The 547,772-nt window shown below is 51.9% G+C and overlaps 24 protein-coding genes and 3 pseudogenes across 36 annotated transcripts; 18 read left to right on the top strand and 9 right to left on the bottom strand.

Annotated features, from left to right (window-relative positions):
* Positions 1-5,135: 5,135 nt before the first annotated feature.
* Positions 5,136-17,356, bottom strand: LOC104037082 (semaphorin-3D). The gene is made up of 17 exons (XM_075713512.1): positions 17,233-17,356; positions 11,998-12,158; positions 11,181-11,243; positions 10,815-10,934; positions 10,380-10,482; positions 9,772-9,900; positions 9,296-9,441; positions 8,942-9,056; positions 8,710-8,779; positions 8,184-8,328; positions 7,880-8,102; positions 7,233-7,321; positions 6,728-6,769; positions 6,295-6,452; positions 5,994-6,058; positions 5,638-5,768; positions 5,136-5,552 (listed from the first exon to the last, which is right to left on the bottom strand). The coding sequence occupies exons 1-17, from the start codon at positions 17,354-17,356 to the stop codon at positions 5,136-5,138; spliced, it is 2,301 nt and encodes a 766-aa protein (XP_075569627.1).
* A 20,856-nt stretch (positions 17,357-38,212) lies between these two features.
* Positions 38,213-98,025, bottom strand: RBM6 (RNA binding motif protein 6). Of its 2 annotated transcripts, none has more exons than XM_075714699.1 (23): positions 97,992-98,025; positions 92,882-92,991; positions 89,491-90,829; positions 88,628-88,717; positions 87,561-87,630; positions 74,698-74,771; positions 54,634-54,708; positions 52,899-52,959; positions 51,736-51,804; positions 50,393-50,644; positions 49,714-49,874; positions 48,931-49,028; positions 48,408-48,450; positions 47,755-47,815; positions 46,700-46,791; positions 45,836-45,988; positions 44,657-44,746; positions 43,818-43,907; positions 42,913-43,182; positions 42,256-42,330; positions 41,552-41,649; positions 40,184-40,295; positions 38,213-38,398 (listed from the first exon to the last, which is right to left on the bottom strand). In XM_075714699.1, exons 2-23 carry the CDS (start codon positions 92,923-92,925, stop codon positions 38,273-38,275), a joined length of 3,543 nt encoding a protein of 1,180 aa, XP_075570814.1. In that variant the 5' UTR covers positions 92,926-92,991; positions 97,992-98,025; the 3' UTR covers positions 38,213-38,272. The 2 variants fall into 2 exon arrangements, with proteins under 2 accessions (XP_075570814.1, XP_075570815.1); XM_075714700.1 differs by having other exon boundaries at positions 50,393-50,641.
* Positions 98,026-99,639: 1,614 nt separating this feature from the next.
* MON1A (MON1 vesicular trafficking associated A) lies at positions 99,640-103,595 on the top strand. Of its 3 annotated transcripts, none has more exons than XM_009490860.2 (5): positions 99,640-99,786; positions 100,061-100,528; positions 100,734-101,499; positions 101,611-101,758; positions 102,225-103,595. In XM_009490860.2, the coding sequence occupies exons 1-5, from the start codon at positions 99,660-99,662 to the stop codon at positions 102,363-102,365; spliced, it is 1,650 nt and encodes a 549-aa protein (XP_009489135.2). In that variant the 5' UTR covers positions 99,640-99,659; the 3' UTR covers positions 102,366-103,595. The 3 variants fall into 3 exon arrangements, with proteins under 3 accessions (XP_009489135.2, XP_075570005.1, XP_009489136.2); XM_075713890.1 differs by having other exon boundaries at positions 100,731-101,499; XM_009490861.2 differs by lacking the exon at positions 100,061-100,528.
* A 2,058-nt stretch (positions 103,596-105,653) lies between these two features.
* Positions 105,654-112,994, top strand: MST1R (macrophage stimulating 1 receptor). Its single transcript, XM_075714106.1, is given in 27 exon segments — positions 105,654-106,674; positions 106,677-106,873; positions 108,053-108,089; positions 108,092-108,219; positions 108,221-108,241; positions 108,324-108,449; positions 108,526-108,696; positions 108,906-108,996; positions 108,999-109,074; positions 109,168-109,303; positions 109,305-109,347; positions 109,442-109,583; positions 109,697-109,811; positions 109,813-109,859; positions 110,178-110,271; positions 110,375-110,521; positions 110,523-110,597; positions 110,667-110,831; positions 110,905-111,064; positions 111,147-111,239; positions 111,318-111,539; positions 111,620-111,700; positions 111,780-111,961; positions 112,032-112,141; positions 112,253-112,418; positions 112,508-112,644; positions 112,727-112,994. Coding segments are annotated over 27 exon segments (4,251 nt in total).
* Positions 112,995-124,141: 11,147 nt separating this feature from the next.
* Positions 124,142-127,709, top strand: CAMKV (CaM kinase like vesicle associated). Its single transcript, XM_075714167.1, has 10 exons — positions 124,142-124,236; positions 125,439-125,570; positions 125,646-125,720; positions 125,800-125,938; positions 126,016-126,136; positions 126,623-126,698; positions 126,787-126,923; positions 127,006-127,084; positions 127,157-127,244; positions 127,458-127,709. The coding sequence occupies exons 1-10, from the start codon at positions 124,142-124,144 to the stop codon at positions 127,707-127,709; spliced, it is 1,194 nt and encodes a 397-aa protein (XP_075570282.1).
* A 1,157-nt stretch (positions 127,710-128,866) lies between these two features.
* Positions 128,867-149,053, top strand: TRAIP (TRAF interacting protein). The gene is made up of 15 exons (XM_075714404.1): positions 128,867-128,964; positions 130,332-130,389; positions 131,650-131,733; positions 135,809-135,848; positions 138,440-138,567; positions 141,323-141,417; positions 142,034-142,147; positions 143,091-143,178; positions 144,706-144,795; positions 145,026-145,114; positions 145,858-146,013; positions 146,214-146,262; positions 146,796-146,921; positions 147,465-147,515; positions 148,922-149,053. The coding sequence occupies exons 1-15, from the start codon at positions 128,867-128,869 to the stop codon at positions 149,051-149,053; spliced, it is 1,398 nt and encodes a 465-aa protein (XP_075570519.1).
* Positions 149,054-153,612: 4,559 nt separating this feature from the next.
* BSN (bassoon presynaptic cytomatrix protein) lies at positions 153,613-249,388 on the top strand. Its single transcript, XM_075714188.1, has 10 exons — positions 153,613-153,770; positions 178,464-178,863; positions 204,940-205,722; positions 235,906-236,340; positions 237,850-244,494; positions 245,252-247,367; positions 247,681-248,423; positions 248,786-248,879; positions 249,006-249,146; positions 249,348-249,388. Exons 1-10 carry the CDS (start codon positions 153,613-153,615, stop codon positions 249,386-249,388), a joined length of 11,556 nt encoding a protein of 3,851 aa, XP_075570303.1.
* A 3,545-nt stretch (positions 249,389-252,933) lies between these two features.
* Positions 252,934-257,684, top strand: LOC142593905 (acylamino-acid-releasing enzyme-like). The gene is made up of 22 exons (XM_075713856.1): positions 252,934-252,945; positions 253,833-253,962; positions 254,064-254,190; positions 254,273-254,366; positions 254,435-254,510; positions 254,587-254,750; positions 254,825-254,962; positions 255,051-255,142; positions 255,217-255,257; positions 255,334-255,455; positions 255,609-255,669; positions 255,738-255,835; positions 255,925-255,976; positions 256,061-256,149; positions 256,223-256,361; positions 256,437-256,520; positions 256,598-256,678; positions 256,779-256,867; positions 256,973-257,163; positions 257,233-257,335; positions 257,403-257,509; positions 257,579-257,684. Exons 1-22 carry the CDS (start codon positions 252,934-252,936, stop codon positions 257,682-257,684), a joined length of 2,196 nt encoding a protein of 731 aa, XP_075569971.1.
* A 61-nt stretch (positions 257,685-257,745) lies between these two features.
* On the top strand, positions 257,746-264,017 carry APEH (acylaminoacyl-peptide hydrolase). The gene is given in 23 exon segments (XM_075714593.1): positions 257,746-257,751; positions 257,891-257,947; positions 257,949-258,059; positions 258,173-258,281; positions 258,364-258,490; positions 258,620-258,701; positions 258,819-258,894; positions 259,025-259,167; positions 259,396-259,533; positions 259,623-259,698; positions 259,829-260,064; positions 260,249-260,309; positions 260,415-260,509; positions 260,598-260,649; positions 260,721-260,809; positions 262,482-262,623; positions 262,755-262,832; positions 262,905-262,985; positions 263,065-263,153; positions 263,257-263,447; positions 263,530-263,632; positions 263,706-263,812; positions 263,891-264,017. Coding segments are annotated over 23 exon segments (2,376 nt in total).
* Positions 264,018-264,255: 238 nt separating this feature from the next.
* Positions 264,256-269,162, bottom strand: MST1 (macrophage stimulating 1). 2 transcript variants are annotated; one of them, XM_075714096.1, is made up of 18 exons: positions 269,111-269,162; positions 268,365-268,506; positions 268,087-268,199; positions 267,837-267,951; positions 267,493-267,629; positions 267,300-267,420; positions 267,080-267,198; positions 266,822-266,987; positions 266,591-266,721; positions 266,418-266,520; positions 266,162-266,298; positions 266,004-266,039; positions 265,810-265,921; positions 265,658-265,735; positions 265,446-265,592; positions 265,253-265,359; positions 264,498-264,637; positions 264,256-264,417 (listed from the first exon to the last, which is right to left on the bottom strand). In XM_075714096.1, the coding sequence occupies exons 1-18, from the start codon at positions 269,160-269,162 to the stop codon at positions 264,256-264,258; spliced, it is 2,118 nt and encodes a 705-aa protein (XP_075570211.1). The 2 variants fall into 2 exon arrangements, with proteins under 2 accessions (XP_075570211.1, XP_075570212.1); XM_075714097.1 differs by having other exon boundaries at positions 266,822-266,984.
* Positions 269,163-269,632: 470 nt separating this feature from the next.
* DAG1 (dystroglycan 1) lies at positions 269,633-322,617 on the top strand. The gene is made up of 3 exons (XM_075714056.1): positions 269,633-269,657; positions 306,696-307,105; positions 320,205-322,617. The coding sequence occupies exons 2-3, from the start codon at positions 306,809-306,811 to the stop codon at positions 322,611-322,613; spliced, it is 2,706 nt and encodes a 901-aa protein (XP_075570171.1). The 5' UTR covers positions 269,633-269,657; positions 306,696-306,808; the 3' UTR covers positions 322,614-322,617.
* A 2,047-nt stretch (positions 322,618-324,664) lies between these two features.
* Positions 324,665-328,238, top strand: NICN1 (nicolin 1, tubulin polyglutamylase complex subunit). The gene is made up of 6 exons (XM_075714409.1): positions 324,665-324,841; positions 325,260-325,433; positions 325,834-325,947; positions 326,418-326,489; positions 327,862-327,966; positions 328,118-328,238. Exons 1-6 carry the CDS (start codon positions 324,665-324,667, stop codon positions 328,157-328,159), a joined length of 684 nt encoding a protein of 227 aa, XP_075570524.1. The 3' UTR covers positions 328,160-328,238.
* Positions 328,239-328,806: 568 nt separating this feature from the next.
* AMT (aminomethyltransferase) lies at positions 328,807-330,922 on the top strand. 2 transcript variants are annotated; one of them, XM_075714482.1, is made up of 9 exons: positions 328,822-328,872; positions 328,918-329,094; positions 329,172-329,252; positions 329,380-329,511; positions 329,677-329,755; positions 329,926-330,071; positions 330,163-330,343; positions 330,475-330,630; positions 330,744-330,922. In XM_075714482.1, exons 1-9 carry the CDS (start codon positions 328,822-328,824, stop codon positions 330,920-330,922), a joined length of 1,182 nt encoding a protein of 393 aa, XP_075570597.1. The 2 variants fall into 2 exon arrangements, with proteins under 2 accessions (XP_075570596.1, XP_075570597.1); XM_075714481.1 differs by having other exon boundaries at positions 328,807-329,094.
* Positions 330,923-332,519: 1,597 nt separating this feature from the next.
* On the top strand, positions 332,520-340,801 carry UBA7 (ubiquitin like modifier activating enzyme 7). Its single transcript, XM_075713462.1, has 24 exons — positions 332,520-332,560; positions 332,721-332,886; positions 333,440-333,574; positions 333,642-333,748; positions 333,936-334,026; positions 334,134-334,275; positions 334,374-334,471; positions 334,585-334,731; positions 334,813-334,971; positions 335,168-335,275; positions 335,357-335,437; positions 335,527-335,682; positions 335,799-335,964; positions 336,041-336,237; positions 336,486-336,550; positions 336,702-336,885; positions 337,001-337,075; positions 337,399-337,585; positions 337,785-337,894; positions 338,008-338,094; positions 338,172-338,363; positions 340,109-340,210; positions 340,288-340,388; positions 340,675-340,801. Exons 1-24 carry the CDS (start codon positions 332,520-332,522, stop codon positions 340,799-340,801), a joined length of 3,024 nt encoding a protein of 1,007 aa, XP_075569577.1.
* Positions 340,802-341,016: 215 nt separating this feature from the next.
* INKA1 (inka box actin regulator 1) lies at positions 341,017-343,247 on the bottom strand. The gene is made up of 2 exons (XM_075714553.1): positions 343,209-343,247; positions 341,017-341,898 (listed from the first exon to the last, which is right to left on the bottom strand). The coding sequence occupies exons 1-2, from the start codon at positions 343,245-343,247 to the stop codon at positions 341,017-341,019; spliced, it is 921 nt and encodes a 306-aa protein (XP_075570668.1).
* A 900-nt stretch (positions 343,248-344,147) lies between these two features.
* CDHR4 (cadherin related family member 4) lies at positions 344,148-350,159 on the top strand. The gene is made up of 20 exons (XM_075714592.1): positions 344,148-344,208; positions 344,577-344,584; positions 344,680-344,928; positions 345,000-345,162; positions 345,243-345,328; positions 345,456-345,551; positions 346,065-346,168; positions 346,240-346,376; positions 346,456-346,621; positions 346,720-346,870; positions 347,083-347,185; positions 347,443-347,658; positions 347,740-347,879; positions 347,961-348,105; positions 348,179-348,381; positions 348,470-348,609; positions 348,694-348,729; positions 349,767-349,833; positions 349,933-349,963; positions 350,104-350,159. The coding sequence occupies exons 1-20, from the start codon at positions 344,148-344,150 to the stop codon at positions 350,157-350,159; spliced, it is 2,358 nt and encodes a 785-aa protein (XP_075570707.1).
* A 1,769-nt stretch (positions 350,160-351,928) lies between these two features.
* IP6K1 (inositol hexakisphosphate kinase 1) lies at positions 351,929-391,197 on the top strand. 7 transcript variants are annotated; one of them, XR_012831221.1, is made up of 9 exons: positions 351,929-351,950; positions 352,531-352,586; positions 357,098-357,197; positions 381,795-382,140; positions 384,470-384,680; positions 385,301-385,485; positions 387,820-387,995; positions 388,874-389,653; positions 390,809-391,197. XR_012831221.1 is itself a non-coding variant. In XM_075714706.1 (8 exons), the coding sequence occupies exons 4-8, from the start codon at positions 381,918-381,920 to the stop codon at positions 389,381-389,383; spliced, it is 1,302 nt and encodes a 433-aa protein (XP_075570821.1). In that variant the 5' UTR covers positions 351,929-351,950; positions 352,531-352,586; positions 357,098-357,197; positions 381,795-381,917; the 3' UTR covers positions 389,384-390,317. The 7 variants fall into 7 exon arrangements, 6 of the variants coding, with proteins under 6 accessions (XP_075570821.1, XP_075570816.1, XP_075570819.1 ...); XM_075714706.1 differs by lacking the exon at positions 390,809-391,197 and having other exon boundaries at positions 385,304-385,485; positions 388,874-390,317; XM_075714701.1 differs by lacking the exon at positions 390,809-391,197 and having other exon boundaries at positions 388,874-390,317.
* A 773-nt stretch (positions 391,198-391,970) lies between these two features.
* Positions 391,971-394,194, top strand: GMPPB (GDP-mannose pyrophosphorylase B). The gene is made up of 8 exons (XM_075713621.1): positions 391,971-392,099; positions 392,168-392,248; positions 392,326-392,374; positions 392,851-393,152; positions 393,230-393,308; positions 393,405-393,532; positions 393,718-393,900; positions 394,063-394,194. The coding sequence occupies exons 1-8, from the start codon at positions 391,971-391,973 to the stop codon at positions 394,192-394,194; spliced, it is 1,083 nt and encodes a 360-aa protein (XP_075569736.1).
* Positions 394,195-394,740: 546 nt separating this feature from the next.
* On the bottom strand, positions 394,741-443,352 carry RNF123 (ring finger protein 123). 2 transcript variants are annotated; one of them, XM_075713618.1, is made up of 40 exons: positions 443,271-443,352; positions 442,132-442,216; positions 439,470-439,549; positions 438,538-438,635; positions 437,297-437,351; positions 436,876-436,961; positions 436,035-436,121; positions 435,442-435,509; positions 434,420-434,545; positions 433,576-433,690; positions 432,641-432,745; positions 432,384-432,509; positions 431,070-431,162; positions 430,802-430,875; positions 430,208-430,325; positions 429,644-429,743; positions 429,112-429,173; positions 428,951-429,022; positions 428,143-428,263; positions 427,233-427,334; positions 425,953-426,059; positions 425,212-425,404; positions 424,464-424,609; positions 424,189-424,272; positions 423,437-423,544; positions 420,482-420,659; positions 419,361-419,435; positions 418,858-418,945; positions 418,511-418,598; positions 418,297-418,381; positions 410,954-411,093; positions 410,567-410,755; positions 408,818-408,893; positions 407,842-407,906; positions 400,564-400,585; positions 398,275-398,279; positions 395,641-395,776; positions 395,152-395,246; positions 394,951-395,036; positions 394,741-394,840 (listed from the first exon to the last, which is right to left on the bottom strand). In XM_075713618.1, exons 1-40 carry the CDS (start codon positions 443,350-443,352, stop codon positions 394,741-394,743), a joined length of 3,921 nt encoding a protein of 1,306 aa, XP_075569733.1. The 2 variants fall into 2 exon arrangements, with proteins under 2 accessions (XP_075569733.1, XP_075569732.1); XM_075713617.1 differs by lacking the exons at positions 398,275-398,279; positions 400,564-400,585 and having other exon boundaries at positions 395,641-395,783; positions 407,822-407,906; positions 425,212-425,410.
* On the top strand, positions 397,692-399,219 carry AMIGO3 (adhesion molecule with Ig like domain 3). Its single transcript, XM_075713620.1, is given in 2 exon segments — positions 397,692-397,727; positions 397,729-399,219. Coding segments are annotated over 2 exon segments (1,527 nt in total).
* A 3-nt stretch (positions 443,353-443,355) lies between the features above and the next one.
* Positions 443,356-448,353, bottom strand: LOC142594002 (E3 ubiquitin-protein ligase PHF7-like; annotated as a pseudogene).
* A 734-nt stretch (positions 448,354-449,087) lies between these two features.
* LOC142594001 (E3 ubiquitin-protein ligase PHF7-like) lies at positions 449,088-452,433 on the top strand. The gene is made up of 8 exons (XM_075714591.1): positions 449,088-449,141; positions 449,598-449,687; positions 449,972-450,096; positions 450,328-450,597; positions 450,819-450,929; positions 451,082-451,200; positions 451,389-451,501; positions 452,413-452,433. The coding sequence occupies exons 1-8, from the start codon at positions 449,088-449,090 to the stop codon at positions 452,431-452,433; spliced, it is 903 nt and encodes a 300-aa protein (XP_075570706.1).
* A 5,977-nt stretch (positions 452,434-458,410) lies between these two features.
* Positions 458,411-461,363, bottom strand: LOC142594000 (E3 ubiquitin-protein ligase PHF7-like; annotated as a pseudogene).
* Positions 461,364-462,437: 1,074 nt separating this feature from the next.
* Positions 462,438-469,621, bottom strand: LOC142593999 (E3 ubiquitin-protein ligase PHF7-like; annotated as a pseudogene).
* A 4,765-nt stretch (positions 469,622-474,386) lies between these two features.
* On the top strand, positions 474,387-495,589 carry SHISA5 (shisa family member 5). Its single transcript, XM_075714028.1, has 4 exons — positions 474,387-474,452; positions 490,145-490,260; positions 491,340-491,558; positions 493,511-495,589. Exons 1-4 carry the CDS (start codon positions 474,406-474,408, stop codon positions 493,588-493,590), a joined length of 462 nt encoding a protein of 153 aa, XP_075570143.1. The 5' UTR covers positions 474,387-474,405; the 3' UTR covers positions 493,591-495,589.
* A 7,803-nt stretch (positions 495,590-503,392) lies between these two features.
* On the bottom strand, positions 503,393-516,642 carry ATRIP (ATR interacting protein). The gene is given in 14 exon segments (XM_075714276.1): positions 503,393-503,457; positions 504,811-505,060; positions 505,345-505,428; positions 506,337-506,428; positions 507,043-507,185; positions 507,837-508,568; positions 509,771-509,910; positions 509,912-509,943; positions 510,682-510,777; positions 512,184-512,344; positions 512,641-512,762; positions 513,421-513,591; positions 515,118-515,229; positions 516,338-516,642. Coding segments are annotated over 14 exon segments (2,505 nt in total).
* Positions 516,643-525,145: 8,503 nt separating this feature from the next.
* LOC142593900 (protein BTG1-like) lies at positions 525,146-526,578 on the top strand. The gene is made up of 2 exons (XM_075713768.1): positions 525,146-525,263; positions 525,423-526,578. The coding sequence occupies exons 1-2, from the start codon at positions 525,146-525,148 to the stop codon at positions 525,773-525,775; spliced, it is 471 nt and encodes a 156-aa protein (XP_075569883.1). The 3' UTR covers positions 525,776-526,578.
* Positions 526,579-547,772: the final 21,194 nt, after the last annotated feature.

Here is a 547,772-nt window from a genome sequence, read left to right as displayed (position 1 = left end):
ACACGAACTGCCTTATCTGTGAACTTCTCTCACCCCGGGAGGTGTGGGCCGGGGGGCAACTCTAGCAGAGGTTGGGGACAAAGCGTTTTTACCTGGGAGGGAGTGGGGGTCTTCTACATCATGTATGTTGGGGCGGGGAGGGGGAATTGATGTAAAAAAAAAAAAAAAGAAAAAGAAAAAAAGGAAAAAAAAAACCCAAAAAACAAAACACCCCACAAACAATTTGTCATCCTCTTCAAATTCACATGAAACTAGTGTGAGGGCTCCAGGCAGGCTCCCGCTGCAGCGAGGAGGGCAGGGCTCTGGTGGGGGGCTCCCCAGGGCCCTTCTGGAGGGTCCTGTCCTCCCCTGGGCCCTTCTGGAGGGTCCTATCTGAGGTAGGTTGGTCCTGTGGTTCTGATGCCAGCTCTGTGTGCCAGATGAGTGGAGCAATCCCAGATGTCTTGGTGGCTGTTGGAGGGGAAGCCTGGCGACTTCCCCAGCTCTGTGGCCCTGCCAGACTGTGTGAAGGCCACACCTCGCCCCGCCGTGGCCTGCCAGATCTGCGGGTAGGTGGGCTTGCTGCTGCTTCTCCACTGCACCAGGCAGTGGAGAAGGTTGGGAGGGGACACTGGAGCCAGTGCCGGTTGCTGTTGAATCTGTGATTGGAGCGACTTCCCCCTGCACAGAATCTCTACATTAATTTATTTCATGAAGGCGTAATATTTATTGTCTGGGGGACTCTTTCTTTCTACTTTTAAATTAATTTCCATATTAAAAAAAAATAAAATGCTGGCCTCCATCATGCAGTGGTTGCTTGTTGGGTTGTCTGTGTGGGGAGAAGCAGCCGGTTGACCAAAGCATAGCCTAGAAGCAGGGCCAGCTGCGGAGATTGCCTGTAGCTGACCTGTGTCGCGTTGGTTGGCTGGATGTGCCCCATCAGGGGATCATGCCAGAACAGGGAGGAGCTGCTCTGGGTGTTCTGCTGCAGCCGGAGGGAGATGGAGTCCTCTTGTCATGTTGGGGCAGGTGGAGGAGCGTGTGTGGAAGCCTCCTGTGCTCATTCCCAGTGAGGAGGGCAGCTGTGGGGCGTGCAAAGTTGGGAAGGCAGCGCTCCTGCTGGGGAAGCGCCTTTCCCCACGCAGGGAGTGGCACCCAGCCCAGCCCTGCTCTGCCACACGCATACAGAGGCTGGCCCTCGCGCCAACAGCGAACACGCTGGCTGCTCGCCTTAGTGCCAGGGCTCCTAAGGAGAGGCTGGGCTACCCAAGTGCAGCTGGACTAGGTGTGTGTGACTGTGTGTGTGAACGCGTTAGGATAGAGACTTGAAATCTGGGAACCTCCGTGTCACATCTGGATGGCACCAGGCAGATGATGTGCTCGCCTGTGTGGGACGTTCCTGGAGCGTGGCCAGGACCTTGGACCAGTGGTAGCTTGTAGGGGACCTCTCGGGCCATGGAAGCTGCAGTTGCTGGTGTTTGCTGGGACCAACGGGGTGTAGGAAAGGGCAGGATGTCCTGACATCCTCCGTCAAAGGGATGCTGGAAGATGGGGACCTCCCTTCCTGAGAGAGAGAGAGAGGGGTGTGTGCACACGTGTGTTACAAAAACATAATAAAAAATGTTATGGGGCTTTCCTAGTGTCTTTCTCTGTTTAATGGACATTGTCTGTCAAACATAACCACACCATTCATAGAAGCCTTAGATCAACAGTTTAGCTATGCAAATTATTTTAATTATTTTTTTAAAAAAACAAACATTAAAATAGTGCTTTCTTCTTTAACATATCCTAGGAGTTGAAAACCGAGGGGTTCTGAGCAAACTGCTGGACAACTTGTCTTTGGATGCACCATGGAAATAAAAATCAAACCCCCCACAAAAGTAACAAAGCAAATTAACTGATGGTGTTCATGCAAGTTTCTCCAAAGACTTGACAGTGCTGCGTCTGTGAGTCATGCCCTCCTGTGCTCTGTGTGTCCACCTCATGCACAACCCTGTGACACTGATTGTATGACGAGCTTGCCCAGATGTCCGTTGCATCCCTGTGAGGCTGTCAATTTTCCGGTGGATTTGGGGAATGCACCTAGGCAAGGGCTTTCCTTGTCGAGAGTAGCAAGTGTTGAGACCTGTGGGTGCATGGGGGAGGCTGGAGTGTGAGCAGACCCTGACCAGAGCCCTGCTGCAGCCCCAGTCCTCGCTGGTGGTGGTCAGGGTAGTGGGGTTCATCTGAGGGACCCTCCAGAGCCCTCTCTGAATGGGGCTTTTCTGTGGCTGTGCTGGGAGAAGGCATGAAGATTTGGCTGGGGGCAGTCGGCACCGTGGCTCTGGATGCAGTACCTGTGACTGCATGATGTTTTCTCTGCTCCTTGCCTCTCCAGGAGAGCACCTGGGGCTTCCTGAGCAGGCGCTGGTGCATCCCCATGCTGCCATCTGATGTCTTCCCAGGGTTACCCAGCATAGCCCAAGCCCTGTGGCCATAGGAGCTGGAGGCAGGCGGCGCTCACTTGCTGCAGGCCGCAGGCTTTGTGCCACGGGCTGGCCGTTAACCTCCTGGCACCAGGGCAAGGTGCGAGGGCTCTCCTGGCTCCTGTGTGGCTGTGGTGGCTTGGAGACCCCTCGCTGCCCTCCCGTGGTGCAGCTGCCCCTGGATGCCGCCCGCTGCGAGGGGCTTCCTCTCACTGGCAAACATCCGTGCATCCGGGCAGCTGCAGCACGGTGTCCCAGCTCAGCAAGTGCCCAAGTGGAGCCCCAGCCACCCTCCCTGAGCATGGTGGGGCGGTGCGGCCCCTCTCTGCCCCACGTACCAGCCCTGAGCACCCCCTTAAGGAGGGGCTGGGTCCCCTGGGCCCCGCCTGAGCCTTGGCTGAGGGGTGGTCACAGACGTAACGCTGATGCCCTGACTATGGGGCTCTCCTGGGGACTGGCGGTGACTGGGCCTGCTCTGAGGCAGCCAGAGGCACCCGCTGTCCTGCGGCGCTGTGGGAAGCATTTCCTCTGCCGCACAGAAGCCGTGAGGGCGTGCAGGTTATCCATGGGCTTTCTGAGCGGGACTCCCTTTCCCCCTCGCCTGCCCTCCCCAGACTTTTCTCCTCTTCAGCACGTGGTTCTGCTGCAGGGGGTCCTGTCTCGGTTTTCCTGAGCCTGGAACAGGGGCTTTCCCAGCACGGGTTAAATTTTTCTTTTGCTGCTGAATTTCTGTCTCCAAATGACCGGAGGGAAGCAGCTGCCAGTTGGCGGCAGGGCTACGGGTGACACGGAGGACAGCAGTGCAGGACTCTCCACTGAGGTTTTTGGACGCTAAGGTGGATTTCTGAGCACAGCCCAGAGGCCAGGGCAGAGGCACAGTGGCCTCAGGTGGGCCAGCTGCCCTCCACATCGGCACCCAGCCCTCGGCCCTTCCCTTAGGTGGGAGATTTCCACTCCTGGGGACAGTCAGGAGAAGGCTGGGCACCGCTGTGGGACATGATGCCACAGGCGTGGGGAGGGCTGTGGTTGCTGCGTGCCCTGGTTTTGGTGGCCTCGCCCACCCACCAGTGTGGCTCTCGGGGCATCGTGGGGGGCTGCGGGGTGGGGCAACACAGCCCAGCCTGGACCACTGCACGTTTGCCCCCTGGAACGCCTGGGAGGTTGGTGGGGTGGACACAGGTACTCACAGAAAGCAAATATTCTGGCAAGCAAAGGATGGGATTGCCACGGGGCTTCATGAGAAATTATGTATATTTTGGCTTAATAATGTCAGCAAATGGTGGAATGCAAGAGAATTGCTGTTGGTTTGTGGATGGCTTCCAGGCCAAAAGGGACAAGTACAGCAAATACCTTCACAACTGGTGTTTCTCACCACTCTGGGATGAATTTTGTTAATCCAGTCTTGGAAGGACCCGGGGGGAGGGCTGGGGCGGGGGGCAGAGGTTAAAAGGGGAACGTAGTCCAGCTAGATTACAGTGGGCATGATGGCTCCTTGCAACTCAAGTAGAGCAAGCGCTCCCTTCAAAGGGCCGACGGTGCAAGTGAGGGAGAGCAACCTCTGCCGCCTCCCGGACCACCACCACCGCCCGTGGCCGCGCTGCTGCTTTGTGGCTCCCACCTTGGTGGCACCTGGCGTGGAGCTGGAGTCTCTGGCAGATCCACGGGAGCCTGAAGGAATCCATCGCTGAGTCTCATTTTGGGTTTTCTGTTGTTCTGGGTTGTTTGGGTTGGTTGTTTTTTTTTTTTTTATTTCCCTTTTCTTTTTTACTACCGCCTTAGTTTGTGGCCTGTCTTTTTGTGGTTGGAAAGAAGAGTATCGCTAGCAGGGTGGGTCAGTCAGTTGGCCCCACGCATGATCATGTGCTTCCCTCTTCTCTCTGTCGAACGGGATGTGCTCGCCTGATCTCCCAGAACAGAGACTTTGAACAATTTGTTGTTTATATGATGTATTTATTTTTACTTGTGTTTCATGTCATTTTTAAAAAAAAATAATAAATTGTAAGTTGGTATAACTGCCTGTCGTCTCTCTCTCTTTTTTGGTAAAATAAATGTCAAAATTGTAAAAAGCAGTGTGGTTTGGAGTGGATCGGAGCTGGGCTGTGCGTGGGCATCTCTGCAAACCCCAGGTGCCCTGTTACCGGAGGCTGGGCTCAGCAAGCAGCTGTGCCCCGCTGCCTCCAGTGGCATTGGGGCTCCTCTGGCACCTCCGCAGCCACCCAGGTGAGCACCCCACCAGGGCACTGCACTGTGGGGGCTGCGGCAAGGAGCCTGCTGCCTCCGGAGGGGAGAGAGGCGGGGTGCACGGGTGTCCATGGCATGGCTGGATGCTGCCGCGCGTTAGGGAACCGTTTGTGAGAGCTGGCCGTTTCCCTTCTCTGTCCTCTGTGCTTATTATTGCTGCTGATAACAATGGTCATTAAGGGCCAAGGGAAAACAAGGAGAATAAATATTCTGCAGGGTGTAAATAGCTTTGAGTCTTGGAGAGCTGGTGCAGGCTGCGTGCCCTTGCCCCTGTGCACCCCGTGGGAGGCATGGAGAGGCAGCGGGGACTGGCAGGGTTTGAGGTAGTAACAGCAAGGCATTTTCTGCACGGGAAGCTGAGAGGTGTCTCAGAGCTGATGCCCGCGTGCGAGAAGGACCCTGGAGAGACCGGGAATGGAGCTGCAGGCGGCCTTGGCGCTCTCTGCCCCCTCACAGGGGCTGGGGGTGCCTCCGCACCCGGCTGTTCTTGCTGTCTGGGGATGGGTGCTGCCACTTCTGGTGCCAGGCTTTCTGCCGCTGCCTTTCCTGGTGCCGCAGGGCATTGCAGTAGACATCCAGGCTGGTGCCCGGTGCACCCAGGGCCCGTGGGAAGCCCTTGTAGCCTGGGTTCAGGTCAATCCGGGGCCGGGGGCTCTGGTGGGTCCCCCCCAGCTCGGCCCCCTTGCTCCATTTGTAAGGTGGCACCTCCATGGCCTCGTGTCTGATGATGCGGAGACTGTATCGGGTGAGGGGCCGGGAGAAGGAGCGCTCCACAGCCTGGCACTCGTAGGTGCCCGCGTCCTCCCTCGCCAGCTGGCGGATCAGCAGCCCTTGCTCCAGCACTGAGAAGTGGCCGTTGTTCCTGACCTGGGGCAAAGGCAGAGCACCGTGGGTCAGTCCTGGGGGACTGAGACACCCCTGCGCCTCGTCCCTGCCACCCTGTCCGCCATACCTCACTCGGGCCCGTCTCCTCACTGTGCCGCACCAGCCACCGGACAGTTGTCTGTGGGGAGCGTGCCAGGCACTCAAGGAAGGTTGAGTTCTTCTCCACCCCAAAAACTAGCTTCTCCACAGCAGCGGTCCCTGCGTGGGGGATGGGACAGGGTAAGGGGTGGGTACCCTGCGTGGGAGCTGCGTAATGGGTGGGGAGGGGGGGCAGCATGGGGTCTGCAGCGGATGGTGCTGGTGCAGCTGGTGGGCACTGGCTTCCCAGCACCATGCTGCCCACCCTCCTGGGCACTGCTGGTCCCTGGGCAGAGCTGGCTGCCTGCACTGGGGCTCCTCGGAGGGGCTGGGGCTGGCGCTTACCCTCTGCGGTGTCCTGGCACTGGCTGAGTGGGTCAGACTTCAGCACGTCCTGGCAGCGGGCACGCCTGTGGGAGAGCAGAGAGGGCTGTGGGGTGGCACCCGCCCCGGGGTGTGGGACCCCTCCGTGGCAAAGCAGCCAGGAAGAAGAGGGACAAGGCAGGGCTGGGGGACCGGTCAGCAGGGTGGCAGTGGGGGGCTGGGCTGACAGGTAAAGCCTCCAGGGCTGGTGGCTTGTCCTTCCCTGCTCCAAATGCCATCCCTTTGCAGGGGGACAGCAGGGCTGGCCTGGGCAGATGCTCACCTCTTCTCAGTGAGCAGGTGTGGGGCGCAGGTCTTGCTGTCCCAGGTGCAGTAGGGGTCCCTGGCCAGGCAGCAGTCAGTGCAGGTTTTGCCGTAGAGCTCGCAGCGGTAGAGGGAGAGCTGGAGCAGCCCGTGGGTGCTGCTCACAAACAGCTCCTGCTGCTCAGACAAGCAGAGCGGCGACAGTCAGTACCCACAGCTGGAGACTGGGACTAGCTGGGGTACGCAGCTCCCTGCCCTGTGCTGGGGTGGGGGCACTGGGACACAGGGAGAGTAGAGGGCAGAGCCTGCCACCCCCTAGGCTGCCTTGGCAGGAGCCCCTTCCCTAAAGCCCTGAGGCCAAGGGACCCAGGCAGAGGGGCTGGGGCTGGGGCCAGCTACCCCCGTGCCCTGTCCCTTGGCTGCTTTAGGAAGAAGCAAGAGGGAGGACTCACCCGCTTCGGTGATAACTTCATGTCCAAGATGGGAGAAGGCACCTGGAAGGGAAGGAGAGGGTGCTGCAACCGTGTTGGTCCTTCCTGGGTGCCCCAGACTGCCAGTGGGGCTGGGACCCTGGGGTGGCGGGGTGCTGGGGCCCTGGCACAGCTCCCCCCACTCCATGCAAGCTGCCTGGGCTAGCCCTGCTTGGTGGGGGCAGCTCTGCCTGGCAGCTGTGCTTTCAAACATGGGCTCAGCCCTCCCATTTTAGTTCGGGCTCCAGTGTGCCTCCCCCATCCCCCTAGGGACTGGATGGGGTGCTGGGAGATGGCTTGGCTGCCATCCCCCTGGCTCCCCTCCTTGCTAACAGCATCACCTGCCAGTCAGGGCAGGTGGGAGCCACCAGCAGTGAGGCGAGGGACACCCCGACAGAGGCCAGTGACTTGCGGCAGGAACCTGCAGGGAGGGAGCCATGGGGCGATGGGAGGCTGTGTGGTGCAGCCCTGGCCTGGGCTGCCATACCTTAGTGACGCTGATCTCCTCCAGGCTGATCACCTCAGTGCCGTGGCTCACCCCGCTGGCCAGCCCCACCTTCAGGACTTTACCTTCATCTGTGAACGCAGCAGGAGAAGGAGCTGTCAGGGCTGGGAGCCACCCAAGCCAGCAGGACTGGTGTGCCATGCAAGTGGCCATGTGCTGACAGCATCCCCAGAGCTGGGGTGAGTTCATAGAATCATAGAATCGTTTAGGTTGGAAAAGACCTTTAAGATCATCCAGTCCAACCATTAACCTACACTACCAAGTCCACACTAAACCAATCAAGGGTAGACTAGACTAAACCATGTCCCAAAGTGCCACATCTACCCATTTTTTGAACACTCCCAGGGATGGTGACTCCACCACCTCTCTGGGCAGCCTGTTCCAATTCTTAACCACCCTTTCTGTAAAGAAATTTTTCCTAATTTCCAACCTAAACCTCCCCTGGTGCAGCTTAAGCCCATTTCCTCTCATCCTATCGCTAACTACATGGGAGAAGAGACCAACACCCACCTCACTACAACCTCCTTTCAGGCAGTTGTAGAGAGCGATAAGGTCTCCCCTCAGCCTCCTCTTCTCTAAGCTAAACAGTCCCAGTTCCCTCAGCTGCTCCTCATAAGGCCTGTTCCCACCTGTGCCGAGGAAGAGCACGTCGTAGTGCCGGCTCTCCATCTCCAGCCGGTGCACCAGCAGCCGCCGCAGCCGGTAAGGTACGTTGACCCTCACCAGGACAGGCTGGCGACCCTGCGGGTACACGGGCTCCCACATCAGCTGGTGGGTGCGCATGAAGCTGATCACCTCGTCGGGGAAGTCCTTGGTGGACTGCAGCAGGGGGTCATACGTCTCGCTGGGGCACTGTGTGACAACACGGCGGGGCCACGTCAGGGCCAGGCCAGCCCATCCCACTCCCCCCAACCCTGCTCCCCAGCCCCTTACCGTGCCAGGACGGGGATAGGGGACGCGGCCTTTGTATTCTGTCCAGCGGTAGTCGAATCCCTCCTTGTGAGCAAAGGGGCCACTGAAGGCAGCTCTCACAGCAGCCATGGAGTAGACGCAGACAGCAGAGCCGCTGAAGACACCGCTGTGGAGGGACCGCAGGGCTGTCAGTGTCCCTGCTGCTCCGTGGGGGACAGGCACGTGCACACCCGTGCCCCTGACTCCACACTGTCCCCTGCCAGCCCTAGAGTCGTGCATGGCACCCGGGGGGTGACAGGAAGCCCTTTGGCACAGCCAGTCCAACCTGGGGGCCGCTGGCTGTGCTGATGCCAAACCTGGTGGCTTGGCAGTCGGGCTGGTGAACCAGCAGCAGGGAAAGCAGTGAAATGGCTGGTGGCCCTTCCTCTCCCTGCTGGGTGCTGGCCCTGCCCTTCTTCCCCCCGAGGGCTCCCCAGGGGGGGCAGCACTGGTGAGGGGCTGGGGGGCTGGACTGCCCCACGCAGGGGCTAGCCAGAGCCCTGCTCACCTGGAGACTGTGAAGAGGCCGAAGACGAGGGGGTTCTGGGGGTCCCGGGTGCGCAAGAGGAAAACATCCTCTGCAAAGAGAGGGGTGGAGATGAGGCACCCGGGAGCTGGAGCATTGGTCCAGGGGATGCAGGCAGGCATCCCCAGTGCCTTGCCCACCTCCCTGGGGTGTACTGGAAGGAGCAGCCATGGCGGAGCAGCGTTGCCAGCTGCCAAGCAGGCTGTGCACTCACCGAGCTGGTCGAAGTGGGTCTCAGTGCCCTGGGGCCCAGGGATGGAGCACACCAGGCGGGCCTTGAGGAACGTGCTCCAGCGGTTGATAAGGCTGCGCTTCCCTCCAACGTCGTTCTGCCGGGCACCAAGAGCTGGGCTCAGCCCAGCCTCTCCGAGCCTCCCCCACCACCATGCACTCCTCGGTCCCCGCAGCGGGACACCCCCAGCCCTGAGCCCTCTGCTCCGCAGTAGGGGTGCAGTGACACCTTCATGTCCTGCTGTTGGCCCTGCTTGGGATGCCCCTTGGCCCAGAGAAGGTAAAAGCCCACCTGGTGGGACACCCGGCCACAGTATGCTGGCCTTTGGTGACTGACCTTGCAGACCCGGGCCACCCTGGCATGGATGTGCCGCCTCTCCCACTGCCCAGCCTCCATGGCCGTCTCACGGAAGAAGATGTAGACCTTGTCGTCGTGGGGGTTGTAGGTATCGGGGATGGCGTAGGCACCGACAAACGCAGGCTCTGTGGAGGGAAGGAGCAGCACAACATGGCCCTGTGCCCTGATCCGACACTGTTGTACTGCCCTTGGAAGCCCCTGGGAGCAGTGTGAGATGCTGGGTGTATGCAGGGCACCCCATGGAGACCCTGTTACCCAGAAGGTAGAGCCTCATTCCTGGTGTTCAGGCTGCAGAGCGTGTGCTGGAGCATGGGTCCCACCAGAGGCTTCATCAGTGCTTCCCCCCGGAGAGGAGAAGGGGGCCAGACCATTGAGTTCTGGACCCAGTGCTGGCCCCAGCCTCTCCCCAGCCAGCAGGAGAGCCCCCCACACCCCAGGGGTCCCCCCACTCGTACCGTGTAGCCAGTGGTCCTGGTTCTGCTCTGTCCGGATGTAGCTCTGCTCAGCCCCATGGACCCAGGTCCGGAAGAAGGCAGCGCTGCTGCCCATGAAGTCACTGGAGGTGCCTGAATACAGCTCCCCATCTGCAGGGTCAGAGGTGGGGGGGGCATGGATGGACTGGGGTGCCAGTGCTGGAGGTAGGCTGGCAGGATGCCCCTGTGTCCTCGGAGGCTCGGGGTGGGTGGAGGTGGCACAGTCTGGCTGGGACTGTCCTCCAGACTCGTGACCCAGCATGACTTCTAGTTCCACACCCAACTAGGCCTTCCACAGTGCCCATATGAGGTGGGCAGGCTGGTGACACCACACACCCCCATGTGCATGCCATTCGATCTACACCCCACATTCACAATTCTGTGCAGGATCTGCGAGGTCAGGTGAGCTGGGGCAGCACCAGGCTCTGCGGGATGGCTCCTCTCATGTGCACACACTCAGGTACCAGCCCAGGACCACAGCCACGTGCAGCAGAGCAGGGGTGCAGGTACTGCTGCCATCACCTCCCAGCACAGACCATTCCCAGCGTTCCCACCTTCCAGCATCACCTCTGCTTCCTGCTCCCTCTTACCAATGAGGAGTCCCGTGAAGGGTTCATGGGGGCTGTATGGGCAACGTCCTCGCCCCGATTCCAAGGAGTGGGTCACCAACCGCATGGGGGGAGCCCCGGGACCCTGCCAGAGCCAAAGGAGAGATGTCAGCCCAGCTGGAAACAAGCTGGGCATGGGGAGATGAGTGGGAAGGAGGCTAGCGTGCTCGGCTCTGCAACGAGCAGGTCCCTCAAAGGAGCTGCCAGGACCTGGTCCCGTCCCCATGGGGCACCCTGGCACTGGCAAGCCGGGGCTGCTTCTTGCCACACTCAGCAGGGCCATGTAAATGTCAGGGACTGTGCCAGGCTGGCTGGCCACCCTCCCCGGACTCCAGGGCTGCCTCTGCCCCCCACTCACTGGGAGCGGCTCTTGCCACCTTCTGCAATGGGGACGTGGCTGGCCAGGGTGTCCCTCACCTTCCCCCTGGCTCCCAGCTGGATGAAAGCACAGACAGGCTGGTAGGAGCCAGTCCCGCAGGCGAACACGTGGCTCCTGTTGAAGGGCTGGAGGAGGCGGATGAAGTTGGCACACTCCGTCTGCTCGAGGGGAGATGTTTGTTAGTGAGCTGAGCCTAGGTCTGGGCACTTGTGCCCAGCCCTGTGGCGTGTCTGCTTGGGATGCTGGAGCCCTAGCCAGATCCTCCCCTGGCTGAGCTTAACTCCATCTGGCTCAACACCCTTGTCTCAGGCAGACCCCACGCTCCCTTTCAAAGTGATGTGGGTATTTAATATCCATGGCAAACCACAAAAGGCCATGAGCCGGGGGCTGCCAGCCCTGCTTACCTCTATGTTCTTCCCCGCCAGCTGGCAATGCTCAACCTGCTCCCTGGAGGCTGGCCAGAAAATCTGCAACACAGAGACCCCCACCGATACAGCCCCTGCTTTCCTTGACCTTCCTGGGTCAGCTGGCTCCCGCAGGCACCAGTGGGAACGGGCTGAGCCAAAAGCTGCTGCTGGGCTCAGGCACACGGTGAGGACGTGGGCCTGCTCCGCAACGGGTCTGACACCCCCTTGGGTCCCCAGGGCCCAGCCAAGCTCAGCGGGCAGCTTGCCAAATAGGCTCAGAGTGAACCTGGCGTGGGGACAGAGCCTGGGTGGGCCACGGCACACCCAGTCAGTGGGCAGTCTCTCCTGGATCCTGGCCCGTGGGAACGCCAGGCAGCAGCGCCTTAACAGGCTTTCCTTTTGTTGGGCTTGAGCTGCGCACCCCGCCAGCAGGATGTCTTGGGATGACATTAGCAGACTCGCTGCTGGAGTTGTTTTAGCTTTTGCAGCCCCAGCAGGGACTAGGTGTGATAGCAGGGCTCCGGGCACTGCCCTTCCACCTCGCCCGGGATCCACCCAGGTCTCCTCTCCTGGCCAAGCTGCCCTGTCCCTACCCAGCATCAACCTGTCCCCACGGGGCTTGACACCGCCAGGGATGATGGGTTGACCCCCTGATTGAGACATCCTGGTGTAAATGTGTCCCTGGTGACGTTGCACCAGCCCAGCTGGGAGTACATTCACCTCCACGCCTCGGCACAGGAACGAGGAGCAGCTGCTGGGGAAGAAGGGCACAGCCTGGCCAGGGTCACACTCACACCCTCCTCCCAGCACTGACCTTCTCAGGCTCTCTGCTGGGATGATCCAGGTGGAGCAGGAAGATGTGGTTTTTTGCTCCCACCATCAGCCAGGCCCTGTCTTCATCCACCAAGAGGGCTTGGAAATCCAGCCCATCCCCTGAGGCCAGCAACAGGCGAGAGCTGTTGGATTTCAGCAGATCTGAGGAGCACAAGGTGGGAGAAAGAGAAACCCATCCATGAGCAACACAGCAAGCAGCCAGAGACTCTGTGCTCCCCTCTCCGGGACAGCTCTGGATACCCACCCCTGCCCCAAGGGAATGCAACTTTCCTGCTACTGTCTTAGTAGAAAAACACCACCCTTGGTGCCCCAAAGCTCATCGTGTGGCCTCCTCCCATGAGCCTACCTGGAGGAAACAGTGAGTCACCCCTACAAAGAGGAAAACTACCCTGACCTTGCCCTGGGCTGGGCTGGTTTGCAGGCTGTGGGGCAGGACAGCGGTCCAGCCCGAGGAGCCCAGGTTGCTCAGCTTCCACCCTGCCTTTCAGAGGAGCTCTTTGGAGCCCCAAAGCTTCTGTACCCCAAAACCATGGGGAGAGGGCTGAGAACACGGAATATTCACTTGCTGTAACTCCAGCATGTTTGGGCCCACACTGGGCTTCAGGTCAAGAGAGTTTATATAAAAAAGATTTTGGCTATTTGCTGGGGCAAAGCATCCCTCCAAGGAAAGGCTGTATGGAAACACAGCCACCACAGCTCAGCCTGGACACTTCTCTGCTCCGCCTGCCCCTGAGCCTTTTCGATTGCAAAGTGTCTGCTGGCTGCTGGGCTTTACCCCAGACACCGGGATGGGCAGGCAGGTGGGTGCACCAGCATGGGCAGGCAGATGGGTGCGCCAGGACAGACGGATGGCTGCTGCCTGGCCCATGGAGCTTCTAAGGGAAGTCCCCAGCTGTGTCCTGGGTGCTGCTCTGACCCTGCTTCTGCCACCCCACATTTTGCCCATCCTGCATCCTGAGACACAGCCTAAACCCAGCATTAGGCTCAGGAAAAGGGCTTTTAAGAGCACTCCTTTGGCACTGCTGGAGGGAAGAGCCACCTTGCCAAGGAGGAAAGTGTGCCATGGACCCCCATGGACATGGCAGGGCAGTGGGAAAGCTGCTGCTGTTCAGGTTGTAGCTCATCCCGTGCAGAAGCCTGGGGGCGGCTAGCATGGCCCCTCTGGCACAGTTGCAGGCGTGTGGGTGTGTGAGAGGGACAATAAGCTCTTGTATCTTGGTTAACTACTCCTGAAACAACATCCCCGGGGCCTGCATCAGTTCGTGATGTGCAGCGCCAGGTTTTGGGGCTGGCTGCTGGCGTGAGCATCCCCCAGCATGGCAGGGGAGGCTGCTGCGCCGGACACGGGATCACAGCAGCTGCCGCCCCAGCAAGCGCCTGCTCCCAGGGATCAAGGCAGGGGAGACCGGCACCAAGGCAGGCCTTAGAGCTTCCAGAAGTCATAACACATTGCTTTCCTCTTCAAAAGTGGTGGGATCCAGCTAGGGATAGGGTGAAGGCTGGCTACGCTGGTGAGGCTGCTCTTGGCTTTGGTGCTGTGCAGGGGAAGGTGCGAAAATAGGGCCGTGGGAAGGGGAGATGGAGATGGGCTGCTGCTGGATGGGGGCTGGAGGGAGTTGGAATGCGGCTGGAAACCTGGGGTGGTCTGTAAGACCCAGTCTGAGAAATTACCCAAAATCATGTGGATTGAAGCAGTGTGCTAGGAACAGAGGGAGGGAAGCTGTCAAGGGGAGCCGGTGCTGGCCGGTGTGGATGGGAGCGTGGGCAGACGTGGGGCCCCAGACGCAGGTGAGGCGTACATGGGCACTGGCACAGCTCCATTCTAAAAGGACCGGCTGCCCCAGGAGGTTGCGTCTCTCTTCCTTCCACCCCATTTCCAGTGCAGGGGGGAAGCAGGGCCAGTGCCTGCGAGCTGGAAACACCACTGACGTCTGCTCGTCCCTGCAGGGGAAGGACCTGCTGAGCCACAGGCAGCAGGCAGGGGTCCCTGCCCGGATCCACGCCGGCGCAGCCAGGCTCACTCCCAGCTGTCCTCTCCTTCTCCCCTTCCTCCAGGGTCAGAGCTCCAGTTACTGCGGGACACAAATCCCCCTCTGCCAGGAGACGCTCTCAGCTGTGTCAGGGAGCTACTGGCCCTCCTTCTGCTCCCACAAAAATTATGCACAGCCCCACTTTACTCCCCGCTATCCCTTGAGTTCTCAAGGGGTGTTCTCTGGGTGCTGTGGATATGGGGGGCAGATTTCCAAGCCATTTCCCACTGGCTGAATGGGATTAACAGCTGAATTCCTGTCCCTGCCTGCGAGCCATTGTCACTGCTGTGAAGGCTGCTGTGCATTGCCCACCCTCCTGTGTCTGCCAACGCTCCCAGGACCTGCCAGATCCAGGGGGAAATGTTGGTGCTGGGAAGTCAGGTTGGAGTGGGAGGGAAGGTCAAAGGTTCATCCAATGCATGGGTATCATTAAGCAGAGTGGGGCAAGGCTGGTCCCAGGGAACGTCACCCGCTGGCCACTCTCTGACCTGCCCCAGCCCTGTCTGAGGACAAGGTCAGGCAGGATGGTGGAGGAGCCCTCCCTGCTGCTGTGATAGCATGTGGGAGGGCTCAGGAAGGACTCACTGCCCTGCACTTGCACCGTGAGACCTCTGGCAGCGTCAATGACCATGAGGGTCTGAGCCTGACTCTGTGGCACGGTTCTGCTCCCTCACCAAGGGGACGGTGAGTGCTGTGGATCCAGACCCCGTACGTAGGAAGCTGCTGTGCACAAACCAGCCTCTTCTTGCCCCCAGTCCAGCTATACGCACAGGGCTTTTGATCCAAGCCCAACCCTCAAGGCAGGGAACCAGGCGGTCTCTGCAGCAGCTGCGCAGTGGCTAAACCAACGGCTGAGCCCGGAGAAACATCCTCTCCTTTGTGCTCATTATCTCCCAAGGCCACGGTGTTTTTCTTTGTTGTCCGGACCACTGTAACCGCCTTGTCCCATCCATCATCTCCGCCTGCCCCTTAGCCACAGCAGCCTCAGTGCAGGGCGACCCTGGGCTTCCTGGGGTCACAGCCCGGCTGTGCCGGGGGCTTGTCCTTTCCCCTTCCCCCAGCCATCAGACAGAGAAGACCATGGAATAGATCCCTGAAGCCCAGGGAAACTTGGCGCTAAATCGGGCTCCAGCCCCTCGCTGCTGTCGGCTGATAAGAGACGTGCCAGTGCAGCTTTTGGTACCGATAACCAGAGACCCACCAGCCTCCCGCGCTCCTGAGCACTTGCTGCCTGGTGATGGCTTCTGGGTCGTGCCCGGCTGGGCTGGCTGCAGATCAAAGGCTGGCAGAAAACACATTTGCCAACTCCTAGCCATGCCTGCCCTGGGTTATTACAGCAAGAGGAGCCGGGAGGCGTGCTGTGGTTTCACGGCATAGCTGCACAGCTGTATGCCCTCAGAAAACAGAGAGGCTCAGCTCTGGGCAGCATCAGGGCTGACCCAGCCTGACCCAGCTTACCCGGAGACTGCCTCTCACGCGGCCGTGATTGCCGGCGTGCTATTATAAACCGCCTCCTCGGTAGGGTGGGAGCGACTGCTGTTGTTCCTGGCCTCGTGCCCCGTGCCCCATCCTTCCTTTGCTCTCCCAGCCTTCGGTGCTGTCATTTCCTTCTCGCAAGCCTGCTTGCGTCTTCTCCCCCCGCCCCCCAAGGGTTCTGCCTGCCTCCCCCACGCTGGGATCTGAGGGCAAGGCTGATCCTGTAGACGGATGCTCAAAGGCCTCCTTTTATTTTTTTTTTCTAGGGGTTTTTAAACCTAAACTTCTCAAGGCATTGTGTCCTTGAACCTGCCCCGTGCTGTCCATGAGTCACATCCCCTGCCATTGTTCACGTTGTCCTTGAGCCCTCCTGATGCTGGGAGCTTCCTCTCCTGCCTCTGCCCAAGACTTGAGGGCTTTTGGCATGTCTGGCCCCAGCACGGTGTGGGGCTTTGAAGTCAGCAGTCCCTCTGCGCTCCTGCTGCCCCAGCAGCCCTGCTCTGCCTCCTCCAGCTCCAAGAAAAGGCAGACCCTGCACCATGTTTCCGAGCTGGGCTATCAGCAGGGACCATCTCCCTGCAGGGATATCCTGTACCCCTGGGAGATCCAGCCCTCTCCAGCCACAAGCCGGGGGCATCTCCCACATTGCCAGTGGCCAGTGCCCAGAGAGCAGCTTCTCAGGGTGATGGAGCAGGCCAAGAGCATGGCCCCAGACCTTTGAGCACGATTCCCATGGGAAAGCCACACTGCCACCTCACAGGTATGGAGAAGGGCTGGTTGAGCTCTGCCTACTACCATATCCAGGGCAGCACCAGGGATGTGCTGAACTCTCTGTCCGTCAAAGCAACTTGCTCTTTTTCATATAGGAGAAGCTGAAAACAGGTAAATTGGCCAAGCCCATGCTGCAGGTCCATGGCAGGGTGACCAGCTGCCAGGCTAGCAGGGCTCTGCTCTAACCACTCCGGTCATTCCCCTGCAGAGACCCTTTCCCTAGACACTCTCCCCTTTTGCACTTCCCTGCTAGGGTGTGTACTGTGCTACCTGTCAGTCTGCTCCTGTTGCATCTTCAGATGACCAAGAAGAGGCCTCCCTTTGCATCAGGCACAAGAAGAGCAAACTGTGCCTCCCCTGAAGAGCTCATAATCTAAACAGACAAGACAGACTCAGGGGGGAAGGGTAAAGTGCAGCAGGGAAATGATCTGTGCAACGGATCAGCCTCTCCTTGGCAGGAAGGGAGGGGGTAAGGGCAGAAGGGCTGAACTGGGGCAGGACTGTGCTGGTGGGAGGCAGAGAAAGGGGCTAGCAGCACTGCCTGGGGCTCAGTGTCCCCATTGCACTGCAAGCGTGAAGATCTGGGGCTGCCCGGGTCAGCTCCAGCCCACTGTAAGATGCCCAGAGTGAGTGTGAGCAGGAGACATCCCTGCCAGTCCTGGCATTATGCTGAACCAGGGCAGGGTGTTCCCTGCTCAGCCCCCTTCTCCAATGCCAGCACCACCAGTGCAGCATCTTCAGGGGCTGTGCTTGGGGCTGCAGCCACGAAACATCCCGAGGGCCCAATGTGTGGAGATGCTGCAGCTGCAATGGTGGGGCTACAGCCTGCCTCCTCCAAGCCCTGGCCACCCCCTTCGCTCCCCATCTGCAGGACACTCTCCCAGCCCTCCCAAGCAAGGTGCAGACCCCAAGGAAATCCACCTGGGTGGCCCCCTTACCTTTGTAGGCGAGGCGAAGGCGCGGGGCATGCTGCTTCCATGCCTTGCTGCTGCCCGGCTGCTGCAGGAGGAGGCAGAGGAGGAGCGTGGCAAGGGGCAGCCTGTGGCCGGGGGCAGCATGCATCCTGGCGCTCTGCAGCTGGGGAAGGGGCAGCTCACCCTCACAGCACCATGGTCCAGCGCCGAGATGCCACCGCTGCCAGCTGCAAGCAGAGAAGGGGGAAGGCTGCACCACAGTGGGCTGTGTGCGGGTCAGGACCTGCGTCCCACTGGCCCCTGGCTGGGGAGGGTGCTCGAGGGACCGCGAGTGACAGCTCAGCAGCTCAGCTTGTCCCCAAGAAGACGTCAAGCCAGCTGTCTGGTGGAGAGGAGCCACCAAGAGCAAGTGTCCAGCCACCCGCACGCCCACAGTGCTGCAAAATGAGCTGGGGCTGCTGTGCAGCCTGCCACAGGGGGAGGTCACAGCCACAGCGAGCTCGGCACGCCAGGCCGGGGCGGTGAGGCACAGGCTGGGGACCCTGCAGTGCCCGCTGCAAGCGCCTCGTCAGTGTTTATCTGAGCAGAGCACCTGCAGGCTGCCAGGGGGCCGGGGCCCACCCCTCCCTGGGGAGCGTGGGCTTGCAGGGGAGACAAGGCTTGTCCTGAAGAGCTCGTACAGCCCAAACCAGCCAGGCTGGGAGGGAAAGTGAGGCGAGCGTCTTGCTGGCTGGGCTGTCCTCACAGCCTCAGCAGTCATCGATGGTTCTGGTTGGGTGAGGAGGATTTCTGAACATCTCCATTGCCATGAGCCATGCCTGTCCAAGTTGGGACACCCTGCACCCTCCACCTCTGGGACCTGGCAGAGCAGCTGGTGCTCACAGGGCCAGTTTGGGTACTGGGAAATGCGGCTGTGGCTGGGAGACCTGCTCACTGGCTGCGCCTTCTGCCACCTGGGAGCTCCAACACATTTCATGTCCAGCGACTTCAGAAGACCAGCTATTACAGCCTGCCTGTGGGAGGCATGTGGTACAGTGCCAGCATGCCCACGAGGTTAAATCTTGTCCCTCTTACTGAAAGGGGAATTAATGTTTTGGAGTGCTGTCCATAAACACCACTTTTGTGACCCCTTCAGCATCAGCTGCGGCTACCTGTGTACATGACACACCACTCTGGCCGGTAGCGCTGCAAATTGCCTGGTCACCGCAGACCTCTCCAAGGCCACCAGCATCCGTTGGCTCCGGGATGCTGCAGGCTGGAAGGACTCTCTTACATTTACACCCCCCCAGAGGCGTACAGGGTTTCACAGCCTTGTCCGCCAGCTCCCACACCTCCCACGGGGAGCGGGGCTGGCCTGGCAGCTCTCAGCAGTTAATTCAGGCAATTTAGATGCTTCTTCCTGCTTATAAATGTCCTGGTCCCTAAATGGCAGCTCTGACTAACTCCCCCTCTTGCCGCATATTAAGTTCTTTCAGTCCCATGGCTGAAAGATTCAAAATGAGCTTTTTGGCTCATTCCTGGCCAGAGGCTCTTGGCACAAGGAGCAGGGGATTTCTGCCTTCCCGGTGAAGAGCTGTGTAGGAGGGATGGTGCAGCCAAGCCTTTCCACTTTCCAACTGCCTTGGTCTCTGCCTTCCACAAGAAGGAGCAGTCAGCTCTGCTCCCGGAGGAGGTTTCAGGCCTGCGGAGGTTGGAGTTTCTCTCCCTCCCTGCAGACAGGGAGCAGGCAGCAGCCCGTGGCCAGCCTGGGGTGCAGCCCCTCAGCACAGCTCCTCTCCTGCCCATTCCCTGCCCTTGCTGCTGCCTTGTTCTTGCTAGCGCAACTGTGCTGTGCTCCGGAGCCTTCCTCTGTCCCCAAAGACCCGGCACCACCCTGGGACCTGGATGTGTCCTCAGGGTGGAGGCTGTGCCATTTTTCTGTCTCTCTTTGGTTTGTGGCTGCTTTCTCAACCCATCTACCCCTTTCCTGGGCAGACTTTTTGACAGGCCAACCACTGCCTAGGGAAAAAAAATCTCCACAAACATGATGGGTTTAGCTAGGTTTAAATTGCTCACTGCTTGACACATTGATAGGGGTGGGGGGGGGTCCCAGGTAGGAACCCCACCAGCCACACTGAGGACCTGCTAACAGGCAGCGCTGCCCTCTCATCTCCCACAAACACCTTCCCAGCAGGCAGAGATGACGAGCAACTTTCCTGTGCTGGGGATGCTCCAGCAATTTTAGCTCTTCCCCATCCTCAGCTGTCTGCAGCAGAGCCTCCCAGACCCGTCCTGCTGACTCGTGGCCATGCCCTGAGTGAGCACTGCTATGCCAGGGGTCATGGCAGGGACGTGCCTGGGATCTGACAGGGAATATTTTTTTTTGCCAATGTGCATTCGGTTGCTGGAGGATGCAGGAAAATGCTAGCCTCTAATTGCAGCTTTCCATAAATGGAGCAGGGCCTGTGCTAGGCTTAGGTTTGGGCTAAGCCAGCCCTGGGAGGAACCTTTCATGACCCGGAGCTCCAGGGGATGCCAGGGTGGGTTGGGATTCTGCAGATGGCAGGCAGGGCAATGCTCCTGCCTCCAGGACACGCTCACGCATGGCCACAGAGTGAGCTTTAGGGAGCAGCAGGGATGCTTTGCATGCCTGCAGTAAGGGCTGGGGCAGTGGGGCAGGCGTGCACACTCCCATGTACGGCTTGGTTGTACCAGCGTTTCATCGCCTCACCCTTGGGATGCCAAAGGCAGGTTTGATGGTGGCAGGAGCCACAGCCACACACAGGAGGAACCCAGAGCCCTGGCAGAGCTGAGTGCAGGGTCAGAAAAAGTGGGAATCTTGCTGGAGGGGCTCGAAGTGGGCAAGGAAAGAAAAAAATCGTCAGAGAGAAAGGCTTCCCCCAATGTATCATGCTTTCACCAAGCCTTCAGGGCTCCCCGCCATCATGCCCAGGCGGCAGTGAGGGACTCGGCAAGTCCGTCCCCTCCTGCACAACTAAAATCCGAGCAGCAGCTCCTGACCTGGCTGTCCCTGCAGTCCCTGGCACAGGGGCATCCCTCACTGTGCCAATCAGAGCAGGGACACTGGGGGAAACATGCAGCAGGGTCACGTCCCCTGCCTATAAACCTCTGCCCAAATCTGCCTGGAGGTGAAGAGCTCTGCAGAGGCAGAGTTTACACTGAGAGGGGGAGCACGGGTGTCTAGTGGATGGAAACAAGCTGCAGATGATGAATCCAGGGTTAAATTAAACACTCCCGACAGCTTTAAATAATCAACTGTCTGGAGCTGCAACTACTTCTATCTCAGTTTGGAGAGGGAAGTGCTGATGAGGGCAGGCTGCTGGGCAAGGGGATGTCTGGGGGTTAAGATTTCATACCACGGGCACCACGGGGCCTGAGGGGGAGGACGTGGGTGATTGCAGCCCTGTTTCAGGGGGCTGGCAGTCACCAGGAGTGCCTTGGTATAGGTGGCATGGGTAGTGACACTGCGACGCTGGGCTGACTTTGTGCCATCAGTCCACCAGATGCCCTGGTCCCAGCAGTCACCCTGTGCCCTCCCCTCCCTCCCCTTCCACTGGTGACCTGCAGAAGTCCAACAGGTTTAAGGCTTTGGGCTGTCAGCTAGAGTCACCGTTTCATGACATGGTGCTGACTTTTTCCCTTTGGAGACAAAGTCCCCGGAAGGTCTTGAAGGAGACTGAGCAGCACAGGGAAAAGACAAATCCCTCCTGTTTGAGACACGCGGGTATGGGAGGGAATTGTTTATCCGTGAAAGCACCAATTTCCTCCTGACAACGCCTATTCGTTGCAATGCCACGAATAGTGTAAAACAGCCCAAATTTCAGAGGGGGAAGGGCCCTGGCAGTGGGTTTATCAGGTTACAGATTATCTCCCGAGAGGGAAAAGCACGATGAACTCGAGCTCTTCAGCGATCCTGCAGCACTAACAGCAGCCCCCGTGCTGCCTCCCTGCCCAGTGCAGCCCGCCATGTGCTCCACCGCTTTCACAGGCTCCGATTGTGTCCCAGCTAATCCCCACACGCCATTTGCAGCCTAGTGCCTTCTTTAGTTACACTGCGGGGCTGGCCAGGACATGGGCAGGAGGTGAAATGCTGGCCCCCAGCAGCTGGGGGACCTCAAGGGAGAGGAGCTGGGAGAGGAGAGGAGCTGCACCCCATGTTAGCATTCAGCCGCAGTCACCCTGCCCGCAGGGGGACAGAAACGTTGCGCTGAAGCTCGCTGTGAGAGGGGAGAGCCTCAGGGAGTTGAGAACCCCCCTTGCCATGGGCTGGCATTGCCTGAGGCCCCTGAGCAGCCAAGCCCTGGCTCCCAGACCGGAGCCTCAGGCTCTTGAGACTGTCCTGCCTCCCCCTGCAGAAGCCCTGGGTGCAGGTGGTCTCCTCTCTGCCTGGGAGGGCAGGTACTGCTCTGCCACTTTTGGGAGCCAGGAGAAAGGAGTCTTGCCCCAGCAAAGAAACTGATGAGCAAAGCCAGGTGACCAGCAAGGACTTCAGGCAGAGAGGACAGCCGTGCCCTGCCATCAAGGAGTCTCACTCTCCCCCACACCTTCCCATAGCTCAGCCCATGTGCCCGTCCCTGCATGCGTATCCACGTCGGTTGTGTGCACAGCTGGAGCTGTTGGTCGTGTGCCTTGGCGTGCACCTCTGCCCATGGCTGTCCCTCTTCCTACAGTGCTGCCTGCCCCCCTTCCTGCCCACGCAGGCACAGAAATCCTCTCTGCTCAGCCCAGGGCTTTGGTTGTTCCCCTCTATCCCGTGCAGGATGATGGATGCCCCAGCAGCTGCAGGGAGAGGCAGCTGTCGTCCTTCTCCAACCGGGAGGACAAAGCCACTGGGGTGGGCCCTCAGGTCCCTCCCTGCCTTCCCCCAGAGCTGCCTGGTCAGGGCAGGACTGATGCTGGGAAAGCCTGCGGTGCTGAACTGCTTGGGACAGGGACGGAGGCACGGGATGCTCCTGCAGCATGACACAAGTTGGGACCACAAAAGCCAGTGCCAGAGCTCGAGTGGCACCAGGGTGTCATGGTGTGCCCTGCGAAATGGCAGGGTTTCATAGAATCATAGAATCATTTAGGTTGGAAAAGACCTTTAAGATCATCCAGTCCAACCATTAACCTACACCTACCAAGTCTACTCTAAGCCAATCAAGGGTAGACTAGACTAAAAGGAACCCCTCAGTAACACAGGTCACACATGCCCACACAGAGCCCCAGAGATTGAGGAGCAAATTTTGGAGGGTTTGAAAGGAGGAATTGTTCAATAGCAGAGCAAGGCTGAGGTTGCTCAAGCTTCGGCCACATTTCTCTGCCACTGCACAGCAAGGCCAGCCAGTGGGCTTCCTTCCAGCCAGGACATCTCCTGACAGCCTCCTACACTCTCACCTCCTGAGATTAAATCCCACAATCACAATTAGACCCAGCTCACCCTTCCTTGCCAACCACCGCTGCCAAAGCATGCCAGGCACCGCGAGCAGGGAGGAATGAGTTCCAGCTGCTGCTGGCACGCTGCGGCCCTTCAGCATGTCACCCCTGCCAGGCAGGAGGGCTCCCCACCGATGGGTACCTGGTGATAGCAGCGATAAGGCGGGGACAGCTCCGTGGTGTGAGCGGTATCAGGGAGACTTCACTGCCTCTGGTGACACTTGAGAGCGTGAGCGCTTTGTTCCCTTTTTTTACTTTTTATGTGTGATGTGAAAACATTTGTAGTCCCTGAGACCTGGCACGTCACATTAAGCGCGCACCAGCTGCACCGCCGCACAAACATGGACCTTAGTGTCTGCAGCTGGTTCTCCTCCTGGCCTGTTGCACAGACAAAGCGGTGTCCATCCCGGGCTGTGAACCCACCCAGCAGCGCTGCCCTGGACCCGGCAGAGCCCAGCTGTCTCTGCCTTTCTGTGCAGACAGGAGTTTTCTCTCTGCTTGGGGCCTTGGTAGGTGGGAGCCATGCTCAGCTCCTTACCTTTAGCAGAGGGTAAACCTTTATGTTTGGAAGAGTAAATACAGTATCTCTCTAATGGTGTCTGTCTCCCTGAAGTTTCAGCAGCTTAAGGCACGCTCCAGTTGGGACCACATCCTTTGAAAGCACATGGGGAATTACCAAGCCCAAGGCTGGCCAGGATATTAATAACTGTTTATGAAGGGATAAGGAGCTGGCTTCACCTCCCTGCTAATCCCTTTCTCAGGAGGCCACTGGCTCAGCCCCTACCTTTCCCTTAATACTGAAAGAGGTGAAGCCTTCTCTGGCTTGGCTTTCAGGCACTGGGCTGGGAAGGTGGCCCAGCAGCCATGCTTGTCTCACTGCATGGTGATGGGCACGGTGATGATCTCTCAAGGTCCCTTCCAACCCAAAGCATTCTATGATTCTATGATTCTATGGGCTGGATTGGCCCATGTTTTCAGGCAGCAGGTCCTTAGGCCCTTTTGGTGTTCCTGAACGTGCTGCTTGAGCCAGGTAGCGCCAGTCAAGTAACCTCCACCGTTCCTGCCTCTAATTCACCCCAAGAGCCTCCAGGACCAGGGAGGTAGCAAGTCCAATGTGCAGAGAAAGCCAGATGGAGACGCAGCGCAATTGCACCTTGCAAGTCTCCTCTCACCTAAAATGCTGCCAGAGAACAGGCAGCTTCCAGTGCCACCGGCCTGCTGAGTCTGGGCAAATACACCTCGGGGAAAACCTAGGCAGGAACTTCTTGGGACTCTGTGCACCCTTCAGCTCTCTCCTTGCCGTACCAGCACCACATTTCCCTACTGCTGTTCACGGCTTTTGTGCCTGCGTCCCCAGCATAGAGCAGTGCTAAGCCAAGCCCCAGCTCAGGCAAGAGGCTGTGGGATGCTGCCCAGGCCAGGGGTCCCAGAGGGGGCAAACCATGCCAGGATGCCAGCTGGAAGCAGCGCAGAGGCAAATTCGGAGGAAGAAGGCTGGGCTCCTCCCCAGACAAAGCAGAGGGTCAGGGAGGTGGGACAAGCATGGAGCAATCATGTCTCACGCTGGGCAGCAGATATACAGCTCATCTCAGCCCAGCCAGGATTGACTTGGTGTATTAAACTCCAGATTAACTTGGTGTATTAAACTCTGGATTGACTTGGCATATTAAACTCCCAACCTGCCTCCTAATGCAATTGAGAAGCTTAAAATTCTTTCACCTTTGGGAAGGGGCTTGCCACCCTCTGATGTTGAGTTAGAGAAAAAGTACCCAAATAAGGTAGTGAAGAGGCTCTGCACTGCCCGCTCCGCTGCCAGGCCAGCTCCCCAAAGCCTCAGGAGTCCCCAGAGGCAGCGATGCATTCCTCAGAGCCATTTATACCACAATGCTGCCCGCCGTCTGAAACCTACCCTTGTCACCTGTCTGCCACATGGCCTGACATTCAATACAGCCCTCCAGAGGCTTGGGCTGCTCTGCCCTGCTCAGGAGATGTTTTCTGGCCTTCAGACTTTCCAGGCTGGGTCTGGGTGAACCATGCCTGTGCTAAAACCTGGCAGGGGCTCCAAGGGCAGGAGTCAGCATGGACTCTAGGCAGGGACAGGTTTGCTAATGCTTCTTGCCCCAGGCTGGCTGAAAAGACTCTGCTGGGGAGAGGGGCTTGGTGACACCCCAGGGTTTCCATACAGAGCTCACCAGCTCTGGGTTACCAGCTTGAACTTGGGCAGCCTCAGCCATCACCTAGTGTCATAGGCTGCTGGTCATTTGGTGGCCCCTGGAAAAGCAGTGGTGGGCTTGGTCAGGGTCCTGGTGGGCAGGTACCAACATCCTAGGGGACCTCTCTGAAGTACCCCAGCAGAGAGCCAAGGGCCAGAGACAGCTCCATCCCCAGGGGCGTCTCATGAGAGAACCAGCCCTGGGGAGCGCAGAAGCATCCCTCCTCCCTGGACAGGCAGGCTGCAGTCTTTTCCAGCACTCCCAAGCCAGAGCCTATTGCAACCTTAAGCTGCCAAGGCATTTTGCAGCAAACCTGCACAATTTGTAACACACATTTTCTTCATTCGCTGTGGGATTATTGCTTCCCACCTCCAGACCATTGGGCAGGGATGCTCAGCACCTCTCAGAGAGCTGTTGGCTTTGCCACATTTCCCCAGCTATAATCCCAGGGACAGTCCAGGCGGGAGCTGGCTGTGAAGCACCTGCTCCACTGCTCAGTGACCCGGCTCATCCACTTCACCATTGCCAGCCAGCGACACGGCTGCCAGTCACACTCCCAGGACCTCTCGCTGTCCCAGGCGGGGTCGCCTGCCTCCCCCAACACTTGAAAGCTCTGCAGTGTTTTCTTTTCATCAGCAGGAACCCTGCTCTCTGCTCTCCTCGGCCGCTGCGCTAATTGGAACAGGCTGGGCAGGCGTGGGGGGCTTTGCCAGAGAAAGTATTTTAATGAGGATGGAGGGTGCCTGTACTGTTATCTGCTTCTTCTCAGAGCCTCTTGGCTGGGCTCCTCGGTAATTACAGCCTGGATTGCTGGATAAGCTCTCTGGCTTGCAAGCCCTGGACCCCTGCAGAGCACCACGCTCCAGCAGCCTCCTCAATGGGCTGCCCTTTGCTCCGGCATGCTGGTCAGGGAGCCAGGGGACATATCTTTGCCTGGTGGTGAGCTCCTGAGCGGCTGAGCAACCTCGTGGTCCCCACCCCAGAAGCTCTGCTGTGGCAAAGGGAGTTGTCTGGAGCAAGGCTGCAGCCTCTGTGCAGCATGTTTCCTAGGATCAGCGGCCAGCAGAGACACGGCGGATGGACGCCAGGCTGTTCACCCCAGCTGGCTGCTCATTCATTCTTCCCCAGGAGACACCAGGTCAGCTCCAGGCTGAGCTGAAGATGAAGGCACATCTGTCAGGGGTTGGGGCAGGTCAGTCATTGATCAGCTGCCATAGCTTTTGTGTGAGGGGAGCCAGGGTGGCTGCTGGCAGCAGCACGTTCTAAGGCAGACAGCTCCCCTTGTTGCAATCATTTAACTCGTTAGCTAAAACAGAGATAACCCAGGCCAGCAGATGGTCACAAGTGGAGGTACCTCCTCACAGCACGGCTCCCTGTGCCAGCGTCTCCAGCTGGCCAGTGCAGCCCAGAAGCAACCACCTCTGCATACAAGGTGCTGCTCCCAGGACAAATCCTTCCCATCCAACCCCTAGTTCATGTGAAGGCCTCTCAGTCCTCCATGTACTCATCCACACAGCATCTCACTGTGGAAGGCCATTGTGGCTGTTGGTCCAGTGCGGAGCTGAGGCGCAGATGGACTAAGTGACCCGCCCATGGCCAAACAGGAACCCTAGCAGCAGGGATTGACCCCAAGTACCCCACCTTCCTCCAAACAGCAGATCATCCTCCTACAGCACAGACCAGAGCTTTGAGAGAGCTCTGCGCTGAGCCTGATTCTACCACTGCCTGTGCACAAGTAAGGATGTAGTAGCACGCTGTGACAGAGCTATCACCACCTGCCTGTTGTGAGCACACACCGTGGGCAGCCCAGCTCCCCTCTCAGTGGACAATGGACAGATTGAAACCGAAAGCTTTTTTTTTTTTTTTTTTTCTTCACGCTACAAAGTGGTCAGGCCAAATTAGCTGACATCAGTGATCTCCTCCTGGAACATGGGGAAATAAACCTGAACTTGATGGTGGGGGAAGCAGAGGAGTTCCTGCACACAATAAATGGCAGCTTGCCAGCGCGCGAGAGGAACAATAACCCCACATGGCTTGTGAACAGCATTGTTTTAGGGAAACCATATCCTGGGCAGGCTCCCAAGTCAACTGGGGGTGACGTCTGCAACAACTGCACTCCGTGCCATGCCATCCCGCTGGCGGAGTTGGGTTGTGCCAGCCCAGAGCACAAACGTGGAGTGCCTGCAGGTACAGTGGAGCTGGGGGTGGATAGGGGATACGTGGGGTCGCTGAGCGTGGAGACGGCAGAGCCCAAATGTCCTACAGTGCCCACACTGGGGAATCATAAAGGCTTATCTCTGCCGGGAACATGGAGTGCTCCCTCCTGGGTACCAAGAAATCACTGTCATTCCTTGGCTTCTAGCTACAAGTAGATGCTGGATTTTTATAGCTCTGATTTGGAATAATCTAGTCTATAGGGAGGCAGAATGACTCGGTCCCCTGAGCTGTAAGCCCAGCTCTGCAGCCTCACACTGGTCATTTTGCCACTCTGTGCTTCAGTTTCCCCAGGCAAAAAGAGTGGGAGAGTTGGAGAAGGTACAGCCAGCTCCTGTGAGCAGGGCAGAAGTGAGAAGTAGGTGGGGAGGCAATGGGTGGCTTGCAGGAACCAGAGAGGACCAAAGCTGGAGACCCAGTCCAGAACAGGTAATGCTGCTTTTGCCCTCTTTCCCGCTGCGGCCTGTCCTCTGCAGGAGCTCCTTGCCACCCCAAGCAGGGTGCAGTGGGTCCCCCCGAGCAGACCTCCTCCCAGATGGGGACTCCTCAAAGACGGCAGGTGAGGCCCAGTATGTCCCCCCATTCCCTGGCCAAAAGCCATTCCCAGCTGGCCCCAGGGCCAGGGGTTACTCAGCTGACTGATCTCTGTGTCTTTGCTTTCAACACCAGGTTTGAAGCTGCATGAGCAAGTACCTGTAAAGACCTAATTACCCTGTGCTCTCGAAGCCGCCTCTCGCAGTAATCCCAGCTGGAGTGGGGATAGACCAAACTTGGACGAAGAGGCAGCTCCAAGAGTCTGGGAGCCAAGGTTTACAATAAATCTTCATCCTTGCTGTAAACAGCCCCTGAGAGGGTGTCACAGGAGCACAGCGGAGAGTGAGGCAGCCAGAAACCCTCGCCGATGAGAACATCTGCCAGCCCTGCTGGCTCAAGGGCTTGGTTTGGCAAAGAGCATCGTTAGCAGCGAGTCCTGCCAAGGACCCCGGGCTTGGCTCCCGCTCCCTCTGCTTGAGTTCGGCTGCTTGGCAGCCCCGTAGCCTGGCATCGCCTCTTATCTAGCAAGCTGAGATGACCATGGCATCCCCTCTCCAGCCTCCACACCCAAGCGCATTGGTATTTGGGAGAACAACTTACATCCTTGGGGGTTTCCTGTTTAAATCTCAACCTAAGGAACCGGAGCAAATGATCCCTGTCTTGCATCCTTGTGGAATTTGGTGAGATTAGATTAGGGATGAATTCTTCCCATATTTCTTATAGAGCTGATATCTCTGCCCTGGCTTTCCAATTGACTTCCTCATCCCCGGCTCATAAATCACAAGGGTGTTCGTGTCTCTGTTGTTTTCAATACCATTAACTCAGCAGGAGAAATCTATACGTTACAGCAACCCGTCGTGTCAAACTAGTGACCCATCTGAGCTGCCAAACCCTCCTCCCTTTGAAGGCTGTGTGAGGACCAGCCGGCGGAAAGATGGGACACGCTCCACTTGGCAAAGAGAAAGCTCCCCGCGGCTTGCGTGCGGGTCGTGTGGCCGGCATGTGTGCGGGATAGCTGCAATTCTGTGACTAGCTCTCCTGGAGCACTTTTCTCTTTTCCCTTGGGCACAAGGCTGCATCGGAAAACGCTGGTTTCCAGCTTCACAGAAATTTCATGCCCGTGCTCAGCAGCCAGATTGATGCAGTGGTTCCTCATGGGCAATAAACTGCTTAACCGAACACAGCCACGGCAGCGAGCTGAGGCTTGGGGCTTATCGAAGCCCAGCTACACCCTGCCTGTTAGGTGCCTCCTGATGATTTCCAGTGGCCAGGGCAACCCTCAGCCAGGCTGTCCAGCTGCCGTGTAGGACTGCCCCACACTTTCAGGAGCTGTAATTCACACCAGAGGCGGTCTGATTTAAAGGATAGGAAGAAATAGCCCTCTTTGTCTTAATTTAAGTTTATCAAGTGGTTTGTTATTTGTTTCTAGACATAAACAAACATTTAGCCTTCTCCCTCCCACCCTCACCCTGAGTATCACAACCCCATTGCACTGAAACATCCACTCATTGCTTTCAAGACGCTCGAGGCATGTAAGGCTCCCGACTCCCAGCCATCTGTCCCCAGGCTCTGCAATGCTTCCAAGCAGAAGGATCATTAGTTAAAGGACTCCTTTGGAGAGCACCTGGCATTTCTCAGGCTCTGTTTCTTTTCTGCCTGGTGTATTGTATGTCCCGAGGTTTCTGAGAGCTGAGGCATTACAGAGAGGGAGGTTGAAGCAGCACAGTTTCCCTGTCCCGAAAGATTTCATGAAGCCCGAGCAGGGGACAATTCCCCCTTGGACCGGGGAGGCTATTCTTTCTCCTTGGACCAAGGCTGTCACAACTGCTTGGAGGCAAATTATTTTTGTTTGGGGGTGGGGGAAATCCAATAAAGCTGTCTTTGAGCAGTGGAAAAGTCCCCAGCACAGACTAAGCATTTAGTGACAATCTGTCCAATATGGTATTTTGGGCTGTTAAACCTTAGCAGCAAAGCAGAGCATTCGAGTCAAGGAGCCCCAGAAAAACCAGCTCTGAAGACAGAGAGCTTTACCACAGCAATAAAACCCCCTGGAATCCAAGTTAAGGCATTAATAGATATAACAATAAAAGATTATTACCCTAAACTTTTCGCTGCGTACTATGGCAAACTGAGCAGCAGGATAAGCTCTGCTCTCCCTGTAGGAGCTGGGAAAAGGCAAGTCACTCCTAAGTTACTCTGCACATAGATACAAAAATGCAACAAAGCAGACTGTAAAAGCAGACAGGTTTACAGCGGGTCGGACCTGGTTCAGTCACCCGGGGCCGAGCGGCTCCCACTGGGAACGCTCCCCCAGTCGGGTCTCCCGGGGCGAGAAACGAGGCAGCCTAGTCCAGCCTGGGCTGCCAAGCTTATTAACAATTAAAACCATCTCTCAGCTACTCACCAGCCAAGGAGCCTGCGGGATCTCAGCGGTGATGAGCCCACCCTGCTGCCAGCCCAGCAGCCCCCAGCGCATTGCCCCTGCAAACCCGAAGCACCTGGAGGCTGCAGGCAGCAGGGAGGAGCCGGGGGGGGGGTGGGGGGGTGGCAGCTGGGGGGCAGCCCTTCATTCATAAAACCAGCCCAGGCTGCTGGCGAGCCCTCTGTCCCGCTGCCCCCGCCGTGCTCAGCCCGCAGCCGGGCTGCCCGGCCCGGGATCCGCGAGCAGCACTTGCCATCTAGCGGTAAACGGAGCTTTTCGGCCGGGAGCTGCGAGGCTTGCATGAAATCATAGGAAAGCATTCGGCTTTTCCCCGGAATATTTCATTCCAGCGGCTCAAGGCACACCTAATGGGGGTGGGAGAGTAAAGCAGCCCACCGGATGCATCCCTCCTTTTCTTTTTCTTGTGAACTGGGAAACCGAAATGCGGCAGGGTGGAAGGGGACCAGAGGCACGCAGGCGCTGTCCCGCTGCTGCCTGGCAGGGGGGATTTCGAAAGGAAAGCTGTGGTCCACAAGCCACTCAAGACATAAAATGTTACGGAAAGGGGAATCTGGGAGGATTTGGGCTCCGGGGGCTGTGCACTAGCGTGGTGCAGTGGGTGTGGGCACATACAGCCGAGGACTCGATGTATGTACTAAACATTTACAAGGGTCTTTTCACTCCAGACAAGCTCTGGTCTGGTCTGAACGCCCATCGGTGGCTGGGGAGCGTGAGGTGCGTTCCTGGAGCACGTCTGATTTGGTTTCATCTGAAAGGAATCCAGCTGACGCTCTCCCAAGCCTGAGCTTTCTAGAACTGCTCCAGGACACAATCCAAAGAACAGCAAAGTGGGAAAAAGCAGGAGATTGGTTTCAGAAGTGCACCCCTGAGCCAAATTAATATGCTGGAACAGGCACACCCCAACAGGGCTCTGGAGAAAAGGGACTTTACTGTCTAACCACCCTACACCTGGGGAGCTGCTTGGCCCCTTCCTAAGCCCCCGCAATAGGAAAGGCCCGAGGGAGCTGTGCAAGATCCCAGTGGGGCCGGGGAGGGTGTCAGGGCCCTGGGGCCACCAACTGTCCTCTCCTGGGGCCTCACTCACCCACCCGCTGCCCGTTGGGCTGGGGGGTCCATTTAGGCCCAGGCCTCAGCCATGAACCCCCTCCCACATTGTACTGCAGGTAGGTCTGTGCTGGGTCCAGACTGCTCTCCTGGATGGACTTCAGCCTGATGTAGGCAGCCCTGTCTCCCGGATGGACCTCAGACCAATGTTACAGGCAGCTTTGTCAGCAGTTTGTTGGTGGGACTTGTCACTACCACCATGCTGGCCCTGCCTGGGTCCCGTGGGACTGCGGCTCAGTGGGTAAGGGCACTGCCTGCGCTGGGGTCACTCTGCTCTTGCTGCTCCTGCTTGATTGGAATCCAAACCACCCCAACACAGGCACTCCAGCTCCTCAGACTGATCCTCTCCTTCCCTTCAGACCAAGCCCAGCACGATGCAATGCGAAGTCATGCGGTATGTAGGCAGACAGGCATCATGCAGCACGGGAGCTGCTCACCAGGCCTGTCTGCAACAGCGGTGTTTGTAAGGTGACCACTGGAGGTTACTCCAGAGGGTGAGCTTCAAACTGTTGTCCAGCTCTGCCATTTCTGGACCAGCCCATCCCTCCATTGTGTGGGATGGGGGACTCTCTTCCCTGGGGGTGTAATGCTCTCGTTCCCCAGCTTCCTTGCAGCACACCCAATTGCTCTGCAGGGAAGCAAGGCGCACTTCAACAGCTGGACAGCACTGGCCTCCTCCAGGCTACAAATGGGCTGAGCAACACATGCATGGAGCAGAACCATGGTCCTGGGGGTGACGGGAAGTCCTTGTGGCAGCGCTGCATACAGCTGCGTTGGTCTTCGTGTTGCTGATCCACTTCAGCTTCCTGAGGACGGGACCAGCCTTGTGTGCCCAAGCACAAGAAGCAGATGCTGGATACGTGTCAGCACGATCACAGCAAGCTTCAGATCCCCCCCTCCACGACTGGAAATGCTATAGAATCACAGAATGGTTTGGGTTGGAATGGACATTTAAAGGCCATCTAGTCCAACCCCCCTGCCATAAGCAGGGACATCTTCAAATAGATGAGGTTGCTCAGAGCCCCGTCCAACCAGACCTTAAATGTTTCCAGGGATGGGACACCTACAGTCTCTCTGGGCAACCTGTTCCAGTCTTTCACCACCCTCACTGTAAAAAAATTCTTTCTTATATTGCGTCTGAATCTACGTTCTTTTCGTTTAAAACCATTACCCCTTGTCCTATCAACTGCTTCTGCCTTTTTCCTCTGCTGGCAGCAACCAGCACAACTTACTCTCCTTCCAGCAGCATGTGCACCTTCCCAAGGGAGGAGGGAAGCGGGTGCCAAGCAGGGAGCCACCTGCATCAGACTTCGCCAGGGGTGCAGCGCAAGTTGGTGGACAACATCATGCCCACGGCGGTCTGGAGCATGCGGCAAGGGATGAGCTGCAGCAGCATGACCCTGAGCACACATGGCAGAGTTCAAGCACTGGAAGGTGCATGTCCTCTCGGCTGCCCATTGCTGTAGGGAAGCTTTTTTTGTGTGTATTAGTTCCTGGGTCAGCACTGTTTTACCGATGGTGAGGGGTGCTGCCGTGGGTCAGCCTGGTGCCATCTTGTCCCGTTCAACCCCTTCCCCACAGATGCCCTAGCAACTTGGCCAAACCACATTCCCTTCAAAATGTGCTGGCAGAAAAAAATCAATTTAGAATTTGAACAAGGGCTTGTGTCTGTGCTTATCTGAGCTACTCCAGCCATTATGTGACTTATTATAATGTCATTCATCTTCCTTTGAGTCTTTGTGCTACTGGATTGAAGTCTATGAAAGTGCAGTTTCACAAAGATTATACTTGTTGACATTTGAAAGCATAATGTCCCCAGTGGAAGGAACAAAGAATAGAATGGTCTTTCTTGTATGTATATGGATAAATACAGAAATATATAACCTACATTAAAATGGGGGCATGATTTGAGCAACAACCTCCTCTGAACATTAAACTCCTGTACCTCTTGTTTTAAAACATTAAATGGGTAAAATTGTTCATCGGGTATCTTCCCATATTTAACTAGAGGCACATACAGATTTATATTACTCTTTCATTTCGGATAAAGAGAAGGCCTATGGATTTGTTTGAAAGATATATAAAAAATGGCTAATTACAATGTATTCACTCCTAAAGATTTTACCAGTAGAAGAACTGTAGCCCACTCATCTTCTGCTTGCTGGTGTCCCTGTGCTTTTGGGGGTGTCCTGGCAGAGCTTTGCCTGTTGAGAACTTGCTTGAGTGCCAAGTCCAGCCACACCTGTACAAGTGTGCAATGCCCCTGATGTCCAGCAGTAGCTGCACTTGTTACATTAGGCAAGAAATCCCCAGGCCTGTGTTTTTTTAATTCACTCGCTGCTGAGTGGTACAAACCCAATTTGTGGAGCATTACTTTCTGTCCCTTTTTGAGAAAAACAGGGAGTTTAATGCCACCACTGATGGAGCGGGTCTGCTTGGGCTGTAGAGACGAGGTATTTTTCTATGCCAAACTGTGTAAAGCATTTCAGAGAGGGTTCCCAAATGGACCTGCCAGGTCAGGGAGATGTGGCCAGCTCTGGTCTCAGTCTTTGCACTATCCCAGTAACATGCATTTTGTTCTCCCAGGCCCATGCTGCAGGAGGACAGGTCCCTCATCCTGTGCCCACCCCCTGACTGGCTTTTTGGGCCATCTTTGCACGCTCCAGCCAGACCTATAGAGTGAGAGTGCTTGTTTTGCAGAAGGAGCAGTCACGAGCTCCTGCATTCGTGGACCCCCTTGGTGCCATGCTGCAGAGCATTTGTTGCTGCCGACTTGCTCTGCTCCCTGCAGCCCGTGCCCCCCTTGCTGTGGAGGTCCCCAGGGGGAGCTGAGCGGGAATCACATGTTAGCAAAAGGCTGTGTCACTCCTGCTCCTCGGAATGGACTCTGGAGAGAGCCACAACTGAGATAAAGCAGCACTTGTTTTATTCAATCCGCAGCAGAAAAGTCCTGCTCCCACCTTGCAGAAGGACAATCTGCCTCTGTCACTCTGCTCCAGGTTTTCCCAGCTGTGCTGGAGCTGAGAGGGGCAGCCCCAGCCCCATCCACCTTCCAGCTGCACGTCTCCTCCCCTTGAAGCAGGTTACTGTTGCGGAGGGAAGCACGTTCACTGGTTTATTTCTCTCATTCCCCCTTACAAATGCTTCCCTCATCCCACCTTGCCGTTTTCTCCCTTTTAGAAAGCACAACTCCAGCTCTTTACATCACTATGTTCCACTTACAAGGTCCTGAATCACTGTTGTATCAATATTAATATGAATAAATATTGGAAATCAAAAATTATCTACTTGCTTTTCATTGGGAAAGGAGGGAAAAGGCAGCTCTTGCTCCAGAGACTCTCAGATGTCCAAATCAGCCTCCTGCATACCCACATTTGTGGCTGACGGAGCTCAAAGATGGATCCCACCTTGGGCAGGGGTCCAAGTAGAAGTGCCCTGCCTATGCCTCCCACCCTCTAAATGGTGGACTTAACCTCCCCTTTGGTCCCCCCAAACCTGCCAACATGAAGTTCATGGCTCCTGTTGCCTGTTCCTAAAAATGCCCCCGTGCCAAGCACAGCCTGGCACCAGTGCTGCCAGTAGCCGTGTCCCAGGAACAGTATCCTTCCTTAACCACACAGGCCATCCTATTAAACCCCTTGTTCTGCCTTTTCTTCCTGTGCTTCCTTGCATACACACTTCTACTCAACCCACCTTACTACTGGTTACAGATTGCCACAGTCCTCTTCCTGTGAATAACGTCTCCATGCCAATCAACTGCTCCAACACAGGACTTCATCTTGTGATCTGGGCCCTCCAAAAAAATAAAAATAAATTGTAATCTTCAGTCGTACCCGTCACCACAGGATGGCACGCAAGGCAACAAGCTGTACATGGCAACAGCACTAGCATAGCTGTGAATAATCTTTGAAATACAAAGTACTTGTAAGATATAAAGGCAGTTGCAATACAGCTGTGGCTTTAGGTGACCATCCTTTAAAAAATATTGAAGGCATCAAAACTACCATACCAATGATAACTAGTCAGGGTTTCTACATCACCACCTATGCTGCTGTTTTCCTAAGAGAACATGACGTTTTCTGGTGCTTCTTTAAATGCTTTTAGGTCTTACTGTATTTATCTGTTCCAGTTTGCTAATAACCTCGTTCCAGTCACCTCATCCCAACCCCAGTGGAGGGCTGCTCCACGTTCCCTAATCCTGGATATTCCCCAGCTGATGCACAGCATGGGCAGACATCATGCCTATGTATGTACATACCTTATATACACACGCACACCTTCAAGGGAATATACAGAAGCACTCGCTGGGTTACCTTGGGGAAGAGGAATTAAGCCAACATCAAATGCAGGGATTACCTTGATTTTCCATGGGTTGATACTGGGCTACTCCTTTCAGTCCAGGCAAGTGGCATTTTCAAGCCACACACAGCACACCCCCTTGAAATCCCACACTTCCGTGAGTAACACGGTACTGTTCCAACATCTGAAGCCATAAGCAATGTTCCTGATTTCCCATAATCATTTACTATGATCCTCAAAATAATGGAAGCCAACAAATCTAGTATTTCTATGATTAATACAACTAATGGGAGGTAGATCTACCTCCACAGAGAGGAAAAGGATTTCTCTTGATTGGAGACAGATGCACCCTGCAATTATTTTTTTTTAAAATTAATTTTTTTTCTCTCTTCACTGCAGTCTGTTCCTGCTCCTCTCTTGTTCCTGACTTGAGCCCTGGCAATTGGCCTACAAGGAGAGTGCTGTGTTGCCTCTCGTTTCACATATGCACATCGCGCTGACTAAAAGCGAGCAAGTGAGCGAAGGCAAAGCTAAGCCAAGGAACATACATTATTTAGTGAGGTCCATCTGTCCAAAGGAAGCTGCTCTTACATTTATCTGTTTTATTATCTCCCAATTAACTACGTATCATCAGTTGTTAACAGGTTTTCAATAAGATGGATGTACCCACTTCACAAATTAATAAAATTAGATAAATGGTTCCTGCAGTTGGTGGTTGTAAAGGCTCCCTCCTATTTTGTTTGGGAATGATGCTCTGTGGGTGCTCATTTTTGGCACATGCAGGTGCCTGGTACCCCTGGGTACAGGACACTGTGCAGCGGCTACTGATCAGCTCCCAAATTCCCCACTTCCTTCCAGTGCTGCTGAAAATGATATCCCATCACAGTGACCCTTCTTTCCCCCTTGTGCGTGAGTAATTTCCAGACTCAAGAGCGCCAGCTTGCTCCTCCAGACCTCATGCCACCATGACTGCTCCCTTTTAGGGAGCTCATCCCCAGGAGCCCATCACCTTCCCCGTCCTTCCCCCACGTGCCTGGGACTCCCATGAGGACCAAAGCCCCGGCTTGCTGCCCAGGCTGCAGACCTCCGTCACAGTCAGGGCCTCCTGCACATTTTGTCAAATTCTTTGCCCTCGTTTGGAGATCACTAGAAGGCGGGTGAAGGGTTGCTACACTTTGAGATTTTGCATTACTCAGGCTCTAGTTTGTGATAATTCCTCATTATTTCCACCCTAACAGAGGTATCGGGGTCCTGTGGTTCAGGGACATCACCCATATGCCCATTAAAAGCACCATTATCACCATTACCCAGACCCTCCCAATCTATAGACCCAGACAAGCTGTTCCTGGCTGCTGGCTGTGCCATGTGCTCCCTGAATGTCTTTTAACGCACAAGCATTAGAATGACCCTTCCTCCATCATAACTTCCACACGGTTCTCTAAAGCAAGTTTCTTAGTTCCTCACTCCCAGTTTGCAGAGCCCCTAGACCTGGCACGGAGGGGCTCTCCGGCAGGAGGGGGCTGTTACAAACCCTTTCTAAAGAATACAACTTGCCCTGGGTGCACACATTCTCTCCCTACACCCATGTGCTCACCAGCACCACAATGGTCATCTCCACCTCCATCATCACTGGGTGCAGCACCAAGGACCGGGGTGCCAGCGAGCAAGTCCTCCACACCTCTCTGTGATTGCCTGTGTCAGAGACAAGGAAATGCAGCCTGGACAGGCTTTTTGCTCCCTGTAGCTGTCAGCTGTTGCAGGTGGCTGTTCACCTCCACATCTTACTGTCTTCAGTTTCCTCATGTCTCCGGTTTTCCCTCCTTTGGGATATTTGAAAGCAATTTTGGGGCCTGATCTCTGCCAGGCGAGCCGGAAAGCAGTGGTGGGTGCCAGCCACTGCAGATCGGACACCACCCTCCTGCCCATCCGGCATGTCATCTGCTCCCGCTGGCCACCACCATCAGCATCGTCCTTAATCCATACAGGCCATGCTCAGCCTTGTCACCCACAGTCCCTGTCATGCTCACACATGCATACGCTTTCACTGTGCTTCGGCCAAACTGCTCCCGTTATGTGTCCCTGCCCAGGAGCTGCCTCTGCACCTCCTGGGGCTGCGTGAGCAGCACTTACTCAAAATAGCTTTTTCTCTGACAAACACGGTCCCTTGCAGGCCACTACACAGCCCCTGTCACCCTGGACCAGCACAGCTATGTCCCCACGAGGGTCCCCAACACCACTGCCACCAGATCCAGCCCTCCTCATGCTCTGTGGGGAGGAAGGGGAGGGCTCTGCCCTGGTTGGGAAGCCCCGATGACACCCGGCCTTAGACCACCTCTAGCTATTAAGCTGTTGCTAGTAACTGAACCCAGCTGTCTTTGCTAACAGCCAGGATGAATCCTACACAGGTCGCTCCTGCTTCTGAATTCCTCCCAGGCCTTGGGGCTCTCCCCTGCTGCCAGGTCACATCCTGACCCACGAGTACACGGCACTAGGAGCATGTGTCCCTGAGCTGGCACGGAACGCACTGCAGGACAGTGACCAAACCTGTCCCAGACCCACTGACATGGCCACATGCCCCAGGAACCTCATCAGCAGAGAGCAAAACATGGTGGGAATCTTCCAAAGCATCACATGCTTCTAAAACATGCCATTTCAGGCAAGAGACAAGCACTGACAAATTTTCAGTTTTATTAAAAAAAATTCTAGCAGCAAAACCTGTAACAATTCAAAAAAAAAAAAAAAAAAAAAAAAAAAAAAAAAAAGACCAGACCCCCAAGAGAACATGACACAGAGCGAAAGAGACGGAGACAGAGAGAGACAGGCTTGGGGCTTTCTCCACCATTCACTCAAGTTCCTTATAGCGGGCAAACATGACTCTCCTGACAGCGTCGCGGTAGGTCTCATTGGACTGCCTCTTGCTGGGCTTCCCTTGGGCTCCCAGGCCAGGGCCCTTCTTCCGATTTTCTGCCTGAAAACAGACACAGCTTGGGTTAGTGATTTCTCCTCTTCACTGGCTGCCCATAAAGAAAAAGCTTCCCCCAGGCTGCTTCAGGACAGCTGACTGCTCCCATGTGGATCTGGGAGAGGAGGAACAGCAAGTGCACTGTGTTCCTCCAAAAGCTGAGAGAAACTATCGGCCCTTTGTGGGCAACAAAAACACAGCCAGCAAGTGCCTGGCGAGAATCAAACCACAGGGATCGGCTGCGGAGACTAACACCAGCATACGGTGAGGTGGGAGCAGGCAGCCAAAACAGGCAGCGCCGGCAGACAAGAGGCAGCCGTGTGTGAGCGGGGATCGAAACAGAGCAAAGGAAAGTGCCAGCAAGAGAGCTGGGCTCCTGGGGAGCTGTTTGCAGTTAGCCTGCATTTGCACAGGCTCAGCTGTTCTCTCCTCTAATAGGAGAGAATAGGGTTCCCATGGGCTCCAGTAGCTCACTTTGAATTTCAACCAGTTTTTAATAACTGGCTTTTGCAGCCAGCATCTGAATTATTCAGTAATACCTGCCTAGCCTTAACCCCAGAAAGCAGGCCCAAGGCTGAAAGTTTCTCTTCGCTTTTACATCCAACTTATCTGAATATCAGCGATGTCATTAATTAGGCCAAGAGATCAAAGTCCTGTGGGGCTGAAGTGGGCACATGGCTTTGCCCAGCATGAGTTGGAAGTGGGAAGAAAGCACATCTGTAGGGCTCTTTTGGGAGGCCTTTATAGGAATTGTACGAGGGTTGTGCTTTGCAATCAGCTCCCCCATCCGGTCCAGGGAGCCCTGATCCGAGGTCAGACCTCCCAGAGCGCATCGCTGGAGCTGGCTCTTTGGCAAAGCCCATTTTATGGCCACAGAAAACTCCATGAGGGCTGAGCAACAGCTGGGGCTTGTTCCTGCTGTCTGCACTGGAGGAAGTCTTGCTTCATGTGTGTGGGCTCAAGCAAACACACGTCATGAAACCTCAAATATTTGCCTTTAACAATATACTCAACTGCAAGCTGAATGTCACAATGTGAGCTGTGCTGCAAGTTGCCTGCCCCTTGGTGAAGCACTGACACCACGGCAGGGAGGCAGCCGGGCGACAAACCCGCCATGATGAGCAACTGCAGCTGCAAGGGCACAGTGCTGCTCACGTGCCCCTGAGCAAGGAAGAGTAGTCCCTGCCCCAGATAAACACTCTCCAGCAAATTAAGGTCCACTGAGAGACCAGCCTGTCCCAGAAGGCAGGATCTACCCAGTCCTGCCTATCCCTGAAGCCCTCTGCTGATGGGGACTCTGCTCCTTGTCAGACGACGTAGCCTGGCATTCCCTTCTGAAGTCCAGAGTCCAGAACGGCAGCGAGAGCCTCACAAGCAGAGTAGGCAAATAGTATCACATGCCCTGTGGCTTTGGCTATGCTCACACCTCCCCGGAGGAGGTTCACCTTTTCCTCCAGCTCACGTGGCTGCAGAGCACTGAGCTGGTGACCTGCTCAAACCCCAGCCTGGCTTTGGGCAGGTATTAATCAGATGCTCACGCCCTCCCTGCTCACTGTTACTCTATTCTCAACTCCTCCAGATGCATATAAATCCTAACCTTTTTCCACCAACAACATACTTGCAGCCCCTCCCAGCCTGCAAAGTTAATTAGCGCACACATACTATTCCATCAAGCAGGCACTGAGACTTGCAGCCTGACTCTTGTTCCGGCTGGGAACTCCCTCCAGTTGTCTTGGGTGACATTACTGGCTCCAGGACAGCGATGTGTTTTGAAGGGAAGGGAAGACTCACCTCCACTGGTGATGTTGTGCCCTGCTGGTTGTGGCCGAAGCCTTTCTTCCACCCCGTGGACTGCAACATTCGGTTCCCTTTGTTGTTAGTATCAATCCTTGGGTCATAGTCACTGCAAAAGAGGCAGAATCAATTGCGTTTTGCAATGCTTCAAACACATGCCAGGGATTTTTAGCTCTGCTAACAGCACCTTCATTGACATTCCAACTTCTCCTGAGGGATACCCAAGTTGCTGGCAAGAAACACACCACCCAAGGAAACCAACACAGTGGATTCTGTGTGCAGGGCTCAGACACCTTTGCTTATCTCCTTGTCCCACCTCAGGGGAAAATACTCCAGGGCACAGGAAATGAGCTCAGGCTCCAAAATATTTATGGTACAAGCAAGCCAGGAGTGTTCTGTGCTTGTATTTCTCAATCTGAATTTCAGCAATAGCTAGAAAGTGAAGTCTAATCCCTGCTGCTCTGTTAGATCTTTCTTTTCTCCCAGTGCTGTGGTCATTGAGCTCAATAGATGCACTGTTGATTCGGACACCCTTTCTCCCACCTGGTCATTACTCATCCAACATCATTAACCAAACCCCATAGTTTTGAAAACCACTCAGCACAAAAATAGCTCCTTCAGGCAAGTTCTACTTTCTGGCTGCTGATGACATTGCACACAAACTGCTTTAGTTTACCCACAGCTATTCCAAGAAAACGGAGGGAAGAGAAGATGCGGATTTTTAAACTGCAAGACACAGAGGAAAGGTCTCCTTCTGAGGTGCTCTACCAGAAGGGAACAGGCACATAACTAGTTTTGTCTTCAACACATGCCTAGCAGTTCCTCAGCCCACTGGAACACGCGAGCTTGCAGCAGGCAGGCCTTTCGAGAGCTCCGCACAGCACACACTTTCTTCCTCCACCTACTCTGAATGAGATGGAAACAGCTCCTACTGTTCCTCTGAGTCAGTGGAACAGATGAAAAACAGCTTTGCTCTTTCTTTCAATGGCTAGATTCCAGGACAGGAGGACAGCAAGTGCCTTAAGGATGAGGTGGATGTAAACAGGCTGCATTCTGCTCCCTGTGCCTGGCCAGGCACACTGAAACCCCCCATCTCAACCATCCAGCTTGCCTCTGCTTTCCCCTAAACCCTCATTTCCACCCCTGCACTACACACCCCTGGCCCTCTCCTGCCCTCTCTGAGAAGTCCTGCAGCACAACAGGCTCACATTTTGGGGAACTCTACCCACAAGAATCACAGCCCATCTGGCTGTTACTCTTGCAGATCTACCCCAATGGCCAATTCCTGGCCTTGGCGTGCCAGCAGCACACATACCTTCCCAGCATCAGCAGCCCCAAAGAGATCTAACCAAGAGCAGCCATTACCTCTCTGAGTCCCGGTCGTATCTGAGTCGTTTCCTCTCTGGTGAATCCATCTGCTGGAATTTCTCTCTCCGGTCATTTCCTTTGTCTTTGTATCTCCCCTTCATAACAGAAATAACAAAGTAAGTATGGGAGCTACGAAGTATTTAACAGTCCACAGGAGACTGTTTTGCAGCCAGGTCTCATCTCATCCTCAGCTGGCTGGAAATCTGTCCTGGGGACCCACAAAGCCTGGATGTTTCTAGGACCCACAATCCACTTATTCTGTCTGTCCTGATGGCACCTGTTAGGATGACCCAGACCTGTGGTTGCAGCCTTCCAGCTATGGCACCGGGAGCAGCTCTGCTACCTTCCAAACAACAGATAGTTACAGCTCTCCCATTCCTGGCCAGGCAGCAGCAGCCCATACACTGCATCAACTTTCAATGGAAATCTGGGTCCCACTTAGCCCCAAACCCAATATTGGCTTGCAGGGCCACAGAAACACACTCAGAACCTTCCGGGAGGAGGGAGACTTGCTCTTAGAAGTCACAGCACTATCTACAGGTCCAAATACAGAGTGTGCCCACAGTTCAGTCTGACTCTTTGGGAAGCGTTTGATGTCCAGTTTGCAGATACAGGTGCATATAAGTGGAGGGTCTGCCTGGGACCAACATCCCCCTAGTGCAGGACCACAAACAGAAGTCTGCCCACCACTGCAGACCCACCTCACGCTCTCTCTTCTCCAAATATGCCAGTTCTTGCTCAGATCGTTTGATCTTCATATGTATCTCCAGGTTTTGCTGGAAGGAGGAAAACAGAAGCCAGTGTCAGCAGAGGATACAAGTTGTCAGGGTCATTTGCTCTACCTGTAGGGAGTACAGGTAAAGCAGCATGCTCTTGCATCTGCACTGTACCAGATGCAACAGCTTCTCTTGCAGCCCAGACGACCTGCTTGCCCACAGAGGCCAGAAGCCCTTCCTCTCCACAGTAAGGAAGGCAACCAGTCCTATTTTAACCTGTGTGCAGTTTGGCCCTCTTAGAAGCAAGAGCTCAAAGGCAGCGCAGAACATGGGGAGGCATGTGCTAAGTTCTTACTGCTATCACACTCATGTGTGCCAGCACCCCACTCTCCCCAAGCCTGAGCTATCTCACTATAGCTTAAAAAGTCACACCTTGATGTTATAGCACTCCCGTGGCAGGAACAAGCAGCTCACACAATGCTTTGAACAGAGCTTTGACGGGAACTTTGCCTGCTACTGTGTCAAACTCAGCAGAGCTCTTCCCACCCAACTGTCGCATTTTTCCCGGCAGACCACAAAGCTGTTGAGCCAAAGGCAGCTTGCAGCACACACGCAGCCCTCCAGCCACCAGCTCCCCTGTACCTTGTGCAGGTTGGAAAGCTGCTGGTGCTTGATGAGCACTTCCTTGTTGGGAAACTGCCTCCTGCACAACAAGCAGGCCAGCTTGTTCCAGTCGGTCAGCTTGTCGTCGCTGAGCTTGGCCTTCCTTGGCTGCTCCTCGCGTTGTGCTGGTGGGTGGGGAGCTGGCAGCCACTGTGCCTGTGACTGCTCCTCCTCTTCCTCCTCCTCTTCATTGTCACTGTCTCCTCCATACTCTCCCAGAAGTCCTATCAGAGGGTTCACCACCTTGGGCTGAGGGAAGAGGCAGGAAAGCGTGACAATTTCTAGCATCAAGCCTGCCCTGCCACGCGGGGCTCTGCTTCCCCAGCCAATCTCTCCACGACTTCTGTCTCCGTTCCAGCCCAAGAGCAAGAGAGCAGCATCCCAGCAGCACAGGCAGGGAATGGAAAGAAGCTGGCTGGCCAGCATTTAAACACCACAGGGTAGAAGCCCTTCTGTTCTCTAGACAGGCTGTGCTTTGGTGCCAGGCTTTCCCAATCTGCCACACACCTAAGCACAAGAAGCTGACCGAAGAAGTAGCTATTTGGCAGGGAATTGTTGTCAGTCACTTCCTCTAGCAATGGAGGTCAGTGAGGTTTGGCCTTCCTCAGTCTGGAGGCAGCTGAAAGAGTTTTCTGCCTGAGGACTGCTTGAGTGAGGAGACCCTGCTTAAATGCAAGTATTAAATTTCCCCATGCTAGAAGCCCACAAACAAGCTCAGAGTTATAAAACAAACTGCCTTCGCCATTCCATCTCCAACGTTCCCTCATCTGGCATGAGAAGCTGGCACCTCTGCCATCCAAGGTCACAACCAGGCTCTGGTGAGCCTCCCTAGTCCTCTACCTAGGCTCAAACAAGGCAAAAACCAATCCTATGGAGACACTTACCGGGGCTGCACTCTCGTCCTTTTTCACAGAAGGAGGTAATGGTTTTTTAAAGACATCTTCTGCAGAGAACTTCTCCTCCCCAGTCTCATTCTGAAATAGTCAAGGCCAGGTGTTAAGACTACCATAGCATGGACTCAGTGCACGCAATGGCTAAGCACCCATTTAAACAGGCCTCCAAGGAAAGCAGGCAGTTGGCAGAAATGAGGTGGTGTTTTTGGTGGAAGACATTCCCATTCTGGTTCCCATTCCCCTTGGTTTCAGGGACAGCTGCAGCAGCTCCCCATGCTGTCCCAGCCTGCTCCACTCTCACTCTCTGCTGGACTGTGACACTGACGGTGGCCCCAGCCATGTCTCAGACCAGTGATGGAGCTGGGACAGGGCCAGGTCACATTCAGATACCTCTGTGTGTGCACAGAGGACATTGAGACCAGGTGCGAAGCCACCCCCATAGCCAGCCAGCATGGGAGCAGAGAAACCCACCGCTCCATGAAGAGTTACAGTCCTGCTTGCCTTTGAGAGATGAGACAAAGCACAAGTACTATTCATGGGGAGGGGAAAGGACAACAACATGGCCAGGCTCAACCAGCTTGGTGGTGTTTCCAGGATCTTCCTTATACTGGACAGAGAACACCAGAGACTGCAGTCACCCAGCACTACAACAGGATGAGACTGTGATGCTCACTTGTATGCTCAGCAGCACAAAGAGTAGGCTGGGGTGAAGCTTCACGTCTACATGTTTTACAGAAAACTGGTATGAAGCCCTAGACGTGCTCTAGTTTAGTGGTTCATTAGCTACACATGCTTGACTGGTGAAAGACAAGTGCTATGCAACATCTTACCAGGCCTGCACTCTCATCCTTTTTCACAGAGGGAGGCAATGGCTTTTTGAAGACGTCTTCTGCAAAGAACCTCTCCTCTCCAGGCTCATTCTGAAAAACCCAAGATTGGGCATTAGGCCATCAGCAGCACAGGGGTCCAAGAGTGCACACAGCAGCCAGGAAGCCACTTCTGAGCATCCATGGAAACCAGGCAGCCAGGAAAAATGACAGCAGTATTTCTACTGGAGATGCTTTCACCCTCCATTCAGACAACACTATGTTTCTCCTAGGTCAGTGCCCTTGAAAGCAAGAATCCTCCATACCAGATGAGACTCCTTGGCTGGCTTGATATCAACATCAGGGACAATTACACCCCTCGGGTCCCAGCTGCCCAGAACTGGTCATGCCACAGAGCATATCCAGACCAACAGGCAAGGAGGAAAACAAAGTTTCTGCATTCGTGGCTCAATAACTTCTGCCAACTCTCTTGGCATTCCTTGGGCCCAGTCAGTATCACAGCACTGTTGTGGAAGATCCTGCTCCAAGCACCCATGCTCAAACATAACTTTGGGCAACTGCTCCCAAACAGCAGCTCCCCACGTTTGGGGAGACAGCATTTACTCACTGGGAGCAGCACTGAAGGGTACTGCCCCAGGACTGGAGGTGGACTCTGGGAGGGACTGTACAGGATGTCCGTCACAGACTCCTATCTGCATTCGATCTCAGTCCACCTTCACAGTCCATCTGCACTGTTTGCCTCATCTTCCTGCCCGTCTTTGATGTTTGGAGAGGGCAGGAATTGCGGTTAGGGGAGAGCTGAATCTCTGTTATTATCTGACTTGGTATGTTTAAACATCTCTGCTATTTTTCTGTTGGCTCTGTTACAATAGCTGAGTGCTTTCAGCAGTGTGAATGAAATGTGTGTCTCAGTTACCTAGATGTTTCTGAATCCTTTACCATAAAGAAGGGATGAGAAGCCCTGACTTAATGTCACAAGAGAAAAACTTCAGGAACTTACCCCCACCTGGCCAGACAGAAACCACATTCCTGGACTGTTGGTGACCCCATGTATTTCATCATTTTCTCTCACTGTCCCTCCCTTTTTGAATCCTCTATAAATTACTCTCTATTTTCTAACCTCTCTTACCTCAGCCTCCTGGCCTCAGATCTCTGATCGTTCTGACACCTGGAGGGATTTACCTTAGCAGAAGTATTTTTCCCTTTCTCCTTTTTGTCCCTATTGTCCCTGCTGTGCGGTTCCTTCCTTTCATTTGTCCGTTCTTGGCTTCCATGCCGCCGCCTTCTGCTCTCTGTAGGTGATGAGCAGGCTTCTCGGTCTATCGTGACTTCTCTCTGAAAGAGGCATTTGGAACAGACTTAGCCAAACCCCTGCAATCTTCTTATTGGGCTTATTGTCCTTATTGGGCTGGGGAGACCAGCACAGTAAAAAGGGACTGCAGAGCCTCAGACAGCTGAGGGCAAAGGCTTCAGAACTTTGCTGGGGCAGAAGACAGTCTACCACAGCCAGGTCATCAGAGCACTCCCATGCTCACCCACAACACAGGCATCTCCAGTATCATGAAAACAAGATAGTCCTAGAGGACCTCTGCTGATGGCTCTTTTTTGTCATTCTTGTAACTATTGCTGGCTGGGGTCAAGGAGCAAAGAGACCACAGATGAAAACAGAGCTCTGCTGTCCATCTTTTAATACAGAGAGTCACATACCACATGTCTTCAGTAAAATCTAGCAAGAATGCCCTGCTCATATGTCCACTCAATGAAGAGAAGACCAAAAACCCTCCAAAGACAGGGCTTCAGAGGCCAAAGAGGCAGCTACAGTAACTGGTTCAACACACAGCTAGTGGGTTCCTAGCCTCTCATTAAGCTGATGTTTTGGAACATGCATCCCTTTTATACATGTCAGAGGACTGAGTAAGAGAAACAAAGCCGCCTCTGTGCTGTCCCATGCTAGGATGTCTTCAGGATCTAGCTGCAAAATCTCTCCAGAGAAGGGCAGTTTGTAAGAATGTACTATGTGTAAAAGCTTCCTTCCCACGCACTCACCTGAGTCCTGGGGTCATAGTATGTCCCAGCTATGGGATCGTAGTAATTCCCAGTTTCAGGATCATAAATGTATGTGGACACATCTGATGGAGCTGAACAGAAAGACAAGAGTTAACACCACAACCTTCCAAAGGCAGAACTTGCCTTTTACAAAGACAAAAGCATGAGCAAATATTACACTGGTGAAAGGATCAAGAGTGGGAAAGAAGAATTTTTCTCTCCTGGCAAGAGAGGTATGAGTATCCTCACATCACTTGACCTACATCTTCTTTTCTTTATGGAGTAAGGAGGGAGATAGGTTTTCACAATTCTTCTAGTTTAGGACTCTGGCAAAACTCCCACATCAAAACACACTTACAGGAGCTGTGCTGAGATCATCAAACCACAACACTTGACCGGACAAAGATATGAAATTCAGTAATTTCCCTAAGAATGGGGTAATGAGTACCAGGCTCTGTGTCCACCCACCCCTGTGAACAAGGAAGATCTGTGCTCTTTCAAACAGTCTCCTGTTTAAAGTGATGACGCTCCCCACATCCCTTCTGCCTCGTGGGTGCATGAAAGCTCCCAACAAGAAAGGGGAGCAAACTGTTTCTACAGGAAAAGCCGAAGGCCTTAAGGATAGGCCCATAATGTGAGGAACGTTTCTCATTTCTAAAGTGTTATTAGACAGAGCTCAGTGATACTACATGTAAGTTAGTAAAACAATCGGGATTGTTCTTCCAGCTACTGGCACTGCTGCATAAAGTGTATCTTCTTCCATCTCATCTAGTAATTGCCAGGTTGATTTTAACCCATCAGTTTACGACAACAAGGAAAAGCACGCAGTAAGTTTCCTTTATCTGCATGTAGTTTTGCACAGTAAGAGTAGAGAGAAACACATCATCAGATAGGAAAATGTGACTAAACAAACTTGGCAAAGGAACTCAGAAGTGGGTGTAGCAAACAAACCTACTCTTAGCCTTTAAAAGTATTTTTGGGCTGATTTCTACATGTCAGTGCCCTTTTAAGGAAGAAAAGTGTCCACAGTAGGAGTGAGGCAGAGCTTAACTTACACTGTGCTCTGGTGCGTCTCTGTGATTCGCCACCCCTCCTGTCTCTCATGCCCCTTCTGCCCTGGAGTAAGTGAACAACACAAACATTTCAGAGACTCCTTGACAAACATCATATTGCTTCTCCTCCCTCTCACAGGCCCAAAGTTCAGAAAAACAGCTCATTTAGCTACCCTAAATAGAGCACAAACAGACACAGCTCTTCATCTACAGAGTAATGGACAGTGTCGCAAAGCACAAGACCTCTGTAGCTTCCATGAATCTTTAAACGAGGTGCTCATGGCAATCTGTGTTGAAGACCCCAGCCCATTCAGTATGGGAAGATCCCTGTAGTCTAGTAACAAGCACTAGAGAAGAGACATTCACTCCAGGAACTGAGATCAGTCATCAGTTAAGTCACTCTGTAAAAGCGTGGTATAGAGTAATCTAGCCCAGAACTCCCTCAAGCAGCACCTGCACTCTGACTTGCACTTCTATGCACATTATAAACAGTGTTAGGGGCACAGCAGCAGTGAAAAGATCACTTGAGCATTATCATCCCGTCTTCAAACATGTTGAACTTTCAGCAGCCCAAAGGGAAAAAGTCAAAGTCAGGCCTATCACCCCTGATGCTCCCTCCCTTTCCAGCTACCTGCAGGGAAGCTGTGCAGACCTACCGGCCCATAGTAGGAATTGTCACCGTGCTCCCCATAGTCATTCCTGTTGAGATAAAGATTACAAGTTAATGTCAATCTGGCTTCACATTAACCTCAGTATACTCAAAATGATCATCAGGACCAATAAAGGCAGAAAGACCATCTTCGCTGGCCACATGTTGGACTGTGTCCATCCCAGGAGACAGAGAGACTTTGCAGATCACTGCCTCCATAAGAGTTATGACCACACTCTCTGCTGTGTCCACAAAGATGAATCTCTCCAACTGCTTTTTAAAAAGCTGAACCCATTAATTCCCTCACAATGGGATTTGATGGCTGGACAACAACAAGAGGCCATGCAATATGACGATTAATCCCATACTGCTCAATCACTGAAGCTTCTTCTAGCTCCAACATATTTTTAGGTTGTAGAAACATCTGTGCTAATTCATGTGCCAACCTTTAAGCACCTGATCTGACAACACAGGTCTAGCTTCGCAGCACATCACACAAAGGACAACGCTACTGCCTCATCTGTCTATACCTCCTCCTCCCTGTAGCAAGATTCACTTCCACCGTACGTCCATCAATGCAGATAGGGGGATCCAGATTCTGTAGTATCTTTAGCAACCTCAGTGCCTCCTGTAAAAGCAAAGGAGAATTTCACATCCATGAGAAGGAAACACAAGCCCATTTCCCAGATCCAGCCTGCCTGGAAGGAAGGCTTTAAATATTAGTGAAAGGTATTTAGGATGTGACAAAAAGGATAAATGCACTGTTAGATTCTCTTTTTGTCCTATGACTTTCCAGCAGCCAGCTAGGGACTATATTCTCCTAGCGCTGCTAGACAATGGCTGCTGCTGGCCCAAAGAGTTCTGGTGAACACCCTCTGAACCAATGTCAAAGCACAGCTATGGAGCCTGGGAGTCACCCAGAACCAGAAAATGTGAACCCTCCAATGTGGGACTGTCTGTTAATTAAGATTCCTGCCTTCTGCAGACAGAAACCATTGAATTCAAGTTCCCTGCAAACGGAGTATCTGTGCAAGAGGTGTTCAAGTTTAGGAGGGTCTACAAAGTAATGTATTGAGTCAAGAAACTCATTCAGCATCACAGCTTGTGACAACAGACAATCTTTGGCTCCTAAAGCCGGAGAGCAACAGCTGTATCAGATATTTCCTGTACCTAGCCAGACAAGCAGAAGAGAGGACTAACTCCAGGACAGCTGCCTCACAAGTACAGCTATTTCTTATATTCCTGTGGTTTCTCTACTTCTACAGACTACAGATGCCAACAGGGGGAGCATGTGAAAGCAGAAAACTACTTACAGCATGTGAATCCAGTTCAATGAAGCCATAGGTCTGCCCCATCCGGCCAGCCTTGTTCTTCATGATGCGCACGCTGGATGTGGATAGTCGCACATATGGGGCCAGGAGCCCCACAATCACTTCTGGTGGTGTGAATCGAGTAATACGCTTCAGCATAATTGCTGTGAAGCACAATGAGGGATGTGTCCAGGAAAGAAAAAGTTGTAAAAAAAGACAATTCAGATCTAAGTTTATTGTGACAGCAAGGTAAAACTAAACCCACTCAAAGCAACACCATGGCTTCTTGCAGTTGAGTCTGGAAACCATTGCTTTTTTTCTCTCCACTTTGCAACATGCTTAGAGTACTGCCTCTAACTGCTAACCTTTCTTTCCGAGAAAACAGAGCAGAAAATAGGCCCCTCCTCAGAGGAGCTCAGCCCAGGGTAACTTCTGGCCAAGGACACTTTTGCTGCTGTGCTAAGTTAACTGTAACATCCTGAAGCCAGCTTGCCCTGAGTTAATTTTCCTAAAGGCAATTCACCAGCACCTTTGGAGCTTGACAGCCCACCATTACTTGATGCCATGATTTGCACAACATGGAAACAGCCTCCAGAGGCTTTAGCAAAATGCTGCCCTTTCAGCAGATGACCTCACAGAGTACAAACAAGAAGAATCCAAAATTGAGCCCTGTGCCACTCACTTCTGCTTCCTCCACCATCCTGTGGTGTGGCTTCCTCTGCTTCTCTCTGAGAAGGCAGCTCCTGGTGCCGGTCCATGTCCCTTCTCTTCTCCTGTGAGGGCCGCCGCTCCCTCCCTTCATCTCTCTTCCTTGGCTCCTGTTCCTGAGGCTGGCACTCCTGCTGCGGAGCAGGAACTGAAGGCTGGAGAGGCTGCTTTGGAGATCCTGGTTGTCCTGATAACTCTTGCTCAGGTTTTTCAAGCTTTGTCTCTGCTATTAGGGAGGAGAAATTGACTGGTTCCACATACAGTGTTTCAGCATGTATTTTTCTTCTGTTTTCTGGCCACTGCAGCAGCACCCCTTATAAAAGGCTAACCTGTTCTGCCTTTTGCATATTCCATGTCTTAACACTCTGCAGACACAAGTTGCGTAAAGAACAAGCTAAATACTGCCCATCCTGTCATTGCATTGTTTCATGTTGGATTCCTTTGCCTGACCTCCTGTCAGAGACGAGCCTTTCTGGCCTCCTTTTAGGATTGGCTCTTGCCTAGGCAAATGTTAATCAGGGATGGTTTGGGATATGTTCCAGCCACATCCAGGACAATCTACATGGCAGTGATATCCTTACTATGCCTGATGTATTCTTGAACACCCATAGCTGAGCAATATCAACTAGTAACTGTCACCTTATCTCTACGCTAGAGGAAAACTGGGTGCAGACCCCTATGATCACTACGTGAAATGCATCATAGTACAATCACTCAGATGAGGCAGATATTATGTGGAAACACCCTGCCCCCCAGCCTACCTATGCAATACAGAGAAGATAAATCCCATCAAGTTTCTGTGCTTGAAGACCTCTGAGGCATCTGGCTTCACTTCAAAAGAGATCCCCACCTGAGCTTCTAAAGCTGTTGGAAATGGAAGCTAAAGCTGTGGGGCTGCAAAGTCAGACATCACCAGCCCTGTAACTGCTGCTGAAGCCTCTTCCCACAAAGAGAAAGAAATCAGAGTGCAAGACTTGGCACAGTGAAGCTTCACTCTTTAACGTTACCCAGAGCACCTCCCCACTCTTGTTCTGTTTGGGCAGTGGGCAGCATGGCAGAACACACGACCGTTTTGCATGTAAATGTTGGGAAAGCTGCACACTGACTTGCTTGGCTGTCAGCACAGCTCATGTTGGACAGGTTCGTACTAATTTGTCTGCAGTTTGCAGCGTGCAGAGTTTTGGCTACACTTCATGAGCAGAACCTCATGTAAAATTTGCATATGAAACCAGTCTGCACGTGGAGATGTGAAAACTGCCCATGCAAATCACACAGACATGAGCATGACCCCAGAGATGGGGAGAGCAATTATCTTACTGAATTCTTGCTCAGCTGATGCATCCTCTCCCTCGGAACCACCTCTGGACTCTGGACCTGCTCTGCTCCCTGTAAGAGAGGCATATTAAAATCCGTTTCAAGACCATCAGTCACAAAGCATGCAAGAACTCATGCAAAGCTGCAGTAACACCTGTGTATACCTAGAGAGTTGTTTTGTTTCACCTGGCAATTAAAGGACAGTCACAGAGAGGTTATCTTATTACACATGTTCTCACAATCAACAAAACCAGGTCAGGAAGAAGCATGCACCACAATCTGTCTTCACAGCATCTTAAAGGCTCCATTTAATTTGCTCCTCAGCAGTTTTATTACATCCCACAGTTGTGCTGGGCCAGCTATGCGAATTTTGCCTTCATAATGCTGATGGAGGAGCCACAGTGCAAGGAAAGCACAACCATGGGAACAGTGCTTCAGTAAATAAAGTTCTGCATCAGCAATTATTTTAATGCCTTTCTGCCTGGGATATGTGGGTAAAAAACGCAAAACATCAGAAGTCTGCTCAAAGATACAGAGTCAAAGCTTACAGAGTGCTTGGAATACCTGCTCGCCCCAAAGAAATCAGCTCCTCAAGGCAGCATGTTTTGGCGCTTACACTCTCCCACCCAAAAAACCAAACGTGTTGGTGGGGTGAGGAGAAGCTCCTGGAGAACTCCTCTCCATGCACTTCTTACAGTCAGCAAGGCGAGTTCAGCAGTTCAAGTCCTGGATTCACCTCTAATCTGAGAGCCTCAAAAGAGTAACACTAAAAACATGCAGCTGAATCTCCCAAGGAAGGTGGATTGAAGGGAAGCCATCTCACCTACGGCCAGCAGTACTAGCTCACAGTCCTAGAGGACACACAACCTGTAATTCTGTGGATGAAGGACAATGCCAAAGCAATAGGAAGGGAAGGCCTTGTGCAGTAAGACACCTCTCCACCAAGACTCACAGCAACAGAGAACCTGGTAGCAACACATCTGCATGCAACATCTTTAGTGTGGACAGGGAAAAGGGTCTAAATGAAGCACAATTAATAATTCTCCTACACAGTACTCAGCTAGTCCACCAAGAGGGATGCCACAGGGAAGCCAGAAGAGAAACTTACTTGTCAGGGCAGACGAAACTTTTAACCGACCAAACACAGAGGCACCAGATATACTTACCATCTCTTGGGAGCTTGCAATAGGAGCAGGAAGATCTGTAGCCCACAGTACACACCTTACACTGCAATGGAAGATGGACAGCATGAGGAAGTCATGTTTTGAAGGTAGTGGGTACAACCTACTCCAGAAGGCCAAATTCTGCTGTGCTTTCAGAAAGTAAGTAACAGCCATGGAAAAGTTACAGTGACAGCTTGAGAGACAGAATGGGTAATGGCAGCAGAAGCCTTCGCTGGAATAGAAGGGAAATGCTCACATGGCTCACAAATGGGATTGCCGTGGGAACAGGATTTTCATACGACTTCCAAGCACAGATTTGTTCACACCATGGAGGTACTTCACTAGTCCTTGAGATAGGACCCCTCCCCCTCTCAAGCGATGCTGGACCAAAAAGTTTCATGCTAGGCACCACACTCCTAGCCACCCTGTTGTTTCAAAGGATCCAAAGTTACTTTTCTATTCTCTAATCTTAACTCACTCCTAAAGCAGTGACAAAGTCCTTATCTGAGCTACACTGTAGATACTGATGTAATCTGCTGCACAAGGAGAGTCAGAGAAGAGGTGTCTGCTAACAAAGAGGTAGAGCTATACAGGCTCAGATGGTTATCCCACCCAGAGCCACCGTGGAAAGAGCCAAGTGCCCTGTCTTCACAGCTCTCTCCAAACACAGCATTTCTAACTTCCTCTTCAAGCTCTTTGTAAATGCATTGCTTCTTTTTCACACATTTTTTTTTTCTCTCTAACTAAAGCCCTGAAAATGCTCTAGCACACGAGAAAGCTCTTTCAGGCCATGCTTGAGCACAGCAAAAGTGGGGGCATACGCTCCAGCTAATTCTCATTGCACTGAAAACTGTTGTGAAACCACTGTCTGAAACTGCTGTCTCTACTTTATCTCTGGAGCGTTGCAAGCATAGATGAGGCACCGAACAATGGCTCTGTGGGAACTGGCATGCATTCAATTAGCCTGGATGAGGGTCTTTGTAGCCCACTGTGATCCAGAGGTCAAGGTGAGAGTCTAACCAGAACCGATCCCTTCCCACCCTGCTGCAACCTCTTGGTCTCCAGTCAGTGGGAATGCAGGCAACAACCCTGCCCTTTGTTCTAGCACTCCTCCACAGCCTACTGCGGATGAAAGCACCTGTTCTGGCAGAACTGTGGAAAGGCCATGGGAACAAAACTGACCCTCAGGCAACTGTGCCTCCCCAGAAATGGGCCAGTTCCAGTCTGTTACTAACTGCTGCCTGGACTTGGACTCATTTCTATGCTTCCTTCCCTGCTGCAGTTACTGCACTCAAATCTAGATCACAGGTTCCTGTGTGAGACAGAGGGGTGGTTTGCATTGTTACGCTGGTGAAAGCTCTGGCTACCTGGGCAGTGAAGACACTTGCAGCTACACACATGAACCAGGGTGAAAGCCTGTTCCAGTCCGGTTGGCAGAATCACTGTCTCATTTTGGTTTTTAAGGAGAAAGGATCCACACACTATTTTCCCCACGTTAAAAGGGAACCACTGCATAGGGACAAAACTGCTCTGTGCATAAACCACTGGCTACCTGTACCAAAGCAACATGCACTCATAGGTGGTACCAAGAACAAGGTAGGGAAAACTGCAGTTTAGAAGAGGCAAGAGCTTCAGGACCTCTTAAGGATCCTCAGCCACTGAGCAAGTATCTCTCTGCTGCCACTGCCATGAGAACCAGCAGGGGAAGCACAACACAGCTCTCTGATCGCATACTTACACGTTTGCAGCGCCAAAACTCTGGGCACGGAGTGTACTCAAGGGTCACTTCTTTGCCACCAATCGAAAGAGTTCCCTGTTGAGACAAGGGGGTAAATGACGAATGTGCCCAGCACACACAGATTACTCAGAGGCAAAGAAAGGAGTTAAAGCTCTGGTTCCTAAAGGTTTCGCAAGTGAAACAGGGTGAAAGGGGGAGAAAGTCTCCCAGTTCAGTTAGCTGGAGCTTTGCCATGGAAGTGGAAGGGAAACTGCCTGTGCTCTACTCTAGCACAGGGCTGCAAAGCTGCATGTTAGCTCCAGAGCAACTAGGCAGAGAGGCTTTGCCACCTCCTAGGAAGAGTAGAGACAGAGTAATGAGAGCACGAGAGGGAAACTGCTTTAACTTGCTTTGTCCACATGCTGGAAAGGGGCAGCTGGACAGCCTCCTTCACACCAGCCATGACCAGGCTGGCCAGAAGACAGCTATTTGAGGAGGAATACAAGGAAAAATGCCACTGAGGTGAGAGAATTTTCATACTTGGGTCAGCCTTCATGTCACTCATGAAACCCTGACTTTCCTTCAGGGAAGTATGCCAGCATGTAGCAAGGCCACTGGCTCTGCAGCCCATCCTTGGTGGGGCTGTCCTCAAGCACCTGTGCAGCAGCAACAACACTGCCTACAAAGACACACTGCTTTCAGCTCCACATATCACACTTTGGAGAGATGTCAGGAGCCCAACAAATCCACAAGCTTTGCTGAAATGCACATGATTTAAGGGTGAAATGAAGTCATAGGTGCAAGTCTCCCAGGTCCTGCCTGGAGCAGCCCATAAAAGCAGTGAGCAGCAAGGATTCCTGGTGGCTCTCATCTGCCATGGACAACAGATCATGCCTGGGCATGCAGAATGCAGGCTGAGCCGCAAATGCACGGAGCCATGAGATGTCTCATGTCACTGGAGGCACTGGCAGTCCAGGCAGTCTGTATTTCCCAATACCACAATATAAGACTCGGTGACAGTAACGAGACTCAGACTCAGGTCTCCCAAGTCCCAGGAGAGCAGTCACTCTTCTGGCCCGTTGCTGGATGGTACAGACAGATGTCAGGGAGCTGTAAATGGCCCCAGGCTATTTTGGGGACCTCTGCTGAGTCAGAAGTTTCCCAGGTACTCTGACCCAGTAGCCTAGTCATGCAAGAGCCCCCAGAGCAAACCATGGACATGAGAAAACAAGTTCCCAGAGTTATTATTCAGAAGTCACGATACACCCATGCATAAGTTGCTGTGCAGAATGTGAAGGAGATGCTAGGGAATATGTAAAGCAGCAGGGAAGAGTTCATGGGAGGGAATCACTCAGCAACAGTACAACAACAATCCTTTAACCCCTACGAAAAAACACAGCAGAGAAAGTTGGAGACCAAAGACACTGCCCTGTAAGGTCAGGTTCCACCACCTCCCCTCTTGGCAGCCTGCCTTTCATGGACCAAGGCTCTCCTTTCCTACCAGGCCTATATGTGTTGAACACTTCAGGGGTTTCCTTTCTGCCACCCAGCTGTTCAAGCACTACTTTCCAGCATGGACTTCCCATTGCTTTACAGAAAGCCGAGCCGTTCCTAGACCTTGCTGAGGGCTGGCGTGTGTACCCAGAGCACAGCGCTGCAACTTCAGATGCAGAGAATCTCCCCCAGGTCTCTTCACAGCACAGAGTATTGCCTACTTTACATGTCTAGGAGAAGGTCTGCACCTTCTTTAAGGCATGTGAGGAAACACAAGTGAGAAGTGGAAATCAAGGCTGGCCCACTAGGACTGTCGGTCCCTCTGAGACGGACGTGCTCCCTCTTCCAAGCAGGGCACCCATCACATCACACCACACGCTCAAGAGACGGGCAGTGCCAGGAGAGCGGGCTAGAAACACCTGCATCTGCCTCAGGACCCACTGAGCACAGGCAGGGAGGGAAGGCAGGGTGCACATCCTCACAAGCAGAGCTGTGGCCACTCCACAAGCCCAGGAAAGTCCTCGGAAACAGCAGCTCCTCAGCAGGCAGTGGCAGCCCTGCCTATGAGCTCAGGAAACAAGGACAACTAGATTTGAGGATACTTCCTCTGGTAGGGCAATCCATTATACAGCTTCATCCTTCTACCAGCCACTGAGGATAAAACTTGCCAGAAAGCCTTAAGATTATTTTTGGTTTCATGGAAAATGGTTTTGAAGTGCATATGGTGCTGGTCTCTACCGCAAATTCAGTTCTCAGAGACTGCAGAAAGTGTCACTTGCATAATTACTCCTTAATTTCCTTAACACCCTGCTGATTGCCTGCTTACTTTTTCAACAAGCTCTCTCTTACTGATTTCTTCTTGATAAAGTAATTTTCAAGGTTGCAATCACCATTTAACACACCAAAATGAGTCCTTCATTTAGGACACACATTGTCAGGATTCACTGACTTTAAATTCCTCATTCCCCCATTTTGTTACTAGATTCCATCCCAAATATGTTCAGAACCTTTATTTCTTCTAGTCCCTGTCACTGCTTATTCTTTTTCATCTATATCTTCTTCCTTCTCTCTGCAAAATGTTTTGGATAATACTCCAATTTTCAGTTCACCACTTTCGATAGAGCAGATCTTTGTGAAATCACAAAGATTTTCTGAGAATTTCAGGGAACAGTGCTGGGGGGAAAAAAAAAAAAAAAGTAAGTCCAAGGTATGCCACGTATACTGTTTGGTACCCAGACTGTAACAATCTCTTCCATATCCATGCATTTCATCCTGGACCTCTCTGACCAACTCACCTGCACTATGCCCGTTAATTCTCTCTGTGGATTTTCAATATCCTGTACTTTTGAGCAGCTTGGCCTTTTCTTTCTAAATCAGTATGCTATAGAAATGTCTCTCTGGTCCTCCCAGTCAGGAACCTCCCCCTCAAAACTAGCAGTAAACACTTAGTTGACTCACCAGTGAAGGGTTTAAAAGGCAGCACAGCTCTGCAGTACTAGAACACTGAGCTCTCAGCCACGGAAATACTTAGATTTCCAAGGGCACAAGCAGATTCTACTGTTTATTCTGAGTTGCCAGGTTCATCAAAACAGAGCATCAGGACTTTACTGCTGGGAACAATGTTTTATGCTACTGTTCGGTATCTTTCAAACACAGTTATACATGTTTTTTCACTTAGAGGTCTGTTGGAGACGCAATACTGAATTCTAGTCTAAGTGGTACAATTCAGTACAAGCCATTTCAGCTAAAGCAACTAAAAATCTGCATCATCTGGAATAATAGCCGATGGCCTAGTATGTAAATGCTACTGTCAGTAGGCTGATCAACTGAGCAATCCCATCATGAGGTGGTTCTAGAGAGAGATGCCACAAAACCGTAAAGCCTGTTTGCAGAAAGCACGCACAGCAAGTAGCAATGTCTTGAAGCCCTTCACTGAGTGCGGACAAAATCCACAAGTTATTTTAAAAGAGGGAAAGAAAAAGGGAAAATCCCCTAGCCATGATATCCACAGGTGATGAAATCCTTCCAAAAGCACTTTGGAGACTGCGCATCAGCTGGGCACAAGGCTTCGGCAATGAAACTCTGGTTTTACTGGAGTAACTTCCAAGCTCTTTGTCACCAAAGGCAGTTAAACCAGAAGCATTAAAAGAATATCACTGAGATCCAAGCAGTAAAAGTAACCCTAACTGTAAGAAAAAAACCAGACCACACTCCTAGCACACGTAATGCCCGCTCATGAGGTTGGTTTTAACTCATCTCTATTTTAACCTCTTTGCAATCGTACTACTTCAGCAAGGAAAGAACTCACCTCCTGCTCCGAACAGAGCACAGCTAACTCACACGGGCAGGAGAAGCTATGTGTGCTACCGAGTAACACAGGTATGTGAGCACAGATCGCTTTGATCACGCTTCCTAGGGAAGCAATGCAGCTACTGACAGAGCCAGGAGACAGACTGCCGCAGGTCAGGCATGGCACGAGTTACCCACTTCAGCTACTTATCCCTCAATTAACATTTACAGTTGGCATGCTGGTATTTCTCATGCTTGTTGACAGCCTCCTAATGATGATGACTAGGGGTTGAGGAGGGGGAGAACTTGCCAAAAAAGTATCTCTGTGCAATCCAAGACCGAGATGACGGAAGAACACAAATCATCAATGTCAAAGTTTTTGCTGTTTCCCTGAAAAAATTTAGAGCATCCAAGAGTGACCTAGAAAATTTGAAACATGGAGAGCTTTTGGAGCATGGCACACTCCCTCAAATCAAACCAGGCTTCTGCTTTAACTGAATTTGGCCAAACATTAAAACCTTCAGTAAAATCTCACTTCGGAGCCTCTTAACAATGAGCTGACAGCTCTCCAAGTATTCCACCCCACAGGTCATGCTTCAGCAGCTACCACAAGGGCTGCCAAACCACATGGAGACATGGATGTAGCAACCAGCGCCGCTGTGGATTGCTGTGGAGGAAGTGTGCTCTGGCTCTTCCAGTGGGATGGTAACCACATGCCACCATTCCTTGTCACAAGAAAGGCCATGGGTACCTGACTCAGTGGAATAGCAATTGTCAGTCTCAGCTTTACAGATCACATGCCTGGAGCGATACAGATAATTTCTGGAACAGAATCAAGGCTCAGCTCTGGAGCCCTCAAATCCACAAGGATCAGTAAGTCAAAGTTTTCTCCTTGGCTACAACCACAGAGCAGCAACCAAGGGCGTGCAGGAAGTGCTGTCCCCACACTCCTCACAGGAGGTGCCTGCACCACAAGCGAACCATATTCAGATCTCCTCCAGCAGCTGGCTTGTGCACAAAACCAAACACCACTTCAACTAATTATTTCCTTATATTGTTCATAGTTTGATTAAATGGAAAATATCCGTGCCATGAACTGAAAGGTTCTGGTATCCTTCTTGCTGACTAATAACCAAGTCAGAAGACTGACATGGTTCCACATGTTAAAAATTAAAATATCATTTGCAAACAGATATAAAATTGCATACAAAGATTACGACAAAAGAATGTTTATGGGCAGCACAGCAAAGCAGTCACATTAAAATACCAGAATTAACCTCATTTACGTGATGTTAATTCAGCCCTCTTATGCATATTTACTATAATTAGGGTGGTTATTCAAAAATCATTATACATCCATCATTTAAAAATTATTTAAACCTATTAATGACTAGTGTTAATTGCTTTGGGGAGCCTCAGATAGTACCCCAGGAGGCAGCCTAGGAATGCAGAGGGAGCCCACGGTCCCAGCAGCACTTCCTAGAACAGCGAACTCTCATCATCCTCAGAGTATCTTCCAGTCCTAGCCTCCAAAGGCACTGGACGGCACTGCACTGGGAGACAAGCGGCTGACAGCAGAAGTCAGGTTATCTAATTGCAACCGCAAATCAGACTGCTTTCAGGTTTTTCTCCTATCTGAGTATGGATTATAAATGCAAATTTAACAACTCCAACCGCAACACAATGTAAATTATGTAATCACATCCTACTTCACTGGCATGGTTCTCATCTCTGTACAGAGGCTAGAGGGAAGCTGGCAGGGAGAGCACAAGGCTCTCTCCCTTAAGGTATTCATCTTCAGATAAAGTAGGCAGACGGGGTCAAACACCAAAGGTCCCTCTAACCCACACATCCCCAGCTGCTCATGGAATTCAGGAGGCAGCAGCTTCCCAGGACAGAGCAGAGGGCCAACACCAAGACACCTGGGAAGACAAGAGACCAGCTGGATATATTTCAAAACAAGATCATCTCAGCCACAGAAACTGGCTTCTCATCCCTTTTTTTCCATATGCTGAAGTTTTTATCTCCAAGCTCCTTGGCAGCTGCTGTATAAGGGACTCAATTCTACAGCAACAGGCAGTACATCTGCTTACCTTTGACAAAAAGCAGATGAGAAAAGCTGTGAACCCACAAACCACAATCCATCTGTAATTAAACATTTAGAAAACGGAGCGTGACATGGAGAGATGAAGAAATGAGAGCAATCCAGCCTGCTGCAGGGTATTGCAGCAAACTGGCGTTTTCTACAGGAACAGTAACTACAAGCAAATTCCTAGTGTAGTGGGACTTTCTCCCAGGCTCTCAGCCCCCTTCTCCAGCTCCCTAACCATTAGCAGCTCAGGGACTTCTTTTTAATGGGCTGATCTATCAGTGTCCAGCACTCTGCTGCTGAGTAGTGGACAGCCAAGGCAGAAGATTCAAGATATACAGGGGAAAAGGATGGTCTGACAAGTGGTGGATCCCAGGGGAATGGTTACATCACCAAGTGGATCCAAACAACCTTGCTGTGTATTATTATTACAGGTCTCTATCAAGACAAACACTGAGATGAATCTTGCACAATAGTTGTGTTAGTGGTCACCTGGAAAGGAGGATGTTTGACTCCTGAGCATCAGCAATGGCTGGAGCTCAAGAGCACGTGGCATCACTTTGAACCATTTAGCAGTAGGGCATTCATTTCAATAGTGATCTGATGCCAACCAGCATGGCATGCTCAGGGCTCATGGTCTTCAAGGTCAGAGGAGGCCTGAGACTGAGCGCCCAAAGATGCCATCATCAATTCTTAGTTAACAGAACATAATTTCAGGCACATCACTGACAGGCATGTTAAACAAAATTGGCACTAAGACAGAACTGAGGCATTAGGAGGATAACTTAGAGAGTCCTAAAGATGTAGTAGCTAAATATAACAGAGTAAGATGCCATACAAGGATTATTTTAGCCCAGATAGCTTTCAGGGCCTCCTTTTCAAACTCCTTTCATACAAAACCCATTACCTACTTGCACTGGGACCATCCACTGTGACACACAAGTTTCCATTTCTACTTGCTCCCAGACAGCCCTCCTCAGGCCTCCCTTTCTGCCTGGTTATCCAGGTCATTTGTCCTTGAGCAGAAGGTGCCAGTCTGCATCCTTTAAGTACCTTATTTCCACAGACACCCAATCTAGCCTGCTAAGACACCTCCAGCTTTCTTCCTACAATTTCTAAATTCCCTGGATACAAGCCATACTCTTTTTTAAGCAAGTCCCAGTATCTTTCTACAACTCACCTCCCCCCCAGTGACATCCTTTTTGCAAATATACACAGAAATTGTGTTTCAGACTATGCCAGCTCTCTACATTTTATTGCCTGAATTCTGAGCTCCAATTCACTTCCAAGTTAGGACTCTCGAAGTGCTTATCTTTTAAACACAGCATTTGCTTCACTTGTCAGCACACTCAGTCCTGCTCTGAGAACACCACCAAAACAGTCAGTACAGGCAAGCTCCCAATTACAGCTCCAGAAAGGATAACAGTGATGTGTTGCAGCTTGAGAAACCACACAATGTGCCTAGGACTTCAGACACTGTAGGGCCAGCTTTGGGTGGTAGGTGGTATGAATGGCTTCTGCATTTCACCCTTTAAGGAGATTTCAACACATCTAAAAGTTTTCTTTGATCCAGTGAAGTGCAGTGGACCTTTTACCTGCCACTGAAAGACCTAACGTCTCCCTGTCCAGCTAATTCTAACCTCCAGCTTCCCTCACCCCTCTGAAGAGGGCACTTTTGCAGACCAGCATTATAGGGTCACTGGAAAAATGTGGATATTTTTAAATGAAAGCCTTTCCTATACAGCACAAAGGGGTCAGAAGAGGATTTCTAGAATTCAGACAGTGAGGGTATGGGCACATCAGGAGATAACAGCTCGAAGGGGAACAAGTTCTGTACTCTGGTGTTACTGGCTACACTCCCATACCACAGCTAAAGAGAAGCATGGATGGTTAAGGACTTATTACAGGGTAAGGTAAGAAGGTCATGCATATGACCTTCTTTAATGGTTGGTCTTAATGATCTTAAAGGTCTTTTCCAACCTAAATGATTCTATGATTCTATATCAAGCACTTGTTCCCAAGCCCAAAAAAGTATGAATCACGTTAAATCCTCTATTTGAAAAGTATACTTAAACTATCAAAACTTATGAGTATTTAAATATTTAGCATATCGAGTATCATTATTCATAGATGGCTCTCGGGAAGGGTCCTCATGGCTCTGCCTCATCTATATTCCTTTTCTGATTCATCACAGTCTACTGCCTGGACACTGTATTTGAACAACAGCTGCTTCAAAGACTCCCTTTGCTCCCAACACAGGGATTTCCCTTCCCTCTCCAAAATGCTGCTCTAGTGCCTGGACATATTTCTCAATACTTTGTTATTATGACCACCTTCTTCCTCAAAGGTCATCTCATCCCATAAGGCTGTTAAACAATATAAAGATTAAGCATGTTAGCACAATGCACTAATCCACCCCAGGACCTTCCTGTGCATTTTCCCCAGGGGTACCTTACAATTAGCAATGGCCATAAGGAAGCTGGGAGAACAATGAGGAAAGGCCCAGCTCCTTACTCACAGATTTGAAGCGCAATATCAGAACACTAAAGAGCAATCCCAATGCAAAATCGTGCTGGGAAAAAGTCAGGCTGGAAAGCTCTGCCTTACAGGGGTAAATTGCTTTTTCTGAAGCACGTAACCATGGGATTACACAGCAATTCCAACACAGCTTGACCTGCATGGCGACCAGAGCGCAGGATGCTCTGCACAGCAGCAAACATTCGCTAAGAACACGCCAACTGTAAATGGGGAAGAGAGCAGTTCAAAGGCTCCCCTAGACATGCCTCCAAACTCACTTCTATACCCACTGGATTAAGCACTCAGAGCCTTCATTGGCAATACTTTCTCTGCAGCCAATGTGCAGGCAAGCTCCCTGCAGGACAGCCTCTTTGCCACAAGGAAAAGACCCAAAAACCCTGGGAAGAGGGAGCAGCTCTGGATGAAAAGAGGGTTTTGTCCTTGCAGACTTCATTTCTCAACATCCCCAAATTCTCAGTTAATGGCAAAAGTGGGTGCCTGATTCTGACTCCGAAAGGGTAAGAGAAAGAACCAACCCAGCCAGCTGCCAGAGGAAATGCATCAGCAGTGCAACACTTACCTGTGCCGTCTCAACGATGATTCCCAGCACATCACCATGACCTCGAGGTAGCCTGTCCAAAAGCTACTTCTAGATCCTTAATGGTCACACCTGGACAGAATCACAAGGCAGCTGGCACATCGTCAGGCTGGCATCTGTACCGATTTCTACAGCTGAGCAGGTGCTGCCTCTTAAGAGAGCTTTTCTTAGGAATTGGTTTGGGAAACAGCTGCTTTAACCTTTTTGGTCAGTATTTGCCCAGGAAACCTGGCACAGTGAGAACAGAGCTATCCGAGCCCTTTGGAAAGAAATGAGTTTCTCCTGCCAGCCTGGCTTGGGTACAACATTACACTAGTGCATGTCACAGCTCACCCAGAGGACCCAACAGCTCCTCCTTCACAGGGGCACTGAGGTTTAAGAGGTTCATCCGGGCAACCGCACTGCACAACATCCAGAGATACATCCAGGTCCCTCCTTCCTGGCCAGTTCCCAGAACTGCTGAAGAAAGGAGCTTAGTGCCTTGTCAGGGTGCAAGAGGCAGAAGAAGCAACTCTCCTATGTGAATATCCAGGCTCCGAGGCTGCAGTAGCTGACCCTAGCTGTTCAAGAGTCTAGCCAGAGAGGTGAGTGTGCAGGAGAGCAGTTCCTACGATAACCCTGACACTAAGGAAGGAAAAGAACAGTTTCCTATTGTGTCAGAAGTGCCCCAGCTTGCCTTAATTCCTAAGGGATTGGGAAGGGGAAAGAGCATGCACGGACATCTCCTCAAACTGTCAGATAAGCAGCACAGTAGCAGGTGGCCCAGGTATTGCTACTTGAACCTCCTGTGGGACTCTAGTACCTGGGGGATGTATCAAGCCAGGCAGCGACACGCGGCTCAGTACAGAGACTGGCCCGTGCAGTCCAAGGGCAGACAGACACAGAGGTACTGCCTGCAGCTCCTTGTGTGCGGCTGCTCATCTCTGAGCAGCAACCAGTGGAGCACCAGAGAGGTGATGCTTTCAGCTGCTCCTCTTCGAATCTGATGGATCAGTCATCTGCCTGTCACTAGGAGGTATCTAGTAAACATTTTGCAATTCACTTCTTACATTTAATGACAGGCCCAGTACACATCAGAAGGAAGAAAAACAGACAAGCTAAGTTAGTGCAATGGGCAGAGAAGCAGGCAGTGGTAGAGGACAAACACCGATCACACATGGACCAGGCACAGAATAATGCCTTGTCGGGGGAAAAAAAAACAAAACCAAAAAACCAAAAACCACCTGAGCTCTCTTCTCCAGTGATAGCAGAAGTTGGGGAGAATCAATCAGGCTTTCAAAAACCTAGGACTATAAACAGTAAAATACCTTAGAAATCATATCATTAATATGATCAAAATATCTTTGCACCACGAGACAGCTTCTTAATGAGACTTCTTAACCTGATTTCATGTGTATGAAAATACATCTTGGGATTCTGAGGACCTATAATTACTTTCTCTGTTAACTCTGCTCCTGAGATCATTGATGGAAAAGTACATTAAATGTTTGCTTGGGCTTTTACTGCCATCCTGGCTCAAATCCGGTACATGAAGCCCATCTGAATATTGCTAATTTCCTGCTAAGACATGGACTGTACATCACAAAAACTAAGATTTCCCCTGCTGTCTATGAAAACAGGAGAGAATTACTTTCATCCTCTTGTTCTAAAGACGACAGATTTAAATACTTAAATCTCATGTTTACAGCTTTATAGCTTTGACCCTCATTAAAAATGTAGTTCATTACATGATGCACTTGATTTTAGACACCTGTCCTTTGGGGAATCTACTTCTGGAAGCTGTTTGTTCATCCTGTGGAAGATATAACTAACTGAAGTTATAGGTGGTCTGAAGTGATGGAGGTGCAGGAGGACACTTGGACGCAACACCTGATAGTTGTCAATGCATACACACAGTGCAACAGCACAGCAAAAAAAAACATAAGGCAGAATGCTACTTTACATCAGACACTTCACTGCAACAAGTCAACTGCACATTGTACAGCTTCTGTTGCTGCAGAAGCCAGGAAGAACTTTCCACTTCCCTCCTGTGTCTCCTTGTACAAAATGGCTTCAGGATTTTCCCCCAGTGCCCTCTCTTGGGAGCAATCGTAGCCAAAGATTCAGTAAGCTGGTCACACAGTGGTACTGAGGACCTCTCAGTTGCTGTCCCATTCACACATGTGGGGTTAAACAGGTTGCCAGATATGATGCAAGGAAAAATTCTCCCCCTCTGAAATGAGAGAGGATCAGGGGAAGTTTGTGCCTTTCCTTGGAAGTGCAGAGGGCTGTTGTCTGCCAGCACCCTCGGTGCTCTTCCACGTAATGTGTTTTCTTGTCCTGCATAGATGTAGAATGACAGCAATGCTCCTGATCTCTGATCCTGTAGCATACAGTGTTTCTTGTGATCTCTGTGGGTATTAAAGCTTTAATAAGAGTCTTGAAGGTGCCCTGTGGCTCGCAGGGGAATGGGGCGGATAATAACTGTGTGTCCTGTGTTAAATACCTGCTTCCTTGTTGCCTGTGATTGATGGATAATGATGCAATAGTCCACTCAGGCATGCCACCCCCTGCCACCCCACCCCCCGCACCCCCCCGCCCCCGTTTTCCACTGTAATCATGTTTCATTTCTAGTCAAGAACATTAACAGCCCAGTTACAGTCAAATGGAAACAGAAATTCACAAATAGAAGTTGCTGACTGCCATAGCTTTGATCTTGCATCTTCAAACTTAAAACATCTGAATTTTATCTTTTGCTTGTGTGAGTCTCATAACCCGAGCAGAAAAATGTAAAATTCAAGGTACTCTTTTTGAATGTACCCCAATTCAAGGTAGCCAGACTTCCATGATTTACGCTGAAAAGCTCCAACACAAACTCAACTGGGAAGAAAACAAGAGTAAAATCCACATCTGAAGGGAATTCCAGCTCTCTCTCACTGTCATAACCATAGTTATGCAAAAAAAATACACAGTTTCTGCAGAAAAGCAGGCAGACCACCACTCTTCTAAGAGAAGGAAACGGTGCTTCTGCCTTCCTTAACTCCAGGGAGTGTGCAGTTTGACATTTTTCTTCAGCCTATAGACTCAACCTTTTACCTTCCTGTTCCAGCAATCCAACATCAATAGCGCACCAAGGAATGGAAATAGCAATCGCCACCAAGATAGCATAAAAGCATGATCAAACAGCTCTGATGCTGAAGCTAACAAAAACAACTCAAGTGAAAATTGCAACAACATTTTGGCGTGCTCCCACTTATCAAAACAGTCCAGATGGAGTCTCAGTGCCATAATCTGGCTCATACGCTTATAAAATATATCTGGTGTTCCCCTCGACGTTGCTGGGATTGGGCTGAGAAGGACTGCCATCTCTTTCACGATGACAGGTCTTTTGCAAACCATTATGGCAAAACCATGACAGAAAATGGTCTTGCTCTGGAAATGAAAGTTATGGTGTACTCACCAAGACGCCTTTATTCATGTAAACTGAACCCATACGGACATTTCCCTCCCTTCCCTCTGTGACTCCTTCAGTCATATCCATCGGCACCATCCACCACCAAGAGTACAGAGGGAATTTCTGATAGTGCATCTGCAGTTCTGTTAGTCACTAGCTTACTTAAAGGATGACTTCAAGAGCATCAAAGCAAATTAGTGGCATGAGTCCTACTAACTTTCATATAGGAGCTTGATCAAAGGATTTTACATCTTGATCCAAAATCACCTTCTGACCATGTACACAATCTATCAATTTTGGCAACACACTATCTGTCCTACAGCTGATTTACCATACTCTTTTGAAGCACTTTGACGCTACAATGATAAATACCTTCCAAATGGTTACACAAGAATATGTTTAGAGTTTCTACAGGTCTTCATAGAAAATCAACCAATCATGAATGTGAACACAATGAAAAACATACAATCTGTGAGTAAGAGCAGGCAGCAGTAAAACATCGCTCTTCATTTTAAGGTGAAACCGCACCTATATGTAGCGTCTGTGACTAAGATTTCCTCATTGTCACACAACTGTTCCATCAACAGTTAGGAGAAGAGGTCCTGATAGCTACATGGACAGGGTAGCATCTGTAACCTGCATATGCATCCAAGGACTACTTCAAATGCTTTCTAGCTCAAGGCAAAATCTCACCTACAAACAAATTCAAAGCATGAGTGTGCCAGATGCCATGTCACTCAGGAAAACACTTCGCATGTTGAAAATGACTGAAACAAAGCTATTTCTTAGGTGTTGTTCTGCCAGTGAGTGCTCTACAATACAACTTTAGCCCTATGGAAGGGGCAGAGAGCAGACTTATCTGTGGTACACGTTGCACTTCACATTCACAAGCAAAAGTTTTCAAGTACCCCCATTTTTACAGCAGCCATGCTGGGCATGACCAAAGGTCCAGCTGCCCAACAGTGGTTCCTCACTTTGAGCCACCAGTGTAGGGAGTATCCACCCCCACGCACCTTTGGATGCTGCACAGCGGCATGCGGTACCCAACAGGAGTGAGTGATGCACTGCAAGTACTGGTGTATCACATCATACAATCAGCCAGAGAGGACTGGACACTTATCTTGGCAATCACTCATGGATCAAGTTATTCAGCAAATCACAATTATTTCTTAACGTTTGCCAGCTCAAGCTCCTGGCATTGTAAATAGAACATCTACCCCAACAGAGACAAACTTGATTAAAAAGGCATTTGAGATCTACAGGGAAAGAATGGATATTTCAGATATACATCATCACATAGATCTGTTAATGTCAACCAGCAAAAAATCCCAACAAACCCATAACCAGAACAGAAATGCCCAGGGGCCAGAGGGAGAGCAGTTTCATTTTAGAGAAGGGTAGGGAGGGATGCTTTATGTGGAACAACCTATTTATACAGCAGCCCAAGTGAACTTCAGCACAAGGAACAGATAATTCTGCAATATACAGCAATATTTGAGACTTGAGATAACTCAGCTGGGCCATATGCCCCCAGCAGCAACCAGAGATACTAAGGAAGTCCTGCTTAAGCATCTGCTGTGTGCTCCAAGCTGCTCATCCAGAAGCTGTCCTCTGGGACAATCCCATTAGAGAGCAGCAGTTCAGCAGCAAAAAACACGTACTATCCTCATCACACAGGTAAGGCGAGGCTGAAGGAAAAAAGGAGGACAGGATTTTGGAATAAGAGCAGGGAGGTAGAGGAACATGGCAAGCTGGGATCACACAAGTAGAGCAAGAAGATGCAAGCTTCACAACTCTTCCAGTTAAAAGTGTACTTATTTTAAGATACATTGGTTAGCATGGTTTGCTTCATGAGGCAAGGCAGGACAGAGCTGCCAAGAAGGTGGTTGTAGGTTTTTTATCTAGAAAAAACACATTGATGGGCAGCTACCACCGGCTGAAGGAAGAGCGTGTGAAGTCTTTGGCAGAAGATCTCTTACGACCTCCTGTGCCAAAGGAAGAGAGACTAAGAGGATTCACATGGCTTGAACAGTTGAGATTACAGAAGATGCTAAGATGACAGAAGAGAAGGTCCAGAGAAGTATTTTCAGTACCAGAATTTTTTGGCAGTTACATTTTACAACAAAAGACACCCTTCTCTGCACAAGGAAGGTCTCTTAGCACTCAGAGATTAAGTCAGTCCATCTGAACAGAAAAGCAGACATCACATTTATTACAACATGACTGCAGGATATACACACGTACACCCACGCACCCAGCCCTGTCAGAGGTCATTGCAGGCAGATCCAGCTGCTTATTCACAGGGAAGCCTCTGCCCAGCATTAGGAGCCTCCCACTGCAGACTTCCGAACTGATCTCAGAGGCTTACAACTCCAATTAAATGACGGTACAATGCAGTGATTAGTGAGACACAAGTGGGAATGAACAAATGATTGACTCAACATGTCAAGCCTCAGTGATGTAAGACCAGCGTGAACTCACAACAAGGCCACACACTGAATCAGACACACACAAAAAAAACCAAAAACAACCCCAAAACCAAATCAGCTCTGCTGCCTGGAAATCCACTCATCTGATTACAAGGTAGCCTATGGAGGGAACTTTCCGTAGGTCACTTGGATCATAAAAATTACTCCATAATGTGCATGTTTCCCAGATCATTAGGACGTTTATAGAAGAAACACTGCCTAGGTATACAAGCCTTTCCCTTCCTTATACAGACACTCAAAGTGGAAGACTCCAAAAGGTAATTCTAGAAATCCACACAGTCAAAAGCAGGACAGGTTTAACAGGGGAAAAAAAGGATGTGTGCTAATGATACAACCTGAGCAAAATCCACACACCTAATATACAAGAAAAGCAGAAGATAATGTCATCTGATAATCCAAGGAGGACACACCAAAAGCAAGCCCATCTCCAGCACTCTTACCCTAACATGCAAATGGATTTCCGCGTATTTGTGGACACACTCAATTGTCACCACCACCCTCAACTGCAGGTTAAAGCTAAAGAGATAGAGTGACGTTGTCAAGCAAGTAAATGATGGATACCAGACAGCCCATGAAAATACACTTGAGGTGGGTGTCATCTTCCATTACAGGGGGCGTTTTGCAGATTCTAGAAAAAAATGCCAGACTCCATAACTCGCCATATTCTACCAAAAGGAAAACAATTATTTTTAATGTTTGGACACACATTTTCTCTTATAAATTGCAACACACTCCTTGTACCACAGGCTTCAATACATACTCCAAGGCTACAGGTCACCAGAGCAGGCACATTCTCAGGATAACCACAAGCTCCTTCTGTATTTAACTGGCAAGCCACACAGAGTTGTGACTGGTTACTGCAAATGTTTTCAGGACAGAAAGTCCTAGGCTTTGACTGCTTGTCACAGCATCTTGTGGATTTTAACACTAACAGCTACAGTGGAAAGCCTGTGAAGTCTGATCTGTACCAGAAGCTAGGTTCACACTAAATGCAGAAAAGCACTACAGTGAATGGATAAAAGAGGACAGGCTTAGAGCAGGAGAAACGCACAGCTGATGCTTCCAGTTGCACGGTGGTGGGATGTGCTCAAGTAAAGTGAGCACCCACAAAATCCAGCAAGAATCCATCTTACCCTCTCCAGCAAGAAACAAGCAGGGAATGCAGATATTGCTGTGCTCAGCAAGCTGAACCAGGACTGCAGAGCACTGCAGGGGAAACTGCTCTCTGAAACATGCCGATCTCAGTGCAGGAAGGCACAAGAGCAAGCCTTCGAATGACCACACACACGCCTGGAGACCTCCACAATAATTTACAATGTATTTTTAAAAGTTCATGCTATAGCTCTCCCATTTTTGCCCTCTTACTTAAGAAACAGGAGGAAAGGATTACAAAAATGTTAGTTACTAGCAACAAAAGCTAGGAAGTATTCATGCTGCCAGTGTTGCTAAGTTTGAGGCCTGAGAGGATTTGGAGACAGTCAGTCAAGACTAATAATTTGCTCCTAAACTTAAAAAAAGCTTATTCTGCTTCCATATGTATAACAACCAGCTCCACACCTCAGCTAAAACAGTAAAATATCCAGGCAGCAGAGACAGGATCTCTCCGTTTCTCCTCCTTCACCTCCCTTTATGATACATGACAGTACACGAAGAGTACTTCATTTCCCACCTGATTTTCTTGCACCCAATAATAAACTAATTATGGGTGTTTCTTCTACAGATGAAAGAGTGCAAGAGAGAATCCAGGTACTCAGTGGGATCCCAAAGCATATGGAGAACAAGAGACACAGGATGTATTCCAAAAGTTGTCTCCCAAGAAGCCAAAATGGTAACCCAAGACAGGAACACTACTACAGCATGGGCTACACCAACCCTTAATGCAAAGAAAATGCAGTAAGATAAATGCCACACCACACTACAAGTTTTCAAAATGACTAAAGGAGGGAAAGATTATTTAGGAGAAACCATGTGACTTAGCAGACAGAAACCCCATTTTCCTTTCAAAATACCTGTGCCTCCCCAAAGGAAAAGCAGCTCATCACAGCCAGAAAAGAGGTCTCCTCTCATAAAAGTCAAATGACAGCCAACTTGTAACAAAAGACCAACAGGAGCATCACAACCATCAGGCTGCAACAAGGGCTGCACTCCGGTTCTGCAAAACAACTCAACAGCCCATCTGCCCTACCGGGCAAAGAGCCTCCCAAAGACAGCAGGAGGCTGGCAGTTCACTCAGCCAAACCTGCCACCCAACACATCTGCACTAGCAACAACAGCAATCCATCATGTTTCACATACGTTAGATGGGACCCTTTAGCTGTAATAAATTGCCAACGCAACAATCAACAAGGCAAAGCAATTAATAAGGGGGGTATTTTCATTACGTTAGCTGCAGCAATTAATACAAGTGGAATGAAAATCCCCTACAAAATTAGGGCAACATAGAAGATGGATGTTTCCTTATCATGATGTACTTAATAGAAAGCCCCCTCAAATCTCAGCGGTCACACACACATGCTAGACTTACTGAATGGAGGGAGTTGGACCTGGTAAATCTGTAGTTAGCAAATTTGGGAATGTTCTTAATTGAGTGCTGGTCTGTGCTGAGTAAAATAAAAGGATGTAGCAAATTGTTCTTTAGGCAGGAGCAGTTAAACAGGCAGTAAACAGCATCAAAAATGCTGTCTCTGCAAAAGCTATTTATTTCTAGCCTACAGATGACTGAGAAAGAGGCAGGTTGACTAGTGAGGGGCTAAGATGTCACTGTGGGCTGACACTGTTTTGCTATTTATGCTCTCACAAGTGACTGAATTTGACAGGGATAGCTGATAACCTTCCGAAAATAACTGAGGTACCAAAGAATGTAAGTCCTAGCTAACACAAGTTTTGATTTTTGCAGCTTATAAAAATGCAGATTAATTCTCAGTCTAACAAGATGATCTTACAGCTCTACCCTGGAAAATATTAAAATGGGACATCTATTGTATAAGGACAACTGAATTGCATAACTGCCTTTCTGAATATCTCTATTTGGCTTTTACTGAGAATTCAAAAGTCAGCTCCCTCGCTTGCAGCAGGTCAGATACAAATCTTACTACTTCTCTCTTTTTTTTTTTAAAAAGAAAAAAAAATTTAAGGTCTTTTTTTTAATAGTCAATCAAGAGCAACATAGAGAAGTTAACCTATGCAGGGCAATCCAGAGGTTACAACTCTCCTGACCAAATTCATATAGCTTGGGTCACGCCAAGCCAAAAAGCACATTTCTTGCTTCACTAATTACAAACTACTGTAGCTCTAGTAAAACACAGTAAAGATTGGAACATGCAGGCTTTGGAGATGATCCACTTCCAGGTTTTCTCTCCACACACACAGAGCCACGTATAGGAGGAAGGAAAACTGGAAGACTTCATACCCTATCTGTTTTTAATGCGTCCCAGGTAGAGTGCACAGCTGGGACCATTACCCCCACCGCTAGCGGGGTTGTGGCAGCACCCTTCCTGAATGTTGGAAGGGAAACATGGTAAAAAATTATCCAGCCTGAAGGCCTGCTATAACTGCTGCAGGAGAGGGTCAATGTAAGCAGCAGCTGAACTCCAGCCAGAACCTCCTCATGTGCGTACAGTGATTTACTGGGCACCTCTAAGCACTCGGTTCAACTTAAGGACTGGTGCTTATAGGCTCTTTGCTGTAGCAATGGACTGAATCTGATCAAGTCAAACACCGGTCCAAGTACGTAGGGATGTTCCAAATGGGAGAAGGGGAAGTGACAGCATCAACAACAGGAAAAAGAGGAATTCCCAAATTCCCAGGTATTTGGGAATTGCTCTCACATAGGGAGACATTATTTTATGTGAGCAGAATTTGGGAGAGAATATGGAGAGGCCTTTGGTTAAAAGGAGTGTCATACATAATTACAGATTCCCCAGTGACAACAAAATGAATTGGGAATTGTAGCAACACTGAAGGGGAAATAAAAGTTGTCACTGATGGTAAAAGTAATAATTAATTCTGGAGCCTTCTCTCTCTGTGCTCCCCACCACCACCCCAGCAGGAATGCACCAGGCTCTTTCCCAGCACCAGAATTATTTCTGTAAAACATTTTTATAAGTTGCAATACCTCTGTAACCAAAAATAGAGGCAAATGCAAGTGCTTAGTGGGACCTTCGAAACCCCAGCTGTGAAGACTCATTAACTGTAAGTACATTTTAGCAGATGCACAGCTCTGAATCTGACTCATGACTCTCCTCCCATGACAGCAAGACTTGAGGTAAAAAGGCTTTAGATAATTGATATGGATTCTTACTCAGGCAAATTAGGAGAAAGAAGTCAGCAGAGAGGAGACTTAAGGGATGTAGTGAAGGAAGGGGGATCAATTGTTTAGTGTTTTTTCTTGAGTGATCCATCACCTGCCATGCCAAGGCACAGGGAGGGTGGTGCGACACACGAATCTATGTTTTACCTAACAAATTTTATGCATCTCGCTCTTGTATGGTGGACAACAGCTCTAGCCTCAAATACCAGATCAGAGTAAAGGTTCTCCTTGGGTACCTATCCACCAGGGATTTAAGTCATTTGGCACTTTTAAGGGCTGGAAATGTTCAGATTTACCAGGAGCAACTGCACATAGGGTAGTCCTCATGTTTGCAGCTCCAGCTTGCCAAAGGACAGGATAGATATGGGGGAGACACACAATTAAGAATCTCTCCCACACACAAGGCATATGGAAAAGTGAAGCACGCAAGTCATAGTTGACTCAGAACTGCATACCAGAGGCCTCACCTACAGTCACATGTGTATGTGTGTGTGCACGCACAGCCGGGGGAGGCATTTAATGCTAGCAGAGATCTTTCTGACTGGATTTCAGCATAAGTACAAAAGCATCAGGGCCAAAACCTGCATTAGGAGTCTGTCAGCCACCAGCCTCTGACTCTAGCCGGGGTGCCGACATACACTAGGGAGGAGGGCAGACCATTTGGTGTCCAGCAGCTCTTTCACACTGGCATTTCTAAGCCTTTTACAAGTTTCTGGAAACAACATTTAAACCGCAGTGTTGTGTATTATACAAGAACAGATCTTCCTTTGAACGGTTCAAAAAAAAAATCTCATTGGCTTTCCACCACCCCACCAAAAAAAAAATTTTAAAAATCTTCTAGCAGCATTGACCGAAGTTTAAAGCAACCTGGTTGGCTTCCATGCATCCGATGGCCTCTTCCAAGAGTGAAAACTCCACGCAGACATAGCCATAGTCGTAACCTGGGGACAGCATTTAAATACAGACGGGAGTCATGTTAGTGCCTTGTCATAAAGAAAGCCACATTAAATATTCAATTTCCCTTTCCCTCCAATGACAAACCCTCTAACCACCACCCCTCTACTCCAGAATGAAAAGGAGAGAAATCAGGGACTAGCTGGATGATGATTAACTGGGCAGTTTATCATGAATGTTAATAGTACAGTGTTCCCACTTCCCCTTACACAACCCAGCGACAGGCACACCCTTCCTTAGGGCAAGAAATAATTGCCTTGTTTTTTTTTTTTTAAAGCCACAGTGATTTTCCATTGCCAGTTTCACATTTTGTGCTACCTTGGAGGCAGTGCTCTCCAAAGCAAGTGTTGATAAGTCATTTCAAAGTACCTTGCTGCAAATGTATTTTACATGAATAGCCAGCATTTTAATTGGGCAATATTTCAGAAAGAACTAACGTGATTCCTTTGCCTTTGCTATTTTTCCTTCAACACCTGCTTACATTTGAAGTCTAATCCCTTGTATTACGAAAAAGTGCAGTAGAGCAGGAATGAGAACTCCAACTTTTTCATTTTGGTATAGATGTTATTGCACACGTAACAAGAGGGTGCGGGAGCTTAAGTTTAAACATAAGAAGCTAGAGAGCTTTTACTCTTCTCACTCCTTGGAAAGCTGTCATCTCAGTCAGTGGCAGAAGGGACCTACTGATTCAACTGTGTACTCCAGTTACCTGTGCCAAAATGTTATGTCCCACAGTAAAGTGCAGAGTGAACACTACAGAAGTTAAGACCATCCTAAGAGCCATGCTTCATGTTGAAACTATCTCCAAGAACTGAAGCACTGAGGAACAACCTAAAGTCACAACCTCACCCTTCACATGCCAAGGCCACCTCACGCCAAAACAATGCTTTCCAGATGATCATGGGCTGAGATGCTTTTACATGGACAAACAGCGAGAGGAAAGGCTTGGTTCCCTCTTCCTGCTGCTCTTTTGGCTGGTTAGGAGCAAGAGGAAAGCCAGTCTGCATGTGGATTGTACCATTTTAGGCACTTAGCTGTCCTGGTGAAGAGCTTCTCTCCTCTCCTAAAGATGCACACCTTAACACCGGTACCTTCAAACCAGGTACGAATCTGGTTCCTATTGCTTCAGCCCCTCACCTTCCATGGGAAGGTAACTCCACACACACTTCTTTCAGGCAAGGCTTTCCAGTCTGCTGGAAAACAAGCCCCATCTTCCCCAAGGCTACACCAAAGAACATTTGCTCCACTCTCCAATTTTTCCTTCTCTGTTTCTTTACCATCTTTGTACTTAACCACATCAGAGACAAGGCCATACAAAACTGTTTCATCATCAAATACTGGTTTTTTTGTTGTTGTTTTTTTTTTTTTTAAATTCTGGGAGCTCTTTGCACACTGGTCTAATGACACAATCCTGACTTTGTACGTTTGCTTTATAATGAGACTCCAATTTGAATCTAGCTCCTCCTCTACCTCACACAGGAATGTATTCCCCCTCCCCATATTATTTTAGTCAATATAATTACACTAGAGGGAAAATTATCAATCTGGGTGCTTTTCAGCTCAGTGAAAGACACAGGCCAGCAGCACGCCATCTGTACTGAAACGCCGCTAAAGCCACTTGATATTCTTACATGAAGTGGACACCTGGAACTAGAGGTACAGTTTCAGCTGGCAGAATCAACAGAACCAAATTCACCCAGCTGTTCCCATAGTTCCATCCATTCTGCTCTGCAGTTCCAGCCACACTAAATCACATTTTGAAAATGAAGCAGTCCTCCTCTCTGCAGAAGAGAGCTGCTCTCCAGGAGCAGTGCTGCCCCTTGCTGGGAGACTGTTTTGCATTCTGGGCAGACACCTCTGCCGTTTCACGGCGCAGCATGCAGGCTCACATGGTATGTTTTAAAGTCTTATTCAAATCCAGAACTCCAGAGTCACTACTCTCCCTCCTGATCAGAAAAGGGCTGCATGAATGATATTTGTCAGCCTGTGAGGCTCTGATTCCACTTCATGGAGAGGATTTTTGAGAGCTGCTGTAATGAGCAAGCTAGGATCAGAGTGCTCTCTTATTTCCATGTGCATATGAAGTAGGGGGTCTCCTGACAGACAGAAAGCAAGATTGTAGAAGTTTCCACTCTGTTTGCTCTACAATGAGAGGCAGTTTACATCCCAGTCCTCGTGAAGTGAATGAGTGGTTTAGATGTGGATTTAATCCAGCATGACACAACTGAGAGTGCAGCGCTGAATGTTATACGTAGATATAAAAGCTGAGATGCTTGGAGGAACGTACACTACAGGATCGTTCCAAGCATTACATGGAGACAGTTAAAGGGAACATTTTTCCTTGTGCATTTTCTTACCTCTGCCCTCCCCCACCAAACTCAACGCCCCTAATAAGCACAGCTGCAGTAACATGTACAGTGAGAACCAAAACCAGAAACTGTGGCCCCATATCCTGCCAAAAAGCAGCTTCAGGCCAGATGTTCAGCTCTTGTGGTCAGGTTGCAGAGGGACGCAGCGTTCTGCGATTCACTATGAGCTATCCTTGCACAGACAGCACCAAAGCAGTGATGCAACAAGAGAGCGGCCTGGAGCCACTGCTCCACTCCGAACCGCTGATGAGGATCTGCAGGGGCTTGACACTTTCCAGATCCAGCACTTTGCATAGATCTGACCAGCATGCTCAGTATGTGAGAATTGTGGAGTAACACCAGCCTTGGACGGTATGGCACCCCTGCTCTGTCCCCCTGCCACCACCTCCACAAAAGCATCCTTCCATTTTAGACCATGATGGAAAGGCCACTGAAATGGAGGCGTGTGGAATAATGGTGCTGCTACAGAGCACCTTCAAAACTCAATGTTCGCTGATTTTTCCACGATCTGCAATAATCACGTTACCCAGAGCACAACACTTGAAACAAAACTACGTGACTTAAGGCTAGTTCCTAAGGGGGAGCAGCTATAGAGGCTCCTGCCACTAACTGTTGTGCCTTTTCCCTGCCTCCTCTGTAGGGCTAGTTCAGCTCTTTGGGTCAGCTGCTGAGCTTGCATATTTTTATTTCCAAAGCCTTCACACAGTTTCCCTGTCAGAATGCAGCAATTCAGCTGCTGTTACCAGAAGCAGGGCAGGGGATTTTGACAGAGGCATGGGGCCAGGCACCTAATCAGCAGGAATTGGTTCAATAGGCATCCCAAGGTAAGCTGACGTCCGCTATGAACGAGAGCTCTCTGATGCTCACTGATATTCTTCAGGTCATAATAATAAAACCAAAGTGACCAAACCAGCAAAGCAAAATCACTGCTGAAGACTACAGTGTGGTTTTTTTGCCTCAAGGTGGCCTAAATTCATATGCAAGGTTTCACATGAAGATATAAATCCTGGTATCTTCTTAATTTGATCCTTCACTAACCGATTAGCACAATACTACAGTTTCAGGATCCACTAAAAGCAGAACAGAGTAAGAAGTGCTTTATGTTTTGGCAGAAGTATATGTGCTCAACACAGACTCTGTCAAAAAGGGAAGGAATCAGTATTTCCCCCCATGAAACCTCTGAGCATGCTGCAGCCCAGTTACACTGACCAAATGAACTTTCCAACAGGAACAGTCCTCCAACACTTGAACTCATGCAGATTTTGGCCCCAGCATAGCCATAATACATGCATGTCCTCATCTTCCCCCCACGTTTTAGGTCTGTGTAAAAGGACTGTTGTACCTTATTTAACTACTTCCTCTCAGCTGCATCACAGGCTGTATACGATGGGTGAAATGAGAACACAAGGAGAGCATGTACATAAAATCCCGAGGACTTCTGTTTTCCCTTAAGTGCTTCTATGTATACACAGTCCTTTACAGATGCTCCCAAAGCACGCTCGGTTGTTTTCTGCACTGAAAATGGGCACAATCGCTTAATACTTAGGGAGTAAGGACACATTTAGAGCTCCAGGAAACTGCTCTGCAAACATTTGAATAAGGAATATTTTGCCTCTGAAACAGATGTGTTTCACTGAAGTGAATTTTGACAACAAGTAGCAGGTTCCTGTTAGCATGCCATGGTTTGGCTAAAAATCCAGAAAGCCTGACTTAAAATTACTGGTATTTTGGCTTCAGAAAAAAAGATCGAAGACTTGGGATTTAAAATAAGACTTGCTTCTATACACACACAGTTTCTACTGAACAACTGACACATAATAATGTGTTACTTCATGGTAGTTTGTTATGTCAAAGATCTAAATAAAGGAAAACCGTAATGTTATTCTGACAGGGACTGTAAGCAGTGTGAAGACACAAAAAAAAAAAAAAATCTCTGGAGTTTTAGGAGGCCAAATGAAAAGATCACATAACGACAGCAGCTCTATCTATGCCAAACCAAAGATACTTTTGGAAAGAAGGCATGATGGCAACATGACAAAGGCTTCCAATTCAAGAGGTGATCCAGCTCCTTGATTCTAGGAATAAGCACGCAGTAAGTCACATCACTCTTTGCCCCTACAAGCTGAAGGCATTAGGTAACCTTATCATAGAATCATTTAGGTTGGAAAAGACCTTTAAGATCAAGCCCAACCGTAAGCCTAACACTGCCAAGTCCACCACTAAACCATGTCCCTAAGTGCCACATCTACATGTCTTTAAGCCCATGGTGAACAGTCACCTGCCTTCTCAAAAACAACTGCTACAGAACCCCTGTCTGCTGTGGTGCAATACAAACATATTCTCTCTCTCCTCTGGCCTGGAAGGTAAGAAGATGGCCTCCTGTTAAAGTAACTGTATAACAGGTTGCCAAAAGACAGTATGCTAAACTGAACAGCTGGGCCAGCTGCAAACATGGTGGAGGTCCCTGCATCTGCCAGATGGGGCCAAGCAGCCTGAGGGCAGAAGGTGATAATGATGGAGTCTCCATAGGCAGAGAGCTTCTCAACTATCCCAACACCACAACACTTGTGTTTTTTCCTGTAGGATTAGAGAGAACTACCACAGAAGAAAAGCATTTGCAGTTCTGGGCACTTCTAGGACTCTGAGAGATAGCACATTGAAGCAGAACCGTAGCCAGCCTGCTGAAGCAAGGATATGCTTGCTGCTTGCTCTCTCCTGAGACAGCATGGCAGAGCAGAGTGCAGCTGGGAAAATCCTCTGCAGGGTTTCACCCACGTTAGAGAAGAAAGTTCTACTGCTTCAAAGGCAACTGCAGCATAAAGTATGGAGTGAATATGAAGGACTTCCACATCCCTTGAAGGAATCTGCCGTCTCACATGCTGATCTTTGCACAGCTTGGGTAGTGGAGACAGGATTTTGCACACCATTCTCAGAGAATCTCCTATTCCTTGGTCAATAGGAAGAGCTACCTCATCTGTGGGAGATTTTGGCAACACACCCATAACCTCATCCCCAAGTTTTTCTGTTTCCTGCAAGGAAAGATGCAGATGTAGGTCAGCCACACTAAAGAGTGAACACCTCATCACAAGAAAATACTGGAAAACACAGGGCTTTCTCTGTATCTCTACGCTATTACAGCGTACTATTATTAGCAGGCATAATACACTTGATGCTTCCAAGAAGCCAGGAGCTCCTGAACACGCACAGTCGTGGCTGTATCTTTGCTTACGCAGCGAGTCTTGCCATTGCAGTGAGGATGGGCAACAGTGTAGTGCCTTCCATGGTGAGCAGAGAAAATAAAGCTGCCCGCACAGTCTGAAAATTTGGAGGACACCCCCGCAGCACGGCTGGGAACAGCAGCAATCTATCTATGCTAACACAAGCTTAGAAGCCAAAACTAAGATCTCTCTCAATACTAGCTGGTGGATTCTGAGCATCCATAAATTTGTCAAATCTCTTTACTGCACAGATAAATTGGCGTTCAGAGCTACTAAAGCTGAAGAGCTGTACCAGAAAAGCTTGCTGTTGAATACTAAACAGGATGATCTGCAACCAGCCATATCCCCAATTCCTTTCAAAGGCTGAGCATTTACAAGCCACACCTGGCTGCTGGAAAAAGGCCTGCCACTTCATACTGTCCCTCTGTATAAAAAAAGTACATTCTTATGCACTCATTCATGACAGCACTGCACAAGAGAACGGCACTGAAACCACAGGATATCAAACACAGCTATATTCTGAAATAGAGCGCTACAGTCCATCCTCCTCCCTCCCTCCAGGAGGACAAGACTCAGAAAGGACCTGCCTGAGATGCCCTCAAAAGTAGATACAGGCAGCCCCATGAACTGCAGGAACTACAAGTGTCAGAGCCCTAAATGGCTGTCAACCCATCTTGGCCCAGGAGGGTAGTTTGTATACCAGCACACTGGGAAGGAGGGAAAAACCCACAATACTAAGATCATACACATTGTAGCTTTATTAAAGACAAAGTATTATATTTGTACAGAAACCTGGAATCCAAGGAAGGCTAGGGCCATCACAAAACTCCATGAGAGGACTGGAAGCTGCATACATGGGAAGGTGTTGCAGACTGGAACTTGGTTTTGAAGTGCTGCTAATGTGAACGTGGTCTCCAGGATATATGATCTGTCATTCAGCACAAATGACTCAGAAAAGCAATCAATGCAGTAATGTCAGCACACTGTGAAAAGCCTTGAAGTTTTGTGCTGGAGATGCAAAAAGGGTGAGCACATTTGTAAAAACGGTTACAGAAGGAAGGATTCTGCTTGTCAAAAATGCTGTGAGCATGTTTTATGGATGAATGTGTGTGTTGCCTCTTCTGTTGAAAAGGCCTTATATCCCTGAACCAAGGTTGATCACTATCAAAAACACTGACTTAAAACAGATTTGTACTTCCTATTTCCTAAGCCATCACATCACAGATGAGGAAAGATGGGCAAGAATGCCTTTTGCTTCCAAGAGACAATGTACTACTGCCCTGAAATCAAGCAAGACTAGTCAAAAGCCTACTGCCCACACAGCTGGGAAAACTGGCAAGGACTGGTATTGATGACCATGGACTAATTCCAACTAAGTGCTTTTTAGTCCTCACCAGGCTATTCTGTCTACAAACAAGAAACAATTGCTTCACACAGATCTGCACTGAAGATATTTCCCCAGCTTCTGAAAGATGAGTCCCTCCAGACTGAAGAACTCGGCTGATGAACAGGTGATCTGGTCAGGCCTCAAGAGGAAACTCCATGTGTGCTACAGCATCTTGTGAGCTCATGGATGATCACTTCAGCTCTCAGCAAATGCCCGAGATCTGCGTGCCCTTATTCATGGCTGACGCAGTAGAGTGGGCCACACAATCTTCACTGTGCAAAGCACTAAATACAGCAACAGGAGATTATTCTTCCTGTGGTGCATTAGCACCAGCCTTGATGGTGAGCCAAGTTGCCTTCCGTATAATTAGCACAACAGGCAAGATGCACCTCTGCACCACAGCGTGTATTAGAGACATCTCACATCAATCCACAGCACGTTCTTTGTACCAAACCAAGAATATAAGTCCTTGTGGGATCTACTCCTAATCAAACTCCATAGGGTTGGTGCCAAGCCCTCTTCGTGAGAAAGCCACTAGCTGGCCACAAATCCACCCTTCAGAGGTGTTTCCCCAAGGGCACTGCATCATTCCTGAAAGGAAACAAAAGGTCTCAGTTTAGCACAGTTCTGCTGCATACCTCCAGAAACATCCCCTCCCCACGCAGAGCAGCAGCTCAGCTCTCCCACCCTACCTAAGGCTGGAAGCTGCAGCACAACGGCACCTGTGGCACGCAGGAGCTGGGGGCAAGCACAATATTTCACTAGCACTTCTGACCTCTAAGAGCATTACTAGCCCAAACCCCACCCACACGTACACCTACAGTGAGGGAGCTAAGACTCAGTTAAATGCGGGCCAGACAAATGCATAGCCATGGCTGCTACCACAACAGGAGTTCTGCTTTAAGAGAGAGGAGATCTCACTGCCTTGGGACGCATTCCAGCCATGGAAAAAAATAGAGAATTTATGCCTAGTATGGAGAGGTGCACCTCTGTACCAATTTTTCCATCATTAAGTGTAAACTTCTGGACCTTAGATTATGAGTTTTAGCAAAATACAACACTAAAGAATACAATTCTAAATTTCAGAGGCTTCATGAAATATTCCTGAAACCAAAGATTCACTGTTCTGATATACAGGATAGACAGTACTTGGAGGGGGAAAAAAAAAGCACCTTTTAAAGGTGTATCTAAGGGCCTTATTAATATTTAACAGGGCACCAGTGTGGCAGAGCTTAGTGAGAACAAGCAAGATAATCCAGTTTCTTCTAGGACTTGGCCAAGGCAGTTTAAGTTTAATAAAGGGAGGGATAAGGGGTGCAGTTCCAAGCATTTCTCCAGGTCTGAAGAAATGAAACAAGAAATAAATGCTAGTGCAAGAAGGTAACTAAGCAAGCAGTAAAGTACATTGGGTGCCAGTAGTACTTGCTAAAACAAAAGCTTTTCAAAAATGAGCAGGCAGCTGCCATTAAGTAGCTGCTAAGTTAGTCACATTTTTTAGGTTACACTACATTTCCTGCATGTACCTCCACCGCAGGAGGATGCCTGTCCTTTAGCATCAGCCACCTGTATCCACATGGACATCCCTCTGGCCTCAAGCATTACTGCTGTTCAGAGAACTCCTCCCTGCTCCCATCATCCTCCTTCCATGAGTGCTTGGCTCCCCAGGAGTGCAGCACTGCATTCCCACATCCCCACCCAGGGTTCAAAAGTGAGTATTCAGGAGAGTCAGAAGAGGGTTAGCAAACCCAAATCTCCCAATTTCTGAAGTGCTGCACTAATTTAGAGGGTTCATAAAGGGGCTGGGGTGGACCTCACTGTTCCTTCTGATTGCAATCCAGCTCACCTGGTCCCTCCAGATCCGCTTCACAGAGCTCCCCTCTGCACGTGCTGCTCTCCATTTCGGTCAGTGTGTCCATTCTCCACCAGGCTCTCCCAGCTCAGCAAAAACTCGTCGCAGTTCCCCAAATGGGCTTGTAGAGTAAGCTAGAAAAGCCTCAGGGGCTGCCAGTGATTTCTCAGGCTTGCTTTCCCTGAACAGCTTTTCCCAGCTGCTAGTACTAACCCTAACGTGAATCCTGGTTGGAAAACACACGTTCCAAGCTTATCCCACCGTAGACTGCATCCAGGAGAACAATTTGAACAGAAGGCTCAGAGTACACTTCGTGTTTTCACTTATTACTTGGACATCATTGCAGCATCTTTTAAGGGTGAATGACTCATCATAAGCAGCCCTTTAAGATAAAGATAGCTCCATGTGCTCTCTTCTCCAGGGCATACGTGTGTGTTCAGCCAAAGAGTTCTGCGCACATCAGACACGCAAGATGATATCTCAGGCTTTGCTTATGTTTGACATTATTCAGGAAAGTAGAAATAAAGCTTGATGAGAATCAAGGAGATAAGTTTAAAATATGATCAAAATCAAAACCAGGACAAGGTGTGTTCATGTTAGATTCCTCGAAGGTCAAAAGCTATCAGCTTCAAGTTCCTGGCAGTCAGCACCAATGCAAACACACAGACAGTAACAGGAGAATGACAGACACCAGGCTTCAAGTAGCCTGGTGCTGTTGCATGCTGCACTAACAGCTCCACAGAGGGAGACCCACGCTGTAAAGTCACGCAAAAGCCTTGACACCAAGTGAGCAGAGACAAGTACCTTCAGATGGGACAGGGGGAGCTCACAAGCCATTACCAACAATCCCCTATCAGAGAGCTGCTGACAAGTCATCACCACTAGTATCTACTGAAGCAGCAGTAGATCCACGGCTCTGCCTCCGCATGAGGCAGCAAGAGGCACCGGGAGATACTGCAGACTAAAGCAGTTAATGGTCTTTGAGAAGATTCCACTATCACCTCAGGGTTTATTCTTTGTAATGATTAATTGAACAGACATGACGAAACACACTTGAAAAGGCAAGCTGAAAGATAAGCCAACAATCTAATACAGTTATTTCTGCCAAGGCTTACACATTACATTGGAAGAAGCCCTCTTCCCCGCACAAATGGATTTGATACTTTCAGTCTGAACATACAGGCATCAATTCAAAAATCTAACTGATGGAAATTACACGTTCATGTTGCATAGGGTAATACTATAAAGTCTGACTTTGATATTTTATCATTGTCTGTAAATATCTGCCTTTTTGATTTAAATAGAACTACTATGCCACTTCTCAAAGTCTCTCCTTTCACTACCTTGTTGAAAATCCAGACACTGTTTCAGCCTGTGGGCTTCAGAGACAAAATGATCTAAAGAATAAACAGCTTGAATGCGTACCAAAATAACACCAGCTATAGTAAGAACAGTTTCATGCTCAGCACAACCTTCAGTGAAAATTTGCTTCCCTTAGCACATACACAGCATGTAAAAAAGAAAGGGCTTTATAAAAAGAAGTTGAGCTGCTTTTTCCAAGAAAAAACACCATATATTTTCCCCAAAAACAGAAGGAGTCTTGTGAAAGATCATACAGTGGAATCATCACGTTGAAGCTGCTGAGATAAGCTTTATGATAGGCGTTATCTTTTTGTGAAACTGATCCGAACCTCACTTATTTTGAGTTCATTGTGTGTTGTTATGGCTGTTATTGTTCTCCAACAGCTGCAGGCATTCTTCTCTCAAACACACTCAACATGCATACTCATGATTAATGTTATTTTTAACATTTCTGGACAGCACTCAAAAATATACAACCCACTCAGACAGGCTTAGCACACACTCTTCTGAGCCAGGCTGCCGTCATCCCATTGAGCTGATACAGCAATGCAGCCAGTGGGCCCAGGTGTATCCAAGACACACTAATAATCCAGCAAGTTTGCCTTTAGTTCTTATGAATATTTACATATGCACTCCATCCTAAAAGCATTGTTTAGCCCATGACTGGCCTCTAGTTTCATACAGGCTTAGCTTTTCAGAAGTTAATATGTATTCAGTTTCACACACTCCTCTATAGGATTACCTAATGTGAAAAGCTGGATTAAATTTACTACAGCTTCTAGTTACCCAATTTCAAGAAGTAGTTTTCACAATTCAGGAAGCTTTTTTTGTCCTAGACGTACTCATCTTGCGTAAGAAGGATCAGAAAGCTGTTTAAATTAGCAGCTGCATTTGCAGCCTCAGGACACAATGCAAAACAAAGTCTTTGGAGTATCCATGTAACCTAGAATAACGCTACACTGCTTAAATTACTGATGTTGCCCGGACAGGGTTAAACAACAGCTTTAAATAGCTCACAAAATACGAACTAATTTTAACTTCATTCTTTCCCTCTCCACAATTGCCAGAAAAACGTAAAAAAATCCCAAACTTTGCAGCTGAGGAGACAGAGTGAAACAGAATGCAGCTTTTAGACAGCAGAAAACTGCAACCCTCATATTACCCTCATATGTGATCACCAGCAGATACTAGGGCTTCTGCACATAACTTCAGACACTGTGTCTCATCCTGAGTAGCCTTTGAAATGGGGGATGGGAAGGAGATGACAATGGTTCTCTAATGAGGGCAGTAAGTCCTAATAATGTAAACAAGAAGAGACTTATGAAGAGATTCCCAGGTCAAGTCAATTTATTACTGAAAGGTGATGTATTTCAGTAAAAAAAAAAACAACAACCACTGACAAATCACATCAGCATAGGCAAAAAATGAATATGTTGCAATTGTTGGGTTGCAGTCAGTGCTGGGCAGGTGACAACAGCCATGCTGTACTGTGCTTAGAAAAGAGGAAAGGAAGCAAGAGAGATTGACTGTACCCCTTAAGCCCTGCTTGTTGGGCCAGACCAGATTATGTGACACAAGGGTGTTCTCTAGTTCAAAAGTTCACAAGAAGGTTGTGAAATCTCCTTTGACAGCTTCCAGAAACAAAAATATACTTGAGAAATACCCAACTGCCCCAGTTTCTCTCCCCAGCTACTAAACACATAGGAACCCTTCATATAATGTATTGACACCAAGAATTCCAGCTGCTTCATGTGCAACCCATACTGGTAATACAAAACAGCACTGATGAGGGCAGAAGCCTCTGCTTTCCTATGTTTAAAAAAAAAACCAAACCAAAAACCCACACCAAAACAAACCAGTTTCCAGATATTTCCTACCAGTATTATCCAAACCAATCCCCAGGACTCACCCTGCATTTCCTACCATCGCACATCTTTGTTCCAGTATAACTTTCTCACAAAGCAGCCTTGTAAAATATTTCTTTCTTCAGAATCCTATACATACTGATCAGAAGTACAGCAAAACTTTATTCTTTGAATGAGGAAGAGCATCCAGACCCCATATTTGGATATTTGCTTATAAAACTTACTTTTTCTTTTTTTAACCTGTCTTCATATCTAAGAAGGTAAGTTTCATGTTACTGAAGGAAAAATATTAGGATGTACCAGGTTTCCTGAGGACACTATTTGTGCAGGATATGTTCCACAGTAAGACCATCTCAGAAACAAGACACAGAAAAATCTAAAAGTATTTAAGAATAATTTTTTTTAAAAAATCTATTGAGGAATTAGCCTGCTGTCCCATGTCAGTATTGGCTTTACTCTTGATGGCTATTAGAACGGCCTTATTGTTTTTCTGCTGGTCCTACATCTCTCTAGAGGCACCAGGACACATGCTTTACCTCTGAAGTAGCAGCGAGCACAGCCATCAGTTTTGAAGAGGACAAACTACAAAACTCAGTGCACATTTTCATTCAAAAATACCTGCAATTATGGCACCAAAGACTTTAACCAAACTGCCTAAGTGAGTATTGGTGTGAAAAATACCCATTTGTAAACTTGAAACTAGAAGCACTGGAAAAGCATTCTCACCTGAACTGTAATCTTTCAGTCGCAAGTCCTTCACAGGTGTACCATCAGGCCCTCGGAAAGCATTGAGAATCTACAGGAAAACCAAGATCCACTTCAGTCTCCAAAATCAAACCTCGGAAAAATGAAGTACTGGCTAACATACATTTCTGTCTCCCCAAGACTTCTTTTCTTTCTAGGTTAACTCTGTTACAAACTGACACATTCTCCTGATTAAGTTCCAGCAGTACCTGAGAACTGTTTATTAAGTTTTGGGAAGTATTTTTTGGTTTTTGTTTAAATAAGCAAGCACAATTTACACCACAACTCAACTGTGCAAAAGTTTATCACACTGGTTTCAGCCAGAGAGTTCACCTCTGATCATTATTTAAGGTCAGAGATGTCTTACTGCCTTTAAGAAAATCAAGGGACATGGGGTGACTGTTCTGAGTCTTATCATCCTCTGATGGACAAAGTTTCTGTCATGAGTTCTCCGGTATCAAGCTTCAGAAGCTTTAATCATCACAGCTAACCCTAGCAAAAACTGTTGCATGTAGGGGTTCTTATGTCTGGAACTGCCACCAAAAAAATATCCTAATTCAAAGTGGATGCTTTTGGAAAGAGAGCTTCTTTAACCCTGTAGCCTAGATTATTTTGGGGTTTTTTCAACTAAAATCAGCAGTAGCAGCAGACATCTTTTCCATCGTATAAGATCTCATTTAAGCAATTTCAAGTAACTAAGAATTAACAAGTTCACTTAGACACTACACATCTTCTGAGCCCAAAATACAATAACAAAGCAATAACATTTGGTATATATAAAGCAATGCTGGAAGCAAGGCATCTTAAAAAGAGTCTGGAGTCAAGGCTTTTAGCCACCAATACCCCACGTGTGACTGCGGAAAAACTCATCATTTCCAGACCCGCCAAAAAACAGAATAATCAGATAAAAAATAACACTGCAATCACTTCTAAATCTGGATTTTCCCTGAGGAAAATGACAGACCATCTGAACTACATAAACCAGGCTTAAAAATGGTACATTCAGAGACCCTTGACAGAAGTTTTTTGATGAAAAACATCCCACTTACATCATCCTTTGTGGCAGTTTCAGGCACTCCTCCTAGCCGAATGAGCTTGCTTGGCTTCACATATTTGGGACAGGTCCGGTAATCTTGGTCCTTGAGTTCACACAATTAAGATGGTTTTTACAAATGAGAGATGCTAGCTCTCAAGATATACAAACAGTAACAAAATAAAGCAGGGTATAATTCAAAGGCAAAGGCCCATAAGCAGACTGGCTCAAATCTTTAACCACAGCACTGTTTAAGATTCAGAGAGCTCTGGAGGACTTGTATTACTAGCTTCATATGCTCATTGAGCTGTACAATGAGATCTAGGTCCAGGAAAATAAAATAAGCAAATTACCTCTCTGTGCTTTCCAGCAATGGGAGATTCAAATTCAATAGTAGTTATTAACTCAGTAGTTACCATTACCTTCAGATTTCAAAGTTAACTCTGAAGGAAAACAAAGCATGCATGAGAACAGCTGTACTGTTCTACACAGGTCCACACAAGCCAGTATCTTCTCTCTGGTAGTGCTCATAAGCAATGTCCAGGAGAAAACAACAAAATAAGTTCTATATACTACTTCTCCCCAACACCCTCCCTCCCTCTGGTCATTTTCAGCTTGGGGACTTTCTGAACCAAATCTGGTTCTCCATATTTAGCAATTCTCAAATGCTAAATTGCATTTCTCTTGAGAAGAAAGTATTTCTGAGACAGAAAGGGTGCCCATTAAAACAACCTGGAGTGTGAGGATGATCTCATAGAAGGACGGTGAATTAGGACAGAACTGAAGTGATGGGATATGAATGAAAGGCTCCTTCCCAGCTCCTTCCATTCTTTGGCCAACACACATTTAACAGAAACATCAACTGATAAAACCACCTACCTGAAGGCTCTTATAGGGCCTAGAGTCTTTGCTGGGTTTTCCTTCTGAAAAGGACTTGCCATGTTCATAATCAAACATCTGATGTCCTGGCAGCCGGTGATCCACATCGCGATACTCAATGTTTCGGTAGTCAGTATCTTGCCTTCCAAGGAAATCCAGGCCACCTTCACCCTTTAACCCAAGATCAGAATCGGATCTTTGCTGCTCCCCCCCAGAAAGCTGCTGCTGTTGCTGCTTGTTAGCAAAGGTCTGAGGTTGCTCCTCTTGGTCCTGAAGAGTAGGAAGAGGTCCACGGCTATTTTGGAAATTGTGTGAAGCGTCATCTTCAAGACCCAGTCCAAGGGATTCCTCTTCTCTGGCTGGTGCTTCTGAATGTTGAAATTCTCCTTTTTGGCTACCAAAGGGAGTTCTATCTAGACCAAGTGCAGACTCCTCTCTCTTGCTGGTGCTTAAACCAGAGCCCTCTCTTTCTGCTAAAGGTACAGTAGATTGGTTGCGCCTAAAATCTACAAGGCTTTGATCCACAGGAGGCATTTCCCTATCTGAAAAGTCCATAGGAGGAGCCACATCTCTGCTCCTAAAATCCTGATCAGACCGGGACCTGTGCCTATTTCTGAAGTCTGACGATGGTACATTTCTGTTTCTGAAGTCCAAATCAGAGGTGCCCACACCCCTGAAGTCCAAATCAGGTACATCCCTATTTCTGAAGTCTGAATAGGAATGCTCTCTGCCCCTGTAGTCTAACTCAGACACATCTCTTGCCCTAAAGTCTGAATGAGATCCATCTCGACCTCTGAAGTCTAGATCAAAAGACCCCCTTCCCCTGAAGTCTGATGGAGGTTCATCTCTGCCCCTGTAGTCCATATTATGTGCTTCCCTATCCCTGTAGTTCATACGGAATGTCTCCCTGTTCCTGTAGTCCACCGAAGGAACATCCCCACCCCTGAAGTCCATAGGTGGCCCCTCTCTCTCCCGGAAGTCTCCAGAGTACATATCCCTGCCCCTATACTCAGAAGAGGGTGCCTCCCTACCTCTGAAATCCATCTGAGACTCATCTCTGCCCTGGAAGTCAGATGATGGGAAATCTCTGCCCCTGAAATCATGGTGCCCCTCCCCACCTCTGAAGTCACTACGTGGTCCATCTCTAGCTCCAAAGCTGAAAGAAGGTTCCTCTCTGTTGGCAAACTGAGGATTGAGGAGGCCTGTGAGTGCCTGGATATCAAAAGGAAGTGATTCTCTGCCAGAGAAGTTGCCAGAGTGTCTTTCTTGAGCAAGACTATCAAGGGAAGGAGGATATTCCCTGTTCCACCCGGGAGCAAACCTTTCTTCTTGGCTCCCACTGTAGAAATAAAGACAGTATTATTCATAACGTGCTTAGAGTCTGAAACCTACACAGCAGCACATTCTTCTCTAAACTTTTATAGAGTTGTGTAACAGTCTAAGATCCGCAGCAGATATTGATGTTTGGCAGTTTAAGATGAGGCAGCATACGACAGTTGTGAGAAAGTAAACTTGGGTGCTCCCATTTCAGCACAATTTCCAGAAGCACTCAACAGGGAATACCTGCAATATTAATGGGTTAATGATGGTAGCAATCCACATAGACCTGCACTGCACACAGCTCTGCAGCTGTTCAAGGTTCCACCAGCTGGTGTGTTTGTTCATTAGCATCACCAGCACACGCCTGCGAGGAACCACTTGAGCTTAAGCTCTCCGGGCAGTATGACAAATGGCTAACTTCACACATCATCCTGAGGCACATAAAAGCAGAGGTTACCAAACATGCTCTTTTAACATACTACAGAGACTCATTTACACTTCCTTGTGCTGGAGTCTGAACTGGCAAAATTTTGAAAGGTATCAGTTCAGACTTTGAGGATGCCTCACAGGAGTATGCCAACAATCAACATTCAAGATGATCTTGTGCTCGTGCCTCCAGACTGGCTGTCTTACACTGAGTTTACAACACTGTAGCCATTAGCTCTCCTGATATCTGCATAAAACCACTCAGGAAGCGGTTTCCCCTTAAGACAATTTTTCAAAACCCAATGAGGTTTTTTTTTGAGATGGAGCTACTTGATTTTTCATCTAAGCGAGGCTCCAATACATTTTCAAAAAAACCAGAATATAAAATATCAACACATTTGAAAATAACACCAAATGCTACCCAAATCAGTGGACATTTCCTTAGCAACTACAGCAAGTCATGTTCTTAAAGTTTCACTACAGAATCACTCACCAACAGAATGCAAGGTGACATCTGCACAGTTAATCAAACAATATACAGATTTCCTAAGCTACACGCCCCTGTTTCACCACCATATAGAACAGTAATTAAAACTTGGTTCAAGGTTAGAATTCCCCACCCAATACAGTAAAGAATGATGCCAATAAAATCCACTTAAAAATCAGCAGAACAGCACTACTGATATTATCACAAAACAGAGTCATGCTCCTATCAATACCATTAAGACACGTTCTGGAGGATACTGGGTTTCGTAGCTCAAATATCATCGGCTTTCTCAACACATTACAGTTGGACAATTATTTGAAGTATTCTTATTGCAGAAACCTAAGGTATGCCATGAGGAAGTGCCTTTATCATGCTGATATTCAAGTAACCAAAGTGGACATGTGAGCAAAGGATGAAAGAATTATACACAACAGAGGAAAACCCTAGGTCTTGGTGTCTCCATTTTTACTTTTTTTTTTTTTTTTTTTAATACCCAGAGCCCTCTTGCAAACACAGGGCCTAGTAACAACCAGAGGAACATAAACTAAGAAAAGTATCATGCTGTGCAGGTACAATTGCATACGAATCTTTAGAACAGTTCCAGGGACATTCAAAAATGTCTTATGAAGGAGCACGGCCAGGAACACAGGGATATATGGTCTACTTAACCTCATGAAGAGAACTAAACTCTCAAAGTTTGCATAAAAACCCTTGTGCAATGAAAGTGCCAGTATTTCTGAAGTTAAGACAACTACCATGGTTGAAAAGAATCAACATCACACTATTAGGCACTTCTCTTCTAGGTCTTAACAGCACATAGCACCAAAATCCATACGGCATATCATCACCTTAGCTTACAACAGCTAAACTAAGTATCACTAGAAAAGGTGGTGCAAAGAAGGAACAGAAATACTAAAGGCAGCTGTTGTTAAAAAAAAAAAAAGAAATTAAGAAACTTCACAGAAATGCAGAAAGTTACACTGCTACTTAACTTGCCTATTCTTTGGCAATCACACCTAGCTCCACACAGACCTCAGAACTTTTACCAAAATAGTCTGCTTACAGGAGGATGTGCAGAAATACTGACAAACAGAAAGTTCCTATGGCTTATTATATTTAAGAATGTTGCTGAAACAAACTGCACATTCAAACGCTTACCGAAAAGACCCCATTCTGTTGCCTTGTCGATGGTCTCCCCACATTTTGATCTTGTCTGGTAGGTTTCCAGAAATGGTTAATTCACTCTAAGAACACCAAGACAGCACAACCTGTTGAATAAATAACATGACAATAAGCCGCAAGTCAAAAAATACACATCACGTAAGAAAAACACTGCTGGTTAGGAGAAGAGGCGTATGGAACATCTGATCAGGATCCACAAATATACAAGACCACACTGAGGCATGAATTAATTTAATTGTTGCACTTCTCCGTGTTCAGATTTGCAAGCATCAAACGACTTCTGAAATCAAACTGTCAATATGGGTGGCCAAACTATTTGTTATCTGCTTTGATTAACATAAAGCTTTCCAACATACTGTGCTGTCTGACACTATCCAAAGTGCAGCTAGAAATGTGAGAACCACAATCTATAAACAACAAGGACCGTTGCTGAACAACAGTTTGCAATTAATGTTTAATCCAAACTCTTTCTGGCAAAAGCTCTTTCCTGTTCAAAGAAACGATCACTACTATTGGTCTACTATGCTTACTCTGCCCTCAAAAGTATGTAGATAACAGAGTAGGCTTTGCCAATAAATCATTGCAGACACTGTTCTCCAACGCTGCCCTCATCAAGCTGAGTGCCGCAAATAACACTTGCCTCAACAGAGATCTAAAATTTCATCCACTTCGTCCCATCGGCGGCAAAGGTGAGGATTTCCTGGCCATTGCCAAAGCCAGGACTTGAAATGGGAAGTACTTCTGCCTTCCCCCCCCCCCCCCCCCCCCCCCCCCCCAAAAAAAAAGGTTGCAGCAGAGCATAGAGCAGAATGAGGTAGCTAGCAACCTGATGGTCTCAAACCTGCTCTGGCTAATCCAGTTGCAGTGGTTCAGGAGGGCTGCTGTGCCACCAGACCAAGGTTAGGAAACCTGTGGCTCGCACGCTGCTACAAAGCAGCTCAAAAGCAGGATTAAACTAACTGCAGCAGGCAGTTAGGTGGAACAGAAGACAGTGCAGACAGTCACCGCCAGGCCTGGCTAGAGCAGCTAATGCCGAAGAAAAGCACACAAGATCCTGTTTCTTCTCACTTCCAAAGGTCAGCGCTGCCATACAGGCGGCAGGTTGACAGAGCAGGTTATGACAGACCTTGCACCAGGGAGTGATTCCAGATGCCGCTGCCAGCAGCTGCCTGTGACAAGGAGCTAAAGGGAGCTGCCCTGCCAAGAGGGAGTACCCGCTCCTGCCGGGGTCCATCACCAGCCAGTGAATGCTCACATGGGAGCTGGGCATGGCAGGGCCTGGCGGGCCTCCGTATGCAAGGGTGTCGAAGCTGATGAAGGCAACCTGTACAACCACCACTGATCCATCTACCGTAACATCATTTCTAAAGAAATAGGTTCATTCAGTTGGCCACTCAAGCCTGAGAGCACTGGTCTGCTCATGTTTTACATGGCTCTCAATGCAACAAGCACTGCCCTGGTCCCAAGGATTTCCTCCACAAGCTCTATCATTTTTTCTTTCTCAGAGGTGAATCTAAGAGAACTGACACTGCAGCCTCCACAGAGAGGACAGGCAAACAGAGATGGTTATGGCAGTCATCATAACAGTTGGCTGTCATCAGCCAGTCCTTTTATCTATGATTTTTTGCAGCCTGCAGACATCTGCAGACCTGGTGTTTCTTGATCTTCCCTTTTGGATTTCCTCCCCAACTCCAGTTCTCTAAGTCAACAAGCTTACCGATGCTTTAAAAAAAAAAAAAAAAATCCCTTGCCAGCTGGGAACTGTTTGGACATAATATGCAAATTATCAGACAGGGAAAAAAATACCATCGGACTGATATCAGGCCTGGCATAGATCAGCTGAGCCATGCAGCAACATCCATGAGTATGAGGTCATGGTTCAGTAACACAGGCAGCAACACTGGCTCAGTCCACTGTTCAGCCTGATACGATTTGCTCCCTCTGCTCTGCCTCTGGCAATGCACAGTGCGTTAGTTGTGCCAACTTCTGCTTTTCTAGGTCTGCACCATGGATGACCCTCCGAAAAGAGTTATATTTAACCCAGGTCATTTCAGCAATACGGTTTACTACGCAGCCCCACAAAACAAGGTGACAGCAAACTGCAGGACAGGGACAGAAACTTCTTAGACTGGCTTCCACCAATGCCAAGATCTCCTGAGGGTACACCGTGCTACAACTGCTCCAAGAGATGCACACTGCAATGAAATGCCATCAGGATTTACCCTTCAGGTAACAGCCAGCTCAGCTCCCACCTCCCAGCTCACAGGCAGATGCTGGGAGACGGGTCAGTGTGAGTAAGGCTGGTTGCCAAAGACACACCAACAGAGCCCAGGGCTGGGGCCAGGGCAGCAGCAAAGCACCGCAAAAATCCACCCTCAAGTGGTAGGAATTATGCATCAATTAGTTTTGCCATACCTCAGTCACAACTACGCATCTGAAAGAGATGGCAACAAAGGATGTTTCAGAGTGACAGCAACGCAGTTGCAGAACGCACAACATGGTCCACTTACTCACAGGACCCAGATTTAGAGTTCTTTTAAGACAATAATCAGCTGTTACAATTATACTGAATATTCAGGATGGCCGATATGCATCCTGGAAGTATGCATTTTATTTCCCTCCTCCTCTCCTAGCTGGCTCTGTTTCCTGGTGGCAAAGCCTCGGCTCCAGCGAAGATACAGAAGGTGAGTCTCAAAGGAGGGGAAGCTCTTTTGTGGTCTTAGTTCCTCCAACAACCAGTGGTCCCACAGCCCTCCCAGCAGACAGGAGAGCTCCAGCTGATGGAGCTCCGGATGCTCCCTGGCAGTTACACCCAAGGACTTCCTCAGGACCGTGCCCCTGCCCTCCCCAGCACACCCTCAGACAGCGAAGCGCCTGGCACTGCCGCTCAGGGACATTCCTGATTCTGCTTTCCAAACGCAGGTGCGGAGCCTGATGGCAGACTCTTTTGGATCTCTTATTTTAATTTACATTGTACTATGGTAAAATAATGGCGTTGTACATCAGAAGCATGCAACTGAGCCAGACTAAGAAGCCGGCCTTCTTAAGGAATAATTAAAGATTTCTGGCAAGGGGCAGAGTGAGGAATGCCAGTACAGACCTCAAGCATCTCCTCACTAACTTACACTCAACTTTGCACCCTGTTTTCCAAATCTAGAGGGAGAGAGGAGAAATTGGTAACGGATTAGGCAAGGTGAAGTTTCAAAGAGATGCCATTTTCAGAAAAATACTCCAACGTTCACAACTTCTCTCCAAACAGATTTTGCCAAGGCTGCCAGACTTGGTATTTATAGACCACGAGGAAATCAAACACATAACTACGCACAAGACCACGCTCAAAACACAGAGGAAGTAATTTGCTGCAGAACAACTTTCTGTGCCCAGTAAAGTTTTTGTAAGGCTCAAGAAAGGAAAAAGCCTCTGTGAAATTCAAGTAGTACACAAGGTACAAAAGAAAACGTCTCCCCAAGCTACAGAAACTGCAAGTAGCCAAGAAAGCTTGTTACTTCCAACATTAAAGTTGAAGATGTCTAATCCAGAAGTGAGGAAGTACCAAAACCACGTCACTGAAGCTTGAAAGCAAAGGCAGAGAGAACCCTTTCAGCTCTTCCGGGTGTCAGGCTAGAGGTTTCAGTTGTATGATGCTTTTAAAAACATGTATTAGAAACAACCGAGTGAATTTCTAAACCCCCTCCCCATTACTATCCTGACCTTCCTTGTCCCAAAGCACTTCATGAGTGCATTCCCAACTACGGAGAGCAGGGAGACCTTCACACCACCAGCGCCCATAGGAAAGTGGATTCCAAATTCAGCAGAATTTCCAAAATTAATACCACACACCAGCAACAACATCAGACTCTTGTGGTGCCAATTGTTTTAAAAAACAAAACATGAGAACCATTGTTATTACTCCCAGTAGTTCACTACCACTGCATTACCCAGCCTTCACTAGCCTCCAGCATGAGCCAGGCCACATTCTGCCTGCACCTTAGCCTCTATTTACAGTCCAAAATCCCATTCAGCCCATCACTGAGCCTTACTATCAGCTAACACACCCCAGCTGTGCACTTCAGCCCTGATCACCTTCCTCTACGTCCCAGCATGAACCCAGCCCACCTTTTGTCATCTCTTTTAAAAACGCAAGTGTTCTGATACAGTTTTCATGGAAACGCACGTGACATGGTGTGAAAGAAGCCCTAATTTTGATCAGGGCCTCAGAATAACACAGAGATACACAGAAACACCACAACCACCAGCACCACCACAGACAGCAGGCCCCAATGCTTGGCACAGCCATGCGGGACACCCTGTGGTACCCCCGCACGGGGGACCGAGCTGCCCAAGCCCACGGCCCCGGTCCCACTGGGGCGTGGGGCTCCGAGGAGACTGAGCCTGCAGCCAGCCACAGGGCCACGCCGGGGCATGGAGCCGGGACCAGCTTCCTCACAGCTCGCAGCCGAGGCAGCCCCCAGCCTCGAACTATCCCCCCATCATGGGTGACCCCAAGAAGAGGCATTCCCCTCCCCCCCAATCCTGACAGACTCCACAGGAGGAACCCCCTGCTCCTCTAACCCAGGTGGCCCCTAAGAAGGACCCCCCCGCACACTCCTCTATCCCGGACACCCCCACGGGAAGACACCTCCGCATCCCGGGAGACCCTCAGGAGACCCCCGCCCCGCTCCCCTCTCACGACATTAAGGGAGAGCCCTCCTTTATCCCAGGGGACACGCCAGAAACACTCCCTCCCCGCTCCCCTATCCCGAGCAGCCGTACGGAAGACTCTGCCCCGCCCCTGTACCCCGGGAGACGTCCCCGCTCCGCTCCCGTACCGCGGGAGACCCCCGAGAGCCGCCCCCAGCTCCGCCACCCCGGCGGCCCCACGCCAGACCCCGCACCCGCGGGCCCCTCCCCAGGCAAAGCCCGCGAGCCCCGCGCGGCCCCGCCAAGCCAGGCCAGGCCAGGCCAGGCCAAGCCAGGCCAGGCCAGGCCAGGCCAGGCCGCACCCCCGCAGCGGGCAGCCCCCCGCCACCGCTCCTCCGGCGGGGCCGCGGCCGGCCCGGGCCGGCGGGGTGGGGCCAACCCTCACCTCCGCCGCCGCTCCCGCCGCGCCAGGCCCAGCGCAACCACGGCGGGAAACCGGAACTTCCGCTCCCCTCCGCCCCCCGCCCGGCACTCTGGGAAGCGGAGTCCTGCCCCGCCGGCTGCCGCACTACCGCTCCCGCCGTGCCCCGCGCCGGCAGGGCAGTGGGCGGACTCCATTTCCCAGCGTGCTCCGCGCGGCGGGCGGGGCCTGCCGGGAGTGGTAGTCGCGGAGAGGCGGAGCGGCGGCGGGGGGGGCGCGGGTGCTGCCTACAGCTCCCATGATCCCGCGGGGCCGGCGCCCGACCTTGGGGCGGCGAGGCCGGGCCCGGCCAGGCCGCGGGGGGCGGTTCCCGCCGGGCCGCCGGGGCGGGGTGCCGCGATGCCGGGGCCGCCGCGGCGGCCAGGGCCAGGGGCAGGGCCGGGGGCAGGGGCAGGGCGGGAGGTGGCCGCCCGCCGCCGGCACCGTCCTCCCCGCCCCGCCTAGGCCGTGCCGGGGGCTGCCGGGCGGCCCCCGCCGCAGCTGCGCCCGCCGCGCTGCTCGCCCGGGCCTCCGGCGCCGACGGGAGGAGCCGCGAAGGTCCGTCCCTGCGCGTTGTCCTTCGGTGCTGCGGGGGGTCCCGGGCCCGGCGCTTCCCCGCGGCACGTCGGTGCTCTGGGAGCGGTGACCCCCCGGGCGGGCGAGGGACCGGGACGGGCCCGGCACTGGGCCGCGGGGGTCCTGGGGAGACCCTCACCCGCGGGGGGCTCTGGGGAAGGCCAGCAGGCTGGTAGCGGTGCAGCCAGGAGGGGAAGGGCCAGGCGAGGGGGGGCCCTAATCTGCAGCCTGGCGCCGTCCAGGGCTGTTGGGGTGTCACAGGCTTTTGGGGTCGGGGTCCAGCTCCCCCAGATGCGGCGTTACCTGCTGGTGTTGGGTCCGGGTGCCTGCAGTTAGGAGGTGTCACAAAGCACCCTGCAAAGCCGGGGCTCCACAGGCCTCCCCACCAGCTGGTTTCGGAGGCGCAGGGTCACGGGCTAGGCTGCCTTCCTCCTGTTGCTTTCGCTTGTGTGCGTGTGTTCACTTTTGTGCCGGTTTCCCCACGGGGCAAGGAGGAAAGTGCAGGCTGGAAGTCCAGCCAGGCTCTACCCAGGAGGGCTGACGCACCAGGCAGGGGCTCGAGAGGACACCCTGCTCACAGGGGGTTACGCCATCTGAGTGTCCCTGGCCTCAGGAGGAGCGTCACCAGCCTGGTCTTGTCTGAGCAACCTAATCCAGGCCAAGGAGGGCCATAAAACCCGCCCTTTGCAAACACGAGGCCTCTGGGATCGTCAGCGTGCAGGACCGGCCCCAGCGCCATCCGGGGCTGGCTCCCTTTCCCCGCACTGCCGGGACACAGCAGAGAGAGGCTGAGCGGCCTTCCCAGCGCTCAGGGGAAATCGGGGCCAAGCCTGGATGAAAGGCGCTGGGGCCGGGGAGCTGGAAGGAGCTGCGCCCACAGCAGGGAGGAAATCCTGCTGGATTAGAGTGGCTTTCCTGACGTCTCAGCAGGGCTTGGTGCTGCCTGCTGAGCCAGCAGGATTGGGCCGAGGATGCTGGCGCGGCCCCACTCAAGAGCACAGCGTTTCGGGACCCGTTTTGCAGGTGAGAGAACAGAGGGGTGATGCTGTGGGTCGCATGCAGGTCCTGCCCTGAGGAATGGCTGCGGATGTCCACAAGAAGAAAGGCTGGGAAGTGCCCAACGGGACCCTGGCGCCAGGAGATGGGCAGCACACGGAGCGGTCCGAGAGCCCCACGCCAGGGCTGGCGCAGGGGACGGAGCCAGGTACGGGGCAGATCTCGCTGCAGGGGTAAGCGAGGGAAGAAATAAGGCAGCTGCTTGTTATGTGGGCTGGGCCCTCCACAGCCCCACGGGCAGGGGGGAAATGGGCCCACTGGCACCTCCTCACCAGCAGGACCCGCACCCCTGGGTGCTGTGGAATGGGGAGAGGAGGGCAGGTCCCTCCCATCAACCCCCTGTCCTTTTTCCACCCTCCGTCTGCCCACTGCCTTAGTACGGGGGACAAGCGGACGGACTCTACACAGCCCATTGTTCCCAGGGGCGGGCCAGGAGGGAGCCATGTTCGTGCACACCCGCTCCTACGAGGACTTGACGAGTCCTGAGGACGGGGTGGCCACGGCACAGAGCCCGGAGGAGAGGCGGGGGGAGCCGGCCGAGCCGACCAGCATGGAGCAGATCAGCAAGGACTTCAGTGAGCTGAGCACGCAGCTTACGGGTATGGCCCTTGACCTGGAGGAGGAAATGAGGCAGAGCAAGGAGGGGAAGCTGGAGCCATCCCCACAGACCACCCGCCGTGACTCAGTGCTGTCTGGCAAGGAGGAGGAGGACGTGACCATGGATGCCTGGCGCATGCACCGGAAGCATGTCTTCGTGCTGAGCGAGGCAGGCAAGCCCGTGTACTCCCGCTACGGCTCTGAAGAGGCCCTCTCCAGCACCATGGGTGTCATGATGGCTCTGGTGTCCTTTCTGGAGGCCGAGAAAAACGCCATCCGGTCCATCCATGCAGGTACTGCACTGGGGGGGGGGAGAGGGACAGGGGGGTGTCACGGCCTGCCCAGCCATGCTGCCACTGTGGGCTGCATTAGCTGTCCCCAGGGGCAGCAGATTGGTTGCTGGGGGGAGAGGTTGCAGCCTGGCTCCCCCTTGCAGTCCTGGGGAGCCAGGCTTACAGGTCTGTCCCCGGCCCCCCCGGGGAACTCCTTCCCAAGCAGATGGCTACAAGGTGGTTTTTGTGCGGAGGAGCCCACTGGTGCTGGTGGCAGTGGCGCGGACCCGGCAGTCGGAGCAGGAGATCGCCCATGAGCTGCTCTACATCTACTACCAGATCCTGAGCCTGCTCACCTGGACCCAGCTCAACCACATCTTCCAGCAGAAGCAGAACTATGACCTGCGCAGGCTTCTGGCCGGCTCCGAGCGCATCACCGACAACCTGCTGGACCTCATGGCCCACGACCCCAGCTTCCTCATGGGTGCCGTGCGCTGCCTGCCTCTGGCCGCCAGCGTCCGGGATGCTGTCAGCACCAGCCTCCAGCAGGCCAAGGCCAAGAGCCTGGTCTTCTCCATCCTCCTGTCAGGGAACCAGCTGGTGTCTCTCGTGAGGAAGAAGGATCAGTTCCTCCACCCTATTGACCTCCATCTGCTCTTCAATCTCATCAGCTCTTCTTCTTCCTTCCGGGAGGGTGAAGCCTGGACTCCCATTTGCCTCCCCAAGTTCAACTCCAGTGGCTTCTTCCATGCCCACATCTCCTACCTGGAGCAGGAGATGGACCTGTGCCTCCTGCTGGTCTCCACTGACCGCGAGGACTTCTTCACTGTCTCCGACTGTAAGCGGCGCTTCCAAGAGCGCCTGCGGCGGCGGGGGGTGCACCACGCTCTGCAGGAGGCCCTGCGCACTCCCTTCTACAGTGTTGCGCAGGTGGGCATCCCTGACCTCCGGCACTTCATCTACAAGTCGAAAAGCTCTGGGCTCTTTACCAGGTGAGGCCCCTGGGGAATCATCGGGCCAAGGCTTGTGGTGTGGGGCATGGGGCAAGCCTTTTCCACGAATCCCCTTCTCCAGGGGGCTAACAGGGTGCTGTGTTCCTGCAGCCCCAAGATTGAGGCACCCTACGTGCGGGAAGAGGAGAAGGAGAGGCTCTTGGGGCTCTACCAGTACCTCCACAGCCGGGCTCACAACTCTTCACGCCCCCTGAAGAACATCTATTTCACAGGCCCCCGTGAGAACCTCCTGGCTTGGGTAAGGGCCATCTGTAGGGTTTGGGTGAGCCTGTCTTCTCTGGGCCTGTGTGGCAGAGCAGGGCAGGGGGGTGGCACAACACAACACAGCACCAGCTCCATGGTCCCCAGGGTGGCCCCCAGCCTGTGCACAGTCCTTTTGGGGGTCAGCCTGCCCCCGTGCGCCTCTGTGCCAGGGCAGGGATAGCAGCAGGGGCTGGCAAGTGCCAGCACCAAGGGCTGTGCCATGTGTTGACATCAACCCCCCAGTGCTGTGGAGAAAACCCACTCTGGGGGCAAACGCTGGGGTTTGGTCCCTCCACTTCTGAGCAAACCACGTGCCACGCGTTTGGGGTACCCTGCTGCCACCCCATGTCCCTGCACTGGAGCCCCTGTGCCTGTTCCCAGTGCCATGGGGGGAAGATGCAGTGCCAGCCCCAAGTCGGGGGCAGGCATGTGCCCAGTGTGTACCCTGTTTTTTCACCTAGGTAACCAGCGCCTTCGAGCTTTACATATGCTACAGTCCCCTGGGGACCAAGGCCGGCGCCATCAGTGCTGTCAACAAGCTCATGAAGTGGATCCGCAAGGAGGAAGACCGACTCTTCATCCTCACTCCCCAGACATACTGATGGGCATCGCCCAGGGCATGGTGCCAGCTGGGGGAGCCCCCGCTGTGCCGGGGAGCCTGTCCCCCGGGGAAGCCCAGGCCATGAGTCCAGGGGAGAGGGCATGGTGGGACCCCAGAGCGTGGGGGAACCCACCCATGGGACTGTCCAACCTGGGTGTTAGAGATGGGGTGCACAGCTAGCTGGGGAAGGGGTGAGCAGGACTTTCTCTGATCTGCAGGCAGTGCCCCCAGCTGAGGGGGCTGCCCTTCTTCTGCGGCCCCCGGCTCCATGCCTTGTTGTGGGGGTTCTGGAGCAGGGCTACTGGTACCCTGGGTTGCTGGAGGGAAGCTGAGCCCCTGGGTCCTGCTGCCTGTGCCTGGCACCCTCCTCTCTCTGCCATCCTGCGGCTGTGCCAAGGGTGGGGGTCCCCAGGAGAGACGTGGCAGTACTCTGGGGGCTCCTGTACTGCTGTGCCTGCAGAGGGAGGGTGACACCATCCAGGCTGGGGACAGGGCTGGCCTGGGGCATGCACTGCTCCTCTCCCTGTCCTGGGGAAGCCAGGCCCACCAAGTGCCAGGCAGCCCCTGGCAGTCCCGGAGCCCTGCCCCAGCAGGTTTGCCCCCTTGGCATCTGTGCGTGCCTGGACCCTTCCCACCGTGGCTGTGAGAAGGATGTCCCTGGCGATGCTGGCAGGCAGGGTGACGGGTCAGCCTGCCCCAGCTGGGACAGCCGGGTCCTGCCTACCTCCCCATGGGGACACAGCGCAGCCCTAGGGAGACCTGGGGTGCGTGTCAGGGTGCTTGTGGGCTCATGGTGCTGGCTCCTGGGCAGGAGACCCTAAAGGAGTGGCTGAAGCACAGCCCGCTGGAGATCCCACTGGCACGGGCCCCTGGTGCCCCCCCAGCCCAAGGATGGTCTTCCCCTTGGTGCGGGGCACCTGCCCCCCAAACCCAGCCCCTTGAGCCAGCTACGCTGAGCTTGCTGCACAAGGGCCACCTCCTCCCCAGCCGTCCCCAGGTACTGATGTGGGGCTGAGTGCCTGTGAACACTGCGGCACACTGGGCACGGCCCGACCCCCCGTTTTGGGGCTGTGCAAACACCTTGGGACAGGTGTTCAAGGAGGGGCAGAGCCACCGGGGTGGCACTGGGACACCGAGGGAGCTGGGAAGGACCTGGCAGGGCTAGCACAGGGACTCTGCTCCCTTATTTGTGCTCCTGCCAGAGTGTAATCGCTTGTCTTTGCTCATAAACATTATCTGGACCCTAAGTCAAGTCTCATCGTATTTGTGGGTGTCCGCTTTGGGGGGTGGGGCAAATGGCCAAGGTAGGGGGGAAGTTTGGTCCAAGTTTGGGTATGGTGCAATCCAGCCCCGGGGACCTGCTGGCGGCCGGGAAAGCTGCCGGGGAGCGATGCGAAGCAGCTGGGGCTGTGCTGGCTGGAGGCAGCGCCAGCCGGAGGGTGGGAGCGGCAAAATCCCCGGGATGAGCTGGCCAGGGCCAGCTAATGTCGAAACCGAGCGGGAGACGCACAGCCGGAGGAAGGAGCTGTTGGGTAAGGCGCCAGGCCAGCGTAACTGCCGGGCCTTGCACAACACGGGGCGGGAGCCTGGGAGGGCCGAGGCTGGCCAGGTGACAAGGGCAGGGGAGCCCCAAAGTCCACCCGGCAGCGCGAGGCAGTGCCCTGCTCGGCTGGAGGAAAAGTCCGTGTGCTCAGCTGGGACCCGCAACCCCACCATCCACAGGCAACAGGGCACTTGGAGGGCAAATCCGTGCGATACGCCGGCGTGAACAGCATCTTCCTTCATCTGTGGGAACAGCAGCAAGTCCCGGCAGCGCTGGCACCTCCTGCAGCCACAGGCAGCCCTTGGTAGGGGTGGGATAAAGGGACGTGAGGCAAAGAATGGGCACAACCGAAATAACCCCCGTGGCTGCCCCAGCCCCGTGCTTGCCCTGCAGCTGGAAACCCCCATGCTGAGCCTGCTGCACCCCCCCGCCCCGGAAGGCCGCCCCGCCGGCCTGGAAGTGAGTCGCCAGCACGGGCAGCTTCGGGGAAACGGCGATTTCGTGTGTCAGGGTGTCGACAGCCTCTGCTGCCGGTGGCAGCGGGGCCGGGGGCTGCGGCTGAGGGGCCAACGGGTGCCGACGTGCCCGGCTGGCAGCCGCCTCCCAGCTACGGGGACCCTCTGACGGCCACCCCGTCAGCGCTGGGCTGCAGCGGGCACCGGGGGCATCGTGCCAGCCTTGCACCCCACGTCCTGCTCGGGGGCCCTGGCTCTTACCCGCGTCCCTCCGGGGCACTGTGCCCACCCAAGCTTGTCCCCCTGGGGTGCCCGGCGTCCCCCCGAGCACCCCGGGACCGTGTGCCCCCCGGCTCCCCCTGTCCTTCCCCCGGACTCCCTGTCCCCCCCAGCACGGCCGTGGCTCCGGGCTGCGTGGGCTGCTGCCGCCCCTCGGGGAGCCCCGAGCGGCCCGGGGGCAGGGCCTGCCCGCCCCGTCCCGCCCCGTCCCGCCTCGCCTGCTCGGGCACGGCCCGGCCCCGCTCCGGCACGGCCCGGCACGGCCCGGCAGCGCCCAGGTGAGCGCCCCGCCGCCCGGCACGCCTCGGAACGGCACCGGGCGGGACGGGACGGACCGGGACGGGACGGGACGGGGCGGCCCCAGGAAGGGGCGGGCGGGGGCAGCCGGACCCGACGGGGACCGCGGCTGGGGACCGGGACCGGCCCCGGTGAGCGGGGGGGGGCGGCCCCGGGGGTACGTGGGGGTCCCTGTCCCTGGGCGCTTGCAGGGGACTTGTCCCAATCCCGCGGGGATCCCCTGTCCCTGTTGCTGCCCCGGGGGGCTGGCAGGGGTCTCCAGTCCCGGCCCGGCCCCAGGGGGCCCTCGGGTTCCTTGTCCCCGGGGGGGCTGGCAGGGTCCCCAATCCCGTCCCCCCCGAGGGGGCTCGGCAGGTCGTGCGTGGCAGGGATGCCTGCGGGAGACAGGCAAGGGTGTGCGGGAGGTGGCAGCAGGCAGGATTTGTCCCCCCGCTGCAGGCAGCTTGGCTTCACCTCCTGCTTGCGGTGTGTTTGGGAAGAGGTTTGGTGTGGCGGATCCTTCCCCGGCAGCACCCGCCGGTCATCTTGCCCTGGAGAACCCCGGCATGCCCTGCCCCACGCGTGCAGCGTGCCCCAGGGTCCTCGCTTAACGGCAGCAGGTAAAACCCTTTCTCCTTTATTTTGGCAGATGCGATGGTGACCCATCCTCCGTGTGTCTGGACCCCACTCGATGCTGACCACCGTCGATAACCCCGTGCCGGTGGCACCACGCAGCATGGGGCTGTCGTGCCGTGCATACTTCTTGCTGGTGCTCGCCCTGGCTCCGCTGGGCACCGGCGCCTGGCAGTGCCCCCGCATCCCTTACAGCTCCACCAGGAACTTCTCCGTCCCCTATGCACTGCCCAGCCTCGATGCCGGCAGCCCCGTGCAGAATGTCGCCGTCTTCACCGACTCCACTGGCCCTGCTGCCGTCTTCGTGGCCATCCGCAACCGCATCCTGCTGGCCAACCCCGAGCTGCGCCTCCTCTCAGTCCTTGTCACCGGCCCGGTGGGCAGCGCCGAGTGCGAGATCTGCCGCCTGTGCCCGGCTGCCACAGGTGGCCCCAAGGACACGGACAACATTTTGCTGCTGGTGGACCCACTGGAGCCATGGCTGTACAGCTGTGGCACAGCGCAGCATGGACTGTGCTACCAGCACCAGCTGGAGGTGCGTGACGGTGAGGTGGCCATCACGACCACGCGCTGCCTGTACTCGGCCACAGGCAACAGACCCACGTCCTGCCCCGACTGCGTGGCCAGCCCCCTGGGGACCAGTGCCACCGTGGTAGCCACCTCCTATGCCTCTTTCTTCTACCTCGGCTCCACCATCAACAGCAGCGTGGCGGCACGGTACAGCCCACAGTCAGTGTCCATCCGCAGGCTGAAGGGCACCTTGGATGGCTTTTCAGACGACTTCCAGTGGCTGACGGTGCTGCCACAATACCGGGACAACTACACTATCCACTATGTGCACTCATTCGCCGATGAGGACCACGTCTACTTCCTGATGGTGCAGCCAGAGCGGCCGGGCTCAGCAGCGTATCACACACGCCTGGCGCGGCTCAGCACCCATGAGCATGACCTCCGCCGCTACCGTGAGCTCGTCCTCGATTGCCGCTTCGAGTCCAAGCGCCGCCGGCGCCGGCACAGCGGTGAGGAGAACGCTGAGCGGGACATCGCCTACAACATGCTGCAGGCTGCCCACGCCACCCGCCCTGGCACCCGCCTGGCCCGCGACCTCGGCATCAATGACACGGAATTGTGCTCTTTGGCGCCTTTGCTGAGAGCAAGCCTGAGAGCCGGGTGCTGCGGGAGGACTCAGCCGTCTGTGCATTCCCCCTCCGCCTCCTCAACCAGGCCATAGAGGAGGGCATGGAGAAGTGCTGCAGCACCAGGCACCAGTCGCTGTTGCGGGGGCTCAGCTTCTTCCAGCCGGTGGAGTACTGCCCGCACAACGTGAGTCCTCCACCCTGCGCCACATCCGTCCTGGTCCCGGGGGATCTGGGGGTTGGTTTGGACATGGGCAGGTGGATCTGGGATGCTGGGAAGCGCTGGTAAAGCATGGTGGACCAGGGAGCAGGTTGGGCAGGGGAGGGCAGCATCGCCCGGGTTTGAGACAGCCCCGGCCATGCCCAGGAGGTAGGGTGCTGGCAGGGATCTGGCTGCACTCCCCACCCCAGGCACCCTGTGCTTGCCTGAGCTGTGTGCTGCAGATCGTGTCCCGGCACCTGGGCGCACTGCCGCTGGCCATGCACCATGACAGAAGTCCCTCTCCTTGAGTGGCTGTCCCAGGAGCACCAGCTCTGGCCCCCGCGGTGACTGTCCCCAGTGCCAGGCCACCCTCTCCAGCTTGTTTATGTGTGCAGGGGACAGGGAAGCCACAGGGTCTCAGTGCTCCCCAAGCCAGGGTGCACAGGGTGCCCTAGCTGCTCCCACCTGGCCTCTCCGTCCCCAGGGCCACCGCCCTCTCAGCAAATAAACCGCAGGCGGAAGCGCAATTAGTCACCGGGGTTTCTCGCCTGCCACAGCCGTGGGGCAGGAACACCGTGTCCCAGGGACAAGTTCTGGCATGGCCAGGATGGGGCCTGGCAGGGCCCCCTCTGCAGGCAGGGTCCCAGCAAGCACCCATGACACGAGTTTTGGTGTTCTCAGCCAGATGCAGGACGAGGCGCAGCCAAATCCCCTCCTCTTCCCACGCATGGAACAGACAGCTCACTGCCGCTGACTCACACTGCTGGCAGGGCGAGCCGGGAGGCGACCCGTGGCCCCAAACATTGGTAGGGGCCAGTGGGGACCTTCTAGCTCCTGGTGGCCCCCTTCATCTGCAGCCCCATGCCAAGCCCTGAGGGTTGGGGAGGGCTGGCTTTGGGGTGCCCACCCCACGGTGCCGGCACCGATAACCACATCCAGATGGGGCGGGAGGGGAGGGCAGGATCTGACGCTGCATGGGGGCCATGGGAGGGGCTGTGGATGTGTTTTTTCCCCAAAATTAATTTTCACAGCCTGGTGCGGAGTGTGGGGCAATCAGGAGGTCCCCAAAATATCTCATGGCTGGAGCTGGTGCCCACCTGTGAGGGCATGGGGGGTGGGGTGCCAGGGCTGGCTTCAAGGTGTCCATCCCGCACTTGGCTGCAGGTGAACCTCTCGGCGCCGGTGGCCAACACCAGCTGCTGGACCAGCCCACCCTTGTCCCTGCCGCCTCCCATAAGGTGGACCTGTTCAATGGGCACCTGGCCGGCGTCCTCCTCACCTCCATCTTCGTCACTGCCCTGGGGGACGTCACTGTGGCCCACCTGGGCACCAGCGGAGGGACGCCTCTTCCAGGTGGGATGGGGGACCAGCAGGGGTGGGAGGTGCCTGGTGGGGTGTGGGGTCATGCTCAGCCCCCTGCTCTGCCCCGCTGCAGATGGTGCTCCAGCGCTCCAGCTCCTACCTCCTCACCTTGGCCAACTTCTCCCTGGGGGAGCCGGGGCCAGTGCGGGGTGCCATGGGGCTGCAGAGCCACTTGCTGTTCTTCACCACTGGGACCAAGGTGAGTGGAGGGTCCAGGGGGCACAGGGTGGATGCTGAGCCCCACGCACCCACTCACCTCCACTTTCCGTCCCCAGGTGTGGCGCCTGAATGTCACTGGCCCCGGCTGCCGCCACTTCTCCACATGCCAGCGCTGCCTGCAGGCTGAGCGCTTCATGGGCTGCGGCTGGTGCAGGGACGGGTGCACGCGCCGCCATGAGTGCGATGGCCTCTGGGTCCAGGACAGCTGCCCACCCGTCCTCACTGACGTAGGTCTGCGCCGCCGCCCCCCCCGCACCCCGCATCTCCTGGGCACTCGGGTGGGGAGGGAGGTGACACGTGGGGGTGGGACCTTTGCTCCATCTGGAGACCCACTCCCCGGGACAGGTGTCACACACCCCCAGGGAAGGAGCTTTCCCGACCCACGACCGTCCCCGGGCTTTCAGGGCTCGGGGCGACGTGAGTGCCTCTCCCACAGTTCCATCCCCGGAGTGCCCCACAGCGGGGCCGGACACGGGAGACGCTCTGCGGCATGACCTTCCGCTCCCGCCTGGACCCTGACCCCCAGCGCAGCCCCCTGGTGCCTACCGGGTGGCAGTGGGACGGCGAGGCTGCGCCGTGCTGCCGGAGGAGAGCAGGAACCACAGGTACGCGGCAGTGCCGGGGGGCGTGACGGCAACCCAGAGGGGTCTGGGGCTGCCCCCCTGGCCCGGGGCTGACCCCCCCTCACCACCCCGCAGACCCCTGCCCACCTCCCGCCGCAAGGACTTTGTGGACGTGCTGGTGTGTGAGCTGGAACCGGGGGGCCCGATGGCAGTGGAGGGCCTGGCCAACGTGGTGCTCACCGTGGAGGAACCCGCCAGACCCTCTGGCTTCCCGCGTCCACGGCTCGGCCACCCTCGGCGGCTTGTGACTTTGTGGTACGGCCCCACACTGGCAGTCACCCCTGGCAGGGTTTGGCAGGGGCGATTTGGCTCACCCACCCATCCCACTTACCCCGTCTCTGCCCAGGAGCCCCACATCAGCACCCTGAACCCCCCGTTGGCCCCCGGGAGGGTGGCACCCACCTGTCCCTGCACGGCACCCACCTCTCGGCAGGGAGCAGCTGGCGGGTGACAGTCAATGGCTCCGAATGCCCCTTGGCTGGGCAGCCCAGGTACACCCCTGCCCTGCCCCTGCCAGGCACAGTGGGGTCCCTGGCATGGGGATGGGCACAGGGACCCCCCATGGTCCCACTATCCCCTCCAGCCACAGCCATGGTGTCCCCAGGCAGGGCGTCGGGGTGATTCGGTGCACGGCTCCTGCTGCCAGCGGCCTGGGTGCAGCCTGGGTGGCCCTATGGATAGACGGGGAGGAGTTCCGGGCCCCCCTGCCCTTCCAGTACCCGCCCTGACCCCTTCGTTTCGGCCATCGTCCCCAGCTGCAGCTATGAGTGAGTGCATGGGCTCCCTTCCCCTGGGGGGGACAGCCCCGGCCTCCCCACTGCCCCGGCCGGCCTGGATGAGGTGCTGGGAACCGTGTGCACCCCAGGGACCACGTGCACCTGGGGACCATGTGCATTCTGGGGACCACGTGCACCCCAGGGAACATGTTAATCCTCGGGCCGCATGCACCCTGGGGACTGCAGGTACCCCAGGGACCACATGCACCCCAGGGGCTATGCTAACCCTGGGTGCCGCATGCGCCTTGGGGACTGCATGCACCCTGGGGACCACGTGTACCCCGGGGCCCTGACCCCTGCCCGCTGCAGGGGCTCAATGCTCACCGTCATCGGCACCCACCTGGACTCGGTGTATCGTGCCAAGATCCGCTTCGAAGCCAGCGGCGTGAGGACTGAAGCCACGGTAAGTGCCGGGGCAGGCGGCTGTCACCCCCTAGCCCTGCTCTGCCCGCCCCAATCCCCTGGGCACCTCGCCATGACAGTGCCCAGCATCCTGCTGCCCACAGGAGTGCGAGGCCCCGCAGACACCGGAGCAGCTGCTGTGCCGCAGCCCAGCCTTCCCCTTCGAGAGCAAGGTGGAGACGGTGCAGGGGAACCTGAGTGTGCTGCTGGATGGTGCTCCTGGCCGCTGGCTCTCCCGCCTCCGCTACTACCCCCCAGCCCAAGGTCTTCCCCTTGGAGCAGGAGGGTGGGCGCCTCCGCCTCAAGCCTGACGATGACGAGATCGAGGTGCACGTATGTGGGGCGGCGGGGTGAGCCAAGGGTGGGGGGTCCCGTCACCAGGACAGCCGGGCTCAGGGTGCTGTGTCTGGGCAGCAATTGGGGCTGGACGCCGTGGCTGCCTGCATGAACATCACCATGACAGTGGGGGGCCGGGACTGCCACCCCAACGTGCTGAAGAATGAGGTGACGTGCCGCCTGCCCCGTGAGCTGCGCCTGCCTGCAGCCGGGGCTCCCGTGGAGGTAGGCACCCCTGAGGTGGGCAACCCCCCCCAGCGTCCCCCACCCTGCCCCTACTGAGCCCCCGCTCCCCCAGATCTGCGTGAACAGCGCCTGCGAGGCGCTGGGTTGGGTGCTGCCCCCCGCCGCCTCGCTGGACCTGGCTGCCAGCCTGGCCCTCGGCACCGGCATCACCTTCCTGGTTTGCTGTGTCCTGGCCGTCGTGCTGCTCCGCTGGCGCTGGAGGAAGCGGGGAGGTGAGAGCCGCGCTCACTGGGCACCCCGCTGCCCCCCAGCCCCCCATCGCACCGCCCCCCGCCAACCCCCTGCTGCCTGCAGGGACGGAGAACCTGGAGCTGCTGGTGCAGCCCAGCCGCAGTGACCCCCCCGCCACCACCCAGCGCCCCGGTGTTGACTACAGGGAAGTGCTGGGTAAGTGGGTGTCACTGGTGGGTGGTGGGGTTCTGGGTGCCTGCCCAGCCCTCACCCTGCCTCTGCCTGTCCCGGCAGTGCTGCCCGCGGCAGGCAGTCCCAGCCTGGTGGGGCCCCGGGCACGCTTTGCCGGTGCCGGTGCCAGTGCTGGCGTGGTGGGTGGCGGCTCCCCCATGCCCCTGCTCAGGGCCACATCCTGCTGCCTGGAGGATCTGCGTCCGGAGCTGCTGGAGGAGGTGAAGGACATCCTCATCCCCGAGGAGCGGCTCATCACCCACCGCCACCAGGTCATCGGCAAAGGTGACACCATGCCCCGATTTGGCTGTGGCATCACCGACTTGCCGTGTGCAGTATGAGCTTCATGTCGCCTCTCCCCACAGGGCACTTCGGCAGTGTCTACCACGGCACCTACATGGACCCACTGCTGGGGCACCTCCACTGTGCTGTCAAGTCCCTGCACCGTGAGTAGCACTCACTCCCACGGTGCGGTCCCACAGCACGGCGTGGCAGTGGGGAACCCCACGGCTTGGCTCTCGGCAGGCATCACGGACGTGGAGGAGGTGGAAGAGTTCCTGCGCGAAGGCATCCTCATGAAGAGCTTCCACCACCCCCAGGTGCTCTCGCTGCTGGGGGTGTGCCTGCCCCGCTACGGGCTGCCCCTCGTTGTCCTGCCCTACATGCGCCATGGGGATCTGCGCCACTTCATCCGCGCCCAGGAGCGGGTACGGGGGCACCCTGGGAGGGGGACAGCGGGGGGCTGAGCTCACCCCACTCACCACTGCCACCCTGCAGAGCCCCACAGTGAAGGACCTCATCGGCTTCGGGCTGCAGGTGGCCCTGGGCATGGAGTACCTGGCCCAGAAGAAGTTTGTGCATCGGGACCTGGCAGCCAGGAACTGCATGTGAGTGTGGCCGTGCCTGCCAGACCCCCACCATGGGGTCACCTCGTGGGCCCAAAGGTGGGCATGGGGGGTGCTGCCCAGTGGCCCTCCCCCCAGACTGGTGTCCCGCAGGCTGGACGAGACACTGACGGTGAAGGTGGCCGACTTCGGGCTGGCGCGGGACGTGTTCGGCAAGGAGTACTACAGCGTCCGGCGGCACCGCCATGCCAAGCTGCCCGTCAAGTGGATGGCACTGGAGAGCCTCCAGACCCAAAAATTCACCACCAAGTCGGATGTGGTAGGCATGACCCTCACCCCCGTCTCCGTCCCCCGACTGCTGTCTCCATCCCGCCCAACCCCCCATGGTGGTGGCTCTCTGCTCGGCAGTGGTCTTTCGGGGTGCTCATGTGGGAGCTGCTGACGCGGGGGGCATCACCATACCCCGAGGTGGACCCCTACGACATGGCCCGCTACCTGCTACGGGGGAGACGCCTGCCACAGCCCTGCCACTGCCCTGACACCCTGTGAGTGGGGCTGGGGGGTGGGCAGGGTGGCGGTGGTGGGGTCCCGGGGGGTTGCCAAGCGCTGATGGGGGTGTCGGGGCAGGTACGGTGTGATGCTGAGCTGCTGGGCGCCAGCGCCTGAAGAGAGGCCGTCCTTCACGGGGCTGGTGGATGAGCTAGAGCATGTCCTGGCCACGCTGGAGGGTGAGCACTATGTCAACCTGGCCATAACCTACGTCAACCTGGAGCGTGGCCCCCCTTTTCCCCCTGTCCCCCTGGGGCAGCTGCCCAATGGTGAGGATGAAGATGATGACGACGAGGAGGAAGAGGAAGAGGAGGAAGAAGAGGAAGAGGACATGGCTCTGTGCTGATGGGGTGCCCTGCACCATGGGGGCTCCCAGACCGCTGTACACCACAGGTGTGCTCCCTCTAGGAGGGATGCAGGGTGCAGCCAGGTGCTATGGGGCACCAGCCCTATGGGATGGGTGCTGGGAGGCGGCTGGGTGCTGTGGGGTGCTCTCCCACGGCTCACACCCAGACCCTTCTGGGTGCTCCCCAGGCTTGGTCCCACACCGACGGGGTGCTGTGGTGCTCAGTCCTGCACTGGCTGGGTGCTGGGGTCTCAGCCCCACAGCAGTGAGGCTGTGCTGTGGGGCCCTGGCTCAGCCCCAGTGGGTGCCATGAGGTGGCCTGACCCACCCAGGGGTCTCGTGGGGTTTCAAACCCCTTGTCTGCTGGAATCAGTCATTAAAACCTAATTATATTTTTTCCCGGGCTGGGGCTGTGTCTTTGGGGAGGGAGGGCCGTGCCCTGCATTGGCAGCACCCCTGTCCCCCTGCACGGAGGGGGTCCCCTCCCCGGGTCCCCACCCCCCGGGGGCACCCACCGTTCCCGTGCCAGCCACGGGAGGGCACCTGCACACCGGTGCTGGCGTGGCCACCCCGGTGCCTGCCGTGCCGGGGCCACCCTATGCACCCTGGGTCCCACCACAGCCCCCTGTGCTCAGGGGGGACCCAGGCATCTGAGAGGCACTGCCGGCATCAAGAAAAAGGATTTCCCTAAAAATCCCCCTCCCACCCTCTTCAGCTGCGGCTAAATATAGCCCCGGCAGCTCCGCTGGCAGCTCTGCCAGTTGGGTGGGCTTGAGGCATCCAGGCATCCGCCTGGCTGCGTGGCTACAGTGGGCCGTGGGGCGCGAGACAGCGTGGGGAGCACCATGCTCTTGGGTGGGGGGTGATGGTGCCCCTGGGATCCAGCTGCCCGGAATGTGGGTCACAGTGCCCCTGGGATCACAGGATGGTGGGTGCCCGGGGCATGGGATCACGGTACCCCTGGGATCACGATGCTCCTGGGATGATGGGTGCCTGGGCATTGGATCAGGGTGCCGCTGGTGTCATGGACCCCAGGGCATGGGATTACAGTGTCCTGGACATTGAGGTGCCCTGGGGATCACAGTGCCCTGGGCATGGGACCATGGCACTCCAGGGATCACCAGTGCCCCTGGTATCACAGTGTGCAGGCCATGGGATCACGGTGGTGGACTCAGTGGTGCCCGGCCTGCAGTACCCCCCAGCACTGCCTGCTTTTGGACACCACTGCCCACCCGCATGGGACCCTGGTGGGGGACATCAGACCGGGCTTGGGGCTGATATGTGGTGACCAAGCATCGTTAGCAGCCTCATTTAATTACACCCTAATTGCTTCAGCTGCTGGCTGTGCAGGGGAAGGTGCAGCTCATGACCCGGGGCATTGGGGCTGCCCAGGAGCCCCCCACCAATGCTTGCCACTGCACAAGCCAGCTTTCTCCACTCCTTTTGCTGACAGTGGCTGCAGTTGCACATCTGCGAGGAGCTCGTCCCAACGAGGAGGTCCCCTCTGCCCCAATTTTGGGGCAAAAAATCCCCTAGAACAAGACCCTGGGAAAGAGGAGGGGGACAGTGGTGGGCACCACCCCCCTGGGTGCACGTTGCGCTCGGGGCAGGGGGCAAGGGCAGGGCTTGGGGATGGGTGAACGGCCATGCTCGGGGTGAGTCCAGGACGGGCAGGGGATGCTGAAACATGCCCTGGCCCTGCAGCCACAGGCAGCTCCAGTCCCCGGTCCATGGCCAGCCATGCAGGTTCTGCAGCCAGCGGCCGGCTTTAAATAAAACCTCCTCGGCTGCTCATTAAGCGGCGCCAGAGCCCGGGGCCGCGTCAGCTTCCATCAGCCAAGCTGTCCGTCTCCGCTGGCGCCTCGCACCTGCATGGCTCCATGGCCACTCGCAGGAGGGTATTTTTAGCATGACTGGGGCCTGGCATCCCAGTCAGGGGGTCTGCTGCAACCGTGCCTCAGTTTCACCATGGCGGGGCCATGCTGCGCCCCTGGCCTGGGTTTCAGGGTGGCCGTGCCCCCCGTGTGCGTGCCGGCCCTGCCCATGCAAGGCCAAGCAGCGCCATTTCGGCTAGGCTGTCGAGTTGCTGTGGCAACAGGAAGGGCCCAGCGCCACGCAGTTATTAAGAGCTGGATCAGAAACGGGAGGTGCTGGGGGATGCTGGGCGCTTGTGCTGGGAGATGCTGGGTGCCGGGGTGGTGGCAGGGGTGCAGCTGGGGTGGCCAGCTGGGGCACCGCCGGGAGCCAGAATGCAGGGTAGGATGCAGGGAGGGAGGGAGGGAGGGATGGATGGATGGACAGGCACCCTGGGTATTGTCCTCCTCAGCACAGGGCAGGGTGGGTGCCCAGGGCTGCGGCCGGGTGGAGGATGGGTGCCAGGCCCACTGCCCTGCAACACGGGGGGCAGACCTGGGGGCACCCTGCATGAGGTGGGGCTGTCGGTGCCCCGCAGTGGGGCGGTGCAGGGAACCGCTCATTAGCTGACGAGGCTCGCGTGGTTATGGTGACATGAGTGAGGAGGGCCCCTGCCTTAGGCTGCCCCCCCCGGGCAAATATGTTTGTGGAGATGACAGATTTCGTGCTAATACACATTTATCCTGCCCTAATTATGCTGCAGGAGCGAGCGCCTGGCCTTTAATGCCACAGGCTGGCAAATGCCCACCCCTGCCTGCCCCTGCCTGCTGCTGCCAGCCAGGATCAGTGCTGGTGCTGTGCACACTGCCACGGCACAAGGACAGGCAGGGGGACCTCACAGGGCGGCATCTCGTACGGCACCCCTGCCCCAGCTGGTGCTGCCCGGGCACCCAAGGTTGGGCACTGGGTAAGTGGTACCCTAAGGTGCTGCATGGCTGGGCACTGTTGGTGGAGCACCTGGTTGAGCTGTGGGCATGTGCAGGCATGCCATGCTGTGCCATGCTGTGCTATGCTGCGCCACGCCGTGCCATGCCATGTCGTGCCATGCCCACCCGCCACGGCTGCAGCAGAGCACCCGGCGTCCCGCCCCGACAGCGCGCCTTGCACACACAGCACTTTGAATGTTTTATTTGGGGAAAGTGCTGTCGTTAGCAGGGATTAATTATTAAAATCAGAGCCATCTATAAAACATGAATGGCCGCGCACGGGGCTGTGGACACACAGGCAGAGCTGGGCACGGTCCGGCTGCTGGCAGCGCCCGGGGATGTGCTGCGATGGTGTTTGCTGGTGCTGCCGCAATGGCACCGCGCGCCAGGGGCGGTTTTGGGCTCTTCATGGCAAAGCAGGTGCAAAGGCCGGGTGGCAAAGTGGGTGCCACCCAGGTGGGCAGCCTGCCCCACTTTTACCTCTGCTGCAGCCCGCTGGGCAGACGGCGGGGGAGGCTGGATTGGAGACAGGCAAAATTGTGCTGAATCAGCGTTTGATTGATCAGCAGGTGGTCTCCAGTGTCAGCCTGCCCTGTAAGGGGTGGCAGGAGGCAGCAGGCAATGCCGAGCTGTTTTTAGCGGCTGCCGGAGTGCTGGGGAGCGGGCGTGAAGAGCAGCCGCCGCACTGTCGTGGCACCATTTTTAGAAACCGGCAAGTTTTGTTAATGACGCCTGTGAGCGGCCGGGGGGGACTGACTGCACCCCAGCCCCCTGGCCCCCGCTTCCTGCACCCTGGGCAGGCTGCGTGCCTGGCCCCGGGAGCCAGCCTGGGCACCCCCATCCTCCCCACCTGGTGCTGGCACCCATTCCTGAGGGCACCCACACTGCCTGGGGCACCCCTGCACCCATCGGGGGCTCTGCTGGCCCTTGGGGAGCTTTGGTGGTCCCTGTGAACATCTGATGACCCCCAGGGAGCTTTGGTGGCCCTGGGGATTTCTGCTGGCTCCCAAGCAGCTCTGCTGGTCCCTGGGGAGCTTTGGTGGCCCTTGGGGAACTCTGCTGGCCCCCAAGCAGCTTTGCTGGCCCGCAGGGAGTTTTTCTTTAGCTTGAAGCCTTACAGCTTGTAAGGAGCATCTTTTTCTCCTTTTTCTGCCCCTGTGAGGGCATCTGCCCTCAGCTAGGGAAGCCCAAGACAGCGGAAAGGTACAAGGCTTTGTGCGCTGTCGTCATCGACACGGGGACAGGCCACACCAGGAGCGGGCTGGCTGGGGATGAGGAGCTGCAGCCCATGGTGCCCAGCCAGGCAGGGGGTGGCCCCATCCTCACCCACGGCATGGTCGCTGACTGGGATCGGCTGGAGGAGCTGTTTCACCGTGTCCTCTACCGGGAGCTGGGCATTTGCCCTGAGGAGGTGGCGGTGCTGGCCACAGATGCCCTGCTCTCCCCTGCTGCCAGCTGGGAGAAGGTGGCCAAGCTGCTCTTCGAGAGCTTCGGCACGCCAGCCATGCCGCTGCTGCCCTGCTCCCTGTTTGCTGCCTGCTCCTAGAGCCACACTGCCAGCAGGGTGGTGGGCTGCAGCACCAGAACCTCCTATGCAGCGGTGGTGCGGGAGGGCTACGTGCTGCCCTACGCTACCTTCCGTCTGGACATGGCTCGGGACGCCCTCACCCTCTACCTGGGCTGGATACTGGGGTCCTGTGGGGTCCACCTGAGCACCGACCCCCTGTGCCGCTTGGAGAGCTGCTGCTGCATCCTGCCAGGGGCCGAGGGGACCCTGCCCCTCACCCCTCACGGTGCCTTGGGGCTGCTCCTAGGGGATGAGCGGTTCTGCTGCCCCAAGGTGCTACTGGCCCCCACTGCCCTGGGGCGGCCGGGGCCAGGGCTGCTGGAGCAGGTGGCCAGCACCCTACTCCGCTGCATGGGCCCCCTCTGGCCACCCCCGCCCCCCCCCCCCCCCCGCTGCTGGCGGGGGGCACCACGCTGTTGCAGGGCTTCACCTGGCCGCCAAGCTGGGTGGCCCCCCTAGGGCCTCTCCCCGCCGCCGTGCGGCCACCTGACTGGGCGGCTCGCTGGCCACCTCCCTCGACGCCTTCCAGAGAGCATGGGTGCTGCAGGATGCCTATGGGGAGGGCGGCCCCGCTGCCGTGCACCCCGCTGCTGCTGACCCCAATAAAGGGCTGGGAGCAGCGATTGGAGGCTGCACCCCCTTTCCCCCCCCCCCCCGCCAGCCCCCCGAAAGGAGGGATGGGGTTTATTTGGCCCTGTTGCCGGGCCAACGTGCGCAATTATCGCTGATTGCCTGGCGGTTGCCATGGCGATGGCGAGCACGCAGGGATGTGGTGCCGCGTGGCGCTTGAGTCACGGACACGCTACACCCCCCTCCCCGCTGCACCCCCCCCGCTGCACCCCACTGCACCCCACAGCATGCCCCCTGGCACTGGGCTGACAGGCCAGGCTGGCCCTGCACCCCCTCCACCCCACCTGGGGCAGAGGGGTACAGCCAGGTATCCCTCTGCCCCGTGCTCCCCTCATCTGAGGCAGAGGGGTACAGCCGGGTGCCCCCAGCGCTGGCACCCCCACCTCATGCAGCCCGGGCTCCCTCACTGCAGGGGTCCTGAGGGAAATGTCACCCCAAACTGGCCATGTCACCCTGCACCCGGCTCTGGGCTCATCGCAGGGCAGTGGGAAGGGTGGTTGGGTGCACAGGGTGGTGGGCAGAGGATGCACAGGGTGAGGGGTACACAGGGTGGTGGGTGCACAGGGTGGTAGTTGCACAGGATGGTGGATGCACAGGGCAGTGAGTGCACGGAGCAGTGGGTGCATGGAGCAGTGGGTGCATGGAGCAGTGGGTGCACGGGGCAGTGGGTGCACGGAGTGGTGGGTGCACAGGGCAGTGGGTGCATGGAGCAGTGGGTGCATGGAGCAGTGGGTGCACGGGGCAGTGGGTGCACGGAGTGGTGGGTGCACAGGGCAGTGGGTGCATGGAGCAGTGGGTGCATGGAGCAGTGGGTGCACGGAGTGGTGGGTGCACAGGGCGGTGGGTGCACAGGGCAGGGGGTGCACGGGGCAGTGGGCACATGGGGCAGCGGGTACATGGGGCAGCGGGTACATGGGGTGGTGGGTGCACAGGGCAGAGGGGCAGGGAACAGCAGGAACAAACACCATTCTGCTCAGCAGAGCTGATCACCCCAAAATGGGGCACCAGGTGGCCCAAGAGCCCAGGCAGAGCCAGGGCCAGGAGGGGATCGGGTGGGCAGTGACCAGAGCCTGGGGCTGTTCCGCCACGGGCAGGAGGCCAGTGCGGGGAGGCGACAGGCACCAGCCGGGCCGAGGGACGCTGGAGGAGTGCTGGCCAGTCCCACATGCTGCAAGCCACCGCCGGGCAGCCCTGAGCCACACCAGGCACCTGCCGGCTAATCGTGAGTTGCGCTCCAGGTTCCCGTGAGGTGCAAAGATTAATAACTGCGCGGTGCTGCTGCCAGCCGGTATGATTAAACTCTTGATTAGAAGCTCAAACTACAGTGCCCTGCTAATTCCCCCACTCTCACATGCCGCTAATTAGCCGGCGCAGGTGGCGGCGGGCCTGGGGCTCGCAGGGCTCAGTGCCGTGCAGGGGACAGGCGCAGGGGGTGCCCCACACTGCCTCCACCTTGGGGTGCTGGCCGGTCTCCCTGTGCGCAGAGGGGAGATGCTGGCTTTGGGAATGGGACCTTGATGTCCCCCATCCGTGGGCCTGCTTGACCCGGCCTCAGGGGGCTGTGGGTCCAGGGAGAGGCCATATCCCCACGGCGGCTCAGGATGGCGCAGGCCAGGTGGTTTTGGGGAACTGGGGTTGGGGGGGTGCAAGGGTGGGAGGGGACAGGAGGGGGGCTGCAGCTCAGAAAGAGCACCATATGGGCCGCAAATGCCAGTGTGCAGCACGCAGCCATTTGGGAGGCTCCGCACACACGGCTGCATTGCGTGAGGAGCGAGGTGCTCCGGGGGCTGGGGGAAGGGGCTGGGGGCCCCATTGCACCCCCAGGGCCATGCTGCCCACCCTGGGCTGGGCACCAGGCCCGGGCCGTGGGCGGAGTTAGGGGTATCGGGGTGGCCCCAGGCCACTGAGCGGACATCGCCCCTATCTTGCCCCTTGGCCCAAGCCATGGGGTGCAAACAATCCCTGTCCGTGGGGGAGCAAGCGGGGCCTTTGGCCCCACAGCTGGGGAAGGAGGATGAGGGAAGTTGCCTCGTTCCCACAGGATCATGGCGCAGAGGCAGGACCGTGTGCCTGCCTGCCTGCCTTTTCATGGCGCCTCAGCGCCCTCAGGGGACAGGTACCTGTGATACTGAGCCCACACTCAGCACCACTAATGACCTGCTCCTGCCCCATCCTGTCCCACCCCATCCCATCCATCCCGTCCCATGCTACGCCATCCCATCCACCCCACCCCATCCCCTCCTGTCCCGTCCCATCCAGGGCCGGTGGCCATGGCACAGGCCAGGTGACCCCACTGCTCTGTGCCTCCCGTCGGTCCCCACCATCTCCGTGAGGCCTGCTGTCACACCAGGGCTGCCCGGCCCTCGGCAGGGCGCAGCCGACGGGGCACGGCCTCCCTTCGGGCGGCCACCTCCCGGCGTGAGGAGCTCCTGCGGGGACGGCGGGGACCGGCGGAGTTTCGGGGGACATCCGCAGGCAGCTCCGGCTCACCCGGCCGGAACGGAGCGAGCGGCGGGGGCTCGCGGGTATTTACACGCGTGGGCGATGGCGCGGGGTCCGGTGGGGTCCCCCGGTCCCCGAGGCGTGGCAGTGCCCCAGCCCGGTTTCGGTGACTTCGCCGCCGCCCCGTCCCGCCGCCGTGCCGGGGGCGCGTCCAGGCGCCACGCGCGGCCCGTCCCCGCGGGTGCCTCTCCCGCGCCCGACGGGCGGGGCGCGAAGTTTGGGGGTGACGTCAGGGGCGGGGCGGGGCGCCCCGGGGGGCGGGGCCCCGCGGTCCCGCCCCCCCAACTTGCCGCGCCGGGCGCGCGGGGCCGCGCCGCGACGGACCGACGGCTCGGCTCGGCTCGGCTCGGCTCGGCACCGGCCCCGCGCGGGAGGGAGGGCGGGAGGGGCGCGCAGCCCCCCCGAGCGGCGGCCCCGGGCCCCGGCCCCCCTTTGCGGTCGGAGAGGCGTGCAGGTGAGCGCGGCGCCGCGTCGGGACAGCCCCGAGCCCAGCCGAGCCGAGCCGGTCCGTGCCGTGGGCGAGGGGGGCCGGGCCCGGGGTGGGGGGCGTTGCTGGGATTTGGCACTTGTTGGCCCGGGGCTGCCCCCCGCTCTGCCCCCCGCCCCGGTGGCCCGGGACGCCTCGGCGGGGCCGTGCCGGGCCGTGCCCGGTGCGTGCGCGCCTCGACGGCTGCCCGCTGCCGCCCCGCCGCCGCCGGCACCCCGCGTCCCGCAGACCCCGAGCCCCGACGGGCGCCGCGGGCAGGGCGAGATGCCGGAGCCCGGCTCCCCCCGCGCCCCTGCTCGCCCCCCCGGGCCGCTCCCGCCCCGGTGCCGCCCCCGCGGCCAGCGCGGAGCCCGGAGAGCCGGGCCGGCCCCGTGGCGGAGGTGCTGCCGGGGGACCCTCGCCCCGCGCCCCCGCCGCCGAGCATCCCCTCCCGGGCCGGCCCCCGCCCCTCCCTCCCGCAGCCCGCTCCCTTCCCGCTGCCGCATCGCTCCGAGCCGGCCGCGGCCGAGACCTCCCCTGCGGTGCGCGGCCCGGGCTGCACCTCCGCACCCCCCCGGGGCTGGGGGGCGGTGGGGCTCCCCCAGCCCTGCCTCTGCCCCAGCCCGGGCCGCCCCTGCGGACAGCGCGGGGCTGGCGCAGCCCCTCCGCCTCCCCGCTGCCTGCTGCCTGCACTAGCAATATTTCGGTCCCTCTCGGCCCGGCTGCGTTTATGCCTCTCCCCGGCACATCCTTCCCGCGGGCTGGGGGTGGGGGGGGGGGGGCGGGATGGCAGCGGGGACCCCCCCACGGACACGTCCAGGGCGGCTGCAGGTGGAAGCGGGGCCGGAGATGGAGTGCCGGCTGGTGGCACCCCGCGCCGTGGGGCAGAGCCGGGGCCCGGGGGGCTGGGGGGGCCCGCTGGTGAGGGCTGCGCGGCTGCGTCATCCCTCCGTGCCGTCCGCACCCGGCCACCCACTTCCCCGCTATTGTCTTACACCCGCTGTTGCTTCTGCTCCCAAATTAGACGCTCCGGCGGGGGGGGGGGCTGGCTGCGTGCGGGTGCCAGCGCAGCACCCAGCCTCCCCCCCCCAGCACCCCAGGGAGGGAGCGCTCGCCCCTTCGCCCACCCCTTGCCTGGGTGCCCCTGCCACGGCGGGGGTGCTCTCACCTGTGGGGTGCAGGTGCTGGCCCCGATGTGGGGCTGGGTGCCAGCCTCCCTTGCGGGGTAGCCCTGGTGCACTGAGAGCCCCCCCCGAGCCAGCCTGGGGCAGGAGAGGGTGCCGGTGCTCAGCCCTGGCAGGATGGGTCCCCGCTAAACCAACAGGAACTAATTTTATGAGCGCAGATTAGCTGAGCGCTCGCAGAGACAGCAGTAAAATCCCAATATATCATCCTGCCCGGGTCCCCTTCCCGGCTAATCCTGGCATCACACTGCCGGCGCTGGCAGCCTTCCCACCCACCCGCAGGCCAGCCCTGCCTCTGCCGGCCCGCAGCACCGAGCCCGCTGCCACACCAGCGGCTGCCAGAACAGCCCTCGTCCCCCTCGACCGGGCACAGTGGCACAGCAGAGCTGGTGACACATGGCACAGGGACACAGAGGTGCCAGGCCGGGCACATTTGCCGGGGAGGCTGTTGGGATAAGCCGAGCGTGGTCTGGAAAGCCTCACCTGATCTGTGGCACAGGGAAGGGTGTCCCATGGGTGCTCTGCTTCTCTTTTGGGAGTGGGTGCACCCTGAGCAGGACAGGGATGGGTGCTCTTGCCTGGCATGGGCTTTCCCGGCAGGAGGGTGCCTGGGTGTTGTGTGAGGTAGGAGCACCCATCCTGCAGGCATCACTCAGGTAGGCACAGAGGCAGGTCAGCCCTGAGGGATGGCAGCAGGAAGGAGCATCCCCCCGTTCACTGCACCCACGTCCCACCCAGATTTGGGGTCAATCACCCCAGGGAGCACTTAGGTGCATGCCCTGGGTGCTGTGGGCAGGACCACTTTCCTCCCAGGGCCCGTGCAGCGGGGACGGGGCTGTGCACCTGCAGGTGGGTCGGGTGCTGCCGGGTGCTGCCCATCCCTGCCCCCTCCAAAGGATGTGCCGCTTTCTGCATCTCCAGCTCCCATTGCCATAGCAACAGGCTCGGCGCTTGGGTACCCGCGATGCCGGCTCCCGCATCCCGCACTGCCATCCTGCCCGCAGCCCTCACCGCCGGGCCCTGGGCACTGCTGGCACGGCACAGCGAGGCTGGCATGTCACAGCATGGTGTTTTGGGAGCTTTAGCACCGGGTGATGGGTGCCTCCAGTGTCGTGCCAGCATCCCATCATGGGGTCCCGCTTGGGCCCGTCCAAGAGGGCTGGGGGGGCCTGGGAGCCCTTTCTCCTTCTGAACTGTCAGAAAATAATGTCGGTTGAAACTTCCTCGTGGTAATGGGGTGGGAAAAGGAAAAAATCACTTTATGGGACCCATTTTTTTGCTGGGAAGCTTCTGAGCAGGGTCTGGCTTCGAAGGGTTACTGGCAGGAAAGCAAGGGGCAAAATGTCGTTCCTAAAGGGCTGGAGGAGCTGGCACGTGCCGGGGCCAGTGTCCTGCCCGCTGCCAGTGGCAGGAGGGCTGGCACCACCAAACTGCAGTGCCCACCTGCCCAGTGCTGCAATGGGGGCATTGGGGCTGGCAAGAGTCGGGGAGCTGAGGGCTGGTGTAACTCGCTGCACATGTGATGGTGTGCAACGATGTTCCGCCTGGGGAAAGCCCCAGCTACAGAAATGTTACCATGGGGCAAAACCGGGCTGAGAAACAGGAAAGGGTCCGTTCGCCCCTGCTTGCCTCCCCAGTGGGTGCTCCGGGCTCTGCGCTAGCCCTGGCTACTTAATAAATCATTAATGATCCACAAACAAGAGCCAGAGGAGCCAGCCTGCAGCTGTGCCGGCAGCCTAAGCCCAGGCAGAGCGGCCGGACACCGTGGGGATGGACGCACATCGGTGGGGCTGGGCATGTGGCAGCTTGCGGCAGCCAGGGAGCATGAGCAGCTGCTGCGCTTTGTCGGGTTTTACATTAATTAGCGCGCCTTGGGGGGGCCTGGTGCGGCTCCAGGGGAGCCGGCAGTGCCAGGGCGCTCACTGCCTCTCCCTGCCCTGCCAGCACCGGGCCCTGCGATGCCGTTTGGCTGCGTGACGCTGGGAGACAAGAAAGATTATAACCAACCGTCCGAGGTGACCGACAGATATGACCTGGGCCAGGTCATCAAAACGTGAGTTGGTCCTTCCCTGGCCCCGGGGGTGCCCCACGGACCCCAACCGCCTGCGTGCCCTGGGCTGAGGAGCAGCATGATGCTGCCCGCAGGGGCTTTCAGGGTGCCAGTCCCCAGTTGGGACAGGCAGGGCACATTTTGGGGTGGCTGCCCCTTAATTAATCCCTCTGGCTGGTGGACGCATGGGGCTATTCACCACCAGCTCTGAGGAGGGCAATGAGGTTTCCCTGCTGTGCCAGCTGCAGCCAGGCGGCTCCCCGCCTCCCTCTCTCCTCCCCCCAGGATCTGTGGGGATTGCAGCAATTCCACACGATCCCGGCTCCCCCAAGCACTCTGGGAAGCTGAAGGGCTCTGCTCCGGCAAAGGAAAGGGCAGATGTCATTTGGGGGGGGAGCGGAGCGCTACTGAACTTTAATTGCTGTGCTGGGGGACCCATTAGGAAGCGCTCCACAAAATGAAGCCCTCAGACCCATTGAGAGTGGTTTGACCACAAAACATGTGCCAGAAATCTTTTTGTCAGCGTCCGAAATGCCGGGACTGCTTGGTCGTGGGTCATGCCTGGCAGGGTGATGCTGGGTCGCAGCAGAGACCTTTTTGGGTGCTCTCTGGCTCATCCTCTGGGTAGCCTGTCCTGAAGCCCATGGGTCTCAGTTCCCCTGCACCCAGGGCAGAGGCCAGGAGGATTTTGATGCAGCAGGGGCAGGGTTGGAAAGCCAAAGGCTTTGCTGGAGCAGTGCCGAGTGCCCCCCATGGGCTCCCCCCCCGGGCTCCTGCCTGGCCGATGGGCTCAAGCACCATTAATAATGGAACAGAAATATTGCAGCACCCCCAGGCAACCGGCGTGTCTCCCCTTCTTTCTTCCTGACCACGGCACTCGCATTGATGTCGGGGCGTGCTGCTGTTCCGCCTTGGCACGGGTGGCTTCACAGCAAGTCCTACCATGGCTGCCACAGGGAGGGGGCTTTTTAATCAGCAAATTTTCCCCCTTCCCTATCAATTTGCTTATTCCATGTCGATTCCTTCTCACTGCCCTTTTTTTTTCCCCTCTGCTCCGGAGAGGTTTTTAGCCGCAGCTTCCTTCCACCCCGCGGCATCTCCCCTCGCCACTGAGATGGGGGGGATGCTGGTGGGCCTAGGGACCACCCGAGCTCCCCAAGCTCAGTGGTCTCTGGGGAGGGTGACAGCTGTGGGCTCCCTTCCAGGGAGGAATTCTGTGAAATCTTCCGGGCCAAGGAGAAGACCACAGGGAAGCTGTACACCTGCAAGAAGTTTCTGAAGCGGGACGGGCGGAAAGTGCGGAAGGCAGCCAAAAACGAGATCATCATCCTCAAAATGTGAGTGCTGGGGGGGCTCCCGTGCTGCCAGGCAAAGCGGGGACCCCCCCGTTCACCCCCTCCATCTCTCTGCAGGGTGAAGCACCCCAACATCCTGCAGTTGGTGGACGTCTACATCACCCGCAAGGAGTATTTCATCTTCCTGGAGCTGTAAGCTTGGGGAGCATGGGGTGGGTCTGGCTGGGGCTGCTCCTGCCAGGGGGGGTCTCGGCAAAGCTGCTCTTGGCAGGGCCACTGGCCGGGAGGTCTTTGACTGGATCCTGGACCAGGGTTACTACTCGGAGAGGGACACCAGCAACGTCATCCGGCAGGTGCTGGAGGCTGTCGCTTACCTGCACTCGCTCAAGATCGTCCACAGGAACCTCAAGGTGGGTGGCGGGGGTGGGAGCTCCTGTGGGTGCTGGCGTGCCCCCCGCCCTGGCGCTCATGGCCCCTGCTCTGGCAGCTGGAGAACCTGGTGTACTATAACCGCCTGAAGAACTCCAAGATTGTCATCAGCGACTTCCACCTGGCCAAGCTGGAGAACGGGCTCATCAAGGAGCCCTGCGGCACCCCTGAGTACCTGGGTGGGTGAGGACCAGCCAGGCAGGCGCACAGGGGTGGGTGGTGCTGCTGGGGTCCCAGAAGGTCCCTGGTGCTCCCCGCCACCCCAGGGACCGGTCCTGGGGGCCCTCCCATTGGGTACCTTCTGATGGTCACAGGTGCATCCCTCCCACTCCCCATCACCCCAGGGCCTGATCCTGGGTGCTCTTGGCAGGTCCCTCCCACTCCCCATCACCCTGGGGCTGATCCTGGGTGCTCTCAGTGGGTCCCTCCTGCTCCCCATTACCCACCCCGGGGCTGATCCTGGGTGCTCTTGGCGGGTCCTTCCCACTCCCCATCACCCTGGGGCCTGATCCTGGGTGCTTCCGGTGGGTCCCTCCTGCTCCCCATCACCCCTGGGCTCATCCTGAGTGCTCTCGGCAGGTCCCTCCTGCTCCCCATCACCCTGGGGGTGGGGGGGCTGGGGGGTTGGGGACCCCGAGGCAGGGCTGCTCTCCTGTCCCTCGCAGCTCCGGAGGTGGTGGGGCGGCAGCGGTACGGGCGGCCAGTGGATTGCTGGGCCATCGGCGTCATCATGTACATCCTGTGAGTGTGGGATGAGGGCCAGGGCAGCCATGGGGGGCCAGGGACTGGGGGCCAGGGGCTGGGCTGAAACCCTTGCCCTGTCCCCCAGCCTCTCGGGGAACCCCCCCTTCTATGAGGAGGCAGATGAGGAAGACTATGAGAACCACGACAAGAACCTCTTCCGCAAAATCCTGGCTGGGGACTATGAGTTTGACCCGCCATACTGGGACGACATCTCGCAGGCAGGTGAGCCCCACACCAGCCCGGGGGACATGGGGTCCCACGTTGTCCCTCCCCCGGCGCTGACTTCCCCCTCCCGTGCCCCCAGCCAAGGAGCTGGTGACGCGCCTGATGGAGGTGGAGCAGGACCAGCGGATCACGGCGGAGGAGGCCATTTCCCACGAGTGGTGAGGGGCGGTGGGGCCAGCGGGGGTCCAGGGGGGCTGGCGGAGGCCGCTCACCTCTGTCCGCCTCCCCAGGATCTCTGGCAATGCCGCCTCTGACAAGAACATCAAGGACGGCGTCTGTGCCCAGATCGAGAAGAACTTTGCCCGGGCCAAGTGGAAGGTGGGTGGGGGCGCCCCGTGCCTCAGTTTCCCCTCTCAGCCGAGCCCATTGTCCCATGACGGGGCTGGCAGCCTGGGGGGGGGGGGGCTGCCAGCCCCTGCGACCCCGCCAGCCCCCATCAGGCGTCCCCGGTGGGGGACCCGACGCCCCGGTGAGGGACCTGGGGGCAGGGGAGCACCCACGCCCCACGGCCCCCCATCTCTCCCCCTGCAGAAAGCCGTGCGAGTGACCACGCTCATGAAACGCCTGCGGGCGCCCGAGCAGACGGAGACGGCCCCGGCCCCGGCCCCGGCGCCGGCCGCGGCCTCTGCTGCCACCGCCGCCACGGACCCTGCGGCCCCCACGGCCACCAGCACGCCGCCCGCCGCCGCGCAGCCCCCGGCCCCCGGCACGCCGCCCGCCGCCACGTGTAACGGGGACGGGGCTGCCGCCGCCGCCGAGTCCCCCAGCGAGCAGACCGGCTGAGCGGCGGCGGCCCCGCGCCCCCTCTCTGTACATAGCCCCCGGCATGGTCCCCCCCGCGCCCCCGCCTGCGCCCCCTTTTCTACGTGCCCCGACGGAGAGCCGGCCGCGGGGCAGAGCCCTGCATGGAGCCCGTCCTCCCTGGCCCCCTCCGGCCCCTCCTGGCCCCCTCGGTGGCTTTGCCGGTCGGTTTGTCCCCCCCCCGCCCCCCGCTCTCTCAGTCTGTCCCCCGCCGCCGTCCCCCCCGGGGATGCCCAGAGATACAGGGCAGCCCCTCCCCAGCCGCACACCCCGCAGGGCTGGGGGGGCATCGCGCGGGGCCCCCCGGGACACGCGTGCATGTGCGGGACTGCAGGTGGGGCCATGCAGGACCGGGGAGGGGGGGCCCAGCGGGCGGAGCACCTGGCACCCCCTCTCCGTCCCGGGGCCCCGGGGGGGACGCGTTGTAGGGGGCGAGGGAGCACGGGGCCCCCGCCCGGGGGCAGGCACACGGCCCCCCATGCGTCGTGTCTGGAGGATCCCAAATGGCCCCCCCCGTGCACCATCCGCCCCCCCCAGTCCCCGCTTCCCTCCCTCGCAGCTGCATGCCTGCAGGGCCGGCTCTGCCTGCGGCTGCCGCCGGCGCCCCGCGCCCCCCGCGCTGTATCTCTGGCAAATAAAGACCCCGCTGAGGACAAACTGAGACAGCACCAGCGCCGCCTGCCCTGTCTCTCTGTGGGGCCCGGGGTGCCGGGCCTGCCTCGCGTGCCGGCAGCGAGTGGCGCGGCTCCCGCCGCGGCCGAGTGAGGCGGGGTGGCCCGGGCAGGCTGGACGCGACTGGACGCCCGGGCAGCGAGGGCGGCGGGGCCCTGTGGTGCCTTGTCCCGGCCACCCCCCGGGAAGGAGCTTCGCGGCCCAGCTGCCATCGTTAGGCTTCAGGGTACACGGGCGCGACGGGCGGGAAGCCGCGGGGGGCGAGGCCCCGCCCCCGGCCGCAGGACACGCCCCCTCGGGCTCCGCCCCCGGCCCTGGCCGCGGGGCGCGGGGCCTGCGCTCGCCACGTGAGGTCACTTCCTGGACGGGCCGGAAGTGGCGGGCGCGCGGCCGGATTTGAATCGCACGGCGCCGCGCGGCTGCTCCGGTAGCGGGGACGCGTCCCGCCCGGCCGCCGAGCCCCCGCCATGCCCATCCGGGCCCACTGCACCATCTGCTCCGACTTCTTCGACAACGAGCGGGACGTGGCGGCCGTGCCCTGCGGGCACACCTTCCACCGCGCCTGGTGAGCGCCCCGTCCCGCCGGCTGCGGCGCCGGGGCCGGGGCCGGCCGCCTGCGGGGGAGCGGAGCGGAGCGGGCAGGTGCTCTGGGCGGGTTCGGCAGCCGCTTGCCGGCGCGGGGTGTCAGCCACGTAGGGCTGCGGGTTTCCCCAGCCGGGGCGAGCCCGTGGCCTGCGCCCGCAGCCGTCCCGCCCGGCAGCCCCTTCCCCCGGAGCCCCTGCTCGGACTGATCCCCGCAAGCTGCTCCCCTCTCAGGGGGCTTTGGGTGTTCGCTGTGTGTCTGGTATTTGCTGTGACCCCCTTCTACCCCGCTCGGGCTCGGTTGCTGAGGGTGCTGCCTTGTCCCTCTGATCAGCGGAAGCTTTGGGAGCCGTAGCGGCAGCGATTTTGCTTTGCAGAGATTCAGAGCTCACGAAGCTGCCGCAGGAGCCTCGGCTTGTGTTGTCACTCCTCTGCCTGTGGCCTCCCTTCTCCAGGAGGGCCGGTGCCAGCAGATTGCTCCTACACAGGGTGTTTATCTGGAAGGAGTGGTGTTAGATTATGAGCGAAGCCTCCCATGCTTTTGCTGGAACTGTTTTGCAAGTGTTTGTGTTGGAAGGAAATGGTTCTTCTGAGGAAATAAATTCGGTGTGTGGGGAAGGAGCAGGCATTTGCCTTTCCGGCTGACTAACTTGGAGAGGGACTGTCACTTGCAGGTGTGATGGTCAGTTCTTAACCGGTGGCACAGCTCGGGCTTGCTCTCCTCTAACAACCAGTGGAGGAGGGAGAGCTTCCAAAGGTAACTTGCCAGCTCCAGATTGTTACCGTGCTCCAAAAATACACCGTTCCGAGTGTGATGTGATGTGATGGCTTGGTTGCAAAATGCATTAGTAGCTCTCCTGGGGAGCCTGACAGGTTTGCATTCATCATCTCAGAGCAGAGACCAGCCCGGTCTCCCTTGCTTCACAGATGCGTGTTTGGTGTCAATGGCACCCTTTGGAGCTGACCAAACTAGGGATCTGTCGGCTGTCGTATCCTGATATAGCAACTCTTGTGCTACTCAGTGTGTGGATCTGTTCAATCCTGTGAAGCTACAGTTGTTCAAAGACTCTCTCCGAGGGAGATCTGAGCTCTGTAAAAACTCTGCCCTGGTAAAGATAAGCTGGCATGCTAAATTCAGCTGGGAATTGTCTCAGAGGTGAAGGTAGAGTGCACATGCTGGAACGCGGCGTTCCTGTTAGCTGCACCTCTGGACTAAAAGTTTGTGTTTCTGTTTTTAGTTTGTAAAAAGGAGTCACATCCTGCTGTCTCCTGGTGAGTTGGGGGATGGCCCCTGGGAACTGCACTCCTGGATCTTAAGGATTCACCATATGTTTTCTTTTCCTTTATCAGTCTCATCCAGTGGTTTGACGCAGCACCAAGCCGGACGTGCCCGCAGTGCAGAATCCAGGTAAAACCATCACCTATGTACGCCTCTGTGTTTCTATGGCACAATGCTCTGCAAATGGACCAATGAGCTGTGGCCTAGGCCTGTGGTGATGCGAGGAAAAGGCTTGTGGTATGAAGCAGAGAGAGTTTTCTGTCACTTGAGGCTCTCCCCAAAGGCTTAAAGGGTGAACTCCTTTCAGCAACCCTTCAGAACGGGTGGTCCAAGGGTGCCCTGCTGCTGTCCATATTGTAGCTTCTCTAGAAAGGGTCTCTGGGTTTTCATGGCTTTTATTTAGGCTAAGTATTGGCATAATGATAGAAAGGGCTGGAAGGGGTTAATCAGGACATCTGACTTGTGTTTCTAGAGTACCCTGCTGCTTGCTGTCAGGTAAGCAGCCTACTCTGCTACACGTGGTCCTTATAATTGAGTCCTTGCTTTGCAGCACTCGGCCATTCGTTGAGAAAAGCAAAGGCTGGGGAGGGAAGGATGTGCTCTCCTTCTGAGATAGGAAGCCAAGGCTTGGGGATCTAGTGGCTTAATTGGGACCTGAACTTCTTTGAAGTCCCTTTTGTAACCAGCCTTGATGCCACCAGTAGGTCTCGGCATGTAGTGGCTGTAGGAGATGTTGCCTCACACTCAGATGTAGGCTTTTAGCCAGCTGCAGCTTGGGCTTGTTCTGTGTTCGTGCTTCTTTCTTCCTCTCAAGGTCTTGGCCTTTGTTCCTTCCCTGACTTGTTGATTCCCTCTGTTCTTCACTGCCTCTTACATCTCTGGGTTACCATGGAGTTATCGCGAAATAACATCTTATGTAGCAGTAACTATGCAATTAGCTGGTGTCATGACTGTATATAATACTTAAAACACAAAGCTGTAACTGCATGGGGGAGGTGTGGAGAGCTATCAAATTCAATTACAGCACCTTCTGCCTGCAGAAAGCAGCACGTACTTCTGTCTTAGGATTTGGCATCGTGTTAGTTCAGCGTCAGCTGCTTGGGCCTTAGCTGCCAGAGAACAGACTGCGCTTGATTCAGAAATGCCTGAATCTTTCTGCTGCAGCTCAGGAGCTTGGCTGGAGTCGCGCTCCTAAAACTGAGTGGGGGGGCCTGCTGCTGTGCTGACGAGCCGAAGCAGAGAATCATTGCTAATGGTGTCAAGCAAGTGATCTGACTTGCTTTTCATGGCCTTGTGACAAGATGGTACCTTCTCCCCTTCCACTTGTCTTCCATATCTGTTGTGTTTCCATACCTGTGCCCACCAGCCTCTTCTGTCTCCTGTGTTTAGGTCAGCAAAAGACACATAATCAATAAGCTGTTTTTTGATGTTGCCTTGGAGGAGCAGACAGCACCAGATGCAGAGACATTGCAGGTAATTTGACTGGGCCGTTCTTCTGTTGTGTGATGCTTCAGCATCTTCTAAGTGCAGCCTGGGCTGCTGGTCCTCTGCCAACAGCTGCTGCCTGAGCTGGTGTTTGCTGTGCTCGTGTTTCAGACCTGAAGTGTATCAGTGTCTCCTGCCTGCCTCTGTTCTCCCTCTTGGTCCTCACTTATTCTCAGCTCTGTTGTAAGGAAGTCTCCATGTGGTGGTTTAGAGTTCCCCCTGACCAAATCTCATGTGGTGACTCAAGAAGCCTCCTCTACTTCACTGCTCTTCCTTCTGGTTCTCACCTTACCTGGAAACCTCCTAAAGGAGCATCAAATAAACATCCAACTGCTGCTTCTCCTTTGGGTCTCAAAGCCTTGGGGATGAGGCTACAGAGCTTTTCCAAAAGACAGGAGAAGGAAAATCCCGAGTGCAATGAACTGCTGCCGGTGTCTGTGGCTTTGTTGTGTGCAAGCCCTGGTAACCCCTCTGGAAAGAAGGGGCTGTTAGAGGAAGTGCCACCTTCTCTCTGCAGGCATGTTTGTTTGCATGGACTGTAAGGAAGTGGGGCAGGGTGGTGATAAAAGTCTTGGTTCCCCAAGATAGATTAGGAAACAGACTGCGTGAAGGTGCACGAGCAGTGGTGGACAGTGCTGAGGCTGGGTCCTTGTTGGGGGAACCTGGCTGGAGCTGGGTTGCTGTGTGATGATCTCCAAGTGCCACCCTTAGGTGCAGAGAACTGGGGGTAAGAAGGGATGAATGCAGAGCAGCTGTTTTGTGGTGTTCTCCTTTGTTTAGTGTGGATGAAGCAGAGCTTCTTATATCTTGGAGCTGTCTCTTCCAAAAAAAAAAAGTAATCAGTTGACCTTGGTATAATGGGATGCTTGTACCCTCTTGTGTTTAGAATCAGCATGTGCAGCAATTACCATAATTAGCAGTTGCCATGACAATGCTATATGTATATCGTATGTTTTTAAAATAAAGCCAGCCAGACTATAATGTCATTCTTGAAGACTGCTAATAAAGAAACTGAAGGCCAAAGTATGCATGCCCAGGAAATGAAAAAGCATCTCTGGGCACTTGAAGCTGTGTGCCCTAGAAGTGGAGCAATGGCTCGGAGCAGATAAACATTGCCTTTAGTACCTACTCAGATCTGTTCTCGCAAGTGTAAATAGATGAGTGACTCAGAAATGGGTTGACTGGAGAAAATTGCCCTAGAAAAACTTTATTCCCTCTCACCCCCACCCCAGGTTCTAAGATGGGTTCCCCCAGACTTCCTCTCCAGGCAGGCTGTGCTGAAGAACTGCTCCCTTACTCAAGCGCAGGACTGTGGAGCCGCTCCTGCACAACAAGCTTGATGGTAGCTCATCATGCTCCTACGTTTGTTTTCTGGCTGTCAGAGCAACAGCTAGCCCTGAGTGTGCAGCTTTCCTAATGAGATTGCTGAGGTCACTGTCTAATGGGAAAGAAACAAACATTTTCTGTGTAGATTAGCGTAGTTAGTTTGTATGGGTATTTACTGCACTGTGCACTGATTCAGGTTGCTGCTGGGCTGATGCTGGTTTGTCACCAGTTCCATTTTGTGTGTTGCCTTGTTTCTGGAGTTCATGGAACACCTTAAGAACGTGGGTGACCATCGTGGGTGGGATTTAATGTCCATTTTGACTGGAGTTCTGTCTGCAAAAAGAATTGGTGACTTCTTCAGCCAGAAGTGATTTCACCTGAAAAAGCCCCCAGATCCAGGGTTTGTTGTCAACCACTGCCTGTCCTTCCAAGAGCCTGGGTGTAGAGTGGTACTTGGCTCCGTAATCAACTGGAGCTGTATCTCTGCAGCCCGCAGATGTCCTGTAATGAGCATTTGGCCTCCTGCCATGAAAAGGCTGGCCTGGGGCAAGGGAGTGTGCTTCAATATGCTAGAAAGCAGAGTGAGTAGCTGTGGTCCACTTGTCATCTTGGGGAGACAAGCTTAGATGCTCTTCTGAGAACCAATGTTATGTACCCAGGTATAAGTGGTTGGAAGAGCTCCCTCATAATCTGGAACTTCTTCCTGTTGTTGCAGAATTATCCAAATTATCTTTTGGATAATAATTGTCTTTGGTGCTATTCCTCACTCTTGCTTCTGCCCTGAAATGTTTATGGTCAAAGGAGTGCCAGGGCTGCTTTGCTTCCCACCACTGGGCATCAGTGTCAACTGAAACACCAGAGGGAACTTGGTTCCCTGGAATAGCTGCAGACCACAGGCTGAACACTGCAACATGTTCAAGTGTTTCTGGGTGCTAAGCCTGGGTTTATCCCATCTTGCTCTTAAAGAAGGTCCTCACTGATCAGAACAGTCTCCATGTGGCTGTTCACAGAGCACGAAAAGTGTGAGTTTTGGGGTGTAACACCTCTGTGAGGCTGTCTAGAACCTGACACTTCCAGTTGCTTTTGATCTGGGGAGTGGAGAGCCCTTCTTCCAAAGGAGACTCAGAGACTTCTGCTTGTTCAGCTTGGTGAAACGGAGGCAGGAGGAGGAGGATTCCTGCCTGTAAACCTGCTGAAGAGGGTAGAAACCTGGGAGGACAGCTGTCTGTTTGTGGTCAGGATATACTCATTTGATCTTGGGAAAATGTGGTCTTGTAACTCAGGCTGGCAGAGAGAGGAGAAACGAGTGAAAACTGGGAGCAGCTTTTAGGAGCAGTGGTGGAGGATGAAGGATTTCAGATTAAGTTGATGAATGAGGTAATGTTACATAGCTGCCTGCAGTAGCCCGGGATTTCTTTGCTCTCATGCTAATTAGCACATCTTGTGAGCTCACTAATCGTTCCTGAATAGGACTCTGAGGAAGCTACTCCAGAATAGTTCCTGCAGCAGAGTTAATTCCATGTCAGCCCTCCAGCTGTTGTCCCTCTGGGGGCAAATCCAAGTTAGCTCTGCTAGGCTTTGCATTTAGTTCCTTCTGCTTACTGAGCTTTACATCCCATATTCTCTTTCCTGCCTTTATTGACACTAGCAGAGCTTTGCTCTGGTCCCATCAGATCCGTGGTCACCGGTGCTGCTATTCTCAGCTCAGATTTGCATGTAGCATTCCGGGTTGCACAGATTTGTGTGCTCTGCTTCAGTACTGTGTTGGCATTTTATTGTGGTTTTATTCCACTGCAGTTCCTGCCTGACTTGTTATGTGCTTTCCTCTGCAGTTCTCTAACACAGCTTTTTAAGTCATCTTCTGTTGACTCTTTCCTGTCTATATTTTTCTCTCTATTTTTTTATATATATACACATATATATATTTAGATATTGCCCTTCTTTGTAACCTCTCTGTACTTCCTTTGGCTATTTGTCAGTGTTCATAAGTCATATTGCTTCATTATCTGTAATTTAAACTATGGGGCATTTGCTGCCACTTTCTGATCCTTAATGAAGGTGCTAGAAACATTTGACCTTCCCCAGACCATTGTGGCATCCAGGAGATGTTATGTGCCCTCAGTTTGGTACAGATTGGTTTATTGGTGATCTGTCTATGGCCATTTGACTGAGCTGTTGGCTCATTATCAGTATCCTGAACTGCAGTGAGTTCAGTGTCTGTCAGAATGCTAACTTGGTGCCTTTTGATTGTATGCTTGGTTACCTTTTCAGACATTTGGACATGCCCTTCTGTCTCCCACCTGCAACTGATTAAAGCTCACTTCAGTTCAAAGCAACTCTCAATCCAGTTAGTCTGGCAATATCCCTGCCTTATTGCCTTGTTTAGGTAAAACGTTATAAAAATTGTTCCTGTCTGATTTCCTGTGTTTCCCTGAGAGCCTTCCAAAATTATTCAGCTAAAACAAGATGACTGACAGTGTGAGAAACACAAGGTTGACAAGGCTAAGATGAAACTGGGATCTTCTCTTCTCCCCCTGAAGCACACCAGTTGGAGGTGCTGTTTGCATTCCCTGTGATAATACTTGCTTGTAACTTGGTGCTTGTTGTTACTACGTTCTCTTCTTAGCACCTGGCCGTTGTAAATGTCCTGCCGAGAAACCTCTCAGGTCCTTTTAAGATCTGCCAAAAGCTCCTCTGCAGGATGTTTCCTAATTGGGTTTTCTGTGTTGTGTTTCAGAATGAACTGGACAAGGTGAAGGCTCAGCTCTCTGTGAAAGGTGAGTTCCATCTGCTGGTGGGGCATCGGCAGCCCACGATCGGCAAGTCCTGGGCTCTGCCTGTGCTAGATGGCTTGCCCAGGCCTGAGGAACCCCTATGCAGAGCCCACCCCTCTCTGAAGCTGAGGGCATGGTGCAGGCTGCAAACTGTTTTGCTGGAGCAATTTCTTCAGAGCTTTCTCTGAGGCAAGACCATCTAAAGCTGTACAAAGGTTGTATGACAGAGCCAGAGCCCACAGCCTGGCCCAGCTCTGCTGTAACTGGGGAGCCCTCTGCAAGTTTAGATACATATATGCAATTTTTTTGCCCCTCTTCCTAATCACAAGCTCCAAAAGTGCAGCACAGCAATATCTGGAGCAGGCTTGCTGAAAGCAAACCCCTTGGTTTGCTCACTGGGAAACTCACAGCTGCATATGGCAAAGGTTTGTTCCTTCTAACAGATGAGGGGGTAAAAGTGGTGTCCAAGCAGCAGTGGGAAGCCTTCGGATTTGTTTGGCTGTTGCAGTGCCACGTGTCGTGCGAAGAGCAGACGGAGTTCAGTGTGTGTGCGCGCTTCCATTCTCCTATCTTTAATTTTAGAGGATGTTTGAGGGAAGCAGGAAAAGCAAAAGCCCTGGAGACTTGTCGATGGGTTTTAAGCGTCGTCTGTAGGCAGCCTGTCATCAGAACATGAGTCATGAGCAGCAAAAGGAAAAATGTCAGTCTGAGTGACAGAAATCCAAAGACACACTAGCAGAAGGGAAAAAAAAAATCTTTAAAGAATGCTGGGGGCTCACCCACGCCCAGAGAGTTGTCTTTCCTCTGCCTTCCCTGTGTGCACGAGACAGACATGAATAGCCAGTAGATTGAGGATTCAGTTCTTAGCCTGAGAGCAGAATTGGATGGTCTGCATGTCTCTATTCTGAGGCCTGTTCTCTTGCCAGCTTGGTTGAGTTTAGTGACTTGGTAGAGAGCCAGATCTTCTGGGGAAGGTGGCTGGGATTCTTGCTAGGATGTTATCCAAGAAAAACTGCTCGAAGGCCTGCTCATCTTCTCGACTTCTGGTGAGTAGAGGTTGGATTTGACATTCCCCGTCCCATTCTTTTTTCATATTGGAAATGAGAAGCTTCTTCCCACCTCCTGCCTTCTTTGCTGTGGGCACTCTGCTCTCTGGTGGTTCTTGTGTATAAATTCTTCACTTAAAGATGTGCTGTGTGCTGTAGAGGAGCTGTGTAATTGCCAGCCTCTGATCAGCTTGCAAATGGCTCTGGAGGTGCGGAACTCCGAGCAGACCTGGCAGGCACTGTGGGAGGCACTCTGAATGAGCTGAAAACTTGTTCCTCCAGCACAGGGAGGTTTGACTCCTGCCATCTGCCTCTGGGCAGCTGGGAACAGAGTTGGGGGAAGCCCTAATTCTTCTGGTGGATGTGGAGCCCCTGCAAATGCAGGTGAGGAAGGGTTATTCAGATCAGTGGAGAAAAAAATGCTTTGCTAAGAAAAAAATCTGTGTTTCCCTAGCCACCTGCATGCTTCTGCTGGGATATGTTCATCTTTTCTTCCCCAGTCCCACGTGGCTCTTTTACTATTTGATCAAACAGTGAAGCTGCACTGTAGGTCATGCTTCCATGGGACGTGGGGGCAGAGTTTGAAACTGGATTGCTTGCAAGGAGAAACAGCTTTCTGGAAAGGCACTGATTTGCTCTCCACTATTGTCAGGCTGGAGCTACGGATGATTTTAGCAAGGACAGAAGATGCTGAGCTGAAGACTTTACCCTGCTCTCAGCAGGGTTAGATGGAGGGGTTGCTGCTTTTCCTCATTGTCCAACTGCTTCGAGCTTCCCAGTGATGCTGGCTGTTTCCTGCTTAGGTCTGTCAGCTCCTGATGACAGTTCTTGCTTTGTGAGCTGTTCTTCCCTTGTCTCGACAAAACAAATTGAAATTTGGTGTTGTTTTCCACCACCTTCTCTTTGGTGGTCAGAGGCATGTGCTTTGTTCCTGGATTGCCTGCATGGGGAGGGACAGCAGGACTCAAAGATTTTGTGACCTGCAAAAAGTGGGTGTTCTGGGGAATCTACTTAAGCTGTTGCATGTCCTGTAAAGTCCCCAGTGCCCAGTAGAGCTCTGCTTTACTGCCTCTTGCACTTCAACATAGGTGCAGTGGTGAGGGTAGTTGCAGCAGCGTGGTGACGCATCAGCATGGTGGATTGCTGTACACAGCTGCCGAACGGCTGAGGGCTCGGCTCTCCAGCTCTGTGACAGCTCTGTGTAACTCAAGAACAGTGTTCCCTGTGCAAGCTTGGCTGTGAGAGAATGCAAGAGTTAAGATGCATCAGCTTAATGCTGGCAGGGCTGGCACTGGAAAGCTATTAAAGGGAACTTGTTATCTTTAGTAAAGAAAATCTTGAAGCCTGCTGGCACTGGGAGAAGCAATTGCTCAGTACAGATCCTGGTGCAGAGAGCACTTAGGAAAATGGCGCTCTGCAGGAATGGCCAACTTCTAGCAGCCTGGAGCCTGAGACTGCAAGCAGCATCTGTTTGTTGTGCTCCTGCTGCTGTGGGGCAGCTGAAGTCTGGGTTACTGGGCCCTGACCTTTTTGTTTTTTCTTTTCCAGAGAAAGAAAAGCGGGAATGCCAGGCCATTGTGGATGGGCTGAGGGACACTCTGGATGTGCGCAATGCCACAATAGAGTCGCTCCAGAAGGTTCTGGCAGAGACAGAGATGCTGTGCTCCTCTCTCAAGGTACCTTTCCCATCCCCAGCAGAGGATTTCAGCACTAACCATTGCACAGTCAGTGTTAGTTTTGAAAATCTCCACAGGCCCTGCTAATAAAGAGATTGTGCTGGTGGGATTTTGGATCTGGTGCCTTGAAACTCCCATCTCCTTGATCTCTGACAGAAGGGCAGTATAGCTGGGTTTTCACATTGGGTTTATTAATCCAAAGTGAGTGGTGTCGCTGCTCTTGAGGTCCTCAGTGCGCTCCATCGGGGGTGATTCAGAGGTGTAAAAGCCAGGCCTGTGGCTTGTGTACAAGTGGCTGCATGCTCAAGGCAGAGGTGGCCGGAGTCAGGGAGAGATGCCAGCCCAGCCTGGGGGATGTTGGCTGAGCCTTGCTAATGAAGTGGCAGTGCTGATCATAAAGGTAGCAGCATGAACTGAGAGTGGGAACTGGCCCCAGCGCCCCATTGCCAAAACACTGGCTCCCTGTGGTAGAATGTTCTTCTGAAATGGGTTTAGGCCAGGCGGGATTCAAGGAAAATTAGTTTCTTAGTTTGATTGGAGGAGAAATCAAACTGAAATATATGGAGGGGGAGTTGCAAGCTTCAGCTGAGTGGGATTTGATCCAGCTAACTCTCCTGTCTCTGTTCTGTTGCCAGGGCTTTCCTTTGGTTAGGTTAGTAATGTCTGAAGTCCAGGGATCAAATATTCCTGTTGTGTTTCAGCATGCAGTGACTCAGTGTGTAGTCATGTACTGTGCGTAAACAGCAAGTCGAAGAGGGTAGGAGCAGGAGCTGCTTTGTTGGGAAGTCTTGTAGTGAGCAGAGTGACTTTGCCTTGGCAGTGGGCTAGGAGGGGCAGTCTCCACTGTGTGACAATGATGTGCCCGTCACAAGAAGATGAGGTTCAGGCAGGTGGGGTTGTGAGCTGCAGGCCGAAAGGCAGGGTAGGGTCAACTGGACTTCGCAAGATCTCTGCCCCTTGGACTGCGGGTCTGACCCAATAGCCTAAACTGCATCGTGTTTCTTGACCTGCAAGGCCAAGTGGCCCAGGGAGAGCTTGTTAGATGGGTTGCAGGGTCATCTTGCTGTATGTCACCTGCAGCTGGGCTCTTCCTGGAAGGAACTAGCCTGGGAGGTCTGCCTGACACTAGCAATGTGGTGCTGTCACAGAGTGGAAGGAGAGAGAGACTAAGGAATTAATGCCAGACAGGCCTTGCTGTGAGCCAGCACAACTTTTTTTGCCTGACCATGGGTTTATATCCAATCTGCTTGGGTGTAAAGGCAGCCTGGGTCTGTGCCATGCCAGAGATGCTCTTGGGATCCCAGCTGTACCAGTGGCAGGATACTTCTGATGCTTCCTACTGCTGCAGAAACAATTGTGACAGTCAAAGCTGGTGCTTGCTGCTCAACTCGGCATCTCTGTGCTTGGCTTTCCTGCCTCCTTTCCACAGGAGGAGGCTCTCTGGTTATCTTTCCTGTTGCAAAACCCTCTGTGTATGCTTAAGTCCTTTTAATGAAAGCTGGGCAGGGCAGAAGGATTAGGGACCTGGAGGTATCTTTTCCGTGATGTGTGGGGTTTCCCAGCTGAATGCCAAGCACTGTCTTATACTGCATCATTAAAGATTAAAGCACTAAACTTCTGCAGTGAAAATACAGGCTTAACTACCTGTGACGCAGGTCAAGCCCACAGGCTGCAAGCCATTCCTGTCTTCTGCTAGCACTGTCAGCTGCTGCTGAACCTTTGTGTAAGAGTTTGCTGCTGTTTCAGGCTGTCTGAGGCTAGGGACTCTGCTCCAACCTGGCACAAAACACTGCTTTGGGGATCTGAAGTGTAGAGAGCTCTGGTTAGGAAGAGCCAAAGATGGGCTCTGCTTAAGCAAGAGTAACACAGAGCCTGCAACACTATCCCTCTGCAAAGTCCCAGCAGTTTCACAGCTGTTTGGTTTCTGTGGCAGGAAGTGGGTAAAATCCTTTAACTTCTGCGTGGAAGGGAACTTTACGAGGCGATGGTCTTTGGCCAGGCCTCTCCCTGGAGTCAGCCTGTGCTGAAACCAGGCCCGGAGCCTTTTGAAGCCACTGTGCAAGGTGCCCAGCCACACAAACTTAGACAACACAGACATATTGGAACAGTGCTAATTCAGGCCAGTTTTCCCTTGTCCTTTGCCACACTGCAGATCTGTGCTTTTTCAGCTCAGCTGAGGTTCTCTGTTACTGCTGCCTACTACTGGAGAGCCTGGAAAGGTGATGGCTGCAATAGGCTTGCAGCCTCTCCATGCAGGTGAGAGAAGTGCCCGGGTGGGTGTCTGGTTTGGCTGAGGTCTCCCAGAAGAGACCCGCTCAGCATTCCTATTTATTTTTTAAGCAGTGAACGGCAAGGAGAATTGGGAGGCTAAAGCAAAGGGATCAGCTGTGCATGGAGGAAAAAGCAATAGCAAGGTTTGCTTGCTGTGGACTCCCTTGCTTTTGAAAAACAAATTGTCACTGTGGACAGGGTACTGCACAACCCCACAAACGCTCCCAGCAGAAAGGAGGCTAAGACACAGTTTCAGCGCCAGAGTCATCTTGCGATTAGCACTGAGACCCTGCTATGTTTGCAAGGAGCAGAGCTAGGGGTGCAGCAGGGAGGGAGCTAAACTCTCCGTAATCCTGGGCTGCTGAGGTGGTGATAGTATTAAGAGCCAATGTATGCTCCCAGCTGCAGTGCGCATAAGCCAGGATGTTTCTCTAACAATCCCTGGAGCCTTCCTAACGGTCTGTGTGCGCTTGCTTCTCTGCAGAAGCAGATGAAATTCCTGGAGCAGCAGCAGGAGGATAACAGGAGTTCAAAGGAGGAGGCCCGCCGTCTGCGAAACAAGCTGAGAACCATGGAGCGGTGAGATCCCAGGCTCTCCCTGGGCCTTGCAGGCTGGGCTGCATGCCTCTCTCCTTCTTGGAGAGGGAGGGAAGGGTCCTGCTGTGCCTGCTGCAACATTCATCTCAACATGCTGGGTCATCTTACCCCATAAGGTTGGAAATTGCTGCCTTAGCAGGCCTGCCCTTACCTGTCCATGCTCTTGCCCCTGCTATGCTTCCAGATGGCTACTCTCCCTAAACAGCAGCAAAGCATAGTACTGTGTACAGACTGGCCTCATCTCTAGTGCTTTGAGTGTGGCTACATGCCATTCGTGTTATCAGACGATGCTGGGGCCGAATCCCAGCCCAGGAACAGTCAGCCCACAGGGCTATAAGGCCAAAGAGCTGGGCTGTTGGCCCCGTGTGCAGTATGTGTGTACAGCTGCCCCTTCTCTAGTCTGTTCATGTAGTGCTACTTTTCCCTAGAAAAACTCTGCTTGTGGTGGGGCAGTTGTCTCTCTCTTCCCTGCCATGACACCTGGAGTGCCTGCAGCAGGAGCTTAGGCTACACCAGCTCTTTGGGGAGGAAGCAGGGCTCCAGCCTCTTTCCCAGCTCTGTTTGTGACTCATGAGCAGAGGGTACTTTTTTTGTGCAGGATTGAGCTGTTGCTTCAGAGCCAGCGCCCCGAAGTGGAGGAGATGATCAGAGAGATGGGAGTTGGGCAGGCAGCAGTGGAACAGCTTGCAATCTACTGCATCTCGCTGAAAAAGTAGGTGCTGCGGGCTTGGCACAGCCGGCTCGTGCTGTCCTGGGTGTGCCCAGGGAGAACCCTCTGCCAGGTACCGGCAGGCATATAGACTCTACAGGGCTCTTGCTGCCTGTTTGGGCTTCCACTGGGTTTTGACTGACAGATCCTGGGGACCTAGATTGGAGCCTGTCACACTGAACTGTTCCTCTTATCACTGTACTGACATGTGTGTCACCATGGGAACTGTCTCCAGAGTTGTCAGTGCACCTATGAGGTGATGATGATTATTCCCTCTGTTCTCCTCTCATGCCTGGGGGGAAGTGTGTGGATGAGGGGCTCGGGGTTGCACCCTCTGCTGCATTGCACTGTGCAGCTGTGGCCTCAAGTGCTCTCTAGCAAGGCAAAACTGCAGTGCTGCCCTCCCCTACCTGGAAATCCATCTGGTCCTGCTGGGCAAAACCACAGCTTCTTTGGGTCCATTCTGATGACAGCTGAATAATTGCAGCTTTGATACGAAGCTGTAATGAGGCGAGTGTCCCTGTGGAGTAATTGGGAATGAATGTGCATGGCCAATAGTGTGAAGTTTCTGAAAAGTCACTTAAAGCAAAGTCCCCTATTTGCTGCCAGCATGGAGGCTGCTCTGTTGTCTGTCTGTCTTTTTCACTGGCAACTGAAATGTCTCTGGATCTGGTTTCCATTTTGCTGGTGAATTCTGTTCATGCCCTGTTCTTAGGCATGGTATGCTGTGCTGCTTTTTTTCTCCAGCATGGTGTAGCAGTATGTTTGACATAATGTTGGTCAGTGTTAGTACACTCAGCTCTGTTCCCTTAAAGGGCTTTGTCTGTTGGGTTTTCTCTGGTGGCTCTGCAGTTGCAGAGCTTCAAATTAAGGGTCTTGGGCTGCCTCTGAGAAGTTCTAGCTCAGTCCTATTGTAAACTGCATGACTCTTCTGGTCTCTTTGCAGGGAATATGAAAACTTGAAGGAGGCTCGGAAGATCTCTAGTGAGATGACAGAGAAGCTGAAGAAGGAGCTGTTTTCTGTCAACAGCAAGGTAAAGGGATAGTGTGAGTTGCCAGGGTGACATCTGGTCTGTAGATCCCTGTCAATAACTGTGGCCCAAGCCTTCTGCAGTGACCCCTCCCACACTGAGCATTACTCAAGCGGTACAGGTGGTGTGGAAGTGTCTGGCTGGGGGTTCTGGGTCAGGGTGTGATGCTGTGGTGAGTGAGCAGCTCATGGGCTGGTGTCAGGAGTGCAGTCTCTGGGGACACTGGTGGGGCAGCCTGTGCAGAGCTAGCCAGAATTTGGCAGGGAGCCTGGACTGGAAGGCAGCAGCACACAGGTGCTCTGCTGCTTCCACTGGGCTCTGGAGCAGCACCGCCCTCATCCTGCCACACTGCTGAGTATGAGCTAGCTCAGCTGCCGGTCACTCCTGCCCCTAGGAAAGGTGGGAAGATGTTTGGAGTCAGCATCAGTTGAGCAGGGCTTAGCCCTGGCCTGGCACAACCACAGTCACACCCAGCCTTCTGCCTTCAGCCAACTGAACTGTGCCAGGGCTCCCATGTGATGCTGTGCCCAGGCAGGGGACGTCTCTGAGGTGTGGTGAGGACATGCAGGTGGCTCTGCACAGAGCCTGCCTGGGCTGGTCCTGACCTGGTGCAGAGCTTGGAGCTGCTGACGTGCCTCTATTGCAGTGCTCCCCCTGCTCCAGGCCTGGCTGCGATCTGTTAGCTGAGGTCAGGAATTGCTTTCAGAAAAGTGTGTACATGTAGCCTTGCTCTCCAAGGCACAGGTGTTTCCTGGGGCATGCCTGCATCCAAGCTCTCAAAATGGGAGACTGTGGGTGGATTTGGCCTATTTTTGTTACCTGGCCATAGCTGTTGTGGTCCCCTCAAATGGAGAAGGAAGTTCTCAGATTGCTGTGGTGGTCCCCAACACGAGGTGCTGCTGCTGGAATCAGCCTGCTTCTGGCTGAGTCAGTGCCAAGCTGCAATCACTGGCTTGGGTCAAGAGGATGCGAGTCAGTGCACTCTGGGCTTGGCTGATGGAGAGCTGACTGTACCGGCACTTTGTGGGCTGGCCCAGACTCCTGAACCCACAGAAGTCTCTGATGTGGTAGCAGTTCACTTCTCAGCCCCTGCTCCTGGCATGCTTCCCTGTTGAATCAGGCTTCTCCGTGTGCCAGTACTGCTGATGCACAACCATCCTCCAGCCTGTGGTTTGTAATTCCTGTGCTCTGGTGTGTCCAGAGTCCTGCAGGAATTCAGAATGCAGCCACCAAGTGTTAAAGCAGGGAAAAGCTGTCACCCTCAAGCATAAATGCTCAGGAAATGCTATAGGAAGGTTTGTGTTGGGCAAACAGCCCTGGAGATCCCTCTGCAGGCAGCTTGAGGAAATGGGCCGGCATTGAATTGCTCTGATACAGGAGAGGTTGGTCAGACTGCCACAGGAAAACCGAGCTGTGAAATGGGAAAGTAGCATGTGCCACAGAGCTTACTGCTCTCATGGGGGATCTGCAGTCTCCCTTACCTATGTGTTGTAACCAGTATTCTGCTGTTTGGGGGTGTTTGTTCTGCAGTTTCAGAAAACAGTTTCAGAGTTGGAGAAGACAAAGGAGGAGTTAAAAAGCACCCAGAAGGATCTGAAGAATGCAGACAAGGAGATCTTGGTGAGAATATCATTCCTTGGTCTGCAGTAACTGGCAGCTGGCCATGGCCTGCAGCTGCAAAGCCAGGAGTTATGCTGGCTCTTGCTCAGTGACTAGGTTACCCAGCCCATCTTACCTCTCTTATCTGCCCCACCTTGAGCTCCACCTGATGCTGATTTATGGAAAAGGGGCAAAGTATCTGCTACTAAATCTTTCCTTATCTTGCTGTCTGCTTTCCCTTTTCCCTCCAGAGTTTGAAGAAGAAGATAGACATCCTGCAGGATACTCTGAAAGTCCCATCTGTAACCAGAGAGACACTCAGCCGACTAGTCTTTGAAAGGTTAGTGAAGTACATCCTCAGATACAGGCCAAGGATGGAGATGGCAGGTCCAAAGTAAGAGATGATGGTTTAACTAGCTGGGGAGACAGATGTGCTGGTTTGGTAGGCATCGCAGTAGCACAGTCATCTTGCTCCTTGTATCCTATTTTGGTTTTTTTCTTCTTGCTGACAAATGGTGTTTGGTTTACCTGGAAAAAGTGTGTGTTTTGGATGATTTGGGTCAGGAAGGGATGGAAGAATGGGCTACGTTTTGACAAGCTGCCACTGTGTCCTGCCAGGGAGATACCACTAAAGCTGCTCTTCTGGTTGCCTCAGAGTTGGCCTTCCAATGAGTGTGCCCTAGTGTATGGGGACTGGAGATCTTTGTCAGGCAGAGGAACCTAGCCTGAAAAACAGCATCTTTTATGTTTTTATCAAGCCCTTTCTTTCAAGGAGCCTGTGCCTTACCCCGGTACAGCAAGCTGGGTTGTGTACACAGAGCAGCAGTGTGCCAGTGTGTTTTCCTGGGCTCAGGGTGCTGCTGTTATGGCACAGGCTGTTCAAGGGTGAACTGTAGTTTGGGACATTGACTATAAACTCTGGGATTCGGATTGTCCTTTCTGTGACTTGTAAGCAGAATGGGGCTCTGATCCCGGTCCCACTGCTGTCTTGCAACTCAGTTGCATAGCAGCTCCGTCTTCCTCTCATCTGCTGGGTGGTAGGCAGTGGCCTCCTGATGGCTGACACTTTGCATGGTCTTGCAGCCCTCCTCCTGTGGAACTGCGGCACCCGAAGCTCCACCGCCCGGCCAACAGTGATGAGATCAATCTAGATGCTACTTTTGATGTGGACACCCCTGAACATCAGCCCTGTAGATCTCCCTTCAGCCCTGCAAAAAGGCAGAAGCTGGATAAAAAGCCGTGAGTTTTCCCTCCTCTTTCTGCTTCTAAAGGAGATCAAAGTCTTGCTTCTTTGGAAGTTGCTGTATGCAATCAGATAGCTCTCCAGCTGCCTGATGTCGTGCTGCAAGTTTCGTCATCATTTGCTTGGCCTTGTCTGTCCTTGCCAGTTCCACTTGAACAATAAATCTGTGCTGATTTGCTCCTTGGGCTTCTTACAGGCCCCCTGTGGTAAATCTGGCGAAGAAAGTTCTGAAGGAAACAGTGGAGGTAAAAGGACTAATCTTGATTCTTTCTGTATCACCTCTTTGATTCTGCTCTTAATAAGCTTGGGATAAAGGATGCATTTTCTCCATGTAGGAGATGCTGTGACTGTAGACTGGCCCATCTATAGAACCACAGTACAGGCTTCAAAGTGCTTTGCTTGACAGTCTCCTGGAAACACTGTATTGCTGTCTCAGGCCTCCTGGAATTGGGCTGGAGAGGGAGGATGGGGACCCATGTGCTTCTTCCTGATTATCCTGCCTCAGATGTGCTTGGCAAACACAACATGGGGCTGACCATAAGGGCTGTGGGGTCAGCTAAGGGGGCTGTTCTCCCAGCCTTGCTGGGTGCAATGTCCTGCCTCCCAGCTCCACATGAGCCCCAGTGGGAGGTTAGAAGCTGCTGTTCTTTGGCCTAACGTGGTACAGCAGTAACTATTACCCTAAATAGCTGTCTGCATTATTAGTGTTCCCTGTGTGTGGACTAAATTCAGCAGATCATGCTGGTTAAAGGGCTTTTCTCATTATTTTGTGGGACAGAACTGGGCAGATGATCTGGAGGATGATGCTCTTAAAGGACTCTTGCCAGCATTCATCAGGAACTCTGTTCTCTCCAAGAAGCCATCTTCGAGTGGCTTGCTGGGTACCCACAAGAACATGGGCACTGTAAGTATGACTGTCCAGTTGGTGAGCTTGTCAAGGGCTGGCACTGCACACCTCTGTCCTGAAGTGACCCTATAGGAGGAAGCAAATCAGGCTTTTACCTTGCCACATACAGTGCGTAGAAAACAAATCTTGGAGTATGTCCTGGCTACTTACCAGTCCTGCAGAGCTCCAGGGATGACAGATGCTCATTCCCTTCCCGGCAGCAGACTAAATGGCCCTCCATGTCCCATTCCTCCACTTCCTTGGAGCTTGGGGTGTTTTCCTTGTATGCTCAGTCCCAGTGACAAAATCCTAAGTCTTGCTGCTGCTTGGAAGGCTCAGCTTGCTTCAGAAAGTGCCCAAGATACCGAAACTTTACTAATACATTTCAGTTTGTCTTTCCAAAGGTGACAGCTTAGCACAAGTACTGAGTATTTCCAGGTGCTTGTAACCCCTCCCCAGAACCTGTGGCCTGCAGGGCTCCCCCTTCCCCATAATCGACACAAGGAGAGGTAGCCAAGGCTCTGTGCTGCTGCTTCAGGCTCATTTCTTTCTCTCTTCTAGGTGAGGATGGGGTACGATGGCTTGGGAGGCAGAACAAAGTTCATACAGCCTGTATCCTTTCCTGCGGCTTGCATGGCAGTAGTGATGCTGTGGGGACCTCATCTCTGTTCATCCTCTTCAGTCTCAGCCGTCTTGGGGACTTGTGTCCCCCAGTCAATCAAAAATGGGCTCGGATCCTCAAGGAACCATCAGATTTCTCTCTATATGACTGAGCTCAGCAAAGGCATCAAGGACCTGAACTTGCTGAGAGCTTTATCAGTGGTGGCTCATTCAGAGAGGCATATCAACTAGAAATCAGTACAGTTTGCAGGGACTGCCTATGCCCTTGGGATCTCTGAGCAGCAGTGTAGTGCACCCTCTTCCTGGCTTGTGCAGCTGAAGCCTTTGTTCCTGTGGGATGCTGCTGCTTGGCCTGCCTGTCCTGGTGGGCAGCAGTGCAGCAGGTGAGGAGTGGCTGGGTGGAGCTCACCCAGCGGGTAGGGAGCTGCTCTGACTCCCACTCCTCAAGCAGGAGCAGTGTCCTCTCCCCTCTGGAGGCTGCCCGTCACCTACCTTCCCAAGGTAGTACTGTCAGATGGGTGTGTGGTGCACCTATGGCTCTGACACTGCTCTAGCTCCTGGTGCCAGTTTTGGGGGGTTTTGCTCTTTGTAGAAAGCCAGGAGGCTGAAGCAGAGAAGCAGCGATGAGCTGGAAGTTGTGACCTGCTGGGAAGCCTTGGGCCTCACTGTGGAGGGGTGGAGGTCCCCAGTGGCAGGGAGATGCTTGAGCCAGATCTCCGGGGCCAGATGTGCCCATGCTGCCAGCCAGAGGTGAATGGAGAAGGTGGGCAGCCATCCCATTGCTGCTCCTCGCACATGGCTGATGGAGGAGCAGCTCATTTCTCTAAGCCTGAGTGCTGCAGGTGTGCTGGTTTGCGTAACCCTGCAGTTCTGCTAGCATGGCCTGCACCTGCCTTTCAGTGCTGCAATGAGTGGCTGGTCAAGACTGTTTACAGTTCAGTGATGTTTAGTTTCTGCCATTTCTGTGTCTCTGAAGATTTGTGTGATGCCATGTGAGTTAAAGAGGACTTGCTGCTCCAAGGGCTCTTCCTTTGGGTTGCTCTGCCTTGGGAGGCTGCAGGCTCTGGCTGCCGTACATTTCCCTGCACAGTGTCCTGGCTCTGACGCGCAGGGTAGGTCTTGAAGCTCTGATAGATATACTTAAATGCTGGTTTGTGTGCAAGGGGGTAGCATAGAAGTGGGAAGCGTTCCTTGACTTGTGGGACGAGTATGCCTGAGCTCTGCTGCTGTGAGTAGGGGGGGCAAAGCCCAGCCTGCCCTGCAGGGAGTTTTTCTTTGGGTGCAGATGTATGGCTAGGTCCCAGGTCTGTGGTTCAGGCTCTAGTCTGCAGCAGGTATTGGATCATTTGTGTCCCCAGGGCGTTGCTCTGTACTTTCCTTGACAGTTTTACCTCCAGACAAACCTGGCAGAAATCCGTCCGTTAGCAGTGAGAAGCAAGAAAAAGAATGTCTCCAGGCCAGTGTCTGCAGCTCCCTCTGTACCTTCCTCCAGCAGCAGCCAAGCCAGGCTGGACAGTTTCCTGCAGTGAGAGCCGCTGCCTTCCTGGGGAGCAGCTGGGCAGGGCGGCTGCAGGGCAGAGCGCACTTGCCCAGAGCCTGGCACGATGCAATGTGCAACCACCGCTGTGCGGGGGGCTACTGTTAGCAAAGCACCAGTGCTGCTTTGTGGGTGAGGTGAGCTGCCCTGGGGAGAATCCTGGCCTTGCAGAAAGCTGACAGGAGACCTAAGCCTCTGGCTAATGCTTGGACTGATTTATCCCATTTTACCCCTCCTTCCTCCTATTTTCATGCAGAATAAACAGGGTTTTCTCATCTTCTGGCCTGCTCAGAGCTCTACAGTTGCTGCTGCTGTTGGGTGCTGTGACATCAGGTGGATCTGCATTTCTTGGATGCAGCCGCAAGCTAGAGATGTGGGAAGGGTGGCATGAGAGCAGGGAGAAGGGACCTGGACCAGCTCAATGCCTGGTGTAAATAGTTCAAAGTTTCCTGGAGGGAGAAATGTACACAGGGCAGAGCAGCCCTGGCCCACATTGTTGCAGGGTGTCTTCATGTTCATCATCAAATTGATCAGCTTCCCTCTGTTGCAGGGCCTGTGTGAGTTGGGGAGACCCACAGGCAAGCCTGGGGGATCCTCTGCCTTGCCCTGGTTTGGGCCAGGAAGCCCACTATGAGTTTGTAGGCTTGGCACTGAAATCGCTGACTTGGGGAGGAAGGTGTTGAGGGTGACCTGCTGTCCTGCTTGGAAACAGGGAGATTGGTGTGCTGATGTGACCTCTGTTCTTGGCACATGTTGCTGTGAAACTCGTTTATTAATATCTGGGTTTTTTAATGAGTTTGTAGGGTTTTTTGTTCTTTTGTAACTGGTCTGCCTAGTGATTTGAAGGTTTGGAATGGCCTGAAGTGCTGAAGAATGGCTCCCTTCAGGGGAGGGGGAGACTGATGGGGCTGAACCTGTCTGGGGTTCTTCAGCTTGGAGACATGGGACAGGAGATCCCCCATTGCCCCATGGCTGTTCCTTGCAGCTTGAACAGCCCTGCTTCAGACTTGGTGAGGTACCTCACTACAGCAGCCTGTACTGTACGCATCTGATGTTTCCTATTTCCAGCTGCTTCAGGCTGGAAGCCTCAGTACCTGGACTGGCTAAAAACATGATTTTAGGGAATAAAATATACTGCCATGCACACTTGTTAACACAACTGGCTTCTGAATGGTTTCCTCCCTAGTGCAGCTCAGGGTGGAGGGCTGAGCTCAGGTGCTGGGCATGGGGGTGATGGATGTGCCTGACCCTTCTGAAACCTTTGGTGCTAGCTCTGGGGAGATGGGCCCCTGCTGCAGGGAAGGGCTGTGGTGGGGTGAAGCAGTGATGAAGTGGTGCTGATCCCCAGGGCAGTGAACAAGGCAAATGGCTGCAGAGCATGAGCTGTGTCTTGCCTGCATCACTTGGGGCTGACTGCTGCATGACCTGGAGTGGGTGGAGAGTCTGGAGGAGCAGGAGAAGAGGGTTCAGAGGGCTGGGAAATGAGCTTGGGGGGAAGGGAGGGGGAACTTAAGCAGAGTTAATTCTGGAGAAGAGAAGCTTGAGAGAGGGTCTGCAGTGAGCATTTTACTGACCCTCTTGTGTGGTGCCCTTGTCCCTTCAAGGTAGGTACCCTGTGTATGTTTAAAAAAAAAAAGTGACAGACTTGCTCTAGATCTCTCTGGCTTGGAGCAAGTTCAGGGAGACCCTCTTAAGAAGGTGGTAGTGAAGGTCTGGGTGCATGGCTGGTGAGGGACGTGGGCTTCCATGTTGGGGTGCTGGAGAGCTGGTGACGTGTCTACCCATAAAGGGTAGAGCTGGTCCCAGCCTGTGGTGGAGGGATTGAGAAGGGCTTTTGGGGCTGTCCTGCTCTAGCCCTGGTTTGGGGATCCGTCAGAGCCAGGGGGAAAGTATTTGCATCTGATCAAGCCAGTCCTGTCCCCTGCTCAGCTATGGCCCTGGGTCCATGTCCAACCTGCCTGCAAAGCTCAGCCCCACGGGCTGCATAGCCCAGTGTCCCCTCCAGCATGGATGGCAGTGCCTGCATGAGCTGGCATCTTTGTGTTTGACTTCTGATGGGTCTGTTGCCCCCCCATTACTTTAATCTGATTGCTATTTGAAAATAAACTCATCCTGGGCCAAAATGTTCTGCTCAGACTGCGGTTTTGATGTTGCTTGGTGTTGGCTCTGCCTGCTGCGTGCCTGGGTGGTGTTTTCCTCCATCTCCCACGATCTTGCAAGCTGACATCGCCTGAACTGCTTTCCTAGGTTTTGGCACCAAGGCAAGTTTCAGCCAGGGCTTGCGTGCCTTGGCTGGGCAGCCAGCTGCTGGTAGCTGCTCAAACCTCTGCTGAGAGTCTAAGGTGGATGTTTTGAGTCTTCTGGTTTTAGGAGAAAAAACAACCAAACAACAAAAACAACTAACACAAAACTGTTGGGTGTGGGTTGGTGGTTTTTTTTTTTTTTTTTTCCTGTTCTGGCCATCTTGTCAGTCCTGATCGCCTTTCATCCATTCCTGCACTCTCCAGCTTCCTCTGTACTTGCTGCCTTTGGAAGTTGCTTCTGATGTGTTTTTGTTCAGTTTTATTGCACTTAACATGTTGCCCCTGCCCAGAACTTGAGTCTTTTTGCTCTTGCTCGGTGATGATTTCAGCTCCTCAAAAGCCCCATTCTTCCTTATATTACATGCTTCACACCTTATGCCTGGCCCCGAGCGGGCCTGCAGTGAGCCCCAGCCGCGGGCATGGCTGCTCCCTAGGGCGTGAAAGCTGGTGGAGAAGGGGCAGAGGTGCCATCTCCCAGGGGCACGTTGGAGCTAGTTTCTATTTCTGTGGAATCAGAGGTGAGACCGGACCCAGTTTCACGTTTATTTTAGGATTTAGCGTAGCGTGCGTTGACTCACAGCCCATAAAAAGCATCTGCTGCCGCGGCTTGAGCTGGTGTTAAACGCTGGGAGCAGCATCCCGGCTCCTGCGGGGCTGGGGGTGCGGTGTGGGGTGGCAGCGCGCTGTCCCTGCCGCGGCGGGGAGCCGGGGGTCCCCCGGGGGGTGGGTGTCCGTCCTCTGCTCCCCCTGCCCGGCCTGGCCCTGCAGCGGGGCGGGGGCTGCCGCAGGAGAGGGGGCGAGAGGCTGCGGGGTGGCAGCAGGGGCCGGGCAGCCGGGGCCAGCCCATGGCATGTCGGGCAGGGGGGCTGAGCCCCTCGGGGTGGCCTCTGGGCTGCAGCCCCTTCCCCACCCACCCCACGACACCGGGGGGTGGCGGGAGGAGTTTCCCTGTCCCCCCGCCTGCCTCCCGCAGGAGCCGTGCCCTGCTGGTAATGGGAGCTTTAATTACTGCCTCCTCTCATTAACTACGGGCGGGATCTGGGTGAGGTGTAATTGTGCTGTCCTGGCGGGAGCCCCTGGCTGGGCTGGGCGCTCTCCCAAAGGCACCCGTGCTCTGTGACCTCATAAGGCAGCCTGTGACTGCATGCAGAGAGGGCACGGCTGTTGGGTGAGCACTGTGTGACCTAATGGGGAAAGGGGATACTGGTTGGCTGGGCTTCCCATGACCTCCCTGGGGAAGCTGGGTGCTCGCTGGCTGACCCCAGACATTAGGGAGAGCGGGTGATCTCACAGGTTGGTCCCTGTGACATCATAGAACAGCAATAATGATCACCAGCTGAGCCCTCTGTGACCTTGTGGGGGGACTGGGTGTTGTCAGCTAAGGGCTCTACCACCTCATCAGAGAGCACATGACCTCACATCGGAGCCAGTGTTCTTACCCACTGGGCACTGTGTGACCTTATTGGGGAGCCTGTGACCTCAGAGGGAGCCACATGCTCATTGCTTGGCTGTGAGTGACTTCCTAGGACAACCCATGACCTCATGAGGTAGCAGGGTGCTCAGTGGCTAGTACTGTGTGACATCACAGGGCTGCCTGTGACCTTACAGGGAGCAGAACAATCATTGGCTGGCAGGGTGTGACATCCCAAGGCAGTCCATGACCTCACAAGGACATTGGACACTCCTTGGCTGGTAGGGTGTGACATCCTGGGGCAGCGCATGACTTCATAGGGAAGGGGGATGCTCATTGGTTGGTAGTGTGTGACATCCTGCAGCAGTCTGTGACCTCATGGGCGACTGGGTGGTCATTGGCTGTCAGGGTGTAACCTCATGTGGGAGTGAGCGCTCATTGGCCACCGGGGTGTGACCTCACGGGAGCCCGGATGCTCATTGGCTGTCCGGGTGTGAGCTCGCGGGGCGCCGCCTGGCGGGCGCGGGCGCTGCAGAGCACTGATTGGCCGGTGGGCTTGGCGGGGCGGGGCGCTCCCGCGCGCCCGCCGCCGCCTCGCGCCGCCATTGGCTGCCCCGCCGCACGCCCGCGGGGTGGGGGGCACGTGCCGGCGGGGGGCGGGGGAGGATGGGGGGCGGGGCGGCGGGCGGCGATTGGCCGGGCGGCGCGCGTGCCCGCGGCGCGGGCGGGCGCGGGGCGGCGCATGCGCGGGGCGGCGGGGCAGGCGGCGATGGCGGCGCGGGGCTGATGGCGGCGGAGGCGGCGCTGCGCTGAGGGAGCGGTCCCGCCCGGCCCGCCATGGGCAACGAGGCCAGCCTGGAGGGCGGCGGCGACGAGGGGCAGCTGCCGCCCGCCGCCGCCGCCGCCGCCGGCGCCCCGCCGCCGCCCGCCGCCGCCAAGCCGCCTTCAGCACCGGGCGGCGGCGGACAGCTCCCGGGCAGCGCGCCCGGGCCCAGGTCAGAGCGCGGGGGGCGCGGGGGGCAGATGTGCCGGGGCGGGCGGCGTGGGGCGTATGGGCAGGAGCAGGCAGGGTGCGGGGGGCGTGGGGCGCCGGAGCGGACGGGGGGCAGGCGGGCGGCGTGCAAGTGCGGGGGGCGTGGGCGCAGGAGCAGGCGGGGCGGGGGCGCGTGGGGTGCGGGAGCAGATGGGCTGTAGGGTCGTGGGTGGGTGCAGGGTTGGGGCGTGGGGTGCGGGCAGGGTGCGGGTGCATGGGGTGCAGGCGCCTGGGGCGCGAGCAGATGCGGGTGTGCGGGGCAGAGCTGGGTGCCAGTGCAGTGGGTGTCGGGGTTTGGGGCGCGAGTGTTTTGGGCGTGGCGGGTGCAGGCGCACTGGTTGCAGGTGTGCGGGTCGCAGGGAGCAGGTTGGAGCGCAGGGGGTGGCTGGGGGGCACGCAGGCAGGAGCTGCCGCTTGGGTGCAGGTCTGTGGGGAGCGTGCAGGCAAGTGCAGGCTGGCGGGATAAGAGAGGGGTGTGCAAGGGGTGCAAACCGATGGGAGACTAGGGTGCAGCTGTGTGGGGTGCAGGTAGGCAGGGAGAAGGCAGGGGGTGCGGGCACGCAAGGGAGGTGGATGGGGCTTATGGAGAAGACAGAGGCACCCAAGGCACGTCACTGCAGGTGGGTGCAGCCCCAGGGGAGCTGGCATCTTGCGGACACCCATGGGTGCTGGGTGAAGGCAAGGGTGCAGCTCGGGGCTGGGTGCGGGAGAGGGATGGCATGCCCTCAGTGAGGAGTGCAGTGTTTTGGGAGGCAGGAGAAAGGTGGGTGCTGCCCGGCGGGCAGGGGTCCAGCAGCAAGGGACAGGGTGGCCACAGGGGGAGCAGGGTTTGGAGTAGAGAGGGATGTGGTTTGGGGTTGGGGACCCCCGGCTGGGGGGTCTGGTCAGGGCGGGGGGACGGTGCCTGGCAGCACGCAGCTGACAGCACCGGGGCATGCGAGTGCCCCAAACATGGCCACCCTGAACATGGCCACCTCGAATACGGGCACCCCGAACATGGGCACCCCAACCGAAGCCGGCACCAAACGGGAAAGGTCATTACGTAACAGAAGGGACATGCAGCCCTGCCAGGAGTCATCGGTGCAAAACCGCGCGGGGAACCATGCCGAGCCGCTCTCCCTCTGCCAGGCAGCGCTGGCCAGGAAGGAGATGCCTCAGAAGTGGGCATGGGATGGGAGATATTCCATTAAAAAAAAGCTGATCCTAAAATATCATCCTATCTGGAAAAATAAACGTAAGGAGCAGAAAGTTGCGCGGAGGGTTGCGGGGGCCTCGGCGGGCAGTTTGCCGGCGGCGCGTGGCCGAGGCAGCGGTGTTTCGGGCTCCCTGCCTCGCCTGTGCAGCGATGAGCTCTGTTTGTGTTGCCAGTCGCATTAACTTCGAACAGGGAAAATGCAAGCGGGAGCCCAAACGGGAGGCTGTGGTCTCGCCTGGTGGTGCTTTCCTCTCGCTCCCAGCCAGCGGGCTGTAATCACTGCTTGCAGGCTGCACCTTAACATCCAGACAGGATTCAGGGATCCTACAGGGTGGCTGAGATGCGGGCAGGCTTTCCTTTGTAAAATCTCTGTTAGCTTTTACACAGGGAGCATGAAAAAATACCCCTGAGCGAAATCGTGCCTGCTTCCCTTTATGTTTTTCCAGTTCCCCTTCCTAAAGAGTCACCGATCCCTCTGCTTCAGACTCTGCTGGCAAGAACTTGTTCATACGCTGCTCGTAACAATTTAAAATTAAATACCCACATGGCTATTTAGGCTGGCGTAACAAGATCAGCCAAGGGAGCTGTGCAGATCTGCCGTCTGTCTGGTTTTGGTGCTGCCACAGGGCTCCCCCATTGCTGCCCAGGGTCTGCGTTTGCTGTTGGGTACCGGGGCTGGGGGTCCCAGGAGCTTTGGGGGTCCCGGAGCACATGGGGCTGGCAGGGTGGAGGAGCACAGTCCTGCAGCGCTGGCCATCCTTGCTCCTCTCCTGCCAGAAACACCAGGTTGGTTTTGCCAGCCGTGCCGGAGCCCTCGCACGCTGAGCTGATGCTCCTGCCCCTCCTGGGGAGCTGCTGCTGGGGAGCTGCCCTCCCTTGCAATTAATTAACGCAATTAAAGAGGCGGGCTGTGCGGGGCTCTGCGGGCTGGTGGCAAAGGCTGCTGTGGAGCGGCAGTGGGATGGGGAAGAAGCTGATCTGTACCAGTGTTTAAAAACTGAGTGTGGGAGGGGTGTGGGGAGCTGAGATAACGCTGAGGGATTTTAATTCAAGGTAAGAAAGTGGAAATGAAGGAAAAAACAGGCCTCAAGAATAAAGTCATCTTTGTGAGATGCAGGAGCGGGCACCTAAGACAGACCAGATGTAAAAGGTTTAGCAAAGCATGGCTTGTGCTGACCAAGCAGTGGGTGTGCGGTGCAAAAAGTGCCACTCCAGAAATCCCAAGTGACAAGGGAAAGGAAAGTGAATTTGTCTCAATATCTGGGCAATTATTTTTTTCTCTGAATTAAGTAACCCAAATCTGTATGCAAGCCAATGAAAACTGTAGTAATATTACTTTTCTGTGTAATTTTTGACAACTTGCTTTGCATTATACAAGGAAATAGTCTGAACACCTTATATGTGATATGCTGGATTTTGGGGTCTTGTGTTTAAAATCATAATAATTGTTTTCAAGAAACTGTGCGTACACTGTGGAGACTTAAGAGAATAGAAAACATCCTATAGAAGTAACGTCTTCTCGCCGAGTTGCAACATCTACCGATATTTATAAACTTTGATTTTCTGCTTGTGTGCTTTGGGTGAGGCGTGGCGGAGCCGGGGAGCGGAGGTGCTGGAGGATGAAGGGAAGATGCATGCGGTGCTCGGTCAGGCTCTGCCAGCGGGGTGCAGCTCTGAAAAAGGCAAACGCGGTGCAGGATTGCATCAGGCGAGGTATTTTCAGCACAGATGGCAAGACCTTACCCTTGTGCAAGGCGCTGCTAAAATCTTACCGAGGGGGTTGTGCCCAGCTCTGGTACTCGGGGAAGGTGATGCAGAATCAGAGGAGGGAGGGAGGGGTTGCTGTTAGTCTGCCCGTACAAACAGAGCCTCTGTTGCCTGAGAGGAGATGAAAAGATGGATCATTATTAACCTGTAGGATCAAAGGAATGCAGGTTGGTTGCGGATGCATTCGGACTGAAAACTTCCCAGCTGCCTGGCAGTGGAATCCTGGTCTGCTCCTCCAAAGAGACCCCCTAAGCACAAGGGACAAGCTCATTTTACGGTGCAGCTTGATGGATTGATGAAAAGGGGTTGGATGGCAGAGCAGGGACGATCCCAAGTTTAGAAACATAGCTTGGGGCATGGCGCTTTAAGTGGCTGGTTTTCCTGGTATCCTGAAGAGAGACTTTATTGCTGCTTCTGATCATATTTGTCTGTGCCTGATTTATGCCCAATTCATTCAGGTTTTCGGTCTGTCTGCTGCTCAGCCATGGAGCTCGTAAAAGACTTTTTTTGATGCCTGGGTGCATGAGCTAAGGCTGAAAGACAGGGGAGGGGAAGAGGGTCGGTCTCCTGGGAAGCGTTGAGGACTGGCCACAAATACCCGGGCTGTCGGTGAAAGCAGCGGTGCTTTTAGCATCACTGTTCCTCTGGAGCCTGGGAGATGTGTGTTGCAAACAGCTGGGCTGGCTGCTGGGCTTCAAGGTCGGGAGGAAGCTTTCTCCCACAGCAGAAACCACTGGGACCTTTGCTTTCCATGATAAAGAAGCCGCTTTACTGAACACCCCAGAATTTCTCAAGTCTCCAGGTAGGCTTACTGCAAGTTGAAGGTCTTGAAGTGACCAAGAAGGGAAATTTCCAGTACTGAGTGGTAGCAACTCTGGTGTGTGCTGTGAGCACTCACCTGAACCCTTCACTTGGCTTGAAATGGCAAGTCAAGTGTTGATTCTGTTTACCCTGCTACACATTTAGCATCAACTCATTTGGCAGGCAGTGGAGCTTGAAGTAAAAAAATCAGGTACAGTAGGTGTAGTAGAAAGAGGATTGAAAGAAGCACTCCTCCAAATTAGGGAAAAATAGCTCAAGTTTGGAAAAAACATTAGTGCAGTTCAGATGCTCCATTCTGTCCTTTTGGTAGCTCACTTGCATTTGCTGGGTATTGGCTTGTTTTCTTGCTATAAGTACCATAGCAATAATAGGTAATAAGTATATACATAAAAGTAATTTAAAAAAAAAAATCAAGTTTGCCCATTTCTTTTTAAATGGGCACTTTTCACAAGCTTGCAGAAATGAGCAGTTAATGTCCATTTTCATATGACTGTGCTAGAAAGAAAATAAGACTGTGTGATGGAAAACCAGGCTGTGGACAGGGCTCGCACTTGTCTGGAGAGCCAGCTCCTTATTTGTTTCCATTCACTGCTGTCCCCAAAGAGACCGAGCCCTAAGCAGGACTGTGCAGAGACATTGCTGTCAGAAGCATTGCTGGAAAACCTCCTCCTCAAATATTAAACTACCTTTTCCCTGGCCTTTTGCTGAACTGCGGACTGGCACTCTGGAAAAGCCTGCCATGCACCTGCGCTTAAGTTTATTTGGTATAAGAGATTTGGAGGGTCAGGAGGGAACTGACGCTGTGTTTAAGCAAGGAGGGGAAGAACAGATATGCAATGTTTCAAGCTTATAAACCTTGTGTGAGCAAAATAAAAGGTAAAAGGAGGGAGTACAAAATGGCTTGCTTGATGGATCAAGTCAAAATATTTGCTGTGTTAAATATCCCATGGGCTTCAATTCGTCTTTCTCTCCCGTGATGGGCAGGCGGTGTCAGTTGCAAAGTGCCTTCCCTTTAGCAAGCGGTATTTTACATACTTTTGATAGCTCTGACAGCAGCCGTTAGGCCACTGAATTTAGATGGCACAATTCTGGGTGCTTAAGTAACTCCAGAATCTCTTCTGTGAACGTGCTCATCAATATTCAGAATGTTTGGCATCAAATACTAATGCCTTTATTTCCAAAACAAATACACAGATTTGCAATCTGCTTCACAGGTTGGGGTTTCTCACTGCTGAAACCAACCTGGATGTTGTGCTGGAGGCATGCCTCCTTACCCTTCGCTTTTGCTGCGTGAGGGGTTCCTGGATGTACCTTCGCTGTCTGCTTCTGCTCAGGAAGAAGGATGCGGAAGAATTTGGAAGGGTTGATTTCCCTCTCTCTGTTGGCTCATGCTGGTTGAAAAGTTGGAGGACTCTTTGGCTCCTTCTTGCGCAGCTGCAGCTGTGGCAGGGCCACTTTCTGTGCCCCGAAATCCCTAGTACCGGTGGTCAGCCTCTTCTGCTGATGTTTGGGAGCTGTGCCGCAGCTCAGGTGACCACATCCACTGCTCCACGCTGTGGGTCCCTCCACACTGTGGGTCATGCCGGGCGGCATGATGGGCTGGCTTCTGCCTCTCCAGTGCGACTGAATAAAGCTGTTTCTTTGCTCTGTGAATTGAGCACGCATTTGATGCTTCCCATCATGTTTCCAATTCAGTGCAATCAGGTATTCAGTGCCATGGCATATTTTCTGCAGTTTATACCAGTTTGGGGAATATCCGATGTGCACCTGGACACCTACCTGCCAGAAAAATACAGCCTGCCTGCCGCAAACCTTGCCTCTCTGTGCAGCCCTCTTCACTGATTCCCTGGCTGCGGCTGGCACTATGGCACACCATCGGTCAAGGATGTTTTTCTAGTAATCCTGTTGCAATATCAGACTCATTTCCTAGCATATGAGATCCACCTTCGGAAGGATGTGACAGGCAGTCAGGGTGCAAACAGCATTTCCAAAAACCAGGTAGCTTGGTAGGTGAAACGGGCTCCACAGCAATGACGTTGTGCTTTTTCACTAAATGTGGAAATAAGATTGTCACATTGCCTTTGGTGATGAGCGCCGCTGCTCCTGGATGCTGCTCAGATTTTTTTCGGCTGGTGAGTGACAGCAAGTGCTGATGGTCATCCTGGTCCCACACATCGTAAACTGTTATGAGTGTTGCATATATTTTCTTGAGATTGAGATCGTCACTGTTGAGCCATCACTGTGTTTTCAAATGTCTGTTTGAATGACAGATTTGTTATTTTTGCATCAATCCATGGGCACGACTGTTCTTATGAACCGGTTTTTTTGGTCTTTTTTAGTGCCTGGAGGTGCTGAGCTTTGGCGTGACCCCGAAGCACTGCTGTGCAGCCTGTCAGTCATCACCGGGCACACCAGACTGCTTTTCATGTCACTGACACTGAAAAGTTTTTATAAATACAGTGAGCTGGTCCCTTGCCGAGAACATCCAGCACCTCAGATGAGTTATTTAGGAGCCTACAAGAGGGAGCAGTTCACTGCATCCTATTAATGCTGGCCTGTGCTTTACAGTGAGGCTGGAAGGCATGTTCCCTGGGGGGCTCCTGACCCGTACGCTGCTCATATTTAATGTCAAAGGTGACTTAAGTATACTGGTGATGGTATCTCACTGACCCTTGGCCTTTTTATATCTTACTAATGTGTGTTTGATATCGAAGATAGACCCTGGCCTCGTTAACAGATGGGGGAGAGCGGGTTGATGGGGCAGGAGACAGCAGCTCCCTGCCCATGCTGAGCTCCACAGAGGCAGAGGAACATCATCCACCAAGTCAAGAAAAGCTGTGCCTGAATGCAATTTTTATTTTGTTTTGTTTTCTCTTTTTTTTTTTTTTTTTTTTTTAAGTGTCATGGTTTGGCTTGAGATGAGAAGTGATGGTATGACATCCAACCTGACTTCTGGCACTGGGTGGTAAAGATCGTCACCATGGCTGACAAAGGCAACCCAAAATCTGGAGTTTAGAGGTCCAACCTAGCCAAATAGCAACGAAATGTGTATAAACAGCATAAGTAAGTGTAGCAGCAGTTTACCAGAGGGTGTGATGGGATATATATGATCTCACAAAGCTTAAATAAAAGCTTCACGTCCTAAAATATACAGTCTCCCTCGGCCCAAAACTATAGTTTCTGTGATGTACAGCAGATTAGCTGTTCATATTGGCTTTATTCCCCATGAAGATGTGATTAAATAGTTTGGTGCATTCCCTTTTGTCAAAAATGATTTAGTTGTGTTTCTAGGTCATTGTCTATGGAAGAAAAATGTGTGTGTATTTAATGCGGTAAAGTGTATTAGGCATCTTCTGAGAAAGGCTACAACAAAAAAAACCCCACCTCTCCTGCCCAGTCTGTCCCCAGACCTTTCTCCTATTCCTGTCCTTAGTGTCTCCTGTGGCAGCAGTACTTGAAAACCCATTGCTTACAGGTCACCTCAGCAGCCTGCTGTTGTCCTCCTCTCGCTTCCTGATGTTATGAAGATCCTTTATGCCTTTACCCCAGAGCAACCGAGATGAATGTCTCCACTTGGAGACCATTAGTGCTTGGTGATGATGGACTCAGTTGTCCAAGAGCCAAGTGACTGTAACGGAGTGTGTAAGGTACCAGTGGGCAAAGGTCGGAGCACAGGACTGGAGGAGACCTCTGGGTCATTACCCACTGCTAGACACCATTAGACACCCCATTGTATAGTCCCACTAACCAGGTAACGACTAAGGTCTTAAATGAGATACTCTGCTTTGCAAAGCCAAAGTGCAGCATTGATTTGCCTGCAGTAGTCCATGTGTTTGAGACATGCAGCTGTGGCTTAGCTTCCATATGTTTTCCTGAGGGATAACAACACCTTCAAGCCCAGGTGTGTTCAAAGGCTTGGACTTGGGCCATCCTGGCCAGCTGGTTTTGCAGTGGGGAGCGATGGTGACTGGGATTCACTGGTTCTGCAGCCAGGTGATGGGGCATGTTGCATGGCCAGGACGCAGCGGGGGCAGCCCTTGGCATGTGGGTCAGGACTCGAAGCTGAGCCTTTGGAGATGATGTGATGGTCCTACCCTTGTCCACCATGCCCCTGTCCTCTGTGTTCACAGCCAGGCAGCAGGTGGTACAGGAGGTAAGCAAGGGTGTGGACACCAAGCCTTCTCACTGCATCGTGGTTACGCAGTGAGTTCCCGAGTTGCAGCAAGCTCTGTGCACGCTCCTCTGACCCATGAGAAGCTCTTCCTCTCCTCCCTGAAGACTGTTGAGGCCATCCCTGTGTTTCTCAGTGTTTTCTCATTCTCTGTCAACAGGCTTCTGTGCTGTGCTGTGCTGTGACTTCTGCCAGGGAAGTCCTGCAGCTCCTGAACACCCATGTGAGGTGCAGGCTGCCATCTCCTGCCTGTGACTTGTGGCCTGGCCCACCTGCAGTCGTCTGAACCTCTGCTGCCTGACTATGCTTAGCTGCTCTCCACGAGAAGAGCATCTCCTGCCCTCTTCTTGGAGGGTTTCCCCCTTTTTGGCAGTTATAACGCAACCTAGAGCAAGCAGATACTGTATGGCTCAAAGGGAAAATGCATCCATGCTGCTTGAGAAGTGTTGCTGAATTTTGGGGTTTTTTGAGCAGGTATGACTAACTGTTCTTCACTTGGCTCCGGGACCTGCCAGGGACCACGGTTTCTCAGATGTGACAAAGCAGTTTCCCATGCTGAATAGCTTTCAGATGAGGATTTGACAGTTCCTCTGAAGGCTGCAGAAAAAAAAAAAAAATTACCTTGGACCAAAATGTTGCCTGGTGCAGATGTGGCAAAATTCAGTGTTTCAGCTGGTCTGTTTGAGGTTGGCATGCCCTCCTCCATCTGGCCCCGGGTGCCGGAGGCACAGACATCTATGTAGGTATTACAGGGTAGGGAAACTTTCAGAGGCCAGATGTCAATAACTGAGAGCAGCCTTTGAACGTTTTTTCCTTTTTTTCTTCCTTTCTAGTAGAATATTGCCTTTTAGCCTGTTTTGAGTCTTTCCTGGCAGTGGGAGCTCCAGGCTTCTCTGGTGGCCAAGAGGGACGTGAGGCTGATGCCAAGCTCAGAGCCTGGCCCCAGTGGACATCCCTTTGTAGGACCAGTGCCCTCCTGAGGATTGTAGCATTGTGAATGCAGGGATTTATTTTGGAATTTGGCTTTATTTATGGATTTTTGAGCTCTGTTAGGAGGCACTTAGAGTACACGACCTCTTCTGACATGGTCTCAGGGTGCTCTGTCCTTGGAAGTTGTACATGGGCGTGAAGTCAATGTTAGACGTGTCTTCTTCAGCTATTAAATGGATTCAGAGGGGTCCTGCCCCTCTTGCCAGACTGCCTGAGACCGAACTTGGTCTGCAGTGGGCTCCCCAGTATGAGAAAGAGTCTGTTAGTAGCTTGCGTCCTTCCTTCATCAGTCTAGTTGTGAGGAGTACAAAGAGATTTTGCCATATTTAATGTCTGTGAAAGGATGAAATTGTGAGTGGGAATTACTTTCAAAGATTGACATGTTGTAGCTGTTAACCACTTTTTTTTTTTTTTTTTTAACCAGAAAAAACAGATTGCAGCCTGGGAAAAACAGCGTGGGGTTTTTTTTTTTCCTTTCATCTCCTAAAGAAAACATTTCAGTTACAGATATGTGAAGTTATGAGTTATAAAATAGGAATAGTTGAAATTTGGAAATGTATAATAAGTTCTTAAGGGACTTGGTAATTTGCCTTCCTCTTGTGAAAAAAACAAATCAGCTGATAATACAAAGCTTATGAAAGGCTTGGGGAAAATGCAGTGCTGATCTAGATCTTTTCCTACGTTGACTCCAAACTGTACTTTTTCCTTTGATGAAACATGAAATTACTTTTAATTTATTTTGCTCCAATCCTAGTTACATAAACTATTATTTGATTGTACAGCTGGACTGAAAAACTGTAGGAGGTCTCACATTTAGGATTTTGCTGCCTCTTTCTCATTTAGCCTACAGACTGATTTCTTTAAATGCACCTATTAATCTTCTTAGGGAGACAAATTGTTGTTTGGTTGGGTTTTTTCTTTCTTTTTCTTTTTTTTTTTTTTTTAAACACTAAACTCCCAGTTAACTGCCACAGTAAACACTGGTGGTTTGAAGCCTTTCCAGGTATGTCTGCGCTGCAGTTGGGCAATGCGATGCTAGCACGTGTTGCCCTGGCCAGGCTGGGTTTGATCTAGTTAGTTTAAGCACCCGAGGTGGTTACAGCCTGAACTGTTCTCATCGTGCTTGGCAATAACCTCCAAGTCTACAGGATGGAGTAATGCTTTTTTTTCCATTTTAATTTTGCACTATGCTTTTTCAGTACCTTGTCTGTGGTAACTTCTGTTGTGTTATTGACTCCAAGTTTGGGACTCGTTGTGGGGCTCCAAGTTTGGGATCCATTAATGTGGTCCTTGTAGGACCAGCGATAGGATGCAGCGAACCATGTGTTGTCCTTGAAGTGCGCAGATCTTTCCCATATTTCCTCTGAAGTGCATCAGCTTTGTTGTCTTCTGCCCACTGATGGTAAGCCACTGTATTTTGGATTTCTTTTTACCTGTTCATAGCAAGATTTCTTGACAGACCGGGCAGGTGTCAGTAGTGATCCTTGGGACCACAGCCCTTGCGGACCTTTTCCACTCTCCTCTAATCCTCTGCTGGAAATGGCTCTTAGAAGGGCGGGGAAAACCGCTGTCAGGCTGCTCCCAAAACACATCCATGGGCTGTGTCTCCTCTGATACGAACCTGCGAGATGTCTGCAGCAGATAGTGCCAGAGCACATTGTGTCGGGGCCAGGCAGCATCCGTAGCTTTCTGTAAATACTCCCGACGCCGGTGTACGTGAGGAGGCGATGCTGACTTCTGCTTACATCACTGTAAATCAGTCCGTGCTGCTCAGCATCTGCCCCAACTATCCCTTTGTATTTAGAGCAGCTCTATAGTCCTGAAGAGTGGAAATTTCCAAGCCTTCTTGTTTTCCCCTCCGTCTGCAAGTTCTTGTGGATATTTTTCTTGGGAATCCTGTAGCTGGGGAGCACACCAGGAAAGATGGGTTGTTTCCATTTATGTAGAGTGGAGATCTTTGTGTCTGCTAGTCCTGCAAGCGCACCCCCAGCCTGCCTTCCTCCCTCTGGGTGAGATCCTACCACCTAGGGCTCAGCTGCAGAGGAGGCATGTCGTCCTTTGCTGTCCTTTGAACCTTTCATGGTGGTGATTTTCAGAGCAGGTAGAGCCTGTTTACCATCTTGTTATAATCTGTTTGGACTGGTTACACTAAAATTATGACAGAACATCAGTTCTTGTTTGAGTGGAAAAGATGGTCCATGTTACTACGTTATATGCCATTGATTACCTTAACCTGGCAAAAATAAGGTATTCAGAAATAATCACTCTGGGAGAAAACTCTGAAGAACTACCTCCTTAGGTGTCCCTTTTGTACTTTATTTTATCTGTCTTTCTCATCTTGAAGTATCTCCTAGCAGCACTGGTTAATGGATCAGGATATGATTCCTGATGGCTATACAACTTAATGTCATCCAAGCCATGTTGATAATTACCAACTTAATTTTGATTTATTATTAACTAAAAATACAGTCCCAAACACTCTGAATTAACAAATTATCACATCTTTCTTTTTCTTTGAAATGTGCAAACAAAATCAACTAGCTGCTTTGGGTAGTAATAAAATGCCTTCTACTTATCAACATATCTAAAATTCAGTTCACTTATCAAGTAAACTTCTCAGCCTTAAATTTTACCTGCTTCCTTTTCTGCCAAGTTAAGCCTTTTGATGGGACCACGAGGACAGATACATCAAATATGCAGATGCGTCAGTCTCTTTGGGGACAAATGTTCTGGTCTGAGGTATGTGTGGCAGGGAAATGCATGCAGGGACAAGGCGCCTCAAAGAATTGCAGACGCTGGAGAAGTGTTTTCCTTTGATCCTATAAAGAATTTGGCAGGGGAATTTCAGACTCTCCTATTTCAAAAGTACATTTAAACTGAACAGCTTGAAATATTGAAGTTGATGGTGTCTCTGGCAGTATTGGTAATGTATTATTCTTTGGGTTTGCTTTTTCTTTGCTGTTGTGAATAGCAAGTTTTACACACAAAAATGTAATTAATTCCAAGTATGGTTGCCATTTGCATTTGAGCTTCCAATTCAAATCTCTGAAAACCAGAAAGTGCAAATCTAAGACACATAAATAACTATGTTGACCCCATCCTGCGCAAGGCACTTGGCTGGCAGCCCCAGGGCAGCGTCCCCAGCAGGCATTTGCAACTATGGTCTTGTCTCCAATAATAGACATTATTGGGCCACATGTACTGGTGTGGAGAACGTCAGGGATGGAGAAAATTCTGCAGCTGAGAAGTGTTTCTGACAGCCACAACCTGATACAAAGTTTTCATCAAATGGTATCTGGTCATGTTGGACACGAAGCTCTCCTTGCAAGAAAGTGTGGGCTTGTCAGTTTTACCATGTACCTCTCTACGTGCGCAGTACGTGGACCTCTTCAGGGAAGATACCGGTTGATCACTGTTTCCTCAGTCCCTGCCCAAACAATCTTCTCTTTATTGCTCTTCCGCACCTTAGATGTCAGCTCTCCTGGTAACCTGAGGCAACAAAAAAAAAATATTAAGGACCTAAATGGCCGGGGGAAGAGTAAGAGGGACAATTATGAGATGGCAAAAATGCTATGAGGTGCAAAGACACAATTGCAGGATGGATAAAAACCATAGAATCATAGAATCATTTAGGTTGGAAAAGACCTTTAAGATCATCCAGTCCAACCATTAACCTAACATTACCAAGTCCATCGCTAAACCAATTAAGGGTATAGTAGCAATTTCATGTTTCCTGGCTTGGTGGCTGGAATATTTATAATGAAAGTGAAAACTAGGAATCATTAAGATTGGAAAGGACCTCTAAGATCATCAGTCCAATCATCAACCCAACACCACCATGCCCACTAAACCATGTCCCAGAGTGCCACATCTACCCGTTTTTTGAACACTTCCAGGGATGGTGACTCCACCACGTCTCTGGGCAGCCTGTTCCAATGCTTGACTACCCTTTCTGTGAAGAAATTTTTCCTAATATCCAATTTAAACCTCCCCTGGCGCAGCTTGAGCCCATTTCCTCTCGTCCTATCGCTAGCTGCTTGGGAGAAGAGACCAACACCCACCTCACTACAACCTCCCTTCAGGTAGTTGTAGAGCGCGATATGGTCACCCCTCAGCCTCCTCTTCTCCAGACTAAACAACCCCAGTTCCCTCAGCCGCTCCTCATAAGACCTGTGCTCCAGACCCTTCACCAGCTTCTTTGCCCTTCTCTGAACACGCTCCAGCACCTCAATGTCTTTCTTGTATTGAGGGGCCCAAAAGTGGACACAGTATTCCAGGTGCGGCCTCACCAGTGCTGAGTACAGGGGCACAATCATTTCCCTGCTCCTGCTGGCCACACTATTCCTGACACAGGCCAGGATGCTGTTGGCCTTCTTGGCCACCTGGGCACACTGCTGGCTCATGTTCAGCCGGCTGTCAACCAGCACCCCCAGGTCCTTTTTGGCCAGGCAGCTTTCCAGCCACTCTTCCCCAAGTCTGTTGTTGTGACCAAAGTGCAGGACCCGGCACTTGGCCTTGTTAAACCTCATACAGTTGGCCTCGGCCCATCGGTCCAGCCTGTCCAGGCCCCTCTGCAGGGCCATCCTACCCTCCAGCAGATCGACGCTCCCACCCAGTTTGGTGTCATCTGCAAACTTACTGAGGGCGCGCTCAATCCCCTCATCCAGATCATTGATAAAGATGTTAAACAATTTTTCACAGACACAAAAATACATATATTGGGTCTTGTGTTTCATTTGTCCAGGCTCAAACAAATAGGCATGCAAAGTCAGGATTTTTCTGCTGCCGCTCGCTGCAGTCACCAGGAGCTGTTTGTCTCTCCGCAGTATGGTAGTCTGACTTCCTCTCCTGGAAATTGCTGTTTTAACTGGGCTTTTCTTTCATCTTTCTAAAAATACAAGCCAGTTTCTTTTTGGTATGTCATTACTGCCTCTTTTTTAACAGCATTTCTCTTTCTGATGGATCTTCCTATTTTTTATGCCTGAAATGAGCGTTGTTCCTCGTTCCGGGCTGAGTTTGGTTGACTCGAGCTGTCACGGAGATGGATAATGATACATTTTTTTGCATCAGCTTTTAATTTTGGAGCATGGGTGGAACTCATCCAAAAAAAGGGCCTTGCAGTCTTCCCAGCTTCTTAATGGTTGAATACCAACTTCTTGTTGCTGGAGGTTTTGTAGAAGCATGGGGATCCATGGGTGGTATGGACAGGACCGTGAATGCTGTCCTGATGGAGCCAGACCTCTGGGATTGACCCCTTTTTACGCACCAGCAGCAAACCCCTCCTGGCATCGTAGCACTTACCACAGCGGGCCAACAGCTGCAGAAATCCCTCCAGCTCCTGGACTGAATAAAGCCTGAAACTCAAAAGGGAGCCTTGCAAAAACAGACCTTCGTGCCACTCTCTGGGGAGGGGAAAAAAGCGAGAAGCAAGTCAAGGGAATGGGCTGCCTCTGCTCTTCTCTTTGAATTGCTTTCCAGAATGCATTTTTCCCAAAATAACTTAATTGTCTGTTTTTTTGTAGATCATTCTATATTTGTTGATGAGCATTAAATTGACATTTTCTGAGAACTGTCCAAAATGGGTTGAAGAACTCTTTGCAGAGCGGCAGTATCTCATTTAGAGCCCATCAGTACGCATAGCTATGGTTGTCTTACCTTCTGTGCATTACGCTGCATTTCTTGACCTTGGATTTCAACTACCACGGCGTTTCAAGACATCCATTTCAGGAGAGCCTTCTAAAGCTCTTTGCATTCAGTTTTAGCTTTGAATACTCTGCCAATTTGTATGGCTCAGCAAACTTGTCCCTTTGTTATTCCCTCCTTCCCAGGACATTTATGAATATGTCCCATTTATCCCGTGGCAGGGTCCTGCAACTCTACTTGTGAAAACCTGACCATCTACCTCTATCCTTGGCATCCTAAATCATGATCAGTTATTAGCCCACAAGAAGGCTTTCCCTTAGTTTCACCATGTTTTACTTCTTTTTTTCCTTCTTTCTTTCTAGATTTTTATGCTAACATTTCTCCTACTGAGCCAATTTTTCAGACTAATCCTGTATATGAAACGGTGCTGGTGTGGGAACCTTCATAAATTTCTCCTTAGCAAACAGCATGGCAAAGACTGGATTTCTTTTCTTTTAGTCTTGCATTCCTTAAATATTTCTGTTGTGTTTCAATCTTCTTTCAGTTTTCCAGATTCTTTGGCAGATTTCCTCCTTCTAAAGTTTTAGAAATTTTTTTTTTTTTTGGCCCAATTTACGAGTTGTTCCTTCAGGGATTTTTTTTTTTTTTAATGCTTTGTTAGGGCTTTAATTTTAATTTGCCAGGGTTTTTTTGTTTTTTTTTTTCCTCAGCTAGATACCATTTTTACTTTTTGAAGGATTTCCTTTTACTCCTGTAGCCTTATTTGCTCCACTCTTTAATTACGTTGCCTTGTTACGGCTATGTCTTAAATCGTTTCTTGATAGTGTACTTTTTGCCTGAGGGCCTAATATGCTAACAGGTGCCATGGAAACTTCCCTTTCTTAACCTTCTACCTGCTGCTTTTAATTTCTTTTTAACAAACTTTCTCACTTTTTCCCTAGGTTTTTTTTTTTTTTTACCCATTTCAATCTAAATATTATAGTAGTCGTGTATTTGTGTGTTTTTTCCAGTCCTGCAAATAGATTGAAACTGAGTGTATGATGGGCACTGCTACTGAAAGTTTCTGTCGTCAATTTTGGCATCTCAAAGCAGGCGCCGTACATGTTGCAGGACTAAGTCAAGAGCAGGTAGTTTTATTCTGCATTGCTTTAGGGAAAAGTTAACAACCTAAACAAAAAATTGTGTTGCTGCCAATTAAAATCAGAGAGGGTCTCAGGGTGGGCATGGGGTTATAGCGATACATTTATAAGATAAGCTTTCATGAAGCATGTGCCATAAAAATTCCTTAGCTTCATGCTGTGGTTTATCTTTTGGCTTTGCTGGCACCTCATAGATACAGCACAGTAATTCATGCTGGTAGCTTTACTGGGACTAAGGTCTTTAGTTAAACGTGACTGTGGCAATCAGCTCTTTTACCGTTTAATTGCTAGAGCTCTGTTATAAGATGTAAGTGGATGGAGGCAGAGGGGAGCGGTTGCTCCTTGGCTGGGAGCTCCTTGGCTCTACCCATCACACTTGTCCTTTCCGGTGTCTGCGGTATTTTCAAGATTGTCATGACCCTTTATAAATTACAAGATTTTTAAGATGCATAAATGACTTGCTCACAGCAGTCAGTTGGACCCGGGCAGGAGACGGAGGCCACACATCGAATAGCTAGGTGGAAATCAGATTGAAGGGACGGCTGTTAGCCTGCTCCTCGCTGTGACTTCAGGGGACATTTATCCCCATTTCAGCCACCCTTTCTCTACATGCTCCCTGGTGTTGGTTGCAGGGCTGTATCTCTGTGGCAGGGCCCTTTATCATTTCTTGCAGACCTTCCAAGTCCTGCAATAAAGAGGAGACGAGCTCTGCAGGCAAAAGCCTGCTTTACCATCCAGCCTGCAGCATTCCCCGAGCATCACCTGAATTAATGTGGAGTTTGCTATTCTCAGCGGGGGGGGGGGGGGGGGGGGGGGCACTGAATGAGTCCTGCAGTCAGGCAGCTGTGCTGAGCATCCTCCCCTTCAGCAGTATCCTTGGGGCCAGCGACCGGGGTGCCCGCTGCCTCCTCTCCTTTCAGCTCTCCTCAAGGGCTCCAAGGCTGCTGTTCACCTGCACCGATGGTCCAAAGCTGACTGAACCCATACACTGGAAGAGCTACCGTTCCTCCTTGCTTTATATCTTCCAGATACTTTCTAAGTGCCCAGAGAGACACAGACGCTGGATCAGAAATCCAGTGGACCTTTCTAATAGCTCCACGTTCACCCCAGGGACGGCGTTTCTCCAGGCATGGTGAAGCCAGGGCTTCTGCTTTGCATCTGCACCCTCCTGGCTCTCAGCGGCTAGCTGTACCGCTCCTCTCATGCCGTGCAGCTAATTGCATCACAATCAAGAAGTGGCTTTTACTCTGTCTCTGGAAGATTTACATGTAGTTTTCTGCTATCACAGAGGACACAGATTTTCCCTGACGCTGAGGCAGAATGGATATTGGACACCCCACTTATCCCCAAGAGATTTTAATACTTTGAAGTTCAAGATCATAAATGTTCTCAGCAACAGTTATATCACTTGAAAAGGGCACCCATTCAAACCTTTCAACCTCCAGTGTGCCCGCTCCTGTAAAGCTATCTCAGAAGAAATCTCTCTGATATGTATTGGACTGAGATCATTACCTGCAGGTTCTTCTGTCATGCCAGTTGCCGGTGGCTCTGAGGGGTCTGGCCAAGATCCTGACAGCGGGGACTGCACATTTCAGGCATCAGCAGCTGAAAAGAGCAGCACGTGGGGGTCTGCAGGTCACTCGGTGATGCAGAAGTCTCCCCTGACTCCAGCTCAGGTCTTGGGGTTCACAGAGGCTGCTCTGGACTCTATGGGGATCAGTTGCCTTGCATTCAGTTGCAGTTGTTCATCATGGTCTACATAGGATGACTACTAGACGTCAGACCATGGGATTCTCTGGAGAGAAGTTTGGGGACGATGGGCTGGTGGGTGTGAGCAGCCATTGCTCTGGTTTTATGTTGCAAAGTGCCTTAAAGGGAAATTGCTCTTACCTCAGCCAGGGCCAAGTTAGGTGCAGATTAAGTATTTATTTGCCATATAGCAAAATTAGAACAGAACAGAACAGAACAGAATAGAATAGAATAGAATAGAATAGAATAGTTCAGTTGGAAGGGACCTGCAATGATCTAGTCCAACTGCAATTGATAATGATTCAAAAACACAAAAAGGCAGTGTGCAGGAATGAAAATAAGCAAGTAAATGTTTATTTAGAGCTTAAATCAGTCATAAACCCCTCTTTCAGTATGTGGGATTCAGCTAATAAGATGGCAGATGCTTCTCAACAGTTGTGCTTCGTACAGCAGTGTGAGTGACAGTGATATGTTAGCCTGTTGCTGATTCTTGGTTGAACTAGACATGATGCTAATAAGATGGAGAATAACGGGTTTGTGGTGGACTGAGGCTTTTCCTAATCTTGACTTTGCAGTATACTGAGTCATGTACCTGTAATGTGGATGTAAACTGGAAAACTTCCGGTTCTTGTTACCTTTTCAGGGATTGTAGACCTCTGCATTTTAAACTAAAGGAAAAGCTGGCAACAGCAGTAAGTGTGTGATCTTCTGCAAAACCAGGGGCCAGAGGAGGAAGGTGGCACGCTGTGCATTGCAGTGCTGTTTGCCACATGGCAGCATTGTGCTGGGACGTGGTTCCTCTGGGGAAGGTTGTTGTCTGCTGCATTAAGTGCAAGTAGCTTATGCCACCGCCTGCCTGGCAGCCCCTCCTTGAACCCCAGCCCCAGTGGGGTTTGACAGGGAGACAGAGGACTCAAGGATATTGTGTTCCTTGATATGTATGAGAACAGGCATGTGGGTGGAGTTCAGGGACCCAAATGATTGCCCAGATGGGGTGAAAGCCTTGAGCAGGAGCTCAAGTATACTATCCAACATCAGGAGGCACGCATTAAGGGATGCCTTGGTCACAGGGAAAATGCCTGACAGAAGCTGCATCTTATTTGATGGGGATAAATCAACCCTGGAGCACAAGGCTGCAGGAGAACAGGGTTTTTCCACTACTCACAAAAGCAAGTCATTAAACACCTTGGCCTTTCACAAGAGTGCTTGTGTTGCCATCTGATAAAATACTCCCTGACAGTTTCTAGTCATCATTTTGTATTTTCTATTTTGTTTTCAGCTGTATGGCATTCGCTGTTTTTAAACCATCTGGTACACACACTTCAGCATGAATTTCTTCCTGCATGGATGTAAATGTAATTACGTTGGGGGCACTTGGATTTAAGCAGGTGCTGATCTTTAATTCTGTGACTGCTGCTTTTTTTTGTCAAAGCAGAGTCTGATACAGGATTCCCTGTGCTGGATGTAGCACTTTCAGAGCTACGAAGCTGCCACCAATGAAACTCCTAAGCTTGGTGGATGTTTTAGCATCGCTAGTGTGAGATTTTCAGTGCATGTAGCTGAAACCAGAGGGCCTCCACATCAGACACTTCTTTTTCTGTTTATTTATTAAAAGGCTACATGTCCTATTTTCTAGCCTGACTTGCTAATAGGCAGCATATACCAGCTAATATTTGATATTATCCCACGCAGCTTCTATGCTGACCCATAAGCATTAGGAATTACATTTTTCTGAGTCAAACCCAGTGCCATTTTGACCTAGAGTGCAACTCCCCTTTACTTAGCTACCTCTTTTTTTCTAAATATATTATATTCAGTGATTCCTAAAATCAGTCATGTGGATGTTCACTTCAGGTTTCAGTTGAACCAACTAGGTCAAATCTCTGCTCCTAGCTGAGCAGCTCTAATTCTTGTTGGTTAACCCAGCCTCCCTCTTTTGGGTGTGAGCATCTACACATCTTCTCTCTTTTCATGCTTTATCTTGATTTGTTTGTTTCTTATACCCTTGGTTTTACTGCAGGTAAGCAGTCATTTGTTTTCCCTCTTTTTCTACTAATAGAAAAGACTTGCTAGGCCCCATTTTGCTTATTTTTGATACGGATGTGAAGCTAGGAGCTCCCTTCCATGGACAAACCCAGCTCTTCTTTGGAAAGCCTGAGCAGAATGTGCTCTTTGTAAAATTATGGCAATGGTGCCATTTGTTTTCATGTTCTTTTTCTATTCTATAATGTAGTAATTAGATCAGTTGCCCAGCAAGCAGGGACCCATTTCAGTTGGCACCAGCAGAGAAAGCGATGCAATCTGTGTTTCCCAGTTGCATAAAAGGGCTGCAGCTCCTGAAGGGTTTACTCGGACCAAAAATGCCAGACCCTCATGGATGTGAGCACTGCTGGGGTTTGGTGGCAGCTGAGCAGGTGGATGTGGCCAGTGTGTTCAAGGGGGGGAACATGAAATTAAGAGAAAACCAATAAATTAGGAGAAAACCAAAGCACATGCTCTCTCTTGAACTTTTCCACGCACCACGCCTGAACAAGACTTGAGTTGCCAGCCATGTGTGTAGATTTTGTGTAATATTGTTATTACTTGATTTTATAGCAAAGATGTTAATGGCGTTGGCATTTACCTTGCAATGGTTATTGCTCCCAAGTTAGCATCTGGTATGAAAAAGGACGCCTTGACACCTCTTGGGATGCTGGCTGCAAGCTTGAGTCTTGTCTGTAAAATTTAGTGGCACCAGTGAACCTACCTGAGTTAAATTAGAGCAATTCCCTTCTGCAGGCCCTGGTTTTACCCAGGAATTCCCAAATAAGAAAGCAATACCAGTTTACTGGAATGGGATTGTAAACCAATACTATGTCACTGTATTGCTTTCATCTTTCCCAAAGCTGCTGACATCTTTTCACTTGGCACTGCCATGCCGTCAAAAATCAGGTTTAGCACAAATAATTTTTTTCTGAAAGTAAACATTAACCAGCAAACAGTCTAACATTTGTTTCGGCTGTAAATAGGATTTTGTTTTTAAAGCCTTCCCAATTCTTGTTATTTCAATGAAAACCTGTCATTTTTATGGAAGGGAAAAAATCAGGCATAAAAAATCCAAGGTGCTTGTAACATCTTACACCACTGAGCTGAATTTTTTGGAGAATGGCTTTGACCCTTGGTTTTCATTATGTTGTTCATGTTTCTGATCATCTCAGTCAGCTCTTCCCTCCTAGTCCTTTCTCCATCTCCTCCCAGCCTGCCAGGACACTTGCACCAGTCCTAAATGGACAGGCTTGTTTCATATCTGTGCTTGTTCCCGACTGGAACAAGGAAAGTTCTGCACCTTTTTAATCAGGAGAAGTATCTGACAGAGAAGCAGACCTGGGTACAGATTAACCTCTGAGGGTGATTTTTAGCTCTGGGCTACGTGGCAAGCAACCTTGCGGTTTAGCCTCCCCTCTTGCACAGAGCTGTGGTTTAATTTTTGTGGGTGTATTTGCAGTGCTTCACGTGGGGAGATGGGCAGATGCTTCTTTCACTGTGTAGGGGAGGTAAGAGAGGTGGCAGGGATACACCGCAGAGTTGGGAGTGAAACCCAGGCTTCTGATGTTGCAGACCCAGGACTACCCTGCATGCTTCTGGAGGGTGCAATGCTGTATTCCTCTCTGCAGAAAGCAGAGGCTGGTGTTGCATGCTGCTTTGGCTGGTTTGATGCTCCATGTTCAAAGGACGGTCAGAGTGTCAGAGTTCAGCTCCAACAAACTTGGAGAAGGTTGGGCAAGAGGAGGAGGAGCAGAGGACTGGTGGTGGGCATTGCTTAGTCTGGCTGGGCTGCACCAGGGCAGGAGGCTGGTTGTGGCTTGGTTCGATGCTGTGTTGGCTTTATGCTGGAAAATGGAGGGAGTTTTAGAAAGCAAGAAGAAAGCCACAGTTTTTCAGTTTAAAAATTTAAAAAAAGGAAGAAAATGGCATCTTCTCAGCTGCCCAACCTGCCAGTGATTGTGGGCAGATTAATAGAGCTGCCTGCCTGACCTTCTCTTGATAAAGCATTAATAGACAGAGTATAATACATGGAAACCTCGGTGGTATAATAGTTAATAAGCTTAGTCAAATGCATTTGATATTCTTTACTTGGACAAAATTATAAGTCTGTTGGTAACTGTGAGAGTGCTGCTGAATTTGGACTCTTTGGAGATGACTGAGCATTGCCCAATACTTCTAATTCAACAATTAGGGCAGTGCAAAATCAATACAGCCCCCATCAAACGGGTGAAATCCTGCCTTATCAAGAAATCTCAATCTAATTGTTAACGAGCGATCTAGTGGCATTGGGGGGAATTTCTTTGGAACTGGTTAGCAGGCCAATGCTAGTTAATGTTTTTATCAGTAATAAAGAGGGTTGTATGGAAAGAAGTGGATGAGCCACAGTTTGGATTTGTGTAACAGCAACAGAAGGGTTCATAGATGGGTACGAGACCTACACAGCACATTCAGCTGGTGCAAGTGAGAGACAGCCTAGCTCATGTCACAGGATGGCTGGGACATCTTGGATAATTATAAAATAAATAAATGCAGTTATGCTGTAGATGCACAGAGTGGAACCGCTGCTGGGAGCAGGATGGAGATGGCGCCTGGCATTTATTTGCACCTGAAAGGGCGAAAGGAGCTGGGAGGGAGCTCTGTCCCAGGCTGGGAGAGCGTCTCCGGAGCAGCACTGTCCCGCTGGGCAGCGAGTGCCCAACTGCCCTCCTTCCTTTTTTGTACCAGGAATGATGCTCAAGGCAAAATAACAGCACGTCGTATATTTTTTCTCATGGGTCTTTGCTTTTTCAAAAGAGTCACAGACTCGTGTTTTGGGTAGGGAGCGTAGTAAACTTGTCTATGCCTTGAGTGACAGCTCCTCTTGATGGAGCGCAGCTTCAGAGGTACGGTGCTCCTCATGTTGATTTGCTGCAAAAAATCCACTAAGCAAAAAAGTCACTCTTTATTTAAAGAAAGGTACTTGAACTAAATAAGCCAGACTGCTAGTACTACTAATACCAGCTGCCAAAATAGGTGATAACTACTAATATACTGCCAAACACTTCCGCTGTGGGTAGCTGCTGTAAGTTTTTTCCATTTCTCACTGAGCTGGGAAGTGAAACCGTAGCTGAGTGGTATCTCTGTGGTCAGAGCCCGTTTGGAGTCAGAATTCCCACTTGGTGGCAAACAATTTTTTCATCTCAAATGGGAAAAAAACGTTGACTTTTGAAATTTGCAGTGGAATAACCTTTCTCTTGTTTCAAACAACAGTTGTTTGTCCATATATACATTAATCTTTTCAAATAATTTTATTTCAATGTTGTTTAATACACTATTAGGATAGTATGTATTCTAATACATAAATGATGTTTTTATAAGAATTAAATTCAAGGAGAGAAAATGCGTTTTGCTTTCTGACAGTACTTTCTCTTGGTGTCTGGGACTGAGCTCTCCCATCTCTACCAGCTACAGATGCCACATGTTTTATGGGGCAGCAGCTTTGGAGCCCTTAGCATCAGGAGGCAAATCCCAGTTCTGAACTCAAGGGCGTCGATATTCATGATGAAGGAGCAAGGCGTGCAAATGGCGCTTATTGCAGGTGTCTTGCTGCAGTGCCAGGTGCAGTTTGCTCTTTAGTCTGGAGCAGATCAGTTACTCCCTTATTGCTTTGCTTTATTATTATTGTGCGATTCCTCCTTCAGAGAAGTGGGTTTCAATCTGTAGCTGAAAAGTATTCCCAAAGTGCTATTTTAATATTTATTTTCATCTGACTTCCTATTACTGTGGCAACATGCACTTTGAATTTCATTAGTTTTATGCATTTAAGTTCCCTTTTTAAACCTTTATAAGGTCAGACCCTGCTTGGGTAAATCAACAATTTATTAAATTTGAGATTCTGAGTAATATTTTTCCTTAAACAGCTGTAGATCACAGGTAGTAAGGGCATTAGGGCTTCTGCCTTTTTGAGAAATATTTGATGAGCACGTGCACCAGATGATTCTGTTACCTAAAACCCCTGTAACTACATAAACATCTTCCATCAGATCCGTGCTTGTGGTCCATCAACAGCACATTGCAGGGTACCTGCACTAAAATAACATGGGGGGGAGGGTTGTGCATGGGAACCTCGTGCTGCACTCTGCAGCATGAGGACTCAAAGCTCTTGTGGCTGAAGCTGTTCCAGAGCTCCCTGGGGCCGCTGGACCCTTTCCCTGAGCTCTGGAGCAGCAGGGAACACACACTGCGGATGCTGAGCATCTTACACAGGCTAGGGGGACTGCTGCCTGACAAGCAGCAGGTGCAATGCCAAGCTCAGCATTGCTCCTTCTGCATAGCTGAGGTTTCACAGGGAGGTTTTGTAGCCCTGTCCTGGCACCCTGATGCATCCCAGCTGGTTTTCTGACCAGCTGACTCACATCACCCAGAAGAGGGTGAGGGGTAGCCAGCCCATGCAAGCCCCTGTTCCCCATGCTTCTTGTTTTAGTAATGATTACTAAAGCGGAGCTGATGCCCTCTCTCTTAATTTCCCAGTGCTGTGGCCCCTGGGAGACAAGCCAGCTGCTTTCATCTGTGACTTGCACGGGTGGGGCAGCTTGACAGTGGAGAAAGTACAAGTAGTTTTGCCTAGTTTGGGCTTCTGGAGGGGTTTTCCTTCAATAGAGAGGGCTCTTTGCAGTCTTTTTGTTTCACAGCAACTCATAAAAGTAGGTTGTGAGAAGATGGTTTAGCACGCGTTGGCCGTCTCCCCGCAGAAAGGGCCCCGCAACCTGCAAATCGGAGCTGCTGCTGCCTCTTCGAGCACCAGCTTGTGCTGGAGAAGCACTAGCGGGGAGCCCCTGGCTGGCAGGAGGCTGAGCTGCCCCAGGCTTGTCATTCACATTTTCTGGGCAACTTTCTAACTAAAGTTCAACTTGAATACACCAAATAATTCAATTAAAGCTCTGCTGCTGGGTTATATAAGAGAAAGCTGAAAACGCGCCTTGTTTTGTAAGGTAAAGCGTATCCTTCTGCTGATCTGAACAATTTCTCTGGTTTGCAGCGTGGGTTTGCTGAGCCTCCTTGGCTGAGCTGGGGCTTTGGGGGCGGAGAGGGTGCTTTAGATGTTTTCTGCACTGACTAGCATCATTTGAATGTACCAAACATGGCTTATTCTGTGTATTTTTAATGGTGTTTCAGCACGCCACGGAGACCGGAGCAGCTAGATCAGGCTGCAGGCCAGCGGTCAGCATCTCCCTCCCTCGCACAGACTGCACCCAGCTCCCAGAGCCCCAGGGAGATGAGGGGCCAGGGCCAGCCCAGACCACCGGCAGAGGGACCACGGAAGATGCTGCAGGTGGACGCCAGGAGCCAGGGCTCAGGGAGGTCTCCCTCAGCATCACCAGACCGGGGCAGCACCCCTACCTCTCCCTACTCGCTCCCGCAGATTGCCCCCCTCCCCAGCAGCACGCTCTGCCCCATATGCAAGACAACGGAGCTCACCTCCTCCCCTGGCCAGCCGAACTTCAACGCCTGCACCCAGTGTCACAGCAAAGTCTGCAACCAGTGCGGCTTCAACCCCAACCCTCACCTCACCCAGGTAACACCCTCTCTTCCTCGAGAGCAGTCTTCCTGGCTGGTTCGGGTGGGAGGTGGGGTGGCCGCCACCAAGGTTTGCAGGGAGAGGTTCTTGTTTTCTCCAAGCACGGAAGTTGCACTTTTGCTTTTGGCAGCTGCAAAGCATTGCCCAGGAGCAAGGGTTCTGCTGGTTAATCAGGGGATAATTGTGATAATGCAAGCTATAATGAGACAGGGGAGGTAAATTAGTTAAAGGGAAATGGTAGACCACCAGAGAGGTTCAATCTCTGTTGCTGTGATCCCAAAATGCTTGGCTGAGGTGAGGTCCATGTACATAAAACTGCCCTGAAGTTGAAGGACTCAACAGTGGGAGGAGAGCAGAGGGGTTGTTGGCAACCCCAAGGTGTCGATCGTCTGACACCCTGACTCATCCCAGGTGATGATGTTTTGGTGGCGGGTGAGTTTCAGACAGCATCAGGCTCGGTGGCAGGAGAGAAGTGCGAAGTCGTGCGCGAGATGATGCCTTGCTGGGGGAGCGTTTTGTGCTGTGTGGGATGTGTGAAATGGATGCGCCAGGTTCCCGGGGGCGGATCCAGCAGCAGCAGCAGCAAGTAGGGGGTGCTGGGGCTGGCTGGGGCAAGGGGCTCCCCTTGCCGATCCGTCAGGCCAGAGACCTCCACGCAGGGTGGGAAGGGATGTGGATGCTTTTTCCAGCTGTTAAGAGGCAAACCATGGGGATTCCTACTCTCAGGCTTAATAACAGAAACTTTAAGCCACGCTTTGGAAGGCCACTGTGCCACTCCAGTGTGTGAGAAAACAGGATTCGGGCGCTGAAGTCTCCTGGGTACCCACGTTTTATTGCCAGTCGCTGTTTCCGATAAGCATGCAATGCTTGCTCCCGACACCAGACATAGCGGTTTCTAAACACTGTTGTTTGGGAGAGACTCCTGCCTTCCAGTCCCTTTTCCTGGTGGAAGGAGATTTGGAGTAGTTGATATCCCCAGTATAGCAAGACGTAATTAGCTGGGTGCTGTTTTGTACCCCTGTAAAGAGGTACTTACCCCTGCAAAGATCAGTGTAAGTTCTCAGACCTTAACAAAGGGCCCTGAGGTGGAAATTGAGGCTCCTGCAAGGAAATGCCATGGGTCGCACTTCTGTTTCACTTCTGAATTGATTTGCTAAGCGTTTCTTTTGTTGTCCAAGCATTGCATTGAAAGTTGACCAGCTACTCTGAATAGTAGCAGTTAAACAGCAAATAAACAAAAATGCACCAATTGCTCGGTTTCTGGTCAGCCTGGACCTGTCTCCTCTGCCTTGCCCTTAGAGCTTTCCTGCAGCGGCCCCTACCCCGAGTCTGTCTTGCAGATACCCATGTTAAAATGTGTGTGTGTGGAGTTTCTGCTTAGCATCTCTTAGCATCTCTAGGTCTCTGTGCCCTCTGAAATGTGATTGACTGTGGAGCATTTTGAAACATCGAATCAAAAAAATTGGACCTGGGATGAAAAAAGATGTGGGTTTTTTGTTTTTTTTCTGAGTTTAATATGCATTTCAACAGCAAGCAACCTTATGACTTGTAAGTAGGTCGTTGAGGTGGCTGGGGGATGAAAACAGTTGTCCAAGATTGCTGTTTGCAGCTTGTGTTGGCAGCCTGTCTAATGGGCTGGCTGGGGGAGCGACGGTGGTTACTGGCTTGTTGAAGTGTGACTCGCTTTCCTCAGCGTAATCACTTGAGCTGCTATTCTAGAGTCACATAGGAAGGCATCTGAAGCAGTCTGGTGGCATTAAAAAGGGTTAACAGGAGGCAGCTCGGAGGCTGCTCTCTTCCTTGATGGTAGGAGCCGGGTTGGAAAGGACCTCCAGAGGTCACCTAGTCCAAGCTCCGCTCAAAGCAGAGATCAGGTGAGGGAGCTCCGGGCTTTCCCCAGTTGGATCTCGGAAACTCCCAAGGACGGACCTGCTGGTCCCACCTACTCCACTGCCTGAGTGTCCTCACAGGGCAAAACCTCCGTCCAGACTGGTCCCTCAAACCCAGCAGGTGCTGCAGGGTGGCTGCACAGTACTGCTAATGAGGGGATTTGTGGGGTTGCATTTGCCATTTGCATTTCCTTATGAATATATTTTCATGTGAATAGTTGATGTTTCTGCTTTGTGCTGCAGTAGATATGGATTTGTAACTTCTCTTTCTGCTTTAAAGGCTTTCTAGCAGGATTAAATCATCAAAAATATCACATTTTCTGAGAAAACCAAACCCAAGAAAACCAAAATTGTGTTTACTTGGTAAATCCTCTCCTGCACAATCTGTGGGACTGCCAGAAACTGCAGGTGTGGCAAAGTGGGAACTCTGGTACTTGTCTGGCATAACGCAGCCATGTGTGTTGACTTCTGAAACCCTTTTGAGAACATGGTGTTTATATAAGCTTGATGTGTCTTTTTTTTATATATATATATTTAAAAATATATATTATAAAACAGCTTTTTTATATATCTTTTATATATATATATATATATAAAGAAAATAACAACAGACTTAGTGTCTGAGCTGTAGTCCATCACACTCCATCTTGCCACTTACAAGTACCAAAAGCAGATTTTTCAGAGGAAGGTTAACCGTACCCCCTAGCCAAACACCTTAGCTCAATAATTAGGTGATACCTTCTGCTTAGAAGTGTATACGTTCCTTTAAAAAATTATTATTCTTTGTCTTTTTTTTAATTCCTTTTCATGTGGCTTGATGGTCATTTTATCTTCAAGGCAAGTAATGAATTTCTATCATGACGAAGCAGTTGGCATCTGTGGCATCTTGAGTTGATGGCTTGCTGAGCAAAAAAAAATAATAAATCTTTTTTGGTTTTTTTTAATTTGCTGTCTTTTTATTCCTTTGAGCACCAGCTCGTTCTTGTCTCACAAGACTGGGCAAACAGAAGTTCCTGTCTGCTGTCGGTGTCACTCAATATTTTACATGTAGATAATCATATTCTTCCCTCTGTTCATCTCCGCGCTTTGAAATAACTGCTGTCATCGTTTTCAATTTGGTTGCATGCTGGTGTGCCAGTTTTCTCATTCATTCACTTATTCCTGAAGGTCAGTGCTCTTCCCATAGACTGTTATTTTAAGCAAGGGGAAATGTGAAGCAGGGAGCTACGATGGTACCATTAAAGACAAGAAGTTATGAAATAGCATGGTAAAATTTACATTTGCTTACACGCCTATGTAGGAAATAAGCTTTTGAATGGAGATGTGTTATTTTAAATGCAATATTGCAGCCCTAACATTCTAGTAGGATTTTTAATTTCTCATTAAAACTTTTTTTCTAGTGTTCCTCTGTGTTGTCTTTGAGGGTTTTTTTTTGGACAGCTTGTTCTGCGGGACCGTACCGGCAAGGTTGTCATCTCCTCCAGGGGGGAATAGCTCAGTTTCAAGCCAGTACAATAGGTTTAGAAAATCCTCTTTTTATACATCTTTCACTTTGTAATTCTGCTCCTGTGGCTTTCGCCTGACTGATCCTGCAGCATGTTCATCTGATTGGATTTGCTCTGTTTGGTATCACAAGGAGTAACCTGCAGGCATCCTTACTGTTTCTCTGGGGTTTTGAAGTGCCACTGCACATTGCTAATTTGAGAAATTAATTTCTTCCCTTAAAATTTTTAGGGTTTCTTTTAATTCATTTCCTCCCCATCCTAAGTGCTAAACCAAAAAAATTTAGAACTTGGTTTTGATTTTAATCAAGAGCAGTGGCACAGCATTAAAATATGTGCTTTAGTTAGTGCTGAAATGAAACTCAAAATGTCTGGCTGCCTAATCAGTTTGCTTGGAACTGCTTTGGGATTATAGAAAACCTTTGTATTCTTCCTTGCATTTCCATTGTGCTTTTTTTCAATTTGAAATCGTGTTCATCAGGTGCAGTTTCATAAGTATTCAGATGCACGCAATAGATATTTTTTCCCCATCCTGGATAAAAGGACCATATTTATACATGTATGTTCTTCACCAGATTGCTTTCTTTTTGAAGTCCCTGCTTTTGTCCCCAAGCCATTCTGAATGTATTCACTCTATTTGTGACTGTATGAAGTGGTAATACTTGTTAAACTTCAGTTCTGGTCCACATTTTAGCTATACTTAGGGAGATTGAAGAGATTCTTTGTACTTGTTACATTATGAATATAATGTAATATGAAAATATGAAATATTTGAAAATAAGTCTTTTCCCTGCGTGCTCCATGCCATGTAATACCATCACCAACATTTGATCACGGACCTTTGGCAAGTGAAATGTAAAAAGTCTCAGGGAGGATTAAAAACTTGCTGGCTGGTTTCCCAGCAGTGGTCAAGGCTGTTTTTTTCAGGAGAGGAACACCTCTCAGCAGCTCTTGAGTTATCTGTAGCGGGAGGAGATATCCACAAAAATAATTTAAAGTTTTTAGGTAGATGTTTAAATTGTATTAATGGAAAGCACACCATCAGCCGAGGAGGTGAGAATTAAATAATGTAAGTATGAATGTACAGTAAAGGGCTGTATTTATCCTATTGTAATGTACCAGTAGATGGTTTTCTGCTCAGTACTGTAAGAAAATTCAGGTAAAGTGGAGCAAAGAAGGAGGAGTTAAGGGAAGCAGAGGGATGACAAAGTGCTCAGCAGAGCATCTCTGGCAGGGGAGCAATGCAGGGGGAGAGGGGCTTGTCAGCGCTGGAGGGATGGCCTCGGTCCAAAGCCTTCTCCAGCCCAGCTCCACCAGCAAGAGTGGTGCTGGCCTGCAGCATCACCTTCATTTAGCAAATGACTTTAAAAACAAAACAAAACAAAAAAACACAAAACAAACCACCCCTCCACCCCCCCCAAAAACCCAGCAAAAAAACCTCAAACAAATAACAACCAACCAACCAAAAAAAGAGCGAATGTCACAGAAATTGTGAAGGTGCTCATATGCTGCTTTTCCTAAAAGCCCATTTCTCATTTGGTTCATTGTTTCGATTTTATACTGTGCAGCATGTTAGTGTCCAATTTTCAGTAAAACCTGCCATTTTTGTGAAGGGCCCACTCTGAAGTATTTATGCTTCAGGAGGCTTTGGCTTGACCAGTGACCACTGGTTCAGCGGCCCCACGAGCAAAGGGCTGTGCTTTAGGGGTGCCAGGGGGGTTATTAGTTCTACATTAAAATGATGGCCATTACCGATAGCAGTAAATCCCCAATCTCTTCCTTCTCTCATCTCCTGCCTGTCATTCACTGAACATCCAGACATTTACAGGTCTCTGATGCCCGCTGTGTAAGCTGGGCAGAATCCCCCTTGGGTTCAGTGGTTTTACCCTGGGGTCTGATACAGATGCTGAAACGATTTGTGAGGAGCAGCTGGGCGCAGGTCCCTCGTGGTCTGGGTAGCCCTGTAGGCATTGGAGCACGGCTGTAATTTATGTGGCTTGCTTGAGGCCACGTTTTACAGGATGTTGTTCTCTGACACGCTGCCCTGTCCTTCCTGGGTGTTAATGTGGCAGTTTCTGGGACTCTGGCTGTGTCCCCTGACCAGTGAGCTTGGGGGGCACCAAGGGATGGGCACTGGAGGATTGGATGAAAAAGGGTGAATGTATTGCTTGCCAACAGATAATTAAACATTATTTTTATGAGACCTTTGATCTCCCCTGTCTCTCCCTGCCTTTTTAAACAACCAAAGTGGTCCTTCTCTTTCCTGGCTCTTCATTGAGAAGCTGTAGGTCGATGCCAGCGTGGCATCTCCTAAATTTCCAAGTTTTCTCTGGGTATGTCAGCTCCGAGATTGATTTAGCTCTTTGCAACGGGGCTGACAGCAGAGGAGGAGCCACGAGATTACATTTACGCGGCCTCTTCTCTTGCTGAAGAGCAAAGCCGACAAGGTTTTCTCCTGCCCTTGGGACCTTGCCGGCTATTCATTTTCCCGGCTGTGAAGCAGCCTCAGCTGTTGGCGTCCGTGCAGCACCGCATCTCAAAGATGTGTTATTGTGCTCATGCAGAAACACGAGGCTGTGTTTAGAGATTATAGTTTCCCTGTTCCTTTAAAGAATGGGTGCTGGGTCTGAAAAATGGTAGATTTCAAAAAGCAGATTCTAGAGTGGGATAATATTTAACAGTAAGTGTTTCTCCAGTCTGGCATCCCCCAGGGGATTTTGCCCCCAGGTGTCGTGCTCCTGGTGGCAGTGGTAGAGGAGCTGGTAGCTGGGGAGGTAAGGCTGTAGGGCTGGCTGTGTAAGCAGCGGTCCTCCCTTCTGTGCACCTTTCAGCAAGTTCAGGAGTATGTTTTTTCGTCTTGTGATCAGATCAAAACCCAGGATGCCCTTGGGCAGGCAGGATTTGTGTGCTGCTGTTGTGTTAGACAGCTATTTGCCTGTGTACGTGGTAAGGTTGCACCCTATATCCAGCCAGACCCCTGTGTTGCTGAGTCAAGTTGCCCATTTCAGAATGATTTCTCTTTTGAGATCATCCTTCTTCATGATATAGCTGTAAAAATAAATCTGTCGTTAGCATTACGTTGCAGATCCAGGATAAATTTTCCATTGGATCAGGCTGTGCAATAGGAGAGAAGTGCGAGTATTATTCCAATTTGTTTGTTTTTAGCAGAGCTTCAGCCAGCAGTGACCTGTATGGGCTGCGTGTGATGCTCTTTGCAGGAGCTGGGCCTTTTCATGGCTGCTGCCTTCTTATAAGGATGCAGTGATTTGGGCTGCATATGCCCTGAAAAGCACCCACCTGGGCATGGATGCTTGGCCCAGTCTGCTGCTGCAGGGCAGCTCCCGTCCCCGGTGCTTGGGGTTAGCATCTGCAGCGTGGGCTGGCCAGGACCAGCGCTCGCTGGGGATGTGCCCACCTGAAGAAGCCCTCCAGCTCTCTTCAAGAGCACCTTGTGCTGTGACCACAATGGAAAAGCTAGGCACTAAAAATATGCTCTTTGTGATTACGGTGAATATTCTGTATTATTTTATGGTGAGAAGGTATTGATAGAAACCTTGAATTTATCGCCCTGCACCAACAGGGGTTTTGTGTGTGTGTGTGTGTGTGTGTTTTTCCCGTATTTTAGCCCTTCCTTACCATTGCCCTTCACCTCTTAGTCCTCTTATCCCTACACCAAGTATCCCAGCCCTCATTTCATCCTGTATCTGCAGTGAAGGATGCTTTTGTTATCTCTTGCTTGGACTTTTTTTATTATTATTATTATTTCTGCTCTATCTTTTTTTAATGGGGTGATTAGCACTGAATAAAGCAACTAATACAAAGCTGGAGAGTAGCATACTTGTACTTGCTGAGGCTTTCTACGTGTAAATGAATCATTTGCCTTTTTGGCCCCTGCTGCAGCCCAAGCAGGGGTTTCTCCCAGCCGTCTGCAGCAACACGCGACTTGTCTGTTCGACAGATCACAATTTAAGTTAGAGCCAAGGGAAAAAAAAAAAGCTCATGAGTAATTCTGGCTGTTCCTCTCAGTATGCTGCCTTTTGCTGTGCTTTGCGTAGATGATTCAAATAATGCAAAATACACTTGCGGAAAATGTCAAAAAATATCTTGGCTAGCTGGTTCCTTGTGACTAATGGGGCTGGTGTTGTTCACGGTGGCTCCCCTCTGCTGACGGCTGGCTCCAATGAGCCATGGCAGCAGGGACCTGAGTGCAGGGACACATAAGGGTCTGCAGTGATGTGTTAAATTGTTCAGAGGGGACGGGAGAGTGTGGCTTCCCGCACACTGGAGCAATGCTGTGGTGGAGAGTGGTAATAAAAACAACTGCAAGTAAAGATGAATACTTCTGAGAGGTGGGAAGTGGCCTGCTTTCTTCTTGGCATCTTCTGTTGCTTGATAAATACCAAGCCCAGCAAGCCGCACGCACTGAGCTACCACCGCCCTGCATCGTCCTTCCCTTGGTACATTAAGTTACAGCAAGCTGTTTGCTTGGATGAGACATGGTTTTTCTCTAACTTTCAACTCTCATATCACTTTATCATTAAAAAGAAAAGCAAGCTGAAGATCGGAATTGGCTGTCAAGCTCTCCAAAGCAGAGCGGGGTACAGAGTCAGAGGCTCCCTGTGTTTGTGAAAGCTTCACTGCATCTACTACTTGCTTTCAGTGCCCTCCCCTGGATGTCCCTGGGCAGAGGAATAAGATCCCTTAGAGCCTGTGGTGGTGGATGGAGCTATTTTGCTCACGCAGATGCTGCTTGAGGTTTTCCTACCAGTCGAGCACATGAAATCTCACATGTGGTTGAGTGTCCCTCTGGATCCTGCTCACCATGCACAAAATATCCCAAAGAGTAGCTGTTGCACAGGGCTTTATAGCCCTTGCTTGTACAGTCTTGTTTGCGATTTGTGCTTAGTAGTGAAACGCTGCGCTGCCTTTGGGGAGCGCTTAGGAGGAAACTTCAAGTGCTTTCAGTGCCTCAGCGGGGATTGAGTTAATCCCAGCTGATTTAATTCCTGTTTACCATCTTTCTACAAGCAGCAGAGAGCAGGGTGGTTATAATGGGGGGCGTCAGACGCTACCCACTCTGCATCCCCTATGGTGCCGTCTCGGACGCAGCGGAGGGATGCCTGGCAGGAGAGCCCCGGCGCAGGAGGAGGTGCCGTGATGTGGCTCTTCCCACCCTGGCTGGTAGCAACGTACAAGGTACATTTGGTCCTTAAAGATAGTGGTGCTTGGCAGAGGTGGTGACATCTCAGCAGCATATCTCTTGACCTGAATTTTAGCTTATCACTGATGCTATTTATAGACCTGTGTGGGCTTCCATCACCAGAAACCCAAATTGTTTCTTCCTAACCCTGTCTCTTGTCTGTCTCTCGGCCATGGTGATGTTTAGGTGCTGAGAGGGGATCTACATAGTTGCGGTGGACTGAAAAGTATCAGAGATTTCTGAAAACAGGTCTGTGAATGCAGTAAGGTGTTTGTGGGACAGCAGTTCGTGCCTGCTGAGGTGTTCCTCACCACTTTAATTCAAGCTCATACAGCTTTGCTCCCGGACCTCACTCTCCTGTCATACCCAGCTCCTCATCTCAGAGAGGTAATATGCAGCCATGCCCCTGTGCAGCCCTTATCTGAAGGGGTATGGTGCTAGATGGACTATGAAAACTGTTCATTTTAACTCTGATTGAAATGCCATTTTGTCTAGGCTGTAAACCTTTTGACCAGGGACAGCCAAACGGTGGGGTGTTTCGTAGAATTATAGAATAATTTAGGTTGGAAAAGACCTTTAAGATCATCCAGTCCAACCATTAGCCTAACACTACCAAGTCCACCACTAAACTAGTTAAGGGTAGAGTAATAATGAAGTTCGTGTTTCCTGGCTTGGTGGCTGGATTATTTTTTAATGAAAGTAAAACTATGAATCATTAAGGTTGGAAAGGACATCTAAGATCATCAGTCCAACCATCAACCCAACACCACCATGCCTACTAAACCATGTCCCAAAGTGACACGTCTACATGTTTTTTGATCACCTCCAGGGATGGTGACTCCACCACCTCGCTGGGCAGCCTGCTTCAATGCTTGACCACTTTTTCAGTAAAGAAATTTCTCATAATATCCAATCTAAACCTCCCCTGACATGTTCAGTTCTGGATTTGGTTCATGTTGTAAATAGGCTGTGCCGCTGGCTTGGCTTTCTGCTCCAGGTGAAATCAAAGCCAAGTTGTTGGAATGGCTCAATAGGGAAAGATGCAGTCTTAATGGCATGGGAGTAGACGATGCAGCAGGTCTGTGGGATTAAAGGTTTGTCAAAATGAGTTAAGGCATGGACATAGCATGACACTAAACCAGCTGGAAGTCAGTTTTGAAGATTGAAGGGCCAGTGTGTCCCTCCCCTTCCTCCCTTGCCCCCTGCCCTGCCCACTTTCATGCCCATCTCCTGCATCTTAATTCAGCCCCAATAGCTTGTGCAGCAGCCCTGCTGCTTGGTTGCAGCTCACAGAAATTCCCCAAGATGTGAAGAAGACTTAACATTGACTTTTTGCTCTCTCCCCACCTGCTCTGTCACCCCCTTGCTGTGTCCAAGCCATGTGGTTAGACTGGCCAGACCCTTGAGTTGGAGACCTCCATGGAAGAGACCCGAGTGGTGGGCAGGACAGATGTGCCCATCAGTCTTATGGAGAGGAAGTTTCAGTGCCCACCTGCCTCCAGCCACCTTCTCCCCCTTCTAAAGAGCATGACACAGTATTCCTGTTAGACAGAAACAGAAGCACAAACACTCGGGCTCGTATGTTCAGCAAAGCTTAGATTATTCTGAATCATCCAATATCCTTATCAGACCGCTACAGACAGTGCTTGCATCAGTCACAGCACAGGCTAGTGGAGTCGGTGGTAGCGCTCTGCCTGTTTTAATTGCCACAAGCGAGCAGCTATTTGAAGCCCTGTCCCCAAAGAGCAAACGAGCTTGTCACTGCACGTAACTCGGCTTTGCAAGAAACGTGGGCTCAGCAAGCACTTCCTATTAAAAGCCTGCTAAGGATGCAAATGTATAGGGGTGCACGTATAGTGCAGCAACCAGCTGGGTGTGGGGGGGGGGGAGGGGGGAGTGTGTGTGCACTGCTAGGCTTGGCTCTAGGAATGGGAATTCCCCTTGGGATTTTAGTTTTGGGGTTTTTTCCCCTCTCTCTTAATTGCAGAGTACCCCAATGCCTAAAGATGTAGGCAGAGGGGGGAAGCTGGAAAGGCCATGTCCCTGCAACTCCTCGGGTGTGGAGTTCCTCCAAAACCAGCTTCATTGTGGCTCTGGACCACACAATGGTTCTGCTCAGCCCTTCCTGTGCTCTCAGATGTACCACATTTTCTTTCTTCCCTGGGAGACATCCCATGTTTCTCCTGGTCTCCTGGAAGGCACTGCTTGCTGTTCCTTCCCCCTGTGAGCAGAGTATGATGCCCAGTAGATAAAATAACAGGTCTAGGGGAAAGGTCTGACTAAAAACTAGTGATCTGTGCTAAAATTACCCTGGGGACACGAGGAAGAGTTGAATTACCTGAATTTCTGGATTCCTCAGAAATAATGAGCATACTTATTGTGGGGAGAGGCTTGTCCTTGAGCATACCTGCCTCCGTTTTGTCTGCAATGGGCAGTGTGTACTCTATATATTGCAAAACCTTTTGAGCTTTGAGAAAAGCAAATACCCTCGGTGTTTGATAGAGCACAGTGTGCTAATGCAAGACGAACAGTGCTGGGGCAGAGGAGGGGTCCCCCCCAAAAGGTGAAGCCCAGTTAAACTGAGCCCTTGTACCCAGACACGCTGCTTTCATCTAGTCCTGAGCAACCTGCCCAAGGGGCCTTTGGCAGACTGGGGCATGAATCCTGATTTTTTTCGGGGTCCCAAGTCAGTACTGAGATGCTGGACCAGGCTAGCTAATGCCCTGAAATTCGTTTTTACAAACTCTACCTTATGTTCTGACCTGCCATATTAATTTTCCAGATGATATGATTGTGGCTTTCAAATTGGAGAGTGCTTTGAGAAATATCACCAAACAGGCATGCTGCTGCTGCCATCTGTCTTTGAGCTGCTTCTGGGATCCCATTACTTGCTCTCAGCAGATGATTGTTATTGCTTTATTGAATTAGGAAGAAAAAAATCCATCGACTTCTGAAATATTGTTTTCCATAACTAATTCCAGGTGCTAAATTCTCCTTGAGACCCGGGGGATGTGTTGAAATAATGCTTTATGCAGATCCTGGGCATAAAGTTTTTATGAGTCTGCCCAGAAAAGTCCCATGATCTGATAGTTTTGAAGGACATGTCATTTGGAGGGCTCTGAACAGCTCCAGCAGCACCGCATTAAGTGATCTCCAAGCCATGCCACCCCAACCAAGAGCCAACATTGCGTGCTACATTACTTTTTGTAAAAAGCGAAGGCTTTGTTGCCCCTCCTGATGGTTTTGGCCAGCTCAAGCTGTTGCCCCAAGTCCTCCTTCTTCTCCAACCAACCCCTTTTTCCATGTCTTCCAGCTGCAGGCAGTTACCCCATGCCACCCAGCCTGCATCCCACTGGGAAGCAAAGGTCTCAGCAGAGTGAGACCCTCTTCCTGGGTGAGTGGGTCGCTGTGCGCCAAGAAGCAGCATCCCCTGAGGTGATGTTGGCCACGCGTGGTGTGCCATTTTGCATCCCAATGCCTGCTGCACGTTGCGGTTCCGACCTGCTTCTCCTCCTTTCCTTTCTGTGCAGAGTGCCAGGAGCCAGCCCAGCCAGGCAGGGGGGTTAACACCAACAGACAAGGCTGTGGGCAGGTAAAAGCTTATGGGAAGGTGGTGTTTATTTGGATGTAAAATGATTTCCTCCCGGTGCACAGGTCCTGCTGCTTCCCTCTTGCCAGCCAATCCATCCCTTATTGTCCAGTTTAAGGTAGTTTGGGTCTGGTAGTTTGCAGTCGGCACAGCTCCCATCATTCAGCTGGAGGTTTTGATGCACAACACTCAAAAATCAGGAGTGAGACCTCTCTAGCTGAACACCCAAACATGGAGGGAGCAGCGATCGGTCCTGCTATCTCACATGCGAGAAATGCACCATAGATCAGAGAGGGTCCCAGTGGCTGGTAATTACATTCAAGTCACCTGGGTTTGAGGCCAGGGTGTGATGACAAGATTTATTGTTTCTCTCCAAAAGCGGTTTCTAACTGGCATTGGAGCAAATCAAAGCGAGGGTGAAATCAGCTTGAACTATGCGGTTTGCTCCTCTGTAGTTTCCTTTCTGTCTGGATGGACGTGGAGTGGTGCCATTCCCGGAGCACTGCAGCTTGCATTGCCTATCGCCTAGTCCAAAGTGCGCCTTGGTTGCGTCGGCAGCATCGGTGGGGGGGACCCAGCATGGAGGTGCTGGGCGCATTCGGCATCTAAAGATGACGTATTGAGCTATAGGGCTTGACTAAGAAATGCTTTTATAGAGGCTGTGTACCTTTTCAAAAACGTTTTGCCAGAGGCATAGGATGCCTGCCTGGAGATAGCTGTCTGTCACAGCTGTGATGCTTTAATCAAAAATACACTATTTACAAGTAAGAGAAGCCTTTTTCTTTCTTTGCCTGACAAGTTAATTTGAGATTTCATTAAACGCTGGTCCGTTCCTGCAGACTGAGCTGTTGGCTGTGATGGCATGGACGGATGCCCTCATCGAGGAGCTCTTAAATACTTCGTTCAAATGAGCAACCTGATTTATTTCTCTGGTATTTATTGCTTGGGGTTGCATGCACCACTGTGTCCAATACATCTCCATCTCTCTTTCCATCTTCTCTTTGCAGCCATCAGTGCTAGAAATGTTCCTGTAGTTCAGCAGTGGGAGCACTGTCTCGGCAAGGGGGATACTCCCTGTGCACCGCAGGGTGCGATAGCCGGCTGTGCAGGCAATAAAGGGGTAAAGGCAGAATTAAAATAGTGGTTGACAGTAGCATGTTTGCACAAAAAGGGTGTTTGTGAGAGAATTCTTGCATGGTGGGTTTGGGGTTTTTTTTGTGGTTTGTTTGGGGTTTTTTTTGTGTTGACCCAAAGCTGCTGCTGCTGTTTGGAGATCTTTCAAACAAAAGCTAAGAAGCCCAAAAAGGTGGAGGAAAGATTTGCATCTGCAATATTTTTTTTAAACTGAGCAATTTCTATCTGAAATTTTTTCTCTTCTGGAACAGTTTCTAGTTTTGTAATCAAGGACTTGGTCCCTTGTTTGAGCAGAACAAAACTAGCTTTCATTGTAAGCTTGCCCAGGGTTTGAAATTGGGCTGAGGGGTCCCAGACAGGTTGCTCTATGGTGTTCCTTTGAGCCCTCCATCAGGAGGGCAACAGAGAGCTCCCCTAATTGGGTAACTTCATATTTTGGTTGGGTGATGATAGAGGAGGCAGCCTTGCGGATAGCAGGATTCTTTCTCATTAAGAGTTTATGCACCTTCCCGGGGTGTTTCAGTTTAGATCTCCATGGCAATAATGACATTAGATCAGCAAGCAAAAAATCATGATTTGAATGACCAATTTTAATCTTGCTTTGCAATTAGCATTTTTTTTTTAAGACAGGATGATTGCTATTGTAGACTGGCTCGCAATTAAGTATCCCCTTCTTAGAGGGTATATAATGGCTATAAAAACCCAATTAACAGTGATGTGGCTTTACAGGTATCTGTTCAAATTCTAATTGTTCGCAGATTTTTGTGTTAGAATTGGTATATTTTACTTAGTAGATGATGACTTATGATCTGGGTCCAGGTGCTTTTGGATGGGGATAGGAATTCAAACACAGAAAGCCTATTCTAATTTATTGAAATAGGTAGCTCATGACTGGACAAACTGTTCCTGGTGTTTATGGCCATACTTGTAAGCCCATTTTGAGCACCAGGGACACCCAAGTGGGTCTCTCCAGAAGGCAGTGAAACAGGAGATGCATCTGGGGACACGTGGTCTGTAGGCTGCTTTGATGGGACCATGCAAGGCTGAGCTCCTTTTGTAGCATGCGGTACTCCAGTGCTGCCTGAGCAGCCCCTACAAATGCACAGAAACTGTACCTGGAAACGCAGAAAACCATTAGTTGGGTCTGAAAGCCATGGAGGTGCCATGGAGCCCCGCGCAGGTCAAGACCAAGAGTTCTGCAGCGTGAAGGTGGTGGTCAGTCACCTCTAGGAGACATTTTGCACGTTGTGGTCTTGCTGCCAGGACGTGCTCCCTGGACAGATGCCTTCAGTAGGGAAGCTGGTCACAGGCTGTTTTTACTGAATAAAATATCTGCCGTCCAGCGTTTGCGGTCTGTAGGACGGCAAGTAATGGACTTAGACTGCAAGGAAGATTTAGGTTAATATTTTGGGAACATTTTCTAGCAGTGAGGATGGTTAAGCCAAAGCCCTTTTATTCCCCCTTTCCCTGCCCACCCAGTAAATCCACAACTGGTGGGAAGTTTTAAAGACCAAATTAGACAAACGTCTGTTGGCAGCGATGCAGGCGTGTTTCATCCTGCCCAGGGGCAGAGGACAGAGCCAGAACCTTCCAGAGGCCCTTACAGCCCTCTCTTCTTGCTGCTGCAGGACATCAGGGTGAAATCCCAAAGCCTTTAGTATGGGTTTGTTGCAACGAAGCAGCAGTGTAAATAAAATTCAGGTGCAGGAGCATCTATTGGAAAGAGCGGGGCAGGGAAAGGCAGTGCTGGGTGCCCAGGCTGGAGGAAACCCACCCAGCGCCTCTCATCTGCTTCTCGGAGAATAATAAAGATGCTCAAGGTTTACGATAGGGCCCTGCACCCCATGGGAAACCCTTCTGCGTTCATTTGGGGTTGCTGGAGCCCCGTAGGTGGTACCTGCCCCTCCTACCCCTTGATGTGTGGTTGGTACAACAGTCTTCCCAGGGCAGTGCTCAGTGCTGTGGTTTGTTACTCCTCTGCATGGGAAGGGGGCTGCCTGGGGTGGCTTCGTCCTCGGTTTAGGACTAACCCTCCTCCTGGACACCTTCCAGGTCCCTCTCTTGGGTCTCTCCTATCCAAGCATGGTAAGTCCTGGCTGGACGGGACCTTTCATTCCCCCAGCAGTCATCCTTTCCCCTGCTGCCTCTGCGGGGTCCTGAGTGCCGTCCCTCATGATAGCCCCCGCGGGCCTGCATCCCCCAGTGTGGGCTAATGTGTCCCAGCACAGCCCAGACCATGAACAGAAGAGGGGATGTACTGTGCCTGTCTCCTCCCAGGTGCACATCTGAACTTTGTGTCTATTTAATTTGTTCAATATTTGCATCCTCTGAGCAACACGATAACCCAAATGAAGATAACAGGCTGAGTGATTTCAAGCGAGATCAGACCTGCCTTGGGCAGCTTATGCTATTGCTCCTTTGGCCAACGTTTGGTAACAAGCCGGGGTGCCTCAGGATCATGGCATCTGCTCACTTTTCCTTTGCTGCAGCCATAGACTTGTGTTTCATAGATTGTGTGGCTAGCTGGATTATAAATTATTCATGGCAGGGAACTTATCATGTTTATCTGGAATAATTGAGCAATTAAATCTCTTTAGGTATGTAAAAAGATTGTGCAATGGCTTGTCTGTCTTCGGGCCTTAAATTATACAAGAACATTTATTACATATTTAATCCAGAATAACAAAAAAAAGAAAGACAGAAAATACATTCTGCTTTGATGCATTCATCCACTTCAGTATGTTCATTTGCAGAAGTTGTTCATTCCAGCAGCTTTGCTCATAAATACATATTGGCCCAGGATAAATGAGACCTGACTTGGCTCCTTCAGTATGGAGAAAACACCTCGTCTGTGACTGTCTCTGAAAATACTTTGGGTTATTTACGTTAGCACCAGGATTGTCATTATTGTTTAAAAACTTCTGTCCCGGACACTTTCTACTGGGTCACAGGATCACAATCCTCTCCACCTTGACTGCTGCTGTGCCTTGTTCAGATGTTGGTGCTGCCAAGGTAATGCAAAGTCTGGGGCGTAAAAGGACCTTCAAATATTCAAGCGTGCTTAGTTCAGAGCTACAACCATTACCTCCTATTACTGTAATTGTCCAGGAGGGTTCCCAAAGGAGCCAGAAACTCATGGGCAAGGCTGCAACAGGGCCCACTCATAACTGAATAAATGTGGAGCCGTGCAGTAAATTAATAAATGTGGAGCCATGCAGTAAACAAATTATGGTTTTATCCTGTGTTACCAATAGGAAACTGGGCTGCTTTTAAATTAATCTGTTACAAGCCTATTTATTGAGAGCAGCCTATGCTCTTTATAGCATTATAGCTATGAATTGCATCGCTGCTGTACATGGTGGCCACTTTGCACCCAGAGAAATCCCATGGCCTTATGTGTGTCTCTGCTTTGGGCAGGAGGTACCAGTGAGTGGAAAGTTTTGAGCTCCGCTGCTCCCTCCCAGGCTGCTATTTTAGTTCTGCAGAAGAGAGTAAGTGAGCAGGACTGGAGGCTCCTGTTACTCTGGATGTCCATCCTTCAGCTGGCAGCAGGGTACAGGAGCAGCAGCAGAAAAAGGCAAAGCAAGCCATTAGGCTTTCCTTGACCGAGAAGGCTTGTGTGGAAGTCCTGCATTACAGAGCAGGAGGGGACCTGGGGCTGCACTTAGAGAACATTGGCATGCAAAGCTCAAGAGGTTAAAACCTGGGGTGAGCTCTTTGCGATCCTGCCTGACCAAGTCCAGGGGACAGCATCCTCTGAGCACGTACAGACATCCAAACCTTTCCTGTGCTCCTGCAGACAGGGAACAAAGGCTGTCTAAACGGGAGCTAGTGAGGCAGCAAATTGCACAAGAAACCTTCCCCAATGAACTGGAAGGACTTGTCCCTATGCCTCCGGCAGTGGCACCGCCAGCGTGCTTAGCTAGGCAGCGCTTTGCTTTGGTGGTGGTGGTGGGGCGACCCGTGCTCCAGCCGGAGCAGAGGAGCAGTGCTGGGTGTGGCCCTGGAAAGGTTTCCTCCTGCCCATCCATTTCTCTCTGCCAGCAAGGGCAAGTGGTGAAGAAGGGGATGCTTGTGCTTCTCAAGGAGCTAGCAGCTTGATCGGCATGTTAGCCATGGGGGATGCTGCTTTGGGGAGCACCGTCCTGCGTGTGACAGCAGATCAAGGTTAGTTGGAAAGCTCTGCAGCATGCAATTATTTTCTTTGAACGTTTGCTTCATCTCTGCGTCGGTGGCTGCGTGGTGTGGGTAAAGATCGTCTGAACAGCGAGGCGCAGGAGCTGGAGGTTGCCTTTAAAACCCAGAGGATCTGCAGAGCCTCATGTAGGTTAATGCCTCCTGATGCCCTTTGGGGACAGAAGACTTGCTCTAGCAGCCTTCAGTTAGTTCAGGGAGTGCTAACTTGAGAAAAAGAAACAGGTTAAGAAGTGACCAATAGGATGAAATGGCACTGTCTTATTCCACAGCTTGATCCTCTGAACAAACGTGGTTTCCCATCTGTTGCTTGCAGTGAAGGAGATGAGTTTGGGGGTTGGTTCCTCTTGCTCGCCAAGCGAGCAAGTTGATTATTTTCTGGCAAGCATTAGCAGGATGATTACTGATGGCTTCGGTGGCTTCCCCTTCTGGGCAGGAGTGCCAAGGACTAGGTTTTATTTGTGTTGAGATGTTTGAAGATGAAGATGAGCATAAGGTGGCCTTTTTCAGAAGTGCCTCGGCAACCAATTCCCCTGTCAATTAAGTGCCAAAACACTCCTAATTGCACAGTCCCTCTGGAGCCCTGCGTTCTCCTCGAACTGTGCTTTAGACTTGGACCAGGAATCTTCAGCCCACACTGCCTGTGTGTTTGCATCCGCCTCCTCCGCACCTGGATGCATGCATGAATTTTGGTGATGTCTTGATATGCAGCCTGGCCAGGGACACACGACAGCTCCTGCACCCTGGGCTGCTCCTGGTCCTCCAGAGGTGCCCTAGGAGACTTCATCTCCTGATGTTATGTGTTCCCCCCCAGATCAGACCCTGGCTGGTACACCACACTGCAGCCTCCCACGGGATGCTTTGCAGGCTTCTCATTTCATTTGCACGCAGGCTGTGCACTGATCCAAACAACAGGGGCTGCTTTTCCTACCCTCAGCTGTGTGAGCTTTGTGGCAAGCTGTCCCTGTATTGCTACAGGAGAAATCAGCAATAGTCCTGCTTTAAAAAACAACCCCAAAACTTCAGAATAAGGCATACGTTTGTATTTGTCGTATGTTCGACCAGCCAGTCTGAAATGGTGTGGGAAGCCTTCTCCACGCAGTACCTTTAGCTTTTTTCATGCATCAGCAGCTCTTCCAGGATGTGCTGAGCTTTCCCTGCTCTCCTACAGCCATTCCCACCTCCTGCCTTCCCAGCAGTGTCCCAGCTCCCTGCCACAGCTTGCTGTTCTCTATTCTCTAGCAGAGGGCTGCCTTCTAGCGCTGCCTCTTCTCTTGGATCAGGATGTCGCTTTAATTGCAGGGTACGTGGCTTTGGCAGATTTCAGCGTGACAATGTAAAACGCAAGACATGCCCCCTGGAGAGCTCCTCTAGAGCAGATCCGGGAGGCATGGAGGGGAAGGGATGTTTCGCTGACTGGCTGATTTCACGAGACGACGGTTCTTCATCTGCAGGCAGAGCTGATGAATTGAAGGCATGTAAGGACACTCTCAGGCAGGTCACTGGCAGCTCTTGCAGCTCTAGGGAGAGGCCAGGCTGTTGCAGTGTAAGGATAAGCCAGTAGCACCCATTAATGAAGCCCTTCTTCATCCAGTCAGCAATCCTTGGCGCTGAGCCTCCCTATTAGCCTGATTAATACGGTACCTTTGTTACCCAGTTCCAGCTGTGGTTATTTTTAATCTCATCTAGTTCTGGCTGTACTGGTGCCTGCAAAAGGCAGAGGAGGGAGCTGTGACCCTGGCCCTGGGGTGTATCTGCTGGGGCTTGGCTTCATGAGTGGTGGCTCTGAGGCAGGTGCCTGCTCAGGGCACTTGGAATGAAAGAGCTCCTGCCAAAGGCTTGTCTTGCTCTTCCCAAATATGTTGGTTTGGGGTTTTTTTTCCCCAGGATTTCCAGTTTTGTAGGATATTAAATAGACATGTTTTGGGCAACTTGGAGAAAACCCATGCTCCTTTTCTCCTCTGATTTCCCATGAACTTGGCTTCTTGTTTTTCAGCTCGTCGTGCATCCGGTTGTCTCACACCAGAGGAGGAGGATGGGTTGTATCTTCTACTGAACAAAGCTCCTTTGCTCTGTCCTATTCAAAGTGGTCAACCTTGGGTGGGATTGACCACACTTGACTTGAGATGACTTGGGAGCTGTTCCCAGCCTAAAATAATAATTTAAAACAAGTCAGGTGGACTGTGCTCCTGAAATGCCCAGTGGCCTCCCCGATACAGGGTTGTATAGCTAGCAAGGTCAGATGGATTTGGCTGCAGTGAGGTGTTGTAAATGGGTAGAGCTGGTGAGGAACCATTCAGTCTCAAGTCTCCAAAGTCTTAAATATGGTCATCTAACACTCTCCTATTCTTTTTGATTTTATTATTTTTATGTAGTAGGATAGCATCCTGGGTGACCTCCAAATGGTCCAAAATAATCAACCCTCATCAAAGACAGAATTATTCTTCATTGTAATCCTAAATTTTGGCTTGAAGAGATCTTGGACATTCAATTAAGAAGTCTTTCTGCTTACAGCTCATTTTAAAGCTTCTCCTGTTTACTGCAAAGGCTGAACTCTATACTTAGGATACTTTTAGAGCTGTATTGTCTTACCTCAGGAGAACAAAACAACCTACACGTTACCAGCACTCCCTTACATCTCCTGGTAACAAATCCAGGGGACGGGCTGTTTCCACATAGTTTCCTAAAATAGGTGGTGTTAGAATAACTTTAGAAGCCTTATAAACTCAAGCTGTCTCTGTCATTTCAGATCATTTTTAACTGTGTGCTTTTCTTGGTGTTTTTCTAGAGTGATCGGTAAGCTGCAGTGCACAGGGATGCTTTCTGGTCGCCCGTATGTACCTGTGCAAAATGCTACTCTCCTGTACTGCACCCCTCTACAGAGGGTCAGGATTCAGCCCACCATGCATGTGCTCATCTATAATTTTTAGCAGTGTTTAAATCTGCCCTGAGCACAGCCAGCATGTGATGTGTATGCTCCTGCCTACAATTTTTAGGGAAACGCTGATTTGAAAATTTTCATTCCTAATGGGATTTGGAAATGGTTGGTGCTCACAGCTGCAGGATGGCATCGAGACAGGGAGGCATTTCTGGCAGCGGTGACCCCACAAGTGCTGCAGGTTGCAGAGCCATCTGCACATTAGGGAATAGCGGGATTTGGGAGGGGGGTTAGAGTAATAGTCTGGGACATTGCAGGGGTCTGCAGTGGGAAGGGTAAGGCTGGTGGTCATGGGTGTATTGGGCACTGTGTGGGTGGCTGGGGCAGGTCAGGTGTTGGATGCAGACATACCAAATGTCAGTAAAGATGGGATGGTTCAAATTTGCAAAGCTTTTGAGATCAGTATGGGTATAAAATACCCTACAGATGAAAGGCCTGCAAGCTTTACCTCCCTGAGTCTTCTGCTGAGCCCAACAGCATGTGTATAATTTGCTTTAATGGTTAGAAACATCTGCTGTTAAAAGTGATGCTTAATATATTTGGCTTCCATTTCTAGTCATTAGTTCTTTTTATGCCTTTTTCTGCCTAATTAAGAACCTTTTAGTACCTGATATTGTTTCCCCTGAATGTGCTTCTATATCGTAATCAAGTCACTTCTTAATCTTCTCTTTGATAAACGAAAAAGATCAACCTCTTTAATTCTCCCCTTTCAGACATTTTCTGCATCCCTGGAATCACTCTTACAGATCCGGTCTATATCTCCCACAGTGTTTTACTAATCTCCCTAAAATGTCGGTGTGGAACTGTTGAGGGCTCTGGAAGGAGTCCCTTGGTACTGGAAGAGGAGGCTGAGCCACCTCCTCACTCCTACCTCCAGCTCTGGGCTTCCCGCACGGAATGAGCATAGGTTTGCCAGGCAGCAGAGACTTGTCTTCATCAATATTTATCGTTTTACTAAAATCTGCCATGTGTGAGTGGTGTTAGCTGTGTACTTAAGCAGTGGTGAATACTTGTTGTCTCCCATATCAGCCAGGTAACTAGTTTGAAATCCATTTAGCATGTTCACTATTCATATTTTATAGTGCTTTTTTTGTCAGCATGTCAAGCGTTACGAAGTCAGAACACCTTTTGGACATCAAGGATATTGCTTCTGTGCACTACCAATATCAAATGTGCAGAGAACAAAATCAGGTTTGCTTGCTGTGGCCTATTTTTCCTAAAACCACGTTGACTGGCATATATGCTTGCCCTTCAGTTCTCTGTGGTGTGAATCCAGCGCTGTCTTTCCGTCTTGGACAGATATCTGACTAGCTGTCCCCTTCAAGCCATACCTTTGCCTTCTTGGATATTCAAGCAGAAGACTCTTCCAGTCTTCTAAAATTTCCTCTTAAAAATGAACATCAGCATGCAGCAGCTCTCTTGGATCTCTTGGATGGAAAATTATTCAGATCTGCCAAATTTAAGTATTTTCTGGTGCTGGTAGATGTTGTTGAATGGTCTTCTCGATTGCTAATAAGTTGGAAATGCTTCATCCTCACAATGAGTGTTATCCTGCTTCTTCCCAAATGTCTGACGACAGTAATTACAGCACTTCTGCCATATCAGTCTCATTAACAGCTTTACCATCTCCACCCAGTGATGGACCTCAGTCCTTTCTAGGATGGCCTTTGTCCCTAATGCCCTCGATCAAACTTTTCTACTGCTTCTCAAGAGACTTATTCCCAAAGCTCCTTTGTTTTCATATGGTTTAAGCAGTTCACAGCTTCTCAGTTGACATTGGTGTGCTGGGCTCTGATAGCTACTGATTTTATATTTCTAATAGTGCCCTTCGTTCTGCACAGCAGCTGCCTTCACTTTTAGCTGGCCTCATTCACTCTTCATTGAGGCATCAGTTTGGTTTCGGAGCTGTTATCTACATCCCCATTTTCTTTGTATTTTTAAGTATTTCCCCCAGTCAGATTTCCTGGGGTGAAGGAGATTAGCATGCTCTAAGCAGCTGGTCTCAGGGGTATTCAAGAGAGCAAGCTTTACGTCCCCTTATTTTATGGTATAACGGTGACTTCAGCATTCCCACAAGGTGAGCTGGAACTGGAGTTTTCAATAATTTTGGTGTTTTCCTCTTCTCACTGATAGACATTTTGTTTTGCTCATTACCCAGACTGTTAGCAGTGATGAAGAAGCAATAGGATAAATTATTCTTTTCTTGCCCCTATTTCTGTACTGTTTTCTGAGCATCTTCCCTCTGCATGATGAGTCTGCAGGCAAGACGAGGAGCGTTTAGAGGACAGCGATGCAAGCCAATGGAGTAGTCCGCCGTTTCATGTATTTCTGTGTCTTATTTTCCCAGTTCTCCACCAAATCAAAAACTTTCAGGGGCTGGATTAGTAAAGATTTACACACAGGCTTTTCCATCCTCCTTTCTCTTTCCTGGGGGAAGGATCTTTGGCAAGATGACTTGGCCCTTCCTCTTTACTGTCTTCCCTCCAGGATCCTTTAAGTCATCTTTGATCTGTGTAATCCACACTTTGTGTCATCGGTTGCATCCGTAGAGGCAGGTCAGGCAATTTGTGATAATCCCAACTAAATTTACCTTTCAAATGCTTGCTCTGGCAGCATGCTGCCCCACTGTATTCCCTGCAGCTTTCTCCTGCTCCTCAGGACAGATGTTCCTCAGCAGTTGTTCACCAAGTCACCGAGAGCAATTTGATGGTTTCTATCCCATCTGAAAGCCCCCTGGCTTTTTTCTGTCTCGGTTGCATAAGCCAGGTTTATTGTGGAAAGTGAGAAAGCTTCAATGATTACGTTGCTCCCCAGCCCCTGAGCTCAGGAAGATCCTGGTGGGCTTGTCCATGAGCCATAAGCCGCTTGCATGGCTGTGGGACCTGGGGATGGTACCTCCCAGTGCCCAGGGAGCAGTTTTCTTGCACAACCCTTGGCCAGGGGCAAAGCAGGCACTGTGCGTGGCGTGGGGAGGGGGTGAACCAGCAAAGCCGGAGCTGTGAGCTGTTCAGTATTCACCAGCAGCGCTTGCTTCTTGTTAAAGCTGGCAGACAGTCGAGGGCAATCAATTTAATTCCCTCAATATTTTGTTTGATTGTTTGGAAGTTAATGCAGGAGAGTGGCAAAGTATTTTTCCTATTCCAGAAAATAAGCTTAATCTTGTGCCAGGCTACAATAAATACAGACTATACAAAACCAGGAATGTGGGGCGTGTCCTTTGCCACGTACCTTGCAGTCATGGTCCCTTAAAATCTAGATGCAAACAGCCCCGATGGCGGGTCTGGGAAGATCTCTTCCCCCAATTTCCACCTTGCTGGAGGGTGTTAAAGTGCAAGTAAGGAGACTACGTGGAGAGGGAAGATTTGCATTTCTTGGATACTGGGAACTTTGCAGCAAGAGAGGACCTGAACAGAAAGGATTGGTTCTCCTTTAATTGGAGCTGATGGGGACAGCGGGCAAAGCTGATGGGATTCTGGGAGATGCTCTCCTGAAATAGAATAGTGGGAAGAAATTCCAGGGGATGTGAAAGCAAAAAATAACACGGGGAATTCTGTATGTCAGAAGAGAGACAGCAAGACCATAAGAAATTATAAAAACTAAAGCAATATTTTCAGGAACTAAATATAATGTGGCTCATTTGGAACGGCTTGGAGAAATGACGATGTAATGCAAAATTGCTGGGGAAAAATTGAGGCTGCTTTTCACTTGGCTCCGAGTGAAATACTCGAGCAGAGGCTGGTGGGGATAGTGGCGTGGGAGCTCAGCAAGCACAGTGAAGGCTGAGAAGAGCACAGAGCTGACGTGCAACCAGGCTTGTAAGGTGACGGAAAGAGCTTTGCTGGAGATTAAGAGGCAATTGCAGAGCTCTCTGCAACCCAGCGAGCCAACCAGGTGCTGGGCAGAGAGTGGAAGGGGCATAATGAGCAGGTGGAGGTGCACCCCCCTTTAATTTTAATCCATCTTTCCTCATTGATCTGAATTTCCTCTATTTTAAAAAGTTTATTATTAGAAGGCTGGGCTTTATGAGAGCCCTCCTGGGGAGGGAACCTATAAGGAGTTGTTCAGGGCACATCTGCCTCCCCTCTTAGGGACTTGCTGTCCTGTCCCATCGCAGGACCTGCCGAAACACCCAACTGCATCTTCTGCAGGAGCTCCTGTGAGCAGGAAAAGGTTAAAATGTGCCTGTGGTTGGAGTGTAGGGGGAAAAACCCTGTGGCCAGGTTATGAATCAGTTGTGCAGCACCTGTGCCTCCAACCGCAGGACCAAAAGGCCAGGCAGACCTGGAGACACGGGCTGGGGGAGGCGATGGGGCAGTTAATGTCTCTGCAGCAGGGATTAAGCCAGCCGTAGAGGCGATCCATAACACTGGAATGAGGAGACGGCTCCTGCAATGAAAGGAAGGAAAATCTGCATCTTATGTGATGCATGCTGGCCCATGGGACACGCAGCCCCGGGAGAGCGCAGGGGCTGGGAGCTGTTGGGTGCTGCGTGTGCAGCAGCCCATGCCGGGCTCTGGGTTCACTTATCCTGGATGCTGCTCCACTTTTTGGAAATGCTCTGGTCCTTTTTGCCACCTTAGTTCCTTGTCTCAGAGAAAACTTTTGCAGGCAGGCCAGGTTGTGCTGCTGACTGTGCTATATATTAATATTTGCAGAGCCGCTGAGCATCCTGGGGATTCCTCATATGGGAAGGCTCACAGCTTTCATACAGCCTCTTTAATTAACTTAATTCAGACATTAGCGTGTCACAGGGAACGTCTCTCAAGGGGGGAAGTCTTTCATTTATCACCACTTAGCCAGGGAGCATTGTATTTTTCATTTGCATCCAAAAGTTCATTGTAGTGAGAGTGAAAATTAACTGTTTACTCCCCAGTTGGCATTTTGCCTGCCCAGCAGCACAGGTGCCTCACACAATGAGAGCCCAGTCCCTGCTGTCCCTTATGGGCTGCAGCACCAAATTTTTGGGTGGGATATCACAACCCCCACACTGATTCCAGAAAAGCCATCTCTGCTGGCCCTGGGGAAGCACTGTGAATGTCACGGCAGCTTTTCCCCCAGGAGGTACCCAGCAGCAGCGGGCAGCGTGCCGGCACTGGGGAGCATTGCAATTGTACATGTGCATTATAGTAGCATCCCTTTGTAGAGCTGCGCTGGACCTCCTGCCAGCCCTCTGCTCCTGTCTGAGGAGCCCTGGCTGTTTTCCATGCTAGCTCTGGTTGCCAAGTGGGAGGGAAAAAAACGGGCTTTAGGGAGGTGGTGGGGCTGGGAGCCCTCGGAAGGGCCCCTCTCCCCGGGAGAGGCACAAAATGCGCTGCCTGCAGGCAGAGCCTTGTGGCTAGCAGGAGCTTTACAGCAGAGGCCTTGGAAGCAAACCAACACTAATTAAAGCTTGCTTTTGCACCGGTGTGTTGTGCCATGGGTACCTGTGACAGATGGGGTCTGTTCGCCGTGACTGTGAGATACTTTTGTGAAGAACATGGTACCCAAAATGTTTTTCAGGGGTTGATGCCTTGTTCCTATAGCTACACAGGGTTTGTTTAGGGGAACCTAAGAGTGCGCTGGGGCTGCCTGCGGGTGGCTGTAGCCTGCCTGCCGCTCACTGCCCGTGTTGTCTCCTTGTCTTGCAGGTGAAGGAATGGTTGTGCTTGAACTGCCAGATGCAGCGGGCGCTGGGGATGGACATGACCACTGCTCCTCGCTCCAAAAGCCAGCAGCAGCTGCACTCTCCTCTGCCATCCCCCTCCCACTCCCCAGCCAAACACCCGCCACCCCCAGGCGCGGATAAGTCCCCACTGGCTGCCCGTGCCCTGCCGTCAGAGCCGCCCAAACCTCACCCCACGACACCGCAGAGGGAAGCACATGGCCAAGGCCAGCCAAAACCTCAAGAGGCAGCCAGGTCCTCCCCGCAGCATCAGCAAGCCAAGCCTTCAGCCTCTGAGCAGAGAAAGACAATGGGAGACGCGGGGGCAAAGCCTGCTGCCCTGGCTCCTGGGGCTGGAGCACAAGAGCAGCCCCAGGAGGGGCTCACAGGGAAGCTCTTTGGCTTCGGGGCGTCCCTCCTGACCCAGGCGAGCACGCTCATGTCTGTCCAGCCAGAGGCGCCCCCTCCAAGCCAGCCGTCTCCTGGCAAAGTGCCTCCAAAAATTGTCTTCAGCGATGCCAGCAAAGAAGCTGGTCCCAAAGCCCTGGGGGCGCAGGGCCGGGCTGGTGCCACACCGGCCGCGAAGCCAGGCAAGCTGGAGCAGGGTGTCAAGCCAAAGGAAGTGCTGAAAGCAAGGGTGTCGTGCCCCCTCTGCAAAGCAGAGATCAACGTGGGCTCCGGCGAGCCCCCCAACTACAACACCTGCACAACCTGCCAGCAGCAGGTCTGCAACATGTGTGGCTTCAACCCCACACCTCACCTGGTGGAGGTAAGGGGGCTGGCGGGGGCGGGCGCCTTCCAACCTGAGGTTAGGTGCTCTCTCCTCGCTTAAAATGGAGAAAAGAAGGTGTGTTTTCCTTCAAAGGTTTAAAAAAGCCTTTAAGAAGCTGCCAAAGCCAGGTCACTCCCGGAAGCCCCAGGGTTGGAGGCCATGGTCCTCCACCTCTTGACAAAGACATGGATTTCATATGTGTACACTGATTTCATGCTGGTTTCACGTGAGGAGCAGAGCAAGGGGTGGCCATTTATCAGGGCACCCCCAGCAGTGCCCATGGCTCCCCAAAGGTGTCCAGGGAGTCAGTGGACAGGGTGAGGAAATAGAAACAGGTCATGCAGGTGCCAGAGTCACCAACAAGCATCTTCCTCCTTGTGCTGTGGATGGATGCCTTGGACAGGCTTGGGAGGAGGCTGGTGAAGGATGTCCTGCAGCTCCTGCATCCTCAGATGGTGAGGGTGCAAGGAAAATGGTACAGGGCGGGAAGGTGGCAGGACCTCAGCGGGAGAATTTCGAATCAGCTGAGGGCATGCGAAGTCCCATCGGAGTTTGCTGCCCTCTCCAGATGGCAAGGGCCCTGCGCAGTTGTGCCTGAGGACAGGGCAGGGGAGTGGGCTGAGCGGAGGATGGATGCGGAGACGTCCATGGTGCCGTTTGGATATGAATCGGTTGGGGATCATGCAGCCTGCTGAGATGTAGTGCAAGGGGAGAAGGAGGTGGAGGTGGTCCGAGGTCCACCCAGTCTTGCCCACTATAGTCTAGGAGGTCTCTGAATTGTTGTGATGACCACCCAGATCATCTTGCCAAGCACCAAAAAGGCACCTTAGCCAACTCTAGCCACCAACACCTGGAGAGGTGAGTGGTGCAATTGGGGCTCAGCTGGAGCATCCTCCTACTCCCTCCTCCCCCCTTGCTAGCTGGGGAAGGAGATTTTCCAGACCCTTGGAGAAGACCTCAGTTAAAGTCTAGACCCTCACTTCCTCCTCTACAGGCAATTTGAGACCATTATGAGAGGGCACCCAGGGCTTTCTTTTGGAAGTGCTGCATCTCACAGCCAGTAAGACGCAAAACCGGTATCATCAGCACATGGAAAAGTTAATGGGAACTTTAAATGACCAGAAGTAGGATTGCTAATCTTGGCTCCGTTTCATGGTGGATAATTACATTTTATGTCCCTAGCTCCTCCCTGCAGTTTCAATTACACCCAGTAATTTTCTCCTCTTCCTGAAGCTGCTGCTGTTCACGGTCACGTTTGCAGTGGAGGAGAGCCGTTCTCCCAGTGCGGTGCTCAGCATGCGTGTGGAGGCGTAAACCCGTCAGATGGCCGCCTCCTTGTACATAATGCTGGTTTTGACTGAAATGCTCTGCCTGTTGCTTCTGCCACTGCTTGCTTTCTACCCTGAGGGCTTGGGCGAGAAGAGAAGATGTCCAAGCATTGTGTAGTCCCTTGGGTAGGGCTGAAGCCCTGTGTTGGCATGCCCTTGGGCAGTGATGTGTTTCCAGGCTTCAGAAAGCTCACAGGTTGACGAAATGGCTTTAAGGTGCTCCCCTTGGCACTTGCCTATTAATTAATTAATTAGAGAATTAATTTTGGGTTGGGTTGTACCCAATAACATGGTGCTCTCTGCAGGTACCATGGAAAGGTGACCTCTCCCCAGTGCTTGTCTCCAGGGTCACTAGCTGACACCTGGGATTAAAGATCAGATTTTGAAGGCTGGACTCTGTCTTGGCTCCCTCAGCTCTTGAGTAAAAGCCTTCAGACACCCTCAGCAAACTCACCATTGCACGTATGTCTATCTTGGGGTTTCTTGCTGCTGCTCATCACTGCAATATCCACGTGCCTTCACATAGAGTGAAGACCCACAGCAAGGTCCCACCTGCACTTTGTGGTGTCTTGGGTTTTGCTTCCCTTTACACAGACCTGTTATCCAGCTCGGAATAGATGGGTTGGTTTATGGGATTTTTTTTTTTTTTTTTTAAGAGTTGTGGAATAAATGCAACACTTGAGCTGTGAATGTTCTTAACACTTTCTGTGAAAACGAAAACATTGCAAGATCTGTTAATGCAGTCAGGCTTTAGGTTTGCTTGATCTTCTGAGAAAATTGCTCTGTGGTCTGATCCTTTTTTTGCCCGCAGCCCACATGAGCTTGTCCGGAGCACCAAGATTCAGACAAATACCAGAACTCGCTCTTTGAAGTAGCAAGGCTTGATCCATTAATTGCTTTATGAATTAGGACCTTGACTGTTAGCTGCCCTTGGAAGCTGCATGCGAACTAATGAGGAGAGTAGAGCTGAGGTTGGGTATGTGCAGAGGAGCACGAGCTGTGGGTGAGACAGGAAGCACCCTCTGTATATACTGCTGGAGCCTGGGCAAGGTCTTCATCCCCAGCTTCAAATGGCATGAGTCATAGGGAGGGAGAGAGGGCATGGGCCACAGTGGCCTGGTTTTTGGAGGAAGGGTGGAGTTCTGCAGCAAAACAGTGCTAAAAGAATCCATTTTCTGCAAGTAAAGTTGTATCATCACTGCAAGCAGTCAGGGCTTTGTCACAGTGTTGGAGGTGGGCTGCATGTGATTTTAGTTTCATAGCAAAACTGTGTAACCATCTTGGGAGGGGAAAAAAACATAAATAATGTTTGCATCCTCATACAGGACAAGTATTTTCACTAACTAGGTCATCTCCACTGACAGAGAGGCACTAACGGACTTGTGCTGAGGGAGGCTGCTCTCCCCATATCTGTGTGGGCTGTTGCAGCTCAGTGGGAAACATTGCCTGAACTGCGACTGGCACTTGTTGAGGGGCTGGATGACCCCAGTAGTACGATGGGAGCCAGAGGGCATGCTGGCAGCACCACTTCCCTGGGGGGACCCCACCTCCTTGATAGCATCACGCATAATGCTGAGGGTGAAGGGCATCCAAACATGCACTAACCCTAGTGCTTCAGCATGCTCTCACCTCCAAATTCATCATGGCTGTTGAGGAGTAGTCCCTGCAAGTGGCTGAGGTGGATCTTGCAGGGAGCGTGTGGCCAGAGCAGGTCTTTGGGAAGGGGAACTGCATGCGTAGAGAGACCTCATGAGATGTGCGAGGCTGCTGATGGAGGTGAGACTGTTAGGATGTTGCATGCTGCTGGAAGCAGACCTCCGGCTGCACATCTGTGTGTGTTTCTGCTGGAGGACACAACAGGTCCCAACTAGTTGGACACACGGTCAAAATCAGGAGGGGCAACCGGTCAAACCTCTGGGCAGCTCTCAGCAGCAGGGGGTTGTGGGAGGTGTTGCTGTCTGACAATCGCCGTTATGAAATGGGGAGAAGAAAATTGAGAGCAAAATGCAGAAAGCAGGGAAGGCTTTTGTCCCTATCTGCAGCTCCCTAAAACTTCTGATTTCCCTGGAAAGGTGCGCTATTATTTACCCATGGTATTTTCATCCCCATCCCACTCCTGATCTAAAGATGGAGTCAGAGGCTCCATGTCCCTGTCGTCCCCTCCCACCCTCTGCAGCCGCCTAGGGAGGTATCCAAGGAGCTGCCTCCTCCCCAGCGCTTCATTCAGCTGAGCACACTCAAACCTAGCAAAAGAAGAAAATACTAAAATTGCTTTTTTTTCTGTGGACTCGCCATCTGAGTTGCGTAGGTGCTGAGCCACCAACGGAAAAGGGTGACTTGCACTTCCCTCGCTGTCTTTGCACTGCTGTGGGCTGAGTGCTCATGCAGTCTGGTCCGCTGAAGGTTGCTCCAAGAGCATCCCACCTGTGAGCAGCTGGGTGGTGCCTCCAAGCCCAGAGCTCCCATGAGATCCACCAGCAGGGCTGGCTTTCCTTTGGCCCTGGGTCTCAGAGTTTCTGGGCATGGTCAGGAGATGATGGTGAGGACTGGGGGCCTAGGACAGTTGAAAAGTTCAGGTACAAGCATGGCATTTTGGCAGCATATCCCAGGGGAGGCGTGTGGGCTGTGGTGGCCCATGGCTCTGGAGGCTGTGGATGACCAGCAGAGAGAGGAAGCCCAAAAGTGTGCCTGACTTCCACTTCTCTTGCTTGCTTGCCATGATACATGTTACCCAGCTTTAAATAAGTTGTTTATGTGAATTACCAGAAGTACAGGTGCCTGGAGCTTCCTCCCACTTCATCACACCTCCTCCAGGAGCCAGCTCCTGGGAACAGCACCATCAGCTGTTCCCACCAAGTCAGAGCTGGCACTCTGGGGCTCTCCCAGATTCCCTACAGCCTCAGCCTGGTGACATGAAGGCAGGAAAGTTGCAGGAAGACCAAGTGCTGGGTTGTTTCACTGGGGATTTAAGAAATGATGCCTCTTTACAGCAGAGTCTAAGGGAGCAAGTGATCCAGCAAGAGCTGGCCTGGAGTGTGATTGCCCTCTGCTGCACTATGCTCTCCTGGTAACCCTGACTGACCCCAATTGACTCCAGGGATTTTGTATTAAGGAACAAATGAACTATGCATGTTGTGTTACTAAATAAGCATGGCAGGATGCCCCTTTGCCTAATTAACCAGCCTGAAACAGGAGCTGTGACAAGTTTTGTTGAAGAATGCTGCTGATCCCTGGGTGCCAGGCGGTGCCTCCCAATGGGTGCCTTACTCTCAGGAGGGTCCTCTTACTGATTTATGGTACCTGCCACTCAGCACCCGCATCCTGAAATTGCATTTGTTTTCTTGCTTTCCCCACGTGTTACAAAAAGCATCCTTTTTATAACGCTTGTGTTATATTGGGTGTGCTGTTGCATCTCCCTATCTGGTCTCACCAGTGAATGCTGTTACATTCCTTATTATATGCATTATATATGCATTATCCTGGATGTGATATCACAAGTCAACAAGATGCAGGAGCAGCAGTTGCGTGGGTCCTCTGTGGGACACGTTCCCTTCTGCTGCTCCCCTTGTACCTGCAGCGAGGTACAAACAAGCCCGTTCAGATGCCTTTCTTGCAAAGAGCTTGTGAATCACCGTATCGAATACTTTCTGGAAAGTCCTGGGCCTCTCTTTCCATCATGCTCCAAGACTTCCCGCTGGGCAAAATTGGGCCCCAAGCAGAACAGCTTCCCAGGGTATGATGCTGTGCACCTCAGGTTCGAGATGCTGACGCTGAGGATGGGGCTGAGCCTGCCCTACTTGCAGGAGCAACCGTGGCGGCTCCTGTCCTTGGCTGCAGGGAGGAATGCCTGTGAAAAAGGAAGTTCAATTAGATGGAAAAACCTCTGCGAGATCAGCCTTTGTGCAGAACAGGGTATCGCTGCTGGCAGCAGGAGGATGGGTTAGAGAAGGGGGGCTGAGGAGAGGTTTTGGGCTGAAATTACTTCAGTGTTGGCACATAAATTTCATAGAAGGGGGAAAAAAAACAAGAGGGGAGGAGTGTTGGGCTCCTGCCTCGCCTGCCCTCGCTGCAGGTGGGAGCCAGCAGCCACGAGCCCATGTTCGACCCCTGGTGTGCCAGGCCTCCCTGCCCCCTTCTCAAGGATCCATGCTCTCACTGGGAATGTAATTAGCTGGTAGCTCGCAGCCAAAGAGGATTAGCCAGGTTAAGAGAGTGCCTCCAGCTCAGTGCTGTCCCGGCACAGAAATCCCAGGCCCGGTCTGGCGTCTGGGGCCATGCATGGCTTCCAGGCAGCCCCGCCACCTCCTTCCAGGGGAAAAACAGGATACAGGTGCCTTAAGAAAAACCTGCCTCCTGAAGCGCAGGCAGTGCCCATGTTGGGAATCCAGCAGCTTGCCGCCCCGGAGAGCCCCATGCCCTTCCTCTGCGTGATGCTCTATGTACAAAACCCTTCCTAAAGAGCCGCCTGCCTGCGCGTGCGCAGCGATGGGGCAGATGGGTGACAAGCAGGGACAGGCGCTTAAAGTTTGCAGGCTTTGTTTTACCATAGGAACCCAGGTCCTGTTATTCCTACCGGGCTCAGAGAGCCAAAGGGTACTGACGGACACACTCTGCGGTCCCTGATGTAGCAGGGAGCAGCTGTTGTCAGTCACCCCTTTGAGGCTGTTTTCCCTGAAATCGGACGTCCTGCGATGACAGCTTGGCAGGGTCCCCAGGGCTCAGCTGGATGCTGAGATGGCTGGGTCCCCTTTCCGGGGACAGGAGAAGCGAGGTGCCATGCTGAAGGCTGGGCAGCAGGTCAGACCCCGGAGTTTCCTGCGGGAGGAAAAGGTAGCCAGAGATGCGGGTCACAGAGTGCAGCAATTGCTGGGTTTCTCCTGAATTTTTGTGTAGAAATCATGATTTTTAAAAAATACTCCAGCCCCAGGGGTATAAATATTCAGGTCAGTCACATAAACTTAAGTCAAACTGAGAGCGCTGCATATGACAGCGCAAGATGAAGTCAGCTTCGCTGGAGTGAGCCCTCAAATCCCTTTACGGATTGGTAATTAACAGCTGTGACTCAGGAGTTTTCTGTGCTGCTTAACCCGCTGTAATTAAGCAGCTCTTGCTGCTGGGCTGGGCAATGCCAGGCTCCCCACTAGCTCCTCCTGCAAGCACGAGGGGCTGAAGTGGGGCTGGGGGTCAGTGGTGATGTGTAACCCGGCAGACTAGTCTGAGTTAAGAGTGGTGTCCCATCAGATGGGTGATGCACAGCGTCCATGGGTGTCCTACCCATGCAATACACGTTTCTGTGGCTGTTGCAGGCCCTCTGGACCCCACTGCTGTTTTTTCTGCAGAACCCCATTAGATGTTACCTCCCTGTCTGCTGCAGACTCTTGTCTTCTGCTGGTTGTGTCTTTGGAGGTTCTAGGGCTACTGCAAATGCTGGGCTTCACCTTGCTGAGCGTGCTCTCAGCTTCTGGCCACTTAGAAAATTATCTTAAGAACCGCTGTTCCTTTCTTCAATCAGAAAAAAAACCCAGACCTCCAGATTCCTTTCCTCCTTTAGATGCAATTATATTATTAACGGACAAACATCAGCCATATGTGAACCCTGCTGATTAATGCTTCGGAGGAAGCCGCCGCCTGCGCCTGCAGATTACTTCCAATGGTTCATAAAACCAAACTATGTATTCAGAGGGGTGACAGTGCCTCATCAAGGTAAGGGATTTCTGTCTTCCTCACTTCTAAATGAAGATGTGTTTGAAGTGAATGATGCTTCCCCGCTGCCAGGTTGGTTTTCCAGAGCATATTTGCCGTGCCCTAGGACTTGGAGCTGCTGCCTGTTGTATTGCTGTGCTCCTGGGCTAGCAAGCTGCCTGGGCCAGCAGTGCCACGGTGTCCTCCTGATCTGTCTTGCTGTGGAGGCCAGCGGGTGTGTCAAGAATAAAGCCTGAGTGCTCACCATGGAGCAGGCAGTGCAAAGATTCAGACTTAAAACAGGGAGCCCTTTGGCTTTTGGGGTTTCAGTATTGCTGCTGTGGCCCAGCCCGCAGTGCTGGAGGTCAGGTGTGTACCAGGGCAGACATGATACCTGAACCTTCATCATAGATGTCCTTCTCGACAGCCTGTAAGAGTGCAGGCAGCTGCCATGATAGCTCTTGGAGCCACCACCTCAGTGTAGGATGGGTGGCTGCCTACAGTGCTGCCTCGGTCCCACAGCCCCCGTGTGCCAGCTGCTGCCCGGGCATGGCAGCCTGCTCCCAACAACCAGCCGGCGTGAACGAGACCCATGGGCCAGTATTCTCCAAGTGGGTGCTGTGGGCAAACCTGAAAGACCTGACATCTTGCAGTGAATTGCAGCAGCATCGCTTGCTGCCATTAGTGGCAAACCACCACCCGTTGCTCCTGCAGAAGGTAGCAATGTGTGTGGGTGGGCATGAGGTGCTGCCTGCAAGCCCTGGGGGAGCAGGGGGGGCTTCTCTGGCTCCGCTGAGCCAGGCCAGCAATGGGAGCCTACGGAAGAGAGGCTCTGCTGGTTCCTGCTGCAGTTCAGGCTGGGAATGCGAAGGGCAACTGGTATTGCCCCATTAGGCAGCAGCGTGGATTTAGTTCTGCTGTAATTGATGGTGAAACTTCATCTGTGTGGTATTGATCATAGTGTTTCCTAGAAAGTGCCGAGGAATGGTTTAGGGAAATGCTTTTTGCTCATATAATGTGGTTAGGTCTTCATGCCACCTCCTGTCCCCTGCTAAGCTTTGACTGCTTTACCCAGCAGACACTTATTTTGGTAGCTGTTGCAAATCTGCTTCTAAGGAGGAGTGATGTCCCTGAAACTTTCATGGAACAGACTCATCCTTCAGAAACCTGCCTGAGCTGTCCTCAAGAAGATGGAGGGGACTGTGACCTTGCAGCAGGGACGTGCAGACAGACATACAGGGCTATCGCTGTGAGAGGATTTGATATTCTCATGAGTCAAGTGCCATGAATATTAAAATTCACTAAACTGGGAAGGGCCTGAGTAACTTTCCGTCTCCTGACTGAGGTTTCACAGTTTGGAGCCGCTTTGGGAAAGACTGAGAGAAGATCAATAACTGGCCTAATGAGCCTTTCTTGACCTTGAGAAGCTTTGAAAAGAGTTACTGCTGTACGCATGAAAGGTTGAAGGCAGCAAAAATAGGCAAGGTAAAAGCACAGAGAGTAAGCAGGACAAGCTAGAGCTGCCATAGTGCTTTATGGATATCAGAAAGGTTTTTATAAGTAAATGCTGGAGAGCAGAAAAAATCCAGTTCATTCACAAAATTCAGGTGTATCTAGTCCTAGCACAGGATTTTCTGCCTTTGCTCTTCAAGTCAGACCTGGCAGCTGTGCTGCTGGGGCAACCCTGGAGCCCCATGCCTCGAGGAGCCCCGTGCCTCTCCGCTAACTTGGGCAGTGTCACTGAAGTCCGCTGCAGGACCAGCCTGAGAGATGTCCTCTTAACTCATCAGATGAGCCCCACTTGCAGGGAGTTTATGCAGACCTCAGTGGACACCTTGTTCAGGCACACAGCTGGCATGGGGGCAAAGCAAGAGGTTCCCATGGCATCCTCCTAAAGGCATGCCAGATGTAGCAAAGAGCCTGAGATGCTGGATGAAAGCAGGGGAGGAAGAGTGTGACATTACAGGGGAGGTGTGGGGGCTCTCAGCGGGACGGGGAAGAGCCTGGACCCTTGTTCCTGCTCCTGCTGTGTCTTGTATTGAGCAATCGGTGGCTAAAGAAGCTCAGGAGCAGTGTGAAAAAGGAAGTTCAATTAGATGGAAAAACCTCTGCGAGATCAGCCTTTGTGCAGAACAGCGCAGGGACTGGCACCCAGCATCAGTAAGTTATTGGCATCTGGCAATAGGAGAGAGAGGGAGTGGTGGGATCACCCCGGGAGAGGCGGTGGTGGGATCAGAGGGGTCTGGGCTGGGGCTGCTTGGTGGCCTCGGAACACGCTATGTAGGATTACAGACCACTTCTGCTTTAGGGGCAGTGTTGCTTGGATCACGTCTGTGATGCTCAGCTTGGCAGGATGACTCGTTGGGGGCCAGTAGGACACGGTAGCACTGGCCCTTGAGTCCAGGCTGCTCAGCAGGGTGCGTGGGCTACTGTGTCATGAGACCTCTCCCCAGCCCACAGCAGGAGCTGCTGGTGAAGGCGGAGAACATCTGCCTGTGGCAGACACTGCTCTTACAAAGACAAGAAGACTGTGAATGGGGTTGGGTTGGAAGGGATCTTTGGAGCAGCATGCTCTGAGCAGCACCATGGGGACTGACAGTGGAGGTGCGCAGTCCCCGGGCAGGTACCAGCAGCAGACGGTGAGGCTGGTGGGACCACATAAATCAAAGTCTCAGTCTGAAGGTTGGTGGGCAGAGCAAGAAACAGCTTTTTGTTTGAGATGCTGAGGGCATTTGGCTGTTCAGCTCCTGTTTCCACCTCCTGGGAGCAGGCACAGATTATCCTGATGTGCTCGCAGGCCATTATACAACCTGGAGCTTTCGTCTTTTTTTTTGTTTGTTTATAACATGCCATGTTAGTACTTTACTTGGGAACATGTTGGGACACTTAATCGAGCATTTAATTGGCTTTGTAACACTGGATTTCTGAGTGGGTTGAGGGGGAGGCGGCTTTAGGGCCAGGCTGCAGTGGAGATGCTCGGTTTTCCAGCTGTGATGGGAGCATCTCGGACTGACTTTGTCAGTGTTGATCCACCTTCCAAAGCACCATCGTTTCTCCTAGTGAACCCAGTGGCATTTTGCAGTTGTAGCCCACGGTCTTTAGCATCTGTAAAGGTCCATGGAACAAAATTAGAGTGCGGAGAGGGGCTGCCAACAGTGAAGTGTGTGGGCATGCTGGGGAAGAAGCCAACGGTGATGCTAATGATGGCATTACCAGCTGGATGTGCACGCGTTGGAGGTGGGCATTGCTAGCTCAGGCCAGGCTCTTGTGTTGTCTCCCTCCTTCCCACATCAAAACCGTTGTTGGTAAAGCCCAAGGGCAGGGCAAGCTCCTGTGGGCAGCACAGCCTCGTGGCACTGGAGGCACGTTGATACCATACTGCTGAAGTAAGCCCAAGCCTTCATCAGCCACGTGCATGTTAGTGAAGGTTCCGTCCTTCTCCAGGGGCCAACAGGACCTGAAAGACAGTTTTACGGTATCTACAACTCAAGCACTGCAAGGTTTCGCCCTGGTTTAATAATGTAGTAACCATGTAGTTCAGCATTCAGTCCTTGCTGTGTGCTGGGATGCCCTATTTTTCCTGACTATGTGTGTGTTAGGGCAAGCCATGCGAGGTGAGGACTGTATAATCCCATCTCCTGAGAAGTACATTGAGTGTTGGAGAAAACACCACTGGGCAAAGGAAGAAAACCTATGCAAAGAAATGGCATTATCTATGCATTTACAAGTGAATGCTCGGGAGTCAGCCAGCTGGGTGTTCATTTTCTTTCTCAGTTAAATGGCCGTGGAGCTTTGCTGAAGGGATGCAGCCTGATCCCCAACAGAGTTGTGGTACTGCCAGGAGGTGCAGGATGAAGAGCTGAGCCCTCACCATCATCCCTCTCCTTGAGTCTCCCTGCAATGCAGTGCAAACTCTGGTTTCCAGTGAAACACAACCTTTCTCCCTGGTTGAAAAGGAAGCCTTGTATAATTGATATTGTTGGGGGAACTGGGGTTCTGCACTGTCATGGTGCCCAGGACTTAGCAGAGCTCCAGTGCAATGTGCCCAGCAGATGGTGATCCTCTCGCCAGGCAACACGGGTGCAGCAAGGAGCAAGCAGGGTGAGCTAGCGCACTCCATTTTATTTAAAAAAATAAAAGATGACAGCATGTTAAAAGCTAAAAAGCTGAATGGACTTGGGGGTTGCACCAAGTTGCTGGCTGCTTCCTCCTCCTCCCGGCCTGGTTGCTGGGCTGATGAGCTGGGGAAGGTAGATGGTACCAGCCTGCAGCAAAAATAAATGCAAAAGCAAAATAGAAAATGAAAGCAAGCTCTTTCTTTGAAGCACATCAAGGCTCTGAGCCCGTGCAGGTCTCTGAATGGAGATTTTGAGCGACACTTCATTCTTATCCAGGCTGATTTTCAGTCTCGGTGGTGGACCTATTAGTGTGGCGCATGGCCACCTCACAGCCACCTTTTGAATGGTTTTTCAGACATAGGGAGTCAGGAACTGACTGGAAATACGTGATTAAATGTCTTTTTGGTTGACATTTGTCACTTAACTTGAGAGGGAAATGTTTCACAGGGACAGTTTGATTTCTGGAGGTGTGAGATCCTCGCAGAAGCTGGGTGCCCACATGACACCCCAGGGCAGGGGCTGGCTGGCAAAACCCCAGACCCTAGAGGCTGGTTTATTTTTATTATTTATTTATACTTATTTTCTGCTGTCCCAAAGGAAAGTCTTGGGATGGCTCCTGGGGACCCACATCCTGGTGTGTGGAGGAGTTGGGTACCAAACCTTTACGGGCACTTTGACCCCCCCGCAGGGTGTCTGTCTCTTCATCTGCTTAAAAGCCTTTGCACGCCTGCCATCGTGGTGTCTGGGCTCCTCAATCTTGTGGACCCTGGCTTCCTCCACGTGTGTTTTATTCACAAAGCAGAAGGAGGAAAGATACAACCTTGCATTTTCCACTCCCCGTTCGTTTCCCAGCTTTCAGTGTTCAGTGCAGAACATCATCTCTGCCCCTGCCATTTAAACTGAAACAGCTTCATTTTCCTATGTGTCTCTTTTTTTTTTGCTGTAAAATGTGCCTAGCAGCAGCTACTCTGTTGGGCAGACTGAAAGCTATGCTGCAGCTTCCTTGGTGCTGATACAGGATTTCTTATAAAACCCATAGTCTCATTTTGCATGTAAGGCTGTAAACCAGCTCCTTTCTAATAATCAGAAATGTAGGAAGGATTAGCAAGGAGGTACAGTTATTAACATAAGTGATTGTAATTAGAAACTGAGGCATTAACATAGATGCTCATGCTTGATCCTGCAACGATTGCACTCTTTTCCATCTTTGATTTTTATCCTGTTTCTGCTCCCATGAGCGGGTGGAAAGGCTTGTCCAGCACTTGGGCTGCTGCATGTTGAAGTGCTCAGAGACTTGCAAGCCAGCGCCCGTGTTTGGGGCTGGGGAAGTCCCCATTTCTCCTCTTGCCTCTGCCTTTGCTACCCATTATTTCTGGCACTGCAAGGTCTGACCCCCAAAATGTTGAGGACAACTCTACTGTGGTGTTCAGGCAAGAGGGTTTCACGTGCAGCACGTCGGGTGCTCCCCGGCTGCACTGTCCATCCTGCACGCACGTGGCCGTGCCTGGGCTTGGGGGGCCCTGCTGGGAGCTGGGCTGAGTGCGGAGCAGCGCTGCTGGTGCCCTGCGGTGGCTTCCTAGGCACGTCCCACCTCCCCCAGGGCCAAAATGTAGCTCTGCGGGGATGGGGACAGGTGGCCGCTTTTCCTTCCCGTGTGCTCACCCTGCCCCTGCTCTGGCCTTAACAAATGCCCTTAACCTGGGGTGTGTTGGAGTAGGATCTGATTGCGTAGGCAATATTTAGAAGCCCTGGGGGATAAAGTGCTCCGTCAAATGTCTGATCATTCCCTGAGAAAATGGGGAATTTTTAGGAAACGTCCCTTGAGAAGCTCACAAAGCGGAGGAAGGTGCCAGGGGCCAGGCTGGGGAGGGCTTCTGTGCCTCCGGAGGCTTGCCTGCTTTCTAAGGATATTGATTGCTCTAATATAAAATGTATTTCTCTCTAAAAAATTTTCCCATTGTGCAAACACCAGCACCAAAGAGCAGAAAATAACTACCCCAGAGACAGCTTCTGCCATCCTGTTTGGCTCCTGAAAAGACCGTATGTGAGGCTTGCTAGCTATATCATGTGCTAATATAGGTACCTTTGGGTAACGTCCTCCTTTGGTGTTTGGTGCATCGGGAACTGTTTGTTGGTGACACAGCAGATTCAAGGTTTTGTCACATCCAAATTATCTGTAAAGTTACTTGGTAATTTGCTAGAATAACTTTTCTGGAGTTCCTTGATTTTACCCCATTATCCATTTCTCCCTAATTCAGCTAGGAAACGTCTCCATCCCCCAGCATGGGCACGGAAGGAATGCCAGCACCTTTCCCTGCCCGGGTAGATGTGGCACTTCGGGATATGGTTTAGTCTGGTCTACCCTTGATTAGTCTAGAGTGGGTTTGGTAGTGTAGGTTAATGGTTGGACTGGATGATCTTAAAGGTCTTTTCCAACCTAGATGATTCTATGATTCTATGATTCTATGCTCCCCTGCGCATCTGCTTCAGGCTGATCACCTCCAGCACCAGGGGGCAATGATGGAGGGTGCTGCCTGCAAGTGGCATCAGCATAGATGCTCTGCCACCCAATGAATTTTAATTTAAAATCCTCCATGTTTTAAAGGCAATCCCGGCCAGGCATAAGAAACTGGATGAGAAACGGGACACAAAATGAAAGTTTAAAGAGGGAGCGTAGCCACAGCTTTGCCCTACCCTCAGGAGACTGCTTCGCTCCTGTGAGCGGGAGCTGATGTGCCTGCCCTCTTGGAAAAGGACATCCAAAAGTATTTATTATTTTGTATTTTGCCAAGAGTTTCTAAATATGTTGCTTGAAATGGCACCTAGAGAAGTAAGATCTTCTAGGAAGTATGCAAAATGAGCAATTATAAGTAAGCAACCCATTAAAGGGTATGCTATCACCTTCTCTCTGCACCAAAAAGTCCTCATTTTGGGTAGGTAAGAGGTTGTTTTGTATCCCTGGTGTGATCTGAAGTTGCCTGCTCTTTCTGGTGCAGTCACAGCCAAACGTGGGCACTATTCCCCTGCAAGTGCCTGCCTGCAGCGAGGAGCTGGAATTCCTGGTGAGGGTGATGCCAGGGAGCCAAGAGCTAAATGTCTCCCTGCCTGCACTTCAAGCACCAAGGGAAGTAGCAGCTTCCAAAACTCAGCCTAGAGAGCCTCCTGAACCAGCGGAAGGGAATATGAAATGTCTTGTTAAAAATGGCCAAACTTCTTTGTGTGGCAGAAATTGGCTGGGGGGGCCAGAGGTGTAGTGTAGCCTGGTGCTTGACTTGCCACCCAGAAAAAATGCTTTTCCCTTCTGAAGCTGTTCCTAGAGCTGATATTAAAAGCTGTTTAGGACCTCCTGGAAGCGATTGCCCAACAAAGCAAATCATTTCAGCTAATTAAGAACCTGATGCGAAAGCCCCAGGTAGTTCTTTGCAACTTAAACAACTTTCCGGGACATTTGGAAGAGAAACAATTTTAAAGGTGCGGCTGCTGGAGTTACATCTTCTGTGTCGGAGGGCAAGACGGAGGCAGAGATCTGGGAGGATGCGGCTGTAGTTATTGCAGGCTGCCCTTCCCTGCCCCGTGGTGCTTTATCCTGCTGGTCATGGTGAATGTGAAATCGGGCAAAGGGGACAGCAAGGAGGCTTGGGCTTCACAGCTCTTGTCAGGTCCCATGTGGATAGCATCTGCTTTGCAAAGCCTTTGGCACCATCTCCCTGAGCATCCTGGTAGCCAGGCTGGTGGGGTACGGTGTCTGGGGTGCAAGGAGGTTGTGCTGCTGTCTGGCACTGGGCACAGGGCTGTGCAGGGCAGATTAGGGATAAACCATCTTCTCAATGTGGCCTGGAGGCCGAGCTCAGGACTGCCACTGCCAGACCGGTCCCTGCATCCTGCTGTCATGGTCCCCAGCTCTGCAGGGGCTCAGAGGGGAGGAAAAAACAGGGTGCTCTCCTTCCAGAGCATTCCCTGCATTTGAGGCAGGGAAGATCCTGGGCGGCAGCCCTCGGAGGTGTTCAGGTTCAGCCATGCAAGAAATCCACGGTGGCATCAAGGAAGGGAACGGTCCCAGCTCTCCCCAGCCCCGTGGGCAGGAGGCGGTGGAGCTGAGGCACCTTCTCATGAGGGCTGAAAGCCTCTGCAAGGGCTCTGCCTCCCTTTGCTGAGGATTATTTCAGTTCTGTTTGTGCCTCACCAAGGTCGTGCTGAGCCAACGCCAGCTGTCCCTGCCAAGCGGTATTTGGGAACCAGGGCAGGCTTCTCCCCGTCTCTGCTCTCTGTGGCTGTAGGTCCCCCACCAGTGAACCCTTGAGCTGCCTCAAAGCTCATCCTGACTACAACTGTCAAAATGCACCAAACCCCCTTGGCAGAGCATGGGGCTTTATTTCAAAAGCCTGCTCTCCGATTCTGCCTTGCCTTCTTATCTTCCCACTGCCATCTGCTCTGCCTGCTAAAATAAGGCAGCGTGCTGTGGACGAGGTGTGCTGTGCTTGGGGAGCCACACGCTGCCCTGCCCGAGCTGCCCCAGCGCCGGCTCGATGTGACGGCTCAGCGCGTGGGGACGCTCCGCTGGGCATCTTCTGCCGTGGCCTAGGGGAAGCTGGACCTGTTGGAGCAGGTCCAGAGGAGGGCCACAAAAATGACCAGAAAATGAGCAGAGGGCTGGAACACCTCTCCTATAAAGAAAGGCTGAGAGAGTTGGGCTTGTTCAGCCTGGAGAAGCAAAGTCTCCAGGGAGACATTATTGCAGCCTTTCAGTACTTAAAGGGGGCTTATAAGAAAGATGGGGACAAACTTTTTAGCAGGGCCTGTAGCAATAGGACAAGGGGTGATGGTTTCAAACTAAAAGAGGGTAGATTCAGACTAGATGTAAGGAAGACATTTTTTACAATGAGGGTGGTGGAACACGGGAACAGGTTGCCCAGAGAGGTGGTAGATGCCCCATCCCTGGAAACTTTCAAGGTCAGGTTGGACAGGGCTCTGAGCAACCTGATCTAGTTGAAGATCTCCCTGCTCATTGCGGGGGGGGGCGGGTTGGACTAGATGATCTTTAGAGGTCCCTTCCAACCCAAACCACTCTATGATTCTGTGATTCTAAGCTGCTGCTGCCACTGAGGGTAGGGTTTGTCTCCTCTGGTTTTAGGTGTCTGCAGGTCGGGTACCCAGGCTGAGCTGGCAGTGGAGGCACCTCTCCGCACTGATGGAGAGAATGGTACCCACCAAGGGTGACTCCTTGCAAAGGTCTTGGCTCCCCACCCTGGAGATGCTCATCTCACATCTGGGGCACATGATGATTTGGTGAGATCAGGTGCCCAAATTTTAGACAGTTAAATGAAATGAACCTTAAGAGACCTTAAGTGGAGAACAGCCTAAGTTCTTCATGCCTTTCTTGTCCCTCAATGCCCTGTCCCATGCTCTACTTGCAGAGGAGTGACCATAGGCGAGCGGACACAGGACCACCTTCACCACCGTCTTTCTTGGCATGATGAAACATCTCAAAGGTAGATTTTTCCGAGAGCCCCTTTGCACCCGATGAAGCGAATGCCCAGGACAGGGTGGGATGGGAGTCACTTGGTGCCCCGCAACAGAAGTGGCATGGCAGAGCAAGGTCCTGCATTGGCTTTTACGTTTCTCACAACACAAAACCAAGAAGAAAGGCGAGGCTGGGAAGTGGGGAGAAGATGTTTTGCAGAGTTAGCCTGGAGACCTCATTGCCCCGAGTTACTGGAAACAAAGAGTACAACAAAATGCTGGAACCTGGAGGGAGGATTTGGGAAAATGGAGACACCTTTGGGAGTGATAAGAGGGCTTTTTAAACTTAGAGATCTGCTTTGGGATCTTCAGATTGCAGCTCTGAATGCTTCACATTTTCCTGTGCCACAGCTAGAACATTTTGGCACTTATTTGTGCTGTGACTGGGAAATAACTAGCAGGCAGTCTCTGATCTCTGACGCAAGTTTGGGCTGAGGTTTTTTGGTTAGGATATTTTTAATTGTTTGGACCAAAAAGAGCACCTGGTTCCCAAGCCTGTTGAAGAAGAAAAGCATTGATTTCAGTGGGGTTTGGTTGACTCAGAGAACAAATATTCTCAAAAAACCCTCTAGTTTGGCAAATAAATGAGGTATTAGGTTGGGAATAACCCCTGAAAGCGTGAATGTGGCTGTAAGGATACGACCTGCACTGTGGTTTTGCCTGTGGCTCTGTCCTAGCTGGGGCTGCATCCAGGCTCTGGAGCTGGGCTGCCTGGGATGAGCACGGCTGAGTGCCAGCCCGGCGCTCCCTGGCTTTCACAGGCTCGGGCGAGGGCTGTGGCAGCAGATCCCACTAGCTGCCGGGAACGAACACCCGCGCTGCACTGAAAGGACTCGCCATCTGCAAAGGAGCTGTGAAATTCCCATCTTTACATAATTTCCTGATTTACTCGGAGCTGTTAAGTATGACCAAGTCATTTGTTTGCCAAGAGCAAATAGGACATCAGGAAAAGAAGAGCAAACTAAAGCTAGGCAGCAATATTTTTTAAAAATCTGTTTTTTTCTTCAGGCTGGAAGTCAGATGAGTGTTGCCAGCCTTCAGAGGAGCAGGTTTCTGGAGTGGCCCTGAACTGCTCTTGAAGTGGAGCTTCTTAAGTTACTTAAAGGGTTTGCATGAGGTGGTTTCTCCTGTGGCTTCAGGGAGCCAAGAGGTCCGAGAGGCACCTGTCTGCCTTTGCAGAAAGGGCAACTGGGGAAGGAAATGCCTTAACAGATAAATAGTAAACTGAACAAAGATTCATGTGATTTGTTTTAGATTTTTTTCTAAAGCAGACATTTTATATGGACTTGACCATTTCATTTTGGTTTGGCTTCTTAGTTTCATTCTTGCTGCATTTACTCTTGAGATGGTGTGATGGTTTAACCCCAGCCAGCAACTGAGCACCGTGCAGCCGCTCACTCACACCCCGCCCCGGGTGGGATGGGGGAGAGAATCAGAAGAGTAAAAGTGAGAAGTGGGGGAGAGAATCAGAAGAGTAAAAGTGAGAAGACTCATGGGTTGAGATAAAGACAGTTTAATAAGTAAAGCAACAGCTGTGCATGCAAGCAAAGCAAAACAAGGAATTCATTCACTCCTTTCCATTGGCAGGCAGGTGTTCAGCCATCTCCAGGAAAGCTGGGCTCCATCACGTGTAACGGTTACTTGGGAAGACAAAATGCCATCACTCCGAGCATCCCCCCTCTTCCTTCTTCTTCCCCCAGCTTTATATGCTGAGCATGACATAGAATCATAGAATCATAGAATCGTTTAGGTTGGAAAAGACCTTTAAGATCATCCAGTCCAACCATTAACCTACACTACCAAGTCCACACTAAACCAATCAAGGGTAGACTAGACTAAACCATGTCCCGAAGTGCCACATCTACCTGTTTTTTGAACACTTCCAGGGATGGTGACTCCACCACCTCTCTGGGCAGCCTGTTCCAATTCTTGACCACCCTTTCCATACAGAAATTTTTCCTAATTTCCAACCTAAACCTCCCCTGGCGCAGCTTAAACCCATTTCCTCTCGTCCTAGGAATGGTGTGGAATATCCCTTTGGTCAGTTGGGGTCAGCTGTCCCAGCTGTGTCCCCTCCCAACTTCTTGTGCACCCCCAGCCCACTTGCTGGTGGGGTAGTGTGAGGAGCATAAAAGGTTTTGACTCTGTGTAAGCACTGCTCAGCAATAACAAAAGCATCCTGTGTTATCAACACTGTTTTGAGCACAAATCCAAAACATAGCCCCATACTAGCTACTATGAATAAAATTAACTCTACCCCAGCCAAAACCAGCACAGATGGAAAATCTCAGCTTGTGCACCCCGGCGCCTGTAGCCAGTTCCTGCCTCCTGGCTGCAGAGAGACCTGGCACCGCTGGTGGGAACATCCATCCAGGTTGGGGTCACCATCAAATCACCACATGGCAGCTGGGGAGCTATCAGCTGTTTTAAAAATAAGTTTAAGTTAAAGTAACATTTTTTTGAAAATAAGCTTAAATTTTAAAATAAATCTTGAAGATGATGAAAATTATATCAGACCCCCAAGATACGTACCCCCTCTGTAGGCAACTTGTGGGTTCCCCAAGCATGCCCTTACGGCCCAGATTTTAGGCATTTTGGTGGAGTCAGGAATCGCATGGGGTGAGCACAGCCGGTGAGGACAGGGAGGGAGATGCTCTCCCAACAAGGAGGGCTGGGAGCCGGACCTAGGAGGGTGGGAGCCACTGGCCATGCTCCAGCTTTGCTGTGGGCATCAGGTGAGGGGTTGGAAGAGAGGGCGTGCGAGGCACAAGCATGGAAAGATGCTGATGTGTATAATTTGGGGAGTAAAATGGCTCATCCGTCTCTGTTGTAACAACCCGTGTTTCTAGGACGTTTCCCAGCCTTTTACTGTAATAGTTTATTGACCTGCACAGAAGCATGAAAGATTATGAGAGTTAATTTTTCAAGCTTATCACTTGATTTATTTCATAAAGGTAGTTCATTTAATTAAAATATTTCTGCTGCTGAAATCGGGACTCACAATCTAGAAGCCTGGAAGAGGGCATATGAGCTTTTTTTGAAGCAGCAGTCATTGAATGGGGTCAAACAGCATTGCCCACAGAAACCAAAGCTTGCAGTTCTGTAGGAGCACACGTATTTCAGGGTAAAAATCCTGGTGGGGACTGTAGAAATAGAAACAGAACAGGACGGAGAAAGAGAGGAAGGCAGAGGGTTGAAATCAGTGGGGTCATGGTTACCCCGAGATGCCTTCCTGTATCTGCACAGCATTGGCTGCTCCCAACCCAAAGGTGAAGCCCTTGGCCTTTGGTGACCTCTTTTCCAAGTGCTAAACAGCCAGGAAAGCCCGGAGGTGAGCTCCCGCTCTCTGGCAGGGCCTGGGAGAGGTGAGGACAACTGTTAGCAGATGTCTCCTCTGGTGGTACATCTACCCAACATGCAAGGACCACGGGAAGGTGGACTTGGTGGGTCTCAGTGGTGGAGCCCTGAGTACCCCTGCCCACCTCCATGTGGGGTTTTTGGTATCTGCTGATATAGGATTGTCTCCTGGGAAAATACTAGAATTATTTTTAAAGTTTTGAAAGCATTATATGACTGCAGGTACCACAGGACATCAGTTTGTGATGTCCTCAGCTTCCAAGCCATACAACTGATGGCTCCCCAACACACTTTGAAAACGATCCATCATGATCATGAAATAGGTTCAAACCCCATTTGCTGCTGCTAGACTGATTTGGGGATGAGGGGACTGGGGACTGAAGAGCTCATAATGGGAAGGAAGCTGAAGCTCTTGAAGACGCAGATTTTATTCTGGTTTGGAAGTGAGTAGCTGCTGCCTGATAGACACTTGGGGCTCTTTGCAATTTAAAAGAGAGCAATCAGACAGCTTGAATCTACTTTTATCAGATGCAGAAAATTGCTAGTTGGATGGCTGGATATTTTAGTCAACACTAGTGACTATGAAAAACCAAGGTTTTGATTAAATAAGACTTCTCTGATAAACTTAGCTTTCCTTGGATTTTCTTCCATTCTTTTTGAAAAACGAATAGAATATTATATTTGTTTTCTGCAGATTTTGGCCAGGTTTCTCTTTGCAAGCATTATTTTGCTGCAAACTTGAAATCTTCCGCATACGGATTCAAATGGTTCCTGAATAGACACGGTTATTTCATCAAACATATGTGTGAAATAGCAGTGTGGCCACGAGAAACACCTCGCACCTACACCATGCCAATGCACTGAAGGGAATTAGGATCCATGGTGACCAGGGGATGGGCTCTGCTGGACCCGACATATGTCTCCTGGGCGTTATTGCAGGATTATTATCATGCAGCCCACGTTCAGAGATCCTCCTTCTGCTGTTAACCTTGGCTGAGAAATACATCCCGATAATGGGGACTGTTAAAGATAAGACTGGCTGGCAGGCTGATAAATCTCGTTAAGGAGTACTACATCACGGAGTAAATTACAATGCACGGCTGGATCGATTCAAACAAAAATGAACAATGTATTACTTTATCTGTAGGGAAAAAATAGACTCCTGCCTCTGTGCTGGTGGGTTTTAGTGCTGGATGCAGAGCTGAGTCGTGATGTTAGCGGCAGGGCTTGCTGAGAAGATGTGGTTTCTCAGCGGGTGCATCCCTGACAGCGCTGGAGCGGGCACCCAGCGGGGTCCTGGGGGAGCAAATGGTCTCTGTGTGGGCAAGAGGGAACGGGAAGCTGGGACATGATAGCGGACAAGAGTCACGTCCCTCTCTTCCCCGTGGTTAAATGGTGGTCATCACGGTCTGGTCTGTAACAACTGTAAATGATCCAGACAGCTTTATAAACGTCACATTGGAGCAAAATGGGAAAATCGGAGCTTGTCTTCCTTGGGACAGCCATAGCTAATCTTTGAAAACCAGACCAAACCCTCTGCTGCTTTAAATACCGTTGGCTGGATTTTATTGTGAACAGAAAATCTTCTTAATTCTTCATCCATTTGGATCCAGTCTTTTGGAACTGAGCTGGTAGTTAATTTAGCTCTTTCTCCGAGATAAAACAAAGAGAAATAGTAAGGTTCAGTGAAAAGGAAAGCAAAAAGCGCTTTCAGCATCTGAGAGTTGCTCTCTTGTTCCTTCTATTTTTCTAACTCTTTGTGTTTTCCCTTTTTCTTAAATATGCAGCGCCATGCTCATGCGTTTTCTCCTGCGATGGCACCCTCAGGCCCCCAGCCTGGATGTGTTGTCTCTCCCACTTCTTTGAAAAGATGCTCTGTCTTGAGTCTGTCCCATGCCAGAGGCAGCTTTATCTCCACCTGCTCACTGCAGAAGAGGACATTGGGTAGTGGTCAAGGTAGCAGAAGATGCATGGTGGTAGCCAATGTCCAGGAAAAAAAGGGAGCACATCCAGATTGGAAATAAGGGGGATAAATGAGTATCAAAGCTGCTCCCCAGCGGTGGCAACCATGTGAAATCAAGGCTGTATTTTATCTGAACCAAAGTGCTGAGGGATGGCCTGGTGCAGAAGGTGGTGGGTGAACTTGTTGGGTCTGAGTGAGGATGGGCATTTCTGGTGGTCACGTCTAGCCCCAAAACTAGTCTTCTCTTCTTCAAATAGTAAAGCAGAGGATGGCCTATTTCCCACCTAGAGGTGGTTGGCCTCCATGTCCCACCTCCTCCCCATCTCAAGGCAAACCAGCTTGCACTCATCTCCACCGCCATTGCCATGCTGGGAGATACTTCCTGTTCCTGATGGCAGCTGGTTTATTGCTGGACGTCAGTGTTATTGCAGAAGCGTGGCGGTGACACCGATGCTCAGTAGGCTGTTCCCAGGGCAATGGATGCTCACCTGCAGCCCTGGGAATCGGTCCCGTGGCTTTTAGACAAGCCAAAAGCATCAAAGTGCTCTCAATATCCTACTGATTTTTAAATCTTTTTTTTATCTAATGAACTGGAAGGAAATATGTTGAGTGGGGAGGGATGTCTATATATATTCTGCAAAAGCACCGGTTTCCAAATTTTGGACAGCTGTGTACCCTTTTTTAGCAGCCCCTTCACACAGCCCACACAGCACCCAGGCTCTCGCAATCGGGCTCGTTTGGAAATACACTTCCTTGATTGCAAAATAGTTTCAATCCTTTGACTTAAAAACATTCTTGCCATTCGAAAAGATTTTTTTTTAAGCTCCGAAAATACAGAAGGTGCTTCCTGCTGCAGCAGCTGCCCTAATTTTGGAGGTGGTGGAAGATGGGCAGAGGGCAGAGATGAGCTGGGGGAGCCTCAGGGCTACAGCCACACAAGGGTGCGGGTGCTGAGATGCTCCAGAGCTGGGCTGTGCCAAGAGCCGCTTGGCTGTGGGTGCTTCAGCTGGATGCGGGAGTTGGAGGGGGGCTTTATTCTGGGGTCCTAGCCAGACGATCCAAACTGGTTACCCAACTGGCCCTTTGGCATTTGAGTCAGGCATTTTGAGGCGAGCTTGTTTCCCAGCTCCATGGAATTAAATAATTTGGGCCCAACAGTGAAATAATTATATGGAAAAGTAGTCTAAGCTTGACTCTAACACCACAATTCCTAATAACGCAGAAGAGTTGGTGGCCTTTTCCTCTAGCCTCTATCAAGCCAAATTTGGGGAGGACCCTCGCTGAGAGCCATGGGACAGCTCAGGAGACAGAGCAGAGCAGCGTATGCCCCTGTCCACAGGTCAACGCCCCAAAAAGCCCATCAGTTTTATGCAGATCTCCACGTCTGCTGCAGGAGGGGCTGCCCAGGGTGGCGATGCCCTGACCCCAGAGCATGGCTGCTGGGGTTTGCAGCTGGGCGAGGAGTCACAGGTTCTCCAGGCTGGCCGTGCTGGTGGAAACCACGCTTGCAGCTCTCCTACGGCCGCAGAGGCTCGCACCTCTTTCTCCCTACCGTGGTGGCGTTCACCAGCCTGGCCATCGGCTGCTGCAGTGGAATAAGCTGGACTTGGCAAGAGCACAGCTATTCCTCGAAGGCGAGCAGAGGGGAACGTTGCTATTACTCATCAGTCGAAGACTTTCAGCTGGAATAATCCTCTGCTGGCTATGCGGTGCATCGAACGGCAGGGTGGGAGGCTGTGAACACCCTGGGTGCTAATACTCTGACCCCGGGGCTGTGCTGTGGAGGGCTGGTGCATCCCTGCTGTGGCCAGGAGCAAGGAAGGAAAAAAAATCCCCAGCATGAGGCATATGCAGGGGGAAGGAGAAGGGAGAGCTGAGAGAGGAGGATGCTCCTGGGCGCTGCAGGAGCAGGACTGCGATGGCCACTTCAGCACTTGGCTGTTGTCCAGCTCCCTGTCTCTGCTCTGCCTTCTCCTCTCTGTGGCACTGGTAGAGGAGATGGGTGGTAGGGCAGACACTGCTGCTTCTGCTCCAGGTCCCCCTGGGTAGTTTTGGCCAGCAGCTGGGTGCAAGGGGAGGGCATCTCCCCTGCGGCTGCCGTGGAGCTGGGGCTGGAAGCTGCTGCTGATCCGTGTCCTTCCCTTCCCTCCTGGCACGGCTGACGGCGGCCCCAGCGCTCAGCCATCACATGCAGCTTCTCCCATCTTCTCTGTGTCTTTTTTCCAACTGGGAGAGGTCCCAGCACAGAGAAGGAAGAGGGATGGAGCAGAGCAGATGGAGGCAGAAAAACGAGCGCTGTGATGCAGAGCTCATCCCAGCAAGCTCATTACCCCGCACTGCTTTTAATCACATTATTGTGGTGTGAAGGCCACTGATACATCACACACATCTAAAACAGAGCTGGGGAGGGACTGTTGGCTCCATCAGCCTGAGAGAGGCCATGAGAACAGATAAGAGCAGGCTGATGCTGGAAAACACATCACTGGGTTTCTTAGTCAAATGCTATATTTAGCAAGGGATTGAAATAACTGTGGTGGTTTTCAGCTGGGCTAATCTGTGAACCGTGGTTGCACTAATACTTGCCCAGTTGATGATAAATAAGTCAATTAGCTTGGAGTAGTTCGCAGCCGAGGAAACCCGGCTGCGGGAGGTGTGTGCAGTCCCCTCACTGCCTTTCCCTGCAGACCGTCCTGGGAGCCCGTGGCTTTACGCTGGGGGAACACTGGCTCTTTGCTGCGCTGCCTGCAACAGCCTCCCACTGGGCAGTGGGAAGGATGTGCAGTGACTCCCCGGGGAGCCTGCCAGCTCCCCTTGCTCCCCCAAGCCAGGCAGGCATCGGCACGTGGCCAGCTGGGCTCCAGAAACACGACCCAATCTGCTGAATGGTGTTTGAGTTGCATTTAGCGCTTCTTTTTTATTTACACTTTTTTTTTAATACATATAGAGATATACATAGATATAGATATAGATATAGATATAGATATAGATATAGATATAGATATAGATATAGATATATGCATGTGTAAACTTCAGAAGCAGCACCCATATGCCAGCAGAAATGCAGTTAGCAAGCACAAGCAGCTCTGCAGCTAGCTTGAGCAGGATTTCGAGGGTGGTTTTATTGGAAAAAGGCAATTTTTTGGCAATCGCTCCATTGGAGCAATAGCACACCCCACTCTTTCTGCCCTGCCCCATCCTGGACGCGGCTGTCCCCCGGCAGTGTGTGAACACGTGTGCACGCACTGCCGGCTGTGCACAGCCAGCACTGCCCGTCCCCCCGGCTCCCCAGGGCTGCCCCTGCCTGCTTGCTGCCTCCACATCCCCCTTGGTCTTGGTCCCCTGCTGGCACTGGGGCCAGCTGAATCCTCTTCAGTCTCTTCCCACCGCAGGCACAGCTCCGACGAGCATCTCCTGCATTTGCTCCATCTCGTCTCCTGATCTTTGGTGCTTCCACCATCGCGGCGCGTTTCCTCACCCTCCTCTCAAATCACATCACTGCCTTAGCTTCTTAGGAGAGATAAGGGCTGGGGCGGAGGTAAAACCAGGCCCATGGTTATTTGCTGATGGCACACGAGGTTGAAAATGTATTTTGTGAACGTGCTGTGGTTGGGACCGTGATGTGCGTCCTCTCTTCCATAGGTGAGCGTCCCGGAGAAGCGCCGGCTAGCACGGGTCGGCACGCTCCCCGTCCTAAAACTGCAGTGGCTCGGTTGAAGGGGTTTGGCAGGGGTGTGCAGTGCTTCCAGCTGCAGGGAGGTGATTTGGAGGGGCTCAGGAGAGTTCAGCTGTGGGAATGGGCTGAAACAGAGAGGGAGAGAGCATCAGACAGCACTCAGGCAGCAGCATCCGGGGAGCAAAATGAATGAGCACCGGGGTTCACTCAGGGAGGCTGCTGGCAGAGAGAGCATCTTTGCCAAAGGGAGGGAAGGGCACAGGAGCACTGAGAGGATGGAGAACCTGCCAGCCAGATCCCAGGCACTGCCTGAGATGGATCTGAAACAGCCCTGGCATCCAGTGATCAAGCATGACTCAGTCCCTTTCCTTTAAAACTGTGCTAAAACCCATCCACGGTATGGACAGAGCTGGAGTGTTCTTAGCACCAGGGTGCTGAGCGCTTGGGAGATGGGATCATACAGTGACATGTCCCAACTTCTGCTGTTGGGAGGGGGCGTAGAAGGTGTCTGGATGTCAGGAGCCCTCCAAAATGTGAGTTTCCTGCAAGCAGGACTGAGAGGAGTGCTTGAAAAGTGATTTTATGAGGTTCTTGTTGTTAATTTGGATCTTGATTCAGATACCAGAAGTGTTTTCCATATTTTCCAGGCACCCATCTGTCACAGTGATGAGCCCTGCACAGTACTTGTCAGCAAATAAATGAAATATTCTGGTGAGATTCACCGCATTTAGTGCTGGGAGATGAGATCTGGCTTGTGAGATACTTATACCTCATGCTGCTTATCTTATTTTGCACAGATTTTTGTCCTGGTATTTTAATAGATATCATTTTGATTGTGTAAGATAGTATCGTAGAACATAAATAACTGGGCAGAGTCCTAGGGATGATATTGCAGGGAGCGGTTTGCACTGTGACGAAGACCATGTGGCGGTGCATCTCCCAGAAGCCGGAGAGGTTGCAGTGAGGGTCTCGGGGGTGATAGGGACGGTGGGACTGGCACCCAGGAGCTAACCGGGGAAGCTGGGAAGCCTCTGGAGAAGCCTGGAAAGCCTCTGGCACTGCTGGCTCCTGCAGAGGCTCTCAGACCTCTGAGTCACTGAACAGGGGCTTCATATGCAACCATGATGCTGAAGCTCGCTGGCTCCGTTGTTAAAAAAAAACCCCAGTGGCACTGGGGGATTCAGCATTTAATTAACTTGCCAAGTGGTAACATTGACCAAAATTACATGGGAAGACTTCTATTTTAGTTAATTACAGTTTTGTTCTCACCCATTAGTAAATTAAAACAATTGCAGGGTAAAACCCAGCGGAGGTTGGCGAGCACGGCTGTGGCCACTGGCCAGCGGATGCCGGAGCTCAGGGGGAGCCACGCGTACCCCCCATGCACATGGACCCCCGATGCTCACCTACCCCATGCCCCGTCCCCGCATTTTGCCCTGGGGTATTGCAGCAGCAGCCCCGGGGGCTCCCCTGTGAGCAGGGCTGCTGCAAATCCTCCCTCGCCCCCGGGAGGGAGCGTGGGCAGCTGTCCTGGTTTCGGCTGGGATAGAGTTAATTTTCTTCCTAGTAGCTGTCATAGTGCTATGCTCTGGATTTAGGATGAGAATAATGCTGATAACACACTGATGTTTTAGTTGTTGCTAAGTAGTCCTTACACTAGTCAAGGACTTTTCAGCTTCCCATGCTCTGCCAGGTGCATAAGAAGCTGGGAGGGGGCACAGCCAGGACAGCTGACCCAAACTGGCCAAAGGGCTATTCCATACCATACGACGTCATGCTCAGTGTATAAACTGGGGAGGGGGCGGTTGGCCGGGGGGCAGCGATTGCTGCTTGGGGACTGTGTGGGTATGGGTCAGTGGGTGGTGAGCAACTGCATTGTGCATCACTTGCTTTGTATATTCTTTTATTATTATTATTATTACTTTCTCTTTCTCTGCTGTCCTATTAAACTGCCTTTATCTCAACGCACAGGTTTTACTTTTTTTTTTCTGATTCTCTCCCCCATCCCACCGCAGGGGGAGGGTGAGCGAGCGGCTGCATGGTGCTTAGTTGCCAAGTGGGGTTAAACCACAACAGCAGCCCTTCAGTGGAGCCTGCGGGAATTGTGGCCGCATGCTGCATTTCCCAATGCCGCTCGCACGGTATGCAATTAAAACCAGGGATAGTCATTACTGCTTGGATGTGATGCCTTGAATGAAGCTGCTCACTCTTGGGTGCTGGCCAGGGCTGCCCTGCACCCCAGGCTCTGTCCTGCCCCTAATGACCAGAGCAGCACTGTTTCTCTCTCCAGAAACCTACTTTTTCCATAACTCCTCTGCAAACCCCAATGGTTTTGGGGTGAGGAAGGCTGGGAGCCTGAGGGGTCAGGGCAGTGACCCTCCCAGGTGTGTAAGCTGATAACCTGGCTGGGCTGGGCAGCCCCCCGGCGCCTTCGCCCCCCTGCCTGCCCGGCTGGCCAGTTTCCAGCATGCCCTGCCATGCCAGTGCCTCTTCATTTAAGACGGCATCTCAGGCACACTTTGGTTTCATCCCTGTCTTTAATTATTGATGCATTCCTTTGCCAGGAGCCTGCTCCGCATCCCAGCGGTGTTGCCCATGCGCTGCTGGTCTTCCCCACGTGCGCCGGTCTTCACTGGCCCTGGCTCCCCATCACCTGCGCTCCACATGGTTAAAAACCCTGTGCCTGCTGCTGTGGTGCACCCTCAGGCAGCAAACTTCAGCGTTGAGCAAGCCCCCATCCCCGTCCTGACTGGGGCCATGGTTTCCAGCATCTTTAAGCACAGAGACTCAGACAGGTGCTGCCATGTCTTTGCCATAAGCTCCTTACCCACTTACCGCCCTGGTGAGGGGCACCCTGACTTCCTGAGCACCCAATGGCTTGGACATGTAAAGCACTTAAATACAGCCTAATTATTATTATCTTCATGGGATCTGGTTAATCTCGATGGGGATTTACTAGCTATTAGCAAATCAGCTGATCGTCGAACGTTTACATTTTTCTCAGGGGCAGCTTAATCCTGTTGGCCACGTTAGCTGGGAAATGCCCACAGCCAAGTTAGACGTATGGGGGAGCTGCTCCAGAGCCGATCCCTCTGAGGGGGAGCAGAGGTGCTGCAGGATGACCAAACACCCAGCCAACAAGGCTGCAGGACCACAGGAGAGGGACAGGACATTTGTCACTGGCAGAGTGTGGGGTGCTAGTGCGGGGCTGCGAGATGCCTCACATGCAGCATCTTCACCAAGCCCCTGTTTTTTTAGCATCCAGCAGCATGACGGGTGTCAGTGCTGGGTGTTGGTGGGGCTGCAGAGGTCTCTTAAAGTCAGGGACTGAGAGCTCGGAGAGGTTTGCCAGAGGTGTTCCCACTGGGTGCGTGAGGCTTTGCTTGCCTCCCGTCTCCCCACCGCTGCCATGGGCAGGATTTCTTGCTCCCCCTCCCCGTGCACATGCAGGAACTGGGCAGCTTGCAGCTCCTGCTGCTGGAGGCACTCACTGCAGCAAGCACCGGGATGCGATGGCAAATGCTGCACTGGCTGCTGCAACACAGCCTGCGCTCACAGTGTATGCATGGCTCCGCGCAGCACTCCTGCTAGCGGGGCTGGGGGCTCTCCCACGGCTCAGGAAGTTTCACTTATCCCTTCACTGGTTTTCTACCATCTGAGGCTGTAACAGCACAGTGATTTGTTGTGGGGCTTCAGACTAAAGTGCAGGGTGCTGGACTATTGGCAGGGTCTCCCTGGCACAGGAGACCCCCCAGGGTGCCAAAAGAAAAGCCAGGAAAAGAAAATGCAGAGCCCCTGCTGTAGCCCCGCAGGCTCTCTGCCACTCACAGCCCTGCTTGCAAGCTGCTTTTTCCAGGCCATAAAACAACAGCTCTTGCTGAGAATTTCACTAGACGAGATTGTCTTGTTCTTTTCCTGCACAGCGTGTACTTTGGGTAATATCTTCGTGAAATTTTTGCATACTTGTGTACCCAGTATTTTCTGATAACCTAGAAAAAAAGATCCTTAAGTATTATGATTATGCTCTTAAACCTTTATTGTATCGAGGAAAACAAATCAGAGTGAGAAAGAAACTGTATAGAGCCCGAGAAGTGTTAAGCTAAGGCAGTAATCTGCCTTCATTGTTCAACTTAATCTAAAACCGAAATACTGGCAAGACTGGAGATGAAAAGAGCTGGTGATGCTGAGGTGTCGTGGGGGAGAGTGTGAAATCCCTGTGTCATAGCCACGGTCCCTCTGGCTGAACATCACTGAGGTCTGGACGAGGGTAGGGGTAGGTTTAAGCTGGATGGTCGGTCTCTTCTTCTAGATGGTTTGTAAGGTATGTCTCCAGTGCCGTTCGTGCACCTCCAGAGCCCACACCGGTGTTTTGGCACTTGCCTGCTCACCACCTGGCCTCTCTGAAGCCAGTTATTTGGTTTGGGCTGGCTGAGTCCTTTGCACCATTGCCATGTGTCCCATCAGCTGAACTCAGTGAGGTCCCTGCTGGGATGAAGCTCCCAGAGTTTCAACAGAACTTCTCCTTTCTGTGTTTTGCAGAAGAACGAATGGCTGTGCTTGAACTGCCAAACTCAACGGCTGCTCGAAGGCAGCCTCGGCGACCCTGCCCCGATGCCACTGCCTGCCCCAAAGCAACCACCCACCGGCTCCCCACGGCACCAGCCACCAGCCGCCGGCCAGCAGCAGAGAGCACCTGCGCCGGCACCCACCGAGCCAGCGGCACCCCCTGAGCGGCAGCCCTCGCCTGCGAGGAGCCTCCGGGCTGCCGAGCAGAGTAGGACCCCGAGCCCTGCCCCGGTGGAGAAGAAGCCCCCGGTGCCAGCAGAGGAAAAGACGCTGCCCAAAGCTGCCCTGGAGCCTTCCAGAGCTCCTGAGAGCGCCATGCCGAAGGGAAAGAGCGTGACCCCCAAACCGGAGGTGGAGAGCAAGGAGAGCCGGGCACCCCCCGAGGCACCGCGGGCAAAGGAGCAGGAGGTGAGCTCTCAGGGCGTGTCCAGCTCCGAGCATCCCTGGGGACCACATCCCGCCCAGGGCTGGCGCGGTGCTGAGCCGTGCCTCTGCCAGCGGCCATGCTCAGAAACAGGGAGGTTTATTCCAAGTCAGAGCAGAAACCACGTCGCCAGGCCCGTTTGCCTCGGGAAACAGCCTTTTGGGAAACGGTGAGCTCAAACACTGCTGTCTCAGCATTTCCAAACTGCTTAGGAACTTCACACGCTCTATAGCAGCATGCTGGTATTCTCTTTATTAGGATTACATCAGTTGGGGCATAATGCAATAGTTCAGGTCATCTTTGACCTTTGGATTTGTTTTAAAATAATATAAGAGCAGCTGAATGTGTTGTCAAATGGAAACTCGTTTCACAACATTTCATGTTGCAGCATTGGGCATTTTTCAAGCTCCTCATCCCACCTATTTTAAAATTCAGTACAATTTGGGGAAACATTTGGCTGCATTGGGATAGTTTTCCCCCTCAAGCAACCATCCCAGCAGCAGCCGGCACAGCCCCCCATGGGGAGGGGGCACGGCGGGAGGTCCCCACCAGCCAGGAGGGGACAGCTGCGCCCCATGCTGCTGTGCAGCGCCCCGGGGAAGAGGCTTCTGGCACTTCTGAAAGCAAACAAGGTCCATGGTGCCTCCGTGCTGGCAGGGTGACGGGCCCTGCCAGTAGCACCAGGGCCAGGCACAACAATGCTTTCCCCGCAGCTTGGAGGCTTGCCCCTGCGCTGCCTAATTGTAACGTCAATTAAAACAGCCTGTTTATTTCTGCTGGAATCTAACAAGGATCCTGGGGGCCACCCTGCTTCTGAAGGCTGCTTTGCAGGGCTATCAGTCAGGGAAATTAAAGTTCATTAAAAGGTGGCTGCCGCTAGCAAAGCTCCTGTCCTCTCGGTGCTGCCAAGCCACCCTGGCTGGGCACTGGGGCGTGAGGGCTTCCCCCTTCCCAGACCCCCCCATTATGAGTGCTCCCGCTCCTCCCTGTGCGGGCAGCTGCCTGCCTGCCTGCCTGGGGAGAGCAGCAGGCAGCTCTGCCCTTGCACTCCTTCCCCAGGCCCAGGGAAGGGCGTGCAGCCACCGCTACCCCAAGGTTTATGGCTGGGCTGGGCCACTGCTGGGTCTCTAAGTAGTGGGTAGTAAAAAAATTGATATTGACAGCCTTCTCGTGTTAGCTGTCGGGGAGACAATGCTGATGGGGCCTGGTTTTTCAAACATGTTTATGAGTCGCACAATGCCTGTGCCCCCGAGAATGTTTGCTGTGCCATCCCCTGCTTGCAGCACGCTCCGTCACCTGCCTTCATTAGCACGCAGACAAATTGCTGTCGAGCCATTGGGGGAGACACGGGCTGGCCCCCAGCCTTCGTGCTGGGCTGACTCCCAACGCTGCCCAGACTTTCTGCATGCTCCCCAGGGGAGGATTTGGAGGGAAGCGGGGGGAGCCGCTCTGGAGCTGCCCGGGTCTGACGCTGTGCTCTCCCTCGCCTGCAGGACGGGAGCAAGCCTTACCCCCCGGACCTGTCCCGCAGCCCCCAGAGCCTGAGCGACACCGGCTACTCCTCCGATGGCATCTCCAGCTCGCAGAGTGAGATCACCGGCCTGGTGCAGCAGGAGGAGGAGAAGCTGAGTGGCACCGGGCTGGCTGGGCAGAGCCCCCCCAGCCCCTCTGAGCTCACCAAGCTGGAGAGCAGCATGCGGCCCCTCCTGGAAGGCCGGGGCGCCCCACCGGAGCCTGCCGAGCGTGGCAAGGGTTGCCCGGAGCCGCGGGAGGAGCAGCGGCAGCGGCAGCGGCCACGGTACCTCTCCATCACCCCCGAAGCCTTTGACTCGGATGAGGAGCTGGAGGACATCCTGGAGGAGGACGAGGACTCGCTAGACTGGGAGAACCAGCGGGAGCGGCGGGAGAGTGCGGAGTCCTCGGATGAGTTCGGCAGCAAGCTGCGGCATGACTACGTAGAGGACAGCAGCGAGGGGGGCTTCTCCCCAGTGCCCCCGCGGCCCAAGGGCCAGGAGGCAGAGGCAAGTGACGAGGAGTTCATGCGGAGGCAGATCCTGGAGATGAGCGCGGAGGAGGACAACCTCGAGGAGGAGGAGGAGGAGGAGGGCTACAGGCGCACCAAGTACAGCGTCCCCAAAGCCGGGCAGAAGGCTGAGGCAGAGAAAGGCAAAGAGCCGGCGTCAGCCAAGCGGCACCTGCCACATGGCCCCAGCAGCCTGTACAAGGAGGAGAGGAAGGAGCTGGAGGCAGCAGAGGGCGACGACTTGAGCACGGCCCAGGGTGGGCTGCGGCGCTTCAAGACCATTGAGCTGAACAGCACAACCAGCTATGGCCAGGAGATGGAGATGGGCCAGGAGGCGGACACCAGCCTGGACCGGGAGCCTGAGCTGGAGATGGAGAGCCTGACGGGGTCCCCCGAGGAGCGCTCCCGGGGCGAGTACTCCTCCACCCTGCCGGCCACAACGCCCAGCTACACCTCGGGCACCTCACCCACCTCCATCTCCTCCCTGGAGGAGGACAGCGACAGCAGCCCCAGTCGCCGGCAGCGGCTGGAGGAGGTGAAGCAGCAGAGGAAGGCTCGCCACCGCTCGCATGGCCCCTTGCTGCCCACCATCGAGGACTCGTCAGAGGAGGAGGAGCTGCGGGAGGAAGAGGAGCTGCTGCGGGAGCAGGAGAAGATGCGAGAGGTGGAGCAGCAGCGCATCCGGAGCACGGCACGCAAGACCAAGCGCGACAAGGAGGAGCTGAGGGCCCAGCGGAGGAGGGAGCGCTCCAAAACGCCCCCCAGCAACCTCTCCCCCATCGAGGATGCTTCCCCCACTGAGGAGCTGCGGCAGGCAGCAGAGATGGAGGAGCTGCACCGCTCCTCCTGCTCCGAGTACTCACCCTCCATCGACTCGGAGGCTGAGAGCTTTGACGCTGTGGCCTCCAAGCTGTACAAGTCGGGCAGCGAGTACAACCTGCCCACCTTCATGTCGCTGTACTCCCCAACAGAGAAGGGGGAGAGTGGCCCCAGCCAGCCCGCCAGCAAGCCCCTCAAGAGCGCTGAGGAAGCCTACGAGGAGATGATGAGGAAGGCAGAGATGATGCAGAAGCAGCAGGTCCAGCAGGCCCAGCCAGCTGTTTCCTACAGCGGTGCCTACCAGCAGGTCAGCTACCGTGGCACCGAGGGCCAGAATGGCTTCGAGTACCAGTATGCCGAGGAGTACCGGTATGACAGCGGCCCCACGTGCCCCTCCCAGCCTGGCTATCCAGGTGCCCTGCCAAAGGCAGGAGCGGTGTACGAGGAGATCCTGCAGACCTCGCAGAGCATCTCCAGGATGCACCAGTCCTCCTCCTTTGACCTGGCCCTTGAGCAGGAAGAGAAGGCAAAGGGGCAGGAGGAGGCTTACCAGGAGAAGCACTTCCTCAATGCCGAGAGCGCCTATGCTGACCTGATGAAGCAGAATGGGGGTCCGCTCACCCCCGGCACCAGCCCCACACAGCTCTCTGCTCCCGTCTCCTTTGCCACCTCCGACAGCAGCGCAGGCAAGGCCATTCCCGATGTCCGGGTCACCCAGCATTTTGCAAAAGAGGGGCAAGACCTGGCCAAGCTCCAGAGTGCCCCAGCAGCACCCGGCCCAGTGTCCAAGGCTGCCGCCGCTCCATATGCTTACAGCAAAGGCACCAGCACGGTGACAACGGCGGCAGCAGGTGGCCCTGGGAGCACACCGCGGAGCTACAGCTCCTCAGCTCCAGAGGCCCCATCAGTAGCTGGCAGAAGCTACGGTCCGGTGAAGAGCACTGTCAGCTATGGTTCTCAGACGGAGGAGGCCAGCAGAAGCAAGGTGGCAGTGGAGATCAGTGTGCAGACAGCCAGGGAGAAGCTCCCAGCCGCAAGCGATGGCAAGCCCCCACCGCCCAAAACATACCCCTTCTTCAAGAGCTCCAGCCCTCCGCTCTCGCCCACCTCCCCCACACAGAGTCCCACCCACACTGCAAAGGCCACAGCAGAGTTTTCCACGCAGACACAGAGCCCTCTCCTCCCCTACGAGGGTCCCACCACTGCCGGCCCCGCCACCTCTTCCCCCATGGTGGCTCAGGGGACGCAGACACCGCACCGGGTGGGCTCACCACGCCTGACCCGGCAGCCCTCTTCACAGGACGCCCCCTTCATGCTGATCACGCTGGCAGCAGACGCGGCCAGCCAAACCAAGCCGGCCAGCTCCGGCTCCTCGACATCCCCCGCCTCGTCTCCCACCAGGCTGAGCCGGCAGCTGTCAGCACACGGCTACAGCCAGGCACTGGAGCCAGAGCAGCCACCGGGTGCCTACGTCAGGGCACAACCGGTGAAGGAGCATGCCCAGAAGGCACCCGCTGTGACTGCAGCCACTGATGGCATCGCAGGGCTGTATGGCTGGGGAGCGCTCCCCGCCGAAAACATCTCTCTCTGCCGCATCTCCTCCATCCCTGGCACGTCCCGGGTCGAGCCAGGGCCCAAGGCGCCGAGCACTAACGCCGTGGACTTACGGACCGCGCTGAAGTCTGCTCCCATCATCATAACGGACCAAGGCATGGATCTCACCTCCTTGGCCACTGAGGCCAGGAAGTACTGCCTGACCTTGGACCACATCCCGAGCCGGCAGTCCACAGCCATCCAGCCCTTGATCATCAACCTCAATGCCCAGGAGCAGCCTCACGCCATCATTGCAGCAGCCAGCACTGCCGGCCTGGCCATCGCCTCCCCCATGCTCCTCTCACAGTCCAAGCAGCCCGTGGTCTATGGAGACCCTTTCCAGAGCCGGGTTGACTTTGGGCAGGGGACCGGGAGCCCAGTGTGCTTGGCGCAGATGAAGCAGGTGGAGCAGGGTGTCCAGACGGCTGCTGTCAGAGCCAGCGGGGCAGCTGGCAGCAAGCCTGAGCCCACCACTGCCCCCCAGACCAAGTTTGTGAGGTACGGCGTGCCGGGCCAGATGGTGAAGAAGGACATGCTCATCACGCAGACCGGCGGGGCGCAGAACGTCGTCAGCCTCCCACAGCCCTTCCCACCAGAGCCGGGCTCAGAGCTGTACCGAGCAGTGCCGGTGGAGCTGAAGAGCCAGAGCCCTTTCCTCGCCCTGGGTGGCAAGAAGTCCCAGGTGATGATGGTGCAGATGGAAGAGGCAGCAGCCGGCCCAGTGACCAAAGTGCTGAAGGAGGAGCCGCCAGCCAATGTGCTAGACCTCACGGGCGTGAAGCCGGAGAGCCAGGTGGCCTGCTGCGATGTGGTCTACAAGTTCCCCTTTGGCAGCAGCTGCACAGGCACTTTCAATCCCACCTCCAAGATGCCAGAGAAGAAAGCGGGGGAGGTGGCAGCACCTGGCCGGAAGGCCAGCGGGCCCCTCTACAGCAGCAGAGAACCAGAGCTGCCAGAGACCTTTCCTTACCGGGAGCAGCCGGCCCCGGCACCCGCGCTCTACGAGGAGCAGAAGTTTTACCCCACCGGCGCCTTCGGCCGCCTCTATTCCTCCATGTCAGACACGAACCTCTCCGAAATCGGAATGAACTACTATCCCACAAAGGGGGATCAGCCCTTCCCCTCCCCAGCGGGTGATGCTGCCGTGGACCTCAGCACCATGAAGCATTCCTACAGCGTGGGCTTCGCCGAGGGGGGTTACCTGGGCCAGGGGCTGCAGTACGGCTCCTTCTCCGACCTCCGCCAGCCGGCAGAGCTGCTGGGCCACCCGCTCCCCATGCGGAGGTACAGCTCGGCCTCCAACATCTACTCCGACTACCGCTTCTCGCCCCGGGGGGACCTGGCCAGCTTCCAGGAGTCCAGCCTGGCCCACTACAGTGCCACCACGGCGCGCGAGATCAGCCGCATGTGCGCCGCCCTCAACTCCATGGACCAGTATGGGGGCCGGCACACCAATGGCCCCGACCTGCTGCCCTACGGCCCCAGCGCCGGGCTGGGGGGCACAGGAGGGCTGGCGGCTCAGCAGCAGGGCCCCATGCCCCCCAAACCTGGCGGGATGTACAACCCCACTTTCCCTGAGGCGCGGCAGGGCCTGGCACAGTACAACGTCCCCGGCGTCCGCCTGGGTGCCATCCGGCAGATGTTCCCTTCCACCGCCACCGTGCGGGCCGCTGACGGCATGATCTACTCCACCATCAACACGCCCATCGCCTCCACGCTGCCCATCACCACCCAGCCAGCCTCAGTGCTGCGGCCCATGCTGCGTGGGCTGTACAGACCCTACGGCCCGGGCGGCATGGCGGCGGTCCCGCTGGCTAGCCTGGCCAGGCTGCCGGTCGTCACCCCCCGTGTCCCGCTGGCGGCACAGGGCCTCTACCGCTACCCGGCCCCCAGCCGGCCAGCCCCAGCGGCCTCGCTGATGGAGACGCCCGTCTACCTGGGCAAGCCCATCAGCACAGCACCGGCAGCGGTGGGTGCTGGTCCGGCTCCCAAAGCCCCCACCGCCCCCACCGGTGGTTTGCAGAGAGCAGAGCCAGCAGGGGCTGCTCCCCGTGCTGAGGGGTCGGCGGCACCAGCAGCCAGCAAGGAGGGCGGGCAGGCGGCCGCGGTGCCCAAGCCGCTGCTGGACGGGGCTCAGCGGGAGGAGCGGGAGCGGGAGGAGGAACGGCAGCGCAAGCAGCAGGAGCACGTGCTGCAGCTGGAGCGGGAGCGCGTGGAGCTGGAGAAGCTGCGGCAGCTGCGGCTGCAGGAAGAGCTGGAAAGGGAGCGCGCAGAGCTGCAGCGGCACCGGGAGAAGGAGCAGCTGCTGGTGCAGCGGGAGCTGCAGGAGCTGCAGTGCATCAAGCAGCAGGTGCTGCAGCAGCAGCAGGAGGAGCGGCATGCACAGCTGGCACTGCAGCGGGAGCAGCTCGCCCAGCAGCGCCTCCAGCTCGAGCACATCCACCAGCTCCAGCACCAGCTGCAGCAGCAGCTGGAGGAGCAGAAGCGGCAGAAGAGTGTCTTCCCTGCACCCGCCGAGCCCACCACCCGCCCTCCTGAGGGGCCCGCCGAGGCGCTGCGGGGCCCACCACACAACGGTCAGGTGTGGCCCCCACCAGGCGAGGTGCCGCCGGAGGGGCCCGCTGGCCCCCGCTACCCCGCACTGCAGCGGCCACTCAGCAGCTCGGCCTCAGACATGTCACTGCAAGCCGAGGAGCCCTGGGAGCCCAGCCGGGGCATCAAGAAGAGGAACTCGATGCCGCGGCTGCGGGATGCATATGAGAAGGAGGCGGCGCGGGAGGCCTTCACAGCGAGGAAGACGGCAGACAGCAGCGTGCAGACGGATGAGGAGGACGGCGAGGAGCGGTACCTGCTGTCGCGGCGGCGGCGGGCGCGGCGCAGCGCCGACTGCAGCGTGCAGACAGATGAGGAGGACAGTGGGGAGTGGGAGCAGCCTGTGCGCCGCCGGCGCTCCCGGCCCTCACGGCACACCGAGGCCGGCGCCGAGGGCAAGCCGGAGGGGGCGGCCCGCGGCACGGCCAGCGTGGGCATCCAGACCATCAGCGACTGCTCAGTGCAGACAGAGCCCGACCAGCTCCTCCGCGTCTCCCCCTCCATCCACATCACCACCCATGACCCCCGGGTGGAGATAGTCAAGTACATCTCAGCCCCGGAGAAGACACAGCGGGGCGAGAGCCTGGCCTGCCAGACGGAGCCAGAGCCAGCCCCCCAGCCCGGCGTTGTGGTCCCCCAGCTGACGGTGCCCACCACCATCCCGCCCTACTCCACCAACATCCAGATGGTGAGCACGGGCCCCCTGGATCCCCACGCCGTGCGGCAGCAGACCCTCGGCAAGTTTGAGAAGAAGAAGCCGGATCCCCTGGAAATCGGCTACCAGTCCCATCTGCCAGCCGAGTCTCTCTCCCAGCTGGTGACCCGCCAGCCGCCCCGCTCTCCACAGGTCCTCTACTCACCCGTCTCCCCCCTCTCTCCCCACCGCCTCCTAGAGTCCTCCTTCGCCACCAGCGAGCGGCTGAACAAGGCTCACGTCCCCCCGCAGAAGCACTTCACCACTGACTCGGCTCAGCGCCAGCAGACGCTGCCGCGCCCCATCAAGACCATGCAGCGCTCCCTCTCCGACCCCAAGCCCATCAGCCCCACCGCCGAGGAGGCCAGCAAGGACAGGTTCTCCCTCTACCAGCACCCACTGCTCCCCGGCACCCAGGTACGTCGGTGCGGGGAACAACCTTTCCCTCGGGGAAGAGCCCCAGGAGGCACCTTGGGACATTTCAGTTTCATTAGCACTGCGGCAATTAATATTTTAAAAGTCTGGCTTCCCACAGCAGCTGATGGCAGCCAGCGGGCACAGATGCGTGCACCAAAGCCAGGAGCTGGCAGCTGGCGGGAGGCCCTGGAGCTCCCCCGGCTGCATAAGCCCGTCAGTGGGCAGGAGCTGGCTGGGTGGCAGGATCAGGGCTGTCCCCTGCCCCCTGCCCCAGCCGGGTCCCCCTCCTCTCCTGAGGAGCAGCCGCCACGCATGGCTCCATTTTGGGTTGTGGTGACTCTCGCTCCCACCTTTGCCCCCACACACTGCAGTTGCCTTGGGCTGCCAAGGCAAAGGGCAAAGAGCCCCAGGGCAGTGCCCAGGGCAGCAGCAGTCCCCGGCTGCTCCCCCGAGCCCCGCTGCAAAGCACCCGAGGACGGAAAGCAGTTTTTGTGGCAGGCAGCGGCACACACACGGCTGGCCCGGCGCTTGGCTGGCTGCCACCCCCGGTAATTACTCACGGAAAGCGCCCTGCCTGTTACTTCCATCCTATTTATTGCACTTTTACATAAACGCCGCTTCCTCGGTGCATGGGGGGACATGTGCACAGCAGGCCACCTCACCGCAACCCTGGGGCACGGGAGAAGCTCCGTGATGCTCGGGGAAAACGGGGAGACGCCCGTCCGCATGCCTGACCTGGTGTCCCTTGGCTTTGCAGGTGGGGGGGCTGCAGTCGAGCCCGCTGGCGCGCAAGGTGAAGCGGACGCTGCCCAGCCCACCACCTGAGGAGCCCCACATCCCCCTGGCCAGCCCAGCCACCCCCCAGCTCTACCTGAGCAGCCTGGCCCCCAAGGCCACTGCGCCAGTCACCAAGGCCAGCCTGCTGAAGGAGCTGGACCGCGACCTGAAGCTGGTGGAGCATGAGGCCACCAAGCTGCGGAAGAAGCAGGCGGAACTGGATGAGGAGGAGAAGGAGATCGACGCCAAGCTGAAGTACTTGGAGCTGGGCATCACCCAGCGCAAGGAGTCACTGCTGAAGGAGCGGGGGGGAGGGCGGGACCACCCCTACCTGCGCTGCCCTGGGGACCGCCGTGACTACCTGTCTGACAGTGAGCTGCATAGCCTGCGCCTCGCTGCCTACGACAGCGCTGGCCTGCGCCCCGCGCCCACCGGGCAGTACCCCGACTTCGCCGCCACTGCCTCCTACAGCGCCTACCCATACCCCGCCCCACAGGGCCCCGCTGCTTTCCCGCCGGCACGCCTGCAGCCCCCCCAGTACCCCGCGGCCAGCACCTCACAGGATGGCTTGCCGGCAGCTCCGCTGCCCGCCTTTGCCTCACCTGGCGCTTTCCCAGCCCCCAGCACTGCATACCCGGAGCTGGGCACCCCAGGCCAGCCAGGCTTCCGGCCCCAAAACCCCTACCAAGCCCCTAGCGCCTTCGCCGGGGTGGCTGCTGTGCCAGCGGCGCAGCCCACCGTCTTCCAGAGCCCAGCAGAGATGGCCAGTGGGCACCAGAAGCCACGGCAGACCTCGCTGGCTGACCTGGAGCAGAAGATCCCCACCAACTATGAGGTCATCAGCACGGCCACCAGCTCCTCTGCCGTCCCTGATGTCACCTTCAGCGCCACGACGGTGAGCAGCAGCTACGAGCAGTACAAGGCACCCGAGGCCCGGCCAGCTGAGAGAGCCAGCATGGCACAGGGCCCCTCGGCCAGCTTCTCCTCCGAGTCCCTCTACACCAGCCTGGAGCAGAACATCCCCCGTAACTACGTGATGATCGAGGACATCAGTGAACTCACCAAGGAGACCCCGGCGGTGGAGGGGCAGAAAGCAGAGCCGGTGGGCATGGGTGCCGATGGCCGCCATGGCAGAGAGAAGAGTGAGCTGGGGGACACCGAGGGCTCTGGCCGGCCCTGCTGCTACACCAGAGCCGAAGAGGAGTCTGAGGAGGACGTCTACGACCACCATGGCCCCGACCATCGAGGGAAGAACAGCTACCACCGGGGTGCGGAGAGCAATGGTAGGGTGTCAGGGAGCTCCGCCGGCTCTTCCTACTACTACGGGGACAGTGAATACCGACACTCCTCACGGGCGGACAAGCACAGCTCTGGTGCAGCACTGCCGAAGCATTCATCCAAGAACCTGGCACCCGCCGTTGTCTCCTCAAAGCGCAGCAAGCACAGGAAGCAGGGCATGGAGCAGAAGATCTCCAAGTTCTCCCCCATCGAAGAAGCCAAAGACGTGGAGTCAGACCTAGCCTCCTACGCAGCAACAACCTCAGTTGGCAGCAGCAACGTGGCCTCCAGGGCCAAGAAGCTGCAGGAGGAGATCACCTACGGCCTGAAGAAGAACGTCTACGAGCAGCAGAAGTACTACGGTGTCTCCAGCCGGGATCTGGTGGACGAGGAGGAGCGGGTCTACTCTGCTGGCAGCAGAACCCGCTCCTCCGGCTACGGAGTGGAAAAGTCCTCCAGCCGGGAGGCAGGCGGCCGGAGCAAGTCCTATGAGCGGGAGGGTGCGGAGCGCCCCCAGAAAGGCAGCTCCAAGCCCTCATCCCTTGGCATGAGCCAGAGCCGCGGGCGGGTGCCCATCCGCACACAGCCCTCAGAGGAGGAGAGCCCCGTCAGCCCCCTGGGGAAGGCGGTGGGGGGTTCACGTGCTGTGGGGGGGCCCGGCCCCCAGTCAGCGGGGGACCCCTGTTCCCAGTTCTGCTCCAGTCACTCATTGCCTGATGTGCAAGAGCACATCAAAGACGTGCCAAGGAGTCACTCGTACAAGCACGAGGAGGGCTACGGCATGGACGATGCCCATTGCGTTGTCTCGGACAGTGAAGGTAACGGCTCCCCGTGGTGACCACCCCAGAGCATGGCGCTTCCCCGGGGCATGCCCGTCCGCTTGTACGCAGAGACACTCTCACCACCTCAGTTTGCTTGACACGTGCCTTCCTCCCCCCACCCCGGGTGTTCGGTGTTAGCCGGTCCCATGCGGTGCCCCGCCGTGCCGTGCCGCGCCGCGTCCCGTCCCCACCAGCACGGGCTGTCCCCTGCACGTGTGCCCGCTGCTTGCCTCTCCCACCTCATTGCATGGCTTCCACCCGGGTGGCCTCGAGCAAGAGATTGACTGTGGTTTGTTTTTGGTTTCCGAAGCCTATCATTTGGGTCAGGAGGAGACAGACTGGTTTGATAAGCCCAGGGAGGCGCGGGCGGAGAGGGTCAGGCACTACGGTGGCCACTCTTCCTCACAGAAGAGACCCCCGGTTAAGCACACCTACCACGACTACGATGAGCCCCCCGACGAGGACCCGTGGCAGCACGATGACTACCCCCAGCACCGCGAGCACCGGCACCACGGGGAGTACGGGCGCCATGCCGGTACCTCCCGGCATGCTGGTGATGAGCCCCCACGCCGCTCGGCCAAGCAGCACCCGCGGGAGCCTGGCCGCCACGAGCCCCGCAGCCATGGGCCAATGGCCGCCCCGAAGAAAGCACAGCAGCCCGAGCCCCGCACGCCTGCACCCTACGGCCCTGGTTCCTCTGAGTACACCCCGCCGTCTCGCCCCGCTGCTCACCACCACGGCACCGAGACTCCCAAGGCACAGAAGCCCCCCCAGCCACACGGGCTGGCCACCCCAACGCCGAAGACGGAGCCCCTCGCACACCCGCAGCAGTCAGCGGCCAGGCAGCAGCAGGCAGGGCAGCAAGCGGCGCGGCAGCAGCCGGCAGCGCGGCAGGCTGCCCAGCCGGCAGGCTCGGCACAGCCCGAGGCCAGGGGCAGGACGCAGGGACCCCCATCGTCCCGGCCTCCACAGCAGCAGCCAGGGCCAGCCCAGGCAGCAGGGAAGACGCCAGCCACGCTCCACGCGCAGCCGGGTGGGCAACCAGCACCGCCGGTAAGTAGGGGCTCGGCTGCCTTGGCTGCCTCCCCACCCTGCGGCTCTGCCCAGGACTGGCTGGGCTAGCTGAGGCCAAGGGCTGGCAGGGGAAGGGTTGGGGATGGGAGCCGTGGGGCAAGGCATATCCCATCTGTGTGCCCACCATGGCTGCCCCTGTGTGCTGCAGGAGCAGCCATCCCCTTGAGGGGACCTGGGAGGGGACAACCCTGTGCCCTGGATCCCTCCCTGCCATTTTGGGGCTGCAGGGCCATTTTCCCCACAGTGTTAAGGGGTTTCAGTGTCACCTCCCAGCCTGGGGCCACCTGCAGAGGATGCTCTGCTGGGAGGGTGAGCCCTGAGAACTGTTTTCCCTGTTCTAGCCGAAAGTGGAGCAGACGGACACATCCAAACCCACAGTGAAAGTGCCACAGCAGCCAGGGAGAGCACCCGCAGCACAGCCCCTGGGAGCAGCAGGTCAGTGGGCCCAGCGGCATGGTGCTGTCCCCACCGCACCGGCTGCTTGGCACCCCGGGGGCTTGGCCGAGCCCCCCGGGCCAGGCCTGTCCCCTGCTAACAGTGGTTTCATTTGTCCCCCAACAGACAGCAAGGCTGGTCCGAGGGCAGCTGGGCCGCGTGGTCCCACCGGCACAGCCACAGGGCAGCCCGGAGCGGAAGGAGAGAGTGTTTTCTCCAAAATCCTGCCAGGGGGGGCAGCGGAACAAGCAGGCAAACTGACTGAAGGTGAGCTGCTCCAGGAGATGGGGACAGGGCAGCGATGCTCTTCTGCACTGAGATGGTGTTGGGTGCCATGGGTATGGCCAGGAGCAGCTGGTGGGATGTAGGGCTCCCATGGTTTGGGGCAAAAGCAGTGGTTTGGGGGCTGGGGAGGTGGGCGGCCGGGGCAGCTGTGCCGTGCTGACACCTCTCCTGGCTTCCGTGCAGCGGTGTCGGCTTTTGGCAAGAAGTTCACTTCGTTCTGGTGAGAGAACGGCACAAGGTGAGTGCAGCCAGCGTCACACGCTGCGCCGTGAGCTCTTCCTGCCCCAGCTGTGCCTGACACCCCCCAGCTCCTCCCGTTCCCTCCCACCACAGGAGTTTGGGAAGCGAGCGGAGATCGAGTCGTTGCAGTGGAAAAACCTATGAAGAAGCCAGTGAATTCAGCATGCGGCGCCAGACTCTGAGTATAACGGTGAGTGTCCGGGACACAGCCATACACCAGTCCCCTCCATCGCACCACTTCCCTCCATCACATCAGTCCCCTCCATCACACCAGTCCTCCCCACCATGCCATCCCCGGGGCTCCCACGGCACCGCTGTCCCCCTTGGCACCCACTGAGCCCTGCCCTGCTTTGCTCCCTGCCCCCAGGGTGAGCAGGACATGGTGCAGTTCCATCCCCTTCACACTGAGCCACTGGTCCCCATCCTCATGCCCGAGCGCCAGCCCCGAGCCGAGGTGTGGGGACTTGGCCTTTTTCCCTGGTCTTGGCAGCACCGTGTGGGCAGATGCCATGAGGATGCTGGTGCAGACCCCGGGTTTGCAGGGAAGGTTTGGGCAGCCCAAGCTTTGCACTGGGAGCCCGTCCAGTGCGGGGGCGGCGGCAGCTGCTCTGCCGGTAGTGCCGCTTGGCTCGCTGCCGCCCGTTCGCTCGGGCCGGCACCGCCGCTCGGCGGGGTTCCCTCTGCAGGGATGTCACCACTCGGGCTAACGCCTCTCTCTCTGTCTCTTGCAAGCTTTTGAAAGCAGGGCAATCCCTGGATGCTGGACCAAACGGCGGCCGAGCGGGAGACTGACAGACGCCCTGGGGCGAGCGCCCCCCACGCCTGGCGAGCAGCTCCGGCGCGGCACGTGGCGAGCCCCGGCGGCCACCCCGAGGAGGCGGGCCTGATCCGGGCCATCGGGTCAGGCCCCGTAGGTGGGCCGCAGCCCTTTCTCAAGATTATACGCAGAGTTGCTCCCTCCGAACCCCAGCTCTGGCCTCTTCATAGGTTTTTCCCCCCCTGCAAACCGAGGGCTGGGCGCTGTGGGCACCGCTCCTCCTTCCCGACCCTGTCCGCCCCGCCGGGGCCGTCCCCACGCCCCCTGCACTGCGGCCCGCTCCCGGCCCCACTGGGGAGCCCCCGGAGCGTGTCAGCTAGGACCTAACACTGTTTCACTACAGAAATATGAGGCCATAGGACTCTGACAGGCGGCGCAGCCGGCCTTTGCCGACACAGCCGCCAGCCGGGCGCGTGTCCCGGCACGCGGCGCCACCCCGAAGCCATTGGAAGCATTGAAAGGGCCGCGCTCGCCCTCGCCACGCAGCCAGCGCGCCCACCGCCGGGCACCCCTTTTCTTTCAAGAACAGCCTTAATCATCCCACTTTGATTTCTGTGTATACCTCATCCGCACCGGGGGGGGCATGGGGCGTCGTCGGGGGGGGGTGTCTTTTTTTCTCAGTTTCTCTGGGTTAATTTTATTTTGGTTTTGGGGTTTTTTTTTTTAAACTTTGTACCAAATCCTCTTCCCTCTTTGCTTTGTGCGATGAGTTAGCACACGGGCTGTCGTCTGTAGAAGCAATAGAGTGCAGGAGGCTACAAAAGAGCACAAATCCCGTGGAACAAGATCAGGAGAGCTTTGCCTCCGGCAGTATCCTTCCTCTTACTGTGCAATCCAAGTCCTTCTCAAGCCATTTTGCGGGGACGGCCGGCACAGCGGCCGGCGGCCAAAGCCCGCTTGCCCCGCCAAGAGGGGGTTCCCCGGGGGGGGAGGCAGCCCGAGGAGGGGGCTTGCCAGCGTACAGCCACGCACCGCCCGTGCCCTGCCGCCTCCCCGCGCCCGCGGCACCCCCCCCGGTGCCCCCCACGGCGGGTAGCAGCCGCCCGCTTGCCCGCCTGATCTATGCAACGAAATAACACGACTCCAGAACAAGACCTGTGAATAGCTAATCAGTTCAATGTCGCGCCTAAGGGTTTCATCGCAAAGCGTGCCGCCGAGCGACCCGATAACTACTCTTTATCGATCACCCGTGCGTATGAATTCGTGGCATGTTCGACCCACGGAGGGCCACTTTGCCAAAGGGCAGCCCTAGCGCCCATGACCGTCTGTCCCGTCGTAGAGCATGGCTTGCTACTTCTCTGCACGGTTCCACCTGCCTTTCAGTGCTTGCTGTCCTTTGCCTGGACTTTTCTTTTCTTCTTTTCCATCAGTCCATCACTGTACTGAAAGCTCTTAGCAGATTTATGCACTTGTTATCAAGGACCCGGTTGCCGTGGGAAGCCCACACTCTTGTGGCAGGTCCCTCGCAGGGGGCTCTGCTTGTGCCCAAGGCTGGGGGAGAGGCCGGTGGCTGTGGGATGGGGGGAGCACGGCACTCCCGTGGGGCAGCCCCACGCAGGACAGCCCCAGCCCTGCGCACACCCACCGCCTCTCCCCGCCGATGACAAGTGCATAGCCTGAGGGTGCCTCCTCTGGGCCCCCGGCCCCCCGCCACTCCTCGCGCTGTAAATACTTGTACAGTGTGTAAATCGCACGCGGGACCGAGACCCCCGCCGGGGCCCGTCTCGCCGCCTGAGCACATCCACCACCTCGCCTCTGCGCCTGCCGGGACCGGGGGCATGTAGCCCACCCCACCGGGCCAGGCCCCCAGCCCGAATTGTGGCAGTCTGCTGGCCAGGGCGGGGGGACAGAGGGTGCAAAGGTGCGAAGGGCCAGGCGTGGGCGGGTGCTGTTTCCAGCGGTAAGTGCGATGCCGGGTGTGCTCCCTCTGAACATTGTGACGGTGTGCGTGTCTGCTGTGCTCTGTGCCACCCGTAGTGACCCCGTACCGTGCCGTACCGTGCCGTACCGTGCCGTACCGCCCCTGCCGCTGTGTCGTGACTCCCTCCCAGAAGCTGCCCCCTCACCAGGTGTTTCTGTGGGAACAGAATAAAAAGGACTTGACACAAACCACGGACTGGCCCCGCTTCCTGCCTGCGGCGAGGGGCTGGGGGGGCGCCGACCCGGGCACGGTGGGGGCAGCCAGGCTGGGAGCCCCGTGGGCCTGGCTGGCACCAAGTGCTGGCGTTCTCTGCGGCCCACCCCCGGGGCTGCTGGGCAAGGGGTGCCTGTGAGCCCCCAAGGGCCTGATCACCCCCCCCCTCGGCCGGACTAATGGCTGGGGGTTCCCTGTGGGCCCGCAGGGCCGATCCCCCCCGGTCTGTGCACGGAGCCCCTGTGCTGCAGCCACCTGCCGGGGAAACCTCTCCGGGGCGGCCCAGAGGCTGCGGGGCCGTACCCTGGCCCCCGGGCACGGCTTCAAGCGGGGGCCCGCGGACGAAGCGCTGCCTCTGGGCTAGAGCGGCCGCCGGCGGAGGCCGCGGCCCGGCCGGCAGAAGCGCGAACGCGAACCTCGACGCTTCCGGCAGCGGCGCTGCCCGCGCCCACCGGGGGGCGCCGCAGGGCGGGCGGCTGCTCGAGGGCCGCAGCCAATGGGAGGTGACGTACGCCGCTGGCCCCGCCCCCGTCCCGGAAGTGCTGACGCTGGTCCCGCCCCCGCCTCGCCGCCGCGAGATGGAGCCGCCGGTGAGGGGCTGCGGGGGGGGGGGGGGATGCGGTGACGTCACTGCCCCGGGAGCCCGCCCCGCCCCGGGAGCCCGCTCCCCCCCGCCCCGCCATTGCAACCCCCGGGAGCCCCCCTCCCGGGCACTGCCCCCTCCTCGCCCCGCCCGGGGAGCCCGGCACCCGCCCGCCCCCCGCGCTCCGGTTACCCCCATGGCCCAGTAACTGCCCCAGTACCCTCCTAATCCCCCTGTGTACCCCAGTAACTCCCCCCCCTCGTACCCACTGGTACCCCAGTAACTGCCCCGGCTCTGCACCCCCGGTACTGCCCCCAGTCCCCCAGTAACTGCCCCGGTACCCCTGTACCCCCCGGTGCCCCAAAACTGTCCCGGCTCTGCACCCTCAAGCAGTGCCCCCGGTACCCCAGTAACTGCCCCGGCTCTATGTTCCCAGTACCCCAGTGCCCCCTGGCACCTTCCTGATCGCCCCATGTATCCCAATAGCTGCCCAAGCTCTGCAGCCCAGGCACTGCCCCTGGTACCCCCGTAACTGCCCCAGTACCCTCCTAATCCCTCCTAGGTACCCCAGTAACTGCCTCCTGGTACCCCCATACCCAGTGGTGCCCCAGTAACTGCCCCAGCTCTGCACCCCAGTACTGCCCTGGCACTGCAGTAACTGCCCCGGTACCCCTGTACCCCACCTATACCCCAATAACCGCCCTGGCTGTGCACTCCCAGGCAGTGCCCCCAGTACCCCAGTAAAACTGCCCCAGCTCTGCACCCCTGGTACTCCTAATCCCCCCCCCATGTACCCTGGTGCCTCAGTAACTGCCCCCTGTGCCCCACCACTCCCCCGTTATTTGGCATCCTGGCACAGCCCCGTGCCCCCAGCCAGCCCGGTAGGTCCCGCAGGTGCTGTCGAGCACGGAGGAGATGGTGGAGCTGTACCGGGAGCTGAGCCGGCACCCGGGGCTCAGTGCTGCCTGGCTCGGTCCCGACGTCACCACCCAGTACGGGGGCAAGTACTGCAGCCTCTACACCGGTACGGGGACAAGGTGGCCCCCCAGGGAGCACGGGGGTGTCCAGGCGGTCTTTGCCTGCCCGGTGGGGTTGTGGCACATGTCCTTACCCCACTCCTCACAGAGTGGTCACAGCGGGACCTGGCGCGGGCCGAGAACGTCAAGTTCTGCCGCCAGTACCTAATCTTCCACGACGGGGCCTCCATCGTCTACTCGGGGCCTGCCGGCACCTGCTCCGAGATCAAGGACGAGTGAGTCCCATCCCGTCCCCTGCATCTGTGTCCCCTTGGGGTGCCAGTGGTGGGGGGCTGACAGTTGCCCACCCGTCCACAGGCTGCTGAGCCGGGAGTCCCCCAGCGGGGCGCTGAAGGCCGTCCTGCGCAAGGTCCCCGGCAAGGAGAAGGAGAAAGAGAAGCAGTTCCTGGAGGTGAGGAGGGGGCCAGGGGGGCAGATCCATGCTGGGGCTCGGGACCGCCCCAGTGTCTCTGCCCCCAGGTCTGGGATCAGAACCGCAAGGTGAAGAGCATCGACCTGACGGCGCTGGACAAGCATGGCAGTGTCTACGACAATGGTGAGGGGCCAGAAGATGCCGGGGGACGTGGGATCCTGGGGGGACGGGGTGGCCGGTGCCTGACTCACCCCTGCAGACCAGTTTGGCTGCCTGGCCTGGTCACACTCGGAGACCCACCTGCTCTACGTGGCGGAGAAGAAGCGTCCCAAGGCTGAGTCCTTCTTCCAGAGCAAAGCCCCTGAGCTGGGCACCTCCGACGAGGATGCAAGGCGCCCTGAGAAGGGTGACATGCCCCTCAAGGTGGGGTCATGCCCCCCCCCCAGCCAGTGGGGACTGGCGGGAGCGGCTGTGGGGCTGATGGGGCTGTGCCACAGGGTGAGCAGTTCGTGTACCACGAGGACTGGGGGGAGGCACTGAGCACCTGCAGCGTGCCCGTCCTCTGCGCCCTGGACATCGAGGGCAGCAGCATCTCGGTGCTGGAGGGTGTCCCAGAGCACCTGTCTCCCGGCCAGGTCAGGACGGGGTGCCCTGGGGAACCTGAGCAGGGAGGTTTTGGGGGGCAGTGGTGGGCTGAACTGCTCGCCCCGCCTCTCCCCACAGGCTTTCTGGTCCCCTGGCGACACTGGCGTGGTGTTCGTGGGCTGGTGGCATGAGCCCTTCCGCCTGGGGCTGCGGCACTGCACCAACCGCCGGTGAGTCCCCATGGGGCACCCCACCACACAGCCAGGCCCCCCAGCCCCATGGTGACACCCATCTCTGCCGGCAGGTCAGCACTCTTCTACGTGGACCTGACGGGTGGGAGATGCGGTGAGCAGCACGTGCCCCAACCTCGCTGGCGCCCCGGCTCCCCGCAGCCTCTCACCGTCCCCTTGTGCCCATGCAGAGCTGCTCTCCGAGGACACCAGGGCCGTGTGGTCCCCGCGGCTCAGCCCTGACGGCTGCCGCATCGTCTACCTGGAGAACGACGCCCTGGGCCCCCACCAGCAGTGCAGCCGCCTCCGCATGGTGAGTGGCACCAGGGGGACACTGAGGAGGTGGCGGGGCACCCATGCTGGGGTGGGGGCTGGCAGGAGGGCTGTGGTGCCCCGTCCCCAGGCTGCATCGGGGGTGGGTGGGCTGAGACCCTGCAAAACTCACGCCGTGCCATGTCTCCTGCAGTACGACTGGTACACCAAGCACACCAGCACAGTGCTGGAGGCGGTGCCGCGGCAGGCATGGGGTGAGTACTGGCCTGGGGGTGGCGGGAGGGGCACAGCAGGGCGCTGAGCACTGCCACTCTCCTTACAGGTGCCTTCCCAGGCATCTACTGTGGCACTCTGCCGGGGCTGTGCTGGGCGGCCGACAGCCGCAGGCTCGTGCTGGATACGGCCCAGCGCAGCCAGCAGGTGAGGGCTACTGTGCCGGCATGGCAGGTGGGCGCTTGGGGGGGTGGGCTGGGTCAGGGCTCTGCTGGACTCTGCCCTCATGTCCCTAGGACGTGTTCATGGTGGACACGGTGACAGGCACCACGACCTCGCTGACGGCCGGTGAGTGCCAGGCTGGTGGGGCCATGCTGGTGCCAGGGCTGGGGAGGGGTTCACACCTGCAGCTCTGACCCCCCTCCTCCCCAGATGCTCCACAGGGAAGCTGGTCTGTCCTCACCATCGACCGGGACATCTTGGTGGCCAGGTTCTCCACCCCTAGCTGCCCCCCCATGCTGGTAAGGTGATGCCCCCCACCCCAGCGCCCACCATCCCCTCTCAGTGCTGGCACCCACACTTCTTCCCGTGCAGAAAGTGGCTGTCTTGCCCAGTGCCGGCCAGGAGGCACAGGCGCGGTGGGTCTGCCTGCAGGACGCACCCCCTGTGCCCGGCATCAGCTGGGGCATCCGCACCCTGCAGCCTCCGCCGGAGCAGGAGCACCCCCAGTACGGTGAGTGCCCGGGGGAGCCAGGCTGGGCTCCGCCGCCCCCGCTGAGCCCTGACGCCCCCCACCCTGCCTCCACAGGGGGCCTGGATTTCGATGCCATCCTGCTGCGCCCAAGCGAGGGCCCTGCTGCCCAGAAGCCCCCCCTGGTTGTGATGCCCCATGGTAAGAGCTTGCCCCCCACTGCCATGCGCTCACCCCGTCTGGGCAGTGACACCCCACTTTGCCTTTGCCTTTCACAGGGGGTCCCCACTCTGTGTTCACGGCCGGGTGGATGCTGTACCCCGCTGCGCTGTGCCGCATGGGCTTTGCTGTGCTGCTGGGTGAGTGATGCCAGGGGGCCGGGGCTGCTGGGTGGCACGGCTCCCGTGGTGGGGCCGGGGCAGGGGGAGGAAGGGCTCTGACGCTGCCCCCCACACACAGTGAATTACCGTGGCTCTCTGGGCTTCGGCCAGGACAGCGTGGCCTCCCTGCCGGGCAACGTGGGCACGCAGGACGTGCGTGATGTGCAGGTATGGCCCTGGCATGTGGCCCTGGGGCACCCTGTACTCCTGTGGGTACCCCCAGGGAGGGAAGGTGGGGCTGCCTGCCTCAGCGGATGTCCCCTATGGTGGCAGCTCTGTGTGGAGCGGGTGCTGCAGGAGGAGTCACTGGACGCTGGCCGGGTGGCACTGGTGGGCGGCTCGCACGGGGGCTTTCTGGCATGCCACCTCCTCGGCCAGTTCCCTAACACATACCACGCCTGCGTGGTCCGCAACCCTGTGGTGAACATCGCCTCCATGGTGGCTGCCACCGACATTCCTGACTGGTGAGTACTGCCACCCCCAGCCCACCGCTGCCCCAGCCCTGCATGTGCCCCCATCCCTCTTGCCCACAGGTGCTTGACAGAGACGGGGCTGCCCTACGCGCCTGACACCCTGCTGGACCCAGCCCAGTGGACGGAGATGCTGCACAAGTCGCCTATGCGCTACGTTGACCAGGTACATCCCCGTCCCCGTCCCCGTCCCCACTGGCAGTGCCAGCACTGAGGCTGTGCCACTCCCACAGGTCCGTGCGCCCGTGTTGCTGATGCTGGGGGAGGACGACCGGCGCGTGCCCCCCAAGCAGGGGCTGGAGTATTACCGTGCCCTCAAGGCCCGGGGGGTCCTCACACGGTGAGTGGGGTGCTGGGTGCCCAGGTTGGGGGGTGTGGGCACGGCATTAACCCCGCCTCTCCCTTCCAGGTTGCTCTGGTACCCAGGGAACAACCACGCGCTGGCCGGCGTTGAGGCTGAAGCCGACGGCTTCATGAACATGGCACTGTGGCTGCTCAAGCACCTGCGGTGCTAACGGCCTCCCGCCACTGCTGCTCCCCAATAAACGGTGTAGCTCAGCACCCCTGGTGTCTCCAATGGTGGTACCAATGCCAGTGTCGCCTCCGCTCCCAATGCCTCGGGCCCACAACCACCGGACCCCTCTCCCACGCGGGTCAGCGTGTGCACTGCCGAGGACACAGTGTGCTGCAGCAGAGGGTGAACCCTGCCCAGCTGCCCCAGGCACGGCGGGCAGCATGGGGCAGCTGGAGAGCTGGCGCCGGCCAGGCCCCTCGTGCCGGGCTGCTCGCGCATGCCTTGGCAGCCTGCCTCGCTGCCTCGCAGCAGGCGCCAGCGGCCCAGCGTGGTGGAGCAAGGTCCCATGGCCTCAGGAACCAAGCGGGGCGTGGAGGTCAGCAGGGGAAGCTGGGAGGACTGCATGGGCAGGCACAGCCCCGATTTGGGGGGGTGGGCACGGGCAGAGGGGTGAGGTCTCCCCCGCCAGCACGCCTCTCCCCCACCCAGGCGGCTGGCGGCCCTGCCGTCTGCTACCGGGAGCTGAGCCGGTTCCCTACCGTCACCCGTGCCGCCCTTGGCGCCGCCACGGGGGGACAGACCTTCCTGCTCTACACCGGTGAGTTGCGGGCTCAGCTGCCCCAGTGCTCTCGGCCCGCGAGTCCAGCGTGGGCCATGGGTGACAGCCCCCCCCCGCCCAGAGTGCAGCCGCCCAGACCTGCCCCGCCGCCAGCTCCTGCACTTCAGCCGCCACTACAGCCTGCGGCGCACAGGCGGCAGCAGCCTCGCGGTCAGCCGGGCGGCACTCAGCGCCAAGATCCACAACCAGTACGGCACGGACAGGCTGCAGGATGGGGTGGCATAGCCGGTGCCCATAGCATGGCTGGTGCCCATGGCATGGCCGGTGCCTGCAGTGTGCCACCCACTGCAGCCTCCCTCCCCCTCTCCCACCCACAGGCTCCTCAGCCAGGACTCGCCCACGGGGCAGCACCGCGCTGTGCTCAGCCGCTGCCCGCGGCAGGGCCACGAGCTGCTGGAGGTAACGAGGGCTGCGCCAGTAACCGCAGCCTTGGGGCTCACCCGGGTGGCTGGAGTGCCAGCGCAGCGCGGTGGGCATCGCAGCCGTGGTGTGCTGGTGCTGACCCCCATCCCCCAGGTGTGGGGCAGTGATGGGCGCAGCCACAGTGTGGACCTCACGGCGCTGGGGAAGCACGGGGAGGTCTACACGGAGGGTAGGGCCCCTTCCCTATACCCCCTGCCTGCAACACAGGCGAGGGCAGCACAGGTGGCAGCCCCAGTGCCTGTCTGGCGTGCGGCTGTGCCTGCACCAGGCTGGGCTTTGGCACTCTCTTACCATGCCAGGGCCTTTCGCCTGCCTGGCCTGGTCCCACTCAGAGACGCGGCTGCTCTACGTGGCCGAGAAGAGCCGGCCCAAACCACGGCCCCCCTGCCCCTGGGATGTGCCGGGAGCAGCCAGGCCAGCGGTGGAGGACGAAGATGAGGAGGTGGGTGCCATGTGCCCCGTGAGTGTGCTGTGTGCCCCATGAGCATGCTGTGCACCTTGTGAGTGTGCCATGCATGCTGTGAGCATGCCACATGCCCTATGAGCATGCCGTGCACCCCATGAGAATGCCGTGCACCCCGAAAGTGTGCCATGCACCCCATCAGCGTGCCACGCATGAAGCCCCACGTCTGGGGCCACCGGCCAGGGGGCTGACGGGGCTGTGCCACAGGGCGAGCAGTTCGTGTACCATGAGGACTGGGGGGAGGCACTGAACACCCGCAGCGTGCCCATCCTCTGCACCCTGGACCTGGAGGGCAGCAGCATCTCAGTGCTGGAGGGTGTCCCGGAGCACATCTCCCCTGGCCAGGTCAGGATGGGGTGCAGGGAGAGCGCCGGGGGGACCAGCCTGGAGCTGTGGAATGAGTCCAGCTGTCGCGCAGGCCCTGTGGTCCCCAGATGACTGCAGCGTGGTGTTCGTGGGTTGGTGGCACAAGCCCTTCCGCCTGGGGCTGACCGCGTGCTCCAACAGGAGGTGGGTCGCCTGGGGCACCCAGCGGCATGCCAGGGTGCCTGTGCCCATGCCAGGGTGTCCACCCCATGCTGGCACGGCCGGGGTTTGGCATGGCCACAGGGCTCCAGCCTGACCTGCACCTCTTCCCCAGGTCGGGGATTTTCCACTTGGACCTGGCCAGTGGGCGCTGTGGTGAGCACCAGGGACACAGGGGGTGTCCTGGGTGCCAGGTGTCCCCGGGGCGCTGAACCTCTGCCGCCCGCAGAGCTGCTGTCCGCTGAGCATGGTGCCGCCTGCTCCCCTCGGCTGAGCCCCGACGGCCAGCACCTGCTCTACCTGGAGGGGGACGTGGGGGGGCCCCACCGGCAGTGCCTGCGCCTGCGCATGGTGAGCGGGGCCTGGCGGGCACCGGGCACAGCTGTGCCACCCTGTGCTGCTGGCGCAGGACCTGGCCCAGGATGTCACCACCTCTCGTCGTGCCCGGTTGGGGTGGGGGGGAGGGCTTGTCCCTCCATCTCCCTGCTTCAGTTTCCCTGGTGGGGGCCTGTCCCCGACCACCGTCTCTCCCCAGCTCACCTGGCAGACGAAGCAGTCGGTGACGGTGCTCGACGTGGTGCAGGAGCCCACAGAGGGTGAGCGTGGTGCAGCGGGCAGGGCTGGGCACTGCCACAGGGCCAGGAACCCCTCGTGCTGGGTGCCCACGGCCCCGTCTCACCAGCGCTCTGCCCCACTCACAGCCTTTGCCGGGCTCTACGCCGAGACGCTGCCGCCGCGGTGCTGGGCAGCTGACAGCCGGCGAGCTGTGCTGGGCACCCCGCAGCGGAGCCGCACAGTGAGCCCTGGGGATGGGGGTGGGGGGACGGGGACGTGGCCCCCGCGCCCCGTGGTGACGCAGCTGCCTGTGCTCTGCCCTCTCACAGGACCTGCTGCTCGTGGACACGGAGGCAGCCACCGTCACCAACCTGACGGCAGGTATGTGGTGCCAGGCCACCCATGGTGCCCTGGTGAGCACCCGTGAGCGCCGGCACAATCTCTGCTCCCAGGGTTGCCCGAAGGATGCTGGGAGCTGCTCACCCTCCAGTGGGACCTGCTGGTGGCCACCTGCTCGGCCCCGCACCGCCCCCCCAGCCTGGTGAGCAGAGCCCTGGCACCGCGCAGCACAGCGTGATGTGGCGCAGCAATGTGCAGCCAGGCATAACGTGGCATGACCAGGCACAGCATGGCGTGGTGCAGCATGGCACGGTGGGGTGCAGCATGGCACGGTGGGGTGGGTTGACCTGGGCTGGATGCCAGGGTCCCACCAAGCCGCTCTATCGCTGCCCTCCTCAGCTGGACAGGGGAGAGAAAATATAAAGAAAAGTTCATGGGCCAGGGAGAGATCACTCACCAATTACTATCATGGGCAAAACAGACTCAACTTGGGGAAAAATTAATTTAATTTATTACCAATCAAATCAGAGTAGGATAATGAGAAATAAAAACTAAATCTTAAAACACCTCCCCCCCCCCCCCCCCCCCCTTCTTCCTGGGCTCAACTTCACTCCTGATTTCTCTACCTCGTCCCCCCGGGCAGCGCAGGGGGACAGGGAACAGGGGTTGCGGCCAGTTCATCCCGCGTTGTCTCTGCTGCTCCTTCCTTCTCAGGGGAGGACTCCTCACACTCTTCCCTTCCTCCAGCATGGGGTCCCTCCCACGGGAGACAGTCCTCCATGAACTTCTCCAACGTGGGTCCTTCCCACAGGCTGCGGTTCTTCATGAACTGCTCCAGCGTGGGTCCCTCCCATGGGGTGCGGGCCTTCAGGAGCAGGCTGCTCCAGCGTGGGTCCCCCCCGGGGTCACAAGTCCTGCCAGCAAACCTGCTCCAGCGTGGGCTCCTCTCTTTCCACGGGGCCACAGGTCCTGCCAGGAGCCTGCTCCAGCATGGGCTTCCCACAGGGTCACAGCCTCCTTTGGGCACACCCACCTGCTCCGGCGGGGGGTCCTCCCCGGGCTGCAGGTGGATATCTGCTCCAACGTGGGCCTCCATGGGCTGCAGGGGCACAGCCTGCCTCCCCATGGGCTGCACCAGGGGCTGCAGGGGAATCTCTGCTCCGGAGCCTGGAGCACCTCCTCCCGCTCCTTCTTCACTGACCTTGGTGTCTGCAAAGTCGTTCCTCTCACATATTCTCACTCCTCTCTCCAGCTACAGTTGCACAGTTTTTCCCCCCTTTAAATATGTTATCACAGAGGCGCTGCCACTGCCGCTGATGGGCTCGGCCTTGGCCAGCAATGGGTCCTCCGTCTTGGAGCCAGTTGGCATTGGCTCTGTCAGACATAAAGGAAGCTTCTAGCAGCTTCTTGCAGAAGCCACCCCTGTAGTCACCCCTGCTACCAAAACCTTGCCACGCAAACCCGATACGCATGGCAAAGCGTGGTGTGGCACAGCATGATGTGACACAGCCAGGCACAGCTCAGGACAGTGTGGCACAGCACAGCCCAGCACGGCATTGCATGGCACAGTGTGACAAGGCACAGCAGAGCCTGGCATGGCCAGGCACAGTGCAGCATGGCATGGCACAGCATGCCAGGGCCAGGCACAGCATGGCATGGCCAAGGGCACAGAACAGTATGACCGGGCACAGCATGGTACATCCATACAAGGGCAAGGATGGCACAGCACAGTATGGCATGGCGCGGCACGGCACAGCACAGGACAGCAGCACGGAGCACTGGGACCACAGGCACATTGGGGCCGGTTACACCCTGGCAGGAGCCTGCTGCCCTGGGGCGGGGGTGCCCCGGTGCCACCTGCTGCCCATCCCCAGGTGGTGGCGGTGCTGCCACCAGCGGGCCAGGAGCTGCCCCTCCGCTGGGTGCCGGTGGAGGACACCCCAACAGTGCCCGGTGTCACCTGGAAGACCCTGACAATCCAGCCTCCGTGCAGCAGGCAGAGCCCCGGCACTCACGGTGAGCGCCCGGGGGCCCCTGCCGCACCTGGGTGCTGCCTGGGTGCCAGGGGCCCTCGGGTGTGGGGGGTGGGCAGGGTGCTGGGTGCCCGGGGTGGTGGGTGCTGAGTGGGACCCCCTTCCCTGACACAGATGCCCAGGCCTTCGAGTCCCTGCTGCTGAGCCCGCCAGACAGCACAGCGCCGCACCCCCTCGTTGTGTGCCCCCACGGTGAGTGAGGGGACAGCGGGGATGCCCCAGTGGCACTGGTGGCACCCTGGGTGACGTCCTCGCCGGCCCCAGGTGGCCCCCACGCCATCTTCGACGCCCGTTGGCGCCCGAGCATGGCTGCGCTGTGCCAGCTGGGCTTCGCCGTGCTCCTGGGTGAGTGCTGGGGAGCCCGGGGATGTGTGGCCCCTGTGCCCCACCAGGGACATGGCACCCATGGCCCCCATCTCCCTAGTTAACTACCGCGGCTCCTTGGGCTTTGGCCAGGCTGGCATCAGCTCCCTGCTCTCCCATGTGGGTGAGCAGGACGTGGCAGACACCCAGGTGAGGGGCGCTGGGCTGGGGGGTGCCAGGGGGTGCTGCCAGGGAGTGCTGCCGGAGGGGTGCTGATGGTTGGGTGCTGATGGTGGGTGCCCCACGGGTGCAGCTGGCAGTGGAGCAGGCACTGCGCAGCGAGCCCCTGGACCCGCACCGCCTGGCCCTGCTGGCTGGCTCCCATGGAGCCTTCATTGCCCTCCACCTCCTTGCCCGCGAGCCTGAGCGCTATCAAGCCTGTGCCCTGCGCAGCCCTGTCTCCAACCTGCCCGCGCTGCTGGGCACCTCCGACATCCCTGACTGGTGAGTGCCACCCCCCCCCACCCCATGCCATGCTGTGCCATGCCGCATCCCCGCGCCACCCACCAGCACCTCCATGACGCAGGCGCTACGCCTCCCTGGGGCTGCCCTACTCCTTTGAGCGGGTGCCCCGCACCGAGGAGGTGGTCACCATGCTGCTGCGCTCACCCATTGCCCAGGCAGCCCAGGTAAGGCGGGGGCAGGATGGGTGAGGGTTCCTGGGCATGGGGTGCCAGGCACCCACCGCTGGCTGTGCCACAGGTGCGGACGCCGGTGCTGCTCTGTGTGGGTGCCCGGGACCGGCGCGTCAGCCCCACACAGGCGCTGGAGCTGTACCGGGTGCTGCGGGCCAGGGGGGTGCCAGTGCGGTGAGTGGGGTGCAGGGGTGCGGGAGCGGGGATGGAGCCCTGGGGCACTGGCTGAGCATCCCACATCCCGCCCCACAGGCTGCTGTGGTATCCGGAGGGCGGCCACGCATTGGCCAGCGTGGAGATGGAGGCTGATGTCTTCGGGAACTGTGCCCGCTGGCTCCTCCAGCACCTGGGGCAGCCCCTGCAGGAGGGGCTGGGCTGACACAGCCGCTAGCGCCCGTGGTGCCCCTGCAGCTGTGCCAGCCCTGGGGTGACTGCCGGCTCTGGGGACCACACCAGGACCAGAGTGGGATGGAGCAGGCATAGCCAGGGGCAGGATGGGATGTGTTGGGGTTCGGCACCAAATAAATGTGCAAGACCCTGTGCAGTGCCCATCCCCACAGCCACGGCTGGGCCTTTATTGCGCGTTGGCAGCTGTGCTAGGCTGGGGCTGAGCCGGCTCAGCCCATCTTCATCACCTTGTGGATCCAGTCAACGTAGAGGGAGACACGGATGAAGAGGGCGGGCTGGTCGGTGCGGGCGCAGACACGGGAGGGGGTGATCACCCCCTCCAGCACCCAGCAGTCCGCGGTGAGGCAGGCCAGTGGTCCCCCATAATCTCCCTATGACACCCAGAGCGTGGCGTCACCGCGGTGCCCTGGCCCATGGGCTCCCAGGGGCAGTAGTCCCTGGCCCAGCTCACCTCACAGGCTCCCACGCTGGCACGCAGCGGGGCAGTGCACAGCTCGCTCTCCTTCAGGCGCCCGCGCAGCGCTGTGTTGCACTCGTCGTGGGCCAGCACGGGCAGCCATGCCACGTTCAGCACGCTGCCGTCTGCCGTGCCTGTGGGCAGCGAGCACGCAGGACAGCGGGCAAGGGATGCACAGGTGGGGGATGCCACGGCAGGGGGATAGCGTGGGCAGGCAGATGCCATGGCAGGGGGTGCCATAGGTGGGTGGATGCCGTGCACGGGGGCACGCAGCATGCAAGGTGATGCCTTTGCAGGGGGAGTGCCCTCACAGGGGGTACTGGGGCAGGGGATATCATGGGCAGAGGATGTTGTGGGCTGGGTAATGCTGTTGCTGGGGAATGGCATGGGCAGGAGGATGTGATGGGCAGGGGAATGGCCTGGGCTGGAAAATGCCATGGAAGGGAGATACTGTGAGCAGGGAGATGCCAGGGACCTGAGGATGCTGCAGGCAGGGAAATACCATGGACATGGGGATACTTCAAGCAGGGGGATGCTGTGGGCAGGGGGATGCCATGGATATGGGGATGCTGTGGGCAGGGGAATGCTCGGGACATGGGGATGCTGTGGGCAGGGACATGCCATTGCAGAAGAATGGCATGGGCAGGGGGATGCTCGGGACATGGGGATGCTGTGGGCAGGGACATGCCATTGCAGAAGAATGGCATGGGCAGGGGGATGCCGTTGCAGGGGCTGCCCGCAGCAGGTACCTCTGGTTTCCCCCCAGCCGGCGATCTCGCAAACAGTGCCCGCAGGCACGACGTAGCGCTCAGGCGGCAGGCAGATCAGGGCCACACGCCTGTTCAGAGCAGCCGGCCTGCGGCGAGAGGGTTGGGGCTGCAGGATGTGGTGCCAGCCTGGACAGCAGTAGGGCACGGCGGGGGCTGGGGCACAGCCGCTCACCTTGCCAGCTTCAGCATCACCAGCTGGGACTCAGAGGGGCCACAGACAATCCGCGTGATGGGGATGGTCTGCTGGTTGGGGTCCCCAGGGCCGGGGTCTTTGAAGAGCGTCCCCAGCTGCACCTCGTAGCCCGCCAGGTCAGCGTCGCTGTGGGACGGGAATGTGAGGGTGCGGGGGGCTCCCGGCACTCCGTGCCCCAGCCCCGGCCTTACCAGGAGGAGAAGCACTGGCGTGTGCTGATCACCCATTGCTCCTTCACCAGGGACCCCCCGCAGAAGTGCACACCGGCCCTGCGGAGATGGGAGGGTGAGCTCCGGGGGGGGGACGCTGACTGCGCAGCGCTGCAGGTGAGGTGCCCGCTCACCGGCTGCGGATGCTGACGGTCCAGGGCGAGTTGCCGGGCTGGCCACCAACGATGCGTCCTTTCCGCTGCAGCCTCTCATCCCGCCGACCACACTGCTCGAATGCCACTGTGTCTGTGGGCAGGGCGGGCATCAGCTGGGGCTGTGCCCCCGGCACCCACCCCATGGCACACACCTGGCACCCGTGGGCCCCCACCTGCGTTCTCCAGCATGGAGGGCACTGTGCTGCCGGCTGCGGAGAGAAAGCAGAGGGTGGTATTGGGGTGGGACCCAGACACCTTGCAGGGAGCAAAACCACTCCAGGGGGTGGCTGGGGACCTCCCTAGCTCTACAGGGGTGCAGGTAGGGGCTCACAGCAGGGCTTGATGGCGCAGTAGTCGAAGGGGGTGCGGGGGTCCATGGTGTAGCACCATGGGCCGTGGCTGTCGTTATCAGGGTTGCGGCAGTAGTTCTCCTCCAGGTGTGCCTCAGGGTGGGTGACGGGTGAGATCCTGCCGGGAGGAAGTGACCATCACCATCTCCTCCATCTCCACTCCCAACCCCTTCCCCATCCCCCTCCCCATCCCCGTCTCCGCACGCCGCCCCCCAGCATGCTCCCTCGCACACTCACTGGGGCACGTGGGGCGCCTGGGCAGCCCACGGCTGGCAGGTGATGCCCTTGCGTGTCTTGCTGATGGGGCCATGGTAGCGCTCGCCGCGGCCGTGGTAGCACTCTGGGGACAGGCAGGGAGGTCTGGCACCTCTGGCAGGCACCCTGGGGGCGGGTGCCCGGGGGTGGCTCACCTTGGGTGCCCAGCTCATCGGAGCAGCGGCGGATATGGAAGCAGAAGGCGACGCGGACAGTGGGGCGGGCGGTGAAGCACCACGGTGCCTCCGAGCCGTCGGGGTTGCGGCAGTAGTTCTCCTGCAGGTCCCTGGTGGAGGGGCCGCACGGGTGACCGCCCCCCCCCAGCCCGCACCCATGGGTGCTGCCCACCACCGCCCTCCCTGGGCACACCTCCCCCACCCCCTTACTTGCACGGGTACTTCTCGGGCGTGAAGTGGTGCCGGTGGGGCGTCTGGGCGTCCCAGCGCTGGCAGGGGATCCCTGACACGGTGGTGTTCACTCGACCCCGGTAGCCTTCGCCCTTGCCCCTGAAGCAGCTGGTGGTGATGTTGAGGGGCCGCGGGCGTTTCTCTGCTTGCATGGCCGGAGAGGGGCAGAGCAGCAGGGTTAGGGTGGCACCTGGGATCCCCGGTTCCAGCCATGTGGCAACACCAGCGGGGACTTACTGCAGAGGCGGATGCGGCAGTACTCGCGCTCCCGCTTGGGGTCGATGGTGTAGCACCAGGGCCGCTCAGAGCTGTCGGGGTTGCGGCAGTAGTTGTCATCCAGCCCCTTGTCAGGGTACCTGGGCCGGAGATGGGGAGCAGCAGTTGAGGGTGGCACCACTGCCCCGGCACCTGGCGCGGCCGGGGTGGCCGCACGCTGCCCAGGGCTGGGGGCTGATACTTGTCAGGGTGGTAGGGGTGCTTGTGCGGGTGCTGCAGGTCCCAGCGCTGGCACTCCGTCCCCGACTCAGTGTGGTCCACGGCACCGCGGTACTCCTCCCCATTGCAGGTCATGCAGACAGCTGCCGACAGCCGGGGAGCTCAGTGGGGGGGTGGTGACACGGCACAGGGCACCCCCAGGCTGCAGCACTCACCATCCTCGCACTTCTTGATGCCGCAGCTCTGGTGCCGGATGTTGGGGTCAACCGTGTAACACCACGGGCCCCGCTTGTCCCGGTCGGGGTTTCGGCAGTAATTCCCCTCCAGCCCGTTGCGGGGAGACGGCAGGAACCTGCTGGCAGCAGGGTGGGTAGGAGGGCTGCTGGGAGCCCCTCACCCTGGGGCCAGCACAGACACAATGCTGCACCACCCCTGATCGGTGCCATTGCCCCCACACTGTCCCCATTGCCTCCACACTGTCCCCAGCCCGTTCCCCATTGCCCCACACTGCCCAGGGCCACCGGTGGGTGCCACAGGGCAGCCAGGGACATAGGGGCACCTGTGGTCATGGGGTGTTGTGGCTTGCCAGTGCTGGCAGCGCAGACCCTTCTCCGTCGTGGCCCGTGTGCCACGGTAGCTGGTGCCGTTGGCCACAATGCAGTCCCGCAGGTAGTCTGGGCAGAGCCGGGGACCGCATCAGAACCCTGGGGCCGAGCCAGGCCGGGGCGCGTGGGCAGTGGAGAGCCCTGTGCCAGGTGGCCTGTGCCTGGTCTGTGGTGTCCCCATGCCCACCCATGGCATCAGCCCACCTTTCTTCTGGTACAGGTCATAGTGGATGTTTTTCTGCAGCTGGACACGGGGTGAGTGCTGGGTCCAGGGCAGCAGCTGGCACAGCTGGCTCTGCCGGTTGTGGTGGAAAGCCCTGGGAGGCACAGCGGGAACCTGGCACGGCACCCTGCAGGGCCAGGGCCAGCAGGACCCTGGGGGCACACGCATGGGCACCCAGTGTCCCTGCGCACAGGGTGACCCCGGTGTCATGGCCCGCTGCACTCCCACCTGCCCCGTGGCGCTGCCACGTCCCCCTCACCGGCAAGTCAGGCTGGTGGCACAGCGCTGGGCACACTGCTCTGCAGACCCCCGCTCCAGCAGCGGCGCTGGTGGGTCCGCGGGCACTGCCAGCAGCTCGGTGGCTCGCAGGCGCTGGAAGTCATTGAGAGGCGAGCGGTGGCCTGGGGAGTGCGACAGGAGCTCAGCATGCCCATAGGGGCACGGCGGGGACACCTGGGCCCCACGGAGTGTGGGATCCCTGCCCCGCAGAGCAGGGGGGTGCTGCCCTACGGAGCATGGGATCTCTTTCCTATGGAGCATGGGGTCCTTGCGCCACAGAGGCTGGGATCCCTGTCCTATGGAGCATGGGATCCTTGCCCCACGGAGCCTGGGATCCCTGTCCCATGGAGCATGGGATCCTTGCCCCACGGAGCTCGGGATCCCTGTCCCATGGAGCAGGGGATCCTTGCGCCACGGAGCCTGGGATCCCTGTCCCATGGAGCAGGGGATCCTTGCCCCACGGAGCTCGGGATCCCTGTCCCATGGAGCAGGGGGTCCTTGCCCCACGGAGCTCGGGATCCCTGTCCCATGGAGCAGGGGGTCCTGGCCCTACAGGGTGCTCAGCACCCACTGCAGCCCCCTAGTTCCTGCTACCCTCCCTGTGCCGCGGGACGGGGCAGTGGCCGGCAGGCTCCCGGCCTGGCCCCTAGGCCTGTCTAGGCCCCGCGGTGCCCCACGTCCTCCAGCCCCACGGCAGCCCCACGGTGGCCCAGCCCGGGGCCCTACCTGAGCTGAGGGCCGCGGCCAGGGCGAGCAGGACCCCCAGCGCGGGCTGCATGGCGGCGGCCCCGCGTCCCCGGCCTGCTGGAGCTCGGGGCCGGCCCCAAGCAAATATTTGCCCGCGGGCCGGGGGCCAGGCGGGCCCGGGGTCACCCCGCGGCGGGGCCGCACGTGGGGCGCGGGGCGGGGCCTGCGGGGCGCGGGGCGGGGCGTAGGGCACGGGGGCGGGGCCGGGCTTGGAGCGGGGCCAAAGGGAGCGGATGGGGCGGGGCGACGGGGAGGGCGGGGCCGCGTGGGACGGCCGCGGGGCGCGGGGGGAGGCGGGGCCGCGCGCGGCCAGGTGGGGCGGGGCGGAGGGGGCGGGGCGGGCGCGGGCGCCGGGCGCCGATTGGCCGCGGCGCGCTCGTGCCGCCGGTTGCTAGGCGCCGCGCGCCCCTCCCCCAGGTACGTGCCCGCGCGGGGTCGCGCTCGCGCCGCGCCGCCCGCTCGGTGCGTCGGGGCCGCTGGCGGCGAGAGCCGGCGGGGAGCGGCCTCCGGGCCCGGCCGTCGCACGGTGAGGGGCTGCGGGGACGGGGACCGGGGGGGGGAGGGGGGGTCTGGCCTCCGCCCGGCGGCGGCGCGGGGCTGCGGTGGCACCTGCCGAGCCGCCCTGCCCTTGGCCTACCGGCCGGGCCGGGGCCGGCAGCGGGGCCGGCAGCGGCGGCGCGGCCTGGGCAGAGGCGCGGCGGGCGCGGGCCTCCCGGTGCGCGGGCAGTGGGGGGGCCCGGCCCGGCGGGGGCGGCCCGCCGCCTCCTCAGCCTCGGCGCGCCCTCCGCGGCCTGCCGGGGCCGGGCGCCGGCGGCGGCCCGGGCTGGCTGCGGGGTCCGGCCCCGGCGCCGCTGCCCCCGGCTTGCCCCGCTTCCCTCCTTCTCGTTGTTTTCCCGCCGCCCTGAGCCCAGCCCCCGCCGGAGCCGCCGGTCGGGGCCGTCCGGGGCCTGGGTGGTGGGCGCCGCGCCCAGGGGTGTCCGGCGGGGTCGGCCAGGCCCGCGGGCGGGAGGCGGAGCGGGCCCGGCCCGGGGCACCGAGCGGCTGGGCCGGGTTGGGCTGTACCGGGCGAGGCGTGGGGCTTCGGGGCAGCCGCCGGCGGGGGCGGTGGGAGCGGCCCAGGTGCCGGTGGTGGCGGCGGCCGGTCCCGGGATGTGCTGTGGTTCCTGGCGGTGCCCGCTGGAGCCCGTGCGGGCTTCCCGGGCTCGGCTCAACGGGGTGCGCGTGAACCCGGCGGCTCTCCCCGCTCACTGGGACTGCCTTGGCTCCTGGAAGCGCAGGTGGGTTTCCAGGTATCTGCGGAGTTCGGTGTCTCTGTGGGTACACTGCCCTCGCAGCCCCAGGCAGGGGTGGCAGGGCAGCCCCTTGGCTCTCTGCCCCGCTTTGGGGCAGGCCGACCTCACGGGGGGCTCGGGCGCGCCCCGAGGGTTGACCTTGGGTCTCGGCGCTGTGAGCGTGACTAGCAGCAGAGGCTGTTCCGGGTATAACAGACCTACAGTCAAACTTTTATCTCTAGTCAGCAGCGCAGGTGACTAAATGCAATAAATAGGTCTGCTGCACAAAGAGGCATAAGTGCAGAATATTCTTCGTGGGCTCCTTGGCTCCTCAGAAGCAACAGGCCGTGGAGCAGCTCGCCCAAGTCTCCAGTGCCTGTCAAGTCAGCAGGTATGAATTTAGCAAGTTTTGCCACGGGTTTGCAGGTTGCAAACTCCCCGTGTGTGCTCTTGGAGCTTAACCTGGTCTCTGCTGCTCACAGGTGGGGAGGTGCGGGCAGGGGTCGTGGGAGCTGGGCGCCTGGGTTCTCAGTCGCTCCCTGAAGTGCTGTGTCTCCCTTGGGCCTGGGAACTTTGGGCCCACAGGCTTGGGAAAATGGTACTGACATTGCTCACCTGTCCAAAATGAGACTGAAATACTCTTTTTGTATAAAAAGACCAAGCGTTCATGTATCTTCTCTCAGCCCCTCCAGGTGCAGGCTTCTTTCCACTGCCCGCTGCTGTTACAGGATGGACTGCTAGTGTCTCTTGCCTTGGGAATACTGTCCTTAACAAAACTCGTTATTTAACTTCATGTATGGAATGCTGTCTCTTCCCATCTTTAACTTTACAGACTCCTTTCCTTGCTTTAAGAGTTTCTAATTCAGCATAGGTTTCTTCACACAGTCTCTGCTGCTATTCCGAGCATCCTAAACCACTTATTCATTCTTCCCAATGCTTGTCATTGCGCTCTTCTATCCTAAATATAGGGTAGTATGCCAACGGGAGAAGCTTGAGAGCAAGCTGAAGTGCTGGGAACACCACTGTTTACTCAGAGGAGTAATCAGCAAAGCCTGGCTGATTCCAGGTCGCGCCGTCTTCTTGCTGCAGGAGTTTGCGCTCACTTCTTTGGGAGCTGGCACGAATTCTTGAATAACTAGAAGATGTTGTTGACAGCACGTGCTAGCTTAGAAATACGCATTTCTTTCAGCATTGTGTAAACTGAGTAGTAAATTCTGCTCAATCGCTGATATTAGGCCTGGAGAACTGGCAAAAGCTGTAGGGCTGATACCAGTAAAGGTGTTCTGTGCCTCGCTGTGTACCAGTAGGTTTTTTTATGGGATTTGTTAACCCCAAGCACTTCTCTGCTTTTAGAAATGGCTGGTACTCATTGCTAGCTTGAGCACTGCTTATCCGCTTCTTTCTCCTCTTGTCTCTCACTGCCCGGTGTGCTGGGCTTAGCTGGTACAAGGAATGAAGGAGGATGCATGACAGGTAGAGTGGGACCTCTTGCCGTCTTCAACAGTAAAGCGTGTGGTTAGAATTGGCTCAAAGCTCTGACCGTAACTTACCTTCCACGGACAGCTGGTCTGGAGGAATTCTCGCGTGTCTCTTGTCAGCAGAGCTGTATTCCAGCAGCAAGGGGGTAATGTTGGAGGGAGCGCTGCTGCGTCCTGGCTTCTGCAAGCACACCAGCTGACAAGCCTGAGAGATGCTTTGCACTTAAAGACCAGTGGTCCCACTAGGGTCTGATGGAGAAGAGGATTGTGCGGTTGCAGCAGCTGGGTCCTGTGGAAGTTTTCATGCTTTAGTGTCTGCAGCACAGGTGTGAGGCACGGCATGTTGTCAGCCTAGCGGAGAAGGTGTGATGGTTTTGCCCTGGCAGGAGTGGTGTTGCTCAACAGCAGGAATGGTGTCTCCTTGCCTTTTCCATGTCCCTTGGAGAGATAACAAGAGAGAGATTGTCCTGGAGAGATACCAGGGTGCTGTGCCAGCCTGGGGAGGAACTCCAGCTGACAGCAGTAAAATCGTCTGTCTCATTTTGGCAATGACAGGTATCTTAAAAATTTTGTTGTGGGGATGATTTTGGGTGGTTTTTGCCTTTCCTTCTGTTAACTGAGGAATAGTATGGAGGATTTAATTCTAATAATGATTAATTTGAATGAGGAAAATGCAAAGTCTGAATTCTCCTTGGGCAAACAGGGGTCATGTAAATAAATGTCTCTGGCATTCTTTGTGGTGCTTGTAGACTGTCTACCAATTACTTCTGGTCTCTTGCTGAATCAGTGGGAGGCTGTTGCTCCTTGAGCTCTGAGTACTTCAGCAGTGATTTGGGCGAAACACAAATAAACACAGTTGGATTGACCTAGTGTATTTGAGCTCTTGGTATGCTGAAAATGTTTGTTCTCAGGATGTTTGTGCAGTCTGGAGAGCTCTGTACCTTAAACCCGATTCGTGGAGGACTGACCATGTTTAAGCTGTGAAAAATAAAAGATCAACCCAAAGAACCTGTGCTTTTAGGGCTTGTTCTATGAGATCAAATAAGTTTGAACAAGCTACCAAAGTGCTGCTGGATGGAAAGTTAATATATTAACCTGTGTGATTATGCTAGGTAGGTGCACTTCCTAGTCTAGTGCCGCCTTCTATCTGTGTATCTCCCTGCACTTATCTGTTGCCTTAAACTGTCTCTGGTTCAGCTTTTCTGGGATAAAACTTTAGCTTGCCAGTGGGAAAGATGGTTGTATATATTTGATATTACCACTTTCTTTGTCATTGCATTTTTCATGAGCACCCAAGATGATCTGCTGGTGCAACACTGTCCAAAGGAGATGGTCCAAGTCCCCTGGCCAGGCAGGCCTGCTCCCTTCCTCTGACGGGTGCCTGCTGGGCCTGTGATCTGATCGCCTGGGGACCAGCAGGAAGTTCCCTGGCTCTTGCATGTGGTTTGTGAGCTGTTCTGGGTGTTTGATGAGGAGACAGGGCAAGGTGAGTGGCATGGCTTTGTTTGGAGTGCGGGGAGGCAATGGGGGCCTCCCTCTTCTGTCGGCGTCGACCTGCTCAGATGGGCAGATGTCTTGAAACCGTGGCCTGAATTAAAGCTGGAGCTTCTTGCCTGATGGTAGCTTCTGCCTGAGTAATTAGCTGGGGTGCAAGCGATGTAAGGCACCCTAGGAATGCACCCTGTTTTCCCAGATGCCATGTCCTACTCAAGGTCACCTCGGCCTGGCAGCACTGGTTTCTGGGAGCCGGGCTTGATGCACACTAGGAAATTCCCTGGAATCTCTGCTGATGGCAGCAGTGCAGCCTTGTGGCTTTTTGGCATCTGAGGTCCTGTCCCTGGGCAGTGTGCTGGGACCCGAGAGCCGGAGGAGGCTGCTGGTGGAAAGCTCATAACAGTCCCCTAAACGTTAACACAATGGTGTTCTACTGGGTGGCCCCCTGAGCTGTGTTGCTGCTGGGCCATGTTAGTCTCGATGCCACCGCAGTCGTCCAGGCTAAAGTGCAGCAAGCAGCAGAGGGTGAAGTTGTGCGGGGTGGCTGAGTTGGTGTAAGGCTCACTGCTTTTGGAGAGGAGAGGTCTGATCTCCAGGCATGTGGTTGTGGTGGTTGCAGTTGTCTTGCTGAGCTGATCTTAAAAGGACCCTTCTCTTTCCCTGCTTTCAGCTGTGCCCTCTTGCCTCCTCCCATGTGCCAGCTGTGGTGCTGAGCTGATGCAGTGATGAACCGATCCTGCTAACTTGGCATAAAATTGTTCTTTTTTTCAGCTTGACCCTTTCTCCACTGGCTTAGCAAAGTGGTCAGGAGCAGAGTCAGACCATCCTCAGCAGGGAGCCATTGTATCAGCAGAGCTCTCCCTTGGGATGGTGCTCTTACCTGTAACAGGTATTTTCTTCTTCAGGGTTGAGTTGTCCTCCCAGTTTCACTGTCCTGCAGGTCTAGGCCTGGAGAGTAATTCTTGGTGGAATTCAAAGTACATTACCTCTGCCAGACTTTCACATGCAGAGGGTAGGACTTGGAAACAGCAGAAGAACTTGTCCCAGCCCCACAGGTGGACAGTGTTCAGCTTTGGTTTGGGTTTTTCTTTAGAAGAACAGGCTCCTAGTCTCATCTGACCTGTTAACATATATTTGAATGAAGGTTTCTGCTGGTGAGTTCTCCTTTCTTCCCCTTGTGTTGTGGTCTCACCACAGTGCTCAGCTATGGCATTTGCCATCGTTGCAACCCTGAATAAAAGTATGGCGTGTATTTTCTACTGTGCTTTCTGAGAAGGGCTCAATTCATAGACGGTTACATGGGCTGCTTCAGAAATATTTTGGATCCTGGCTCCTTGGAGCTTGCCAACAAATTGGCTTAGAAGCCTCTTTCTGCAGTACTTGATGTGGCAAATACTCCTTGGTAAGGACCTGATGAGCGGCATTCCTCCCCTCCCTCCTCAGGAGCTGAAACAGTGATTACGGGAGAGGTTTCAGTTTACTGTAGCATAGTTACAGGTCATGCCAGTGCTGAATGCATATAGGCAATGAATTCACACTGGGTCTTTTCTTTTTTTGAACTAGATTGTACATTTAGACTTCAGAAAGCTTAATCTTCTGTGAAGTGTGTTCCTTAAGGGTGGGGATTAGCATTCAGTAATTTTGATGAGTTTCCAGTAGCAGATACTGATCGTTTTCTAGCAGTCCCAAGGGCTAGGGATTGATTTTTGGATGAGCTTGAGTAAGAAGAGGCTGGGTGATAGTTTGAACCAGCAGTTTTCCACTTGAGTGTTGAATTACAACAGGTGATGTGAAAGCCTTGTGCCACTGTCACAACTTCAGATCGCGATGTGGGGACTATGCTGTTTGTCGCTTGCTGGGGTGGCACTGCTTGCTTCTTGTCACATAGGCTGCTTCCCTCTTTCTTGTGCAAGGTCAGCCCCCACCCAAATGGACTTTTCCAGGCTCTTTGGTAAATGCATCTCTTCCCAGAGCTCCCATGAGGCCCCAAAAGGATTTCCTTGTGTGGCTTCTTTGGGACTCTTGGATTACAGGGTAGAAGGGACCAAGATTGGTAGATAAAAATGATCTCTGTCTCTAGTGCTTGGTTATTCAGTGGTCCAGGATGCTGTTAAGATACTGCTTTAATCAGAATGGAAATAGTTGCTGAGTTTTTCCAGTATGACTTCTGTGCCTCTCCCATAAACTTATTCTCTAAAGCAGCTCTTCAGTACTGGTCTCTAGCTGAGAGTTTCCTCTACAGCAAGGAAAAGTTTCATCAGGCCTTCTCTAAATATTGCTGAAATAATGTGTAGAAATGTAAGGTGAGATCTTTTGTTATCTTTGTGTTGTAGCTCTTGGGATAACTACAGGAAGGCCTTACACAGGTGTGGACTTCCAGGTGGGTAGTGAGAGGCATTTTGAGCCAGAAGGCAGAAAAAGATGTGTGTGTGTGCTGATACTGAATGCTTTGGGGCTCTCTCTTCCTCTAAGGACCTTCCCTCTAGATCTGCTTTATCTTTTCCTAAAGTAAGGGGTTCTTCTAATAGAATGGTCTTGCAGTCATCTGCAAATACAGAGTTTGATGCCAGTGGAAAACCTGGCATGATGATTTTGACATTGGGATTGCAATGATATGAATATTTGGGGCTGCAATGATTCCCTGTTTGTGTCCCTTAGACTTTCTGGTTAGGTCTTGACATCTGTGGAGTGTGAGCTCTCCGTGCTGTTGGAGCTGATTCCTGCATGACAGACCATGCATGGTGTTTTCCCACCCCAAAGGAAATATTTCTATTGGAATTTTTATGATAGTGCCTGGGGCCTGCATTAGAGAATAAAAGGTGGTTATTTTAAAACCTTCTCGGAATTAAACTTTGCAGGATCCTATCGGGATGATACACAGAATCAGCATAGCTGTGTCTCTCTAAAAATTAGACTTCTGCCTCTACAGACGCAGGGTAGAGACTGGCTGGAGATGAGGGTGGGACTGTGCTGGTTCAAAGCGAGAAACTTCCTCTAGTATTTTTCCCAAAATTAAAAAAACCCTTGCCTATCTGCTCCCTGAAATCGTCAGCATCTTTCCCTTCTGCTGCACACTGTACAGTAGCACATGCTTTAAGACCTGTTGGAAAGTGTAATTTCAGTAGCACTGGCAACAACTGAACTTAATAGGCGAAAACAACTTGTATCATTGATTTCATTAGTTCTGACATTGAGTTCATTTAAAGCTTCTGCCATGTGGGTTTGTGCACAGAATAGCTGTTGTATGGGGTGCATAAGTGGTCCTGCAAGTTTTGGAGTATGGTCACAATGCAGATCTGTCTGTCCTGTGTGGAATAAAGGATCAAGAATAGGGCAGTAAACTTTAATTAGTGTCCAGGTCAGAGCAGGTGTTTTTCAGGCTGGCCACTAATGTTTTTGTTGGTGGCAGTAATACAGAAGTGATTTGGATCTCATGTAATCTAGCATAAAGGTCTGTGCCATGGTGCTGTACGTGTTTGCACGGTATCAATTCAGTTCCCACAGAGTGAGCTGTTTGGCCAAAATGCGAAACTTTGTGTCCTCTGTGTATGTGGAATTTTGTGCTTCCAGTGGTGTTTGTGATGCCGGTGCTTTATGTTTATCCGTATGCTAGCAGCCTTGTGCTGGTTGCTCTTTCAGGAAACACTTTATCACATCTTAGAATAAAATTTTGTTTGAATATCAGGGGGTCAAACCTTTAGGGAGGTAAGAAGATCTTCTGAGAATAACAATTGGTGAGAATAAACACAAATCTCCTGCAGAAATGTACAGAGGAAGCTAAAGCAACATGTTGTAACCGTACTGCATGCAAAACCCTACGAACCCTTGATAGTAAACTGTTTGTAAGAAAAGTATAAGAATAGGGCTTTATAGCCTCGTGAAAACTTTGTATTCAAAGCTAATGTGAAAAAGGGCTTCATTTGCTACTGGCAAAGATGTAAAATTGTATATTGTGGACTTAAAGAATTGAGAAGGCAGCGATGTTCCCCTGTGTGGTAATGGTGATAAGCCAGGATAAAAGTTGTGTGCGACTCTGCTGAATGTGGCAGAGTGAAATACTGCGTGATTACCATGGCTAGTTTAGGCATGAGAAGGTTTGCTTAAAAGCCTTGATCAGAGGTGGATGAGCTCCTGGAGTCTAGAAGCAGTACTGCAGACCTGTGATGTGGTTCAGTCACCACCCTCCCCTCAAACCAGTGTCCCAGCACTGGTACCATAGTACTCATGCCCCTTATTCCTGGAGACTGGAATCCTGACCCTCCTCTTCCTTCTTCCTGCCACGCTAGTTCTGTGCTGCTATGCCAAAGCCTGCCATGCTCCTGAAATGTCCTAGTCATTGGGTCAAGTGGAAATGGTGCAACTGTGGCTCGCCTCTGCCTCCTGCTCTCCCCCTGCCCCAGCAGTGGCTGTGACGGGTTGGAGCCAGGACCTGCTGGGACAGGTAGGGCTGTGCATCGCTCGCTGGTGCCTCAGTGACTTGATCTGCAAACTGGATGTGGCTCTGTGAGCTCAGCCCGGTCTGGCAGTCGGCCGTGCCTGGCCCATGGATATCCCAGGGGAGAGGGGTCGTGGTACTGTCCTGCCGTCACAGGAAGAAGCTGTTTCCTGCAGACCTCCGCGCTGTATCCTGGTGCTGTGTGCTTTGCTCTGGCGTGACCCAGCTCAGCAGCCTCCAGCCCTTTTCTCTTCCCTGAATTGCAGGCTCTTAAAGCTTCCCCTGGAGGTGCATAACTTTGTACAGGGAACTTAATCCTGCTGACTTCAGGTAAGCCTTTTCGCACCTTTTATGGGTTTCTTATAGTCTGTTCACATGCTGGTTGAAAAACATTGCCTTGATATGGTGCTTCAGGAGACCATCTGAGGCAGCTTCTCCCTTGCTCTATAAAGAAAAGCAGAGAACAGAGGAGGCAGATTTAGGATTCGATTTTTCCTGATCAAGATCCTGCAAACAGGGGTGGTTCTGCCCTCTGTGCCTTGGCTGCACATACCTGTATTTTGTGATGGGTTGGTCAGCTCAGATCCTGCTGGAAAAGCAGTCCACCACCATCATGAGGGAGATCACAGAGAGCAAGGCTGGGTGCAGAGCTCTTCCCTGTGACTGTCTTTTGGACTGGTGTAGTATGTGGCTTGGTCACTCCAGCTGAGAGCCCAGGAAAGAGTGCCTCACATGCTGAAGTCCTATTTTCTGGTCATATATGGGAATTCAGGCTGGCTAAGCTGCCTCCCTATGCAAGTATTTAGGGGTGGGATTCTTCTTTAAGCAGTGACTTAAGATGATGATTCTTAGTGAATTCTGTGCAGCTGACTCTAAGCCCTGTTTGGGACCAGCAGTCTTGGGCTGTGCCAACTGGAAAAGGTCAGCTGAAGCTAGGAGCTGTCTGGGCACATGGCTAGGTGTCTGGTTTGCAGCAAGGAAGAGCCACCCCCAGTATCAGTAGAAGCAGATGGCTCGGCTCTGCAGCCTGAACTGATCCAGGAGCAGACACCTTTCATTTCCTAGTGTGTCAGTGTCTGCTCCAGCTCAAAGCAGACCTAGGCATGTACAGAAGCTTGTAAGCACACAGGTCCACATTTCAACAGAGGAGAAAAGCTATATACTTCCCACTGGAGTGGAGGAGGAGTCTTGGTGGGAAACTTGGTGATGTAAATCTAATCTAAGGAGATGTGCTTGAGGATCAGCTGGAGTAATTGAAGTAGCCAGTGTCCTCCTGCTTGGGCTTTGTGATAGCAGCCAGCTGAGTTGACTTGCAAAGCACTTTTAAAGGCAAACAGTTGTCCTGTTTACCTCGCCTCTCCTCAATGGAGAGGAATTATCTGTGTCAGCAGAGCTGTGAAGTTATTTTTGTTTAGGCTTGGTCTGGAGGAGTATACGTGTCCTGGGTATAACTAGTTAAAGATCCTTCTGGAGCAGGAACAAGGCAAAACATTGCTGCTCCCTGGCTGGGTGGTGATCCTGAATGGAAGTGCAGCACTTTGGGGAAAATGGTGCTAGATCAGTAGCTGATGCTGCTGAGCGGACTGCATATTGCTCAAGGTTTTTGTCTTAGGCTGGACTTAAACAAGTTGATGCGGAGGCTGTTCATGCAGGAAAGAGGTCTTGCTGCAGTGTCTTGTTCCATTTGCTGTTGGCAGGCTTTAGAGCAGTCCCTTGCATAGAAAAGTCACATGAGAAAAGCATTTAATGCATTTTTAGATGTCTTTTAAAGTGGCTTAGTAGCTGAAAAGAAACCTGCATCAGGTCACTCGCCTGCTTGCTGCAGTTTGCCTAGAAGTGCTTGAGCAGACTATTAATGTGGAATAGATTCAGTTGGAGACTTCTGCTGTGAGGGAATTGTGTTGGATGCTACCAGGATGCAGCTGGCTGTGGGAGGTGGCCCTTGCTGTCAGTGTGCTGCTTAGATGCTGGTTAGGACAATAGTGGGAAATGAATGGGAGATGTCCAGCTGAAACCAGTTTAATTTCTTTTTCCCTTTATCTTTTGGAATTGTTTGGGTTTTCCCTGGCGACTTTGTGCAGTGCTCTTGCACAGCACAGTTTTTTACAGGGTCCAAGCTTGGCGTGCTTGGCTTCTCGATGGTTTGAGCTGGTGCTGCTAGCAGACAAGGTCCTGCCTTTCAGTTCTGCTGGTGCAAGGGAGAAGAGAAGTGGTCTTGCAGACCCCGCATCCAGCCAGGAAGCTGAGCCAGATGGAAACTGGCCTCTTCTTTGTCTCTTGCTGGGTTTCTTTAATATGTGTCAGTTCCCCCATCCATTTCTCTGTGTGGCTGTAACACTTGTACCAGCACAAAGGGGAGAGAGGAATGGGATTGGGGGGAGGGTGTGGAAATGCTTCCTCTGGAAGTAACACCAGCTTAAAATGACCATGAAGCTGGCTGTGATGCTGCTGTGGGGCTTCAAGCAGGCCAGGACACATCTGCCCTGGGAGGATGAGTCAGGTAAAAGGTTCACCCATTCCGTTCTCTACAAAATGTTGAGTTTCCAAGTCTTTGCTACTGTGGGAGAATGTGTGCTGCTCATGGGTCTTTTGTTGGGTGATCTCTTGAGATCTTTGTGGGCCATTGAATAGGAGGGAAAGCGCACTGGAGTAGGAAGGAAGCATGATGTACTGCATCGCCTTGCGTCAGGGACGGGAGTATTGCTGTAATGCATGCATTGCGGGGTGGAAGTATGAGCTGAAATCCAGGGTTGCACATACAGTGTGAGATTATTGGTGTGTCACAGTTTTTTGGTGCTTGTTTGGTGGCTGGGCTGTTATACCAGTGCCTACCAGATAATAAGAAAATTTATTTCCAGGAGTCCTGCCCTTTCAGAATAAGCTAAAAGAATGGGAAGCGATGGCAGGTGAGGAGAGCAAGGCACTTGAGAGAAGCCTCCTTTTTATGTATTTATGTAACAGCTAACACAAAATATTAATGTAAATAAGACAAGCTGTGATTTTTACCTTGAAGCATCTGGTGAGGTGACTCTTCAATGATACTGTGTAGGCAGGTGGACAAGAGAGCTGGAAAGTGCCAGATCGCTCTCCTTGTTCTCTGAAATAGTTTTGACCATAAAGGATGAAAGTCTGTGTATAACAAGAGGAGGAGGAAGCCAGACAAATTAAAACCTGGAAAAAGGTGAACTTTTTTCTCACTTATTTGCTAGGGTGCTTAATAATTGGAAGAAATAGCTGGGGGATACTATGGCTTTCCCATCTCTTGAAGCCTTCAGCTCAAGATTTGCTTTAATCAAGTAGGGGAAACTTTAGGGACCCATGTAACAGATCTCACTAAATGCTGGCCATGAATGTTTAAGAACATAATCTAAAATACAAATGTTGAGCTTTTCAATATGACCAGCTAAACTAAATGTGTATTTAGCAAGCAAATTTGTTTTTCTTGTCCCTGTCACTTAAAATGAGTGTGGCTGTGCTAAGAGATCTTCCGAGATGTCACTGCGTCTTGCCCAAAGCCCCAAATAGCTGCTTAATTTATGCCACCTCAGTTTGAGCCCAGGTTTCTGGAGAGGAATTGCAATGGCGAAAGCAGAGCCGGTGCTGGGGCGTGGTGTTTGTAGGTGGGTATGCTGGCAGAAGTGTTCTCTGGGGGTGCCACAAAACCAGTGCCTACCACGTGTTGTCTGGGCAGGTTAAAGCCCAGTTAAAGCCTGGTGTGTGCTCTTGGGCTGCGGCGAGGCGGCAGAGCACGGCAGCAGATGGACAGCTGCATGTGCTGCTGTCAGGACTGCCTTGTAGGGAGATGTGCTGGCAGCCAGGGACCTTCCCGTCCCTCCTGGACCGGGTGCTGGCCATTTCTGGGAAGGCTCCTGGGGCTGGTGGCTCCTGCGAGCTTTGCCCGTGGGGCTGGGGATGCGTACGCCTGGCGCTTTGCCTGGAGTGCCTTTTAGTGCATGTATAAATACCAGCAGGTTTCAGATGCATTGCAGATTCTCCTCTGGTCCTTTTTAAAGCCCGAATCATAAATAGGTTGGTGCTCGCTTGTGGGTCCAGCTGATCTGTCATTAGAAATAATGTAGTGATTAAACTCAGTGTTGTGATGGCCTTCCTGTGGTGCTGCTCTCCTAGGTCTTGTTTGTTCTGTTCTGTTCAGGCCTGCGCATCGCAGGTGCCAGGTGAGATACATTTAGGCCCTGTAAAAAAGTTAATTTAGCGAACTTGCTATGAAGCGATGTTTCTTATGGTGAGCCAGACCGGCCGCAGTCTCTCTTCTCGTTTTGATGCAGACACTGATTGTGCTCGCTCTGCTTCCTGGGGAGCCCATCCCGGCTGCAGCATAGCTTTGCACTAGATTTTATAGTTAACACTCTTTGGAATAAGTGTAATTTAAAAAGTATCCAGCCAAGAAGGAGCACAAGATGTAATTCCAGTGAAGGTTATTTGTTCCCTCCGCGCCCCCGCCCCCGAGGATGGTAGTTTCTATTAAAGGGAATTGGCAGTGTGGAATGGGCTTTAGCCCTGGGCAGGAGATGAGCTTTGAGGGTGTGTCCCTTCGCTGCGGGGGGCTGAGGTGGCTTTCTGAACTCCTCCAAACAGTGCAAAGCTCAATTCAAGATGTTCCTTGTATGTCTGGTATTTTTATAGTTAACCTGTGAAGCTTTTGTGTACGAAGCGGAGGTCCTGGGAAGGGATGAGAAACAAGCTATTTTTACTCCATCACAAATAGGGCTTGGCATGTTTATTTTAGACTCCGGAGCCACTCAGGCCAGTGTGGGGTTTTTTAATAGTCTTCTACTGTTACTATCAGATTAAAAAATAAACTTGAACTCTGGAAAACACAGGAAAATAGGGTGCTCCAGTGACTCTCTGAGGAAGCTGCAGGGAGGTGTTGGTGGTGTTGGTTGTGTTGTGCAGTGTGTTGGTCTTGGTCTCCTGCATGTCACAGGAGGCTTTGCTGAGCTGCCAGCTGATGATGGACTGTGTGCCCTTCTACTGCATACACTGCCCTGCAGAGAAGCTGTTGCCTTGCTAGGTGTCCTAGGTGGATTTAAAGTCCCCGGCTGAATAACATGAGGAACTCTGGGGAGCAAGAGCAGAGCTTGGCCATTAGGTGAGTGATGCTGCAGCAGGTCATTTGCTGCCTCCTGCTCCAAAGGAGATTTGAGTTGCCAGGTCACCAGCATAGGTTTGAATAATTTTTTCTGCTGTGGAGAAGTTCACCAGGCAGTGGGAGGTGAAATTAATGAGACCTGCTCATTTTCCTGCTGCCACTGAAGTCTGAAAGAGGGAGGATTTAGGTCAGTCCTGCTGGAAGAGTGGGAGGACCCGAGGTGGGCCGTGTCCCCAGCCCTGCATGGCTGGCTCTCTGGTCCTGCTGACGTGGTGTGGTCGAGGAGTGTCCCTTTAATTGCAGGTGTGCTTTATGCAGGCAGTTCAAACTTTTAAGCTCTTTATCCTGGTTTATTATTAGAAGCTATTAAAAGTGTGGCCAATGGTGTGTTCACACCGTGGTGGTGGTGTGCATGATTGTCAGTGGTGGGTCACAGATTCTTCGTGTCAGTCATTGTACAAACATGTCACACAAGCAGCCCAGATTGCATCTGCCCACGCAGGCTTAACCAAGCGCTTTTGCTTAACTGACATACCTAGACAGCAGCTAGCCCAGACCTCTGGGCTTGGAGATTCTGGCTGAGCCCCTGGTCTGATCCAGCCCCTGTGGGGTGCAGGCTGGAGACATAGCTGATCTGAGAGACTACGATGTTTATTATGAAGCAAATCTCTACTGAGAAACTAGTCGAGTTATTGACTATTTAATTGATTCACTAATAATCACCGCTGATAGTAATTTACAGTTAGAGCATTTTGCACACTTATAACTCTAAAGCTGGTAATTATTGCTGCTAAATCTGACAAATAGCAGTACTGCTGAATTGCAAATCTTGTCACCCTTCCCTCCCATGCCACTTTGTGTTAGGGTGTGAATTTGTCCCACTTTGCCCTCCCATGGCAAGTCTTCTGGATGCAGACTGGGTGGAGAGTGCAGCAGGTTGTCCAGGGGGGTTCCCTAGCATCCCAGGGGGGTTGAGCTTGTGCATTGGGGTCATTGCTGCTCCTATGTGCCCCTGCTCCTACCACAGGAAGATTTACCCTCCTTTGTTCTTTGTATTACACCTTATTCTCCATTTTTTTTCCCCTCCATTTCTGGACCCACCTCTTCATTGCCCCTGTCCCTCCCTTTCTCTGCCCAGACTCCCAAATAACAGCCCCTTATTACTTCTTGTTCATTGTTTTCAACCCTGCTACATCCATACCCAAATCTGGTGTTCCTGTTACTTAGGGCAGTCTCAACCTTGTATGGTTGTATTGCTGCTATCGTCATCTCAGTTCAGGTGGCCTTCCAAGTCCCCACACCCCAAAGCTCCCCTACAGTTATGTGACTGATGCCGGTTGCACATTGGGTACCCTACACCAAAGATAAATGTCCTTAAGACAAATCACTCCACTTTAGCCTCGATTCCTCTACCTGTGTCCAGTTAAGCAGTTTCATAGGTGCAGTCTGCATGCCAGTACAGCACATTAACATTTTTCACAGTTTTTGGGTTTACCCAGCATCCTTACCCTGGAGCTGTTGGAACTGCTGCCGTGGCTCCCTGCGGAGGTGCCACTAGCTGTGACCAGTGGTGCTCCAGCAGGACCTCCTGCTTGCAGCTGCCCCTGAAGAATTTACAGCCTGAGCTGTAAGGATGGGAGGGGAGATAGAGGGGTCATCTAGCCCCGTTCCTGCTGAATGGTCATGGAGCATGGCTCTTCTAACCTGATTTAGCTGATAAGATGTGAGGCGTGCTGGCAGGCACCTACCTGCCCCACGTACCTGACCCAGCAGGCATGCCTTCTCCCGGCAGGGCTGGTAGAGATGACTGTAGTACCTTGAGGGTGTTTTCCCCCTCTTTCAGTAGCAACCAAGAGCTTGAAGAGCCAGGGGGTTTTGTGGTGAGGGTTGGTGTTTCAGCTTGGTGGTTATCTGTTCAGTTGACTAAAATCTGGCTTTCACAAATAGGTAAGGCAACCAGGCTCTGAGTGTCTGGTCTGTTCTCCAAAGAAAACACATGCTTGGCCACAGCTGTGTGTTTTTTGGATTAACCAGGCCTGGATTTATTTGTGAATATTAATATTTATGTACTGTAAAGCGCCCGTTGGAATCTATGCTCTGAAGGTTAAGCTGTGTTTTGTCAGTATCTCTGGTGCTCAAGAACCATTATCCCTGATGGGGTGGGAGCTTGGAGGGGCAGAGCGACCAGCAGAGCTGGGGTGCAGGATCTGCTCTTTATGCCATACCCTGCTGTTTGCTAGTGCTTTGGATCTCCCAAGACTGCTGAGTCTGGGTTAGATGTCACTCTGAATGCTACGTGTTGTGTTGAAGAGGCATATGGGTCTAGACCTGCCTTTGCCTGGCCCTGTTGAAGGATTCTGACACAAACTTTTACAGGCAAGCAGTTTCCTCTCTTAGCTCCCTATTTGCAGGCAGGCTACCCAGCTTAGGACATAGGATGATCTATTTTCCCTCTGCATGCCGCTTTGCCCTGTCTTTAGAGGTGAAGGGCCTTTGGGGAGCTTTGGCACGTCTGTGGTGTAGTTGGCTTGTTACGTGCAGTACTTGTGTCCTGGCAGCCTCGCACACTGCTCAAACGGAGCTCCCAGAAATTGCTGCCAGTTGTATGTGCTGTGGCTTTGTCAATGACAAAAATACCTAGTTCTAAAGCGAGTTACTTTGCATGCAGAATTACTGGTGTATTTTCTTTTGCTTGTTGGCCTGTAAAAAAGGAAAAAAAACCCTAGATTTGAAAATAGAACCAGTGTTGTTGGTTTGTGAACAAAGATGTGTTAATCCACAGAATCAGGCTTGATGTATTAGTAGAGACCTAATGTTATAATACAGAATAAATGTGTTTGTAGAATAGCACCTGAAAAAACCCAGAGATGATCCTATGCTATAACCTGAGTAACAGGGCACAGTTAAAAATGGGCAGCAAATTTGGCTGCAGCCTACAGGTCTGAAATTTGAAGTATTGCACTGGACTTGACTAATACAGTAAGTTTTTAAAAAAAGTGACTTAAAATACTTATTTATAGAAAATATACTCAGGGACTGGAATGCAACTGTAGTAATGCTTAAAATATCTGTGAAAAGAGTTGTATGGCTGGTCAGTGTTTGTTTCCCAAACTCTATTTTCGACTCTTCCAAACATTTCCGTATGTCTTTCGGACAGCTTTTCTCTGGCTGTACTCCTGGGCTACTGCTGGCAGGCTGGGCGAGCCAGTGTGCCGGGAGGGCTCTGCGCTGAGCCCTCCGGCATGGGAAACCCACTGCTCTTGCCTGGCGATCCCAAAGCAGGGTGCTGGGGGGGCCACCCAGCACTGCGAGCCCCTTCCCTGGCTGGCATGGGTACCTTACTCCGGGACAGGTGCAGCTGCAGACTTGCCCTCCTTGTGCTGCTGGAGGAATTCAGCCCTTCGGCCAAATGACTTGCTCCTTCTCTCCTGGGATGAGCCAGCCTGTCCCCTGGTGAAATGGCCCTTCCCGAGGTCCTTGCTGCCTGGGGCTCTCCTCCTGCAGCTCAGGGTGGATGTGGGGAATGAATATCCCACCACGCACACCAGTCCTCCTTGTGCACCCTAAGCAATTTGCTTTATTTCTTTTATTTCCCATGTTTGCTGCACTGGCTTCACCCTGGCTTTTCCCCGTCGTTCTGGTTTCCTCAAAACTGGGAACCTGTTGGGTGGGTTTTTATCAACAATATCCCTAATCTCTTACCTCTTAAATAATCCTCTTGAGAAAGAGGAAGCCAGAAGGGTTGGGGACAGTGTCTATAACCACCTTATCGCTTGCAGCTTCTAAACCTGGAAGGAGTTGAAATCAATGTGTTTGTCGCTCCCACAGAATAAACAGCCTTGCGAGGACTTTGGCAAGCGGAGCCATGGCTGTCTTTCTGAGGCCGTTGTATAGTTTGCTTTCTGGGACAAAGGCCACTTAGACATCTGGATTGCATTGGGGATTTTAGGGGAAACATAAATTATTAGTTTGCTGTGAATGGAGAATGACTTTGATTGCTTCGTGAGCGTGCTTTCACCAGCTTACTACTGCACGGGCTAAATCCACGTTCTCCTGCTTCGGAAGGCAAAACTGCAACTGCAGAGGCTGTTTGCCATGTCCTGGGAACTGGGGGCTGAGCAGACCTTTCCCGACCTTCTGGAGCGTTGAGAAAACATGCTCATTTTATGGGCAGTTAATTTATAGAAAGTTCCTGTTTAAATTTCCTCCAAGAGCCATAAAACCGGAGGACAGCTGCACCCATTAGCCAGCTAATCAAATGCTGCTCACACCTGGCTTGCCCTCCCCTTCCCCTCACTGCTGCTAACTTTTGGCTCATTTGTAAGAATGAGCGTGGCAGCTTTGGGAAATACCCGCAAAAACTGGTTGAGAAGCTGCTCTGTGCAGGGGGGTGGCTGACCAGTGCTCACAGTGTTTGGGGTGTCCTGCTTGCCGAGCAGACTCTCGGGTCTGGGCTCTGTTCCCCAGGAGCATCCGGGATAAGTCAGATTTTGTATTGCATTCACCTTGGTTTATAAAGGCACTGCTATGCTATCTGCCTTAAGGAGTTGTACTGCCTGATGATGGAAATAAACCACCCTCATCTGAAATAAAAAGCTGGTTTGCATTTTTCTCCTCTTCTAGGTGTGGGGAAAGGTGCATTTATTTCCTGCTGCCTTCTCCCTTCTTTCCCAAAGATGGCAGATAAGCAAAAACTTGTAAACATGTTTGCAGTTGTGTTTGTGCCTCCTTCACTGAAAAAAAAAAAATCACTTTTAGACAGGTGCTGGGTCACCCAAACTCCAGAAACCCCACTTCGCCTTGGCTCCCTGTGGCAACCAGCCTGATAGGATTTCAGTATGGGTATGCACTCCAATAAACTTGATGCTATAGCTAATTTTGATCAAGTTTGACAGAGATGTCAGGATCTTAAAGACACCGAGCTCTTAAGAGAGCTTCTCGGAGCTGCTTTTTCCTCTTCTGACAACAAGCAGGCTCAATGTTCCATCCTCCTGCTTCAAGGCTCCACTATAGTTGTGTGAGTTTATTTTCCTTCACCTCCTTGCTGTGTTAAAACTATTTTGAAGAAGAGGAAGGAGCTAGCCCATGTCCAGGGCTGAAAACCAGAAGTAAACTCCTGCTCCTTCACTCCCAGAAATATCTGTCCTGCCTGGTCTCCCAGCTGTCCGTGCTAATCAGCCCTCTGCTGTGGGGAAGACAGCAGGCAAAGCCTTCACCCCTTTGGAGACACTGGTGTATTTTCACCCATATCTCCCTTTTTTTCTAGGGGGTAGTTGACCAGTGCAGAAAATTACTTTGGCATGAGCAGCTGGAGGGTATGGAGACTTTTCTGGAGCCCCATGCTTTATCTGTCAGGAATTTAATAGAGGTATGGTGGCAGGAATGAGCAAAGGGGAGCACTTAATGGCCATTGTAAGTTTCTGAACGTGTGAGGGCTCCTGGAATAAACCCCTTAAGCAGGTTCCCCGATCTGATGCAAGAAAACTGTCTTTGGCATGCTCGGGGCCTGAAATCTCTTCATTTTGTTTAAGCTGGGGCCTGTTTCCCTTCCTTTAAACCTACTCTGCAGCAGTTGATAAGCAGCTGGTCCCTTCGTGGGGAAAAAATGCTGCAGAAAGAAATGCCAGGAATGTGAACAGCAGGTGGGGACTGGCAGATGTACTTATCAATCATGGCAGGAGTGGTTTATTCCTCTAAAGAGCTACTGTTTGCCTCTGGCTTGGTTTGTGCGTGTCCTCTCCAACCACCTCCAGCCTTTACTGGGGTTAAAGATAAAAGCGGGGTAGTTTTCCCATTTTTTCTGGTGCATGCCATGCTCTGTGCAGGACTCCAGGAGGCCAGAAGAAGTGGGGTGGTGGAGTCAGACCCTCTAGATCACACTGGAAGGGTCACAGTGGTGTGCCTAGGAAATAACATGTTACATCTTGGGGATGGGCTTTGGGAAATCTTGCTTCCCCGTTGCCCAAGTAGAAGGCAGATTCAATTAGTTAATTGAATTTGCTGCACTGTTGCTTTTCAAAACATGACTTCATATCTCTCAGGAGTCTGGAGTTATTTCTGTGGACGAAATGGTGTTTTAAGGTGGTGATACTTTGAGGAGATCACCTGCATTGACAAGTGAGAAGACTGTGCGGCTCCAGACTGCAGAACTGCACTTATAGAAAGGGGAACAGGACCCTCTGGTCATTGGGGGAGGTCTGAAGGGATTCACCACGGTGTGAGTGCTTGATTTTTGCTGCTGCTGCTCCCGATCTTTTTTGAGCACCTTGTACTTCATATGGGGATGCCTTTTGGTAGCAGGACAACCTGATTTACTCAAAATAACAGGCTGAATGGTGAAAAGCCTTTATCTGTTGATCTTTAAGCAGCTTTCCCTTGTTTGTTGGCAGTGTACGTTACAAGCAGAGCCAACCTGCTGTCACAAATGACATTATGGATGTTTTTCCCAGCCTCTAAGCTTTCATTCTGTGTCAGAATAAGTGTTACATGAGTGCTTCAGATCCACTCCAGTTCTGTGCGCAGGTCCTTGCAACACCCAGAAGAAGCCATAGACTTGTAGGTGATATGATTAGACCTCTTCTTAAATGACTTGCCGGGTGTTTTGCTAGGCTACTTCAGCCTGTCTGGATAATGCTGTTGTCTGCAGTGCTTCAGGGCACCCATCTCCAGTCTTAGTGATTTTCCTTCATAGGGACACTACCGATGTAGATAGTTCGTATCTTTAAAAAAAAAAAATGAACGTGCATCTGCCCCGAGTCCTCTTAGCAGTTTTTCTTCAGATTGTTTCCTGTTTTTGTGAAAGAGCAGCATAAGAAAGAGCTAGCTTTCCCAAGGAAGAAAAGCAGTGAGAATGAGGGAGCAGGCAGTACTATGGCACAGAATAAAGACCTCTGGAACATTTTGCAGCAGCAAACTGTTATTTTCAAACTGTGCTCAGACAGCACCACTGTGCCTAAACAGGGCTTGTATTTGGGAGGTGCTTCCTTCAGGTTTTAAGTAGCTTAGATTCTGGAGCAAAGGCAGCAATTTAAGCAGCGATGCTAATCACGGTGTCACTTGCATTGCTACCTAACTGCATTCTGCATAGCACCTTGCCCACGGACTCCGTTGGAGGCCCGCATCCTGACTGCGCCCTGCCACTCGGCTCCCTCTGCCCTGTGTGCAGCTCCGCAGTCCTGCCCGGCTCACGACTGGACGTGGGTCAGCCGGTGAGTAATGTTCCCATGGAGCTGCCTTCAAGGGGAATTACCAAGCCGAGACTGGGACAGAGCAGGGCGTAGCAGCAGTAACCAGGGAGCACGCACATCCAGATGCTGTAAGCCCCTTAGCACATACATTCCTGAGAAGTTGCCTCCCAATCGCAGTGATTTGGCCAGAGCTCCCTATTGCAGGACTTTCCCGAATGAATTCCCATTTGGAGTGGATTCAGTCTAAAACTCTGGGCGTGGGGTAGCCTGCTTTAGCTGCTCTGGCAGTTTTTCTTCCACTGGCCTGTGTGACTCTCTGTGACACTGGTCATGCCACCTGCTGCAGAGGCTGTCTGATGGTGGAATTGCATTTAACTCTTGAACTTAATTGCTTGCACAGGAATTTCCCATGCTGCGTCCCTGCCTCAGGCTTTGTTTCAGGTTTTCAGCAAAAGCAGCTCAGCCATTTCCAAGAGTTAAAGGATAAAAAAAGCTGTAAGTTGACAGTGTTTAAAAAAGCCAAACAGAACCTAACTGCTTGTATTGAGAGGTACTTGGTCTGGCACAATGGCTGGAAGGTTGGCAGCCCCTGGTCTGGTTGCAAAGGATGTGCCATCTCCTCCCAGCAAAAATGCCCTGTATCTTACGTATCTTATCAGGTTACAGGCATCTGAAAGGCTCCCAGTTTATCAGTGCTTTGTAGACTTGATCTGCCAAGTTAAGGTTTTCAAAGATCCTGTCTGTACTGAGCCTCTTCCAGCCCAGGGCTGGAGGGGCTGAATCGTTGCTGGAGGTGGGAGGGAGGTGCTGCAACCGGCCATCCCCGGCACTGGGAGCAGGACCCTGTCTCTCCTGGATGGGTGAAGGGCTTCCCTGTCTCAAAGGCAGAGAGAACAAAAAGCTGGAATAAGGGTGGAGAATAGGAGTGAATTGTGGTTCTTGCTGTGACCAGCTCATGGACAACGTTACTTCTCAGGTATTCTGTTTTTTAAACTCATTATTCGTAACCTTGAGGTTTAAGTATTGTTTGTGTTACCTAGAGCAACATCATGGCGGGGGTGGGGGGGGAGAATAGGCTTAGCCTACAGGAATAAGCAAAGTTCCTGTCTGGCATAAGGTCTTGAGGAATAAATGAGAGGCAGTCTGCTGCTGCCCTATGGTGGGAGGCACCTCTGTTATCTTTGAAAGCTTTTTTTTCTCCTGTTTTTTATGGAAGGTGCTTCAGTTCTGTAACCTGGTTTTGTTTGCTCTGGACTTAGCTGCAATAGGGTAGTGGAGGCCTTTGGAGAACAATACTGACCTTATGATTATATATGAGAAATCCCAAAACTACATCATTCTTGATCATTATATCATGCTTCTCACTACAGCTGCTGACCAGCTGTTGTAGCTGTTGTCATACATGACTCTGGGAAGTGCCAGGTACAAAATTCTGCCTGAGGCGTTCAGCCTGTCCAGCAAAGGCTGAAGATGCAGCAAAGCAGTAGTAGAGACCTTGTCTGAGCTGGAAGAAAATGGTTCCTTTTGGGAGACTGGCAAATGACTCCTGACTACCTACTGTTTTAAAAACTGCTAACTGCTTTATGTGATACTCCTTTGTGATGCAGGGGAGGGCATCCTCTCCTGTCCAGTGCACAGCCGGTGATGATGGTGATGCTGTGGTGCAGACAGAGTGTTGCGGTCCCTGATCAGAGACCTGCTAAGTGAGTGCTTGGTGACTGTAACTAGTAAGCTAGGTTATTTTTGGCATAGCGCCTCTCCTTTATAGAAGGATGGACTGAGCTCCTAAAACCACATTTTTCCCCTACAACCCGTTATTAAGCCCAGAAGAGGCTTAAGCGCCAATTCAGAGTTGCTCTTCAGAGGTGGGCTGTTGTGGAGCTGGAGGCTGATCCTGGCTGCAGTGTAACTGGTTTGTTTATCTTTAAGCCTAGCCTCTCCAGGTGAGGAAATGGTGGTTGTGACCAGGCTTTGTAACTGGCTCTGCTGAATAACTTGCAAGTCACCTGCCTGCATCTGGACCATTCTGCATCCTCTAAATGCCATACAATGTGCAACTAGGTCCTGTGGGACCGACCTGATCTCAGCCGAGACCTACAGGTTGTCCCTGAACCTACAATCTTGTAATAACAGCAAGCCAAGGAAATACTATATAACCATTGAAGTAAAATAACATAAGCAAAGTAAAGCTTTGGTGCACGTAATTGGGTACCTAATTGCTGCGCTTGCCACCTGGGGATTGGAATTGCTCTCCCGCTCTAGAGGCTGAATAGGCCATACTGTGATAAGCAGTTTAATTGTTTCCCCGCATCTGCGGCAGTGCTGTAAAGGGAAGGCAGGCTGAACACACCTTCAGAGCTTAATGGCCCCTCTGCAACTCCAAGACTGTGTTTTTCCTGTGGCACTTGAGCATCTCTCTTCATACAACCCTTATGCTCTCACTAAACTGTTTATGTTCTCCTATGCTGTTTGATAGCAATGAGCCATCAGGTTTTTCTGGGAAGTGTTTCAGGTTTGCTGAGATGTAAGAACAGCCATAGGAATGTGACTCTGTGAGCACGGAGGAGAGTCCAGTGGGTACTAGTAATGGGATGCCCTCTTAAACTAATTACTGGGATATGGGCATTGCGTTAGTAATAAAGATCAGGTGAGTGCTGAGTGGAAATCAAAGCAACAGTGACTTCTGGGGGGTGGATTCAGAAGAAAAGGCTTGGAGTGAATAAGGACAAATGTTATTTGTTTGCTGTTACATGCTCTTGGGAACACTTAGGACTGTTGTGGGTGATTGTTGGGCTGGGAAGTGGGGTTGTCCTTGTTTTGCTCCTGGGGCCAGCACAGACTGTGCCTAGGGTTGGGCTTTGCTTTGTTCTGGGTGCCCCAAGGCAGAGAAGATGGCTTAATGTGACTAGAGCTTGAAGTAATGAAAATATGGGCCTAGAGGTGCTGTTCTATCTAAAGGATTACAGAGTCTGAGTATGCCTAACTTGACTAAGAAATGCAGGCATGAAGGGGAGAGTGGTTTTTGGGTGTCCAACGTGTATGTGGGAAGCCAAAAGAGATGGTGCTTGGCTCAGAGATGCTCAAACTGGTACAAAACCCAGCCGAGTGCTGATTTCATTTTCCTTGTTGCCTCAGAATGGCATCTGACTCTTTTCCTGGGGCAAACAATGGAGCTTTGACTTTCTTTGCCCCTGTTCCTGGGATTCTTGCAGAGGGAGCAGGTAAGTCATCACATGCTCCACCATGTTACTTTACAGGATCTGTCCCATCTTCTTATTCCAGCTTTTTTCTCTTTACAACTTAAATTCATGTTTTAATTTGCCCACTTGAGTCAGGAGGAGGACACAGCTGTTGCCATCTTCCATGTCATTGTGCAGCTGTAAGTCCATGCTGCTGTCCCTTCACAGCTGTCTGGACTGTCACCTAGGAAGCTGTGGGAGACAGTGTGCTGGGAAGGCAGGCTGCAGTCTTTTGTCTTCTGCGTAAAAACTGCAATGGCAAGTCAAAAAAGAGGGATGCAGCCTGTGCTCACACTATTTGAACTACACTGTAACTTTTTTTTTTTCCCTTCAAAAACATGGAGGTCTTGTTTCCAACGTCTCTGACCTGTACAAGATAGATTTCCTGTGAGGAAGGGAAAAATTACTGAATTTTTCTGCAGTGGCAAAACCTCTGGACCATTTTTTTTGAGGACTGATACCAGATGCCCTGCTAGCTAGTTAACTGTTGCAAACGTGTTACACTGTGTGGACTCTCTGGCTGCTTATGGAAGAAAACCATCAGTTTACCTTGTCTTGTCTTTGCTGTCTATTTGCCTCCCCTTTTTCCTGCACATACTCTGCCTTTACCCAGGTCCCAGTTTTAAATAATGTGTCTGGTGGCTGAGCCAGGTCAGTTTGATCCTGTTTTTTTCAGTTATCCACTGGCCTCTCCCTGTCAGCAGGAGAAGTCAGTAGTCTACAGAAACTTGTGTTAAGTGTCTTTGCTGCCATATGAAGACTTTCATTTAATTTAAGCTGAAACTTGTCAGAAATGGATTTAAAACAATGCTTTCTGGACAGCAATTTTTTTTAGTCCCTGGACTTTCTTGTTTGTGGAATTTAGGCACTGGCAATGGCAGGATATGCTTGTGTTGGAATTGCTGGGGGAGGGGGGTGGGGTAGGGGTGTTTGGAGCAACCCTTGAAACTTTTGACATGCAGGTGCAGTGCTACACTGCTTGCAGAGGCAGCCATGTTACCCTGCAGCGTATTTAGTAGATCGTGTCACAGTTGATTCTCTAAAGGTAAGCCCTTTTTGGCCACATCCTGAATGAAGTAGTCTGAATGGTCTTGCATTGAAATAATGCTACTTCTCTCTTGATTTCTCAATACCAGAGCAGGGTGGGGAGAAAAGCTGGAGCTATCTCTGTGTTGGTGGACCTGTGATGAGCAGCTCCAAGCCTTCCCCACTCCTGGCTGAAGCAATGAAGGCCATGGTCAAAACCAGATGAGGGTTGGTTTTTAATTATGTAGTGCAAGTAAACAAGATAATTTAGCTGAAAGATAATGCAGGGAAATTAATGCTGCAGGAATGTGATGCAGACTCTGTTAGTGTCTTGCCTTTTAAGGTGCTCATCTTTGCTTTTTCATTTAAATCAATCTTCTTGCACCAGAGCAGCTCGGAAGGAGAAGGACCTGCGAAGCTATACACTGTCCTTCTGCCTTGGTAAGCTTGTGCTGTTAGTGATCTGTTGCTTTTGGACTTACCATGTGAACAAAAGGCTGGCCAGCTTGGGCCAGAGCTTATTGTGAAGAGCAGACAGTTTTACTCATGCAGTCCAGCCCTTTGCTCCCTGGTCTCTAGCAAGAGGAGAAGGCACCTATAACAATGTGCACCTGCAGGAAGAGGTTATCAGTTTGGTTTTTGGTGACTCCTGAATTTCTGTGGGTTTTAGGGAATGTGCTGCCCAGCTGGAAGCTGCTGATCCTTCAGGGAGTTAATTCCTCCAGAAGCTTTCTCTGCTGCTGTGGCATGGGAGCAATGCTGCTTCATTTTGCAGCTTTCCCATTTTATGCTTGATGGTTAAAGCTGGAACACTTATATCTCATTCTGCCACGAAGCGTTTAGAATAGTTTTCATGAGAAACATCGAAAGTTGCAGGTCCATGGCTGATGCCCTGGCTGCTCTGCATAAATCATTGGGTGGTAAATATATTTAAATGAAGAGCTATGGCTGTCTTGCCAGCTGAGTAATAAATCGGGGCTGAGCAGCTCCATGAAGTTGAATCTTAATGTCTTGGCTTGGAGCTGTAGGGTGGAGTGGTAAAGCTGATGGAACAGCGGAATGTTTCTAAACAGAACGTGCCTGCCCTTAGTTACGCTGCCACAAAGAATATAAATGATGCTGCATACGTAAGTGAAGTGCTGAAAATGGCTTTTTGTTGGTGTTGCTTGCCTTGTTTCATGTGTCTGCTTAATATCAGCTGTTTGTGCTCTACATCTCTTTGGTGGCAGCAGCAGATCTTGGGCCTGGCAGTCAGGTCCGTGGCAGATAGGGACGAGATCCTAAGCCTTGCCTTCCAGTCCTGTGCTTAGTGCTGAAGCCCTGGTGCTGTTACATCAGCCTATAGGAAATTATGGTGCTTAAACACTTTCAAGGACCTTCTTGAAATATTTCATTATCTGAGGAATTTTGTGGAATACCCAGAAGGTGATTATAAACCCTTGGAATGTGGCTGCCTCTCCATAAAGCAGTCCAGCCAAACAGCATTTTGAGGTGACTCTTGAATATGAACCCTCATCAAGATTTTCTTTTTTTCAGATTTGAATTTGGTTCTTGCAACCCTTGGGCTGTTTGTTCCTCACACTAGAGAACACCTGTCCAAGCTGCCCACTCCCCAGTGCTCTAGCACTTTGCTGCCTGCTTCAGGACCATTAGCAAAGCTAATGCTTGCCTGGTGGCTGCGGTGCTGACATATCCTAGGGAAGCCCGAATGCTGTTCCTGGTGCACACGGCTGTTCTGGTGATGAAAAAAGTACTCTGCTCTGCCATTGCATGGCCAAAACATAGGTGACAGTCCTGCTGCAAGCCCTCTGGCCAGGCTCAGGTGTACCACCAGAGCTGGAGCCTCAAAAGGGTTTCCTTCAGAACAGGATTTGGAAGTATGATCAGCTTTCCTAAGAAGGGGCTTTGTAGGACTGCCCTGCCCATCAGTCTGTCTTTCACCCCTCTAATAGCTTCTGCTTACTAATTTGACAGAAGGAGCTTTATACCTTTTCATTTTTAAAAAACAGGCAGCCAAGTAGGTGGGAGAGTTTTGGCTGAAAGGATGCACCAAAGTTCACCTCTCTCCTCTGTGTGATGCGCAATGTGTGACATGTTCCGAAAGCCAAACTGTGGCAGGAACTTCAGTGAGATTTCCTGCCTTGCTAGACATGGGGGTTTATCCCTCAGGGTCTTTTTGTGTGGACTCTTTAGTACTTAATAAGACAAAATGTCCAGTGGAAGCTTCCTCTCTTAGGGTATTTGTTGTTTCTCTTCCATGTGGATTCTCTGAAACCTCACAGGGGGTTTTGTTCTGCCTTCAATTAAGAAATCAAGCAAGAGATGCAAATCTTATTAGCCTCATTGGTTTTAGTGCTCATGACTACATCTGAAGAGAACATCTCCTGTGTAGTAAAATAGGGCAGCTTAGGGAAGAAGTATTTTTCCAGGCTTCAGCTGAGATTTCAGGTGCTGCTGGAGGCTTGTGGATGATTTTGTCCCTTTGGAGCATGGAGTGGAGGAAAGACTGTGGTCACCTCTTGGTGATGGTGCCTTGGTTTAAACCCATTTCTGAAGCAGCACCTTGATAGAAACCAGCCTTCCAGCCAGGTGACTTCTATCAAAGGTCATTAGTTGGTGTGAATTAAGACTTGAAACAGCTGGTGGATGGTGAGTGATACCAGGGGACAGGACACACAGTGGTGACTCGTGCCGGCTGCTCTTGCACATGTCCTCTGGTGCTAGCTGGGGAACAGCCTGCCTGCAGAGGAATACAAGATCTGGTTCTCATGCCTCACAGGCCTTGCATTTAAAAAGTGACATATTGTGTCTTGTTTCCTGATGGCTTGTGCTTTCTCTTCTTGTGGTCGGGTGCCTCAGCTGTACTTTCTGGCTAGAGCTGCTGAGGGGTCCTCTAGATATCTTGTTAGACTGCCTTTGTTAGACAAAGTTTATTTTGCTTTTTTAGAAATCATCATTTGTGGCTTTCACAGATGGGAGTGGCTGAGACACAGTCCTGGACTCTTAGTATACTTGGGGAAGGCAGAAGCAGTCTGGGCTGATCTTAGTATACTTGAAGACTTGTATTTTGGTACAGAAATCCACATTAGTTTTAACACTATATAAAATTCAGCTTTGTCCCTGCAAATTCACATGTAAACCAGTTGGACCCCCATGTAATTTGTTTCTAGAGAGTCCAGAATCAGACTTCAGTGAACACAAGCTGCTATGGCACAGTGAGCCCGTGGAGGGCCAGGGAATTTGTCTCAAGAGTCCTACATCTTCTACTTCCAATGTGTTGAGCAATTAGTGCCCCTCAAATCCGAGTGCGGTGTCATAGGGACTGGTCTGCTGCCTTGTGTGTGCTAACCAGTGAGATAACTCTTGGTCCAAATTAGAATTGCTCTAATTTTTCAGAGTGGTGCTTTGGTCTTGTCTCTGTTGGCTGCCTACCCCGGCACTTCTGCCACCCTGGGTTTCCTCTGTCCTGAGCTCTCCTGCAGGATGGCTTCTGCTAAAATGCTTTTCTGTAACGCCACTGTCTTCACTTCAGTATTAATTCAAGCAAATTCAGCAAGATGCGAAGCTTTCCTGACAAAAGAGAAATCTAGAGTCAAAAATACCTATTTTATCTTTGTGCCTTGACTTCTGGATTTTACTAAATCTTGGAAACTGCTAAAGTGTTCATATGCATGTATATATATACATGCCTGTCGTGTTTGTCTTCAAAATACGCATTTTTATAGCATTTGTATGGAAGGAGCTCTTAGCGCCATCTTTTTTGTATAGTTGTTTTTTTTGTTTTAACCTTTTTAGTTTAATTTCCTGTGGATTTTAGTACTAGCTTTAACTTACATTCCCTTAAACATAGAATTAAATATCAGGATTTTTACATTCTCTTGCTCCACTTCCAGACAAAACCAGGAGTTACAAGTAGAGTTTTGAGGAGCTTGCTCTGGCTGCCTACGCACTGGAAACCCAAGTGAAGCCAAAGCCAGGTTAAACTGCATGCCCTTAGGCAGACAGACCCTTGCTCTGCCCTGCTACAGCTGTATATTTAGCCTATATGCCCTTTCCAGTAACAGCCGGGAGAAGATGCCTGGAGAGGAATGAGAGTTATCGTTTCCCTGAATGCTGTCCCGGGATCCTGCTATCTGTCACGAAGTGCTGCTTGAGCCAGAAATGCTGCCTTGATAACTCCGCCTTCTATAAAATTGTCCCATCCCACCCTTTTTTTTTTTTTAACCTTCATGAAGTTTTAACATTCATGTTAACAACCTCATTGGGTCCTGGGGGAAACTCTCATTTTGTTTGGATTTGAGCCTTGGTTCAGGTTAGTTTGGCTTCTGGTCCTTTTATTAGAAGAGAGTGTGTGCTCTTGTTCCCCATCACCATCATGCCCCAGAGCATCCCACTTTGTTCTCCTCCAGCTTCCTTCAGGCAGGATCCATTTTCTACCCGTTGCCTTTCTCTGCCAGCCCTCCCTTGAGATGGGGCTCAGTCGGAGGGTGCAAGCAGTGTTTAATATGTGGGGCAGCACTGGTGAAGCTGGCCTCAGTGATTATTTGGAGTCCTCTGCTTCTTGGTGGGTGTTTATATCCTAATTTGCATGCTGCTAGCAGCCAGGAAAATGGCAGTTCTACCTGACTGCGATGTTTGTAATTACAGGGAAAAAATGATCTCTGAGGCCTTCTAAATACTTGGGAAGATAATATCTGAGTTTCCTTTCAACTGAATGCACTTGAAGATATGATCTGAGTTGGCTGTCTGGGTATAACAAAGTGGGAGGAAGGGATTGATTGTGTTTGCAGAAAGTTTCATCAAGGAGTCAGAAGTCTCGCCTAGCCAAAATCTGTGGCTGCCAGTCACTGCTGCGTGTCAGGCATAGTGGCTGTTTGAGGTATGGCTCAAGCATAGGACAAGTAGCACACACGGGCTGCAAGGGGCCACTCGAGCAGGATCGACAAGCGGGGGGACATCCATATGGTCTTACAGCAAATGTGTCAGGTCAGCGTGCAAGTGCGTAGTTGAGAGGTGCTTGTGGACGCCATACTCATCCCCTCCTTCCTCCCCAGGGCTGCAGGGGGCTGGGGAAGTTGCTTGCCTCCAGAAGAAGTCTTACTGCTGCACCTTGCAGGGGAAATGTGCTCTGCAGGGAAAGAAAAACATGCTCTGTGTCCAGCTGGCAGAAGGGCTTTGGTGTCCTTTGTGCTTCTGCTGCTGCTCTGCAGTGCCCCTCGCACATACCTCTGCAGCCGTGCCCCTGGCTGGGGGTTCCGGGGGGCTGCCAGGGCTGCTTCCTCCCCTCCACACCTCTTGCTGGAGGCAGGGCTACTGGGAGCGTATCCTCGGTGCTTATCTTTTCCAGGCCAAGAAGTCTGCCTGGGAGCAGAGTCCCCAGCTGGGAAGGGCAGTATAGTGGCCCAGCTTCTGGACAAGCAGATGCTATACAGGGGTAAAAAAAGGGAACTTCTGCTTTTTGCATCTTTTATCTCTTATCTCGGAGCTGCCTCTGTGTTCCCTCTGCAGGAAGTGCTGGAGATCACATGTTCTGATGAACACAAAACATGTGAAGTGTCTTGAGTGGTCCAGCTCAGTCCAGCTTCCCCTAGCTGCTTGCTGAGCACTCCTCCGCTGTCTGTCAGTCGGAGCAGAGGTGTCAGTTGGTGTCTCTGGTCCCAGGCTGGGGGAGAACCACAGGCAGGTTTTGTTGGCCAAGGGAGGACACGAGATGCAAATGAGAGGGCTGTGGGAAGGCTTCATCCCTTCTTGGTGGCACAAAACTGTGGTTTTCAAACAAAAGGTAATGGAAGACAGTAGAAAGCTTCCTCTTAGCTACAGGAAGGTTAAATATCTTAGTGCTTACTGTAGCAGAATAAAAACCACTGCGAGGTGTCTATTGCTGTGACCACTTCCCATACAAGCTTCACAAAGCTGCTTGTGGCATGTGTGACTTGAAGCAACAAGTCAGTGACAGTTCACAGCTGCATTCCCCGTCAGCAGGAGGGTCCTGCTTGTTTCCCTGCCCAGTGAACATTTTTAGCACTGCTGTTTTGGGTTTGTTTGGTTATGTTTTTTTTCCCCTAGTTTTTCAGTGTCAGGGTTTCCTGTTACTGACACCAGATGTGCTGGAGACGAGCAATGCAGAAATACAAGAAGGGACGAAACTGAAAAAAGCATCTTTTTTGTGCGTATGTACTTAGAGCTAGATGTGAGTTTGGTTGGGCATTTAACTTGGTGACAATACAGGGTGGGCATAGCTGTGGAAGAGCATGTTGAAATGCAACTTTAGGGTGAAGAATCAAGTACAGCTTGGTTTGTACCTCCTGGGTTGATGGTGTCTGGGGTGACCAGCTAATGATGGCAAGCTTGTCAACTGGCTGCAGGGGGCAGAGTGTGGAAGGGGCTCCTGGGGCCTCAGGAGCGCTGACTGGGGGCTCTCTGCTAAAGCAGCTTTCTCTTGCAGTCCGATTTCTGATGCCGAGCTGCCTGCTACTTCGGTTTTGATGCACACGTGGCTATAGGCAGGCAGCTGTGATTGCAGCATTAAGCCAAAAACTTGTGAATGAACTTGTCTTTTAGAGAGACATCCAGTCTTAGTATAAAGCTACTATCCCTGCAGATGCTTGGTTAGCACTGTGCGGGACAGGATGTCGTTGCTCTGAGCACAGTTGAGCAGGCAGATATGGCTAGCGGTGAATCTTTCTTCCTCCGCCTTGCCTGTTCTCTTGCAGCAGCTATGTGCTGGTTAGTCTGTGCATGACAAATGTGTCTCTGTGCAGTTGCCCTCCTGTACATCCCTTTCCGTAACTCATCCCCAGCGCAGCAGCGTGGGTTGTCACCTGCGAACGTAGGTGGCTGAAGCCACTGAGGTTGGAAATAACCCCCAGAGTCGTTTGCGGTGTGTTCCCATAGCTTATAACGTAGGCTGTTGGAGGGACTGCTGCCTTTGTTTCAGGGTACATCCGGAGCTGGGCAAGTGTAGAAACCCTTAAACTGTTTCCTAAATTTCATGCTCCGGAGTGTTCTTTGTGCATATAACGTGTCAAGCTTGCAGACTGGCATGCTCTTAGTCTTGAGGAGACCGTATCTATTAGTTCATAAACTTGGTGATGGGCTGCTCTGCCCAGATACGCTGTCTCCGAGCTGTTTCTCCCTCCTGCCCCCTCCCCAGACTGCTTTAGCACAGCACAGATGCGCACGGAACACCAGCCGCCTTGCCTGGACCGTGCCTCTGGGCTGGCACCGTTGGTGCCTGCTGTTGTGTTTTGGACTGGGGAGCATGTACGGCAGAGTGCCATCTTTGTGTGCCTGGTCGGTGACGCTGGATTTCATCATTCCTCCTGCTTGCTGCCTTGACACGCAGACACGCAGTAGCTGACGGGACTTGCCCAGAGATCCTCCTGTGGAAACACGCAGAAGAGATCTTTGCAGAGACAATAGCTCTGTTCTGGAAAGTTGCACTGGCCCTTTTTAGCCGAGTCTGAGTTTGCTTCCTTAGAGAAAGGCCACTCGTTTAACGCTTCCTTTAATGAGGATATTGGTAAATAAGCAATCAGGTAAGTGGGATTCCTCCTAACTCTCCTGAATACCTTCTGATCTGGAGTAGAGAATTGCACAGCAGTTACCTGAGCTTTCTGCATGCTAGGCTCAGTGGTATTAATATGCTGGCAGTGATTAATTACCGCAGCCCAGTGATGTGATTGTGTGCTTGAGCAATTGGATTAGATGCAGCTGGACGGAGACTTCACTTTCACTGGTTCTTGCTGGAGTGGTGGTGTAATCGGCCACAGAGGAACAGTGATTTCTAGGGCAGCCATGCTCCTGCTGCTGAGACTCTTCCCTTGGCCCCATGCTTCTGATTCTGCGGTGGGCAGAAAGAAAGGTCTCTGGGATGATGCATGGCTGAGAGTAGTTACTTTGTTCTACTCTCAGGCCTTCCTTTCAGTCCTTCTTCCCATCTTTTGTCTGTGCTATTCTGTATTCCTGAATAATGAAGGTAGAGCATGTCCTTAACATGTCAGTGGGCCTTCTAGCTGCATGGAGAAGGAGCAAGCTCCAGCACTGTCTTGACAAGTCAGCATCATATCAAGCGCAGCATCGTATCAACATAACTTCACCAAGCAGGCCCAGTTCTGTGTCTGAGATGGGGGTTTGGCACTGGAGATCAGACACCAACACTGGCACGTGCACCGAGCGCTAGGACTGAAGCAGATGTTGATACTGACTTTGATGTTTCATCCCATGCTCTGGAGGCTCAAAGTGGAGACCAAAAGAGCTTTCACAGAAGCAGGAGGATAAAGAGAAAGTCAGTTCTTTCGGAAGATCAGACAGAGCGAAACATCCTGAAATTCAGGACTAACCTGAACCTGTGTGTTTGTTCTGCGAAACTGGGCAGTACAGATCCTGCTGAAGGAGTGCTGTGCCATGTAGAGAAGCTAGGGTGGTCTAGCCTTCCCTCGTAACTTGAAAGTGCTGTCTAAATCAGTCAGCCCTGCGGCCTGATGCTTCCCAGAGATCAGCAAAAGACCACCTGCAGAATGCCATCTGCGTTTGGGTTTTGGCCCTGTTTTGAGCTTGTGGGAGACTGTGTGAAGTGTTGAGGTTTTTTTGCTCCCAGAGAGCCCCAGCTCCCTGCCACTCGCTGGTCATGGACAATGATCCAGAACACTGACTTTTTCTGCATACAGCTGGGATGATGGCTCAAACAGGCAAGTCTGGGTTTTCCCCATGGTAGTACCATGTGAAATGGAGTGGGCTCTTGAACTTGACAGAGGCACCACACAGGTCCCCAGTGCTTGTTCCAGCCTCACTGCAGGTAATGTTAGCTCTGTTCTGCAGCTGCATTGAGACCTGCAGTGCTGGTGGCCAGTGGACTTCCTGAGCAGGACTACTGGCTATTAGGCAGAGGACCTCCTATCCCAAAAAGCATTCTGCCTTGAAATGATAGTCCATGTGGACCTCAGCACTGTGGGGCAATGCCTTGTTCCAGCTATCTGTAGAGCTGTACTTTTCCTCCTTTCTTCCTTAGCACACAGTGTGAGAGGCTGGCAGTGTTTCAGCTTCTGTCAATTGTTTGGTGAGGTGGAGCTGTGTTAAGAGGTTTGGGGTTTTTTTTTTTTTTGGTGGTGCAAGTTTGTTCTCAGCTCTTGTGTTTTGTGTTTTTTGGGTTTGGTTTTTTTATCAGCTACTGAATTCCTTCTATACCTCCCATGGGCTCTGCTTCCATATTCTGACTGTTCTTCTGCAGTTCCCCTAAAATTAAATTCTGAATTTGTGTGACCTGCAAGTGTCACACGAGATCTTAATGGCCAGTGTGTTGAGTTGCTTGGCTGAGGGGCACGTACCAGATGGGCACTGTTTGTTGCCCGCTCTGATAATTGTTTCTGAAATGGGTGATGACTTCATCTTCCTCTCCTCGCCATAGATATCAAGAACCAGCTCCTTTCTGCCCAAATACTCCTCTTCATCCAACAAAAACGCCCCAGGCCAGATCACGTCATTTGGCTGAGCAACACAGAGCTGCACCACACTCGAGCTCTACTGCAGCCATGACAGGCCAGGGGCGGGGGCTGGCCTGAAGATGTGGTGCCGAACCTCTCCAGATGTCTTTACAGCTCCGTGCAGTTGTATACTGTGTGTCTGGTTGTCTGGGGTGTTTCTTCTCTGCTCAGGTGTGGAGGCTCAGCGCAGCTGTGAGAGGCAGCCATGTTTCCATGCTGATAGCATCTCGGCCCCGCAGCACCACAGGGCTGCTGGGTTCTGCTGCTGCTGCCGCTGCATTCCTCCCCCAGCTTCTGGAGAGTGTCTGATCCTGCCTGTACTTGCTGTGCGGGTTGCTTTCTAGTCCCCCACACAGCAGGACTTTCCAGTGAGCAGGCTTCAGGAGAAGTAGCTCTTGGACAAGGTGTCATCACTGCAGTGTCTGTACCCCGGACTCCATGGAGGCTGAAGGTGGTGGTTCCTTTTTCTGCTTATTTAAGGCACTGTGCAGGGACGAGGGTCCCTCAGTTTCCTGCCATGACAATCATTGGCCTCCTCAGGACCTCTTGCAGAAAGCTGCTCCATCTCTGTAGCTCATTCATAGCCTGTTGGATATTCTCCACCAGACATCTGCTGTGGTAGACATCTACTCACTGAGGTGACTCTGGGTTCATCCACAATCAGTTGGGGTGTGCGAGACTCATCCTGTGACCACACAGGCAGTTAGTAGGAGAGGTGCGCCCTGTAGGAAGTGTGACTTGTCCTTACCCACCTAGCCATTTCATCTTTCATGATGATAACCTCTGGAGAAGCCGCTCAGGCATCTCACTCCAGGTGAAGACCACCATGTGCTCAGTTGCCTTTGGGAAGAGCCCGGCCTTGGCTTCCCTGTTGTTTTGTCTGGTGCATTCCTGTCCCAGTTGCTTCAGGCAGTCAGAATGACAATAGCAGTGGGGGAATGGCTTTCTTCTGGTGCTGGCATCTCACACCAACCGTCATCCCATCTGTCTTGTGGTTTCCAGCAATGCTATTCTGCCCCTGCTGGGTTTTTTGCCTTTCACTTGAGACAGGCTTTCTGTGACTGACGGTGGTCAGATCAGGTATCTGCCTCATGGATGCTGTAGCCAGAGCTCATGATTTCTGCTGCCCGCAGCCCTCTTTGCTAGCTGCAACTGCTCGCTGGACCAGTAACCTTGGGATGGGAGATGTCAGCCTCTCTGCATGAGTATTTTTTTGTGAAAAGGGGTGAGGATGTGGTAGTCCGTGCATGCTGCCTCTCAGCTTCTCTAGAGTGCACGTTTTAGGGTGAGCAACCAAATCTTAACCTCTCCTATTATTCCTAGAGCCTGCTGTGGTAACCTTGGGCTTGGTTGTCTGCGTGGACTGGACCTCTGCCTGCTTTTGCAAGCCCGTGGCAGGCAATACGCGCTTGCCTGGCCACAGTGCAGCAGGTCAGCTGGTCCTGCTGTCATGCTGCCCCGGGAGCTCTGCAAGGGCAAGACGCAGGGGGATTTCCTTTCCCAACCGGTCTGGCTCCAGGGTCCCTTGGGATGGCCTGACATGCATTGCAATGCAGCTGGAACAGGCTAAAATAAATTGGAGCTGTGCTTAGAGGACTGGGAGCCAGTGATTATGGGTTGGGCTGGGTTTGCTCTGGGAATTTGGAGCTGCTTCTCAGCCTGGAAAAAAGAAGTTGGTTCAAGACATGCAAGTGCCTGGCCTGAGGAATCCTGTATGCTCCTGGGGGGCTGAGCAACACCCGCTTGGTCTGTGTGTCTGTCTTCCAGTCCTGCATAACCCACTGTCCTGCTCGTTACTGCAAATTAGTTAGAGGACTCTGCTAGCTGCAAACTGAGATGCTAGAGTAGGCAGTATGGCTTCCCCCAGGGCCTCAAATGGCTCTGTCCTCTTTCATGAACCCACTTGTTCTCCTGCAAACAGGCTGTGAAGAGGAATATGGTGGGGGTGCATACAGATCTGTGACTCCTGTGTGCTGTGGCTGAATGCAGTCTGGAAGGAGAAGCAGCTGGGGAAGCAAAGGAAATAATGCACCAAAAGAACAGAGGAGAGAAAGGAGAGCTGTGATTCATGGGACCAGAGGGAGGGCGGGGATGGGGAGGAAGCAAGTGAAAGAAGAAAACAACAAAGTGAGGGAGCTCTGGAGATGTTTCTTGGCAGACTGCAGGGACAGGTGAGTTGTGCAAACAGGAGGGAGCTGGATGGTGGGTAGCAGTGTGGGACACAGTGTGTGCATACCTTACTCCAGTCTGATTTAGGGGTGTGTATTGCTGGCCCCCAAATCAAGTCTAAGCACACCAATACGAAAAGCTAGAACTGGGAGGAGACCTGGCTTGAAAGCCAGGCTCATGGGTCAGAGGAGCAGAAGCATCTGTTGTGCATCAAGCTGTGAAGATGGCAGCTTTGGAGTATCCAAAGTTTCTTGGGACCTTCATACTGTGTAACTGGCATTTAAATCCACTGATGCCCCAGCCTGACTTCAGCTTGCCTTGAAAGGTCACCTATTACTGCTGTGCTCTCTCGGCTTCGGTTGTATCTGCGCCGTCTCCCTACCTGTGGCTGTCCAGGATGCTGTGGCTCCACAGTAGCAGAAACATGGTTGTGTGCATGGAAAAGCAGGAGGATCTTGTTTCTCTAGAGATGCTATATATGAGAAGAGGAGCTGAGAAGCTCTCGCTCTCTTTAATGGTAGCGGTAACTCTGGTGGTTAAATCAAAAAGCTAAAACAAAGAGGGTAGCATGGCAAGTAGCCCTCTAGTCCATTGCAAGGAGGTCTGTGTGTGCTATCTGGCTGGCTTGGATATCGTAATTAATGTGCTGATTGAGTTTCCTTTGTTTAACCAGGTTCCCAGGACTCCTAGAATGAGGCTGCTGTGAAGGACTGGCGGATCCCCTGCCTACGCTGCGGTGCCTGCAGATTGCCTGCGGTCCCCTTTCTGGCTGGAGCACTGTCGCTGATGCTGCCGGGAAGAATGACTGTTGGATGCCTACTGCAGCCCCCTTTCCTGGGGAGGACTTGGCTCCCTGTGCTGCTGCTGGCAGCCTCTGCTCACTGCCACTGGCCCAGTGAGCCGGCAGAAGTGATTCGGGACTGGGAAAACCAGCTGGAGGCCTCCATGCACTCCGTGCTCTCAGACCTCCGTGAGACTGTGCCGGCTGTGGTGGGCATACCGGACAGCTCTGCTGTGGTGGGACGCTTCTTCAGAGTCTCCATCCCCACAGATTTAATTGCTTCCAATGGAGAAATTGTCCAGGTGAGAAATGCCATTCCCTGAGGCTCATTTTGAGTTATATTCTTGCAGGAGTTGAGCTAGTCACCCCACTAAGAGGCTGGGTCACGAGGGTGCTGTGAAGCAGCCTTAAGGTTTTGTAGGAGTATGAGAGAAGGGTTTAAAAAAAAAAAAAAATTCAAGTCCTTACCTCATTGCAAAGTTCCTTTCTTCTATAATGGAGGAGACTATTCTTCTCAGGGATGACTGATCGGGTTTGTTGGCTGTATTTAAACTGTGAGATACTCGGTCCCTGGAACGATGGGTACATTCATAAGGAGATGTTGCCTTGGGATCTGGGGAGCCACAGATTCCCTGGGGCTGCTGCTCTGATGCTCAGGGAGTTTGCCTCACTGTAGTAACAAAACATTGCTAGACAAATAGACCTTGTTCTGCTGGCAGGGCTCTGGGCTGCCTTTGACAACCTCTCCTGACCTCATCCTTAAGTCCTCTTGGGAAAGATGGGAGCCTTTCTCTCTTTCCGACTTACCCTCATGCCGACGGCACTGCGGACACCTGAAATCTGAGTTTTGGAATTGGTCCTGAGGACAAGAAAGTGTCAGAATAGCCCAGAGGAGGGTAGGCACACTGCTGAACACACTTGCTCATCTTTAGTCCTTTCCTGGGAGGGTGCTTGGGAGAAGTTGTCTTCTCAGCATCTGCTTGTTTGGATCATGTGGAGTTTAGAAAATTCTGTTCTTAAACAGAATTACCTTCCAATCTTGGGAATTTTTTTAAAAGAACAAAATTGAAAAATAGTTCTAAAAATCCATTTTTAGAAAACATTATAAAAAGACAACATTCTGGTGTGTCTCAGAAGATCAGAGGGAGATGGAGAGCAAGTTGGGAGAAAGTCTGACATCTCAGCTTCTCCTTGAAGGCAGGTTTGTTTTAGCTCTGCGTACTGTCACACAATTATCTCAATCCAAATACGTGATCTTGCTGGCTCCAGCAAGGGTGGCGGGACCACGATGTGCCAGTGGTAGGCAGAAAATCTGAAGAATGCATCTGTTATTGACAGATGGTCAGATGGGGAGGAGGAAGGTGGTGGGTGAGCCCCTGGCTAGAGGAGTTGGAGAAGGGGATGAGGTGGTTTCAAAGCAAAGGCTGTGACATTTAATTGCCTCTGTGACCAAGGCGGCTGGCTCGGATGGAAGGTGGTGGTGCCTGCCCTGCTTTAACCACTGCCTGTTTTCTGAGTGTGGGGCACCTATATAGCACTGGGCTGCAAGAGTCCAGACAGGTGTGGTGAGCCCAATATCTTGTGTTATGGAAATGATAACTTTGATTTGGGGTTTTGCATTGGGATGGCTTGTTCTGGTGTTGTCTAATGGCTACTGTGATGGCAAGAATAATTTTCAGTGTTTATATAACACCGCAGCTTCTTCAGTTTCCTTTTCCTGGCGCAAAAGTAATCTGTGATAGCTCCAGTAGGTGCAGGAAAATCCCCAATAGATTATTTCCACCCCACCTGATAGCTTTGAACAATACCTCTGCCACTTTGGTGTTGAGGTGTGTTTGCTAACCCCAACAGATGCCTGAAGAGACATAAGTGGACTGGGCTGGAGCAGGATCCAACAGTTGCTAGCTGTGTGTAGTTCAGCAAACTCTGGGAGTGATTTTCACGCTTGTCCGTGGGCTTGCCCAAGTGCATGTTGCATCTGTTCACCTTGAAATTGATTTTAAAAGTGCACCAGGCTCTAGCACTGTTAGCTGCCTGCTTAGCTGGTGTATCTGGAAGGTCTCTTCCTTGCAGAGAATGCATATTGGCTGCTGAGCACAGCTGACCCTTGCTAATGGGGATTTGATTCCTGGCTAGCGAGAACTGTGTGGGCAATTTTGGGTGCTGGGGTGCATTTTTGTTTTACTGGAAAGTTTCAGGGTAAGTTGCTCTGGTCTTTTTCTCAGGCTGCCTTGCATTTCTCAGCCAGAGAAGTAAAAGTGCAATACTTCTGGGTCTTGCTAACTGGTGTACTTAAACCCTAATAAGAAAGAATAAGGGCTGTGCTGTTTGACATGAAGCAGTGGGTCAGAGTTTACAATGAGATGTGGTTGCCTATACTCAGTCCCCTTCAATTTCTAAGAAATTGGCTATAATTTTATTTTTTTTAAAAAAGCTGACAGTTGATGTCCCCAAGCTCCCAGGAGCTTCCCATCTGGAGCCTGAAGAAGGTGTAATTGCTTCATTTCTAGATAATTCCTGCTGATTATTTCTAGGCTCGGTTTGTATTGTGGTGGGGGATCGCCTTGAAGCTGCTTCTCAGATCGTTTCCCTACTTGTTAGCAGATTCCAGCTGGCTGTAGACAAAATACCGTTCTCTGCAAACTTGGTTGTGGGATGGAAACAACGCCAGGCATCTGCAGCGTGGTGGAGGAGTGCCTCACAGGCATGCACTCCTGCACAGATATGTAGGCTCTGTGTGTAATCAGGTATGTGCTCCTGGGAGTAGTTGCCAGTGTTTCCCTGCCATCCCCAAGCTGCTCGACAACAGGTGAGATTTTATAGTTAAGTGCAAAAGCAAGTTTATTCTAACGTACTCAAGATGCAAAGGTGGACATGCAGAAAAGTCATAAAAAAACCTACTTTGTGTCTTAATTTCAGAGCCTTTTCTGTGTTGCTCAGAGCCAGCTGCCAGCAAGGCTTTGTGGCCATTGTAACTCAGGGCTGGCAATTAGAAACCCCTTTTGCCTGTGCCTTGTCTTGCTGAGCAGGTGCCTTGGTCAGGCATTAATGTGTCCTCTGAAGGGCAGCTGCAGCTTGCAGGTATTTCAGCTGTTGAATTTGGTGGCAGCTCTGTCCAGATGCTGTCCTGTAGCTTCCTTACTACAGCAAGGCTTCTTGCTGCAAGATTGCTCCTTTGGTGTCTGAAGGTGTCTTGGAAATGAAAACTCTTTGCTGCGCCTTCTCAAAAGGGTGAACAGCAGCTTGGCACCTTGCAGCCCTTCCTGCCACATTTGACACCAAAACCTTGGCATTTTTACACGAGTTTGGTTAAAACATTTGATCTCCGCATATCATACAAACCCCTTGCCATGCAGACAGGTAGTGTGAAGGTTCCCACTAGCTCCTGGCAGATGGAGGCTGGGAGCAGGATAACTGGGGGCATTGGTGCTGGTACCCTCACCATGATCAGTCATCGTTGGCTGATGATCTCCTTACCCTGTTTCCACCAAAGACTGTGTGGAGTCTGACCCATTACCTCTCAGCTGTGTCCTGTTGTTGAAGAACAGATCACACTCAGACCAAAGACCAGGTGGATTTCCTGTTCCTGCCACTTCCATTTGAAGCTGCTCCAGAATCTGGCTGCTCTGATTAGAAATGCAGCTTCTAGACTAAATTTAGAGATGGCTAGAAATATTTATATGTGCTGCCCTTTAGCTTAAATCAATTCTACCTCCATAATATTTACTTCCTTTATGTATTTATAAGTGACAGGCATATTCCCCTGTCTTGATTTTATTTGGTTAAGCAAGCCAGCCTCTTTAGTCCTTTTTCATAAAATAAGCTTTCTTTTCCTCTCCTCATCTTTGCAGCTGTCTTCTGCACCTCTTCCAGCTTGAGTTTATTTTTCTTATGTTTGCATGACCACAGCTACACAAAATACTCTAGATGAAATTTTACCAGAGCCTTGCATAAAGGCATCAAAATGTCCTTTTCTTCTATAAATAACCTTGTTTGATATATCCTACAATTGCTTGCTTTTCTATGTCTGCCTTACGTCTTGCCATCAGCTGAAATATCCAAGTCTGTAGTTTTTTCTGCTTATGGTTGTTGAGGTCCTAAAAGAGGACGTTAGGTGAGGTGCATGACTGTTGATTTTTGCAGTGCTGATCATCTCTGTGAGGTTTGCTAGTCCCATCTCTAAGGTTGTCCCATTTTTCTTGTATGAAAACCTAAGCTTCCCATTGCTGCCTGGGTGAGTGATGACACAAATAATTAAGGTGAGGACAGTGGCACTAACGCTGATAGCACCTCTGTCAGCATTTGGGATGGTGGCTGTTGCAGTAAGCATGGGTCTCTGCTCATCCCACTGGCAGTGATACCCTGCCACAAACTGGGAAAGCTGACGCTGGCCTTGGTCCATGAAAGAAAAAACACACAAAGGCATTTATGTAGTGATTACCCCCATCCTGCATGCAGGACCTTGATCTGACTTGGTAGGGAAACTGCTGTAGAAAGCATCTGGCGTTTCTAAGTCTGCCAGAAGGGCTTTCTGACTAGAAGCTGCGATGGTGTTTCTCTAGGCTGGGTGCAGTGAACAGGAGACATTTGGGCTGCAGACACCTCTCCAGAAACACCAGGCACTGCACTTAGAGCAGACTATTAAATACAGTCAGTAACTGGCACTGCTGTGGCAATACCTGCTCCTTTCCCTTGGGATGCAGGGATAAATCCAGTTCCTGCCAATACCAGTGTACTCACAAGGTATTTGAGCCCTTGCACAGTTCAATATCCTAAATGCACATGCCCACAGTATATAAAGGCATGCAATTTAATGGCTTCTGTTCAAAAGTGGGTCTATAAAGTATGCTGGAAGGAGAGAAACTCCTGGTGTGCACTGCTGCCCAAGGCATATCCTTGCACAAGCAGGGTCTTGAAGATACGTAAAGCTGCCGACCTGCCTTTGTCCTGGGAGTGTTAGGTGTGGGATGGATCCCATGGAGCAGATGTGCTCAGGTTCATTAGCTGATGCTGAGGAGAAGTTCTCAGGTGAGCACAGCTAAGTCTTGCTGTTGACTGTGTCTTGGCTCCTGATTTTTTTTTTCCATTTTGAAGTGCACAGTCTTACCAGGACTTGTCAGGGAGACAGAAAAAACATGTAGCAGGAGCCCCAAGAAGCTGTCGCTGTATGCAAACATAGCTGGTGGCAAAGTGATTAAAACAACTGAATTAACTCATGTAGTTGATCTACGCAGTGCAGCTATGCAGCAGGTTTGTGGGGTTATCGAAGCGTTGGATATTAATCGGGGCAAAAAGGACTCTTGCTTTCCAAGCAGGAGCCTGACTTTCCAATGGTTGTTCTATTTGCTGTCTGTTGAAGTGGCTTTTATTGAACAGCTTTACTGTCCTCAGACTTCAGGGACCTTGTTTTATAAACAGGATCTGTGGAGACTGGGTTGCAGGAGTCCTGACATCAAGTACCTGCTGCCCCGGGCTGTGCTGCACGCCTCAGCCCTGCTCTGACCCCAAAGCAAAGGGCTGGATGTCAGCAGCCAGCCTGCTGTGCCAGGACACGCTCAGTTTCAGGGAAGAAAAATATGAAATACTGGTGGTTTGGTTTGTAGTGGGTTTTTTTTTTTTTCTCTCTTGCAATGATCCTTATTTCGAAGAGTTTTAACTGAATGTGAATGTTATTAAAGTGGCATTTCTCAAAGGAGGAAGACAAGCAAAGAGTGCTCCTGAGGGGCTGTATCATCAAGTTGGGTATCTTAAAAGGCGCTCTCTGTTGAAGCATGTGAGCTTCATCTCCTTCCTGGGGTCCCCAGTTTTCCTGGACTTTGACTAACCAGAAGGTGTAGCAACAGCCGCTATTTACAGGGGAGTGCACTGGGATAAACGGCAGTGCCTGGAACAGGTCCAGGCAAAGGACTTCTTGGGCAGGGCTTTGCTTTAGCTGCCATGCTGCAATCTTAGCGATGAGTTGATAAGATAACCCCCCCTGGGGCTGGGGGGGCCGAGGGGGCTGCTTATCTTTTTCCTGCAGAGAGGTCGAGTTGGGGAATTTGGCATTTTCGGTGCGCACTTAGTAACAAGCTCTGAATTTGGAGGAGTGGAAAATGTGACTCAATCTAATTATAAACTAGCTTTTCAGGCGGGTTGGGAAGTTCCTTGTTTTGTCCTGCTCTTACGGGTTGTTGCCCTAAGCATCCGGGGAGACTGAGGAATGCAACGGTAATGAGAATCCTGTGAAGGAGCCGACCTGAGATTGCGGGATCTGGCTCGCCTTTCCTTGCCGTGCTCTTGAATGCCAGCTTTCCAGCAATCTGCTGATGGCAGGAATAAATTGCTAGGGCTGGTTAGCTGCGTGGCGGCAGCACTAAACCCCCAGCACTTGGCATCCCTGCTGTGTGGTATTTTTGCTTCCCTTTGGCCTTTCGCTTATAAAAAGTCGTGCTGAAAGAAGAGCCTAACTGAACTTTTTTTTTTTAAGCCGTTTGAGGCTTTTCCTGCCCTGTGCTCAGCCCCCAAACAAGGGAGAAAGCAGGGTGTGGGCAGCCCGTGCTGACCCCAGCCCTGGCGCGGGCGGGCTGTGCCTTCCCGCTCCAACAATAAGGCTAAACAAATCCTTCCAAGCTGCTTGCATGGACTGATGAAAGGAGGATTTCTTGGGACACTCAATGTTTTGTAGTGACCTCCCAGTGAAACAGCTGTTGTGTTCCCTTGCCCAGGCAGAGTGGGACGCTGAATAGTGCCCTTATAGCAAACACAGAGGCGCATCTGGAAAAGAAGCAGTCATGGTAGGAGTATGTGAGGATGGCATGAGCTGGGCGTAGCCGCTCAGCCTGTGCCGTTGCGAAGCCATTTTACTGATCGCAAAGAAGTTGGCAGACAAAGCACTGCTCTTCGGGCAGGCTGCGTCCGCGCAGTGCAGCTCTACGCTTGCATCTGCAAAGGAGGGGGGTTGCTTTCTCTGCACGAGGCTTCACTTGCCTGCGTGATGGCTGGAAAATGCAGATTAGCAGCAGACATGTAAACTTCTCATTCGGGTTTTCATGAGCATAAAAGTAGAGCAGCTACTTCAAGTAGCTTTGCTGCCTAGTCCTTCAGGGACTGAAGTTTGAACTTGAAGTTGAGGGCCAGGACCTGTGATGCAGCCTCTGCAGCTCTGTTCTCCCTTAGGTCAGCTTTCTGAGCTGAAAGGTTTGATTCTTCTAAGGCAACAGCTTCAGTGCACGGAGACATGCAGGAAGAGCTTTGCAGGGCTTTCGCTCGGACCAGCTGAAATGCAGGATTAGTGTAACCACCCTGACCTACCCTGTGCACAAAGGAAGCAGCAATTGCTGGCTGTTCCCATATAGCTTTTGGTCTCTGAACAGAAGTGGTGAGCTCCTGCTGGTAATGAAGACTCGGGTCACCGAGGCTGATGTACTTCTGAGAACCACTGAAGTCTCTGGGCTGTTTTTAGACTTTCAGGGGCAGATGCATCTGCATGAAATGTCGTGGAGCAGCTTCTTTCTGTCCATGAGCTCCTGTGCCTTTCATCCAAGGCATGCGGCAGCTCGGAAGAGCACTGTCTGCTGAGGATACCTGCCAGAGCTTTTGGGTATCTCAGTCCCCTCTGCAGGGAAGCACATGTGCTCGCTGTGCCAAGTAAATGCAACTTCCCTTTCTTCAGTCTGAGCTTTCCCATAGCGCAGCACTGTGTGGTGACACCATTGTGCCCAGTGAGCAGAAGGCTCCAAGAGGTGCCCGTCCTCCTTTCACCACTGTTTTCTGGGCCTTATGTTTCTAGGCAAGACCTGTCCGATGTCCTAGTTTGCAGTTCTGATGTATTTGAGGAAAGGAGTGGGGGTGTAAGACTGGAGGCTCCTTCTTGTGCTGTCACCTAGTTGTATACAGGCAAGCCTCCCTGTCAGGGCTGTTCCTTGGGGCCAAAGGCTTGCAGCCGTTGTGGTCTGAGGATTGTCCAGCTCCTGCCTTGAACCATCGTGTTCCCTGACCTGATGCAGCAGCCTCTGCTGCTGCAGGACCTGCCCAGGGCAGCGGTGCCCGGATGGCTTGGCCACATTACACACCCCACGCCTTGCAGTCACTGGCTCCATCTTTGTGTTGGTGAAGAAGAGGAATGCACACACTGGACCCATGGGCAGAGCCTGCCTCCCAAAACAGGATTCCATCCTATGACTTGGAGCCTACAGGCCCCATGTTCTCATTGTTTCTCTTGGCTCCAGGTTGTCTGTGCCAGCACCATGAATCATTGCAATGCCCATGGTTCCAGCAGCGCTGGGACTCATGTGAACCCGATGTCTCTACCACCACTTGTCTGGCCCGTACAGGACGAGGCAGCCTGAAATCTGCCTGCCCATGTAATCTGTTTTGGGGCTGAGACTGCCTGTTGCTTCTAGGGCGAAAAACTGCCCAGTGCTGCTGCATTAGCAGGGTGTTCAGATGTAGCTTGGGCTTAGGCAAACAGCTTAAGTTTGACTCTTTCTCTGCAGCTGTATTTGCATTTGAATTGTCCCTCTTGCCATTTTCCTGCCCGCTGGTTAATTGCTTGCAGAAGCCTGAGTGCTGCAGACTTGGTTTAACACCAGTTAGGTCAAACGGCTTGAGCACAGTTCAGCTTGCCTTCTGCTCAGATGTAGAGAGGGCTCAGCCAGGTTATTTTTCATTATTAGCCCTGTGTGTTAGGGTAGTGCTGAAGGAGCAACCCAGAGGGGCAGTCTGTTGTACAGTAAATTGTCATCAGTAATTATAATCCAAATGAAATCCCTGGCATGGGGTCTGTCTCTTGAGGAACAGCTGCACACAGGGAGGAGAAAGGGGGTGGTAGGAGATCTGGCAGAGCTGCGGGAGTATCCATGCTCACCCCTGCCCAAAAGCAGTCAGGAAATTTTTAGGACTGATTTGAAAGGGTGCAGGAAGGAGCAGAGTCCCTGGCTGCTGCTGCTTACAGGAAGGTCTGGCAGCATAGGCTGGAGAGATCCTATCGGGTGTCTCTAGGGCCATGAGGATTTCATAGTGGTGTGCCAAAGGGAGACCTGTGGCAGGATCCTACAGTACCTGTCTCCTTTTTGGAGGATTCATCCAGAGGAGGAGGACTAAATACTTGGAGGATTAGAGGGTACTCTTGTAGGCAAGAATGTGGGTTTTGCCTGAATTCCCTCAGAGGCAGCAGTTTTGCTCACTACTCCTTTGCTTATCTTTGTCTTGTTGGCTACAGGGCTTTAAGATCTAAGTTTAAAAAAACAAATCAAACCGAGCTATCTTCTCTCATGAGCTGACTGCTCTTGGCTGGCCTAAAAATAACAGGCCATGTATATCTGAAAGGACTTTGTGAACAAGGTCTTCAAAGCCAGCTAGACCACTGTGTGTATTTAAAATTGCAAACATGGCTAATTTTTTAATGGTCTTCCGTACGCTGCCAGGCTTGTGTAATCTCTACCCGATAAGCATTCATTTACAATTATTTCAAATAATGGGAAAACAAAGGCAGCCTTTTTTTTCTTGAGCAACGGAAGAGTTATTTTGAAACGAGACCCCTTGAGGGAAATGGCAGGGCTTAAGGCTGGTATTTATTGCCTATGTGGAAAACTGGAAAACTTTTTACATGAAAATTAGAGATCCCAAATCATTAACTATGCATAGCCTTAACAAATACCCTTTGAAGCAATATTTGAAGGAAGGATTGTAGGAACAGAGTCCAGGGCTCCCTGCTCCCAGTTTCACACCACCACAAACACAGCAGCAACTGTGACCAGGACAGACGCATTCTGAGGGCTCCACTGGTTAGCATTCATTTAGGAGCAAGTATTTTTATTCAGTCTGATAACTGCTTTGATTATCTCCTCTAATCTTGTGGGGCTCTTCCTTTGTCACAAGAACATGGATGAATTTTGCTGCTAGGGCAATAGCCATGTTTAAAGCAGAGCCATGGCATCGAAGACTTGTTGCCTTCCTAAAGATTTCCCAGGGGAGGCACAGCAATCTTCATGGGTTTCATAAGCGTAATACACATAAATTTGATTTTTCTGAATCACCTCTCACAGAACCCTTAGAAACAGTCCACATCTCGCAGGTTGAATACAGCTGAACTAGCTCAGCTCTGTTTAAATCAAGTTTAAGTGGGTTTATAAATGTTTTGCAGCCATTGCATCCCTGCTAGAACAAGTTGTCCCAGTAGGTGATTGCCTGGCGTGTGTTTGTTTTTCAGGAGAGCCTAGTATTCAGTGTGAATCTGTCTAGCTGCAGTTTCATTTGCTAGTGTGAGCCCTTAAGAACGTGAGCTCACATGTAAGCTGTAGGTTAAAAATGGTTTTCCAAGCAGGATTCAGACTGGCCTGTGCCTCCCTCACTGTCCTGTTTGCATGTGGGGATGGCCACCTTTCCTAAGTGAGTTTGGCTGTCAAACATAGGAGCACACATGATTGGAGAGAGAATCACCTTGTGACATGAGATTAAAGGAAATGCTTGTTGTACGTCTCCTCCTCAAGTCATGCGCTGTGCCCGGGGAGGAGAGAGCAGCAGAAAACCCGGCTCGCAGGAGAGCTCTGTATGGAGTGTGTGATCCTGTAATTAAGGGCTTTTGCAGAGTGCACGGAAGGGGAAGGTTGGTTCCAAATGTAGCCTGAAATTACACATTCAGCGTGCAGTTAACCACTCACTATTAAAGTTTTTATTCTTCTTGATTGTGTAAGCCTCAATAACACTGTGGCTTTGTCCTGGCTCCTTATGTTGCTGTTCATAACGCGTGCCCAGCCCTGTTCTTCCTCCTCCCCAGTGGGCAGGTTAGTGGCTAATTTTGGCCAGGGGGATAAAGAGTGGCACCATCCAGCTCCTACTAATGTAAATGCTGGATTGCACTGGGCGCTGTCCTGGCATCTCAGTTTTTAGAGGGTGTGATGAAATTACACTTTTTTAAAAAAGGAAAGCAAGTGCAGGTCAGCCCCATTTCTGGCTGGGCAGGATCAGACCCTGCCTTTGTCCTCTCTTAGCAGAAGAGATGCCAAGGAAGGACAGTTTGGTCCTTTGGTCCTGTGTGCCTCTCTCAGGTGAAGGGCTGGTTTTCCTTCAGGGTAGCTGGGGTAAAAGCAGCTCCTGTTCTTGCTGCAGTGGGGGAGTGGGTGCACGCAGCAGTAGCGCTGCCAAAACCCACTGTTTTCTGCCAGACACATGGGTAGAGAGCAAGGCTGAGCAGAAGGGCGTTCATGTCTCAGCGCCTTGGTTTGGGTGGGATACATCAGGGTGTACGGCCCATGGGGCAGCTTTCTCTGGTGTAAGCAGGAATCTTAATTTCCTGCTCTCAGACGTTGCTGCTGAGGAGCTAACTAAAAGCTGTGCTAACGGCTTTAAACTCTGCTCTATAAATTGTACCCAGCATATGTCTCATGATGTGCTCTGCACCTTGTCCAGGCTGGCCAAAAGTGGGGCTGATCCTTTGCAGAGGAGAGGAATGAGGGTGTTGTCCCTACAGTCGTCGCTGAAACCCTCTGTGGCTCTTGCAGGAAAGCTTTCTCACGCTGCTCTCGCCATAAGACTTTTGGGTTCTACTTTACCCTTGCAGAGCTGCGTGTCCAGACCCTTCAGTGTGCTGAAATCTGCGGGGGGGGGAGTCTGTGAGCCCTGCTGCCCTGCCTTTCAGTGGGCTGCCTAATCCTGCCTGCAGCTGGGGCGGTGGGAGAGGTACCCAGCACTTGCAGTCTGCCCAGCTCTGCAGCGCTGGGCATTGCTCTCTATCTGTCCGTCCCAGGGGCTTTCCCCAGCAGGACCTGTGGTTAGGCAGGTCTGGCAAGTCCAGCCCTATCTCTGTGCCCGCTGCTGGACATGGGGGCACTCCTGCCAGGCAGGTTTCCTTGTGAAGCTCCTCACCCAGCTTTGCCTTTGGATAAATTATGAAATACGTATGAGCTTTACAGAATTGCAGAGTAACCAAAGCACCCTTTCAGGAGGAGAGCTGGAGCATGGCTATCCATTGGACTGCAGCAAGTCCAGAGCCTCGACCAGGCTACTAAATCTGTCTCTGTGGGCCCCAAAATGTCCTGTTTCCTCTAGGTGTGGGGGGAGATACCTTGTGCTGAGCTCTGGAAAGCCCAGCTGGGGCACTTTCCAAATGCCTCTGAGCGTGGGGGGGGGGGGGGGGGGGCTCAGGTTACTTGCCCTGGGGTACCTACAGTCCCAGGAAACATCATGGCCTGCTGTGTGCTTCACTAATCTGTGACACAAGTTGTGGGAAAAAAAAAAAGTGTTGCTGTTGACCTAAAAGAGGTAGTAAACGGTGCGTTGGAGTCCTGAGGTGCCTGCAGTCTGGGCCAAAGCCGCCCATTGTTTCTAGTCTGCAGAAGCAAATTATTATATGAAAGTGAAGTCCTTCATTTTAAGCTAACTCTGAGTATAAAACCAGGCTGGTGCAGCATCCTGTGTAATGTCCAGCAGTGCCCCAGCCCGTACGCTGTATCCCTGCCTGCCCATGATGGCCATCGCAGTGCTGTGCTGACCAGATGTTGGGTTTGCTCCCCTTCTTCATCCCCTGCTTGCTGTTTTTCTGGCAGTGCAGGCGGACGCCGTGTTTTAAGTGGCTGCATAGCTCTCGGGATTTGCTGCTGCTTGTTGAGAGCTGGTGTGCTCCAACCAGGCAGGGGACTCCAAGCCATGGTTTGCCAGCTTCTGGTCCCTCTGGCTCAGCCTGGCTGCTGGGGGCAGCAGGACAAAGCTGAAAGTTGGATGGAGAATATTTATGTTCTGCTGAGCTGCTGGAGCAATGGGCTTGCAAAGTGTGATTGGGTGAGGAAAGCAGCAAGATGGCGGGGATGGGAGAGGAAGAAGAAGGAGCAGGAGGAGGACGGCCGTTGGATCAGCTCTGTGGTATTGTGTAACTTTACCTTCAGCTTCACAGCTGTCCCCATGACTTAAACTCCTCTTCTGCCTTTGGAGGAAATGAACTTCTTGTGCTTAATAGTTGCACAGCAAGTGCTAGAGAGCTAGTGTCTGCAGGCGAGGGACCTTTGCAGGACTTGATGACCTCCCATGGCTCCTTAAACCCTTTGGGACCAGTGCACCCTGCAGAGTTTGTCCTTGCCACCATGCAGAGAAGGAGACACAGGCTGTCCTGCTCTGGCCAGGATGTTCTTTCCCCAGTTGTTAGGGTTTGGATTTTTTTTCTTTAATCCTTTAAATCAAGTGTTATTGCTGCTAGAACCTGTCCTAATCATAGAATTGTTTAGGTTGGAAAAGAGCCTTAAGATTATTGAGTCCAACTGTTAACTTAACACTGCCAAGTCTGCCACTAAACCATGTCCCTAAGCACCACATCTGCATGTCTTTTAAATGCCTCCAGGGATGGTGACTCCACCACTTCCCTGGGCAGCCTGTTCCAGTGCTTGATAACCCTTCTAAAAGCACCTTCTTCTCTCTCTTATTTGGTAGATCTCTGAAGCTGGGAAGGACTCCTTGCCTTCTTGGTTACACTGGAACGCAGAGAGCAGCTCCCTGGAAGGGCTGCCCCTTGACACAGATAAGGGCGTCCACTACATCTCGGTGACCACGCTGCAGCCCTTTCCAAACGGGAGCTATGTGCCACAGACTGCAAATGTCTTCTCCATCGAGGTCCACCAAGAAGACCACAATGAGCCTCAGTCGGTGCGAGTGGCCATCCAAGACACGGGTGACACAGCACCATTTGTGTGCGGCTCGGAAGAGCCAGTCACTATCCTGACTGTCATTTTGGATGCTGACTTAACAAAAATGACACCAAAGCAGAGGATTGAACTCTTAAACAGAATGAGAAGCTTCTCGGAGGTGGAACTTCATAACATGAAGTTGGTTCCTGTTGTAAATAACAGACTCTTTGATATGTCAGCCTTCATGGCTGGACCAGGAAATGCAAAGAAGGTGGTGGAAAATGGGGCCTTACTCTCATGGAAGCTGGGATGTTCTCTGAGCCAAAACAGTGTCCCCAACATCAGCAAGGTGGAGGCTCCAGCTAAGGAAGGAACCATGTCTGCCCGCCTTGGCTACCCTGTTGTTGGCTGGCACATTGCTAACAAGAAACCTCACCTCCCAAAGAGGATGCGGCGGCAGATCAACGCCACCCCTACACCTTTGACTGCCATCGGGCCGCCCACCACTGCCGCGCAAGAACCACCGACCAGGATCGTCCCCACCCCAACATCGCCTGCCATCGCACCTCCCACGGAGACAACAGCACCCCCTGTCCGGGAGCCCATACCACTGCCGAGGAAGCCTACGGTCACCATCAGAACAAGGGGCCCCATTGTCCAGACGCCCACTCTGGGACCGATCCAGCCAACTAGGGTAGCAGAAGGCACCGGCACAGCCTCCGTGCCAATTCGCCCCACGATGCCTGGGTATGTAGAGCCCACAGCAGTGATCACACCACCTACAACTACCACCAAGAAACCCAGAGTCTCCACTCTGAAGCCAGCCACACCATCCACAACGGATTCCTCCACGGCGACGACACGAAGGCCTACTCGGAGACCCAAAACACCCCGTCCAACGAAGCCTCCCAGCACGACCAGATCCCCCATCTCCAAGCTGACAACGGCCTCCCCGCCGACCCGTGTACGCACCACAGCTAGTGGGATCCCCCGGCCCTGGGAGCCAAACGAGCCACCCAAGCTGACGAACCACATCGACAGGGTCGATGCATGGGAGGGCACCTACTTCGAGGTTAAAATACCGTCAGATACGTTCTATGACAAGGAAGATACTACCACTGACAAACTGCAGCTGACCTTGAAACTGAAGGAGCAGCAGATGATAGAGGAGAATTCATGGGTCCAGTTCAACAGCACTAGCCAGCTCATGTATGGCATGCCAGACCACAACCACATCGGGAAGCACGAGTACTTCATGTACGCGACCGACAAAGGTGGGCTTTTCGCTGTGGATGCTTTTGAAATCCACGTCCACAAACGTCCGCACGGGGACAAGTCTCCGGTGAAGTTCAAGGCCAGGCTGGAAGGGGACCACAATGCGGTGGTGAACGACATCAATAAGAAGATCATGCTGGTGAAGAAGCTGGCTCTGGCATTTGGCGACAGGAACAGCAGCAGCATCACGGTGCAGGACATCGCCAAAGGCTCCATCGTAGTAGAGTGGACAAACAACACGCTGCCCCTGGAGCCCTGCCCCCGGGAGCAGATCCGGACTTTGAGCAAAAAAATTGCGGATGACTCCGGCGGGCCGAGCCTGGCTTTCTCCAATGTCTTGCAGCCCGAGTTCAAGCCTCTGAACGTGTCAGTGGTCGGCTCCGGCAGCTGCAGGCACATCCAGTTCATCCCTGTGACGAAGGACGGAAGGGTGATCTCGGAGGCGACGCCGACGGTGGCAGCAGGCAAAGACCCCGAGAAGAGCAGCGAGGACGACGTGTACCTGCACACCGTCATTCCTGCCGTGGTGGTGGCCGCCATCCTCCTCGTGGCCGGCATCATCGCCATGATCTGCTACCGCAAGAAGAGGAAAGGGAAGCTGACCATCGAAGACCAGGCCACCTTCATAAAGAAAGGCGTGCCCATCATCTTTGCCGACGAGCTGGACGACTCCAAGCCTCCGCCATCCTCCAGCATGCCCCTCATCCTCCAGGAGGAGAAAGCTCCGCTGCCCCCCCCAGAGTACCCCAACCAGAGCATGCCAGAGACCACGCCGCTCAACCAGGACACCATCGGGGAGTACACGCCGCTGCGGGACGAGGACCCCAACGCGCCACCCTACCAGCCTCCCCCCCCCTTCACCGCACCCATGGAGGGGAAAGGCTCCCGCCCGAAGAACATGACCCCATACAGGTCACCGCCGCCCTACGTCCCCCCTTAACGAACGGGAGGCTCTCGGGGGAGAAGGGGCCTCCAGCTCCACACAGTGCTGTCTGTGGGCCGGCAGCCCCCTCGCCAGCCGGGAACCCGAAACCCCAGCCCGCTCCCCAGCAGGCCCTCCCCGGCTGCGCCCGCTGCACCAGAGCGCTCGCAGGACTCGGGGGGACACTTGTTTTATTTTTGCCTAACAAGCTTTGGTTTTATTTTATTCATAGAAAAAATTCTCGGCTCAAACACGCCTTCCCGGTGGCTGGGCTTCTGGCCGGGGCCGGGGCGGCGGGCAGGGAGGGGGGACGGGACGGGTCGGGTCGGGAGGAGCAGGCAGCACTGGGGTAGCACTCTGGGTCTCCGCTGTTTGCCTTTAACACTAACTGTACTGTTTTTTCTATTCACGTGTGTCTAGCTACAGGACGTAACATGAAAGGTAGCCTAAAAATAATTAAATTCAAGGGACTTTCTGAAGTCAATGTTTTAAGTTTTTACATTTAATCTGCTGTTTACCTAAACTGGGATATGTAGTTTTGGGGAGGGGGAGGGCAGTGCTGTGCTGCAGGCGAGTGCCAGGGGCGATTTGGGACTGGTTAGCAGGGGCCTTTGAGGACAGCCAGTCGCCGCCGCCTCCTCCTCCTCCTCCTTTTCAGGAGGATTGGCTTCTTGGTTCGGGGTTTGATTCTTTTATTACTGTTTTTTTTTCTTTTTTAATCAAAGAAATCCTATTTTTCTCACGCATCATAAAATAGTCATCAGTTGAGTCAGACTGGCTTGGGGTACCTTTGGCTAAGCGTGGGGGCAGCTGCCCGCACCTCGGGGTGCAGCGCTGTGCCGGGGAGGCTCGTGGGAGGGCGAGCCAGGCCCTGCACCGCGACGGCTTCTCTGCTGCCCAGCGAGCGCTGGGGTCAGGGTGGTCTTTTTTAAGCAAAATCCCCTCCCCGCGAAGTGTTTTGGCAACAGTGGGGTGTTTTCTCCGTAGCGTGGTGCCATCTTTTTGCCTCAGTTGCTCCTTGAGAACGGTGCCGGAATGGCCTCGCTGGGCCCAGGCTTCGGCCCGCACGCCTCCTCCCGGCTGCTCTGTGCCCGGACACTGTTGGAAAAGATAAAAAGTTCAAGGGGGGGGGGGAAAGAAAAAAAAAAGCAAAAAAAAAAAGCAAAAAAAAAAAAGCAAAAAAAAAGCTCCAGGAATAGTTAATAGTCAAAAAAAAATCAGTGAACTCTCAAATCTAATTTTTTACTAAATTTTTGATACAGCCTCAAATTGTTTTATTAAAAAAAGACTTAAAAACCAGTGTACCGCTGCCAGCAGTTTGTACGAGCTTAGCTTGCTAGTACCAGCTCCCTGGGACCCACTGCCCTGCTCAGGCCGAGCTTGTCTGAGCCCCGGGGCTGCCCCGGCTGCCTCCTGCCCCTCGGCTGCCTCTTCCTTCACTTTATACAGATTATTTTTCTCTCCTTTGCGCTGAATCATTTTAAGCATGGATTTTACTTTGTGTTTTCCCTGAGCGTTCTTTGGGGTACGTTTGGGGGGAGAAGTAACCCCGGTGCAGCGGGGGGGGGTGGGGGGTGGGGGGGGTGGGGTGGGGGGGGTCCCAGGGCACACGTAGCCATACTCGCCCCCTCCCTCGGGGGATGGCGCGGCCGGGCGAGCGGCTGGGTGGGTGCCAGCCGGGCCTCCGCTCGCGGGGGGGGGCGGGGGGGGGGGGGCTCTCCGCGGGCCCCTCCGTGCTGGCCGTGAGGGAGTCGAGGGGCCGGGGGTGCCCGCCCCCCACCCCCACCTCCTCGCGCTCTGATTTCAGCGTCGCGGGGGGCGGTTTCCGCGTTGTGTAAAGAAACGTATCGAGTCAATAAACCGTGTGCTTTACTACAGCCCTGCCTCTGCCACCGCCGCGACCGGACCAGGGCGGGCTCCGGGCGACCCCCGGGGCGGGCGCGGGGCGGCGGGAGCGCGGCGCCCCCTGGCGGCGGAAGCGGGTTCCGGGCGGCGCGGCGCGGCGCGGCGCGTGACGCCAGGGCGCACGGCCCAGCCCCGCCCAGGAGGGGCGCTCGCGCCGCGCCGCCATGTCGGGAGCGCCGGGGCCGGGGCCGGGGCCGGGGCCGCCCGCGGGGCCGGGCCGCTCCCCGCTGCCCTGCGCCCCCCGCCCCGCCGCTGCGCTCCAGCTGGGCGGGGGGGCCGAGCCGGCGCGGCCCGGCGTCGCCGTCATCGACCTCCGGTTCCCCCGCGGCGCCGCCGCCGACGTGAGTGCGGCCCGGTCCCGCTCGGGGTGGGGGGTGCCGGGGCGGTGCCGGTATGGGGCGGGGGGTGCCGGTGCGGGAGGGGGGATGCCGGGGGCGGCAACGGCCCCGGTATGGGGCGGGGATGCTGGGGGTGCTACCGGTATCGGGGGGACGCCGGTGCCGGGATACTGCCTGGGGCAGCACCCGTACCGGTGTTGGGCGGGATGCTGGGGGCCGTCCCGGGCCCAGTATGGGCGGCAGGGATGCCGGTACCCGTCCCAGTAGCGGGAGTGGGGGATGCCAGTGCTGGTACCAGTATGGGGAGGGTGCCGGTGCGGGTGGCGGTATGGGGGTGAGAGGGATGCCGGTGCCGGCCCCGGTATGGGGCGGGGATGCTAGTGCAGGTGTGATGCGAGGGCTGAGGCTGCCGGTCCCACAGGTGCAGGAGATCGTCTTCAGGAACTTCTACACAGCCTTCCTGAGCGTGCGGGTGCAGCACCCCGGTCCCGCCGGCTCCCGCCGCTGGGTGACCTGCCTGAGGGACTACTGCCTGATGCCCTGCCCGCACACCGAGGAGGGCTCCCAGGACTACTTCTCCCTCCACCGCCACCAGGTCGGCGTGGCCGGACGGCGGCCCTGGCGTCACCCACGCCTCTGGGGCTCACCCCTCTTTGCCCACTCGCCAGGATGTCTCCCGGTCCCTGGGGCCCTGTACTGATGCCCCACTGTGCCCCCACAGCAGCGGCAGGCCACCCCCCGCGGTGCCTCTCCTGCCCCTGCCAGCCCTTCTCAGCAGTGAGGGTCCCTGTGCTGGTCCTGCCTGTGCCCCTGCCCGTGCCCCACTCAGCACAGTTGGCCACCACGGGGTGACATTTCCCTTGGGCTCCTTCCATCTGGGGTGGGTTGGGGTGTTTTTGGAGCAAATCCCAAAAGCTGCCCCGGAGCAGTGCCAGCCTGGCCATTCCCTGCTGTACCCCCAGCAGTGACAGCTCCTCCCATCCTTGCACCTGCAGATGCTGTGCGACATGGACCAGGTGACGGCAGTGCGGTTCATCCTGCGGCAGCCCTCCCCGGTCTGGCTCCACTTCACCATCGAGGAGTTGCAGATTTTCCCCCCCGGACAGAAGGTGAGCAGGTGCCAGTGCTGCCCTCCCTGCCAGGTGCAGGCAGGGGGTCCAGGATAGGCCACTGTCCCCAGCCCCACTCCTGGCATTGCTCCCTGCAGCTCCGGGAGCTTCAGGCTCCCTCCAGAGGACACAGAGGTGTGGGTCCAAGTACTTGTCCTTTGCTGGAGCACTCGGGGTCCCCTTGTGCCCTGGAGGCCGGGGGAGGTACTGCTCCAGCCAGCCCCAGCCCTGCCCATTTTGGAGGTGCATGTTCATATGAGCAGCAGGACGTAGCTGGAGGTTGCTGCAACAAATTACAGGTTGCAGACACCCACCCTAAACACAAAATTCTATTTAATAATGGTAAAGCAATACTTACACCCATACCAATATAAATACAGGTGGGCTCCAAACTGCAGCACACTGCATGGTGTGAGGGAAGGAGGTGGGACTGGGGACACCCCTTGTATGACACTCTGGATCTATTTCAGAGCCCCCAGAAGGATTTCCCCTCCTGGCTCTCGCAGCTGAGCCCTCCGGAGCAGCCAATCAGCCTGCATGGGGTGAGTAGTCCCTGCTGAGGTATTACAGGGAAGGAGGGACCTGGGTGGGGTGCCGGCCACGGGCATGAACATCACTTTTGAGGCTGCCAGCCCCATCCCTGCCCCATCAGCTCCAGGCTCCCACCAGGAATAGCTGTGGAGTCCTGAAATGCCCAGCCTTGTGCTGGAAGTAGTTTGCAGTGTTCAGAAGAAAAATATCTCCACAAGGACGTGCGATTTGAGGTGACCCCTAAGTCTACCTGCCCTCTAGTCTGGGGACAGAAACGTCCCTGTGGGAGCAGTGGGTGCGCAGCATGGCTCAGCTGGCCAGCAGGACGCGTGGGGACAGGGTGGCCTGGCTGGTCCCCGGTGCTTTGCAGAGGGTGCACACTGGGGAACACTTTGCCCAGCCAGGGCAGCACGCGGGCAGAGGGAGGTCACAGCCACAGCGCATGTTTACAGCTTGTGAGCCACATCTGCGCAGCCGGCGGCCTTTGGTGAGCAAAGTCCAGGCAGAGCACGGCAGAGGTGGGCAGCTGGCTCGCCCACGGAAACCTGCTGAATCAGCCACTGGCGTTGCCTGTAGGAGCCTGCTGGGCCCAGAACAGTGCCACACGCCCCGGCACCTCCAGGGCAGGTCGGCTGCCAGGCTTCGGTGCTACAGAGCTCACACTGCTGTGGCGGCATGTGAGGCTTCTGCCAGCCCTGGCAGGTGTGGGATCTCTGGTGCATGCCCGGCTGTCCGGCAGGCAGGGGAGGACACCCCAGTCCCTTGCTGATCACTTGGATCACGTCCCCCTTGGCAAGGGGTGGACTGGGGGAGATGCTGGGGGTTGCTCTGGGCTTGGCTGTTCCCAGCATCACCGCGAGGCACCCACCAGCAGCCCGGTGCCATGGGCAGGGCCGGGCAGGGTAGAAGTGGCACAGAGCTTTGCCCTGGCCTGGAGAGCAGCTGCTGAGCCTGCGAGTCCCACCTGGCTAAAGGTCCCTGGGTGAACCGGCACCTGCAGCGGGGTTTCTGTCACCAGGCCCGGGGAGCACCGTGGAGGGAGGCTGTTGGGAAACTCTGGACTGTGCGATTAGGTTTTTAATCATTAGCCAGCAATATGCTTTCTGTCCTTGCCCTGGACAGCTGCCAGCAGAGACAGGCTGTTGGTGCCAGGGCTCAGGGTCACCCATTTGCCCAGCTGACTGTTTTCCTAGAGTGGGGCCCTGCTCACCCTGCATTGGGAAACCTCCGGCAGGTTGGGAGCGTCGGCACCATCACTATAGTGCCCACACTAGTGCTCTCCAGGGACACAGCCATCCAGCCACACCACTGCCTGAGCCCGGGGCGATCCAGCCCATCTGGGCCATCCCTGCTCTGCAGCATTGTGCCCGCCTCTTTTTCCAGGAGCTCCCCGACCCAGAGAAGGTGTCGACGGAGGTCCAGCAAATGTGGGTGCTGACAGAAGTGATCCGGGCACGCCAGGCAGCTGCCCGCATCGGGCGCTTCGACGTGAGTCCCGCCATCTCGCTTGCGGGGGCTCCGGCCTCGCCATGTGGCTGGGGGAGCCTGCCCGGAGGGGCTGCTCCCGGTGGGATGGGGTGGGGTGTCCCGGCAGAGCGATGGTGCTGTGCAAGGGACCGACGGTTGCTCTCTTTAACAGGTGGATGGCTGCTACGATATCAACCTGCTTTCCTACACGTGAGCCCCGTGGCTGCTGGCCAGAGGGAGCTGGCCCCTCTGCGCTCCTGGGGCCCAAGCAGACTCCTGCACTCCCGGATCGGCCTTTGTCCCTGCGGCCCCGGGGGGTTTCCAGGCCCTCTCCGTGCCCCTTCCCCGACTCCTCCTGCGCTGGCTGGCGGTGCTGGGCCGCGCTGCCGCCCCAGAGCCCCCCGTGAGCCTCGCCATCCCGGTGCCCTCCAGCAGCCGTGGCTCCGCTCTTGGCACGTCCCGCGCTGCTGCTCCCTGCTGCGGGCAGAGCCCGGCTCCCCCACCCTACCTCTACCCTGGGGAGCGGCCCCTGGCCCTGCCTGCGCTGCCTGCGCTGCCTGCGCAGGACGAGGCTCCCGCAGGCAAAGGGGGTGCTGGGGCCAGCGCCCACCGCGCTCGGGGGGGCCGGAGGAGCTGCTGGGGGGCGGCGGGGAGAGCCTCGGTCATGACTAAAAGCTGCTACCTTGGTCCTGCCTGTGCCTGCCGGTCTCTTTTTGGGGGGGGGGGGCTGTGCCCGGGCAGGACCCGCACCCAGCATCCCCCCCGGGCCGGCGGCGGGGGAGGCGGTGCCGGGGGGCGGGGCGGGGGCCGGCCGGACTCCATGTCCCAGTCGCCCCGGGGCCCGGCCGGGCCGTGCCGGGGAGGGAGGGAGGGAGGATGCTGCGGGCAGGCTGCCGGGCCGCGCTGCCCCGCCGCCCCCCGGGCTCCGCGCTGCTGAGCGGGGCCGGGGGGCCGCGCCCCGGGGGGGCCGAGGCCGGGGAGGGGGGGCTGAAGCGGACGCCGCTGGACGCCCTGCACCGGTCCCGCGGCGGGCGGATGGTGCCGTTCGCCGGCTGGAGCCTGCCGCTGCACTACGGGCAGGGCCACCTCCAGTCCCACCTGCACACCCGCCGCTGCTGCTCCCTCTTCGACGTCTCCCACATGCCGCAGGTAGCCGGGGCGGGAGGGGTGGCTGGGGGCGGGGGGGGCACCCACACCGCTTCACATTCCCCCTCGGCCCCTTCCAGACCCGGGTGTACGGCCGGGACCGCGTCAGGTTCATGGAGAGCCTGGTGGTGGGGGACATCGCCGAACTGAAGCCGGGACAGGTACGGAGCACCGGGGGGGCACCGGGCGTCCCGTGGGGTCAGAGGTCCCCAGGGACACCCCAGGCAGGCAGGGGGGACGGGAGGGGATGGGCAGCCTGCCCACGCTCCCAAGGGACACGTCCCACAGGGCACCCTGACACTGTTCACCAACGAGAGGGGTGGCATCGTGGACGACCTCATTGTCACCAACACGTCCGAAGATCACCTCTACGTGGTGTCCAACGCTGGCTGCGCCGACAAGGACTTGGCCATCATGAGGGTACGGCGCTGCCCGAGCCTCACGGGAGGTGGGGACGCACGGTGGGAATGAGTCCTCCCACCTTTTGGTGACATCTGTGGCTGTGCGGGACGAGGTAGCCGCAGCCACGTGTGGGGCTGGCACCAGCCCGGCCCCTGTGCTAGCAGCCCACTGTCACCCTGGCAGGGCAGAGCGGCGGAGCTGCAGGCCGCCGGCGGTGACGTCCACCTGGAGGTGTCGGACAACGCACTGCTGGCTCTGCAAGGTAGCAGGGACCCCACGTGGGCTGGCACTGAGCATCACCGCGTGGGCGTCCCACCCTCAGTGGGTGCCCGACTGTGCCCTCCTCCAGGTCCTTGCCCGATGTCAGTGCCCTTCCCGCATCCCCCCCCTTCCCTGGGCACTGCTGTCCCCCAGAGCCACCTGCCTCCCCAGGTCCCTCCATGGCACGGGTGCTGCAGGCAGGGCTGTCGGATGACCTGGCCAAGCTCTCCTTCATGAACAGCATCACCACGACGGTCTTCGGCGTGCCGGGCTGCCGGGTCACTCGCTGCGGCTATACCGGCGAGGACGGCGTGGAGGTACCCTGGGAGCCGCACCAGCACCCCGCTGCCATGGTACTGAGGGAGGGGGAGGCCACGCCCCACTGACCCAGCCCTTGTTCCCCTGCAGATCTCGGTGCCCGTAGGGCGGGCGGTGGAGCTGGCCGAGCGGCTGCTGGGTGTCCCCGAGGTGTGGCCGGCAGGGCTGGCAGCCAGGGACAGCCTGCGCCTGGAGGCCGGGCTCTGCCTCTACGGCAACGACATCGATGAGACCACCACGCCTGCCGAGGCCGGGCTGCTGTGGACCTTGGGTAGGTCAGGGCCACGTCCGCCACCACCTCCTCCTCAGGGCGGGCAGAGGGGCAAGATGTCTCCACGTCCCCAACGGGGCGTAAGGGCACCAGGTGGGCATTGCCGACCCTTGCACGTCTCTGCCCCGCAGGGAAGCGCCGGCGCGCGGCCATGGACTTCCCCGGCGCGGCCATCATCATGGCACAAGTGAAAGAGAAGCCGAAGCGCAAGCGCGTGGGGCTGACATCGGTGGGACCCCCCATCCGGCCCCAAACAGCCATCCTGGGCTCTGAGGGCACACCTGTGGGTAGGTGGCAGCAATGGGGCTGGTGCGGGCACGGCCCCGAGCTGCGCCCACGGCAGGGGAGGGGGCTGGGGCTGCTAGCCCTCTCTCACCTCCCTGTGTCCTCACGTCCCCAGGCACAGTGACCAGCGGCTGCCCCTCACCCTCCCTGGGCAAGAACATCGCCATGGGCTACGTGGAGGCGGCGCACAGCCGGGCTGGCACAGCACTCACCGTTGAGGTGCGGAAGAAGCAGCACCCGGCCCTCGTCACCAAGATGCCCTTTGTGCCCACCCAGTACTACATGGCCAAGTGAGGCCAGTGCCCACTGTGGGCATGGTGCCCCAGCCCCAATAAATGCCCCTGCCCCCCTCTCCTGGTCTCTCCTCAGGTGACGATGGTGGGTGCCAAAGCAAGGGGCAGTGGGTGGGGCACAGCGCTTTAATGGTGCGGGCAGTGCCCGGCGGGTCCTGGCGCTCCTCACTCCCGGTGTGTCTTTGCCGGCTCCGCGGCCGGGGTCTCTCTGCAAAAGAGGGGCAGCGTCAGCAGGGCTGGGACAGCGCCCCAGCATGGCACCCTGGCACCGGGGGAGGGCACTCACCTGCCTGCGTGAGGTGGGCAGGGCTGGGGCTGCACGTATTGGGGCATACTGGTCTGGGGGCACAGCTAGGAGGGTGCTCACTGGGCTGCGCTGGTCTGGGGGCATGGATGGGAGGGCGCTTGCTGGGGCATACTGGTCCAGGGGTGCAGCCAGGAGAGCACTCACTGGGGTGCACTGGTCTGGGGGCAGATGGGTGAGCACCCGCGGGGGTGTGCCGGTCCAGGGGTGGTGCATTTGGGGGGCGCTCACTGGGGCGCAGTGGCCCGGCGGCACACCCAGGACACCCTCCGGGACGTACCGGGCTGGGGGGGGCGCTCCCAGGGGCGCACCGGGCCGGGGGTGCAGCCGGGAGGGCGCTAGCCGGGCCGCGCCGCGGCGGGGGCCGCCGCGGGGCAGGCCGGAGCCGGGAGGGCCGCGGGGAGGCCGCGGCGGGCGGGGGCAGCGGTTGCGGGCCCGGTAGCGGTCGGGACTCACCGGGGCGGGCAGTGCCGCTCGGCGGCGCCGTTGCGTCCCGCCGGGCCGGCGGGGGAAAGGGAGTGGGCGCGGGGCCGGGCGGGCGCGGGGCCGGGCCCGGGGCCGGAGGCGGTGCCGGGGCTCAGACCGGGGCCGGTGCCGGGAGACCGGCGGGCGGCAGGCCCCGTCCGGTAGCAGAGCGCGGCCACCGCCCCACCGTAGGCGCGCCAGGCCAGGCGGACGCCCAGCAGGCTGAGGCCCAGCCAGAGCAGCAGCAGCTGGCACAGCGCGGCCCGCACGTCCTGCGCCGCCCACTCGGCCGCCAGCTCCCGGCCCAGCGCGCCCAGCGCCCGCCACGGCGCCTGCCAGCCCACCGCCGCCGACATGGCTGCGCCGGCCGCGGCGGGGCCTCCCGGGTGGGCGGCGCCCTCGGGGGTGGGCCCTTCCCGGGGGCGGGGCCTTCGCGGGGGCTTCCGGGTGGGCGGGGCCACCGCAGGGCTCTTCCGGGTGGGCGGGGCCACCGGGATGGGCCCTTCCCGGGGGGCGGGGTCTCCGCAGGGGGCCTTCCGGGTGGGCGGGGCCGTCGGAGTGGGCCCTTCCGGGGGCGGAGCCATAGGGGCGGGGCCTTCCCGGGTACGGGGCCTCGGTACGGGGGCCCTTCTGGGTGGGCGGGGCCTTGGAGTCGGCCCTTCCCGGGGGCGGGGCCTCGGTACGCGGGCCCTTCTGGGTGGGCGAGGCCTTGGAGTGGGGCCTTCCCGGGGGCGGGGCCTCCGCGGCGGAGGGGCTTCCGGTGGGCGGGGCCTCCGGGGTTGGGCCCTTCCCGGGGCGGGGCTGGGACTTCCGGGTGGGCGGGGGCGTCATGGCGGGCAGCGGCGAGGAGGGGCTGTACTCGCGGCAGCTGTGCGTGCGGGGCCGGGGCCGGGGCCGGGGCCGGGGCGGCGGCGGCAGCGGCGGCGGCGGCGGCGGCGGCGGCGGCGGCGGCGGCGGCGGCGGGCCCCCGCGCCCCCGCGCCCCCGCGCCCCCGCGCCCCCGCATCCCGCTGACGTCCCCTGCCCCGCAGGTACGTGCTGGGCGGTGGCGCACGGCGGCTGGCCGCGGCCACGGTGCTGGTGTCGGGGCTGCGCGGGACGGGAGCGCAGGTGGCGGCGGCGCTGGTGCTGGCGGGGACTGGGCGCGTCGTCCTGCACGATCGCGGCGCCGCCTGCACCGCCGACCGGGCCCAGCAGGTACCGGCGGGGCTGGGCGGGGGGCCTGGCTACGGGCACGGGTGTGGGCATGGGTGGGGATCCCCGCAATGGGTACGGGTGGGGATGAGGGTCTCGTTAATGGGTGCAGGTGTGGGCAGGGGTCCCGGTAGTGGGCATGGGTACGGGTGGGGGTCCCCATAATGGGCATGGGTACAGGTGGGGGTCCTAGTGCTGGGTACAGGTACAGGTGGGGGTCCCAGTGCTGGGTACAGGTGTGAGTGGAGGTCACGGTAATAGGGTGGGTGCAGCTGGGGATTCCTGTTGCAGGTATGGATATGGGGTGGGGGGCTCCCAGTAACAGGTATAGGTTGGGGGTCCTGGTAAGGAGTGTGGAATGGGAGGCCCCTGTCATGGGTATGGCCCAGGGTGCCCCTCATCGTCATGGGTGGGGCCCATGGGGTGTCCTGTGTCACGGGTATAATCCTCAGCAGAGGGCCCCCCACCAGTGCAGCAGGCAGGGCACTGTGGAGCACCCCACTGTGACAGGCAGCACCCCACGAGGTGCCCCACCATGTATGTGCCCACCCCGCAGTTCCTCCTCGGGGAGAGTGATGTAGGCCGGAACCGTGCTGAGGCATCCCAGCAGGTCCTGGCTGAGCTGAACCCCCACGTGGCAGTGATCGCCCATGACAGGGAGTTGTCGGAGGCCTTCCTTGCCTCCTTCCAGGTGAGCCTGTGCCCCTGCGCCCCGGGACCCCCCGGGACGGTGGCACCTGCTGACGACCCCAGCACAGGTGGTGGTGCTGACTGAGTCACCGCTGGAGGAGCAGCTCCGCATCGGGGACTTCTGCCACGCGCGGGGCATCTGCTTCATCGTGGCTGATGCCAAGGGGCTGGCAGGGTAAGGGGTCTCTGCCGTAGGGTCCCCCCGTGGCTCTGATTTGCCTTGTCCCCAGAGCCCCCAGCCCTGCTCTGCAGCCCGTGTCCCCATCCCACTGGCAGGGCTGGTTAGCCTGGGCAGGACCTGGCAGCACTCGGGCAGCTTGGTGAGGCTGCTCCTCCGAGAAAACCCTGTCGGTCCTCTCCAGGCAGTTGTTCTGTGACTTCGGGAAACAATTCATTGTTGACGACCCGGCAGAAGGAGACCCAGTGAGCGCCATCGTGCAGCACATCTCCCAGGTAGGAGGGCAGCCTCAGCAGGCTCCCCCAAAATGCCGCTCCCTCCTCCACTGGGTTTATGCCACCTGTGTCCGGTCCCACACCCTCGTGTCCCTTCCCTTTCTCAGGGCAACCCAGGCGTGGTGACGTACGTGGGGGCAGAGGCCAGCCGCGGCCACCTCTTCTGCGATGGTGATCTGGTGACATTTTCTGGTGTGGAGGGGATGACGGAGATGAACAGCCGGGAGCCGGTCCCTGTGCGCGTGCTGGGTGAGTTGCCCAGTGGGTCCCAGCTGCCCCGGCCAGGGTTGGGGAACTCGCCGGGTCCTTGGCGGTGGCTGTGATGTCCGTCCCCCTCTTGTCCCCAGATGCCTTCAGGCTGGAGATTGGTGACACCAGCTCCTTCTCGCCCTACCACCGTGGGGGCCTGGTCTCGCAGGTTCGGCTGCCCCAGGTGCACTCCTATGTAAGTCCCCCTTCAGCCCTGCGGTGCTGCCACCCAGGCTGGGGCACTGCCGTGCCATGCCGTGCCCTGGCCCCGGGGCAGCGCTTGCCTGAGCCCTGGCACTGTGCCAGCAGAAGCCCCTGCGCCAGGCACTGGAGGAGCCCCAGATCCGGGTGGCAAGTCCCGAGGAGCTGCCACGCAGTCGCAGCCTGCACGCTGCCTTCCAGGCCCTGCACGCCTTCCGTGGGGAGCAGGGCCGCCTGCCCCGGCCTAGGGCACCAGTAAGTCCCCGTCCTGCCCCTGCCCAGCCTACGCGGCCCCCGCCACCCTGTCTGGGGCTGCCCTCACCCCTCTGCCCACAGGCAGATGCCGAGCGGGTGCTGGAGCTGGCACGGAGCCTAGGGGCACAGCAGGGTCCTCTGGATGAGGATGTTGTGCGAGCCTTTGCCAGCGTGAGCGCGGGGGACCTGTGCCCCGTGGCCGCCGTCGTCGGGGCCCTGGCAGCCCAGGAGGCGCTGAAGGTGAGTGGGGCAGGGGTCCTGAGCCGTGGGGCCCCGCCAGTCGTGCTTCACGCAGCTGTCTGGCAGCATTTGGTGACCACGAGAGGGCACTTGCTGCCCGCCTGGGGACACCGGGCTGGGCAGCAGGGCTGGGGTGGCGTAAGGGGGAGACCCGCCCCGGCTGGCCACTTTGCTGACAGGGCCCTGTTTGTCCCAGGCTATCACCAGGAAGTTCCTGCCCTTGGACCAGTGGTTGTACTTCGACGCCCTGGAGTGCCTGGCACTGGAGGGGGCCGCACGGCTGATGGAGGAGGACTGTGCCCCGGTGAGAGCGCGTACCGACCCCCTCTTGCGCGCTGGTGGTGCTGTGGCCACCTGCACTCATGCAGCTCCTCCGTCCCGGCAGAGGGGCTCGCGCTACGATGGCCAGATCGCTGTCTTCGGGGCCGCCTTCCAGGAGCGGCTGGGCCGCCAGAAGTACTTGGTGGTGAGCCGGGATGGGTGCCACGGTGCCAGGAGAGGCTGCAGAGTGGGCCGGCCAACGTGTGGGGAGCTGCAGCGACTCTGCCCCACCAGGTGGGAGCTGGCGCCATTGGCTGTGAGCTGCTGAAAAACTTTGCCATGATGGGGCTGGCAGCAGGGCCAGGTGGGAACCTCACTGTCACCGACATGGACACTGTTGCCCTCTCCAACCTCCATCGGCAGCTCCTCTACCGCTCAGCAGATATATCGGTGAGGCGCCGTGAGATGGGGGCCAAGCTCCCCCCAAACAGCACCTTGGCTGTCCCAGGGGCTCCCCAGGGCTGTGGGGTGGGGGAGAGCTGCCCACCTCCTCTCTGCCCTGACAGAAGCCGAAGTCGGTGGTGGCCGCAGCAGCTGTGCAGCGCATGAACCCCAGCATCAGGGTGACAGCTCACCAGAATGAGGTGGGACCTGCCACTGAGCTGCTCTATGGGGACGACTTCTTCCAGCACCTGGACGGCGTCGCCAGCGCCCTGGACACACTGGAGGCCCGTGAGTGCTGGCAGCGGGAAAGGGGCTGATTCCCAGACATGTCCCCCAGCTCCCCAGCATACCTGGCTCCCTGCAGGTGCCTACTTGGAGAGCCGCTGCATCCGCTGCCTCACGCCGCTGCTGGACTCAGGCACGGAGGGGTTGCGGGGGAACGTGCTGGCCATGGTGCCCCCCCTGACCAAGCCGCTGGGGCCGGCTGGCACCCCTGGGGATGGCACCTTCCCCCTCTGCACACTGCGGTACTTCCCTCGCACCATCCAGCACACGCTGCAGGTAGGCTGTGCCGTGCTGGCCCTGGCACCCAGCGAGGAAGCCCTGGCACCTTTGTCTTCCTTCCCCGTTTCCCCCTCTGGCCATGGCCCGGCAGTGGGCTGCGCGCAGGATATGGCCCCAGCTGCTTCCTGCCGGCAGCCTGAGCTCTGCCGCCGGCCCCGGCACAGCCTCTCCTTCTCCCTGGGCTTGGGCTGGGGGTCCCAGGGGGCACAAAGTGGGGGTCCCAGTGCTCAACTCCTCCTCTGCAGTGGGCCCGCGATGAGTTTGAGGGGCTCTTCCAGCTGCCCGCGGAGCACGTCAACCGGTTCATAGAGTGAGTGGGCTTGGGAGAGTGGCTGCCAGCCCTGCTGGGGTGCTGCCTGCCACTGCTGTGGTTGGGGAGAGGGGTACAGACCACCACATCCCTCTCAGGGTGTCCCATGGGGTTGCTCCCGGGCCAGCAGCAGTGGCACTTGGTTTTACAGAGACCCAGCTTTCCTGGAGCAGCTGCCAGCGGGGAAGGCCCTGGAGGTCCTGGAGCAAGTGCGGGGCAGCCTGTGGGAGCGGCCGCAGGACTGGCGGGACTGCGTGTGCTGGGCCTGCCGGCACTGGCAGAGCCGCTACCATGATGCCATCGTCCAGCTGCTGCACACCTTCCCCCCGGAGCATGTGAGCCCAGGACCCATGGGGCTGGCATCCCCCCTACTGTTTACCCTCTGCCGGCTGCCCCACCGCAGCCAGGGGGACTGTGTCCCCAGGCCTGACTCTGCTCTCCCTGTGCCAGGAAACCAGCCCGGGTGTGCCTTTCTGGGCAGGGGACAGGAGCTGTCCCCATCCGCTGACATTTGACCCTGACAACGTGAGTGCAGGGGAGAGCCATGGGGCCTGCTGCCGGGGACAGTACGGGCAGGGGGAGAGCTGAGCCTGTGCCGGCAGTGTGGTGGATGCCGGACTGTAGTTGTGCTCCATCTGCCACAGCCTGTCTGGGGCTGCCAGGTGCTGGGCTGGGTCTGTCCCCATCCCCCGGTCGGCCAGGGCACTGCTGCGGACAGCCCACGTGTGCTGTGCTGCAGGAGGAGGAGGCGGAGAGGCATCTCTGTCTCCACCTCAGGGCAAAGTGTGCAGCCTTTGGCCGTGTGGGCTTATGGACCACCCTGGCTGCCCGGGTGCTCTGCCCCACAGGATACTCACCTGGAGTACATCCTGGCTGCTGCCCACCTCTTTGCCCAAATGCACAAGGTGCCACCATGCAGCAACCGGGCGGCCACCCAGACCATCCTCCGCAGCGTGGTCCTGCCGCCCTTCGTGCCCCAAGAGGGGCTCCAGATCCCCCTTGCGGAGGAGCGGGAGGAGGTGCAGGCGCCTGCGGGTGAGGTTCCCCACACCCCTGGGTTCCCTGGGGCATGTCCCCGGGTCCCTGGGTCCAGCCTGGTGGCGGTGGAGCTGCGGTGCTGCTCGTCCCTGCCCCGGCATCCAGGAAGACCCGGACCAAGATGGGGGGCACTGTGCTGTGCCCCCCACAGTGCCACGGCGCAGGGGTACCACCCCAGGGGTCCTTGTGTCCCCAGACCATGGCCGTCTGGTGGAGCTCACCCAGGACCTGGTGCAGCAGAGACAGGAGCTGGTAGGAGGTGAGGAGGCGCAAGTGCCCGTGATGGAGCCCATCCATTTTGAGAAGGTACCCGGGGCCAGGCAGGCGGCCCTGCTCGGCTTGAGGGTTGGTGGCTGCTAGTCTCCGCAGGACGCCGCTGTCCCCACAGGAGGCTGATGTCCCTATGCTCTTCCCTGCAGGACAACGACATCCACGTGGACTTCATCATGGCAGCATCCAACCTGCGCGCGGAGAACTACGGCATCCCTCCTGCTGACTGGCTGACGGTGAGGGGGGCAGCCTATGGGGGTCAGGGATCCCCGTCCCGTGTGGGGCAGCTAGTGAGGCCCCCTCTTGTCCTCAGAGTAAGCGGATCGCCGGGCGGATCGTGCCCGCCATCATCACCACCACGGCGGCTGTGGCCGGGCTGGCATGCCTAGAAGTCTACAAGCTGGTGTGGGGGGGCCAGGACCCCAGCTGTTACCGCAACAGCAACCTCTGCCTGTCCGACTGCCTGCTGCTCCGTGTGCAGCCCCTGCCGCCCCCCACCTACCGGGTAGGACCCTCTCCCCTGGGGCAGGGCAGGTAGGGGACACCCAGGGGTCTCGGGGTGCCCCAGCTCCCAATGGCAGCTGCTGTGGGGCAATGCCAAAGGGACCCAGGAGCAAGGAGGAGGCCATGCAGGAGGGGCGGCCCTGGCCACGGGGCTCTGGAAATGGATGGGGGTGCTGCGGTGGGCCAGGCACGCCGCCAGGCAGCAAGGAACCAGCTCCTTCCTGCAGCCACCCCCCTGGCACCGAGCCGCCACCGCCATCCCGCTCGCCCCGGCATTGGGCCCAACCGGGATGCTCTGGGGCACCCGTGGGGCTGAGGCAGCCCTGACGCCCCACGGTGGGCCCCACGGCGAGCCCCACAGCCAGAGGGTGGGGGGCTGCGGCAGCCACGTACATCTGGCTTATGGAAACCAGCTGCAGCAGCCGAAGAGCAGCTGGCACCGGGCCGGGAAGGGCTGCCTGGGGGGAGCAGGGCCGGGGGTCCTGGCAGCGGGGGGGCCGGGCCGCAGACACTGCCGGGGAGGGAGAGCGGGGGCGGGGGCAGGCCCAGATTGGGACCGTCTGGGCGATAGAGGCCCCTTTGTCTGGGGGTTTATGGCGTGCGAGGCAGCCCTTCCGGCGCGGCAGGAAGCGCCGATTGGAACCAGATTGGCCTGGGGGGCCCAGGGCCGGGGGCAGGAAGAGGGGGAGGGAGGCGCCTCCACCGCCTCGCTGGCTCCGGCACCGCTTCAGGCTTCCCGGCCGCCCCGCAGCCCCGTGCTGTCCTGGCCGCAGTGCCCCCGGGTTGGCACCGTTCCTGGGTGGAGGATGCTGCTGGGGCTGGCAGTGCCCTCGGCCCCCACAGCAGCACCCAGCAGCACCTCTGCGTCCCCTGGCAAGGACGTGCCCGTCCGCTTGGCCGTGGTGGGAGCACGTGTCCCACAGGCCTGCTTGGCGTGACGCGTGGTCCCGCAGGGGCCCCGGGAGCCCACCTTGGCGGGCAGCCTCAGCCAGGGGGACAGGCTTTCCGAGGCGCTGGGAGAGGCAGTGGCATTCCCTCTGCGCTGGGCAATCGCCTGGGTCTGTGCTGCCCTGGTGAGGATGGGGTTAAGCCCTTTCCACCCCAGTGGGATAAGCGCAGGCAGCAGAAGGCAGGAGGTGAGAAGGCAGCAGAAGGCAGGAGGGGAGAGCGGCCAGGTGCGAACGCCCCTTCCCGAGCGGGGCCGTGGCCAGTGCTGGGCAGGGGCTGGCGCTGCCTGCGGCGAGGGCAGATGGCAGGGCGGCTGTGCCAGACGGCGCGGGGCCGCATCCGGCGCTCGGCCCCAAGGTTGGCGCCTCACTGGCCCCCTCGGGCCAGAGCCGGGGTCGGGGGCCACAGGCATGAGAAGAGGCAATTGTGTGGGGCTGGGCAGCGCTTCAATGGCCCTTTGTACACCCTTCCTGGCCCTGGGCTGGGGGCAGTGCCGGCCCCACGCCAACCCTGGCCCCTGCAGTGCTGGGGGGACAGAGGTGCCCCCCACTGCTCCTGGACCCTGGTAGTGCTGGGGGGATGGTGGTGCTCCTATTGCCCCCTAGACCCAGCAGTGCTAGGGGCACAGCTGTGCCCCTCAGTGCTCCTGGACCACCATGGTGCCCCCATCCCCTGCCCTCAGACTGGTCCCTTGGCCTGCCCTGCTGTGCCCCAGCCCTTGCGCCCCACCAGTCCCTGCCCCACAGGGCTGGGTGTGGGGTGCCCGTGCTGGCTGCTACCCCACGCTCCCCCTTGCAGTACGGCGGGCAGGAGTGGAGCTGCTGGGACCGGCTGGAAATGCAGGCAATCGGAGCAGATGGGCAGGAGATGACAGTGCAGGAGGTGCTGGACTGGCTGCAGGTGAGCTTGGTGCGGGCAGCATCCAGCGGGTCACCCTGGGGGGTGCAGGGCTGGATCCTGACACCCACCTCTTGCAGAGGACACATGGCTGGACCGTGACCATGCTCCTGCGCGGCCACACTGTGCTCTATGACAGGGAGGAGGACGAAGAGACAAGGACCCGGCAGCGGGCACAGAGGTAGGTCCCTGGCTCTGGGGCCCAATCCTGCCCCAGGGAGGCTGCCAGACCCCACTCACTCCATCCTGAGCCACTCCAGCTGCAGCACAGCTCCCAGCCAGCTGCTGGATAAACATCCTGCCGGCAGCGCTTCCCGTGGCGGGACCCCTGCCCGGCCCCTTGCTGCTGGCCCCAACATCCCCCCAGCCTGGCTGGGTGCCCTGAGGGGGCCTAAGGCCCCCCTAGCATGCCCAGGCAGGCTGGGAGGACAAGCCTGTGTCCCCAAAACCCCCATTCCCTGCTACAGGTTATCAGAGAACCTGGAGGATGCTGGGGAGCCACGGCGGCGGGAGCTGGAGCTGTACTACGTGTGTGAGGGAGAGGATGCTGAGGCTGAAGATGCCCGTCCCCCCCTCCTCTGCTCCCTACCCTGACTGGGGGCCTGGCACCCCCTGCCCTGTGCAATAAAAGCTGCAGGACAAGCTCTGATGCATTGGCCCTTGTCGCAAAAACCCCCTGCCTGCCCCTGCTCAGAGTGGGGGTGCAGGCAGCACACACACCTCTCCCCCCATAAACGCTGCTGCACCCGTACCGTACAAAACCGGGGTTTATTTACAGCGGAGGAGGGTGCAGGCAGAGGCGGGCAGGGCTAAATGTAGCCGATAACGTCGTTGCAGATGATGGGCTGGCGGCTGCGGCTGTTCATGAGAGCGGTGAAGCGGTGGAAGTCCGTGGCCAGCTGGGCGATGTTGCTGTGGGACTGGTGGAAACAGGCACCCTTGGGCTGCCCCCCCAGCCCCAGCGGGCAGGAGAAACGCTTGGTGGCATCGCGGCCCCCTGGCCGGGCACTCTCAGCTGCCCGGGGCCGGGCCATGTTGGCCAGCTTGCGGCGTACGTTGCCCGAGAGGCTGAGCAGGAAGGCGGGGGGCTTGGCCAGCCGGCGGGAAGGCTCTGGAGGGGTTCGGCGCCGGGGTTCGGCGCCCACCTCAGGCAGGTCCATCCAGTTCTCCACCAGGTCAGCAAAGCAGTTGTCACCCAGCACCAGGGGCTGCCGGTTCCGGCTCTGTGACAGCAGTGCCACAGTCCAGTCCTGCGTCTCAGCTGGCTCCAGCACCCGCCACTGCTCCAGGCAGGCGTCCGAGGTGGATTTGGGGCGGGCGCGGCGGGCAGGGGCAGGTGGTGGGGCAGCCTGGCCGGCGGAGAGCCGGTGTGCCCGCTGGCAGGGCGGTGGGTGCCGGCGCCGCACGGGTGCTTCCTCCTCCTGCCACGTGCCCCCCGACGCCTCCGAGTACCCCGAGTCGAACTCCAGGCTGCGCTCGCTGGCTGGGGGGGAGCGGGCAGCTGGGCCCCCCCCCTCCTCCTCCTCCTCACCCCCCGGCTCCAGGCTGCAGGCCGAGTCCGCCGCCGAGCTGGGGCGCAGGGGGCACGGGGGGCGGGGGGCCGGCCCCAGCGCCCCTCCGGGGTGATGCGGTGCCTGCCGCGTGCCGTGCATGTGTGCCCACGGTGCTGCCCCCGCCTCCCGCCGGCACTGCTGAGGGGAAAGGGCAGGTCAGCGCAGTCATCCATGGTCCCCCTGGCCAGCACCTTGAACCCCCCATCCCACCCCCCAGCCCTGGCTCGGGTGGGGGGGCTTCGCTCACAGAGCTGGGCGTGCAGCGGGGTGCAGGGAGTGGGGTGCAGGTCCCGGCTTGCCTGCAGCCCCGGGCCCCGCTTTCCTGCGGCTCCTGTGTGGAGCCAGCCGGCGTGCAGCGGCATGTCGGGTGAGCAAGCAGGCACCCAGCCCCGGCCGTGCCTGCGGGAAATGACACAGGGCCACGGCACGTAGCAGCCAGGTGCCCCGCTGCCCCCCCCGCCCCTCAATTCTCCCTGCCCCGGTGGGGTGGCAGCTGGGACACCCCACCAGCAGGACCCCACTCGGTGGCGCAGGGCCAGCTGCAGCCCCAGGGCTCCCACGGGTGCTGGGGTGGGGCGCTTCCCCCCCTGCGTTGGCAGGGCCACCCCACCCACCCTGTGCCCTCCAGCCGGGGACACCCCAGGTGACGTCAGGGTGCAGCCAGGCCTGCGCCCAGGGCCAGGACCCCCCCCAAAGTGCTGGGGAGTGCAGAGGGCCAGGACAAACGGGGCTGAACGGAGCGTAGCTGGGCGGGCGCTGGAAGGGGCGGCTGGCTCCCGCAGCCGGGCCGCTCCTTGCTCTTGAATTCCCATTGTCTGAACCCAAAAGCAGGGTGTTACGTCCGCTTTCCCTTCCGTGCTGGAGCTGCGGGAAGCCAAGCGAGCAGGAGGGATCGCTCCCCTGTCCTGGTAAACCAGCCCTCTCCGGCCGGCCCCAAGGGAGCTGCTGGCCTGGCTGTCCCGGTCCCGGTCCCGGTCTCCATCCCGGTCCCCGTCCCCCTCCCTGCTGGCTGGGACCCTCTCAGCCAGCCCTCCTGGCGACGTGCCACCGCTCCGAGCTGCCCCGTCCCAACGCTGGCCGGGGACGCCGGCACACCCGGCCGCGGGGAGCCGGGTAGGCGTGCGGCAGGCCCAGGGGAGCCGGCTGGGCCACCCTGTCACCGCCGGTCCCCTCGGGGCAGCCCAGGCGGGCGGCGGGGGTGGCAGCTCCGGGGTGGCGGTGCCGCTGGCACCCTGACGGCTGGACACTGTGGCCCCCGGCCGCCCGCGTCCCATGGCCACCCGGGTCCCCCCGGACGCCCGCGTCCCCCGCGCCGCCTTGGCCTTGCGCGTGATGTCACGGCGCTGATGTCACTGGCAGCACCCTGACATCACGGCAGTGCCCGGGCGGTGCGGCGGGGCGCAGGCAGGGTGGCCCCGTCCCCTCCCGGGGCCCGCGGCGGCACTCACCCGGTCGGCGCCGAGCTGGTCCGGGCGGGCGCTGTGCATGCCCGGCCCGGCCCCGCTCCCGGTCCCGCCGGTGCCGGTGGCGGCGGCGGTGGCGGCGGAGCAGCAGCAGAGCGCGGCGCAGCGCCCGGCCGTGCCCGCCGCCTCCCGGCGCTGCCTGGGCGGCACCGCCCCGCCCCGCCGCAGCCAATGGGGCCGCCGTAACGTGAGCCCGGCCCGCACCGGCACCGGCACCGCCGCCCCGGGGCCCCGCCCCGCCCCGCCCCGCCGCCCCGGGGCCCCGCGCCGGGCACCACCCGGGCAGCGCTGGGCACGGCGGGACCGGGCACCGCCGGGCGAGGCAGGGCCCGGGGCGCCGGCCGGGAAGGGCGGGACTCGGTGCTCCGGTCGGCAGCAGCCCAGTCCCGCGGGCACCGGGGGTCCCGGGCCGGGAAGCCTTGGCGGGAAGGAGGGCGGCCCCGTTACAGGGCCCCGGCGGAGGCACCCGCGGCCGCCGGGCTGCCAAAATAGGTTTGGGTATTGGAGGAGGGACAGGTGACCCCGGCCACAGGGGCCGCGCTCTGCCAGCGACTATTAATTGGGAACTAATAGCGCTTAATAGGAATGCTGGGAGAAGCGGCTCTGGTTTGCAAATGAAGGAGAACAGGGCCAAAAATTAGCTCCTAGCTAATTTTCCTGGTTCCCGAGCGTGCCGCATGGTGTGGCAGTGAAACCCCGTGGAGCATCGCTGCCCGCCTGCCCCGTGCTGGCCGGGGCTGGCACCCGGGGGATGGCGAGAGGCTGGGAGCAGAGGTGGGTGGGAGCTGGGGGCACCGGGGCCGTGCCCTGTCCCTGCCCTGGGGCCAGGCTGGCAGCTGCAGATGGCCGGCGTGACGCTGGGCCGGGGTGGTGCCCAGCACCCGTGGCAACGGGCTCCAGCTTGTCCCAAACAGCCAGCAAGCCATGGGCATGCACGGACGCCTCACCCTCCTCCTCCTCCTCCTCCTCAGCCTCTCTGCCCAAGGTAGGCACTTCAGGCTCACAGCGTCGGGGCCACCCTTTGCCAGACCCTGGGTAGGGGACCAACAGGAGGGTGACAGGGGACAAGCTTCCCCTAGTTGCTCCCCTGTGTCTGGGGCTGCCCCCAGGATGGGCAGAGGGGCTGGCAGCTGCCTGGCTGGGTTCAGGCAGGGAGGGGGCATCACTGGGGCATCTTCAGGGCATTGCCAGGGCATTACTGGGGTATCTTGGGGGCATCTCTGGGGCATATCCAGGCACCACCGGGGCATCTCTGGAGCATCATGGGGCATCTCTGGGGCCTCCCCAGGGCATTGCCGGGACACACTGGGCAGGCTGGGGTGAAACTCTCCTCTTTGCAGGGACTTTCTTCAGGGCATCAGGTAAGAGCAGGGTGCCCTAGGCCCTGCTGCACCTGGCAGGAAGACCTATGCTCGCGTGGGTGCCCAGGTGCAGGAGCAGGGCTCCCTAAGCACAGCTGGGCGAGCCGTTGGTGGCATCGGCCAGGTGCGAGGCCAGTCCCTGGGGTCTTCTGCCAGACCTGCCGCGCGTGGTGGCCTTGAGCGAGGACGCAGCGCCAGGCACCCGCGTGGCCGAGGTGACTGTATCCTGCAGCAATGCGAGCAGCAGCCCCAACATTACCCTGCATGGCGTCGAGCCCAGCCACCCCTTCAACCCCATCGCCATCAGCGCCGACCCCACGGCTACCGCCACATTTCAGGCAGAGGTGTGCCTGGGGGACGGGGAGTGGGGCAGGAGCCTGTGGGTGCCCTGCTGAGCGCTGTATCCCCATGGCAGGTGACACTGCGTGCCGGTGCAGAGCTCGATGCCCGCCGGGTGAACCAGTACACCCTGACCCTGCAGGCCGCTTGTCCCGGCGAGGACAAGGTGGAAGAGCGGCTCTTTGTCCAGGTGACAGCAGGGCAGGTGCTGCGCTGTGATGCCCCCTTCGCCAGCGCGGGTAGGAGCTGGGGCGCGTGGGGTGGTGGGGGCTGTGGGTGCCAGCTGGCACTGGGCTCCCACAGCCATGCTGTGCCGCAGGAGGAGACGTGGTGCAGGTGCTGGCAGACGTGGCACCCTGGACGCCCCTGTATGCAGTGCTGCTGCAGCCGCTTGGTGGGCTGACAGTGAGTGGCAGCTGCCCTGGGGTCCTACAGCCCCCACAAGTGGAAGCAGCCTTGGGGACTGTGAGACCCTGGGCGTGGAGGAGGGGGACAGGGGTTCCCACCATCCTCCCACTGCCTGTCTCTGCAGTTCAGGCTCCGAAACCACAACACACCGCTCACGCTCACCCGCCGGGGCCTGGTGCTGGCGCCTGCTGGTGGCTTCGACCCCAGCAAGGACACCCAGGTGGGCAGCAGGGTCTTCAGGCTGTCACAGCACCTCTCGGCCCACCTGGGCTTAGCCCCTTGCTGGCACTGCCTGCAGCTCTCCGCGTCCTGCTCCTCCTATCAGGCATCCACCTCCCCCTAGCCCTGGGAGTGCTTCAGCCCTGTCCCCAGCCCTGTCCCCATCCAAGCTCCATCCCCTTCTGCATCTCAGGTCCTGTCCCAATCTTCATCCCTGTCCCTGTTTCTGTCCCCATTCTGGTCTCCAGCTCATCCTTATCCCCACCTCCATCCCTGTTCCCACCCCTGTTCCTGCCCCGAGCCCCATTCTTGTCCCTGTCTCCATCCCCATTCCTGTCTCTGTCCCTGTTCCTGTCCCCATCCTGTCCCTATTCCTGTCCCTGTCCCTATTACTATCCTCATCCCCATCCCTACTGCTGATTCCTACCCCTGTCTCCATCCCCATCCCTGTCCCCATTCCTGTCCCTGCTGCCACTCGGGGCTGTCCCACAGCTGCCCCGGCACTGCCCTGCAGATATTCAGGCTGGAGATTGAGGTGATGGACCGCCACAGGCACAACTGCAGCGGGGCTGTCAGGGTGGAGGTGCTGCCATCGCGCCGTCCCCGTGTCACCTTCCTGTGAGTGGGGCCGGGCCAGGCGGAGGGTGCTGGTGGCACCAGCCGTGCAACATGGCCCGCCTTGCCTGCAGCGAGCCACAGCGGGCCGTGACGGTGCCGGAGGGCACCGGCCCCTTGGAGGTGATCACGCAGATCCACGCCAGTGGTGACAATGTCCGCTATGCCATCCTGGCTCCCACAGCACCCGCGCTCTTCACCATTGATGAGGGTGAGCAGGGCAGTGAGGTCCCCAGGGCCACCCTGTCTCTGTCCCTGTGCTTGTCATGAGGCCGTGCCGTCTCCCGCAGTGACAGGCAAGATCCGCAGCACCTGCCAGCTGGAGGTGGCCCATGTGCGCCTCCTTGTCCAGGCTTACAACGCGCTGCACCCCACCGACCACGCCACCACCGTGCTCAACATCACCGTGCAGGGGACGGACCGGCGGGCGCCGAGCTGCATCCCAGCCCTCTTTGTGTACAGTTCGGGGTGGGGGGAGAGTGGGGCATGGGGGATGCTCTGCCACGCCCAGGACACAGGGGATGGGAGCTGAGCCACTGGCTACCCTGCTGCAGGTCCCAGGTGCCCGAGACGGTGTCCCCTGGCAGCACCCTGGTGACACTGAGGTGCACCAACCCCGCCGGCACTAAGGAGCACCTGCACTATGCCCTTGAGGGGCCCCCCGCCTCCCGCTCCCGCTTCCGCATGGAGGGGCCGCAGCTGCAGGTGAGTGGGGCCATGGGCAGCTCCCAGGACCTGGGGGAGCCCAGCAGGACAGTGGGGACCACCTGACATGTGCTGTCACAGCAGGTCCTGGGCTGGGGCTCCCAGGGCCACCCCCCCCCGCCTGTTCACCCCTTGCTCTCTCTGGCTTCCCTGGCATCACAGTTTTGCAGGGCACCCTGGCTCTGCCTGACTCCCCCACCCTGGCTCAGCAGGTCAACACCACCCTGGACTACGACTCAGAGGCTGTGGCTGCTGTGGGCTTCCAGTTCACGGCCACCATTGTGGTGACGGTGGGAGGGCAGCCCCTGCGGAGCAGTGAGTGCCTGTGTCCCCGGGGGTGCCCACGGGGGTGCAATGGGGGCGGTCACAGGGGAGGTGGGAAAAGGCCCTTCACGGCCCCAAAACCAGCAGATCACAGAGGAAACATTCCTCCCCTGCTGCCCCAGAGAACCCGCCCCAGGGGTGGTGCCACCATTCCTGTGTCACCCAGCTTGTTCTGGGGGAGAGCACACCCAGCCCAGTGTGGGTTGCGTGGTGGTGCCAGCGCGGCTGAACCGCTGTGTGCCGCGCAGCCCACGTGCCTGTGCTCGTGACGGTGACGCCTGTCAACGAATTCACACCGGCATGCCCCGATGGTGCTGCCTTCACCGTGCCGGAGACGGCGGCTTTCAGCAGTGCTGTGGGGCGTGTGGCTGGCACTGACCGCGACTACCCACCGGACAGCCTCGAGTATAGCCTGGAGGGGGGCCCCGGCCCCACGCAGCCCTTCTCCATCGACAAGCAGACCGGTGAGCACCCAGCCCCTTCCCCAGCGCCCACCTCACCCTGTGGCATCCACAGGTGCCCAGCAGCTCCCACCCACCCGACAGGTGAGATCCGCGTGGTGGGACCGCTGGACTCCCAGTCACAGAAGAGCTACAGGCTGACTGTGCGGCTGACGGACATCCACAATGACCTGGACCCGGCAAAGCGATGGAGCCGTCTGTGTGACGTGGTTGTGCACCTGCAGGTGCGAGTGCAAGCCCATCGGGTGAACCGCAGTGGGTGCAAGCACCACGGCTGCTATACCACCTCCCCCTGCTCCCAGCAGGCTGTGCCGGACCAGGCGCCGGTGTGCACCCCTGAGGTGCAGGAGCTGTGGATCACAGCCAGGTTGGGCAGCCGCCAGCTTGTCACCCGCCTGGCGTGCCAGGGCAGCCCTGCTGCCACCGCGCTGGCATACACCATCGCTGGAGGTGAGGAGCAGCCAACCACAGCACAACCCAGCCCCTCACTGTGGTGTGGCACTGAGCAGTCCCTCTCATCCAGGCAATGAGGATGGGTGCTTTCGGCTGGAGGGGAACACCCTCTTCTACCTCACCAGTGACCTGGCCCAGCCCCGCACCTTTGTGCTGCTGGTGGAGGTGCGGGGTGTCCCCGGTGCCCCCCGCTGCAGCACCGTGGTGGCACTGGTGGTGCATGTCACCCCCCAGAGCACCCCGGTGCCACCCAGTACCACCACTCGGCACACGGTGAGCAGAGCCCACTGGGCAGGCAGTGCTCCCGGGTCCGTCAGGCCCCCTGGCCCTCGCGTGCTCCCTCACCCCACCGCCTCTGCAGACGCTGCGGAAGGAGCCGCTGGTTGTCATGCGGACGGAGGCGACATGGCACCCGCCAGCCTGGTTTGTGGCCGTGCTGACTGTCTCTGGCGCCCTGCTGCTGGCCGCCCTGGGCTGCGTGGCCTGGAGCCTGCTGTGCAGGTGAGCCCCGGCCCCACGGCACGGCACAGCACGGTGCAGCGAGCAAGGCCAGGGACTCATGGCTGCCTTCTGCTCCTCCTGCAGCAACCAAGCCCCTGGCAAGCTGCTCCTGGGCAAGAGGTGGGTGCCGCATGGCTGGTGCAGTTGGATTGGCAGCGAGGGGCAGCCATGCACGTTGACACAGGTTCCCGTAGCATTCTTGCAGGCAGCTGGGAGATGCAGTGCATGGGGGGGTGTTCAATGTGCCCTGTGTTTGGCTGCGGTCCATGGGTCACTGTGCCGGCGCGCTGTCTCTGCCCCAGGCTGAGGCTGCAGCGCTGATGAGAACCATGGATGCAGAGACGGCGGTTTGGCCGGGGGACAGCCATGTTGGTAGCCAGGCTAGGGCAGAAACTCTGCAGTTGGCAGGGTGGGATGGCACAGAGCTGGCCCTGCTGCCTACCGCAGGGCTGGGTCCTGGTGCCAGGGCTGGGGCCACTGCCGCTCACCAAGCTGGCTGCACACCCCCCGGGAGGATGGACCAGGGGTGAGAGGCAGCTGAGGGGAGAGCCTGAGGAAGCACTGGAGCCGGCCCAGCCTGTGCCAGGCATCTGCACGGTGAGGAGGAAGCATGCAAGCCTGTGGGCAAAATAACAGCCACCTCCAGCAGTGTCACTGCCCCAGGGTGATGCATGGCTGGATCCACGTTCATTGGTGAGGTTGGGGACATGGTGCTTGGTGGCACTGGGGCTGTAGCAACCATGAAAGGGAGAAGATTCGGGCTCAGCCCCCACAGGCAGCGCTGGCAGCAGGGGGCTCTGGGGCTGCAGCTCCACCAGCACAGCATCCTCCGAGCACAACGGTGTGCACTGGCACGTGGGGACATAAGCAGGCATGCTGGCAGACCGGCTTGCTGCTCTCAGGCATCGCTGAAAGGTGGTGGTGCTTGGTGAGCACAGCCCCTGCTGCAATCCCCTTCGGCACCCAGGGCCAGGCCAGGGACACACAGGCTGGGTAAGGGGGCGATCAGGTAGGTGGAAATCAGTCAGGGTGATGGACTCAATAGGGCGCAGCTGGCAGTGCAAAGCCTGGCTGGCGACTCGCTCCTGGCAGCATCCCTCAGGGTCAAGGCTGCATGCCTGTCACTGATGGTGTGCCCGCCCCTCACCCCTCCGCAGCTCCTGGGATGTGGCGGAGCAGAGGGGTGGTGAGGCGGAGCGGAGCCGCCCCCACGCCTGCAGCCCAGTAAGCGTATGCCATGGTGGCATGGGCGGGAGCCCTGCTGGGGGCATGGGTGGGCACCCTGGGGCCCTCAGCACCCTCTCCCATCTCTCCTCTGCACAGGGGCAGTTCAATGGCTGTGCCTGGGACCCGCATGTGTGCCCTGTCCCATGGGCCCTGCAGCCTCAGACTGTGTCCCTTGGGGCAGTCTGGAGGATGGGAGAGATGGGCATTGAGCAGCAACGCCCTGGCAGCACCCACGGGGTGAGGGCTGAGTGCTGCCTCCCATCCCAGGCACCGGCAGGGACTATCTCTTCAACAGTGTGACTGAGGCACAGCACTGGATCTGAGCAGCTTGACCCAGCGAGGGACTCCCCACCACCCACAGCTCCCCGCAGACTGTGCTGGGCAGAGCACCCGGAGCCAGCAGACACCCGTCGTGGCCCTCGGGCCTGGGAGGAGGAGGGAATCTGACTGCCCACAGGGTGCAGTCAGCCCCTGAACCGTCCCGGCCAGCGTAGACCCAATAAATGGTGGCAGAGATTGCATCTGCTGCCGTGATTGCCATGGGGAGTGCTGTGGCTGAGCAGTCCCACTGGTGGCTGTCCGGCTGTGGCGGTCATTAGCGCTGTCTCCAGTCAGGGATGTGGGTGGCACAACCCAGGACCAGGATGGCAGTTACGGCAGTGCCGGCCCCAGGCTGGGGTTGGCACTGTGAAAAATGTGCCAAGGGCTTTGGCAGGGTCTGCTCTGGTCATGGCAGCGTCTCCGTAGCCTCTGGATGTGACGCAGTCGGGGCAGTCCTCTGCAGAGATGTGATCTGGGGCAAGAAAACTCAATCATGGGTAATTTTGAGAAACTTTTGCCCCGTGTCCCATGTCCCCCTCAAGCTCTCCCTTGCTTGAGCACTTCCCAGGTGCAAGCGGGTGGGATGAGCAGCTGGCCTGCGCAGGGGCCGGGTTTCTTAATTGGGAGGAAAAGTGAATTAGCGCGCGCGCAGGTAAGCGCAACATGCTGTGGGAGAGTTAGCAGGGCTGGCGAACGGGCGGGAGCGCTTTGAAGGAGTCGGCCAGCGCAGGGAGGTGGGAAACCGGTTATCTGAATTTCAAAGGAGCGCGCCACAGGACGTCTCCCCAGCAGCTCCCAGGGAAAGAAGCTCTGGCGGGATAAGAGGAAAGAGACTAATTTGGGGAGTAGGTGGCTACTCCCAGTAGGTGGGTAGGGAGGAGGGGGGAGGGCAGGAGCCAGCCATGAAATTTCACAGCGAAGAGGGGTCACCTCTGTGACTCTGCCTCGGGGTCCCCTTGCCCGGAGCCCACAGGAACTGCGACCGTTCGGGAATTAGACCTTTATTGTACCGGATCGGTGCGTGAACACGTTCCACTCGCTGCTCCAAGGGGCCAGCCGAGGGCGAGGAGCTGTCTGGGGCCAGGCCGCAGCGGGGGGGAGCTGCGTTTAGCTCGGTTGACCCCGCAGGACGCACCGCACCAAGCGGGATGTGCCGCCCCGCCGGGGCCGCCGCACTTGCCCAGGGCCCCGGGGGGGAGGCGGATGCGGCGGGCTGAGGCGTGAGACCTGCCCCCGAGCCCGGCCTCCGGCGGGGGGAAAGCGGAGCCACATCCCCGGCAGGCCGCGCCTCACGCGGCCGCCCGCGCGCTCCCGCCCGCGCGCTCCCGCCGCACACCGCCCCGGCCGGGTAGGGCAGGGCCCGCGGCCCGCGCCCGGCGTGCCCATTGGCCGGGCCCCCCCACCCCCCCTCGCGGATAGCCAATGAGACGGCGCAGCCCGCGGGGAGGCGGGGTAGTGGTGGGCGTCACGTGTGCCTAACGTGAGCGGCCATCCGGAGGCAGTCCGCGCACGGAAAGGGGCGGGGCGGCTCTGAGTTTGAGTGACGATGGCTTCGACCTATCAGCGTTCCCGCGACGCCCCCGGCGGGCGGGGCTTGGCTTTGGATTGCCGCAAGAGGCGGCGGGGCGGGTTTTGGACGGCGCGGTTGCTATGACGGCCAGCATCGGGGCTCCGCCCCCTCGGCCGTCGCCATCTTGTTGTTGATTCGAACGGCAGGGAGCGGGTGGCGGGGAGCGGCGGCGCTGGGGGCTCGGTGTCGCCAGCCCCCGGCTGGGCAGGCAGGGCCGGCCCCGGTGAGCCACAGCGGGAGGGGTCCCGGGGCAGGTTGAGGGGCGGGTGGGTGGAGGGCTGAGCCGGGCACGCTGCCCTGAAGGGAGGGAGCGAGACCTGGGCGTGCTGCCGTGAGGGGAGGAAGGGGAGAACCGGGCACGGCCCCGTGAGGGGCCGATGGGAGAGGGGAGAGCCCGGCGCGGTCCGATCCGATTGAGGAAGGGGAGACACAGGCGCGGCCCCGTGAAGAGTCGGGGTGAGGTGGGGGACCGAGCGCCGTGCCGGAGAGGGTGTCGGGTCAGGGAGGGACCCATGGTGGGGAAATCCAGGCGCGGTCCCGTGAGGAGGGGAAGGGGGGAGCCAGGCGCGTCCTCGTGTTTGTGGGGTGAGGCCCAGGTAGTTCCCAGTGCGAGACCCATTTGGGGCACAGCTGGGGCGGGAGGGTCGTCCCCCGGCGTGGGAAGAGCTCTGGGAGCTGGGCTGAGCAAGGGCAGCCCTGCGGGCAGCACGGTGCCTGCGCAGGGCCCTCTGCTGCTCCTGCCGGGGGCCCTGCCCGGCAAGCAGATCTAGCGTCCCCTCCCTTTGTGCCCTTTCCTTTTACAGGAGCAGCGTGCAGGAAGGAACTCGGCAAACCACGGTGGTAACATGAAACCAACATGGTGAGGAAGCTGGTGGGATTGGGGGCCCTTCCTGCATCCCGACATACTGCCACCCCTGCAGAGGGGGGGGTGTGGGCAGGCTCTGGTAATGCTGGCTGCCCCAGTGGTTACCGGAAGATGCCTGGCAGTCCCTGGAGGATGATGTGCTCATGGGTCTGCAGACCTGGACTGTAACCAACAACTTTCCCCCGGGGTTTCCAAGTAGGACTTGGATTATGAGAGGTGGTACTGACTCCTGTTCAGTTTTCAGCTACTCTGAATTTAAACTGGTGCCAGGCTCAGTGTCCCTCCATCTTAAAGCTCTGAATCAGCAAGGCCTCCGTTTTTCTTTCCAGCAATATGCTTTGGTATGTGCTGCCTTTCTCATTCCAGCCTGTCTTGCTGTGTTTCTGCTCCATCTGCTTTTCTTCCCTTCAGGTTCACCTGTCTTAACTTGGTATTCAGAGCTTCCAAAGCTGAATTCCAAGATTGGCCTTTGCTAGTGAAGCACTGAATGGGGCCAGAACAGTGCGGGCTAGGGTCTCTCTTCATTCCTAATGTAATATTTCTGTAGTTGGTAGGCCTATTTGTGTAAACTTAATTGGTAGCTTGTCTCACAAAATAATATACTATAATGTCTTGTGCAAGTCTCTCATACTGAACTGTCTCCTGCAGCTGATATACTGACCTGTGTGCGTATGGTTAGATTTTCAGTGGAGAAAAATACTGTATTCTTGTTATATATCACTGAACTAAGACTTTGATTTCCTTTTTACAGAAATTCTGTCAGGAGCTTGGAAGTGTTTTAGAATTAAATATATCAATTGTTAGGTGTTGTCACTATAACCCTAAATAGGCCTGTGTACACATCCTAATCCTGTGTAACAGTTCCTTGTTATTGAGATTGAGAAGTATTTTTCTGTGGCTGGGTTAGTTTAGCACTGACCTAAGGTAAGTGCTTTGTTTTGGAGCTGGAAGGAAAGTGGTACGTGTTGAAAAGATTGTGAACTCTGTATATAGCAAGATAACATTGGGTTGCTGTTTCAACTGTGTAAAACTCTTGTTTTGTCAATGTTTCAAATTGTCCTAATGCTAATTTTTCTTCTGATAGCATCAGAGAGTGTTTCTTGCCCTCCCCAGCTTTTTCAGCACAACCATTTCCAGCTGCATGGATGAACAGCCTATGCTATCCTGGTTAGAGCCTGTTAGGCAGATCTGAAGTGTCCTTTTCATGGTGTTGCCTTTGTTTCCTGTCTGATAAGGACTTTTGAGAGAGCAGGGGAAGTTGATGTATACGAGGTCATTACCATGGGAATCTCTGATGACCACAGGGGTGGAAAGGGTAGGATATGCCGGTAGAGCCCTCTTCTGAACAGTGCGTGTGTCTTTCCTAGGTTAGTTTCTACTGTGGTTATCCAGTAGGCACCTTGTGGCAGTTTTGCATGTTTCTTATATAGAAGAAGAGCAAGTGAGCACGATTCACTCTTGAGAAGAGAAAGGGGACAGTTTCTAGGATCAGCTTCCAGTCACCAGGAGTTTTGGTTGTGCCACCTCCCGTGTGTAGCTTCACAGTCACTTTAAGCTCACGTAAGTAGAGACTGCAACCAACAGGAGGTTCTTGCCCTGTCACTGGTGCCAGCTGCGGTGCTTGTGCAGGTGGGAATCAGAGTTCCCTGACTTAGGAACTGATCAAGCTGAAGAAAAACTTTTTTTTTTTTCTCCCCACTTTTGTGGGTGCTTAAATAATTTTGCTGGTGCAAGGGCAATGGTGGGAACATGGGACTGGTGATGGAATGGAGTCTTATTCTTGTTCAGGGTAGCCTGCACTGTGACTGTGAAACAGTGCAAGAATGTGTTTTTATGTATTTAGTTATATAAAAATATAATTTTTACAGACTTATTACATATATTTAAAAACTAAATGGAACAGTAGCATCCATGCTTCTTTCCTGCTACTTTTGTGAATAGTATCATTGTGTGTTTCATCATCAAGATGACAGTACTTGGCATGTCCTTCTTATTCTAGAAAGCAAAATCAGATGTGCTTTGGGATCCCCTCTCATGGCAGATTGTATAAGTCAACTGACTTGCAGGTTATTCTGTATTGTGTTGCATGTAGTGAAGTCAAGGTTAGAGTAGCAAGCACTAGAGGTTGAAAAATGCCCAGCCTGAAGTAGTACCTGTGCCCTTAATCAGTTAATTAGCCTTCTGAACAAGCATTATGATTTCTTCTTAATCATGCATTGCATGCTATTCTCATCCCATCTGAGCTCCCTGGTTTGTTTCTTCTCTCCTTCCCTCCCCCATGTATGGAGGCTTATTAATTTCAGGTAGAATAATCAAGCTCTGAAATTGTGACCTTGTTGAGCTTGACTAGTGTGAGGTGACAAGCCCTGTACAAGCTTGGAGCTGTTTGTTGACCAGCTGCTTACAGGACACAGTCTCTTTGGTTTAAAGGATCACCAAATGTTTATAAAATGGTTCAATCACTTGTCTTTTTAGATATCAGCTTCTGGTTGATTTTCCCTATATCTAAAGGTTGTCATGGATCCTGGTGAGTTCTGACTGGCACACTGGGGTATGGGATAGCACTGTCTTGTGGTTTCCATTGCAATAAGAAATGTAGGTGGTAAGTTTGAAGCTGAATATTCACAGCCTGTGTTCTAGAGGGGGTATGTTTCTTCCATCTATGTTTGAAATGCAGATACTGAAGCCACAGAAAATCTGACAGAGGCCTTGTTTGGGCCATTACTTGGGCATTGCATTGTAACCCCCGCGCTTCTCTTGCTGCCATTGGGTTCCCCCAGTCTGCTCATTGGGAATTAGCTTGTAACGTGTTTGAGACACATGCATCACGGTTGAGTGTTGATGCTGGGATTTATAGTCTCAGAAGTTAGTATTGACAGAAAACTGCATCCCAATTTGTTTACTCTTGCATTTGACAGTGTCACACCATCCGTCTTGGTGCTGGCCAGGGTTTAGATTTGAACTTAACTTGCTGAGTTTGTGTGTGGCAGCTCAGTAGAGCCGTGGCTCTGTGCTTGCTTTTTTATATAATGTGACTTGCCTAGGAACAGCTGCTTTTATTTCTGACTTCTCAGCCTTTGAGTAGGAATGTATCAAAACGAAGCCTAGTAAATAGAAGGGGTTCCTAGTGAGCTTTGAAATGGGTGAACTAGAGAAAAGGAGTGAAAGAAAAGAAGAAAATGCAACAGAAACCTCTGCAAGAATCATGTCAGGTATTTGTATTACTTGCTGTAAACTGAAGGAACCCTTCAGGTGTATGGAGGAGCAGCTAGCAGTCTCCATCTTTTACGTTCCTGATGTGACGGCAATGCAGAGCAGGATGTTGGCGAGTGTTTAATCTCGGGTTTGTTGCTGCTGTTGTAGGGGTGGTGGGGGAGCAAGAGGAAGTGTTTGTGCATGGCTGCTTAGTTTCTGTTTTGCAGGCATTGCCTGTATGCAGTGCTTGTGCTGTTCTGATGTGGCAGCAGCTGTTATTTTTGGCTTTCCCAGTGTGCTGTTCGGGTAGGTGTACTTTCTAATAGATGCCGTTCTCTTAATTGGCATGTTGGAGTGCCAGTGCTTCCTATATAGACCCCATCGGTGTGAACTACTCTGCAGATAGTACTGAGGTGCAAGTCATTTGCCTTCATTTATTTCTGTAGGCTTGTCTATATGCATTTGAGTGGCATTAACTGTGTATAAAAGACAAGCTTCTTTAAGGTTTCTTCTGTTTTGCATAACCCCTGTCAGTATGTGGTCTGTTTCATTCACAGCAAATGGTTTTATCCCCTTCTCTGGGAGTAAAGGAATAAGCTTTGCTGTTATAGGGTGCCTCTCTATATAATGCTATCCAGGTAGTTAACATTGGTGCAGTCGTTTCTGTTCAAAAATAACATGGGCGTGGCTGCCATAATTATATTGGTAGAAGTCCTGTGTCAACCAAATCTGATAAAAGCAGTGAAAAAGGTTATGAGACGTAATGTGCCTATCCTGTTAGGATGTTACTACGCATGGTTGACAGCTCTGATAGATAAACTGTCTCTGATTTAGCTTTTATAGTTAGAAATGTTATCTCCTCCACCAGCTGTCCTGCTTCTTTGCCAAATGCTACCTCCCTTGTATTAGGGCCTACAGCAGTGCCTGTTCAGGTGACACAGTTTAATATACTATGCTTCAACCTATCTTCATCAATACCAATTAGTGTCTTGTGAACCAGGTCAGATGAAGAACAGGCATGCATCCTGTTTTGCTCTGCCCGCTGGTTGGTAATCTTCTGCTGAAGGATGGAGGAGGCAGGTGGGGGCAGTGGTCCCCTCAGCCCCAGTGGTACGTTTGGTAAAGAGCATCTGTCAGAGCCCAGAGGAATGAGTGACAGCATTTGCATCCTGAAAGGAGCTCACTGTGCATCCTGGTCCCAGACTGGAGGGAAAGCGTGCTCTCAAACGTTCTGGATTGACGAACAAGTAAAGATCTAAATAAAAGCTAATTTAGCACTTGCTAACTTGTTTCCATACAACATCTTGCAGGCTGACTTGCTTCTGGTGTCCTGCTCCCTCTTGACTGTGAGAGATTGGCTCCATATTCCAGTGACTGCTCAACAGAGAGAGCTTGGGTGACATCTCTAAGGTAACTTTTTTCTGGTTTGCCCAGAATACATATGCAGCCACCTTAAATATCATGCAAAGAGAAATAAGCTGCTTGCTTTTTACCTCTCACTTTGTAATTTTATCCTTCAAGTAAGTACATGTGGATATGGTTTGTGGGTGGTATGCTCTTATCTTTGGAGGATACAGGAATGCCCAGGTAAATGTGCTAGAACAAAGTGAAAAGCTCAGTCCTGTTTTATATTTGTTAACTTTTAATCAAATCTGTGTCAGTTCTTTGTAATGAGAACTAAGCTTCCAAGATTTGGAGGCTAACTCTTATGCTCTGGCAGTTCTGGCCATTTGGGTGGCTGAATTGCAGCTGAATTATCTTACAATGATTTCAGAACTCTATCATTGTCTGTTTTTTATTTTTTCCTTTCTATTCTGAGGTTAGTTTGCTGAAAGATGATAGGCTGCCTTGATAGTCTTCCAGGCTGAAAGGGGTTACTTTTTGCTGTTCTAAATTTGAAAGGAAGTCTAGTGTATCCATTCTCCCCCAGTCCTTTATCAAAGGATATGCTTATACCTTTATGTGGTATAAGCATTTGTTTGCTGGCAGACTCAAATGACCTCGTTTTCTTGAGAGACTGTGTTTAAATAGTGGCTGTGTCGCACAGTTCACTTTTTTGGTTGGGAGGCCCCTGACCTGTGTGGCTAATGGTCTTTGTTAGTTTGAAGTACAACAGGTAATGACCAAAGATGCGGAGCTCCACAGCTACCTTTCTGGGGTAGGGAGAGGAGAGTTGCTGTGCCTTCCCTGCAGGGGATGCTCCTCTGTCTTTGTCACAGCTGACTGAAGTGCTGATCTAAAGGTGAACTATTCTGTAGCTTGTATTTCTTATGTGACGTTTCTTTTCCCCCCCCCCCCGTAGGTCTGTGCTGAGCTGCATTTTTCCCATTTTTAAACTGCCAGAGTGGGTTTATGCAAAATATAATGTAATCTTTAATTCCGATTAGCGTTGTCCACTGTTGGTATCAAAGTATTGTCAAGCGCTTCAAAAAGTGAGTTTAGAAATCTTAGAAAGGCACAAGAAGATAGGGCTGGCTGTTTGTTCTGTGTCCTTTCACAGTACTGTCTAAGCAGCTTAAGCACGTGTGGGGAGGCAGTCATGATCTCATTACAGCTAACTATAGGCGATAAGCAGCTTCGAGCACCAAAATCAGTGCACCAGTGAATGCAGATGTCAGGGAGTTATTTAAAGCAGGAAGGATTTGGGAGAGAAGCCTAGGGGGCTACATAGTCCTATATCTTAGTGGCTGAATCAAACCAAAGAATAACTTAAGTGAAAATGTTGGAGCTATTGCAGAAGATGAGGTATTGTGCTCTTGTGTTGGTTTGAGTACTGTTGTGGATTGTAAGTAAAACTCGTAAAGTCCTGGAGCTTTGGAAGGCCCTTGCAACACTTGCTGCCTAGTGGAAGATATATTTCACTTTTCCAAAATGTGGTCTGTGTGTAAAGCTACATGGCAGATTTGAGGAAGGTGTGCCTGTCAGATTCATGGGTGTTGACTCTCTCCTCCCACAAATGTAGGAGGAAAAAAAGATCTTTTAACTTCCGTCTTTTGAGTCTGTCTGAAAAGAATTGTTAAAGTAGCCTGAAGCTTAGTTTGTGTTGAAACACTACATACGCAGTTTTTTAAGATAGTTTCTTAAACACCCTCACACATCATACACATAACATCAGGTTAATCTTGAATATGCAGATTTTGCTTAGATTAAATGTGACCATATACAAAATGATTATGGATACCTTTACTTTTGCAAATAATGGAATGGTTACAATATTTCCCATTTGGACCAAATATTGTAAGTGTTTTTACTTAGGCTGTGCAAGTGGTATTTTCTTTGGTTGGGTACAAATCTTATGTAATTGAGGTCCTAATGTTTCGCACTTCTTACCACAAGTGTTGACCTGAATACACTTACTGAAATTTGAAGGTAAGCTAAATCTGAACGAGTAAGCGTTATCAGGCATGGTTTACACATCTTTTATTTTTACAGAACTGAGAGAAAATCTCTAACTCCATTAGTCAGACTGAATAAGTACCACTGTTGTGCGCTGTGCAGAATCTGAATAATTTTCACTTTCTTCTTCAGGTGCTATGCATGCTGGTATTTTTTTCCCCTGTAATAGCAGCACTCGGGGTTTCTGTTTTTCTCCTTACTTAACTAAAGCTAAGAACAATTAAGATCACAGGTATTTCTGTTCCTGTGGTCTGTTCATTAGTCATGTAGCATCCTTAGGACTGACGCTTTCATATGTATTTCAGCAGTTGAGAATACAGTGAACCTATTGGCAACTTGGTTCACCTAATAACAAAAACCAGTCATCTTAAAAATTAATTCTGACTTGTAAATGCAGCTTGACTCAGATATTCCTAGTTAAAATAGTTAAGGGTATTGTATCATTCACCTGCCAAAAGTAAACCAAGCTCTTTATTCACTGCAGTTAAAATATCTTCCTAAAACCTGGCAATTAAACGTTACAAGTTAGATTGTGAAGTGTTTCCAGACTTTTTGTGTTTTTTGTACTTCATTCTATTGTGACATGACAACCAGAAGAAAATTCAAAACCTTTTAAAAATTCTGGTAAGGTCAGTGTCTTGTGGTAGTGAGCTTGGCAGACTGACTCTTCTGTGAGTGCGAAGCAATTCCTATTGTTTCAGGTTTGCTAACATTTGCAGTTTACTTACGATCCTCAAAGAAGAGAACTGCATGTTGTTTTCTACCCATAGTGCTTGTTAGTCTGTCTGAATTTCAGTCTGAGAGGGTACACTTCTGGCACCTGTTCTCATACCGTATTGAACTGGAGAAGAAAACTAAAGAGTAAATTTGCTTTCCATAGCTATATATGGTCAATGATGTAACCCAGATAGCTGTGAGAATACATCTGATTTGGCAGACTGATGTTTTGTTAGAAGCTGCAACACGGTGTTCCAGTGTCTTTAGAGGAGTTTAAGGTGTGAAAAATCAAGGTAGCTTTTACACACTTGAGACAGACCTGCTATTAATAGCAAACTTGCCACAGTCTATGTGTTTTCCAAATGAATGTGTGCTGTGCTTTTTTAGCATATGGGGCAGAAGCAATTTATTTATATATGTATATGCAGGTGTTGCACTTTAATAAATAGATGGAAGCCAATTTGACAATAGATCAGGTTTAACAAATGATTTTCTTTTTGCTTTGGCTTTACAGCTCTGTTACTTAGCCAGTGGCCTCAGTGGTTATAAGTGGTGCTCTAGAAAGCCTGTTGGAAAGAGCTTTGAGCTCTACTTCAGCAGCTTAACGTTTAGATAAGATACTGGAAATCTGTGACCTGTAGAGTGTTTACAAGAACTTGTTTGCAGCTGCTGCAGTGAAGAGGAAGTTAAATATATGCTTCGTTTGATTCTTCACTTAATTTGATTGAAAAGGAGTCGTCTTCTGTTTCAGACCTTCAGAACAGGACTGGCTGGTGTGGTATTCAGAGAGGCCTGCTGTCCAGTGTCAGTGTGTAAGGCGAGTAATAGTGATGATTTGGATTATTAAAGGTCCCTTCCTTTGGAAGGAGCTTAAGAAATACAGTAGGGTGAATTGTGTTTAGGGACTGTTGCTTTGGCGTCTGGGGGCTCCCATTCTCCTTGGATATTTCTTTTTGCAAAGCCAAAGTTACGTTGGATCCCTCGGAAGCATGATGTTTGCTAGAAGGCGGCACCAAAGGATGGCAGTGCTGGCTCCTGGTCTGGTAAAATGATCTTGCAGACATTTTTAAATGCCGAGTTTTGTTTTTTTCTCTTCAAAATGCATAGCATCTTGCCAAGCTTGAAGCTGTGACTAGCCATCCAATTCGTGTATCTTCTGAGAAGATAGCCTCAGGTTCAGATTGCCTTTCATTTTCACTCAAGTATCTGGGTGCATCTGTGTTAATTCTTTGCCCTTTACCTTCCAGAGCATACTGCAAGCCACAGAACAACCCCTGAGGTATTTTAACAGCTTTAAGATTTTCAGTGTGAGTGATTGAGAGCCTTGCAGATTATGCTGATTCCCAGAAGAGTAACAGGATAACAAAAGGCTCAGAATAAAATCCCTTCCATGACCCTGAGTTGTGTGTCATGTATGTTTTGCCATATTGGATTTTTTAATGTCGCAAGGGATGTGAGAGTATCCTTGTATGAAATTCTCTTTATTGTAGCTAGTTCCAAACAAAATCTGCTATCTTAGCTTTAAGGGCCATCAGATACTATAACATACATTTTACTTAAGTTATGTACTAGCTTCAGTGCACTGTCTTAGTCTATAACGTTTGTTATGACAGAAACTTTAAGGTATTTCCTATTCAAAACCTCAAAACCAAAATGTTGCACTTTATCCCTATATTTTCCATAGCATTGTTTACTTTCTTGCAGCACCTGCATTGAGTGTTTCTTCGCTCCCCCCCCGCCCCTCCCCCCCCGAACTGGAGCTCAGATTTTTTTCTTTCCTTCTCCTCTCTGTGTTTTTGTTTTGGTTTTATGGGGGGTTTTTTTGGTGTTGTTTTTTTTTTTTTAGTGGGTTAACCATACAAGAGAATGTACTGTATATGAGAATGTACTTTCTCATGAAAAAAATCACAATGAAGTGTCAAGTTGGGAAGTTATAGCTCATGTTTTCTTGTCTATGACACTTAAGGGTCATCTGCTTAGGAAAATTAAACTGCTATCAAGTAGGGGGCATGGATTTGCAACGTGATTATGTGGCTTTAACTCCCTGTGGATGTGCTTATAAGGTCATTTCTGCTACAAATGCTTGGGACAGCTGCATTAATCAGCATGTTCATCCTTGCCTAGTGCAGCTCTGCCAGTGGAATCCCTTAATGTAGATACAGTTACAGTGATAAAACTGCACTTTTAAAATAAAGCTTGTTTTGCTGGGGATATTGAGAAGGTAGACAGTGATGCAAGTGCTTTGTTTGTCATTGTGACTAGCGCTTTTTCCAAGGAAAGAAAGATTAGGTAGAAAAAGTAGGGCTCCAAAATATGTCTTTTCCAGCTGAATTAATTTTTTCATCAGCAGCATAAAAATAGAAGGGGTTGCAGCAGGAGAGAAGGGCATCCTCTATCAGTTGGTCTAATAAAAGATTTTACCTATCCCTACAAACCTTGCTATATCTATTTCAGAATGGGTGTCCACTTGGCATCGCACGGCAACCTGCGGTTCCCTTTTCTCATACAGTAAATAAAGCTGTGTCCTGAGCATTGGTATAATCTGGAGTACTATACATCTAACTACCTTGGATTTCTCTGCCTCTCTGACCTTTTTCAGACGATTAAGAAAGCCCCAAATTTTGTTTAATACCAGTGTCTCAGAACTATGTTAGCAGAAGAAACCACTGGATAACAGCTGCTCCTTGTGCTTTTGGCACAAGAATTTGTTTACCAGGGTGAAGTGAATTTGTTTGGATAATCTTGCTTTTATGCTCTTAAGTCTTTCCGTGGAACTGATGTGCTCCTAGATTGTCCTTTTCCGTTTCTGCCATTTGAGCAGGAAAGTTGCTAAAGGGTTTGGTTTTTCAGCCAAACAGCACCACATTCACTTGAAAGAGGTGCCCTAATTTGAGTCTGTATTAACAAACTCAATTCAATTATTGATGGACTAGGACACAAATTCTTAAAATCTTGAGAATTTAATTATCAGGTACGACTAAGTTGAACTGGAGTGCAAGGGGATCGTGGAAAACAAAATGATCACCAAACTGCAGTTTTTTCAAAACAATATACATATAGTTTACTTGACTATCCTGCTGTTCCTTTTGGCTGAAGTACACTGGGACTGAATGGTTTAACCAAGATCGTTGAAACATTCAGTGGAAGCACCAAAAGCAGTAGCCTATTCCTAGTTCTTTCCTTTCCATTTGGATGGCCTCAGATAGATTATGATTATCTAGAGAATATCTCAACCAAATCAACTGAGTGCTTTGCTGACCTGTTAAACTTCAGGAGAGAGATGTAAGAATTGCTGTATTTCTCCTGGCTTAACAGGAGAAATGTTTTAACAGTGTTCAGACAAAAGCTGGGCTGTCTGGTAAAACTGTGTGATGCCATTTGGGGCCTGCCAAATGTAAGTGGTGTCAGCTTCCCCCCCATAGAAAAAGACAAGTGTAGCTTGAAGCAAAATGTTTGTTCAGCTTTATCTTCGCAGTAAGACAGAGAAAATTCTAATGCACGTGCCCCTCCATTCACTCTCAAACTTGGTTCTGACTGCTGAAATGCACTGGTATGTCTCTGCCTGCATATGTAAGATTAAAGTCCTCTTGGGTAGTGAAATTCCTGATCACATGAGGCTGTGAAGCTTACTGTTACTGCCTTGCTGTAGGTGGAGCTTATGCAGACAATGTATTAAAGTCAGAGTATTAATCTTTTTGTTCAAAGCTGCTGTATGTTTATCACCTGCAGTTTTGTCAGAACTTCCTCAGGTCAGGCTGCTACTCTGATGTGGTCTAGTGGTGACAAGAGGCAGAGGTAGAACCCACACCATGGCTAAGCATATGTTTGTTTCTGGCCACAAGTGAGAACATGGGTGTAGTACTGATGTTTGCTTGTTTGGATCTTAAGCTCATTCTCTTTCGAACAGCATGAGTTGTACTGAATGGGCATTGCTACAGATTTCTTGAAGGCAGAGTCCTGTAGTCCTCAGTTCCTTTAAGAGAGCCAATTGCTTGGAATTCCTTTATCTAGCACTGTTCACTTCCATATAATTAACTCTCAGACAGCTCCGAAAAAGGGCAATGTATAGATCTGAGGAGGAGATGGATCAGAGTGGTGTCACAGCCCACAGCATATTGTAGGAATTGTAAAGCTGCTTTACAGTGAGCTTTAAGCAAACCAAATTAAATGCTGGTTTTGAATGGCTTTAAGGGTGAGATTAGCTTGCTTGTGATGGTTCTTTGTGGCGAGTTTGTGTTTGGCTTTGATGCATAACTCTCAGGCTTGATAGGTTTAAATCTAGATGTTGTCCTAATTCCTGGGAAACAAAACATTTGTGCTGCTTCCTGAGTACTGGAGCCAGCTTCTGCTCCTTACCAGCTGACTCTGTGAAGGGAGGGGAGAGCACTGAACGTGTCTTTGCTCACGATGTGCTCTTTGGATAGAGTTCCTGGATCTCTACTGCACGGTCAGTCTCTTCAAAATGAGAAGCATTTCTCTTCACAGATCCTAAATGGCTGCTTAACAGTAGCCGTGCTCCATTGCTTGGAAATTCCGTTCTCCTTGTCACAGTTGGGAGTGGGATGTAGGGTCTTTGCTTAGCCTTCCTCCTCAGTAGCCCGCATGTGAAGCAGAGGCAAATGAAAAGTGTTTGAATATCTGCTTAACTTTTCTGAGTAGCAGAGTATTGCAGGACTGCACTCTGGAGGTGAAGAGGAAAGTGCAACTCTTTTTTTTTTTTTTTTCTTTCTTTTTTTTTTTTTCCTCCTCCTCTTACACTGTGAAATGCAAAAATGCATGGACAAACAGGAGCACAATGTTTTCCTTGTTAGCAGTGGTAGGAAGAGGCAAGTGGGAGAATTTTTCTCCTGGCCCTAATGAGGTCTGTTTGTCTTTTGCCTTTAAGATCTCAACATAAATACGTGGGGTGGCAAGTCACTGCAAAGGGATTTTTGCTTAAGTCAGGTCTCAGTCAGCAGCTTAATAGAATGTGGTTTCCGTAACTTGTGGAGAAGGTTTATGAGCAGTTAGTGCATATCATGCAAGTTTTGCTGTAGTTGCTATCTTTTTTTTTTTTTGTTTTTAATTTTGCTTTATTTTGGGGAAGAAAGTAGTGGAGATAGTGGGGTAAAGGACAGGGAGACTGCATTGTGCATCTGCATCGTGACCTGAGAAATCAATTGGCTTAGTCATAACAGTTGAGCTGTAGTGAATTGTCACTTTCTGGCAGGCATGAGTTTCTGTCAGCAGCTTCAGTGTATGGGTAAAGAAAATCCAGTTTGATTCTGTCTCTGCTGCTGAAGGAGATGTACTTAATAATGTCCATGTCTTTGCTGAAGGGACTCCTGCTTGAGGCAAAAGCTCTTTCTGGTTTTCTTTTGGTTGTTTGCCCAAGAAAACAATTTTATCATTGGAGATAGATACTGAAGTTTTCAAATCCACCTTGTTCCCAGAAGGGGGCAGGGGAGACTTGCGAGTTCTGGAGTTTGATAAAATGTACTTTTGTTTGCTTGTGTTAAACACTTCCGTGCTAGCTTTCAGACACAGCAGGCACTGCCATCGCTTTGGCAGTGTGAGCATGGCACAATGAGATGCCTGCTCAATGCCAGAAGCCTGCAGCAATGACCTAGGCTGCAAGTGTTTTGTGTCCTTTGGATCTCCTTTCTCTTGGGGAGCATTAGAACAGCTTTGAGTTTTCTCCTGCTGTTCCCCTCATCTGATACGCTGAGATTATATGCATATAAAAACCATGAGAATATGGAGTCATCATAAAGCATCTCCTTTTCTACACCTAGGCATTCTGACTAGTTGGCATCTGACTGGGTAAAAATCTTAGTTCCTTATTCCATCATCTAGATTTTTCTTCTTAATTAAAGCTGAAAAGAAGCTTCTCCATGAAACTTTCCTAGGGATTTTCAGGAGGGCCTAGGTTTGCTCTTTACAGAGCCGACTTCCCTTTGCTAAATTCACTCAGCCTGGCCGACAGTGAGAGGGAGGCTTTTTTGCCAAACGCTTTAGAAATGGGGTCATGCAACTCTCCAGCAAGTTGGTTTTACATCCTGCAAAGAGACCTGTGGTTTCTTTGACGACCTGGAATACAGACAGAACAAACTCAGCTATGTTGGTCTGTGTTTCTGTCTTTGAATTGTGGAAACGGCGACATTCTCTCAGGACACTGCTTGTTGCAACATCCCTGATAATTATGATGTAGCTTCTACCTCTACATCAGCAGTAAAAGGCTAAACAAAGACTCTGCTGGATGAGGTGGTAGAATGAGTGATGGCTGGCACAGACTTGTTTGAGGTATTCAGTGCTTTTTAGGCCTAAGTCTTCAGCAGTAAGGTCTCCTGGGCTCCTGTGTTTGGAGGCAGCATTCAAAGAGGAAACAGCAATCGAAGACAAATGAAAACACAGTGAGGTTTTACTTGAGAGAATTTGAGCCATGTGAGTCCATGCTGATGGGTTGCACCCAAAGGTGCTAAGATTGCTGCGTCATAGGGATGCCAGTCTTGGCCATCTTTGAAAAGTCACAGAGGTGCTGGGACATCTCTGATCACTTGACAAAGGCAAATGTTGCACTTGTCTTCAAAATAGGCTCAAATGATAATCCAGGGCTGGTCAGCCTCATTTCGGTCCTGGGAATAGTCGTGGGTCAGGTCCTTTTGGTACACCTTTGTGGGCATGTGAAGGAATGTGACCGGGAACAGTCAGTATGGATTTACCAAAGGTAAGTTGTGTCTGACCCACCTCATTGTCTTCTGTGATAAAATAATGGGATTTGTGGATGAGAAAGAGCACTAGAGGCCATTTAGCTAAAGTTTACTGAGTGTTTTGATGCTGTCTGCCACAGTATTCTTGTGTGCAAGTTGGGACATTACAGTCTGGATGGGTGGAGCATGAATTCAAGCACATTAGGGAATTCTGAAGAGTAAATGGAGTCAGAGTCAGAGGAGGATGAACTGGTGATTCATAGAGAGAGCTCCTTCCAGGCAGCAGGGCAATAGCTTCTGAAAGTAGGCTCTTAATCAGTCTTTCTTTTCCTCCTGGATGTCATTCTTTGCCACGATGTAATAAGAATGGATGGAAGACAGTATTTAAGAGGCTGTCTGGTTGAAATTCGTCAGTCTTGCTTATTATCAGTGTAGAAGATTAATCTGCCTTTTCTTGGGGGGGTGTGCGACATGAACGTTCTTCAAGATTACCTTGTTTTGTTTTTGTATGTGTGATAGCCACTGAACTACAGTTAAGTACAATACACGGCAGTTTTAGAGATTTTAGTCATACCTGACTTAAACTGCCATGGAGGATGTGTGTGGAATGCTGAGAGGTTAGTTTGTAAAGAAGAAAAACAGTTGCTCAAAATGTGAAGTAATTTCCTTTTCAGCAGCTTACAGCCTCTTTGGGTTTGACCCACTTCCTAGTATGAAAGGTGAGCTGGAGGTTTTCCGGCAGTCCAGATCTACTGTGTACTTTGATTTCTCTTCAGTGTTCTTAAGATACTAGGGAGCATCTGATAATCTTTTTGTGATTACCAATCTGGAAAGAATCATTAGAGCTGGACAGGCTCAGTATATCTACCTGTGCCCAAGGAACTGTAATTGCAAAATTCAGTATATGATGCTTCCTTTGGCATTTTTTTCCTTTGGCATTTTTTTCCTTTGGCATTTTTTTCCTTTGGCATTTTTTTCCTTTGGCATTTTTTTCCTTTGGCATTTTTTTCCTTTGGCATTTTTTTCCTTTGGCATTTTTTTTCCTTTCCGTTATTGCTATTACTGCCTTGCTGCAGCCAGTGGTATGCTTTGGCATTAAGAATTCAGTTTAAGCTATCTAAGTGTGGTAGTGTGCTAAATTAAGGTGCCAGTTATGAGCAAAGAGGTTAATGGTCTTACATAATGTTTGTCTTGAGGTTTTTTGTCACTGCAGAATTAAAAATAGCAATTAGAAGTTCTGCTTTGTCCTAGTTGTGGATTTTTCTGTGGAAATCAATTATCTGCAGCAACTGAGATTTTTTTAATCAAAGCTGTTTTTTCTGTTTTAAAAGCATCATAATTTAAAAGTTGAGAACAGATACTAAAAATCCAAGTTCACCTCAAGCTGCTTATGTTTGTCTTTCAGTTAGTGGTCTCTTGGAAAGCTGTAGATCATTCTTATTTTATCAAAACTACTTAAGGAATGTAATTTGAGCTCCTCTGCATTTACAGCTTTTGTAATAATTCTTCATGGGTCTAGCTCCTTGTGGCTTTTGTGCTTCTGTGGTTAACCCTGTAGCTTCTCTGTACAGTTATTGGTTAAAACTCTTGACTCTTGGCTTTGCTTAGCTATTGCACTGTGTAGTCTGAAACAGCCAAAAAATGTTGAGTGTTCTTACAGATGCGTTTGAGAAGATCTGGTGTGTTAGCCACGTACTTTTTTTTTCCTTCTGAGAACATTTTACCATTTGTCCCAAATCAGAACTGACTGTATCCATTGGGATTAGCTCATATATATGTCTAACCTAATCCTAAATCTCCATTCACAGAGATTCTGCATCCTTGCTGGCAATGTGTTCCTACCTGTTAAGGTTTCTCTTCATGTCTAGTCTTCACTGTTTTCGTAACTATGGAATTCATAATGCATTTTAACTTTGATTACTTTATGAAGGAAAAACTGCATATGTTCACCTGCATGGCAGCATAGATTGCTTTGCATCTGTGTGCTGTTAAGTGGCAAAGGAAATGATATCCTGGTTACTGTTGTCTAGGCATCATTCAGGACTTGCTTCATAGACTCCATTCAGAAGTGTCCAAGTGGTGTCTTGTTGGAAGGTGCAAAAACCTAGAAGAATGGGGGAAGAATTGTCCTCAAATTCTTGGTTTCTGGAGTCTGAGAGAGCAAAGATGTAACTGAATTTGCTGCAGTATACTCTTTGGCTTTCCATTTGAGATGCCAGTGTGTTCTTGCAGTGCATTGCTGCTCCTCACTTCTTGAAAATACACCTGGGCCTGCTGCTTGCTGAGAGCACTTTGGTTTGGTACAGTCTGTGCATGGGCTGTAGAGCTGTGAACTGCATTCGCTAGACTTGCCCTAATTTTTTAGCATATGATGATCTCTGTTTTTCAGTTGTTCCTTGATTAATTGGCTGTTTCCAAGGGTAGTCAGTAGCCTACATGTGCAAATAAGCTGAACTGGCATTTGATCAGGGAAACAGTAAGTGGACCTGCGGCTGGGCATGTGGCAGCCACAAAGCAGAGTCCCCACCAAACACCACTGGCTGTGACTTTCCCTGCTTGCGTTAGAGGTTCCATTTAAAGTCCTGATCTTTGAGCAGTAACCTTATAAATTCTTCTATCTCTGTGCTGTTAAGAGTGAAGAGATGAGATGTAGTATTAATGTGTAGTATCAGTGGGCCAGTAGCTGAGCAGAGGTCTCCCAAGGGTAGGATTCATAATCCTCTTAAAGGAGAGAGAGTCAAAGAGGCTTTGGGAGGTCACCTTTTACAGGGTGAGAAGCAATCCCTGTGCAAAGCTCTGCCTCTTTGTGACCAATTCTTCTCCCTTTTTCATATTTTGTCTCACAGCAACGGAAAATAGATCTAGATGAATCTTGCAAGACCTCTGTAAAACTCCTACTGCCTCAGGTTTGCACAAGCAGAGACTACCTGCCGGAAGACAGCTGTGTGTATATGGGTTGATAATCTTATGCGACAGCATTAAGTCTTACTCTATACAGATACTAGTCTATTACTCATGAGACACTTAGAGCATGCTTTGATCTAGATGGGACCACGTGCTTCTGCTTAGCACTGTGCAGCTTCACCGCAGTTTTACCTTTGCCTTATTTTGTTGCACCCACATTTTACTTGTATTGGAGAGTTGTGAGAAATTCAGGTGTCTAAATGCTGTCCTAAATGATGGCTGTACTGAATTTTCTTAATGTTTTAAAATCCTTTAATACGTGTTTTTGATATTTAAAGGGAAATACTTCCAGTGTTAGTGACTAAGTGTCAACAGTCAAAAATTTATTAAGATAAACTTCCTGCTTCTGATTTATGATATTCTAGTGATTTGTTGGAACAGAGATGTTGCAGCATTTGCTCATGAACATACTGTTTTCTTTGAAAAGACCTACTTTTTTTGCAAAGTTGTCCAAATACAGTAGTACTGGAAACTTGCTGCTTATACAAGAGGCATCCACAGCTTTAATTCTGAATTTTGGAGGAGTGAATTGTGTATGGAAGTAGCCCAGACTGTTCTTTCACTGTGCTGTTGTCCAATTGGCAGCAAGATGGCAAGCAGAAATTGAATTTGCTGCATCTCTGAGGCAAAACCAGGTCTTTCAGGAATCCACCATTTGATCAATGCTGTGTCCAGAGTTAGGTGTTACAAGCAGTTGCAAGAGCTAGCTAAAACAGATGTTGATCATGAGGAAATGGGTGTCAGGCTGAAGTCATGAAATGTACCTTATGAATAAGTGAAATTCTTCTCAGAAGACCCTATAATGTCACTAGCATTAAGGTATCACAGTGAATGGCAAAGTGTTCGGCCTCCAGCAGATGAGCGGTACATGCATGCAGCTTTCGGAGCTGTGATGGCACAAGACCCCTCTCATGGTGAGGCAGGGGACAAATTACTAGTTCCAGCTTTGTGTCACCTTTAGTGTCACTGCAGCATATCTGGTGAGGCTTTCACCTTTCTGAGTATGACAGCAGACAGGGAGCTCTGGTATATTGATTGACAACTACTCTGGGTAGTATTTGCACTTAAGTTGTGTGCATTACTGCTGAAACCAGTTTGATTACAGGTCACTTCACAGTAACTGTTGGCAGTGGTTTCGTACATGAAGCCCCTTAGATGGATCAGCTCCTCCTTCCAAGAAAGTTTGGTGTGCAGAAGTGGTCAACTTTCTGAAGTGACTTTCTTAATAGTTTAACCAAGGTAAAGAGAGCCTTGGACATAACCAAGGCAGCAGTTTCTAAGAATTCTTTGTTGTTCATGAATCAATGTTGTTTGCATAATGTTGTTGTCACTGTTCCTCCTGGCTTTGCTCCCTGGTACTGCTTGCACATGGTGCTGCTGTTTGTCATGCCCTAGTTAATCACAACAGGCTGTTTCTCGCTCTCCCCTATATATTTTTAATAGCTCTTTTGCTCTGAAAATAATGCTGGTAACAAATAAATTAAAGATTTATTTTTGAGGAAATAGGGCATTTTAAGTATTAATGGTGTGTTGTTGAAAATTAAAACATGAAGAATTAGATTGCTGATTTTTTTATGTACAGTTTAAATCTTTTGTACAAAAGTGGTTTTGTATGAATGTTACATAGTCCTGTTGTGGTATTTTTGTCTGTGTTGAGTAAGAGTGCAGCTTTGCAGTCGCTTGAAGCTCAACTTTAGCCTTTCCTTGCCTTTAGTTACGGGTTCCAACTTTCTCCCTTCTTTTGATGCTAGGGGGATTGTTGAACCTCATGGTCAGATCTGTTAGGGACCTGATCCAGTTGAAAACTAAAGGCTTTTTGTTTTGATTCATATATTGCTGTTCTAGTTTCCTACCAGATTGGGTACTTAATCTAGCTGTCTGCAAGAGCGCTGATGCTGATGTAAAGAAGGCATGAGGAGAGAGGTGAAAAAGTTGAATGATCTCTCTGCTGGGAGCAGCAACTCAGTCTCTTTAAAGTCAGGGTGAGACTCTCTTGAGTGTACAGTTGCAGGATGGTTGAAGCTGAATGAAATTGGCAGTGTTACTCTTCTGCCTGCCCTTCCCCTTCTCCCCTTTTACTTTCATTGGGCACTGGCACTAAACCAGTTCAGGAAGCCACAATGGCAAAAACAACTATTTTTTTTTTGGGGTTAACTTTTTTGCCAGGCTAATTTCCGAGCAGGATCGGGTGAGTGCCAGTGCTGACTCAGGAGAGAGGATGGGTTTGAAGAGTACTGACTTAGATTTATCTAAGCTGTCATGGAACTATACTCTGAGATGCATGTTAAGGAATGAAGGGTAAGATTTGCCAAATACTGATTTTGTTAGTTTTCTGTGTCCTCGTGGATTGATTTGATGACATCTACAAAACAAGGCTGCTGAACAGCTTAGAGACTGTGATTCTTGCCTTCTAGAGCAGACACAAGAGAAACTGTAGAAATCTTGTTTCCTGAAGCTGTTTCATTAATGTGCCTCCTACCCTGTTCCAGAAGTCAAATCTTAGTGGTTATTTATTCTTTTGCGCCTTGTTTTCAATGCAAAGGCCTTACATAATGGTGTGTGTCTGATGTGGATACCTGTCACCAGCTGAAAGCAGAGAACTGAGAACCAAGTTCTGAGAACCGAGTCCTTTCCAGTAGGTTGCCAGGCAGCCATTAAATAGGAAGTATTTTCAGTTGGTTTTGTTTCAAACAGTATTTGAGCTGTTAATTTTGGAAAAGAACCTTCAGTCTGTTTCTCTTATGGTCATTTCTAAAGTGTGCTGGCATTCCATTATTGCTTAGTACTTATTTTGGTTTTCTATCTTTCTTTTTGTATTTCCATGTTAAAATCAAAATTCAGCTGCATTTGAAGAGTTTCCAAAACTGCAGATAGACTTCCCACTCCTTGAATGTCACAGTCTTCAAATCGGTGGGAATCTACACATCATGTAGGTTTGAATTTTTTTGAATGGAAGAACACCAAGATAGTTAATGGTTATGCAATTTCTAGGGGAGTTTTGTTTCCGAACTTGGCCCAAGGCTGTTCATTCGCATCAGTGACTTTGTTAGTCATGCTTTTATATTTATTTCAGCATGCAGTCTGCAAAAATGACATATAATTTAGGACAAGCAACAGCTCAAGGGAGCTCAGTAGCCATGCCTTACTTGTAGGATACTCGTCAGTGTGACCTCATTTTGTCTCATTAGAGACCCTCCGTGCAGTTGTGAGCTGCAGCAATAAAGTACCCTACGTGTTCAGTTTAGTGAGTAATCCTATTCTACAGCAGCCATGAAGTAAGAGTTGAGCTGGGAATGCAAACGTTGGCTTTAGGCACAAGGATAACCATCAGCAATTCAGGCACCTTGTGCTGATACAACTGTTTGTACAGCTGCACAATAGATTGGGGATCTGACCTGGGTTGAAAAGTAATCCTTAAAAAAAAACAAAACAAAGTGCTGGTTTATTTTTAACTGCGATCAGTTCCCTAATTTAATTCATGGTGAGGATGCGAACAGTTGTACCAGCACAGTGGAGTTGAGTGGGAGGATGCTGCTCATGCTGGTGCAGCTGTCAAAGGATTGCCCGTGTAACCATGGTCTGAAGAAATAAATGAAGGAGGAATTAGAAACTGATTTGGCTCAATCAGTGCCAAAAGAAATCTGAACATAATATTGGGTATTTTTTTTTAAAGCTAGGCATTTGGATGGAGTTGGTTTCATTGTTGAGGATCACTTTAAAGAGCAACCAAGACAAGCAGTTGTCTCCACCCCAAAATCTACCCTGTTTTACTGAACTAGAGAGAACATTGTGGATGAATGAAGTATCAACATGCACTTTTTCCTTGTGCAGACCAAACTTTTGATGTATGATTTTTTGACTGTCATTTCTGTATGAGAGCACTGGAGGCCTAGCTGTTCACCTAGGTTTTCTTCCGTAATTCAATGTTTTTATGCATTCTGAAAGCAGAAAAAAATTATGAAGTACAGGTAGATGAAACTTTTTTGCTTGACTTCAATTTCAAATAGAGTTCATATTTTGTTTTTCTGGGTAGGTCTTGTTTTTTCTCTTCTGTTTTTCCCTTATCTTCAGAGGATTCCTTAGAAGATTGTGGAGGGCAAAGAGCCAGAAAACACCCCTTCTTTCTCTTCTTTGGCAGCCCACATATGGTCTGAAAGTGGAGTATATGTGTGCCCTTGCTCTTGAATCAGGGAAGTTGACTGTTTTTCCTGTTGCAGAATCCTCACTTTGGCCTCTGTGCTTTGCTTTCTGTGTGCGGCAGGTCTAAGATGCAGCACATGGACTGTTCCTTTCAGTTCCTGTCAACCACCCTCTCAAGCCTGAAAACTGATTTTATTGCTGCACAAGTACTTCCCTTTTCTGGGATTTTGGTGCTTTTGCTGGAGGTTTCCTCTTGTTCTTATGCAAGCTGGGAGGATCTTGTCCCATCTTTCCACTAGCCTTCCAGGTGTGTCTACTGGCTAGGAGCCTGAGGGATACAAGCTTAAGGTGCACAACCATTTCTACTTGTTGAGTCTGTGTGGAGGTGTGAGTGTGGAGCTCAAGCCTCAGAGGTGCTTGCACACATGTATGATGACATCATCTTTCCAGCTCAGAGGCCAGCAGTTACTCTGTAGGTGATTAGGCCAAATTGACTTTCTTGGCTCAGGCCTTGACACCTCCAAGGACTTCTGGGGCATTGTTAACCAGGAGAAGATGAGGTAAGAACTTAGGAGGTGCCAGTTGTTCTCTTTGCCCCTGTTGTGGCACAGACCTGAGACTTGATACTCACCTGATTGCAGTGGATTCTTGTCTGTTTGGTTGGGGCTGCCCTCCTGGCACTGAGCAGCCCTCCCCAGTGCCATCCATCTGGCTAAGCTCTGTACATGTTACCACAAAATCGCACCTTCCTTTTCTCTGTCAGCAATGGCTTGCTGTGTGGTGTCTTTGTCCTCTGGTTCAGCACAAGCATCACCAGCTCTGACTCATTCTCTTAGTGTCAGCAGATTAGTGTGGTGCATTTACCTGCTCATCTGTCCCACCTTCTGATGCTGTTGAGGTTGTAGAATTTGGTACCCACAGTTGACATGAAAGTGCAGTGTTTCTGAATGTACTCCACCTCATGCTGAACTCAGCACAGTCATTCCATCCTCTTCCTACTGGGGAGGCATTTGGGTGGAGTTACCTGGATGATCATGCAGTCCTTCAGGACTTCCTTAGGGATGTGGCTGGTTTATTTAAGCCTCGTTGTTGGGGAGGAGGCCAAGGTCTGTGACTGAAGAGCAAGTATGCTTTATTACCAGCATTAACAAAAACTTTAAACATAGGATATTTGAGGCAGGAGGTGAAATTGTTCTTACTCAGTCTAGGAGTTGAGTTACAAATTCTTTCCAAGCTGGTCTTTGAGCCAAGCCTCTTCAGTGAGATTGATGTGAAATTTTTTCCTTCCCTCCCGCTATGAAGGACTGCAAGGACTACCATTTTCTGCTGATGAGCCTGTTGATGAGTTTTCTGAGCCCCTTCATTAGTGTGAATTCAAGAAATGTCTTTTCTTAGGTTGATTCCTTATGGTTTGTGACTGTTGAAGTAAGTTCCTTTCTAACAGTCTCTGACTGTTGGATCTGAGAGCTGTGCTGAATGGCAGCATTTGCATTGGAATAGTTTAAAAATAACCTGTATAAGCAGAGACTTTTTTCCTCTTTGTAAATGAGATGAAGAGAAGCCAGAAATTAGCTCACAGAAAGCTGAGCAATGAGGCCTCACAGGCACTGATCTTCCCTAAGCTCTTCTCGAGAAAGCATGTGTCATATTCTCATCTCTCCTATAAAATGCAAAGCTGATATTGGATGACCCTGCTCTCCTAGGCACAAGCTTGGAAGAAAATCTTCTGGGCTGGTACTGATAAAGCAACCTTTTGTTAATGCATGTATTCAGTCAGGTCTTGCTGCTATGGGAACTCTCAGGACTGAAGCCAGTGCTTCTGAACAGAGAAGGAAGATGCCCTTTACTACTGAGGCAGGGTATATTTGCGGCGAGGTGCAGCAGGATTCAGCAGCCCAGCTTCCTCTCACTCATCCTCCCTTCCTACTGGAGAGAAAAGAGTGGTGATGACTGGACCAGGGCTGGACCTTCCTCCAGCCTCCCCTTTGCAGTGATGCTGATAGTGGTGACAAGGACTGGCAGGTCCCCAGGCAGCCTGTGCCCTCTTGCCAATGCACTGCATTTCTCCAGTGAAGAAGGGGAAGCACGGAGAAAAGAGCAGGAAGGGAATTAAATCAGCTTATGTCATCCCTGTTTTGTGCAGTCCTCTCCCGCTCCCCAGCCTGATGGTATCGCAGTAGTGCCGGCTTTTCCAGCATCAGGCCGAACAGGAATCCAAGCTGGAAGAGGCCATTTGAGCCCTGGCTTTGGTTACCCTCACTTGCAGACAGCTGCATGACAGATGTTCACAAAATGTTGCAGAGCACCTGCTCCATATGTTGCTGAACGTGACAGACGTTCCCTATGCACTGTTGTGTGCTAAGGCTTGGCTAAAAAAAAAAAAAAAGAGAAGCTACCACTGTACTGTGTCAGTGTGAGAAAACAGGTGTTGCCTGTGCACTGGGTCTAGATCCCTAGCAAGGAGTTCAAGTACCTCATCCCTCCTTGAAAGCATGCCACACTTTATGCGTAGGTGACAGCAGAAGGGCATTTGCAATTCCTGCTAATCTGGCCTCTAAGAAAAAAGCCTTCTTTAACCCTAGATCTAGGCGCTGGTTTTAACGAGCGGTTTAGGCATTCCAGCCATAGTTAAAAGTGCATAGCTCAGACTCTCTTTCTTCAGAAAGAGCTGAAAAGGCTTGGCTTCTGCTCCTTTCTTAGGAAGAGGAGAAAATTCTTAGTCTCACAGTCTACTGGCGGAAGTGCTGAAGCTTTGCGATTAGTGTGATAGAAGTATGGGATAAATAGTCTTCCTTCAGAAATCTAGGAGACAGAAACATAGGGTATGCCTGAGTACTCATATTACAAGCTTAATTTTATTTTCTGTGTGGTCCTTCCTGTAAGCTCAGTGGAGCTCTATCTTAAAGCAGATTAGGCTCTTTCCTTGAGCACACTTCAGCAGTTGGTGCATTTGTGCCTTGTTGCTGAGGCAGGAAAGGTATTGGTGAAGGAAGTGTGCTTTTGTTCAGCTCATGGCGTAGGGTGGAGCACACCTATTAGTGGCTATTGTCCTCTCCGTGGCCTTGTTTATTGCGGTTCCTCCACCAGCCTCACTGTTGGCATTCTCTTCCTCAGCTGGCATTCTTCAGAAGCTTTTCCTTAGAGTTCTGTTTCGCTTTTGATGCATGCATACAGATTGTATTCTACTGGCTGGCCTCGATCTGAAGAGCCACGCTTGCCTTGATGAGGGCAGCTTGCCTTGATGCGAGCAGCGTGTCCAAAAAGCGCTGTATTTGGTAATAGTTCAAGCGTTGGACAAGATGCAGGGGAAGGCTCAGGATTCAAAGCTGTGCACTCAAGTAGGCTACGAAGGTTTGTAGCTTCCTGGGTACCACACTGGTCAAATGTTTCTGGTTACATCCTAAATGTTGCTGCAGGTTCTTGGAGAGTTGTGTTCTCTGCCCAGGTCCCAGGGGTCATCTCCATCTTCTGCTGACTAGACAGACATGTCTCAGGCCTGTGGGTCAGCTTTTGGGCTGGGAAGCTGACATCAGCACAGTGGGAGATGCTTTTTTTTTCTTAGACTGGGTTTTCTTTGTAGAAGTTGGGACCCCCAATCCAGCATGACTAGAAAACACCATGCTTTTCAGCATGGATGTTAGCTGCTGCTTCTCTTTGCTAACAAATCTAGCTCACAAGTAGCAGTCACCAGGTACCCATTGACCAAATGCTGTAGTCCTCTTGCCTGGTATGCTGGTATTCTGTATTCTTGTGCTTGCTCCTGACTGCTTTGGGGTTGTTAAGGGAAAGTCCAACTTCTGTCAGTGTGACCTTGAGGTTGGTATTTATCCCTTGCCTGTGGCCCAGCTCCAGAATCGTCAGTGGCCATCTGCCTTAGCCTTCAGCGCCACAGGTCCTGGGGGCTGGCCACAGTCCTAGGAGCCGCAGCAAGGCAATGCTGGAAAGATGGATCTGCAAGCTGCTTACAACGAAGGCATGAGTCAATAGCGCTTAATGCAGTCAGCTTTCTTGCTGTGTAATACATCACAATTTTAAATGTTTGTTCTCCTTTTTACTTTGGAAAATAGCTTTGCTAGTGAGTTATGAAGCATTGCCAGTGTTCCTGTACAAGACAACTTATAAAGAGTGGGAACATCAGCATTGTGGTGCAGTCTGCAGTAATTCTCACACCTGTTGCAGTGCAGCTCTCTGCCCCCACCTCTCAAGTGTGTGGTGACCTCCGAGGCTAGTTTCCCTGTCACCATCAAAGAGGACATCCCGACTCTTCCCACTCCCTTGTTCCTGTGCTGGCATCCTCAGGTGGCGGTGCTCTGGTGCTGTGAACTGTCAGGAGCAGGCATCTCCTTGATTCTGGTGGTGGTCTGGTAAGACATCGGTAGTCTTCAGTCAGGGTTCAGCAAAGTTTAAGTGTACTCTGGCTGGGTCTTAAGAGCACAGTACTGTTTGTTTCTGTGGAGGGGCCTATTCCCTGCTGGAGGGTAATGTTGTTATTGGGGGCAAGGTTTAGCCCACTTAATGGTTAGGAAAAGCAGAGTTACCTTGTGTGTCTTCCTAACTTTTGTTTGGAAATATTTTGTGCGTTACTACAAGAAAATACAGCTTATTGCTCTTTATGCCCATCCTGCTAAAAAGTAAGTGTTTGAACAGTGAGGTATGCAGTTCAAATTTGGAGCAGATAAACTGACGGACAGGCGTCTAGAGTGAAATATTGTAGAACAAATTCTCTTCCAGTATGAGTTTTTTACTGGGGAGGATAATGGAATATGGGATGTGGTATGTCCTTCTGTAGCCACTGATAACTCTGCTCCTGAACCTCATCCCCCACCTCTTGTGAGTCTGGCTTGATGGGTGATCTGTCTTACTAACCATAGATCAGTCTGGCGGAAGCGGGGATGCTAAACTGGCCTGGATGTTTTACTGCTGTTTGAGCTATAGTGGTGATGTTGAAGGATACCAAAGGATCCGCTTGGATGAACTGGTCTCCCTCAAGCTGCTGTGTGGATTGTGCACTGTATTTTACAGTATAATTGGAAGGACTCTGAATTTTATAAGGCAGCTACAATAGCTGAACCCATGCCTTTGTTTAACAGAGGAAGGATGAGTAATATTTAGGCCTTCAAATGTTTTCTGCTTTATATTTGTTTGAAACTGCTGGGATTCTTCTGTCTTTATTTGTGGATGGTGTCCATGTTTAGTAATAACCCTTTGAGTTAGTTTGATGAAAAACTCTAATCTATATCTGAGGTATAAACTGTCTGTTTTTCAAGCCCTACAGATAGCTTCCTCTTTAAAAATGTTGTCTCTGAAATGCTACTTGCCACAAAGTATTTTTTTTTTTCTCTCACATTTGCTTGTACATGGGAAAATATTGGCTATATCACTGTTTTCTTTGGAGCACATGGATGAATATGCGGAGCAGTTGTAACTGGGTTTGGACTCTCTCCCCACCTGGTGCCTGGCTCCTTCTCTTGTGTTATGGCCACAGAATTTTTTTTTTTTTGTCTGTCACTCCCTCCCAGGCATATGTGCCTGCACATCTGAAACTTGTTAGGTTGGGTTTTCTTGGGGGTGGTGGGGTACTTGGCAGTGAGCCTGGGGCACTTTCTGGTGGTTGCAGGCTATTTTCTTTGCCACTTTGCCAGGAGCCCTTGGATGACTGCAGTCACATCACAGATATCTCTAGGCCATGCAGTGGAGAAGGCTTGAAGGACTCTGCAGTGGGTGGCTGCTGTCTTCAGAATAATTCAGGTGGCATATGCTTCGTTGTTGCTCACCTTTAGGAAAGAAGGCTGCTGAAAGTAGGCAAAGGGTTCAAATCTCTTGCTCTGATGGCCAAAATCTGCCTGTAGCCCGTAGGTGAGGCGCTCCTAACTGTGAGAACAGGCTGCGTGGGCCTTGGGGGGGTGTGTGTCTGCCTGGGTGTTTGTGATCTCCATCTGAAGTTAGTGAAGGTGTCTGAAGCTAATGAGTCTGCTTAGATAATTCCCGTTCTCTAAAGTATGGATAATAGTACTTCCTTCTGTCACTGGCAAAACTGAGACCCTGAGATATTTTGTGATTGGCTTTCAGTGAAAACTGGGACTGGTACCAGACCTGAGCATCATATGCATGTCTCTTGAGTATGGCAGCTACTATGTCACACAGATGAATCTCTTATTTCTCTTGTCCATGAAGTTTAAACTACAGGAAGGTGTGAAGCTAAACTTGTCTCCTGTATTGTTTGGAATAACTGAAACTCTGCTTTAGTCATTGGCAAAATAAAAGAAACCAAATCCAAGACAAAGCTGCATTAGCAAGGGGAGATTTAAGTCTGTGAAGCACTGGTCTGAAATCTGTGAAGTGCTGATCTGTTGCAGATGGTGGCATCTTGCTTGTTCTCAGATACTAACTACTATTAAGCCAAACTAAAAGCTATATGACGTAAGCAAGCCTCTGCTGCTTAAATTTCTTCTTGTTGATAAAGCAAATAAGAGGGAGGAGAGAAATCCACAGCATGGTTTTGTCTTTGTGATACAACTTAGGCTCTGAGTGAGTTTAGGAGACAGACTTCGAAGGATACCTCGAAGAGATTTTGACATGAGTTGCTACAGAGAGGGACCATCTGTGGTGTTGGTGTTTTTTTTCCCTGCCCCCCATCTTAAAAGCCAGCTAAATATTCACATTGTTCCCCTTACACTGAATGTAGTTGTGTGGTCATGTAACCACAAAAGGAAGTGTTTTCCATCGGATCAGTGAGATGATTCAACTCAAATGTACATATGCTCATACTATCCCAAAATCCAGTGCGAGGGAGCAAGCAGGAATGTGCGGACAGGGAGAGGGAAACGTCCTGTTGCGGGGAGCTTTTGAGTTAGGTTGAGTTAAACATGTTACGAAGTATCACCCCTCCTTTTGAATCTCTTGAGCTGCATCTCTTACATGATTGAATTGGAGGGGAGGGAGAAGAGCCCATCGTCATCCAGAACTTCCCCCAGCCTGGCAGTGTTGTGTAGCTGCAGAGACACCCCGTGGCCAGATAAGGAACAGCCTGAACCGTGTCCCTTGTTCAGGCCTCCATGATCCCTTAGTTCTTAAATATTGCCCTTGGCTGTGGCTGTGCTAAGAAAATGGGAATTTGATGGATTCAGAAACTGTAGTCACCTTATGGTTCTTGTCTGAAGTCTTTGGTGCAACTCATCGTTGTGAGAAAATCCTGTGGTGTTTTCCCCAGCAGCCTCAGGAGCAGCCATGATCTAAGCTGGAAAGGGCAAATCATCTGGAGAGAATTTGGACGGCTTTACTTTTCCATCATCCTGTGGTTGTGCCAGGCACTCTGCAAACATTAAAAGAGCATCTGTCTTCTCCAAAGTACTTTTAATCTCATTTGGATTTGGCAATCTCTCTTACCTACCTCTAGAGATCAGGGACCTGTTTTGCATGTAGGTGCTGTGAAAACATCACAAAATTGTTGTTGTCCTGAAGGGCTTAGAGTAATAAAGGAGAGACTCCGAGTGGAATCCATTCAGTTACAACATATGCACAGCAACAGAATGACTGTCTTATTCCAAGATTCTTTCATGTCATAGCTTGAAGAGAAGCGAGTCACTAAAGGACGAAACAGTGTTAGAGTAGGAGGTGAACAGGAATCATTTAGTTGTTCAGATGTTAAAAATGCAGAGGCAGAAGGAGCGGAATTCAGATTTTGAAATGTTTGTTCTGCCTGTGTCAGTCACTGTTACTGATAGGTAGGTGTGGGCTTGGTTTTAATTGTGCTGTAGCTCGCTGTTTGTGCTCCATTATCACATTGCCTTACTGATAAAATGAACTAAAGGAAGGAAATAGCATTTTCTAAAGATGGGAGGCTCAAAATACTCATCTCCTCCTTTCCCTGTTTCCTGTCAACCCTATTGGAGAAGCTCTAGATGAGACTGCTTCCGAATTAGTGTGTGTTTACCTGTAGGATTAAAGAGGTGCTGAGGAGCAGGCTGGAACAAGTGGGATGTAAACAGAGAACAGAAGAGGAACAGTTATGGATATGTATAAATACCAAAACCTTTTCTGAGCCAACAGGGAGTGAATGAGAGTGGTCCTCTGTTCACAGGAGTCTCCTTTGCTTTTTCAGATCATTGTAAGGGAGCAGATTGCCAGGATTTCCCCCCTGTGGTTGCCTGACTGCTGCTGAGCTACCCCTCCCAGCCCATGTGGCTCTCCCCATGCTCCAAGAGTGCAACTGGTGCCCAACGCAATGTGTGTTTGTCAAACCATGGAAGTGGGCAAGTATGGCAAGAATGCCACTCGATCTGGAGACCGGGGGGTCCTGCTGGAGCCTTTCATTCACCAGGTGGGCGGTCACAGCAGCATGATGCGCTATGACGACCATACTGTCTGCAAGCCCCTCATTACCAGAGAACAACGCTTCTATGAATCTCTGCCTCCGGAAATGAAGGAGTTCACACCTGAGTACAAAGGTGAGGCCTGTTGTCATTCCAGAATGCAGTTACATGCTTCAAGAACCTGCCCTCTCATTTTCCTGGAGCTACTGATATCTTGCTGTCTTTTGGTGTCATTTTATTTGTTGTTCTTAATTCTCTTTTGCAGGCTAGCAATTTGATAGGAACACTTGGAAAGGAGGAAGTCTTTTCTTGTAGGCATGCAGAGTTTAACGTGCTTCTCTTTCTAGGCACAGAATATGCAGTGTGAAAGTTGTAGTCTGAAGCTTAAGGTTATGGATGTGTAACTGAAGTAATTTTGCTACCAAGTTATTGTCAATTACAGCCTTGACCTTGAGCAAATGAAGTTAGAATGATCTGAATACTGAGCATTTGCACATTCTTGTCCTGTAATTTATTGCTTCCTCATCCCATCTCTTTTATGAACCCGTATCAGAAAGCTGCTGAAGCAGGAAGCATTGCTTTCCCAGCGCTGAGGTGAAGCCTTGTCCCCAGCCGCTTTGAAGGAATGGAATTTTCCAGTGGCTGTATTGTTGTAGGAGGTTGGCAGCTCATCTGTATCTTTCAGAAGCCCGGTACACTTTCGGCCATGTGCCTTTGTATTCAGGATGGTGACACTGGCAGGTGGCCTTCTGGGGGACTTAGCGTTCCTATTGCCTCTGCTTCTTTGTCACTGCGTGGCATTGAGAGGACGGTGCTTCACAGACAGCTGGGACCACCATCTGTTCAGGGTCTTGCCATTTGATCTGGCTGTAGCCTGAAGGTCTCGAAGCAGTGTCAGCTTACCTATGTGTGTCTGTATGCAGACTGTGAGTGAAAGATACGGTCTTCAACAGACAGGTCCTCTTGTACCCTCAAGACACTCTGGGGCCATATTGTGCTCTAGTGACCCATCAGAAATCCCAGCTGAAGCCTGTGTAGTCACTAGAATTGATAGGATGTCAGGCTTTCCTTGGGAGGTGTGTTTAAAACTGAAGCTCATCATCCAGATGGAGACCTGTCGTCTTGAAGTCAGATACTTCCTGGTAGCCTAAAGGCATAGGACATGCAGCTCCACCCCAGTGTGGGATTTCATCTGAGTCCCATGCAGTTTCCTGATAGTCCCAGAAATTGTACCTAGTGATCTGGGGGAGAGGAATATTGGGAATGACACTTTGTGTCTGAGCACTCAGATGTTACTGTAAGATTGCCCTTTCACAGAGATACTTGAGGAGCTTGTCCAGGCAGCCAGAGCACTTGGCGTGGTGTTTATGTAGTGACATGCTGGAGTCCTGAACTGCTCTGAAGTTGTGTTGAGCCGCCTGAACCTTGTTAGCATTGCAGATAAGGAAAAAGGGAGGACAGTAACATGATGGCCTGCATCAACTGAATAGTGCAAGGTTTCCTCGTGTTTGTGATGAATCATTTGATTTGGTGCATCTAGCATCTGATACTTACAAGCTAAGGAAAGATTTTTGTCATTGCAAGTTAGGAGGTGGGCCAATAGCCTCATTTTCAGGGCTGGGAGAGTTGCAAAGATAAAGATGTCAGCCCTAACTAGAAATGTCAGCTGTCCTGCTCTGTGGCTGGCTAGCTAGATGTATTCAGAGTCTGTGCTGTGAAAGAGCTCCACCTTCCCTTGGACTCTAGTGCTTTCCAGAAGCCTTCAGAAGGTAAAACTGGACAGGACACAAAGGGTGCTGCTTGCCTGCATCTGGTTGAGGTAGCTTTACTTCCAGGCCCCCCTGTTTTTATTGCTAGGAAGCCCTGGGACCTTGCAGATCCCTTTTCTGTGACACTGGCTGACTTGTGATAAGTGGCAGGTGTCACCTCAGCCGCAGAGCTCTGTACTTCAGAGCTCAGATGCTGGAGAGCTCCTTCAGCAGAGAAAGCACCCTCCTCCTTGGCCAGCGATGTCCTTGTCAACAGCAGGAATGCTTCTGGAGGACATAAATACTTACCCAAATGAACTAGATATATATTTTGCATGCTTTGTCCCCCTCAGCATCTTGGTAGACTGTGCTTGACTTTCTCCAGTTTGACGACATTTGCTGCAAGACTGAATGGAAGGAAATAATCACACCCCTCAGCCCACCAGCTGCGCTTTTGTCCTTAATTTCCTGTGGGTGGCAGAGCTTCCCCTGCTGCTGCTTACTGTTCACTCAGGTAGCAACACAGTGAACTGTTTGGGGGGTTTCTCCTCTTTCTCTGCTAACAACATTTGGGTTCTTGTAGTCTTAAACCTCCTTTCATTGCTTTGCTGCTCTGTGAGCTACATTTTCCTCTCTCCTGTTGAACATTTGGGAGCTAGTGGTTGTGTGTTCCCTCCCCTGGGAAACAGAACTGGCATGTCACTTCTCTCTGGCAGGTGTGGTATCTGTCTGTTTTGAGGGAGACAGCGACGGCTACATTAACCTGGTGGCCTATCCCTATGTGGAGAACGAGGCTCTGGAGCAGGATGATATGCCAGAGAGGGACCAGCCACGACGCAAGCACTCACGTCGGAGCCTTCACAGATCAAGCAGTGGCACTGAGCACAAGGAGGAAAAACCTGGCTTGGCCAGTGACAGCACTGAAAGGTAAAAGCTTTGAGGGCCCAGTGACAACACGGTGAGCAGGAAATCTCTCTTCCCCTTTCAGCTCTGGGGCTCCTTTTGTTGAGAGCATTTTGTACTTCCGTACCGTGGGCAGGCTGTCTCGCACTTGCTAGCCCAGCATGCTGCGGCACTGCAAACTGTGTCAGGAGTTTTGCTGGATTCAGGATGAACTCATCCATGTGAAGTGCTTCTGATGCAGGATAACCCTTGACAGTTTGTTGGATGTGGAACCAAAGCGTGTGTAGCAGATTCAAACACTCTTCAGTCCACCTGGTTATTAACCCAGAGGTTTCTTCCAAGGGTACTTTGAATATGGATCTCTGCCTTCTAACACCAGCTGGAGCTCCCTGAGAAACAAATGCTCCTGCTTACTCTGTCAATTACAGTACAACCTAGCAGAGGTGTTGGACCAGATCCTTGAGCATGGGTCCACAGCCCAGGGTATTAGTGGGGATCTGCTGTTAAGAAGGTTTGTATTTTGTGAAGCGTGCAGCAGGAGAAGGAACAGGAGATAGTTGTGTGCAAGGGGAGGGTATGACAGTTGTAAATATCCAAAGAATACATGGATTCTAACAGGCAAGTTTGTTCTGTCTTTATACCAGCAGCATCCAGGAAACAAAGAGTCCCAGGGTGGACTTGCACATCCATTCAGATGTTCCATTTCAGATGTTGGATGGGAACAGCGGTCTGAGCTCTGAAAAGATCAGCTATAACCCCTGGAGCCTGCGCTGTCATAAGCAGCAGCTGAGCCGCATGCGGTCAGAGTCCAAGGACCGAAAACTCTACAGTATCCTTTGGGAAGCAGAACTGAGCATGTCAGGTTGCTGCTGCTGCTCTGGCCTACATGTTTGTGCCTGAGGCAGCTTATTTCCTTTTGGCTTTCCCATCGTTCACACAGGCAAAGCTGTATTATGTTTTTTTTTTTACTATTCCTTCCTGCTTTCCATACAGTGACACTAATGTCTGACACTGATACTCAGAGAAGCCATATATCTGGCTAGATTCCATGTTTTCTTTCTTTTCTGGTCCTTCTCTTTGTTGGCTTGTGTTTTGAACTGTAGTTTTTCATGTCAGGCTTTGCCTGGCCGCAGATGCAGGTCTGCCTGTTCAGTAATCTGTTGGGAGGGAGCTGCGTTCATCCTTGTCACCTTTCTTGAGTTTCTTCCAGTTCTACTGTATCCTTCTGGAGACCATGACCAGAAATGCACACAAGGCATACAGAAGGTGCAGGTGAACCAGAGATTTCCACTGGTGTTTAATGCTGTTGTCTCTCCTCTCCCTTGTAATTCCTAACACATTCGGTCTAAGTGCTGTTTCATTACCCCAAGATCCCACTCCTGACTGGTAGTAGTTGTCTCAAAACATGCTGCTTTAAGCATTAGAAATCTTTTTCTCCTTATATTGTATGTTAACTAGAGAATTTTGCCTGCCCATTTAATGGCCAAATAAGTCTCACAGGATCTTTGTGGAGTTTTTCACAACTGTTCCTCATGTTAGCAACCTTGAGTAACTTAATATTACAAGCAAATTTGTCATCTAGCTGTTCACTCACTTTTATGGATCACTTGTTGAGTGGCATGGATCTCCACACAAAGACCCTGCTGGTGACTTTGGCTGTAAGGTCAGTCAGGCTAGTTTGTAGGTCCCCAGATCTCTGCAAATCAACGTTGTGGTAGCCCCCCTTCAGTCTCTTGGCACTAAGGCAGTGTGCAATGAGTTACACATCTCTTATTTTCTGTTCAACTTGCAATCTCTTCTCTTGGCATTTCAGTTTGAGAATTCTCTGAACTCGGAGAGTTCTGGCTTGGGAATGCCCCAAGCTCTTCCCCAGTAAACAAAGCAGCAAAATATTAATCTTATTTCTCTTTTTAGGGGGTCTCTTCACACACACCTATCCCACCTCCCCACCCCCCTCCTCTGTAGCTCCTTTTGTATTTTGTCTATAAAACCTGCAGGTAGTCTGACTGGCTTCTTCATATGGTTAAAGATAGATTTGTTATTTTCTGTGCCTTTGCAAATGATTCCTCATGCTTTTGTCTTGAACTTGCCAGCTTGTGGGGTTTTTTTTGTTTCACCTGCTGGAGCTTGATACTGTTTTCCTCACATAGAAACAACCTTACTTTTAATAGCTGTATTCTTCATCATTTTAACTGTGTGGGCTTCCTTTTTCCTATTCTCAAATGTGTGCTTTGGGTCTCCAGCTTTTATTTTTAAATAGCCTGTATCACTTGCAGAGAAGTAATTCTTCTTGGCTGTCCTATTCTTCTTAATCACACTTCCTTATTTTTATGAAGTTCCTCTTTCAAAATCAAACATAGTTGATGATAGATTTTTTGAAATGTTAGACTTCCTTGCAGGTTTAATCTAGCTGTGCTCTGGTTGCCAGTGTAACATGTTGAACCATGCCCTGCAGGGCTACTTGGGGCAAACTTCAGGGTTGTTTTTTCCCCTTTGGGACAAGCTGCTGCACTGATTGTGTCGCGTTTGTTCTCAGCACTGTGCCCTAATGGTGGATTTGCCCATTGTGCGTGCTGGTAATTGAAGGCTCCCATTACTGTTCTGTTTCCTGCCTTTGTAGCTGCTCCGGTTCCCGCCCGCCCCCCCCCCCCCCCCCCCCCCCCCCCCCGTGTCAGGCAGTGTTGCCGTTCTGGGCAGGCCAATAGCAACAAGTACTGTGCTATTACTTGAGCCTTGAGTTTTTAGTCCATGGGGATTGTATTGTTTATCCATATGGTTAAACTGCTAATTTGATTAGACTTTAAGCTCTCCCTTAATGCATCAGCAATTCTTAGGGGCAGATTGTGTCTTTCCTGACACTAGCGTTCTGCTCTTTGGTTCCCCCTGCTGACGTTCCAGTACGCCTGCATGTGATCTCCTTGCTTACTGTTGGCTGTTCCACTTTCCAGGCTGATTTCTTCTACCAAGTGTGAAAGCCTGTGAAAGCCCCACTGTTTGGGTTTTGTACTTTTCTTCACCTCCCCAAACAGTTTGTTCTGTCTGTTCTTTGGGTTCCTATTTGTTTGTTGCCTGACCCTATCTCATGCTGGCCCAAGTCCCTGTCTGTGGTGGCCCCGGGGACTGGTGTCTCTGACAGGTGAGCTGTCCTTGACATGTCTCCCAGAGTTCCTTTTGCTGGAGAACGTGGTGCATCACTTCAAGCTTCCCTGCGTTCTTGATCTGAAGATGGGGACCAGACAGCATGGAGATGATGCATCTGAGGAGAAGGCTGCTCGGCAGATGAAGAAGTGTGAACAGAGCACTTCTGCCACCTTGGGCGTGCGCGTGTGTGGGATGCAGGTAGGGATCCCCAAGGCTGCAGGTACTGCACATTCCCTTTCACAGCCCTGTTAGACCTCCTAGTTAGCGTTTTCTGCTGAGCAATGAGTTAAGAGTCTTCCACTTCAGGTAGGTACATCAGTGTTCATGGTACGTGCTTTTTGTCTTCACTTCTAAGTCCAGAATGAAGGAACCAGCTTCTCCTGAAATGGCCTACTTTATCCAAAGCAGTTTTGTTCACAGACAATTAGGGGATTTTCTAATAAAATTATTTTTGTGGCTTAGTGTTCAGCTAGAATCACGGTGCCTGGGGACGGAGGTGTCCCTCTGTCCCAGCATCAGCTGACATTTGTTTCTGTACTGTATTGGGAGTTAAGAAGTTGCTCTCCTCTTGTGGCTAGGCCCTGCACGCAGGGATTTGCTGCTGGTGCTGTTGTGCAATAGTTGCTCCTTGCCCCACCCACAGAAGGATCCTGTAATCCAGATCTCTGCCCGCAGACTCTGAAGCAATGAGGGCCCCTCATTAATCACATGCCACGCGATAACAGCAGTATGTGCTGGCAGCTCCCACTGCCAGAGGATTGTCCCAGTTGCTGTAAGGCTTGGCTTTTTAAGCCTTGGGGTCTGTTGTGTTGTGCTTCTTGGACACTTGGACTGAAGAGCCACCCTTTGGGTGTCCTGGGAGGGAACCAGTGCTTCGGCACCCTGCCTGTGCCCATGGGATGCACCCATGAGCTGCTTTGGGATTCAGGGAACAGGCAGAGCTGTTTCCTGCTCCCTCTTGGGCATGGTGGGGACAGGACGAATTCCCTCTGCCCTGTCAGTGCAGGACAGCTCAGGGCTCTCTGTGTGTCCTTAACCGAGCTCCCGCTTGATGTGTGTTTCCTTTGGCATTCTAGGTCTATCAGCTGGACACAGGGCATTACTTATGCAGGAATAAATACTATGGACGTGGTCTTTCCATCGAGGGCTTCCGCAATGCTCTCTACCAGTATCTCCACAATGGCATTGAGCTGCGCAAGGACCTCTTTGAGCCTGTCCTCACCAAACTGCGAAGCCTGAAGGCAGTTTTGGAGAGACAGGCCTCCTACCGTTTCTACTCCAGCTCCCTTCTTATCATTTACGATGGGAAGGACAGCAGGGCAGGGATGTTTGTGGAGCGCCGGCCGGAGATGCGCTTGAAACGTGTGGACAGCTCTCTCCCGGAGAGCCTTCAGGATGGCGGCAGCACAGAGCCCGGCTTCTCAGCCCAGCCCAAGGTGGACGTGCGTATGATTGACTTTGCACACAGCACGTTCAAAGGCTTTCGCGATGACCCCACTGTGCATGATGGACCCGACATGGGTTATGTATTCGGGCTGGAAAGCCTCATCAACATCATGGAACAGATGCGTGAGGAAAACCAGTAGCCCCGGGCTACGGCCTCTTATTCTTGTCCTGGTGGCAGGAGCAGACAAGACCACCTACTACCACAGGAAAAAGCAGACAACTTTGGTTTTAAACAATTGTATTGCTCCATTGTTTTTAAATGTACTTGGATAGAAGAGCTGAGGGGAGGCAGGATGGAAGAGCTCCTCATGCCGCCCATACGGTTCTGACCGCACTAGCTCTGCCTTCTGGAGGAGGCTCTGTAGATGCCTGCTTAGGTGTTGGGTGTCCCGGTTCTGCCCATGTCGCGTGTGAGTTCTGGAGGGAGGACCTGGACGTAGGGAAGAGAAAGCAGGAGAGCACGGGGCTCTTGGGGAGCTGGAGCTGTGGCCTGAGGAGCCTCCTGCCTCAGGAGCCCCTGGGAGAGCTTTCCCTTTGAAACTCTCCTGTGTTATTTGGAAAGGGCATTCGACTAACAGTTGGCAGCGTCTGTGGGGGCTGATGGTGAGCAGCACAGGTGCTGGTCTGCATTCGGCATCGCTAGCTCTGCCCTGGGTTTCGCTGATGGGGCTTTGCTTTTGATGCTGCCTTTTTCTGCTGTTCGGGCACTGTGAATGACCAACCCAAACACGGAAATAAAATGACCAAATGCAACCCCTGGCAGAGCTGTGGCCAGGAGGGAATGCCGCACGCCTGGAGTTGTGCCTCAAGCCTGGGGCCTGCTCGCTTCCCGGCAGGGTGGCACGGGGCTCTCTGAGAGTAACTCTGCCTTGAACCACTGACCAAGCAAGAACTCAGCTCGTGGGCTAGCAATAGTATCTGTAGCAGTTAATGCGACCCCAGCAGCGCAGCGGGGCGTTTCGGACCATTTCAACCCTTCCCGTCGTGCAACAGGTCCACAGGTTGTACGCGAGTATCTCCCTCCTGCCGTTGGGCCCCAGGGGCTGCAGCGAGAGGCTGCCCTCTTCCCCCGGCGGGGCCCTCTGCCCTGCAGCCCCTGCTCTTCTGGCAGGTCTGTGCATGGGGATGGTGGAAGGGGAGGCCAAGGGTTAGGGCTAACTCCTGTTCTCCCTGGGTGTCTCCAGGGGGGCAGGTGAGGGGGGACCGGGCTGCGTGGCAAGTTGCCATGGCCTGACTGTTTAGCTTTGCTTCACAGAATCAGTCTTTCCCAAAATAAATGATCTCTTTGTGGATGAAACAGCCGGCTGGGACACACGCTGCTGCCTGGGCTCCCTCCCGGAGCTGGTGCTTTACCCGTGGCTTCCCTTGATGAGGGCATTAATGTTTGATACTGTGGCCTGGTGGTACCAAACCGCACCCCCCTTTGCATCACCCCCTCTGTGTTTCTGTGCTGGGACTCCCGGTTGCTCCTTCCCTGGCGTCACTGACTTGTTCCATGGTGTTACCGTTACCCCGACTGGCTGAGTTGGTTTGGTTTTGTTTTGGTTTTGTTTTTTCCACTTCAGGAAAGCTTGTTTGGGGAATACTCGCATGTAGCATGTGTGCCAACTCTGTGTGTGCACGGTCTGCTTGGAAAGTGTTGGCGCTCGGCTGGCGGCCAGCCGAAGCTGCCGCAGCGGGCACAGGTCTGTGGCAGTGGGTGTGGAAGGGGGCAGGGGAAGCGCTGGCTTTTGTCCTAAATCGTACCTCTGCCTGTCTCCCAGCTACTCAAAAGCTTGCCCAAGGCGCTGCTCCCTTCCAGCTCTCTGGACGAGGACCTTCATTCACGCCGCTCTCCCTTGCGCTGGGCTGCTGCTTCATCGCTTCTGCCCGTCGGTGCCCCGCCGGGATTTTCAGGGAACAGGTCTGCAGGAGGGAGGGAGGGAGGGAGGCGTGCTCGAGCGGCTGGAGCAGCGGGTGCCCCGTTACCCTCACAGCCCGTTTTGTGCATGTCCTGGTCCCCGGCGGGCTGCGCGGGGGGGGCGCAGGGCCGCCCCTCCTGGGGGGGGGGCAGCTCCGCGTCCCCCAGCGCCGCCTCCCGCCCTTCCCCTTCCCGCGGGCAGGGGCGAGGGGCCGGTGCCCCGTGGGAGCCGCCTCTTGGGACCACGGCGGTGGGACTCCGCAGCTTGTACATAGCCTTGACCCCCGTTTGTTTTTACATGAATAATCACCCTGTTTGTGCTTCACAGAGAACCAAAAACCATTAAAGGATCTGTTTTTGTCCGTGGTGTGCCGCGCCTGCCTGTCACCGCCGTCTGAGCCCGGGGCTGGGGGGGGGGGGGGGGGGGGCAGAGCCGGGCCGGGGGCCTCGGGCAGGACCCGCGCGCCGGTGGCTTAAACTTCTTCGCTGTCCCGTGTCGGGCTCAGCCCCGCCCCTTCCCTCTTCTCATCGGGGGGGAGCACCGGCCCCGGGCTGGGGGCGGCGGGCTGCAGCCCCCGCCTGCGCCCCGAGCCGCCGCCGTGCTGCGGCCACGATCGCACCTCGCAGCTCCCGGGCGGGAGGCGAGCGGGACCGCGGTGGGTGCCCGCTGCGCTGTTGCTCCCCGCTTGCCTTTCCCCGGCGGGCGGTAGGACCCGGGGCGGGCGGGCGGCGGGACGCGGGGCGGGCGGGGGGCGGGGCGGGCGGTGTTGACGCGGAAGGCGCGCGCGGCGCTGACGTGTCGGTGCGGGCGCGGGGCGGCGGGGGGGATGCGGGCGCTGATCCTGGTGGGTGGCTTCGGGACGCGGCTGCGGCCGCTGACCCTGAGCCGGCCGAAGCCGCTGGTGGAGTTCTGCAACAAGGCGGTGCTGCTGCACCAGCTGGAGGCCCTGCGGCAGGTGGGGGCGGCGGGGGGCGCGGGGGGCGCGGGGGCCGCCCCGCCGCCGGCTGACCCGCGCTCCCGCAGGCGGGCGTCAGCCACGTGGTGCTGGCGGTGAGCTACATGTCGGAGGCGCTGGAGGCCGCCATGCGGGAGCAGGAGCAGCGGGTAAGGGCCCCCCCGCCTCCCCCCGCCTCCCCCCGCCTCCTCCCGCCCCGCACCCGCCGCTCACCCTGTGCCCGCAGCTCGGCATCCGCATCTCCCTGTCCCACGAGAAGGAGCCGCTGGGCACAGGTAGGGTGCGGGCCGCGGGCGGGGGCAGAGGCGCCGGGGCTGGGGCGGGCGCAGGCGGGAGGGAGGAGGCCCGGGGACGACTGGGTGGGTGCAGGGTGGGCTGCGGGGCGACAGCGGGTAGAGCCGGGGGCGCTGAGGGGGACACCGAGGGTGGGAGGGTGGGGGTGGGTAGGGCTGGGGGCGGCGGGAGGAGGACACCGTGGGCAGCAGGGTGGGTATGGAGGGGCAGGGCTGGGAGGACCGGGGACACCGGGCGGCGTAAGTCGGGGTGGGCACGGGCAGGACGAGAGGGACCAGGGGCATCAAGACAGGCACAGGAAGGACCAGGGGCGGCAGGGCTGGTGAGGATCCAGGGGGGACTGGGGGCTCGGGAGGGCCAGTGGGGAGCAGGGACGCTGGGGCGGGCACAGGTGGGGCCAGGAGGACCCGGGCACTGGGCTCACCCCATCCCTGCGGCGACACTCACGGCCGGGCAGCGGGGCCGCTGGCGCTGGCGCGGGACCTGCTGGCCGAGGGCGGGGAGCCCTTCTTTGTCCTCAACAGCGACGTGATCTGCGAGTTCCCCTTCGCGGCGCTGGCCCATTTCCACCGGCAGCACGGCGGCGAGGGCTCGCTGGTGGTGACCCGTGTGGAGGAGCCGGCCAAGTACGGTGTGGTGGTGAGTGAGGCTGACACGGGCCGCATCTGCCGCTTCGTGGAGAAGCCGCGCGTCTTCGTGTCCAACAAGATCAACGCTGGGCTCTACATCTTCAGCCCCGGCATCCTGCAACGCATCCAGGTAGGGGCCGGGTCACCGGGCCAGGCCGGGCTGGGGGGGCCGGGTCCCCCGCTCAGCTCTGCACCCTGTCCTTGCAGCTGCGCCCCACCTCCATCGAGAAGGAGATCTTCCCGGCCATGGCACAGGAGGGGCAGCTCTACGCCATGGAGCTGCAGGGTAAGGCCCTGTGCGCGGTGTGGGCAGCATGGGGGGGGCCTTGCCTGCACTGCCGCCCCCACGCCAGGGGATGTCACCGTGGCTCTGTCCCCACAGGCTTCTGGATGGACATTGGGCAGCCGAAAGACTTCCTCACAGGCATGTGCATGTACCTGCAGGCGCTGCGGGCTCAGCACCCCGAGAAGCTGCACTCAGGGCCCGGTGTCGTAGGGAATGTGCTGGTGGTAAGTGCCAGCCCCCAGCACACTGGCCCTGGGCACGCGTCACAGGCTCTCCACGTCCTCCCACTGCCATCCTCGCTGCCATCCTCAAGCTGTGCTCTCCTGTCCCCATGCTGGCCAAGTGGCACGGGCCATGCTGAGAGCTCTGGCTGCCCTCCCGGCCTTGGTGCAACCCCTCTTCCTTCCAGGACCCCAGTGCCAAGATTGGGGCAAACTGTGTCATCGGCCCCAATGTGACGATCGGGGCCGGCGTGGTGGTGGAGGATGGGGTGCGCATCAAACGCTGCACCGTGCTGAAGGGGGCCCGCATCCGTTCCCACTCGTGGCTGGAGTCCTGCATCGTGGGCTGGAGCTGCTCCGTGGGGCAGTGGGTGAGGATGTGGGTGCCCCTGCGGGGGATCGGCACTCAGCTCTTGCCCTCCTGACTCCTCTGGCTGCAGCCAAGGGATGGAGGGATGTGCCAGTGCCTGCGAGCAGGAGCGCGGCACCAAGCTTGGAGCTGGGGCAGGCGTGACGGGGCCTCTCTGGGGCAGGTGCGCATGGAGAATGTGACAGTGCTGGGTGAGGACGTCATTGTCAACGATGAGCTCTACCTCAACGGGGCCAATGTGCTGCCACACAAGTCCATTGCCGAGTCCGTGCCAGAGCCACGCATCATCATGTAGCAGCCCCTGGTGGGCTCTGCACTCCTGGCTCTGCTTGGATTAAATATTTATACTTCCATCTACTGCTGAGTGTCACCTGAGCATGGCCCGAGCGCTGGGTCGCTTGCCAGGTCTGGCCTGGCTTCCCCTCCCCATGTCGCAGGGCACCACATAAGGAAGAATAATTTAATGCTGCATTTCATGAAGTCAGCCCCCAGCCAGGGGCAAATTAACAGCCTGAATGCCCAGACGCACATCCCCAGGGCTGCCGCAGAGCCGAGGCCTTGGGCACCCCTCCCTGAGAACGGCCTGCGGGGCAGAGGGACTGCCACGGCCCAGGTGCTGGGCGAGGAGGATGCTGGCCCCAGAGCCTGGCATTGGGCCTCCCCGCCACCGGCCTCTCCCTCCCTGCAGCCCCCTGCCCCATGCTGTGGCCCGGTGCTGGGTCCTGGCCCTGCAGGCAAAGGCCCCGCGGCCCTGAGCAGGGTGAGCGATTGGGGAGAAGCCAGCGTGCGGTGGGGGGGCCGCCCCGCTCAGCTGGGGGAGCCCGTGGTGCGGGGCTGGGCGCTATGAGCTGGCTGGCTTGGTGAAGTCGTCCACCCCCGTGATGGTGGCCTTGCAGAAGAAGCAGTCCTTGTTGTTCATCAGGTGCTGGTTGATGCAGGCTCTGGGACAGAGGAGGAAAGAGCATGAGCTTGCCCCGCATGGCACGGGGGGGGCGAGGGGCTGGCAGTCACCGTGGGGGTGGGTGTGTGTGTGCACACGCGAGCTACTCACTTGCATGATTTGTGGGAGCAGGGTCTGAAGATGGCTGAGATGGGATGTGCGTAGCAGATGGGGCACAGGTCTTCCTCGCTGGTGGGCTGTGGGGGGGCACCAGGCAGTTAGTGGTAGCAGCAAAAACTCCAGGTCCCAGGGCAGTTGTGCTGGGAGCCGGGGGTGCTGCCAAGCATGGGAACTGGGCGGGGGGGGACTCACCAGCGTGGTGGCAGCCGCTTGCTTGGATTCCTCGCTCAGGTGGCTCAGCATCGTGTCCACCTTCGCCAGCTCCTCGGCACTGATGTACTCTGTGTCTGTGGGGACAAACCGGGTATGTGTGGAGTGAATGTGACCCTCGGGCTGCCCCAAGGCTGCTGGGTGATGCACAGGGGAGCTGCAGCTGCCCTCAGGGACCAGCCAGGACAGGGAGCCTGGTGCTGGGGAGAGGGATCCCCATGCTGGGGACAGCCAGCTGGACAGTGGGTGCTGCGAGGGGACAAAACTGCTGCCAAAAGCGGGCACTGGACCCAGCCCCATCCTCAGTGCCACTGCTGGAGGACAGTGGGGGAGCCATGGATCCCTGTCCCCAGGACTAAGGGGGCTGGGACGTGTTGTAGGGGACACAGATGCCAGCAGCCCAGTCCCCCCATTCCAGCTGTGGCTGGGTGGTGAGCACAGCACAGCTCCCAGCGCAATGCTGACACTTACAGGTGTGCAGGGAGAAATGGCGCTTGTCCGTGGCTGGGGCAGCAGCTGCCAGGGCTGAGGGCTCAGCATGGCCCAGGAGGTACTGGATAGAGCGCAGCTGGAAGCAGGGGTCCGCCAGCAGCACTGCTGTCGCACGCTCAGCCCTGCAAAGGAACACAGTAAAGCCTCTGCCTCAGGTACACCCCACCCTGCGGGCACAAGGCTGCCCAGCTGCATCCCCAGCCAGTGCCCCCCCTGCCCCCAACTCCCGGCAGCATCGAGCCGGGGAAATATGCTCCGATGCAGCCTAAGGGCAACAGCCCTCTGCCTCCTCCTTTGCCCCCCCCCCCCCCCCCCCCCCAGAGGCTCCGGGGATCGATAGGGTGCATTAGCGCTTGCTGAGGCTGCAGACCTCTCGCACTGGTCCCCGGCTGGGCCTGGGGCGCTGCAGGGCGGGTGAAGCAGCCAGCAACCCCCTCACTTCACAGCACCACGAGGGTAAAAGGAGACCACGCAGCAGCCTCATGCCCATGGCTGTAGACAACCCCCCCCCCCCCCCCCGCCCTGCACCAAGGGGCCCAGGTGCCCCCAGGACAAGCGGGTGCCCCCACAAGGCAAGAAGGAGCAGTCGTGGCTCTCCCTGGCTTCAAGCATCAGCAGGGACAGCCAGGACAGATGAAGGGCACCTTAATGAGCATCAGGCATCAGCGCCATGGCCTGTTCACGGCGCTCGGCAAGGAGCGGCGCTGGCTCCGTGGCCGGCCCCTGGGCAAGCAGAGCCGCCTGGCGCAGGCTGAGCCTGGGCTGGGGCGCAGGGGGTTAACAGCCCCTGGATGCGCGGCCGCTGCAGCCGCCAAATTAGCTTTTTGCTGCCCTAATGGAACCCAATTCCCCAGCCCGGCTTTCCGCTTCCCACTAACACGCCCGCGCGCTGGGTAATGCCATTCCTGCACGTCCTTCACCCTGCGGCCAGCCCTCCCCGCCGGCAGCCTGCGGCACCCCCTCTGCCTGCTCACCCCATGGTCGGGGGTGCTGGGGGGTCCCTGCCAGCTCATGCAGGGGATGGTGAAGATGAGAGCAGTGGGAAGGACCGCGACTGGATGCTAAGCGGTGCTGCGGGCGGGAGGGATGACTGCCTTCCCCATTCCCAGCCTGGGTGCAGGATCGGACTCGCGGGGGCTTCCCAGAGGTGATGACTGGGAGGGTTTATTCCAGCATCCTCCCAGAGGCCGGGCAGTCGCGGAGCAGCCAGCGCAGCCACCTTACAGATTACAGCCGGTCGAGGTTGCTGTTCTCCAGCGGGAGGGATGGCAGCTGCGCACCGGTAAGGGCGGAGGGGTCGGCAAAGTGGCCCTGAGCACCCCGGGTACAAGTGACCACGCAAGGCTGGTGCCGGCTGCGCATCGCCCTGCCCACTCGCAGGACGGCAAGGGAGGGCCATGGCCACGGCCACCACGGCGGCCACCACTCCCCGCGCTGGGACCAATGGGATCCTGCCCGGCCCACCCGTCGCGTACCGCCGGCTCGTAAATAGGGGCAGGAGCTGGACGGCGCTCCCGCAGCGAGCCCAGCTCCCCGGGAGATGCTGGCTGGGAGGGAGCCGGACGCTGGACGGCGGTCACCGGGGGCTGGAGCGTGGGGATGCGCCACGGCAGCACTGAGCCGGGAGAAACTTCGTGCTCCAGGGATGCGCGGCTCTGGGAGGCAGCGAGGCGCTCACCGAGCCTGAAACGGAGCCCCGAAACGCTGGAGAGCCTCGGCCCCCTGATGCCGGACGCTAGCCCCCACATGCGCCCCTGCACCCGGGTGCCAGGCAGCCCACGGCCGGCCGGAGCACAGGTACGTGGCAGAGCTGGGCAGGGCGATGCTGTCCTTTAACTCTTTTCAAGCCCCACGGCTGGAATCACGATCCTCGTTTACGAGGTGCAAAGGGGCATCTGTGGATGCTTGGTAGAGCCCCCCCCGCCAAGACAGCACAAGGGGAGACGGGGGAGCACCGCACCACGTTTTGTCTCGCGTCTCATCGAGCCTGGCTGTCCCGCCGGGCTGCACAGAGGCTCCTGCCCGGCACTATGTCCCTGTGGGTGCCCGCAGACCCGCTCTGGCCGGGGGGTGGCGAAGCTGCTGCTGCTGCTCCAGCTGTGCGCCCACGGCCGCGCTCCCCGCACCTCCCCGCTGCCCCACAGCTGCCCCACCGCCTGCATCTGCACCTCCGACTTGCTGAGCTGCAGCCGGCAGACGCTGCAGCGCGTGCCCCAGGCGCTGCCACCCACCGCCACCACGCTGGACCTCAGCCACAATGCCCTCACCCAGCTCCATGACTGCTGGCTGGCCGCCCTTCCGCACCTTGAGGCCCTCCACATCAGCCACAACCAGATTAAGGACCTTTCTCCGCAGGCTTTCCACAATGCCTCCTACCTGCGGCACCTCGACCTGTCCTCCAACCACCTGCACGCCGTCAAGACACACTACTTTGATGCACTGGTGAGCTTGGAGGAGCTTCTGCTCTACAACAACCGCATTACACGAGTGGATGAAAATGCCTTTGCCAAATTGAGCAGCCTGCGGAAAGTCTACCTGAGCTGGAACAACCTGACCACCTTCCCCTTCCGCTCAGTGCAAGGGCTGGGCAACTACAGCCTCCGCACACTGGACCTCTCCTCCAATAGCCTGAGCAGCATCCCCGTGGAGGAGCTGGCAGCTTTGCCTGAAAACATCAGGAATGGCTTGTACCTGCACAACAACCCCGTCAGGTGCAGCTGCCCGCTCTACCTCATGCTCCAGCGCTGGAAGCAGCGAGGTTTCAGCTCCGTGAAGGATTTCTTTGAGGAACATACCTGCAAGGTGTCCGACAATGTGCCCCGGTCCCTGATCAAGTTCCTCAAATACAGTCACATGTTTGAGAACTGCTCAGCGGGCCCCGAAGATGTGCACCCTGTGCCCTTGCCTGTGATAGTGGGCCAGACCCTCCTGCTTGCCTGCAACACCAGCCTGCCAGCTGTGGCCACCACCTACATGTGGATCTCCCCTCACCACGAGCCCATCAAACACCCAGGGAACAGCAACCGCTCTTTGGAGGTCTACCGCAACGGCAGCCTGAAGATTGCAGTGGCCAAGCCCTGGCACTCGGGGGTCTATGTGGGCTTGGCCATCAACAGCCCCCACAATTTCAGCAGGCTGTGCGAAGTCAACGTGACGGTCCACTACCCCAAGCCGGATGGGGAGACCTTCAGCACTGGCCTCACAACCCTGCTGGGGTGCATTGTGAGCCTGCTGCTCGTGCTCATTTACTTGTACCTCACGCCCTGCCGCTGCCTGAGCTGCTGCAAAAAGCCGGCTCCTCTCAGCCCTCCGCAGGAGTGCAGTGCCCAGTCCTCCATCCTCAGCGCCACTCCCCCCGCCACCGATGGGCCAAACCGCAAAGTCAGCGCCAACAAGCACGTTGTCTTCCTTGAGCCCGTCAGGGAGACGCAGAATGGCAAAATCCGCCTGGCCCTCAGCGAGGACTTCCCCGACACCAAGCACCCCAAGGTCCTGCAGCTCAAGTCGGACTCTGAGTCCATCAGCTCCGTCTTTTCGGACACCCCCATCGTGTCGTAGCAGGGCAGGAGAGAGGGATCTGGGAGGAGAGCTGGGGCTTCCTGAGAGCTGTTCTCCATCGCTACTAGGAGCAGGATTATTGGGCACCCTGAATTCCCAGCTTGACTGTGACCCACGAGGGTGATCAGCCTCACCCGCAACTGCTTCAGCGAGGAGCCCCTGGTGGGTTTTGGGCCAGGGGCACGTTGGCACCCAGCAAGAGCTCCTTATGCAAGCCACTGGTAAGAGCCTCATTAGCACAAGGGTAACACTGAAGAACCCAGCATGCCTGAGAAACCCCCCATTTCATTCGGGCAGCCAAACTCCCCAGTGGTGACACCGGGGCTGGCAGTCTGCCACGTTCCTGGGCCAACTCGGCGCCACTGCCATGGACCACCCAGGCCAAGGTATAGCTGCGATGAGTGGGGCACTAGCCTTGTTCAGGCCAGGGCTCCCGGGGATGGCGGTGCCACCATCCTCTCCCAGCCCATGATGGTCCCCATCAGCATGCCATGGCCAGCAGCGGGGGGGGGGGGGGCGTGACCCCATCACAAGGCGGGGTACGTGCCTCCCCACCCCTGAATGTGGCCACGCAGGAGGGATGGAGCTCAGCACCTGACCACCCGTGCAGCCAAGCAAACGTTACAAGCTTTTGCCTCCCAAGAAGCTGTAAATAATCAAGGTGGGATTAGGTGATGTGATACAGTTCCCTGGCCCGCATTGCTCAGAGCTCCCCATGTCGCCAAGGACGATGAGGTCTCAGATGCACCACCCTCCTTCGCTGCTTCTCCTTGAGGCGGACAAACGCACTGCTAAAGCACAGCTATTTAGGCAGTAATCTAATAAGCCTATCGATAAATGTGAGTAATCCTCTCCTCTCTTGGGTCGTAATTCTCTAGTTACATTGGAATAAAAATGCCTATTTTTTTAAGCTCACACTGGGCTGAGAGTCTCCTTGCCCTTGCAGGGCAGTGGCGTGGAGCTGCCCCGCATCCCATGGGCGCAGAGGCAGAAGTCTGGGGGGGTCTAAGGGAGCCCCAAATTCCTGCTGGTCCAGCACACAGAGCCAGGCGATTTGCACCGGGCTCACAGCCTCTGTTCTCATCAAACGGCACTAGGTTGGCCTCGGCAAGGGGGTTAAATGTGCCGAGACTGAGCTGGTGGGCTGGGGATGGTACGAGAGGAGTGTCCAGTGGCTTGTCCCCAGGAGGGCAGGTCCCCAGTGATGCCTGGGAGCTGGGGACGAAGCAGTGCCAACTGACACAAGGGCACATCCAGACCTCAATAGGGATGAGCAGGGGAGAGGCACCTTGGAGAGACCTGCTCAGGGTCAGACTGGCCCTGTCTTTGGCTGAGTCCCGGCACTCTCTGCAGATGGAGCCCTCACCTCACCGGGTACCTGCACGTTTCTCCAGGGCCCAGCCTTGCATTGTCCCCAGTGGAGGGAGTGGCTCTGCCCCCCCCCCGTAATGCTTGTGTGATCCCGCAGAGGGATAAAGATGTCCCCCCATCTGCTGGCCACCACTGCCTGCTCCACAGCCAGAGCAGGAGCATGTGGCTGTCACCTACATCACGGGGCCACCCTGCAGGCAGGAGCGCAGCTCAGATACAACCCAAAACCAGGGACCAGGACTCTTTGCAAACCTCCCCCCCAGCCCACAGCCCCCCACGGCTGTGCACCCCTGCCCCAAGAGCTGCTGGCAGTCCTGCAGCTGGTGGGAGGGGAAGGTCCCTGGGGCATCAGGACACCTCTAGCGCCTGTCCTTCAACTTTCTCAGCCGGAAACAAGCAACTTTTTTCCCAGCAAAAAGTCAACTGTGCCCAAAGCGCTTGTCAGAACCCCCCCATCCATCCAAGGAGGGGAGAGTGTTGGGGAGAGCAGCTATCCTGAGGCAACAGCAGCCACCCGGTGCCCCTCCTGACACTGACCTTGTGTACAGCTTCATGCGATATGTGCCCTGCTGCCGTGCGCCCCCACAGCCGCTGCTTGGCAGCTGGGGAAGGTGACAGGATGCGGAGCGACAGGCCCCGCTGGCCTGTGCCCTCGCTCCTCGCATGCCTGCCACTGTGGGCCCTGTTGCCTTGCATTAGCGCAGTGCTCCTGACGAGCCCAGGATGCTGAGCTGGCCATGCCGGGGTGCTGCTGGGGTGTGGTGAGGTGCTTTGGTGTTGGATGGATAGGTCAGTGGCATCTTGCCCCTTGAGGATGGAGCTGAGGCAATGCCATCCCCTGGCTTTGCACCTGGACAGGGAGCCCATGGGAAGGATGGTTTGAATTTGCCCTGGGAAAGAGAGGAGACACTGCTGAGAGGGCCCAGGGTCCAAACCCGACAAAGGCACTGCCCCAAGCGTGGTCCACCCCTGGCAAGACGGTGCTGAGCCTGTGCTGGAGCACATGCCACATCTAAGCACCATGTCTTCCTCTGAAAGGAAAGGTGAAGTGCTGCTCTGGGCTCCAGCAGCTGGAGTTGGTGTTACCTACCCACTGCTCTTCTGTCGCTATTGTTGTAGGCCTCCTCACAAACCTTCCCCCTCCCTGGTGTCAACATCAGCTTCCCAGGCATTAGTGCTCCTGCAAACCTGAATCCTCAGCTGAGACTAATGACTGAAGCTTGGGGGAAGTTCAGGCCAACTGGAGTGTAAGAAAGCTCCTGAGGGCCTCTCTGGGGACACTCTAGCCTTGAGAAGACAAGGAGAGCTCTTCTAGCCTGGCTGCAACTCTCCTATCCCTGTAGAAAGGCTGAGCCCCACTATGTCAGGGACAGCATATCCGAGATTTGTATCAGTGTCACTCCCAAGGGCTCCCCGCTGCCTTTACCCAGGAAAACCCTGGTGCTGCATTTCACACCTTTCTGGTGCTCAGAAAGGACCCCGCACCACATTGCTGCTCCAATGAGCAAGGCAAGGCAGTTTGAACTGTTGAAGCTGTTCATTAAGCAGCCTGAAAGGCAAATCATCTCAGCAAGGAAAAACATAGCCATGAGCACAGCCTCCCTGACAGGCAGGGGCTGGGAAATGTAATGGATGGTCCCTGAGGAATATACCGTCCTCTCTTGGCAGCCATCTGCACCATTACAGCCCCGGCTCACTGCCATACTGGCCTCCCGCTCCTTGACACCACAGGGTAAAGTAACAGGTCACCACAAAGCAGTGTCCCTGGCATGCAGGGACCTGCACCTGCGCACGTGGGGATGAAGGACTAGCTTTGGGGACCAGACTCCAATGCTGACTCCCGTCTCTCCTGGCACTTCACATCTCAGCCAGGGCAACGCGGGCATGCTGAATGCCATCCTGCTGCTAGGGCTGGACACATGATGGACACGGTTGGACCTGAATCCTTTCCACAATGCTCATGGTTTTCCAAAGAGCTCAAAGTACCAAAGGCTACTTTGCAAAGGCTGGACAGCACAACACCGGCTCCTGCCACCCAGTGTGCCTGACAGCCCCAAGGGGATGGAGATCCCAGCCTTGGCAGTCCCACTGTTCAGGATGCAGCGTTTAGAGCTGGCAGCTTATAAAAACAGTAAGGTCAGTAAGGCCAGACTCCTTTTTTAACCATGAAACCTAGGTCTGGGCTAGTCACTCCTCCGTGCTCTGGCTCACACTCACCCTGATAGGTTACATACTGCAAGACTTGTGTACCACTCATTTTCTGAGTTTTTATGGCAAGGTAGCAAGGACTCCTTTAGTCTGAGTGGTCCATGAAAGGTCTACTCCTGTACCTCCTTCCACCACAGCTTGCTCATCAGTATGTGCTGAAGGAGCATTAGTGTTTAGTGATCAGTAATCACAGTGTCCTACGGGACCGCAGAGAACTACCATGTCCAGTGGGGACCAGCCAAGTCCCCAGGGTCCCAGCAGGGCTCAAGCATGCGGGCGGGTGGCCAGGCTGAGTTTAGTAACTGCAGACTAGAATCTTCTATGACTTTTCCGGTGGAGGTGACCCCAAAACCATCTAGCAATTGAACAGAGTCTGCTGAGCTTGCCTCCCCCACCTGGCTCACCAATGTGTTACTTCAGCCCAGGAACTTCTCCGTCTCCTCCCTCCTGCCAGTCCATCCCTCTACACCCATCTGTACTGTGTAAAGAAGAAGAGTGTGGAGATCCACCCAGAATTACCCCAACAACACATCAGCCCAGTGCTGCTCCTCCTGGCAAGTCCCTCTGGCTTGTGCTCAGCATCCCACTAGCACAGTGTGGTTGTTTCTGGCCCAGGATCCACATCCTGTGCTCTGCTGGCTGGTAGCACTATGCTCCTGGTGACCACAGTGCTCTTCCCTCTGTGCCCTCCATCTTTTGGGCAGAAGTTCCTGAGAGATACACCCTGAAGGCTGCTTAGGTCTTATACAGTTGTGCTGCAGACAAGTTTGCTGGCTCCGTGTATGTGCCCTAACCCTCCAGACTCACACTGAGAGCATTGGCCTCGGCAGGGCTGGGGAACAGCCTCACTCCCCTTGCCTCCAAGTGGATGGTGTCTACGGGGCATGGGGGAAGCCTGAGGAGCAGAGCGGCAGCTGAGCCCCAGCACAACAAGGCTCATCTCCACTCTGGGATGGCCACTCGTTTTCCACAAAGCCTCTTCCAACCTATATGCCCAGTCCTAATTACAACATGGCCTCGCACACAGGGGACGAACAGCCTCACCGTTGGGCCTTGCCACTTCTCCTGCCACTCACTCTTGCCAGGATCCTTACATAAGCTCCGGCCAATGCTGCTCCATTAGCTCACTCCAAAGGAGGCTTAATAGAAAATCTGCTCAATTATTTAGCAGACAAACGGGGGGATGATACCGGCTGAAGGCAGCCAGGGTCTCTGGCGCGGACCCAACGATTCAGCCCAACTCCTGGCTCAGCCTGCCACATCCTGCCCTCCCTCTCCTCCCTGCAAAACCAAGGCTCAGTCATCAGGGCCTGTCAGGCAGCACACAGGCACCCCTGCCTCCTCAGCCCTGCCAGGAAGTGAGTCTCGCTGCAATGAAGGTGCTGCCCAACTGCTGTCAGACTCGAGGGCTGGGAGGAGGCAGCACGTCAGGAGGCCTGAGCAGTCCAAAAACAACACTGCAGATGCCAAAATAGTTTTAAAACGAGGAGCTGTTGCCTGTTGGTGAGACAGCCCAGCCCCCAGTGCCAGGCTGCCCCACTCTCACCTGCTGACAAGGTTTAGCTCCCTCCCAGCAAGACCTTGAGGGACAGGCAACAGCTCTGCTGGGAAACACAGCTCCTGTTGTGGGAACTAGAAGACCCTCTGCTGAGGCACACCAGTTAGAGCCAGCAGCCTCCTCATCCGTGCCCTGCACTAATGCTCCTCTGCCCGTTTGCAGGGGTTGTTACATCCCGTGAGGGGGATGAGCCACTCTGGTTATCAGCGTAAGGTTTTCCTTTCTGCCCTCCAGTCCCCAGCAAGCATTTGGGAGGTTTTACAAAGATCCATAAGCCCAGACGAGGTGGGCATTGAAGCTTTGGTTCACCACGAGCAGCACAAGCCATCCTGCCAGACCCGACCAGGAAATGCATTTTTTCTCTTGCAAAAGCACAGCCTGCTCCATCCAGGGAGAAAGGCGTACGATGTATCAAATGTCTCATCACATCCCAGCCTGGGCAACGTTCCCTTTCCTTGTGCTTAATGGCTCTGTTTGGTGCCAGGAGGCCATAGCAAGAGGACTTGATGCCTGGCTGAGCGTCCTGTGCTGGGCAAGGAGCAGTCGAGGCATCCGACTGCATCCTGCGATAACGCAGCTGGATGAGTCGGCAGGGCCCTGGCTCTCCTTACTCCCACCCTTCCCCACTAGAACATTTTGGCCCCATAAATGGGACCTCATTCCTTCACCCCCAGATGAACCTGTCCTCTCTGTCCCAGGGCAAAGTTTGCAGTACCTTCCAACAAAGCACCCAGCACAGCATCAGCTCACTAGGTTAGAGGCAACCAGAAAAAACACAGCCAAGCCAAGAAAGTCACCTAGGGTCCTGTCCCCTGTCCTCATCCTCTGGGGCAGAGCCATGTCACAGGGAACCAGTCAGGGTAACAGCTAGTGTCCTAGGCAGTTCCCACACAGCAGTTCCTACATGAAGATGTGGGTTGAATAATTTCTCTCTGTTAATGATTTCTGGCAATCTGGGAGTTGTCAAATGGGACCTGGAAGAGATTTCTACCTGCTTCCAGGACTGCCCGGGCAGAGTGCTTCCGAGGAAGGAAAAAAGCCCGTCCCAAGGAAAGTTTGAATTCTCCTTTTCCATTCCATGGACCATCCTCTTACTCATGCACTTGGAGACGGACGCTTCCCATCACCCTGCTCTGGGCCAGCTGCTGTTGATCTGTACCATCTCCCTGGTTTTTGGGCGACTGTGTGGAGGAGATCCCTACAGGGCTCTGCTTGCCCCCGCTGCAGCTCCCTGTCCTAGAGCACCCCATGGCGATGGTGCCAAGAGACTTCCACTCAGGATCAAACCAGGACTGAACTCCTGAGGAACATAAAGGCAGCAGAAAAGCCTCTGCGTTTCCTCTCATATCTGCTGTTTTTCTCTATCCTGTCCCCGTTTGCTGTTTTCAAATGTGCCTGCACAGAGCAGAATCATTCCATAAGTGGGTTACAAGACTCGCACCCCGGTCCTCAATTCAGAGTGCTGCAAAGAGGGTGGATAGCTCAGTTTTCCCTTCAGTGTCAGGTACTCTGCCTGCAGCCATGCTGATCTCTGCCATCAGGCTGCCCATCCCCTCTGCTCAGGTAGTGGTAGAGGGTCTCCAAGCCACTCAGCCTTGGTTCTTTTGTCCTGATTGACCTCAATGGCTCCTGCAATGTTTGCTTGCTGTTTATAGATCAGTGACTTATCAAACCTCAGATTTATTGCAGGGCTTTGCAAAATCATGTAGAAGCATTTTGTTTTACAGACATTTTTCCCTAGGCTTCCTCCTGTTTCACCTTGTGCGCTTCCTGCTGAGCTAGGTCGCCATAAGGACATGATACTTTGCCCACATCATTCCCCCATTTCGTACTTATTTCTGCTTTCCAGTGCCCAAGGAGGTGACTACAAAGCCTTTGATGATCAGTCACAGACTTGCCACTTCCCAACTGCACACCACAGGATACGGCACCTCTGGTTTGCAACCACGCAGCCTGCCGCTGCCCAAGACAGGGGACAGTGCTGCTTGGTGATGTACAGCCCCTTTGACACTGGCTGCCCGGGTTTCCCTAACCCAAAGCACAACTGGCTTTTCAGGTAAAGGAGACACAGTCTGGAAGCTTTTTGTCTCCTCAGGACTCCCTGTGGGCTGGGAAGGATGTGATTTTCATCACATTACCATCTTTACAGTGTTCTTCAGTTTGCTGAACTGAGGGCCAGAAAAACAGTTTTATCCCTTCACCTCTTTGACTCTACAAGCAACCTGGTCTGGGACAGATGTTCAAGGGACAGGGAGCCAGGGAAGGACTTCTCAACCTGCCTGGCATGCAGGGAACTGCTTTATCACCTCCCCCCTTCCAGGAAGAAGTGTCTAGTTGTAGCATCAAATTCATGACGTTTGCCCTTTCAGCAGGATTCTGGGAGCGAGCAAAATCCACCCCCGTTCACAGTCCAGAAAGGCCACTGATCAATGACCTTGTGCTAAGCTCTTGGCACTGTCACACTTGGGGCTGTGAGACTGGTGCAGCAGCCACGGAAGGCAGGATATAATTAGATATATTTGTGTACATCTTTCTGAGTCCTTGAGAGAAGAAGCTGAAAGACTGGCTGCAGGGCTGAGCTGCTTGGCCAGATGGGGCTCTGCCCTCCGCAAAGCCAGAGACTATCATGTTCTCTAAACATGAAAACAAGCAGAATTTGCAGTGTAGACAGAAGAGCCCCATCTCCTACAGCATCCCACAGGGCACGGTGGCCAGGCAAGACACCTACGAATGACAATGGGGCTGCAGAGGATATTTAGCATGAGCCTACCTTCAGGACTTGGTACAAGCAGGCACAGACACGCATATCCATTAGGCCACCTGTGGCTTTGTCCAGCCACATCATTCCCCCAGTGCTGTCTCTCTGAATAGCTTACCATAAAGACAAGAAGATTTACTTCATCTGAAAATCAGCATCAGGTAAGTACCTGGACAGAATTTGTCTCACCCTTGTGCCACAGGTGTGGGCAGCCAGAGACCTCGGCACACATTTTGACGCTTCCCCAAGATGTGTCCAGAGTGAAGGAGCTTTAATGAACTCCCTGGCATCCACTGCTGTGTGTCACAGCACTTTGCCTACATCACCACATCAGCACAGCACTTTTACATGAGGTGCTTGCAACCTCTGACAGCAGCTGTCCTGTTGCATGGAGTGCCAGACCCCATCCTGAGCAGGAAGGTATGCATGTGCTGTTGGTACAGCACCTCATAGCTACCTCTCATGAGGGAAAGCTTTCCTGCACCACAGGAAGGAATTCTGTACCCCAGCAGTAGCAGTGGGATGCAGCTGCTGCAGGGGCATGCAGCTCCTTGGCTTCTGCCTGCTCCATATACATCTGCCTCGCCTCGCTTCGGTCCACACACTCACATCACTCCTGCAACACCTCCCATAGCACTGCCTACTGCAGCACCCAAAGCAATGCCACATGCAGTGACCCTGTGCTTTGGAAGTCAAAAGCCACTCACCCCTGAACATCAGTGTCCACAAGCAGCCGGACCAGTATCCCTGTCACGGCCACAAGGATGGGGTAATGGTCCACACTCTCCAGCCCTACGAAAGCAAAAGAGAAAGATAGAGCCGCTGCCACTGCATGACAGGCAGAGCAGGGCTGCACCACTACTTCCAGACTTGGTGTCAGAGCAGTCCAGGAGGTAGGGACTGTGACTTGGGTTCTCCGGTGGGGTCATGGGTTTTGTTGAGGACAGAGGAGCCTTCCCTGCTAATGTGAACCCCAGACTCAGGCACTGCCCTCACAATGGAGCACCCCTGCCTCTTCCAAGCCTCAAGAGAAGAAGGTCTGTCCCCTCCTAAGCAGACAGGAAAATCCAGCTGCTGTACAGGAAATACAGGATGCTCATTACACAGCACCTGGAGCCAGTCTCTGCTAACGGGCACAACTCAGCTGCCCACAGTCACCTCCATGAGTAAAAGAAGTGATGTTGGTGAGAACAGCTTCCCCCAGCAATTCGGTGCACCCTTTACTTGATGCAGAGCACGGCAACCAAGTCTGCTACCTAAACTGCAATCTGTCCAGGGCTTTGAGCCTTTCAAACAGCTCCCGCCTAACCTGTGTCACATCAGTTTCTAGCAAGGCACCCCCCTGCCCAAGCACAGCACAGCTGCCACTTCCACCTCGGACAGCCAGACCCATGCATCAGCTGCCTCGTGAGAACAGAGATCCTGGAGGGAACCAGAGCTGCTGGGCAGACAGAGGCTAAGGGCCTAGGAAGAGCATCAAAACTCAGGTCTGCCTGGAGGATTTACGTGTCTCCTTAAGACAGCACTTCTGTGGCAGTCCACCGGCACCAGACTGGCTTCCCAGCCAGGGATGTGGCAGGCCTGAGGTCTGATCCCATACATCTCTGCGCTGACCTTCAGTACCAGCCATCCCCCACTTCCCAAGGGCATGCCTCTAGCATGTTTTCAATGGAGAGGGACAGCGAGTTAATGCATGGACTCACCTGGCAGACGGAGGTTCACCACTCTGTCAAACAAGTTCCTTTCAGCTGTCACACGGTTCAGCACCTGGTTCAAGAGCTGTGTAGGGAAAAGCAGAGACGGTCTGTATTTTCTGGAAGGGCCTTCCTGTGAGCAGCATCCAAAGGACATGCTTTGGGGCAGCATGTCCTTATAGCTTGGGCTTGGTGACTGGGAGCTGGTGGATGCACAGAGGGAGGCTCGCAGCACAGTCCTAGCTTGGCCCTGGCACAGAGGGAGGTGGCACCACAGCACAGTGGTTGTACCAGATCCAAACCTCCGAGGGAAGAGTCAGTCTGAGGTCAAGACACTTGAATCTCAGTATCTTCCACCTAAATCTGAATCCCACCTACAGATGACAAGCTACTTCTGCAGGTAAAAGCTCTTGGCAAACAGAAGCTACAGCCCCTAGGGCAGCCACAGCCCGTGAAAAGTGAGCTGGCAGCTGCTGCTGGGCAAAAGCAGTGTCAGTGGGGTGAAGCACAGTCCAGGTCCTGCCCTGCCGGGAGCTGGTGACAGAACAGACCTACCAGCCCTGAAGCACAGGATATGTGCAGAGAGCAATCTGCTTCTTTGCTTGACAGAGCACCACCGCAGGCAGAGATTTCTGCCTATGACCAGCACAGAAGGAATCAACTATAAAGACACTTAATTAGCCACCATTAGCTCTCACCCAAACCCCCACTGGGATGAGCAGGGAGTGCTCCAGGCTTGACACAACTGCTGCAAGCTGCCTACTGGCTCTCAGATGCAGCATCCCTCTTCCTGTTGCCCTCACACGTGAAGAGCAGAACTCTGCACCCCTCTGTGGGCATGTTCAGTGGTGGGGCGCAGCTTTGTGGCAGCACCAGCATGCGAGGGGGATGCTGCAGCACCCTGTTCTCTGCTGCCTGTTCCCCAGTTTGCCTGAACCACCTGCTAAGGGCCCCTCACTTTCCTCCTCACACAGGGAAAATCCTGGGATCCCAGGCTGAGCACTTCCTTCAAGATTGCCATACTAGACCCCACTGTGTCTTGCTTTGCCTCATCTGCTCAGAGCCCTGAGCCTCAACCCTTGGAGCAACCCAACCCTTATGGTATAGGTCAGGTGTATATATATGACTGTCCTCCACCAGGCTGGCTTGTACAAGAGCAGCTGCATGTCCTCAGGGCTTTCCAGGGTTGCTCATGCTTTAAAATAGACACTAATTTACTGGAACCTAAGGGGTGTTGTGGGTTGGAATGGGTCTGTCCCAGTCACCCCCACAGGGAAGCAGAGACGTTTGGAACCATAGTCTAGGACTGAGGGACAAAGGACCAAGACACCTGCCCAAACATTGGGGCATGTTCCCTGTGAAGCCAGCTATACTCTCTACAGCTCTTGCTAAGGTGTACCACACCTCCTCTCTGGATTTCATGGCATTGCTTGTCACAGGAGCATTCAGCATTTACTGGGTAGAAGAAACTAGCCATAGCCCCTCTTGAAGGAAGATTTAAGGGGCTGTCCTCCTCCCTCTTGGTAAAGGTAGAAATCATCTGTGGCCAGACTAGCTGCAAAGGAGGGGAGCAGTTGACATGTAGTGATTTTACGGAGCACCACTTGTTCTGCAGCAGCTAGGTTTGCCGTAGCAGCTTTAAGTACTACAGCACTTGCAGCATGAGCCCCCACTTCATAGCACATCTGGAAAGAGGGCAGAGGGGCCCCCCATGCCCCTTCAGAGGACACTTCTTCACATCTCACAAAAGGATGATACCTGGGCGAGCCTCCGAAGCAGCAGCTCTGACGATGGGCGATTCCAGTCGAGAAAGATCTCTGGCGCCAGCGTGACGGTCATTTCCAGCACCCTGAGCAAGCTCACCGACAGGTCAAAGCAGGTGGCACACACCTTCAGCTGGCGGCTGTCCACAAAGTTCCTCTCCAAGCGCTCTGCTGCCTGCTGGATCTGCCAAGAAAGGGAGACGGCTTAACAAGGTGCCCCTTCCCAAAAGGAGGGATGCAACCCCCCAGCCCAGCTCGGCTCCCAAGTGTGCCAAGGAATCGCTGCACTCCCAACCCCAAGAGTCACGTCTTGAACCTTGCTGTGTGCAGGACATGGGCAACCATCGAGTGCTGGACCACGCAGCCCCGGTGGCACACTCACCTCCTGAATCATGCCGATGAACTCGGAGAAAGCCCAGTTCAGCTGGTTGAGGACGCTGTTGAGGAAGCTGGGTGCCAGGTCGCGGTCGCTGCGGAGCAGGTCTGCCATGTGCCGCTGCAGCAAGGTGGAGGGACACGGCTCTGAAACCAGACAGCGACAACTTCAGTGGCCTGGTCCCGGAGCAGCCGTGGGTCGGGGGCGAGGACTGTTATGAGCAGAGATCTCGCCTGCTGGGCCTCCAAGTGCTTTTCCAATGCCAGCCTGCATTAATCAGGGAAGAGCCCTGTGTGCTCATTGCTGCCCACGTGCACGGGAGCGCTGCCCTGCAGCTTAGCATCCCTCCTGCTCAGTTCTGCAGAGGCCCACGGTCAGCTCAGCATTAATTGCTCCTGATAGCAGTGTGGCAGCTGCCTGGAGCCAGCACAGCCACCCCTGGCCTCACGTGGCCGTGCCTGCCTGCCCGTGTCTGGGGAGGGAGGCACCTAGCAAATCCCACTGCTGACAGGCTTCTGCATGGAGCTGAGGCTGGCTCTGCCCTCAGCAGGCTCAGGCTGGCAGGGCTGCCGATGCTCCCCAGCCAGGTTGAACCCAAGCACAGACACATCCCTGTGGTATGTGGCATCTCACTTCTGGACTTCTTCACTATCAAGAGCACAGATGGGGTCAGAACCAGCAGCTGGGAAACACACAAGTCAGGGTTGTGTGGGGTGCCGGTCCCCACACATGGGCAGGGAAAGGAGGGGGGCACAAATGGGATGGATGCTTCTCACCGGGAAGGTTACCAGAGTTCAAACCACAGACTAAAATTCAGGGCTTGGAGAAAGAAACTTGAACAGATTTACCAACTATATGAAAAAAAAAAAATCCAACTACTTTTCCCTCTACTAGAAGCTATTAATAAGTAAGAGCAGGTGGAAACTCTGGCAGCACCAGCACAGCCGTGTTGTGACTGGAGAAGGTCTTTGGGGTGGCAGCCTGCTTGAAACAGGGCGAAACAGGAAACACTGGGCGACCTCCATCACATCCCTAGGGATTGAGAAGCAAGGCATAACTACAGGCAGATTGCTAGCTGGGATTAGCAAAGCCAGAGGGGGATAGCAGAAGACCATCAGCACAAACAAGAACAGGATAAATTATTCTGTAAATACCCACTAATAATTGCCATGAGCTTCTGTTGTTATGGAGGGCACGCGCTGATGTCTCATAGTGCATAATTGCTCCAGGCAGGCCAGCGCTCTGGCTTTGATCCTGCCTAAAAGCACATCTTTGGGAGGGATTTCATCACCACAAACGTCTTTGATATCCTACTCCCACCCGCAAGTACTTTCCCAGCCCTTGGCTACACATGGCTCAGGGACTGCCCAAGTCAGATGTCCTTTTTACGTATTTAGTGATCCTCAGTGGATTTCTTGCCCAGGGTCCCCTGAAACTGTGTAAGCCTTTAGCATTGAACATGTCCTGGAGCAACATTTCACAGCTCAACTGTATGCGGCACGAGGAATTCGGATTTGAGCTCAGCTTCTACTCACTTCATTCGATAATATTTAGTCTTTGCAGCCCCCTCCTTCTGTTGGCAGAGACAGAGAGATGCTGCTCTGCAGCCACTTCCTCCAGCTAGCCATGATTTCAGACCTTTACGATAGTCTTTTGAATGGGAACAGCCCCAGCCTGTGCAGTGTCTCATACAGAAACTGTCATATCTTTGTCCCCTTCACCATCCCTCCCTGAGCCTTGCTGGTTTTCCCAGATTTTCTTTGGAGAGGTGGAATCAGAAGTGCACACAGCATCCAAACCACAAGTCTGTGGCAGATTTGCACAAAGGCATAATGTGGTTTTGCTTTTTGTTCTGTTTTCCTTTCCTCATAATTGCTGTTGTGTAATTTGTTCCTTTGACTGGGCACCAAGCTGATATTTTCCAAAAGATTACACTAGGATGACAGTTCAAGGATAACCCTTTTGTAAGAGTTACAGTTCAAGATCCTCAGGAACTTGCTGGTTGCAAGGAAAAAGTGGAGAAGCCCAGGAGTCAACACTGGAGTCCACCTTGTCTTCTCTGTCAGTGATGGACAATGGGGCACAGCACACTCTTACCAAATTTGCAGATGACACTAAACAAGGGCCTTTGTCTGATGTGCTAGAGGCACCCTAAGAAACTTGAGGACTGGGACAAAAAACCTGAGACAACACAAGGAAATTTCTGCATCTGGGGAAGAATGACCCCAAATATCAGTCCTGGCTGGGAAACAACAGTCTGGGCACTGTTAAAGGGGGTTTGTAGGATACCAGCATGAACAGGTGAGGGCTCTTGCTACAACCAAGAGGTGGGCGATGGTAGGAGGATGTGCTCAGCAGATCAAGGGGAGTTATCACCCCTCTGCTTGGCCCTGGGGAGGTCACACCTGAAATACCGTGGCTCTTTTCTCAGAAGCGTGCATAGACAGGTCCCAGGGAGCCCACCCTGCAATCTTGTCTCTAAGGGCTATGCTCAGCTTGCAGACCACTGATTTTTAACCACGTTTTCCCTGCACGTTCACCACTCTACATCTGGTGATGCTGAATCCTGTCTACATTTTCTCTCCCAGTCATTCAGAATTGGAAGATCCTTTTGTAGGGTTAAGTTTTTTTGTGTCTTCTTTTCCCCAGCCTCCCCTCAACGTGTAAAAAGTGCTTACTAAAACTGCTGACATATTAGCCCCCTTCCAGCCTTCAAGTACTGAAGCAGTTCTAGGCAAGGATCACCACTCCTCACAGATGAGCTTTGCAGGTTGTCCTGTTGGTCCGTCGCCAAAGCCTCTTCGGCCAACATTTCAAGTCAGAACAGATCTCAAAATGAATTGTCCAGCAAAAGTCTACCTCATTTGAAGGCAGCTTTGGCTTTTTGAAGGACGGTCTTATGCTAGTAATAACTTGCTTTATCCTGATTTTTAGCCAGTGACTATTTCCTCATGGTCTTTATCCAATAAGTGGTGTGAAATTGCTCCAAACCTCCAATTCTAGGTTCTTAAATGCTTTCCCTGCTGCTGGCAAAGACTGTGCCAGTCTATAAAAGCATTAAAAAGGGGTGCCTCCTGTCAAACTTCTCCACAGTTATGTAGGTTTTTTTAAGGTTTTAAGCTAACACCTGGAAACAGTGGACTTCCTTGACTTTTGTTGCTCCCAAGAGGCTTCTTGTATCAGAAATAGTGTGGCCAGCAGGACGAGGGAAGTGATCGTCCCCCTGTACTTGGCACTGGTGAGGCCGCACCTTGAATACTGTGTTCAGTTTTGGGCCCCTCACTGCAAGAAAGACTGTGAGGTGCTGGAGAGTGCCCAAAGAAGGGCAATGAAGCTGCTGAAGGGTCTAGAGCACAAGTCTTATGGGGAACTTGTAACTCCCTAATACAAAAGCCACTCAGTCTTGGCTTAGCTTTCATTATGACAGATAAAGATCAGTCATTGGAACAGAAATCAGTGGTTTTCCAAGGCCAAAAATTATGAGCTCAGTACACTTAATGTGGGGAACAGAGCGTGGCCCCAAGCAGTTACAGATATACCCAATATTCTCACAACAGAAACTTCCCTGCAAAAATATAAGCAAAATAGTCAGAGGGAAAAAAAAAAATCTAGGTGGGTGGGAAATAGCGAATAAAAACACCGAGTTCTTTAAGAAGATTCTTAGGTGGTCAGAAAGCCCCGGTGCTACAGCAAGCACTTGGATTAAAAGGTTCACTGAGGCCAGCATGAAACAAAGACATAAGTTAAAATGTAAAAGGTAAAGTGAACATAATCAAACATAGGCAGCGGTTGATGAAAACAAGGAGAAAAGCAGTAATAGAAGGAGAAGACATAAAAGAAACATCCATGAATAACAATGCTACATGCAAAGTTTCTTCAACTATAGGAAAAAATTCTAGCAGAACTATTTAAAAACAGTAGTAATGGGAGAAAGTCTAACAGTAGCAGAGGCCCATTAATAGACAGAGTTAAAAATTAATAAAGCAGGCAAAATGGAAGCCTTCAGTAAGTGCTCCTACTAGATAATTGTAAAGAAGCAGGGCCATGTACTTTCATCACAGGAAGATAATTATGTACTTTATAGTTTGCTAATGACCCAGGAAGATTTATAACAGGGCTATTTGTGAGACTTCTTGGTCAGCAGCCCAACGGGGGCTCTGGATGCTGCAGCATTTACAGTAGAGCTGGGAGCACAGAGGAGGAAAGCCCAAAATGGACCAGATTCAGAAGCAAAGCAGTTCCACCCAACGCTGAGTTTTCGAAAGGATCCAAATGTAAGTGTGACACAGCTGCCACTCAGTGGCTGTGGCTGTTGGACTGATGAAACAGCAGTGAAAGAGGTAAGCTGGGGATGCAGCGATCCATGTCACTGGTAAACTGCACCCATTCAAAGATGTATTTAGAGAGGACCAAAGGGAATGTTGCAGGGTGAGGCAGAAGGAAAGGAAGCTGCATTCAGGGGATGAGAGATCAATAAGGTTGAGTGCAAGGCATCAGGATGCCCCAGCACACGCCTGGGACTCGCGCATGCCTCCAGAGCAAAGTGCTGGTGAACAGGCTAATGCACGTTTTGGCTCTGTGACCAGCAGATCAAGGAGCCATTCTAGCCAGCATGACACTGGCAACTCTGGGGCTGCTAAAAACATGGAAAGGGTGAACAACAGGGCTCACAGAAAAACAAAACCCTTTCCGGAATATGACACAGAGGCTACATTTTCTTTTCACCACTAAAAAGGACCAAGAAGGGTGTTTACCCTGGTACACAAGCACTTTTGAAGAATAAAATGTTGTAATGCACAGAGTTTAACCCAGCAGAGAAAGGCAGAGCAGCAGCAGTGGAAGACAGAAGATGAGGTTAGCTACATTCACAAGAGGAAAAAGTGATGGATTTATTTCTGAGGGTGAGGAACCACCATCAGAAGGACTTGGACAGTTCAACTGCCACCAGCTAATGCTTTTGCTGTTGTCAGATAGAGACAGGATTACTTCCTGAAAGACCTCTATAGTTTAGGCAATTTGCTGGACTTGGGAAGAGGACGTGGGTGAATTCTCTGTCCCACACTGCACAACAGCTCAGCTAGATAATCTCACGGTCCCACCCACCTACCCTCCACTGATGGATGTGTGGGCGGAAGGCCTGGGGCACAGGAGCTTTGTGCTGCAACCTGAAGCCACCCTACAGCTTGGTAAAAGCAAGACAGACTGGGCCTGGCACAGGGCCACTACTGCTGCTCACCGTGTGCCTGCCGTAACAGCACCTGGCCTTGCCTACAAGCCACGATGAAAGCAAAACAAGTTCCTACAGCAGCTGCGGACCAGAACTGCCCCCGCGTCTGAACAGCCCCCATCTGCTCTCAGGAGCCAACTGGAGGCAGAGCCCTGCCTGCACAAGAACTGTTTGGTGCCAGCATGGTTCAGGAACAACTCAGGGAGCAGGCAGGAACATACATGGCCTTTCTGAGCCTCTCCCCAGGCTAACCCAGGCAGCCATCTCATTACTCACCATTGGTGAGCACTGGCAAAAAGCAGAGTAGGAGACCAGGTGGTCTGTGCTCTGTGTGTTCCATGGATATTGCGAGACATCACAAGCCCACCCTTGCCACCTGTGCAGAGTCCCCCAAGGAAGCATCCCCAAAGCAGGACAAGGCTGGAACACCAGAGAAGAGGCATTTGCCCAAGCTCCCTTCAGACTGGGCTGCAGAAGCAGACCCAAACAGGGATTTCTCTTAGCTCAGCAGTTGGTCCCGTTGCCCCTGCCAATGCTAAATTGCAACAAGGTGAAGACTGATGGGCGGGAAGGCAGCGGTGTTGTCTCCTCCTCCTTCCCCGGACAACATCTCAAGGACACCTCTGAGTCCCACGTCCCTCTTCAATGAAATCAGCATTCCTTATTGATTTGGTTGCGCCTTAAAATAGCAATCCCAGGAGCAAGTCCCCAGTAGCCAGCCCAGCCCACTCCAGGCTCAGACTTTGCGGAGCCATCTGGAGATGGAAGGAAAGAGGCCTTGAAAACTGAGGAACTTTGCTCCAGCCTCAGAGCTCCCCGGGAAGGGGGGAGCTTGGTCACCGCCTCACGGGACTGGTGGCAGCCACTCAGAGGCTTGCTTGTGAGGTAGGAGGGCAAGGGGACAGTCACGAGGTCCCTCCTGCATGTGTACCAGGGCTTCCCCATCATTCTCCAAGGATGAGAGGGCTGTGGCAGGGCTCTGACCCCAGAGGTGACCCTGATAAAACAGGTGCAAAAGCCGGTCCGTGATGCATCCTCAGAGACTGCCATGTGGGCACCGGTCCCGCTGGCATCTCCCTGGGATGTAGCTGAGAAAACTGATCATTGTGTGAAGCCTTCCACCCCTCAAAGAAGGGTCTCTCTGGACAGCAGAGGGAAAGGAGGGAGCTCTCTAAAGCTACTTCACCAGACAAGAGAGGGTCACACAAAAAACTTACTCTGGAAACTAGCAACAGAGAGATCTCCTGGGCACCCAATGGGCAGGAGAGAGAAAGAGAACAAGAGTGCCGTTAAAACAAACAGGCAGCTCTCCCCACTGGATGGGGATTAGCTCACACCTCCACACACCACTTGCCCATGTCAGGCTGCAGCACCCTCTGCCCCCCATCCACAGGCAACTCTCCAGGAGCAAGGTCTGGCACAAAGCATTTTCCACAGCAGAGAGGGGTCAGGAATGTATCCAGACAGGCCCAGACTCTGCAAGGGTGAAGCCAGGGACATGTTCTTTAGCTCAAGGAAGGTACCTTCTCCTCCCCATGTCTTTCTCAGCTGCAACAGAGCCAAGAAACCCCTATTTTGGCGACAGTGCTGAGAACCAAACTGCTGTGCCAAAGGCAGGACAGGCTCTGCCAGGCTCTGAGAGAGATGCCTGGTTAAAACACTCCCTGTTTCCACACTTCTCCAGTGCCCTGCCTCCATGGGCACCCACTCCCTCTCATGGGGTTCCTACCACTTGGCATACTCGCCAACTCTTCCCCACAGCAGCTGCTCAATGCGGACATCAGTCTTCTCCCAGGCTTACATTTTGGGGTAAAGCTCTGGTAAGGATGAAGCTCTGGGCCTCTCTCCTCTCCCTTGAAGGGCAGAATCCCTCCTTGTGATGGATCTAACCCACCATCCAGCAGGCAAAGGAGTCACCAGCCAGTGCAGAGAGACTGGGGATGTCCAGGAAAGGCAATGCTGGCTGCAAAGGTCAGGCCTCGATATTTGGCCAGGATCCCCCTACTTCAGCAGCCATCTCACCAGCTGGCCTAGCCCACAGTAGGGACAGCTGCTAGGGAAGAGGCCAGTCCTCCCTCACCACCCATCATAATCCTGACTGTCAATCCCCTGGCCAACTCACTCTGCAGGCTGGGGAGGCTGGCATCCTCAGGCTTGGTTTTCAGCAAGTGTGGGAGCCGTGTGTATCTGTACCCAAAGCCACAGCCCTGGTAAAAGAGATACGGAAAGATCTTAGAGGCTGGAAAACAGTTGGGTTTTGCTACTACTGGCAAGTGAAATGCTCAGTGTCCAGCCAGCCCCAGATGGTGAGAGGGGCAGGGACACAGGATGCTCACCCGCCACAGCCTGACGAGGATCCAGTTGGTTTGTGCCCAGGGTCGCTGCTCATAGGGAGCCAGAAGGTTCTTCATCATGGAGATCCGCCTGCCAGATGAAAGACAGGTCAGCCACAAAGGGTTTGTGGACAGGGGTTAAACAGGACCCATGGTAGGACCCACGGAGCTGCGACAGAGCAAAGCCACTGGTATAAGGGTGACAGGAGGCTCCCCAAACCAACTCCAGCACCATGCTGCAGCTTCCGGACCCCCACCCTCAGCTTGGCAGCCCGCCTGCTCCCCCATCCAGCCTTGCCACCACCCCAGCCCTGCCTCAGCTGCCCAGGAACAGGCAGGGCAGCACTTACTGCTCTTCTGGGATCCTCTCTACAGCACGCAGTGAGTGGGGGTAGCAGACATAGCTGGCCAATGCCTGCATCAGGGAGTCCCGGATGTCTGTGGAGGAATGAGAAGGGGCTAGGCCAGGCACCCAAGGCCACGCAGCATGCCAGGGAGCCCCTGAGCACCAGAGACAAGGAGGGACTGACCTGCACTTACAGAGGCTCGCTGTCCCAGCCGATGGGGAGAGCATGCCTTTGCTCAGGCAGCTAAGAATTAACCCCAGATTTGAGATGCAAGTAGTTGGGCCATACGTCCTGCTCTCAAAAGGGTATCCTAGGTCATGTATCTAATGCTGGCATCAGCAGGACACATGGGACAAGGGCAGTTCCCAGCCTGTCTTTGTATGTGGCAGCATGAAGCACTCAACAGATTCAGCAGGTAGATCCCAACAGAAGTCTGGTGAGCCACCGGCAGTGGGACTGGCCAGACTGCAACATTATTACCCCAAAGCAGAGGAGTGCAGCTTTACCTGTGCCTACAATCCTCGAGTCAGCAAAATGCTTGGCCAGGATGGCAGCGAGGCGCATCAGGGTCTCTTCATAGCCTGCAAAGAGGAGGAGGGAGCGAGAGTCATGCCAACGCCCTGATGGGCAGCCCTGCAGTCCCAGCATTCCTGTGACATGGCACAGGCCATGGGATTCATTCCTGCTAGAGCTAACTTTGCAGTTTTGTCTAGTTGTCAAAACAGACAGCTGGGAAAGCACATTCATCTCCAACAGAGCTGCTTGCCTCAGTCTGCAGAGTCTGAACCAGTTACTTGGAGAAAGATAAAACCATGCAACCGAATCGGACGTCAAGAGAGAGAAGCCTAGTGCAGAAGAGGCTGAGCAACACAAATAACACCCTAGATCTACGCAGAAAAGCCATGTCCAGCCTGCAGGCCCTGAAGAAATCTGCTACCACTTAATTCTGCTGCTCCCTGAACAGGAGGCACGACCCCCACTTCACGGATGTGAACACTTTAGCTATGTCTTGTTGGTGGGAACAGAAGCCCTTCTTTCTTTTGCGGGCTCTGGAAAGCACAGAACAATTTGCTAAGAGCTCGCTGGGATCACTTAGTCAGGAAAAGCAAAGAACGTGCACAGAGGGAATCCACCTAAACACAGACTCTTGGCATCAAGTGGGTGGTCATCTCCGTAGAAATGTACCCAAATCCTAGGGACATTTGAAAGCAATCCCAATTCCTGCACTCACAGCATGTTTTCCCCCACCCAGAGACCAGCAGGCAGTGGCACACATTGCTAGGGCAATCACATCTTCCAGCATCCCAGCCCATTCCTAGTGCCTCCTTGGAAACAAAATCCGTAACTGTCAGTGATTTTCACTACAGCCAACACTGCGACAACTTTGGGAAAGGCATGGGCTCCCTGCTTAAGCTCAGCAACGGTCACAGATCACCAGTGGATATCTACTCAAGGAACAGCACTCAGCGCCTGCACCACAGCAACAGACAATATACTGGTGCAGCACATCACAACCAGGAAAGGACACTGAAGGGATGATGCCCAACTACCACTACTTCACCATAAGGATGTGGGTTGCTTTGGACTTTATCAGGCCAGAATTAGCAAGGCCTCCCCATCCCCTTACCTGGAAGTTCCTCCATGCTGTTTACAGGGCTAAAGTAGTTCTTGAGTGCGCTGTAGCTGTTCATAGCCACGCTGAGGTAGAACTCTGGCATGAAAGCAAAAAGTGAGCCCGTCCTGTCGCCATGCTCGATGGTGCGGATGCACACTTGCAGCAGCCAATATACATCCTGCATCTTCTCCTGGCCAGAGAGAACACAATTCCCGTTCAGTTTTGTCCAGCTTCTCTTTGGAGAAAGGCAACAGTCAGCACCACGCTTAGACCTCAGAAACATCTCCATGTCTAAGACATTCCTCAGACTGCTCTAAGTTCATTAACCAGATCTATGCCATTCAGTCTTTTCACAGAGCCACAGAAGCGTTAGGTGGAAGGAACAATCAGAGCACAACTATCACCCATGTGACATCAGATGGCTTTATCTCACTGAACCTTGAAACCCTCCAAGAACTACTCCTTGGTAGGACATATCTGACCACACAGGCCTGATTGCAAAATAGCCTTGCTAGTTTTTATTCCAAGTACACTGGCTGAAGGAAGGCAAGCACTAGCAAACACAGCATAAATCTGCTGGAAGGAAAGCTGGTCCTTTGTAGGAATTCAATGGGAACAGGCTGAAAGCTCATACGAACTCAAATCTTTGGAATAGACGGCCACAGCCTTTCAGGTTCTGTGCCAGCCATTCAACCAGATTTACTGTCCTGAGGAACATCGGCCTCTTGCTTCTCTAAGCAAAACTCAGGGGATCCTAAATTAAAAACAGGAAATTTAAGGGCATCTACATAACTTTAAGCTATAAAAATCAGCAACAACAAAGCCATAAAAAGAAGAAATATTATTTCATATCCTGCAATGCCAAGAAATATCATAAGCAATAGCAATTTGCATAAAAATAGACGGAGGACGGTTACACTTCTAATAAAAAAACCTTAAAATCAGACGTGGAGATAGGTGACTTCATTTGCTTAGGGGCTTTTCTAAAGTATGTTGCCACCATCTTTGGGAGATCTACATGGGTTTGTTCTGTAAATTAGACTGAACTAGTGTAAATCAACTAAATTGACCAAATGACATCTTTATCTTGACACCAACACACAGCTCAACTGTTGCTTTCAGGATAAAAAGCAATTGTGCAGACAACATTAAGGTAAAGAAAGCTGCATTTGGTTTTATTAAGACTTGATAATCTCAAAAAGTTATCTCAGGTATTGCCAAGCTCTGAGAAAGCCTACACCAAGAGGATACAAAGAAAGATGTGATTATCCACAGTGTGATGGATAAATAGTGTCGTAATAAAATAAGCTGAAATGGTCTTCCCACAGGGATGTTTTGAAGCCAGGATTATCTTCTTTAAATCTAAGAGTGTTTTTAAGCTGTAGTGCTCCCTTTCATCTAACCTTGAATCCCTCAGCTCAGAATAAACTAGTGACTAATTCCCCCGAGGAAGAAGCAGCCTCTCCCGTGCTCTGACACCTCAGCACAGAGCATGACTTCACCTCTAGACAGAACCAGTCTCTTTCTCTCCATCAGCATAAGCAGTGCCTGCAACACTCATACAGATGTGTCCCTCTGTTGCACACAAGTCCCAGGGATACAGAAGCCCGCTGAGTGGATGTCTCCATTGGGAAACTGCAGGCACCTGTGACAGCTGTGAGACAGAGCCCTGAAAGTACAGGCAGTATGGACAAGCTCCTCCATGCAGCCACACTTCTCTCACTTGGCAAGCTCACTCGGCTCCTGAGGCACATTTCACAGCCAGCTAGTGACCTGCTCTCCCTGCCAGCCAAGCAGACCAAAGCAGGAGCACAAGCAGGAAAAGCTGTAACCTTCACTCCCAGATGCTGCTGATTCATCCAGAAAGGTGACACTGCTCTCCTGATGGGAGGTGGGTACCTGTGTTTAATATGACAATAGATCATCCAGAGACACGAATAGCATTTCTGCATTGGCCATCACAGTGATCCCTGTAATGCACACTGCTAATGCCCCTCAGCCTTTCAAGAGCAGTCTGGGAAGAAAGGTTTATTTTCTGCCAAGCATGGGCTATGCTAATGCAGCTGGAGAGCTTCTGCAGCGCAGCACTGCGCCTTGCAGTCCTGCTCTGGGAGTGAAGGAGGGGACGAGCAAAGAGCGTGTGAGTCAGGATCAGCCACTGCAGCTCTGCCAGACGTGTTCATAGGAACTACCGCTATTCCCCTCCCTGTTTACATCCTGGGACACATGCAGAGACCCTGCTGCCACTGCATGTTCAGGAAAATGTGTCTTCTTCCCTAGCACAAAAAAGCTACAAACACAGATGGGGCACAGTAATGTGCAAGGGACGACAGGAAGAAGAGATCTGCAGAGCATAAGAGCACAAACTGCTCATGAGAAAACAGACCAGAGATTTTATCCTGGAAAATGGTGACTACAGGGAAGAAAGGACAAACTGTGCAAACAGTCACTGCATTACTAAATGCAGAATGCACTCTTTCTACGTGGGAACCAAATGAAGAAGGGGAGAACACCTGAACAAAAAAACCTAGGCTTGGATCCTGCAGATTTCAGGAAGAGCAGCACTAGTGAGACCCCCGCCGTGATGCACAGCACAGGGAAATGGTTCACAGTAGCCTCTATCCTCTAGACATGACCTGAGAACTGAATCTCCCTTTGACCTGAACCCTTCTGTCTGTGGTGCAGCGGCCTGATGCCCCAAGGAAAAGCCTACAGCACCACGCACAGCTCAGAACAGACTGGGCTGTGTCCTAATAAACACTGGGGGACCAAGCCTGGGACAGGATGACACCCAGGCCTAGGAAGGAGTCTCTGACTCACAAGAAAGGAAAAACAAGCCCCACAGATCATCAGCATTACTCCAACAGCAGGGAAAGTGACACCTGTGACATGCAAGTTGAGCAGCACAGATACAGAGGCACAATTGCTTGGTCTCCTCTGAGCTGCTCACATTATGCTCCTGCCCACCTTTGAATAAATGGTGACATTTATCCAGGCGAGGCGTCGACTTAGGTGATTGAGCTTCTCGGAGAAGACCTTTTGGCTCTTCAGCAGTTCCTCGTGGATGTCTCTCCTCTGAAAAGAGTGCAGAGATGTGAGGGCAGATGTCATTCCCATTTACAGCATTCTTTTTCAGAGAGGGATAAAAAATGCAAAAGCAAATTCCACCTTGCAGCTAGCTAGGGAGTACCAGCAGGATGGAAAGGGGTCAGCAGCCCTTCTGCAGAGGGAGTGGGAAGCAGTGATATAAAGAACACTTATTGGTCTCAGCTGCAGCCCACAAGGCCTGATGCAGATGCTGGTCCAGTGTGGGCAGCAGCTTAGGGTCAACTGCTGTCAGGGATATTTTTTTTAATGTATCATCAGATACACTCAGTCTCTGGCAGCTGGAATAGGACGGATGTGTCCCAAGTCCAGCACCGGTGGGTCCCCACCGCAGGAAACTGTCTCCGAGGTGTCTGCAGCACACAGAGGTTTGCAAGTTGCTATGGCGTGTCCAGGAGAAGCTGAAGCAGTTGCTTCAATTCCTCTGTTCCTTGAGGCAGTGGTACAATGGGTTGGCACAGCATGAAATGTGGCTGCTAGCTCCAGACATGGGTTACTACCCCATCCAAGACATTGGCTGTTCCAAGGCTGGAAACTACCCACTGTGCTTCATCCTTTTTGTGAGATACTGAGGCTCCACCAGAGAAGGAAGCTGGCAGTCCAGAGACACTTACTCTCTTTGGGCAGCGGCTGATTTTTTCCTCTGTGTCTTTCAGTGCCATGGCGTATTCATTCACATCATCTGACACACCAACCATCTGAAAAACAAGCAGATTCCAACAATAAATGAGGGTATTTTTTTCCCTAGACACATAAGCATGCAACCAGATCCCCCATGGGGGTTAGGAGGAGAAGGAAAGGGCATACACACTAAATAAGCAGAAAACAGAGTCAGTGTAGAAACACGGAGGTTGGGGAAATGGATTCTTGCATAGCACGTGCTGCTTACCTTCCCAAGCTGCTGGTGGACACTGAGATTGTACATCATCACTATCCCATCCAGGACTTCCAGGAGGGAGTTCTCTGTGATGGGCTGGTCTGGCTCCTCAGGGGGTCTGCCCAGTAAGAGACCCTCATTTCCATGGCTGCCTTCAACTGCAAATGCAACCCCAAGACGAAGAGAAGTTCTCAGCAAGGCGTTTTGGCACCTCAGCTTCTGCCTGCACCTCTCTGAAGCCAAAGGTCCTGCTGTGCCTCTGTAACACAGTGCTCCTTCCCAGCCGATGTGATTCACTAGATACACACCTTTCCCATCTCACTGCCTGCACCAGGCTGACCTGCCAGATCTGTTCAAACAGACCCAGGCCATGCAAGTCCCACTTCCTTGAGCCCTGTACATGCTTCAGAGGCCTGCCTGGCCCGCCCCAACAGCAATGGTGCTGCTACTGCACATGTCATCCTCTGGCTGGTCTGTGTTCAGAGCAAGTGTGGCTATGGCTGCCTTTGAACTACACCCCTGCAAAGTCTCACTGCACTTGCAGGAACCAAGGCAGCGTCTTCTTACAAGCAGAGAGTGTCATGTTCAGGATGGTAAAGTGGTTAACTGTGGACTTGTGGGTGTCAGCATGTTCTGAGAATGGGAAGGAACAATGCAGGCAGTAAATAGGTTGCTTTCCTCTTGAGAGTACTGGGAGCTGGAAGACACCATTCTCCCAGGGACCACCTGGGCCACGCTAGCATGCAGCGGAAGTACTCACTGTCCTCTTCTGTCCGCTGCTCCACACTTAGCGTGCGCACTTTGATCTTCTCCAGGGTGCCAAGAGGCCGCCGCGGGTTCATCAGGCTGACGGCTGCTGTGCTGAGGAAGCGGTTGGCACGGCCCAGGGTGGGGGAGCTGAGCCAGCCAGGTCTAGCGAGAGCTCCACCAATGGCCAGGGCAGCAGAGGGACGCTGAGACTGAAAAGAAATTAAGGGAGAAACAGTTCTAGCTGTTTGGCTGCCTGCTATTCCTCTTTTGTCCCTGCAAGGATGTTGGTACAGATGCACAGTGGCCACTGGAAGGTGAGCAGATACCCTTCCTATCATGGCTGGGCCAGCAGTGCCAGGTTAGCAAATGGATATTCCTTCCTCTAAGGGCCCATGCGAGGTACAAGCACTAGATCTGCACAGCAAGAATCTGCTCTGTCTGCAGTTGCCTTGCACCCTTTCAAATGCAAACACCAAGAGCTGCCATGGAGGGGAGGGGGTATATTCAGATCAGTCGGGTAGTGAGACAGCAGAGCAAAGACAATTTTGCTGCTTAAACTTGGTGTATCCAGGACCTTGCTGATTTCCAGTGACCCTCATGCAAGTGCAGCTGTTTATTTGACTGCCCATGGGCTGGTTACAGTCCTGGCCCAGTCACTGCCCTCCTCTAAAGCAAAGCTTTTCTAGCCAGATGCTGAGCTTGCTGCCCTGGCACCAGGGCCCCCACAGTTGAATAACAGTACACGGCTCACTTGTGCTGCCGATGTTGCCGATTCCTCATCTTCATCAAGGTCGTCCATAGTCACTGCCTGCAGCTCCGCAGGGTCGATCAGGACATTGGCTTTTGCAGCCAGGTCATCTGCACAGAGCACACCAAAGCAGCTGTGAATGCAGGAGTCACCCTTCACTTCCCATGAGGCAGCCCTAGGCTCATCCTCTTTCCTGCTTCTTGTCAGTAAAGCAGCAGCCAGTGAAGCTGGGTGCTGCATCAGAACAAGCTCACCTTCCCCCCAGCTTCCTTACATGGAATACAACTGATGTTGCTAACATAGCAGAGATCAAGCAGTGATGGGTGCTGCTCACCCAGGACCCATTTCTGTTCCTGGTCCTACCAGCAACAAATAGAATAACTGAGGAACCAGGAGACAACCACCAGGGCCAAACTGGACTAGCGTAGGGAAGGAAACTCAGGGCCTGAGACTATTTTTTAAGCATCCAGCTCTTCAGTGCTGTCCCATGATATATCCTCAAGTCACTAGGACTGAGACTTGGACCAGAAACCATTCTCAGCCCAGAGGAAGGCTGCGCTGACAGCTATGCTGTACAAAGCCTGAACAATGTGTCCTCTAGTCCATAGCCCTGTCTTTAAAGCTGGCCAGGAAGACCTTGGTAAGAGACCAGAGAAGATTACATGGTTCTCAAGTTAAGTAATCTAATTTTGAACAGCCGGGGATCAACTTGAGACAGGGAAAATGGTCCTAACCTTTCAAACACACTGGGGAAGGAAAAGAGAGATCTGAGCCAAAGCAAGTGCCACATTAGCCAGAAACCAGAGACAAACCAAGTCCGACTGAACAGCTAGGGGTTTCGAACCCTTCCAAAAGGAAGGCTTTGAAAGTCTGTTACCAGAGTAGCGTGCTGCATACAAATGCACAGCTGCAGTACATACACAGGGCTGCTATTTCTTGCCCAGAGTGGTACAGCAAGTAAATCTTGGACATCCTTCACAGCCAGCAGAGCCAGGCTGACAGTCAGCGCTTTGACAGCTCCCAGCCCCAGTCCTAGACCACCCTCTTCCCTCCACCAACCACAGGCCCCATTCAGGGATATAAACAGTAAACTGTTAACTTAAAGGATGCTCCACCCAAGAGGGACGGTGTCTTCTTCAGCATAACTTGCATCTCATTAAAATTCAAGTCTCCTCTCCTTAAATTTAATCACAATTCATTACCCACGGCTCCCTCCCTGGGATGTCTCTTGGGTGAACTCCAGCCAGGACCTGGATGCAGGTATTGGAAATGACAGCACTTACCTTTCAGAGTCTTCTTAAGATGAGACAGGAGACCTCCCAGTCGCTGAAGGTCAAAATAATCCACCTTCCCATTATAGAAGAGTTGAGGAGGGATATATGCCTCTGAAGCAGAGGAGATTTGGTTTTCCATGAGTCCCATGCAGACATGCAAGCCCTCCTAAGACAGACCCCAGGGCCCAGCCTGGACTAACATTTAGTGACAACTTTTGTTGTCATAGAAGCACAAGCCATGAAGGCAGAGGTGATTTCCACAATGAAGCAAGCATAAGATCCACGCCGGAACAGGAGCAACCGATGGCCACTGACAACAAGCCTCCCAGCACTTCCTCCCTCCCAGCCACAGTCACTGGGGGAAACTGGATCATCAGAAAACTTGGCAGCTCTCCACCTGGCTGCTCCAGCTCTGTCACTTAGTCCCACAAGGATCGTAAGGCACTTACTGAGTCTAGACAAAGGGTCAGCCTAAAGTAAGGAAAGGGAGTGCCAAGCAGATTATGGCAGGACAGGCAAGGTGGGGTTTGATGGTGGGAAAGCAACTGGCACTGACTTGGTTTCCACTTAATCCCCCAGTCTGGGAACCACAAAAACAAATATCTTCGCCTAAACTTTGACTACAGGATGACTGAGCTGCCCTCCTACGAACTCATAATCAATATCAGACTCTGCTCCAGAGCATACAGGGGAAACTAGCAAACAGCACAGGTGCCCCTTTGCAAGTCTCAATGTTAACTGGAATAGATTTGCACACAGGAATTTCCCAGGGTGACTGGGAACTACAGATGCAGTTCCTTCTACAGAAGGCTCAAGCACCCATGAGAAACACAAGATTTCTAGCATCCTGGAGAGCACTGCCAAGAGGCAAACCTTGTCCTAACCACAGAAATGTCCCCAAAGCTTCTCCAAGCCTTACCTTCACTGCTCAGGGCAGCAGGGGTCTTTGCCTTGTGGCCATCCCAGAAGAAACGCAGGGCAGCAATAAGCCGGTGCAGGAAGCACACCATGTACTCTGGTGGGCACAACACAGTCAAATTCTAGGGCAAGAATGAGAGTTCAGCCATCAGGGCAGGTCTGAAAGTGCATCTTAGTCCCAGTGGCCACATGGGGCAGGCAGAAACTTTGTGTCCTCAGCCTTGCTATTATCTCTAGCTTCCAGCACTGGGAGAGAGCCCAGCCCTGACGGTAGGCAGCGGTTTCCACCTCTAGAAAGTCCTGGGCACTGAAACAAGCTGGTCTGACAGAGGAGGATGGATACCACATGCTCCACCATAAAAGATGGGGCTGATCACGAACACAGAGATGCAGGTCAAGAAAGGGTTTCCTGCAACAGCGGATGTCTACCTGCCAAAGCTGCAGGCCAGCAGCCTAATCCAGGGCCAGAACAGTCCCCACCTAAGCAGTGAAGAGGATGCCAAAGCCAGCAGGCCAGCCACGACAGAGCACTCCACAGCTGTGCTCCCTGAGAGATTTTAGGATGACGTTCAGCTCCCACCCAAGGCTGTTCCCAAGGACCGCTTTCCCACAAATCACTGCATAGGACTTGGATAAGCTGCCTGGTTTCTAGCCTCAGATCTTCTCCCTCCTCCCCACTCCCTGGCATATGTAGACCTCAGTTGATCAACTGCTGGAAGCAGCCCAGCCAAAAGAGCAGAGCTCCCAGCCTGAAGATGCCAGAGAGCTCTCAGGGTGAGGCTTGCAGGATGGCTGGCCCTCTGACTTACCCCTCTGTTGCTAGCATTCTCCTGAAGAAACTTGCGGAATTTGTTTAGGAAGATGTATCTGGAGGCTTCCCCCTGTCAGGAGGAAAAGCAGGTGGTAAACCTATACCTTACAAGTCCTGTGATGTGGAGATACTGTAGCAAAAGATCCACAGAGAACTTACCCCTCCTCTGTCCTTGTTGTTCAGCAGCAGCTTCAGAATCTGAACCTGGAGACCTTCCACCACTAAAATGGGGACACATGTCTGCCATCAGAAAACAAGCACTGGAGGGTAACTACTCATATTAACACCAACTGTGTACCCTGTCCCCAGGAGAAAGGCTACCTCCTCAGCAGAGGGGGCCCAGGAAGAACTGGTGCCAGCAGAATGCCAATCCTATCACTGTGACAATTTTTACCTCTGCCACCTACCAATAAATTCATCCATAGCCGATAAACAATGCCCCTAAAGGGGAATTTTGTTTTGCTCATGTCCCATGTTGGGATGCTGCAGTCTGTGCAGTGGGGTCCCAGCACTCATACCCCTACACCAAATAATGGCATGGCTGGCCCCTGCCTCTGCAGCACAGCCGGTTCTGGTAGAAACACAGGTGGACTTCAGGTCGTGAAGGGTATTTGGAAACAGCTCAAGGGTTGGTCAACCTGGCTGCACAAAAGGTATGGGATCTTCGCAATTTCCCCCCTTCCTCACAGACCTTCAATGCGTTTCTTGAGTCGCTGGCAGCCTCTTTCATATGCCCGCCGCCTCAGTCTCTCCTCAGCACTCTCCTCCTTCACCTCCTTACTCTCCTTGCCCTGGTTGGGGGACAGACACTGATCAGTAGGAGATCATTGCATGGGGAAAATGTCTTGCCAAAGGGCAAACAGAAACTCACTGAAACAATGTGGAATTATGTGACTGCAGCTGGCAGCACACCTGAACAGGCCTTCCCTGGCTTTGTAATGAGTAAGGGCAGGAGATCTTTTGAGGACACATAAGTCAACCTGTAATTCCTTAGACGCTGTGAAGTTCCCTTCCAAATCTGTTGCCATAGAAAACTGTCCCCCTCCCCTGTCCTGAGCAACGCACCCCAAACATCCCCTCTAAGGGGACAATAAAGGTGACAGAGCAATGGTACAGCTCTCATACAGCTCTGCAGGGTCCACCAGTGCTAACGCAGCTGGAAACATGGGCTATCCAATTTCCTCAGCCAGAAAACAATGGGGACAGCAGGCCACAAAATTTCTTCAGCCTCCTTAGTGGACGTGCCCTTACTCACCTCCTTGGTGAAGCGGTTTGGCCACCACGTGGTGGGAATGAGCTCCTGCAAACCAGCCTCCTCCACACGCAGTGGGCTCTTAATGTAGAAGAACACAACCGAACGGAGCACATCGAAGCTGGGGCCAAGTTAAAGCAAGTGTAGAAGCTATGTCGGGAGAAGGTACAGGGCATGTTTCCAGACGTGTAGTGAGAGACCCCTCTCCAAATAACCACTCAAAGCTCTGCAAGATCCAGAGCCCCCTCCTCCTGGGAGAAGCCCCACGCAGTTATCACAGCAGCTGCCCAAATGCTAGCATGGCAGCTGGACTGCTCTGAAAGTGTTTTTACTTTAGGGGACATTAGCGAGGTCAGTCAGGTAGAAATGAAGTCCTCTGTGTTAGCAGCATGTGAACTATATGACACTGCTCCCCCTCCTCAAAGCAGGACTTTGCAGGGAATGGTGTCAGACAGACAGAGGAGACCTGAGAAATTAGAAATGACCTCTCAAAGATAGGGTGGCTTCTGCCTCCCAGGACCTGCAAATCCTTGAAGTCTCCTTGGCTGCATTATTGAGGTCAGGGAGAACTGAGACTAGAGGAGGTACAAAGGATACAGAACATTGCTGAGTAGATATTTCCTGGATTTCTCATGCTTCAGGACTGCAATGGTGAGCCGTAGGTAGTGAATCTAGGGAAACAGAAGAAACAAAAATGACTTCATCTACAGAAGAGGATACGACTCTCCAATAGGTACAATGTGACAGAACCACCATCTCTGGATCAAGCAACTGCAAAATCCAAAACATTGTGTACCTTTGGACAAGGGGACATAACAGAAGCTGGCTAGTCACAGCTTCCTGGGGATTCAGAAGTGCAACTCACTTGTAATCCCAGGTCTGGGATGATAGGGGAGAACCTGTAAGCCCGCAGCAGGGACATCAGTAGCTGCTTGAGGCACTCATGCACTTCATACTCCTAAGAAAATAAGAAACACATTGAACAGCAACAGCATGGAGTTGGGAACAGCTATAGTTCCCAGAGTGTGACCTTGGAAGGAAGCATTCACTTCTGAACTGAAAAAGCAGGTGCTCTGTACCCACAGTGTTTGTCCATCTGACTCCACAGGAGAGAGTCAAAGCAGAAGTTGGTACTGTTGTTTTGCTACAGGAAAACAAGTTTCTGTACTAATAAAACCAACCCAAAAGTCATCTACAAAAAGCCAAAGTCTCAGGTCCTATTTAGCTGGGCTGAGTCACCCATCCTCGTATCCCCTGAACCTACCCAACACACAGTGTTGGCAGAACCAACCCAGAAAGGAATGAAGTTATTCGTCTGTAATTGTGATAACGGAACGGCTGTCTTTTGGAGTCCAACTCATAGCCAACCAGCAGGATGAGAGCCAACTCTTCCACACACACAGCAGCCCTACCAGGGTGTTCAGCTTTACTTCTAAGACGATGGGTCTGAGGGGGTCATGACATTTTTCAGTTAAACTTTTCATGACAGCTGGTTGGGCCAGTGCCTGTATCTGTTAATTGTTACCCCAAAGGACAGACATGCTGTCTCCAAACAGATCCCTGGCAGTGATTGTCTCTGTGTAACCACTCCAGCAGCAGCTTCCCAGTGGCTAGCAAAGGCTGCCTCAAACAAGTGTCCCAGGAAGGAGTGACCTCATCCAGCTTGGACAGGAAGGGGCATGTGAAGTTGGAGGAGGTTTTTCCCCAGCAGTGCTAGAGGTGGTAAGAGTGCAGTGCCCATTTCCGCCCCAGTACTGCACACTCTGATCTATCTCTTGGGGCACATGACAGCATTTAAGACCTCCACAGTCACATAAGTATTAACAACATCCAAGAGACCAACTTATTTCTTATTGATAAATTTGATGTTCCCAGAAGTAGGAAGTTATTCAACATCACCAGTTCCTTTAGCAGTAGGAGAAGCTTAGAAATGCCTTGTTAGCGCATTCCCAGTGTTGCCATTACAAATTACTCTGCACTCAACCCTCATTCCCTGGGTGTGAAGCAGCAGCCAGATGAGCTAGGTGAGAGGGTGGAACCTGAAAACCCCAGGAACTTGTCACCAGGAATGGAAAGAAGCTGATCACTACCAGCATTTTCTAGGGAAGGCTCCTGTCCTCAGCACCTCCCATGGTCTCCCTGTGATCCCTGAGGAGGAACCAGCACCCTAGCAACTCACCTCCATAAGAAGCCACATGAGATCCAGCAGCTGCTGAATAAGGGGATGGGCCTCCACTGCCCCCCCTCGCTCAAGGATGCTCAACAGAAAGGTCATGAGCACATCTTCCACCAGGTACACCTTGCACTGCAGACAGAGAGCCAGGTCAACAGTTCTCCAAGGCACAGCCACTCCCCAGTGAAAGCTGAGGTTTACCTCCCCTTGCAAGCACAGTAACAGGCACCTACAGAAGCTTGCAATGGGCAGGTAAAACTCACCATAAGAGGGGAGAAATAATTGAAGATGTGGGCTAATGTAATCAACACTGTGGGTTCTCCCTGCAGCTGCCACATGGATGTGTCCTTCTCCACCAGTTTCCCCTCCTGCAATGACAAATCCAGAAAAAACACATGGCTTGGATCCAGTCCAATACACCCATACACCAACAACTGAATGAACTGGAGGCCTGGAGCAGCCACTGTTTGCTCCCCCATGCCTGATTGCAGTAAAAACCTTGAACATGGGAATTTCGGGTGGCAAAGCAGCCAGGTCCATGCCTCTGGAGAGTTGTAGTGCAGTCCAGATGTCAGTTACTATCAGCCATATGCATGCACCTTGACAATGTTTTTCCAAAAGGGTTCAAGTGTACATGATCTTCATCTGCAAATGGGAATCCCTATAGAGGATATCAACGAGTAAAGCAGGCCTCCATTCAAGCCAAGACCATAACAGATGGTGTTCCCTATGCTTTGGGCATGAACTGATCATCTCTCACCCTAGCAGAAAAAAAATGGTTTCTAGTGAACATTGCCACAGCCAAAACAGTTCTCAAGGCAGACCTGACAGAATTTCACCACATTACTGCACCAGGACATCAGTAAAAGGTTTAGGATATGAACAAGCTTCTTTCAAGGCTGCAAAACCAAAGCCAGCAGTTCTGACCCTGACAAACATCACCTCTTGCATACTGGGAATGAAACTTCATAGGACTGAGAACAACAAAGCCCACCCGGTATGATTTAAATTAAGTCCTGGAACTATCAGGAATCCCATTTTGTAAGCCGAAGAGCTCCAGGGACATGCATGTCCCATGCAAAAGCATTTAGACTCTCAGGTGTATGGAAACATCTGAGCTGCCAGCACGTGCTGAGAAGTGCAGAACCACATTTCCCAGCACGGTGCCCCACAGATCCGCCCAGTAACATTAGCCTACCGTCACATCTATTCCGATATGGATCACATTCTTCAAGTAGCCTAGCAGCTTGCGAGCCTTCGCTAGGTCTGCAACAGGAGGATCTTGCAAGGGGCGGTAACCTTCCACTGGATAAGTAGGCAAGTGTTAAGGGAAAATGCAATGTGATCCTTTCAGGACTTCTTTTGTTTGTGCAAGGAAAAGACTGTGTCTCTATTTTACTTTATACCCACGCATGCCTCAGTCACAGTTCAAACCACAGTGCCTTCTAAATGGATAATAAGCCACAAGCTCTTATCCCCACTTCCTCAATATTGCAAGCAGCAAGTATTTCATACCACACTTCTGCTCTCATCAGAAAGACCAACAGGAACCTCCACTACAGCTATCAACAGGCACACCCAGGACTGCTCTGACAGGAGGTGCAGATCTCAGCATTCGCACAGGAAGGCAGCAGAAAACACTAATATCATGTCAGAGGTCCCATATGGCTGGGAGGTAGAAGAAACCAGTGGCCAAAAGGCTCAGCAGCATCAGGGTTTCCAAAACTGGACTGTGAGATCTTTGCAGGATCTGAGTGCCTGGGAACAGACAGCCCCCAGCTGCAGCAACAGCTGCTGACTCAGAGCTGAAAGCAAATCTCATTTCAGAAACTGTCAGGGACCAGCAATGATGTTTGTGTGCCCTGAAGTTCTGCTCCAGCTGAGGGATATCTGGTTCTTCTCTCCTTGACCCTGCTCTGAGCACAAGTGGCAACAGAAGAAAGTGAACTGCAGTCAGGTATGTATATTCTACAGCCTCCAAGGATGGTCTCAGGATAGGCTCTTCTCCCTTCAGACCTCCTCTCCCCACACCCAAAGGATATCGGAGTGGACGGCTCCCAAAGTTAAAAGCAACGGACTCTTTGAACGAGAGGCTGATTGCAGGGAAGTAAGCCATTCCAGCGCCCCTTGTGATGTTATCAAAAGCTGTTCCCAGAGATATGCCATTCCTGAAAGAAGGAAAACCCACAAGATTTTAGCCACAGTAAGAGGGTTCTGAGGTCAACTGGGCAATCCAGGTATCCACATTCCCCTCCCAGCAACTTGCCAACACAGACACATCAGCCAGTTGTGCCTCCTGCCACTCTTAACCTGGCACACATGCAAACATCACAGCTTTGCTGAGCAAGAGCCCTGGGAAGCACAGCAGCACTCCCATTTTCATACGACAGCACAGGAAGGCACTGGAGTCTGCACAATATGCAGAGCCCACTTGGCTTCAAGTGGAACCCAAATCCTTACAAGATAACTAACCAGCAAGACATCTTAAAGGCAGGTGACATTTTTGGCCTCATCTGTTTGATGTTGGTGGAAATAGAAGGATAATGCTCTCCTCTAAAAGATGACATGGAGCATCTAATCGTTTTTAGTTCTGGATGACTTGTTGCAGGCTGTACTTTAGGGCCAGGGAACAATTCTTATTCAGCCTGGTCTCTGCTCATTGTGCATGGCAGTTAGAGGCTGGAGATTTACCAGCCTTTCCACAGCTCCTTGTGAATCTAGGACAGGCAAGGTCTACACTGGCCACAAAAGCAATCAGTGTGGCTCAGCCAATTATAGTATTAAGCATCATGAGAGATGGCCTCCCCTCCAAAATCCTAGCAAACTTTACACAGATTTTGTAGTTTGAATGTCTTTCCGCAAAATGCTCTCACCTGAACTTAGGAGACTCAACAGCCTGTTTATATGGTTTCTGAACACAAAGCAGAAAAGCAAAGGCTGGAACTACTGAGGAACTTGAAGGGGAGAGGGCAGAAATAGGGCTTAGCAACCTGCTGAGCAGTGAGGAAACCTTTATACTACACACAGACATCACCAAAGCAGGGAACTGGGCAAAGATGCTTACAAGCAGAAAGCAATGGTGCCCTCATCAAGGTCTATCAGACAGCTGACGATGTCTCCTGCTGCCCAAGACTGCAGTAAAGGGAGAGAAAAGGTTAAACATATATCCAGGGTGTTCCCACATCAGAAGAAAGACTGCAACCCAACCAACCCCTTGTGATTAAGGGCTGAAGAGAGAGTTCCTTCTCACAGCAGCTCACATAGCATTCTCAGACACTTCTGGAAGCTGCACATAAGCCACTGATTGGGATCTTTTTTCCCCCCAGCACTAGGAACATGCATGGGATCAAACATATTTATTCCAACACTGCATCATCCTCTGATGTGCTACAGAGAACCAGAGCCTTCCAGAGACCAACAGCAGCACTATGCCAGGAATCAGTCTGCTGGGGCTGCTAAACAAAGCACCCGCACAGCGTGTCCAGCACCCCTGAAGTACAAACAACTGCTGGCACACAGCCTCCCCAAGAGTAGACTGAAGCAGAGAGGACAGCTTGAGGGCATTTCACAGGGCCCAGCAGAATCCAGTGAGCAGGAGGAGCCACCTGCTTTATTCTCCTTACTCCACATCCCATTCCTGGGAGGACAGCTACTCACTTTGCCATAGTTGGTAGTCGTCACGTTCCACTTGCGCACCCTGTTTCCATCATATGCATATGAATCTGGTGTATCTCCAACTCCTTCCTGCACCGAAGTATGAAAGAGGAGACTCAGACCAGACCAAGCACAGAGGATCCCTCTCATTGCAAGAGCAGCTTTAAGAGGGAGACCAACAGACAGGGAGAGCAGCTGACAGTACACATGCTCTGTCTGGGAAAATGTGAATCCAATGGCCTGTGATCTTTGGTTCAGAGAAATACACCATTCCCTACCCATTTTTGGATCAGAAGAAGAATACTGGCATACTATAATTCCAAACTCTGTCAAAGCAGCCCCCCAGGATGCTTGTCACCTCCCCTCTCACATGTTGCAGAGTGGCAAGTTAGTGAACTCTGCAGCTGACATCCCTTCTCAGCATCAAACATCCTATCTGCTCCCTGAGAAGAGATGTCCTGGGCCTGCCTCTCCTGGGCAAAAAAGCCCCATAGCACCAGCTGCTGAGGGCCACCCCAAGAGACAGGCTGCCAGCACTGCAGACCCACACAGTCTCTGGAGAAGACTCCAGCTGAAAGACAGCACATAGCAGAGGCTACATGCAGCAAGAGCACAGCAACACACCCAGTGTGCAAGTCTTTCCCATTGTGCACCATTCTGTGAACACAGACCAGAGAGTCTAGTAAAAATTTTTAAAACAGCAGACCTGGTATTTCTAGTGTGTGTGCTGGGCACAAAATGCCAGCAGGGCAGGAGCACAGCACCAATGCGATGCTCCACACTGACCTAAAAAGCAGTGGTGGAACACAGAGCAGCCCTGTGCCACATGCAGCAGTTACATTACCTCCTGATTAAATCTGCAGTTGAGAGTACACCAGCCAATCTGCATGAGTCCCTGGGAGGAGATGAGCACCTCATAAATCCATTTCCCTGAAAGAAAAAGAGATGCCATACAGTAAATCCCTGCCACCTGGCTCATCGTTAGAGAAGCAGAACCTGACACTGCTCCCACAGAAAAGAATGTGGCTCACAAAGGAGCTTTGTGACAGCCCCAGCATTCCCCTTCCACCTCTTCACTCCGGCATCACACAATCCTCCATCCTTCTGACTTCCTGGAAAAGCCAGTGGATGAACTGGGGAAGAGAAGGCTCAAGATCTGGAACTGCAGCATAATCAAGAGCTTTCTAGTTGTACATCTCTTCACACACTCTTCCTGGGGTCTTTTCTCAAAGCATCACCTACTTTTCACCTACTTTTCTCCTTACCTTTATACACACATGTTGTGGCCCTGATGGAGCCAAAGTTACTGTGGCCAATCACCTGGACAAACAAACAAAAGATATTTTGAAGTCAGACAAAAGACAGTTTTGCTGAGCCCTACCCACTCGCTTCATCCTAGCCCTCAAAACCAAAGCAAGACGGAGAGCTATTCACAAGCATAGTGTAGGAAAGAGACAGGACATCTTCCCCATCCCAGCAGCTGTACTTGGGGCCGACAGGCTCTGGGGAACCATCCAGGTCCTCCCCACAGCTCATCTGTACTTGATAAACCCCAGTGAAGCATGCAGCACGGCAACAGTACAAGGGCAATGTGGTGACAGACAGGTTCCCAGTGAATTGTGACAGGTATACAAAAGTGACTATTATACAGGAAAGACGTCTGAATCCTGGACAAGTTAGAACAAAACTATAGATTCAGGGTGTCCAGACTAAAGCCCAGGACTGGCAGGTAACATGCTGCCCAGAAACTGAACCCTGTTAACTATTGACTCTCTCAATCTCAGGACAGACCATGAAGAAGAGCAGAAGGTAGCAATGAGGAATTCACAGGCAAGTCAGTCTGATCTGATATGAAGGTAAGTTCTATGTACAGCCAAGGTAAGCTACAGTGGGTGGTTAACAGGAAAGGGGAGACCAGGGCAGCCTCCTCTGCTACAGGTAAAAAAGGATACATAGATTAAGGAGGAAACGAGCACAGGATGTGTGTGCTCAGTGAAGGGGTGAAAGGAATGCAGAAATTACTGGAAAGGATTACATTTCAGTGGATTCTTTCAGCTGATTTTCTGCATGAGGAGTATCAGCTAAGGGGCAAGCAGGGAGCTAGTGGAAACAGAGGAGAAAGGAAAGCCTCAGCTTCAGCCTCTCACTGCCATTAGATAAGACCAGAAGGAAGGAAGGAAGAGGCAGTCTGCTGGAGGGAGGGACAGGAAAGCTGGTTGCTGGCCTTTCCTCTGCTTAGCCAAGCTCTTCAGTGAGTGCCTGGACCAGGGTAATCCTTTCACTTCCTCACAGCTCCACTCAGAGCTTGCTGAGACTTAGGGGTACTGCTAGACCTTTTCCCAGGAGAGCTCATTTCCTCCAGGATCCTGCAGCTTTCTGGGTAGATTCCATTTACAACACGCTACAAAGCCAGTGACGGGGATCTGTTATGAAGAACAAACCAAGAAGCCCGAAGTGCTTTTTGTCCCACAAGACCATTTTCTGATGCACCCAGCATCACACTCACCCCAAGTAAATCATCATCGACCAGCAGGAGCCCCTCAAAACCACTTGTGTGGTCCAACACCACAGTAGAGGGACCAAGCCGGCCCTCTGCTACCTGATCTGAAACAAGAGTTACAGAAAACCTGTTAGGGAAAGTTGTGCAGGATTTAACGGTACACCTGATGAGTGCCTCCAGCTAGACTACAACAGCACCTGGATTCTGCTACAGTGGAGGAAGACTGAAATAGTTACCCATATTAGACCACGAGAACCTCAGGAAAGGAGACACCATTGAGATTTAAAAGGAAGTTTTCACAGCAACACACAAGGCCTTAGCTATGCAGCATTCAGGTCATATGTTAAGTTTTCCACATCACCTTAAAATTTTACTTTGGCAAAATTCAAAGACCAAACTAAACTCTGAGCCAGATGTTTGGCCAACATATCACGCTTTGTTTGCAGCCAGCAAGAAAAATTCTTCTTTTTAGGTGAGGAGCCAGGCTGTATCCTGCCCCATCCTGACTCATTCGGGGAAAAGAATCCTAGCAAGAATACAGGTAACAGCCTGAGGCCAAAGTGAATACCCACAGTGGAGATCACTATGTAAAAATTGTCAACAAGCCTCTGCATTTCCCACTGAGGATAGCACTGCACACTGCTGGTCACAGTAATGGCTCTGCATATCATTATCAGTGAAATACCTCCAATGTTTGCCCCAAAACTGCTTTTCCAGGCATTTTCGCCTGGAAATACACCTCCTCCATCTGCAAGCAGACCTGCTCCAGGGCTGTCTGATGAGCCCCTCACAGGCAGGATTTAAAGATACAATAAATTAGAGCACAGGAGGGCAGAACAACGCTCAGTCAGGGAACTGCCTTTCATGATACAACTTGTCCTCCCAATTCAGCAGCACAAGCAGAAGCGCAAATTAGACAGACATTCAGTGTCCCCTACCTCGACTGTCTTCAGAGCCATTCTCCTCTGCCAGCAACCGGTCAAGGTGCTCCTGCAGGTTCTGGAACGTCAGGTACTTTCTAGGGAATAAACACGCACAGGAGCTCTTCACAAAACTCTGTCTCCAAGCTTTAAAGAGTTGCAGCCCAGACACATGTGTCTGCACAGTCCTGTGCTGTGAGACATGAACTGGGAAGTTCTGTTGATCTGTGTTTCTTGTCATGAATCTGAGGAATTTGCTGCCCAGCATGTTGGGGCAATGAATGAGCCAAGGACCAAATATAGCGTGAACAAGCAAAGGAGTTAAGAAAGGATCTTGAATTCTTCAATCTACTCGGAGTATTTTGTGGCAGTAAGAAAACTGTACTGTGGTACAGTGGCAGTAAGAAACCAGCTGTACTACCAACAACTGTGGACCATGACTTTGCTGCAGTCAGCACCATACAAACATGGCATAAGTCAGGATTCATTTTTTTTTCCCAAGCATTTTGTAATACAAAAGAAGAGAGAAGACCACACCAGCAGCTGTAGCAGTTCAGACAAAGGTCAGACTAGCCCAGCATCCTCTCTCTGACAACAGCCAAAACCATTTTGTTTTCATACTGAGAAGTTGCTCATGTACCCCCTCTGGGCCACTATTTTAGAGAACTTTCTCATACTGCCCTCCCCTATTTCTTTCTTTTCAAGGCTAGTTTACTTAGCTGTTCCTTGTACAAGAGCAATTCCAGATATCTGACTTGCTCTTACCCTTCCTCAAAACCTCTGCAGCTCTAAAATACCCTTTTGGAGTTGGTGAGACCAGAACCACATGATACTGGCGATGAGGGTAAACCACAAATTTATTCAGTGGCATAATGATTTTCCTTATCCTACATCCCTTTCCTAATAATTCCTAACTTCCTGCTTTCTTCTTCTGACTTCGTATTCCCACCCCAATCTCATTCCTACGCAGTAAAAATCAGCCAAGGGCCCATCATTTTACGCACAATGTTGAGGCTGTTCCCCTTTCAGTACATCCCTTTGCATTTCCCTACACTGAGTTTCATAGACCACTTCACTATCCAGTCACTATCATAGCCGCCTTACCTTTACATTGCTCTAAACGGCTTTGTAACAGCAGCAAACTTTCCTGCCTCATGCTCTCTCCCTGTCCAAGTCTCCCAAGGATACACAGAACAACACAGGTCGTGCTCCAGATCTTTGAGGGACCCCAGCAGGACCTCCTTTTACTGTGAGAGTTGCTAGTTGTTTCTATCCCTGCTTCCCATTTCCAAAGCCATCTGTGGAACAACTTCCCACTTCTGCAGGACTAGGGGTTTCCCCAAGACTGTCGTGAGAGACCTTTTGAAAGCCTGATGGATGTGAAGATGCACAGAAGTGGAACCAAAGAATCAGTTTTGGTTGGCATGAGAGGGTGGCTTCAGCAAAGCAACTTAATCAGCAGCTAGCATGGAGGAATAGTTGTGGAAGGAGGTTAGAAGAGCAGGAGACAGCCAGAGAGATGTCTGCAGCGAGGTCCTCTGTGAGGAATTTAGGCCTCCAAAGACAAGATGTCATACCATGAAAGTTGCTCTCATATGGCAAACGTTATTTTCAAGACCTATTTTACTGCTACCAGGCTTTCTACCAAATAGCCAAGTCCAGGGAAAAGGGTGCGAAAAAAAGAAAGAGAGAGACCAGTCCAACAAACTATCTGTTCTGTGCTTTCAAGTCATTAATCACCAGGCAAAGAAATTAGAAATACTGAAAACCAAAATTCCCAGGCAGATGGAATATTCCAAGGCATGCTGGCAGGAGAGCTCATGGCAAAGTAACATGACGCACTTTGCCTGCCTGCCTGCCTGCCCCCCCCCACCGCTGGCCGCCATAACCCTAGCTCACCAAGAGCGGAGAGGGCCAAGGGCTATTTTTAGCAGCTCTGAGCTCACATTTGAGCTGGCAGTACTAAGTATAGCCCATGGAATGTGACCCCAGCCATTCTGCAGCACCACCAACCAGCAGGAGCTACACGCCTGCCTCGCTCTACCACACTCTACCTGCCCTGAACCTGTCTGACTTGCCCCTGGCAAAAGAGCTAAATGCAAGGGAAATTTTTCTCATCCAAAGCTACAAGTGTTTGGGCTACAAGGTGAAGGAGAACTGAAAACAAATAGAAGAAAACAGACACTAAACAGGAATTTTCTGTTTCTTTTCCTTTGGTGACTCCTAGTAATAAAAGTACCAACAGTTCCACAGCCCGAGAAATGTGTGGTATTCCATGTGTCAGTAACAGCCTTGCCTTTAGTTTACAGACCACTGACAACCTATTTTTCATTCCTGTACCTAAAACTTGTGCATTTTGCACTTCCTTACAAGTAAAGAAGGAACAGCAACAATAAGGTGAATGCCTACTTGCCTATTTATTTCAGAAATATTGCCTAGTGATTTTGTATATGGGGTTTTTCATGCAAAAAATTCTGAAGAATTCCTTCCTAGCAAGCCCTGCAATTTGAAAAAGCCATTAAAGGAGAAGACCTAAGAGTCATTTCTATAACACGGTGCTGCTGTGCTTTTAACAAAGATCACTGTGTGGCACTAAAAGATCTTTCCTTTCACTGCAGTGCTGTATATCTGGGGACTGATACAGCAGCACTTGCCATCTAGTGAATAAGAAGTCCGATACCTGTAAGCAGCTGCAGGTTGGTTCCCATCAGCACTGGTAAAGACACGATGCAGATAATCATTCAGCAGCCTGCTGTTCACAATCCCTTGTGAAAAAACAGAAAAGAAAGCTTAGGGAGTCAGGAGGTAAACTCAAACAATAATTTCATGTACAAGCAAGAAACTGCTAACTATGGGAAAATGATGTTCAAGTTTGCAGATAAACACGGTGGAGAATGCAGCTTCAAGAAGTCATTCATCATCTTAATGTCTTTACTAGCAGCCCCAGAATCCAGCATTATGAGGTGCATCTCCGCACATGGGCTCTTTCCAATTTGAGCTGCTCTACAATAGCAAATGGGAGGCTATAAATTGGTCCCCACATGTGGAACTATATCCTTAGGAATCCTGCTGTACTACTTCCAGACAAAGTACCTTCAAAAGCTGGAGGTGAGAATCCAATTTCATTTCCAAAAAATAAAAATAAAAGTCTTATCCCTATTGCAATTCCTGATGTCCTATTCATACCTGGGACGTTTTAAGTACCTACATCTCTTAACTGCACTAGAAGATGCTGAGATAGAAAGGTTTGCAGATGCAGTTCATCTCTTCTAACCCACAGCCCTCTTTAATGATGTATGCCTCACTTCAGCTTTCACTGTGAAAAACAATCCCTAGTGTCACATGGATGCAGCATGCTTTATTTCTGGGTGCAACAGCGTCCTCAAATGCCAGATCTGCAGTCTCATAAGCACAATTCTGCTGGGTTGGTGAGTCCAAGAGAAAACAGACTGCCTAGCAGGTACCAAAATTTCCCAGAAAAGGATTAATCTGAGAACTTGACAAGCTATTCATCCTGGAAGGGGAACTCCCTGAATCAGAGGGGACAAAGGCAGGCAACACAACATTGTCCAGCCTCACGAGGCAGGGCTGTGTGCTGAAGAAAGGGCACTGTGACATGAGTTTCTGGAGTCCTTAGTACGACAGGAATGTCCCTCCGAAAATCTCATCTCAGTTTAGGGATTTGCTCAGTTTCAGCCCCACCCCACCTCACATCAGCAAGGTAATGGCAACTGGAAGGCAGCTGATCTCAAGTGAGGCAAGGGGCACTCACCCCATCCACAGTGGTCTGGCTTTTACATGGCACGTACACACCCATACCTGTGGCCTTGGACTTCTCTGGCTCGGTGCTCAGCCTGTAGCTCTTCCTTGAGAAAGCAGTCCCAGCACCTCTCGACGTCATTCTTCACAGGCACCACTTCCAGAGTGGACATAAGACGGACAGATGCCTAGAACAAAACTTGCTGGGGAGGATGCTGCCTTTAGATTTCTCCCTTTCTTGGAGGTTGATGTACCTGGATTGAACAACAGGGATAAGCCAAAAAAAAGCCAGAGTCCTTGCACTAATGACATCCAAGAGCCCAAAGCCAACTGACTGCCAACCCTGCTCTCAGTCCCATCTGTCCAACAGCTCAAAATCTTCCCAAAGCAGACAAGGCATAAAGCCACACTCCAGACAACCACACAGACCCCACTCCAAACAAAGGCACAGGCAGAACCAAGCCAGAAACACAGGCAACCTTTGCACCGAGTTTGAGCCAGAAGCACTGAGACAGCACAGGGTCGCAGCTACCACCACTGCCAAACACTGCCGAAACTGGCAACCTGCTACTCATGTCCTGATGGGACGCTTCTGCCTTCCTCTCCCATACTGTATTCTTTAAGACAGGAATATGCACCTGGTTAATCTTCTGTTTAACAGGTTATTAAATTATTCCACTATCCAAAACAGAGAGAGAGGGAGGAGGAATAAGACAAATGCAGATGAACTGGACTACAAAAGAGTATCATTGACTACAAAGCAAAAGACCCAGCTGTCAGTTTTATAGGAACAAAAGCAGGTGCAGGTAGAAGTATGCAGAAGTGTTTACAGGCGAAAACCTACCACAAGACTAAAGATTCATGACCCTTCCTGGTATCGCTAGAATGCAAAGGATGCTATCAGAGTTGATCTGACATGTGCCAGGACAAAAAGAATAAATTCAAGTTGCTAATTACATCCAGCTTCAAAATGTTAGGTTACACCCCTCTGCTGTTTCTGATTGCGCTGACAGCTGACCATCACTGTAAGTCTCTCTCATTCACTAGACAGCCATCTGACAAACCGCTTTGTGACGCACAGAGCAAGAGGAAGATGCAACAAGAGCAAATGCTGCAGGAATTAAATGCTTGCCAGCAATCTCATACAGAGCAGAAACTAAGATGAACCTAAGAAAAGTTAGTGAACTTGCCAAGTGACTTAAGTGCCACAGCAACTCCACTGGCAGAAGATCACTTGAGCCTCAGCCAGCCTCGGAAAGGATTTCCTAAAGCCCCCTTCCTCAGGGCCACCCCAGCATCCAGCAGCGGAGCAGCACTGCCTGGCGTCCCTCCTGCAGCACTGCTGAGTGAAACCACAGGAACAAAGCAAAAACCAGTCTGGATCAATAGCCCTGAACGATCTGCATCAGAGACTCCAAACAAGGAACAAAACAAACTATAAACAGAAACACATCACTTACTACCAAAGCAGAGCTGACAGCACTATGTGTACTATCCTAAAAGTACTCTAAACATGAGAGACATTTCACCTCAGTCAGGACAAGTTAAAAACATCTGAGGGTGGCGGGGAGTGCCCATAGCCCTTCCCAAGGGCGGCCCAGTACCCACGCTGCTGAAACAGCCTGAATGCTTAGGCAGAGTGCAGCACGACCACACCGGCACCATACAAGATGCACTGCTGCCACTGCTGCAGTGCCAGGGTTTTTTTTTCAGTTGGAGCAGATGCTGCTTTCAACAGGTCAGAGAAAGAGCAAGGCAGGGGAACAAACATCTGTGCCTTTGCTGCTCCCATGTGCGATTCACAAAACCGGCCCCAGCAGCTCCGGCAAAGACACCCAGCTCTGAGCCTGGCCACGGGTTAAACTCTGTTCTCTGGGCAATGGCAAGCAGCTTCCAGCAAAAGGGCAGAATAAACAACACGGTGGAAGCCAGATCTTAAATTGAGCCGACTGGAGGCAGGCGAGGAGGCCAAGAAGCTGGGCCAGCAAACACAGCTTTGTCTGGCAGCTGCCAACCGAGCCCTCCCGCTCTCACCAGGGCAGCGGGGATGAAGCCGGCAGGGAGACAGCCAAGCAGCAGAAGCCCCGGCGCCGCTCAGAAAACTGCTCTGCATTAATCACAAGCATGGGTCTCTGTGGCACCCCCAACCTGGCAGCACCCCCAAACCAGAAATCCCAGGCAGCCATTGCCCAAATCCAGGAACCCACGCTAAAACCAGGCACATCCCACAACCGGCAGCACCCCTGAAGCTCGCAGCATGCCCCAAGCCCAGCGAGACCCACAAACCCAGAGAAACCCCCTAAACTGGGCAGCACTCCCTGCAGCCATAGACACCCCCCTAAACCAGGCAGCACTCTCCATGACCACAAACACCCCAAAACCCGGGGGGTCCCTACACCTGCCCACAACCCCGAAAGCCCAGAAACCCCCGCCAGGCGCGGAAGCACCCCCCAATCGGTCGCGTCCCCCCAAAACCGGACGACATTCCCCAAGACCAGCCGCAACCCCAGAACCCGCTGCCCGGCCCCCAGCCCCGCGGAGGCAGGGCCAGACCCGGGGCCGGGACATGCGAGGAACCCGCACTACCGCGGCAGCGCACGGGGGAGCCCGGGACGGCCCAGGCCCAGCGGCCGCCGCACTCACCGCCTGCCCGGCCGCGCCGCCGCCGCCGCCGCAGAGCTACGGCGAGCCGCGAGGGCCATGCCGGGCGGGCGGGCGCGGCCCGCGTTGCCGGGAGACGGGCGGCGGCGCCGGGCGGGCCGCGCCGCAGGACCGCTCAGGGCTCAGGCCGTGCCGGGCCACCCTCCCGGGGGCGGAGGCAGAGACCCCCGGTCCCAGGCGGGGGTGTGAACTTCCCCCGGGGAAACCGAGCAGGCTGCGGGGCCAGCGAGGCCCGAAGCACACGGCCATGGCGCTGGGGAGCCGGCCAAGGCCAGCCCGCAAGGAGGGAGGTCTGGGGAAGGTGCTGCCAACCGTCAGTGGAGAAGACAACCGTCTGGGCCCAGCCGCTAACGCTGCCCCTCGAGAAAGGGAGAGGAGGAGGAAGGCGACACATGCGCGTGGCATCTCCCGCTGCAGTCATTAACGGCCACCTTTATTGTGCCGGCGGAGGGGGATCAGGGCCAGCACTCGGGGACGGCGCACGGCTGGTCCCGTGGCGGCGTTCGGGCCGGCTGTAAGGAGTTTGGGCCCGACGTTGCAAGTGGGAGCGCTCTCGCATCCGCGCGGGCCCAGGGGGGCTGGAGCGGCTGCTGCTCTGGAGCGCTGGCGAGCCGAAGGAGGGCCCCGATGGCAGCTGGCTGGCGGTGCTGGGGCTGCTGGTCTCGTGTGCCGCGGAGCTGTGGGACGGCCCCAGCACGGCCTGGCTGGCGGTGCTGCTCCCAGCACTGGGTGCTGCTGTGCAGCTGCTCTCAGGGCATCCCGTGGGCCGGCTGTAGGGCTTTTGGGCCCGACGCTGCAACCGGGAGCGGTTTTGCGTGCGGTCGGGCCCAGGTGGGCTGGAGCGGCTGCTGCCCTGAAGCACTGGGGAGCCGTGGGATGGCCCTGATGCCGCATTGCTGGGGCTGCTGGCCTCTGGTGCCAGGGAGCCATGGGATGGCCCCGATGCTGCCTGGCTGCCAGTGCTGGGGCTGCTGCTGGTCTCCGGAGCTGCAGATCCAAGAGACTGCCGTGATGCCGCCTGGCTGGTGGTGCCAGGGCTGCTGGTCTCAGGTGCTGGGGAGCTGTGGGATGGCCCCAGTCCTGACTGGCTGGCAGTGCTGGGGCCGGTGAGCTCCGAGCTGTGACCGGAGGCTGTAAGGGGAGAAGCAGGAAGGTCAAGGGCACGGCCCCCCAGGCCCGGGGCAGGATAGGTGCCAGAGCGGTGCCCCCAGCCCTCCTGGAGCAGAGAGGCTCTGCCAAGCCCTCCCTGGGCACCCGCGGCCAGGACTCGCCTGGGCCCTGGCCCCAGCCCAGGGGCACGCGGCTGCTTTGCCTCTTACCGGTGCCCAGGCCAGCACAGCTGTCGCACTCCCAGCTGGCCGTGCTGTTCCTCCAGTAGGAGCAGCGTCTGTGGGTGCCCTCGGCAGCGCAGGAGCAGCACAGGAGCAGTTGCCAGGGCCTGGGGAAGCAAACGGGTTCACGGCTGTGAGGACAAAGTGACGGCAGCACGGGCTTGTCCGGCAGAGCTCTTGTTCTTCGTCCTGCCGCTTTGAGCCCTTGGCCAGACAGAGATCCCGTGCAGAGCCGCGGGGTGCAGCTTTGGCAACTCACCCCTCTTCCTCTGCCTGCTCCCTGCCTCCTGGACAAAGGCACTCACGGGCATCGCAGCGCCTGTGCCTCTCATTTAGTGCTGCGTATGCACGGCTGTTCTCCCATGATGGCAGTCTGATGGAGAAAGGAGAAGTGAGGAGCCCCTGCTTCCCCAGCATAAGGCATCTGCAGGGCATCCCTGCTCTTCCCCCCGCTGCCCTGTTTCCAACTTCTCCGTAAAGTGGAAACCCAGACTCACGGGACGGCGGAGGGCCAGGGCTGCAGGGGCAGGCCCTGGCAGGGCACAGCGCTTGCACCCTCCTGCCTCGTGAGCCGAGCACAAGGACACCAACCTGAAGGGGATTCGGATCCCCATGACGAGCATTTCCGGGAGGAAGAGATCCTTATCCCTACAGAGGGGGCACTGGAAGCAAGAGAAGCCAGTGCTCACAGCCTGTCCCTGCAGGAATACCATAAGGAGCACGAGTTGAGGCCCTGGTGCTGCTGAGCGCCCGCCGTGCCCCAGGGCGAGGGAGTGGCTCCTACCTGGATGCAGCCCCTGTGGAACCAGGCGTGTTGGCACGCTGGGCACACCATGGTGCCGTAGGACGTTCTGTCCTCCACAAGGTCCAGGCAGATGAGGCAGGTGGTGTTCTCCTCCGGAGCCGCCTCCACTGCCTGCTCTGGGCGGTGCTCCCAGCAGAAGGACCTGGGGGGAAGAGGAAAGGGACGGGCGAGGTGAGAAGTGCCGGGTCCTTCCCCGCCGGCGGCGATGAGGGGAGAGGAGGTACCTGTACTGAGGGAAGAACTGGGTGACGCATCCACCCTCCACGGCACAGGGGAGATGGAAGCTGCGGTCGCAGCCCGTCTCCTGGCAGGCGATGGTGGCCCCGCTCTCGCCACAGACGAAGCAGTGCTGGAAAAAGCACAGCAGCCCCCATCAGCGGCAGCCTCGGCGCCCCCACAGGCAGCCCCACGCCTCCGGGCAGGGCGCAGGATGCGGCCGCTGCTGGGTCACACCGCGCAGATCTGCCTGGCGGACGAGGCTCCTGTGCTGGAGCCTCCCTCTGTGGAGCTGCTGGGAGCGAGACTTTTGTCCCAGAGCTGGTTGGAATGTGAGGAGTCGCAGTGCCCGAACAGCACCTTTTGGCCAACAGTGCCGCCCTCGACAGCTGCCCTGGGGGGCCCAGCGTTTGACTCCGCACTTGCTGCAGGAGCAGCCGCCCCGGTTACGTGGGTGCCGAGGGCTCGGGCCCCCGCCTCAGCACTTCACACCCACCCCTGTGAGGCGGGGGCCGTGTCACAATGGGTGGCAGGTGGCCAAGGGCGGTGGAGATGTCACAGCGGCCACTGTGACCCGCGGGGGCAAGCCCACAGAAAGCAACGCCGGGCTCGGGCCGTGCGTCAGTGCGACCTGGTGAGGTGAGGAGAGGGCAGGGCAGGGACGGGGCTCGCGCGGGGCTGCCGAGGGAGGAGGGGAGCCCCACGCCTCGGGGCTCTGGGCCTGTGCTGCCAGCTCGCCCGCGTCTCGCTTCTCCCTCACCCGCCATCCTGCTTCTCCCTCAGAGTCAGCAGAGGAGCATCCGGAGGAGACCCCCAGCGCCGCTGGGACAGGGTCTCTCCAAACGCTCACCGTTGACGTGCGCCATGTCTGCAAGGAAGCGGAAGGCCCCCGACTCGATGGAGCAGGGTGAGAGCAACGTATCCCTCCCGCAGCCTGGCAGAGGGGTTGCCGGCGCGGTCAGCGTGGGGCCGAGAGCAGCGGCAGGGGGAGGCAGGAGCTCCCCAACCGTGGGCACCTGCTGGGACACGCGTGCCTGCAATGCCCCCTTCCTCTCCAAGGCCTCCAGCCCTGCCCATCAGCCAGCTAGGCAGGGACACAGGAGGCCCTTGCGGGCAATGCCTCAGGGACGCTTGCCCCGGCCCCGCAGAGCTGCTCATCCCCGGTGCCATTTGCTCTCTCCCCCCGCAGCATGCATGCTGTGTCGCCGGGCAGAGGCTGACCCGGATGTCTGTGGGCGCATGCTGGAGAAGCAAGGACTCCGTGCTCATATGTTTTGCCTGGTGAGTTCGTCTGGGGCTCCCTCCAGCTTTGCGACAGGCACTCCCTGCCACGCTCTCCTTTCTCATCAGCTTCTTGTCTGTTCTCTTCTGCAGTTTTTTGCCAACAAGCTGTTTCAGCAAGGGAGTAGGGATGGGGTTCCCCTTGAGGATATTAGACACACGATCAAGCAGGCAGCACGGAAGGTGAGGCCCTGACAAGAACAGGGAGATTGGAGCCGGGAGAGGTTGGCGGGAGCCCAGCCTAGACCCCAAGAAAGAAACCCCAGCCCTTGCAACCAGCTCTGGGACAAAAGTCTCGCTCCCAGCAGCTCCACAGAGGGAGGCTCCAGCACAGGAGCCTCGTCCGCCAGGCAGATCTGCGCGGTGTGACCCAGCAGCGGCCGCATCCTGCGCCCTGCCCGGAGGCGTGGGGCTGCCTGTGGGGGCGCCGAGGCTGCTGCTGATGGGGGCTGCTGTGCTCTTTCCAGCACTGCTTCGTCTGTGGCGAGAGCGGGGCCACCATCACCTGCCGGGAGACGGGCTGCGACCGCAGCTTCCATCTCCCCTGTGCCGTGGAGGGTGGATGCATCACCCAGTTCTTTGGGCTCTACAGGTAAGGGTAGCTGGCCCTCATGGGGGAGGGTGCTCACCTTCAGTCCCCTTCCTGTCAGCATCAGCCAAACAAGAAAGGAACCCACAGTGACACTTTCCAGCGGCTGGGTTCAGGGAGAGCCAGAGCTGGGCAAGGTCTGGTTCTCCTTCATACCTCCTCTCCCCTCCTCACCTCCACCGGGGAAGGACCCAGCACTTCCCACCTCGCCCGTCCCTTTCCTCTTCCCCCCAGGTCCTTCTGCTGGGAGCACCGCCCAGAGCAGGCAGTGGGGGCGGCTCCAGAGGAGAACACCACCTGCCTCATCTGCCTGGACCCTGTGGAGGACAGAACGTCCTACGGCACCATGGTGTGCCCAGCGTGCAAACACGCCTGGTTCCATAGGGGCTGCATCCAGAAACAGGCTATCCATGCTGGCTTCTCGGGCTTCTGCTGTCCGCATTGTCAAAACCAATATCGATTTCTGATGGAAATGCGCACCATGGGGATCCAAATCCCCTCCAGGTTGGTTTTTTTTTCACAGCTCAAAAGATAGAGGGGTGCAAGTGCTGTGCCCTGCCAGGGCCTGCCCCTGCAGCCCTGGCCCTCCGCTCTCCCGTGAGTCTGGGTTTCAGCTTCATGGAGGAGCTGGAAACAGGGCAGCGGGGGGAAGAGCAGGGATGCCCTGCTTCTGCCTTTTGCCGGGGAAGCAGGGGCTCATCACTTCTCCTTTCCTTCAAAAATAGAGGACCATCATGGGAGGATGGTACCTATGAACATCTATACGAAAGGCACAGGCGCTGCGATGCCCGTGAGTGCCTTTGCCCAGGAGGCAGGGAGCAGGCAGAGGAAGAGGGGTGAGTTGCTAAAGCTGCACCCCGCGGCTCTGCACGGGATCTCTGTCTGGCCAAGGGCTCAAAGCGGAAGGAAGAAGAAGAAGAGCTCTGCCGGACAAGCCCGTGCTGCCGTCACTTTGTCCTCACAGCCATGAACCCGTTTGCTTCCCCAGGCCCTGGCAACTGCTCCTGTGCTGCTCTTGCGCTGCCGAGGGCACCCACAGACGCTGCTCCTTCATGAAGCACAGCACGGCCAGCTGGGAGTGCGACAGCTGTGCTGGCCTGGGCACCGGTAAGAGGCAAAGCAGCCGCGTGCCCCTGGGCTGGGGCCAGGGCCCAGGCGAGTCCTGGCCGCGGGTGCCCAGGGTGGGCTTGGCAGAGCCTCTCTGCTCCAGGAGGGCTGGGGGCACCGCTCTGGCACCTATCCTGCCCCGGGCCTGGGGGGCCGTGCCCTTGACCTTCCTGCTTCTCCCCTTACAGCCTCCGGTCACAGCTCGGAGCTCACCGGCCCCAGCACTGCCAGCCAGTCAGGATCGAGGCCATCCCACAGCTCCCCGGCACCCGAGACCAGCAGCCCCGGCACCACCAGCCAGGCGGCATCATGGCAGTCTCTTGGATCTGCAGCTCCGGAGACCAGCAGCAGCCCCAGCACCAGCAGCCAGGCAGCATCGGGGCCATCCCAATGCTCCCTGGCCCCCGAGACCAGCAGCCCCAGCACTGGCAGCCAGGTGGCATCAGGGCCGTCCCATGGCTCCCTAGCACTGGTGTCCAGGAGCCCCAGCACCGGCAGCCAGGCAGCATCGGGGCCATCCCACTGCTCCCTGGCCCCTGAGAGCAGAAGCCCCAGCACTGGTAGCCATGTGGCATTAGGGCCGTCCCATGGCTCCCTAGCACTGGTGTCCAGGAGCCCCAGCACCAGCAGCCAGGCAGCATCGGGGCCATCCCACGGCTCCCTGGCCCCCGAGATCAGCAGCCGAAGCACTAGTAGCCAGGTGGCATCAGGGCCGTCCCATGGCTCCCTAGCATTGGTGTCCAGCAGCCCCAGCACTGGTAGCCAGGCAGCATCAGGGCCGTCCCACGGCTCCCCAGTGCTTGAGGGCAGCAGCCGTTCCAGCGCCCCTGGGCCCGACCGCATGCGAAAACGCTTCCGGTTGCGACATCGCGCCCCGAATCCCTACAGCCGGCCCAGAAGATGCATTGAGAGCAGCTGCATGCCAGCACCAAGTGCTGAGAGCAGCACCGCCAGACAGGCCATGCTGGGGCTGTCCCACAGCTCCCCGGCACTGGAGACCACCAGCGCCAGCATTGCCAGCCAGCTGCCATCGGGGCCCTCCTTCAGTTCCCTGGCACCAGAGACCACCAGCCCCAGCACCACCAGGCAGGCAGCATCGGGGCCATCCCACAGCTCCCCACTGCTTGAGGGCAGCAGCCGTTCCAGCGCCCCTGGGCCCGACCGCATGCGAAAACGCTTCCGGTTGCAACATCGTGCCCCAAATCCCTACAGTCGACCCAGAAGACGCTGTGAGAGCAGCTGCGCGCCAGCACCGGGTGGGCCGTCCCACAGCTCCACGGCGCGCAACACCAGCAGCAGCCCCAGCACCGCCAGCCAGCTGCCATCGGGGCCCTCCTTCGGCTCGCCAGCGCTCCAGAGCGGCAGATGCTCCAGCCCCCCCGGGCCCCTGCGGATGCGAGAGCGCTCCCGCTCGCAACGTCGGGCCCAAACGCCTTACAGCCGGCCCGAACGCCGCCACGGGACCAGCCGTGAGCCGTCCCCGAGTGCCGGCCCTGATCCCCCTCCGTCGGCACAATAAAGGTGGATGTTAATGAATCACAGAATCATAGACTCTTTTAGGTTGGAAAAGACCTTTAAGATCATCCAGTGCAACCATTCACCTAACATTACTACCAAGTCCACCACTAAGCCAGTTAAGGGTAGAGTAGCAATTTCATGTTTCCTGGCTTGGTGGCTGGATTATTTTTAATGAAACTAAAAACTAGGAATCATGAAGGTTGGAAAGGACCTCTAAGATCATCAGTCCAGTCATCAACCCAACACCACCAACCATGTCCCACAGTGCCACGTCTACCCGTTTTTTCAACACTCCCAGGGCTTGTGAGTCCACCACCTCTCTGGGCAGCCTGTTCCAACGCTTCACTACCCTTTCCATGAAGAAATTTGTCCTACTATCCAATCTAAACCTCCCCTGACGCATCTTGAGGCCATTTCCTCTTGTCCTATCGCTAGTTACTTGGGAGAAGAGACCAGCGCCCACCTCACTACAACCTCCTTTCACGTAGTGGTGGAGCGTGATACGGTCTCCCCTCAGCCTCCTCTTCTCCAGGCTAAACAACCCCAGTTCCCTCAGCCGCTCCTCACAAGACTTGTTCTCTAGACCCTTCACCGGCTTTGTTGCCCTTCTCTGGACACGCTCCAGCAACTCAGTGTCCTTCTTGTACTGAGGGGCCCAAAACTGTGCCAGGAGTGCCTGAATTGCACGGTGTTGTGACTTCCCCATACCTTGGAAGACGAGAGCAAAGCTCTGACGCAGCGTGGGTGGGGCCAGGAGTGACAGCGGCCAAACCCCCACTTATTAAAACAGCCCCCTGGGGAGTGCGAGCGACCAGGAGCGCGGCGACCAGGATGGGCAAACAGGGCGTGGCGCGTCAGTAGGGCGTGGCGCGTCAATTTGTGCGGCAGTTCACGCAGGCGGGGCACGCGGGGAAGTCCAAATGCCTCCGCTCCTAGTTCCAAAGGGAAACTCAGGCAGTGGTCACCATCCTCTCAGGAGAATACCTGGCAGCTATGGTTACCACCTGCCCGAAAGCCTCTGCCAGAAGGAATGCGGCGACCCAGACGGAGCTCACGCACAAACACGCAGCCATCCATGTCGCCGGCTGCAGGGAGTGCCTGAGCCTGTCGCTTGTACCGGAGGGCAGCAGAGACAGCAAATGTCTTCGCTGTGACCAGGTAGATGATCTGCTCAGCCTGGTGGCAGAGCTGAAGGAGGAGGTGGAAAGGCTGAGTATCAGGGAGTGTGAGAGGGAGATAGACTGGTGGAGCCACACATTACCATCCCTGGGGCTAAGGCAGCAGGCAGAGGCCCCACAAGGAGCAGAGGATCCCCTGCCCTCTTGCCGGCAAGCAGAAGGAGGGGATCGAAGAGACCGGGTGGTATGGAAACAGGTCCCTGCCCGGGGAGGCAGGCGAATCCGCTCCTGGCCTCCCTCCCCTTCCCAGCTGCCCTTACACAACAGATATGGGGCTCTGGAAGTTGAGGGCCAGGCAAGCGGGGAGGGAGGTGAAGGCGAAGGTCCAGCCAGGGGGTTGCCGAGGGCCAGTCAGGCAACCCCAGGGATTACAACTGCCCCTGTTAAGAAAAAAAGGAGGGTAATTGTGGTGGGTGATTCCCTCCTGTGGGGAACTGAGGGCCCAATCTGCCGCCCGGACCCATCCCACAGGGAAGTCTGCTGCCTCCCTGGGGCCCGGGTTAGGGACGTTACTAGGAAACTCCCCGACCTCGTGAGGCCCTCCGATTATTACCCATTGCTGGTTGTACAGGTGGGCAGTGATGAGATTACACATAGAAGTCCTAAAGCAATGAAGAGGGACTTCAGGGCACTGGGGCGATTGGTCGCAGGATCAGGAGCGCAGGTAGTGTTTTCCTCAATCCCGTCAGTGGCAGTTAAGAGTGCTGAAAGGAATGGGAAAACTCACCTGATTAACAGGTGGCTCGGAGGCTGGTGCCATCGGTGGAATTTTGGGGTTTTTGATCATGGGGAGGCTTACATGGCACTGGGCCTGCTGGCGGCTGATGGAGATCAGCTGTCTCCAAAGGGGAAAAGGATTCTTGCCCATGAGTTGGCGGGACTCATTGAGAGGGCTTTAAACTAGGTTTGAAGGGGGAAGGGGATATAAACGGGCCCACTAGTGAGGAGCCCAGGGGCAGCATGGCAACGTTGGGGGCGAAATCGATAGCCCGGCTCAAGTACATCTACACCAATGCATGTAGCACGGGCAACAAACAGGAGGAGCTAGAAGCCCTTGTGCAGCAGGATGGCTATGACATAGTCGCCATCACAGAAACGTGGTGGGATGACTCTCATGACTGGAGTGCTGCACTGGATGGCTATAAGCTCTTCAGAAGGGATAGGCAAGGAAGGAGAGGCGGTGGGGTGGCTCTGTATGTTAGGGAGTGTTTTGACTGTATAGAGCTCGGCAGTGGTGATGACAAGGTAGAGTGCTTATGGGTAAGGATGAGGGGAAAGGCCAGCAAGGCGGATGTCCTGTTGGGAGTCTGCTATAGACCACCCAACCAGGATGTAGAGGTAGATGAGGCATTCTATAAGCGGCTGGCAGAAGTCTCACAATCGCTAGCCCTTGTTCTCGTGGGGGACTTCAACTTGCCGGACATCTGCTGGAAATACCATACAGCAGAGAGGCAGCAGTCTCAGAAGTTCCTAGAGCATGTGGGGGATAACTTTCTAATGCAGCTGGTAAGCGAGCCTACCACGGGAGGTGCCTCGCTTGACCTGCTGTTTACTAACAGAGAAGGGCTTGTGGGAAATGTCGAGGTCGGAGGCCGTCTCAGGCTTAGCGACCACAATATGATAAAGTTCTCGATTCTGGGTGATGCCAAGTGGAGGGGCAGCAAAACTGTTACTATGGACTTCCGGAGGGCAGACTTTGGCCTCTTCAGGACCCTGGTTGGGAAAGTCCCTTGGGAGGCAGTCCTGAAAGGCAAAGGGGTCCAGGAAGGCTGGGCCTTCTTCAAGAAGGAAGTCTTAAGGGCGCAGGAGCGGGCTGTCCCTGTGTGCCGTAAGACCAACCGGCAGGGAAAACGACCAGCCTGGCTGAATAGGGAGCTTTTGCTGGGACTCAGGGAAAAAAGGAGAGTCTACCGCCTTTGGAAGAAGGGGCGGGCAACTCAGGAGGAGTACAGGGATCTTGTTAGGTCCTGCAGGGAGGAAATTAGGAAAGCAAAAGCCCAGCTAGAACTCAATCTGGCCACTGCTGTAAAAGATAATAAAAAATGCTTTTATAAGTACATCAGCAATGAAAGGAGAGCCAAGGAGGATCTCCATCCTTTCCTGGATGTGGGGGGGAACATTGTCACCGAGGACAAGGAAAAGGCTGAGGTACTTAACGCCTTCTTTGCCTCTGTGTTTAACAGCCAGACTGGTCATCCCCAGGGTACTCGGGCCCCTGAGCTAGAGGATAGGGATGGGGACCAGAATGGAGCCCTCATAGTCCAGGAGGAAGCAGTTAATGACCTGCTATGCCACCTGGACGCTCACAAGTCTATGGGGCCAGATGGGATCCACCCGAGAGTACTGAGGGAACTGGCAGAGGAGCTTGCCAAGCCACTTTCTATCATCTATCAGCAGTCCTGGTTAACAGGGGAGGTCCCTGATGACTGGAGGCTTGCCAATGTGACGCCCATCTACAAGAAGGGCCAGAAGGAGGACCCGGGAAACTACAGGCCTGTCAGCCTGACCTCAGTGCCGGGAAAGATTATGGAGAGGTTCATATTGAGTGAACTCAACAGGCAAGTGCAGGTCAGCCAGGGGATCAGGCCCAGCCAGCATGGGTTCATGAAAGGCAGGTCCTGCTTGACCAACCTGATCTCCTTTTATGACCTGGTGACCCTCCTGGTAGGTGATGGAAAGGCTGTGCATGTCATTTACCTGGACTTTAGCAAAGCTTTTGACACCGTCTCCCATAATATTCTCCTTGGGAAGCTGACAGCTCATGGCTTGGACAGGCGTAGTCTTCGCTGGGTAAAAAACTGGTTGGGTGGCCGAGCCCAGAGAGTAGTGGTAAATGGAGTTAAAGTCCAGTTGGCAGCCAGTCACAAGTGGTGTTCCCCAGGGCTCTGTTTTGGGGCCAGCCTTGTTTAATATCTTTATCGATGATCTGGATGAGGGGATTGAGTGCACCCTCATAAGTTTGCAGACAACACTAAACTGGGTAGGAGTGTCGATCTGCTGGAGGGTAGGATGGCCCTGCAGAGGGACCTGGACAGACTGGATTGATGGGCTGAGGCGAACTGTATGAGGTTTAACAAGGCCAAGTACCAGGTCCTGCACTTGGGTGACAACAACCCCATGCAACGCTACAGGTTTGGGGAAGAGTGGCTGGAAAGCTGCCTGGCCAAAAAGGATCTGGGGATGTTGGTTGACAGCTGGCTGAACATGAGCCAACAGTGTACCCAGGTGGCCAAGAAGGCCAACAGCATCCTGGCCTGTATCAGGAATAGTGTGGCCAGCAGGAGCAGGGAGGTGATTGTGCCCCTGTACTCGGTGCTGGTGAGGCCCCACCTGGAATACTGTGTCCAGTTTTGGGCCCCTCAATACAAGAAAGACATTGAGGTGCTGGAGCATGTTCAGAGAAGGGCAACAAAGCTGATGAAGGGTGTAGAGCACAGGCCTTATTAGGAGCGTCTGAGGGAATTGGGATTGTTTAGCCTAGAGGAGGCTGAGGGGAGACCTTATCGCTCTCTACAACTGCCTCAAGGGAGGTTGTAGTGAGGTGGGTGTTGGTCTCTTCTCCCACGTAATTAGCAATAGGACAAGAGGAAATGGGCCCAAGCTGTTCCAGGGGAGGTTTAGGTTGGAAATTAGGAAAAATTTCTTTACAGAAAGGGTGGTCAAGCATTGGAACAGGCTGCCCAGAGAGGTGGTGGACTCACAAGCCCTGGGAGTGTTCAAAAAACGGGTATGTGGCACTTCGGGACATGGTTTAGTCTAGTCTACCCTTGATTGGTTTAGTGTGGACTTGATATTGTAGATTAATGGTTGGAGTGGATGATCTTGAAGGTCTTTTCCAACCTAAACGATTCTATGATTCTATGATTGTTTCCCAGGTAAAAACCTTTCCATTCCTGTGAGTCTGCGGTAAGAGACGTGGGTATACGTAGCACGTTACAGAGGAATAAAGCCCCCTGTAGTCTCCATAAATGTCTTGCTGGTGCTCGGGTGGCTGCACAGGGTCCTGGGGCTCCCAGGCAGGGCCCCACAAGGACAAGCTTCAGGGCACAGAGCATTCCGCCCCCAATGGCCCAGCACAGTGGTCCTGCGGCCAGATCCTGTTGCCAGCCCTGAGAGAGATACAATGAGAGCTATCCCTGCTCTGAACCCAGAGCTGACAGGCCAGGACCCTGTGAAGCCGCCTGTCACAGCCATGGGAACGGCTCTCGTCATCCAAAGGAAGCTCTGGACTTCTCTGAGCTCCTCAGCTATTAGGAAATGTCCTTGAGGCTGTCTCAGGACAGGAGCCTCCAGGGCCAGCGAGGCCCCGAAGCACATGGCCATGGCGCTGGGGAGCTGGCCAAGGGCCAGCCCGCAAGGAGGGAGGTCTGGGGGAAAGTGCTGCCAACCCCCGGGGAGAAGACAACCGTCTGGGCCCAGCCGCTAACGCTGCCCCTCGAGAAAGGGAGAGGAGGGGGGGGAGGAAGGAGGAGGAGGAAGCTGACAAATGAGCGTGGCATCTCCCAGTGCAGTCATTAACATCCACCTTTATTGTGCCAGTGGATGGGGATCAGGGCCAGCACTCGGGGACGGCGCACGGCTGGTCCCGTGGCGGCGTTCGGGCCGGCTGTAAGGAGTTTGGGCCCGACGTTGCAAGTGGGAGCGGTCTCGCATCCGCAGGGGCCCGGGGGGGCTGGAGCATCTGCCGCTCTGGAGCGCTGGCGAGCCGAAGGAGGGCCCCGATGGCAGCTGGCTGGCGGTGCTGGGGCTGCTGCTGGTGTTGCGCGCCGTGGAGCTGTGGGACGGCCGCAGCATGGCCTGGCTGGTGGTGCTGCTCTCAGCACTTGATCCTGGTGCGTGGCTCCTCTCACCGCCTCTTCTGGGCCAACCGTAAGGATTTGTGGCCCGACGCTGCAACCGGGAGCGTGTCCGCATGCGGTCAGGCCCAGGGGCGCTGGAACAGCTGCTGCCCTCAAGCACTGGCGACCTGCGGGATTGCCCCAATGCCACCTGGATGCCAGTGCTGGGGCTGGTGGTCTCCCGTGCTGGAGATCCAAGAGACTGCCGTGATGCCACCTGTCCACTAGTGCTGGGGCTGCTGGTCTCGGGTGCCGGGGAGCTGTGGGATGGCCTCGATCCTGACTGGCTGGCAGTGCTGGGGCTGGCAAGCTCCGAGCTGTGACTGGAGGCTGTAAGGGGAGAAGCAGGAAGGTCAAGGGCACGGCCCCCCAGGCCCGGGGCAGGATAGGTGCCAGAGCGGTGCCCCCAGCCCTCCTGGAGCAGAGAGGCTCTGCCAAGCCCACCCTGGGCACCCGCGGCCAGGACTCGCCTGGGCCCTGGCCCCAGCCCAGGGGCACGCGGCTGCTTTGCCTCTTACCGGTGCCCAGGCCAGCACAGCTGTCGCACTCCCAGCTGGCCGTGCTGTGCTTCATGAAGGAGCAGCGTCTGTGGGTGCCCTCGGCAGCGCAGGAGCAGCACAGGAGCAGTTGCCAGGGCCTGGGGAAGCAAACGGGTTCACGGCTGTGAGGACAAAGTGACGGCAGCACGGGCTTGTCCGGCAGAGCTCTTCTTCTTCTTCCTTCCGCTTCGAGCCCTTGGCCAGACAGAGATCCCGTGCAGAGCCACGGGGTGCAGCTTTGGCAACTCACCCCTCTTCCTCTGCCTCCTCCCTGCCTTCTGGACAAAGGCACTCACGGGCATCGCAGCGCCTGTGCCTTTCGTATAGATGTTCATAGGTACCATCCTCCCATGATGGTCCTCTATTTTTGAAGGAAAGGAGAAGTGATGAGCCCCTGCTTCCCCGGCAAAAGGCAGAAGCAGGGCATCCCGGCTCTTCCCTCCCTGCCCTGTTTCCAGCTCCTCCATGAAGCTGAAACCCAGACTCACGGGAGAGCGGAGGGCCAGGGCTGCAGGGGCAGGCCCTGGCAGGGCACAGCGCTTGCACCCCTCTATCTTTTGAGCTGTGAAGAAAAAACCAACCTGAAGGGGATTCGGATCCCCATGGTGCGCATTTCCATCAGAAATCGATATTGGTTTTGACAATGCGGACAGCAGAAGCCCGAGAAGCCAGCATGGATAGCCTGTTTCTGAATGCAGCCCCTATGGAACCAGGCGTGTTTGCACGCTGGGCACACCATGGTGCCGTAGGACGTTCTGTCCTCCACAGGGTCCAAGCAGATGAGGCAGGTGGTGTTCTCCTCCGGAGCCGCCCCCACTGCCTGCTCTGGGCGGTGCTCCCAGCAGAAGGACCTGGGGGGAAGAGGAAAGGGACGGGCGAGGTGGGAAGTGCTGGGTCCTTCCCCGGTGGAGGTGAGGAGGGGAGAGGAGGTATGAAGGAGAACCAGACCTTGCCCAGCTCTGGCTCTCCCTGAACCCAGCTGCTGGAAAGTGTCACTGAGGGTTCCTTTCTTGTTTGGCTGATGCTGACAGGAAGGGGACTGAAGGTGAGCACCCTCCCCATGAGGGCCAGCTACCCTTACCTGTAGAGCCCAAAGAACTGGGTGATGCATCCACCCTCCACGGCACAGGGGAGATGGAAGCTGCGGTCGCAGCCTGTCTCCCGGCAGGTGATGGTGGCCCCGCACTCGCCACAGACGAAGCAGTGCTGGAAAGAGAACAGCAGCCCCCATCAGCGGCAGCCTCGGGGCCCCCACAGGCAGCCCCACGCCTCCGGGCAGGGCACAGGATGCGGCCGCTGCTGGGTCACACCGCGCAGATCTGCCTGGCGGACGAGGCTCCTGTGCTGGAGCCTCCCTCTGTGGAGCTGCTGGGAGCGAGACTTTTGTCCCAGAGCTGGTTGCAAGGGCTGGGGTTTCTTTCCTGGGGGCTGGGCTGGGCTCCCGCCAACCTCTCCCGGCTCCAATCTCCCTGTTCTTGTCAGGGCCTCACCTTCCGTGCTGCCTGCTTGATCGTGTGTCTAATATCCTCAAGGGGAACCCCATCCCTACTCCCTTGTTGAAACAGCTCGTTGGCAAAAAACTGCAGAAGAGAACGGACGAGGAGCTGATGAGGAAGGAGAGCGTGGCAGGGAGTGCCTGTCGCAAAGCTGGAGGGAGCCCCGGAGGAACTCACCAGGCAAAACACATGGGCACAGAGTCCTTGCTTCTCCAGCATGCGCCCACAGACATCCGGGTCAGCCTCTGCCCGGCGACACAGCATGCATGCTGCGGGGGGAGAGAGCAAATGGCACCGGGGATGAGCAGCTCTGCGGGGCCGGGGCAAGCGTCCCTGAGGCATTGCCCGCAAGGGCCTCCTGTGTCCCTGCCTAGCTGGCTGATGGGCAGGGCTGGAGGCCTTGGAGAGGAAGGGGGCATTGCAGGCACGCGTGTCCCAGCAGGTGCCCACAGTTGGGGAGCTCCTGCCTCCCCCTGCCGCTGCTCTCGGCCCCACGCTGACCGCGCCGGCAACCCCTCTGCCAGGCTGCGGGAGGGGTACGTTGCTCTCACCCTGCTCCATCGAGTCGGGGGCCTTCCGCTTCCTTGCAGACATGGCGCACGTCAACGGTGAGCGTTTGGAGAGACCCTGTCCCAGCGGCGCTGGGGGTCTCCTCCGGATGCTCCTCTGCTGACTCTGAGGGAGAAGCAGGATGGCGGGTGAGGGAGAAGCGAGACGCGGGCGAGCTGGCAGCACAGGCCCAGAGCCCCGAGGCGTGGGGCTCCCCTCCTCCCTCGGCAGCCCCGCGCGAGCCCCGTCCCTGCCCTGCCCTCTCCTCACCTCACCAGGTCGCACTGACGCACGGCCCGAGCCCGGCGTTGCTTTCTGTGGGCTTGCCCCCGCGGGTCACAGTGGCCGCTGTGACATCTCCACCGCCCTTGGCCACCTGCCACCCATTGTGACACGGCCCCCGCCTCACAGGGGTGGGTGTGAAGTGCCGAGGTGGGGGCCCGAGCCCTCGGCACCCACGTAACCGGGGCGGCTGCTCCTGCAGCAAGTGCGGAGTCAAACGCCGGGTCCCCCGGGGCAGCCGTCGAGGGCGGCACTGTGTGGCCGAAAGGTGCTGTTCGGGCAGCGCGACTCCAGGGCTCCAGCCCTGGCCAAGGGAAATCTCTGCTCCTGCCCCCGGCACGGGGAGCGCTGCCAGCAGCTCGCGGAAGGCGATCCTTCCTCTCTGCGCGGCACCGGTAAGGCTGCCTCTGCAGGACTGCCTCCGGTTCTGGGCTCCCCGGCACAGGGGACGGCAGCGACCTCGCAGCCTGGCCTGCAGGGCTCACACATCCCATCCGCTCGGACGCGGTGGGTGGCCGGGGCACAGCACAGGACCTCAGGACGGCGCCTAAATGTCGCAGGTGGCCCAACGTCTTTCTCCTGAACTCCTTAGCGCTTTGGTGACGTGCTGCCTCCGGAAGAAAAAGCGGCGGGACCGCAAGCTGGGGAGTCACGGCAGAAATGGCCTCTTCCCATGGCAATAAACTGCCTTTCCGAGTCAGTGTGAGCCTTTCCTTGGTGGGGTAGGAAGCTGCATGTGGCTGTGGGGCAGCCTCGGAGGTGCCAGAAAGGGGCATACGCGAGCAAAGAGAGCAGGGGAGCCCCTCTCCCGAGCAGCTCTCTCCCTGGCCCGTGCCTTTACTGGTGCCTCAGCTCCGAGTCTTTTGCCAGCCCGGTCCTGGTCCAAAAGGCTGGGGTCTCTCCTCTGGACAGACCCTGTGGGTGGTGCCAATCTCTGGCATGGGCCAGAGCCCCCCAGGAAGCTCCCCCAGGGCAAAGGTTGAAATGCCCCTGAGGCTGGCTGGAACCCATAGCCTGGACGCCAAGGGATGGCCCATCGAGGCCGGGAGCTCCAACCAGCACTGTCCGTCGGACAAGACGAGTTTTGCCCAGTCTGTCTCTTTCCCCTTCTCCTCTCCACCTTCCCTCAGTGCCTTTTATTTCTGCCTTGCCAGTCTCTGTGCTTCCTGGGCCTGATGCCTCACTCTCTTTGGACTCCTGTTTGGCACAGGAGCTGGGGCCTTTGCCATCTAACAGTCCCTGGAAAAAGCAAAGCTGAAGTCTGTAAACCAACCCCACTACTGCCCCATTCTGCACCCCTGAGCAGGAAACACACGCAGAGGCAAACAACGCTGTACATCATGCAGGAGGGCAACCTTGAGAGCATTTAGTCCAAGCGCCTGCGCAAGCAGGGTCCCCTGGAGCAGGTTGCCCAGTCAGAGTTTGCCTGTCGCCAAGGCACAGGGGGTGGCAGGTGGCCGAGGGCATCCCTGCCCGTGTTTGGGGCGCACGCAGGCCAGCGTTGGGGACGTCACAGCGGCCGCTGTGACCGCGGGGGCAAGCCCACAAAAAGGAACGCTGGGCTCGGGCCGTGCGTCAGTGCGACCTGGAGGCTCCTGTCCTGAGACAGCCTCGAGGACATTTCCTAATAGCTGAGGAGCTCAGAGAAGTCCAGAGCTTCCTTTGGATGACGAGAGCCGTTCCCATGGCTGTGACAGGCGGCTTCACAGGGTCCTGGCCTGTCAGCTCTGGGTTCAGAGCAGGGATAGCTCTCATTGTATCTCTCTCAGGGCTGGCAACAGGATCTGGCCGCAGGACCACTGTGCTGGGCCATTGGGGGCGGAATGCTCTGTGCCCTGAAGCTTGTCCTTGTGGGGCCCTGCCTGGGAGCCCCAGGACCCTGTGCAGCCACCCGAGCACCAGCAAGACATTTATGGAGACTACAGGGGGCTTTATTCCTCTGTAACGTGCTACGTATACCCACGTCTCTTACCGCAGACTCACAGGAATGGAAAGGTTTTTACCTGGGAAACAATAACTTTGCTCTCGTCTTCCAAGGTATGGGGAAGTCACAACACCGTGCAATTCAGGCACTCCTGGCACAGTTTTGGGCCCCTCAGTACAAGAAGGACACTGAGTTGCTGGAGCGTGTCCAGAGAAGGGCAACAAAGCCGGTGAAGGGTCTAGAGAACAAGTCTTGTGAGGAGCGGCTGAGGGAACTGGGGTTGTTTAGCCTGGAGAAGAGGAGGCTGAGGGGAGACCGTATCGCGCTCTACCACTACGTGAAAGGAGGTTGTAGTGAGGTGGGCGCTGGTCTCTTCTCCCAAGTAACTAGCGATAGGACAAGAGGAAATGGCCTCAAGATGCGTCAGGGGAGGTTTAGATTGGATAGTAGGACAAATTTCTTCACGGAAAGGGTAGTGAAGCGTTGGAACAGGCTGCCCAGAGAGGTGGTGGACTCACAAGCCCTGGGAGTGTTGAAAAAACGGGTAGACGTGGCACTGTGGGACATGGTTGGTGGTGTTGGGTTGATGACTGGACTGATGATCTTAGAGGTCCTTTCCAACCTTCATGATTCCTAGTTTTTAGTTTCATTAAAAATGATCCAGCCACCAAGCCAGGAAACATGAAATTGCTACTCTACCCTTAACTGGCTTAGTGGTGGACTTGGTAGTAATGTTAGGTGAATGGTTGCACTGGATGATCTTAAAGGTCTTTTCCAACCTAAAAGAGTCTATGATTCTGTGATTCATTAACATCCACCTTTATTGTGCCGACGGAGGGGGATCAGGGCCGGCACTCGGGGACGGCGCACGGCTGGTCCCGTGGCGGCGTTCGGGCCGGCTGTAAGGAGTTTGGGCCCGACGTTGCGAGCGGGAGCGGTCTCGCATCCGCAGGGGCCCGGGGGGGCTGGAGCATCTGCCGCTCTGGAGCGCTGGCGAGCCGAAGGAGGGCCCCGATGGCAGCTGGCTGGCGGTGCTGGGGCTGCTGCTGGTGTTGCGCGCCGTGGAGCTGTGGGACGGCCCACCCGGTGCTGGCGCGCAGCTGCTCTCACAGCGTCTTCTGGGTCGACTGTAGGGATTTGGGGCGCGATGTTGCAACCGGAAGCGTTTTCGCATGCGGTCGGGCCCAGGGGCGCTGGAACGGCTGCTGCCCTCAAGCACTGGGGAGCTGTGGGATGGCCCCGATGCTGCCTGGCTGGTGGTGCTGGGGCTGGTGGTCTCTGGTGCCAGGGAACTGAAGGAGGGCCCCGATGGCAGCTGGCTAGCAATGCTGGGGCTGGTGGTCTCCAGTGCCGGGGAGCTGTGGGACAGCCCCAGCATGGCCTGTCTGGCGGTGCTGCTCTCAGCACTAGGTGCTGGCATGCAGCTGCTCTCAATGCATCTTCTGGGCCGGCTGTAGGGATTCGGGGCGCGATGTTGCAACCGGAAGCGTTTTCGCATGCGGTCGGGCCCAGGGGCACTGGAACGGCTGCTGCCCTCAAGCACTGGGGAGCCGTGGGACGGCCCTGATGCCACCTGGCTGCCGGTGCTGGGGCTCCTGGACACCAGTGCTAGGGAGCCATGGGACGGCCCTGATGCCATGTGGCTACTAGTGCTGCGGCTGCTGGTCTCTGGTGCCAGGGAGCCGTGGGATGGCCCCGATGCTGCCTGGCTGCCGGTGCTGGGGCTCCTGGACACCAGTGCTAGGGAGCCATGGGACGGCCCTGATGCCACCTGGCTACCAGTGCTGGGGCTGCTGGTCTTGGGGGCCAGGGAGCCGTGGGATGGCCCCGATGCTGCCTGGCTGCTGGGGCTGCTGGTCTCAGGTGCCGGGGAGCATTGGGATGGCCCCGATGCTGCCTGGCTGCTGGTGCTGGGGCTGCTGCTGGTCTCCGGAGCTGCAGATCCAAGAGACTGCCGTGATGCCGCCTGGCTGGTGGTGCCAGGGCTGCTGGTCTCAGGTGCTGGGGAGCTGTGGGATGGCCCCAGTCCTGACTGGCTGGCAGTGCTGGGGCCGGTGAGCTCCGAGCTGTGACCGGAGGCTGTAAGGGGAGAAGCAGGAAGGTCAAGGGCACGGCCCCCCAGGCCCGGGGCAGGATAGGTGCCAGAGCGGTGCCCCCAGCCCTCCTGGAGCAGAGAGGCTCTGCCAAGCCCACCCTGGGCACCCGCGGCCAGGACTTGCCTGGGCCCTGGCCCCAGCCCAGGGGCACGCGGCTGCTTTGCCTCTTACCGGTGCCCAGGCCAGCACAGCTGTCGCACTCCCAGCTGGCCGTGCTGTGCTTCATGAAGGAGCAGCGTCTGTGAGTGCCCTCGGCAGCGCAGGAGCAGCACAGGAGCAGTTGCCAGGGCCTGGGGAAGCACACGGGTTCATGGCTGTGAGGACAAAGTGACGGCAGCACGGGCTTGTCCGGCACAGCTCTTGTTCTTCGTCCTGCCGCTTCGAGCCCTTGGCCAGACAGAGATCCCGTGCAGAGCCGCGGGGTGCAGCTTTGGCAACTCACCCCTCTTCCTCTGCCTGCTCCCTGCCTCCTGGGCAAAGGCACTCACGGGCATCGCAGCGCCTGTGCCTCTCATTTAGTGCTGCGTATGCACGGCTGTTCTCCCATGATGGCAGTCTGATGGAGAAAGGAGAAGTGAGGAGGCCCTGCTGCCCGGCAGGGCGTAAGGCAGATGCAGGGCATCCCTGCTCTTCCCCCCGCTGCCCTGTTTCCAACTCCTCCGTGAAGCGGAAGCCCAGACTCACGGGAGAGCGGAGGGCCAGGGCTGCAGGGGCAGGCCCTGGCAGGGCACAGCGCTTGCACCCTCCTGCCTCGTGAGCCGAGCACAAGGACACCAACCTGAAGGGGATTCGGATCCCCATGACGAGCATTTCCGGGAGGAAGAGATCCTTATCCCTACAGAGGGGGCACTGGAAGCAAGAGAAGCCAGCGCTCACAGCCTGTCCCTGCAGGAGTACCATAAGGAGCACGAGTTGAGGCCCTGGTGCTGCTGAGCGCCCGCCGTGCCCCGGGGGCGAGGGAGCGGCTCCTACCTGGATGCAGCCCCTGTGGAACCAGGCGTGTTGGCACGCTGGGCACACCATGGTGCCGTAGGACGTTCTGTCCTCCACAAGGTCCAGGCAGATGAGGCAGGTGGTGTTCTCCTCCGGAGCCGCCCCCACTGCCTGCTCTGGGCGGTGCTCCCAGCAGAAGGACCTGGGGGGAAGGGGAAAGGGACGGGCGAGGTGAGAAGTGCTGGGTCCTTTCCCCGCTGGTGGCGAGGAGGGGAGAGGAGGCACCTGTACTGAGGGAAGAACTGGGTGACGCATCCACCCTCCACGGCACAGGGGAGATGGAAGCTGCGGTCGCAGCCCGTCTCCTGGCAGGTGATGGTGGCCCCGCTCTCGCCACAGACGAAGCAGTGCTGGAAAGAGCACAGCAGCCCCCATCAGCGGCAGCCTCGGCGCCCCCACAGGCAGCCCCACGCCTCCGGGCAGGGCGCAGGATGCGGCCGCTGCTGGGTCACACCGCGCAGATCTGCCTGGCGGACGAGGCTCCTGTGCTGGAGCCTCCCTCTGTGGAGCTGCTGGGAGCGAGACTTTTGTCCCAGAGCTGGTTGCAAGGGCTGGGGTTTCTTTCCTGGGGGCTGGGCTGGGCTCCCGCCAACCTCTCCCGGCTCCAATCTCCCTCTTCTTGTCAGGGCCTCACCTTCTGTGCTGCCCGCTCGACTGTCTGTCGAATGTCCTCAGGGAGAAATCCCATGAGTCCTACTTCCTTGCCCCATTGCTGAAACAGCTCGTTGGCAAAAAACTGCAGAAGAGAACGGACGAGGAGCTGATGAGGAAGGAGAGCGTGGCAGGGAGTGCCTGTCGCAAAGCTGGAGGGAGCCCCGGAGGAACTCACCAGGCAAAACACATGGGCACAGAGTCCTTGCTTCTCCAGCATGCGCCCACAGACATCCGGGTCAGCCTCTGCCCGGCGACACAGCATGCATGCTGCGGGGGGAGAGAGCAAATGGCACCGGGGATGAGCAGCTCTGCGGGGCCGGGGCAAGCGTCCCTGAGGCATTGCCCGTAAGGGCCTCCTGTGTCCCTGCCTAGCTGGCTGATGGGCAGGGCTGGAGGCCTTGGAGAGGAAGGGGGCATTGCAGGCACGCGCGTCTCAGCAGGTGCCCACGGTTGGGGAGCTCCTGCCTCCCCCTGCCGCTGCTCTCGGCCCCACGCTGACCGCGCCGGCAACCCCTCTGCCAGGCTGCGGGAGGGGTACGTTGCTCTCACCCTGCTCCATCGAGTCGGGGGCCTTCCGCTTCCTTGCAGACATGGCGCACGTCAACGGTGAGCGTTTGGAGAGACCCTGTCCCAGCGGCGCTGGGGGTCTCCTCCGGATGCTCCTCTGCTGACTCTGAGGGAGAAGCAGGATGGCGGGTGAGGGAGAAGCGAGACGCGGGCGAGCTGGCAGCACAGGCCCAGAGCCCCGAGGCGTGGGGCTCCCCTCCTCCCTCGGCAGCCCCGTGCGAGCCCCGTCTCTGCCCTGCCCTGCCCTCTCCTCACCTCACCAGGTCGCACTGACGCACGGCCCGAGCCCGGCGTTGCTTTCTGTGGGCTTGCCCCCGCGGGTCACAGTGGCCACTGTGACATCTCCACCGCCCTTGGCCACTTGCCACCCATTGTGACACGGCCCCCGCCTCACAGGGGTGGGTGTGAAGTGCCGAGGCGGGGGCCCGAGCCCTCGGCACCCACGTAACCGGGGCGGCTGCTCCTGCAGCAAGTGCGGAGTCAAACGCCGGGTCCCCCGGGGCAGCCGTCGAGGGCGGCACTGTGTGGCCGAAAGGTGCTGTTCGGGCAGCGCGACTCCAGGGCTCCAGCCCTGGCCAAGGGAAATCTCTGCTCCTGCCCCCGGCACGGGGAGCGCTGCCAGCAGCTCGCGGAAGGCGATCCTTCCTCTCTGCGCGGCACCGGTAAGGCTGCCTCTGCAGGACTGCCTCCGGTTCTGGGCTCCCCGGCACAGGGGACGGCAGCGACCTCGCAGCCTGGCCTGCAGGGCTCACACATCCCATCCGCTCGGACGCGGTGGGTGGCCGGGGCACAGCACAGGACCTCAGGACGGCGCCTAAATGTCGCAGGTGGCCCAACGTCTTTCTCCTGAACTCCTTAGCGCTTTGGTGACGTGCTGCCTCCGGAAGAAAAAGCGGCGGGACCGCAAGCTGGGGAGTCACGGCAGAAATGACCTCTTCCCATGGCAATAAACTGCCTTTCCGAGTCAGTGTGAGCCTTTCCTTGGTGGGGTAGGAAGCTGCATGTGGCTGTGGGGCAGCCTCGGAGGTGCCAGAAAGGGGCATACGCGAGCAAAGAGAGCAGTGCTCAGACATGGTTGGTGGTGTTGGGTTGATGGCTGGACTGATGATCTTAAAGGTCCTTTCCCGTCTTAATGATTCCGTATTTTACTGATTAAAAAGTAATCCAGCCACCAATCCAGGAAGCATGAAATTAATTATTACTCTACTCTTAATTGGTTTAGGGGTGGACTTGGTAGTGTTAGGTTAATGGTTGGACTGGGTGTTCTTAAAGGTCTTTTCCAACCTAAACGATTCTGTCATTCTATGATTCTTCCCATTTTAGCACCAGACATTGGGACAGAGTGTTACATGCTGCAGACTCACTGGCTGATTCAGGAAAGCAACTGCATATCTTCGCTTCTGCTTCTGTTTACTTTTGTCGCAAATACACCAATCTACTTGATACAGTTCTTGAGCTCATATACAACTTCAGGTCGAGTATGGAAAACAATGTGCATTTCACACATGCATATGGTTATAGCATTGTTGGAGCTCAAGAAACAGTCTTTTGCAGAAACCACCTTGGGAAAGGTATATAACTTGGGAGATCCTCCTCCCATTCATGAGTCTGGACCTGCCCAACTCTTTGGCATACAATGCACCTCATGAAGCCTGGAACTACACAGAGAGAGCAACTGCACATCCTGAGCCACACTTTTCCCACTTCCCACCACAAAAGGGCTGCAGAGAACAGGATCGTCCCAGGTACAAAACGTCTGTCAATGACTGCGGACTTACCTCACGCATGGTCGAGAAACTGCCTTTGCTCTTCAGTTGGATCCAAACAGCCTGAAGAATTTACCTGAAATAAACAACAAGTGATTCTCAGTGGAAGAGACTTGCACAAGCCTCTCGATTGTTGACCATTCACCTCTACCAATGCTCACAGTCATCTCCTAACACACCTGAGCTTCCCATCCTTCTGTGAGGGAAAATTTCTGCTAAAGTCTAGGAAGGAGCAGGTAGGGTAGGGAAGACCAAAACCTTCCCTTGCTAGCTGCCTTCTTGTAGGCCTGCGAGGATGTCTCATGGGGAAACAAAAAGCAACACAAGGGAAGTGTAGAGCAGAGGACATCTACCCTCAGAAGCAGCCAAGGGAGCTGTTTCATTAGTCCCTGGGGGTCTTTAGCAATGGTGCTGCAGTACAAGCTTCGATCCAGAGGCAGGAGGAGTCCCCAGCTGAAGGCAGTCCAAGCACCTCACCAAGCACCACTAAGTCCACTACTGAACCTGCCAGGTGTGATGGGTGGACCCACTCTGACTGGGTGAGCAGACAATGCCTTTGTTTCAGGCATTGGCCACAAGTAGGCCTGACTGAAATCAGCCCTGCTGTGCAAACTTTGACAATTGTGCTAGGCCATATCTTTGCAGGAGCTGAGGAGTCTAGGCCATGTCTTCTCAGGAACAAACAGTACCAGCCTGAGCGGGGACTAGACAAAAATAGAACTGCTATGGTGGCACTCTTGCACATAAACCAAAGGGGGGATTGACTATGAGACAATCGCTTTACGCTATAAATACCTGTAACCCCCTGCATTGAGCCCACTGAGCTGTCCTGTATAGCAGCAGGCTGCACGGCAGCGATCTCCCCCTTGAGCAGGGGCACCTCTCAAGGTTACTCCTTGAGGTTGAGAAACCCCTTACATGGCATCTGATATCTATAACGAGGTAAGTGACATTTGACATTAGGCCTAAAAGTATATTGTATGCTAGCGACATTTATATATCCAGCTATAGCATAATTGTGAGAAGCATAGTAAGTAGTAGAGTGTGTAACTGCTGTCTAAATCATCGTCTAATCATCGTCTAAATCGCCACTTAAACCATTGTCAAACCACTGTTCAGGACTTGTGGGTGGTGTGGTGGTTGGAGGCCGTCTTGAGTATAGTGATCATGAAATGATAGAGCTCTTCTCCTTCCTCATTGCCTCTTTGTTGGCAGAAGAGCCCATCAGGTGTCCCAGGTTCCCCTGCCTTCCTCAGAGAGGACAGCTGCTCCCTGCTTTAAGGAATCAGCTTGCACCGTAAGAGCGCCGGTACTTTGCCTGAAGAGCAGAGGGCTGTTCAAATCTGGACAGCCACCCCACGGGATTTCCTTCGTGCTTTGGTCACCGTCATTCTTTGATTCAGCCTTCTCGCTCTCTGCGCCAGCTCCCACGGAGCTGTTCAGCAGTCACTCTGCAACCAAATCTCTTCTCCTGCCTGCACTAGAAAGGTACTTGCTGCTGGTCGCCAACAGGAGGGAAATCCTTTTGGACGACTGACACTTCCCAGGCCCCTTGTTACCCTCCCGTAGAGCACACGTGATTTTTTTGCTCTCGAGGGCGTATGACGGGACTCAAGCCCTCAGTAACAGGTACTGCTCTGACTCTCCTGAACTCTGTGGAGTGAAGTCCTTGCCGGGTGTTTGCAATCTCTGTTACAAAGGGTTTCTTGGCTTACACTGCAAGAAGGAAGCCTTCAGTTGGTACGGCAGCAATCACGTTGGGGAACAAGGCCCGCAACTGGGCAACGGGGAATGCCTTTTGGCTCCTGTACAAACAGCGTGCCAGGGTTCCAGAGGAGAGGAGCCAGCCCGACTGGGCAGAACTGAGCGAGGATGTGCCACAGAGCGCAAGCGGAGGGCCGGCCACAGGCCTTAATGTAGGCGTCAGGGCGGGTCCAAGCACAGCAAGCCAGGACTCAGCCCCACTCGGTAGCCGCTCCCCAGCCGGCCGCCTCACCAGAAGAACCACCACCCGCTACGGCGGTTTCCCGCTCTTTCTGTGCGTGTGGCGGCCCCGCTCCGGCGCTACCGCCCCGCCCCGCCCCGCCCCGGCGGCCGCCACCCTGTCCGCTGCTCCTCCCGCGGCCGCCACCCTGTCCGCTGCTCCTCCCGCGGCCGCGGGGCGGCGCCCCGGGCGTGCCGGTAGTCCCGGCGGATCGCTCAGCTCTCGCCCGGCCGGCGGAGAAGCGGCGCGGTGCTCATGGCGACGTGGCGGGGCGCCCTCGGCCTCGGCCTCGGCCTCGGCCTCGGCCTCGGCCTCCTCTGCCTGCTGCCGGCGGCCGGTGAGCGCGGGCGGCGGCTGAGGGGCGGGGGGTGCCGGGTGCTGCGAGCGGGGGCGGCCCGGACCTCAAGGAGGGTTGGCGGGCTCTGGCGTCTCTTTCTGAGGCGGCTCTGGGGGCTCCTGCCGGCCTCCTCCGCGGCCGGGTCTGCGTCCCCTGGGGAGGCCATGCCGAAGACCCCCGCTCGGGGCCACGTGGCCAACCAAAAACCGGACGCCCCGGCCACAGCGTCGGCCCTCGCCCCGGCACGGGTGAGAGACACCCGCACCCGAATGGTGGGTTTGGTGCGAATTGGGTTCACTTGAGAGAAAAAGTACGCTGGAAGTGAGGTAGGTTTGTGTTGCTACCGGTGTGTGTTGTTAGACAGCAGCAATTAGTGCCCCAGTAATAACTGCGGGGACCCACCTAATGAGTACTGTCTGCTGGTAAACCTAAGGTAAGACTACTGGGGGAGCAACAATGTACCACAAAATGGCTGCAGGTCAGTCTTGATGCATCTTCTTAAAAACCTTCACCTTTTTGGCCCTGACACAGTGAATTTTAGCCTTTTAGGGCAAGGTAATATAATTATTCGGGTGTTAAGTGAGGATATTGCATAAACAGCACTGCTTATAGAAACTCATTTGATAATTGAGTTCATACATAGCTGTAAGATGCTAGCATTGATAATTGGGGTTTTTTTCAGTAGCCCTATCTGTAACTGTCTTGTTGTTGTGCTTAAAGGATGGAGTGCGTGGTCTTCCCCAATTTTGTCATGTGATGAGAAAAAGCAGATGTGATCATAGGACTTATCAGATGAATCTCAGAAAAGAAGTGCTCTTGATACTGTATGCATCAGTGGCGTCACTTTAATGGATTAAATTCTGCACAGCGTGCAGGAAAGGTGAACATGATCTTTAGTGGATATGCAAGAGGACATTTAACTTGGTCAGAGTGGTAAAGGATCACAGTTTGTCTGGGGGCTGAGCTAAAGCATGGCCAAGGAATAGAAACCAGCTGACTGCAGCATTTATCACTGAAAACTGTAATGATACTCTAGCTAACGATTCTTCTTGGGAAATGCTTTTTGCTTAAGCTTTGAGAAGTATTTTATGTGGCAGTGGGAAGCTTTTAATGTGCCGTTCTTGCCTTGTAGTCATTCAGGCCTAAGAGGGCAGAGAGAGAGAGAAAGCAGCCAGTATGTTGAGGAATGTATCAGCCCAATGCAATGCAATGCAATGCTGAAAAGCGTGGGATGTCCCCTAAGAAATCCATCCTAGTACGTGAACATCTCCATTTCCTTACAATTGTAGCTGTGCCAGTTGATGCTTGCAGTAGGAAGATGCCACTTGACCGATTTTAGTCCTAGGCGTCTCTGTTCTATACCATCTCTGTTTTATGCCATGGATTAACAGGATTAGGATTTTCCATGAAGTAAACAAAGCAACAGGTAGAAACAACCAAGTTGCATGGAAATCCAAATTTACAGTGAATGCAGTTGTATTGCATCTTTTGCATCAATTCAAATATCTAGGGAAATGTAACACTTTCTTCTAACTGATATTAGGGCTTGTGTGGGATTTTTAACATATCTGGCTAGTCATGTTGCTCATTCAGTCTTTGCATTAATTTGGTAGCTACTAGCAGATGTAGTGAAGAGAGTGTGTCGCTAGACAGAGCATCTCATAAGTACATTTGCATGCAGTTTAGTCCTTTATGTATGTGTAAACACTTGGGAAGAGCTACTTGATGAAGATGAGATACTTTGTGTGCGAGAAGTAAGTATTTGCCTTTGCTATGCTGTAAAGGAAATAACTGATTTGTAAAACCTAAGCAAAATACTTGAAATTTATTTAATTGTTAACCTAGGTGAGATGGTCAGTTTGAGAAAGAGACTTTATATGAGTATTTCTTTAGTTACTAACTATTGGATTTTAACTTTTTTCAGTTTTGGGTGAGAATTGTCAGGCATATATTGATCATCATGGCAAGGCACAACCTGCAAAATCCTGTCCCAACTTCTGCTGTGGAGATTGCATGCATCAATACTGTTGCTCTAATGTGTTCTTAAAATTTGATGAAGTACGACAATTTCGGTGTAATCTGCTTGATGGAAGGTATGAGGCAAACAATGTATACAGCAGGTTATAATTCTATCATCAAATGACAAAAATACACAGTTTAATGTTAAAAACTTACAAAGCAACCTTTCAGCTCCGTTTCTGGCTCTATCAGGGATCTATGTTAATGCATGTAACTTACCTGTATAATGGGAACAATGAGGTGGACAAATTGATGTGTGAACTGGTGTGTGTTTTCTTGAGCAGTTTCAAATACTTTTACCCTATTTAATTTTTCTTTCAGTATGACAAAATTAATCTCTTTCTCAGTATACATTACCTTTCATAAGCATTTGAAACTTAGCCAGGTACTTGAATAAGTTGTAAATTCCATCTTTGAGATGCATTCTCTTACTACAGGACCTCTGACTTGAGCAACGTAAATCACATGCAGTTTTTTTCGGACCCTGATGATTATGTTTCTTCTGCTTCCAGGTAAGCCATGCAAAGTCTCAGCTTTTAAAATGATGTTTATTTAGAGGCTCTTCATTGTGTGACCAATACATGCCAATATGTCGTGGTTTAGCCCTAGCCAGCAACTAAGCACCACGCAGCCGCTCGCTCACTCCCCCTACCCCGATGGGATGGGAGAGAGAATCGGAGGAGTAAGAGTGAGAAACACTCCTGGGTTGAGATAAGAACAGTTTAATAATTGAAATAAAGTAAAATAGTAATGATAATAATAACACTATAATAATGATAATAATAATAATATACAAAGCAAGTGATGCACAGTGCAATTGCTCACCACCTGCTGACCGATACCCAGACAGTTCCTGAGCAGCGATCGCTGCTCCCCGGCCAACCCCCGCCCAGTTTATATACTGAGCATGATGTCATATGGTATGGAATAGCCCTTGGGGCAGTTTGGATCAACTATTCTGGCTGTGCCCCCTCCCAGTTTCTTGTGCACCTGGCAGAGCATGGGAAGCTGAAAAGTCCTTGACTAGCATAAGCAGTACTTAGCAACAACTAAAAACATCAGTGTGTTATCAACATTCTTCTCCTACTAAATCCAAAACACAGCACTATGCCTGCTACTAGGAAGAAAATTAACTCTATCCCAGCTGAAACCGGGACACAATAGAAAATGAAAATAGAAATACTGATTTGTGTGTTAAGAATGCGGAGCACTCAAACTCATGTACGTGTCGGAACGTTTGAAGAAGTAGAGCTGTGAGGAGGAGGTTGGATGGTGCCGTTTAGACCGTAACGATCGCTGCGTGTAGTAGTCTGCATTCTCGGTACTGAACAGGAGGTTGTCCGCTGAAGCATTAGCACGCTTGCTCTGTGCTCTTTGATGCTGACAGGTTAAGTCCGTAGTGGCTCAGTAAGAGAAGCTGCTTTTGTTTGAAGTCTCTCCTTGATTTTTAGCATGTTTTGCGCTTAGTTTTTATCAACATTTCGTGTTGTATTTCAGTCTCGGGCAAAATAAATTCTTTTAGGTCTACGCATTATATTGGTGATGATGAGCCCTGCTGTAAGACGTTTCTATTTTTCATAGCGTGGAAGACGACAGAGAGGGGACGCGGGTTAATTCTGAGCGGTGGATATTTGAGGCCTCTGCATAGGTTTGAGCGGTTAATGCGATCGCGGGACGGGGGGATTCAAACTCGCCGCGGGCGGAGCAGAGGCCGGCCCGCGGAAGGCGCGCGGCAGCCCCCGCCGTCGCTGCGGCGCCCCGTGAGGGGCGGGGCGAGCGGCGTGACGTCAAAGGGGCGGGGCCGGGCGGCGGGCGCGGGGCGAGCGGCGGCGGCGGCGAGCATGGGGTAAGCGGGCGCCGCGGGGCGGAGGCGGGGGGGGGGGGGGACGCGGGCTCCGGGAGCCCGCGGCGGGGCTCAGCGTGCCGCTGCGGCAAGCCCGGCTAGCCCGGGCAGGAGCGTGCCTCCCGCCCTGCGCCCCCGCCCGCCACCCGCACCGGAGCGACCCTTGTGCGCGGGCTCGGCAGCCTTTAGCGCGCATCCTGGGCATGGCGCGGCGCGGCGCGGCGGACGCTCGGGGCCGTGCTCGTTCTCTGACCGGGCTGAGTGGAGCTACTCCACGTTGTGTGGCCTGTCGATGTATCTCCGCGTTCTGCACAGGGTGGGAAGGAAGCCTCGCTAGAGGCACCTAATGGTAGTGCTGCCGTGGTGGACGCCAGGGCATGGATGTGAAGAGGGTAAATGAACGTCTTGGATCCTTGGTCTCTTTTGACCCAATAGTCTTCCACAAGGAAAGGGTTGATGTAACAAATAATTTGGAGGAGGGATGCGCCGCCTTCTCTGCTAGGCTGATGGAGCTGTCTTACATATCTGCTTCAAATGTGTGGTTCAAGTACAGCAGATGTGAACCTCAACTTGGATCAGCGTCCACTCTTGATGCATTTTTGGTAGAAATATACCTTCTATTTCCCTCGTTTGGGGCTGCACAGATATTGAATCTGCTGGAGTAAGAAAGGTTAAATATAAAGAATGTAATAAATATATTTTTTCCATGCCAGCAAGCATAGTCATTAAAAAGCACAGAAAATGAAAGAATATAGTCTTTTAAAAACCAAACAAAACCAAAGAAATCCCCACAATTGTTAACGGAATTGTAACCAAGACCCACAGTCCACAAAGGTGCATTTGTAAATCTTGTGGTTTAACCCTTATCAGCAACTAAGCACCACCCAGCCGCTCGCTCACTCTCTCCCCCCCTGCCCCGGTGGGATAGGGGAGAGAATCAGAAGGGTAAAAGTAAGAAAACTAGTGGGTTGAGATAAGAACAGTTTAATAATTGAAATAAAATAATAATTTTAAAAATGGTGAAAAGGAAAACAACAAGAAAAGGAGCAAAACCTAGGAAAAACAAGTGATGCAACCGCTCACCACCCACAGACCAACGCCCAGCCAGTCCCCGAGCAGCAATCGATGCCCACTGGCCAACTTCCCCCCATTATATACTGAGCGTGATGTTATATGGTATGGAATAGCCCTTTGGCCAGTTTGGATCAACTATTTTGGCTGTGCCCCCTCCCAGCTTCTTGTGCACCTGGCAGAGCATGGGAAGCTGAAAAAGTCCAGGACATTAAATGACAGAAAACATTTAGGAAGTAGCAGCTAAGTTGCTTTAATTATCTTTGTTTTCAACCATGGAATGTCTAAAAAGAGAATTATTGATGTCTCACCTTGAGAAAATGGGTCATTAGTGACTCTTTTTCCTTTCAATTATGTTACAGCTTTGAAAAATTAATGTGTTGTGTGAAGGCCTAGACTTAACATTAAACTTACTTTCTGGTTAGGCAAGTTTAATAGAAAGATGGTAATTATTCACAGAAATGTTGCCCCTGAAAAGCCACTTGGATGTGACTCCAGGGGAAAACCACATCCCAGAACTTTCCAAAGTGTCTAATGACTTTGGGTGTCCGATTTGGGGTATTTCAACATCAGGAATGAGAGCGAGTAGGACTTTCTGTGACTGCAGTCAGTGGGACAGCAAGTCAGTTGCTGTTTCATTACAGACTTTGCCCAGGTTTTGGTGTGGTATGTGTTGGTGTTGCCCCCCCCAACTCCCCCAAGCAGTAAGCTATATTCCTTCTGGAATAGTTGTCCCTGGTTTCTGCCTGCAAGGTATATTCCACCCTCTTGCTCCATGCCAATTTCTTTTAAAAGACAAGTTTTACACTGTTTCTTGATGACTATGTTTGTTTAATACTTTGTGGAGGGGACGGCTGATGTCACTCGAGATATTTCTTTGTATCTCGAGCAAGGTGAGCATAGTCTTTGAACAATTTATAATAGGAGGAGAGGCAACAAAGGGCAACTGCCTTCAGTGCCCTGTTCTTTCTCGAGTTGCAAATACTACCTTTGACACTGCCCTTCAAAAGGAGGTGGTGATGATTTCCTGGCATTAAGCGTCAGAAAGCATTTAGTTCCCCATTCTTGCATTGGGCTTATTCCTAGATCAAGTTACTACTCTGGCACATTGCTCATAATTCCTGGCTTTTTAAGGGAGTTTCACTTCTCTGAGGGCTTGTCACAAACTGCCTGTGGACTTGCCACTGAGCTGAGTCAGCTGGGGTGTCTGTTCTCCCTGCTTGGAAAACCTGCCACAATTGCACTCGAATTCTATGGGACAATGTTAGGGAATGGTTAGTGGTGGTATGTATGTTCTTCCTTGTCTTGTCTAGCTGAGGAGTTTTTAGTTTGCTTGTGCTTTTGCTTATTTTGCTGTGTTTATTCTGAGGTCTTCTGCAGAAGTGCAAGCGACGCACCAGTTTTTTAGTAGGTTTCTTTTTATTAGTATCCTTTAATGTTAATATCTTTCAGTATTCAATATTGAGTATCAAGTGCTTTTGAGGCAGGGGTGCAAGGCACTTTGGGCAACCCAACTGTGCAAGCAGTTCATGTCCTGTAATCTTTTGGACATTTTAAAGACAATAAATGACATTCCTTTGGAGCATCTTAATAATGTACTTTCAAGTACTTGGAAGCATTGTGCTTCCCAGAACACTGCATCTGGAAGCAAATGTAAGCATTTTAGGAAAAGAAAAAAGTAAGCATTAACTCAGATTCAGGCTTTTTCCATTGTTGATCAGTCCTTAAAGATCATTTGGGGCTTTTAGGTCAGAGCATAGGCATAGGTTTCATACCACTGAACTTGTTAAATTTGCCATCATTTTTCCTTGCATGTAAGATGACTGTATGCCATTTCTACAACTTCTGCTGCTAGTGAATGCATTGTGGCAAGGATTTACTACTGGAAGGTGTTTTGCTTTTTTTTTTTTTTTCCTTCCCTTTTAATTGGATTACTGAATTTTCCCCTGCTTTTCCCTGGTTTCAAAGATGGGTTGTGAGTAGTAAGGTTAATTTAATTGTTTTTCCCCTTTGTCGTGGTTTAGCCCCAGCCAGCAACTAAGCAGCACACAGCTGCTCGCTCACTCCCCCTACCCCGATGGGATGGGGGAGAGAATCAGAGAAGTAAGAGTGAGAAACACTCCTGGGTTGAGATAAGAACAGTTTAATAATTGAAATAAAGTAAAATAGTAATGATAATAATAACACTATAATAATGATAATAATAATAATATACAAAGCAAGTGATGCACAATGCAATTGCTCACCACCTGCCGACCGATACCCAGACAGTTCCCGAGCAGCGATCGCTGCTCCCTGGCCAACCCCCCCCAGTTTATATACTGAGCATGACGTCATATGGTATGGAATAGCCCTTGGGGCAGTTTGGATCAACTATTCTGGCTGTGCCCCCTCCCAGTTTCTTGTGCACCTGGCAGAGCATGGGAAGCTGAAAAGTCCTTGGCTAGCATAAGCAGTACTTAGCAACAACTAAAAACATCAGTGTGTTATCAACATTCTTCTCCTACTAAATCCAAAACACAGCACTATGCCTGCTACTAGGAAGAAAATTAACTCTATTCCAGCCGAAACCAGGACACCCTTTCATTCTGCACTATGTAGTAGTATTGCTTTAAGAAACTGCAAAAAGTGGAGCACTGATTCACTGGTACAGCAGTTGTCATAATTTGCGTTGGTAACGTGGTTATTTGGCCTTGGTATGCCAATTTTCCAACAGTGACCCTTACTGGAAAAGGAAATTAGATGACTCACATCCACAACTCATCTAATTGTGAAGTATTTGAGTGTTTAAGGAGGTGGAGCAATTCAGAACATCTGTATCAGAGTTACAGAAGAAAATAATGCAGTTGGGGCAGCTGATGTCTGTCTAAATGGAAGCAAAACTTCAAATTGTCTTTGTACACAGTTAATTGGACTCCTTCTGAATTAGTTTCTGCCTTGAAGTTACAGCATATTGTGTAGCAGATACAGTAATGCTTGAGAAAAGGCTGTTCATCCTGATGTGATGAGAAGGAGGTAGAATGACAGTCTTTCTGGGAAGCCTCAGCTGGCAGAGACAGGACAGCCTTGTTAGACTGGGGATGTGCTCATTTGGCTTTTGTCATGGGCTGATCAATGTGTTCTCTTGTGACTTGGTTCTCCTTTTGTGAAATGGAGAAAATCCATGTCATTCTGCCTGCCTGTGATTGAAATGCAGCATCTGCAATGGTCTGCTGTGTGCATAAGTTGTCAAAACCAGTAAATTTCTAAGTGTGGAAGATGTGATTACCCTAATTTGCTGTCTCTCAATTTAGATGTTTTTAAACATATGCTTTCTTCATAGACAAGGTAGAAAAATACTGTGATGTTGAACTATATCCCATTTCTCCTTCTTCTCCCCATCACTATTGGGGACTTCACGCTTTACAGTGTATTTGGATGCTCCAGCATCTGTAATAGGTTGCCAATGATAAGAAAAAAAATTAGGAAGATTATTCATTGGAAAAGAACTTTTAGAAATGTAAGCAGTCTCTAGTTAATGAACAGAGGATTTCTTTTCCAGTACTGGTCCTCAATATTTTCTGTAATAAATGAATTAAACTGCATACAGAGCCCTTTCTGTAAGGCTTGCATTCAGACACAGGCTAATCTCACCAAGGAATGTAAGCTTCTTGTCTAGAAACAGTTGAGATTTGGATTTGAAGCTATTTAAAAAATTGTTCTATGCTTTTTACTAGCCTGAAAAGTAAATACAAGCTTGCACAATTTGTAATTGCAACTTGCATTATAGAGCGCTTGGTTTTGTATTCTTTGTATCCTCAGTGAAGAGGCTACTTCAAGCTGACAAAGCAATTGTGAATTGCCCTTAATGATTTCTCAGCTGCCTGCTTCAGGCAGTGGGCTTGTGCAGGTTCATTTGCTCTGAAACCAAGATGGAAGGAGAGATTGAAAAATATTGTCCTGGCTCAAGAGGCAGATGTGCATGGTTGGGTTGGCATGCCCTTCTAACTACAGAAGACTGTTTCACGGCAAAACCCAAGAAAATCTGGCCTAAACATGCAAAGACACAATAAGGTTAATCACTTGGATTACATTCAGGAGTTCATTTTTCTGTGGGTGTGTACTTCATTGACTGTATGTACTTACTAGGGTAGGGTGTTCCTTCTTGTAACGCTGTGGGCTTTGCTGTGCCTCTATACAGTGTAACTCTGAAAACAGTAAATTTTTAACATACAGGTTGACTCTGAAGAGAGCTTGTCAAAGCAGCTGCAGGGAGGGTAACCCTCAGAGAAGGGTCCTGTAGCCTGAGAAACAGAGAAGCCTTCCTTGAAAACATGGTTAAAAGACCATGATTGTTACTTAGTAAGATCTTACAAAAGTTTGCGCATGTGGGTTCCAAAGCTAGCTCCAACTCTGCCGTTTCATATGCTTCCATAAAATAGCCATGGCCTGAGGTGTAGCCAGAAAGTCCTTAAATTGCCTAGCCTTTTAAAACTGCAGTTGTAGTGTCTTCTGTGAAATGAACAAATTAATTTAATTTCAGGAAATTTGCAATTGTGCAAAGATTGGTCTTTTGACAAAGTCTATTTTTATTAAAAACATTTTATACACATTTTAATGTGATAGTCTTTTCTGTGTTTGCTAGCATGATCTCTGGCTCTCAATTCCACTGAGAGGTAAACTTAAAAACCGGTCATCAAAGTCACTTTTGTAACTTTTTTATGAAGGTCTTGTTAATGATAAATACCATTTAAAAGGAGAAGTAGTGGTTGGCCAGATGCGACCTCTGCTGCAGAGGTCTCTTCTTATTTGTGCAGTGATAGATTTTCCTTGATGAATCCTCATTGTGCTGGATGAGTAATACTTCTCCTGAAGAGAGTGAGAGTGAAGCAGCATGTCAGTTCATAGTAGTATAGGATAATTAATTTACCTAATTTAAACTTTGCTCCTGCCTGAACACAGTGTTTCTAACTTTTATATATGTGATGACGTACGAGTAACGTGGGTTTCATGTAAGAGCTGGGTTATACGGGAAGCAAATCTGGTGGGTGTAACCTAGCCTAAACTTCCTTTGATTGCAGTTTCAGTGTGTTTGGCCCAAAGTCATACACTGGGTTGCAATTTGCCAGAAAAACTGCTGTTTTAAAAATTTTATTTAAAACTTTAACTCTTTAGCCAAGTTAGTCTCTAATTAGTTGCTTAAATCTGCTTTCTAGAATTAGTATGGTATTGGCAGTAGCAAATTCATAGTATTGCTATAAACAACAAAAACGTTGTTTATGTGGGGCAAATTTTCTGTGGTACTTAATTTTTTTCAGTTAAACTTGTTCTATTAATTCAGTTAACCATTTCAGAAAAATCCCTCCCATTGCCTTTATGTTGGTCCCATATTTTAATTAGGGTTAGGGGTAACATCCTCTATCGTTGAACTGGGACCCTAATGGTAGGAGGGGAACCGACTGACTTTGCCTGAAATACCTGTGCCTGTAATCAATCTACATTCTCTTTTTGCCACTAAAGGAGCATTTTAAATTTACTTACTGTCTGTAGAAGCAAGTGCTTTGTATTGTGTTTAAGGACAGTTTTTATGCTGAGGGTCCAATGGACTTGTCTGAAATTGTCTTGTGACCTGCATGAAGCTGCAGTGTTAATTCTTGCACTGTTGATGAAAGACTTTAGTCCCTCTCAATGCAGCTCTCAGTTTTCCCCTTCTTGTTACATGCATATTTTCAATGTGTCAGTTACCTATAGCAATTATTCTCAAATGTCTACAAAGTGTACAATAGTAGATTTCCTGGGAAACTACCCTGGAAAATTGTGGGTTTAGTATGCATTACAAAGGAATTTATGTAAATAGATATACTTAGTACAAGTGAACTGTTCATAGATCAAGAAGAGGTGCTTGTATACATCTTACATAATCACCTATTAGATCCAGGTGTCGGATGTCTGAGTAAAACCACAAACTCCAGGAAGTTCCCTCCTTGCCACTTTCTCATATAGGCTGTTTAAGAACTTGTTGTGCTAAACCTGTTACATGTTACTTGAAAAAATAGAGAAGGCAGTGTCTTTTAAAAAAGTAGTAGTGAATTTTACTTCCAGTTGGTCTTTGTGTATTAAATTAAAGTTTATTATTTTGGGCTTAAAGTAACCCACATCAGCTTCCTATTTGAACAAATCGAAAAAGGACCCATTCAGGACATATTTAGCAAACTTTTTCTCAAAAGACTCTTGCATTCTTTTTCTATAACACTTTTGCAGTTGCAGGGCTTCTTGGCTTACCATGGCATTATTGTTGTTCCTTTAGTATTGGTTCTTATGCCAGAGCTGGTTTGGTTGATGCTAAGGGTCGCTGGGCTGTGCTCAGCTGTGTAGGCTTGTCCTGACTTCAGGGAAGTAGCTCAGGGTTGTTTAGACTGCAGGTAAGCAGACATGTCCCAGGGATTTTTTGGGGGGGCTCCTGCTGTGAACTTTCCTTCTTTTTAGGGGTAACCAGAAAGAACTATGGAAAGTTGTGATAAGTTTTAGTGGTTTTCAGTAGCAGTTAATCTGTGTCCATGCTAGAGCAGTTTAGCAGTTTATAATTAGTGATGAGTTGATCTGGTACCGCACTGATGGTTTAGCCAAAATGAGATGAAACCATTTTCTTCATGTTAAGGAACTGTACGTAGGCGGGACCCTAGAAGGGACACTCTCGAGTGCTAACTTGAGTTAACATTTGTCTGAAAGACAAATGCAGACATCACCGTTCCAGTCCACACTTCACTGCATTGCATAGCTTGTAAAATGACTTAGCAGCTCCTCACGTCTGCCAGTCTGATGAAACTGTCAAGATTTCATAATTGTGAAACCATGCTAATCAGTCTGAGTCTTAAGTTGCCTGTGGCCCACCGCAGGAATCACTGGGCCCTGGTTTCTTAGACACTTCTTGATCATGTAGAGATCTCGTTTTGGGGAGGTGGCCCCTGGGTAAAATGGCTGGAGCAGGCCATAGCTGGCACCAGCAATTACAGTGATTGCACCCAGACTATGGGGCTTAACTATATGGTGTCTGTTTGGATTGTCTGCATGGGCTGAAGTTCCTGCGGGCCAAAACCCGTCTGTGCTAGAGTAGTCTGGTCAGTCTATCAAGTGTTAAGGTCATGCTAATGTTTTCCTGTGAGTATTAACCTCACAGAAGTTTGCTTTATGTGTAACAGTAAATGTTTCTTTTGAGTCTCTAGCAAATTGGTTCTTATGTTTTGAATCGTCATGCTAAAACATTAAACTGAGGAAGTGTGTTTGTAAAGTTGTAAAAACTAATCCCTCTGAAAGACTCTTGGGAAGTCATATTGCTTTATCTGTTTAAAAAAAAAAAAGTTTGTCCTTTATTTTCCTGCTAAGCTTTGGAGGCAGTATATGGCATTGTATGGCTGTCACTAAAATGTTGGACTTACGGAAAGCATCTCAGTCTGGGGACTTGTTTGGTCATGCCCTATACCTGAGTCAGTGCAAGTCTGGACATTTATCATTCTGTCACATTTCTGGGAACTGTATCCTTTTCTGGAGCAGTAAAGAATGATATGTGCATACTCCTTTCTTTTAGACTTTTAGGAATGGCTTAAATTATCTTCTTAAGTCTTTCCAGACCACCATGTGTTACAGCCGTAACTAATTCGTAAATGTTTGTTTTTAAAACCAGCCATGCCTTTGAAAAGGGCCCTGCCAACATGTTTCTTGTAGCATGCAACAAATCTTGGAATAGATTAAAACTTGCGAAATAAATAGGGTGCTTGAAGTAATTTTGCAGAACTAGATGGTTGTCTTGTTGTTCATTTGGGTATATTTTCTTTTTTAAAGACAAAAGGTGCAATGTGTCCCATTCTCATGAACACATAGATATGCAAAAACTTTCTTCACAGCAGAGCTTACAAAAGGTCACCAACTTAAGTGATTCAAACTATTAAGGAGGTTTAAAAATATGTCGCTGGAATTGAAACTTGGATATTTTAAAAGGCCTTAAGTACAGTCAAAGCATTTTACATTTTTTTTTTCCACTTGACAGTGTTTAACATTGAGATCTCCAATATGAATGACAAATGCCTTGAGAATTAACTTCTACAAATAGTACTATTTAGATCCTGGGTTTGATTCTCACATTTTAATATGTCCATTGTGTCTCATTCAGTACCAAAAGGGGTAAAACAGGCACTAATCACGTAACTCCCTTTACGTGAACTGATACATATTTTGAATAATTAGACGACTTTAAAAGTAAGGTGAATCTGCGAGGTATGCTCATTACACATACAATTTAGTGCTTTCCAAAGGTGAGAGAATAGGGGTAGAAGTGGAGTAAGGCAAGGAAGGATAGAGGTGGTGGTAGGAAAGGGTAGGGAGTCATCTCTTCATATTTACTTTCCCATGGATTTTATGAGAAGTTGCACTTTATCGTTCCTGCAGTAGAACTGCTGTTAGGTTTGGTTTTGTTCTCAGTTCTGTTTTCTATTAAATTATTGGCAAAAGTTAGCTTTTTTGTGAAGAGAAAGAAGCAGGAAGTGGCAGTGAATGAGCTCAAGCTGTTTATAGCAGTGTGTGCTTTATTTAGAGACTATGGTATAGATAATGTGGGAGTCTGGAAACCCGTGTTCAAACTGTGATGCCAGTAGAGCATTCTGATCTGGTGCTGTGGCCATCCTGATTTCTGAACTCTGACATTTGTTTGCAGAATGCAGGGGGTAAGGTGTGTTTTTTTGTTTGGGTTTTGTTTGATCTCTCCTTCCCCCCCTCCTTGGTTAACCATTTACGGGAAGAATCTTTAAGCTACAATCTCTCATGTCTATTCTTTTTCATTTATGTATATGCTAACAGCTGGTAATTAAATTATCACTTAATGTGAATATATTTTTTTCCAAATATTTTCAAAGTCCTTTTAGACAGACTCATCAAGTGAAAGCAATCAAATGAAGTAATAGTTTTGTTTAAGAAAGGAGTATAGGCTTTCTGGAGTTAGCACACTGCAAGAGAGTCTTTATACAGTATCTGGAATATCTTGTCTCCTGAAGCTTAGGTGGTTCACTGAGTAAAGTATACTGAGTGCCATTCTGGCCTCACTTGAGTAACGCCTTCTATCAGTGGTAGCCTTCCTGCACTTTTTTTCAGTAGTTTTACTAGTGGGATATTACTGAATGTTCAGGAAGAAGTGCTCAGGGCAGTACTGCTTGGGCAGTAAAAGGGCAGACATTGTTACAGTAAGGTAGTGCCTGACCATTGACATATTCCAAAAGAGTATTGCTAGTTTTGATTGTCAATAGAAATCATTAGAAAAAAATTATTTCTGAAGAGTTGCAGTGTTGAAAGAGGGTGTTAATACTGCGAGTTGCAAGTTCATAGCACATACTGTTTTGGTTTTTGTAAATGTCATGCTACCTTCTGCTGTTTCAAGATATGATTAGCCTGCACGAGCCCAAGCAATAGCAGGAAAATTATGCTTCTGCTGTGAGGTAGGTAATAAAAATGCCTACAGTAACCAGGTGTGTACACTCCTTAGAAAACACTGGGAAGAGCTAACTCCTATTTTACTCACTGTGCTGTTTCTGAAGGCTTGTAATTTTGGTCTGTAGTAATTACAGAGTATTTCAGTGGGTAGAACTGAATCACAGTGTTTACAAACACAAACACAGAACCGCACTCTAAAGTGTATACACCTGACACGCCTGTACCTTAAATATGTGTCTCCATTTAGCTCTTTAAAAGATGTATGCAAAATGTCATGCCATGGTCATGTTATTTTAGCAAAGACACAGACAAATTATGAAAACACACAGGGTGTCTCTAACAACTTGGTGAAAATAAGGATATGGTGGGGTTTTTTTTGCACTGAGCTTTGCTTCTGTTGCTTTCCTTATTAGAGGTAGTAAATACGCAATGAGATACGTGCTTCAGTGAGCAGAAAATTTTATTAAAAATAAGCAAATGGAGTCCATGCTTCAAACTGACTAGTGTTTGTCTGTTGGTGGCCAGCTTGGCTGCAGATGGGCTTGTGCTGTTTTCTCGTCACATCAAAACTGAATTTGGTCCTGAAAGATAAGGGCGCTCTGCCAGTTTCCTGTGCTAGTTTATTTATGATGAGTAGATGTTTCTCCACTTCATCTATTCCCTCCATTTCTTAGGTTTTGTCGTGGTTTAGCCCCAGCCAGCAACTAAGCACCATGCAGCCACTCACCCACTCCCCCTATCCCGATGGGATGGGGGGGAGAATCGGAGGAGTAAGAGTGAGAAACACTCCTGGGTTGAGATAAGAACAGTTTAATAATTGAAATAAAGTAAAATAGTAATGATAATAATAACAATATATTAATGATAATAATAATATACAAAGCAAGTGATGCACAGTGCAATTGCTCACCACCTGCCGATCGATACCCAGACAGTTCCTGAGCAGTGATCGCTGCTCCCCGGCCAACCCCCCCCCAGTTTATATACTGAGCATGACGTCATATGGTATGGAATAGCCCTTTGGTCAGTTTGGATCAGCTGTTCTGGCTGTGCCCCCTCCCAGTTTCTTGTGTACCTGGCAGAGCATGGGAAGGTGAAAAGTCCTTGGCTAGCATAAGCAGTACTTAGCAACAACTAAAACATCAGTGTGTTATCAACATTCTTCTCCTACTAAATCCAAAACACAGCACTATGCTACTAGGAAGAAAATTAACTCTATCCCAGCCAAAACCAGGACAGGTTTCTTCGATTTTTTTTTTTGCCCAGCCTCTGCTAAAGTTCAAAGAGGTTCATTGTCTGTAGAATTGAAGAATTTCAGTTGTCTTTGTCAGGCCTGTTCTCTTGAATACAAGAATTTCTTGACACAAGAATTTCTTTCCTTAGCATAGTTCACTAGCAAAAACGGATTTTTTTTTTTTCCTTCTTTACTGGGGAAAAAGCCTGAGGACTAACTCATCTTTTGTTGTCTCTGCTAACATTGCTTGGTAATAACTGTGTGTAATGGAAATGTTAACTTTCCTAGTGAGAGAGCTTTCTTAGGGTTGATGCAGAAGTGGGAACAAGAGCAAGGAAAATGCTGTTGGTACTCCACAAGGAGCAGTAATTGTAGTTAACATTTGTCGTCCTGCAGTTTTTAGAGGTGTCCGTAGTTTGTCATAGGCATTCATGCTGTTTCTTGTGAACACTGCAATCAGGATAGTTAAGTCTAATGTATGAATCCATTGTGCACACTTCTCTCTCTCTCTTCTCTAATGTATATATGAATTTATATAATGAGTATCTAGTAAGGACCCTGTATAATTAATCTAAATTCCACAGGTCACTCTTAAATCTAATCTGTTTCCGCATACACAAGTATTCAGTTTGTGTTTTCAAACTAACTTGAAGTATGTTTGCTGTTGGCCTCATGGACAGGAGGCAGCCTGTGTTTCAGCATGTGGTATTGTTGTGCATGTTCTGCACTGCACCCCCGCCTCAATTGCATTTGTATCTTCCTTTTTATACTAGGCTTGAAAGACATTCTGTAAAGGTGCAAATAAATGTGACAAAGCATGCATGCATCTTTACATTTTGCAGCTGTGTTGCAATCATCTGTTTGCTTTCCTGGCAGTGTTTCTGACTTGACCTCTGTGACTTCAGGAGGCTGCAGCAGTTCCTGCTTCCTGTTTTACTTGTAAATACTTAGGTGTAGTGACTGAAGGCAACCCACAATATTAGATTTCGTACTTAAGGAGTAAATCCATAGTGTTAGTACTTCACAAAATCAGAGTACAAGTTAGATACAGTTAGATAAAACTGTTGCTCAGATTCTTGAAAGAGATTTGACCCAGACTTTTTCTTCTAGCTGTTGCAGAAACAATAAAATTGATAGAACCTCTCTTAGAGGGAAAAAAAAGCATTTTAAATGGAACCTGTTTTATTTGTCAATGCTTATGTTCAGTGCTTACTGAGGGTTAAGTTGCTCTAGAAGACTGAGGTGAGGCTGTCCAAATTTGGGCTAGGGATAGAGCACTTTGCTTTTTTTTTGTCAGTGATTTAACCTTCCAGTGTCGTTGATACTCAAAACCAATTTTCATATTTGATGGCTGTTCGGTAGCCAAGTGAAAATTGCTGGAGATTCTGGAGATGTGTCATTTTGTTTAAAGCTGTTAACAGGAAACTGAGCAGGAAAAACAATAGAGAGTTCTGTAGCCAAAATCTCTACGAAGAAGCAGAAACAGGATGGATATAAAACCAGCTCTCTACTTGTTATTTTAGAGCTTGTTGTTCATTAAAACTGACTTCCTGCAATTGTTCCTGAAACTGATGCATGGTGCATTTTTTAAGAAATAAAAGTGCTGGAGACTTTGGCTTCTATGGAAGAAGGGCTTTATTGATTTCAGACAGTAGGAAATAGATCATGTGAATTAACACTTAAAAGGGAATTGTCACTTGGCATTTAATGCTTTACAGTGTTACTTTTTCTTCCCTGTGTGGTAAACAGAACTTATGAACAGTCATCTCCAGAAGCTTTATGCCTGCCTCCATCATTTGGTACTCATCACGGGTTAAAGCTGGTGTAATCTTTGGCCTTTCTGTACTAGGTTTTGGTGGTTTAGGCAGTGTTTCTGTCTCCCATAATGTAGCATAACATACTTGCTGTTGCAGTAAAGTTGGCAGAATTTCAGATCTTCCAAACCATGTGAAATGTGGCTTCTAAAACAACTGTTTTCAAATGCCACAGAACCTGCAGCATGGAGAGGTCTGCTCAGTACTGAGATTGTCTCGAGATTGGGCCTGGGAGGTCTTACGAATGTGTGAAGAACTTGGTATCACCCTGAAGTCTGGGGTGCTCCATTTCAGGAACTTGGTATCACCCTGAAGTCTGGGGTGCTCCATTTCAGGAACTTGGTATCACCCTGAAGTCTGGGGTGCTTCATTTCAGGCGTGCCTACCTGTGTGTTCAGAGCAGTCAAGTAATGCTTGGAAAATTAAGTCATCAAACTAGTGATTTTGAAACCTTATTGCTGTTACCTTTTGGAATACATAAAGGGACACACAGCTGCACTAAAATAACAAGAATCGCAGTCACACTAAAATGAAAGGGGCCAAAGACTCCCATTGGGTCCTTTTCATGTACGGGGAGCACAGTCCTTGATAGCAGTTGGTCAGTTTCCACTGATTTAGCAGACCTGACCTCCTGTAGCCCTGTGTCTGACAGTTGTTTCTTACTCAAATGCATGAAGTAGTAACAGATTGGAGGTGGACCAATGTGTTTGCTACAGAAGGTTAGGTTAAAGAGTAATAAATTTGTGTGAAAGACTGTTACTACTTCTGGTGTTACCTTTCTTGCAGTTTTGGAACCCTTGTTGCGATTGGAGTTACTGTTTGTGCAGTGATTGTAATTACTATTGTTCTGTGCCTCACCTGTTCGTGTTGCTGTTTGTATAAAGCATGTCGAAGACCACGGCGTAAGTACCTGTATATTAATTTTCTTTTTCACATCTTTGAACAAGACTTTCTTCTTCTTCCTGTGCCCCACCCGCCCCCCTGAAAACTGTGTTCCTATAAAAGGTGAAAATAATTTTGCCTTACCTCTCTGCTACAAAAGTTGCAATACCTAAACATTAAAAATAAGCATTTAAGCTGCTTCAGAATGTGAAGTTGCAGAGAAATGTTTTGGAATATTTTCTAAGCATTTAGAAGTTCTCTTTCCCTACCCCCCCCAATGTGTGGTTTTTTGGGGGTGGGTGGTTTGGGTTTTTTTTTTTTTTTTTTTGTTTAAAAAAAAGCAGGGGATAGAATGAAATTTTAGGGTTTTCCCAGTCTCTTAAAAATGTACCTGAAAAATACACCAAAGGCCCAGGACTGCAACAGTGCAATCTTGAACAAAGGGTGTGATTGTAGCATAAAGAGGGAAAAAAAAATATTGCAGTTTATTAGAAAGTGTTAATACTCCCTTATTCTAATAAGATATATGAACCAACGATCCAAGGTCAAGTCCTACAAAAATCGATGACTTACTGTGTATTTGCCTTTCTGACTGTTATTTAAAGACATACTAATGCATGGATGTATTAGCATGTAGACAACATACAAAAGGAAACTCATTTGGGCAGTCATGGTAGGAAGCGCCTTACCTGATAAAGGAGACCTTTATCACCTTAATCCTTAAAAGCAGATAACATTTAAAAAATGAGCGGTTTTTCCATTCTCATACTAAATGATAGATAACTTGGCTGCAGGGTTGAGTTCCTGGTGTTTGAAGAGTCCAAGAAGAAAATTCTTTGCTCTTTGTGGTTAAGAAACAGAGATAAGTTGACTGCTATCCCAGTATCTGAAGGCTCTTATTACCACTGAGATCAGTGGAAGAATATTTGGAGGCATACATTTCTAAATCTTTTGTGGAACTTTGAAAATGAAATTACCTAGATTTTGGAATGAGAAACTGATCTTAAGAGAGGATGTTTTTTACATTACTGTTGTTGGCTGTCCCAGGTGATCTCCTAGAACCACCAGCACTAACCATGTTCGTTTTGCTTGTTTGTAGCTGTTGTGACCACCACTACTTCCACTACAGTGGTTCATGCTCCCTATCCGCAACAACAGGGAGTGCCACCCAACTACCCAGTAGCCCCATATCAAGGATATCAGCCTGTGGCTGTCCAGCCACAACCGGGAATGCCGGTAGCGCCGTACCCTGCACAGTATCCTCCTCCTTACCCCATGCAGCCATCAGGGCCCCCAGCTTATCATGAAACAGTGGCAGGTAAGGCAATGCTGAGTGTTTCTTCATCTCTAAGTGGCTAAAGAGACCGTTGCATTGGAGTCAATCTTGTATTACTTACATTTATTAATTTCTGTGACTATATTAATGTAAATGTAAACAAATTATATAAAATGCAAGTGATGGTGGATGTTGTAATTCACCCTTGCTGAAGTTTCCCCATCACCACTCCTATATTAAGCATTGCGAGAGGAGATGTAGCTGGAGTTGTATTGGCAAAGTTTGGTGGTATGTGTGACTATCGGTGGATCCAGTAGAATGTTTTGCTAATTCATATGAAAAGCAAAATCCAATTAACATATGTATAGTAGTTGGGTGTTTCTACATACCCTTTCTTATCTAATATTTGCTAGATGTTTTAATCTATACACAGGTGGCATTTTCTAGTAGCTCGTCGCTATGTTTATAGAATAACAAGTCTCTGATCAACTTCAGACAAGTTTGCTGATGACTCGCAGTTACAATTATCGGAATCTTTTTTTCTTCTGCTTTACTTCTTTCACAGCATTGTTTTCATGCAGCTTTATTGTCGCTATTACTAATTCCCACTTCTGCTGGTACTAGCTGTTCTCTGAACAATTGGCTCCTGGCTGTTCGGAGAGGCCAAAACTAGGCTGTTATCTGTCCTAGGGTCTTCAAGCCTTCTTACAAACCACACTGTTAATCCTTCTAAGTAACAAGCAAAGTATAGTCCTGAATAGTAGATAATGCCCTTAGAAAGTAACTCTTTCATGACAACTCAAATATAGAATGCCTGTTCATGGTCTTAAGCATTTGTAAACCAGTTAGAAATTGTATATTAACCATGTGCAAACCAGCCCCACATGTAAAAACACTGACTTGGCAGGCCTGCTGACTTTATTTTTCTGTTGTAAACTCTGAAGCAGCTGTGGGTTTTATGGGATTACCCCAAAGTGCTTTGGCTTCATCTTTAGCATGTGAGAGAGCCAATAAACTAGACATTTTGCTTCTCCTACTCTGGTTTCTCAAACTGTTGCTGGTTTGTTAGTTCTGGAAATATTTTTTTTTTTCTGGGAAAATCTTGAAGCACTTCCTGTGTTGCCAGCTGAGAGCACCTCAAAGTGAGAGCTCTTTCCTTTATTTCTCTTGTCCGTTAACCAAGGGGAGGTCTCTTAATTAGGTCACACACAAGGGAGAGAATACTTGCTCTGTCACACAGGAGCCAAACCCACTCACTTTACAAGATCAGCAAAAGACAACCACACTTACACATTCCAGGGATCTGATCAGGTGCTGTGTTATTTGAACTAACTTGTGCTATTTGACAGACTGGAAAATGAAGATGCTGCTTGAGAGCAGCTTGTCTCAGAATACTAGAAAATAAGGATAACTTCTGAGTTATATACATCTAGTATATAAGTCAAACTCTTTAATGTGCTTGGTAGTGGTGGAATACTTTTTTCCCTTTTATTTTAATTTTTTAATTAACTCTGCGACACTTACCAGGAAAGCATTTTACCTGAAGGAATCCTAAGATGCTTTCTCTAGTCCTTTCTTCCCCTTTCTTCCCCCCCCCAGTGGTTTATTTTCACTTCTCAGCATACTATCAGGTATATCCAGTTGTTTGTCTCTGACTTCCGCTGGCTGTTTTTTGGACCAGATCAGTTCCTTTTTTTTTAGACTATGTTCTCCCCTGAAGGCTGACCATGTGCTCGTGGCTGCCATAATACACATGTACACTAAAGCATCCAAAAAAAAAAAAAAAAAAAAAAAAGCGCCAAACCACAAGAACAAAGGTTTTTGTGATCTTACTTCTGAAATGTGGATGCTTTGAGTTAGCACAAACTGTTCTCAAGTCCAATTAAGATGCTAGATAAGTTGAACCTCTTAACCGTGTGCTCAAAACAGAAGTTACCATTATAGATGTAGAATTTGGAATGTAAATTCTACAAATCTGTTTTTTTCTTTTGCAGCTGGTGCTGGAGCACCTTACCCAATCAGCCAGCCCCCTTACAACCCTGCTTATGTGGATCCTCAGAAGCCCACCTATTGAAAAGATCTTCTATTATGCTTCTGCATACAAAACTTTTTAAAGTATAATTTGTGCTCTTTACACCGTGCAGCTGTATTATATTTTTGTGGAAGACGGCAATCTTTTGTCTAAGTAAAGTGAAAGTTAATTCAGTATCTTTTTTTTTTAAATGCTTTGAGTACAAGGAAGGAGTATTTTTCTTGCAGAAGTTGTTAATTTATACCTCAAGCAAATAGAAAAAAAGATTTTGTTCTATATATAATGAGAAAAACATGAAGAAGTAGTACTTCAGAAATAAGAACCACAATAACATTTGCTGTGCAATAATTTTGAAAGCAATGGTTATTATCAAACACCCAAAGCTGTAGCAATCTTTTGCACAGTATTAATACATAAAAACTTAATCTCTAAGAAACTACCTGATATATGTTATGTACATTCTGTCTGTTTTGAAGCTACTATTGTTAGGTAAGCTACAATGTAATACATTTCATTTACCATTCAAAAGGGAATTTTCTGTTTTGGAAACACATTTGCCTTCAGTAAGGGGTAGCAAATCATGTTTAATTGTCTTTAGACTAGTTGCATTTTTCTGTGCTAAATAACATGAGCTGATAATTTCCTGGTTTTCTTTCCCAATTTTAAGGCTTAAAACTGCCTTCATTGGGTGTTTTTCTCAGACCATTTTAATTTATAACTAGAAATTAACAACAAAACCAAACTCTCTGCCACTTAGTAGAACAAATAGATCAAAAGCTGAAAATGTGAAAAATCTTCATAAAAATTATTGGACAAGTATTTTTTGTCCAAGTATTATTGGACAAGCTTACTTAAGTCATATGTTGTTGATGAGTTTGGAAGAAAAATTAGCACCTTATTCATGTGTTAAGCAGAAGTACCTGCCAGTGTTCAGTCCTGCCTCATCATAGGGAAGGAATTTATTTTACAGGCGAGATAGGATGTCAGAAATAGATTGGGGTTTTTAAATGCTTAGGGTTTGTCACTGTCCACCTCTAGTGGGAACTGTAGATGGCAGGAACCTAGGAATGATAGATCTTTATAGACTCAGTCTGCATTTGTATACAGGGCGGGTGAAAAATCTCAGCCAAACACACAGTAGAGATGAAACCTCCCATTTGCCTTCAACATTCCCTTAAAGCTGAGCAGAGAACGAGAAGTCAGCGAAAGGAAGAGTGGTAGGATTTGGTCACAGCAAGGTAATGTATTTTTAAGAAGGTAGTTCTTGCAGTCATGAAACGTCTTGAGACATCCTCATCGCTATTACCAGTGTTTGCAAGGCTTTTGGCTCTATACAGCTTGTATTGATTGAACGAATCATGATTTTTTTAGTGTCCTCTACAATTCGGTCTTTTCTGACATTGAAATACAATTTGTTATTCCTCAGTAGAGCTATCTAGTCTATTGTATATATCACTGTGACATAATTAGTGAAATAATTTTGACATCTCATACACTGATTTTACTCTTTTAGAGAGGCCGTTAAACCATTGGTCCTCCAATTCTACATTTGGGGTATATTACTGTTTGAAAAACATTGATGGTGGCATTGTTTTACCTCACATGATGAATGGAAACTGCTGCTGTCAAGGGCAGCCTTATTTCTCTTCCTGATTTTTGAGTCTCTTTCTGGGTTATTCCAATCACTTTTTCAATAAAGTCTTCAGGGCATTTCAGAAGAAACTTGTAAGAAGTTTTTAGTGTTGGGATTCATGACAACCTATGCCCCTCTGTTATACCTCTATAAGAGTGTTGAAGTTAACAGCATGAAATGGTGCCAAGAGGCACTCACAGAGCATGTGTGCCCTGTATCTGTGTGTTCCTTCTCTTTCCTGCCTTGTAAGCTGAGAAATTGGACAATGCTTCGTGACGCTGTTAGTAGTTATGTGAGAACAACGAAAAATGGACAGTGTCTTCTATACGGAGGATGAAGCATTTCCCTAGAAATTTGGAATTTTTATGTGTGGCAGGGCACTGAATAACTGCAGAAATGATTCCTTTGGTATCGATCCTACCCCTGTGTGTTTATTCATACAGAAGGAGGGCAGAGACTATTCCAGTACCTTTGTTGACCAGGTGCTTGGATAGAGTCTGGCCAGTGAAATGCAGCCAGCAAGCACAGCTGCCCTGCAGCTCTCGGAGCACAGGTACAGCGTCCTAGGGTTCAACCTTCATGAGGTTGTTACTCTGCACCGCTCTTCCTTTCCTCCATCTGGTGTGACAAAGAGTACAGTTCGTGGCAGTGTTAGTAGGGTTATGTTTTGGTTATGAAAGGAAAATCTGCAATTTCACGAGAAGTTGGCTCAGTCACCTGCTATCATCCCTAAGGAAAAGATAGTAGGAAAGTGGCAACAATAAGAGAGGTTACCAAATCTGAAGTTTTGGTGTAGATGTGTACAGACCAAATAAATTGCCCTGAACGCCACTGTATGTGGAGCGGTGGGAGGATATGAGGGATAGGGTTAAGGAGCCTGAAAATTTACACCTTGCCTTCAGTGAACATATGCTAATGATAACTATATACAAGTGAAGAGATGAATCGTTAATATTCAAGGAACTACTTTAGTAGTAGTATTACTACTTCAGTTACAAACTTGTTGAAAAAAGAGAAAATGGTCTACTTACCTCATTTCGTAATTGGAGCACATAATCAGATCTTTTCTTATTGTTACTGTATTAATCAACATTAACAATAAAGCGTAGGACCAAATTTTATTTAGTTGTTGCCATGCAACCTATTGAAACTTGTTTTCATATGGTTAAGAGAATGGGATGGTTATACAAAAGATGGAGAAGTTGATCCATAAACTTTTAATTTAAGCACTGCTGATGTGTCAGTCCAAGTAGCTTCATGTGAAACTAGTTATCCACAGTGCCGTAGGGGAGCGGGAATGGAATTAAAGTTTTAAATGTTGAAAAGAGTATATGTTAATTTTTTTTTTTAATTCTGTAAGTGCCTTTGTTTCAGAAATGTTTTGTGAAATTAAATACAGTAGAATATTCTGTTGTACTGAATTTACTAGATAATCATTGTTGACTTTATTACATACTGTAACCTAGCTTTGTATGTTGTTTGTAGTTTAAACATAAGTATTCAGAAGAAATGGCATAAACTCTATGCACCTTTGTAATAAATGCAGTGTTTGAATTATATTCTATCAATTTTGTTTTCTTAGCCTCAATTTGAGTATTATTTAGGAGTGTATTTGCAAAGTTACATTTTCACTTCGTTGTGTTTGACAGCTAGTGTTACCAAGTGTACTTTAAGTCATCTTGTATCATGAATATCACTTTTGGTAGTGGAGACTGAAGCCTAACTAAAATTACAGGTCACAACAGAAAGCAAGGCCAATATAAGCTCCTGAATTAAATTCTGACAGTATGCTTCAAAGCTAATCTAAAAGGATTGTTTCTAAGGCCTTGTCTAGCCGAAGGAGTAAATTAAATGTATGAAGTTTGAATGCACTAGCTAACAAATTCCAAGACATTTGAAAAGTCCAGTGTAGACAAGATGGTAGACTTCAAAGAAGTCTATCATTTGATTAAAGTTTAATATCTTCTCAACATGTATTTTGACTTGTGTGTTGAATATCATGCCTCATTTATCAACTTGACCAATTCAACGTGTGGTGAGTGATGCTTTCTACTCTGTGAAAACATTTTTGCTGATGTTTTTGTGTACTTTCAATAGTTTTGAAACAAATGCTTTTGAAAAGTTGTATTCATGCCCCTGACTCATTAGTCTTTCACTTGAAAATATTTTCTTTGAGTAGGTCAAGAATGCTTTTTATAAGACACCAAGTAGTACTGAATTGGTTGAGGGTGTTCAGTATATAATGATTATTACCCTGAATTGGCAGCTTAGTTCCAATGGGGGGCGGAAATGTCAAACCCCCCCTACTCCTCCAGACTTGTTCTAAAAGAGTTATCATGGATTAATCAGGTATTTTTGTAATGCTACTTCTTGAATTTGTTGGAGTTTCAGCTGCAGGCTGAAATGTGTTGCAGGTGAAATGTAGATCATTTCACTTCCAATTTTATTTCACATTTTCTCAACAGAACTTCTATTAGTTAACTGGGGACAGCAGACAAAATATATGCTCCTAAAAACCTAAATCTAGAAAACAATTATAATTAATGTTTGGGCTAGAAATTATACCAGGAAATTGCAGAGTTATTTCTGATATTTTTGTTGCCACTACTTTTTAGTTCGTCTGTTTTCCTTTTCCTCTGACTTTTTAGCAGGTGCATTTGTGCAATATGGCTGAATTGGAGAAGTGACATGCAGAGAAGCCTGTTGTTCAGAGAAAAGCTGTATGTCTTCCCTTCTTCTGCGCACAGGTCTGAGGAACAGGAGCTAGTGTTTTGTTTAAAACCTTCAGTTTTCCTTTAATGAGCAAATAGGGTTTCAAAGGTACCTTCACTCTCTAATATTGCAGCAAAATGTATGGGAGAGCAAACTGCTGAACTAAAAAGTTGAAAGCCCAGGGTGAGGTGAGGAATACTGCTGGTTATGTTTTTGTAATGTTTAATCAGCAGCTGTTCATGGTAGTGTTTTCTAGAACAAAACTTGGCGTGCATCTTAAAACCCATGGCAGGGTTGCATGGAGGAGCTGGACACAAAGGAGGGAAAAACTGTAGTAATTATTGCCAAACAAGCTATTCCCCACAACCCATCCACCTCGCCCCAAGTATGGAAACTTAGTATCATACCTAGGCATGTATGATAACTTGCCAGGTTTGCTTTAGCCAGTGGTTTGGGGCCTATTTTTCCCCCTGGTTACTATTTGATTTCATCTGCTTGTTCGTATAGCCTGCACTGCAGGAGCCTGGTCAGATTTACAGCTTTTAAGTAAGCCGTATAGGAGGGAAAAAAAGTACCTGAGTTAAACCTGTGTTAGAGGTGAGATAAAGCTGAATAAGTTATTTTATCCTTTTAAGAGCTCAGGCATGTGTATTGATGGAGTGGTCCCCTCTGCTTCACCTTTTTAAGGCAGTCTCCACTAAGGGCGAGTTAGCCATGTTATAAAGGACGTCCTTCTGTTATAAACTGTTGTAAAGTGATTTCTTTAGGTTTGAGACACAACTAACTACTTTTGTCAGTACTGGGTAGCGAGGAGACTGCCTGGTGCAGTGAGGCACAGGATCTCCCTGGTTCCCCTGGGGCTGCAGCATGCTCTGTGGGTTTGGAAGCAGCGCTGTTTCTGTCTCAGTGCTGTTCCTCCTCTCCTGCAAATGGACAAGTTGGGTGGCTGTTTCACTTTTTGTTTCACTAGAGTGAAGAACAGTTCAAGATACGTATAAATCAACCTCTGATATCTCATTTCTCTTACTGCAGTTAAAATAACTTTTGAATCAGTTGGAGACTTTCCATTCTAGTATTTCTTGCTCCTGCAGTTGGTTTTCGTGGTTCACTCTCTGGAATCAGGTAGGATCTGCTTTACAGGCTGCTGGACAGGTGTTGCAGTGCAGCTGTGCTGTAAAGGAGGTCTTTAGCAAAACAAATTGTTCATCTACATTCTCAAAATACTAACCTACAATATGACTAATGGGTAGACAAAAAAAATCACTGTTCTGTGTAATCTGTTAGGAGACTGCAGTTACGTGGTTGGAATAAAATAACCAATATGAAAATAAACTAGCTGCTTCCTCTAGGTATTTTCAAAAGCAGGTTACCACTTGAGCGGCTATTCAGAGCACTATTCACTTACAAGCTTTAGGACTATAACTTTTAAGATTAGTCCAAGGTGAGCTATATGTACCTGCTGCAGGGACAAGGTGCTCAGCATATTCTTAGCTGTTTGCCGTTAAACTTCGTACTGAACGTGTCGGCCCTCGCTTTTGGAAGCATTTTGATAAACTTCAGCCACAGTGGGTTTGTAGGTCTTTATAAAGCTCACAGACCACCTTTTCTTATCAGTCTGCTAAATTATAATCAATGATGTATAGTTTTTATTTTTAACAATTTGCACTGTAAACATAAGTTTGCATTTGCTATTACATTCACAGCAGGTAAAACACAATCTTTACACAGGCAGAGCAGAACTGTTGCATTTGACCTGAATTAATATAACCATAAATAATTAATATTACTGTCTGTAACTAACATAAAACCCCACTATTCAATGGTTAAAATAATGTACTGTTCTAATAGCACAGGCTAAACTTTCTTAAGCAGTAGTTCACACTAGAGGGATTAATATGAATAAAACCAACTCAGGTCAGATGTTGCATGCTACATGATGAGGTGTTTTGTATTTGCCATCTTCACCTATTATAGCTTGGTTTATAAAAATGTGTTTGAGGCCTGACATGACACAAAAGTTGTTTGTCGTCTTGGTGGAAGTTTGCTTTGATTGGGGGCTGGACTAGATGACCTACAGAGGTCCCTTCCAACCTCAACTAGTCAATGATTCTATGAGTTGTAGAAAATAAGGTGTTACCTCTGCAGATTCCCTAAATATTTCAGTCAATGAAGCATTATTTACTTTATCTCTGTGCATGGCTTTAGCAGAAATAAACTGCTGTGTGTTTGGATCCATCCTCAGGTCCTTGAATCACCACAGGAAGATGCTTAGCAATGCAATGATACTTCCTCCTATGCTGTGACCCTTCAAGGGGTAGTGTCAGTAGACCTTAAAATACAAGTCAGCAAGGCTGTCATCCTCCTTTTTGCATAAAGTTGCCTGAGCAATGGGTAAGCTAGTAGAGGTGATTGCTTTCTTCATCCAGCTCCTGTCTAGCTTTAGTCTTGTCTGCTCAGTACAGAAGGAAAAAGCGAGCTATACTTAGCTCAGCTTTCAGCAAAGGGGAAACTCTAGTTGCCATCCTCATGGGCAAGAAAACAGATGGCTGCTGCTGACTGAGGAATGTGGTAATCATGTATAGAACATGATTAGTGTTTTTTTGTTGTTGCTTGATACTTCATTATTCAGTCCTGCAACTGCTTGGTGCCAGAGTAAATTCCTTTTCTCAGTTAATAGAGAGGTATAGCTTATCTAAACATGTTGGGAAAATGCAAACTGGCCTTGGAAAAAAGCTGCTATGCTGTGAATTCTTCAGGGACTGTCTGATGAGAACAGTCTGAGTTCTGTTATTTTTAGGTCATGAAGATAGCAAACCAGTAGCTATGCTTTAGTTTTTTCAGGGGATGATCAGCTGTTGCGTACATGATTGGATCTCTTTAATCCCAAGAAAAAATCCCAAGAGAATGTAAAAAGGGAAGAATTACTGAAGGTCAGTACAATTTTGCAATAATCCTGACAAAAGATTGGTCACTGTAAATGACAAGAAATAATGAATTATGGCAGTTCTGCAAGTATACCTATGAGTCTTTTCTCTTTAGGAGTGTAGCCTTATTTTTCCTTAGGAGTGTGAACTTTTCGGTTACAGAAAATGCTTTCATTTTTAAAAGCAATGGTTTAATTTCATAATACCGTGATGTTACTGTCATTTCTACTGGTGACGGTGTAAGGTTTTGGGTTTGTTTGTTTGTATATAGCTTGGGCTATACCACTTTAAAGTCAAAAGTGGGAAGAAAACAATCAGAGTGTACATGTACATGTTCTGGTGTTGTCTGTTAGAGTGGGTGGATGGGAAGGGATGCAGTGCCAGAAGGGAATAGTTAGGGGTATTTTCCTAGCATTTTCTTCCACAGATAACACTTCAGTTTATATAAAGTTCAGCAGTAATACATTTCTCCCTTTTACAAAGTTGCCATACATATGCCCTTTAGATGAGGCCAGGAATTTTTTAAACAAGCTTTTATAACTGGATTGCTTCAACAATTTGGGATTCCTTAACTGGTTTTTGTCCAAACTCCTCTTAACAGTTTAGTCTATTCACCCAAAGAAGGAGTTTAAATGTATCTTACCTGTATAAACTCAAAATTTTGTTTAGAGAAATTAGGTGGTGAGAAAGCACAGTGCAGTTGAAAAGTGATGGCAGCTCATTGCATTTTGGGATATTGTGACTATTTTATCTTTATTAAGACAGCTCTAAGTTTGCCACTCAGAGCAGTCTAACTGCCAGATACTGCTTTACCACTGCTCATACTCATAGGGCTATTATCAAAGAATTATCTTAATGTTTATTTTGGTTTTGAGTAAGGAAGGGGGTTTTAACTTACATTCTCAAGCTCTTCTAATTATAAAGGCCAGGAAGTGCTGTGTTGGTTTGTGTAGTATTTTTTTTTTAAGTGGACAAGTCAAATGGTTTTATCATGCTGAAACTTCTGTAACATGTCTTGTCCAGTGCCCTGGTGGCAGTTCTAGGGTAGTTACCATGCAAGCATACACAGACTCAGAAGGCTGTGCTGTTATGTGCCTGGGTGTCCTTCCTTGCTGCATTTAAGCAGAAAAATGGCAGTTCTCCAGATGCTACAACAAACTTGAAACCTGTTACCGAAAGGAGCAGTTGGCAGCTTGTGTTTTACAGAAAGGAACAGGCCATGCCTTGTGGAGCTCTGCCAGCTGTTGCTCAAAGAGGGGGAGGCTTAGCCCTGAGCTGTGTTCTGGGAGGAGTGAAGCTTTGGCCCTAGGGAGATGCTGGATTATTGCACTGGTTATTCCAGCATAGTGGTTTCTGGGAAAGTTCTCTTCAAAAGTGAAAGCCAAGAGCTCATTCAGCACACTGGAGTGGGGCTCCTTGCCCAGGCACATCAGGGCAGGACACAGCCTCTTTGGGTTATGACCAGAGAACCAGATGTTTCCCAATTTTCCAAGGGCTTCCTTCCCACTGTAGCACTGTCTCTCCTCCTCCTTCTGTCTCTGGAGCCAGGCTTGTTCTGAATCAAGTATCTGTCAAAAAAATGAAAAAAGCTTTCCAAATTCTTTAAAAACAGAAACCTGTAGGCTCATTTTAGTAGCACTCACACTTCCCTTTTTAGGGTCTAAGGTGCAGCTGAGAATGCCAGCTGAGAAATCATACACACTTGAAAGGGTATAGCAACAGTTCGTCCTCCATCAGTGCTGTATCATAGGAATGAGATGCTCATTCATCTTCACTGCAGTGCCTATCCAGATACTACAACCAAAAAAATCCAGTCATTCTGTACACATTTAAATATCCTTCTCTCGCCTAGTAAGACAGAATGCTCTCCTCAACATTAATATCTTACTACTGTAAGGTAACTTTTTAAAGAATAAGTTCTAGTATTTTTTGGTTTGGCATCTCAATAGTTTCAGCAGATTCATGACACTAAGAAAAATGAGTGAACTCAGATGATCATTACAGGGCTTTGAATTTCTTGCTCAGAACTGAACTGCCAACTAGTAGTTATTTCTAGAAAGGTTTTTAAAATCACAGTAAACTGTTTACTAATGTCAACATGAAAATTTTGGAAATCAAGCAAGAAAGTGTTACAGCTGCAAGAGAAACAAACATGTTCAAAAGACTTTCATATGAACTCAGAGATCCCAAACATCTCAGCACATTCCGCATCATAAATTCAGCTGTAGTCACAGTGAAATGGAGAACACAATAGTGAAATTTCCATTCCATTCACAGCAATTTCATAAAGAATGAAATTCATAAACAGAACCAGTCATAAGCCATTGAGCAGTTTTGCATAGCAAAACAGTACACTGCAGTATAATTCTTACAGCAAAATTTCTTTGCTTTCAGCTACATTTAGATGGCGCTTAAATAAAATAATCACAACAAAGAAATGTGTCTTAGTTGTGCTGCATTTGAGTGCAACCTTTAGATTATCACTTAATAAAATAGATTATTTAAATTTCAGATTTATACTGGCAATGATTATTGATTTAAACGAGGAAGGACAGAGATCTTTGCTAGATGTTAGCTAGCTGGAGTCCATTCCTTGGTCTTCTGCTTCTGGCTCAGGATACAATTCGTCCAAAACCAGCTCTGCAACAACAACAACATCATGTTTCAGAGAGTCATTTTTCTACTTGATATAGTATAATTATAGCTGGTATCTGTTTGCATGTGAAAACATTCTGACTGTAGAAGGCTACAGCAAATATCCTTTTTCAAGGTTCAATGCAAACAGGTCCTTAGATACATGTTTTGTCATATAAACTTCTCTTTAATGACTAAAAAGGCATTAAAGGAGAGAACTATCTTGGCCAGTGAATTCAATTTGGCTATTAGTGGAAAAACAGTAAAGGGCACTTTGTTATTTTACAACTAGTTCTGACTACTTACTGAGTTTAAAACCTCATTTTTTATTAACTAATTTTAAAAATCCACTAGGACAAAAGCATAGTATTTTGTTTTAAAGGAAGAACCTGAATGCTAGCTACAGGTTTGCAAGCACATGCGTGCACCACCATCCCCCAAAATCACAAGCTGTTACAGTGTTTTGTCCATTCCTGAGCATAACTAGACAAGGTGTTAGGCAAAGTTCTAAAAAACCTTGGGATACTCTAAGCAATCGGAGTAGAACAAATACATGGCATGCTGTTTAGCATCTCCAGAAAAGTCACTGTAACTAATAGCGGCATGCTTGCATGACCTGCCTCACTGATGCAATGTGTACACCAGCAATGAAGGATTTAATCACTCTGGCTCTGAATAAGACCAGATGGCTTGTCTGGTATCTTGTAGCAAACCACATACTGACATAAGAGCACAATCTTGACATCAGCTCTACAACGTGCATGTAAATAATGCCATGAGTGAATGAAGAAATGGCATCAAGGTACAAAGAGGAGAGGCAATTTCACAAGATTGGTTCTCTCAAGGAAACGGACACCAGAAGTGTGCAAAGCAAGGGGCAAGTTCTGATGGACATGGGCTAGAGAAGCTTTTGGGGTAATGGAGGAAGGCTGGAGGTGGAAGAGGGAAGAGGAAGAAGAAAGAGATATGTTAAGGATGCAGGGGGAAAAAAAAAAACCAGTTGCAGAGAGAAGGTGTAATCTAGTTGGAGATGGGGAAATTTTTTTTTTTCTAAATAAGGTAACATATAGTGCAGATTGTTCTACTAAAGAGAGCTAGGGTATAGGATTTTGTTTGATCAGATAGTAGGGGCATATTTCTATGGAGAGAACAACAAAACTTAAAGAACAGTAGTAGAGTAGTGATTCAGTGTAATGGAGGTTTAAAAGCACTAGACTATGGACTGCCTTCAGAGGCCTGAGCAGCAAACATCTGTGGTATTTGGTACATGGTACTTGTTAAATGAGGAAAGGGACAGAAGTGGGATTTCTATTTCTACAGCACAGAAAAAAGCCAACATTATCATTTGACTCATTTTACCTTCACAGGCACTCAATTTTTGAGTCTTTTTTAGAATGGCTCTTATGCCCGGCATGGCTTGGTCATATTGATGGAGAACTTCCAAACAGTGTTCATGAAACAGTTTATCTTTCTGAGACAGGCTGTGTAAGAGTAAAACAGCATCCCGTAAAAACTGAATGATTTGTTCCTTATATGCACACAAGCTGTTCTCAGATCTTCTAATCTTCATCCACTGTCTATGTAACATAATTATTAGTGCCTTAACCACCTGCAAGAGGAAAAAAAGTGCCTCAGTACACAAAGTAAAATTATACTAGCGGAAAACTTAAATTTTATTGTGCACTTTACTGACTCTCTTCAAACTTCCAAATTTCAGAATATTTTCTAGCAAGCAAAAGCAAGCTTCCTAGAAGGTGGCATCCTTTAAAATACAGTACACTTCTGTTTCATTGTAGCAAAAAAAAAAAAAAAAAAAAAAGGGCAAAAAGCTATTTCAGCATTGAGTACCTTTAAGTTCTCAGTAGACTAAACTCAGCCACTGTAGTGACGTACCTCGAGATTACATTGGCAGTCTGTACCAGGTAACAAAACTGGTGGACTGGAACATCGCATATACCTTGTCAGGAGTCTAACTGTCTATTACAAAAACACATAGATTGCATTATAATGAGTACTAGGGTTCTGCAGAATTATCAAATGATTAAGGTGAAAATAAAGGGAGGTAGAAATGATATTTCATTACTAGTTCCAAATATTCTTTTTTTTTTCTTAAGAGCTGATCTTTTTTACCCCCAAAAATTGTTAAAAGTTTTTTCCCCATAAAACTTTACAGACATAGAATTTACCTTGCACAGACTTTGTGATAAGAAAGGCTAATGAAGTGCAGTGGGCCTTAGTTCACTGTATACAAATAATATGTTTACACTTAATATAACAATGTAGGTAGGGGGATAATGAAAATGGTTCAAAACTCTTTCATATGGGAGTAAGGTTCTACTAGTTGCTCCATTTCTAAACAAGCCACCACTGTCAGTACAAACAATACAATTAAGTTCAAAAGCTATTCTTCCTATATATGATGACTACTATACAGCAAGCTAGCATTTCCACTTAATACAATGACTATAATCCTAAGTTGCTAGACTGGCTTTTATATTTAATAACTCATAAGATACAGTTCAGAAGTTATTAATACAATCGAAATGAATCTCAGATCTTGCTTCCTTTTACTCCTCTATCAATCTAAAAGCAAAATAAAGCTTAGTGTTGAACATTTACAGCCATCCTAGGATCTTTCTTGCTTTTTCAGTGACTTAACTATGACTATTATGACTGATGTTCTCTTTAAGAATAGTTACTGATTCAGCTTCAAGCAGCTACTCTTAAAAATCAACATAGTCCTTTACTGCAAGCCAATACTTTCAGTGTTCTATTTCAGCTGGAGAAAGAACTTTGTTTCAGACAATTTGTGCATTGTTCTGCTCCTCCCACTCCCTCAACTGGAAATAGCAGGAAAAAGCATATGAATGAACAGCTGTGGTTACCTCTTGTTCCAGCTGAAGCCAAAGCATTTCAGATGCTGATTTATCTGGTCTTGATGTAATATACATGTACAGTGCAAGAAGAAGGCAGGTGTCTGAAATAGAGATAACATTTTCTTTTCCCAACTAGTCAGTTGTTTATGACAAAAATTAATTTTGTCACAAAAGAAAACATTTCAGAAAATACGTAGAGTACTATCCTGGGACTCATGAGATACGGGCTCAACTTCTTGCTTTACTTCAGACATCTTAGGCAGTGCTGAAGAAACTAGTATCCCTAAACTTATATATGCGTTTGTGGTAGTAGTGTCCTACTTCATTCATAAGGAACTGGACTAAGACTATTTGTCATGCAGAGTACTGGAATCCCTAAACTCAACAGTATCATGAGTGCAGCTAAATTTAACTTCAAAACTCCTCAAAAGCCCTTTTTTCCTCATCAACCTTTAATATAATAAACAATCTGGCAAGTAGTTTTAAAAATCCACATGGGTATCAAAAGCACTGTATGTGTACAGATACCACAAGACAAAATACTCTTCAGACAGTAACTGAAACACTGCACTAGAAAACAAGTTTTCAGGTAACACAGCAGGCTTTTTGCCTTTTGGGGTTTTAACACCTTGGAACAAGGCCTGTTTGCATTACTTTTAGTCATGCTAACTAACATTCAACTGATAACAGTTCTCTGTGTTATGCAGTCTTTTACCTGAATGAGAACAAAGTTGAGCAACCAACATGTGGTGTTGAGCAAGAATAGACAACAGTCTCACGGTCAAAAGGACAGCAGGCAAAGGGGTCTCTGGACACAGACAATGGAGCAGTATCTGGTTACTCAATAAGTGCTGAAAACTTCAAGAGAAAACTCAGTTATAAATGGGAAAGACACCAACAAGTTGAAAATACACTATTTCTTGTACACAGCATCGTAATTTGTGCTTTTTTAACTATTCAGAACATTCCTATCTCAACTTACGTGTCATAAATACCAAGAATACTGAAAAACATATTCTGTTACATTTGGCAGTCAGTCTGCAATTCATACTATGGTGGTGTGTATTAGACTGTTAGCAGATGAAATGTCTCACTTTTGAGAGTGGCATTTTACCTACCAGAATGAGACCCTATGCTTTCATTCCTTATGCATCTCCCAACAATCACAAAAACCCCAAAATGAATGTTATAGATATTCTGATCAACTGCATATGACCTTAAGAAGTTTTCTCACTTTAAAGTGACAGCTAGGCAATAAGGCAACAGCATCTGCTTCATATAAACATCATAAGCAAATCCTGTTACAGATCAGGGGCGATCATCATGTTCATTAGCAGCAAAGGCAGTAGAAAGAGATCTTCAACTGCTTCTCAAAGGTGATCTGAGAAATGTGATATTCTCTCATACATGTCAAAACTTTCTACTGTCATCTGCACAAATTAGTTTCAACAGAGAATGGAAATTGCTAAACAACAGAGTGAAATAATTTTAAAGCTATTACTGACTTACTTTATTAGCAAGTCCATTGTTGAATTTTCAGCTAATTTCACCAAAACTTTTAGAGTTTGGTGCAGTATACTATCAGTCTGGGAGCCTCTTGCAGCAGAAAAAGCTAAAACCTGAAGCAGCTTTTTAAACAAAGAATGCTGAGCTCGATCGCTATTGGGAGCATCCTGTGGAGCTACATGCAGCCCTCCTTGTGTCCTGGTATCTTCTTTATTATCACACTGATTATCACACAACATATTTTTGTCCATCTTGGAAGCCTGTTCATCTCCAGCAGCAGAACTTTTTTCCACTTCAGTAGATAGCAATGTGTGGACAACATCCCAGCTATAAAATGCCAAATAATAAAGAATACCCAGTGATATAACTGTAGTTTCTTCAAGAGACAACCTGAAGTCCTCCTTACTAGACACCATATTTGTGTTGGTTCTGGAAGAAACAACTGAGTGGTTTCCACAAGAACCATTTACTGACTTGTCTGCCAGTTGTACCACTTGACAGTATGCACCAATATGGTGTTCTACCAAGGGCAAGAGATGCACAGCGCCTTGGATCTTGCAGCGTGTGAGGTGCAAGAACTCTCTCTGGCTTTCTGGTGGGGTTCCTTCAGATAATCCTTCGTCCATAGCAATCAAGTTCAATCCTGTTATTGCAAGTTTTTGAGCTTCCTGCAGGGATACAAAAGGAGGAATTTCTTCTTGAGTTGTCCTGCTGCTGGGTAGTTGTGTGGACTTCCTATCCAAATAAAATTAAAAGAAGGGAAATACTTCAGAAGAAAAGGCAGAGAACATAGTTGAAATTTGAGTTATCCACATTCTGAATCAAATAATAGAAAGGCTAGAGTAATAAGAGATGTCTGTTCCCAAAATAAAATGTAAATTTGGGGGGGGGGGGGGGGGGAATCCTACTCCTCGATACCTGCATGGAAGAGCAATTTCAAAGCATTCCGAGGTCTTGTGAAAGTAGTCAGAGCTTACAGCCGAGTAACTTCAGCAGCTCACTCTAAGCCATTGTCTGAAACTACATTTCAAACACTGGCTTCCCAATTTCATGCTTTTGATAACCTGCCCTATATTCCTAACTTCCCCAATGTTATTTGGTAGCTTCTGGGAAGAACAAGTATCTGTACATTACTGATCTGTAATATGGGGGCCTTTAAAGGACTACAACAGTAAAAAATTATTTTCTTGGCCAGAAAGAGAGAGATATTTCAGCTATTAAATAGTCAAACTGCAGCTACAAAGGCCAAATGCACCACCTCTACTTGCATAAATGGCAAGGGCAATGAGACACGAGCCTTGCTACAAACCCACAAAACACAAGAATTACTAATAAAGTAACATATCAGGAAAGCAAAGGTATTTCAGGAGCTACAGCCTGATTCTTTAAAGTGAAAATCGATTACAATTTATATCCAATACTCATATTTAAAATGCTTTACTGGTCACTATAAATATATCTTGGAAAACTGCATATAAATTGTACATTACAAGTTGACCGTAGTTTAGACTTTGAAGATATAAAGCCTACTGTTCTTTTGATCACATTTTCATTTTCTTCCCACTTAACTCATTATCATGTTTATATGCTTCCTGCATTGCGATGCAAGTTTTATGTCCTTAAGTGGTTAACAACAGCAGCTGCTAACAGTTACTACCAGGTTTTACAAAACATATTTCTGTGCGTTCCCCTAATATATAATTAACTTAGTTTATCTCTTAGTGTTGTTCCACTGTTTAGAATCTATGATAATCGAAGGTTAATCATCAAAGATGCAGAATGATGTTCCAAATTTTGCATTAAATGGCCTAAGCAAAACAGCATTTAAGACAAGGAATGAGCTATCCTACATGAATAAGCATTTCTTAGTATAGAGAATGCCACTATACTAAGAACATGTTAGATAAAGTGTAACAAAAAAAACCAAAACAACTTACGATTCCAAATAGTTAGGCTGTAATATAGCCCCAGGTAGATGCTCAGAGTTACTGCTAAGAAGATGGCAGAGTCCTAGTAATGACCCAGGGACAATGGGCTGCTTCATCAGTGCATTTAGTAAGATAGAACCTGAAAGGATACATAATTGTCTTTGGAGTAGCTTTACCATTAACTGCAAAATCAACAACATCAAAAAATTAGTATTTCAAAAGATTAGCCTTATTTATGGTGCTCTCAACCTCAAAATAATTTTTTCATTACAAATCTTTCTCCACAAGAGAATGATTTTCAGAAAAATGAATTTAAGACATGATTTAAATAGTAACCAAATTATATTTAGAGATATTTTAATTACAATTCCATATTAGCAAAATAGCTCGAGCCAGATGATCGTATATCCCAGCTATCCCGATGACTTGCCCTCCATGTTCCAGTCCAGACATTAAAATTATGTAATGCAACTCTATTCTGAATTGGAAATAAGAGTACCCCAAAGAGTTCCTTGTAAATGTTACTTTATTGTTTTTACTTTAATTTAAAAAAAGGTACATATTTCCTGTTTTTATATCAGTTTACAATAAAAAGCATAATATATTAATACTGAAAGAGCCAGCCTTGTAATAAGATGCCTCTTGATCCATATCCTTCCATAAAGCAAAACCCAGGCAAAATTTTTTCTTAAATAGGATAACAACATAAGAGTGTTGTTAGGATACAAGATAATAATATAATCTGAAATGGTTTACTGCAGAATCACAATATTCAAAGCAAAAAGCGACAAGCTGCACACCACTATTCTGTGCAGCGGCATTGTACGTAGCAGGCTCCTCAGCATGACACTGCTTAGTAAAGACACCTGAGCTGTTCCTCAGAAATGCTCACTATTTCTGTATTAACAGAATTAAGTTACCTTGTGCATTTCGTTTAGGTACAGAGTTGTAGGAACCGTTTTTTCCCATTGCTTCATGCTTCATGGATAAAACTTCAGGATGGGTTATCTTACTGTCTAAACCAAACAGTAATTATGAGTCTAAGATGAGAACATTGCTTATCTATCTGTACCTATCATTTACACACATTGAGTTGACCATAGCTGTTATATAGTAAGTAAACAGACAGTAGACCAGTAAAAAACACTTGACTTGTATAACTCAGATATGTCAAACAATAGTTAAGAGCTGTGATGCAAGTAGAATTGCTCCCAAAAATAAATTAGAAAAGTGAATACAATTTAACCTTTACTGTCTGATGTTCCAGATTGTTCAGTGCTATCGCTCTCAACTTTTCTTTTAGAAAAAACCAATACCTTAAGTTGAATTCCCACTACTAGCAGAGATTTACATGACTACATTAGTTAAAAATCAACACAAAATTCTAAAAAAAAAAAAAAAAAAATTTTTTTAAAAACCATTGAGTATTTGATAATCTTTTGATCATCTATATATGCCACAATTACTAGCCAAACTGAAGCCAAAAAGCCTTGCAGGGTTCAGAAGACAAATAATCAAGTGTGCTTTTCAAACAAACAGGCATATTTAGTGTTGTTATCATAATGAACAGTCAGGAGGCTGAAAAAATAGCAATACTAATGCTTTAAGGCAACTGTATTTTTCGTTTTGATGGAGTTCATACTGCCCATACAGTTTCAGATTGAATACTTTAACTGACAGTAACATCTCAGATTTTTCATGACTCTTCCGGTAAGGATTAGTTGATGATACACAAATTTGTGCTGTTTATTATTTCCTATTGGAATCATGGCATTCGGCTGCTATAAAAACCCACCATTTTTGTTTAATATTATAGCAATCTTCAAATACATGCATATATTAATTTCCTAAGCTTTACTCAATGAATTTCAAGATAAAATTTTGTGAGAATTACTGCCCTACACATAAAAGAGGAAATGAGTATACTGTTTCAGTTGATTCTTTCAATACGGCTGAATATGTACCCTTTAAAATAAAATACCCCAAAAGGTCAGCTTTAAAGCCAAAATCACAAGAATACAAAAAATGCATTAGCTGACTAGCAGACTAATTCAAGAAATAGGCAAATTATTTCCTGTTATTCTTTATTCAATGAGAAAGGCAGATTAATAATTTGGCCATTTTAGTTCATCACATAGTAAATGAAAGTTTTTCATTATGGCCAACAGCCACTTCATTGTTGACATCTTGGCATTACCAAGGTGTGAATTAAAATTATCTTGATCCAAATTTCAATCATAGCTATTTAATGCTAATTGGTATAAAATGTAAAGAAATTTAAGCAAAACCAAAATAAAACAAATACTAGCTTTTCTCTACAGTGAACTTAGCGAAACTGCTCAGTCACATAGTACAAAAATCCTTATCTAAGGCAGAATGTTCATATGGAGCTAAAAATGTTGCACACTGTACATGGGTTTACCTTCTCTGATCAAAGTAGTTGGGGCAATCAAATTTCCTGAAGAACACGATGGCCTAATGGACATTTCAGCACTGAAAGATTCCTTTGTAGGAAAAAATCTTTTTCCACGCTGTGGAGAACATCCTTCTGATTTCACTTGTATTGCAGAATTCTTTTTAGGGCTAAAATAAAAATCAACACTTAGATGAATCAATATTTCTTTTGTGATTATTTTATTAAACAATAAACAAGGATCCTTTTACATTGATGCTTTAAGGGCACTTCACTATATACTCTTTGCATTTCTGTCACTGATACAAGGAAGGCTCTTTTTGAGCAAATTCCATAGAGGTCAACAGACTTTTTTGGTTGTATGTTTTAAAGACAACAGAGCTAAGAGTTAGATGAAGAAAGAAAACCTCTTTAATAGTTTAAGCACACATAGTGTAAAAAGGAACGCAAATTCATTTTCCAAAACTCCTACCTTGGCGTTAAAACCATCTGAGCAACATGTTTATTTCTTTCACAGTTCTGAAGTCGCGTTCTTAATTCATTCATTTCTGCATCTTTGAACTGCAACTCTGACTGTAATGACAGTAACTGAAAGAGGAATTAAAGAGACAGTTTTACAGTTACCAAGTAATTTAGAGGTGTTATAACTGCAGAGCAACTAGGATTACCATAAGATTTCAAGATTATCATCTACTTACTGTGAACTCTGCATAAGATCTCCATTTTTATGTATGCTAGTCCAATTAACACTATCTTAGAGCCAAGTGTCAAAATTTCAGGCAAGAAGCATGTGACTTGTTAAGACAGACCAAGTGCCACACAGAGCATGACTATAGTGAGGCCGTTAACAGCAGAGTAAACAGGACAAAAGCAGCCACTGTCCTCTTCAGGGCTTTCGGAAAGATGACTGCAACAGGAATAGCAATCTGATCAGAGTCATAAAGCATATTCTGTTGCTTTTTTCCATTTTAAAATACATTCCAATGTTAATGCTCTTGGGATTGCTTAAAAAAAGCAACAAGTAAACAAAAACCTCTACCACTTGAATTTTACTCTCTTAATTTGGCAGAAGAAAAGCTCTCAGTAAGTTCTTACAAATGCTTTCTTCTAGATAAGAAAATAAAAGCGTACATCGTTTGGAAATTTCACAGAAATGTCCTTCCTTTGACTAGATGGTCTGTGACATCATTAAGTCATAAAATTAGCTTCTGCATGTGATGTGCAGGTAATCGACATATTTACAAACCTTTTTGGAGAACTCTCTTTCTTTTTCACTTAAGGTCTGAGATTTTTGCTGTTCCAATAGCATGTACGATCTTTTCTGTTCCTCCATAGCATACTCCATCTGCTGCATTGAGTCACGCAGAATTTTAATTTCTCCATTTTTACTAAGAATTTCATCCTGCATTTCTTTCAGCTGCAAACAGATGAATTCCATTAAAGGATGTATTCAACCAAACGTATGTATTTATATCATTATGCGGTTGAAAATTAGGTATATTTATAATTTCAAGGGAGGAAAAAATGCTCCTGTAACCCAGTTCAGAAATTCTGCAATGTTGCTTCTAATCTTTTTCTGATTAAATCAGGCTCAGCTACTGTTTTCTCTAACAGAATTATAAAATGACAGCGAAGGCATGTCTTCATATAAGATCCTGGTATTTGCCAGAGACCATTCTCTTTCCCATTCTCTGTGATTATGTTCTTTTTTTGAGAAGTGTTCTAGTCACATACATCAATAATTTATTAATTGTTTGGATGATAACAACGGTAATTTAATGCTCATATTTCATCTAGCATGGCAGCCAACAAGCATGCTGTCCTAAAACAGGCTACCCCCCAGACAGTTATCTTCACAACATACATAGCCTCTAATACTTTCTGAACAGCCACCACCACTCAAAGACTTTGGAGAGATAATAAATGAGTTACTCAGAAAAGCACGGAGAAAAAAGCAGAAAGACACCTCTATACTGCTACATAAAATTATGGTTTACCCCCATGTTGAACGTGGGGTTCAGGTAGGAGCTTCCCCAATAAAGAAGGATATAATAGAGCTGGGAAAGGTTCAGAGAACAGAAGAAGGGTGATGAGAGAAAGGTAAATAGAGCAGGACCCTCCCATCTGGGAGAAAACACAACTGTGAGGAAACAAAGGTCCATCAAGGTGTGAGAGCTATGCACAAGTTATTCCTTGTTTACTGCCTCTCATAACAGCCAAGACCCATTCTCTGAAAATCACTAGGTGCAAAGTTCAAAATAAAATCAAAGAACAAATTTCCTGATACAATGTGTTATTAAGCTGTAGACCTCTTTCACATTAAAAGGTATCCAAAACCAAATACACAAGCCTTTAAAAAAATACACTATAGAATATTAAATACACGAATAATATTGCTGGATCAGGAAGTATCTACATGAAATTTTAGCAGAACCTAAAAGACTATTCTGGTAAAATACCATTGTAAGTTTGCTCAGGTCTTATGTTCTTCCTAAACTGCCTGCCAAAAAAGGACGGACTCAGTACAGGCATTTGTACCTTCTTTTCCGCATCTATTTCTTCCCCATAGTATGTTTCCATAAGGGATCATCAGAAGGTAAACTAGCATAACACAACTTAAAAGCCACTTTACTTTCTCAAATCTAAATTGCACAAAACCACTCTTGCTGACTAGCTGACAGGACAAACGAGAATGGATTTGATAGGAAACAAGTAAAACTGACCAATTAGCATTTGCTAATCTGAAATGACCAAGAAATAAAATATTGCTCTCACTCTTAATATTACCAGAGCTGTTTCTAGTATGATGCCTTTAATAGATCCATGGATTTCAAAGAGTACTAATCAACTTGATTAGAAATAAGTACTTGGAACCAAACTTATCCCACGTTTCAGTTAGTCCTGTCAAAAAATGTGGTATTTAGAGGGCAAGATATTGCTAACCTTCTGTTTAATTTCTTCATGCTGTGTTTGCAGTACTTCAAACTGGAATGCATCTCTCATCAGACTATCTTCTGTACTGCTTCCTGTTGCAGGAAAAACGCCAAGATCTGTTCTGAAGCACAGATGATGTATGTACATCACCAATGACTTAACATTATGATTTTGTTATTTGCCATTACATATGTCAGAGTATCTTAATATTTATACTGTCACTACAAACAGGTAAATTGCACATATCTAATCACAACAGTAACTTTTTAGAGCTTGTGCATCAATCCTTAAAACAGAGAAGAAAGCCCTCCCCCCAAACGTTTCCAGTCTCTTAAACCAGTAAGATGACCCACCGTAAGCGCAAGCATTTCCACCAAGATAATTTTAGTTCACGCACCCTGCACAAATAAGGGTTAACTGAAAACTTTTTTACCTGGAGAGATTACAAATGTTAGCATTGCTAGAACATACATACAGGATTTGAGCCCTCTGTGCTGAATTACGAACAAAACCCTGTATCCTGTATGCTTTTTGAAAGGAAATCTGAAAACCAACTGTTAATATAAGACATGTTATGCATTTACTAGTGAAAGTTAACAGTGAGGAAAAAAAAAATCTGGTGGCCAACATGCGTGATACTATAAACGATACTTAAAGCATGTTAAAAGTTTATGGAACGCGTCTGTTTTTATTTAACACGTTTAACATGCAGTATCAACGTCACAGGTAAGCATTACCACACGTATTACCAGAGAACAGGTTCCCAGTACTGTTAGTTTAATGCTACGTGACTGCTGGGACGTTATTTCTTCGAACCTTAACTAGCTCTTTGAACACTCGGCATGCCACCGTGAAGTTTTGGTAGCCGGACGGGATAATCAGAAGCACTTCCTAAAGGGGTAACAAGCATTTTCCCAAAGAGTTGAATAGCGCAGGGCGGCTGCAGGAACCCAGGCCACAGCAAAGGCCGCATCGCCTCTGACCCGCGACCGGAGCGCTCAGGCAGACGCCCGCCCGCCTTGCGCCGTGGAGGAGGCAGTCGCCGCCGCCGCCGCCGCTACTCCCGCCACACCGCCCAACCTGCCAAGGCCGAACCGCGCTCCCCGGCCGCCGCACAGGCGCACCGACCTTTCCGCTTCCCCCCCGCAGCCGGGGCGCCGCCCCGGGGCAGCCCCGCCGCCGCCTGCCGCTCGGCGCTGCTGGGTCCGAAGGCGCCCCACCCGCCCCACGCGTGTTTCGGGAGGCCCGCCCGGGGCGCGGCGCCGCCGGCAGCCTCCTGCGACAGCGCCTGCGAAGCCAGGATGTCGATCTCCTCCAGGTCGTCCGCCGTGAAGTCGTCGTTGTCCCCGAAGGGGTCTTCCGGCCCCTCGGCGGGCCCAGCCGCCCCCGAGCTCTTAGGGCGCTTGTGGGGCGGGAAGCCGTTCTCCAGGGCGCCGTCGCCCGCCGCGGCCGGAGGGGCGGCCCCGACCCAGCCCGCCCCGCACAGCGCTGGGCCGCTCCGCTTCCGCGGCCCGAGGGGGGGCTGCGCCGCCATGGCGGGGGGCGCCGGTGGCCTCCCCGCCGGGCACCGGAACGGCTGGCGGACCCCGGCCGGGCCCACGCGCCGCCGGCCCCCGCCCGGCTACGCCCCACCACGCGCTACCCCGCGCGCGCCGTGCCGCGCGCCAATCACCGGCGGGCAAGGCTTGCCGCAGACCAATGGGACAGCCGCCGGACCTACGGCGGCCCCCGAGGGTCAAACCCAGCGCCGCCGCGCAGCAGCTGGCGGTACGCGTCTCCGCGATTGGCCGCGGCCACCCTCGCTTGCAAGCGCCTCGCTGATTGGCCGGACGGCGAGCTGGGCCGTTGAGGACGGCGGGAAGCCTCGTCCTCTCAGCAGTGTGAGGGAGAGGCTGCTGACGTCAGACCGTTAGGAGGTGATGCCACAGCACGTCGTGGTGAGGGGTTGACCTGCTGATGTAATACCAGGCGCTACGCTACGGTGTGGTGGCGGTGGCACTTGGGTGGGTGGGTGGGGTCACTCGAGGCAGCTGCGCCTCATGTGACATCACAGGTGCAGGCTGCAGCAGGGCCACCGTGTCGGGTCAGTGATGTCATGAGCAGCACCTGGTGATGTCATGGTGTACAGACTCTGCAGGGCAGGGTTGGTGGGCTGCTGGAAGCCAGACTGGGTGCTGGCCTAGGCTGTGGCCAGGGCCCTGAGCTTTTCTGTGGCAAGATGGCACCGGGCCGTGTGCTGGGTGGGTGCCAGTGCATGGTCGTGGCCCTGCCAGCCATCAGATAGGGCCACCTCTGCTGCCTCTGCCTCTCTTGGAGATTTCCGGACAGTGCTCTTGTCTCTCTGGCACAGGCTCGTGGAGAAACCTTATGGATATTTAGACAAATATGGATCCTAGCTGTTGTCCCGGTAGGCTGTTTGTAGTCTTGATCCTTTCTCTGTGAGGACATCCTGTGGTAGCTGCAGAGGAACATGAGACTACAAATACGCAATGGTGTATTGCTTGTACCCCATGGGGATATGAGACACAAGACTGTAAGGAAAGGAAATTATTTTTACTCAAGAAACTTAAAATGCTTTTGAAGACTGGAAAGCGCTTACTCTGATTTTCTGTTGCAGACTCAAGGGGGTGTTATGTCCTCAAAATTTGTCTTCTTTTTTTTAATTGCAGTTCTAATCTAATACTTAAGTCTATAGAACAGCCCATTACAAAAAAGACACTTTGCCCTGTAATATTTGCCTGTGTTAGTATTGCTGTAAAGGTAGTAATCAGAGTAATTTTTCACTTGCTCTGCTAAATCATTGGCAACCACATTGTTTACTGGTTAAATGTTTAGTTGCTTTAGTAAAGGAAATGGGATCTTAAATAGGTTATTTTAATGTTGGTTTTTTTTTTTTTTTCCCAATGAAGTGGGACCAATAAGAGATAATAGTGTCAAGGAAGTGCAATATTTGCAAAAATTCTGTACTAAAAACTAGCTATTAATTTACTAGCATTAACTTGCTGTTGTAATCATACCTTAGTCTGTTTTTAAAAGCTCTATAAAGTGGATTGAAAAATATACTTTCCAGCTGATGTAAGCTCTGTATAACTTAGGTGGGTGTAAGGTCACAGCTATGTTGATAAACTTTTTAAGTGTAGACTAGACAATAGTCTCGCAGCACATTTTTAAAACAGGTTTAGTAAAAATTTTCAGTGCTATAAATCAGTTTACAAATCACTTGGTGGTCTTTAAGTGAAAAACACTGAGCTGTTAGTATGACATATTTCCAGTTCTGTCAGAGAATTCTGATTTCTCATATTCATTTCTCTCTATGCGCAGCAAACTTAAATTATGACTAGACTGTAATTTGCTTTATCTATGCAGTGCTGTGGCATAAGCAGCAGTAGCCTGTGATCAGCTAGTAAGGCCAAAAGAAAGCCCTGAGGGTCAGTGTTCTCAGCTGTGCTATCTCATCCCAGCTTTGCTACTGAAGTGACTCCAGGTGATCCCTCTGACCTTAAGCAGGCTGAGCAGCTGCATCTAGTCAGCATAGGTGCACAAAAAAGGGGTAGTCTTGGAGGGAGAGAACACTTCTATCACTTTAGTTCTGAGGTACTGGCTTAAGGTTTTCTTTTTGTTTCTTTAAGAAGTTGTGCTTTATTAATTAGTGCACCAAACTGGGGAAATTATGGAGGGATTTGATGCTTAAATCATTGAAGGTACCCTTATTTGTGTTTGGAGACACTCTTTTTCTCCCTGTAGTGGGAGTGGTAACATAATGCTTGTCTTTGTAGTCTAGTGATAAAGAAAAGGTAATTCTTGCTTTTAAGAATAGTTTTATTTGATTACGTTTAGAGAGAGATGCTTCTACGAGATGGAATAAAACCAAAATTGCTTGTTTTGTTTAAAATCTCTTCTTGTAGGTTCTGTTGCTCTGTTTCAACCATCTGTTTGTAGAGATGTGTATTAAGAGCTTAATTTAAGTAATCTAAAAGGAACTTGATTTAGACTTTATTTGGTTTTAATGCTGTTTTGTTTTGGGGTTTTTTTTTTTTTTTTACAAATGAATAGGCTTGTGCTATCATTATTATTATTACTGTTTTTTATTATTACTACTTTTAAATAACAATATACTGTATAAGTGATATAGTTTCAGCTTTACTTTCTCCTTTTCCTCTAGCTGAAGTTGAAGAGAAATGGAATGATAGAATACTTGCAGGCAGCTTCTTTTTAACAAGATAAACCAAGATACTGACTCTGTTTGCCTCTACTCCAGGTGTTCCTGCTAAAGAGAAATGACTTGCAGGTGAACAGAACAACAAAGTAAGTCTGAGTTGATGAGCTAAAACATTCTTTGTGAAAGAAGGTTATGTGTATGGTAGCTGTCACAGGAATTATGCAGCCACCAGCTAGTCCATGTTAGGAATTACATGGATGCTACCTCAACAGAGCTTGGCCCTAGGTTCCTGCTTGGAGAAGACAAGTTGGCAATCTGCTGCGTAAATAAGTGGTTTATTTAGCTGATATGTGGAGCAGTTTGAGCTGGATGCCTCTGAAGAGGGATCTCTACTGCAGATTGTGCACCCCAATTATACCCTTACAGACAGATTTCCTGGAACATACCACCCATCACCTGTTCTGCAAGTCCAATCCCTTCATTCTGCTGGTGGTCTCTTGATTTCTTATTGGTTTTCTTGGTCGCTGGGCTGGCCGCCTTCTGATGTTACCTCATTCCCTTGGAATTGTTTCCTTTGTCCTTTTCTTCTTCATTCTGCTTGTATCTACTGGTTTCAGCTAGTTTTGTATTTGCAACATTAGTTTTGTTAAAAAGTTTACTCCTTGTCAGCTCTTGCAGCCTAAGGTTTCAACTACTTCAGCTTCTAGTGCTAAGCAAGGCTGTTAATCCTAACAGTTCTCACAGTAGTTGTAGCTTACCTGCTTTTGCTGTCTGTGGTGAGGTTTCTCAACTCTCAGAGCCATAGAAATCTTCCAGCAAATGGAAAAAGAAAAATCAAACGCCAGACTAGAAGCTTGTGGTTTTTTTCCTCTGTGTCCGAGTACTTAAAATTTGTTTCTAATGAAAAATAACATATTTCAATGGTTACTGCTAAATTGTGCTGGTACAGTGTTTCCAAATTGTTGTTTAATTACCATCTCCAGTGCTGTGTTACTGGAACCCCCAGTACTCTCTAAAACAGCCTATTTATATAAATGGTTAGATTAATAATTGGCAAATAACTAGTTTCTTGATGAACCCTTCCCAGAGTTTGTTTTAAATACTGCTGCCTATGGAACCATTTTCTGGCAGGGACATGAAAGTCAAATAGTTACATATCTATTGATTTCTTTTTGTCTTTCTGTGGCTTGCTTACCTTGAGCCTTAAAGGTGAAACTCACTGAGGAGAACACAGGAAATCAAAGTGTGACTTTTAGCATTACCTGACAACTGTGGCATCTTCTATTTTTGTAGCCAGACCTTCTTACTTGAATTGAATGGTCTACTTAGGACTAGTGGATCCAGGTGCCAGATCTCAATCTAGTGAGTGTTAATCTGTGCTAGGAGTGTTACAACTTTATCTTTTTACTCTTGCAGTACTTCTGCAAGAAATTATGTAACTACCTTTAATTTGCTTGCTTAGAAAGCGTTTCTACTCTGATCTTTACTGAAGTTTCTTACAAGAGACTTAAAATCAGATCCCTTAATATCTGTCCTGGCTTTAGCAGAACCTTGTCTGACTGACTGACAGTAAAATCAGATGGTATATAATTGGGAATTTGTGTGTATATTCATGTGGACACATGCAGCCTGGAAGAGGGAAGCTCTTTAGCATAATTAAGCATGAAGTTTAATAACTTATGTCTGGATTTGTACAGTTCTTAGTGCTGTTAACAGTAATGTTTATTCTGAATACTAGTAAGAATTTCATAACTTCAGTGCAAACATTGTTTCTTTGTCCCTTATTTTAATGAATCTGGAAATGAGTAGCTGTCTTACTGCATTTGTGATAGTGCTATCAGGGTGTTCTTGGAAGCTTTGAAGTCATGCAGTGTAGATATGGTAGGGGAAGCCTGTATTTCACAAATGAAAGGGAAGGGGTGTGAACGAGGTGGGGAAGTGTTTGAGATAAGCACCTGACAACATGCAGAATAAACCCAGCAATGGCTTATTCTTAAAGCAATGGTAAAATTCTGTTGTGCGGGAATAATGGTCTAGACCAAGTAACAAATAATGCAGGCTTACTCCTTTTTTTTTTTTTTTAATTGCCTTCACATAACTAGCAAATGGTGATTCTGTCTGCTCAAATGTGGGGTGATAGAGTTGATGTGTACCTGGGTAGCTTTACTGTTGAAGTCTCCAAAGCTGGAGAATTGGGTTTTGTGTTCTGATTGTCAAGACACTGAATAAAAGAAGACTGAAGTAACTAGGTGACTGATATGTCCAGGTCCCAGCAGAAATTAATATTTTTAGCTTAATTTCTAAAGTTTGAGGTACTGAAATGCAACTGGACTTCAGTGAAAAGTTCTTCTAATAAAATAGCATCTTGATCCAGGTCTGGGACTCGATTAGGAAAGGAAGTAGTCTAGAGCTAACAGCAGTGAGAGAGAGGAAAAGGAAGCACAGAAATCTGCTGTCTCTTCTTGAAGAGGAGATGAAGGAAGGTGGTTTTGTGGGTTTTGTTGGTTTCCTTTGATAAAAATCTCTCTGGTGTAGGCTATAAAATGGCATACAGAACTATGCTCTAGACTGTCAAACTAGGTGATAGCATCTGACTTTTGGATAAATGTCTACAGTTTTGTCATTTGAGGTTCTTGGCCCTTTTGTCTTGGTCCTGTTGCTTGCTATTAGAGGAAAGGGAGGACAAGAAGTCTTAACCATCTTAGTTGAGTAACATCAAGTAAGGAGGCACTACAGGAGTTCTAATGTCATACCATTACAAATACTTTTGTCCAAATTGGATAGGTACTTGCTTTCTTGAAGTAGATTTAAACAGAATGAGTCTGAAGAAGCTTTAATTGTAAATGTAATGAGACTTTTATTTTAATGTTTCAGCATATTGGGTGGCAGAACCTAGCAAAAAATAAACTGTTGGGAGTGAACTGTAATTCACTAATAGTTTAATGAACAAACTGTCCTGCTATTGCAGGTAACTGGGCATTCCCCTGGGAACTCTTCCTGTGTGGAATGAGGTTTGGCTGTGTGATGAGCTGTTCTCCTGTACCCCTGTAATTACAGCCTTAATGATTTTTGACCCTTAGATTAAAGGGACAGAGGTTTGGGGAAAGTTCCTGTAAATACCTTCTGTAAATTATAAATCTGTGTTAAACTAGTAACAGCTAAAACAGTAGCCAGACCGAGTGTTTTCTTTACACTTCTACTGATGAATGAGTACTATCTGGTCATCTCTAAATAGCAGTAGGACTGGATCTAATTTTTAAAGGTCTGCAGACAAGGCTTTTTCCCCTTAACTCCCTGGGCATGGCTTTTGCAGCTGGTGAACTAGAGGTGGTGTCAGTCTCTTAAAGCTAAGAGACAAGGAAGGTGAAAAGGATTAAGATGTGCAGTTGGGGAAACAGGATATTACTTAGTTTTCTCAAAGGTGAGATCCTGCTGAAGAAGGGGTCCTTTGGCATATGGCAGGCCTCAGAAAAGAATAAAGGAGCTGTTAGCTCCCTCTAACAAAGGAGGTTATGAAGTCTCTGAGCAACCTGATCTAGTTAAAGCTGTCCCTGCTCACTGCAGGGGGGTTGGGCTAGATGACCTCTAAAGGTCCCTTCCAACCCAAAGCATTCTATGATTCTTAGAGCCTAGCCAACAGTGTAAAGAAATGAATGTACTTCCCCCCCCACACACACACATCCGACGTGGGTTTAAGACACAAAACCAATGAAGGGAGAGGATGTATTTAAACAAGGCCAGGAGGTAAAAAAAATGGTTGGGGCATTGCATAAACTTTTGAAAGAAGACTACTTTTTGAGAAGTGTGTTCAGTTACGACTGCAGGCAGTCCTGGTGGTAAAATCCTGACCTTAGTCACTGTTCTTGGAAAAGTGATTGGAGGAATTGCTTGCAAACAGAACTTCAGGGTTGGGGGAAAAAAGTTTGCGTTTAGACTTTGAACTAGAGAAAGCTTTTTGTAAACTCAGGGAATTCTGGCTATACCTAACACAGCCAATTTTTTAAAGCTTTTAAATAGCTGAAAAATATTGTCACTTACTGCACTGAAGGTCACAACTGAGTCGGTACCACATCACTGAAACTGTTGTGAAACTCAGCTGATGCTTGGCAGTTGCGTAGAGGAAGTGGGTCTGTTGGCTAATGGACGATATTACTGTTTTGGAGCTCTTGGGCAAACTGGCTTGCCAGGACAACTGTCATCAAGAGAAAACTTTTACCATAAAGAGATGAATTGTAGTTATTCCTCAAACTCGGAGGCTCAGCAGTGATGATGCTAATGAATCATCAGCAAAGTTCCTGGTCTCAAACAAGCAATGTACTTTATTCATCAGAATAATACAAAGTTTGTGCCAACGCAAACTGTTCAACCGAACGTTTCCATGGCTCTAACCTTTATGCTCCACAAAAATGCTGCTCCAGGGTCCAGCCGTTTGTGTTCCTCTTGGTGATATCTGCAGTGTGACCTGCAGGGCCAGTTGAGAAGCTAGATACTTGTGCAATGTACGTACGGTTCTTTTTTTGTTTTTTTATGGTCAAGTAAGCATTAGGCTTGTCTTTATTTCTAACAACAATAATCTTTCCAGAGTGGCAAGTATTACACTTAAAAGATGCGATTCAGTACTCTAAATAGAGGCCAAAGATGTATCCTTTCACTGTGATACATTTGACAACAAATTTAATTGCGTAGTTCATACACTAAACAGAATTCAGTTTACTTGACTCTTGCATGTATTTTCAAGTGTGCCAAATTCCCAACCACTTGGCAGGTAAACAGGTTTTTGAAAGAAAACTGGTGCTTTCTGGACCACCTCTTTTCCTGAAAATAACGTATAGATTCTTGCATCGCTCTCACTGAAAACTGTTTTTGTGCTTAGCTAAATAAGGAGGGCATATCTTTAAGACTGCTTTGCTGTTTCGTCATGTAAGAGCATCTTGGCCTTGGAGTTGTATGTCTAAAAAGAGATGGTGAGGTATTTTTGGATTTTGCTCATAATTGGGTCTTGAGATACAGTGAAAAGGGCGCAAGGCAAGATAGCCATCACATCTGCCTGGAATACTGTTAGCGATGGAGTGGATGTCCTGCGGCGGTCGGGATTGTAGGGAAATGAGAGGAACTGCCAGCAGCCTGGGGTAGGAATCTGGTGTGCCAAATAGGCAAGTGGTGGAGTTCAAATTAGAGTATAATGCGGTCGAAATTGTAAACGCTGGACAGGAGATGTGTATTTAACCTATTCTTTCTGTTGGGTTGTAAATATGAACTAAAAAGGAGGAAACGTGAGAAATGAGGGGAAGAGGAACAAGCGCTGCAGCCCTGCGTGCTCGGGGAGAGGTCGGTGCTCGGCAGAGGCACGGCCACCGAGCGCCCGTGAGGCGGGACATGAAGCAGGGCCGGCCGCTGGCCCGGCGGAGACTCGCGGCGTGGCCGACTGAAGCCCAAGCCTGGTGCTCTGGTCCTGCCGTCGTGTCTTGCCCGTCGAATCGCCGCTCCCGCTCGTTACGCGTGCGGAAGGCGGCGGGGCGCTGACCGGGCCCGGGCCCTGCGCCGCTTCCTCCCGCGGCGGGCGTGCCCGCCCCGCCCCTCGGCGGGCAGGTCCCGCCCCCTCGCCAACAAAACAAACACGTCCTGGCTCCTGCGGCGGGCCAATGGCCGCCCGGGGTCGCCGAGGCCGCCCCGCCCCGCGCCCGCCGCCGCCAATGGGGCCTCGGCCTGCACGCCGATGCGGGGGGCCGGGGCGGGGCGCCGCCGTGCGATGCGGCTGTTGCGCGGCGCCGCCATTGGCCGGAGGCGCGGGGGCCGGGCCGGGGCGGCAGCGGCAGCGCTGGCAGCGGGCCGGGCCGGGACGGCGGCGGCGGGGAGGTGCGCGCCGGCCGGGGCGGCCATGAGGACCGAGATCTCCACGGCGGCGGCGTTCGTCACCCGCCTCCTGCGGGCCGCCGGCGGTATTGGCGAGGAGCAGCTGCGGTGCTTCCGGGAGTGCCTGCAGGAGGCGCTGCGCGGTGAGCGGGGGCGGCGGGAGCCGGCGCGGCGGGGGGGCCTCCCTAGCCCGGCCGGTCGCCTCTGCCCCGCGGGGGTCCGGCGGAGCGCAGCCTCCGCGGGGCTAGAGGGCGGTGGGGCCCTGGGCCTGCGGTAAAGCTCCTCTTTGTTCCCTCCCGCAGAGCACTACAAGCACCACTGGTTCCCCCTGGTGCCCTCCAAGGGCTCCGGGTACCGGTGCATTAGGATCAACCATAAGATGGACCCCTTGATAGGAAAGGCAGCCGGGATGATTGGACTGAGCCACGAGAGACTCTTCCAGCTCTTACCCAGCGAATTAACTCTTTGGGTCGACCCTTTTGAAGTGTCCTATCGCATAGGTGAAGATGGGTCTATCTGTGTCCTTTACGAAAGTCCCCAGCCTGGAGGGAAGACAACCAAACCACTGGATAGTAGGACCAGCTGTAAGGAGGAGTGGAGAACTGGCAGATCCAGCCCTTCCAAGAATTACAACATGATGACAGTTTCTAGTTAAAAATTGCTATTCCTTGTACAATGATGTATGTATCCCAATCTCATGGTAAACTTAGGTGTAACTGAGATTTTTGGGTTTTAATTGTTTTTTTTTTCACATTATAGTCATTAAAGTTGTAGTAGTACTGCCAAGTTCTTTGTGGCCAAGGGCTAATGTATAAAGCAGTTCTTTACACTACATGTAACTTTCCGGATTGTGTACTGTAAATGCACTGTACAGTCAGTTGATTGGTTTACACATTTATATTTTCAAAGAAGTTTTGGCTATTTGCAATAAAAAGCAATATTGTAGCACTCTTTATGATGGATTTTAGTCAAGATTAACACTTGCTAAAACATTGCTCAGTTTGCAGAGCAATAACATGAAGCGGGGTAGGAAACATCTAACAAGCTGCACATAAATCTCCAGTGACTTGTCTGCACAGACTTCTCTCAGGGTCATTCCAGTTTGGCTGTGAGGCACAAATCACAAAAATAACTCTTTTTTTTTTCCTCTTTCAAAGCATGCATTTATTTGAGGGCTGGATTCCATCATGCCCCAACATTTTGACAAAAAGATTTGGGGAATTAGTTTGTGTTATTTCTAATTATTGAAGTAGAACAATGAAGACTTGCTCAAACTGTTTTTGACTTGGTGTCGTGTCGTCCCCCCCCCCCAGCTTTTTACATTGCTCTCAAAGCTTGCACTAGCTATTTCTAATCATTGCTTCACAGTTAGAAAGGTGTAGTTCTGAACATTCATCTTTATTTCAGATCACCACAAAATGCTTAGTTTCGGTAAAGCTTGCTGGCTGTGTGTCTGAGTAGAGTTTAGTTTCTGTAGAGCTATGTGGTTTGGTGGGGTTTTTTTTCAGTGTGTGCTGTATCAAACTGAATAGCAGCAAAAGTATTCTTCTAACACTTGATCTATTGCAAAAAATGTTTGAGTTTATTGGGAAATGAAGTTTGCAACTTCAACTTAAAACAGAGTGAAACACTGATCGTCAATATCGTGTAACTACCTTGACTTCTCTGGAAGGTAAAAACTTTCCATTTCTGGTGTTACGTTGAATTCTTTCTCTAGCGTCTCTAATATCAGTTTGGTACAAGTTTAGTAAAAGTATCAAATACAGTGGATTTGATGTAATAACAAAACTTTGTGTTGCTGGTTTACGTGGAGACTCTTAGTATTGATATTCCAGTAAAGGATTCAATTTACAGATACTGAGATTCCTAGCCTAAGAGGCAGTGGTTTGTAATCTAGCTATAGAAGACTCCATAGTGTCTAGTATTGCTGGTTTTTTGGTAGCCTGGTGTTCGAGCACAGTTGAATACTTGATGAAAGAGAGCTTTGTCTAGTGTTAGTATGTCAGCAAAAAAAAAAAATATCTTACGCTATATCAATAACATGGTAGAACATACAGTGAAGGAAGGGGCAAGTCTGGGCAAACTGGAAGGGGTAGAACTCCAGCTCGCATAAAGAGGTTTTTTCTTTGTTTGCATTAGAAAAAGCTGTGGCTTGCTTCTTGCTGTTTGCCTTATTATCTTGGAGGCAGGCTTGTGTAGTAGTGTTTGTTTAATCTGAATAAAATGCATAGTGCAATTTTCTTGGTAATTAAAACTTTGTACAAATTGATTGTGTGCTTCTAGTCTATCACTCCCAATAAATAAGTTTCTGGGTTACTTTAACAAATGGGTGTTAAAGGTCTTGTTACAAACTGCCTTTTTATTATACAAGATTGAAAATCTATTTTCGTGACGTTGTTTTATTCTTTTGGGGAGATAGTAAGACTTTATGTGTGGGTTTTTTTTTTTTTTTTTTTTGGTCCGATAGAATTACACGCACTGAATATTTATTTCCTCAGGACCTCTAAGGGACATATTTGACACATTTGTCAGTAATTGAACAGAATAACTTTAAATCTGCTAAGGGTGAGATGCCCTCTTTGATTACATTTCATTTGAAAAATAACTGGCCTTGCTGCACATTATATTAACAGCCTGTCTGAAAAGATGTAGTGTGAAGTTCTTAGCTTAACAGTGGATTTTATGTAATAGTAAACACCTACAGTGGAATTAAAGGTGACATGGGTCACAGGGTGTGATTTCCAGCTACTGGGTGTGGTTTGACATGAAGTAGGGTACAGCAGGTTTTTCGGATGTTCTTTTCTTGCCTGGTGTGTCTTGGTATAAGAGTAGAAAAAAGCCTGGATTAATCCCAGCCATGGTGAATTCTGTTGTTTCTTATTTATTAATCCTACCGTATTCAGTGGGCTATTTCATATGTTATGTCATGTCTCAAGTATCCTATGCGCTCTGCAAGTTTGATATTTATCACTGAACAGGACACTTTTGTTAGTGTAATTCAAGTTCAATTTCATATACTTAAGCTACAGGCATAGAGTTGTGAAGTTACTCTGCAGACAAGCAGGTGGAGGAGACTGGGGAGCTTGAAGAAAACCCACTGAGGCAAATAAAATACTTGAGCTGCAATTAAATACACTGTAATATCTGTGACATCTAGAACTACATTCCATTGCTATAAAAAAATGTCAAAGACCTATTAGTAGCATAAAGGCTGTTCTGAGGGAATAGAGCTCTTGGTAGTAAGCTTTCTGTTATTTGCTGTTATTTAGAGGAGGTAAATAAAATTAACTTTGTATTTTCCCTAAAAGGTGGTAAGTTTTGCATTCTGCCATCGCAACAAATGAGCCAAAATCTTAATGTATTTAAAATGATGTACTTGCCAGACAAGACTGACTGTATCTGATCAGTCACGATTTATAATAGAATGGTTTGGATTCTGTAGGAAGAATTATTGCATGCTAGCCTCCTTGAAGCAGTAAAAATATATGGAGGAAGGGTATATTTGTTCTCATGCCTGTTTGTATGAGGATGGGTTAACTGTTGGATAAGTAATGGTGAAGGAAGAAACATGATTTATAGAGGGGAAAAAACCATACATTTACCTGTTTCTCCAAAACTTTGCCTTGCTGCGAAGACAAATAACATTTGTCTTTCTGAGTTGTAAAATCAAAATGAGACAGAAGGTCCTATTAGTTTATATAGCCTGACCACTTATGTACTGCAATTCCTATATATCGCACCCCTGACTCATTATTTGCACCTAAGAATACAGAGGGGTATAGTTTTGATCTGAAAACTTCAAGAGATAAGGGTATTGTCTGTATTTGTTTCAGATACTATTACCTTTAGTGTTAGGTAAGTTCAAATACGAAATTTGGTGTGTTTAATTTCTAAATATTGGTGTCCCTATTTCTTTAGCCTCGAGATGAAAGAGCCTTTCAGTATGGTGTCTTGTGTGCACTTTATACTGCAATCAAATTAAGTCTGTTTTTTATTTAAAGGATTAAAAAGATTAAGATTTTAAGTTTGAGCATAAATCATTTTCTTTTAGCTGGGATTTACATACATGCTTTCTGTAAATACTCATTCCATTTTTTTAATATGTGCATGAGAATGTGTTCTGAAGAAATGAGTGCAGTGAAATGAAATGATCCAGATCACACTGTTCCCACTGTTTTTTTGCCATTCCACCAGCACTGACAGTAGTGTGTGATTTTCACTTTACTGAGAACAATGTAAAATTACTTCAGATCTAGTACTGACATAATTGCTAAATATGAGGTCTTTCACTTATTTTTAATTCACATAATGCATTCTTCACTGTATTATTTTTATTTTGTCTAGAATGCCATGTGTTTTAGGTGGAGTGCCTTCTAAAAGCCTACATAGTTAGTGTTATTGCAATTACACAAAGGACAAACCCCAGGTTTGTTTAACAGGATAGCTTTTCTATAAAACCATGCTGACTGGCAGTAATGATATTGTTCTCCTTTTAATTATTAATACTTCATTAATTAACCTTCTTTTTACGTTTAATCAATCATTAAAAGCGTTCTACCTCTCCTGCAATTATTAGTTGTTACTTTTTTATATTGGGATACCTGTTCTGGAGAAATTTTCTAGTTATTCCCACATGCACTGGAGACAGACACTGGGGTCCTGCTGATATCTCTTGGGCATTTTTCTAGGCCTTGTGGTTGTGTTTTTCCTCATGAAATCCTGAAAGTGATTATCTTGATATTATCTGTTTCAGCCATAAGTATATTGGAAGTATTTCATTATCCTCATGTAGTGTACAAAGTTATCCACATTATCAAATACAGATAGGCAATATTTATTGAACACTTAGAGCTTTTTGCCTCATTTCAGCAATTTTACCGTCTTCATCTTTTCAGTACTAGAATTCATTTATGTGCTGATGTATCTTAAAAGGTCGTTGCCTTTGCATCGCTGTTTTTCTTAGCTATTTTAACCATGGATTTTCCTTTCCCATTTTTAGCTTACTTCTGATTCTTTTTATACTTCACAATAATCCCTGTGTGTTGGCTTTTTTCTGTTTCACTCCCGCCCCTGCCCCCCTGACCATGTGGTAAGGGGTGTGACTCAAAACTTTGATCTCATCTTAATTTCTGCCTTGTGTAGCATCACTACAGTCATCAGTTCTGCTTTCTGCGATTCCTCCAGGCTGATGCATATTGTCATGGCAGAGTGGGAAGACTTGTATTGTTGGGTTAATAGAGGCATTCTGGTTCTTGAGTAGTAAGGTTGATACTTTTTACTGTCACCACACTTCTTATAAATTATTTTTTTCTTGTGGTGCCAGAATCACTCTTGATAATTTTTATGCTGTAAGAGTAATAGGCCCATCTTTTTTCATTGTTTTCTTGCTGAGGACTGAATTTATTCCAGTAATAACAAGTGATATTTTGCTTTCCATTATAAGGCTATGTAAAATTTTCATTGAGAACTAAACTACTGATTTTAGCTTGTAATTTGGGTAACTTCTTGGGGGTGCAATATATTTTAATTGAAACAGAATTGCATGAATGAATCTTTCATCTGCTTGGGAGAGTCACATTGCACTGTGAGATTCAGCTGCCCCTCGTTTGCCATTAGGATGACAAATAGATCTCTAAAAAGTGTCAGGAAGCAATGAGAATGTAAATTAAATTGTGATTTGTGACAAACTTGGTTTTATCATTATTAAACTATTTGCCCCCAGATTATTGATGATAATATTTGCATAGCCTTGTTAGCAGAAGAAGCTATATAGTATCAGTTATTCTCACCAGTGGTTCTTAAAAATCCAGAGAAACAAAAACTGTAAAAGATAAACGTCTGTTCAGTTAAATTAAACAGCAAATCAGTCTTGAGTCACTGAAAGACAGTTGCAAATACCTCTTCTGATAAAATAATTTTGTTGTGCTTTAGTAGGAAGAAGAAAAATTATATCACAAAATGGTTCTATAATGTTTCAAGCAAACCTCTCGTGCTAAATAAATACCCAGCTTAGAAAAATAAGTTTGTAATCCTGGAGATATGCCAAATATGAAAGTTCATCTTTGAAATGGAGCATATTTTTAAAAGAAAAATGCATGTATAAAAGTATAAATGCAGTCTTTGTAGATGCTGCAATGCAGCAGCTTTGAATATGAACATAAACTCTTATAAACTTTTTTTGTAGTTCAGTAGTAGCAAGTACAATCAACTTTATAAAGCAATTTTTACTATAGAGTTTTTGTGACTGCAATATGATGTTTGGGACAATGCAGTGTAGAGCCAAGTCGTGCAGGCTGTTGTTAAATTGATCATCTTTACACAGCTGACATCTGTGACTTTGGCCTCAGATAACTGACACTGCTTCTGTGCACCATTTCCAGGATTGTCTGCTACATGAATGAAGAATGAACAAACACACAAGAAAACTGGGGAAAAAGGTAGGTTGTACCGGAAATTTGTAAACTGTCTGAACACTGAGCCCTGGTTCTTCCAGTAGTCCGAGGTAGTCAGAAGAGAGCGCTGCACAAAACCATGGTTGTTGTATCATCAGACTACTAAATTTACTCCATTTTACACTGAGTGCCAACATGGAACTTGCCTTCTTCCACTGGGGCTCTGAGGAGGAAAGGAACTTGCCTGTTATTTATAAATATTTACAAATACTTAGGTTTTGCAAATAACATAATTTCTAAACTTTATTTTGCATGCTGCATATGTGAGTAAAATACTAATGAGTATTCCTAGTGTACAACATCTTTATATGCAATTCTATTTTAATAACTGTACATATGTATGATATGAATATGCGATTGACACTTTGCACTAGTCCCCTACATATCATTTATACAGCATCATAAGCATTAAAAACAGTGTTATGTGAATGTTTCTGTTGCAAATGTGCAACCTGAGGGTTAGATTTGCATAAAGGCACACGTAGGAGTGATGGAAAAGAATATAAACTATAGTGGTTTATGCTTTTATATATTCTTGGAATAGATTACAACAAAAGCTGACCCCTTAGACTTGCCTTCTCTTACTCTGTTAATTTGGATTATCATGTGTTGTTAGGAAGACTGTATTTCTAAGGTTGCAGAAGTATAAATGAAAACAGAATTCTTCTACTGTGTATGACGATATAACATTTTATCTAGTGCTCAAAATAATGTGTTACTCATACAAATCCTTTCTTCCGGAAAGTATGCTGGGTTTTTTTTTTTTTTTCTCCCCTGATATACCAGAGGTCATCAAATGCATGTCTTGCTTGACTGCATGTTAAAGGTTGATAGAAGGGTTTTGTCAAAGGGTTTTTCCTCTGGGGGAGGAAAAAGATGTACAAATGTTTTGGGAGAGGGTTGTCTTGTTCTTTTTGCCCCACAGTGTAATGGGCTGGTTCTGAACTCAAAGGTGTTGAATATTTTGATGTGGATTGTGAGCTATTTTTTTCAAGGGGTTGAAGTATGCATGCTAAGACATCAGTCAAGAGTAATTAAATATGTACTTGAATTTAGTAGTAGTGCTAAACATTTAATGTGGAATTAGGTATTTTGATGGATGGATGTTTTGCTGAACAAAATTAATTCAGAGTCATGAACTGCAGTATTTATGGAACACTTGATTTTATCACTAGTCTTTTCACTAAATTATGTTTAGCCAATATCTCTGACAGTCTTCAGATAGATTCCTGCCCCCTGTTCAGTGACTCAGTGCTACACATTTTAAGTAAGAGAAAGTTGTTGCTTCTATAGAAGTCAGTAGAATTACTCACATGTTTAACATTAAAAGCCTTTTGGCTCAGGCCTAGATGAACATTTCAAGCACTTACACTATTTAACTGAGTCCTGTGTATTAGCTTCATAGAGCTCCTTTTAGTTTCTGAAGTATCAAATGAAGATTTAATTGTAGCTGAAACCTTAGCCATTCTGTCTGTGAGTCACTTCACGAGAAAAGAATTTGTTTGTCTGTGTTAAGTGTCACTCACAACTATATGTGTGTGCTATATGTCTTCATGGTATATTCAGGGAAAGCTGTGTGTATTTTCTAAAATAAACAGATACTTGTCTTTTTCCCCACAAGCCTTTAATAATGATTCTTTTTCTAAATGTGTTCTAAAACACTGAATGTTGAACACTATGGAATGAAAACTGAAATAAGAAGTCTGGGAGCAAAAGTTTGCTGAGGTTAAAGGGCTTCTTTTTAGCTGTGATCCAGAGTAGGCTGTGTATCTCAGTTTACATGACTAGAAATTGGAAAAGACCATACAAGACAACTTCTTGTGGCCCTCTCCTTGTTCCTTCTTATCTTTCAGTGCTTTCCCTGTCCTTCAAATAATCTTTTCTCATTACATTTGCTAAACCTTTGCATCGACATGAAGTGAAAAGAGATTAATGCTTGTTTATTGGCAGACACCATGTCTTGACAATGAACGTAAGAATTGGAATAGTAACCAGCACTGGATTAAAAAGGGAAGATTAATCCAGAGCTTTTATGAGGCATTTCTTTCCAGCCTTATTACAGCTCTTTTTTCTTACCAGATTGGCAAGTGTAATGCTATACTGCAATGTACCTTTTGTATTCTGTTGTTAGCTGTAATAGTATTTTAAATGACCTGGAAGTTGCTTTTGCGAAGAGAATTATCTGTTCCAGTATCACTTCACAAAGATCCATAGTTAAGAATATTGAAATCTGGTATCAGCTTTGTTAACTAAGTGTGGGGAGCAAACAATTATGATTTTCAAAAAAGTTACCTATAACATATTCAGCATATCACAGGGTCCTAAACAGCCATATAACTTTTTCTTCTATACCTTCTGCTAATATGTTTTAGAATATTTCCATTTTTTGCAGCAGTTGTTTCCTTTGGTGATTACTTCAATATTTCTGAAGATTGGATTTTTTGGCGTAGCAGTACTGGGTTATTGTTCGTCTAGTATCATATCTCCTGGTGTGGTTCATTGCCTATAAACTAATTACTTAACATGTTGCTGTGATGAACTGCACATTATTTCCACTGCTTCAGACACCTAACTAAACAAATAGAAGCTGAAGTTCCATTTTCAGCAACAGCATCTAAGCTTTATGCCTGTATCTACAGCTAGTATTATTCATACATAAAACTGCCAGTGAATTAGTAGCCCTAAAATACATCCTTTGGTCTTTTTCCCAGTATGTCTTTTTCATTTATTATACCTTTGTCTCCTGTTTCATGCTTAGTTTCCACTTTTTAACCTTTTTTCCATGAGTATATGCTGAAGTCTTTAATTGGCATTTGATTATATTTTTATTTGAAATTCATTGAGTATCTGAATTAATGTGGTTGTAATCAAACTGTTCTCTGGGTTTTCCCGTATTATTCTTTCCTATGTGTGTCGCATCAGTGATGGCTCTCACCTTGTCCCACCAACATTTTTCACCAGTTGTTGAATGTTTTCCCTTTTTCAGAGATTCCTCTGAAAGGAGGCCTCTCACGTAAAGAGATAGTGTTCGTTATGTAGAACATGCAAAGGGTTACCATTTACAGGCTATAATCCTACGTTCTGACAAACATTTCACTGTGCTGCAGAAAAATGGAGGAACTGAAAAACCTGTATGCAAAATCTAAAGCCCCTTTTATAAGAAGACAAAGCGGGCTTACTTTGTAATGATTAACAGTCTTGGGAAATTTTTTTCTACTTTCATGCTTTATTTATGGAGCTATTGTTTGCATCTTTGTTTATACTTTTTGGAAGAGAGACTATTTTTAATATTTTTATGTAATACACTTGGTGCCTTTGTGGATATCTTCAGATAAAAACAAATAAAGCAGTAGGTCAATGTTCTTTCTCATACATACTATATAAACTCCCCATTCATATAAAAGGGTTCCTGTGTGTTTGTTTTAATTTGAATGACTTATCAGTAACAGTTCTTTTACTCGAGACATCATGTTTGGAATGATTGCTTTAGGAAATTGGTGGCAGAAGAATGGTTACTTTTGGTAAAGGTAAATTTTTGGTAAAAGTAAGTATGTGTTAGAACCAAAGATTCTAGTTCTTAATTTCTGCTAAAGTATCTGTAAAATCAAATGGGTATTTTAAGTTGGCAGTAATACGAAGGAGTGGGACTGAAAATTTGATAGCAAGAAAGGACAATTAACTTTCCATCATGTATCATGGTCTAAGAGAACAGTATGGTGCTTGTGAAAGATTGCTGTCACTTCACTTTGAACCTCGTATGTACATGGACATGCCTATCTTTTGAAAATGTTGTGAGAATCCTCAACATCTTGTAAAGCTTATTTATGTACACAGATAACAAAAAATAACAAAGCTACACCATACTGTCCTTCTAGAATATGATATAGCAAGAATAATCCAGCAGAAAGGAAAATATATCTCATTCAGTACAGTACCTTTGGTTATGAAATAAAACATCACTTCTAAAATCTACTGTAGTAAGAGAAAATTTGTGATAGATCAATCTATATATGTGTATTTTTTTTTCAGTTAGCTCTTTGCTCTGTCATTGTGTTCCAATGATCTTTTGTATCTGTAAAATGATAATGCGTAAGCAGGATTATTCGGAATTCAAGTGAAACATGGTGTTGTCGATCTTGCAAAGTATCCCCTGCAGAAAGAGCCCAGTGTGGTAAAATGATGCTTGTAGGTGGACGGCGGGAGGGCAGGGGAGGGAGACAGAGGTGATGGGGAAGAGAAGTGACCAGGAGATTGAGACTCTTCTCAAAACTCAGAAGGGCCCTTGGGAAAAGTTCATGAACTGAAAGGAATACGTTTGGGGGGAAAGCTAAACGCTTAGAGGATAAGATCCATGTTTGCCCTTTTACTTTGAATGATCGTAGAGTGATCCTTATACAAGGATCTTCTAATAAATCATTTTTACACCTCTTGGGGATTATGAGTTGTCCAAGAAGGTTAAAAATACATGTAGCTCGTATAGCTATACAGAGTACAGATAAGTACTGGTTAGGCTGGGTTCCTTTTTTAAGTAATTGCTATGAGCAACTTCTGGTGAGTCAGATTTTGGTGGGTAATACAGGCTATTCCTGAAATGGCATTTTTCCCTTTGAATCAATGTGGATCTAGTCTCCTGTAAAGCCTCTTTACACAATTGTGTTTAGTAGTGTCATGCCCTTGATAAAGAATTAGTCATGGTATGATTTTCACATCAGAATAAATTATGTTCTAGGACTAATCTCTGAAATGCAATTTGCATGCAAAAATAACAGCTCAGGCTTATGGCCTTTGATATTCTGCACATTTCTTGTTTTATTTGCTTCTGTTTTCCTTTCTTCCACTTTTTAAGTGCATCTTCATAACTGCCATCTGTATGCTCATTCCTAATTTAAGTTTTTCCTTTTGTTTGTTTCCATTGACTTTTAACCTCTTTCTGTGTATCTAAGGTCTCCCATCTGAGCATAGACACTGAAATAGTGGCCTGACTTTCAGAAATGGTAAGTGAATGCAGAGCCTTCTGATTTGAATGGGAACTGGAACCAATCAGCCCTTTGAAAATGAGTGAAGTCAGCGTTGTCTCAAGGAAGTATGCAATTGTGAAGCCAAGGTAATTTAAGTAACCCGAGTGACCCATGTTCTTTAAAATACTTTCTGCAATCAAGATAATGGAATAATGACAGAGTCATTATAGCTTTAACTTTGGCAAAATCAAATTATATTAACTTTAGACTAGTATCCTGAGGGAACATGAGGCTAATGGGCCACACAAGGATATGGAAAATACTTATGCATAGGATCCCCTGGCCTTGGCAAGTAAGAAAACGTGTGCAAGACACGTAACAGCAATAAAGGTAATGACCAGTTGTTTGGAAAGGTAGAAGAGGGACAGCCTGCAGGAGGGAAGAGACACTGGATTCAGTTGTAGGTACACTTGTGCCTGGCCTTGTAAGTTGCATTGGTGACTTAACTCCCTGGCTTGACCTTGGACTGCCTCATCACTACAGATGGCCTGGCAGTCACCAGCTGGGGCCATCCCTGGTCACTGTCACCAGACCTGCTCTGCTCCTCTTGCTCAGGTACTGTAGGACTGCACCCTTAATGCTGTGCCTTGCTGGGGTGCCTTGCTGTCACCCCAGCTCCTGGCTAGCCTTCCCTTGCAGAGCAGCCACTCTTGCTTGCTCCCTGACTGCTACAGCGCAGCTGGGGCAGGGGCAAGGACCTGAGCTGATGTGCAGCTCCCCAGCCAGCAGCAGAGGTCCAAATGTGGCTTCTCGCAGCTGTAGCTCATCAGGCTTATCCACCAGGTCTAAGGCCACACAGCTGTGCTGTATCAGAGCTGCACCTAAACTTCTGGGGGGCTGGGGAGAGCTTGCAGAGGAGGATTACTGAGAAAGATGGGTGGAGGCTGGTCAGAGCTATTACAGCCTGTCGATATGCTCAGGGCCCTGAGTGCAGCTTATCTGTAAGAGCAGATGAGGAGGGGACACTTTAAGAATAGATGTAACTATCTGGGTTTTTTTGCTGCTGTTTTTTAAATGAATGTTGTAAGAATACTGAGACTGCAAAGTCAGTCACTCAGAAGTAAGTTGATGGCAACATTAGTATTGCATGTTGTCGTGGTTTAGCCCCAGCCAGCAACTAAGCACCACACAGCTGCTCGCTCACTCCCCCTACCCCGATGGGATGGGGGAGAGAATCAGAGAAGTAAGAGTGAGAAACACTCCTGGGTTGAGATAAGAATAAGTTTAATAATTGAAATAAAGTAAAATAGTAATGATAATAATAACACTATAATAATGACAATAATAATATACAAAGCAAGTGATGCACAATGCAATTGCTCACCACCCGCTGACCGATACCCAGCCAGTTCCCAAGCAGCGATCGCTGCTCCCCGGCCAACCCCCCCCCAGTTTATATACTGAGCATGATGTCATATGGTATGGAATAGCCCTTTGGTCAGTTTGGATCAACTATTCTGGCTGTGCCCCCTCCCAGTTTCTTGTGCACCTGGCAGAGCATGGGAAGCTGAAAAGTCCTTGACTAGCATAAGCAGTACTCAGCAACAACTAAAACATCAGTGTGTTATCAGCATTCTTCTCCTACTAAATCCAAAACACAGCACTATGCCTGCTACTAGGAAGAAAATTATCCCAGCCAAAACCAGGACACGTGTACATTAGCAGAAGTTTAGATTTTAATCTCATTGAGACTAAAAATACGGCAAAAGATACATCTTTAACTTCAGTGTGACCTGTTACCTCATACTGTTTCCTGCTAAATTCTCCATGATCGTTTCAATGCTAATGCTTCTTCATAAAAAGTTTAATCTTTAAGGAGATAAACCAGCACACTTTTCAATAATCTTTCAGAAGTTTTTTTAAATTAACTTTTTAAACAAAAAGAGAACAGCAAGAATCTCCATCAAACGCTTCGGTTTGAAACAAGTAGTCCCATGGAATAGCTGATCAGGAACACTATGAAGTTTCAGAAAATTACAAGAAACTTTGAACTAAATAATGGGAAGTCTTTGAGCAATCTCTTTAGACATGTCTCTGTAGTAACGAACAGGAGGTAGAAAGTAGATTCAGAGCTTCTCCTTTTAATTAATTATCTAGGATCTCCAATCATCTGAAAAGTGTGTGTGAATGTTTTTGCTGCTGCTATACTATCTAGTGCAACAGCAAAAAAAAAAAGCCAAAAACCAAACCCCCAAACCAAATCCTGTAGGTTTTACTGTATGAGGTATGGGAGATATAAATGGAGGGGGGGAAAGCGAGTATTAAACTATGTGTAGACACCTGATAGTATCTCCTCAAACCAACAGATGAGGCTGTTTCCCATTGCATCGTTTGCAACACTAAACCCCTGGAAAGCTGTAACTATGTGACAAAATATTAATATTGATCAATTGGGTTCTTAGAGAAGAGCAATTTAGAGTTTTTATCATCAGTGCTGCTTTTATGACACACCCAGAAGTAAAGTAGATCAAGCAATTATATGAACAGCATTTAACTTCCTTTTTGCAGTGCAAAGTGAGAAAATGGAAAACCAGCCCATTTTGTTTACATAAAAATATACCTACCTTGTAATTAGTAGTTTTGAGATCTGCCAGTCTCTTTCTGTCTCTCTTGATCTCTAGATTTGCTTTGTAAAACATACTGCTCCTGGAGCCTCATGAACCGAATGAGTAGAGTACTGAGGGAGCTGGCGGAGGAGCTTGCCAAGCCACTCTCCATCATCTGTCAGCAGTCCTGGTTAACAGGGGAGGACCCAGACGACTGGAGGCTTGCCGATGTGACGCCAATCTACAAGAAGGGCCGGAAGGAGGATCCAGGGAACTACAGGCCTGTCAGCCTGACCTGGGGAAGATTATGGAGCGGTTCATATTGAGTGAACTCAACAGGCATGTGCAGGTCAACCAGGGGATTGGGCCCAGCCAGCATGGGTTCATGAAAGGCAGGTCCTGCTTGACCAACCTGATCTCCTTCTATGACCTGGTGACCCTCCTGGTGGATGAGGGAAAGGCTGTGGATGTCATCTACCTGGATTTTAGTAAAGACTTTTGACACTGTCTCCCACAGCATTCTGCTAGGGAAGCTGGTGGCTCATGGCTTAGGCAGGTGTACTCTTCCCTGGGTAAAAAACTGGTTGGGTGGCGGAGCCCAGAGAGTTGTGGTGAATGGAGTTAAGTCCAGTTGGTGACCAGTCACAACCGGTGTTCCCCAGGGCTCAGGTTTGGGGCCAGCCTTGTTTAATATCTTTATGAACGATCTGGATAAGGGGATTGAGTGCGCCCTCAGTAAGTTTGCAGATGACACCAAATTGGGTGGAAGTGTTGATCTGCTGGAGGGTAGGAAGGCCCTGCAGAGGACAGGTTGGATCGATGGGCTGAGGCCAACTGTATGAGATGCAACAAGGCCAAGTGCCGGGTCCTGCACTTCGGTCACAAGAACCCCATGCAATGCTACAGGCTTGGGGAAGAGTGGCTGGAAAGCTGCCTGGCCGAAAAGGACCTGGGGGTGTTGGTTGACAGCCAGCTGAACATGGGCCAGCAGTGTGCCCAGGTGGCCAAGAAGGCCAAGAGCATCCTGGCTTGTATCAGGAATAGTGTGGCCAGCAGGAGCAGGGAGGTGATTGTCCCCCTGTACTCAGAACTGGTGAGGCCGCACCTAGAATAGTGTATTCAGTTTTGGGCCCCTCGGTACAAGAAGGACATTGAGTTGCTGGAGTGTGTCCAGAGAAGGGCAATGAAGCTGGTGAGGGGTCTGGAGCACAGGCCTTATGAGCAGCAGCTGAGGGAACTGGGGTTGTTTAGCCTGGAGAAGAGGAGGCTGAGGGGAGACCTTATTGCTCTCTACCCCTACCTGAAAGGAGGTTGTAGTGAGGTGGGTGTTGGTCTCTTCTCCCAAGTAACTAGCGACAGGACGAGGAAATGGCCTCAAGATGCGTCAGAGGAGGTTTAGATTGGATATTAGGACAAATTTCTTCACAGAAAGAGTGGTCAAGCATTGGAACAGGCTGCCCAGGGAGGTAGTGGAGTCACCATCCCTGGGAGTGTTCAAAAAACAGGTGGATGTGGCCCTTTGGGACATGTTTTAGTAGGCATGGTGGTGTTGGGTTGATGACTGGACTGATGATCTTAGAGATCCTTTCCAACCTTAATGATTCCTACTTTTACTTTCATTTAAAAATAATCCAGCCACCAAGCCAGGAAACATGAAATTGCTAGTCTACCCTTAACTGGTTTAGTGGTGGACTTGGTAGTGTTAGGTTAATGGTTGGATTGGATGATCTTAAAGGTCTTTAAAAAAAAAAAAAAAAAAAAAGCCAAACATTTGTATCTGTTACTTTTCCTGCTTTTGTCAGGTTATCTCCTCTTTCCAGACATATACTTGTAGCTGGGGGACAAGTATCATTTAAATTATTTTTGGTCTGTCTGCTGTCTTTGTTTTGTGTTGGGTAGCAGGATTGCTCTAATGGATTTTACAATTATGTTTCTAGTAGCTACAAGTATATCTTTTGTCCCTGATCTTTAATTGTAATTAAATGTCTATCTCCAAGTATGATTTTGTAAATGCCTTTTTTTGCGCTCTAGCTTAGTATCACAGATTCATAAATAGGTTCAAACCCAGCCATCAAGTAGAACATCAAGGTATATTTTTTTGAATCTATACATTTAAACCACATGGATTTGTACCTTCCAAGGTGCCAAGCCTTGTTCGAGAAGGGCCTTCACTGCTCTTTGGGCCTGATTCTAAGAATTTGATCTAGAATTTATGCTCACTCAGTCATCTTAAATTTAATTCCTCAAAAAGCTTGACTTGAGCGATCTAGAACATCTCTATATATTTAGGTATATTTATTTTCTTGTCACTGTTAGGAATAGTTCTTATTTTCCAAGCAACTTGGATGGTTTGGGTTTTTTTTTTTTTTGCCAGAAATGTATTGGAAAGGTGTGAGAGACATACTTAATTACTCGTATTTATGCTTTTGGTTTTTTTGCAATGAATATTGTTTTACACTTGGTTTTGGCAAACATTCAATCAAGAAGATCTTATAATAACTTATTAAATATGCACTTCATTCCACCTTAATCAAGAAAATTGTAGATTGTCACCTTTGAAATAGCTGTTTTCAATCAATAAAGCATAGTTTAGTGGCATGCTCTATCACTGATACTCTGATAAAGCACATCATTTCAACTCTCTTTTAACATGGGTAGATCTAGCTAGTAAAGGGATGGCAGAAATCTAATACTTTTTTTTTTCTGGGGGAGGAAAAAAAACCCCAACAACAACAACAAACCCAAACAAAAAAACAACCCCAAAACCCTGTAAGTGACAGCTCAATGAATGAGAGAGTTCTCTCTCCCAAAACATTTATTTGATGTGCTCTCTACTGCTTTTTCAGAGCACACCCAGAAATATCTGTTCATTCTGTGTGTTTTCTTCTTTCCTTGAAAGGGCCCCCACACATTCATCCTGCTTAGGATGTTCTGCAGCGCTGCTAAAAGTACAGTTTCATAATCAGCTTAATCTGGTCTGAGAGTAAGCTAGCAACAAAATGGCTAATCCTGTACTCCCCACCGTTTTTGTTTGTGTTCCCATTCCTCCTTTAATGATGGCTGGAGGACTTGTGTGGCTATGCAATGTGTCACGCTGGTTCGCCGAATCAACTAAAGAATTAAAAAAGGAAAAAAAAAAAGGGGGGGGGAGCAAAAAAAAAAAAAAATCCCACCCAAGAAAACCTGACTATTCATTTGTTGAATAACTACTCTAACGTGTCACATGGGTGTAAATGTGCTAAGGGCAATGCGAAGAGAAGGCACAGGAATATACAGCCAGATTTGAAAAGGAAAACAAGATCACCCTTTTGAGATAGCATAGTGTTTATATTAGCTTCTCTGCTTGTGAAACTGCATTATATCTGTGTTTATGTACTGGAGATGACAGATAATCTGAGTTTTAAAATTTGAGAAAATGTCTCTTGAAAATATGGGTTCTGTTTATTGATTTCAATCATCATGATTCCAGTAAACTCGGTTCTTCAAGGGAGTTTGTTGGGGAGGTGGCGGGGAGCATTAATTTGGTGTGCTACCATTTGAATACAGAGATCACTCCAAAATTATTAGCACTACAGTCAATAAAATGTGGTGTTTATGAATTTAAGGAATTATGTCTTTTAAAGTATTTGATAGCTGTGTCAGTGAACATAAATCTGAATTTATCATTAAGTGTACAAAAGAAACTGCTGCTCAGTCCTTCTGTACCATCCCCAGATATTGTTATGCTGTTTGGTGTTTCTGGTATAAACTGAAATGTAACATGTGACCAGTTTACATCAATTTGTAATTTATCTTCTGGAGACCTTGTACTCAGTGAACTGTAAGTTTTAATGGGGTAGGTTTCAAGGTTTTTCCACAGAAGTTCATTGCTAAATGATGGCAGTTTAGCTGAAAAACAGATTAATTTATATGTTCTCTTCCCTGTTTAAAGATAGTCACATGGGGTTTGTGTCAAAAAGAAGCTTAAGATGTGTTCTCCTTTAACCATTAACAGGTCTGAGGACTAAACACAAGGTTAGGATATATTTGTGATAGCAGACAGTAAGGTGTTTTCCCAGGGGCAGTTACATGTTGCACAAGGGTGTTTGATGATGAGGGAATAGTACAACATTAACAGCAAAGTATCTGCAATAAGAAGTGTTAGCCTGTCCTGAAAGCAGCAAAAAATATTGCTTCTACATGACTTCTGACCAGGCTACTAAGTCTACTCTGGTAGGTTGCTTTCACCTCTTTATGTAAAGAGCATTTTGTTTTCCAGTCACTGGTATGTCACTTAATACAAGGCAAGACCTAAAAGCTCTTTATCCCTTCATCTTTCCTTCCTTGCCCACAGGATTAAAGGCTGTAAGAACAGACTTTAAGGAGATACTTAGATGGGGTTGGTCTTGTTCCATTCTGCTTTAATACCCTGTCAAAGCTACTAGGATTTCACCACAGCGTTCTGCTTTAAAGACCACCTACAGTTTCTAACCAGATCTTCTTTTCCATATATTTTCCCTTACAAGCCCAAAAAATTCACCACAACACTGCTTTTCATGTTTGGTTTTTTTGCCCCTCCAGTAATTAATTGAATTTTTTTCTCAATAAACATTCAGGACTCCTGTGCATGGAAAACAGTATTTAATTATCTTGTCTATGTGTAAAAAAACAGCAATTCTTTGGACTTATATACACTGTACAGAGTTGTTATTTATGCTGTGCCTGTAACTTCATTTCCTCCCTCAGACTGCACGTAGCAATTAAACCTCTTAGTAGTTATAATGTCAGTTTATTCACATCTGCGGCTATTGATGGCTGGGTAAGTTTGTGCAAGCTCTTGTCTGGTAACAACGTGTGTGTGGCTTTATCTTCATAGCCCTTAAGTTACCTTTCTTGCTACTTGCTATTCCTGAAGTTATTGACTTGCTCAATTTCTAAAATATTTTATTGTGGTTCGGAGTACCACATATGCTTTCTAAAAAAGCCATCAAATGACACACTCCAGTTCTATTCTAATCTTTTCCTTTGGGTCAGTGTTTCTCAGTCAGTCAGATGGTGAAATGACAGCTGGAGCATGAGATTTGCTGAGTTTCTAGTATGTGTATGAAATTACATAGATAAACCATGCATTCAAGAAAAAACTATGGTATGGAGCAGTAGTATCATCTTGGTAATAGGGAAAAAAAGCAAAGCTTTAAAATTTTAATGAGGTGTGAGTTACGTAAGTATACTCCACTTTTGATGGTCTGAGTATAATAAAAATATAAAACTGTTGGATAATCTTATTTAAACATGATAATTGCATCTTTTGAAAACTGAAAATGGTACAGTTCAAAAGAATAGTAATAGTCTTTTGTAGCACAACTTCATTGTCATATTATCATGTCCATTCAATATTCTTGGACTCGCTGCCTTGAATTTGTGATTTTAAACCTAGTTTCTCCAGGCAGACATTTCTAGGTCCCAGGATAGGATCTTTTGTGTCACGCTTATTCTTTTCATAAAGAACAAAATATCCTCTCTTTTATAGAAGCCTTTCATTTTAGGAACCTGGAGAACTGAGATGTAGCTATTATCACAAAATCCTTCTCGTAAGTTTACAAGACCTTTGTATTATTGGCACCCAATTTTATCATGAGTCTCAACTAATGCTATTTTTTTCCTTCAGATCTGGATTTAATGAACTTTTTATAGCCATCAGAATATTAGCAAGAAATACCTGCCTGATACTTTTTTTTTTTTTTCCCCTCTTCAAAGTAAGTGAACTGTTTTTACCATTTCATTCTCATTCCCTGGTAAACTTACAAGCTGTAGAAGATGGCATATGTGAGAGTCCAGTGTTGATAGCTCTGGGCCATGCCGGGGAAAAGGACACAGCAAAGGTTTAGAGCTGAAGTTGGGAAGGGAATCATGTTTTGGCAGGCTTTGGCAGAGTAATGATCTGTACAGCAGGCATGACCCAGGGGAGCTGGGATGAATAAACTAAAGATGTGAAGTCGGTGCCACAGTTTAAATGCCATTTAAAAACAAGCAAGAACTACAGACTTGGGATGATAGAAGATAGGGTGGGAAGAAATTATGTATTAGTTAATGTATTGTTGTCTGTCTTCTTCACGTAAAGAGACGGGATGGCTATTCTCTCATTTTTAGTTGCAAATCTGTTTGACAATAGCCTTATGTGTCAGTATTTTACTACCTTATTCTTAATGTCATATGATCTGTGATCTTGGGCCACCGTATCTTTTATTTGAGAATATCTGCACAGTTAAGTATAGTGCACCCACTGATTTAAAAATCTATAGATTATTTACCCTTTTTTTTTTTGTATCCCCAACACTGAAGAGTCCCAAGAAACAGGGATTGTGACATAAAGCATAGCCACCTGATGCAGTTACAGGACCCAGAGAAACAGAAATGTATTTCGGGCCTGTGGTGCTCTCCTGACTCCTTCATGTTACATCAAAAAAGAAATCATGAGGCAATTAAGTAGGAGCTGTAGAACTGAAGGTATGATTACCTTATGTGTTCCTGATGCAGTTTTAAACTAGCTTATTTACATATTAAAATACCATAGAACAGCTGGTCATCTACTGAGATCCTCAGATGGATTTTGAAGTTACTGAGCTCTTGTGCTAGCAGTCCTCAAGGTAGCTAATTAAAACCAATCCAGGTATATCTACACAAGCTGTAGTTATACCGCAAGACATGGCCATGTTGGTGGAATTCCAGCTAAGCAATATTTCAGTGTCATTAATGGCACAAAAGCTTAAGATATTTCAGTTCAAGCACATTGTAGGTAATATCCGAAATGAGTAGTATTTAAAAATGGATAATGCAGAGAGAAATAATATGTTAATAGGCTTTTGTCCCTCCAGTTTCCAAGTTTTCCCAATGTGTTTTCAGAACACCCTTGCAATGTGCCCAAGTGGTAGTTCTGCATCATGGAATGCCAGAGGAAAAGGTGAAGAGGGAAAGCAACCTGCCAGAGAGGGACTATGCTAAAACTCAGGTGTGTTTACCCTTGCACTCAGAACCTCTACTTTTATTTTTTTTTTTTCTTCTGTAGATGTACATCTTTCAGAAGTATGAAAGAATAGAAAATTAATCAACTTGCTATGCTAGAGTTCCTTTTAAAATTGAGACAAATTAGTTCTGCCATTGCAAGACAATATATTGATATTATTTGCTTTTGTATTTCTCCATGTAAGCCTAGTAAGTGTCCACATACTATTTCTCTGAAGTACAGTTAATTTTCAATGCAAGTAGCATAAATACCTACAATCTTACCCACAGTCCTGAGTGAAACTTCTTTATAACACTTCTAGTAAGTCAGCATAGTATGGTAAATTCTTGTATGTTTTATATATCCATTTGTTGTTACACAACATAAACTTTACAAACACAGGAGGTGACAGAAACATACTTTAAGCATCCCTCTGTCATTATTTTTGTCTTTATTAAATGGCCAAAGGAGTAGGGATTCACATTTCCTTTTTCATGTAGGCACATATAGGATACTGTTAAATAAAAAGGAAAAGTTCAGTGCTTATCAATCAGTATTTTGGCAAAAAGAAAATATAAATTGTTTAACCCCCATTTTTTTCAAAGTTCTAGTCAGATTGTAAATTATTCAAGTTACAGCACCACACATTTAAAAAAAGCATCAATGACTCATTGCAGATTTATGCAGGTTTTATTTTCAGCCTTCTAGATGCATCTTCTCCTTTAAAAATGAAAAGGCATCAATTCTTTGCTTTGACTTTTTTAAAAGACTGGAATACAGAGTCAAATTTGGCTACTATCCAAATTATACAAATGTTCGTTATACGGAGGAAAACTTGCAAGTGTTAGTTACCTTCTGATGTGTCATTTTGGCTACTGTCATGCAGTGCCTTGGGAGGAAGAAAGAGAAGAAAAGGGGGAATTTCAGAGAGCCCTTAGTGATGATTTTAAAATAGTAACTCAAGGATAAGTTTTGCTGCTTGTAGTCAAAACTCATAGTGATAAAATTGACTGGATTAAGGATTAGAATGTAATCCTGTGTTTGTGATAGAGAATTTTGATATTTAGATAATTTGTCTTAAATTTACTGCGCATTAGATATATGTATATTCATATACAGATATGTGCGTGTTAAGGCTCCTTGTGAAACTTTACTGAACTGTGTTGATAACGGTGAGGAAAAGAGCTTAATGTTTTGGAAATTTTTTAAAGAATGTTATGTGCATTTTCATATTTATGCTTGTAACATCTCTGTTTGAAAGACCTGGTGCACTGAAGCACAGAGTTATTCAGAGACATGCTGACTACACCAGCAAACACAACTTTTTACATAAAAGTTTTATATAAAAAAATCTGTATCCTTAAAAACAGCCTTAGCAGGAAACAAACCCCCAAAAGTAAAACTCCGTTTTGTGGTGGGTTTGTTTTTTTTTTTTTTTTTTTGATCATCTGAGTAACCTCTGTTGCCGGTGCAACTCATTTTCTACAGTGCGGGATCAGAATACGTTATCCGGGCAATCAACAAAAGGGCCCATAAAACGCACCTTCGGTCTAGGTCGTCGTTTCTGGAGGAAGATGCTTTTTTTTCCCCCCAGTTCTGCTCAGCGGCCTCTGAAAACCGGCCCCAAGGCAGCGGCCAGACGGGCGCTGGGCCG

This window comes from Pelecanus crispus, chromosome 7 (assembly GCF_030463565.1).
Source record: "Pelecanus crispus isolate bPelCri1 chromosome 7, bPelCri1.pri, whole genome shotgun sequence".
NCBI classification, from domain to species: domain Eukaryota; kingdom Metazoa; phylum Chordata; class Aves; order Pelecaniformes; family Pelecanidae; genus Pelecanus; species Pelecanus crispus.
The sequence above is the reverse complement of the archived record's forward strand: the minus strand, read 5'-3'. Positions and strand labels throughout refer to the sequence as shown.

What these genes read in the sequence shown, in the direction of transcription:
- MON1A (XM_075713890.1), top strand. Translation starts at nt 99,660, where the DNA reads ATGGCTGCGGATGTCCACAAGAAGAAAGGCTGGGAAGTGCCCAACGGG. An exon ending in GGCGCAGGGGACGGAGCCAG is followed by an intron (nt 99,787 to 100,060) that starts GTACGGGGCAGA and finishes CATTGTTCCCAG; the next exon opens with GGGCGGGCCAGGAGGGAGCC. An exon ending in GTGAGAACCTCCTGGCTTGG is followed by an intron (nt 101,759 to 102,224) that starts GTAAGGGCCATC and finishes TTTTTCACCTAG; the next exon opens with GTAACCAGCGCCTTCGAGCT.
- IP6K1 (XM_075714704.1), top strand. Translation starts at nt 381,918, where the DNA reads ATGTGTGTTTGTCAAACCATGGAAGTGGGCAAGTATGGCAAGAATGCC. An exon ending in GCCAGTGACAGCACTGAAAG is followed by an intron (nt 384,681 to 385,300) that starts GTAAAAGCTTTG and finishes TCTTTATACCAG; the next exon opens with CAGCATCCAGGAAACAAAGA. An exon ending in CAAGGACCGAAAACTCTACA is followed by an intron (nt 385,486 to 387,819) that starts GTATCCTTTGGG and finishes CATGTCTCCCAG; the next exon opens with AGTTCCTTTTGCTGGAGAAC.
- LOC142593905 (XM_075713856.1), top strand. An exon ending in AGGGTGACATGCCCCTCAAG is followed by an intron (nt 254,751 to 254,824) that starts GTGGGGTCATGC and finishes GCTGTGCCACAG; the next exon opens with GGTGAGCAGTTCGTGTACCA. An exon ending in CCTGGTTGTGATGCCCCATG is followed by an intron (nt 256,521 to 256,597) that starts GTAAGAGCTTGC and finishes TGCCTTTCACAG; the next exon opens with GGGGTCCCCACTCTGTGTTC.
- LOC142594001 (XM_075714591.1), top strand. Translation starts at nt 449,088, where the DNA reads ATGTCTGCAAGGAAGCGGAAGGCCCCCGACTCGATGGAGCAGGGTGAG. An exon ending in TGGAGCAGGGTGAGAGCAAC is followed by an intron (nt 449,142 to 449,597) that starts GTATCCCTCCCG and finishes TCTCTTCTGCAG; the next exon opens with TTTTTTGCCAACAAGCTGTT. An exon ending in GGGATCCAAATCCCCTCCAG is followed by an intron (nt 450,598 to 450,818) that starts GTTGGTTTTTTT and finishes CTTCAAAAATAG; the next exon opens with AGGACCATCATGGGAGGATG.
- MST1 (XM_075714096.1), bottom strand. Translation starts at nt 269,162, where the DNA reads ATGCAGCCCGCGCTGGGGGTCCTGCTCGCCCTGGCCGCGGCCCTCAGC. An exon ending in CAGGCGCCCCACGTGCCCCA is followed by an intron (nt 266,299 to 266,417) that starts GTGAGTGTGCGA and finishes TCCTCCCGGCAG; the next exon opens with GATCTCACCCGTCACCCACC. An exon ending in CCAGCGTGGGAGCCTGTGAG is followed by an intron (nt 264,418 to 264,497) that starts GTGAGCTGGGCC and finishes TGGGTGTCATAG; the next exon opens with GGAGATTATGGGGGACCACT.
- CAMKV (XM_075714167.1), top strand. Translation starts at nt 124,142, where the DNA reads ATGCCGTTTGGCTGCGTGACGCTGGGAGACAAGAAAGATTATAACCAA. An exon ending in CTGGGCCAGGTCATCAAAAC is followed by an intron (nt 124,237 to 125,438) that starts GTGAGTTGGTCC and finishes GCTCCCTTCCAG; the next exon opens with GGAGGAATTCTGTGAAATCT. An exon ending in GGACGACATCTCGCAGGCAG is followed by an intron (nt 126,924 to 127,005) that starts GTGAGCCCCACA and finishes CCGTGCCCCCAG; the next exon opens with CCAAGGAGCTGGTGACGCGC.
- AMT (XM_075714481.1), top strand. Translation starts at nt 328,822, where the DNA reads ATGCTGCGGGCAGGCTGCCGGGCCGCGCTGCCCCGCCGCCCCCCGGGC. An exon ending in CGCACTGCTGGCTCTGCAAG is followed by an intron (nt 329,756 to 329,925) that starts GTAGCAGGGACC and finishes CTGCCTCCCCAG; the next exon opens with GTCCCTCCATGGCACGGGTG. An exon ending in CTCTGAGGGCACACCTGTGG is followed by an intron (nt 330,631 to 330,743) that starts GTAGGTGGCAGC and finishes TCACGTCCCCAG; the next exon opens with GCACAGTGACCAGCGGCTGC.
- DAG1 (XM_075714056.1), top strand. Translation starts at nt 306,809, where the DNA reads ATGCTGCCGGGAAGAATGACTGTTGGATGCCTACTGCAGCCCCCTTTC. An exon ending in CCAATGGAGAAATTGTCCAG is followed by an intron (nt 307,106 to 320,204) that starts GTGAGAAATGCC and finishes CTTATTTGGTAG; the next exon opens with ATCTCTGAAGCTGGGAAGGA.
- NICN1 (XM_075714409.1), top strand. Translation starts at nt 324,665, where the DNA reads ATGTCGGGAGCGCCGGGGCCGGGGCCGGGGCCGGGGCCGCCCGCGGGG. An exon ending in CCCGCGGCGCCGCCGCCGAC is followed by an intron (nt 324,842 to 325,259) that starts GTGAGTGCGGCC and finishes CCGGTCCCACAG; the next exon opens with GTGCAGGAGATCGTCTTCAG. An exon ending in CCCGCATCGGGCGCTTCGAC is followed by an intron (nt 327,967 to 328,117) that starts GTGAGTCCCGCC and finishes TCTCTTTAACAG; the next exon opens with GTGGATGGCTGCTACGATAT.
- TRAIP (XM_075714404.1), top strand. Translation starts at nt 128,867, where the DNA reads ATGCCCATCCGGGCCCACTGCACCATCTGCTCCGACTTCTTCGACAAC. An exon ending in TACTGCATCTCGCTGAAAAA is followed by an intron (nt 142,148 to 143,090) that starts GTAGGTGCTGCG and finishes GTCTCTTTGCAG; the next exon opens with GGAATATGAAAACTTGAAGG. An exon ending in ATGCAGACAAGGAGATCTTG is followed by an intron (nt 144,796 to 145,025) that starts GTGAGAATATCA and finishes TTTTCCCTCCAG; the next exon opens with AGTTTGAAGAAGAAGATAGA.
- INKA1 (XM_075714553.1), bottom strand. Translation starts at nt 343,247, where the DNA reads ATGCACAGCGCCCGCCCGGACCAGCTCGGCGCCGACCGG. An exon ending in ACCAGCTCGGCGCCGACCGG is followed by an intron (nt 341,899 to 343,208) that starts GTGAGTGCCGCC and finishes CTTTCCCCTCAG; the next exon opens with CAGTGCCGGCGGGAGGCGGG.
- LOC104037082 (XM_075713512.1), bottom strand. Translation starts at nt 17,356, where the DNA reads ATGCATGCTGCCCCCGGCCACAGGCTGCCCCTTGCCACGCTCCTCCTC. An exon ending in GGCCTCTTCACAGTCTCCAG is followed by an intron (nt 8,329 to 8,709) that starts GTGAGCAGGGCT and finishes GTCCCTCCACAG; the next exon opens with CGGTGTCTTCAGCGGCTCTG. An exon ending in CACCTGCTCACTGAGAAGAG is followed by an intron (nt 6,059 to 6,294) that starts GTGAGCATCTGC and finishes GCTCTCCCACAG; the next exon opens with GCGTGCCCGCTGCCAGGACG.
- LOC142593900 (XM_075713768.1), top strand. Translation starts at nt 525,146, where the DNA reads ATGAGGACCGAGATCTCCACGGCGGCGGCGTTCGTCACCCGCCTCCTG. An exon ending in CCTGCAGGAGGCGCTGCGCG is followed by an intron (nt 525,264 to 525,422) that starts GTGAGCGGGGGC and finishes TCCCTCCCGCAG; the next exon opens with AGCACTACAAGCACCACTGG.
- GMPPB (XM_075713621.1), top strand. Translation starts at nt 391,971, where the DNA reads ATGCGGGCGCTGATCCTGGTGGGTGGCTTCGGGACGCGGCTGCGGCCG. An exon ending in GAAGGAGCCGCTGGGCACAG is followed by an intron (nt 392,375 to 392,850) that starts GTAGGGTGCGGG and finishes ACGGCCGGGCAG; the next exon opens with CGGGGCCGCTGGCGCTGGCG. An exon ending in GCATCCTGCAACGCATCCAG is followed by an intron (nt 393,153 to 393,229) that starts GTAGGGGCCGGG and finishes CTGTCCTTGCAG; the next exon opens with CTGCGCCCCACCTCCATCGA.
- CDHR4 (XM_075714592.1), top strand. Translation starts at nt 344,148, where the DNA reads ATGGGCATGCACGGACGCCTCACCCTCCTCCTCCTCCTCCTCCTCAGC. An exon ending in ACGTGGTTGTGCACCTGCAG is followed by an intron (nt 347,880 to 347,960) that starts GTGCGAGTGCAA and finishes TGCTCCCAGCAG; the next exon opens with GCTGTGCCGGACCAGGCGCC. An exon ending in GCCTGGAGCCTGCTGTGCAG is followed by an intron (nt 348,610 to 348,693) that starts GTGAGCCCCGGC and finishes CTCCTCCTGCAG; the next exon opens with CAACCAAGCCCCTGGCAAGC.
- SHISA5 (XM_075714028.1), top strand. Translation starts at nt 474,406, where the DNA reads ATGCAGTTTTTTTCGGACCCTGATGATTATGTTTCTTCTGCTTCCAG. An exon ending in TATGTTTCTTCTGCTTCCAG is followed by an intron (nt 474,453 to 490,144) that starts GTAAGCCATGCA and finishes CCTTTCTTGCAG; the next exon opens with TTTTGGAACCCTTGTTGCGA. An exon ending in AGCATGTCGAAGACCACGGC is followed by an intron (nt 490,261 to 491,339) that starts GTAAGTACCTGT and finishes GCTTGTTTGTAG; the next exon opens with CTGTTGTGACCACCACTACT.
- UBA7 (XM_075713462.1), top strand. Translation starts at nt 332,520, where the DNA reads ATGGCGGGCAGCGGCGAGGAGGGGCTGTACTCGCGGCAGCT. An exon ending in GGTCCCTGTGCGCGTGCTGG is followed by an intron (nt 334,276 to 334,373) that starts GTGAGTTGCCCA and finishes TCTTGTCCCCAG; the next exon opens with ATGCCTTCAGGCTGGAGATT. An exon ending in TGGAGGAGGACTGTGCCCCG is followed by an intron (nt 335,276 to 335,356) that starts GTGAGAGCGCGT and finishes CCGTCCCGGCAG; the next exon opens with AGGGGCTCGCGCTACGATGG.
- RBM6 (XM_075714699.1), bottom strand. Translation starts at nt 92,925, where the DNA reads ATGTGGGGAGACCATCGACAAGGCAACAGAATGGGGTCTTTTCG. An exon ending in AACAGAATGGGGTCTTTTCG is followed by an intron (nt 90,830 to 92,881) that starts GTAAGCGTTTGA and finishes TTATTTCTACAG; the next exon opens with TGGGAGCCAAGAAGAAAGGT. An exon ending in ACTATGACCCCAGGACTCAG is followed by an intron (nt 45,989 to 46,699) that starts GTGAGTGCGTGG and finishes TGCCTCTTTCAG; the next exon opens with AGAGAAGTCACGATAGACCG.
- RNF123 (XM_075713617.1), bottom strand. Translation starts at nt 443,352, where the DNA reads ATGACGTCGAGAGGTGCTGGGACTGCTTTCTCAAGGAAGAGCTACAGG. An exon ending in TGGCTCTGAAGACAGTCGAG is followed by an intron (nt 438,636 to 439,469) that starts GTAGGGGACACT and finishes CTCTTGTTTCAG; the next exon opens with ATCAGGTAGCAGAGGGCCGG. An exon ending in ATATCGGAATAGATGTGACG is followed by an intron (nt 432,746 to 433,575) that starts GTAGGCTAATGT and finishes TTGTCATTGCAG; the next exon opens with GAGGGGAAACTGGTGGAGAA.
- BSN (XM_075714188.1), top strand. Translation starts at nt 153,613, where the DNA reads ATGGGCAACGAGGCCAGCCTGGAGGGCGGCGGCGACGAGGGGCAGCTG. An exon ending in CGTTGTCTCGGACAGTGAAG is followed by an intron (nt 247,368 to 247,680) that starts GTAACGGCTCCC and finishes TGGTTTCCGAAG; the next exon opens with CCTATCATTTGGGTCAGGAG. An exon ending in ACAGCCCCTGGGAGCAGCAG is followed by an intron (nt 248,880 to 249,005) that starts GTCAGTGGGCCC and finishes GTCCCCCAACAG; the next exon opens with ACAGCAAGGCTGGTCCGAGG.